The 496,659-nt window shown below is 44.9% G+C and overlaps 3 protein-coding genes, 1 long non-coding RNA gene and 1 pseudogene across 15 annotated transcripts; 4 read left to right on the top strand and 1 right to left on the bottom strand.

Moving 5' to 3' along the window:
- The first annotated feature begins 72,248 nt into the window (after nt 1–72,248).
- Nucleotides 72,249–84,175, top strand: LOC132647224 (uncharacterized). The gene is made up of 4 exons (XR_009585559.1): nt 72,249–72,512; nt 82,351–82,559; nt 83,676–83,848; nt 83,978–84,175. It is a non-coding gene; the product is annotated as an uncharacterized LOC132647224 (long non-coding RNA).
- A 29,655-nt stretch (nt 84,176–113,830) lies between these two features.
- Synm (synemin) lies at nt 113,831–143,097 on the top strand. 3 transcript variants are annotated; one of them, XM_021634674.2, is made up of 5 exons: nt 113,831–114,643; nt 120,691–120,815; nt 133,253–133,323; nt 136,149–138,595; nt 139,490–143,097. In XM_021634674.2, exons 1-5 carry the CDS (start codon nt 113,831–113,833, stop codon nt 139,808–139,810), a joined length of 3,777 nt encoding a protein of 1,258 aa, XP_021490349.1. In that variant the 3' UTR covers nt 139,811–143,097. The 3 variants fall into 3 exon arrangements, with proteins under 3 accessions (XP_021490349.1, XP_060223302.1, XP_021490348.1); XM_060367319.1 differs by having other exon boundaries at nt 136,149–138,871; XM_021634673.2 differs by having other exon boundaries at nt 136,149–143,097.
- A 3,855-nt stretch (nt 143,098–146,952) lies between these two features.
- On the bottom strand, nt 146,953–233,975 carry Ttc23 (tetratricopeptide repeat domain 23). Of its 7 annotated transcripts, XM_021634664.2 has the most exons (13): nt 231,549–231,815; nt 231,391–231,438; nt 217,519–217,718; nt 212,687–212,810; nt 210,038–210,188; nt 209,720–209,845; nt 199,902–200,079; nt 178,719–178,824; nt 167,232–167,359; nt 162,475–162,624; nt 151,200–151,241; nt 148,304–148,377; nt 146,953–147,517 (listed from the first exon to the last, which is right to left on the bottom strand). In XM_021634664.2, the coding sequence occupies exons 3-13, from the start codon at nt 217,696–217,698 to the stop codon at nt 147,406–147,408; spliced, it is 1,371 nt and encodes a 456-aa protein (XP_021490339.1). In that variant the 5' UTR covers nt 217,699–217,718; nt 231,391–231,438; nt 231,549–231,815; the 3' UTR covers nt 146,953–147,405. The 7 variants fall into 7 exon arrangements, with proteins under 7 accessions (XP_021490339.1, XP_021490344.1, XP_021490342.1 ...); XM_021634669.2 differs by lacking the exons at nt 231,391–231,438; nt 231,549–231,815 and adding an exon at nt 233,700–233,975; XM_021634667.2 differs by lacking the exon at nt 231,391–231,438 and having other exon boundaries at nt 231,727–231,839.
- Nucleotides 233,976–234,157: 182 nt separating this feature from the next.
- Lrrc28 (leucine rich repeat containing 28) lies at nt 234,158–355,300 on the top strand. Of its 4 annotated transcripts, none has more exons than XM_060367313.1 (10): nt 234,158–234,281; nt 237,857–238,084; nt 252,836–252,876; nt 260,553–260,590; nt 261,570–261,707; nt 310,965–311,171; nt 326,234–326,336; nt 338,699–338,874; nt 341,071–341,154; nt 353,215–355,300. In XM_060367313.1, exons 2-10 carry the CDS (start codon nt 237,917–237,919, stop codon nt 353,280–353,282), a joined length of 1,023 nt encoding a protein of 340 aa, XP_060223296.1. In that variant the 5' UTR covers nt 234,158–234,281; nt 237,857–237,916; the 3' UTR covers nt 353,283–355,300. The 4 variants fall into 4 exon arrangements, with proteins under 4 accessions (XP_060223296.1, XP_060223295.1, XP_060223297.1 ...); XM_060367312.1 differs by having other exon boundaries at nt 341,071–341,230; XM_060367314.1 differs by lacking the exon at nt 261,570–261,707 and having other exon boundaries at nt 341,071–341,230.
- LOC132647541 (small nucleolar RNA SNORA70) lies at nt 295,848–295,945 on the top strand (annotated as a pseudogene).
- Nucleotides 355,301–496,659: the final 141,359 nt, after the last annotated feature.

Genomic DNA, 496,659 nt, shown 5'->3' with positions numbered 1-496,659 from the left:
AAGAAAGGCGTAACTCCTTAAATGTCATAATAGAAGTAAGAAATACGTTGCATCGTGTTTTGTTCTAAGATGACACCTTGAATTGGTATAAGTTCCATATTTTAGAAAGCTTGAGGCTTGGTAAAATACTAAGGATGGTGACGGTGGTGCTGCTGAGGTTGGTATTAGTGAAGGTGATCACGATGATAGTGGCGTTGATGATGGCGGTGACGGTGTCAGCGATGGTGACGGTGGTGCTCATGGTGGTGCTGATGGTGGAGGTGATCATGATGATAATGGTGTTGATGATGGTGGTGGTGATAGTAGAGGGAAGATGATGATGGTGGTGGTGATGGTGGTGACAGTGTCAGTGATGTCAATGGTGATGATGGTGATGGTTAGAGGAAAGATGATGGTGGTGGTGATGGTGGTGATAGTGGTGGTGATGATGGCAGTGATGGTAGAGGGAGGATGACGATGATAGGATGACGATGGTGGTGCTGATTGATAGTGTCGATGGTAGACATCTGACATCTGCAGCTGATGTTCATTCAGTTGGGAAATGTACTTCAGCCACGGCATCTCCCAGCCATCCCTCTTCTGCCCATCCTGGTGAGTGTGTCCTGGAGCAGCCCTGTACTTTACAGACCAGCCCTGCTGCTCACAGACCACACCCACTCACAGCTCCTCTGATTTCTGAATGGATTCCTCCGCTAGATCTAATTTTCACGCATAAAAATAGTTTTTCCACGGCTATTTATAGTTAGTTAATGAAAGCATAGGTAACTTAGTACATGAGGGAAAAAAATACATATGTGCAAAGAGACCAAAATAGACTATCATTTCTTTTTAAGTAAGAAAATAGGAAAAGCTTCTAGCAGCATAACACTTCGTGGATATGAAGTAAAGCTCTATGATGAACTGTCTTTTGAAAAAAAAAAAAACACAGAGAAGCAGCTAATGCTTAGAAAATGTGTCAAGACAATGCTTCCCACTTCCAAACACCTGTTGAAATAGAAACAGAAACAATCAGAATCAGACTGAAGCAGAAACACACTTATTACTGACTGGAAGAGAAGGCACCCTCAGTCAACCATCACCTAACAAAGGTTTGTTGATTGTGTGCTTCTTACTAGGAAGCAGCCCCTCTCCCCACCCTCTCCCTCCCCAGCTCTGCGGCAGAATTCCTCTGCCTAGAGAGGATGCAGATGTCTGTCAAACTTTCACTGTCATGGGGGGGGGGGTGCTGTGGTGCCAACTATAGTCCCAAGAGGATTCCTTGACAACAGAGAGCAACTCCCCTCTCAAAGGAAAAGTTCACCACAATGGAATGTATAACTCCAAACAACAGTCTGAGCTGCCAAACAGAAACATGCGATGCCTTTGGAAACTGGGAGGAGAACCCCAACGATCTTGGGGTTTAAGAAAGGCATTCTGAGGGGATCCAGGTTTTACAGTGCCTGGAACCATACACAGAGATCCGTCTTCCAAATGATGAAATTGTAAGCATCCAACCCCACTTGCCAGTGACTAGCAGTTATTCCGAACTTGAAAGGAAATTGTAGCAAATTAAAAAAAAAAAAAAACTTGAAAATGTGAAAAACATTACAACACTGATTACTCTTCCCCACTCAAGACCGCTGTGTCTTATCCTGACACACCTCTCTAATATAATTTGTCTGTGTGCTTTTTAATTGCATTTCAGACAGTAACAGTTTGGGAGTCGACTTTGTGACTGTAGAACGATAACCTAGTCATTAATCTAGCCTTAGTGGATGGCATTTGCTTCTGAGTTCTAAGAGCTGGGAACTCATTATTGGTACGCTGAACATGACTAGGACTGGAGTCAAATCTGGGGAGAGTGCTGATCTATTTTATGAACAACAGATAAAAAATAAATAGAGCTTTCCAGACTGGCTTCTAATTCCGCTTTCCCTGCTTCTCTTCCACCACTTCTGAACTTTTGGAGTTAGATATCAAGGATGTGTTTGTGGGAGCTGCAGTCTCTGGGTGGGGCCGGGTGGACGGTGAGGAAGGCTTCCACACTGCTCTATAGTACAAGCGCCCATGCCCTCTGGCATACTTCATGGCACAAAACAGAGGATCCTAGCAAACGAGCACAGCCTCAGAACGGGCCCAGAACAGGGTGGTGGCTGCCTCTTCTGTCCTCACGGAAGTTCCCTTGGGCGCTGGCAGGCCTGGCACCTCCCCAGGATGTGACAGGAGGATGGTTGGCTGCAGAGAGCTCATGTGGATTCGCCGTTGTTCCAAAGGCTGTATAAAAAAGCTTACTGCTGCTCAAGAAAAATAGATCCGCACCCCAGTGCCAGTCCCTGGAGTCTGTGTCCCAGGTTGGTGGCTCCGTCGCCCCCACTGCCTCCTGGATCCTGGTTCCCACTCGTGTTTATATGCCATTTGACGTATAAAGGAAAAGCAGCAGCGTGGTGGCAGGCACAACCCTAGAGGCAATTTCTGCACTGAAGCACATAGTAGCAATCCCACTGTGAGCTAAATGACAGGAAACTAAACGGAGCTGACCTTCCCTACCTGTAGGTTCTGTACCCACTGTCAAAAATTCAATCTTGTCATTATTCTTTAAGCAGTGCAGTGTAACAGCTTTTGACACAGGACTTATGTTGCCTTAGGTGTAGAAGGACTCTAGAGAGGATTTAGCATACCTAGGAGGATGTGCCTGGCATATATGCAAATGTACTGCCATTCAAAACAAGAAAATTGGGCACCCAGAAATTTTGATACCCACGGGGGTCCCTTTCATTCATGTATACACCCCCTAGGCTGAAGTAAACTCAACTCCTAGTTGGCATTCACAGGACCATTCTGATGCCAGCCTGAGAATGAAGCAGAGTCAGGAGTCTTAACCAAACATGGTTTAACTGTTGTTTTGTAAGTTTCAAGAAGTATGTGACCATGTGATCAACAGTAACGTCGCCTTCCTCAGAACCTTAGGAGGAGTTCCTGTAATGATAGCTCTAGAAGCTTCGTCAGCTTTGAGGCATGTACACCTCCGGGATCCCCAAGGGATCCTTAGGGCTAAGACACAAAGGTTAAAATTTGGCTCTAGGATCAGTCTTGTTGGCTGGGGGTGTGTTCCAAGGGAAGCCAAACCTCCTACCCTCACATAACCACCACATTCCCAGAGACCTTCAGGGGTTTCTGACAAAGTCCTGAGTATGACAAGATCTGTCTCTAGCCTGTTACTTCTGATCAGTGCAAAGAATTTGCTTGGGGAACATCTCCCTACACTGTTTCCCTCCCTTTCTTCCTCCCCCTCCCCATTACACTGCCTTCCTTAATTAGAGTCAATACTCCATTTATTTTCTTGATTTTTTTTTTCCCTCAGTGGGCTTGATTCAGGATCCAGACAATATGTACACACCTTGCATTGGATGCATTTGTCGCTTAAGTCCCTTTCAGAGGATAAGGTGTGCTTTCTGTGGGATTTGTCAGGAGCATTTCCATATCCTGGTTCTATTGCTGATTGTATCTGTGCTGTTAGCCTGTTCTCTGCTTTTCCTGTAATCTGGTGGTTAGATCAAAAGTTTTAATCCAATTTGAACTAAATATTTTGGCAAGAGCACTGGAGGAATGCTGCCATCTGCTCATTGTTGCAGCCACTGCTGTCCAGTTTATCTTTGTCTTGTTGGTTGGTTGTTTTTGTTTTGAGACAGTCTCTTAGCTCAGGCTGGCACCTAACTCAGTAAGCAGCCAATGGTGACCTTGAACTTCTGCTCCTCCTGCCTCCACTTCCCGAGGGCTTGGATTACAGGCATTTGTTACTAAACCCAATTTATGCACGGCTGGGGATTGAACCTGAACTCAGGATGTCACGCATATTAAGCCAGCACTGTCTGCATTGCCCAGCCCTGTCTCTCTTTAATGCTAACATTCGCTGGGATGTCACGTCCTGTCGTCCTACCTCAATAGCAAGTGTTTGCACTGCACTCGATGGCAATCCATTCACAAGCCAAGTGGGAAAACTCCCTCATCCTCTGGACCCATCAGCTGAGATGCATCTGTAGAAAAGTTACTGTCATAATCCATTCAGTACCTTTGAAATACATTTTATAGAGAAAGACAATAAATGCATGATTCTTTGTCTTTGCTCAGAAACTTTTTTTTTTTTTTTTTTTTTTTTTTGCCATGAGTGTCGAACAAGATTCAGTGGCAATCACAATCATGATTTTAAAATATGCCAAACTAGGTGATTTTGTTTTTTCGTTTTTACCTGCTTGTGTTTCCATTCATATGGCAGCTGTGGCTGTATTGTTTTGCAGAGTGTCCCAATTTGTCTTCAAGTGGATTCCCAAGTTTTTAGTCTGCCCCTAATATATCTTGATAGCTCCATGCTCTGTGATGCAAGTCCTTCAACATTCATGTGACTTTCATGCCCCAGATTTCCCTCTCTCTCTCTCTGTGTGTGTGTGTGTGTGTGTGTGTGTGTGTGTGTACGCGCGTGTGTATTTGGTGGGAAATGATGCAAGTGCCAGAGTCTCCTTGGTGTGTTTCTGTCTAGTTTCCCCCACAGAACACTACAAATCTGGGACTTGTTTGCTGTCCCGTGCTACTGTTGACCTTGTTTGTCTACTTTCTGTTAAAATGACGATTTCCACATTTTGTGCCTGGCATGTTTATCACCTGTTATTTTCCTGTAAGGTAGGTCTGTCTTTCCACTGCACTCTTTCCTGCTTAGTCATTTAGTGATGTAATCATCTACCATCAATGTTATGATGATGCACAAATTACTCTAAATTTGACCAGCAGGAACTCATTCAATTTTTCTTATGTTTTGGTAAAACATTTCTATGTAACCCAAATGACTTTAAACCTCCAATCCTCCTACCTCAGTCTCCTACGTGCTAGAATCAAGGGCATGCACCACCACAACTGTCTTTGTATGCAAAGTTATGAATTTTCTGGTGCTGGGGAGTGAAGGTGGCGGCTCAGAGATGCTAGACAAACATTCAATCATACAGCTACTTCCCAACCACTTTGTCACTTTCTATTTTGAGAGGAGGCCTCACTGAGGTCCTTAGGCTGAAATTGAACTCCCTCTGGAACCCAGGGTGATGGAAACTCCTGGTGGTTGATTTGCCTACATTTGGAATGAACTACAACCCAGAAATGGAGGGCACACCTGTGAAAGATTATTTTTGCTTGGTTTGAAGTGGGTGAATCCACTTCTAGTCCGGACCTTTGAGGTAGTAAGACCTATACTTTTGATCTGGATCTTAAGGTGGGAAAACACACCTTTAATCTGGGCCACACCTTCTGCTGGAAGTCTACGAAAGTTCATGGAGGAAGAAAGCTTTGCCTGCCTGCCCTTACCTTGCTAGAACACTTATTCAGTGGCTTTAGAACCTACTGTTTTGGGATTTCAGCATATTCTGAAGAACAGCTGCGACATCCAGCCTTTTGGACTGAGCAACTACTGGACTCTTGGACTTTTTGTTCACAACCACCACGGATTAGCTGGCGTACCGCCTGTAAGCCATTTGAATAAATCCCGAGAGATGCATTCCCCAAGTTCTATGACTCTATAGAACCCCGGCTAATACATCCAGAGTGGCCTCACATTTTTTATTTTCTTATCTTAGCCTCCGAGCAGCTGGGTTTGTAGGCCCGAGCCACCATACTTGACTTCTTATGTCCTTCAGACTAGGTTGTACTGGCCATTGCATTTCTTTGCTTTCTGTAATGATATTTCAAGGCTAATACAAGGTCATGCTCTAAATGCAAGAAAGATTGTAAGAGCTGGAAGAGCAGGGAGTTCGCTGTGAAATAGTGTCACCTAGAAATGGCAGAAACTACACCCGTGCAGTCTCAGCAATATGGCTGCTTACACGTGACCTGAACAAGAACAACACTAATATCCATGCCAGCATAGAAGAGGGAAAGCTCAGGAGGCCTCAGTGCTGTACAAAGAACTATAGGCAAGCAAAGAATGCTGAGAGCTGGACAAATACTTTCCCCCAGGAGAGGCCCTCTTAAGTGGTTATCCAATGGTCAGCCCTGAAACTATAAATACATATAACAGCTATGGATTGAGCAGGCTATACTTACGTATTTAAGGATCTATCTTAAATGTGTGTGTGTGTCTAACAACAGTTTACAAAACAAAACAAAAACAAACAAACAAACAAAAAACCAAGACCATGAATTTATGTGGAGGGTCAGGGTACATGGGAAGGTTTCCAGCAGTGGGTTCTCAACCTGTGAGTCTCAACCCCTTTGGACTCTCCTAAGACCATCTGCTATTTACATTACAATCTGTAACAGTAGCAAAATTACAGGTATGAAGTAGCAATGAAAATAATGTTACGGTCGGTGGTCACCACAGCACAAAGAACTCTTAAGGGGTCCCGTCATTTGGAAGGTTGAGAACCACTGGTTTAGTGGGAGGAGAGGGTGGGGGGCATTGATGTTTAATTAAGAACTGAAGAATAAGTGAAAGAAAAACAGACAAACACAAGTAACATAAAGCTGGGACCCAGTGGGTGCAGGGCCTGGATTAATATGTGACTCCAGTGCCAAAGGGCAAAGTGGACAGACACAGCTACAGAAAAGCTGGGCTGGAGTGTGACCCGGCGTGGGGCACTGTGACATCAGGGTGCTTGGTGTGTTCCTTGTGTACAGGGTAAACAGGGAGAGGTAGCTAATCTTAGTCAGGGGTCTCAGCAAGGGGGCGTGGTCATGTGATCTCCCTGAGCAAGGAGACTGCCGGAACCTTCTCTGCTGTTCTTGGGGCAGGTCAGTGTTAAGCAAACATCCCAGACTCAAGCCCAGGGAGGCCTGTGCTATCTTCCTTTGGCCTTGAGACCCTTTGGACATACATGTCAAGAATGCAGTCACACCAGGGCTACGTTCTCTCTGACAATCGTCCTCAAGGATATGTTTTTGTCATTCCATGTTTATTTTGAATAGTAACTGTTAAGTTGATGTCATCTCCATTGGTTATTTTTTTTTCCTGTAGAATAGACCTTAACATATTTAATGATAAATCTTTCTACAGGTTCTGAGGTACTGGCATCCTCAGAGAAAACTCTACTTGATAGCATATTCTGTTTATTTCAGTATTTATAACATGAAAGATATTTTGGCCAAAAAGTTTTCATTTTGGAGTCATTCAGAAAAATCTTACCTTGATAAGCATTTGTTAAAAAAGATTTATTAGACAAATTATCTCTTTTAATGTTTTTTTTTTTAATGCTTTGCCAGATTCAGGTACTGCAGGTTTTAAGTTTTTCTGTTACCAAACACAATGCCACACATTTAATAAAATATAGAGGCCCTCCAATATTTTTTTCCATGTGTCAAGATTTTCCAAAGCCCAGTTACAGAAGTGGAGACCTAAAGCCGGCAAGCCCTTTACCTGAATATGTTCTGTTTTCCCTTCTTGTTTTTTCTTTAAAAAAAAAAAAAAAAAAAAAACCGAAATAGTCTTTAATTTACATACACAGGTAAATATAAAAAGAATTAAAGGGGTGTTTTTGAAGGGGCTGTTGAGACCGCTCAGTTGGGTAAAAGACACTTGCCACCGAGCCTGACCACCTGACTTCAAAATCTGGAGCCCACATGGTAGAAAGGAAGAACTAACTCCCACAAATCGACCTCTGACCTCTACAGGGGCACCGTCACTCACACATAACCAGCATTTCTAAGTGTACAGTTCCCCGCATTCCCAGCACTGTGCGCCCATCACTCTCTCAAGCCCCAGGATAATTTCATCACCCCAAAAGGAAATCTTGTGCTCATGACCAGACCCCCCGTATTGCTAGCTCCAAGCGCAGGCCATCTCCAATCTAGTTGCTGTCTCTGTGGATATTTTATACAAATGGGATCATTACCGTGTGTGAAGCCTGTGATTAGACTCCCATTCAGCATTTTTTAAGGTTCACTCACGTCACAGCATGTATCAATGCTTGGCTCTCCTGGTGATGGAGTAATGGTCTACCAGCTAGCGCAGATCACTCACCTGCCCGTCACTGACTGACCCCGGGCTGTTTACATATTTTAGCTGCTCTGAAGTGTGCTGCTATGCACATTCCTGTACAGTCATTTGAAGATTCGTTCCAGCGCTCTGCGGCAGTTGCTGAGTCAGTTGGTAATCCTGTAACTGAGGAGGCACTGAACTATGTTCTACAGCGACTCCAGCGCCCACTCACACCTGCTGTGTGTGAGAGGTTCTAGTTTCTCTACACCTTACCCCATTCTAGCTATTGTTGTCAGTGACAACGTCCTATGTCTAATGTGTGATGGCCACATTCCCTGTTCTTGTTTCATACTCTATTTTCTTTCTCTTTCATTAATTATTTACTTTACATCCTGACCTCAGCTCCCCCTCCTTCCTCTCCTCCCGGTCCCTCCTCCTCCTCCCCTCCCCCGCTCCCCCTCCTTTTCTCCTCAGAGAAGGGGAAGCCTTGCAGATGCAACATGACTAGATTCACCTTTTCCTATCAGGGCTAGACAAGACAGCCCAGTATGGGGAAAGGGATCCAAAAGCAGGCAACAGAGTCAGAGACGGCTCCAGTTGTTAGCCAGCCCACATGAAGACCAAGCTGCACATCTGTTACATATGTGCAGGAGCCTGAGGTTCACCCCATACATGGTCTTTGGTTGGTGGTTCAGTCTCTGTGAGTCTCTAAGGGCCCAGGTTAGTTGATTCTGTAGATCTTCTTGTGGTGTCCTTGAGCTCTCTGGCTCCTTTGTCCCCCTCTTCAACAAGATTCCCCAAGCTCCACCTAATGTTTGGCTGTGGGTCTGTGCATCTGTTTCCATCACTTGCTAGGTGAAGCCTCTCAGAGGACAGTTATGGTAGGCTCCTGTCTGCAAGCACAGCGATAGTGTCAGGGGTCGGCTCTCTCACACGATGGGTCTCAGGTTGGGCCTGCCATTGGTTAGTCATTCCTTCAGTTTCTGCTCCATCCTTACCCCTGCACATCTTTTAGGAAAGACAGATTTTGGGTTGAAGGTTTTGTGGCTGGGTTGGTGTCACTATCTCTCCATCAAAAGTCTTGCCTGGTTATAGGAGGCGGCCATTTCAGGTTCCATATCCCCTGTTGCTAGGAATCTTAACTAGGGTCATCCTAATAGATTCCTGGGACTTTTCCTTGCTGTGGATTTTTGACTCATCCCAGAAACTTGCTCAACTATGTTTATAGCAGCTTTATTCATAATGGCCAGAAACTGGAAAAGAAAACCTAGATGTACCTCAACCAAAGAATGGCTAAGGAAAATGTGGTATATATACACAATGGAATACTACTCAGCTAATAATTTAAAAAAAAAAAAAAGACATCATACAATTTGGAGACAAATGGATGGAATTAGAAAAGATCATCCTGAGAGAACCCAGACCCAGAAAGACATGCATGGTATATACTCACTTATAAGGGATATTAACCATAAAGTACAGGATAACCATGCTACAACCCACAGACCCAAAGAGGCTAAGTAATAAGAGAGACCAAGGGAGGGTGCTTGACTCTCACATAGAAGGGGAAATAGAATCAACATGAGAGGTGGAGGGAGCGAATTGAATGGGAGATGGGGTGCAGAAGGGAGCAGGAGGATCACGTGTGGGGAAGGCTGGGGGAGAGAGAACTGAAATTGGTGTTAGGGCCAGCTCCGACACACTATTTAACCCCAAAACTTCAAAGTTGATGGAGGGGAGGCACTATTCCACTTCTTGAATATTTGATCATTTACAATTGATTTATATTAATTATTTGTTTGCAATGAATATAATCAATATTTAGCTAACTTGTTTTCTAATTCCATTGGATATTTTAGCTGATTAAAATATTTATTTAAAGGGTATGCATTTCTTAAAATCTTACTCGAGGGGCTGGAGAGGTGGCTCAGACGGTAAGAGCTCTGGACCCTCTTCCAGAGGACCTAGGTTTGTTTCTTAGCACCCACAAGGCTTCTCAGAACCATCTGTAGTACTGATTACAGAGGATCCAATGCCCTCTTTTGGCCCCTGAGGGCACCAGACACACCGGTGGAGCATGGGCATAAACACAGGCAAGACACCCACACCCGTGAAATATAATAACTTTTAAATGACAGGCAGAGATGCTCAGCGTATACTAATGAGAAGCGAGCTGTGATTTTTAAGTGAAAAGCATTATGGATTGAGGATGTGCACCGCATGGGTAAGGAGAGCAGAGGGAAGCTTGCAGAGGCTCTCAGTGCTCCCTGGGAGGGCCACAGCTTCCGTTTTCTGCGCACATCTCACACTCTCCTCACCTGTGGCTGCCACACTATGGGAACATTTATTTGCGAAGGCTGGCAGCTTGCTGACCTGGCACAGGCCACGGCGTGGCTGGGTGGAACTGGAGTAGCCCCACCACGGAGACTGAAAGGAGCCACTGTCCCCAACTGCTTGTCTGTGAGCCTACTATTTTATTAGCCACCATCCTGCCTGCTATCTCTGGAATGGAAGTATGAGCTATGCTGAGCTTGGAAGGTCTGGGGGTGGGGGGGAAGAGTTCCATTCATCTTTAAGTTTTCCATTAAGTTTAAGTGAGAACTCCATCTCGTGAGTCAGTCTTGCACATGCCTTGGAAGAACTGAAAGAACCAAGTGGAGATGTGCTCAGCCTATACCAGCTTGCTTCGAGACAACCATAGCTGCTTCCTTAAAAGTGGGAATCCAGTAAAATTGCCAGCAACAGGATGTTAGCATGGCAGCATTGTCAGACTCTCCTAGGCAAACCCTAATGTATTTTGATGGCCTGGAGGGCAGAAATTAGAATTCAGTGTGACAGCTAAACTATGTAGACTAGTGTCTTGACCTAGATGCTTTTAATATGTGACTTAGAGTAACTAAGGGCTTATATACGGCTTGAGGGTAAGGGTCAAGCTTCTGGGTATACAAAGGCTTCTGGAGAGAAAGCAAGCTGAGCCTCTAACATCTGCCACCAGGGATGGAATTCCAGGGGGCAAGAAGGAGATGCAAGACAATCAAAAGCAATCACTTTCCATTTGATTTTTGAGACAGTGTCTCCCTCTGAGCGTGGAGCCAGCAAACTCCAGGACTCTTCTGGTGTCTTCTCTCCAGGGCTGAGATTACGGATGTGAGCCACACTGAATCTGGGGAACCAGGCTCGAGCTATCATGCTTGTTCAGCAAGCACTCTACCTACTGAGATGACTTTCCAACTCCTGCCACTGCTTTGTTGTTGCTGGGAGGAGTACCAGTCGATATTTATTTTACTTTCACTTTTTAAATTTTTTTATAAGATTATGTTCAAATTCAAAGATGGTGTCATATCCTAAAACTGATGTGGAACTGTAACAATGTGGAACTCGTCCTTTAAAGAAAAATTCTTTTAATTAATTAATTCAATCAACATCTCGGTCATAGGTCCCTTCCTCCTCTCCTCCTGCCCACCCTCCCACTTCCTCCCTCCCCCTAGTACCTCATAATAGGGGAGTCCCCCTATCCAGACACCCAGCTCATCTATTCATATGAGGATGGAGTTCATCTTCCATCAGGAGGAAGTGATCAAAAAGCAGGTAACATAGTCCATGTCAGAGATATCCTCCACTTCCTTGACTATTGGGCTCACATGAAGCCTTAGATGCCCATCGGCTACTTATGTGTAGAGGACCTAGGCCCAGGCCATGCATTGTTCTTGGTTGGGTGCTTCAGACTCCATAGGCCCCTCTGGGCCCTGGATGACTGGCTCTGATGGTCTGATGGTCCACTTTTACACCATTACTTCTGTTTATCTATTTCCCTTTCTGATTGAGATTTACGAATCCTCCCTAGGGTCTTCCTTATTATCTATATTCATGGGGTCTGGGCACTGTAGTGGGTCTATCCTGTACTATATGACTAAAATTCTCTTATAAGTGAGTACCTACCTTGTGTGTCTTCCTGGGTCTGGGTTACCTCACTCAGGATGATCATTCCTAGTTCCATCCATTTGCCTGCAAATTTCATGATCTCTTTGTTTGTGGAAGTCATTCTTTATGAGGCTAAGTTTTTAAACATCATACAAAAAAGAAGTTAAGACACAAAGCCTTTAAGGCAGGGCGCTTAAAGCCTTGGACAACTACACATTTATACCAATGACGTTAATAAAAGCAGAAATAATAACTGCTAACAACACAATAGTTCCTTCCAGCTTCAGTTTATCATAGTCAACTATGGCCTAAAAGTGTTAAATGGAAAATTGCCAAGTTAAAAACACACATGTATTAAACCGCACGCCCTTGCTACAGGTGTGATGAAATCTCATCCCATCACACTCCCTCCTGGGTGTGATCTTCTCTTTGCTCAGTGTGTCCACGTTGTGTATGCTACCCACCCGCTAATCATAGAGATCATCTTGGCCATCAGGCCAACTTGTCACAGCCCAGTGCTTGGGTTTAAGTAACCTTTCTTTTGTTCAGCAGTAGCCCTGTAAGATCAATGATGCTGGCCATTTTGACACGCCAAAGAGAAAGCATAAAATTCTTTTGTTTAGTTATTTTTATTAATTACAGTTTATTCATTTGTATCCCCCCTGTATCTCCCTCCCTCCACCCCTCCCAATCCCACCTTCCCTCTTCCCCACTCGTGTTCCTCTCCCAGTTCACTGATAAGGGTGCTTCTCCCCTTCCCTGTGATACTAGTCTATCAGGTCTCATCAGGAGTGGCTGCATTGTCTTCTTCCTTAGGTGAAAATTCTTGTCTGGATGAAAAGAATCCTGTGCTCGCGTGTCTAAGACCTGCTCCACAGTAAAACACAAATCTTCTGTCTGCGGCACAGTAAGGAGAAAAGAAACCCAAGCTAATTTTGTTGTATCTCAAATGGCAACAGATGCTTATTAAGTGCTCAGCTAAGTTCAAAGTCATTCGATTATGGAGCTGATATTCTGCAACTTCAGGTAGCCACCAAGGGACTAGGAAAGTACCCCCTGCCCAAGCATAAGGGGACTAGATTGTTGGGAATTTACCATGCACCAATCTTCATTCTGGATTAACTCATTTAATTCTTACAATAAGCCTATAAAGCAGACAGCATTAATAGTTTATAGATGGGCTAGTTGAGGCTCAAAGGAGATGTTAAAATAGAAACTTTCAAATGTGCAGATAATAAACATCTGCCAAATTCTTCTTGGCCATTAAGCCTCTCTGCTGGGATTCGGATTGGGATATTTGGTTATAAAACTTAGGTTAATTATACTGCCCGATCTGGCCTCCCAGACAGACCAGGGAGGCAAAACATCCACCCAGAAACAGAGGCCAGCAATAAGGCAGACGAGATAAGAAGCTACAGTGGATGCTGAGGGCCAGAAGACCCAGTACAGATTGGAACCACTGGGAAACGGCATGGTGCTTGCAGATGTAGGTGGTGGCTAACCTCCCCCTGGGTGGAATAGCCTGGCAAAATCCCCAGTTTGTGTTCTGTCTCAGAGGTGGCTGTCCATCTTATGTTAACCGAGGCTCGTTGACACAGGCGCTGAGCAATCTTTCTTGACCTGGAGACGAAAAAAGTCGTATGAATGCAAGCATGGCCCACTCTCGGGACTACTTGCCTATCAGGTTTGCAGGAAGACCCAGAAATCATCCCTGTGTTCCCACGGGAGCCAGAGGTATCAATAGGGAGGAGGCCTTCTTCTTCACTTGGTCTCTCTTGGTCCACTCGGGTGTTCCCACGGGAGCCAGAGGTACCAATAGGGAGGAGGCCTTCTTCTTCACTTGGTCTCTCTTGGTCCACTCGGAGAAGAGGCACTGTGGATGCTGTTGTTTCCCATTCTCCCAATTAAAATGGTTCAGAAATGCCTTTTTGATGGCAATTCCTTCTAGTCTTCATCCCTGAAAGCCCTCCTAGAATGTTTGACTGTGTCAGTATTTCTGTCTTCAACTTTAAAATTGCCGAAAGGACGAGGAGTTTTCATTTTAAATCTTTTTTTAAAAAAATAGCATTAGTGTTATTAGTTTGGCTTGTTTGTTGTTTTTCCTGTTTTGAAGTTTTGTTTTTTGGGGCTTTTCTTGTGGGGGGGATTGTTTGGGTTGTTTGTTTTTGTTTTTGAGACTGAGTTTTCTTGTGTAGCTCTGACTACCCTGGACTCACTTTCTACACCAGCCAGGTCTCAAGCTCAGAGATCCATCTGTCTCTGCCCCCCAAGTGCTGAGATTAAAGGAGCGCACCACTACCACCCAGCTTCTTTGGTGCTTTTGAAGGAGAGAATATATACATGATGCCAAGGGCAGAGGCTACGTTCAGTAGTAGCATCTGCCTAACCTGTGTGAGGCCTGGGTTTGATTCTTAGAACATAAAAATTATCTCTTTCTCTGTGTAAACTTTGTCTTTCCACTTAAAAAAACAAAAAACAAAAAAAAAACCCAAAAAACTATTGTCTGACAAAAAATGCATTAGAATACTTTGGGTTGTAAGTAACAGAAACTCAACTCAAAAGAACTTAAATATGAAAAGGGAATAATTTCTCAGTTCACCTAATTGAAAAAAGCTCAGGAGAAAGGGGGAAAGAACAGAGACTTGAACCTTGGATCTTCAGACTGAAAATCTGATACCTTACAGATTGAGCTATTTTGAGGAATAGGGGAGGAGGTAGGGGGAAGAAGGAGGAGGGCTGGACAAGGAGGAGAGGAGAGAGAGGGCTAAGATCAGGGCGTAAAGTGATTTAGGTACGACCCAATTTAGCAGTCCCAACAGAAAGCTTGGCTTTCTTCAAATTAATGTGTGTCCATTTCCCCAGAAGAACTCACTTTTCCTTTGCTTGGACCATGAGCACATTATGAACCAATTGCCGAGTCCAGAGGAAGCCATCCCTTGACTGGATAAGGCTGGGCCATGTATCCGCCACCTACAAATCACTGTGCTCACCCTGTAGATGAGCCCATGTAGAGCATTGCAGAAGAAGGGCTCCTATAATTGGCCAAACCTGGGTCATGTGTCTATCCCTGACCAGTCATCGGGTCTACACACTGAGCGGTGCATGACTGATCAGTAGAACCACAAGCAAGCCGGGCAGACCCAACTTTGGCCACAACCCTTGGGGCTTCCACTCCTAGTACTGGGTTGGAGAAGTTATGGCAGACGCAGACGCGGCTACTGCTAAGCCAGAACAAAGTAAACAGAGGTTTGGGGGGAGAGGGGCCGCGAATGATTCCTACATGCTGGGGAAATGTTTAAATGAGCCCTAAAAGGGGAAGAGAGGTTTGTCCTGCTGGCCTTTGCTGGTCAAGTAAGAGATCGGTTGGAAATTCTAGAAGGCTTGCACAGACTCTACCTCCCCAGCCCCACCTCGCCCCGCCCCCACTCTGCAGGCTTCTTCTCCAAGTCTCTGCCCTAACCAGGGCCACCTGTGCTTCTGGGGCCAAGCTAAGGGCTTTCGCTCTGCCTCTCACAGGCATTAAACTCACTTTTTTTTTTTCATGCTCATTTTCCAACAGAGGTAGAAGGCTCCTCCTCCACAAAGCAAATAGAAAACTGCACATTCTAGGAAGGCCCTCCCTAATCTCACCTGCCTTTAATGACTGCTCTGTTTCAGTAGGCACCCTCCCCACCCCCATCCCCCAATCTTCACAGTCCTCTTCCCAAGTCGGGGCGGCCCCTTTGCCAACCGTGGAGACCTCGGGGTCTCAGGCTCCAGGATGCCCTGCCAGGCCTGGTCATTTACAACATCAGAGCCACCGAACAGGGTGGCTGCCTCCTGCCCAGGGCTTAGGGACGAATGAATTCTGAGACCTGTGCGGGATGCAGCCCCCACGAGGGGCTGTAATGAGGTGTTTATGGAGCTGAGGCAGGCTGTAGGCAAAGGCAGTCAAAGGTGTGGCCTGAGGCATTTCTGAGGTATTAAAATATGTTTCCTACTGTGGGTTTTCTCCTCCTCTTCCTTGCTTGCAAGGAAGTATCTGGGCCTTTTGTAATACTTTACCCCATGAAACCTGAGGCATTAGGCTCAAAATGGGCATATTTCAAGTGGGAAAGGATGCTCTCCCACAAACCTCTAGCCCATGGGCAGGTTCTCTTGAGGTCCCCGATAGATCTGGGCCTGGCTTGAGGACAAGGGAAGCCTCTTGCAGGACTGCAGAACGGGCTGGCTTCTCCAGCCAAGGTTTCCCCATACTTCAGGAGCCTGTAAGCACCTCGCAGTTTGGCTAATGGCACCATGGAGCCACTGCTCCGCATGACACATGACGATACAGAAGCACAGAGGTTTCACCCCTCCGTGTGGCTCCTCGATCCGCTAGCAGATGCTTTCGAGTTTTGCGAGAAACGTGGAGGATCTGGAAGAAACAGTTCTGGTTCAGCCTACTAGAAGGTCAGAGTTGCCTGCACATATAATTAATTGAGGATGCGGCAGGTAGAGTAATTGTCCTTCCCAAGACGTCCCTACCCTAATCCCCAGGGTCTGGAAAGTGCTACTTTATGTGGTATATTAGTGGCTTTTTAGCCAGTATGACAAAATCCCCAACAGCTGAAGGGAAGACAGATTTATCTTGGCTCGGCGAAGGCGTTTCGATTTGTCACAGCTGTGGGGCACAATGTCCAAATTCATGGCTTCGAGAGCATGTGCACTGAGGAGCAGAGAGAGCAAGCTGGGAAGCAGGGGTCAGCACAGCTTCCACAAGCCTGCCGCTTGTGACCCACACCCATCAGCTCCCAGGGGTCTCCAAAGCCTCCCCAGCTCCCCACAGCACCACCGTCTGAAAGCAAACGTCAGCCTGTGGAGGGGGACATTCTAGGGTCTCGCTGTAACACATGGCGAGGAGAGGCAAAGTTGCAGGTAGGAGTAAGGTTGCCCGCCAGCTGACTTGGACTGTCCTGGCGTGCAGTGGAGTGGGGTGGGGTGGAGTGGGGGTGGGGTGGGGTGGGGGTGGGGTGGGGTGGGGGTGGGGGTGGGAACCTGCTGTGTCAGAAGGAGAGAATGCAAGCAGCCCCTGCAGCAGGAGATGACAAAGACAGGAAATCTTGCTGGAGCCTTCTCAAGGAACATAGCCCCACCACTGAGCTTATAAAGCACACTGAGCGGCAAGGTAATAAATGTGCATTTTATGTTGCTAAGTTAGCGGCAGCCTGCTGCAGCAGCCACAGATGATGATTATAGACACCCTTGGCTCCGCCCTCTTCACACTTTCTCCCTCCCCTGGCTGCCCTTCCTCAGGGCCTCCTCTTCACTTAGGGACTGTACCAATATTCAGGTCCGTGGAGTTGTATTCCATAGGCAGTCTGTGCGCTGGGTAGATGTACAGCGCCGAAGGGTGTCCAAGAGCCTTGCTGGGGGAAGGGGGAGGGAACACAAGAAGATGCCCTTGCCCCCATTCCAAGTGTTAGTGAGTTATGGAAAGAGATGTGCACACTCATATGTGACTAATCCAGGCACGGGGCAGGCTGTGGCAGGTGTGCCAGAAGTCTAAACCAAGTGCTATGAATGTAGTGGGGAAAATGATGCACATCAACTGGGTGAATCTGAATTACTCACCTTACTTGAGGACAAACCCAAAGGCAGGTTTGAACTCCAGTGGGAATGAGACTGGCCTACACACTTTAGTGATCTCAACCTTGCCTGCTACAGACATCACCAATCAATGACTAACTCCATGTTCCTTGCAGAGCTCGGACTTTGTCTCGGAATTCTCTTCAGTGTTGTGCTCCTGACAGGCAGCAGCAGTTGAATGGATTTGGCACTTGTGGTAACATGTCTTGTGACATATCCTTCACATCTGTGGTTAAGGTATTGATCACAACAAAATGGCATCAGACAAATCATGAAGAGAAGAAATATTTGAACTTGAATGTCACCTTTTCCTCTTCCTTGCTGCCTGAGCTGCTCTGGCTAGTTTAATCATACTCTCTAGACACCCTAAATCATCCAGTAGCTAGAAGTCCCACTCCCAGCACATCTGAGGCAATCCATCAAGGAAAAACAATAGAGACTACGGCTGCTCCTCACAGGGCAACAGTGTAAGGATGTGACGTCTATGCTCTGGAGACAAGCGTCCAGCACAAGCAAGAAGGCCGGAACCCTCCTGTCTCAAGAGGTGAGCTTCCAGATATGGCTGGGACAATTGCAGAGTGGCCTTACGCGCCAGCCAACGGGATAATAATGCAGCTTCCTAAATGTTCCACAGTTTAATGGGTGGTTAGGGAGGTGGTCCAAGGATTCGGCATGCCCTGCCTGATAGCATATCCTTAATATTACAGTTATGAATTAATATGTCCCCACATTAAAAAAAAAAACAAGCAGATTGATATACTGTTAAAACTAAGTATTTCTCTTTTGTCTAACCTCTTTTCAACTCTCCAAAAGCAACTTTTGTGTTTTTTTTAAAAACTTCTTAGAAAATTTCTATGTATAGACTACACACACACATACACACACACACACACATGCATACACATAATTAATATATCTGATTGTAGCCAAACATCCCCCTTCCTCAACATATAAAGTAGATTATAATCATGGTCAATAACTGCTCGGAAATGTTCTCATTGCCATGGGCTAGGCTTCCTGTGATGAGAGAGAGCAAAGACAATGGTATTTCTTGGCTCTTGCCTTTTCATAGTCTCTCCCTTCCCTGCTTTGTTTGCTTAGGAACTGTTCTAACACTCAGGAATGAAACCATGGCTAGCATCCATACGTGATCCTGGACAAGATCCTGGACATTTCCCTATACATGAAGAGGTATCTCCAGGATGACTATGGGAAATAAACTCTGTTTTGAAGAATTTTTCAAAGTGGCCAACACGGTAAGATAAATTTATTCACAACCCTGGGATATCTGGCATCTGTTATGAATACGTCACTGTGGTTTAGGTTCAAAAGATGCCACACCGCTGGGGCTTGGTGGCTCCTTTCTGGGGCCAGGCGCTTTGCTCGGCCTAGATCATTGACCCTGGAGAATACCCCTCTAGCACCCAGGGAAAAGCCCCCTTATAGGGAAATTTACCTGTCATCCTCCTCCTCAAGAGCTCTGTCTTCTGGTTTTTGTTTGTCTTGTTTTTTTGTTTGTTTGTTTTGTTTTGTTTGGGCTTTGGTTTTTCAAGACAGGGTTTCTCAGTGTAGCCCTTGTTGTCCTGGAACTCACTCTGTAGACCAGGCTGGCCTCAAACTCAGAGATCTGCCTGCCTCTGCCTTGCAAGTGCTTGGATTATAGGTGTGTGCCACCACCACCACCTAGCTAAGAGCTCTGTCTTCTAAGCATCGCTAACATTCTTCAGTTGAGCAGGTCTCCTGGCCTCTTTGTCCTACCCGGATCCAGCATGCATTCTACACACAGAGTGAGATTTCCACAGAGCCAAACATCATGCCTATTACCTGCTTAGGGCCATCTTTCCGTGACTTCCTGTCATCTTCCTGTGCCATGTATCACAGGTTAGCTGATCCTGCTTCTGTCTATCACTCCAGTCCCCCCACCCCACACCCCCATGCACACCAGATCAATCTTCTCAGACCCCCTGCCTCCAGGAAGGATCTTAAGCTGCCAAGCTGTCTCCTTCTAGGCCCTCTTGAGGGGTGGTGCTTCTTCAGGTCGATTGGAGTTCAGCATAAATCTTGCTTTTTCCATCTCTTCTTCATCATTAAACTAGCTATTCACTTTGCTTATCTTATTTCTTGTTCATTTTTTACCTTGCCACAATGTCAGCCCCAGAATTCTGAATCTCTTTGTTTTGTTTGTTGCTGAATCACTTGCACCCAGTCCTGAGCCTAGTGGGTGCTAAACAGATAGGGTCGCCTTGTAGCCCCTTTCGCTCACTTCCTCTAGAGGTAAGCTGTACTAGTGGCATAGCTTTCCTGGGGGAGGTTGAACCCAAGGACTGTCTGATAGGGTAGTTTTGTTTTTCTTGTGATAGAAGCCTTTAGTTGCCACCCTGTTCACAACATTTGCTGTCTCCGCTTGAGATGTACACAGGAGGTTGAAATGGCAGAGAAACCCCTTTGAGGAGCGAAAATATAATAGGACCTACAGTTGCTTTCCCAAAACCACTTTGAATCCTTGATGCTTTGAGACAATGGGGAGGCAGAGAGAAAAGTGGCTGATAATTATCATTTCCAAAGCTGCAGTTTAGGCTTCATAGTATTGACACTGTTCGCAACTAATTAAGAAATCTTGACATCACTCAAGACAGATAAAACTGAAATGGAATTTGAGAGACTTTAGATATCAGTAATAAGCTTAAAGATAAGTACTAAGAAGCAGGTCCCTGGTGGAATAGTTTGCCTTAAAAACGCCAGGAACAGTCAAGCAGATTTGTCCTTGAACATTCAATAGAACTGCGTTGATGCTGAAGCTCGTCCTCTGCCCCTTGTATACATGGGAAATTATTCACAGCTCCCTCCATGCTTATTGTATCAAGCAAGAGTAGACCCTTAAGATTTTACATGACTGGGCTGCGCTTAAAAATCCTTTCTCAAAGGTCTGGGGATGAGGCTCGGCAATTAAGAGCATGCTCTGCTCCTGCAGAAGACCAGAGTTCAGTTCCCAGGCCCCACGCTGGAAGGCTTATAACCACCTGTAACTCAGTTTCAGGGTCTCTGAACCCTCTTCTCTACCCCAAAGTCACTGGTACTCACCTGCACATAGCTAGCCTTGGCTGGACTAGAGCTTGTAGATCAGACTGGCCTCCAACTCACAGAGACCCACTTGCCTCTTCTTCTTGAGTTCTGAGATTAAAGCACACACCACCATTCCTGGCCAAAAAGAAAACAAACACACAAACAAACAAAAAAACAGACAAATCTTACTAAAGGAGTAGTAAATTGAGCCACTTGTCAATATATTTCCTACAGGAAAGCCAGGGCCTGTTTCCCAAAACTGAGGTGTTTACACACTGGTTGGTCAGGCACTGTTTCTTTAGGTTTTTGTAGCATAACTGAAATCTGGGCTCTAGGTAGCCGTTGGCTTCTGTTTTAAACTAATAATACAAAATAAAGTTTCTGTCGAGTTAGTTACTAAAACTCAATATGTTGAGGGGTCCTCTAGCTAACGGGGGTCTCCTCCCCTGGGAATGAGGAGGCAGGGAGGTGACACCACCGTTACGTGTATATGGGACAGATTGAGTCTTGCTCCCTCTCCTCAGAGCCACAAAGTCCCCTTCTGTCTCCTCTAGAAGAACATTGCACTCATCATACCAGAAATAACAGAAAATAAAGCAGGGGTCCCCAGAGTAAGAAAGGAGGGACTCACAGGGACAGACACACAGGGAGCTTTCTGGGGCAGAGCAAGTCTTCCTAAACTGGATAGTGACGGTGGTTGCTCAAGTGTCAGAGACTCACCCAGCTCCAGCTGTGCTTGAATCTTATGGTATGTAAATTATACCTCACCAAAGCTGCTTAGAAGTGGCTTACCCCAATCTGAGTGTGTACATCAACACTCAAACCAAGCTCCCTTCCCCATCCACCCCAATCCTGAATTGCCTGTCACCTGGATGGATGGTGTCATTCCACCCAGCGGCCCCTCCTTTGGTGTCTGCCATCTTTTGTCTTCCCCACCTACAGCTCACCTACACCGACCTGTTCCCCCTCTCTAAATATCTCCAGAGTCAATTTGCTTCTCCCGTCCCTCATGCTGCTTTCTACTTGCTCAGGCTCTCACTGTCCTCAGAGACTATGGTTGCCCTATCTTCCTCAGAATAAAATTCCCCATCAGGGCAGCAACCCTCCTCAGCTCTGTCAACTTCCTCAGTGCCGTGGCAAACCAAACACTAAGCCAAACTGACCTACGTGACTATCTATTCCCTGAAACAGGTAAGATTTTCTTTTCTCCTTTGCGCATATCTCTCCTCCCACATGCACCATGACCAACACGGGTAAGGTTTTTTGGGTTTGGTTTTGTTTTTGCAGCTACTCTCTATTCATACTGCAACATAGTCAAAGACTTCCTTCCCTAGCTTCCCTTATGCAATGAGTTTTGTCAATGAGAAAAGCATGGCACGGATGTTGGAAAGATGGCTCAGCCATTAAGAACACCGTCTGCTCTTCCAAAGGGCCTGAGTTCAATTCCCAGTACCCATATGGCAGCTCACAACTGTCTGTAACTCCAATTCTAGGGGAGCTGGCAACCTCACACATACATACATTCGGGCAAAATGAAAAAAAAAAATTCTAAAAAAAAAAGAAAAGGAAAGCATGGCAGATCAGAAACTCTTTGAAAAAAGAAAAAGCCATCTTTTCTTGCCTCCCATCTTTATGCTTCCTGGCATGAAGATGTTGTAACCGAAGCTCTTGTAGCCATTTTGGATCAAAAGGTAACCTGGGATACAGAAGCCATGCATGGTAAGAATGCATAGCGGGTTTTAGATAGTGGACACTATATCACTTCTAGACATCATGTAATGGAAAAATTAGCTTCTGTTTTGCTTTTTGTTACTTGCAGACATACATGGATTTATGTAAAGAGTAATTCACAGGGCCATTTGGCCTGTGTGACCTATTCTTCATTTCCTCTAGCTCTTGGTTTTTCCTGGTACACTCAGTGGAGAAGCCACCAACTCTGGAAAGCCATCTTGGCTTTCAAAAGGCAGGTCAGATGCCCTTCCTCTGGTTTCCAAATCCATGTACCATTGTCAGATTTCCCATAGAAAAAGATGTTCATGTATTTGCCTCTGTATACTATTGCCAGGAATTGGTGGGTTTTCTGGAGAAGAACATGTGTTTAAACTTAATCCAAAAGAAGCAGTCACTGAGGAAAAAGCCCACTGAACAAGTTTCATCAATCCCACTCCCTGTTACAGCTCTAAATGACAGGTTTGTATGTATTACCATACACCAATAACGAGCACAGAAACAACACAAACTTCCCTCAAAAGATCAAGAAACATGAGTTGGTAAAAGGTTGAACTGGTCAAAACCTCTCTATCAAAGCAGCTACTGATAAAGGAAGAAAATACCAAGAAGAGGAAAAGAGAAAACAAGACAACAGCCTGGGGGAAAGAGAAGGAAGAAATGAAATGTCCAGAATAGGAAGTACATTGATTTGGAATGGAGTTCTGGCCAGTAGCAGATGGCACCCACCTGCGGACTCATTAAGTACACCTGGCTCAGCACACCCAGCTGGCTTTTAAAATCACAGATTGTGGTTTCATGACACAACAGGCCATGAGACCTGGGGCGGAAATTCAAGATCTTAAAGGCCACATGAACGTAAGAGTCGGGGAGGGGATTGAAAATGAGACCAATTTTGTAATAAGCCTGAAAGCTGAATCAGTGCCACGTTGGTGTTGGGGAGGGGGCAGGCAGGTACAGAAAGGACAGCACTTCTCACGGTGAAAAGCAACAGCTCTGAACTTGTCTGATGCCTCACCGCAGTGATTGCAAAGCCACAGACATCACAGCGGTGTTTACCATGAAGGTGATCTCACCTGGAAGTGTCTGTTGAGACCCACTTGCAGTTGAATTACGTGGGAAGGAAGTGTTTCCTTGCCTGCACAATTTCGGCGTTAACGTCAAGAGCACGGGTTAACGTGAGTCAGAACGGCGATAGCCTAATGCACCTAAAGTCTGATGAAATCTGCAGGCATCACGCAGCAACAAACAGAACCCCCCTCCCCCGGGAGGCCATTAGCAACTCAACATCTTATCTTATGTGGGGATAGAAATGCCCTACTCCGTACTCGGTAGTATAGCACTGCCCAACAAACCCACCTGAATTATTTCACTTTTCACCTCCCTCCCCATTTCTTTTCTTCAGGCAGCAGAGGTAAATGATACTGCAAAGCCCCCTGTCTTCAGACCACCCAGGAGAAGCTCTTTAGGAAGGAATGTGGACTTCAAAGGGGCAGTACTCCAGGTTGAAGCTTACTGATTGATAGACTGATGGATTGATAATTTCTTAATCATATTTTATTATATTCTTTCCCATCCCCAGATCTCCACTCCCTTCCCCCCAAAACAAACAAAAACAGGCTGAAGTTTAAACACCCATAGCTCTTAAGCTCTCTGTGGCAATAATAGTTTGCTCAACACCTATTCTTGGCCCCAAACTATTGAAAACACCAGTTTTGGAAACCAAGAGAAATTGCGAGGGGGGATGGGAAGACAGTTTAGGGTAGAAATGTCACAAAACCTCTACAGCAGCATCTAAATCTTCTGTGGCTGTTACTTCAATAAGGTTCATTAGCAGCCAAAAAGTCAACATATTTTACCTACTTGGACTAATGAGGAGAAAATGCTTCGGAATCAGTGGAAAGCTAGAAAATATGTCTAAGTTTGGTTTTACGACTGTAATAAAGTCCACAAGCAACTTTGGGAGGAAGGGTTTTTTGTTTTTGTTTTTGTTTATTTTTCACCTTACAGCTTACAGTCTTTCGTGAAAGGAAATCAGAGCGGGAACCTGGAGGCAGGAACTGAGGCAGAAACTGTGGTCACTGGCTTGCTTTCTATGGCTTGCTCAGCTTGCATTCGTATACAACCCAGGACCACCTACCCAGGGATGGCATCTCCGACAGTGGGCTGTCCCCCCTCAACCATTAATCTAAAAATGCGTTACAGACTTGCCTACAGTCAATATGAAAGGGGGAATTTTCTCAACTGAAGTTTCTCTCCCCAGATGGGAACGTGTGTGTGTGTGTGTGTGTGTGTGTGTGTGTGTGTGTGTGTGTATGTGGTTTGTTTTTAAGACAGAGTCTCGCTCTGTAGCCCTGGCTCTGCTGGGTCCTACTCTGTAACCTAGGCTGACCTTAAACTCCAAAAATTCTTCCTGCCTCTGTTTACCCAGTAGTGAAACTACATAAAAATTTATTGTATTTTTAATTGTGTGTGTGTGTGTGTGTGTGTGTGTGCGTGCATGCGTGCAGATACCTGTGGAGGCACAGGAAGGTGTGAGCCAAACCTGATGTGGGTGGTGGAAACCAAACGTGAGTCCTCTCTCTGCACATTGCCTAGCTGCTGAGCCAGGTCTCCAGCCCTGACCAGCTATATTTGAGAAGAAATGTTGTCTACTCAACGGGGCAGTGAAAACTCCCATTACAAGAGCCAGAAAGGGTGTAGTTCAGCCGTGCAGCTCTTGCCGAGCTTATGTTGGGGCGTATATTGCCACAGTACATATAGAGGAGGTGAAAGGGCAACTCTCAGGAGTTGGTTCTCTCACTTTACCTTGGGACTGAACTTGGGTCAGGCTTGGGAGCAAGGGCCTTTGTTCACTGAGCCATCTTGCCCGCCAGGATAGCCAGGGCTACACAGAGTAACCCTGTCCTGAAAACAGAAAAAAAAAATTCATCATAGGCTATACAGCAATCTGGAGGCTATCCTGGGCTAAAGGAGACCCGATCTAAATAAATTCTCAAAGCCAGAGTTCGGGCTATACCAGAGCACTTGAGTAAACCTGACTTGAATTGTGTGACTTCTCTGTATTCTGTGTCATTGTCACATCGCTGCAACGAAACAGACCGATCCCAATTCACAGATCAGGAATCTGAGAAAAGTTAAGATGACACAGCTCCTGGGTGGCAGAACTAGAGCCTGAGTCCTTGCAAGGATCACACCTGGCTTCGATGCCGGTCCCCCCAGCTCCACGCTCAGATCCACACTCTGTGCTGGCCTTTGTCTTGCCCTTGTTCTGTGAGGCTGGCGCCTAGCCAGCCTCTGCAGACACCTGCTGCTACGAAAGATTCTGTTTCCGTGTTCCCAGAGCGAGTGCTGCTGAAGTTTCGGTGCTCCGGAAAAGGGCTTTCATCACACACAAGGACAGATGTTATAATTCATAACAAACGTTCGTGTTTGTCAACGTGTGCCTCTGACATGCCAGAGACTCCTTGAAAGGAGGCCAGCCTTCTGACCTCTTGGTCACGCTATTATGTTGGTTGGCCAACGTTTATTTCTGTGTATTTCTTTTCCTAAGACTGGATTTCATGTATTGGAGGCTGGCCTGGAACGCCTGTGTAGCTGAACACAGCCTTGAACTTCTGATCCTCGTGATTCTACCTCCTGGGTGCTAGGACTGCTGGTGCGTGCCAGGTTATGAAGTGTTGTGGGTGTGAGCCAGGGCTTTGAGCATGCCATGAAAGAACTCAACCAACTGAGCCACAAAACCTAGTCCTGACAAACTCCCCCCACCCAGACCAGGTCTTACTGTGATATAACTCTGACTGTCTGGGAACTTGTTATGTAGATCATGCTGGCCTCAAACGCACAGACATCCACCTGCCTCTGCCTTCCAAATACCAGGCATACAGGGCTAGGTCTCTAAGCCCGGGCTGGACAAACCCTTTTTTAATGAAGAAAAACAGTAGAGTCTGGTGTGGTGGCACAGGACTGTCATTTCAGCACCGAAACAGCTGAGGCAGGAGGATTACTGCAAGTCTGAGGCCATCCTGGCCTAAAGGGAGACCTTGTCTCAAAGACAATAATGAACAAACAAAATTCAGCACCAGCATCATGGCTTGGTGGTTTGTAGACATTTTCTTCCTAAGCATTTAATTCCAGCACTTAGGAGGCAGAGGCAGGCAGATCTCTGAGTTCAAGGCCAGCCTGGTCTACAAGAGCGAGTTCTAGGGCAACCGGGGCTACACAGAGAAACCATGTCTTAAAAAAAATGAGAAGGAAAAGGAGAAGGAAGAAAGGAAGGAAGTAAGAAAGGGAGGGAGGAAGGGAGGGAGGGAAGGAGGGAAGGAGGAAGGAAACAGGCAGGCAGACTGACTGACTGACTGACTGACTGACTGACTGTTCCTGGGGTCCAGCTAGGCTCCCAAGCGCATGGACCTGGTGTTCTGAGTTTGAACATCCCCTCCACAGAGCCATTCTGTTCACAAGCAGAGAAACTCAGGGGTGCTAATCCCTGATAACTCCTGAATGAACAAAGAGTTCCCAAACGCTCCCTGGCCTCCAGGGTTGTGACAGAAACACCTTAGGTTAATAATAGAACGCCGCTTTTAGGTAGCCTCGTGCTTCAGAGTGCCATCTCCAGGTCATGGGAAAGGCTGGAGAGAATGGGACACTCCGGAAGACTCGGGTAGAGCAAGGCCAGGGAAATTTTCGAAGGGAGGTGCTGGAGCAGCTGGATCTCACACCCATCTGTTTGCAAATGTCCTGCGGCGTTTGAGATGAGCATGGAGCCAAAGCCAAGGCCAAGTTTATATAATGCATGAGTCCAGGCTGCCCCGGAGATCCCCAGCCTTGTGGGCAGCAGAACACAGCACTGATGTGGGATGGAAAATGCTTTTGCTGGGTTTCCAGCTCCCGGCTGATTCCTCGTGGTTGAAACTTCTTGGATCTTGCTTTTGTGTTCTAGAAACCCCGCGGGCTTTTCGTTGTGCGTGGGGGTGGGGTCTCTTGCCTTGGGTGAAAGCTGAGAGTCCGGGCCGGAGCGTTCGCGCGGCTTCTCCGCAGGTACCCGTCAGCTTTTGATAGCAGCTGCCTTTCACGGGAGACTGAGTGACACTTGGGATCGCGGAGAATAGGCAGAGGGCGGGCGGGGACGGGGGGGGGGGGGGATGCGTCGAGCCACGTGACAGGTCAGATGACTGAGTAGACGGGGCGCGGTTAAGGTAGGGGCCAAGGGAGCAGGGCTGTTTCCCTCAGGGTGACCCACAGTGACATCCGATACTAGCCAGGAGCAAGGCAATGGCAGCCTGGCTGGTGATGGAGGCGTGATCTCCGGCCGCTGATGATTTGGGTGGAATTGGAGTTTAGGTGGAGTCAAGGAAGGAAACCCACAACAGAAGTGTAACAGGCAACCCCCCCCCCGCCCGCTTCCGGAAGGGTCACGGAGAAAAAGCCCCCTCGAGCCATGTTCCAGGTTTCTGGACTGTTTTCAGGAACTGTATAAAGCCAAGGGGGCCGTGGGGGGAGGGGCTCTGGGGTCTGAAGTGTTTGGTTTGCTGGTCAATCTTATTTCACAGTTTCTCTCGGGGCCCTATCCCTCCGACCCAGACTATTAGAAAGGCAGAGGCTGGACTGTGATATAGCCCGGTGGTAGAACAGGCCCTGAGTTCTGTTCTCAGCCCCGAGAGGACTAGGTCCCCAGGAGCACAGGTATACAGGAGACAGGCATCCTGTCTGCCAAGGACTTTGCAGAGACATGCTCTTTGCCCTGCCGCTTGTTAATAGAGAACAGACCCGGGGACTTGGGAGACTGTTCGGTTAGCAAAGTGTTTGCACCTGAAGTCCATCGCCCAGCAGCCATATAAAATCAGGTTCCATCCCTAATCCCAACAACACTGGGGAGGTGGAGACAGGAGGACTCCTGGAGCTCCCTAGCTAGCCAGTCCAGCTAGGTCGGTGACCTCCAGGTTCAATGAAAGAGACTGACTCAAAAATAAATGAATAAATAAATAAATAAATAAATAAATAAATAAAATAAGGTGGAGAGTAATCAAGACCCCTGGCTGCAGCCCCTGACCTCCACATACACATTCGAAAGCAGAGAAATTACAGATCCAACCCAGAGGAAATGAGCCAAGGGTGAACACAGCACCCCTGACTGTGCGTGGTGATCCACAGGACTGCAAGCATACTCCCGCTACGAGCAACTCGTTTGGTAAAAGAAAGGGGCTGCTGGCAGAGGAACATGCCTTTTCATCCCAGCGCGTGGGAGGCAGAGGTGGGCGGATCTCCGTGAGTTCCAGGTCAGTCAGAGCTACAAAGTAATAGCTTTGTAGGCTGGGGGCGTGGGGTGGGGGTGGGGAGCTGAGAGTATAGCTCAGCAGCAGAGCCTTGTCTAACAGGCACAAGGTCCTCGACTCCATGCCCAGCACACACATGGGATGGGGTTGGGGAGTAGAGTGGGAATAACAATGTCTCTCTTTAATAATTAAAACAAACAAACAGTCCACCAGACAACTTGTTGCTTTCCTTGGCAACAGTTAACTCCACAAGCAAAGACAAACAGATGACGTCCGTCGGTAGGCTTGGGGGGGGTAGGGTGGGAGGGGAGACACACCAGCCCTCCATCCAGTGAGTGGAATCCTGGCTTTATTTACTTTAGGGCCTTGTTGAGACATATTCACCAAGAGATAAAAAGGGTTTTCTGTTGGGACAATCCCAAAATGACTTTGTCTGATTCAATTAAGTAAGACCTAATGAAGAGAAAACGGGCATGGCCTCACCAGGTGAGTTGTGAATACCTTCTGAGCAGGCTTAAGAGGCAAGCTCTTGACAATCTAATCTATTTTAAAAATGCATATCCTTGCCACAAATTGCTTTGAAGAAGATCCCTGCACTGATTGCATGCTGAGATAATTATTCTGTATCACCACTTAGGGAACAAGAGTTTTTGATAAATACTACAGTGTCAGTCTCTGTTAATGATTTGGGAAGGGAAGGCGAAAAGCTCACACAGCTGAGGTCAGGGTGGTTTTCTTTCTTCTGCCTGCCTCTCTTTGGGAGCCTGTGGACACTTGGTCACTGAGCTCTGTCAGGTCTCCGGTCTCCACAGAACTGTGGGCCTGGTGGCACACAGACGTGCTAAGATGTCCTATAGTAGGACATGAAACCAGGGCGGACCGATTGACTCTGAAGCCAGGCTTGTGACGACGCTGCCCCCGCTTGCCCTCCTCAAGGATAGCTCTCTGTACCCATGGGGGTCCAGGAAGAAGGCTGAGGGAAACCAGTCCCTGAAGGACTGTGTGCTAGTGTGTTGCCAGGCACTGATGGGTGGGGCCTGTCGCTGTCCCTGGCAGTTCAGGGCTACCGGTCAGGTGCCCTGCCCCTCGACTCGCCCTGTGAATGCAGGGTGGCTAGGCTTTGCACAGTGCATTACTAATCCTTTCACGTCTTCCATTCTTTCAACGCTTTAATAAGCACTTATTAGGAGCCAATTGTACTCCAAGCGTTGATCTGATATCTGAGCTAGAAAGTGAAAAAAAAAAAAATACATGTGGATGGATAGGGAGCTAAGCAATGCTGTAGGTTATAGAAATAAATGAAACAGCAATGCTTAGTAATTGGCTGTAGTTATAAAATAAAGGAAACAGGGCAGTGCTTAGTAACTGGTTAGTGACCGAGAGGTTCGTTGTACATTTGGTAGTGTGGGCTGTATGTCTGTCTGTTTGCTTGTTTGTTTGTGGGTGGGGGTGGAGATATAGCCTCACTCCTTCGCCCAAGCTTAGAAATCACTGCGGAGCGCTGGCTGGCTCGCTCAAATAGCAATCCTCCTGTCTCTGCCTCCCAAGTGCTGTGATTACAGATGTGAGCCAACCTGTCATGAGGGCACATCCCCGATTCCAGGCGAGCCTCTTTGACAAGGCTGCTGGAGGAAGCATTAACCCAAGAGGCAGAGGCAGAAAGCACAGAAGAAAACAGAGAGAGCCAAGAGCCCAAGGCAGAAATGAGTGCAGCAGAGCTGAGGATCTGACCCAGGAGATGGGGCTCTCTGCTCCTGACTCCTGGCCAAAACGACAGTTGGATCCACAGATGTGTAGCCAGAGTCTACAGTCCTTTCAGCCACTGGTCTTCACACCAGCAGCATTTCCAGTGAAGGAAGGGCAGGTGGCATCTTGTGGGCAACTGCAGGTATAGTGGAAGATGGGAAGGAAGGTGTGAGGTTTCACAGCTAGGAAAGTCAGGAGGGCCTGGCACCAGTCAGAGCTCCTCCCACTGGGATTCTGACCATGGACAAATTATCCTATGTACTCTGTACCCCAGCTTTTCTACAGAGACACGCTATCCATTTTATAGGGCGAAAACAATTTCATGCCAAATAAGTCTCCAGATAGCTCATAAAATTTAGCAATTTACCAAAAGCATGCACTAAGGATTGTTTTCTTAACTATCTTAAATTAACAGGAATATTTTTCAATATATAAATATATTTACACTCAATATTTGGAAACATATTCAAGGAACACATTAATAGATTTGTCATAAATGTTAATTTTAATATTTTAATAATTAATATTTAATTTAGTATAATAGAGAAGAGTGTTAGGAAATAATCCCTTCTCTGTGTGATTGGAATGTTTTTGGCAATAATCATAAAATGACATTATTAATAAAAAATAGCCAGAAAAGAAATGCAAGCTGAACATTTCCTTATATTGAATATTTATTTAATCTTGCCAGTAAAAATAAATAAGTAAACATATAACTGTAAAAAAAGAAGGGAAAAAATCCTAATGCTATTACTCTATCATTTTTTATATAGTGAGAATTAAGTATTGATTTTTTATTAAAGTCTCAATATGTAAATAGTCATTCTATGTAATTATTCACTCATTAACTAATAAATTTTAGTAAAAAGTAATAATCTATAAGAGAAATAGCATTGTTGTAGTGACTTGTTTTGTTTTGAATTCAAAACAAAATAACTTCCCTTCAGTGTCAAAATCAGCAACATGTTTCATGTGTGAACTAAAACCTGTACCCATCACAGGAAACGTCCTATTTCTCACTACCTCCCTGCTTAACTTTTAATACACAAACCAAAACTCACGTGGCCACATAGAATGGGAACACTGCAGTACAGGCAGTTCTGATTTTCTTTCCACTGTCCCAGGTTGCTCTTGCTGTTTGTTTTAGATCTACATCTTAAAAACAAACGAGGCTGGGAGCACCGGCTGCTCCAGCCCAGAGCACTATCGACCTTCTGAGACCTAACCCCACAGCAGAGGGATCTTGTGGGACCAGAGGAAGTTGGGGGTTACCCAGACTAACTTCCACATAGCCGAGCATTGTTTTATTGAAGGGTAAGTGACACCACTTTGAAATTCGATGCTTATGTATATGGATGCACCCCAGCTCATAATGGGGTGACAGCTGGACAGTTGGCTCTGTCATAAATCCAAAATTCGGTGCATTTGCCCTGGTAGCTTAGCAACACAGCATCATTTGTTCACCCTCATTAGCATGAGTCTCACTGCTGCTCTCTAGCATCCGGAAGATAAAGAGAAAACAAAACTTAAAATTCCAAACCCAGTTCCAATGCACTTGTATTGCTTTTGTACCATCATATACTGGAAAGGTATACATTCAGTATTCAATCAGCGTTTCACTGACCTGAATCATCTTCTTTGCCTGGGAAGTATATATTCTGGGGAGTGTGGTTTAGAACTCTTAGGGCATAGCAGCGGAAGTGGGGACTGCTTTTAGCTGCTTTAGAATTTTCTGCAGAGGAGGAAGTCTTCCCACAACCTTGCCCTCAGCTTCCTGAATGTATGACCCACTTACTGCTGAGGACAGTGGCACCTGCCTCAGTGGGTATGAGGGTCTCCTGACACAGTAGGTGTCCATGTGCGTCAAGGAGGCACTAAAAAAACAAATGCAATTCATACATCATAAACCTTTCCTTTGAAACGTCAGTGGATTTCAGTCAGAGTTGTGTAACCATTGCCATTATTTGACTTCAGCACATTTCCATCAACCATGAAGAAACCCTGTGAAGTTCTGTATTTCAGCTGATCGAGACACAAGGCAAAAGAAGTAGCTGGTCAAATGAGAGGCCTGCTGACAAGGCCCCTGGTTGGCACCTGGCAGATGGCAAGAAGGGGATCTGCTTGGCCTGAGCACAGACGGTGAAGGAGGCACAGTGCACCATCTAAGCCACAGAGCAGACAAAAGGTGCTTTGCCAGTGGTCCGGAGAATTCCACAGAACCTTCCATGCAGCGGGAGCCGGAGCGCTGGCTCAGCTCGTGCCTGTAATCCAGCACTCAGGGAGGCAGAAGCAGGTGCATCTCTGTGAGTTCAACGCCAGCCTGGTCTTTAAAGAGACTCCAGGACAGCCAAGACTACACAGAGAAACCCTGTCTGGGGAAAAAAACAAAAACCAAAAAACATTAAAAAAAAAAAAGGAAACACAGCGGGCACAAACAAATGCAGCCATCTTTCATATCTTTTTGAAACATCTTAACAGGTTGCCTTGTTTTAAATATTTACAATACATGGCAGAGATATGGAAGGCAAATATGTGAACTCCCACAGATATGATTAAACCTAGTTGGTGGACTCTGTGTGTGTGTGTGTGTGCGTGTGTGTGCGTGTATGTGCCTGAAGATGAGTACGGAGGTAAGCGAACAATCTTGGGTGATTTGCCTGGGCAGGGGACCATTCATCTTTCATTTTTATTTATTTATTTATTTATTATTATTATTATTATTATTATTATTTGGCTGGGGTTACAGGCCTGCAAGCTCTGTGTGTCTCTGCTCCCCCCAGCTGCAGCATTGCAAGCACATGTCACCATGCCCAACTTTTTACATGTACGCTGGGGACCAAACTCAGGTCTTCATGCTCAGGCAGGAAGCACATTCCCCTCTGAGCCCCATCCCTCTGGCTAGGCAAGTAGTTGAAATCATTAGTAACTTTAAAGACCAGTTCCAGACTTAGTGGGATCTTCTGTTGATGTCTGACTTAATGTAGGATGGGACTTAAACTAAAGGTTCAGGGTAAATGACATTTCAGAAAAGTTTATTTTTTTTTAAATTTGAATTTCTTACTACTACTTCCCCCGTCCTTGTTTTTTTTCTTTCTTTCCTTCCTTCCTTCCTTCCTTCCTTCTTTCTTTCCTTTTTTTTTATTTTTTAACTTGAAATTTACTTATTTATTTAGTTCTCTGGGGAGAATTTCAGGAAGGCGTTGGAACCATCTCAGGGAGGTGGGCCCAGACCCAAGTCTATCTTTGTCCCATTCCTGGCCACTCTGTCCCATCTCATGCTCCTTTAGATTAATTTCCTATGTGTATAGGCAGTGTTGTTTATGTAAATACGTGCTAATGTAGGAGTGCCACGTTACATGTCCCCCCTTCTTGAAGAAAAGACAGCATGGTCCTAAAACTGGTTTTCCTACCTTACTAACTATGGAAAATTTTCCCAACTAAGATACATGGAGACTCTGGTTCACTTTCCCTTAACACTTGCACAGCGGTACTTGGCTAACCACTCCCCTGTGTTTCCCATTTTCCTCTTCCGGTAATCATACAGTGGTTCCCATCCCTCAGATTTCCATCCCAGAGCAACGGTGGCTAGACTTCCAGGCGGAAATGCTGAATAAAGGCAGAGTTACCGTGCGGTTACCTTTCGGGGTGCTTGGGCGTGCCCCCCGTGAGAGTTGAACCACTTTTTGTTTTCCTGGAGCTGTCTGCCCTCAGACTCCATGGGGCAGTGTCTTCTCATATCTTTTTCTGGGTGAAAATCAGTGTGTCAGGGGAGTTTCATCTGCGTTCCCTTCATGCAGATTCCCTTCATGCATTCCCTTCGTTAATTTGAGATCTATTTGTGTTTCTTCTAGGGAAGTCATTATTCCAGTCCTTTGCTTGCTTTTGTCTAGTTGTCTGGTTTTCCACTCTCAATTTGCAGGAGCTCTGGGAAGAGCTGGGAAAATGGATGTGGGAAGAATGGATGGCAGATATTTGTGTTTTGACTTTGCTGTTCTGTTTTTCCTCCCTAGGAGCTTTTCTTTTCATATGATCACATTTATTTTATTTTTTTTTTATGGCTCTGGATCTTTAAATCATAGGCAAGCCTACTCCAAGGCTTTAAATAAATGTGTCTATGCTATACACTTTCATAATTTCATTTCCAGTTTAACCCCCATCCCCAGTGGTACTAGAGACTAGGGCCTCACCATGCTAAGCAAGAGCTGTAACTTCTAGTTGCACTGCGCAGTCTCTTTTTACTTTTTACTTTGAGACAAGGTCTTGCTAACTTGGCCTGACTGATCCTGAACTTACTCTGTGGCCTAGGCAGACTTAGAGCTTAGCGTCCTCCTTCTGGGCATTAACCTCTCAGAAGTATCAGCCTTCTGAGTGCCTAGGATGGCACGTCGGGGCTACCTTTAATTTCTAATGTCAGACCAGTGAGATGGCTCAGTTTGATCCCCAGGACCCACGTGGAAGAAGAGAACCAACTCCTACAAGTTGTCCTCTGACCTCCACATGTATTCACTAAAACCACAAAACAAACAAACAAATACTTTTTTAAAATTTATTTAACAAAATCTGATGCATTTGGAACTTATTTTTCTATATGTATTTGCAAATGATAATTACCTCTAACTTTACTTGCCGTTTACTCATTTATTCTAGTTGTGTATTCAGTGTCACTTGGAACTGGCTTAGTCACCAACAGAGCAGCAAAGCTGTCCCTCCTGTGCTCTTTTTCTTGCTCATGTGCTTTCCACTAGGAGTAGAATTAGCAGAAGATTGGCACCATGTGCGTCTTAGTTACTTCTCTATCACTGCGGTAAGATACCACGACCAAGGCAACATATAGGGGGGAGTTTATTTGGGGCTTATAGTTTCAGAGGATAAGTCCTCAACACCACTGCAGGAAGCACCGCAGCAGGCAGGCAAGCAGGCAGGCAGGCAGGCAGGCAGGCAGGCAGGCAGGCAGGCACGACATTAAGACACAGCCACAACGCAGAGATGCCTGTACTTGCAATGGGCCCCTGAAACCTCAAGCCTGCCACTAGTAGCGCCCCTCCTCCGACGAGACCATATGCTCCGATCCTTCCTAAACAGTTCTGCCAGCTAGGGACCATGTATTCAAGCATGTGAGCCTGTGAGAGCCATTCCTACCTAACCGAGCAACCACTCAGTGCTTTCCAGTTCTTGGCATCCAGCACAAACAGCCAAAAGAAACAATTTTCCTTACACGTCACCCAGTCTCCAAGATTTTGTTATAGCAGCAGAAAACAGGTCAGAACAATTAGCTGCTTCCTCACTATGGTAATTATTAAGCCTGTGAAATATGTTTTGTTGGAAGGTTAGACTCCATCTCCCTGAACCACCCACCCTGCTTTCCTGCCCGGTCTTGCTTGCTCTGCCCAGGTAAATATTACAGCTTGCCTAACGGCAAGAAAACACAACATCTCTTCCTTGACCCACTCACTTCTTCACTGCAGCTCTCCACAGTGGAACTATTTCTTCATCCCTGATCCTCCTTCCCCAAAGCCAGTCGTGTTCTAGAGCCAGACTTATCTACGCCAACTCTCCCAGGCCCTCCCCTCCACATTATCATAGTCCTGTACTCCTATAAAGGACAGACTCGTCCCTTCTGAGCTCTTGGGGTTCCCTCTGTCTCCCTCTCAACCTTGAGAGAAAACAATGACCTCTGTTTTGCCAGTACAAGTACAGGGTGATTAAATTTAACATAACTGACAGCGGATAGCATGTGCAGTGGGGCTAAAGAATAGCCCAGGGCGGAGTCGTAGGAGCTGGGACTCTGGAAAGAGAGGAAAGTGCAAGCCGAACAATGGCATCTGTCCTTCAGCTACCTGCTGGGGGGTGGGGGGAGGTAACATGGTGACATCCATGAAGGAACTTTGAACCTTTCTCCTGGAGGGAGCCAGGTGGAGAAAAGAGAATGAGAAATGTGAGCTCTGGTTTGGTTCAGGTCATCAACTTCACAGGCATTCTTCCTGTTATCTCTCTTCTTAGAGTGGCTGTCCTCTAGGTCCCGATGCCCTCTCTAAGCCATCAGTGACCTTCCCCCTCTCTACAATGAGGATAATATATGTGATACTGAAGGTGCCTCAAAACCTGAAATGGCCAAGCATGTAGAAGACACTTGTTACCAGCTTCCTGTGGCCACATAAATCTTTTATAGCCAAGTTATTTCAAGGGATGCCCTTCTGTGTCTTTTTCAGATATTCGCTAGGCTCTCTAGACAAGGTGACCTTAGACAGGATGGCCAGTGAGAGCCCTAGCAAGGAGCACGTGATGACAGGTTCTCTTTGGGTTTTGGTTGAGTGTGCATAGGCTTTGTCTTGACAAGCCTATTTTTCATAAGTCCTGGCAGGCAGGGGCTGGTTTTCCTCAACTCCCCATCTCCCAAAAACCACCTCCATGCAGACACCAGGGAAGGGACTCAGCAAATCATACCTTTGAGTGATCTATTGATGACAACTCACTGGGGCAGGTGGCTTCTTGACTCAGGAGGAAACCCATCAACAATCCTATTTAAGGAAATCCACGTGGTCGGTCGTTAGCTGCTGACTTTATTCAGAAAGCTTTGCTTGAAAACATGTCCTGAGCCCGAAGCTATGAATTAGCTCATGTTCTGGCATATTCTCAGATACCCGTGACATCACCTCCACCTGACAGCTCCGTCTTCCCCTTGGAGATCTTGCCCCCTTTCTCTGCCTACCTTAAATCGTGTTTACAGAATTTAGGAGCGCTCGCATTCTTCCTGTTCGGCTAAGAATACTTGGCCAAGTGCCAACCTCACAACAGCCTGGCCAGACAGGGATGGCTAGGCCCCAGTAACCTGAGGCAGGTGCTTCCCCGCCACGGATGGAGACCTGCGCCTGCACTCGTGAGAACAGAGCAGACAGTCCTGTGGCTCAGCCCCATGCTTACAGGTAGCTCTGTCCATCTGGGCAATCATAGGGTACATGAGGGCTGAGCAGAGCGGCCATCTGCTTTTCCGTTTTCTTTCTCAGGCAAGAAGTTACAGAACTGACAGTAGTTTAGGGCCTGGGAATCCCACTACACTGGGAGCCTCAGATAAAGTAAACCAAAACATTTCATTAAAATTCATTTCCCTTTTCTCACATCTCACTGAAAACAGAAAAATATTTCAACCTTGGCGTAGCCACTGAATTATTCATCTGAAAATTAAAAACATAAAAACAAAATAAAACTCGGTTGTGATGTAGACTGGATGTCCCTGCTCTTTGCTCCTTGTCTATCTCTTCCTGGTAGTGAGGTTATAGAGGAAGGAAAAAAACAGGTTCCTTTGCCATCTTTTCATGGGAGCAGCCTGAACACACAACAGGGCTGCCAGGCACCAGAGTGCACAAGTTACTGTAAACCCTGGACCTGTGGAGCTCAGCCTGGAGTACAACCAGGAGACACAATCCCCGGCCCCAAATGGAAGCTTCTCCTGGCTTCCTGAAGCAGAGATAGCTAGAAGGAAAGCCCATGGCCCCGCTGCTGGTCACCCCTGCCCGATAGAAGCATGAGCAAGCCCCCTGTGTTGCTTCTGCCTTCTGCTCTCCCAAGATGCTGGGAGTGAGAGGGCAACAGACCGGAAGCGTCCCCTCCATTCCACACGCTCAGCAGCCCAGGGAGTGGGCATTCATTCAGTGGCTGTCCCTGGATGTCCCCTCTTGGATTGTTCATCTAGGACTTCTCTTCCAGTTCAAAGCTGCAGTTGATGCCCATTTAACCGGAGAGCGCTTGCCCCACAGCCTGGGGATGGAGACTCATTTCCCATCCCTTTGCTAGCCTCCCGGATCTGGGATCTGCACCTGCATCACCCTGTGGTCCTCTTGTTTTCCTCAGCACTCCTTAGCAACCTTCCTCCTCCCTCCTTCCATCTGTAAGGGCTTTTTCCCTCTACCCTGTATCTTCAGTGACCATGCTCTATGAACTCAAAATTCTTAGGATAGTTAAGGAAGTAAATCTTTGATAGCGCAGCTATATGGAAAGCCTGGGGCACGTGACATTTGTACAGAGGCTCAAGTCACTCAGGAGTTTTTTCCAATGGATTTCCCTTCTGGATAAGGTCAGACTTGCTGGCTGCCTTTCCACTCCATTTCCTGGGTTTCTTGCCTCATGGAACCCACTTATTTGCTATAGTAGTTAACTTTCTCCTTGCTGTGGCCAAATACCTGACAAGAAGCAACTTAAAGGAAAAAAAAATTATTTGGCTCACAGTTTAAGGGTCCCGTCCATCAAAGCAGGGAAGCTATTCCGTGAGAGGAACATGGGCATGCTGTTCATGTCAAATTCATAATCGGGAAATAGAGATGATCATGGAGTGCTGATCGCCACATTCAGGGCAGGTCTCCCCTGACCTGTTAAGCCTCATTGGAACCACCCTTACGACACAAGCAGAGGTGTGTCCTAGGTGATGCCAGATCCAGGCAAGTTGACAATGGATATGAGCCATCTCATATCTATCGCTGGAAAGCATGTCGTAGATAACAGCGGACACGTCAGGACTTCAGAAGACACCGTGGAAGTTCTGAGAAGGACTCACCTCTGCTTTGGTTCATGCAGAGTCCTTCCCCTAAGAAAATCATTCTAATTTTTTATTGTGATTTTCAGCATTCACATCCAGAGGCTGCTCCGCCCTGTTCCATTCTGCTGCACAAATAAAGTCCCAGGAAGAGGCAAAAGGCTCTGGCTTCCATTGAAATGCTGCTTGTATGAGGGGGATTCTTAAAATGGAGGCGTGGTCCCCGAGTGCTGTGGCCCACACTAAGTGTGTTGATGGCAGGCAGTACCTGGAGTATTTAAGGGAAAGAGGCCCAGAGAGCCAGGTGGGTGGTAGATGGATTCAGCAGGGGTCAGTAGAACGAGCTGGGAGCAGGAGAAGTCAAGGTGGGAGTGGAACCAAAGACTGAGACCAACTGAGAAAAATCCCAGCCTGGACAGCCAAAGCAAAGCTTTGCTCTGCTGAGCAGAGACCAGGCAAGGTATATTGCTTTCCTGGGGCCATCGCGGCAGAACACTGTCAGCTGCGTCTCACACAACAGATGTTCATTGTCTCGCTGTTCTGAAACCTGAGATTAAAACACTGGTAATGTTGGTTACTTTTGAGAATAGTGAAAGCCTTTGTGTTTCAGGGTCCACATTTCCTGTGTGTGTGTGTGTTGTGCTTGTCCCTGTGTACACACGAGTATGTGCGTATATGTACTTGTGCATTCATGTTCATGTAGAGGTCAAAGTTCGACATTGGATATCTTCACCAATCCTTTTCAACCTTAGTTTTTCAGTTATTGTCTCTCACTGATCCCAGACCTCTCCATTTCAGCTAGACCCCAGTGCTGTGGTTACAGACCCATGCTGCCACACCGGACTTTTATGTAGGTGCTGAGAATCCAGAACTGGGTCCTCTTCTCTGCACAACTAACATTTTGCCGACTCAAATATCTCCCCAGGCTCCACTTTTCCCTTTAATCGGACATCCATCATATTGCAATGGGAACTACCCAGTGTGACCTGTAATCATCTGCAGTGACCCTATTGCCAAATGGCATTATTCCAGTAGGTGCTAGGGTTATGATGTCAACATGAGTGGTATCGAGAGGGCAAAAACTGAATCATAACATCAAGTCTTAAGAGGGAGGCAAGGCCTGGATGATATCTGCTTGAGCAGACAGATAGGAGTAGGGCCTAGGGTGGGAATGGAAGCCAGGGAAGCAATAACGAAGCTGAGTGTCATCATAGGTTGAAGAATAAATGGAAGGAGAAGTAGCTGAGGCGTGGGTGAAGATGGACTTCCTGCCTAATGCTTCGGAATGACTTGGGGAGGTAAGGCCCATGTTAGGAACATCAGCTTTAGTCTTTGGGGTGGTTCATATTCCTGCACAGTTCCTGAGAGATGGCATGTGTTTGCAAATGAGGCATTCAAGCCATATGAGAGTAGCACCCAACACTGTGATTTCCGAAATACGCCAGTTGGGGCTCTCTGACAACACGTGCATATAGATGATGGAGGAGTAAGCTGTCCGTCACTCCAAAGTTCTGGCTAAAACTGTCTCAGGCTCCAATCCTGTCTTTTAAACCAGAAAGTGTTGCCCACTAATCAGGAACTTAGCAGCCATAGAAATGGAGTCTTTAGGATCAGATGGAAGGGGAGGAGGCCCTCCCCTATGAGTAGACAAGGGGAAGAGCATGGAAGGAGAAGAGAGAGGGAGGGTGGGATTGGAAGGGGCTGAGGGAAGGAGGCTACAGCTGGGATACAAAGTGAATAAAATGTAATTAATAAAACAAATAAATTTTTTAAAAAAAAGAAGAAATGGAGTCTTGTCTAGGCTGAAGGTGACCATGGTAAAATACATTAGCTATTCAAAGTATCTATTATTTTATTTTCCCATGCGAGGTGAAGGACGTTCTGATTCCTAGACAAACATATAAATCTTGGATAGAATAAATCAAGACTACATTTCACAGCTTCCTTTGCAGTCTTCCTTCTCCCTGGCCTCTTTTCCCCCTTTGCTGTTTATTACCAAGCCTTTAATATAAGCCAGGCACCTAAGCACTCCTTCATACAACTACTTCGTTTCCTGAAACTGTATGAAGCAAGTCTTCTTATCTCTACTTTACAATGAGGAAGCTAAAGCACCCTTGACGCTTAATGTATGCCCCTATTTCTGTTTCTGTTTGTCTGTTTTTTCTTTCTCATCCTGACTGACCCAGGAGATTAACTACTTAGAAAGTCATGACTCGTACTCAGGATATAGTTCAGTGGCTCTTCAGGTTTCCAGCTACAAAGCCACTGGATCGTGGTCCGAATTTTGAGGGCAGCTCATCACTGAGCTACAAGAAGATGAGAGGGTCCTGGGTTCCTGAAGTTACTGCTCTTCTTCATGATTCCTAGCTGGTGGGATTCACTCAGAAGTGTTAGATTTCATTTCTGGATGTGGACCTTTGGAATCAACACTCCATCCCATAGTCTTCCACGAGCAGCCACATGCTGAGGTCCCCAAGACTCGAGAGATTTAGAGAATTCTAATATGGAAAGGATCTGTGTCCCTGAAAGTTTGCTTAGCCTTCTATCGGTACTTTATTTAACTTTATGGAGAAAAGGTTCCCACTGAGGAAGAACCCTTATGTCGGACTCATAATTGGGGACAACCGTCTTTGTTTTGTTGAGACATTAAAAACTTCAGGCTTATTTATCACCACAGATAGGACTGACCCCAACTAAAATATTCCTCAAGATCACTATGAGGCAAGTTGAGTGTACTAATCCCGTAGCATCATATTGGAGGGATGGGCTATTGTTCAGTGAGGTCACTTGCCTAGTGCACGCATGGGTCTACATTCAACCTCTGGTACTGGAAAAACACCCTTCTGAAGAGTCCACATTGGAACACTCACAGGAAACCAACAAGCCATGTTTCTTGCTTCCCACCCGTTATTTCTATACTCTCTCAAATTCCTGTTTGTTATTTAGGGTTTCCCTCTATACAGTACACACCTAATATTTTCCCTTTCTTTTGCGTCTTTCCTTTCTTCCTGTGTGCACTTGTGTGTGTGTGTGGTGGATGCATGTGTTCCTACGTGTGAGGGTTCATTCACCTGGGCAGGTGCGTGGGGAAGCCAGAGGCTGATGTCAATGTAGCTTCCTCAGTTGCTCGCCACCATTTTGTTTTTTGTTTGTTTGTTTGGTTGGTTTTTTTATAGACAGGGTTTCTCTGTGTAGCCCTGGCTGTCCTGGACTTGCTTTGTAGACTAGGTTGACCTCAAACTCCTGCCTTGCCCCCACCCCCACCAAGTGCTGGAATTACAGGAGTGTGCTACCATGCCCTGCTCACCTTTATTTTTTTATTTTTATTTTTGAAGACAAGGTCTCTTTCTGAATTTGGAACACATTCTTTTGGCTAAACTGGCTGGCCAGGAAGTCCCAGGAATCTACCTGTCTTGGCCCCAACAGTGCTGGGGGTTTAAGGTCTGCACCTTCACATTCTTAAAAGCATAACACAAAACAAAGCATGGTGGGTGCTAGGGATCTTTTTTTTTTTTTTTCATTCAGCAAAATCTTTTTAAATATTTTAATTTTTATCATGTATTACATCTGGATCTCAGTTTCCTCCTTTCTCCCCTCATTCCATTCTCTCCCCCTTCTTACCCTCTCCCCAGACCTACCCCTTCCCCTCAGAAAGGAGCAGGGCCTCCCAGGCACATCAACCAAACACTGCATAACAGACTGCAATAAGGTCAGGCACATGCCATCCCGTCAGCTGGACAAGGCAACCCAGTAGGAGGAAAAGGGTCCCACAAGTAAGCAAAAGACAGGGAAAGCCCCCCACTCCCTCTGTTAGGACTCTCACAAGAACACTAAGTTCCTCAGCCGTAACATATAGGCAGAGGATCTAAGTCAGACCTGCTCAGACTCCCTGCCCTCTGCAAGCCCCCATGAGGCCTGGTCAGTTGATTCTGTGGGCCATGTTCTAGTGCTGGAGATCTTAACTCAATCTTTACCCACCTTCCCAGTCCCCCAGGTCCAATCTTAACAGAAGAGCTGACAGTTGCCTCCACTTTCATAATTTTCCTTTTTGCCTCTATATTTGTCAGCGTGCATTTGATTTTCATCTTCGATTTCCAAACCTAAAATCTTAGTTTTGTCTGCTTCAACGCTTGGGGTCTCCGAAATATCACTTACTTCAAGAATGCTGTCTGATACCTTGAGTCCCTGTTACTTCATGTCACCAGCCCTTCTGCCCCAAAGGGCTGGGCACCCTGACATGCAAAAATCCACACCAACCTGACAGATGACTCAATTAGTGGGTGGCAAATCCATTCTTTGTTTATTACAACAGTTTTTCAGGGTGTGGTCTTCCCAGTTGAGAATGCAAAAACCTGCTTTCTGTGAGCTCTTAAAACTTCACTTGGCTCATTGGGATTACAGAACAAGCTAAACTCAGAGTTCCTCTTTTACCAAGGCTTAAAGCTTGCACATAAGCCAGGCACGGTGGTGCACATCTGTAATCCCAGCACTCAGGGAGGCAGTGGCAGGAGGATCCCTGTAAGTTTGAGGCCAGCCTGGTCTACAAAGCAAGTCCAGGACAGCCAAGGCTACACAAAGAAACTCTGTCTCCAAAAAACGAAAAACAAAAACCAAAACAAACAAACAAAACTTCTCTATAGTCAAAAGCTGGTTCTGCTGATGGAGGAAACTGTGACACTAGATATTCCAGTTTTGCTTTTTCCATGTTGAAAAAATAAATATCTTGACTCTGGAGAAATCTTGCCTTGCTCATCATGGGAATAAATGCTCATAGCTCTAGCAATCTCTAGCAGGCAGCCACATGAAACCCGGAAAGGGGTCAGGATATCAAACAGTGGAGACAGAAGGAAAAATAAAAACAAGATGAAGGTGGACACTAAAGAATCAGCTTTGGGGCCCTACTCTGCCAAAAATCTAACCACGGTCTTTTCTAAGTCCCATCCCCCTCTCCTGCTGCTCGGTTTCTTCCTTTGAAAAATGAGGCATATTCCTACTTTTATTGGGACCAGGAATATTGAGTATGCTTGCTGTGGAAGTAATTACAAGCCTGTCCATCTTGATAGTGGTTGGTCTTCATTCTCCTTCTTCTGGAGCATTGGTCTCCCTTAGAATCCCAACCTTGCCACCTCATGAGACCAATAACTTGTCTGAATAGTTAAATCTCTTTGTGTTACTTCATATTTCTAAAGTGGTTCTTACAAAAGCAACCAGCAGTGCCCAGACGCACTGTCAGGAGGCTCTAGGAATTCAAAGTATGTATGAGGTGAAGAGCAGAGTCCCAGGTATGTCCAAACTTTTTACATTACAACAGGGTGCTGCCATCTACAAAGGTCATACTCAAGGACAAGGCAATCCAGTCACAAAAAGAAAATAAAGGCAAACCAAAGTGCCCCATGATGCTCTAGGTAAGTGAACAATTGAGGCTCTCCTGGGGTGTGTACAGCATGTCCTTGCTCTCGGACTATTATTATTATTATTAGATGAAGGCATTGCTCATCTTGTCTCTCCTATAGCCTAAGAGCTGGTTGGGCTTCGAACTCTTGTCTCTGTTAGTTGCAAACTGCCTTTGCTGTTAACCTTAGCTCTTGAAGTGTTAGTCTGTTCCCAAGGATGCACTGACAGGTGACAGGGTGTGGCCAGTTTCTGAAGAGACAAGCCTTTGGCCCTTTGCTCAGCCTCCCTAAGTGGATGAGGGCCTGGAGTGGTGGATGCATGTCTGAAGCACTTGGTCTGGCTGCTGCAGCCAAAGACGTCACTGTCGTATCATCACCTCCCCACCTAGACTCTAGATCCAAGGTGCAAAGCCTGTTTTCAAATGTTTATCTTGCTGAGTTATTCTTTGTCTTCTTCTATTTTGTGTGTATGTGTGGTGTGTACATGTGTGTACGCATATGTGGTTACAGGTGTAAGGGCCTGTCTATGTAAGGCCAGAGGTCAACATTACATATCTTGCCTGGTCACTCCCTGTCTCACTGTTATTATTATTTCTTAAGACAAGGTTTCTCACAGAACCTGGAGCTTGTGATTTGGCTAGACTACCTGGCCAGGTAAGTCCTGGGGATTCTCCGGTATCCGTCTCCCAGTGCTGGGATCAGAGCGAGGCCATCCAAGGACTCTGCACTCACAGTGGCACCTGCCAGTCTATATGTTCCCAGAATAGGCAACACCAGGAAATTGAATTTCCCTCCACTCCTGCAGTAAAGATCAACCAACCATGCCTAGCTGGGTGAGGTGTTCTGAGCAAAGGTCTTGATGCTTGCCTAGCAGGCATTTTACCATGGGGCCTTCTCCCTGGGCTCTTGTTAGTTATTAGTCTAGACAGCCATGAATCTTTCTTCTTTTCTTTCTACTTTCCTCATTTTCCTCCCCTGATTCTCATTCTCTCTCTCTCTCTCTCTCTCTCTCTCTCTCTCTCTCTCTCTCTCTCACGTCCTCTCCTTCCCTACCTCCCTACCTCCCTTCCTTCCTCTCCCTCCTCTCACATACACACACAGTTTCTCTCCAAGATTCCCGGCTAGATGCCTGTTGGACCTATCAGGTTCTCCTCTTCAAGAGATTAGAGAAAGATATGGCTTCAGATGCTGGATATGGGACCTTATCCAGATGCACAAATCTTTCTTTAGCTGCAACTGAATCCCCTTATAGCAGACTCTGTTCCCACCTCTGCTTCTTCTAATAGCTGAAGCTGCACTCTCAGGAAAAGGATGCTAAAAGGAACCCCTCCTGCCTGGGGCATAGAGAAAGCTGCTATTAAAGTCTCACGTAACCTCCACAGCATGTAGCCTCGGGACTCATGATACTCACTTGTATGCCCTGGGTGACATTCACACTCCATGAACGTATATCTCATTAATGCCCTGCCCCTTAGCTCTGCCCTGGAGCCTGCCTTCACTCCAATGACTCCCAGAAAGACCAATCTGAGGTCTGGCTCCCACCTGTCACCAGCAGGGTTTCTCTTGTCCCCAAACGGTATAACGCCAATCTTCTCTCTGGAGTATTCAAGGAGTGTGTGAGCAGAAGCAGGCTTGGTTGGTTGATTCCAGAGGAAGGGCCTGGCCTCAATGTAGGGCCCTCAGGTCAGAGAATGAACTCGTTCTGTGAGGCATCTTCTCCCACCGGAGAGGCCATCACAGGAATTGTCCTCTCAGTGGCATCTACCCCATGTGTGTTCCTAGTGTACAGTCACGTCAGGGCCTTGGACTCCCGGCACACCCATCTCAGCCCCATACATCAGGAAGGAGCCTGAGCATCACATCTAACTTTTGTGACCTGTGTTCTGCTCCCACCTGAAGAAGCAGCCACATCCCTTTTCTGTTTTCCCCAGCGTGGTGATTTGCTTTTTCCGTTCCCACGATCCCACGTAAGCACCCCGGATTGTACCTTTTCAGGCTTCGTCGTCTCTGAGAACTACTTAATCTCTAATTATGAGTGAAAGGAAAAAGGGGAAAAAGAAAAGCAACGATTTCCCCGACAGTTCACTGACTAGCACGCGTCACTGCAGAGACCCGAGTTATCCCTCTTACATCCACTGGGGGTGCAGAGGAATGAGGGCTCAGGAAAGAACACACTAGGAACAACACGGACACGTATCATTAAATAAAACCGTGACAGGCCTTGATTGCAAACGTTGTCGTCTTTCAGCAAGGGCATGCCCGTACTTTCATTAACCCTGAGGACTGGAATGGCAGCTTGTTTAAGTGAGGTGCCAGGGTGGCCACCTACTGCGGTCTCTTCTCTGTGACTTCATTCTTTCTGGCGCTCAAGTGTAAATAAACATGTTTACCAGGATCAGAATGGCCATGTTAATGAAGTCTTTTGTCACCACAATGACAAGTCATTTCTGTCAAGCTGAACTCGGGAAAGCAGGAGAAAGAGGCTAAGGAATGGTATTTCCGTCCCGAAGTTTCCATACAGATGTCTTTGGGCTCAAGTTAGCACAGTCAACATTCGTCTTTTCTTTGTGTGTCCGTGGCGGAGAAAAAGCCTTGTTACTGTGCAGAATGTGGTAAACAAAATTACACTGCACTCCTTGAGAAGGAAAGGAAAGCAAGCAGCATTGATGAGTGCTCCGACGGGCGTAACCTCGTGGCCAGCATGTGGTTCTCATGAAAGGAGAGCCTGAATGTGCGGACCCTAATTACTGCTTTTAGTTGACAAAATATAGTGAGTATTATACACAGTGCAGCAGAACAGCCCCGGCTGTGTCTCAAAGCAGCTTTACAAGTAAATATAGGAAATTTCGCATGCATGATTTTACATAAAGCCATTTTTAAGGAAGCCAGAGGGCTCATTAATAACCTACTGAGGTGGGCTGGAGGAGAGCCGACTTTGGTTTTGAACTATGGTAAGGGTTGATGAACTGTAGTCGATGAGCCAGATCCAGCCCATCACTTACTTGTAAGTAAAGTTTTATACTGAACACACACACAGAGTCCTAGCCATTGTCTGTGGCTGCTTCAAGCTACAACGGCAAAGTCCGGTCGGGCTAACTGAGGCCTGCGATATTTACTTCGGGTCTTTTCGAAAAAACAAAAATCGCTAGCCTGCAGCATATTGGAAACAGCTGTATCAGAGAAGGTTCCCGGGCTGTTGCTGAGCTGCTGGCTGGACGGAGTGGGGGAAAGTCACATGCCCAGATCACGGATTAGAAAGAACAGAAATGGGACAGAGGCAGGAGAAAGTGGAACTTTAGGTTTAGTAGATGAGTTCATAAGCAGGTCAAAGTGAGGACAATGTAGGCTGGGCCTCTGTTCTTTGGTAAGCCAGGTGAGCGAACACGTGAAGCTGGATGGAAATGCTTGGGTACACAGGGAAATTACTACACGGGTTTTTGGAGGGATGCTAAACATTTTGACAACTCATGGGGTCTGACTCACAAACAAATCATGCCAACATCGGAGTCGTAGCTTTGGAAGCTGAGATGGAAAGATGGGCGCTGACTTCCTTGGGCCACCAGTCGGGTATGGAGAGCTGTGCACTCCCTGGCCTGTGAGCTTCTGCATGAAGTCATTGCCCGCATTTGTACTGTGACAGCAACTGGAAATAACACCACAGAGAGGTTTTCTCATGCCAAAGGGCCATACTGCCCAGCAGAGTTCATTATGTTAAGTCATTGCTTACCTGTGTCTGGATTTAGTAGCCAGCGGGTGCTGACTACGTGTTTTCCTGGCAGTGGGAATCTGTGACTCTGAGGATCGGAAAGACGGCAGCATAACGTTGCCCTGGGCAGACCCTCTATAGCGTGGCTATTGATACAGTAAGGAGTCATTAGCTCAGCTCAACTCAGCCTTCTTAGTCATGCAAAAGGTGACTTTGACTTCAAAGGGTCCCAATAAAACTTTTACTACTGCTCTCTGTTTCCCTGGGTCTTGGTGAGCCTGGTGGTAACAGAGCCCGGTGCTTAGCAACCAGCGGCTAGCCCTTCCTTACTGCAGACACTGCCCTGACAGCTTTCCACAGGCTAGCTCATGTGCTGCACATTGAAGCTGGGTGGGCTTTACTACCCCCATTTTATAGATGAAGAAACTGTGGATAAGCAGCTTGCTAGGCAAGGGGCAAGCCAACAAGTCTGGCTCCAGTGTCCATACTTTAAAAGCTTTTGAAAACAGACCTCAGGCACACAGAATCAGATTAATTACAATTCCCATGCATGATACACTTTCTCACGCATGGGCTGTCTTTCACTTAGGTAATTACGGAGTTACAAATCATTACACACAACGCAGACATTCTCTCTCTCTCTCTCTCTCTCTCTCTCTCTCTCTCTCTCTCTCTCTCTCTCCTTGATTTAGTTCCCATAGTTGAAGGACAGGAGACGAGGTTTCCAGTCCAGGTTTGTTGGGAAGGTAGAAGGAGATCAACAGGACAGTTTGAAATGAGATGAGAAGAGGGCCACACAGCAAGAATGCACGAATAAGCAGCAGCTAGAGGGCAGGTGCGGCTGAGCCCCATGGGCAAACTGAGAAACCTGCTTCAGAAGTGCTGTGTACTCCTGGGGTCGGGGGGCAGGTCGTTAGCCACCTGTCAGTACTGATCGACAGGTTCTCAAGGGCACCTGTATGAACCCTGATAGAAGCCTAAGACCCAGGATCCACGAAAAAGCAGGCTCCAAAGCAGTATTTCACAATCATGTATAATATATCTGTGTAGTAAGCAAATATACATGCATGTATATTCTTTTTTAATTTTAATTTTTATTTACAATCTGTTCATTATGTATCCAGAATGACGACGCCTCCCTCAACTCCCCCCAGTCCTACCCTCCCTCCCTCTTCCCCCCAACCCCTTCCCCTAGTCCACTGAAAGGGAGAGTTCTCCTCTGCCATCTGCCCATAGCTTGTTAAGTCTCATCAGGACTGACTGGATCCTCTTTCTCTGTGGCCTGGCAAGGCTGCATCATCAGAGGCGAGTGATCAAAGAGAAGGCGACTGAGTTCATGATAGAGGCAGCCCCTGCTCCCCTCACTCAGAGATCCATATAGAGACGGAGCTGCCAATCAGCCACATCTGAGCAGGGGGTCTAGGTTCTCTCCATGCATGGTCCTCCGCTGGTGCCTCAGTCTCTGCAGGATCCCCTGGGCTCAGATCTTTTAGCTTTGTGGATGTGGAGAAAGGGAAACCCTCCTCCACTGCTACTGGAGTGCAAACTTGTACAACCACTTTGGAAATTGATCTGGTGCTTTCTCAGAAAATTGGAAATAGTGCTACCTCAAGATCCAGCTATGCCACTCCTGGTCATATACCCAAAAGATACCCCTATGTACCCAAAAGATACCCTACCATGCAATAAGGACATCTGCTCAACTATGTTCATAGCAGCTTTATTCATAATAGCCAGAATCTGGAAACAACCTACGTGTCCCCCAACAGAGGAATAGATACAGAAAGTGTGGCACATCTACACAATGGAACACTACTACTCAGCTACTAAAAACAAAGAAATCGTGAAATTTACAGGCAAATGAATGGAACTAGAAAAGATCATCCTGAGTGAGGTAACCCAGAAACAGACAGGCATGGTATACACTCACTTATAAGAGGATGTTAGCTGTATAATATAGGACAGTCATCTACAGACCTAAAGAAGCTAAACGCTAAGGAGAACCCTAGGGAGAAGGCTTAAATCTCATTCAGAATGTCAAACAGGATAGACACCAGAAGCGGTGGAAGAGAGAAAACAGGATGGGAGCCTACTATAGAAAGTCCTCTGAAAGAATCTATCCAATAGGGGTTCGAAGCAGATGCTGAAACTCATGGCTAAACTTTGAGCAGAGCCCAGGGAGTCTTATAAAAAAAGAGAGGGGTAGGAATAGAGGGACGTGGAGGGGACAGGAGCCCCACAAGGAGACCAACAAAGCATTGCATTCTTTATATCTATCATATATTTATTATTGCCACTCATAAGGAGCTTTAAAAATATTTCTGTGCTAGCCAGGTGCAGTGGCACACACCTGTAATCCCAGCATCCTGGGAGACAGAGGCAGGCAGATTGCTGTGAGTTGGAGGCCAACCTGGTCTTCAGAGTTAGTCCAGGAGAGCCAAGGCTACACAGAGAAACCCTGTCTCAAACAAACAAATAAACAATCAAAAAAGTTCTGTGCTAATTGCCTCATATATCTTTAATACTACAGCTATACTGTATCAGTTTCCAGGCCTCAAGCCACCTGATATCTATTCGTATACACCAGGTCCCACAACACCTCCTCTCTCTAGCCCTGCCCATTAAGGCAGTTCTTCGGTGCCAGAGCTGGCACTCCTGAAGAACAGAGGAGCAGCCCACAGTTGCATTCTGAGGAGTCCTGGGGGATGGGGGTGAGCAAATGGCAGACCAAGAGAGTCGTCATGGCAGACACGAAGCATTGGCTTTCCTTCCCTTCCAGAGCCCCTGTGCAGCTTCGTTTGGTCAAGGGAGTGGAGCCTGGAGGTGCTAGGCCCAGTTTTGGAATTCCACCGCTGCTGCAGTCAGTTCCCAGAGAGGATGCTAGCAGCTTCCTGAGTCCCCCACCCCCACCCCGCCACAATCTCACACCCATGTCAAGCTCACTTCTCATGTTCCCGAGTTGAAAAGCAGTTGAACAGATGGTGGCTGACACCTTTCTCAGGAATCCTGGAAACCCACCAGTCTAACCACTGAGGCACAAAAAGAAAAGAAGAAAAAAAAATCTGAAAGTGTGGTGTGGAAATGAAATTGTGATTGAAAAGGGGTGGACTCGAGAGAGGCTCTTCTTTGGGGTCTCCTCCAAGGATGCTCACAAACCAGCACCTGGGAATGGGGGTTCAGGGGCCAGCAGTCTCCACAGTGCTGAAGTACGGCTGCAGCCGGGAGGTGGACACCGAACAGGACCCTGCCGGGCCTGGCCACTCAGAATGCTTGTTCCAACAAAGATTATGGAGATGAGCTGGAGCAGAGCTGTCCAAAATTTTGTGCCTAAAAATAACACAATTTCTTCCAGGTTCTAAATGTAATTTTAAGTTGTGAAAACTAGATCATGAACAACAACAAAAAAAGAAAGAAAGAAGAAAGAAGAAAAGGAAAATCAATGCAATATGCCGCACCCACTTTTTCCCCCCCTTGAGAGCTAAACACACTACAAACCTAGATCTGAGTTTAGCGCTGAAAAGCCAGGCAGGCACTGGAGTGCTCTGCTTTCTCGTAAGAGGAGAAGAAGGAAGCCAAAGTTAAGAGCGTCTTTAAGGTGGAGAGGGAAATCTCAGCTTTAACCATGAAGCAATGCCACAGGAAAGTGTCTGCCCCTGCTTTAATGCCAAGTGAATTCAGATTTGTCAGAAACAATAACTAGCTACCAGGGAATTGAAATTACAAAAGATAAAGAAGGAGGAGGAGGAGGAGGAGGAGGAGGAGGAGGAGGAGGAGGAGGAGGAGGAGGAGGAGGAGGTGGAGGAGGAGGAGGAGGAGGAGGAGGTGGAGGAGGAGGAGGAGGAGGAGGAGGAGGAGGTGGAGGAGGAGGAGGAGGAGGAGGAGGAGGAGGAGGAGGAGGAGGAGAAGAAGAAGAAGAAGAAGAAGAAGAAGAAGAAGAAGAAGAAGAAGAAGAAGAAGAAGAAGAAGGAGGACATGACTGCTCCTAGGTACAGTGGAGAAAAAGGTTTGTTGTAGGTAAAAGGGAGAGCATAGCCAGAGAGGCAGGGCATCTGGGAGAGTCCAGAGTGGACATGACCCTGAGCATGGCCCTGAGAAGAGAAGGGAGACTACGGAGTAGGCAAACAGGGGAAGGACAGCTTGGGGAAGAGCAGCCCAGCCCTGGGCTGGAGAAGTTTAGGGTCAATGGCAGGGTGTGCTAGGAAGCCAGCTGTGCTCTGCTATGTTAAATAGGCTCCTCCGAGGTTTATACTTAACAGGATCCAAGACAGCATCCCAAAGTCCTTCATATTTGTATTACACTTGAGGCCTGGTGTCTAGGTATCTATATCACATTAGTCCTGTTAACAAATTTCAGCCTCAGGGGATGACGTTTTGGCTGGTTTCTCAAACGTTCCTAGAAATGAAGTGGCTAGAGAAATCTGATTTCCAGATTTAGGTTTAGACCAACTATCCCACTATAAATATAAAATGTCTAGCTAAAAATATACATTACATTTTGAAAAATGGCAATGTTTGGGTAGCATGAAGTCTGTGTGTGTGATATGTGTAATATGCGCACATGTATGCATGTAGCTACATCCATGTGTTTGAGTGTAGTGACGTGTGTGCCGCAGCACCTGTGCAGAGGTCAGGGGACAACCTCAGGTGTTGGTTCTCAGCTTCCTCCTTGTCCGAGACAGTGTCTGTCGTTCACAGCCACACTCTTGAGGCTGGCTGGCCCAGGAGCTTCTAGAGCCTCCCCTGTCTCTGCCTCCTGCCTCATCAGAGGAACACTGGGATTACAGCCGTGTGCTGTCACACATGGCTCTACGTGGGCTCTAGACACTGATGTATGAGCGTTTTGCCTACATGGATGTATGTGCATTGCATGCATGGCTATTCCTGCTGAGGCCGGAAGGGGGCACTGGATCTCCTAGAGCTGGAGTTATGGACGGTTGTAGGCTACCTCACGGATGCTGGGAATTGAACTCAGACCCTCTGCAAGGGCGGCAAATGCTCTTCACCACTGAGCCACCTTTCCCACCCAGGGTACTCCACACTTGCACAGCAAATGTGTTACCCACTGAGCCATCCTCCAGCCCCTCAGATGGGATCCTGACCACTGAGCCATCTTTTTCTTCACTTGCAGAAGCACAAACTGCATTCAGAAAAGTTGAGCGACTCGCTTAACCTTCCCAACTGCTCAACAACCATTGGTCATCTTTCCGCCGCTGTAACAAACCCGAGGTAATCAGCGAGTGCAGAGGAAAGGTTTGTTTGGGGCACACAGTTTTAGAGGTCTCAGCCCGAGGTTGATTGGCCCCATTGCTTTGAAGCCTGTCTTGAGATAGTACATCACAGCAGGAATGCCAGGCTGATCAAAACTGCTCGCTTTGAGGCCAGGAAGCACAAAGGAGAAAGGGAACGAAGAGACTAAGGTCTCACAGTTCCCTCTGAGGGGAAGCCCCTGGTGACCCAGAATTCTCCGATTGGGCCTCACTTCTTAAAGGTCCCACCAACTCCCTGTGGCATTACCAGAGGACTGAGTCATTAATGCTTGGTGCTGTGTGGGACATTCAAGGTACAAACTATAGCAGCAAAAGACAGATAGATGGAGAAAATTCAGGTTTTCTGTCCAGAGCAGGAGTGCTTAACCTTCCAAACAAACAAACAAACAAACAAACAAACAAAAACTATCAAAGTTTTAGTAAAAGAAATTCTCCAAGTGGTAACCTAGGGCCACAGTTGTTTTAGAAACTTCAAGAGAAATGTACTCAGTACTATTAAAATGAGAGAGAAACGGTGGCTCCAAAACTGTAGCACTTGGGGTCTTAAGAGAACCATCCAATAGGGCAGCTAACAAGATACCAAGGAATCCCCATGTTTGTCCCTGGAAAGCTCTAGCCTTCTTGTATACTGACGGCGTGTATAATCATGGCATCTGATTACATACAAATGCTTCATCCCACAATGAAAAGCTCTTGGGAACTTTGGGTGTGGCTCAGTGGCAGACACAGGTCTGGTGTTCGTTCCCAGCACTGCTAAGACAGCAACCACGAAACGAAAGGGGGAATTCATGTACACGTTCAAGTACAGCAGCCATCCCGATAGAGTGAGGCGCGGGACGCTGACTCCGGGTTGAAAGCCAGGCTCGGCGAGCCAGTCACGTTCCACAAACAGCAGAGGAAAGACGTGGAGTCAAGGGCGTCCACAGATCCGTTTACTGATAGGTTCCATAACTCACAGGAGAGTGCTCAATGGGCAGATTCCAAGTTCAAAAGGAATGCATAAGATGATCTTTCGGTATATAAAAAGAAGGCAGGCTAGTTCTCATTTCAGATCTTTTTGTGACACTAAGGAATGAGTTAGTTTTTCACTGGTACAGTTGTCCCTTTGTGTCTCTGGTGGACTGATTTCACAGCCTCTTTAGGTAACGGTGGATTCCCACGTTCTCTACATCAAATGGCAAAAGACACATATATAATTGACCCACGCCCTCCTGTCTCCCTCAGATAATCTCCAGGGCATTCATAGCACCAGACACAATGTAACTGCGGTGCAGAGAGCTGTTCTCCAATAATACAACTGTATCATTGAAAACCACTTTGTACAAGTTTCTTACAGATGTTTTTTGTTTCAGATTTCCCATGCAGGTGTGACTGAACCCACAGATAAGCTGAAGTTGTCTAGTTGTCGATCATAATGCCAACTGCCTTCTCCTGGTCAAACCCCTTCGCTGTATGCAGTAGCAGGAATCCTGAGGAGGGGACATAGTTCCTGTACACTGCTGTCTTAACCAAGAGAGGGTAAAGACTAGGTAAGGGGCAGGATACAGAGAGAGGCCACTTGAATCACCAAAAGAGGCTACAAAGCTCTTGTTTTTCTGACTTTGCCATAATTTTTTTTTGTTTGGTTTTGGTTTGTTTTTTTTTTTGTTTGGTGGTGGCTATGTGTGTGTGTGTGTAAAACATAAAAATGTTATTAGTGAAAGTATACAATCCAGTATAATGTTCTTTAGCTTTATAATGGCTATTCTAACTGTATCAAAGTCCACTCAGATGTATAGACTTTGGGTCTGGTTAATTTTGGTGTATAATGCTTTTTATTTGCAATTTTTTATAGTAAAGTTTTAATAAAAAAACTGAAGATAACCTATAAGGATCGGGAACTCTAAAAAGTAGCATAGACAAACTGGAAGAGAGCCATATAGGAGTTCTACAGAAAGGGGATGAAACAAGGAGGAAATGGGTGAATGCACATGGGGATACACACAGCTGAAGAAAGAATTTAACAAGCGGGGAATACTCTGGAAAGCATCTTCTTGAGTTTCAAAAAAAATGGAAAGTGCAAAATAGAAGGGTCCAAGATATGGGAGACGAAGTAAGGTTTAACACATATTTAAGCAGTTACTGAAAACAAAACAGAGAGGAGATGGAGAAGTCATATTTGAAGAGATTATGAAAAAAAAAAGAAGCTCAACAAGTCATCCCATGATGCATTCAATAATGAGCCCTAAACAGAACAAATAAAAGAAATACAAACCTCAGTATATCATAGTGAAGTGTCAGCAAACCAAAACCCCAAAAGAAGGTTGTCAAAGAATCAGAGTAAAGGCTCCGTGACAAACAGATACATCATCTGTGTTTTATCAGCTGTGGCAGGGGACGCTGTCAGACAGTGGACAGAGGTGTCATCAACTGGATGAATAAAAATGAGTGATGGCCAAGGACTCTGCTCCTGAGATAGAAGTCTGCGAGGGTAAGACCAAAAGGGGAATTCGTTTTCTTCCAGGGCTTCTGTGACCAAGCGGTGGCCCCTGTGACTAGCCCAGTGAGCTTCTGAACTCTCCATTTCTATGAACACGCTGTCTACCAGCGTGGAAGCCTCTTAATGAACAAGAGGATCCAGCCTCAGCTCCCAGGGGAGGGTGGGGAATCACAAAGACAGAAGTCCCAAGTGGTAATTTTAAGAATAGGAAAATAAATGTGCTTTCAGAAATAAAATAGCATTCATTAAGATTCTTGTTTTGTTTGTCTGTTTGTTTTTGAGAAAGGATCTCAGGTAGCCCAAGATGGCTCTTAACTGACTACATTGCCATGGCTGTACCTGAACTTATTATTATTATTATTATTATTATTATTATTATTATTATTCAAGGCAGAGTTTCTCTGTGCAGCCTTAGCTATCCTGGACTCGCTTTGCCGACCAGGCTGGCCTCTAGGTCACAGAGATCCACCTGCCTGTGCCTCCCCGAGTGCTGGAGTTGCGGGTGAGTGCCACTATACCTGGCTGATACATTAGAAGGGACTTTAAAGTCAGAAATAGATTTGTTTCAGAAAGAAGATAGAGAGGGAGCGAACAGGGGCTGGGGTGCTGGCTCAGTGGGGAAAGTGTGTGCTGTGTAGGCATGAGGACCTGAGTCTGAATCCCCAGAACTAACCCAGAGGTGATGAGTGTGGGAGCTCCTCCGGTGAGATGGGATGTGGAGACTGCAGGGGCCCTGGGGAAGCTCATGGACCAGTCAACCAGCACGTGCAACAGCAAACTGCATTTCAAACAGGGTGGGAGAGGACACCGGAACCTGCAGGACTGGGGCTGACTAACGGCAGGAGGGAAGCCTGCCAGGACAAGGCAGGGTGGAAAGATGTGCAAAAAGATATAATATTGTAAATAGTCATGTTGGTAGTAGGCTTGGATTTTAGTATTTATTGTGTTTGCCGTGGGATTGGAGAGAGTTTTACTACATCATCCTTTTTCTTTAAAAATTTTATTAGCATATATTAATACAAGGTATGCTAGTATATAATACAAAACAATGGGTTTCATTGTAATATTTTCATATATGTATATAATGTACTTTGGCCATATTTGCCCCTCTATTTTCCACTCTTGTTCCCTTTTACCCCTCACTTTTCCCTTTCTTTTTAATTAACAGTCAAGCACGAATTCCACATATGAGAGAAAACACACACACATTTGCCTTTCTGAGTCTGGCTTATTTTGATTAAAGGTGATGATCTCTCATCCTACAAAGGACATGATTTCATTCTTTTTATGGTTGAATATAATTCCGTTTATAGAACACACCATGCTTTTTAAAGATTTATTTTATTTAGTGTGTGTGTGTGTGTGTGTGTATGTGTGTGTCCTAAAGCTGAAGTTAAAGGTAGTTGTGAACCGCCAGACATGGGTGCTGGGAGCTGAACTCCGAAAAAGCCACAAGAGATCCCAACCACTGAGCCATCTCCTTAGCTGTCCTGACTTCCATGTTTTCTTTTCTATTTACATGCTGAAGGGCACTTATACTGATTCCATAACTTGGCTATTCTGAACAGTCCCAATCTGATGAACACGGATGTGCAAGTCTCTCCGTGGAATGCTGACTTGGATTCCTCTGAGCGCTCTGTCTGGATCATACTATCCTACTCTTGGGTTGCTGAGAAACAGTCCTGCTGATTTACGCCCTCAGCCGCAGTGCAGGACCCCCTCTCTCTCCTCTTCAGAATTGGTTAAATTTCCTTCACGACAGTTGCTCTGACCAGAGTGTGATGGAGTCTTAAGAGTAGTTTGATTTGTGTCTCCCTGTTGGCTGAAGATGTTGAACGTTTTTTTTTTTTTTTTACTTATTATTACTTATTATGTTTATTAGTTATTTGTGATTTTTTTTGAGAACTCTATGTCCGTTTCACTTGCCTTTTTATTGGTTGGACTATTCTATTGGTGTTCAGTTTTCTTTTTTCAACTTTTTATAGATTCTTTATGAGTTTCACATCATGCACCTCAGTCCCACTTATCTCCCCGTCCCCTCATATCCACCCTCTGCCTTTGCAACCTCCATCCAAAAAAATAAAAACAAACAAAAAGAACAAAATGTTAAAAATAGAAAGCATCTCATTGTGGAAGCTGTAGTGCGTCACAGCGTGTCCCACCCTCTGTCCAACACATCTTCACTTGCAAATGTTCATTGCAGTGAACCGTTGATCTGGGCCAGACTTCCGCCATGACATCGGTACTGAATCCTCACTGGGATTCTCCTGGTTTTCTGTTGTTGCTCTCTGTCACAGAGATCCTTCAGCTTTGGATCAAAAGCACGGCCAGCTTTTCAAGTTCCCCCACAGTTCCTGCCACTGGGGCCAGCTCCACTGTGCTGCTCAGGTGAGGTGTAGGACCTGCTCTCTCACAGCTAGTTAGAGATGAGGCCTGCTCTCCAGACACCACACCCAGGGAGGGGCAGAACCCGTTCTGCACAGCCCCCGGGCATCTGTGTGGTCCCGGGCAGCGGGCTGCCCAGACCAGGGACATCAACACCCACCACTGCTGCTGTATGGCCAAGGACCCACACGTGACCCTCAGTGGCAGAGTGACCTGGGACTTCATCATGGCCTCCACCCTCCTGTCTTCAGTCCCACCTCTCTTCATATGCTCAAACTGTTCTGCTTCTCCTTCTCTGCCGTCTGTCCTCCACATACTTGCACATTGTAATGGCTCCTGCTGCAGTCAGGTCTCTGGAAGACCTCCTCTGCCCATTCCCACATGGCAGCAAGCGAGTCTCTAGGTGTCTACAGCTTATCCATGCCATGTGGTGGCAGGCAGCCTTCTGTGTGGCTGGTGCTCAAAACTTTGAGGTTTTTTTTTTTTTATCTCTTATATTGTAGAAAATCAAAACTCATGACACAGAGGGAAAGAGTTATAGCTATAAAATAGAAATAAATAAAAGTCTCAGTAGTTTTGAGTTAGGCCACAAGTATCAATATGGACTCATAATATATTTTATCTTTAAATATATGTGTGTACACACATGTGCGCACGCACACACACACACACACACACACACAAGACAGTATGTTGGAATTAGAAGATCTCATAAGTGTGTGTATTTAGTACCTCTGCAAAGATACAGATTGACCTGGAGAAATGAGTGTCCCTACCGCTAAGACGGTATAGCCATAAGGACTGTATCCAAGCACCAACTCTCTTAAAGGAGCCCGGACTTCCTCAATAAATAAATGACTTCAGATCTGGCCTGAGAAATAGAAAAGATAAGTGTAGAATATAGTGTCCCAGCAAGAAGCAAAGTCCTTTCAAAAGGTGCTCTGAAGCTGCCAAGAGAAAGAAAGAAAGAAAGAAAGAAAGGAAGAAAGAAAGAAAGAAAGAAAGAAAGAAAGAAAGAAAGAAAGAAAGAAAGAAAGAGAGAGGAAAACAAACAAACAAAAAAAACCACAAAAAAACAAAAACAACTAATAGCCTGGTGCAGCTGCAAAGCCTACAGCCACAGTGATGACAAACAAGGTGAGGTGTCCCCAACGGTGCAATAGTGGCACTTCTATCCCAGCGTAATCAGTGACCGCCTGAGAGGACTTAAGGCCCACACAATAGCTGAGACTTCATGCCTGGTACTGTAAACCCAGCCAACTACCTGTGGCTATTGAGGACTCGTGGGGAGAATCTGCCCCTGCCACTTCCCTGTACCCCTGTAACTCCCATAACCTCCTAAAGACTTCTGCTTTCACCCTCAGGGAAATGTGGCTCTCACCACTCGCCCAAACCACTTCTTTACTGCGTCAGATGGAGACCATCACACAGACGCACACCCGGCCAAAACGCAGAGGACAACTGACTGTGAGGTGCCCGTCTCCAGTCCGCACATCTACAACACAACACAACACTACACTACACCAAAGACTCAGAGGACATCACAGAAGAGCGAGCGGGAAGATTGCAAGAGCCGGAGGAGCAGGACGCCTTCCAAGAGGCAGTGTCTTCTATATATGACCGGGAAACAGTATCCACGCAATCTCAGCAGTATGCCATCCAAGCCAGACCCGCATGGTGACAACACCAGCTGACATGCCGATGGCGACGAAGGAGACCTCATAAGACCCCAGCCCTAGATGAAGAGCTCCAGGCAATTAGAGACTACTAAGCGACGAAGGGACCAGCCCTGGATAGGTTATCCGATCCAAAGTGATCTGCCCTAAATATGCATGTGAGCAAACATATACAGACTCTCAGTGAGATATATATATATATATGAATATATATATATTCATATCATCATATACATACACATATGCATTTGTTTGTAACAATAATTAAAAAGAGATCATAAATTTGAGAGGGAGCCATGTGAGGTGTTAAAAGGGGGTGAAGGGTGGGACCGAAATGATGTAAAATACACTACACAAAATGAAATTCTACAAAATTAAAAGTGTGAAGCACCAGAAAAGTGAAGAGTGCGCTGAAGACCTCAGGGAGCCAGCCTGAGAGGATGTCCCTGCCACACTTGGGACAACACGGACTGCAGTGGACCAGTGTAGGCTCAGGTGGGTGGTGCGCCTCCTTAATCCCGGCAATCTTGAGGCAGAGGCAGGCGGAACTCTGTGGGTCCCACCTCCACATAAAGGTGCTTACCGAAACGCTTAATGGCCTGAGTTGGATCCCTGGAACCTACCTGATGGAAAGGAGACCTCCAGACCACCACACAAATACCATGGTGCTCAGGTGCCCTACACACACACACACACACACATACACACACACACACAAATTAAACCAAAATTAAACCAAACAAAGTGAAAACTGGCAAAAAGGATTTAAAAATCCATCTATTTATTGCCACACAGTGAATTCCAGGCACTAGAGTGTGAGACCCTGACACAGGTCCAGATCCCCAATGCTGGCCTTTTACATGAATGTTGAGGATTTGATAGATAAATAAATAAAGGAGCACGATGAAGGCCAAGTGTTACAGGGAATGGAGCAACCGGGAGCAGGAGAAAACTCCCGCTTTCTAAGAGATTTAAGCACAAGCCTAAGCTATGCAACCGGTGCGAGAAGGCTCACTGTGACTCCATCTCTACCTACGTCAAGAGTAGATGATCCAAATTTCCTACAGAAGAGCAGGCAAACGGGCTGCCGTGCGTGCATGTGTGGGAGATTAGAATAAAACTATTCAGCGGAAGCGAAGAATGAAATGCGGATACACGCAAAAACCTGATCTAGTCTTAAAAGCACCAAAAGAGGCGAGCACAAACGGCGTGTGATTCTACGTAGACAGGCAGAATAAAACGAACCCTGTGGGTTAGAACTGCACGGTTGGCCTGTAGCCCCCAAATCAGCAGTGATTGCTGCCGCAGCTTTGTGACTGGAGTTTTTGTGGCTCAGGAAAGAAATTACTTTTTTTTCTTTTTCTAGCCTTTTCCTACCCTTCTCTTTCTTCTTCCTTCCCTCCCTCCCCCGCCCTTCCTTTTCCTTCCTCCCCTCCTGTCTTTCTTGTTTATGGCACATGTTCATGAATGGGCAGATGTGGGTATGCATATGGAGGCCAGAGCAGGACATCAGGTGTGTCTGTGTCACTTTCTGTGGGGTCCCTCACAGAACTAGGAGCTCACCATTTTAGCCAGGCTGACTGGCCAGCAAGCTTTTGGGATCCACTGGTTTGGATCCCCAATACTGGCATTTTACATGAGTGTTGAGGATTTGAACTCAGGTCCTCATGCTTGCACAGCAGCCACTGGTATCCACAGGACCATTCCCCGGGCCCAGGAAGCATTTTCTCTCTTGGTTTGGGTCCTGGTTACATGGATGAATGCAGAGGTTAAAAATCAGTGACTTGAGTGAACTATGTAGCATCCAGAACACAATGACAAGCTCTGTAGTTTGACCAATCATCTTCCCTGAAGTATTCAATCCAAACTTTAAAACATTTCATTAAATGCAGCGATAAGTGCTTAGAAACCTCTGCAAGGGCTGCCTTGTCTGGCCTCAGTGGAAGAAGATGCACTTAGTCCTGATGCGACTAGAAGTGCTGGGCTGAGTTGGTAAGGAGGGGGAGCTCCCCTTTTTTGAGGAGAAGGATGGGGGAATGGGGAAGAGGGTGAGAGGGTGGGACCAAGAGGAGAGGAAGAAGGGGGTATGTTTGGGATGTAAAAGTAAATTAAAAAAAAAAATCTCTACAAGCTGGGCTGGGCAGCTTTAGTCCCAACACTCAGGAGGCAGAGGCAGGAAAATCTCTGAGTTCAAGGCCAGCCTGACCTATAGAGAGTTCAGGACAGCTAGATCTATACAGAAAAGCCCCATCTTGAAAAACCAATAATAATAATAGTAACAATAAAAAGAATAAACACAAACTAAAACACATTCATTCATGGTGATGGCAAAGATAGAGTAGCCAGTGCAATATGGATGGAGGTATTAGTTTATGTTCTTTATTTCATTTCAGTGGTGAAAAACACGATGAAGTTGGCTGTTCGGACGCCAAAAGATGTAGGTGGGAGGACAGATCGCCCAAACCACACGGCATTATCAAAGATGACGTTTCTCGAGGGAGATCAGTGTCACTGCAGCCACAGCAGGAACGGCTCCTTTGACTGCGAGTCTGAGCGAGTCTGAGGCTGGAGTTCAGAGCAAGCCCGGCAGGTAAAGGCCACACTCAATGCAGTGTTCAGAAGCCAAATGTCACCTGGGAGAATGAGAAGCCAACAGAACACAAAGTGACAGGAGCCATCACCGGGGTCCAGATTCCAACAGCAAAGCGTTTGACAAAAGGCTTGTGTGAAGGAACTGCGCCAGGCGGTGATCCTGGGAACAGGTGTTGCCCTTTGACAAAAAGAAAGCGCTGCAGATTGCCCGACATTTCCCAGGATGGCAAGCGGCTCTCGTTAATGCGGATACACAACAGGTGGAATTCAAGAAAGGAACGGATTTCACCCAAACCTTCAAATAAAGGTGCTGCTTTGAATAATGAATTAGAAACGAGCCGCTTTACAAAGAAATGCTGTGCAGAGATAATTTGGGGGCAGATGTTGTCAACATGCTGCACATTTGATTTTCTCACTAACGTGGGCAAAATCCATTCTTTAAAAACACATACGCATTTGAAAATTAGGAACAAAATTTTATCCTTCCAAACCAAGTAGGTAATTGGGTTTTGAACCCAGTAATTAACAGTATAAACCTGTAGAGTTGGGGGTGGGGGGATGGCTCCAGGAGTGAGCCATCAGTGAGCTCCCTGTACAAGCAGGAGGCCTGAGTTCAGATCAGCAGCACCCCACAGAAAGCTGGGTGCAGTAGCTGGAGGGTGGGGAGCGCCCTGGAGTTTGCTGGTTACCCAGTCGAGCTGAATAAGTAAATTCTGGGTATAGTATGAGACCCTGTCTCAAAAAATAAAATGGAGGACAAGGAGAGCTGACACTGATCTCTTCCTCCACGTACATGCAGATTCACACACCAATGTGCACGCATTAATGAGTGTGTGTATGAACCGGTGTTACTGCCAAATGGGTACAAGAAAATTGTGCAGAGGACTGCGTACTCATGCTCATGTCCACAATGCTCATGTTCTTAATGCCATCGAGCATCCCAGCTGAAAGTGGTTGAGATGGCAAAGTTGATGTTACATAGATTTTCCAATTAAAACAATATAAAATGCCAATACTTAAAAAAAAAAACAACAATTTCAATGATAGCTGAATAATAGCAAAGGAGATGGAAAGTTACTAGCTTATCTACTTTTGGGTTGTATTTTTTTTTTTATTATCTTACTAAGGATTAGGTTTCATCAAGGCATTTCCAACCAACGTTTTTGTTAGTTTTTCTTCCCTGCTCCCTCCACCATCGTGTCCTCTCACCCCAGTAACCTCCCTTCTATTGTTATGTGACCTCTTGCCTCCCCCGTTTCCATCCCTTGTTCCCATCCTCCTGGTCTCTCTCATCTAGCTTCATTTTATAGTCTCAATACAGCCGTTAAAAGTTAGGAGTCACATGTAAGAGAACACACAATTTGTGTCTTTATGAGCCCGTCACCTCACTTAATACATCACTGTCCAGTTCCATGCGTGTCCTGGAACTGTCCTTGTTCTTTACAACAGAGAGAAGTTCCACTGTGTTTACAGGCCGCTCTCACTAACTATCCAGTTGGTCCTATTTCCCTGATATTCTTAATAGAGCAGCAATAAATGTGGATTTTCAATTGTCCCTGACAGGAGTCTTTTGGGCATGGAAGTCTTCTGTCCAGGAATGGAATAGATAGGTCATAAGACAGTTTTGTTTGTTTATATTTTTTGAGACAGTGTCTCACTCTCTAGCCTTAGCTGTCCTGGCACTCACAGAGACCCACCTGCCTCTGCCCCGCAAGTGCTGGGATTGAAGGTGTGCACCACTATGTCTAGCCAAACATTTAATGTTTTGAGAAATATCCGTACTTATTTCCAAACTGGTTGTGCTAGTTGAATGCTGCCACCAGCGATAAGTCAAGGTTCCCTTTCTCTACATCCTCACCTGCGTTTGTCGTCATTTGTTTTCTTGATCAGAGCCGTTCTGATAGGAACGGGAACCTCAGTGCGGTGTTTGTTTGGTGGCTGGCCTGAAACTCACTGTGTAGACCAGGCTGGCCTCGAACTCATGGACATCTGCCTGCCACTGCCTGACAGTGCTGGGATTAAAGGTGTGCACCAGCACACCCGGCCCATTCACGTTTTAAGATAAAGTCTTCGGTTCATTTAAAATTTCTTTTTGTGCAAGCTGGGAGCTGCGGACCTAAGTTCATTCTTCTGCAGGTGAATATCTAATTTTGCCCCCCCCCCCATGTTGTAGGGCAGACTGTTTTTCAAGTGTATATTATTCGTCCCTCTGCCAAATATTAGGTTCCCGTGGCTATGTGAGTTATTTCTGGTTCTCTGTCCACCTATCCCATCAGTCTACGCGTCTGGTTTGTGCCAGCACCACACAATCTTTATCACCACGGCTCCACAGTATAACTTGAGGTCAAGCACTGCGCAAGCTCCAGTGCTGTTCTTTCTGCTTAGGATTGTATTGGCTACGCATGTTCTTTTGTATTTTCACATGAGTTTTTGGATTGCTTTTTTCCCCTAGCTCTATGAGGAATGTCACTGGAATTTTGATGAGAATTACGGTAAACCTGAGGATTCTTTTTGGCGATCCGGGAGCATCCCCTTTCATTTCTTTGTCCAGGGTCCTGACAGTTTTCGCTATGCAGATCTTTCCCATCCCTAAGATTTACTCTTCAGTACTTTGTATTCTGAAGGCTATTTTGAGTGGGCTGCTTCCTTTCTAATCTCCTCCTCAGGAAGCTCCTTGTTAGCATATAGGAAACTACTGCGTTACGTCTCAATTTTGTATCCTGCAACTTTGCTGAAAGCCTTTGTTAAACGTAAGAGTTTTCTGTAGTAGCTTAAATATGTAGACTCATGTTGTCTGCAATACAATTTCACTTCTTCCTATTCCTATTACTTATATTTCTTTCTCCTATCTTATTGCTCTGGCTAAGATTGTGAGCACAATTAAGATGTAAAATTATTAGCTACATCTTATTAAAGCATTTTTTTTTAAATCAGTTCATGGATAAGACTGAGAAAAGAAATTATAGCCAAAGATGTATGTGTGCTACCTGGAGTCAGGCATGTGCAGAATTGCCCTGTAGAGCTAAATAGCTATTACCTCAAATGTTCAGGTAAACAAAAATTTAGAACCAGGTTTTCACATATAGAATTTACAATCTGGTAAATCCATAACACAAGCCATAAAATATTTTCAATCACATCATTCTAAAATATTATCCGGTGATAAAATGGGGGGGTAATAAAATTAAATGTTTTAACTGGAGACATTTTGTACATTATTCATCTTTTTTTTTTTTTTTTACTACTCCTCTTCATGATGGTTGATGGTAGACACAATAATTATGTCAGGTTAAGTGGCCTTTGTCTAGAATGCTTAGAACCAGACGTGTTCCAGATTTGGGATGTTTTCCAGATTTTAGTATATTTGAAAATGAACGGTGAGTATCTTGGGGATGATATGAAGGCTGAAACACGGAGTTTGTGACAGGAGTTGATCCAGTGAGAAGCCATGTTGGCACCACCTCCCTTCCTTGGCCCAGCTAGCATCACCTCTCAGCAGTAACCTCTACCCTCCTTCTCTCTGTATCTCTAAACCATCTTAGAATCACTGCTTGTGCACAGCCAAGAGATCCCTCCATGAACCTGGGCCCCATCACAGCAGCTCACAAGAGTTTGCCCAGTTCTCAGGAAGGAGAACATTCAACCTGGCCCACGAAGCATCTCAGCCCTCAGTTCAAGCACTGTAAGCCTCCTGTGTGTGCCTCTTTCCTGCCTCCTTCCTGCCCCAGCACTCAGCCACATCCACCTTTGTCAGATTAAGTTAGGCAAACAGCTATCATTGGCATCGCAAAGCCCTAGGAATTTGAAAGATGCTTCCAGGCAGATGGATGGCTCCTTCTCAGCACACTGCCTCTCAATCCCTGAGGGTCTTTAGTAGCTGCAGATAACAGACCTGGGGGTCAGGTCAAAGCACTGGTCATGGGTGCTCTCCTTCCAGTGCCCTTCAGCAGTGAGGGACAGAGGCTAGCGATGGCCATCCAGTCTCTCACCCACCCTGGCACACCTCTGCGGTTTATCTGGGGTCTCAGCCACTCAGGAGGCTGAGGCTGGAGGATTGTCGAAGCCCAGGGATTGGTTACAGGCAAGGCAGGGCCACAGAGCAATAGCTGTGTCTTTAGAAAAATGAAGCGATGTGTTGGGGATGTAATTCAGTCAGTAAAGTGCTCACCACATGAGCATGAGGGCCTCAGTTTGATCCCAGAACCCGTGTAAAAAGGCCAGGTGCGATGCATGCTCGGAATGCCAGCTCTGGGAAGGAAGAGACAGGTAGGTCTACCCAGGGCTGCCTGGCCAGCCAGCCAAAATCTGTGAGCTCTAGGCCAATGAAGGACCCGGTCTTGAAAATCAACCTGGGTCACACCTAAGGAATAACACTCAACTTTGACCCTGTTGCCTGTTTAGGGTTTGCCAGGTACAAACCCTAAAAAACAATGAATCAATGTCTTGGGCCTGGCACTCAGTCTGGTTTCGTCCCCTTCTTCCTTGTATGGTTTGGGGAAACTGACAAGACCTTTCTAAGTACTAGTTCCCTCATGTAAAATGAAGCTAATAAGAATGTTGGCCTCCTAGGGCTGTCTGAGGATGAAGGAAATGGTGTGCCAGAGAATTAAGTATGTGGTGACTGATGGATAGCTGCATCCTCAGCCACACCCCCCAGTCTAAAAGAAACCCGAGGAACAGAGGTGCCCAAGGAACAAATGCACAGCACTGGCGGGGGGCGGGGAGTCAGAGGGCACATTCTGAAGGTGTAGACACCTGTTCTTCATCCATTTCTGCTTCTCTCTGCTCATTTGGCGGAACAGGGCACTGACGAGCTCTTGACCCAACAGATGCCCCTGACTAACACCGAAGGCTCACCTGGGAATGGGGGCCAGTGTCTCCCTGCCAGAGGACAACGCAGCCAGGGGGAGAGTGCGAGGGGGAGGGGCAGAGTGGAGACTCAGCTCCAGAAGAGGAGAGGCTTTCCCACTCTCTAACTCCATTCCCGGGGTGCTCTTGAATGTGGGGTGTGCCTCTATGCTGCTCCCTCAGCTCAGGGGACACTTGATGGCCAGAGTCAACCAGGTAAGTATATTCAGGTTTAATTCCTTGAGATGCACCCAAGGGTCCGAGGTGTCTGATAACGTGCTGTTTGCTTTAGCCCCGGGTTGGATTGCATCAGACTGGAGAAGAAACAAGTCAACACACAGCTTGTGCCGGAGCCCAGTCAACAGCCTGGCATGCCCCTCAGTGTGGATTGGTAATGTCTTATTTATAGTTGTTTGTGTGGTGACTCTCATTAAGGGTCCCCGGGGATCCTTAGTTCGGCCAGTTCAGTGAGGCTTTATTGCATCTTCACATGTGCTTACATGCCATTATCTTATGGTAGTATATTTGTACACTTATGTTTAATTGTATATGTTATATTGTTATGGCCATCTTATTAGCTACTCTATTCATATCATTGTACATCATGTAGTTAAATCATTTTGCTACACTAGGGCATGAGGATTTCCAGACTTCTTGACACAGAGTTCGTATGGACAGCAAGGGTGTGTGTGTGTGTGTGTGTGTGTGTGTGTGTGATGCACACATGTATTTATGCAGGCGTGCGTGCATGGATGTGGATTTGGAGGTCAGAGGGGATCATCAGATACTTTTCTCCATCACTCTGAACCTTATGACTTTCAGATAAGGTCTCTTACTGAGCGTTGAGCTATGCTGGTGCCCAGGCAGCTGAACGGGCACCTCTGTCTTGCCCCTCTCAGTGCTTGGGGTTACTGGTGTTTTTCACATGGGATCCTAACTCAGGTGCTCAGGCTTGAGCGCCATACGCTTTATCCACGGAGCCATCTCGCCAACGCAGAAGCAAAGTTTCCCTCTGTCATGTCAGGAAGGGAACTAGTCCCCTGGGCGAGAGGACACAGTTCAACTTACTTCTGCCCTGCCAGCCTGGCTGCGTGCTAAGTGCCCGTCATGGCAGGAATATTCACCATCCAGGCTTCCCGCTCCAGACTGATGGCATAGAGCAAGGGAGGAAGTACATGCCTGCTCTTCTTTCTTGCTCAGTCTCTCTGTCCTCTTTACACACACACACACACACACACACACACACACACGCATGCACGCACGCACACGCATGCCACCCCCCATGACTTCCCTTCAGGAACCCAAGTCTCTTAAGTTTCCTCAGGGTTGGCCAATGTAGGCTGATCAAGAGCCAGTGACAGCGCCAACCTGAGAGTAAAGCCGAGCCAGCTGAGATAAGGATAAGGGCAATTCAAATAACGGTGTTAATTTGCCAGATGAAGCTGTACGTGGAACGGACGTTTCCACAAGACAATTAAATGTCTTCATTTGCATAAATAAGCTTGGGCTGCGTTTCTGTCTCTTACTAAGGATGAGTCCTGACAATCTGGACCCAAAGGGGCTCTGAGGGACTGCAGGGATCTAAGCAGACAAAAGTCAATCGGGACACCCCAGAAAGCTGCACTCTTTCATTTACTCCTCCACTCAACCTTGAAGGTGGGTATTCTCTGCACCCTATTGGCCAGACAGTGCTGTCAGCCCTGCACCCAGGCAGAACCACTAAATCCCCACAACAGTTGTCACAGAGTTAAAAGTGTGTGCCTCAGGCTTTGCAACTGTCCCTGCAAGTCTATGGTTCATCACTGGGCACCACTGCCCCCGCCCCAACGAGGTCCGTCATTAAGAGGCTGGCAGCTCAACCTACCTCAAAGCATACACAGAGGATAGAATCCAGGCAACTGGAGGGAACCAAACCGGGATATGGGGACTATCTTACGGTGGGTTCTACCTCAGGACGAAGCACAGAACAAGGACTACACGCACAGGAGGGGACAAGCCGTGCCGCCACAGTGCAGTTGACACACATCTATTACTGGGGCCCGATACGGTGACTGGGCTCTGGGCTGTCAGAACCAACTTAGGTAGGCCATGACAGTGCCGTCATTAAAGCCGGCTCCTGAGAAGAATGGAGGCTCCTCCAAGGAGCCAGCTTAGCCTCAGAGGCTGCAGTGCCACAGAGGCCACCGAACGCCGGTCATGAGCCTGTGGTGTTGGGAGTTTTAGAAAGCGAGGCTTTCACCCTTGTGAACCAACTGGCTATCAGTGGAGTTTTGACTCGATGCAACCAACAAAACACCGACTGCCAAGTAACCAGTCCCTGGACAGCCTTGTGAGAACTCCCCATGCGTGTGCTTGCTATGTGACATGCTAAGAAACTTCTTGGAAACCAGGAAGCCACCCAAATTAGTAAATGGGAGCAGCTTAAAAGCTGTCTCATGAAAAATAAAAACGTTCCTTGGATTTAATCTTGTTTAAGATAAACTTTAAGAGAAAAAGAGAAGAAAAAGAGGACCAGAAAGACTTCATTTTGGTTCCCAGGACCCATAAAAAATAATAATAAATTAAAAAAAAATTTAAAAGCCCAATGTGTGGGATGGTTATATAATCCCAGCACTGGGGAAAGACAGACAGATTGCTGGGGCTGGCTGGTCAGCCTAGGGAAGTATAGGTGGACAGCACCTGGAGAGTGAAACTCAAGTTGTCCTCTACCCTCCAAATGCATGTGCCCACACACCCATAGGAACATGCGTACACATACATACACACAACACATATAAAGAAAAGAAAGCGGCTCCTGTGTAATGTAAGGCAAGCGCAAACCTGTCACCCCAGTGACTTACAGAAGTTGTCCGTGATTGTGAGACTTGAAAATGTCCTTCCAGGTGAAGAAACCCAAAGTGGGTTTCCTTGGTGGAAGTCACTGGGGTCCCTGTTAAGGAGGCCGATGAGGAGCAGTGGGAATGGGCTGGAGGTGTGGGATGAGGTAGGGGGGTGCACACAAATGAAAGGGCTGCCTGGTCAGACATTCCCTCAGTCTCTGCTCTCTCTTTATCCCTGCACTTCTTGTAGGGAGGATAATTTTTGGATCAAAAGTTTTGTGGGTGGGTTGCTGTTCCACTCCTTCCATTAGTCCTGCCTGGCTAGGAGGTGGCTAGGAGGACTTCAGTCTTCATGCCCTCCCCCAACTCTCAGCTAGAGCCACACCCATATCCTCCCAGAAGCCTATCCTGTTGCAGGCTTCCAACTTGACAAAGAGACATCCCTCAGTTTCCCTTCTTATTCCCAGCCTTCTCACCTCCCACCCCCATTCTCCCCACATCTGATCTCCACCCTTGTCTCCCTCCCCATTCCATCTCCTGCCCAGTTCCCCCTCTTCATCTGCTCTGCTGTCTATTCTATTTCCCCTTCTGTGTGACATTCTGGCACCCTCCCTTGGACCCTCCTTATTATTTAGCTTCTTTGGATTTGTGGGTTGTAGTATAGTTATCCTGTACTACAGGTCTAATATCCCCGTATAAATGAGCACATACCATTGAGTCTTTCTGGGTCTGGGTTACCTCACTCAAGATGATCTTTTCTAGTTCCATCCATTTGCCTGCAAATTTCACAATTTCTTTGTTTTTAATAGCTGACTAGTCTTCCATTGTGTAAATGTACCACATTTTCTGTATCCATTCTTTGGTTGAGGCACATCTAGGTCATTTCCAGATTCTGGCTATTATGAATAAAGCCACTATGAACATGGTTGAGCAAATGTCTTCCGTAGAGAGCCATCCCCTGACACTATTAATGATGCTCTGCTATGCTTGCCGACAGGAGCCTAACTTGACTGTCCTCTGGGAGGCTCCAGCCAGCAGCAGATCCAGACAGATGCTGGGACTTGCAGCCAAGCACGGGACAGAGCTCCAGGGGTCCTGTGGAAGTGTTAGGGAAACCTCACAAGAAGCGATAACTAAGCCAGATCCCTCTGGGGCTTACAGAGACTGAGACATCAACTAAGGAGCATGCGTGGTCTGGACCTGAGGGTAACGGGAGCTGTTTCTAACATGTACTTCCCCCTGGCAGGGCTGCCTGGCCTGGCCTCAGGGCATAGGATGTGCTTAGTCCTGATGTGACTTGATGTGCTGGGGAGGGTTGATGGGTGGGGGACTCACTCCCCTTTTCTTGGGGGAAAGGGAGAGGGAAAGGGGAAAGGGGAAAAGGAAGGAGACTGGGAGGAGAGGAGGGTGGAGCACCCTTGGTATATAAAAGAAACTGAAAGGGAGAGAGAAAGGGAAGGGTCCTGCCTGGAACTTTCCTAAGATAAAAACAAAACAAAACAAAAGAAAAACAACCAATAATAAAAGAAACAGCCTAGACTCCCATCAGGCCTTTCCCTCCAGCCATCAGTGGAGCAACAAGAAGCACAGCAGGAGACTCACTACCTAGAAGCCTTTTTGGAGGTGAGTGAAAGTCCAGGAGGAGGGTCTACTCTTGGTCCATCTCTAAAACTTCTGGGTGTTTTGTTTTCCATGAGATTTACTCATTTTACGTGTGTTTTGCCTGCATGTGTGTACGCTCGCCACAAGCATGCTTGGAACCTGCGGAGACGGGAAGACGGCATCTCCTGGAAGTGGAGCTGCACGCGGCTGTGGATCACCTTGCGTGTGCCGGGAACCCAACCTGAATCCTCCGGAAAAGCAACAAGTGTGCTTAAATCACCGGGCCGTCTTTTGCAGCCCAAATCTTTGTGTTTGCGTTTATTTTTGTTTTGAGACAGAATGTAGCCCTAACTGGCTTGGAACTCCGTCCAAGGTCTTCTGCTTATGCCCTCCCAGCTTCCGACGACATCCCTGATTCGCCTGGAGGAGTCACTGGAAGGGAAGTGGGCTCTCAATCACCGAATAAGCGTGGTTTTGGGGAACCAGCACTGTCCTTTACTGCTGGGGTGACCAGAACCTTTCTGACCTCCAGATAAAATGGTGGCAGTTCCTCTCTTGCAGGATGGTGTAGGAAAGGAACCAACTCCGTGGTGGTTCATACTTAAAAACCCCGCCTCCCTCCTCGGGCCCCAAGGAGGAAAGTGGGTCGCTACACACCCCCAGGCTCACGGAGAAGCAGGAAGAGCAAGGGAGGGGCAGAGCGGGGAGAGAGAGTGAGGAGGCAAAGGATGGGCGAGAAAGCCAATCTCCCAGCTGGTGCAGAGCCCCCCACAGTGCCTCACTGATAACGTATAACAGAGATTCGCGCCCCCTGACCCGCGTGGCTGACTCTGAAACTGATTCCCGCCTCGCACAGAGCACTCTCCGGCGACTCGCGTGAAAACGGTCAGGCAAACTCACACGCTACAGCCAACGCAATACGGGAAGCCAGACTCGCCCACAAACAAGGTATTGGGCTCTTTTCTCCTCCTTCCCTTTCTCTTCGGCCCAGCTTCTCCCTCGGCATCTCCGTCCACGTGCACACACGGAAGGATCCCACCCCCACCCGGGCGGGTCCCCACCCAGGGGCACCGGATCCTGCGGGTTGTTTACCAGCTGGCCATCTCCCCTGGCCCTGCGCGGTGCTGCCACCCGCCGGCGAGAGCGGGAACTGCATCCCCACGGGTGCGGGCCAAAGACTGCGGGCTGATGACCCAACGCCGCAGGCATCCGAGGATAACCTTTCCCCTTTCTTTCCAAGACCAAATAAGGGGGCTCTTCCCTCTGCGAGCTGTGCCTGTGGCGGTTAGGCCAAGGGGCGTGGAAAGGAGGATCCCAGAACGAGGCTGACAGTCGGCAAAACAACCCACTACATTGTTCCTGCCGCACTCGGCCTCCTCCCTGCTCCCTGCGGTCCCCACACGCAGCAGCCGACTGTTGGGTAGGGCTGCCGGGGTGTCCCGGACACTCTGAAAGCCATCGGCAGTACCTCCCAGGACCCCTAACCTCAGGCATGAAGAGCAGGGTGCCTATGGTAGCTCGCTCCTAGGTGCTGCGCAGGCTCAGGACCCTCTGGGCCTGCGGGTTATCAGGGCTGCGAGCCTCGGACCCTGGGGATGGGGGCGGGGGTCACTCTTAGGGGAACTAGGCAAGGCTGCCAGGCCTCCGAACCCTGGCGTAACCCACACGGAGGGAGTCACTGTGGCTGATGGTGCTCAGTAACCACAGAAACCAAGATTTGACCTATATTTTCCAACATGGCCTCAACTCTAGCGTCCCCTCCGAGAAATAGGAGTGAGAGCTTCTGACTTGACTTTGCTTTCTATTCCAGAATGCCACCCAGAAGGTTGGCAAATCAAGAAACCTCGATGGCTGGTTTGTGGATGACGTGGGAGGGTCCCATTTTTCCAAGAGGGAGGCAGTGGCTCGCCTCAGTCATTACCTCCTACCAGCCACAGCGTCATGTCCAACACTTAGGAACACTCTTGTCTGGGTGACTAGATGGTAGCTGTCACGGTTTTAAGTGTGTGTGCTGTTGACTGTCTGTGTAATTTGGATGTTTGGGGTACTGAAACGGAGGGGCACAAACTGGCATTGTAGAGCAGGGTGCCTGTATCCCATCTGTCAGTTTTGAGCTTGAGTTGAGCATTTGCTGGGTGTTAAGCACTGTTCTAAATATCCCGTGGCATCACCACCTGCAGGTATCAACACAGAGAAGCGTCATGCCTTCAGAAAGCATGGCTTTCCACTCACCACCCAGCCAGGTCACTAACCACATTGAGGCTCAGGCCTCGGGGCTCCGGAATGTGTACCCTTGACCCAAACACTAAACGTTCATTAATGGGGATTTGATTGATTTCCAGTACACCATATAATGGAATATTCTCTGGCTGCTTAAATGGTCATGTAGACGGGATCGTCAGCAGGGACAAATACCCAGGACACACTGTTAAATGGAAACAGCTCGGATCCAGCAGTGTTGATAACAGGCTCTTGTCTTGTGGCTCTGCAGAGGGCACTCGTGGCAGGACTAAGGTGTGGTCCCCCGTGGGTGGAGGAGCTTCAGGTGGCTGATTTTACAGGGACGTTTTCTGTATTGCTGAGCCCTTTGCGGCCCACCGTCAAGGCTATGAGTAAATCCCCCATGGAGCCTCTCCTGATCCCTCAAGTTGAACACTTCAGATCCCCCATGGCCCTCTGGAGTGGGAACGTGTGTGGGATGGTTACTTAGCTACATCGCCAGCCGAACTGATGACTCTGTAAGAGAGGCAAGAATGGTTTCTCTGGTTTCCATGTGTTCCTCTGTATCCATCATGGGATTCAAATATTTACCGATGGGTTGGCGTCACCCACTGGTGATGGGGGGACCAGCGGAAGAATTAATTACATAATTAGTCGTCTGATGTTGGCCTTCTTTTAGTTCACTAAGTTCCCAAGGACACAGACATGCTTTTCCTAACCAGCTCCATATCCTGACACTGTCTGCCTGGGCACACAGTAGGGACTCCAGATATGTTTACTATGCAAATGAGCACAGCCTTTCTTCTTGAGAAAGCAAAGTTGGGGTGTCTTCTGTACTCAGACACCCTAACAAGTGATTAAGTGATCTACACAGGGCAGAGACTTTCAATAGGGATTGATTGGCTCTGATTAACAGAGCAGAATGGGGCAGTTTGTAACGTATAGCAAGGCAGAGCCTTATATACTGGGCAGGAGCCAGGCATGGTCACACACCCCTTTAACCCAACACTCAGGAGGCAGAAGCAGGCAGATCTCTGTGAGTTCGAGGCCAGCCTGGTGAACAAGCTCACGGCAGGCAGAGCTCTGTTAAACAAGAAACCCTGTCTTTAAAAAACAACAACAACCCAACCAATTAATCAAAAACAAACAAACAAAAAGCACTGGGCAGGAAACAAAGGGAAGTCAGGTTGACCTAGTCAGTGGTACCAGGAGCTAACAGCTGGCTCCAGTACCCCTGAGCACTGCTGCCTGCTCCCACAGATGTTGCTGATGTGGCCAGATGCTGCTGCAGTGGCAGATACTGGCTTGTCCCTGGCTTTTGAATCATTTACCTGAGACTCCTGGTGTCCCCAGCCATGTACCTAATGATGCGCTAAGCAATGCTTAATCTGCACAGCAACAGGAAAGGCCCTGAATCCTAGCAGTTACGGTCTCTGGTGAAAACATCCCCACCATGACTGATTTTCATCTGTCAATCACTTAACTACCAGTTCAAGAGACCAACCCCCCCCAATGCATTAAAAGTTGGTGCCAGTGTGCTGATGGCTCATTCTCTCGCGTCTCCCTGTGTACGGCATGCCAGCCAACCCCCTCCAGAGAAAACCCACATCCACATCTCAAAAAAAAAAAAAAAAAAATCCTGACGCTGCAGCAGAGAGGCTAGGGCAGGACATAGGTTAATATGCTGTCTGGCTACTCATTACAGTAGCTTTCAGAGGCAGAACCAAAAGGAAGGCCAGATGCAGAATCCTAGAGAGTGCAGCATGTGGCTGAAGAGTCTGGAGGCAGAGGTGGATGTGGGAGAAAATGTACCAATCAGACCTCAGGCAGAGTATCTAGCATGCGTTCGTATACAAACAACCTGTCAAGGACAGAGAACCAGAGACAACTCTGATTGTGTTGACAGAAGGTCATAGAAGGCTTCCCTGCCTTCTCCAGGAGGGACTAACCTCTTGCATGAGGTCTCAAGGCCAAGGGCAGGAGTTTCCTCTGTGTGCCCAGCGGCACACCCATAGATCACTAGTGGGCAATTCTGCTGGAGATTGAAGGCGGCCACTGTGGATGCTGAAGACCATGGCATTGATCATGAAGCCATATTGACTTGGCCCATCAGTAGCCACTTGTGGTTGTCTTTGGATGAACCGCAAGGCATGCCCACAGTTTGGAAAATGGAGACCCCGAGGCTTAGATTAAAGGCTCTGTAGGACTGTGTGGTCAGGCTGACCTACCCTGGCATCCCAAACCCATTCTTGCCTGCTTCTTCCCATGTGGACATGCGTGTGGTAATGCCCAAGCCTGGGTAGCAGGGCTGTATGAGCTAAGATGTGTGGTCCATTATACCTCACAGCCTGCTAATAAAAGCATTCCTGTGGAGTAGTTTGCAAAAGGTGAAATTAGTATAGAAACCATTTATTTGGAGTTTAAAATTATCTCTCACACATCATTTATAGATAGATGGTCACTATCAGTTTTGAAGACACTAAGATTTGGACTCTGTAGGCAAAGTCTTTAAGTATGAGGACCTAGAACCTAGGTTAATAGCCATTCCCCGAGTCTAGTGAGGAGCTAGCATGTTGGGGTACCTAGGAAAAGATTTGAATTCAGTGGGGGGGCAAATAGGGGTGGTAGGAGAGAGACTATCATTATGAGGCCCAGGTTCGAGTGCCCTGTGTAGCCTGGGCTAGTCTCAAAGTCAAACTCCCTGTTGCCTCCAGCTCCCAGATCCTGGAATTATAGGCATTTGCCACCAGACCCAGCACTTTTCTGTATATCTTTTGAGAAGAGTAGTGCATTTTTGTTTTTCAAGCAGACACAGCTCCTGGTTTGGTCATCTACCCCACACAGACCTGCTGTTGGGACCATTGGACCAAAAGGACCGTACCTACTCCATGATTTAAAAAAACAAAACAAACAGAACACCCTGCTTTCTTGATCATGTTCCGGATATCTTCTTTCCCAACAAATTGTTGGAGTGTAGGCCACTGAAGCAACTTTTCCAGGAAACAGCACATCCCTGGTCCCAGTACTAGCCCATTGGGTACCACAGCAAAGGTCACAGTACTGAGCCCTCCATGTGGTCCTATCAAAAGCCCTTGCTGTATCATGAGGGAAACAGGTAGGTAGCTCCATTCCTCTCCCTCAGATGGCGGTAGGAATCTTTCCATTGCTATTACAAATAGGCAGGACAAACTCAAGAAGAGGAAAGACCCGTTTTGGCTCAGCAGGGAGGTTTTGGTGATGGCTGAAGAAAGCGGTGAGTTCTATCACTTTTGAGTCCAGGCAGTTCCCTAGAGGTCGAAGAATGTCACTCCGCTGGTGGCTGGAAAGTAACCGGGGAAGGGATGGGTAGCCTAACATCCACTCTGAGGACACACCCCAGTGATCCAACTTCCTTCTGTTAGACTCCACTCAAAAACCTCCTTTCAGTCCTCCCAGTGACTCAGGCTGCTGAGCCAGCCTTTAACCCATGACCTATGGGCCATTGTACAAGATCTAAACCGGTGATTCTCAACCCGTGGGTCGTGACCCCTCTGGGGTTGCTCGACTCTTTCATAAGGGCCTCCCAAGACAATTGGAAACCACAGATATTTGCACTAGGATTCATAACAGTAGCAAAATTACAGTTACGAAGTAGCAGTGAAAATAATTTTATGGTTGGGGATTCACCACAACACTCAAACTATATTAAAAGTTCACAGAATTAGGAGGGTTAAGAAACACTGATCTAAACCATTGCACGATGTGGGTGCTCTCGGCTCAGGTGTCCCTCCGCTGTCCGATGGTCTCTGGGCCAAAGTTTCAAAAGTCACATGAGTGGTCACATTCACTTTGGAATGCAGCCTCTGTACCTCAGGACCAAGAGTTCCGGTCTCCAGTGCTGCCAGAACTTGCCAACTGGGTGATAAGGGCAGGGGTCTTGGCCTGATGTTAATTTTCTAAACTGTAAATTTAGGATGTGGGGATTTTTACAGCCTGTCACCTCATAAAGAAAACAGACAGGATGTGATGTTTTGGGGTGCCCTGGCCTAAAGGGCGATGGGTCAGTTCTTGGACAAAGAATGCAAGGAGTCTCAGCACGGTTTAAACATGATCGGGATATCATAATACTAGCCATGGGGCACAAGGCACCATGTCCGCCAGGAGGTGGGCCTGACCCACCCCGAGCTCTCTGTGTTACCCCACGGAAGCTCTTCATTCTCAACCTTGGATTCCCATAGTCCCCCACCTCTGTTTCTATCTCTTGGTGTTCTTGAGAGAGAGAGATCAGTCATTGCCAGTGGCCAGTGAGCAGCTGGCAGTGGCCTCCATAAGTCTTTGTCAGTCAGTTTCGTCATGCTCATAACAAACAGCTCCCCCATCCCCACACCCCAAAACCCTGCTTTCTTGATCATGTTCCTTGTTCTTCACTTGAGTACCAGGAACCTCTCTACTTAAACTTCATTTAAGGATGTGGGCGAATGACAGAATGCTCCTCGTTACAGCAACAAGCTTAGCAAGCAAGTGGTGTATTGGCTCTTACTGCTCCCCTGGGACATGGCCTGTGCTGTCTTCACTCACATTTTACTGGCCTGGCTGAGAGGCGGCAGATCACTTGGCCAACTCTTAGCATATGGACTACCTGGAAACTATTTACTGACCCTGGAACTTTCCAGGGGAAAAACTCAGTGTCCAGGAGGATGGCTGTGAGAGGTGTCCATAGGACCATGGCCTGAGAAGGTGGGAACAAGAGGGTACTAGTTGGGGCTTAAGTGTTTGGGGGTAAAAATAAAGGACCCAGGAGAAAAGTGTGCCAACAGGACCATGTAGCATGGCCACTCTTGGCAGCCAACGGGGAGAAAATTAAAAGAAGCGGCTTGGGTGGGTGGATGGGAATAAAAATGGGGGTCCCAGAAACATTAGAAATGAGGGGCCCAGTTCCTCGGGGTGCCTCGTAGGTGACGAGGAGCCATTGGGGAGTTCTGCTTTGACTCCTAGCTGCTGAGGAGTGCGCCTCATCTGAGCACAGGGAGGAAACCCAGTCTGCAGTTACACTCTAGTGACGGAACCATCAGACAGTCTACGCACAGACTTGGTCTGGTCCAGCCACACAATGAGACTTATCTGTCTCTTTTAACAGATGACAGAATCATGACTTAGACAAGCTAACTGACTTGGCCACAGACACTCAGTGAGGGCAGGTGACAGTGGTCTTGGCCGTGGAAGGGCTGATAGGGGGTATGAACAGAGAGCTTAAACAGAGGCCACGGTGGGTGTCCTAGCTAGGTCTCCATTGCTGCGATAAAACACTGACCAAAAGCAATGGGGGTTTATTTCCTTTTACAGCTTACAGCCCATCACTAAGTGAAGTCGGACAGAAACTCAAGGCAGGAACCCAGAGGTAGGAAGAGAAGCAGAGTGAATGCCGTGAGGGAATGCCGCTCACTGGCCTGCTCAGCTTCTGTTTTTATACAACCGGGACCACCTGTCCAGAGGCAGCACTGACCTAGTGGGCTAATTCCTTCATCAAGAAAATGCCCCACAGACATGCCTATAGGAAAGGGACATGTGTGAATAAGTGCCCAGTCCCCCGTGTGATCCAGGCTTCTCTACCAACCTGCTTTGCTTTGTCCCCGGTTCGATTCCCAGGGTCTGGAGGAGGAGACAAGCCCCAGGAAAACAGGAGGTTCATCCCAACTAGGACGCGTTACAGAATGGAAGGGGTGGGCTCCCGGGCCTCTGTCAGTCATTCTGCGTGTCATTCGGTCTGTTTCTTGAGCACCTGTTCATTTCTAGCTCTGGGAGCACAAAAGTGAGTGAGCCGTTCTACCTGGGACGACCAGCGCTGTCCAGGGCGAGAACTCTGCCTCCCGAGTCACTGACGGGCTGGAGTCTCAGTTTTCCCACTCATGGAGATGGCACCGTAATTTCAACTGTTAGTAATTAATCCTGTAATCTGAATTTTACCCTCATTAAAAAAAAAAAAAAAAACTGGATGAAATAACAGCCCTCCAGGACAAGACAGTTGTGAAGACCAAGTGAGATGGCCAAGGTCTACCTGCCTCTTTGCAGCCCACAGGCAAGGCCACGTTCCAAATTTCAAAGAGTCTGAAAGAAATAGGTATCAACTTTTGGAAAGAGACACCGAGTCAACCGTGTGACCAAGGCCTGTCTCAGGACAGCTGGGGCTATCGAAGGGAGAAGCCTGGGTGGGCAGGTAAACTGCTGTAAGAAAGCAGAGCTGCCCAGGGTGGGCTGAGCTTCCCACCCTCTGCTGGCTGAAACCGGTCTGAAGCCACCACTGGTCAACAGAGGTCGTCAAGCGCATGCGGATGGGCGCTTGCCTGACCCCATTCTTGCTTGTGCGAAGTTAAAAATACTTGGAAGACTATCACAATACAACCTCTCACCTTAAGCTGCCCTTTCCTCAAACGGGCTCCTGCAAGAGCTTAAGAATTGGTGGATCCCCGTTCTCACTAATGGTCAAGAGCTATTAGTGAGTAGTTGTCCCCAGGCCCAGGGATAGCCTGCCTGCAGGAAGGGCTAAGGTAGAAAGAAGGAAGAGCTTCGCCCACGGCCTCCGTGACTCCACCTAAACCACATTCATTTGTTTTGTGCTGCTACAGGCATATTACAAAGCTTCATCATTTAGGGTGGCAGCAAGTGTTTTTCTATATTAATGAGCACGAGCCAAAGGGGAAAGCCTCTGGTTAAGGTTTTGTTCTTCCAGAACGCCGGGCTGTCCGCATCTCATTACTCAGAGAAGCCTCTTGCCTCTCTGCCTCTCCCACATTATTAAAACCAACTTCTTCCCTCGTGTCCGTGTGCAGCTAAGCACCCAGACCACATGCAAGAAATTAGACTCGGACTGAGGCTGGAATCAGGGGGTGGGTTGGAGAGGGGGAAACTCTGCTAGTTCCATTTGGCGAGAGCCAGGTGGAAAGGCAAAGGCAGCTGGAAACTCTGGCAGGCCTGGGAAGTGTTCGCACATGATGTGTGGAGTTGTTTAAAATCGCATCCTTCAGAGTCACTTTCCTTATTCAGAGACTTCAGATATTTGTGGACCTGAGTCTATGGCGCTGGCCGCTGGTATGTGGACCTTCCCTGGAAGGGACCTCGGGGATTAGGAAATGCTGATGGATTGGGCCACATTCTCCAAATACGTCCTTGGCTAGTTGACCCACACTCCAGATAGAAGGCTGACTCATCACAGAGAAAAAAAAAGGTTTAAAGCAGAGGTTCATAACCTTCCTAATGCTGCGACTTTTTAATACAGTTACTCGTGTTGTGGTGACCCCCAGCCACAAAATTATTTCGTTGCTGCTTCGTAACTGTAATTCTGCTACTGTTATGAATCGTGATGTAAATATCTAATATGCAGGAAGTCCGATAGGTGAACCCTGTGTGGCCGAGACCCACAGGTTGAGAAGCACTGGTTTAAAGGTTCTGCCCGGTGTCAACTTCAGAGACACTGGTCATGGTTTTGAAGGCTCCCACCGGTTTCCTCTGGCTGATGAATTTATGGGTTCCCCTGGCTCAGGTTAGCAGAAGAGAAGGGGGGGCATTTTCCTAACCCCCCGAATGGGGAAAGGTGGGAGTCTGAAAGGAACCCCACAGAGACGAGAGATTTTAAAATCTCCAAGGAGTGAAGCACAGGAAAGCACACCTGTAATGCCAGCATTCAGGAGGAGGGGGCAAGAGAATCATGGTCTGAGGCCAGCCTTGGCTACATAGTAATACTTTGTCTAAAAGTCCTTGTCTTTAAAGTCTCTAAAAGACTTTGTCTAAAAAATGAACTAAATAACCAAATAAATAAACATTAACAGCAACAACAACAACAACAAGACATTGGGAGGGCCACCCACCAGGACTTCTGCTAACTGATGAAAGCAGGCAGAAGAATGAGTTCTAAACAGACAGGGGAGCTGTTTGCCGAAAGGTGATAAGTGCTAGAGCTGTAGTCAATTTCTCAAGGTTCTGGATAGGGGAAGTGAGTATAGGGAAAATGGGTCCACAGGCACAGAGTCAGCAATCAAGTAGTAAGTTCTGCATTAGATCCCCCAGTAGGAAGACTACACTGTCACTAATGTATCACCCTTATTTTAAAGACATGGTCTTGCTATGTAGCCCTGGCACTTGCAATGCAACTTGGGGTGGCCTTAAACATGTCATGACCACACCCAGCTTTGAACTGTACATTTAAAAACACCTAGAAGAAGCTGGGCGTGGTGGCACATGGCTTTAATCCCAACACTCGGTGAGGCAGAGGCAGGTGGATCTCTGTGAGTTCGAGAGGCCAGCCTGGTCTACAAAGCGAGTCCAGGACAGCCAGGCTTACACAGAAGGACTCTGTCTTGGAAAAAACAAACAAACAAACAAACAAACAAACAAGCAAAAAAAAATCCTACAAGAGTGGTTTTTGAGTGCACATATCTCAAAGAAATAATAAATTTGAGAGGCAACAGCTGCTGACTATCTTGTAGACACATCAAATTGTACTGTACAGATACACACACTATTCTAGGTCAGTTGACTTTCTAATATTTATCTTATCATCTACATGTATGTGTGTATATTCTGCATTGTACAGGTACCCCCAGAGGTTTGAAGAGGCGGTTGGAACCCCTGGAGCTGTGATTATGGTGGTCGTGAGCTGCCTGGCATAGGTGCTGGGATTTGAACTTGAGTCTTCTGGAAGAGCAGTGAGTGCTCTTAACCTCTGAGCCACCTCTACAGCCCTCAACTAAACTTCTGAAAGAATGTCTGTTGTGTGTGAGCGTGTTCGTGTGGAGACCAGAGGTCAGTATCGGAAGTTTTCCTCACTTGCTCTCCGTCATGGTTGTTGAAGCAGAGTCTCTCAGTGATTGAGCTAGAATGGATAAACAGAGGGTCCCCTCTGTCTGTCCCCACCCCCCAGAGCTAGAGTGACAGGTATACCACTGCTAAGCCTACACATTTTCTTTAAAGATTGATTGATTGATTTTTATGAGTGTTCTATTTGCATGTACGCCTGCATGACAGAAGAGAGCATCAGATCCTGTTATAGATGGTTGGGAGCCACTATTCGGTTGCCGGCCGTTGAACTCAGTTCTCTCAACTGCTGTTGTCTCTCCAGCCCAGATTTCTCTTTAAGCTGTGGGTGTCAGAGATCAAATTTAGGCCCTTGTATTTACAAAGCAGATACTTTACTGGTTGGGCTGTCTTCCCAGGCCCTTAATTTAAAAGAAACAACAACAACAACAAAACAAAACAAAAAACACCAAAATTTTGCCTTCTTTGTAGTAAGAGAGGTGTGGAGCAGATAAAGTCGAAGCAAGGCAAAGCTTATACACACACACACACACACACACACACACATACCTGCTCAGCTCCTATTGTAAGGTTAATGAGCCTGGGCTTATTTTCCCCAGACTTACCAAGGAGACCACCTGTACTATTTTGAGCTCAGATGGGGACCAGGGTCTGGTGGGCTCAGAGAGACTGATGGTCCTGAGGATCTTGTCAGTTCAAAACCAGAAAAGCTTTATGTTTGCAGGAAGCGGAGGCAACGGAAATCTTTGGGCAGTGTCCCTTGGAGTCCTGGCAAATCACCCCAAAGCAAGCATCCAGCTATCTGTTGGTGCCGATATTTAAACATCAGCCCATAGTGTATTTTTTTTCTATCCTAAGTTGTTTTTTGGGTATGAATTCTACAAGCATTACATGCACCAGCAGTAAAGGTGAGGCTGGCGGGGACTGCACCTTCTCCAGGCGGCACTGCGAGGACTAACAGCATGGTGGAACTTGTGGTCGTTTCCCAGGCCAAGGCTTTCATGCTCAGCAGATGTCCGCCCACACATCTGTCTGTGCTTGCGGACTGGCTTGGTGATCCTCTGGGTGTCAGGGTTGTTGTTGTTGTTGTTGTTTTTCTGACAGCTTTATGGAATGGATCAAGGAGGATAACCTCAAATTTTTATAAACGGGATCTTCACCAACCCAGTAAGAATTCAGGACTCTCAACAGCGGCATCCAGCTCTCTTCTCAGCTCTCTCCGTCTGAAGGCTTCGGACAAATGTTAGCTGGCTAACACCATGGTGGACAGGTTTGCAGTAAGTTACGCCCTTGGGAACTGGGTGTTTACAGCCCCCACGGTGGACATGAGTGCTGTATATGACATAACCTTGCTTGGCCTTGTATCTCAGCGTGGATATCAGGTCAGACTGCTTCTTCCTCCACAGCTCCTGGATGGACCTGTACGCACCCAGCGTGGGTCACCCGATGGCTGCCGCCAGCTATATAACGTATTTGGATTGTATTTGCCCTCCATTACTTTCTCCTACACCTCAGCCCTTCTTTCTAACAAGTTTCTCCTACTGTCAGGGGTTCTGGTTTTTGTTTTGACCCACTTTGTTGAATTATAGTTGTTTCTGTTAGTGTGGGTGGGTGTGGTTATTTGGTGCAAAAGCAACCTGCCAGGGGCTCTACACTGAGGACTATGATTCTACACACCCACACAGACACAGACACACACACACACACAAGCCACTAGCTGCAAATGGTTCCTCCGGGAGGGGTAGGGCCTCATGAGCGCCTCTGTATCATAAAGGAACGTTCATGGGCTCAGTCTTCTGTAGGTTCTGTAAGTAACCATTGCTGCTAAAAGCTCACAGGGCCATGCCTTGTCCAGAAATGATCTGTTGCCCTAAAGAGGGTCTTAGAAGAAGACACACGTAAAAATCAGCATCTCCAGTGTCTTAAGAGCACACACCCGAAACCTAACATCGAAACAGCTACCCTGGCTCCAGCTGCCCTGTCAGCTGGGACCCACGTCCTGTGGCCATCCCACCTCCAGCCGGTGAGATGGCATTGATCACCTCACGTGCTCCCTTGGTCCCATGGAAGAAGAGGTTATTTTCTTTGAACCAGGCCTCTACCAAATGCAGGGGGAAATGAAAGGCAAGCACGGCCGAGCTGCTTCCCGGCTCCCCCACTCCCCCAGTAGGTGCATCTGAGCATTCATCCCTTGACCCCATAACCTTCTCTCCTGAGGCAGATGGCAGTGAGTTTTCCTCTGGGTAATGTTTCTCCTAAGGAGGGATCCAGGCCACCTGCAGCATCCAACTGTTGTTTGTTTATAAAGAAGTATTAATAATAAGGCTAATATTTATTGAGCACTTACTCCGTGTCTGGCAACTCGCCAAGCTCCTTCCGTGAATTAACCTATGTAATTTTCACCGTGAATACAGCCGTTGCTATTTTATAGATCAAAAAGCGGGAACATGAAGCACTTGAGGGCCCAGTGTCTACCCAGCGTCTCTCCGTAGGAAGTGGCAGAGGCCAGGACTCAAAGGGAATCCATGGGGCCCAGCAAGGCATGGAGCTAACCAGTAGCCTTGCTCCTTGGTGGATTTCTCTGTCAGGGTGGGCCTACAGCAGGATCCCTCAGATCTCAGTGGATGGAAACAGCAAGGTTATATCTGGCTTATGCCATGTGATGACCAAGAGCTAGCTGGTAGGTCGGGAGGCTCCTGAGAGAGCAGCCCCTTCATGAACGCTGCCGTGGAAGAGAGGGCAGGTCTCACAATTAGTTCCTCACGCTCTCCTGGAAAGGGCGCCTTAGCACATCTGCCCAAAGTAAACTGTATCATTTACTTTGTGGTACTTTCAAGTTACTCAGCTTCAGGGGCTGACAGGAGCATCAGTCGCCTGCAGAGCTGCTGAACCGTTTACAAAAGAGGGTCTGGGGCTGGCTAAGAGGAACAGTGGCACTCCGTATGGGGCAATGTGTCCCTACCGGAGACCACGTTTCTGTGGCTTAGGAAGGGGGCTTTTCTCTTTACCTTTTTTTCCACCACCCAGCAGAGATCCTGGTGTGGAAAGAGGCATTTTCCTTGCATGGGCTGTTCCCACTGCCTGTGTCTCTCTCCCTGCTCTACCTCCACACCTGGCTGGCTCTTTTTCATTCTTCACATCTCCACCAGAAGTTCAGCTGGGGGTAGGGCTAGCTCTCAAGTCTCTGACCACAGAAACCCTCCCGGTGTTCTTCATAGCACCTGGGGCTATATTCCAGCATCTCTTACAGATTCTCCTTGAGGGAAGCTCAGTGGCAGAGCAGGTACTTGGGGGGAGAGGGGACCTTGGGTGCCACCTCAGAACACAGAGAATATTCTTGCAAGTTGTTCTATGCAGTGATGTGCTGAGTGTGTCTTCCCTCAAAGACCGGAAACCTCATGTAGTCAAGTCCCAAGCCTTCTCACACACCTGGGACACACACCCGCTCTCTCTCTCTCTTTCTCTCTTACACACACACACACACACACACACACACTGAGTACTTGGCAGAGTAGCAGGTAGCTCACCATCTCCCCTAAGGTGAAGCAGCTGAATGACAGAGGCACAAAGAAAAGTGAGTAGCATGAGGGCCTGTGTTTTCCCATTTGAGAACTCAGAGAAACGATGTAGGGGGATTTCCTGGTCTCCAGGCGCTCTCTCTCTCTCTGGGATGGAATTAAGACTGGGGAGTCCACAGGAAGGGTGAGTGGGTCTTAATCATCCCACGGCCCCTTATCCTGGTGGTTTATGTCATTTCAGAAGACACTGGCAGGGTGCTCCGGAGGGGTGCAGGGGCAGGAGGAAGCTAAGGTATTGTCAACTCATCGCTGCAGACCGTTTACGCGTGCGCATTGTAAGCTGCATCCCAGAGAACCACCCGGGGAAGGAGCAAGAGAGCGAGGATACCCAAATGCTCACTTAATTTCCCCCCACCCCCGTTGCTGTGATAAACAGTTAAAAGCCTCCTAGAGGACAGAGGGCTTAGTTTTGTTCACAGGAGTAATTGTGGCACCGGGAGCTTGAAGCAGCTGGTCTGGTTGCATCTGGGGTCAGGAGAGCATGATGGACGACACCTTCAAAGGCTAGGCTTCCGCACAGGCCGCTGCGCCCATTTACAGGATCGGGACACTTGTGTGGGAAGCACTGTCCCCCCCGAGCCGCCTCTCCAGCCCCACTGTCTCCTTTTGATACGGTCCTGGGCGGATCCCCAGGGAGTGGAGCCGTGGACCCATCGTGAGCAGGCCTTTCTTCAGCGGATGCAGTCCTGCAGGCATGCTCATCCGCCCATCTTCCGGTGCACGGTGAGCACTAGACCTGACAAACCTCAACTCCAGGGGCCGCTGCCCGAGCCCCACTGCAGGCTGGAGCCCCGAGAGCAGAAGCACGCCAGGCACAGCTTCCGCCCTGTCCCTCCCCGGCCCGCCGCAGCATCCGGCTCTAAGGTCCTCAAAGCCCATCTTCCGGAGCTTGGCCAGCGGCTGAAAGCGCTGCTGTCCATTCCAGCCAGTCTTGCTTAGAACTGGCTTGTCTACCTTGCTCGCTCTCCGCTGTTATCGCCTGTGGTTTGTCGCTGCCTTTAACAGACCTGCGAAACACCCCTTGGATCTGTTTGTTTTACCATTCCAGGCAGGGGGCTTGGTTCAACAGTCAGGTGAAAGACACTTTCTGCTCAGAAGTACTTGATAAAGCCACCGCGCCTCTATCTGGAAGAGGTGCGGAAGGTTGAGCTAGGTATTGTGTTAAATGAGTGTGACCGGGAGCCTCTTCAGCCTGATTAGATTGGAACACACCTACGAGATTAGGGGCTCACACCCCTGGGAGTGTCTGTGGGGGGCCTTAGGAAATGGTGGCCTGTGCGAGGTGGGAGCCTAGCCTCTGAGAGTGTCTTTCTGTGTTGCTCTCTGCTTCCTGGACGCTGAAGGCGAACAGCTTTCTTCTACCGTTCCCTTCTTCATGACGGCCCCTGAGCAACAGAGCTGTCCAACTGTGAGTTAAAACTTCTGGATTAGCTGGGCGTGGTGGTGCACAGCTTTAATCCCAGTGCTCAGGGAGGCAGAGACAGGGGGATCTCTGTGAGTTCCAGCCTAAGGAGAGAGTCTAGGGTAGCCAAGGTTACACAGAGAAACCCCATCTCAAAAAATCAAAAGCCAAGCCAAACAAACCCAACAAAACAAAACAAAACAAAACAAAACTTTTGGATCCAGGAGCCAGAGAAAATTCTTCCTTCTTTAAGTTGTTTATTTAAATTATTTTATTGCAACAATGAAATAATCTTATTGCAACAATGAAATACAAAGCAACCGGTTAAGTTTGGAAGGCTTTCGCAAACATCACCCTCTAGGAGTGTTAAAGGCTCGGAGAAGGTCCTGCAGGAAAAGATTTTTGTTTAATAACCTTACCTAGGGCTTTCCAAACTTACTTGACATGGGAACTTTTTGTACCAAATTGCCTTTCTCAATGTCCTGAGGAATTAGAATTCTGTGGCTAATGTTAGATTGCCATCCAGCATGTGGATGACTAGAACACAAAGACTGAGCAAGAGGGAGCTAGCGCAGGAGCTCACCGGAAGTCTCCTGACTTCCCTCGCTGGCTTTCCTGACTGGACCAAAGCATCAGCTCTCCTGAGTCTCCAGTTTGCTTACAGCGTTATGGAGCCTGAGGAGCCACCACAAATCCGTTTTCCAGTTCCTCGAAATCAATTAATTATTCACATCCTACTGGTTCTGTTTTCTTTGGAGAATCCTGCCTAATTGGGTTTTGGAACATATTTTTGGGAGGAGGGTCCTCTGGGCCTCGAAGTTCAGACTATCGTGTGGATGAATGGTCCTGAAGGTGGTCTCAGGGCCTTCGCACTGATCTCCAGCTTGGAGATGTAGCTGTCATCAGTCAGGAGTTCTCTGTCTTCAGAAATACGGAAATTACACATCCACCAAAATGAATATATTATAAATCTTGATGGGATAAAATCCAAATGGCAGAAACACTGATACAGTAATTGCACTTCATTTTAAAGCTAATTTTGTTGCAAAAAAAAAATCATCTTAAAGTCGTTTCTGGACTTTGCCCATAATCATCGCATGTTGAGTTCTCACAGGGACTCAGCAGATGGCTCTTTAATGAACCAACAGTGCACGACCAAGAAGTGTGGAGGATGGTGTTTATTTTCAGATCAAAGGGAGAAAAATTAAGCCCAGAGGTACTTGTTTTCCGGAAAAATCACACTCTGGTGTGTTAGGGTGACAGGGATCTTCTTGATTCTACGGTTTTCTCCTACCCGCCCCATTGACTCCCACCGCTAATCTGAATCTATAAATAGGGTTTAAATATTGCCCTTCTGAGGCTGGGGCGGGGGGGGGGGGTGGGTGTTGCTCGGTGGTAGAGCGTTCACTTAGCTTGCAAGAAGCACTGAGTTTGATTCCCAGATGAGCAAAAGTCAGTAATAAATACGTCGGGCCTCTCGGCCAATTGCAACAAGGCAAACCAGCTACTTTTAACTAAAAGGTTTCCAAAATTGCCTCATTCCAAACGAAGGTGTGACCTTTCCATAAAGAATGCTTTGCTGTAATTTACACCCAAGAAAAGACCTAGGCCAGGAAGAAGTAAGGGACTGCCTCCCTTTGACTGCAGAAAAAGCCAGGGTTAAAAGACCTGAGGGTTTTGTTCCTTTCCTTTCCACTTTCTGTTCCTCGCAGAAAAAAATTTAAAAAGATGCCTGCCAACGACAGGATTCCGGTGAGGCCAAGCCTGCAGAATTCTCGATCCCCCAGCTCTGCTTCAGCAGGGAGCTTCCTGCTAGCCTCCACGCAACCCGGGCAACAGTTCTGGAAACACCTGGTATTGAAACGCTGTCGTGTGGACAATCTGCCATCTAGTGGCCAGAGCGAGCATTGCAAAAACAACTTTCCAGGTCATTTGCGTAAACTGGCCTTCAGACCGAAGTTATTTCTGTCAATAGTTCCTAGGCTTTGCCTCACATTAGAACGTCACAGGGAGCTTGTAAATGCCTGATGCCAAGGCTACACCCGCATACCAGTTAAATCGCGATTCCTGGGAAACCCGCGCCGGATGAGTCGTGCTTGTGGGCTGTGATCCTCGCAACCAAAGCAGCTGATTAAAACAAAGAAAACTTCCGGCAGTATCTTGTGTTTCTAGGAGACACTACATGTGCGGATTTCTTCTTCCTTCTCTTTGCCCCGCTTTTTATTTACAGACAGGATCTCATGTGTCCAAGGCTGGCCTTGAGTTTCTGATCCCCTTGCCTCTGCCCTCCCCCCTCACATTGCTAGGATTATAGGTGTGCGCCACCCTCCATGGTTTTATATATTTCCTCCCTCCCTCCCTCCCTCCCTCCCTCCCTCCCTCCCTCCCTCCCTCCCTCCCTCCCTCCTTCATCCCTCTTTCTCTCCCTTCTTTGCTTCTTTATTTCATTTTTAAAACAGGACTAGTGTGCAAAATACTCGCTAGCAAGTATTGCAAGCACACACTTGAAGCTTGAGGTCTTAGGGTGGTAACGATGTATCTAAATACACCTGCCATGGGGACTTTTGGCGACTGGCTCCTATAGCTCACTGGCTCATCACCTAGGTTCCGTGAGAGTCTCTGTGTCTCGTGGTTTGAATGTCAACTGTGGACCGCTGCTCCACCCCTGCTTGAATACTCAGTCCTGGGATAATGGGGAGGTTTGGGGAGGATGTGAAACTTGTGCAGCCAGAGACCGGGCTGCGGTGGGACCTACACTGCGTGAGCAGAGCTGCACGTGGGCAGAGCTGCAGAGGTGTGGCACACTGCCTCTTGACCCTCGTGGGCATAAGGAAGACACGCTGCAGGTTTCCACAGTCCCGTGTCCTGGCCTGATGGACTGTACCCCTGAGAGTGTGAATCGAAATACATCTTCCCTCTCTTGAGTGGCCTTAGCTGGGTGTACAGTAACGAGAAGGCTGACCACACATGATGAACCACTTGGATCTGACCTGAGTGCACAATAAATTCTCTTCAGATGAATTAGGAGTCTATAACATTACTTTTAACTTTCTTTTTAAAAAGATTTACTCTTATTTATTCCTTTGTTGGTTGGTTAATTTATGGATGTTTTTAAAGATTTATTTATTTATTATATATACAATGTTCTGTCTGCCTGTGCACCTCCATGCCAGAAGAAGGCACCAGATCTCATTATAGATGGTTGTGAGCCACCATGTGGTTGCTGGGAATTGAACTCAGGACCTCTGGAAGAGCAGCCCGTGCTATTAACCTCTGAGCCACCTCTCCAGGCCCTGATTTATGGATTTTTGAGACAGGGTTTCTCTGTGTAGCCTTGGCCTCAAACTCACAGAGAAGAGATCCGCCTGCCTCTGCCTCCCCGAGTGCTGGAATTAAAGGCATGCACCACCACACCTGGCCTTATTTTTATTTTAAAATTATGTGTGTGTGCGTGTGAGAGTGCAAGTGCCCGCAGAGGCAGAGGCAGAGGCCCCTCCTGAGCTGGAGCTGCAGGCAGTTTGAGATTCTGACGCCAGTGCGGGGGAACCAGGCCATCTGTGGGTTCTCTTGACTGTTGAGTCATCTTTCTAGCCCCTTAACCTGCATTTTCTTTTTAAAAATGTGTCGTTATTACGTTTGTTTATTGCGCATGTATGTGTACATGTGTGTCTGCACACACATATGCTGTGGTGGGTATATAGAAGCCAGAGGATGACTTGAGGGAGTCATTTCATCCACCATGTGGGCCCTGGGGATTGAACTCAGGTCATCAGACTTGGTGGCAGGCTTTAACACTAAGCCATTTCCCTGGCCCACGTTTGGAAATTAGTATGTTACAGACATCCCATAAAGCAGACAGCAGTTCCGACTTCTTTCCAACAGGTGAGGAAACTGTGAACATACATTCCTCGAAGCATGACCTCCGCCAGTGCACTGCCTGGGTTCAATTCCACACGCTTGACCCTGTGGCCAGTACTGTCCGCTTCCCTCAGCTAACGGAAGTCTTCCTCTATCTCTTCTGTATCTTCGTATGCACTGGGCTCATCAAGCAATTTAAATCTTTCCAAATGATCGGCAAGGACTGCGGAAGTGTTGCTATAAGGCATACGTAGGTGCTGGTTTTTTTAAACTCTACTTTATTTGGGGGTTCTGAAAGCCTCGACCTCACTTCCAACCCCCCAAGGTAGGGTCGTCATGTTCTTTCGGGGGCAATACCAAATCTCCGTTATCAGGCTATCCACCAGTCCAGGTAACCAGCAAACCAGCGAGCAGTCCTCCGCCATCTCCTCCAAGCTGCCTGTGCATTCTCCCTCTGGGCTCTCATGTTTACACCCCTCAGAGTCCTCAGAATTCAGCTAACTCCAGCTGACAAAGACCATGCCGCTGCCTGCGGCAGTTATCAGCTGAGGACAAAGTAAAACTCCACATTTGGGATTAAAACAAAACAAAACAAAAAATGTTTACATAGCGTAACTGAGTTTTTGAAGAAACCAAGACTTCCGTTACAGTTGCATTTCCCTAGCAGGCAGATGTGAACATCTTCTCCCCGGGTGGCGAAAGCTTGCCCTCTACTTCCTGACAGCCTGATAATTAAGTCTCTGACATTGACACTAAAGAAGGTCAACAAGTGGCAACCCTTGTAATTATGTTCCTATCCATGAGAGTCCCACAGAACACCAGGCTGAAAAGACTCATGTGGTTAAAGCATTAAACGAATGTATGTATGTGTGTGTATGTGTTTATACACACGCATATTTGAAAGCCAAGGTTTCACATTGTAGTCTAGGCTGGCCTAGAACTCAGCATGTAGCCCAGGCTAGCATCAAATTCGTAACACTTCTCCAGTCTCAGACTTCTGATAGGATTACAGGCTTGAGCCACCACATCCAGCGTTGGTGGAAGCCTTTATAAACTACTGAGCTATGAAAAGGAATGGGGGCAGGGTGGCGACTGCCCGTGGAAGGCAAGGGGAGGAGGTGTCTAATGAATAAAGCTCTGCTGTGCTTACAAAAAGTGTGGGAAATGTTCAGAGCTGTTTCTAGCTGGGCACAGTGGAGCACGCCTGTAATTCCAGCACTCGGCAAGGCAGAGGCAGGTGGATCTCTGTGAGTTCAAGGCCAGCCTGGTCTACCAAGGGAGTCCAAGGACAGCCAGGCTACACAGAGAAACCCTGTCTCAAAAAACCAAAGCAGGAAGTTGTTTCTGCCTTAGATAAATTCCTTCTCTAAGGTCGGCTTTTCTCACGGACCTATGTTTCCGTGGCACGAAGAGAGCCCTGAGAGTCTGTAGCCACAGTTTCTCAGCTGGCCAGCTCTAAATTTGCTGCAGCCACGTTGTACAGCTGGGTCTCATGACTGCTACATTGTTGCAGAGCCGTGTATCATGACTGCTACATTACTTGTTTATTGCAGTGCTCGGCAGCTCATTCTGTGAGTCAAAGCCATGCAGCTCTTAAAGTTATTATATCAGCCCTTCAGAGTTTTAGTATCTGGCGCAACAGTTCTACATCAGAGTTTTTCACAGATATTTTTCTCATAAAATGGAAAATATTTAGAATTGCTTCCACGTAGATGTTAAATACTTTCCTATGACCCCAGGAGAATCCTGTTGATGTTCTGATTGAAATTAAGGTCTTGCCTCTTTGGAAATCACTGACACTCCTGGTTATTAATTCTCCAACGGCATGCCACACTTTCCCATCAGTTCCAACGTGGCTTTTATAACCTATAACAAAAATGTCATGACTTTCTTTATGAAGCTCCTCTAACTTTTGATATTTTAACAGCTAATTTTACAATGTAATAAAATCGAAATCCCCAAAGAATTGAACAGAAGCATCCCATGTTTCCTGTGGTGGGTGTATTTATCACCGTTACATTCATTATTACATTTACTTGTCTTTATTAAGTAAAATCACAGAAAAAGACAAATCCTTTTAGAACCACACACTGATGAAATTTACCTCAGTGTCAATATTGTGAAAATCTTGTTTCTCCCCTAAATGGGCTTATCAATGCACGGTAGTAAAGATTCCAGTCAATTGTAAAACATGATGGAGATACAAAACAGCAAAAGTGGCCACCCGGATTCTGTGAGATGCCAAGATTTGTATTGATGCTCAGGGACTGAGAGAAGACAGAGGCGGAGCAAGCCCAGACGAGTGCCTGACAGAGCCCAGCGCGGAGGAGGTCACACACTGTGCGCTTCTAACACAATGACAGGATGGCGTTCTAGTTTCATTTTGTTGCTGTGAGAAAACTCTGGACCTAAGCAACTCGGGGGCACAGGGTTTATTCAGCTGACACTCTCAGGTCACATCTGATCACAGAGGGAAGTCAGGGCAGAAACTGAAGACAGAAAGCTAGAGGCAGAAACTCTGCTTGCTGGCTTGATTCCTGGCTCCCTTCAAAGCTCATGAGAGTTAGCTTTCTTGTTAATTTTTATGTAATTTTGGGGGTATTTTGTTGTTGTTTTGCTTTGTTTTGTTTTGTTTTAGACAGGGTTTCTCACCTAATGGTGAGGATGGCAGAAGACAAAAGATTCACCAACAACCAGAAAGAAAAGAATGCCAGCTCTCACTCTTTCTATTCAGTGTTGTTCTGAAGTCTATAGCCAGCAGAACCAGGAGGCAAGAAAGTGAAATTACACAAACATAGGGTTGACAGAGAAGATCTGAAGGAATCTATCCCAGAGTAACCCATTAAAGCAAATGATTCAGTGGCATTGCAGGATATAAGATCAATAAACAAAAATTCAGTTGTATTTCTACATAGTAACGGTAATGGATCCAAAAATGAAATTATGGCAACAGTTGCCTGAATGTTGGTACCACAAGGAACAACACTTAAGGGCAGTTTAAACAAAAGAGGGCAAGATTTGTATCATGAAAAGTCAATATTATGAAAACTGCACCAAAGAACATCTAAAGAAAGATGGGGCTAAAAGCAAATCCTTTCTGTGGGTCAAAACATCTGTATCATTAAGCTGGAATAGTCTCCTAATTGCTCAACAGATTTTTTTTTTCAAAAGTTTAAAAATCTGTTTTGAAAATTTATGTGGAATTTTATGGGTTTTTTTTAATAAATTTTTTAAAGATTTCTTTATTTTATGTATATGAGTGTTCTATCTGCATTTACACCTGCCAGAAGAGGGAATCAGTTCACATTATAGATGGTTGTGAGCCACACCATGTGGTTGCTGGGAATTGAACTCATGACCTTTGGAAGAGCAGACAGTGCTCTTAACCACTGAGCCATCTCTCCAGCCCCTAGGAATTTTATGTTTTAAGACAGAATAGTCAGAAAGATTTTGAGGAAGAATAAGAGTGGAAGGCTTGTTTTCTCATCTCCAAGCTTACGACAAAACCACAGCAGTAGCTTGGTCATTCTGACATGGGGTGAGCCACGTGTAGCAATGCATGGACTCCAGAGGCAAGAAAAACACTTCTAAAGTTCATTAGGGTTTTTTTTTTTTTTGGACAAAGTTGGCACTGCAATGATGGGAAAGAAGAGCCCTTTCAACAATAATGCTGGGACCCCTGGGACCCACACACAAGGAACAAGATTAGATCCCTACTGTGACAATGATACCAGAGAGAAACCAGCATAACGGACAGAGGGTATATTTTGGCTCACATCTATCATAGCAGGGAAAGCATGACATCAGAGCGTAGCAGTCAGGAGGTACAGAAACGTGAAGGCTGGAGCGCTGGCTTGCTCCTTGTATTTAGTCTGGGGCCTCAGGCTGTGTGCTGCCCACATTCTGAATCTTCCCACTGAAGCCACGCCTCCCTGGAAATGTCCTCCCGGGTCTCCTAGGCGATTCCATAGCCGGTCAGGTTGAGAAGTTTAACCATCACATTTACCTTACATCACACAAGAAGCAAATTCAAAATGGACCATACGCTAAAGCTAAGACATAAAACCCTTAAAATCTAAAACACAAAAATCATGGGGATGAGTTCTTTAACGTGACCCTAAAAACACAAACAAGCAAAGAATAACATAGATACATTGGATTTTGTTAAGATTAAAACCTAGCTCATGAATCGGGAGGCCATAGGCCCTTGAAGGGAACTTGCCGTTGTTTTACTAAATGGGACACTGTCCAGTGGCCTCCTAAATATTTATGTTTATATACGCAGATAAGTGCTGCTCTCCCCCTCTGCCGGGGAAGCTTTCTGCAGGAGACAGAATGCAAAGAAAGACTGGTAATTGTCACTGTATTGAGAATAAGCGACTGTTGGATGTTCCATTCTAAACAGGGCATCTATATCAACGCTTGTAAGGCATAGGGAACACCATGGGAGGGTGACCGGAAGGCGGGGAGGCATGTGTGAAATACTGCCTCCTGGACGTCCACGACAAGATTGCTGCACGCATGAAACTCACGGGGGCTATTGTTACCGACGCAAGGCTAAGCCAACAAGATCCACCAGCACTCTCCCAGGCAGGGCTAATGGACTCTGAGGTTACAGAGAGTATAAAGGATGATACGGCAGGGCGTGGTAGTGTAGCACTCAGGAGGCACAGGTCTCTAAGTTCAAAGCCAGCCTGGTCTGCAGTGTGAGTTCTAAGCACAGCCAGGGCTACACAGAGAAACCCTGTTCCAAAAAACAAGAGAGGGGTGCGTATGATTACAGAATAAGTCAAAGAAAACTGTCTTTAAAAATAGGTTAGAACCTTTTATGCTTCAGTAAATATCAACAAAGGAAAATAAGAGACCAGAGTGGGAGAAAATATGTTTGATCATGGGTGCGATAAGGGAGGGACGTGGGTCTGAAATGTACAAACCTTACAACTCAACAAGAAAAAACAAACGGCCTGATTAAAAAAACAAAGAATCTCAACAGATATTTCCTCAAAGAAGAAATGAAATGGCCAATAAGCACTCAAAACAACATTAAATACCATGAGTTAGAAAAAAAAATGTAAATGAAAACAACAAAAATTCCAACTTACATCTTCTAGGATGGCTATAATTTTTATAGGCCAATTACAAGTGTTGGCAAGGATGGGAGAACCTGGAATCTTCATATCTTGCTAGAGGAAATATCAAATGAAGAAGCTACCTTGGAGGACAGTTTGGCCATTGTTTTTTTTTGTTTTTGTTTGGTTGGTTGTTTTTTTGTTTTGTTTTGTTTTGAGACAGGGTTTCTTTGTGTATCCCTGATTGCCCTGGAACTCACTCTGTAGAGCAGGCAGGCCTGGAACTCGGAGATCCACCTGCCTCAGCCTTCAGGTGTTGAGATTAAAGGCGTGGGCCACCACAACCTGGCTTGGCTACTTCTTTGAAAGTTAGAGTTGACATAGAATACAGCAGCTCCACTGTCAAATATAAATCCATACATCTCCCAAAGCCATAATCATGACTATTCATAGCACCGTTGTTTATAATAGTGAGAAGGCAGAACACACTGAAATGCCCAGCAACTGATGAACTGGTAAAGAAAAATGATAACACAGTATTCGTATTCATCTTTATAATGGGATGAAGTTTGGACACGTAGCGAATTTTCGAAAATGTTTCATTTGTGAAGTCATAGGAATCAGACACAAGTAGGTGACATATCATATGGTATGATTTATAGCAGTGTCCAGAATGGGCAAATTCACAGTGATTAAAAATTAGATTCATGGTTGACAGGGGTGGAGGAGCAGGAAGAAACCAGTGTTGGCAGTTGAAGGTATGAGTTTCTTTCTGAAGTGAACGAGATGTCCGGGGTTGTGATTCATACTATTGAGAATATACCGAAATAAAATGTGACGGACCGCTCGATTTTAAACTGGTAATATTAAGACGGAGAAACAGAAAACTCCGTGCTGGGGAGGTGGTTCAGTCACTAAAGTTCTTGCCACACGAATACAAGGACTGATCCTAGCAGCCACATCCCTAGCACCCAGGTGTGGCCGTGTCTGTATTTTCAGCCCTAAGAGGCAGAGGCAAGGAGATCATTAGAGCTCACTGATAGAAACTCTAGCCAAAAGAGTGAGTTCCCCGTTCAAGGAGAAACCTTGTCTCAAAAGATAAGGTGGAGAACAATGAAACAAAACAAAACAAAACAAAACATTCAACATCAACTTCTGGCCTGTGTACAGCATATACAGGTGCATACCCATATGAACACGTACAAACACACACACACGCACACACACACACACACATACACACACAGGCACACACACTGCTGCTTGTGATAAAATACTTGGAATCCACATCATCGGAGATGTACAGCTATCGGCACAAGAGAGGGATTGCCTCCAGGACACACAAAGGCAGACCAATGCGCAAACGACAGAAGGACCTGCGTGGGGAGCTGCAGAGAGGCCTCAGCGACCCGGCTTGGTACCCACCACCCAGGTTGGATGGCTCGTGCCATGTGTGACTCTAATGCTGACCTCCTTGTCGCCATAAATAAAAACAATAAAAAATGTAGCTCCACGAGTATGCGGTGGGGAACAACAGGAAAACCCCGTGGACATTTCACCATAAAGGATACGCAGGGAGTCAATAGATTTATGAAAGTGATTCTGCCTCATTAGTTGCCTGGAAAATGCACCATCCTGACCCTCGGTCTATGACCACTCCCCAACCCCATCCCTAGGCCCTAACTGCTAACCAGCCACCACAGCAGCTGTGACTTAAGGTACCTGGGACCTCTGTGGTGTTGCTGTTCTGTGTACCTGAGAAAGAAGCTGCGGTGCTGGCTTCTGGCCAGACAGCTTGTTTGTATTTCGTTCTTAATACGGCTTCTTTCACTCAGCCGTCTGCTTGTGGGATTCAGCTACTCCTCTCTGTGTGGTAACAGGTCATTTATTTGGGTTGCTAGGCTGTATCCCAGGGTCTCGCTGGATCGCCCTTTGCTTATTCTCTATTTCTGTTGTTTGGATCATTCCCAGTTTGTGGCTATGACAACACTATGCTGAGAGAAGTCCGATACAAGAGAATGTGTGCTTTGTGGCTTCGCTCTGTGGGCTAAGCCCCTCTGTGGTTTAGGAGGGAACACGCTGGAGGCTCCTGGACACTGGCTGTCGTCTGTTTCTTCTTGGTGGAACGTCTGAGTGCGGGCTCTCTGACAATGTGGGTAGTGAATGAATACACTTAAGACTTGAGCTCTTCCACATGTCAAGTACAGCCTACTTAGGAAACTCAAAACCCACTTGGGACCAAATCAGGCAATATATTTTCCTCGCTGTCCACAAGCTACTAAAGCTACTTCACAGAGGCAGGCAAGCTGGGGCTGCTCCAGGGAGAGGCTGGTCCCACGGGCACAGTCTCCAGACTTAGTCACAGGCTGGGCACTCCCACTAGGCTGTTCTGCCTTTTGGTTTCATTCCAGGACATTCTTGGTTCATAAACGACATGCAGTACTTCTTTGTGTCTTTGACCTTTCATCAGAGATGATGGTGATGGCTTAAAAAAAAAATACAACCTAATTATGTTTATTGAGATTTCATAGTCCAAATGAAAGTTGAGTCCCCCATTTTTTATGGACTTGCTTTCTTCATTGTTTTTCCTTTTTCTTCCTTCCTTCCTCCCTCCCTTCCTCTGTTTATATTTTCAAATATCTTTTATTATTTTAAATTATATGCACGAAGGGGTCATGTGCACTAGAGTTCAGGTACCTGTAGAGGTTGGGCCTCCTGGAGCTGCTGTCACAGTGGTTCAGAACCTCTTGACATGGGTGCTGGGAACTGAACTCAGGTCCAGCTGACCCAGTCACTTGCTATGGCTTCCTGACTCTGCGTCCTGCTTTATGAAGCCCAGAAACATTGGCTTGAGTTGAGCTGGGGCCACGGTCGGTTTTTGTACCACGAGCTTACACTAGCTTTGCAGATGAAGACGTGATTGTGGGGTAGTGCTCTCTGTGCCTCTCACTGAGTTCTCCAGGCCCAGAACCCCCATGACGCCAGCAGGAAAAGTATAGATGGGACCCAAGAGCTCTTGGAACGTGTCACTATGTCATTCTCCCTAATATCCCTTGACTCTCTGAGCAAGCTGTTTAAAACTCCAAGGCTCGGTCCTTGCAAACATCAATCACCTTTGCTTCCTTGCTTCCTCACAGCTGTGTGGCAAGAATCACTGAACTGCCAGGTGACTGCCACTATCCAAACAAGAGTTCATTAAAGTTGAGGGGCTTTCCCATCTATCGTCACACCTTTCCAGACACTTGGTTTCAGAAAATAGAACCCTCGCAGGTATTGAAGAAATACAAAGAAGAAACTGTTCTTCTGGGGTTTGTTTTGATGCGGGGTCTCATTCAGTAGTCCAGGCTGGCCTTGAACTCGTGGAAATCCTCCTGCCTCAGTCTCTCAAGTGCTGGGATTTCAAGAAATTGTTCTCTCACACACCAAAAGAGGCATGAGTTCCTTCACCTTTCAGGATCATAGTCCCTGCTTCCATTGAGACTGGTGTTCCATTTCTGCTCTTCACTCCACAGCACACCACAGTTACAAAGGAAAAACTGGTGTTGAAGAGCACAAGTGTGGTCAGCCCCATGTGGTGCAGTAGTCACAAAGAGAAAGGGCTCTTCGTAAGGAGCCAGTGGTCTGCCTCATTGGTCTCAGTGGTTGGACTGACGGTTGGAATGAATAGCAGCAGAGTGAAAGAACTCTCCAGCCTCGAATTCCCTGAGAGATGAGCCCCACAGGGTGCGGCTCTCTCAGACACTCACATACCTTACCATCTGCCAAACTTGCTTCTTTATTTTGTATACCAAAAGGTCCTCAAATCCCATCCAGCAAAGAACACTTTGATCCTCCCTTCCTTCCTCCCTCCCTCCCTTCCTCCTTCCCTCTTTTCTTTTGCCTTCCTCCCCTGGTGCACTGAAGCTAAGCGTGTCCTCTCCCTCTGGACTCCATCCCCAGCCCCACCTCTGGCCTTTCATTGAATCTATTTTGCGAGCCTCCTCCCTGACACACACAGAACAAAGCAGACACTTGCCTTCCGAGTGTGCTCTAGTTGTCCAGCCTCCTCCGCACCTTCCCAGAACCACTCCGTTGCCTCCTGAACGACTCGACAGGTTGAGCCTCCCTCAGGGAGAACTCTGAAGTCCAAAATGTTGCAAACCCCGAAATGTTTTGAGCAGGAATGTTATGCAACAAGCAAAAAAAGAAAATAAAAGAAAAGAAAAGGAAAGGAAAGGAAAGGAAAGGAAAGAGAAAAGAAAAGAAAAGAAAAGAAAAGAAAAGAAAAGAAAAGAAAAGAAAAGAAAAGGAAAGGAAAGGAAAGGAAAGGAAAGGAAAGGAAAGGAAAGAAAAAGAAAATTCACCCCTGAGCTTCTGTGGTAAGCTTTGATCAAACTGCAGATAAAAATATTGTATGAAAACACCTTCAGGTTATGTGTATGAGGGGCGCACAGAATGCAAATCAGTTTCAGTTTCAGGGTCTCGTTCACCTGATGACGGATTCCTGGGTATGTAAACATCCCCAGCTCCCAAACGCTTAGCTCTCCAAGCATTCCAGATGAGGGAGACTCGACTCTGCCCCACTCGCTCTCCGAGCTGCCACGCACTCATTTCACTGCGGAGCCTGTCAGAGTTCTCACCCCCGAGCCAGGGTCTCCTTAACCGACTCTCCAGCCTCCGGAACTTTTTCCCCACGCGGTACTTCAAGGCCTTGTGGAGCGCTTTCCTCTCAATTGAAACCTTCCTTTCCGAAACAATGAGAGAGGCCCACAGGACTCAGAAAATAAACTTACAGGGGTTCCCCTGACACCGTCCCCAGGGGCGTAAAATCAGCGAGCAAAGGAGACTCTCATTAGCGGAGCTGCCTGCCTCCACGCTGCACAGGGGACTCCAGGCACACGGCATTCACCAATCTTCCCCGGTGCTGGAGTGGGCTTTTCAGCTGACCCTCTCGCCCACACCGCTGAAGGCACCCTGACAACTCACCGGCCCCATTCCGCTTGGATGGAATAGCTTCTTTGGTCTGCCGTTATCTGTTGTCTGGGCCCTCACTGGGGTAAACAGACATTTGTTCACATCACACAGCACATGGGAAAGTGAGCTCATTTTCAAACAGAAAACTGTGGTGGTTTGAATAGGTGTGATAGCCCCCCCACACACACACACACACCCCACACCCATAGATTCATGTGCTTGAATGCTTGGCCCATAGTGGCACTATTAGGAGGTGTTGTTTTGTTGGAGTAGGTGTGACCCTGTTGGAGGACTATGGGGGTGGGCTTGGAGGTCTCCACAAAGCTCAGGCTCCACCCCGTGCAGATGACAGCCTCCTCCTGGCTGGCTGCGGAAGGTAGTCTCCTCCTGGCTGCCTTTGGATCAAGATGTAGAACTCTGGGCTCCTCCAGCACCATGTCGGCCTGCAGGCTGCCCTGCTTCCCGCCACGATGATCATGAACTAAACCTCTAAACTGCAAGCCAGCCCCAACTAAATGTTTTCCTTTATAAGAGCTGCCTTGGTCATGGTGTCTCTTCACGGCAATGAAGCCTAACTAAGACAAACTCCTCCCATTCCTTCTTAGCTTGTCAAAGGTCTTCTCTTCATCCAATCTGGTGTGGCAGTCCCAACATAGGGCTCTGTGGTCAGTTATTTCTCTAGCACCTCCCTTCTTCTCCAGGGTCTCTCTGGTTCCCAGGTTACCTGGGGGGTGGGGGAGATGTGCAGGTATCACACTCTTCAGGATAAAGTCCTGGAGATGAGACTCACCTGACACTGAAAACATGCAGATATGAAGAGGAAGGGAATAACATGACCCCAATTATTTACTGTATCTGGATTCCTATCTTCATATGTGGAATAAGGGATTCAGTGAGGCAAAACCACCGAAGCTGTGAGAATGTTCAGGAAAAACAAAACAAAACAAAACAAAACAAAACAAAAAACCACTAAGATAAATGTTGTTACTCTAAGATCTATTTAGATATGTTTTATGTTATATTTTTATTGTGGTTTGGGGAGATAGATGGCTCAGTTGGCAAAGTGCTCACTATGAAAACTTGAGTATCAGATGTCCAGCATAGAGCAGGCAATGGGGGTGCTTGCCTGTCATGTGAGGAGATAGAGCCAGGAGCATCTTAGGGGCTCTTTGGCTAGCCATTCTAACTGAATCAGTCATTTCCAGGTTCAGTGAGAGGTTTTTTTTGTCTCAAAAAACAAGGTGGAAAGCGATTAAGAAAGACAACTGACATTGATCTCTGGCCTGCACATACATGTGGACATTTACATACAATGCACATATATACACATGCACGCACAAGGGAAGGAAAAGAAAGAATCCTTTGATGATTCTGCCTGAGAGTAGGAATCAACTGCTGGGAATCGGGCTTTCCCCAACTACAATGGATAGCCTAATTTTTGGGGTCTTAGGGTTATGCTGTCTGCATTAGTTATCTCTTGACTCACAAATCAACAAATACTTATTATCTCACAGTTTTGAAAGGTGGGGAATCCAGGTGTGGCTTGCTGGACTGATTCAGAGCTCAGGATTCTTTCATGAAGTGACAGCCATGCTGCAGCCATCTTAAGGACTGACTGGGGTCAGTGAGTTGGTACCCAAGCTCACAGTTGCTGGCAATTTCTCAAGGTTCTTGACCAAGGGCTCCAGTTTCTCACTGCCTAGACCTTACAGAGGGTTGTCCACATGGCATCAAACTTCCTTCAGGTGATCTACAGAAGATAACAAGAAGAAAGCCACAATGATGTCTTGGAAGTAATGAATTGACCATCCCTGTGTTGTAGTTTATTTTCTGTCGCTATGATAAACACCATGACCAAAGGCAACTTGAGGATGAAAGGATTTGTTTCATTTTATTTTGTGCTTTATAGTCCAACACTGAAGGAAGTGGGAACTCAAGAGCCTGGAGTCAGGAGCTGAAACAGAGACCACGGAGGAATACTGCTTACTGGTTTGCTTTCCTTTGGCTTGCTCAGCTAACTTTCCCACAAAGCCCAGGACCACTTTCTGTATTATCCCAGCCACTTCTACAGCCCACAGTGAGCTGAGCCCTCTGTCGATTAGCAATCAAGAAGATGTCCCACAGACATGACTACAGCTCATTCTAAAGGAGACAATTTCTCAGCTCAGATTCCCCCTCCCCAGGTCTATCTGTGTCAGGTTGACAAAAACTGACCATCAACAGGAACTGAATATTGATGGGGTCATCTTGGAAGCTGGGGACCATGAAGCCTTAAAGATGCCAAAGTCAAGACAGCTGAGGCCGAGAGGAGTTGCATTGGCTAAGATCACATACCATAGTTTACTATCCAAACCAATCCTTGGACTCAGATTGTCCATAGTTTGAGGACTATGGGATTTAGAAACCATGTGTTTTACTTATTCATATGCTTATTGAAAGCACTGGAGCAGCCAGCCTGGAGCTTCTGGAATGAGGAATCCAACTGCAGCCCTTACCAACAATGCCACTGCCCTGGTGCAGAGTAGGGTATGCTCAACGGGAAGACAGGATTGGACAAAGCACCTTACATCAGAGAGTGGCAGATGGAGACCCTCGATAGTTCAGAGTTTAAAGGCAGCATCAGAGAAGGCTGTGTGAGCATGGTCAAATGTGACTTAGTCTAAAGCCAGTGCGAATACATTCAGGCTGATGGGGATGAATAAGATGCAGCTAGCAATAGGAGTCCATGATTTGACCCAAGCCTCCAAATCTAACTCTGCGGGGGCTTAGATTATGAAAGTATTCATTGAAGGTTCAAGGGCTGAATCACTACGAGTGATGGATTGCAGCAATCCAGAATGAGAACCTTGGCAGCTTTTCAAGGACTCCAGTTGCCTTGGCTGCCAGCACTACAGACATACACACACACACACACACACACACACACACACACACACTTTATAATTTATTCATTGAGAATTCCATAGTATATACAATGTATTTCCATATTATCTATCCCCCCTCTTTCCCCCTCCAACACCTCCTGGAACTCCTCCAACATATCCTCCTCCCAACTTCCTGTCTCTCCTTTTTTAACTCTTAGCGCTGTATGTATACATGGGTGTAGAGCCAATGATGGATAATGGGCAGCCTGCCTAGATTACCCTGCCTCCCCACAATGTTCTCAGAACGTCTGGAACAGGTAGCAAAAGTTTGTAAGAGTCAGAGGACAGAGAAGACTGTTGTGAATCAGTGTCTTCTGGGCATGACAGTGCATTCCCAAACTCACAGCATCCATGGTTAACTAACTATGAGCTGCACAAGATGGAGGCAGCCAGCATCCCAGCATGGATAGGGAGGGGCACACAAGGCCACCACTATTTTGACTCACGCTGCTGATATTTTGCGATGGAGAAATTTAAATCAGAATCCGGACCATGGTTGGCCAGTGTCATCAAAGCAACCTCCAAAATCAGTAGGGAGGAAATATAATGGAGCTGGTGAGCCGAAGTCCGTTCTTCTCAGAGAACGATCCTTGCCCACTAATTTCCACGCCTGGGAATCAATGTGTGCTTCTCTTGCGAGGAAATGATAAAAGGTTAGAAAGGGTGACCTGGGCTGCGTGCTACATCATCCCAACCACAGACCAGGAGCTTTAGGAGGGCGGAAGCTGAAGGGAGGCTACTGGAGGTCTATTATAGGATGTGTTCACTTGATCTATTCTCTATGATGTTTAGAAAGCCCACAGTCACTGATGAATGCTGAGCCAGTGTATTAATTAAAACAGTAGCTGGCATCGTTCATGGGTGATTTGGGGGTTAGAAGTCCATACTATGCACTAGTAAGGAGAGGCAAGCACTCTACCCACTGAGCACTCCATAGCCTTTTTTTTCTATCTTGTGACAGGTGATGTCACCGGACTCTGCCAACAAGAAGGCTGTTACCAAATATTTGTCCCTTGATGTTGGGCCAGAACTGTGAATCAAAATAAACCTGTTTTCTTTATTACTTACTTAGGCTTAACTATTATGTTACCAGCAAGAGAAACCGGGCCAAGATTATAGGCAACCATTCAAAAGCAAAATGAGTGATCTACTTTCCCTGGTGTAAGTGGCTGTCCTCCCCCTAGGGAAGGATAGGGATCAGATTTATTCGCTTAACACAGAGGGGTTGGGTTCTTCCTGTAGTGAGTGGGATCTGGGTCTAAGAACTGACTAAGCCCTAGAAATTGAGAAGTTATTTTTCCATAGGGAAAACTGGATTATGACCACACAGCCATGTTTTAAATTATATATATATTTGGTGATGTGTTTGTGGGTAGCTTGTTTACGTTCCCTTCAAGAACATCATGTTCTATGAGTCATCCCTGTACACCTCTCCCAATACACATGCGTACATGCGTGCACGAACACGAACATTTGAGCTTGCAGTTTGAAATAGCAGGTATCCTGACCTCGTAGACACCCTTCTGCCCTCTGCTAGCTAATATTTCTCAAAATCTATTCACTGTGCTAGCAACAGTAGCATCACCCAGACTCTTGTTAGGAATACCCACCACAGGGGGGCATCTCTAGGACATGGGAAGCCCCTGGGAGTGTATAGGGGTGACCCTAGCTGAGACTCCTAGCAGAGGGGGTCAAGGAGCCTCAAGTGGCCACCTCCTGTAGCCAGGTGGGACTTCCAGTGGAGGATGGGGGACACCAAGCCACCGATAAAACCTTTGGCTCAAATTTTGTCTTGCCTACAAGAAGTGTAGGGATAAAAATGGAGCAGAGGTTGAGAGAATGGTGAACCAATGGCTGGCCCAACTTAAGATCGACCTCATGGGAGAGAGCCAACCCCTGACACTATTAATCATACTCTCCTATGCCTGCTGACAGGAGCCTCGCATAACTGTCTTCTGAGAGGCTTCACGCAGCAGCTGATGGAAACAAATGCGGAGATCCACAGCCAAACAGTAGGCCGATCTCAGGGGGTTCTGTGGAAGAGTGGGAGGCAGGATAGAGAGAGCTGGAGGGGTCAAGGACACCACAGGAAGACCTAGATGGTAAACTAACGTAGGCCCATGAGTGCTCTCAGAGACTGAGCCACTACCCGAAGAGCATGCATGAGTTGAACTTAGACCTCCTACACACATATGTAGCAGATGTGCAGCTTGGTCAACATATGGGTCCCCTAACAATGGGAGTAGGGGCTGTCTCTGACTCTGTTGCCTGCCTTTGGATCCGTTTTCCCTAGCTGGGCTGACTTGTCAGTCTTCAGTGGGAGAGGACACATTTAGTCCTGCTGTGGCTTAAGATACCAGGCAGGGCTGGTGCCCCCTGGGGACCTCCCTTCTCTGAGAAGAAGGGGGTGGGGGCCATAAGGTTGGGGGAAGAGGAAGGAAGGGGCTGGGATTAGGCTGTAAAGTGATTAAGTAAATGAATAAACAAAAAACATACAGACACAATGAAATCTTGTGTTCCTGGGATAAACAATGCTGATTAGCTGGAGCTGAGAAATTAGCAGTAATTAAGGAAAGACCAGAATCACTAAGGTGAAATCTGGGAAGCGTTTTCTGAGACTTAGCACACAGAAGCTCCATTCCAGAGATGGCTAAGGTTGTACCTCAAACTGGCAGCTGAACTTGGTAGTGGAAGAGCCCCCCAGGAGGTACTGGTTCTGAAGGCATGAAGGGGTCATGGGGAGCAGCTGAGGCTTGCCACTGTGAGAGGCCAGGAGAGGCTTTTGGTGAAGGTGCAGCCTCGGTGACAGTTGAAGGCCAAGAATTAAAGGGGTCAGGAAGAGCAATTGAGGCTTGGCACCATGAAGAGAGCCCTTGAGAGGCTATTGGTGAAAGTGCAGCCCAGTTGTGGCAGAAGACCCAGGGTTTTGGAGATGCCCGTACCATGGGGTGACCACCAAGAGCAGCAGCAGCAGAGTGGAACCAGCCAGAGCCTAGAAGATAAGTCGTGTGTGCTGCAGAGGGCAGAGCTGGAAAAGTGACCCAAGCACCTTGGTGGACGGATCCCAGAAGTTGAACACTGCATTATCTGTACTGTTGGTTTTGTTTTGATGTGATTGCAACTGTGCCCTGGTTCTTCCCTCTTGAAATAAGAAAGTACTTAACTCAATTTTGATTTTTTTATAGGTGCCTACAGTTGAGATAGTCTGAACTTTTAAAGGAGATCTTAGTTTCTAAAAAGAGATTGGATATTTTAAAGGGACTGAACTCTTAATGTATTTAATTTTGTAAAGACTCTGGGACTTTTAAAGTTATTTATAGTTTTAATGTGAGATCCGTGGGATGCATGAGAAAGGGAAGTTTGTGGCTCAGGGGTAACATGTTTCTGTGTCAAGGTGACAAAGGATAAATTTTGCTGGTTGGTTTTATGTCAACTTGATACTAGTTAAAGTTATTTGAGAGGAGGGAACCTCAGTTAAGAAAGTGCAGGCCTGTAGGACATTTTCTTAACTAGTGATTAATGGGAGAGGGCCAAGCCCATTATAGGTGGTGCCATCCCTGGGCTGTGGTTCTGAATTCTGTAAGCAGGCTGAGCAAGGCATGAGGAGAAAGCCAGTAAGCAGTGCCCTTCCATGGCTTCTGCATCAGCTCCCCCCTCCAGGTTCTTGACCTGTTTGAGGTCCTGTCCTGACTTCCTCTGGGTTGGGCTCAGTGGTAGGGCTAGGGCATGTGAGAGCCCCAGGTTGGCCTAGCCAGGTAGATCCTCTGTGCTAATACTCCACATTGCTGAGTGATAGATTCCAAACTGGCATTTACTAAATTAACAAACCAGCAGTGGGAGTCAAGTAAAAGGAAAAACGGAAGGATGCACACTAGTTTCCTCCAAACTTTCAAGAGCCCATGCTATGGAGCCCCTCATCTTATGTCCCCTCCCACCTGGATGATGCCTCAGCCCACTGACAGCACAGTCTTAATCATCATGCTTGGACAGCACACCAGGACCTTTAAAGCATCCCACCTGTCCATTAGCAGTGAACAATCCCAAAGGGACGTTTAGAAGACAGTCTCATTTACAGTGGCATAGAGAGAGAGAGAGAGAGAGAGAGAGAGAGAGAGAGAATAGGAAGAAAGTTAACAAAAGAAACACAAGATGCAAGCTCAGACAACGAGAAAGTGTTGCTGAAGCAAGTTGTTTTGTTAACACCTAAATTTGGTTGGGGGGAGGTGGTTCAGAGGGTTAAGACACTTGCCACTGACCCTGATGATCTAAGTTCAATTCCTGGGAAGAGAACTGATATCCACAAGTTTTTCTCTGGCCTCCATATGTGTTCTATGGCACACAGAGAAGTAAATATGATTTAAAATAAATGTGGAGAGACATCACTTCGATTCACACACAAGCACATATAATCCATACATGCACATTGTACGTAATCCTATACTTCTCTGTCTACGTACCTGTCTGCTCTTAGGCATATTCTGCTGCCCCTAACTGCAATTTCTCTCCATCCCAGCCTTCCTTCTAGGCTTCCCCTGCACCTCCCCAAACTCAAGTCCTCAGTTGACTTTACCAACTGAGATCTCTTCCCAGCCTAAAAAAATATAAGCCAGGTGACTTCCCTGCTTAAAACCGTCATGGACCTCTCATTTTAGAGAAAACTGGACTCCTTAACCACCCTATGCCTGTATGGTGCGGAGTCCTGTGTTTCTGCTTCTAGGCTCCTTGGCTTGACCAATGGGAAGGGATTGATGGGAAGAGGAACCAGGGAACTCTCTGGTCCATTAGGTGTTCCACATCTGTTACGTCATCCACTGGAGACATTACTTTTTTGCTTCTAAAGTATTTTGAGTTAAACACACGCTGGAAAGATTTTGAGTCCTCTAACCATACCTAAACTTGCAATGTTTTCTCCTTGGTATGTTTCATGTGCTCCCTGTTGAGTTTTAGCAGAGAACCAATATGTGTGTTGAGGCTTGGCTGCCCTTCTCTGTCCTGACATTGAGAAAAAATGTTCTCCAACTGCATCTATCAGTGGACACAAACAAAAGGATGTCGCATTCTGCATCGTGTACCCTTACAAGTTAAGTAATTGAAACAAAAGCCCCACAAGGTCCTGGTTTTGCTCTCCAGCCTTGTATAAACCAGACTTTGTGGCAGGTACCTGTAATCCTAGCACGCAGGAGGGAGCAGGTAAAAAGATCAGAAGTTCTGGGTCATCTTTGGCTACCTAGTTACAGAGCAGCCTGGGCTAGAGACACCCCCCTCAAACAAAAGCAGGAGAGTACAGTTTTGTGCTCTGGTTCTAGTCTGGTAAACACAACAGAAGCTAACAATGGGTGTGCCACCCCATGACCTTACCTTACCCTGATTAATTTCCCAAAGCTCCATGCTGAAATGCCTTAGTTGGGCTCAGTCTACCCTCTTCGTGTCTCACTGTATGAATTAAATTCCAGCTTGAGCCTCAGAGGGAACAAAAACCTCTGTGAGCCAGAGCTGATGTCTACTGCTGGGTGCAAATTGGCATTAATACCTGGGGATCCTCTTGTTAGAGGAGGGGCAGCTGGGGTTCGTGGCACAAGCCGACACCCTGCTTGAGACACAGTAGGTTCAGAAGAACAGTTTATACAGAGTAGAGGTGGCTGTTGAATGGTTGCTGGGTGGCCCTGAGGGAGGGAACAGATGATAGTGGCACACTGGAGCAAGCACATCCTCTGCAAAGCCTCAAGTCTTAGGAGTGGGTGCGTGGGGAGGTAGGTGGTGTCTCTCTTCTTCCCAAGTTCCCAGAAGCCACCTGGCACCAGGTACACAAGGGGGACACAAAAGCCAGTATCGGAGTTACTGCACCAGAAATGCCACTAACATCCTCTGTGGGAAAGGTGCTCTGAGGGGTAGTGAGGGCCAGCATGCTATTCTTCTTTAAAGGTAAATTACCCTGGTTTTAGTTCTTAGAAGCAGCAAGCATCTTTGTCTGTTGGGAAGATTAGCCAGGGGCTGTTTCCTTGCTACTTGATGTGCCCTCCCCAAGTTCATCTGTAATATGTATGACATGACTTTTCAAAGGGAGGGGGAGTTGTGCAGCTTAAATCACTGAACATTTATTTCCCGTGACAAATGCTATTGCTGCACCATTTAAAAAGGCAGCCTGGACCTGCACCAACCCCTGCTGTGCTTCCATGAACCAGTGGTAAACAAGCCATCTGCCCACCGGAAACAGCCAGAAGAACCCAGAGGCAAGTGGGGAGCCCCAGGTTCTGCAAGAGAGGCAGGATTTAAATATGTCTTTGAATGCAACAGACCTGAGCATGAGGAAGCTGTGTCCCGAGGCCCTTTCATTCTCATCTAGTCCTTCTAGCAGCCCCCTGAGAAAGAGACAGAGGAGGTACTGAATCTGGAGGTCCAGTTTCCCTGCTCCCCAGCCCATTTGACTGTGGGTTCTGCTGAGCATCACTCACTGTTCTGGGTGTTCTCCTCCTCCCCAGCTTTCCTGAGACAGCTTTCCAGCCATCTATCTCCCGGCGATGCCTAAGCTTTGAGCTTCTTACAGTGGAGAACGACCCATGTTTACTGTGTCAGGCCCTGGGCCAGGTCCTGATTATTCTTCCATCCTCAGAGCTTGGAACGGTGACTGGTACAGGGCAGGGCTATGCCAGGACTAGCTGATAGTGTAAATCAGCGTTCTCTCTGTGGTCCCGGGAGGTACCATCGCCTTTACCTGGGAGTAGAAGGCCCCAGCAATCTCTGTTTGGCAGGCTTCCCAGGATATCCCTAGGACACTTCTGTGGTACTTCACATAGGGGTGCTCTCTTCTCATCACATGGGTAAGGAAATGGGCCCAGAGAGGTTGTCGTGTCCAGGTCACACAGGTATCTGCTGCCACTGTACCCCTCTCAGACCTCGCTGCCAGCCCGGGGGTGTTCCCCTCTCCCTGCTTGCTTGTTTTCTGCCCGGTGGTGCCTGCTGTGGGCAGGTGTGTTCTCAGACATAGGCATGGAGAAAACGATGGCCTCTGCATCTCATTCTCCATTTCCACCAGGACACCGGGAACTCAATCCTCTGATTTCCTCCCCTGGAGGGACTTAACAGACACCAAGCACCAGGGCAGGAGCTGGCTTGGTCTCAGGTCACCAGTCTGTTCTGATGTGTGCTAGCCTTCTCTAAGAGTCTTCAGTTTTCCTCAAACAAGTCCGAGCCTAGGACAGGGGGCTACCACAGACAGTCAAGGAGCTCGCTCACTGCCTGAAGCTGTCCTGAGGAGGGGGGAGTGCGACTACAGTATGTGTCGGGCTTGCAAAGGTTTGGACGCAGGCGCAGAACCTCTAGGACGTCTTTGCCTCAGAATCAAGGAACGATCGATCCAGCAGCAAGGCTCTGAACGGTGGGCTCAAAAAGGGTGGCTTTCTGTCATTTACACAAGGTCATCTTAGAGGGAACTCTGGTCCCGCTGGTGTCCCCTTCTCCAGGAGAGCCCAGTCCCCCTTTGCCTCCTCACCCAGGATCTTCTCCCCACTGCTGTCTGAGATCTTTCCTGTGCCCCTAAAAACTGTGCCGGACTTAGGATACAAGTCAGTCTCTTCCTCTGTGGCTTTCTGTCTGCGACACAGTACTTGTGTGTGCTGTGAGTGGTGGGGAAAGAGTCTAAGATCTTTTAACATCCACACCTGCCAACTGGGCAGGGCGTGGCCTCATGACTCCACCTCTTCCTGGCTTGGAAAAGATTTCATTTTCCCACTTCTCCAACCCAGAACAGAGGCCCCTCCTCCTCTTAGGGGCTTTACCTTACAGGCTATCTGTGGGACCCTGGGCTTCCCCTCTATCCTCAGGGTTGTGTGTGGGGGATTATTGGGTGAAGTCATCGGGAACCCTCTTGACTCCATCCTTGAATAGTCCCTGACGGGAGACCATCATTACTTCCAGATTTCACGGAAAGCCCACTTCTTCCTGTTTCTCTCCAATTCTGTACCCGTCCTGGCATTTCCTTCCATCAAAGTGGTCAAAGGGTTAGACAGATAGTTCTTGAGGTGTTTGCCTGCCAAAGAGGATTGTGGTTGAAAACAACAAAAACATTTAAACAGAGTCTTGAGCGGAGCCTTGCTGGAGGGATGCAAGTTGGAGGCCTGGGGCTACAAGATCAAGTCAAGGCCAGCTTGAGAAATAAAGGTGGGTGGGTCCTGGAGGGAGGAGGAAATGCCATTTGAATATTTGAATATTTGCCTAACAGACTCTCGCACACACGAATGGCCACCAGCTCAGTCCCCAGGGCCAACAAATAACAATCCAAGAAACAGCATTTTAAACACAGAAGTAAAAATTTGTTTTATATTAGGACGGTTCCAGAGATAAATAAGAGACCCTTGGTAATTTGAATGAAATTGTTCTCCGTAGGCTCATATAATTGCGTGTTTAGCCCCCAGTTGAGGAGCTTGCTCTGTAGCTCCTCCTCCCCCCTCTGGGGCATCTCCCAGAGCTGCGGGCTCCCTCAGCGCTACTCCATCAGTCGCTGGTGCATCTTCACCCCCACCCAGCCCTTTGTAGGCGCTGTTTTTAAATAGTTTCTTATGCCTCTACCTCCCTTTCCCACCCCAATCGCTTCCAACACGCCAACACCCAGTAGGAGAGAAAGAAGGTTCGTGGGGAGAAGGAGCATAAGTCTCTCATGACTACTTCCGGCTGTGCAGGCTGTCCAGGTTGTTGGGCAAATCCAATCTTCGTTTCAGGATATCTCCAAACTTCTTCTTGTCAAAATGCATCAAGAGCAACCAGGAGCAACAAGGAGAAGCAACAGCCTCCTCCTCTTTTCTCGGAGCCCCCACCCCCTCTTTCTGGGCTCTGGCATTTATTCCCTCTCCAGAGTCCTCAGAATTAAACTGTCTGCAGCTGGCAAAGAGCTCCTCTCAGAGGCCCCAGGAGGCAAATAGTTTACTGATGTGGACCATCTGAATCAGCCTCATATCCCACACCTGGGATTAAAACAAAAACGTGTTTACATAACGGAGTTCTGTTATGACACCAAAACTTTCCACGACAGTCCCTCCTTCCACCCACTCGGTTATGCTCTTCCTTTTGGAATGTGCAGGCCTTGCCTGCTCAGGTTAACTCCCCCAGTCCCCTCTCCCACACTTTGTAGCCTCTTAGGGTGTTCCAGACAGCCAGCTCGAAGTGATCCGATCCACAACTCACACTGGGATTCCCCGGGGCCACCAGGAGCCAGTACTGGGCAGTCTCGCCAGGCCGCTCTTTCCAGCAGGGGGCGCTGTCCGGTCGCAGTGGCCGCGCGGGCCGCGTTCTGATTGGCTGGAGGCGGTGGCCCGAGTCCATCGCCGCTTGACCCGGCCACTAAGTGGCGAAGCTCGCCCGCCAGAGCGCCAGTCCGAGGGCCTCCGAGGCAGCGGCAAGGCGGGCGCGGCGGGCTTGGAGGGGACAAGATCAGGGCAGGAGGCAAGCGGTGCATCGAAAAGAGCCCCGTACACCCAGCGAGATGCTGTCCTGGCGGCTGCAGACCGGCTCGGAAAAGGCCGAGCTTCAGGAGCTCAATGCCCGGCTCTACGACTACGTGTGCCGGGTGCGGGAGCTGGAGCGCGAGAACCTGCTGCTGGAGGAGGAGCTGCGCAGCCGGCTGAGCCGGGAGGACCGCTGGGCCGAGGAGCAGGCGCGCTTCGCCGACGAGGCGCGCGGCTTGCGCCAGCAGCTGGACGAACTAAGCTGGTCCACAGCGCTGGCCGAGGGCGAGCGCGACGCGCTGCGGAGGGAGCTGCGGGAGCTGCAGCGGGAGGGCGCGGAGGCCAGCGCTGCCCGCAGCCGCCTGGATGCCGAGCTGGGAGCGCAGCGGCGGGAGCTGGAGGAGGCGCTGGGCGCGCGCGCCGCCCTCGAGGCGCTGCTGGGCCGGCTGGAGGCCGAGCGCCTCGACCTGGAAGCCTCCCACGAGCGACAAGTGCGGGATCTCCGCGCCCGCGCCGCCAGCCTCACCATGCACTTCCGAGCCCGCGCCCCCACCGGCCCCGCCGCGCCCCCGCCGCGCCTGCGGGAGGTGCACGACAGCTACTCGCTGCTGGTGGCGGAGTCGTGGAGGGAGAGCGTGCAGCTGTACGAGGACGAGGTGCGCGAGCTGGAGCAGGCGCTGCGCCGCGGCCAGGAGAGCCGGCTCCAGGCGGAGGACGAGGCGCGGCTTTGCGCGCAGGAGGCTGACGCGCTGCGGAACCAGGCGCTGGAGTTGGAGCGGCTGCGCGCGCGCCTGGAGGATGAGCTGCTGAGGATGCGCGAGGAGTACGGGATCCAGGCCGAGGAGCGGCAGGTCCGTGGGCAGGGACCGCGCCCTTTCCCCTATAGCCTATCCACTCTCCCCTGTGCACCCAGTGGGCTCCACCCAGAGAAGCGCACACTGCCAGCAGCTTGGCTGTTTATGGAGCCACAGGATTCTGGCACGGAGCTAGTCCAAGAATAAGGCTTAGTGCTGAGATCCTTCAGTCAGAGGGCTGATGCCACGTGACAGGTCCCAGTGGCTAGCCTAGGGCCCGTCATCTGTTACAGTGTCACTTTTAGATCCAGACTTGTCCAGGCACATCCTGATCAATGATCCTGCTAGCTCCGCTTTTGTTTTTTGTTTTTGTTTCTTTTTTTGTTTTTGTTCTTTCTTTCTTTCTTTCTTTCTTTCTTTCTTTCTTTCTTTCTTTCTTTCTTTCTTTCTTTCTTTCTTTCTTTCTTTCTTTCTTTCTTTCTTCCTTCCTTCCTTCCTTCCTTCCTTCCTTCCTTCCTTCCTTCCTTCCTTTCTTTCTTTCTTTCTTTCTTTCTTTCTTTCTTTCTTTCTTTCTTTCTTTCTTTCCTAAGCAGGGGAGATCTAGTAGCCTGAAACCCCAAACTCAGCCCATACTTCAAAGCCAGATCGGCACAGTATTAGGAGCCACTGCCAAGCCTTACCTGGAGGCCGTCCACGCTTGCATAGGGCTCCAAAGCCTTCCCCCTCCCTCTCCCCCATCACCCAGAATTATTTCCCCGCTGGAGGCAGCTGCTTGTAGCTCTCTGAGTAGCCGTCATATTTTTCTGGGTTTTGTTTGTTCTCTTGAGAGGACTAAGTAACTGTCGTACAGAAAAAAAAAGGGGGGTGGGCGGGGTGAGAGCTGTTTTGCTCACACTAGGATAAAGCAGGTCCCCGTGGTGAGATGTTATTACGAGTACCGACTACTCTAAACGGTTTCCATTTCAGAGCAGCTGAGCTCTAATCTGACATGACGTGCCTATACCTGTGGCTGATGTATTGCTCGTACACTCGGTTCAGACCTAGTGTTTGGCTCCCACCCCCGCCCCGCCCCAGCCGGAACTGGAAGTATTCCCAAAAAATCATACTGTTAGCGGACCTCAGGAAGTTGGTGTGAAACAACAGGAGTACAACTTCAGGAGTTTAAGGGAAGAGTTTGCAGCCGGGAGCTGAAGATCGGAGGGGCTATGATGTTATTTTCTTTAAAGCTACGAGTAGAAGTGAGATGTTTGGATGAGTGGGGTGATGGGATAGGTAATCAGAAAATCTCTTGTCCTCTGGGGCCCCAGCTCTTCGGTAGCCAAAGAGCTGGAAAGTAAGTGGGGGAGATCACGGAGGGTGATAAGAAACCAAATCAATGGGAACCCCTTCTTTGGGGTTATAGACTTCGGGTGCCTCCCTCTCCTGCCAACCCCATTTGGCATATTTTGGGGCCTTGAAGCTTGGTTTCAAGGTTGTTTTGAGCAGCAGAACCTTTTCCCCCGCTAATAAAAATCTTCAGTGAAGCAAATAAAAAACAGAGTTCCCCAAATGAAAGAAAGACTGGGACTTGGAGGTGCTGTAGAGTCACTGTCCAGCTCTCCCACAGGGACGCCAGGCTACTAATAATGTCACACCTCACGTCACAGCTGACTTGCAATAGGACCCTCCCCCTCAGCACCCACCCTGGGATCTTTCTGTTTCAGACTCGGTTTCCAGCCCCCCCACTCCCACCACCACTGTAAATGAGAGCCAGGACAGTGTTGATGAGGACCTGGGTTTTTTCTCTTCTTCAGTCTCCATTTGTTGAGATTTTGTTTTTGCTATATGTTACCAGCTCAGTCTTAACTATAATATGACCCTTGGCCCAGTTAGCTTAAAGATCCCATTCTGAAATGTTGATCATCAATCAGAAACAGTGTTCAGGATTATGTTAAAGAGAAAACAAAAAACAACAACAACAACAACAACAAAAAACACATTGTTTCAACCCAAGCCTCTACTTTTTTTTTTTTTTTTCAAATTCCTTAAGACATTCACTGTGGAGAGATTGAAAATATGAAGACTGGGTTAACCGACTTCCTTTTAAATGTTGCATTACTAACCGCCTGGGGAGGTACCGGGCCTATTCTGTGTACTCACTCTTAGTCCACACTCCGGTCTCATTAGCCCTTTTCACAGACGGTAAAGCCACCACTCAGTAAGTGGCCAGAACAGAGTTCCATCCAGGCTCTGTGAGCAGCTCACCGCTGGTCCATGTCCCCCCTCTTCTGTCTGTCTTACTCAAGAGAGACCTTTAACTCTGCACGGTGGAATGATAACTGTTCTCTCTAAGGGCCAGCCCAGAGGTGGCCTGCTATCACAGAGCTTGAGGATGCTTTCAGACCGTCTTCCTGGTGTACGATTCTAGCATTATTTCTTTCATTTGCTTTTTTCTGTGTCCTGGCGGCAGGAGAAGATGTTGGAAGGCCTTTAAGGGGCCCCGGAAAGGCCCTGACAGTATCGCCATTTACTCCAGCCTTACCCTAGAAACACTTAGCTGCCAGCCCCAACTGTTTGTGAAGGACTCCAAAAAAATGAATAAGACATTTCTTTGATAAGAAGAGAGCCAGGACTAGCCATGTAGTTAAGGCTCAGCCTTTTCGTAAACAGCCTTTCTGTTTCAGGCTGAATTCTGACTCTCACTCCATCCCAGGTCACAATATTTCCTCACGATTAAACTCATTAACCCTTGTGTGATCCTGTTTCCTCATCTGTGAAAATGGAAAGCAGCTCAGAGGTTGCTATTGGCTGAGTGAATTTAATTTATCCAATTAATGGTCAGGGTGCCAGTCTCATTCTTTGTGGCCAGGGATAAAGCAAGTGAAAAATAACAAAATGAGAGAGGACATGCCATAATGGTACATGTCTTGAGGCGAAAGCTGCCAGGGATCCCTGAGCAGAGTGAATGGCTTAATGGATTGTTCTTTGCTGTGTTCAGCATAATCTGTGTTGGACCAGTGTAGGGACAGGAAGACCTCATAAGACACAGTTGCAACAACTGAGGCAGCAGGAGGCTTAGACCAGGAGCCTAATGGGGAACTGGGGAAAGGCCCTACTTTCAAGGTTTACTGACAGGTTGGATCGAGTCAGAGAAAGGCAGGGCATAATCAGAGTTGACCCCAGAACTGTGGATGAGTAACCAGAAGAAGGGCACTCCTTGCTGAAGGAGGTTTGTGTAGATCAGAGGTCTGCGTTCAGTTTACACACAGCCAGTTTGAGAGGCCTCTGAAATGCCCTCCTGCCACTCACTGTGAGATGAGCCTGGAGTTCACAGTCGTACAGTTTCCTGGTACAGCTGCAAACGTATAGATAGCATCCAGGTCATGCTGCTGCTGCTGCTGCTTCTCCTTGTTTTGAGATACGCTCCCTCTAGTCTATGTAGTCCTGGCCGTCCTAGAACTCACTATGTAGACCAGCCTGGCCTTGAATTTACAAAGATCCTTCTCCCTCTGCCTTCCAGGTGCTGGAATTAAAGGTGTGTGCCACCACATCTGGCTCAATTTATGCTTATTAATATATTTAGGTTTGGGTGTGAATGAGCTATCCCAGTATTTAAGTTCCCTTGAGCTCCAACTTTTAAGATCTTCAGTGACTAGGAAATTAGCAAGCTCTGGCCATTCTGTCTGCTATATTCAGCCAGGGAGGGCTCAAACTTGTTGAAGAGAGCAGCAGCAGCAGCAGTGAAATCTCTACCATCCCTGACGTAGAGCTAGAGCTTAACATTGCTGACGATGTTGTCGGAAAGTTCTCTGCATAGTAGCTAAAAGGCTCAGCCCTCCCCTGAGTTTTTGCAGCCTTGGATAAGACTGCTTCTGCGTGGGTTGGACGTCCCAGGCTGTGTGGGAGGCCCCAGCACTCCTAGCCTAACCCACGGCATGAAAAGTTTTGGCAGAGCAGAGCCAGAGTCTGAAGCTTCCTCCCATTGGCAGGATTGGTTGTGATTTTATTTCTGCCTCCACAAGTCAACAGCTTTCCTTTCACCATTTGGGGAAAGTTGACTCACATGGAAATTTGCTTGGAACTATGTTGATTTCAACTTCAGTGCAGTTTTATTTTCCTGTTCATATTCTGTGGGGTGGGGTGCAGGGAATGAGCCTTTGTTCTGGGGGAGGGGAGAGTGTCTTCCTGGACAGGGCCATGGCATGGCTCCACAGTTTTGAACTGTGGGTGGAGAACTGAGTTCATCTGAATTTTTTTTTTCTAAGCAGTTTAGCACACTTAAGCTTCTTTTCAAAGGACAATTGATGAATCCTCAAGTTTTAATGCTTAGGTCAACTTTCTTCCATTAGAAAAGGTATCAAGCCAAGCACGATGGCACACATTTGTAATGTCAATACCCTGGGCTGTAGTGAGACCCTCTTTTTAAAAGGTTCAGTACACACACACACACACACACACACACACACACACGGTGGGGCAGAGTATACATTTTTAGATTCTAACTTCGTACCTGAATTTAGATTCCCTCTAAATCAGGGGAACAGAGGTTTTTAAAATGGAGACTTAACTGTAGGGGGAATGCATATTGTGGCCAAGTATGATGTCAAAGGGTAACAAGTGGTCTGCTGTGGTGACTGCTTTATCTGCTCTATAAAGCCCGGTTTAGAATCTGTTAACATGACATGCCCTGAAACGTTAATGGGTTTTTAAAAAATATTTTTAGATTGTTTTGTTTATGTGTTCCTATACCTCGTGTGTGCCTGGTACTCTCAGAGGGTGGAGAGGGGCACTGGGTCCCCTGGAACTAGAATTCCAGATGTTGTGAGCCCCAAAGTAGGTGATGGGAATGGAACCCAGGCCCTGTGCAGAGGATCAAATGCTCTTAACCACTGAACCGTCTTTCTAACCCCTATTAATGATTCTTAATGTGTCTCTTTGCTTTAAATTCTAAGTGAGTTTTGCTTTAAAAATACTTTAAAGTGAGAATGAAGGATGGCTCAGAGATTAAGGGTGTTTATTGCTCTTGCAGAGGACTTATATTCAGTCGTCAGTTCCCATGTCAGTGATTCGCTCTGGCCTCCAAGAGCACATGCACTCCCACTCACAGACACACGTATCCTTCATAAACAGAAAGCTTAACCACCATTGGCTTAGACATGGAAGTGTTATAAAAAACAGTTTTATCTATATGATAATCGTTTTTCGAAAATGATTAATTCAGCTGGACATGGTGAACACCTTTAATCCCAGCCGTCAGGAGGCAGAGAGAGGAGGATCTCTGTGAATTTGAGGTCAGCCTGGTCTACATTTCGAGTTCCAGAACAGACAGGGCTACATAGGAAGACCATCTCTCAAATAAAATAAAATAATTGTAAAATGTACATTAATTAAAACACAGTATTGGCTTGAAGTGGATATTTGAAGATAGTAATATCGTCTTGCTCGTTTAATCTTAGGTTTTACCTGGGGTGTACTTTGTGACTGGTCTGTGGTGGTCTCTGCTCAGAAGCCTGATGGCAGGGAGAGCAGTGTCTCCAACTTGGGAAAAGACCGATCCAATGGAGGAAACTAGCTGGGAGGAGGCTTATTAACTACATTCTAAAAGGAAGATTTATGTGTGGGTCTGAGTTTGTTCATTTATGCCTGAAACGTATTTCTCCCCAGATTATTTTGATATATCATTTTAAGGTAAAATAAAGATATGTCTGCCCTCTCACTTGTTGATATTGGGGCAATGATGATTTGGGGAGACATTTTAGTTCACATGAGAGTGACTTCTGTCTTAAGTATTATAAAAGAGTTCTAGTCATGGCCAATGTTTAAATAGCTTCTGAGTTGACTGGTTGGATGTATTTGGATCACCTGTGTGGCCTGATGTCAGAAGCAAAAGCGATTTTGATAGACTAAGTCTTTGTTTTATGAGGAAGTTCAAAGAGAAAAAAACACCTATCCTATAGAAATCCTCCATATGTAGTAGACAAAGAACCTTCCATCTGCAAGAGATTCATGATACGAAACTATCCTTCCACAGGTTGTATCTCTTTTCATGCCCTGCACTGTTGGTCTCTTTAGCTTAGTCTATGAAGCCCTGGGATGGAGATTTAAAGGTTCTTTGTTCTCTTCAGAGAGTGATTGACTGCCTGGAGGATGAGAAAGAAGCCCTCACCTTGGCCATGGCTGACCGGCTGAGGGAGTACCAGGAGCTCTTGCAGGTGAAGACAGGCCTCAGCTTGGAGGTGGCTACCTACAGGTGAGTATCTGGGCTAAGTCTGCTTCCAAGAAGCCAATGAAGTATGGTCTCTATGGCCTTTGGGGAAATCCTTATGGCTCTGTGAAAAGGTGGAAACAGCCCTTGGCATGGCTAAGTGAGGAACAGAGTGTTAAAAGGAAGAGAAGAGAAGGGAGAAGGTGGGCTTGCTTGAGGTTCCCTGGTGACTGCAGTGACTGAGCTGTGCATGCTTGCATAGTGTTTTTGTATCCTGGACATAGTTTAAGAACTTGGCCCATGTCTACTTGGATCTCTGCAGTTGGGCACCTTGCTTACAGGTGGAAGGTCTGTAGAGACCAGGTTCTCATCAGTAAGGATGGTGACAGTAACCTCTGTGCCCAGTGGATGCCCTGCATCTCTCTTACAGGTATGAGAGAGACCGTTGTAGCTCAGGGCTGTTGGGAGTAGGGGCCGAAGTAGCCAGGTCTGGCTATAGACCCACTGTGGTCTTTCCCATCAAATCATGTAAAGGGGGCATCAGGCCCAGCTCATCCACACAAATCAGTTACAGGTGTGATAGGGCACTGGACACTAACCTGGCCAGTGAAGAGGGCACAGTGGCCAGTGAAATATTGCAATGGTGTCATCCTTAGCAGAGGACAGAGTGAAGCCTGGAGTAGATAAGAAGGGACAGAACAGGGCCCTAGAAGGTTGCTAAAAGACAGTCTTCCCAGGAGTACCTTGCCCTTGGAGGAGCCTCAGCTGAACTGAGGCTAGGTCCTGGCCCATACCTTGCTTCCCTCCATGAGGAGGGTACCTGGACCCAGGGCTCAAAGAGAGGGGTTGGCACCTTATTGTTGTTTACCTAGGCCTTCCTATGGCATTCTTGGATATTTTATGGAGTTAACAATTGCAGATCTAAGCTGCCTGGGTATTCACGTGGATGCTGCATGAGAGTTCTAAGTTTTGCTGATAAGGCCTACTGTAAAAAGGTGGGCTTTACGGGGGGGAGAGAGAGCATTAATGTAGAATCCTTCCAGGTGTGAGTGATAGGCACCCTTCTCAGACCAGTTCAAGTCAAAGAAGGAATGTGTTACTCATACAACTGAAAAGGTCCTGGGTTCTAGGTATAGCTAGTCCAGAGTGCTAGATGATGTCTGTCCCTGTGGGTTCTTTCCATCCGTGACAACTTACGAGCTTCCAGCCTCTTGCTTCTGAGCTAGGTCTCTGGCTTTTCGAGCATCCTGAGCCTAGGGGAATGACTTTAGGAATGTTCCAGGGTTGGGTGGGGCCAGCCTCTGGTGAGGTATGTAGACTGGAGTTGGCCCTTTGGGGAGGGAGCCCCAGGCACATGCCCGGTAACCCCCAAATCCCACTCCAGTGTCCATCTTAGCTCTCGCTTGATAGGTGATTGACAGGGGTGGGTATGGGCAGACTTTCCTGTTTCCTTTCCATATTAGTTCATATAAGGAAACTTTGGTTTCATGTGTTGCTTCTCTGGGGTCTTTGAGTCCCTTCCTTCCTCACTTGACATGCCTTTGGTTCTCAGTTGCCAAAAAAGCAAGAGTGCATGGGCAGGCAGCTTGCCCAAGCGTCCGGAGCCTGGCCTTTGGCTACAGTGCTCACAGCACTCCCACTTTCACTTTCCAAGCACATTGATTATGAGCCATTTCTGCTTCAGTCAGCAGTCTGACCATCTGCAGGGATGCGATTGATTGCTTCTGCCTGTTGCCTCTGCCGTGCTTCCAACCCCATTACAGGTAAACTTGGCCATCTCCTAGGCACTTAAAAGCCTCAGCTCTTTCAGGGAGTGAGTGGTTTCGATGGACCCCTTTCTGCTGTCCAGGTTTGCCCAGGGGAAATCAGCAGCCTAGGCTGCCTCGCCTTGCCCAGCAGTGGCCGGCTGGCTTTGGTGGTCAGTGTGGCTACACCCCCCACCCCCTGCACTTAGGTTTAGTCTGGTAGATACCCATGGACATGGAAGACACACAAACTGTTAATACAACTCATTTCTTTATGTAAGTCAAAAACTGGATTTTTTTTTTCCTTTTCTTTATCAGCAAGAAGTGCATTGAAGCAAGTTCGTATCATCCTCCATTCAGCTCTTTCATAGTGAGCTGTGAGTGAACCCGGGTGTGGTAATTCCTGTGGGAGTTAGCGCCCTTGCCATTTGGTGACCTAGGCTCTCTGTGCCCTGTTATCTTTTCAAACTGATCTGCCAATTTTGAAAGTTGGCTCTCTGCTGCTGCCCTCCTTTCTGAAGGCAATGGGATGAAACATTTGACCCTACGGGGCAGAAGGGTGACAGCCGCTGACACTGTGGCAAGTCTTGTCCCCTTCTGGGCCTTCTGTGGTTCACCCCAGTCTTTCCCTGGGGTAGCCATTGCTCCCAACTGCTCATTGACTGTGTTGCCCTGTGGTTCCTCTGACTGAACAGGTCATAGGAAAGGGAGGGGCTTGAGCCTCTGTAAAGCTTCAGGCACATTTTGCTGCAGTTTGTCTGCTGACCAAGGCCAGCTCTCCAGGGCCCTGAATGTTTTCTAACCCAGATATTTTACCCTTCCCAGAACCTTCACTGTGAAGGAGAAATGTCAGTAATCATACACTGGGACTGTATATTTACAGATTCCCAATGCAAACTCATTTATAAATGATACGTGCCTTTTAAAAGTAAATGTAAGATAGTATGAAAAACCAGGCAAACTTCAAAGAGTCCAACTGGAGATTTTTCATCAACTCTCCTTGGCCCAACAGTGTCCAGGCTTCTTGTGAGAATGAAGCCTCAGGGTTCAGAGGACAGTCAACACAGCCATGGCATCCTGCAGTGCAGTTGCCTGTTGAAAATGGTAAAAGCACTGTGCTTGTGCTGTGGGTACCAGAGAGGAGGCAGGGCTCACAGACAGACAAGAGCTGCGTTGTCTTCTGCCTCCAGGGCTGACCATACAGTGTGGGGTTGGGAGTGTTTATCTTCCTGCTCTGTCATCATCAGATTTTCCCAGCAGCCAAGTGGTGAGAGGAAGGATGCTTAGCTAGAGAAGAGAAAATCCTTCAGAGCTCCTGGAAAGGGATCACCCTCTGGGCCCTAACCCCAGTGATTCTGTTAAACCTGAGAAGTGAAAGGAGAGAGACCAAATCCACAATCATCCAGTTGAAGCAAGCTTTATTAATATTGACCAGGAAGATGGAACACTGGCCAGGTTCGTACCCAGGATTCCCAGAAAATGGCATCGGATTAGGTTAGTCAGGTGCTCATAAAGGCAGAACCCACAAGGCGATACTTCCCACCATGGTTCACTCAGGACAAACATACATCCTGACATACTTCCTGCCTACACACCTCCTGCCTATGTCTGGTCAAGCGTGTCCTGTGCAGTTGGGCAACCAACCTTGTTTACTGAAGTAAAAACATGTGGCTTGTTATCTTACATGAACAACAATCCCCATCATTCCAGGAAGTTTGACCTTGGGTAAGTGGGGCTCACTGGTTACCTTTAGCCTTAGAATTCTGATTGGATTGGTGCAGGGGGGGGGACCAGGTGTGTGGTGCATGGAGAACCTCGGGCCCAGGACCTCTTGGGATATGTACCCAGCAGCTGCTACAGTTTAAACCCCAAGCTCATTGGAAATGTGGAATCTCAAGCCCAAACCTGCTAGACCCAGGTGACCTTCTAACAAGATCCAAGGTGAATTGTGTGTGCATTGCTGCTTGAAAGCAGCCATCCATCACTGTCAAGCTTAAGCCTGTCTCATCAGCAGACTGAAGGAGAGGCCATGGGTGAAATGTTGTATGGCAAAGAGAAAGTGGGTTGTCTTTGTAGACTCACTGGGTCCTGCTTGTCAGTCTGGTCAGTTTGAGCAGATGTGACCATCTCCCTGGGACTACAGAGTGGATCTGTGTGAGGTCATAGAACCCTATGGACCCACCGGGTAAGAGACCCAGATTGGATGGAATATGAAGCTAGGAATACCCTAGATGAGCAATATAACACATCTCCTGAATCCTTACTTGCAGATATATGTCAAAATGCAGGGTCTCAGTCTTCCAACAGTGTCTTATGAAAAATTTCAAACAAAAGTTAACACAATTGGAAGTGTGCTTTGTAGGTATATTTGTCAAATTTGCTCCATCTCTTGTAGGTATATTTATCAAATTTGCTCCATCTCTTGGTTGGCTGCCTTTCTGCCCATGTATCATCATCCATTTCTTTCTTTTTTTATGCATCCTAAAGGACCCTGCTTGGGCCTCTAATGGATAATGCATGACAGGCTGTGAGAGCTGCCTGCTGCTTAGCACCTGCCACCTTCTGAGTGCTCTGTCACAGTGTCTCCACGTTCATACAAAAGAGCCATACTTTGCTTATGATGAAACTCAAGTTCAGGGGAGAGATTACTTTAAAGACCACATGGTTGACAAGTTGAGAGCCTGAGATTTGAACTTCAGGACTTTCCCTCTGTGGAGCTGGGTACTGGAATGCCATGGGCAGTATATGGCTGCAAAGATTCCCTAGGAGGAAAGTAGGACATATGAAGAGGGATTTCTGGAAGTGCAGTACCTGGCTGTTGTGGGAAGGGAAGTCAGGAAACCACCCTACGGGATGGTAAGGGTGCTTCAGGCAGTATGAATGACTGCCATAAGGACAGGCAGATGGCGCTTGTGGCAATGGCAGTCATTTGAGGGCCTGACCTGGAAGGCTGCAGGTCTTGCCTGAGCCAGAGCCTCATCTGTGCGGATGTGTCTTATGGGGGGGGGGGCTGTGCCCCCAGGCTGCCCCAAAGCCACTTGGCCTGCAATGTGCCATGCTCAGGGTGGCTTCCATGTTAAGAAATCTAATCTGTAGCTGTAGGTAAGGTGGCATGAGCCCAGGTACCATTCTTCATGGTAAGAAAGAAGATGTGCTACAAGACAATCACGTGTAAGGTTCTGGAGCTCATAATTGTGGGCTATGTGTGTGTGTACAAGTGTGTTTATACATGTGTGCATGTGTGAGTGTGTGTATAAAGGATTTAGAGGAAAATGAAGTGTTCAGGGTCTGGAAGGGTAGGGGCATTTGAATAGACGCTTGGGGACATGGGATGTAGAAGTTTGAGGTGAGGGACACAGCAAGTCCAATGATAAAATGCAATATTTGTAGGAAATTCTGGGGATGTTTTGCTGCCAGCTGATAAGCGCTGGTAATGGTGCTTTAGAGAAGGGAAGGAGAGGCTTTCAAAGGTAAAGGCATCGAGCTGAATCCTGCCTGTACATGTGTGTAGCTCCGAAGCAGACCAGCAGAAAGGGACTGGGAGGACACTCAAAGTGGGCAAACATGTTTTCAAAAAATGTGTGTAGAAGGAGGAAAAGTGGAAAGGAAGCTGGACACTGAGCCTCAGAGGCCCGGAGCCTGACTTAGGGCTTTCTGTAGCATTCCAGGCACAGTCCCAGCCTGGAGCCATGCGTGGCCAGGGGTAGGGGTAAAGCTTTAGGCAGGTGGCATATAGGAGTCTGGGGAGCAGAGGGGTTAGGTGTCTATGGTGGCAATGCAGGGTTTTTTGTTTGTTTGTTTGTTTGTTTGTTTGTTTTCAATCATCAGAGTGTCAGTGATAAAGTCCTGAAACAAGTGGCTGGAGGGCATCAGAGTCCTTGGCTGGTGGGAAAAGTCAGCCCGGGAGCTGGGGGTGGTCCTGGGCAAACACTGAGAGCAGCGTGCTGTTCAGCACCCAGGGTCACAGGCTGGAGCCCCCAGCACAGAGCCCTCACCAGATGTGGATGCTCATGAAGGACTGGCTGATCATCCGAGGATGGCAATACACAAACCCTGCAGCCTCTGGTGTCACAGTGTTTCAAGAACACCTCCCATGGGAGAGCCATAAACAATGTCAACCTCCTCATCAGGTCCCACTGACAACTAGGGGCCCCAAAGCGTCTACTCTGTAAAGTCTTCAACCCAGTACAACTGATGGCTGCTCCACAGTGGCATCCCTTCCCCAAATAGCCACTCTATCCTCTGTACTCAGCACCTTCCCAGATGGTTGGGATGAGCTGCTGGAATCTTGGGGAAGGATCCACTGACCTCCCAACCCTGCTCCTAAGAGCCAACAGCCAACTAGCTTGAGCCTGATGGACTCTTGCAAGTGGGCACGGCTGATCTGATGAAGACGGCTGCCGTTTTGCTTGGAGGATGGTATTCTACACACATGAAGGTCTAGTCCAGCTGCTGTGGATGGAGAAGGAGTAGAAAGCGCAATTGTAAAATGAGTAGTGTCTTCACAAAACAGCAACACAGCTGTTGCCACCCACAAGCTGCTAGAGAGGGCAGTGAGAAAGAAGAACTCAAAATCTGTCCTGGGAGGAAGGCTCAGCTTGGGTTTCTGATCTGAAAGATGATCCATGTAGCCTGGCTCAGAATTCAAAAGAGACTCTGCTTTCTAAGTTGTGGGCGTGTGATGGTTTGGATGAGAATGACCCCCCCCATAGGCTCATGTGTTAGAATACTTGGTCTCCATTTGGTGAAACTATTTGGGAAGGACTAGGAGGTGTGGCCTTGTTGGAGAAGGTGTGTCACTGGGGCTGAGCTTTGAGATTTCAGGAGCCCACATTGTTTCCAGCTAGTTCTTTTTTTCTGCCTGCTGGCAGTAGTCTCAAAATGTGTCTCTCAGCCACTTCACTCCATGCCTGCCCTGAGCCTTCTGCCAGGCTCCCCACCGTGATGGTCATGGACTCATCTGAAGCTGTAAGCTTCTATCTAATAAGTCACCTAGGCCGTGGGTACACAGCAATAGAAAAGAAACAAACACAGGGGATGAAAGGTTTTATGGTGGTTGTCTGTCTTACCCGTGTCGTGGTGTGGAAATGAGGCACATCCTGGAAGGCTCACGTCTTGATGAAGATTTGGTTGCCTGCCAGCTGGTGGCTTCTGGAAATGACTGGACCCTGGAGTCCCTGACCCCATTAGTGGATTGATCACAGGAGATAGTATTGGGAAGTTGTACATACTAAGAGGAAGGAGATCACTATTGTCCCTGATCACCTCTCTGCTCTTTCACTTGCTTTGCCCCACCATGGCATTTCAGCCTCAATACAGCTTCACAGAAATTTGTGAAACTGAGCCACAGAGAAACCTATTTCTCTCACAGGGAACACAACCTAAGAAACTAAGAATGCAACACAGAAAGTCTTAGAGGTCCTGTCTCCCCAGCCGTAGTTACATAATAGGATACGGACTGGCCCAGTCTTTAGGGCAGAAGTCCTTTTAAAAGGTAAAGTTAGGGCTGGCGAAGGGGTCTCAGTGGCTGTTTGCACCAAGCCTGAGTTTGATTCCCTGGAACCAGTCCGGTAAAGGGAGAAAACCAGCTCCCGCAGGTTGTCTGATCACACGCACAGTGTGGCACATGTGGGAGCACACACATGTCCAATAAACATAATGAACCATTTAGGAAAGGGTAAGTTAGAAACGGTCATACCTGGGCTGGGGGGGGCGTGGTGGGGGGGAGAGAGAGTACTTGCTGTGCAAACAGGAGGACATGAGTTCTTATTCCCGGAAGCTACATACAAAATCCACGTAGAGCTCCTGTGACCGAGCTGCAACCCCAGGGCTGTGGGGGGAGGAGAGGGAGACAGGACAGTCACTGCAAATCACTGGCCACCAGATCAGTTCTAGGTTCAGTGAGAGGCTCTGACTGCAGGGGATAGAGCAAAGTCTGGCTTCTGGGTGGGCATTCATTCGTACAGCCTCCTCCCACCCCCAAAAAACAAACAAGACCCTAGTCATCACCCCCCAAAAACAAACAAGACCCTAGTCATCACCCCCCAAAAACAAACAAGACCCTAGTCCTATAAGGAATGGCTGCCCAGTCACCCTGCTTCTCCCTTTTGATTGCAGTGGGCAAGCTTGCAGAGTTGTTTATGTCTTTGTTTGTTTGTTTGACTTTTGGAGGATGATAGGGTATGGTCTCTAGCCTGCTAATGAAGCAATGCAGATGACTCCTAGTGCTTCGAGCCTCATGGTAAATGGTATTTCTGGTTGTGCCATTATTTTCCAGGCCACCTCTACCTTTTCACATGTACCCAAAGAATATATTTCTTAGAGCTTTCACAGGGTTTCAGTGAAGGACATTTTAAATCCTACTTTAGGGGGTGAAATTTAGAACTCTTCACACTGAGACTTGGTTAGTAGGTAGAATATTTGGGATAGACAAAATCTCGTAGTTTATGAATAAATAATTGAGAGGAGGTGGGTGTGGTAGTGCTTGCCTGTAATGCTAGTGACTAAGAGACTGAAGCAAGAGGATCTCAAAGCTACCCTGAGCTACATACACTGTGAGACTCTATCTGAAAAACAAGCAAAAATAAGTGAGAGGATCCAGGAATGTATCTGGGTGCTACCCAGATTAAGAAAAATAGTGGGAACTGGAGAGATGGCTTAGTGGTTAAGAGCACTTACTCTGCTCTTCCCGAGGTCTTGAGTTTTATTCCGAGCAACCACAGGGTAGCTCACAACCATCTATCCTGGCATGCAGGTATACATGCAGATAGAGCACTCATATTCATAAAACAAATAAATAAATAAATATTTAAAAAACAGCAATCCTTTCCCTCTTGACTGGCTTTATTAGCTGAAAATCACTTTTCTCCAAGGCCACAGAGGAGGAGGCCATGGTGGCGATGGCACACTTACTTAATGGCAGCCATTCTTCTATGGACTTTCTGCTACTTACTTAGTTGTCATTGCAAACCTGAGAGTTCTCCCATTTCACAAACAGGGAAAGTAAGTCATGCCTGGTAAAAGTGGCCTGCTGAGGCTCATGGAGCTCTGTAGCATCATGCCCAGGATTTGAGTCAAGGCTGCCTGCCTTTAGCACTTGCTTCATTGCCTACCATCAGTGGTTCTGTACTGTTTTACCAGAGTTCTTTGCTTGTCTGCTAATTGCATTTTTTTTTTTTTTTTTTTTTTTTTTTTTTTTTTTTTTGTCTCTGGTGTTGGTCTGAAGTTGGCTTTTGGGATGCGGTTTAGAACTGATCTTGAAAAGAGTGACAACAGATGGCTAGCACTGTCTTTTCCTTGTCACCTTCACCCGCTTTCCACACCCCCAGATTCTTGTGTTTATGTAACCGTGTTCCTCTTGTGCCTGGAATTCAGCTTGTCCCCCTTTTCTCCCCTCTCTCTTTCTCTTGGCCCCCACCTCCCGGTGACTGGCTGGCCAATCATGACCCACGTTGCCCTCCTCCCCCTGTGGAGCTCATTATGGATAGTGAGCAGCTCTGAGGGTCTGTGGCCCCTGCCCTCTCCTCCCCCAGTTCTACACCTGTTTGGAGGCACAATTTGAACCACCCACAGATGGTTGGACCAGGACAGGCTCCTCACAGGTGTCACTCCTGAAAGTGTCCCCTCCCGTCCCTCTCCCTAATCGTGTCCCCAGTGATGGGAGATCTACTGCCCTTCAGCCTTGTGCCCACAGTGCTGAGCATTAGCAGATAATGCCCTAAAATTCCATTCAGATCATCCGTCCCAGACGTCACCCTCATCACGCCCTGGGTGGGATGGTGGGTGGCCTATTAGGGCTTGGCGTGGAGCCAGAGGCCACATTACAGCTCACTTCCATGTCATGGAGTTGTGTGAGGCTCCTAATGAGGCCAGGGACTGGTCTCCCTCTTGTTTGTGTATTTTCCTGTTTAGAGAGGCAGCCAGCCTGTGGAGCTGTATGAAATGCACTCTAATAGCCGGTGACTCAGGGGGTTGGCATTCTCACAGTCTCCGTGGCCTGGAGGCAGCTTTCCTACCCTGCTCTCAAAATAACCAGGTTTGGTGGGAGCCTTGAGGAGCAAGGTTCTTAAAGTTATCCAAGCCTGTCCCTTGAGCTGCTCTTTGACAGGATCACAGGAAATCTCCCTGGTGGTTTAGTCTCTGACTTTGCCATATTAGTCCCGGCAGCTATGCTGACAGGGCGGGGTTCAGTGCTGTCCTGACATGCTTCCTGCTTCAGTAGCAAGCCCTGGTATCCCAGGGGCCAGCCAGCCATCTCGGGCTCAGTGCTGGGTCCTCGAGTTGTGCAGGGTGACATGTGTTCCTGCCTTCTAGGATTCAGCTAGTGACTCGGGGCACAGACGAGGAATTCATGAAGGACAGCACAAATGGCAGGGATTGGGATGAAATTACCGAGAGGCTGAATTCACTTGAATTCAGGAGGGTCTAGTGGCAGAATTTGTATGTTCTGTCATTTGTATGTAATGTCACCATCCCTGTCTCATAGAGAAGCCTTGTGTTCTGAGAGCTTTTAGCCACCTGGGTTCAAGGGACTGTCTTTGGGTATTCTGTGGGCCCTTAGCTAAGACACTGTCTTCACTCTGTCCTTATCTCCTCAGAGAGGGAGCTGAGCAAGGCATGGTGCCCTGGGGCATCAGAGCCACATGAGTAATTAGCCGTGGGAGTACTCAGTGACGGCCTGACTGCTGTAAGCCTGGGTAAGGCTTTGGCTTCTCCCTGGGGGAAGAGACAGAACCATTCTCCTTTGAGAGGTGAGGAAAGGTATAGTTTTAACCAGTCACTAGTTCCCTGGGTCTATCAGCAACGTTTTCTGCTGACCTGAACTCCCAAAGGCTCCTTCTGCCCTGAGTCTGGCAGCCTGGCTCTAAGTCAGGCAGGCCCTGTGGTACATGAAGCTTGTAAGGTCTGAGCTTGGCCTCATCCTCAGGCCCTGCTCTGGCTCCCAGCTGTAGAATGCCCCTCCGCTGCAGAGAACCCAGGGTATAGCTCCACAGAGTCTGGCTTTTCCCTGGAACATTTCTTGTATTATACAGACCTCAGAGGTTTTTTGATGATGGAAGCTGTTTGTGTTCCTGGAAGCTAAATTGCTTGGTCATGAGGGTGTGGGATTAATGGATTGGTATCCGGTTTCCTGGCCTTCGTCCTGAGTGGAAGAGCTTCAGCTCTGGTTTCGGTTTTCTTGGATGTCCACACATGTGTATTTCACTGGCTGGCTGCGTCTGTGCTCAGCCCACCAGTGTGTGCCTGGGGTGAATCCCTTGTGCCTCCTTTATTTTCTCCCGGTGGCCAGTGGGTCCGAGAACATTGCCACTGTGGGGATTGCCACTTTTAACTCAGTGGACATGAAGGTTGCTGCAGTTTCCCCCAAACTGCCAAGCCCAGCTGGGACCTGAGCTCCCGGCTGTTTTCCTGCTGCTGCTAGGTCCTAATACCCAAATTTCCAAGTGGGCTGTGGTTCTCAGCCTTCACAGTGTGCAGCTATCTCTGGGATCTGGGGTTAGCAACTTTGCGTGTTTCTCTCACAGCCGTACAGCTGTTGCATCTGCAGTCTCCGGTAGTCCTAGAGGTCTTTGGAAGTGTCCAGCTGATTGGCACCCCACTGACGTAACACCCTCACCCCCAGCATGTTGCTCTGTTTGGGCCCACGCCTTCCTCAGTGCCTCTCGAAGTAGCAGGTGCAATTGACAACTCAATGATGACTATAATTTTAGGAATTTGGAGCTAAACCTAGGGGAGTACTTTCCACTGTGTGTTATTAAAGGAGGCAAAGGACGCCACTCCGGGTGAAGGGGGACACCCATGGGGGTGCTTCTATACACGCTTGCCTTCATCTGTGAGATGTCCTCATAGGTCTGCAGATACAGCTCTGTGGCAAAGTACTTGCTTATCATGTATGTGGCCCTAGGTTTGATTGTCAGCCATATATATATACACACACACATATGTATGTATATATACACATGTCATATATACATGCATATATACATATGCATGTATATATGACATATATATATGTATGTATATATGACATGCATATATATATATGTATGTATATATGACATGTGTATATATAAAGAAAAGCAAAAAAAAAAAGGAGAAATAAAGAAATGAAAGAAACACCAGCTTCCATCCAGCCTCCTATTTACGAATAGTGTCAGTTACAGCTCCTTGCTCTACTGCTTCACTCCCCACAGCCTCTCTCACTCCCATGACTCCTGTGTCTGTATTGGGGTTGGCACTCAGTTGCTGTGGGGCCCTGTAGTTGAGGTGAATACTAGCCTAGGCCTCTCTCTGCTGGCCAAAAATGCTAGGCCCTGACATACCCTTCTCCATCAATCTCCCCAGCACTGATTGGTGTGTACCCCTCTTTGCCTAGGGCAGGAAAGGTTTTCTTTTTTTTGGGGGGGGAGGAGGTGGGGGAAAGCTTTCTAGAAAGGGTTAACCCTCTGGCACTTTTGAAGCCTGCCTTGCCACGTATTTTCTTCATTCAGCTGTCATCACTTGAACATCTGTCATGTAACAGATGGCATGCTAGGTGCCAGGGGCATGACAGGGAGCAAAGCAGTGCACCACCCTGGTACAGCCCCTACCACGCCGCACCTCCGGGCACGGGCCTTGAAATGCACGGTGCTGTGATGGTGTAGTCACTGACAAAATGTTACCCAACATACTTAATGGAAGCATTTTTTTTTCCTCTTTCATGCTATAATAAACTATTTTTAAAAATAACTTTGACAGGGCCTTGTTGGAAGGAGAAAGCAATCCGGAGATACTGATCTGGACCGAGAACATTGAAAACATGCCACAAGGTAAATATAAGAGATCGTATTTGTTAAGATTGTAATGTTAAGATGCTTCCCTTCCTATCTGAGCCTCCAGCTCTACTCATGGAGAATGGTACAACTTATCTAGAAGTAGAGGGTTTAGCCATGCTCCCCACCCCACCCAGATAATGATAGTCCATTGTTCTTTTAAGTACCAAGTAGAATCTAGCTGAATGGGACGCAATTTAAATTACAGTGTGAATTGGAGTGGCCGGACTAATCTGCTCGTGGAGATGATATTTTGAGGCACTTCGTGGCTGAGGAGCTGCAGCTAATGCAGGGCCTTCTGAAGGGTGAGAGGATGTGTGCTTGTTCATTATATCCTCAGAAGGGATGTATTTTCTTTTTCCAGACCAAACAGTAACGGCTCTAACCAACATACAGAATTATTACTTTGGAGCGCATGCCCTCAGCAGGCTGGAAATTGTAACCCTACCAGGTCAATGACACTACCATGCCACCTTAGGTTGGAGTGCTGAGTCGGGGTGGTGTAGCCTATGTCCTGCTTTAGTCTGGGCCCACAGCTCCAGGTCAGGGCTCTCCTCCTCCTCTCCTTCCTCTTCCTCTTCCTCCTCTTCGTCCTTCTCCTCTTCCTCTTTTTCTTCCTCCTTCTTCTGACACAAAGGAGCTTAAATTTGCTCATGCGGAAGACCTTAAAAATCAATAAGATAACTCTGAAATTAAATATTCAAGCCTGCTGAATCTTCCAAGAGATTCTGTCTCAGCAATGTCAGGTTAACAGACATATGGTGTGCTCAGCATAAAGTCTGCCTTGGTGTCTGGGGAAGACATCTTCAGGACATCTATTCATACCCAAGTCTGCAGATGCTCAAGTCCCTTGTGTAACGTGTTACAGGATTTGCACACCCTCCTACAGACTTTACATCCTCTCTAGATTACAGAATGAGGTACAACGTCCATGCTGCACAAGCTGCTGTCACACTGCATCACTTCGGGGAAATGACAAGAAAAGACTCTGCATGTGTTCAGTGCAGATACATTATTTGAAAGAGTTCTGATCTTCAGTTGACCCAGTATGTGGACACAGAGCCCGTAGGTTGGGCACCTTCAGAACTACAAGGCCCACCATGTACCTTTCTCAGCGGACTTTGTCTTCCTTGCTCCTGCTGTCCACTTCTCAGATTGGCGGATCCCTGAGCTCAGCCTCGGGACTTTGGTTCTAGAAGGGATTTGTCCTTAGGTAACATCTAGCAAGTTTGTGCTCTCATTTTTGAGAATAAGTCTGAACAACAACAACAACAAAACAATAGAGAGATCCATGCAAGTGGCCATGACTTGACTGGCCTGCCTGATGTCAGTTGGCATCTGACATGTAGAAAATGAGAGCTGTTTACCTGGTAGACTTTAAGGCTTACTAAAGAAGAAGAGAGGCAAATAAAGGGCCCGGGACCAAACTCCTAGGAGAAGCAGCCTTCGGAGTGTGGGACTTGCTGGTATTTTGCTAGCCATGAATTTAGAGCCGGGGGAAAAAGGCAGGTAGGTATCTCTGTTAGCGAGATTTATTCATCCATTGTTCTTCAAGCTTCTTGACCAATGCAAGCACTTCACATTTACAAACTAAATGTATTTTAACGCTTAGGTATTATGCTAAGCATAGCCGCTGTGGAATGAAGGTGACTAGTTGTGCGGCGGCCTTTATGCTTCCGGGTAGTTGTTTCCTCTGAAGTATAGCTGCCCATTAACTATTTATGAAATAAACCTGCAGACGAGGTCCTAGTAAACCGATCAATGCATATTAGTGCTCGTAGTTGTCTTTTATAATGTGCTCTAAAATAATTTTGGCTGCCTCCTGTGACACAAGTGACCTAAAACTAGCCTGAGAGCTTCCATAATTTTTATTGAACTTGATCCTGTGGGGTTTCTCAATTAGGATCAGTATATTAACCTGAAAAAGAAATCTTTGTTTTTTTGTTTTTTTTTGTTTTTTTTTTTTAAAGTTCCTCTTTCCCTGTATCCTGGGGACCTGTCTCAGGGAGGCCTCTAGCCTCCATTGCCATGAGGGAGGGGTAGGGCGGTGTCCAGCCAGATGGGATGTGGCAGACACTGGGAGCTGCTCTCTGAGTGGGTGAGGCTTCTGTCATGCTCAGCTGCCACTCCGAAGAGGTGCTTGCCCTGGTGGAGTCCGTGCACCCCAAGGGCCGTACTCTCTGAGGATGACCCCCGAGGCTGCCTCTTGACTCCAGGAGGACGGCAGTAGGACAGGGAGAGCTCTGACACCTGGCTTGTTTGTTGAAACTATAAATTGTCAACTACAGACATTCAAGGCAGCTTAGAGAATCTAAGGTCTTCAATGCCTGCTGCTCCACACAGGCTCTGATAAAACAGGAGTCCGTGCCAGGCAGGGGTGTGCTGTTTGGTATCCGGCAATTACACGCTTTGTAATTATGGAGCTCTTCCCTGCTGAAAGAAGTAAACTTAGCTCAACCTAGCTGAAGTCAACGGTTCTGAAATGTCATACTATTGTAAAAATTTAACCAGAAAACCAGTGCCTCTCACCTCCCTGGCATGCTTGGCACATGTTACATTCTCTTAGGGAGTGAGTATTCTAAGATCAGTGACTGGAGACAAGCACTGGACTGAGGTATTGCTGGGGTGATAATTTATTGTGACAGTGAGTTCTAAAACAACCAAAAGGTAAGGTGGAGAATAACCGCATTCTCTCGAAACGAGCCTTCCTCTAATAATAGTGTATTTTATAATAACCTGGGATTTGACCTACAGCAGTGCTTTTATGATGGAAAAAAAATAATGCCTGTCATCTAAACGAACTGTTTGTCTCATCTCTACAGAGTCCATAAACACATCCCATCGTTATACCAACTCAATATTACAGAGGAAGAATGAGAAAAATCTCTTCCCAAGGCAGAAAACAACTTGGGCAGCTGTAAATCACGACTTGGCTTTGCATTCTAACAGGCCAGGGCACCTTGAATCAAAGACAACCACAGCTGTTGGAAGTGCTGCCAGAAGGGGGTTCCTGACCTCTGGGTATTCTCCCTCAGCCACAACCCTGCAGCAAAAGTCCCTCGAGAAAACGGTCAGCAGTCAAACCAGTTTCAGGCCTGTTGCTCCAACCCACAGCCTTCTAAGAAACACAGATGCTCAAGTGAAAACATTCCCAGATAGATCCAAAGTTGAAGGCACCAGGGACACCCCCACTGGGCAGGCCACGGAGTCCATTATTGCCAGAGAGTCCTACAAAGATCACCGAGGCAATGTGGCGGCAGGTGCCGGGAACAGCACTCAGCCAAATGAGAGGACTGTCATTGTGGGAAAGAAAGTAGAGGTGAAAGCCACTAGGGAACAAGAAAGGGACAGATTAGGGGTCACCAAATTAAAGCCAGAGGAGAAAATGTTTGATTCTAAAGAGAAGGCTTCTGAGGAGAGGAACCTGAGATGGGAAGAGCTGACCAAGTTAGACAGAGAAGCAAGAAAGAGAGAAAGCCAGCAGATGAGGGACGAGGCCAAAGGGAAGGAAGCACCGAAGGAGAGAAGCGTGAAGGAAAGGGAAGTGCCCATCAGTCTCGAAGTATCCCGGGGCAGCAGAACAGAGGCGTCCACAGTCCGCTTACAGTCACCTGGAAGGAAGGAAGCTGGCGACAGTAAGGGAAGAGAGGCAGGAGCAAAGGAGGCAAAGTTCCACTTGGATACCCAGGGTACCGCCAGCCCACTGCAGGCTGACTCTATGACAGAGACCATAGCAGAAAACATTGTCACCACCATCCTTAAGCAGTTTACCCAGTCTCCAGACGCCGAAGAGGAGGCGGGTGCTTTCCCAGACACAAAGGTCACTTACGTGGACAGGAAAGAGCTTCCTGGTGAGAGGAAAACCAGGACAGAAATTGTTGTAGAGTCTAAGCTGACGGAAGATGTTGACATTTCTGATGAAGCCGGCCTGGACTACCTTTTAAGCAAGGATGTCAAGGAAGTGGGACTGAAGGGGAAGTCAGCCGAGACAATGATAGGAGAGATGATCAACCTGGGCCTGAAAGGGAGGGAGGGGAGAGCCAAAGTTGTAAATGTGGAGATTGTGGAAGAGCCCATGAGCTACCTAGGCGGTGGGAAAACCGAGTTTTCTACCCCCTTCCAAGTGGAAGAAGTCGATGATGCGTCTCCCAGCCCCAAGGGGTTTGTTGAGGAAGAGGATGGTGAAGGAGAGAGCCATGCAGCATTCTCAATGCATCAACGTCAAAGGACCAGCCAGCCCCAGGGGAACATCCCTCATGTGGAAGAAGTGATGGAGGCAGGTGACTCAGAGGGAGAGCAGAGTTACTACGTGTCGACCCCGGATGAGTACCCCGGCGGGCATGACAGAGAAGACGATGGCTCTGTGTATGGGCAAATCCACATTGAGGAAGAGTCCACCATCCGGTACTCATGGCAAGATGAAATTGCCCAGGGAACTTGGAGAAGGAAAGCAAGAGATGACACAGGGGAAGAGAAGCATGTGAAGGTCCTGGAGGTCCCAGCACCTCCCCTGGGAGGCGTCTTCGGTTCTGCTCACTTGAAGGAAGAAGCCAGTGGCGAGCTGCATGCCGAGCCCACGGTCATTGAGAAGGAAATCAAAATACCACATGACCTCCACACCTCCATCAAGGGTGTCTTCTCCAGTGAGCCCCAGCACCAGCTGGTGGAGGTCATCGGACAGCTGGAGGAGACCTTGCCTGAGCGGATGAAAGAGGAGCTGTCTGCCCTGACCAGACAGGGTCAAGGAGAGCCAGGGAGTGTCTCGGTGGATGTCAAGAAAGTTCAGAGCTCTGCTAGTGGCTCCGTGACCTTGATGGCTGAGGTCAACCTGTCACAGACTGTAGATGCTGATCAGTTAGATCTGGAGGAGTTGAGCAGGGATGAAGCTGGGGAAATAGAGAGGGCTGTGGAGTCGGTGGTAAGAGAGAGCTTGACCAAGCGCTCCAGCCCACTGCCTAGAAGCCCAGAGAGAGACGACAGAGAGGAGGTGCCTGCTGGTGGCGTTCTCTTCAAGCGCTGGGCCACCAGGGAACTGTACAGCCCAGCTGGTGAGAGGGACGATGATGGCCGGGTCTCTCGCAGCTCAGATCAGCGTGTTACACAGGGCCCGGTGTCAGCCACTGTGGAGGTCACCAGCCCAACGGGCTTTATACGGTCTCATGTGCTGGAGGACGTAAATCAGTCTGTAAGGCATGTTAAGCTAGGCCCCACGGAAATGTGGAGGACTGAGCAGGTGTCCTATGGAGGGCCCACGTCACAGGTGGTGGAGGTAAGTGGGGACTTCCGGGAGGCAGTCAGCTCAGAGGGACCCAGCCGCTCTGAGAGGCACATCACACTGGGTCCCCATCCAAGTCAAGTGTCCACAGAGGTCATCTTCCGAGGCTCTGTGCCTGCCTGGCAGATCACAGGAGACACAGAAGAGCCTGGCCCGGCAGCACCGTCTGCAAGAGCCAACGTGTCAGGGAACCACAGGATGCCTGGCTCTGAGCAGTTCTCCTCTGAAAAGGAAATTCATTTTCAGGGTCCTATTTCTGGGGCCGCCCAGGTCGGTAATGGCTTTGCAGCCGAGGGGTCAGTGGGTACCCAAACTTTTGTTAGGCATCTCCAGTTAGACCCGAAGGAAGGGGTTAGAGAAGAAATCCAGTTCATAGCTCCCATCCCAGACAGAGTGGGGTGGGAAGTAGAGGAGGCATCCGGGTACACCAGAGTTTCTCCAGGGAGGAGTACATCCATCCAGCACACTGACACTGTGTCTCAGAGGCAGCAAACCTCCAAGCAGATGGCCGCACGGACACTGGAGTTTAGGGACTCGGAAGACACGCTCCTGGTGGAGGGCTCAGCAGGCGAGACCCAGGCCTCAGGTAGAGAAATTTTCAGGAACAAAGAGAACACAGTCCAGAGGGTCGTTTCTGCCTCTCCTCTGGATAGTGTGGGGGACACAGGAGCAGAGGTGACAGCAGGCATCAGCAGATCCTTTAGGGAGATTCAGATCAGCCCTCTAGAGAAGGAACCCTCTGAGCACATTGTCGCCCACGGACTCCTGTCTAAAACATTTGTGCTGGATGGCTCCATGGCCTCCCCCGAGCTAGTTGGGTTAGCAGATGGCAGTAGTGGCACAAGTCATATTACACTGGGGCCCCAAAACACTTCATTTACTTTTCAGATGGATGTGAGTCACACGAGGGCCCTTCGCAGCTGGACCCAAGACACAGGGCAGGAAGTGGAAGCTCTCAGTGTGTCTGACAGTGGTGGCTGGAGAACTGCTCCCGGTAGGGACGAGCAGGCAGCCAGCCCGAGCTCTCAGGCCTCCGATGGGGATGGGCACCAGACCCGTGGAGAGAAAGGCCCGGAGCAGGCTGGATTTGACAAGACGGTGCAGCTGCAGAGAATGGTAGACCAAAGGTCGGTGGCTTCAGATGAGAAGAAAGTGGCCCTTCTCTATCTAGACAACGAGGAGGAAGAGGAGGGTGATGGATGGTTTTGATAAATGGAACTATCTCATCTTTACTGGCACTTTGGAAACCTGTCGGTGTACAAAGCCCTTAACATACCAACATACGAAGCCTTCACTAAATGTACGGAGGGAGGGGGAAAGCAGGCTCTCGATACTGTTATTTAGAGAACCCTAGGCAGAATTAGTTCGATTTATAAAGGTTTGAGATTTTACATTTGAGTTGGGACTTTCACAGACACTTTTCATCTTTTTAGTCTGAAGAAATTCCTGTCTCTAAACTTCCTCTCCATGCACGAAGACCGTTTATGGGAGTTTTTGCACCAGGTCACGGGCGTGGCTTACATCTGTTCTACTGTTTATCTATAGGCAAGACACCTTAATAGTAAGTAGATTAAAACAATATACTTAAGGGCAGGCTTTATTTGCATGTGCTAATATCGAACAATCAAACTAACACTGGAAAGGAAAGTACCTGGATTTTCCTCTTTCCTAAGTCATTTCAAAAAGATTATAGAAAGGAAGCAAGACTGTATGTTTAAAAAAAAACTTACTACATGATATCTTTAAGAAAGAGTTAATTATCAGAAACTTAAAATTATTTTCAGATTGAATGAGCTGCTTTTGAAGGGGGAGGGCTTAGAATTATTTCTGAAGAGTGCAGCTGTGGTCTGCTGTGCTGCTTCAGGTCTATGTGTCTATCCTGATGGTAGGATTTCCTGGCCCCTGGCCACAGGCCTGGGCAACTGAGAATGAGAACTGTTCACAGCATCCTTTAGGTCTTTACTACGCTGTGAGGTAGCAGAGCGCCTTTTTGTCCCGACCCAATCCCTGGAGTAGCTACCTCTGCTAGTGTGTCTCAAACTGTGAGTTGAGACTCCTTTTGGGGGAGGGGCTTGTTGACAGACTCTTTCAAAGGGGTCACCTACAACCATCAGAAAACAGATATTTACATTATGGTTCATAACAGTAGCAAAATTACTGTTTTTAGGAAGTAGCAATAAAATACTTTTGTGATTTCGTCACGCAACATGAGTTGCTGTGTGAAAGGGTCGCAAGCCTTAGGAAGGTTGAGAACCGCTGTGCTAGAGGCCACATTCCCATCCTCTCCGTGCCATAAGCCTCAGTACCAGAATTTCCACTCTCACCGGTAAGAGGCAACTGTATGGGCAGTGAAGACTCACAGATGCTTAGACCTTAGGAGCTGGACTGGCAAATTGGCCCTGGCAGGAACATCAGAAGCACCAAGTAGACAGGGATTCTCAAATCAGCACTCTCTGGGGCTGGAGCTCCTTCTGAGCTCCTAGAATGAAGGACAAGAAAAGCACCATCCATGAACAAAACTCACAAAAGCTTTTTGCACTTTGAGCAGAAATCCTGAGGGTGGGGGTTATTTGTGTAGAATATAATATTTAGGGGAAGGGGCCAGGTGCTTCCCACATTGAGGAACCCTAGGCAGACTCTGACAGATGACAACCCCCCCCCCCCGTCCTGGTGGACCGGAAGTTGTGCACCACTGAGGGCCAGTGTGCTCCTTTGGAATTGTCCTTTTACACATGGAGATTGTTTTTGAAGCTCTCATCTCTGAAGATTTGGCATCACATAAAAGACAGCTTCTACAGAGCAGAATTCTGTGAGAGCAGAATAATAGCTTACGGACATCTGGGCTGTGCTTTTGAACCCAGGCTGCAGAGCTGCCTGTAGGGCACTGAGGAAGAAGGATCCGAGGTGATGCCATCTTCAGGGAGGGAGGAGCATGGTGCAGGAGAGCCTCCCTCACAGCTCTTCCTGTGGCTCCAGCAGGTGGGGGGCGGGGGAGGAGGTTTTTCCTTGCTAAGTGGATGAGAATTGCAGCACAGCTTAAGATGATCTGCTTTTCAAATGCCTGGCATCAGGGTACAAGAAGGTTTGAATGGAAGGTTTTAAGCCTCTGTTACCCATCTGCCAAAGATGAACTCATGGTTGTCAGCCCGATACAGAAGTGACTGCCTTGGCTTGTCATTTCTAATACTGTCAGGGATGTGCTGATTTATCTTTTTACTGTAATCAGCAAGCCTGAGTGATTTCTTAGGATGTGGTTGAGGTCAACAGCCTTGGTGTAATGACACAGACAGGGAGACATTGCAGAGTTTATTGTAGAGTCTGAGTGGGCTTAGCTGGATGCCACTGTCAGAGTTCATGAACTTGTACATGGACTCTGGTGTGAGCAGGCTACAGATATCATGGCCACTTCTACTTACCTTGAAAAATAAATGTCTTAGAACTAAATACTAATTTTCATTTCTAAGTTGGAATGCGCACCAAGGTAATGTTCTGTTGGAAGCCTTTACCAGGATGGAGGAGTCCTCAGCTGTCATTGGTTACAATATCACTGCCATTGATATTGTAGCAGGTCACTCCAAAGCCCCCGAGGTTTTTTAAATGAGTCACTCTGGAGTCACATCAACACTGTGGTAGGGGGAGTAAGGGCGGGCACACCCAGTCTCTCCCAGTTTATTCCTGTTGAGACTACAAGACACTGAGTGTCTCTCAGCTTCCCACTGGTTGTTTTTGATAGCTTGTTTAAAGTGTTTATTTAGAATTATCTAAGCAGTTTATTTTACTAACCTCCTGTTCCCTACAAAGGGAAATGTCACAAGAATGTGTGGAAATAAAGATATGAGGGGAAAAAAACTGCATTGTTCTTTTTTCTCTCTTTTCTTTTTTTCTTTTTTGGTTTTTCAGGACAGGGTTTCTCTGTGTAGCCCTGGCTGTCCTGAACTCACTCGTAGACCAGGCTGGCCTCAAGCTCTGCCTACCCCTGCCTCCTGAGTACTGGGATTAAAGGCCTGCACCACCACACCCAGCCCCTGTATTCTTCTTAAAGAAAATGTTTTTCTGGCCAGTTTTCATATGGTTCTTTTAGACTCTAATGAGAGCCAACCTGGGTTTCTGTCCATATTGTGATGGTAGCCCTGAGTTACTGGAAAGGTCACATAAGGAAACTTCCATCTTCCCCATTCCTCTTGAGACCAGAATTGTGTGCTGTAGGTACAAACTAGACAGCATGCACTAACTTGCTTGCATCCAAGTGGAGACCTGAGAGTCGGTGGTAAAATGTCATCCTAGCCTGGAAGACTGTTGCCAGCAGGATGAGAGAGAGCCATCCATTCTGACCTGGATAAAAGAGGGTGCCAAGGCATAGTTATTCAGTGCTAAAACCAGCATTGTCCTGGGGCGGGAGCTGGACAGCTGGATATGCAAAGCAGAGTTTGTAAGGTTTCTCATGGCCATTTTTCAGTATCTTGCAAAACACACACACACACACACACACACACACACACTTAAACTGAAACAAGAATCAGGTGACTGTTGTCTGTCTGTAATCTAGCCTTTTATCAACAAAAATAAAAACATCAATAGTTGTATTTCTTCTCATTTGTGGGAGTTAATGGCATTAGTGGGGGAACATTGATAAAACTCACTATATTGGTTCCTTTTCTGTTGCTGTGGTAAAACAACCAGAAGCAACTTGGGGAGGAAAAGGTTTGCTTGACTTACGTGCACAGATCACAGTCCATCACTGAGGAAAGGCAAGGCAGGAACTCAAGCAGGGCAGGAATCTGACGGCAGGAACTGAAGCAGAGGCTGTGGATGAGTTCTGCTTACTGGCTTGCGCTCTGGCTCGTGTACAGCCACCTTTATTATACTTTCCAGGACTACCTGCCCAGGGCTGGCACCCCCCACATTAATTATTAATGAAGGGAATCCCCACAGACATATCAACTGGTGGAAGCATTTCCACAACTGAGTGTCCCCCTTCCAGGTGACCCTCCCCTGTGCCAAATTGACAAAAACAGCACCCACCCCTTCTTTTACATTGATAAACTCACCCTTCCTGGGGCAGGAGCTGACATTTAAAGACGAGTTTATTTTCTGTGATCCTAAAATATATTCCCAGCTCAGTAAGGACGAGGGAACAGACCAGATGCCACGTGTCTTTGAGTGTGCTGCTGGGTGGCTCTGGCGATACACGTTTATTTCTGAGGTCTGGAGGTCTGAGAATATGAGCCTCAGATGCTGCCAGATTTGCTTCTGGTAGGTCAGGGCTCGCTCCCTGGCTTGTAGGCGGCTACCTTGCTGCTGTCTTCCTGGAGTAAAGAGATCCACTTCTCTTGGTTCTCTTCTTTGTAAGGACTTTGATCCCACCTACCGGCGTCTCCTACCCATGCTGCCTCCTTGTGATCTGATCATCCTTCGTAGAGTCCATCTCAGATGTCCTTGGGTGCTAAGGCTCCAGACATAAGATTTCGGGGACAAGGAAACTTATGGAAGCCGGTTTTTAAAATGCTCTCCCCCCTAGCCATGCTGAACACTCATCTTCAGTTAGACAGGCCTGAGTCAGGGAGAACAGGTATAAGCAAGGATGGTCTGCCTGCTGAGCCGCCACACTTCTCCACCCTGTCATGCTTAGTTTCTCCCTTACTGTCACTCTGAACAAATGGATATAACAGGAAAGGGTTGTGCTCCAATCCTGTTGCTCTCTTAGCAATGGCCTGTGGCCTCATTGGCCTGAGCCATGGGCTAAGAGACGGGGGTAAAGAAGGAACAACTCTGCCTGGACTGGTACCCCCTACCCTTTGGGTGCTCTGTCTACCCTGTTCCCAGCACCAATCTCTCTACAGTCATGAGAAAGAGGCTCAACTTCACTGCTTAACTTTTCCACCTTCACCCAACTGTGGTGTCCCCCGGAGGAGAATGAAGACCACTGTGGGCGTGACACTAAAGGCTATGCAAGCTGCAGGAGCAGCTTCCTGTCCTGCCTAGGATAGCAACCACAGGAGACAAGAAGTATTGAACCAGTGTCATCCTTCCAGTTCACGCCGTGAGGGCCTCAGCACCAACATTCATCGCTCCTGAACCCTATTCTGGTGTCCCCAGAGTGTCACAACTGCCACACTGCATTTCCTGATTATGCTCTTGTGTTTGATAGCTAGTGATGCACTGGGTTACAAGCTCAAGAGGATGGGACTGTGTGTCGTGTTGACTGATTTAGCCTTGGGTTTTCACACAGGCCTAGCAGTATATGAGGTGATCAGAAATATGAAACTGAGTACATTAACAGAGACGCACCTTCCCCAACACACCCTTTCAGTCTTGGGAAACTCGTGGAGTGCTCTTCATTTTGTTTGTTTGCAGTTTGGGAGGTCAAACTGAGGGCCTCGTATTGTTCACTTTTTTTTTTCATTGCTGTGATCAAATGCTTGACAAGAAACAAGAAAGAAGGGCTTATTTGGGCTTACAGTTTGAGGGGATACAGCCTCTCATGGCAGTGAAGGCAGAGCAGCAGGGGTATGAGGTGGTTGGCCATATTGCACCCACAGTCAGGAAGTAAAAAATAGGAGGTAGGGTGGGGTTAAGAAACCTCAAGGCCCATCTCCAATGACCCACTTCCTTCAGTTAGGCCCAATCTCAAGGCCCAACGTGGGACAAAATGTTCAAACATATGACCGTGCAGGGGACATTTCACATTCAAACCACATTTGCCTCTGCCTCCATCAGCTCATGACCATAATGCAAAATGCATTCAGTTCAAGAAGGAACACCTACTTCCAACATCAACACTACAGAGTAAATTTTCCCATTCCAAAAGGGAGGAATCAGGCCTGTAACAAGGGAAGATCAGACCAAAGCAAGATCAAAGCCCAGCAGGGCAAATATCCAATCCTTCAACTCTGTTCACCTGAGGCTCACAATGGAACCAGCAGGGCTCTGAAGAGCTTGGGCATTCCTGTCCTGACAGTTGTGCACCTGAAGAGCATGGGCTCTCTCACGGGGTGGTTGTGACCCTGTGGCAGAGTCCTTCAGCTGGCACCGCATGTGTGGTCCTGACAGCTCTGCATCTTGAGGTCTCCATTACAAGTTAAGCTTCACTGTTACAGCGTCGCACAATGGCTTCAGTGCCTTTCAGAACCTTGGCACAAACTCCCCTGACCCCATCACTTGCATTTTGCACATCTGCCCAACCAGCACTGTGTGGATAATACCGGCAGGTCCTGCTGCCATCGCTGAGATGTAGTCTGACCCACATGGACCACGGCTGCACAGGCCTCTATTCCCAGGTATTTATTTCCAAGAGGCAACCCCTTGCTTTCCCAGTCCAGGCTTACTTAACTCCTTTCAAGGACACATGCATTTTCCAGAATTGGAGCCTTTGGTGGGTGGAGTTCTGCATCAGGACAGAGTTTCTTTTGTTCCAATGCAGAACACTGGATTCCTCCTTAAAGGGGCAGCTAGACCCTTTCACAACCAAGCTGCTTTTGTATCTACCTTATTTCCAATTTTAAAGTCACTCTTTCCCCCACCAAATGCCACATCTTTTATTCTTCTGCTCCACTTGTCGTCCCCTCTGGATAAGAACAGGGAGCAGTAACTACACCACAAATGAATGCTTCCCTGTCCTAGACTAACTCCATCCCCCAAGCACATCAGTCTGTTACTTCTAAATTTAGGTGTATGTAAGTTCTTGGCACATGGGCAGAATGTAGACAGAGTCTTTGCTATAATGTAGGACAAATGGCCCTAGCCCAGGTCCTAATAGAGTCCACATTCTCCTCTACTGTCAGGATTTGTCTTAGCATTCTGTCTTCTAGAACCCCACCAGGATGGTCTATTAAGATCTACTTTCAGCATTCTAGGGACTCTCTTGCCCATAATTCCAAACCTTTACATAGTATTCTTGCAAATCAATTCTAAACACACAAGAACCATACACAGCCCTACGGCAGCAGTGGCCCACTCCCAGTGCCCATTCTCCTTGTTATTTTTCTCATTGCTATGATCAACCAACCAACAAGAAGCAAAGGGTTTATTTTGGCTTATAGAGAGAAGAGGTGTGAGAAAGTGTATGTGTGTGTGTATTTACCCACACACACGCACACACACACACACACCACGGAGGGAAGGCAGGGTGGACTCAGGCTAAGAAACCTCAAGGCCTTCCTCCAGTGACCCACTTCGCCAACTAGACCCTTACCTCAAGACCTCCCAGCAGTGGAAACTAAGTGTTCAAACACATGAGTCTATGAGGGACATTTCACACTCAAACCATTACAGGCTTCATGGAGCCCAGGCAAGCACTCTGTCATGAGCCACATTGCCAGCTCCAGTCTTCCTTTTAAACACAGAAACTGGCATTAGTAAAAGTTACTGTTTATTGGCATTTTCTTCTCAGTTACTAATACTTTCTTATAAGGGAGGATTTGTGCGGAGTCTCTTTGCCCCAGATGAGGTACTGGATTGAGCAGGAGCTCTGCCTGCGATCAGGTGAATCTCCTTTCCTGGACAGAAGCTCTGACTTCGGAAGAGCCTTTCAGCCACAACAGAGAGGACAGGGGAAAATTATCCTTGGGGAAAGACAGCATAAAAGTGAGGCAAGTAAAAAACTGAAGCACCATATCACCCTGAAGGACATTCACAGTTGAGATGTGCAAGGTTCATGGCTGGCTGTTGCACGCTAGAGCACACAGCCTTAAGAATCTTCAGTGACTACTAAATTCCACCTTCTAGTTAGAGGGAGCTTTGTTCAGCATCCTAAAAGCAATGCGGAGTTTTTGTCGGAGCTTTCTTTGGGATGGCATATGGGGGTATCAGTCTGCATTGTGCCTGGCCTTCCCTGACACCGTGTGCTGAGGGACACTGGTGCAGAATGCTACTTTGGTTTTCAAAGATTGCCTTGACTTCCCGGGAGCCTCAGGGATCCTGCAGACAGAAAGAAGATGGGTGAGTATGGACCCTCAGGTTGTCACAGTTCCCGCCAGTTTTTGCTGCTGTGAAGAAGCCTCAGGAGGGGATGTGAATGGCACAGGAGCATCAAACTAAGGTGTTTCTTTTCTTTTAGTGCTCCAGAGCCATCATCACCAAGCTGAGGCAAGTCAGGCCTTAGGTAGGTCAGTGACTGGGTGAGAGTGGAGAAGACTGTCCAGTTTTGGTGGGAGGTTTTGTTGGCCCACCTATGCTGTCCTAAAAGAGGATGGTACTCTTTCTGGCTTGTCTGGCCTCCAGTGAGGGCCACTGGTATAATTTTCTGACCTGGACTTGACCCTCAGCCCATAGGCTCTCAGGGCATACTGATCTGTGGAATGGCAGCCCTCCCCAGATAGTGACACACTTCTGTCTCTGTTGAGAAAAGACACAGGACCAGTCTTCAAGGTACAGCCCTGACACTCTGACACCCACGAGAGGAAATTGCAAGGCAGAGTTCTAGAGGCAAGGCCTTCCATCTCTGCAGGTGTATAAACCTACAGGGCCTGGTCTATGGGAGGGTAAAAGCCAGAATTTTTCAACATTATTAGAGAATAAATTCCTTTCTAATATTGGGGCAAGGGATGTATTTCATAACTGGCTTCTCAGAGGACCTATTCTTTTGTTCAACTATTTAAGTTATGGGAAGACAATGAAACTCCCACAGATCATTTAATAGCAGCTTGAGGTTCAGAATGGTGGAGGGATATGGTCTTAAGAGAAAATGTGAGGACAGTGACTCACTTGTCTATGGTCTGCTGGGTGGCCAGAGTCCTCTTGTCGTGTGAGCCATATAAGAACGTCTCAATCTGAGCACACTGCAGAACACCAATGAATCATCATGAGGTTACGGAAATGTCGCAGAGAAATAAAGTCTCCTCTGAACTAGACAGAAAGCTTCATTCTTAGACCCATGCTGTGATGGAATCAGTGCCCTCTGGGGGTGTCTCTAGGGACAGCCTGACCTTTAAATTGGATGTTCTTAGGGATCCCAGAACACAAATGTACAGTTTGAACACTACTTCATAAACCCTCTGTGTGTAAGCATGTATTTAAAAGTAGTATTTTAAGCATGTATTTAAAAGCATGTGTTTTTCAAAAGCAAGACAGCTGCATTGGCTGGCTTTTGCTTAATTTCCTTCTTTTGCCTAAGTTTTGGCATTTTATCATTTATACACAGTCAGGACAAAGCTGAGGAAAGGACAAAGATTAAACAAGTACTAAAAATGGCCAAGTTATTCTGAAGAATGAGGTGGAGGAATCTTCTTTGATAACCTTATGCAAATCTACAGTGATGAAGGCAGCAAGCATTTCATCCTGGGGTGTCAAGTAGACAGACCAATGGGAAAGGCGGGATCTCGATAATTGGTAGCTAATGGACTATGCTTGGAGGGCCAGTCATGAACTGCTCAATAGATGGCGTTAGGACCACACTTTCGCAAATGAAAGAAAATGGAATTTAGCTCCTACAAAACAGAACAATTAATCCTGAGACATTTAAGGAGTTAAATGTGAAATGCAGATTTTAGAGCTCTCCTCTGAAAAAATGCTGAGGGACAGCCTTCCGGGCTGGAGGGAGAAAACCAAACTGCTAAAGAAATGTAGCCAACTGCATGAAAATGACCAACAGCCACACCCAATCTGCTGGAGAAATAGAGCCAACTGCGTGAAAATGACCAAGAACTGGGCAGCAAAGTTCAACCATAAGCAAGGAGAGAAGAGTGAGGGGGATAGCTGCAGCGCATCTTCCAAGAGCTAGCCTTCAGAGCACATTGAGACCAGCTAAGAGGTGATGAGGGACACTGTCAACAACCTCCAACCTCCCTGTAGAAGAGTCACAGAAGAGAGTTATTCACAGAGTTGACAGAAAACTGACCAATAAGCAGGTTCTGCCTCACTAATAACTGGAAATGTAAAAATTATGCTCTGGTGCTATCAAGACAATGCCAAAGAGGAAATAAGAACCATTATAGAGTTTTGTGTATTGATAGTGTATATTTAAGTTGGTATAACTCTCTGTAGACACTTTAGTGATATTTAATAAAGTTTAAGGAAGAGTTAAGTAAAGAGTGATATGCCTGCTTTCTAATGAGAGGCAGAAATGGAATGGATCCAGATGGGAGGGGAGGTGGAGAGGAACTGGGAGTAGTAGAGGAAAGAAAAATTGTAATCAGTATATATTATATGAGAAAAAAAAAACTATTTTTAATAAAAAGAAAAAAAAAACAACATTTCTATATACACAATAAAAGTAAAGGTATACTAAACTAGAATAACAAATTATAATTTAAAAAGTAAAAAAAAAAAAAGAACTGCAAACTAAACACAGATCATAGAGAGTTTTATATAAAGTTCGAAACATGAAAACCAAGCATAAGCAGGGGAACAACCTTAAATTCAAGACGGTAGTTATCTGGGGATAGGAGAGGGCTAGAGGAGCTTCATCTGTGTTGCTCGTCTTTTGTTTCTTACTTTGAATAACAAGTTCAAAGTCATTTGTTTCACATTTCAAACACTTTCCAGCATATCTGAACTATTTCTTAATACATTTTAAAGGCTGCAGTTTTCTCCCTAGTTAAACTGCTTGAACTAGAAAGAAGGATTTTGGACTTGGGAGACATTCACCCATTTGCATCAGCTGACCATTTGTAGGTCTTTAAGAAAATGATGATGCACAGAGCCCAAATACTTTGTCTTTGGAAGCTGTGGAAGACCTCAGGGCTGCCCAAGTGGGGATTGAGAATGTGATTCTTGTTTATAAAATATACATATAAATATAAATATAAATATAAATAACAGGTATGAATATGATGGAATTTTGCTCTTCAAATAACAGAAACTATTTCCTGTTTCTTGGTTGAATTAACTACAGGAAGAAGTAGTAGGCTCCTTCTCTTATTTAGTTCATAATTCAAATTCTGCTAATGCAAGGATCTCAGCACTTTTGTGCAACAGGCCTTGGCCTTTCTATTTCTGCACAGGGGCCTCAGCCTGGCCTTGGTAATAAGTTTCTCATTTCAGGGACTTTTCCTGGGTCACTTTAACCCCACAGACATACCACATGACCTTACAACTTCAGAAACTTTGAGGAAGAGCCATTGTTTTGAGGGAAGGGATGGAACATGCTTTTGACAGTTCTAATAACGAAACAAAAACTCTTCGTCCTCAGTGTGGGAGGCAGTACACAGAGAGCTAAATGGGTCCTCACGCTTGCTTACTCCACACAGCAGGGCAGAGAGGGGAGCCCCTGAGAAACAGACGTGGGCCAATGGGGCAAGCATGTTTCCCCTCCCCACTGCCAGGCACCCAAAGGTCTCTCTCTTAAGATCTCACTCTTCCTACCAGAGCCTAATTTCTTCTTCTCCTTCGTGGACAGGAATGCCTTCACTGGGTTTAAGGGAGCAGGTCTAATTTTAAACCCACCCAAACTTCCCTGTGTACATATTTATGAGTGCTCCAATGCAGCTCATTTTGACACCAGCTGAAGTCAGCACGGCTTGGTGTTAATTCATTCGCTGTAGCATTAGACTTTTACTGACAATATAATAAGTCTTTGAGACTGTCTGATGAGGTCTCAGTTCACTCTGATGAACAGATGGCTTCTATGAGCTGTACAACACAGGCGAGATTTCCATCCTACCTCTTTGGTGATTGAAGTGTCTTCTCCCTGGCCCCTAATTCCCTAGGGAAGAGACAATTGATAAATAGTCACAAATTCCCAGGAAGAATAAGAAAGTAAGTGATAAGATTCAGGCAAATTTCCCCGGGCTCTACAGGCTCTACTACAGTCCCTTCCTTCCATAAGCTCCCTATGCTTTTGTTCAGATCACTTTCCCTGGCAGCAGTAAGTTAATGGGGAGAGTAGTTAGGAGAGGTGATGAGTTTCTGACTCTGTCCAAGAAACAAATCCTGCAGGTCCATCCCCAAGATGCTTCTCTTGTTGGTAGAAATGCATCTCCCACCCCAACGCTATTATCCTTACAAAAGACATCTGCCTACTGCCAGCTGAAGAGATGCAAAGGGATGTCAGAAAGGAGACAAGGGTAGTGGATCCTTAGGCTTGGGCCACCTAATCTTATTGATGATTCCAGCACCCGAAGAGGCGGGGCAGAAACTAACGCCGTAAAAGTTATACTTTAAAGATATCTTTCCTATTTTTAACACTTCAGGTTAGCCTCAAAATCCCTCTGAAGGGAGGATGACCTTGGTCATCCAGCTTGGGCTGGTGACAGAGCTCTGTTAGTAGAGTGCTTGCCTACCATACATCAGGCCCCAGGTTCAGCCCTTGGCATCATCTGACCTGAGTGTAGTGGTACAGGCCTGTAATCCCAATGCTATAGGAGAATTAGAAATTAAGGTCATTCCTGGCTACATATGAGGTTTGAGGCCAGCCTGGGATACATGAGACCATCTCTAAAAACAAACAAGGAAAACTAATGCAATATAATTATGTAAGTAAAACAAAACACAATAACCTAATTCATTGAAAAAGATATAAAAGCACTAATGTAAGCGTAAAGACTTTATTTTTCTTTAAAAAGAAACCATACCTTAGTTTATATAAGTAGTATAATTTATATATTAAATAACAATATAATAGAATGATTTGAAATCATTTTCAGTAGAAGAAAAATGTAGGAAATTTTCAGGTTTTCTTTATACTGTTTTCTATTTTCCAAATTTCCCCCCCAGTTATAACCTCTTTTTAAGATATAAATAACCTTTAAATTATATGTCCTAAAAGCTTAACAATATTTCAGATTTCATATTTACTGACATCAGCTGGTGAAAGTCATCCTTTAAAAAAAAGTTCTGAAAACAATTTTATGAAACTTCAATTAGCCTTCTGCAGAGATGTCTGAAGAATAGGATGCTGAAGACCCATCATTTCTCCCTTCGAGCTGTCCAGGCCTAATCCTGCATGGAGACACTGACAGCACAAAGCAAAAGCTTCGAAGGAAGGTGACCTCACACAAGGTTTATCTTCTGCTGGTAGGGTCTCAACAGATTGTTCCTTGACAGCTAACTCCTTCCTTCCTTTAGAAACAGTGTCACCTTTGCCCCAGGTTAGCTTGAACTGGCTATGTAGCAAAGGATGGCCTTAGACTTCTGATCCTCTTGCCTCTACCTGCTGAGTTCTGAGATCACAGGGTTGCCCCCACACCCAGTTTGGGTGCCGGGGATGCTAGGCAAGTGTTCTACCCACTGAGCCATACCCCCACTGATATCCTAAGAACTGCTCTTGAAGCAGAACCAAAATGAAGCGACACCACAAAAATACAGCAGTGGCAGCTGAGAGGTACAGTTACACTCAGTGCGCTGAGCACCAAAATCATTTTTAAAAGTGCAGAATAACCTATTACTGCTTCTACTAGAAGCTGCTTTAATAGCTGTATATTTATCCAAGGAATATAAATTGAATTCTTCAATGTTCTGCTTCATTTAGCTGAATTTGCTTAAACATTTTTTTTTGTATGTGTGTGTGAAATCAGTATGGTGTTCTGATTCTTTTGTTAAAAAAAAAATGGAGACAATGACAGAGTCAAAGTCAATAAATGTTAATTGAAGCTGCTGGGAGCCAGCACTGGAGACATCAGGCTGAGCTATGTAAAGGGTCTTCAAGCCTTGGCGTTAGAGCATTCCCCACCAGAATAAAGGTGCCCTATGCTCTGTTGTATCAAGAGTCATAGAGTACAGGATAGACATACTACAATGCACAGACCCCAAGAAGATAAGCCCGATGGGTATCTTAGGCTTCATGTGGGCCCACTAGTTAGGGGAGTGGGGGATATCTCTGACACAGAGTATGTTGTCTGATTTTTGATCATTTCCCCTGATGGGACTTCCCTACCAGGCCACAGGGGAGGAAGATGAACTCAGTCCTCATGTGAATAGATGAGCTGGGGTGTCTGGCTAGGAGGGCTCCCCTATTATGAGGAACAGGTGAGAAAGGATACAGGAGGGAGAGTGGGAATGGGAGGAGCGAAGGGAGGAGCCTATGACCAAGATGGAAATTGAATTAATTAATTTAAAAAATCTAAAAGAGAGAGAGAGAGACACCCATGTATCCCTCTTTAAACCAGCCATCAAATGACACTTCTCAGTTTTTAAAGTAAAGCTGACATTGCAAGTGTCCAGGGGAATTTTAGAAATCCATTATGTTGCTGTTATTCTCTAGTTTTTATATATACGGGTTGCTAGAGTCACAACCCAGGCTGTTTCTGTCCTTCCTTTAGTACCAGACAGGGAGTTTTTCTTCTCTGACAAGAGATTCAGGGAATGCCTGCTCTTCCCTTACCTGCAGCAGCCCAAACAGAGGCCAAGGCAGTCTTGCTCACCTGGGCCTGTCACAGTCTCTGGGATGTAAGTAAATGAATGGACGATTAAACAAGCAGGTGAGTTAGAGAAAGTTCTTACATGGAGCCCATGCGCATGTATGTATATGTGTATACACAAGTGGGTATGATCATGGGTATGTGAGTGCATGTGTGTGGAGCCCTGAGGCTGATGTCATGTGTCTTCCTTTATCACACTGCATCTCATATTTCTGAGACAGGGTCTAGAATGGTCCAGCAAGTTCCAAGGATACCCCCGTCTCCGTCTCCCCATTGCTGGGATCACAGGTGCACACCACCATACCCACCAAAGTCTTAGGTGGGAGCTGGGGATCTGAACTCAGCTCTCATGCTTACGGAGCAAGTACTGTACCAGCTGAGCCAACTCTCCTGTCCTTCATGTGGTACTTCGAGATGTGGCTGGCTCCAGTGACCTGCCTGGGGCTGAACCCTCCACCAAGGAAGCTGCGCCTGGAGCAGCACTGCACACCTTCAGACTTGCTCCCAGGGGAATTCGGGGGCAGGGGGTGCCCCTGTGTGGTGCTTTCTCCGGAGTCACTCATGGAGCAAGGGCAGAGAAGAGACAGCCTTGCGCCTGGAGCCCAACTCTTCTAAGGGCCCAGGAAGCTGAGATGGAGCCATCAGCCTGTTGCCTTCCTAGGTGTGCCTGGCCCCTGTGCTTTTGCACCATAACCCTTCCTAATGAAGACAGAAGGTGGCTTATGGGCAGCTGTGACATGAGGGTTTATGATCTACATGCTGCCTTTAAAACAAACAAACAAAAAACTTAACATACACAGCTCACAGGGAAATCTACCTGGGAGGACTCTCTGCAAACAGGCTGCTGTTGCCCAGGGGCATTCTTCCCTCCCCCCCCCCCTGCTCCCCCCCATCCTGTGGCAGGCACTGCTGCACAAGTCGATTAGTGCTATCCCGGTGTCTCCCATCACCCCTTGCCCTCTGGCTGAGGGTCTGGGAATTACATCAGCATTTCTATGCGGGAATTCAGATAATGAGAGTGCTGATGGAACACGGCCTTTTTATTAACAGAGGCAGAACAGCCAAGGCTCCAGCTAAGAAGTCATTTAAAAGACGAGTTACATGACCCCATAATAGCAAACTGAGAAAGACAAGTTTGTCACTCCTGGCAAGGGTCCAAGCCAAGCTTGTCAGGCTATTAGCAGTATTTTCTCGTATAAAATGAAAAACAGAGTCAGAGAGAGGGGGAATGTTTTAAACCACTCTAATGCTGAGGACCGGTGGTCACTGTTCCCCATCCCACATGTGTGCTGTATGTGTCTGTGTGTGATAACAGGTGAACATGTGTGCATATATGGGTGGAGGTCAAATGTCAATGTTGGGTGTCTTCTTCAATTACTGTCCACTTACTTTTTTTTTTTTTTTAATACAGTATATTGCCTGCATGTGTGTCTGTAGACCAGAAGAGGGCACCAGATCACATTATAGGTGGTTAGGAGTCACCATGTGGTTGCTGGGAATTGAGCTCAGAACCTTTAGGAAGAGCAGCCAGTGCTCTTAACCTCTGAGCCATCTCTCCAGCCCCCACTTACTTTTTGAGATAGGTTCTCTGACCAAACCTGGAGCTCACAGATTGTCTAGGATTGCTGATTAGAGAGCACCAAGGAACATTCTGTCTTTGTGTCTTAGTTACAGTTTCTGTGGCTATGATAAGAAAGGGTTTATTTCATTTTATACCTTATATCACCCAGGGAAGTAAGGGCAGGAACTCAAGCCAAGAACCTGGAGGCAGTCACTGATGCAGAGGCCATGGAAGGGTGCTGCTTGTGGGCTTGCTCACCATGGCTTGCTCAGCCTGCTTTCTTACAGGACCCGGAACTACCAGCCCAGGGATGGCACCACCCACAATGAGCTGGCCCTCCCAGACCAATTATGTATGAATCAAGAAGTGTACCACAGGCTTGCCCATAGGCCAATCTAATTGGGGCATTTTCTCAATTGATGTTCTATATTCCAAGATGACTCACATACAGAAAATAAAGCAATTTAAAAACAAACATCATAATAAAATTACACAAACATGCTGTAATAATTTTCAATAAGAACAAAAAATAAGAAGGAAGAAGAAGATGGAGGGGAAGATGGAGAAGAAGATGGAGAGGAGGAAGGGGAGGGAAAGGAGAAGGAACAGCAGTCAAAGCAGCAACAACATGTGGCCATGAGAAAGTGTAAAATGGTATGGTAGTGGCAGAGGGTACATGGACAGTAAAGGAGCTTGTGCAGAGGTGATTGTGGATTTGAGGACTGCCGGATACTGAGGCAGCCAGATGAAGGCCATGGGGAAGCAATAAGGGTGGAAGTCTCAGAGAGAAGGATGCCAGGTGTCTGGGGAAACATACCTTACACTACCTTGTCTGTCTGTCTCTCCTACACGCCTGCAGCTCCCATCCCACAAAGGCAATTAGGCCCTCGACCTAAGGACAACACACTGATGGGTGGGATGGGAGCCTCTGGTGAGAAAAAAAGAGAAGGTGGAAGGGGGGACCCTGGGCTGAAGAGGGAAATGGGAGATGAGGGAGGATTTGAGGGAGTAAGTCATCTCTGGTGCTAGCCACAATGTGGATGCGTGCCATCCTTGTCATCTCCTCTCCTCATCTCTAGGTTGTCAAGCGCTGTGGGTTCTATGCCTTTATTGACATCCCCTGTCTCCCCCATGACTTTGCTCCATCCCTTGGCCACTGTCTTGGAATAAGCTACCATCACCTTTCTCTAGAACAAACTGCAACACAAATATCTAGGAAACAAGGGCATCAGCAGGACTTGCTGCCCAGGTAGACCATGCATGTGCGTACACACACATACAGTGCTTTAATTCTAATGTGCAGAGGCAGGCCATGTAGACTACTGAGCCTGTGAGCTTCCTTCTTTCCTGCCAGTGTGGGGTTCGGCAATCTTAGGGGATCCTTCTGGACCTTGTGCCATTGGTACCTGCCATTCCTAGCTATTGCCTTTGAGCCTGTTTAAGTTTATAATCCATTTGCAATCTGGGTAACTGGCCTTTCCCTCTGTGTCTGTCCATCACCTTGATGCTGATCAAGCTGAGGGACTAAGGCACTGTGCACTGTGAAGCTGCAGTTAGAGCTCTAGTATCTGAGGAAGGGATGCAGATTGGTGCATGTGCAGTCTGGGTCCAGTGCATTCTGTTTTCTAGGAACAACAAACAGGTAGGCCAGGGCTTTGAGGCAGAGTCCTCTCCTGCAGACCTAGAATTCTCATTTCCTTGGGTCTACCCCAGGCAAAGAAGACTTCATGATTTGCCAACAGCAAGTTAAGAATGAACGGCTCCTTGGAATATCAGTTCCCATTTTCCCACCAGCCAAGTTACAAACATCTTCAGAGAGCTTAAAAAAAAAAAACATCCCTTCTACACTGGGGAGTGGAACTTAAGGAAAACCAACACCATTGTGACATTCCTCTCTTTTTAAAGAAAACTGTGTGTGTGTGTATAATGTGTATGTGTGTGGAAAGGTGTACGGAGGTATGGTTTGCATATGTGTGGAGGTGTGGTGTGTGTGTCGTGGAGGTGTGTGGATGTGTGAGTGAGCATGTGTAGGCGCAGGCATGTACGGGCCATGGTGTGTGTGCAGAGGTTGGAGACAACCTAAGGCACTGGTCCTCATCATCCACGACTGGAAGCCGAGTCTTGCTTATGCACCATACTCCAGGCCAGCTGGCCCAGGAGCTCCCAGGGACTTTCCTACCCTGCCTCCATCTCCCCACAGGAGAGCTGGAATCATGCACCACCATGCTTAGGTTCACATTAGTTCAGAGATTTGAATCCTGATCCTCCTGCTTCTTGTGGCAAGCCATCTCCCCAGCTCAGACCTTTCTCTATATAAGTGGACAGCCACATCCCAACAATGACTCAGCAAGGCAATTAGGAAAGCCAGGAACACAGAGAAACAGGATCTACACATGAAAATGAGTTTCTGCTGTGGAGGCACCTTAGGGACTCTAAATTTGGCTCTGCATTTCCTGGCATATCCAAGCGGGGGGTGGGAAAGTAGATTTTGTAGGCCACTAAGGAGCAAGTGCAGGCAGATGTTGCAGTGTGGGTACACGAGCTGCTCATGAAACACACCATCTAGAAAGATCTGAGTGGCTGGCTGGTTGGCTGCAGGAAGCTCGGGGGCAGCATGGCTTGCACTTCAGAGTTGATGCAGGATCAGGGGAGACCCTGCTGGTATTGATTTTCTTGTTATATCCTATAAAACAAACCATGCTCCAGCTTATTTCCTAAAAACATTCATTATAGTGGGTTTGGGGACTATTATTATTTTCCAGGCACGTAGCTGGAAATGATACGTGATACAATGAAGTAATGAGTGGAACCCTGCCAATTACAGTCCTTAATGGGAAGGTCAGATTAAAGCTGGACCCCAAGCGAACTTCATACTGTACTTGGGCCTGGTATAATATACCTAAGATAGTGCTGACTGAGGAAGCAGCCACCAGGAGCTCTTTCAGCAGCCTTTCACCTGGGCGAGAATGTGAGCAATGTTGCCTTCCTAGACCAAAATGTCTCTCTCTCTGTGTTGCCAAAGGAAGTGAGCTTGTGCTGTGGAAATTTCCAACTGGAGCCCACAGAGCTCTCAAATATTCCCCTGCAGGCAGATGCCTTTAAAAGACAGATCAATAATTTGGTTTCCCTTTTGGTAATTCAATCTGCTGTCTGCTTTGTTTCTGAAGCCTTTCTGTTTAGCATGACCTTGGGTCCACATCTGGACCATTTAGCACAGGAGGGTCCATCTGGAAAATCCACACTTGGTGGAGTCTGGCTTCTGAGAGGAAAACTCAGAGTCAAGGCTGTTGTGATAAGAACAAGACAAACATGAGCTAATCGCGTTTAGAAAGCTGCTGGCTTCTCAAAGCCCAGTGAGAAACTCCAGGCAGCAGACTGAGAAAGGCATGTTTAAAGTCCCTGCCTGTGTCCTGTGTCAACAGGGCGGCCAGTCCTGTCCTCAGATGAAAGCAAGGAGGGAATGATAACTGCCCCTACCAGACGAACAGCAATCACACACAAGTTCTCGCTTCTCTCTGATACTGGCATGTGGCCAGAGGGCTTTAACACATCGGAGCTGCTGCTGTCAGGACTCAGGGTTAATGAGTCCACATCAGAGGCAGAAAAAGCCACCAGCTACTGTGGGTTTTACAGTGATGTGACCTGAAATTTTCTTAAAGCTGAGGTGGTTTTGAGCAGTGTCGGCCACAGCAGGCCCTGCTGTCTCCTGAGGAAGCTGACGGACATGTCGATTTCCAGGCCCTGCAGTGGGCTACAGAGATGATAGGACACGACCATGCTGCAGAAGCAGCAAGACCTGCACCTGCCAACCACTGGAGTGAAGGAAAAAGCTGAGCTTTTCTGAAGAGTGGTGTGGTCCAATACAGCTGACTGAATGTCCGAGAGCCAGGCCCTTCCTTATGGGTACTGTAATGGGTAAAACTGCCAGGGACATAAGAAATGATATTCACACCTGGCCACATCAGACTGTCCCAAACCTATGCTGGGAAACAATACTAAAAAATGGAAGCCTAAGAGATTCATGAGAGTATTTTGAAAATTTTATATAAACAAATAAAACATGTAAATGAAAGTTACTTACAAAATATTATTTACCAAAATATTTCAATTATTGACAGAAAGTTTTAATAGGTCACCTTTTGTAGAATAAATAAAGAAAAATTTAACAGAATTTTCCACAACAAAAGCACCAGCCCCAAAAGTTTCCTAAGAGATATAAATATTTAAACACCATACACGTTGGTAGATGAAAAATAAAGGTGGCTATAAAAAAATAGGTGTATTTCCTAATTTTTTTCTGAAGCAAACACAACATTGATGCTTAATTATAACATACAATTATCAGTGCAAAAACAAATAATATATCTAGTAGAAGATTCAACACCTGCTATGATTTCAGGATTTCCCTTGAGAAGTAGTAGTTGAAATTTTAATTCCCAGTGCTACAGGTCGGGAAGTGAGGGCCAAGAAGGCTCTGCCTTCATGGATGGTCTGCTACCTTGGGACTAAGTTCACTGAAAAGGATGGTCTGCTATCTTGGGAGTAAGTTCACTGAAAAGGTAGAGTCCGGTCTCCCTTATTTTTGTTTTCCCTTCCTGTCTTGCCCTTCTGTTTTCTGCCTTTGAATGAACAAAATAGAAGGGCCACCATCAATTGTAAGCTCCTTGGCTTTCAATTTCCTAGACTCTAGAGCTGAAAAGAAATTTCTGTTCTTTATAAATTCCTCACTCTCTGACATTCTACTATAATAGAATAAAACAAACTCAGACGGCACCGTTCTAGAAAAATAATCCAATATGACCAAGGGGAGGATTCACTCCAGGAATGCAATCATGGTTGATTACCATGATAACATATACTGCATGAAGTGAACTGAGAGGACTTATATGATCATCCCTGCTAACGCTGAAAAAAGAACTGATAAAAATTGACATTTATTTCTATTTTAAAAAGACTTGTGCGACCTGATAGACTAGGATCAGAGGGAAGGGGAGGAGGACCTCCCTTTTCAGTGGACTGGGAGAAGGACATGGGTGGGGAAGAGAGATGGTGGATTGTATGGGGGATACAAAGTGAATAAACTGTAATTTAATAAAAATAAAAATAATTAAATAAAAGACTCATGAAACTAGAAATCTTTTTTAAATATTTGGACATAGACCTTTTTAAAAATTGATTATTATTTATTACAATTTATTCACTTTGTATCCTGGCTGTAGTCCCCTCCCTCATCTCCTCCCAGTCCTTCCCTCCCTCTCTCTCTCTCTTTCCCCTATGCTGCTCCCCTCGTCCACTGATAGGAGAGGTCCTCCTCCCCTACTATCTGACCCTCAGTCTATAATATCTCATCAGGACTGGCTGCATCCTCTTCCTCTGTGGCCTGGCAAAGCTGTCTCCTCAGTGGCAAAAGCCGGCCATTGAGTCCATATCAGAGACGCCCCTGTTCCCCTTATCAGGAAACCCACATGGAGGCTAAGCTGCCTATGGTCTACATCTGAGCAGGGGGTCTAGGTCCTCTCCTTGCACGGTCCTTGGTTGGCACATCGGTATCTGCAGAGGCTCCTGGACCCAGATTATTTTTGGCTCTGTTGTTCTCCTTGTGTAGCTCCTGTCCCCTCAAGGTTTTTCTATCTCCCCCTTCTTTCATAAGACTCCCTGCACTCTGTCCAAAGTTTGGCTATGAATCTTAGCATCTGCTTTGATACCCTGCTGGGTAGAGTCTTTCAGAGGCCCTCTTTGATAGCCCTGACCATTTTGGAACTCATTCTGTGGACCAGGCTGGCCTTGAGCTCAGAGATCTGTCTTCCTCTGCTTCCTGAAACTGGAATTAAAGTCAATCTCTTAAATAATGACTCTCTGGAGCAGTTTCTGGTAAGACTGGGAAGAAGGCAAAGGAGCCCATTATCTACCCTATCATTCACTATTGTGCTGCACTTGTAAGCTAAAGCAATTAGATAATCAGTCAGAAGCATAGAAATGATGTCTATTTGTAGATGATATAATAGTATATCTAAAAACTTTAAGAGAATCAATGTTGAAATTAGTCCAAGCAATAAAAAACTAAGCTAGCTAGAAAGGTCATAAAATTAAAACACAAATCCCAGTAATCCTCAGATACACAGAGATAAGTTAAAGTACGCAATAACGAATAAATCCCCACTTATAGTAGTAATAATTAAATGTAGAGGAATACACTTAAAATACGTGTAACTTAGAAATGGAACACTTGAATGAATAAGAGACACAAAGCAGACATAAGCAAACTTTTTTTGATTCACACACATATGAGATACATATATATCTGGGATATATATATATATATATATATATATATATATATATAGTAGAAAAACAACCAAATATCCAGAAACCCTGATAAGAAAAAGCCATAAGAGCTATCTTGTATTCCCTCACATGAAATCATTCCACAGACTCTCTATAACTAAAAGTGTGACATAATAACACCTAGACAAATAGAGATTAGCAGAACAGAACAGAAATCCAGAAACAAACTCAGGTGCATGTGGAAATGTAGTGTTGTCCTAACCCTGTATCTGAGCAGTGGAGGGCCCTTTGAGGAAATGGTGCCTGCAGTCAGTGCATTTCTGCTATGGGCAGGTATTTGGGAAAAAGACAACATGAGACCTTACACCAGCTACAGAAAGTAGACTCCAGGTTCAAAAGGAGAGCAGAAGAAAACAATCACAACAGAATTCCTCTGAGAACTGGGTATGCAGAAAGATCACAACAAGAATGGCTTACCAAGTCACAGTATGAAAAAATTTAAAAATATCTGTGTGATCAAACTCGACTGATGATTCACTTTTTCAATGTATTTTAGAGGAACTCTGTTCCCTCCTCCCCCACCAAATGTTAGCTTAAATCTACCACCAAAGTGATGCCATCTTGCCAAAATAAGCCATTATGAATTTTCCCTCAAAGGCATGGTGGCGGGAAAGAACTTGGCATGGAAAGTAAGGGCGAGCCTCACTGTGTGTCAGTGCTGGCTCCCACTTTACCTTCTTTAGTTTTGTGTGTGCTCCGGTGTGGTTTCCCTGTGCCAGGTCTGTCCTGCCCAGGACCCGGTATGTTTCTGCCACCTCAGGGCTGAAGTCACCAAATGCTCCTACTTTGGCTTCCAGGGACTCTCTCAGGATCATGGTCGCTCTCTGTGGAAAGGACAAAACACGTGTGGTGTGAAAGTTCACAGGACTGCTGAGTGCTTAAGGGCACTTGCTGTTGGCGCTGAGGACCTAGGGTCAGTACCCACGTGCTAGATCACAACCTCTGAAACTCTGCTTCCAGAGGATCCAGTACCCTGCTCTGGCCTCTGCAAGCATCAGTTATGCAAATGGTGCACAGATATACATGAGGCAAAACACTCATACACATACAAAGAAACAGGGGGCTGGAGAGGTGGCTGTGCAGTTAAGAGCACTGGCTTTCACAACTGTCTCTAAGTCCCACTCCAGGGGATCTGACACCTCCACACAGACATACATGCAGGCAAAACATCAAAGTAAATAAATTAAGAATAAATTGTTTTAAAAAGAAATAAGTCTTTACAAAAGTTCAGGGACTGAGTAAGGCCTGTGCTTCTCAAGAAAAGATCATGAAATTGATCCACATTTAACATTTTAGAGAAGAATGTCCTTAAGAACTGGGCCACTGTCAGCAAACAACATATTTGGGGAGACAAAGTACAAAATGTGAAGAAAGAAAGCATCAAGGACACTGTGTCATCTCTCGCTAGAATCTGTTCCACTGAGCAGCAAGAGCACAGCCTGTGTGGAAGCCTTCTAAGTCAGGGGCTCAGTATATGTGTGAACTGATTTCATCTTCTTCTGACCCAGGAGGAGGCCAAGATACAGAGCGGCAGTGGATAACTTCATCAATGGTGGAACTGGAATCTATCTCCTCTCCCCAGCCCTTTCTAGGTCCATGCTCTTCCCCCTCTGTGTGCTATTGTTCTCACATGAGAGAGAACTAGGCTGCACTTGTGGGTCATGCTTCCAGACTTTCTATTCTCACAGGGAATACTTAGGAAGCTAAAAGCAAACACTCCACGGAGCATGATATCATGTTTTGTTTGCTTTGCCCTATTTATTTATACCAACGTGGGATACAAAAAATATGAGCCGATCAGAAAGCAATATTTCCTGATACTAATGTTTGCAAATACCATGACATAAAGGCAGAACATCTGTGAACTGTGAACAATAATCCCTGAAATTCTTCTGCATGAAAACAAAACAAAGCAAAAACAAAGCAATAACAGCCAGGCTCATGCTCTTAATCTCAGCACTTGGGAGACAGAGGCAGGCAGATCTCTAGAAAATTTGAGGCCTGCCTGGGCTGTAGAGTGAGTTCCAGAGTAGCCAAGGCTACACAGAGAAACTGTCTCAAAAAACCAAAAATCAAAAAACCAAACCCAAACAAAAAACCAAATAACAATAATAACAACAAAAACTCCATAATTATGACTGTACAACACTAATGCTAATTCAACAGCCAAATTAAGCTAGGACCATGGAAAGGGCTCCCCATAGCATAGCTCCCCATGGGGCCACACCCTGACCCTGTGTTACAGACAGGCAGAGGTGTGAATGAAGAACATTGTTCTTTTTGTTGCCAGTAGCATGAGTTAGGAACTGGGGCCAGCACATTAAACAACCATGTAACTTGCCAAGTACGGCCAATGAAAGCACACAGAAAACTGGGATCTCCAAGCAGGCCGGCCTGTGTCCATCCCTCCCAACACCTGTGAACAAGGACAAGAAAGAAAGCAAGAGTTGGGTGAGGTGACTTTTCCAGGGCATTTGACTGTGGGGCTTTGGGAAGCCAGTCAGAGATAGGGAGAAGTGCTAGACATCGTTTCTCTGAAGGAAGCCTTTAACACTGTTTCAGCCTGACGAGGGAAATAGAGGTGGATGCGTATCAAGTTACAGGAATGTTCTGATGATGACTGAAAACAGGAAAAACTTAATAGAGAGAACCAAGAATTACGACTTAGATGAGAAGAGGGCATGGGCACACGAGAGCCCAGGAGAAGCACACAGTCTATGTGGGGCTAGTGAGGAGATTCACTTGACCATAGCAAAGCATGTAGGGAAGAACAGGGAGACAAGGCTGGGGGATGGTTAGCTTCTGTCAGGGACAACCATTTGTGTCTTCTCACAGAATATCTTAGCCTGCAGCAGAATGGCCTTCACTTACCGTTTACTGCCAAAATCCTTTCTTCCCAAAGGTTACCTTGCTACTGGAGCAAGCTAGCCTATGAACAGGCCGTAGCCACATCTAGGATGGTTTAGGTATAACCCATGCTCATCTGTGCCAGGTTTCTCAGGCCAGCTCTTGTTAGACATACCTGCTACCCCCCCTGGTGACAGTTCTGCAAGCAAGGGTGAGAAGAGCATGAGGCTGTCATGGGTGGCTGGGCAAGCTGAGCCATTACAGGGGTACCTGGCAGGAGAAGGAGGGCAGAACACCAGGCCATGTTGTATCCTCTCAACAACGTATCCTAGCTTGGCTGCATGCATCCAAAGAAGGGGCAGCATTTATATCCTTGCAAAAACATAGAAGGGCTGGAAATAATTCTGGAATGAAGGAGCCAGTTTGCCAAGATCTCCAAGGGCAGTCTCGGAGACTGAGGCACATCTTTTAAACAAGACTACTGATATCTGTGACTTGCTCAAGATCACTGAGACACATCATCAGTGACACTGGGCATCAGCTACCTCTATACTATGGCAGGAAGGATGGGAGTGAAGACTGAGTATAAGAATTGTGGGAGTTAAAGAGTCAGCTGGCCAACAAACCAGCATCTGTTCTGAGTCTGTTCATTAACTCCACCATGAGCAAGAAGGTCCCTGCTCTCACGGAACTCAGCTTGGTTCTATGAGCAACATAAAATATCCATATAAGTTTATACTACAAATATTTTACTACATCAGTGGGATTCTGTAAGGAAGACTCAGAAGAGTCCAGTACAGGCAAGGGAGGGAAGGTGGGGAACTAAAGGACAGATTGCACTAGCCTGGAATCAGGGAGCGCCTTCCAGGAGGAAATGAAAGAAGAGACCAGCTATAAGCTTCTGTCTCTGTATCTCTCTCTCTCTCTCTCTCTCTCTCTCTCTCTCTCTCTCTCTCTGTGTGTGTGTGTGTGTGTATGTGTGTGTGTGTAGAAAAGGGTGGTATGAGCTGGGGAGATGGCTCAGTCTTTAGAAGTATTTTCAATCTTGAGGGCCTGAATTCAATCCCCTGAACCCACATAAAAATGCTAGGTGTGGTGGCATGCACTTGTAAGAGCTAGTGACACAAAGACAAAAAGGTGCCGGTGTACTGGACAGCCAGTCTAGCCGAACTGGTGAGTTGCAGGCCAATGAAAGATCCTGTCTTAAAGGAGGTGGATGACCTTCCCGAGGGTGACATACAAGCTTATCCACTGGCCTCCATGTGTGCAAATGTGTGCATACGCACCTGTACACAAATGAACAGGCATACCCACACATGCTGTAAGAAAAGGAAAAACTATTAGTACAGGAAATTAGCTTAGGGAGAGGAATGAAGTGAGCCTAGAAATGTCAGCAGAATCTACACATTGGAAGACCGGGCCAGCTTTGCTGTGAGGGCATGAAGGTTCATTGGGATATCAAATGAATGTTCACTGACAGATGCGCTTTTAAAGTCTGAATAGACTAGACAAGTGCACTGAGGATGAGCGCTTGGGAAAGAGAAGATGCTAGAGTGGTCCTGACAAGAGAGGATGCCTCGTAGGAGGAGAAATGTTAAACCATGCATGTATTAAAGACATCTGGAGGTGAATGAGGAATCTTCAAGTCCCCATAGGAGCAAGATGGAGCCAGGGTTGACATCTAACGCCCTAGCAGGGTCCTCTATCTTTGGTTAAGTGACTCCCAAGCACAGCCCTCTCTCTCTTTGGTTGGGTGATTGGGAAGAACAGTGAAACACTCTTGTTATGGTGACTGTGGATCTATCTTGGCCTGACAAACTTGAATGAATATAGAATAAGAGCCTATGTTCCTTAGTTGAGAGAAGAGAGATTAAGGATGAGGAAAAGAGCTGTGGGAGTTTTGAGACAACAAAGAGAAAACGCTTTTCATCTTCATCTCCATCTCCAAGATTTGCTATGCTACGCTGAAAACACATACACACACACACACACACACGCACACACACGCACGCACAACAAACCTCTGAGGTATCTACTGTCTCCTTCTGGAACAGGTAAAATTTATAGGGAACAGGTTCTCAGAGTTTTGTTACTGGTGGATATAAGCTCTGACAAGTATAAGTTCTGGTCTCGTTCCACTTTCCTAAGCGATGCTGTGCATGCCTTTACAGACCCATAGTAAAGAGAGTGAGCTGAAACCTCTGTGCTACGTTTTTCATCAGTTATGATAATTCCATTACTCGATACTCAAATGTGAAGAATAGGATTGGCCACACTGACTGCCACACACCAGTTAGAAGAAGCACAGGATGCAGTGAGTAGGGGTTTCCCCACTGGGTTCTTGAGGTTTTCAGTCCTTTGTCATCTTTCATAGTTGGATGTAGCATTTGCTTCCCACAGTTCTCTTTCTAAGAGGAAGTATCTGGATACTTGCCAAGAGTGGCTCCTTGATTTATTTACCTATGTCCCTCCCAGGCTAGGATATGCCCTGTACATAGTAGGTGCTTACTAAATACTTGAGGAGTGAAGTAGTCTTTGGCATCCCATGTGTATAGCTTGACAATTGTGATCTAAACTCACTCACTTCTTTTTGTCCAGCGATTTGCAGAAAATTGCAAAATTCATCTTGAATTGAAAGAAATTTGGCTCTTGCTGCTCCTTCAGAATCCTTGACGTGAGTCATGCTTTCCTGAAAATACTTCTCGGCCACATCTGAAAAGAGCATAGAATACAATTTTGAAAATAGCTCGAGGATCTGAAGCAGAGATGGAGCAAATATGCTGTTAATGATGGTAAAACATTTAAAAATAGGCATTTGGATAAGAGCAGCCAGTTCAAGGGACTCTCCTGTGCCCATTAATCTGCCCGTTTTAGCAGAAATTATTTATATCTCAGAAGGATACAGCAATTTGCTTCCCTTATTTTTCAGACATTTTAGTGTTCTTGGTGATAGAGAAAGCAAAGTTAATGGGCTGAGAAAGGAGAAACTTTCCCCAGATCCAAACGCACTAAGGTATTTTCATGTTGACTGATAATGCATTGTCTCTGCCTAGAAATCAGTCCTCACAATTCATATAATTTTATGGACTCTAACTATAATCTTGTTATATATTTCTATAACACATAGACTTACACAGGACAAAACAAAACAAAACAAAAAAAAGCCTAGGAAATTTGGTCAATATACTACTGAAGAATTCCAACTATTCTAAACTCTTAAACATGCTGATTAATAAAACGAAAATAGTTTGAAATAAATGACAATCATAAAAGAAAGAGAAGGAAGACCCCAGCCACAGAAAATGAAAAGGGAAATAAAAACCACAACTGTGACTCATTCAGATACCTGAGATAAATCAATTTGAAGTGATAAAGGTTAAGTCTTTGCTCATACTTTTGGAGGCTTTGGTCTGTGACATAGTGGCTCTGTTGCTTCTCTGTTCAGGCTGAGAGAACCTGTGAGGATGTGACAGAGCATCTCATGGTAACCAGAAGCAAAGAGAATCAGGAAGGACCTGGGTTCCCAACATCGCTGTCTAAGAGTGTCATAGGCTGAGGACCAAGCCTTTACTACAGGGGCCTTGGGAGGGCACATTGCCAAACCACGGCAAACAAGGAACCGAAGCTCAACAGTCCACAGGCCTCCTAGGAAACAATGCATGCACTCAGGACTGTGGTTTTCCAAGCTTGAGCAAGACTGGAGATGGGGCCTGAAGCCCATTTGTGGTAGCAAGCTGAGTGAAGCTCCCTTCAAAAAGCCAGCCTGGTGCTGCAACTCATCCCTGAGGGCTCTGGGCCAAAGTCCTGAATGTGATGTGAGATCATAGGTCTCTGCTGGCTTTTAGAAAGTGAGATCATCCCTTGGGTCCAACAGAATCATGATGGCTTTTGTTGCTGCTTTGTTTCCTGAGACAGGGGTTCCCTGTGTTGTCCCCTGGCTGTCCCTGAACCCACAAAGATCAGCCTGCCTCTGCATTCTAGAGTACTAGAATTAAAGGCATGCGACACTATGCCGGCACATGTAGGTTTTTGAACAGAGAGAACTTTCTGCAGCTGGTGACAGAAAAAGAAGTCAGAGACACTGGAAGCTGTTGCAGTTTAGGTCTGGATTTTCTCCCAGGGGCTCATATGCTGAAGGCTTAATTTCCAGACCATGGAGTTATTAAACGTGTAGCCTAACTGAAGGAAATTATGCTACTGAGGGGGTGTGCTTGAAAGTAATATTGGGACCCTGGTTCCCTTCTCTTTTTCTCTCCTTCCTCCCTTCCTGGCTGCTATGAGGTAAATAGTTTTCTCTGCTATGGTATTCAGCCTCCCCATGGGCCCAGTGCAACACAAATGGAGACTTCTGCACCATGAGCCAAGTAAACATTTCCTTTCAGAAGAGGCCAGGCTCTAGATGACAGTGGAGCTGGCGGCTGCTTGTTCATAACCTGAGCAGAGAAACCAGCCTTGCTGTGCCAGACATCTGGCTTGTAGAACCAGGAACTAATAAACGGGTGCTTAAATAACTACAACACTTTTGTGTCTATACATGTGCTTGCAGACATGAATGTGCTTGTGTGTGTGCACGCACGACTGTGCATGCATCTGTGGAGGCACACATCCTCGTGACTGAGGCATCTTCTTCTATCACTCTCCACCTCATTGTTACTATATTATTCTGAGACAAGGTCTTGTGAGGCTTTCCATTTTGGCTGGACTGGCTGGCCCCTGGGATCTGCTGGACCCATTGCTGGGGTTAGAGTTGACGGCCACCACCCCCTGGCTTTTATGTGGCCACTGGAGATCTAAAGCTAGTTCCAAATGCTTTCCTAGCAAGCACTTCACTCTCTGAGCTCTCTCTAGCCCCACATCTATAATTTGTATGCAACAAAAGAAAACTAATGTGGAAAATATAACTATTAAAGTTTATATTGTTTAGATATGTATTTTATAGTATTTTGGAATTCATCAAGTTTTAATGAGCAGAAAACAGAAAGAAAACAAATACATCCATAGTTATGTTCTAAATGTTGGGTCCTCCTCAAATTCATGTTAAAAATTCCAAACTCCAAGGTGATGGTCATTGAGAGGTGATTTGTCATGTGGACAGAGCCCCCGCAAATGGAACTTGTGCTTCTGTGCATGGGACCCTGGACAGTGACCGTGACACTCTCCTATGGGAGAAACCAGTGAAACACAGCTGTCTATGAACCAGTAAGTGGCCACCTGCAGACATCAAACCTTGACCTTGGACTTCCCAGTCTCCAGGGTTTTGAAAAACGAATTCTTAAGTTACCTAATGTGTGGTGTTCTGTTATGGCAGCTTGAGCAGATTAAGGCAGCTCAGAACCTCTACAAATGGAAATGAGCACAATTGCCTAGATCCAAGCACAGGCTTCAAGCCTGTCCACCCACAGAGAGAAAAGGCTATTCAAGGCACAGGTTTAGCACAGTTATGAAAAATGTCACTAAAATTAAACGCTCCCACCTATTAAGCACTGCATGTCCATTTTCACAGTTGTAGTTAAGGGCATCTCTCCTGCTAACTGACAATCAGATGCATCAGAGGTAGCAGCAGCCACAACAGACACTGAGCAGATAGAAACAATGAAAATGGACAGACAGAATGGCCCCCAAACACAGAAGCCCCAGGTTATTTGCTGCTAAGCAATCCTGCATAGCAGAAGAGCTCTGAGAACATGGCTGAAATTCATGTTGCCAGTCCTGGGTGCAGAGAAATGATCCAAGCACACTCATTTGAAAGGGAAGAAGTAAACACATAGATAGGGAAAGCATTTTCCAGATGGACATGACTGAAGAAAACTCCGATCTGGAAACAAGAAGTGTTGGGTTCCACCTTGGTGATGTGGGCAGGAGCAGGACTCCTGTCACATTGTCTCCTAGGCATGTCCCCATCCCAGGCTCTTTAGCTGGATCAGCATTAACTGAACTGGATACCCCTCACCTTCACCAGGCCAGCAGGTGCTTTCCTATGGTACTATCCAAGTCTTATGGTAGAAAGTTCTCCAATATGGAAAATGTTATATCTCTTTACTTATTGCTGAGCCCTCAGAGTATCAACTCTGACTTAGCTTGATAATCTGATGGCAGTGTTGAAGGTAGTGTGGCATAAACATTCCACATCTAATGTGACTGGGGTATGCTGGAATGGAGGGTGCTTGATATTTTCATTTTCTAAGCTAGTTGGGAGCCAATAAAAGAATGTGGCCCAGCCCTTTTAGAGTAAAACAAAACTGGTTAGATGGGCAGGCCTGGTGGTGCATGGCAGTGACCCCAGTACCCCTGTCTGTCCTCAGAAGATCTCTAGTCAAAGGAAAACAGTAAGACTAGGGGCTAGACTGTCCCTAATGGCAGACATCACAGGCAAGCTGACCACATCTGTAATGGCAAGTCAGGACCCTTGCTTTACAGGATGTCCTGAAACACAGTAACGGGGGGGGGGGGGGGTCTCAGGCATCAACAGTGATAGTCTCCCTACCTGCACATCTTGATGTTTATCTGGGATAAAGGAAAAGTCTTTTATTGCAAACCCTGACTTCCCTCACCTCCCCAGGCCCTACATGAACTGTGACCCATGATTACACGGGTGGTCTTTGAGGAGAGAGCAAAGTGTGTGCTAGCCCACAGCAGAGGAGTCATGTCCTCAACAGATTGTTTCCCAGGCCTGGGAGGGGAAGTTTAGGCACCCCAGACTCATGAGGAACAAGTGACAAGAGAATTTCTAAAAAGACAGGAAGCCATGGGTTCTGGACAGGAAGTCCTCTCCTGGCATGGTCCTGTGTTCTGAAGCTGGGTATGAATTTATAGAGCCGGTAAGCAGTTCAGTGTTCTTGCACATGGCCTTCCTTAACTTTAAAAAGCACTTCTAGAATCCTCTGCAACCCGATGCCCATAGCCTGGGCAGAGATGAAGTCATTCTCTAAAACACGGGCGAGTGACTCAGCTGGTAAACCTGAGCCCTGGCAGCTGAGGTGAGCTGAGACCAGAAACCTCTTCCCACTCCGACCCCAGCTGAGTGTTTGGGTTGTCTATGGGTTCCAGCAGAGGGAGGGAGTGATGCTGCACACCTGTACTTTAACCATCTCTGCAGATGGCTCTGTCTGGGTACCTGAGAACATGTACACTTGCATGGAGAGGTTCATATGCAGGCAAAGGAAACAAAGCTTTGTTCAGCCAGAGACAAGAGGGCTGCAGAACAGCCCACTAGATGTCAGAAAGCTTAAAAAAAAAGCTGTGTGTGTGTGTGTGTGTGTGTGTGTGTGTGTGCAGTGCATCTGTGACAGAGGACAACTTATAAGAGTTGGTCCTGCCTTTGTTCCACTTGGGTCCTTGCAGTCAAACCCAGATAGTCAGGCTTGATGGTAAGTACTCTTACCCTGTGAGCCACCTTTCTGGCCTAGGTCAGGAAACTTCTAACTAAAATAAATTCCAGTTAACCTGGGGTTCATTTTCCTGGGCTGTTCTGAGGCAGGAAGAGGGATGGTAAAGACAGCTTTATTGCTGGAGGGCTCCATGTATAATGTGACAATCATCTTTTGTAACAGTCTCAAAATATAGTCTTCGTATTAACTGCAAAGGCTTTGAGGACTCCAAGAAATTTAAAAACAGGAAGTCTCCAATCCTAGCCTGATCTTCACTTAGCAAAAACTGGATGGTTGAGACCATGGTGGGTGCTCCTACCCCCACCACCCATCACCTGTACGGAGCACAGGGGAGGCCTGGGGTCTCATCCCACATAGTGGGTGGCTGAGCTGGTAAACTTGCTGTAAAAACCTGAGGAAATTCATATGTATTGCTGGGGGCAGGCCTGTATCAGAAAGCATGGTGGCTAAATGGGCCCAAACCCAGAAGAAGCTTGTAGAGCATAAAGGTGCTGAGCATGCTCACAGGGCTTGACAAGGGGCTCAGACAGCGTGGGATTTGCCTGCCTTGGGGCCCTCACTACCAGGAGCAGTCCAGTCTCCCGACTCTCATCCCTTTGCCACTTACAGTCCCATGCAGGGCCACACAAACAGAAGTTGGTCATTTTACAACCTTAGACCTCCAGTCCCTTAGTTAGGGAAGCATATATGTTCTCCAAAGAGCTGCCTTAAAAAGCCCTTTCAAAAGCACTGAGTGTAAATAGCACAGCTTTTCTAAGAAGTTCTGAATGCAAATCTTACATGCTGGCACCTGAACGGACGACCCGAACCTTGTGGAAGTGGCCACCACAGGCTGTGCACTTTGTCCTGCCCAGAAATGGCATAGGGGCCCCAGGCCTCACTCAAGACACTCAGGAAAAAAAGGCAACTGGCCAGGTAGGGTTCCAGAGGTTTCTGCTCTACCCTGGATGGTTCCCTAGGAAAAAGGTCCAGCAACTTAGGTTTGGTTTCTCCCACTGGCCCCGAGAGCTGCCGAGTGAGCAGCCTCACCAAGACAGCAAGCTCTTCTGGGGCTCGCAACTTTTATGACTAGGCTGGGATGTGACATTCATGGCGTGACCACCTTTCTGGGTGGAGGGTATGGGAAGGAGGCAGACTGTGGTCTCCAGTCCAAGGCCTTGGCTGTTCTAATGTGCCGAATGACCATGCACTCCGGTTCTCCAGGTGTGAGGATAACTTCCAGAAGTTTCTGAGAGGGATCGTTCTGATGCTGGCAGAAACAGTAAGAATCTCCCTTCCTTCTCATCGCCTCACCCATTATTCCATTGCTTCCCAAGGGAACTCCGAGCAGGTGTGGACAGATATCTGCTTGGGCCCCTCACAGGCAGGTAAGTGCAGGCTGGCCAGGCATTCTTATAAGCAAGGAGTCTCGGGAGGAGGGATGGGAACGAGGAGTACACAGGGCACCTGGGTATGGGAAGGCTGAGGAGGAAAAGAAGATCAAGAGGTACAACATCAGGAAGAAAGGGTACAGATAGGCTGCAGCCAGTGGTAGGGTGTCTCAGCTTCTGCCAGCAGGACTATACCATGCCACAGCCCCACCACGGAGGCCTCAAATGAAGGAGGGAAGAAGAGAATGCTAAGGAAGGCCACAGGAAGGTGAAGGCTGTGGACAGAGACCTCTGACAGGGGTCTTACCTCCCAGGGGCTCCCAGGCTCCAACAGCTACACATGCCTGGAGCTGCCTGACTTCCAGTCTCTTGGGACACTTGGATGTCCCACGGGCATCATAACAGGTGACCACTGTGTGGAGAAGGTGTGGGGTGTGCCCAAGACAAGCAGAGCAAATAGGATACAGGAGGAAGAGTTGAACAAGGAAGCATTGTGGAAGGTTAAGGAGAGCTATCCAGATAAAACAAACAAACAAAACATCTTCATTACACCTGGGGGGGGGGGGGAAGGAGAAGCTAGGACTGGCCAGTAGGAACTACTGGGAAATAGATGTATTTGTGTGTAGGGAATCCAGTCAGTCAGAAATCCCTGTCCCTAAGCGCCAACAAGGACAGACATCATTCCCTCTTGCTGTCTTGGGACCGAGAAGAACTCCTTAGCTTGCTGGTAGCCAGGACTACATGGGGCACTTCCAAACAAGGCTGCTTGCACTGAGGAGCACACAGGTTTACACTGAAATGTACTTGGCTTTGGACCATTTCCTTTTAATATCCTTAAGGAGAAGTGCTGTAAACACAGGGCCAAGGCCCTGGACAGTTAGCAGGGTTGGGAGAGCTGTTAATACCAAGTTTGTCTATGGCTGCTCTGGGAAGCTGGCCAGGCCCAGGTTAGTGACATTCCACGAGCCTGAATTGGGAATCTTCAGGCAAGCACAAGCCTCCCAGACTTCTAGGGCAGTTTTCTGTGCACGAAGAATGCATGACAGCGCAGGGCAAAGGCGTCATTCCAGTGTGGCGCCTGAGCCCCTCCTGGGTCGGCAGCACCGCTTGTTAGCAGACAGCACCTTCAATGGACATCCAGCAAGGAAACAGGGCAGACTGGCCACAGAAAGACCTCAAATGGGAAATCAGGCTTCTAAAGATTCTATTGTTTTGTTTTGCTTTTTCTCCATAAACAAAAACAAAGGGAGACGTCTATGTTAGGTACAGACAGGTTTAAACATAAAAGAACAAAGGCCCCTTGACACTCTGAAAGACATGCAGCTTTGCTTCCAGGGGATCTTGAGGACTAGAAGTGACCATAGTCTAGGTCAGAAAGTCCTGGGTGGGTGAGAGCAGGAGCCGGGGTGGGGTGGGGACAGATTGTATCTCCCTCCTTGAGTTCCTAGTTGGCCTCTTTCCTTTCCCCTGCAGGGGGCAGCAGAAGCCTGGACAGTCCTCAGCCTTGTCCAGGTCTCTCACAGCTTTGCCATGGTGGCTTTCTCCATGTGAAAGGGACAGCAGCGCGAGGGCAGAAAAGATGAGGGAATGTGCTTGCTTGGTCCAGTCAGCCTGCCCTGATCCACCTAGGCCACACACAGCATTTGCAGGTACAAGCTGGAACAAATCCTAGGTCTCCAGGCGCTGGCCACACCAGCTTATTTTCCAGCCTTCCCTTCATCTGCCACCAAGGGAGCAAAGACTCTGACAACAGCAGGTTTCAACGCTTGGAATAATTTTTCCAAAAGATACTCATCTCTGATTTGCTTGGGCCATGGGAGCAAGGGTTTGTTTGCTTCGTAGAGCTGTTCTGGGGTTCACATTGCTACTGAACAACTGGCACGGCATATCCTTCTACCCCCCGGGCTGCTCTGCCAGTATCCTCACTCACAATGTCCTTACCTGTGGCTTCAGTAGCTAAATTTCCCACCAAATTACCACTAATATTATCAAGGTGACAGGTATCCTCTGATTGGCAGGTGCTGAATCTAGAGGGGCCCATCAGGGAGCAGCCCTCAGGCTCATCTGGCCTTTGTCCTTTTAGTGTAGAGGAGAGGGAGGGAGGCAGGGAGAGAGAGGGAAAGGAGAAAAGAGAAAAGAGAGGAGAGAGGAGAGAGAGAGGCAGAGACAGAGAGGAGCCTCTCTAGGCTGACAGAACATTGTGGTAGGAAGAACTAGTGTGGCGTGTCTTTGCAACACTGGAGGTCACATCTTGTCTCCACCACGTTAAAGATATTAACAAAACCTGCATACAATTGTCACTGTTGTTGTAGCTGTCGTTGTTCTATCCTGAGACACCTGCTACCTGTGCTCCTGAAGTCAGCTAGTCTCCAGCCGCAGCCCCTGCTCTTCTGCCACTGCAGCTTCTGCCCCTCAGCTCTGACTGGGACATAGCTCTTTGGGTGCTGGTCAAGAAATGTTCTGTGCAGCCACAGGGTTACAGGGCTGAGGGCGGAGCTAAGACCTTCTACAGGCCTCTGCATCCTGGCCCTTCCACACACTTGTCTGAGGCTGTCCTCACTCATCCGAGGTCTCATGTCTGCTCCAAACTCTACACTCTTGCACAGGGATAGGGAAAAAAAGGGGGCAAATGTACAGCCACTCCTTATATATAAAACAAATAATAAGGAGTGTTTGGAGATGCCTCTCTGCACTGAGACCTTGATAACACTCAATGGCTTAGAAAAAATCACATTTCCTATTGCCTTAGAATCTTCATCCAAAACTGGAGCTAAGTAAAGTGAGGCCAGTGTGTCCTATGCGGGCATGAGTCATCTAGTACTCATATTATCTGTATCACGCAGGTATTATTATCACTTCCACTCTGTATGAGAGGCAAGCCCAGCTGTATTTATCCCAGAAAACTATATATATGTATGTGTGTGTATATATATGCATGCATGCATGCACACACACCTCAAATTGGACTGTCACTGATTCTATGTAGGGCAAAGCAGACTGGTCTAACTTCGAAACAAAACCATCCCTGTGTATAATTTCTGCGGGCCATTGTTCAGTTCATATAGTCAACAAGGAAGTCCACTCTGTACTAAGTGGGGCTCAGAACCAGAACAGCCTCCAGGCAAAAAGACTGTTTTTAGCCTTTGCCTCTTCCATCTGTTTGGGTATTCTTTTAGAAGAGACTGCTTTCTTCCTCTGCCCATTTTAAAGGCTCAGAACTTTTCAGTTGTCTTAACCCAGGACCCACCAAGACACATGTCATCTAAAGGCTTTGGTGGCTCAGTTTCCCATCAAATTACCACTACTGTTACCAAGGTGATAGGTGTTTCAAGTGTCCTCTGATTGTCAGGTGCTGAATCTGAGAGGAGCCTATTAAGGAGCAGTCCTTGTGCCTGTCTGTCATTTTGCTGTAGAGCAATGATGACAGAAACAGAAAAAAGCGGATGTCTCAGGGAAGAATGGCGTCTCTGGCAGCAGTGACAGCTGTATGCCAGTTCTGATACTCTCACAGACTGCCGCGAATGCCTTTAACGGTCTGACCTCCACTCCACAGCCAGTCTTTCCCACCACCCGACAAACTCCTACACTCTGCACAAGCTATAGATTTGCACCCATGGTGGCTTGTATTTGTAACCTGAGTACTCAGGAGGCTGAGGCAGGAGGACTGTCCTGACTGAGCCTGAAGCCGGTTTGGGCCACAAAGTAAAACTTTCTCTCAAAAAAAAATTTATCTATCTATCTATCTATCTATCTATCTATCTATCTATCTATCTATCTATATGAGAAAATATATGAGAAAAGTGTAAGTGCTATGGAACCACAAATATAAAAGTGGTTAAAATTCATTATATGTGTCTGTGCATCACCATAATAAAGGTTGAAAAGAGATTTTTAAAAACAGAATAAAATAAGCTGTAGACCCCCAAATCCCCATGTTGTGCAAGGATGAGGAAAAGCATGAGCCATGGCAACTTCCTTTATAATCGCACGTTTACCCTAGATCAAAGCTGTTCTCACACTGGTTTTGACCTTAAACATATTTGAATTAGTTACCATCAGCCAACAACTGGAGATTTCACATGAAGATCTACATTTCTTCTTCCTCTCTGCAATATGCACACCTGCCACGGGGAGCCATGGTGCTAGAGTAAACTATCCGGATACAGGCTGGCTCCTTTAAAAGGTCTGCCATGGTCCTCACCGCTTTCTACTGTCTCTCATTCTGTTATCTGCCATTTACTTAAGCTTCTCTAAACTACCTGATACACGCATACTGCCTAGACATTTGGATTGAGTTGGACAGCGGGGATCCTATAGACGCTTAGATGGGCATGACTCTCAAATAATTTTCAATGTTTGATTAAGAATGGTGGAAGTTTCTTTCTCTCATTTAAAGGGTGTAAGACAACAAAAAGCTGCTGAAGACCTTGGCTCTTCGATGGTTTTGAAGGCAAGCCTGATTAACTTCTGTAGAACGCTCAAGGGAAGAGAACTAACCATCCACTTGCCTCCTCCTTCTGGTCAGGCTCTTCCAGGTCTAATAGGGTCAGCCAGGTGGCTGGGAAGATAGTAACCTACGGAACGCCTGTATCAGCACCTGTTTGGACCAAGCCCCGCCTTAGTCTATTGACTTTTCAGAGCAATAGACTGCTCCTTGGGGCTTTCCCTTCATCACCTAAGTTTGGCCTGCTACTTGGACTCCTGCTTCCTGAACTGACCCCATGGCCTCCCAACACTGATTTCTGGTGCCTTGGAATCAATTTTATTCATGATGATTTCTATCTGATATCTTGGAATATACCTATAGGTTTTTTTGTATAAGGCATATACCATTTCTGACTAGTTTGGTGACAACAAAATCATTAGTGTTTGTGCTTCCTGTCACACAGGATGCCAGGCTGGCAGAGTAGGGAGTCCCCAGATCTCATGTTCTAACTCTCCTATCAAGATAAGAAAATGCATCTTGAGGGGCAGCTGCTTCTTCTTGAAATCCTGAAGCTGTGTATATTCACCCTGGCTGAAAACTCTGCTGAGAGAGCCCAGAGTTCACAGCTGCTGCCCTGACAGACCAACAGCCTTTAAAATAGTTGCCTTGGAAAGCAGGGATGTCCCTCTCAGCTGTGCACGTGTTACCCATTGTTCAGAGCGGTGTTTTGGATGAAGAGTGACATCCTGAAGGGGAAGGGGTTAGAGGACAGGTAGAGGAAAGCTCAGGGAAGCTGCACAGAGTATAGAGGACCCTTGCCACCGCCTCACCCACCCCTGACACACGCACAAGCCATTTGTGTAGTGGGGATGGGGGTCTGTTCTCACCATGGTGGTTGTGCATCCCAGAAGCAACGGCAGCCCGGGCAATAGAGTGTGCGGAGTCTGCAGCCTCTGACGGGGAGGGATCTTTACTCAGGACGATGAGATGTGCCTGTCAGCACGAGAGAAGAAACACGTTGTTGACATGCTTGGCAGCAGCAATAGGGAACTGTCCTTGGAGTGATAAGCAGGAAGCCAAGGAAAGTTCCAGCAAGCTAGAGGGGATGATTTATGAAGCAGTGCCATTGACTTTTGGGACTTTGAAAAGCATTGGGTGGAGGCCAGGACCCTGGATGCTGAATCCATTCGGCTAGAAACTGTCGCTGGAGCCTACCCTAAAATAAATTTGAGTGAGCAAGGACAATGACGATGGGGATGGGGGAGGTGAGTTTCAAGAAGTGAAAAGTACCAGTACTAAGAGGTGCAGAGGAAGCAGGGAACCCAGCTCCTGGCCTATTGTTCAGCCTAGAATGTGGATCCTGGCCCCAGAGTTGCAGCCTGGTGTCTGATCACCAAGTCCACCGGCCTGCCATTGCGTGGAGAGCTGCTCAGTTTCTTTGTAATAAAGTTTATTGTAACATTGCTTAGTGAGCAATGGCACGTGCCTTTAATCCGAGCACTCAGGAGGCATAGGCAGGAGGATCTTTGTGAGTTTGAGGCCAGACTGGTCTACAGAATGAGTTCCAGGACAGGCAGGACTCAAGAGAGAAACACTGTGTCAAGAAGAAAAAAACAAAACAAAACAAAAAAACCCTGCTTAATAAAAATGGTATTCTAATAAACAAAATAATAAAATATTTTCACGTAAAATATAAAATATAACCCTTCAAAGAAAATGTTACCAATCATCTTCCTGCCAGAATTTTAAGTTGAAAAATATTGGGGCTAGAGAGATGGCTCAGGTGTTAAGAGCACATACCGTTCTTGCAGAGGACACAAGTTTGATTCCCAGCACAGACATCAGGCAGCTCACAACTGCTTGTAACCCCAGCTCTAGGTGATCTGATATGCGCGCGCACACACACACACACACACACACACACAATGAATCAATCAAGCAATCACACACACACACACATACACACACACGCATGCATACACACAGGCACATGCTAATTAAAGTTAAAAAAATACTGTGAGTAATATGTTTACATCCCTCCAACACTCACTTAAAGAATGCCTACAGCAGGAAGGCAGGGACAGGCTGTGCACAGCCAGGGAAAACTGGGATAAATGTGGTGAATTGATACAACACGCTCAGTAGAGATAGTAGGCAGTATGGGATTGCTGCCAGAGTGCATTTTCATTACTTTTCTTACTGTGGCAAAATACTTGACAAAAACAACTTATTTTAGCTCATAGTTCAACAGTGAACACAGTCTCTCATGGTGGGAAGGTGACGTGACAGAAGTGGGAGGCCTTTGGTCACACTGTGTTTTCTGTCATGGAGAAAGACAAAGGTTCTGATGTTCATCAGGCTTTCTCTGTTGCCCTCTCTGTTCTGCCTGGACCCTGGTGTGTGGGAGGAAGCCAACCACACTCTCTGCCCCCATTACACCTCTCTGGACACCACCTCACAGATGTGTCCAGAGGTGTATCTGCTAGGTACTTCAGCCAAGGCAACAATGAAGATTAAACCTCCAGAGAGAGAGAGAGATTGAGAGAGAGAGAGAGAGAAAGAGAGAGAGAGAGGAGAGAGGAAAATGCTAGACTGGGCAAACAGAATGCACCAACAAGCACAGCAGTTTAGCTCTTTCTCGTGTGTGATAGAACACTTCACTTTTGGGGATACTTTCTATGGTCTTCAATTTATATATGAAAACTAAGAGTGCTGAGAGGGTCTGGACTATTCCTCAGAGGTACACGTGTTAAAGGCTTAGTCCCTGCTTAGTGCTACTGAGAGGCAGTGGACCCTTTGAAGGGGTGGGGCCCAGTGGGAGGGTTTAGGTCGCCAGAAGCATGCTCTGAGAGGGGACTGTGGAACTCCAGGCTCTGCCTCTTTCTGTTTTTCTGGCCACCATGAAGTTAGCAACACGAACTCCAGCCTTCGAAATTGTGACTCAGATAAACTTCCTTTTTTTTTTTTTTAATGGACAGTCTCAAGTATGCATTACAATAGCAGAGCACTAGCGGGGCAAGCAGTCCAGATCTGTCCCGGAAGAGGATGAAGACATGCTCTGACTCTGACACTCTGACTTCAATACTGCTGGCTGTACCATCCACGTCCCGGATGCTGCTGTTCCTCCGCCAGCCATGATGTGGAACAAGGCCGACTGAGGGAGCACGCTGGAGCAGCTCTAACTTAAGAAGTGACGCCATCCCAGGAAGGCCTTATAGTCTGCATCAAGCATGACTCACGCTCTGAATGTGGCGCTGAGGTTATAGTTGAGGCAGAGGTGTGCTGTAACACGCAACAGCCTCGGGTGTTAGAACCTAAGCTGTCAGCACAAGGCTTGTGTGGTAGGGGAAAGAGCTCGGATTGACTGCCCAAGCCACCCCAGCTGGCAATGGCGGTTGCTGCTCTATTGGAACACCCAGAATTCTTAAGCATGAAGAAGGCTTAGACTTAAAACAACTTTTCTCACTTCCGGAGTTCTCCAAAAATAACTAAACGAGGGATCTGGGGAAGCCCAGAATAGTCACTAGCTTCAATTTGGCACAAAAAGCCCAGTCGTGAACTATGATTTGAAATACTACTGAAATAATAGGTATTTCAAAATACAGTTTCATGGACTACAAAAGCTGAAGGGTAGAGTCAAGCTATCAAGTGTTCAGTGTTTGCAGGAAGAAAACAAAGAGAAAAAAACTATCCCCTAAAGGACCCTATGAGGGCAGACTGTGAGTCCCCTCACCTCCACCCTGGCATCCTCCCCCACAGTCCTTACTGGAGAGCTCTCTGCAGGGTGCTCAGGAAGGCTTTCCTGGGCTCTTTACAGAGACTCAACACACTAACACATGCCACTTCAGATGGAGGAAAACTCAAATGTAAAGATCTTCTGTTTCCTTTCTAGTCTCTATCACAACTCAAGGAGAGGCAATAAATCTGCTTATCACAATTTTTTCAGGTGAATAAATTACATGTTCTGAAAAGAAAAAGAGTTGCTTTTTGACTGGACGCAAAAAAGTGACACTTGCCAGTAGTGAAACAACAGCCAAACACCCACTTACAAGAGCAAGAAAACAAGTCCTAAGCGCTGAGAGCGGCGGTTCTCAACCTTCCTAACGCTGCGACCCTTTACGATGGTTTCTCGCACTGTGGTGACCCCTAACCACAAAATCATTCTCATTGTACTTCCTAACTGTGATTTTGCTACTGTTATGAGTTATAATGTAAATATACAATAGGTAGGATGTTTGAAATCCTACTAACTGTAGTTCAGCCAACGAAGGGGTCACAGCCCACATGGTGAGAACAGCTGGCTAAGGGGGTCTGAACACATCACAGTTATCCTGACCTCCGCACTCTCCTATGTGAGACACCGGCAATGTCTAAGCAGGCATTGACTGTTTATTTCTGAAACTCGGCTTCTGATCTAATGTATTATTTGGTGTTCAAGAAGCTTTGTAAAAGCACATGCTGGAGGACAGGAGGAGTGCTGCAGAACACCCAGGGTGTTTAAAATGTGTCAAATTAGCATCTCACTTATTCAGGAAAATTTCATTCATTTCAGCTTAGTTTAATGTATTCCTATTTGGCTCAGTGTTATTTTAATTTTGAAGTGCTTTCCACTTGCCAGATATTGTGCTAACACCAGGAGTTCACACACAAAAATATCAAGCTGATTTCAGCTATAAAGGAGATCACAGATGAACCACAAAATGTGGGGTGGCTAGATTTGTGTAGACATACAGACACTTCTTACTCTGTTTTTACACTCAGCTAACATCCTCTATGCATTTCAGCTGTTATAATTTTTAGGAGATATTGGAGAGAAAAGATGGCACCTGTATACAGGTTAAGCAATAGAACACGCATGGATGTCCCACCCCAAGGCCACGGGTTTTCTGTCTATGTTATGTTCTATGTAAATGGAAAGATGAGGGGTAGAGGAAAGTACAGAAGCTTTCAGCCACCTCAGTGACACATAGGGAGGATCGGAGAAGCCCCCTCTACACTCCTTCCACGGTCCAGGCCTTGGTCAGTCAGAGAACTCTTGGATCCTGAACTGCATCGGCCTCCTGGTGCAGAGCAGGACTAAGCAGCACAGAGAACGTACAGAGGAATGGAAGGAACAGCTTAAAGCAACCACAGTCCTGACTCACGTTGTGCCTCTCTGGCTTTTGACGGCCTCATTTTCTTCTCTATGCCAGGCTCGACTGCCCAGGGTTCTCTTTGCACACTTGATGTCAGAACTGGTCACTCAGTGCCACCTCTGGATCCTCCACCTCACAGGAACTGTGGCTCTATTACATCTAGACAGCGTCTTGAGCTGTCCTCAACTGTCCCCATGTGTCATCTCATGTGTTCCCTTCTCTTCAGAGCACAGTGTCTATTGTCTATCAGAAAGCCCTCAATTCCCCCAAGCATAATCTGAGATGGTGAAGATGGGATCCATCTAAGTATCCATTAGTAGGAAAGCAAATGTATTTTGGTTTGTTAGTACAATACTTTGTCTCCTTGGGCCTATATTAACCTGGTTACATTTCAGAAACATAGAAAAGGCAAATTGCAAAGGGATGAAGACACCATAGCACTAGTATTTTCAACTCTCTTTTCCTCAAGGACCGATTCTTATCCTGAATAAAACCATCCCTGGTTCCCTGACATCGGGGAAGAGAAGCACTTCTCCCACTGATGTTGCTGGAGCATCCTGGAGGCCAGGGCTCCCTCTTCCATCTGGCTTCTGTAGAGGATCTCCATGGGACATGAAGGACTGGTAATGAGGACTGAGGAAGCCAGCACTCAGGGCCCGGAGGACACAAAAAGTAACTGACAAGGATGGCGATTTTGCAGTCCTATGGAAGCGTGGCCACAGCTTTAGAACAATGCTGTGAGGAAGTGAATCTACAACCTTGCTGCACACTGAATTCAGGGCAAGGTGACAGTGAGCACAGTGACAAGCGTCCTGCTCACCTCTGCTGACTCCCTGAGCACAGGCATTAGCCCCACCAGCGGGCACTCTGTGACACCATCTCACCAGCCCCTTCACCTCAGTACTTCCTAATCTCCCCAGGGCGGGGCTTTCCCTTCTTATCTCCTTTTCTGTAGTTTATTTATTTATTTTTGTTCTTCAGTGCCTTATAGTGATACATTTTTATCAGCTGTCATTCTAGGGTTGAGGAAGAATGCTAAATGTACTCAGATTGGACTTTTAAAAGTTTAACTGGGTTAAGAATATTAAAATAATCTTTAATATCTCAATAACCGAGATTATTATTGAAAAAACTCATTTAGGAGAGTAGCCACGACCAATTACCTCAGTCCCTGTGAAGTAACAGTGGGTGTTTGTTCTAAGATCTCAGGTACATTTCTGAAGGAAACCACAGATTCCTCTGTTCTGATCCATCTGCCAATAGGCAGAGCCAGAGCTGGCTGACTCTTATCTTACTGGGCCTGCTGCCTCCCATCTGTAAAATGCACAATACTCCTTGAGGAAGAACTGGGTGGCTAGTGAAACAAAACGAAACAAAACAGTATTTCTATTTATGCAGAAACACTGAGGAACAGGTACCTGGGTGACTGGGGAAAATTTTTTCCCCTCTGCCTTATAATGACTAGGGGATCACAGATTCAGAGGGAAATGTTTTCTTCTATAGCTAAGTGCAGGGTAAGTGTACAAGTAGCTCAGGGTACCTCTGTGGACTTAAAACATATTTGCCTGGGCAATGAGTTGGTAACCAATGGGGTTGGTAACCAAGTCTCAACTTAGCAATGAACAGTTAAAGCAGAGGCTGGGGAGAAGGGACCAATAATGAGTGTGGGAAGTATGGCATTAGACAGGTTCTACACAAGCTCTTGCTTAACCCCAAAGGACCAGTGACAGGTATTGCCAGTTCACGTTAGAAGTGAGGAAGTGAAAGATCAAGGTCACATGGTCGGCACAGGGCAGAGTCAGCCTAAGACCTACAAAACACAATTGCATGCTATCTTGGCCCAAATCGGTATCAAACCAATCAAAATTACGGAAAGATGACTTTCTTATCAGTGTAATAGAAAACTATTTAAGGGTCAGTAAACAGGGCTGATAAGTGATGGACTCTGCCAAAAACTAGGATAAACTGGCCAGGAAATAGTGAGGTACCAGTAAGTGGATACCCAGGTTGCTCCTGAGGGCCGTGGAAGCAACAGTGCAGAAGAGAAAAAAGTGTGTGTGTGTGTGTGTGTGTGTGTGTGTGTATGTGTGTGTGTGTAACAGGCATCACTGTGTCTCCACCTTCTGCTTTAATTCAAGTTCCTGCCTTCATTTATGAGCTCAGGCACGAGCTTTGCTCAGCTTATTTATAACGACCAGCTTTCTGTCTCCACCCTGCCACAGACAGCCAGTCCATCTTTAGCTTTGGGATGACAGCCTTACGCAAGATAGGTCAGGTTACAGGGCAAGGTGGCTACTTCCTTTCCTCCCAGGCGCTGTCCACTAGGGAAGCCTTTTCTGAGGGGCTGGGCAGCTGGAGAGACCAAGCAAAGGATAGTCCTGGGAACCTCGGGGGGATTAGATGAACGGGAAGTCACCAGGAGTAGACAACATCTAAAATGGGCGCCCCGGATGAGGCCCATTTCTTTTAATAGTCACAGAGAGTACTTAGTGGCTTTCCTCCAAATGTCAGTTTTATCTCCTCCAAAGGGCTCTGGAGAAGAAGTCCAGTTATCTATAGGGATTAGCACCTTTATGTAGGTACCACACCAGAAAATAGTCATGCCAAGGGTCTATTTTCTTTTGTTTGTAAGTATGAGCTTTCTTAAAACTTAACTAGATTTTAAAGGAATATAAAATTTTTAAAATCTTAAAATTTTAAGTGGTCAAAAAGAAGAAACAAACTAAAGCAAAATAAGACAAAAAGCTTCCTCCCTTCTGTTTCCATGCTCATCCTTCCTCCCACTCCTAATCTGTATCCTTATCATCAATCACTATGAACTGCTTCCTGTGCAGCATTCCGGAAATAATGCATGTAAACAAATACATGTCTACACCCACATACACATTCTAACACACATTTAACACCCACATTTAAACACACACACACACACACACACACACACACACACACACAGGTACCATCACAGTGTGTACTTGCCCCTCTTGGCTTCATTTCCCAGGTCACTCTGGCCTGCTAGGGGCCAGTTAGTAAAACAGCCATTCTTTAATAACAGTTGAGGTTGAGGATTAACTTTAAATGGCCTTTTTCCATTTGTTGTCTTTTCTGTAAATTGTTCTTGTCTTTTGCCCATATTATCTATAAGTTATCTTTTTCATTCAGATAGTGTAAGACTCTATATTTTCCCTTTGACATTTTTTAACTTCAGAAATACTGTCACAGAGTGGCACTCTTTCATTTTTCATGCTGTAAAACCCTCTTTCCTCCTGATCTCTTCATCTTCTTTTTACTCTGTCTCCTAATCTATTTCCATATGCAAATATACAAAAAGAAGATGTCAACACTGGACACCATGGGAAGAAAGTGTCAGCATTCTGACAGAAATAAAGATATTCTGTAGAGACTATTGAGCCCCTGCCTTTGGCTACCAGACCATGGAAACAATGGAATTGCCCCAGGACTCTCACGTTGAAAGAAGAAAAAGTGTAGAGTTTTGATGCCAGGCACAGGGGACCTTGTCTCTTGGAAAGAGATTTGCAAGTTGTCAGACTACCTTGCAGGAGAGAGTACAGCCAAGACCATGGTGATGGGCAGGACACAGCTTGGCCGGAGCTACTTAGTGATGCAGAGTGCTTGCTTTCCAATTAAACCTGACTCCCATTTTAGGACCTGGAAGATGGACTTCAGGCAGGGGTGTCACTGGATCTTTGCTCCTTTTCCCTAAGTAGCCACACTGATTAAGCCTCCTTTTTCTGCTTTTCACAGTTATCCTTGATTGGACTATTGAGACCAGATGGATGGCTGAACTTGGCTCGTGAGGGCCCTGTCAGAATGCCAGCTCTGTCACATTGTTCCTTAAGAGCAACAACAATCTTCTCCTTTACGGCACCTACATTTATGTCATACTTAGAATTTTGTGTAAAGAATAAAACCTTTGTTAGTTTTTCAGAGATTTGAAATTTTTAAAAAACTTATTTATTTATTCATTTTACATCTTGATTGCAATGTCCCTTCCTCTCAGTTTTCCCCCTCACACACCTCTCCCCGAGATCTGAAATTCTTAAAATGAGCCTTATTCAGATTATTTCTAATAAGTACTGGTCTAACTGGATGTCTACATGTAGAAGAATGCAAAAAGATTCATATTTATCACCCTGCACAAAACTCAAGATCAAGTGGATCAAAAACCTCAACATAAAACTGCGTATACTAAATCTAATAGAAGAGAAAGTGGGGACGAGTCTGGAAGTCATGGGTACAGGACTCAACTTTCTGAACAGAACACCAACAGTGCAGGCACTAGATGAACAAGTAGTAAATGAGACCTCATGAAACGGAAAAGCTTCTGTAAGGCAAAGAACATTGTGAAGAGGACAAAAAGTCAGCCTACAGAATGGGAAAAGACTTTCACCAATTCTACATCTGACAGAGGGCTAATATCCAAAATATATAAAGAACTAAAGAATTAGACACCAACAAACCAAATTATCAAATTAAAAAATGGGGTACAGAGCCAAAGAGAGAATTTTCAACAGAGGAATCTCTAATGGCCAAGAAGCACTTAAAGAAATGTTCAAAGTTCTTAGTCATCAGGGAAATGTAAATCAAAATGACTCTTAAGATTCCATCTTACACCCATCAGAACTGCTACGATCAAACTCTCAAGTGACAGCACATGCTGTCGAGGATGCAGAGCAAGGGGAATCTTCCTCCATTGTTGGTGGGAGTGCAAACTTGTACAACCACTGTGGAAATCAACCTGGCACTTTCTCAGAAAATTGGGAATAGATCTACTTGAAGACCCAACTATACCATTCCCGAGCGTATACCCAAAAGCTGTCCCAGCATACCACAGGAAACTTTTTATGTTCATAGCAGCTTTATTTGAAAAAGCCAGAAACTGGAAACAACCTAGATGTCCCTCAACTGAAGAATGGATAAATAAAATATGGTACCCTTACACAATGGAAAACTACTCAGCTATTAAAAAGAAAGAAATCATGCAATTTTCAGGCAAATGGATGGAACTAGAAAAAATTGTCCTGAATGAAGTAACCCAGACCCAGAAAGATATGCATGATATAAACTCACTTATAAGTAGACATTAGCCATAATGTATAATATAACCATGCTACAATCCACAGACCCAAAGAAGCCAAGGAGGGCTTAATGGAAGATGCTGAATCTTACTCAGAACAGGAAATAAAATAGACATCAAAGTAGAACTGGGTGGGAAAGGGGGTTGGGAGGGTAACAGGGGTGAGGATCAGGGTTGGGGGCTGGGGGAAGGACCAGGAAAGAGAATGGAAATTGGTGGTAGTGGGGCATCTCTGGGACAGAGAAGGCTCCTGGGAATCAATGGTGGTGACCCTAGCTAAGACTGCTAGCAGCTGGGTTAAGGACCACCCCTGTAGCCAGGTGGGACTTCCAGTGAAGATTGGGGGACACCACCCATGAAACCTTAGACCCAAAATTTGTCTAGCCTACAAGAAGTGTAGGGGTAAAATAGAGCAGCAATGGAGGGAATGGCAAATCATTGAGCTCCACCAATGGATCTAGCCCAACCTGAGATCCATTCCATGGGAGGAAGCCAACCCCTGTCTGCTCTGATTGCAGTCAGGAACTAGCATAACTATCTTCTGACATGTTTCATCCAGCAGAGGATGGTAACATGCAGAGACCCACAGCCAAACAATAGGCAGAGGTAGGGGAGTTCTATGGAAGAGAGGAAGGAAGAATAGAGGGAGCTAGAGGGGTCAGGAACATCACAGGAAGACTTACTGAGTCAACTAACCTGGGCCCATGATGGCTCACAGAGACTGAACTACCAACCAAAGAGCAGGCATGGGCTGGGCCTAGACCCCTTACACATATGTAGCAGATGTGCAGCATGGTCAATAACGGGTCCCCTAACAATGGAAGTAGGAGCTGGTTGTCTCTGACTCTGTTTCCTGCCCCTGGATCCCTTTCTCCTAGCTGGGCTGCCTTGTCAGGCCCCAGTGGAAGAGGATGCTGTGACTTGAGGTACCTGGGTGGGTTGATAGCTCTTGGGGGCCTTCTCTAAGGAGGAGGGGAATGGAGGGAAGGGGGATTTGAAGGGGAGACTGGGAGGAGAGGAGGAAGGGGTCTAGGATCAGGCTGTAAAGAGATTAAATAAATGGGGGAAAAAAGACTTATACCTGTGGTAAATCCACAGCAGATGCTCACGTGGTGGGAAGTGCCGCCACCCACAGAGCACCCAGAGCCAGGTGTTTAGCATCTAGCTGTCAGAGCCCTGGCTGACCACAGCTGGGGACTGAAGCCATGTCTTCTGGCCCTACTGCCTTTTGTAGAGAAACTGACAAATGCTCTGATTTCATATGTTGCAAATCAAAGTTCCCTACTTTTGCAGCTGAGCTGCCCTGAAAATTGAACAAAAGAAACATGCCACTCAAGTGTCAGAGGTGTGAAACAGCAACTCCAGTCAGCAGAGCCGGGGTCTTTATCCCCTGCAAACAGACCAAAAGTAGCTGCTCTCACATGGATGAAATCTTGTGATTTTTTTTTCTCTAGATGATAAAATTTAAAGGTGTGGTTACTAAAATCTGTCACCGAGGAGTCTCACAAGCCCACCGACCTGTCACAGAGGGCGGAGGGTGGCCAGCACTCTTTTAAGTTCCTGAGCCTTTTCTTGTGCAGTAGCTCTGCAGGGATCCCTTTATTTTTTTCATCTTAATGGGCTACTTTAAAAAATACTGTGGAACTTTTCTGCATTCTCCTGAAGCTAAAATGTTTTTTCTCTGTGTTTTTCTCACTCCAAAGGAATGAGGAAAGAAAACCAACTGCGAAGATAACAAGACCTCTTTGTGTGTATTTAATAAATGCCTATTATTCGTGGTTTCCTTGGAGACCTGTGGCCACTCTGTTGCCTTCCATACCTCAGGTAAATCTCCTTAAAAAAAGAGAACAGTGATAAGTGTTTAATAATTACTATAAATAAGTAAAAGCAGCTTACCCTGGCAGTGGGCCTTTGAGTTCACAAAGCACTTAGTGTTTTGAAACTTGGAGCAATTCTGTGAAGTGGAAAGTGTCTTTGTAGATTCACAGTTGCTGAAGAGGCTGGGTGACTAGCCTATAATCAAAGAGCTGCTAAACAGAGAGTTTGGACTCCCAGCCTGATTTTCTGACCTCAAATTCGATGTTATTTTGGGTTTGCCAAGTCTTTTTTTATTTAAAACATTCTTTAATCTTTATTAGCCTCAATAAATAAAAATAATAGTTAACCATCAAACTTGCCAAGTATTCTAAATGCAAGTGAATTCCTCTGCCATCCGGGCAGAGATAAACCTTACAACCTAAATAAAACATCTAAATGCAATAGAAGATAAAAATCTGAACACACCGAGACAAATAAACCAGAATAGAAAAATCACCAATAAGCTCAGCAAGGTTGCAAGGTTGCAATACACAAGATGAGCATTAAAAGGCATTTAGTTTTTTCTATGATACCAGTGAATACACAGAAAAAGTTACGAAAACTCCTTTTTTCTTATAGCAGCATCAAATACAATAAACACATCTGGCAAGGTGGCTTGGCACATAAGAGCTTTTGCCAAGCAAGCCTCACACTCTGAGTTTGGTCCCAGGATCCCAAAAAGAGGAAGAAGAGAACACTTTTTGAAAAGTTGTCTTCTGACCACCATATGTGTGGCTGTACTCACACATATACATCACACACACACACACACACACACACACACACACACCAATGCACACGATAATGAATAAAAAATTAAAACAACAACAAATACTTGGGTATGAGTTATCCAAAAAGGTGCAAAACATGTAACTCTAAGGGCAGGGAGATGGCTTAGTGAGTAGGAGGACTTGTAGAAGGATGAGGACCTGAGATTAGAACCCCAACATTCATGCAAGTTATCAGGCATGGGTACCAGTGAGAGACACACACAGTCACAGGCACACACATATGTACTGTACACAACACATTCATACAAAACACACACACCAAAACAATAACCAAACAAGACCACTTATACTCTTAAAGTTACAAAACATACTGAAATGTGGGGGTGGGGGGTGGTACAGACCTTTAATCCTAGCACTTGGGAGGCAGAAGCCCGTGAATCTCTAAGTTTGAGGCAAGAGTCCATAAAGTGAGTTCCAGGACAGCCAGGACTACACAAAGAAACCCTATCTCACAACATCAAAAACAAAGAAACAAAAAACTCAAAACAAAAATAAACATTATGAAATAAACAAGACCTAAGTCTTCTTGGAGAGATATCTATGTTTTCGAATCTAACAAGCTATTGCTAGAATGGCAACACTTTACCTCTTAAACGAGGATTTAACGCAATGTCTTTCAAAGTTCCAGTAGAATTTTTTGTGGGGGAGAGGTGCAGAAATTGACAGGATGATCCTAAAATTCACATGAGAACCTGAGAGGTCTACAATAGTCAAAACATTCTTGAAAAGAAATAACATAGTAAGAGGATTGCAGTTACTGATTGTAAAACTTAGGTCAATAGAATAGAGTTGATAGTCTGCAAGTAAACCCTGTTACTGTGGCCATTTGATTTTGACAAGCATGATTCTGACAAGGTAGTTTCCATGGTGAAAGTATAAGCTTCTCACTAAAACGTGTGCTGACATAGGCAGACAGCCAAGAGCAAAGACTGGAGTTGACCTCTTATGGCAGACCACACAAGAAACTCAAAGACCTTATGTGTCAGAACTGAAACCTGGGAACTACTTTAAGGAAACATAGATACAAGTCTTCATGAAGATTATCCAGTGTATTCTTAGATGTGAAGCTAAAAGCAGAAGAGACAAATTAGACTTAATTAAGAGTAAACGATTTTGCACTTGGAAGGACACCATTAAGAAAGTGAATAGAAGAAAACATTTCCACTTCCTGTCTGACTGGCAGCTAGGCTCTAGCATCGGGATATAAAAACAACTCCCAAATAAGAATGTAAAGACAAAGAACTGTCTAAAATGGGCACATGATTTGAATCAACATTTGCCCAGTAAAGGTATAAAAATGGCCAACAAGCATAAAAAGATAAACAACTAGTAATGAAGGAAATTAAAACTTAAAATAGCACTTTACTCAATAGTACAGCTACAATTAAAAACACAGACAACAAGATGTATAGATGAGGACATAGAGAAGTTGCAGCTCTCATGTTGAAACACCTCATCAGTAGGACTATAAAACACTGAGGTCATGCTGGAAAACAGCCTAGTGGCTACTCAAAGCTTAGCTGGTTACCATGTCACTCAGTGGCTACTCCTAGAGAAATGAAAATGTGGTCTGTATAAAACTTGAGTATAATTTCTTATACAGCACTAATTATAACATCCCCAAAGCAGAAACAACCCAATGTCTATCAAATGGTAAGTTGATAAAATCTAGTATATCTATATAGCAAAAGGAGTGAAATACAAACAGATGCTAAATATGAATAAACCATGAATATATTAAGTCAGACACAACTGGCCATATATTGTCAGACTCTGTTTATGAAATGTCAGAACTCTACATAGAAAGTAAACTGATAGGTGCTAGGAGGAAGGAATGAAAAATGACTGCTAATGGCTTTATTGTTTCTAAAAAAAAAACTCTATGGAATTGGACAGTGGTTTAAAAAATTTGCAAATATAAACACCACTAAATTATATACTTTAAGAGAATAGCTTTAATGTTGTATAAACAATCTCAATAAAAATGAGCAAAATTTAAAAACAAATGACAGTTTGAGTAAAAATATTTACAACATGTATTGGATACCAGGATCAATATTATAATATATAAAGAACCTTTAACAGCTATGAAAATCTAGATCAAAAATCCTATTTATAAACTGGCAAATGATATGAGTAAGTCACACAAAAAGACAATTCACAGAAAAAAATAGAGTGCCTTTAACATATGAAAAGATATTCAACTCCAGTTTTAAAAATAGAAATGCAGATTTAAGCTATACTGAAATGTCATTTCTCACCCATCAGATTGGAACTAACTTGAAAGCTTAACAATACACTTTGTTGAAACAGGCTGTGGGGGAACTGGTGTTCTTATACACATGAGTAGGAATACAAATGTTATGTGCCCCTGAAAGGCAGTTCAGAAGTATAGCACAACTGAAAACAAGAGAAAAATTCTGCAATAATATAAAACCACTGAAGTATCCTGTACTGGATCTAATAGCCTCACTCTGTGGTGCTTTGCATGAGAATGGTCCTCATAGGCCCATATATTTAAACACTTGGTCCTCAGAGAGTGGAACTATCTGGGAAGGATTAGGAGGTGTGACCTTGTTGGAAGAGGTGTGTCACTGGGAGTGGACTTTGAGGTTTCAAAAGCCCATGCCCTTCCCAGCCAGCTCTCTCTCTGCCTCATGCTGTATATCATATATATTTGTTACTTACTTGATGGGAAAGTGGGAGCTTTCCTAATAGCAGAATGTCAACTGATAAATGCAGTAGGAAGGATAGAAGTGAAAACCAGAAGTTTACAGCTATGACAGTTAAGAATCTGTCAGGAAGGAGTTATCAATAGATGTTAAACTTGGAAATATTTGACAAGGAGAAGAATATAGAATGCTAATTGGGTCAATGGGAGGAGACAGTCATTACACAGTGGAGAAACTATGTATCATCATGACAGGGTGATGAATGTCATCAATGTAGGACAGATGGGCACAGAGCCTCTGGATGCAATATGCATCCTCCTTGTAGTGTTCTGTTGGGGCACACATCACTCAGATCTAGTCACGAGAACACACCAGACAAACTCGAACTGAGAAACAAAAAGCTGGCACAGAGGTGCAGATATTTAAATCTCAATGTCATAAAAGACAGAGTCTAGTGAAAAACTATTCCAGATTAAAGACCAGAGTCATGATACCTAATGTAACACATGATCCTTTACTAGGTCTGTATTGGATAGAAAATTATGATGGGCAGAAGGGAGCTAAGCAACAAAGTGGAATGTGGCCCATGCCAATATTAAACCTTCTAAGTTTCATAAGTCTATTATGGCTATTCTTGTCCTTACAGAACACACTGAAATATCTGGGAATAAGGGGACATGAAAATTTCCAAATGCCTTAAAATGTTATTATACTTTGATACAACTTGAGTGCATGTATGTGTAAATATAGGGACATGCAGGTACCATGACCTACATGTGGAGGTCAGAGGACAAATCGTGAAGGTGGGTTCTCTCCTTCCACCATGTGAGTTTCAGGGACCAAACTCAGGTCTTCATGCTTGGTGGCACTTTTACCTACCGAGCCTCCTCCCTGACCCCTCCAAAGTACACAATTATCCCTTTGACTACATATGGATAGGTACGTATGTGTTTAAATGTATACCAACATAGGCAGATAGGAAAAAGAAATACAGAAAAGTTCTATAAATGCTGAATATGGGTTTCACAAACAAGAGGCACTAGTTAATTCATTTCCCACTCATACAGTGCCAAGGTCTCTTGAGAGTGAAAAGCTCCGGTATTCTGGGACGTCATATTCACAGGTGATTCCCTTTTCTGGTATATGCTTTTAGACATGTAAACCAATGGTTCCTATATGTGGCCTACCTAACTCCAGTGCCTCACAGACTATTTCCCCTCTCAAGAAAAAAAAAAAAATCCATGTTGCCATGTCTACCACACTGTAAAACAACGTAATTGATTGTTGGGTTTTAACTAGCGTTTATTTATTTAGGCATTTTACTTACTTATTTATCTGGATTCCATTTAAGCACACACACCTTTTCTAGGAAGACTCAGCAACTCTGGGGCTATACTAGCACACTATGGAACGTGGCTTGGAGATGCTTCTCCAACCCGAACTCAAGTTGCACACCAGCAATACTGGGTCCTCTAGAAGCCGCTTTCATCCTAGTGAGTTTTGTTGCATTATGGCTGAACTAATCTGAACACAGTATCAATTGATATATTTCTTTGGAGTTTTAGATGGCTGTATCCATACATCCAACAACAGACAAATAGGAATTTGAAATCATAATTATAACAACACTTGCATTACCATCACTGCAAATTAAAATCTTTAATACAACTTCATTCAAAACCTGATTCCAAACTGAAATCTAAAAAGAAACAAACAAACAAAAAACCAAGTAAAACCTCCATGTGACAAATTATAAAACTGCAACAGTGATAAAAGAAAGTTTTTGAAAGAACCACCCAGAGATGTTCTGTGTTTACAGATAGCAGGATGCAATGCTATTAAGATATCAATTCTAGAGATGGAGCACAACCCTAATCAAAATGTAACTGAGCTGTTTCATGGTGACTGACAAGTGATCCTAGAGGTTCTATGAAAACAAAGAAGACTGAAAACAGCCATGACTGCACTAACAGAATGAAAAGTGGAGCCCGGCACTCCCTGATGGGGAAACAGGGTGACACAAATAGGTCAGCAGAACAGAGTTCCGAGTTCAGAGCTCGGCCCACATGAATGCTGATCTTTGAAGAAAGCCCAAAAGCAACGTAATGGAGAACAGACAGCCTTTCCTACATATAGGGTAGGGGGTCACTGAACATACAAATGAAATAAAATTAATTTAGCACAAATCTCATATTGTTGATAAAAATTAACTTGAAATGATAATAGATCTACACATAAAACACAAAACTATAGGAAAATCAGCCAGGCATCAAGGCACACACTTTTATTCCTTACACTTGGGGGGCAAGCAAGGCAGATCTCTGTGAGTTTAAGGCCAGCCCAGTCGACAAAGTGAGTTCCAGGACGGCCAGGGTGTGATACAGAGAAACCCTGTCTCAAAAAAATAAGCTTGCGGAAAATCTCAATGACCTTGGGTTCATAAGCTGTCTAGGCTGAGAACCAGAGTTCATCTCCAGAGCCAGCACTGTAGAAGAAGAGACCAGACTCCAGCAAGCTGGCCTTTACCCACACATGTGGCACTGAGCATCTACATATATAAACACACAAAGCAAAAATTCAATTAAAAACAAATTCTTCCTTGATAAGGCAATGCAGGAGAATAAAATGGTAAATCTGGGAGGATTTTTGCCAAAGATACTCAAAATATAGAAAGAAGTCTTAAAACTCAACAAGAAAACCCAATTTAAAAAATAGCCAAGACCTTACTAAACACCTCTCTAAAAAAGATGAGTGGCAAAAATGAAAAATGTCTCCATATGATATGATACGTATATATGTCATATATATATATGATATGACATGATATCATATATCATATCATCAGCAGTACCTACTAAAGTGGCTACATACAGGGCCATGACATCTCCAAACAACATTTTGACTCATTATTGGAGACTTTGAAAAGTCCAAGAGAAACTATAAAGTAACAGAACAGTCTGCATCTTAACTTAATTTTAGGGTGTTGCATGCTCATCTGTGCATAAAGTTACGTGTGTATGGTTACAGGTGGCACAGTATTTAAAGAAATCTGGCCTCTGTCCCCATAAAGTTAGTAACTATCTTCTCACGTAATACGGAGAGTGCATTAAGTGAGAATATAGCCCCTCCCCCCGTGTTTCTGTTTTCTGTGTCTGAGTTCTGAGAGGATGCAGGAAACACAGATTCTCACCATGGCCGGCAGGAACATAAACCCACGTGGCTGCTCTCTGAAGGCATTGTGGCGGTGTCTTACAAAATGCTATGATCCAGCATGTACCCAAGAGTGTGGGAAACGTATACCCTTACAGCAACCTGTAGGACTTCTGTAGAGCAGTGTTGTACAGAAATGGGAAAGACAGATTAATCCAGATGTTCTTTGGTAGGTGAATGGGTAAATAAAAGATTCAATGCTAAAATGAAAAGCGTTAAGTCATGAAAACGCAAAGAGGAAGCATAAATGAAACATGAAGAGGCCAGTCTGAACACAAACTATATGATTCTGACTATGTGGCATTCTGGAAGAGGCAAAACTATAGTGCTTAGTGGTTGCTGGAGATTCATGGAGAGGAGGATGAAACAGAAGGGCAGAGAGGACTGTTACAGCAGTTAGGCTATTCTGTATGTATCTGCTGGTGGGTGCCTATCTTTACATAGAATCAGACCCACAGAACTAGCAGTGAACCCTGGTGCAAGCTGTGGGGCTGGGTTCTAATAACATGTTACTACAGGGCCATCACTGATACTAAAATGCCACTCTAATGACCAAATACATCGAAACAACAAACAATAAATAAAAATAAATCTTTGGCAGGATGTCAATATGAATCAAGATTATGAAATATTCATATCCTTCCTTTCAGCAGATTCACTTCTGGAAGCTGACTAAAGCACATAATTTTTACAAAAGAATATCAAGAATTATTGATACTGACACATAGAAAATCACATACCAGCCAGAGTTCCTACAGTCAATAAGCGTTGCCACACCACCACAGTGAACTAAGCCAGAAACCTTATAAAACTCAACTCTATCTCTTTTGCTTACCTGCAGAGACCGCCACCCGGCCTGTCATTCAGCCCTACTGCTCCCATCTTTCAAGTCTGTCCACATCTGTCCATTTTCACAGGCCTCCTGAATTCAGGCCTAGACTGCTGTGGTCCCCTACAAGCCATTCCCCTGCTTATATCCTTTCAGACTGATAATTTGATGTCAGTCTCCCTGCATGAAAACCTCCAACTGCTGTCAGGAGGAAGCTGACGCTCTTTACAGGTAGGGCTTTCAAGGTCTTATCAGAATGATGCTCATCTACTGTTGTCATCACCCTTATGGCCCTGGGCATGACATCACACTTGAGTGGCCGATCTTTTGTCTCCCCTTTTATGTAGGTCTTTTGGGCTAGTCTTCTTCACCTTCCAGTACTTTAGAAGCTGGTACTAAGTGAGCCATCCTCTCCCAAGACAACCACCAAGCCCAGGTGGGTGTGTCCTATAACTCCCACCCCCAAATCTCCAACTTGCCCTTTTCTGCCTCACAGACATCACAGACTCATTATCCAACCTCACTCACCTCACCCATTAACCCTGGCCCTCCACAGGAAATAGCAGAAGCATCGCAGCAGCGGTCTGTACTCCTGGAAATCCGAGAATTGACTTCTATTTTCCTCCTGTCCCACCATATATAGTTTCTGTGTCCTATCTATGTCACTTCCCTGACCTGTCTCAAATCACATACTTTTCTCCATCCCAGTTTCTTCATCCTACTTCACAACCACCTCATGATCTGCTTTTGCTATTTCAGTAGCCTCCTAAGTGCTTTCTTCCCTTCCATGCCTCACACAACCTCCCCAGTCTACTTCAATATCAGGTATTGAATCTGAGCGATGCCTTTTTGGAGGTATGTATTTCTGGGCACATCACTCAACCTTTCTAATTCTTGTCTTCCTTATCTATAAACTGGAAACAATATGTTACACAGTAGTATTAATGATTAAAAGAGATGATCTAGATAAAGGGAGAGATTGAGGTACTCCAACACACTGGGAGTGGGAGGATAAATTGTCAGACAAAGTTTAAAAGACACAGTTATGATGTATTCTTAGTACCATGTCATTATTATCTCATGAAATAACAGGAATGGGGTAGTATATATTTTAAATTGCTAGGAAAACGTAAAAAGGTGCTTTGAGTGATGGTATGATACAAAGCTGTCTGGCTCCCAGTGATGGTTAATGTCAGTGTGGCTCTACTGTCCAGTTGTTTAGTCAAACACCAGCCTAGATGTTGCAAGATTGTATCTTATAGGTACAGTTAACATTGTCAGCTTTAAGCAAAGGGGATTACTGTCAATCATATGAATGATCCTCAGACAATCAGTTGACCCGAAGAACAAACATCCTATAATTTCTAAGAAGAAAGTAGCAGAGAAATCCTGTCCACATTTCCAGCCCTTCTGGACTATCCTGGGGATATCAGGCTTGCTAGTACCCAAAGCATGTAAATCAGTTTCTTCAAAGTCTCTCTCCCTCTCCCTTCCTCCCTCTTTTTTCTCTCTCTCTCTTCTTTGCTACACATTCTCTTTGTAGCAATTGTGCATATTCTCCTTTCTTTGGGGAGTCTGAATGACACACATGATGAGGAATCTCATAATGATGAAGTAGAATAACAACTAACAGTACACCTTTAAAAGTCTCCAGGCAGGGCTGGAGAGATGGCTCAGAGGTTAAGAACACTGGCCACTCTTCCAGAGGTTCCTGAGTTCAGTTCTCAGCAACCACATGGTGGCTCCCAACCATCTACAGTGAGATCTGGTGCCCTCTTCTGGCATAAAGGCAGAACATGGTATACATAATAAATAAATAAATCTTTAAAAATAATATTAAAAAGTCTTCAGACAAAGAATTAAGAGTGTAAATAAAAGGCCTAGCTAGTCCTAGGGCTGAAGATGGGCTGAAGATGGGCTGAAGATGGCTTAGAAGTTACACGAGCATATTGCTCTTGCAGAAGACCTGAGTTTGGTCCCAGCACTCATGTTAGGTGGCTCACAACTGCTCATAACTTTAGCTCCAGGGAATCTGATACCTCTCGCTTCTGAGGGCACCCACATACATGAGTGCATACACACAGAGAGATATCTGCACACATAATTTTTTTTAAAAGTATACTTTTTTCAAAAGAAGTACTGATCAGTTTCGTAGCATAAATTCTAAATAATCTAATAAAGATTAAAAATAAAACCAAAAAAAACCAACCTCACTTGGGAACAGTACTTGAGTTCTATATGTAATGTGAGAAATAGAGAGTTTTAGGCTGCTTGCAGTTAGCAGCAGGGACTGGGGCCCAGCACTCATCTGCTTAGCTTTCTAATAAGAAAATTTTCTCTGAACATCTACGCTGACCAAGTGTTTTAGTTATCTTCAGCAAATGACAAGGCCAGCGTTTTCAGAGCTGCCCCAGTGGCCGTGCTCCTGAGAAGTTGTGGGTCCAGCACTGCTGTGGTGGCCGGGACACCGCGCCTTACCTGTGAGAAGTGATTGATGGCAGCATCATGGAGTCCCAGGGCTTGCTCCACGCCCGCCAGTTCCCTCAGGACGGGCACACACTCAAGACTTTTCTCGTCTTTGACGATCTCAGTGTACTCCAGAGCCTTTTGATAGTAATGCAAAGCTTCTTTTGATCTTTTCTGACCTTGATACAATCTAAGGAAAAACAAACAAAAGAAAACAAAACAAAACAAAACAAAAAAACAAGATCAGGCAACTGATTGCTGCAGTTCATTGATCTAATTGACAGTGACCTCTTTTACTTAAAGCTGACAACGCTCATGGTACCTACAAAACTCAGTCGTGTAGCATTTTTTATTTTTCAGTGAGTTGAAATTGAGCATCTAGTCTCTCTCACCCTGGTGCCCAGGCTTGTTTCATTGCAAGCTAAGCTTTTTCTCCGAAAGGAAGGAGGGCATGATGGTGAGGAGGATGGATTCAAGAGCTTAATGCCAGAAAGGTTTAGGTACTGGCTTTCTGTGTACCAGACTGATGACTTTCAATCACCTGGAAACAGCTTCCTCACCTACAAACTAAGAGTAGTAATAGTACCTGCTTTATTGGGTCATTAAAAATATCAAATCAGTTCATAATCATGAAAGTACCTAGTAGAGTCTCTTGGCACAAAGTAAGAGTTACACAGGTGTTTTAGTTTAAAGTTTTAGTGCTGACAATCATAAAAGATGCTAAGATTCTGATAACTGATCTATTTAGAAATTGTCCAATATGGTACCAGACACGGTGGTGCATTCCTTTAATCCAGCACTAGGGAGGTAGAAGTAAGAGGATCTCTGAGTTTGAGGCCATCCTGGTCTACATGGTGAGTTCCAGGGCAGGCAGGACTCTGTAGAGGTCTTATCTCAAACACCCAGAAAAAACAATTGTCTGGGTGAAGACATGGCTCACTGGGTAAGAACACGTGCTGTGCAAGCATGAGGGCTTGAGTTTGGATTCCAGCATCCAAGTAAAAAGCCAAATACAGCCGTGCGTACCCATAACCCTAGAGCTATGAGGCAGAAACAGGAGATTACTGGAAACCCTGTGTCAAGGGAGTAAGGCAGAGAGGGATAGAGCAGCACACCCAACATCCTCCTCTAGCATATACACACACATGTATACACACACACACACACACACACACACACACACAGATGATTCCAGTATTGGTGAGGAAGTGGGATAGTCTTATTAACTTTGGGGAGATTATAATTGAATAAAAACTCCCCAGTACCAAAGATTATGCTTAAAAATGGATGGACATACACACTAACCCTGCAGATAGCACAGAAATTTATCGTGAAGAGAAACTCAGGCATGACAGTGAGACACACACAAGAATGTTTACCTTAGTTGTGCTATAATAATGATGAGGATGAGGATGAGGATAATGACAGAAAAGTACTGAGCACTTCAAACTCAGCATTGAGGAATTGTCCACAGAGATTACAATAAGAGTATCTATACTGTAGAATGGCAAAGAGCTATTAAAGTTAATGCTGAGTTTATCTATTAACCCCTCTACACACACATTTTATGTTCTTTAGTAAACAGGCTTTAAAGCTATTTCGTACTGCATGTGAAACATTTATAGCTAATCTATATAAGCACAAATGCACAGAGAGGTATCACAAGAGAGGTCACAAATGTGTTAGTGACCATTCTCTCTGCGCAACTGAACGGTGAGTGGCTCACTGTTCTTATTTATGACTTTTTAAATTTCCCCAAGTTTCTTCTATATGTTAGCTCTCTCTCTATAAAAAAAAATGCTAGCTTACCATTAGAAATAAAGGTGACAAGGGAAAAGTCTTAGTTTCTTAGGACAATAACTTCTCATATTAAAAAAAAAAGAAAATCCCTATAAATTATTTATCAAGAAGAGTGACTGATATTTACAATATCAGTCTTCAAAGTATTAAGACTATTAGATATGTTTCTCTCATAGAATAAATTTAGGTCCAAAGCTTTAGTACAAAAGATGCAAAAAAAAAAAAAAAAAAAAAAAAAAGATGCTTCGGCTCCCATGGGTAGGGTAAACAGAGACCACAAATCAGGCCACACTCTCACTCAGCCACTAAGTAGTTTTTACTATGTTTGCTCTACAAAGGAAGTAACTGCAGGACATTTTCAGCTCTGTGGTTTCAATGGCCACGGACAGATAAACGGGTGGGGTGGCTTGGTGGGGAAGATCACTTGCTGCTCTTTCAGAGGAACAGAGTTCAGTTCCCAACACCCACTCGGAGTGGTTCACAGTCGAGTTCCGGAGGATCTGACACCCTCTTCTGCCCTGGGAGGGCACTGGCTTCTGTGTACCTGTGCACATACACTAGATAGTAAAATTTAAAAATCTGGAGTGAATGGCTTGTGAGCGTGGGTATCAGCTAGAACTGGAAATAAACCTAAACACAGGAAGAGGTCCAGGATAGAAACCTGGACCTTGGGTCAAGCAAGGTCAGAGGTTAGAGCAATTCTAATTTGAGAGGAGGGGAGATTAACAGGCAACCCAACCTAGCCTGACCTGACCTTTGCCCTGCTGGTGAGCTTGAAATGTGTGTGCAATCACTACCTTCCATACCATATCTTACTTTTGCAGAGAAAACCCACAGAGACCCTTGGTAATCGAAACAGGGTCTAAATGCAGTTTTAATAAAATTGTTTAGTCAAATAATTAGATTCTTGGTAGACAGGCTGGAATTTAAAAAAAAAAAAAAATTAGAGCCAGCAAACTCCGGTGGGAGGATCAAGTCTGCTCAGTTTGCAAAAAAAGATTTATTTGCATATCATAGCTTTGGAACAACAATGGTAAATTTGAATAATTGTCACAATGATCATATAACCCATAAACCCTAAAATATTTATGTCTTTGATTTCTCTTTAAAATCTAGAAAAATATCACACACTTCCTAAGTGACTTTAGATTCGCTTCTATCCAATTTGCCTAAAGAACCTAGGAGGGGCCAATGATATCTGAACAAAGGAGAAAGAAATCATCAACATTTTTGTTTATTATGATTAGAAACGACTGAGTCTATCTAGTACAGAAAGCAGACATCCTCTGCTTCCAAGAGTCCTGTAAAAGTCACAGAACAGAGAAACACGGGTGTCAAGATGAGTGCATCTGGGCAAATCCCTTCCAAGAAAGCCAAAAGCAAAGTTTTTGAGTGAGAAAATACGTGAGACGATGAAAAAGTATGTCTGTGTTAACTCAGCTCACACACCTTCCTTCTTGAGACAGGTTTGCAACGATGCCCCCCACAAACAACTTGCTGTGACCTACATCAGCGCATTACCTGGTTTTAGAAAAGGCCATGACGTTTTCCAGTGTCAAGGGACTGCCCTTCTGATATGTGCCCTTCAGAGGAAACGTTATGGAAAGAGTTATGAAAAGGCTGAGGAGGGAGCATTAGCGCAAGCTCTGCATCAGGAGCAGAAAGTGCACACGTGGTTGGAGCACCCACATATACAGACTTCTGAGATTTCCTCATCTGGACCTGTCCATTCAGATTGTGGGGAGCATGGGGTACACCCCGGAAGCCTACCACCAGCAATCAGATCCTGTATTCCCTCTCCCTGCTACCCACATGCCTGCCGCAGGCAACAGCCTCAGGCTGTCCTTGTGGAGAAATGCGCTCAGCTCCCGATCCCTTCTCATCACAAGCAGAAAGACAGCAGGACTGAAGAGATCAGTCCAAAGTGACTGAAAGTAGTGTGTAAGTGAGCCAGAAGATTTTACAAATCCAACGGAACAAAAAATCGGAACGTTATTGTGAGAATGACACATATTCATCATCAAAAGTAAGAAAAGATGGGAGAACATCATTTAAAACTATGTGAAACAAGAGCCCTGAAACCATGCACACAAAAGAGCCACATGAATCGTAAGCCTAAATTTACAGAGCATGATTTTGATCTGTGAGAGAAAACACAGGGACTGTAACCTTGCACCTCTGGGGAGGGAGGTGCTTCTTCTGTGAGACAAAAGTTAGACTAGAAAAGGCAGGTGAACTGGTCACAGTAAAACCAAAACTCTATCTCTCAGGGTGCTGCTCAGTGGTAGCACTTGTCCGGCATTCACAAGGCCCTGGGTTTGACTCCTGGCCACTCACACAAATAGTAATCATAAAACAGTACCAAGTATAGCTCGTGGGCTCCAGGACAGCACAGAGGGTGGAAAGGCCCAGCTGCAGAGTATGCACGAAGAATGTCTGACATGAGCAAAAGATGGTGCCAGAGACATGAAGAATGTCTGCAGAACGATTTTAAATGCAAACGGCCCCGTAGAAAGAAGTGGCTAATCCAGGCATGATGGCACACATGATGATCATGTAAATTGTGCTCATCGTAGAGAAGCTGGAAACAAGTCACATGTCTATTCTCACAAGCACAGGTCTAAGTCAAGCAAAAAGCAAAGGAAAATCACCCAAAATAAAGAGATTAAAACAACTGATGGGGATACATCTCAAAAATATATGGGGCATGCTACCAGGGGGAAAAAAGCAAGCTACGGAATGAAATTAAATGCAGAGTCTGGAATAGAAAAAGACATGTGTGTGTGTGTGTGTGCACATGCGCGTGTGTGTATTCAGCTATACACATACAGAAAAGGAATGAAAAAAATGTTCAGCTTAACACGATAAGTGCCTATAATGAAGAGAAGAAAACTGCATGAGGAAAATGCCTTACAGGTTTCCATTTATATGATTTTTTTTTTCCTATTTTGTGGGCTTGGTCACATGTGCTTCAAATAATTTATTAAAGAAACAAGGACAACACTCTGTTGGACAGTGTGTAACAGGAAGAAGCATTTTGTCACCCTGCAAAGTCAATGGTGCCTGCTCTTACAAGGCCTTGCCACTTAACACATCATGCTGATCCAACACACAGAGCCTTCTGACACTCCGGGAGAGGGCAGCATTCACATAAAAGAAAAGGCAAATGGAAAACACACCCACTTTAGTGTAGTGGAGATCTGTTGTGATACGTTTTGGTTTTAATTCTAAGTGTGGGATATGGGGCTGCTTTTAGTTTGTCCACAGCTGATAATTGCCTCATGCGGCTTGGCTGGAAGAGGGACATGGTATTTGCCAGCCGCAGATAGTTTAATTCTGAGGACTTGGAGAGGGTATAAATACCAGAGCACTGAGAAGAAAAGGAGAACACATCAAGAACACTTTGAGGGATGCTCTGAGAGAGGGAGAGAGAGAGACAGAGAGAGAAAGGGAGGAGAGAGAGAGAGAGAGAGAGAGAGAGAAGAGGCTTCAAGAGGGAGGAGACAGTCAGAGGAGGAGGAAAGCTGCTGCTGCTGCTTGCTGTTGCTGGTTAGCTGGATTGCTGAATATCCTGATGACTGAGATTGGGATTGCTCCATTGAGGTGGAGGGGGGAGGTGGATCTCTGTGAGTTCCTGGCCAGACCGGTCTATGTAGTAAGTTCCAGGACAGCCAGAGCTACATAGTGAGGCGAGAGAGAGAGAGAGAGAGAGAGAGAGAGAGAGAGAGAGAGAACAGAGAGAGCAGGCTCTGTCCAGCTACTTATTTCCCCATGCTGCTTTTCTTTATTTGCAAATAGGAATATAAGAGTATCGACCTTGTAGTAAGGACTGAGGGTGAGATGAACAATGTATTCATGAGCCTGGAACAGAAGGTGATCAGTAATTGGCAGCTAATGTGGCTTTTACTCCCCTGTCTTTTATCTTCCTTCTTCCTCTGTTCTCGCCTTTTTCCTGTTCTTCCCATTTTGAAGGACTACCATGTGCTTAGATGCTTTAATCTAGTGCCCATTTAGTCCTCACAGCATGTGCTCTGAGGGCCTGTACTTTGTATACTGGCTTGGGAGGAGAGTGAAGTAGGAAGCAGGGGGTTTGCCCACACTCTCCCTGTGGGGTGGTCTGAATGAACCCTCACTTAAAGCCAGGGCACCGACTCACAGTCCACAGCTTTCATCCCATCATGCCACACTGCATACAAACACTTGGCAGGTGGTCCTCTGTATGCTCGGGGGTAAAAAAAAGTGTTTGCTCATTCTGGGGCACAGCAGGGTGAGGCGGGGTACTCATGAGGCAAGCTGGAGAAGACTCCAAACATGATGTCATATGGTCACAGAGAAAGTCGGGGACAAGAGCACATGCTTGGGAGCAACAACAGAACGTCAGTATATCATCACCAGTGCCTTGTTATTTAAAACATCTGGGCCAGTGCTCTCTTTCTCCCCCCTGCCATGCGCGCACGTGTGTGTGTGTGCGTGTGTGTGTGTGCGCGCGCGCGCGCACTCGCGCATGCGTGCGCACCTGTGTATATAAAGATATCTAGCCACCTCTGGGATCTATGTGCAAGTTTCCAGAACAGAACACAGATGATGAGCACTGACAGAAAGTTTTCCCATTTTTGCTGGTGACTTTGCAATGCAAACAGCTCAGGAACAGTTTGACAAGTTGGTAAGTCATTAACTGAATTCGGTAGTACTGTAACAGAGGAGGGGATGGGCATGGAGGGAAGACGCTCCAGGCCTCCTGCACGGTGGAAGCCTGAGCATGAGTCACTTTGCAGCCCTAACTCTCTGTGACGGGCCCATCTAGTAGGCACCATAAAAGGAGAAGCAGGAGGAGAGGACACACTAAGAGATGTCCTTTTAAGAGGGGCAGAAATCCAAAGGCTGCCTGAGACCTTCCCCTGGCCTTCCATTCCCAAGACTCATGAAAGAAAACGCCACACAGTTCAAGTTTAACTACAGACACGTCCAAAGCCAAAGACTTTTTTCTTTATAAAGCAAGTCCGCTTGGACAAAATATTCATATTTCCATGAGAACACAAAGCAAAGAGATTAAATGAAAACCACACATTTTAAGCCTTCCAGTTCTATGGAAAATGTCAGAGAGGAGAATCAGAACAGAAGGATGTGGCAACATTGAAAACAACTCTTTAATACCCAAAGCTATCTCCACAGTTTTAACTGGAACTTTAAATTCTTGAGGTTATTTGACACAGATGTGGGCAAAGCTCGCCACCTGCTGTCAAGGTTTGGTATTGCGATTTGGCAAGCACTCTTAAGATGGTACCAGATTCTGGCAGAGGCTACTTGAGTGTTTTGTAGCAACAGGGCTCAACATTAAGAACTGACACATGGGTCAGGTTTCAACAGATGCAACCACTATTAGATCTCGGGCCTCGGATATGTATGCCTCCTGCACAGAGGAAGAGGAAAGCACCTCCTTCTAGCAGGAAGATTCTGTGTGGGTTAGCCCTCCAGCTAACCAACAAATGGTTGTCCCTCTCCAGTCCTGTGAATGGGACCAGACAGTTTGAATATTTGGGGTCTGGTTTCTTTTACCGAATACTGTGTTTTTGAGAGTCAGACATGATGTTATCTAACAAGAAGCTTGATAATTGCCTTTTTATGTGAACAGACCATAGATTTTGTTAGCCTTCTTTTGAGATTTGGGCAAGGAGACTAGGAGCATACTTGGATGTATGTTTTGGTGAATAAACATGCAAAGATTTATGCTGAGTGTATATTACAGTGGTACTGTTGGGTCAACAAATGTGAAAATGTTCAGATTTAGGAGATGATGCCAAATGGTTTTCTAAAGAGTTCTATCAAACTGGTCCAAGCAGCTCTGTGGGAGAGGGCATCTTTGAGCACCACATCATTGCCAACACTTGGCACTAACAATCTTTTCAAAAGGTTTAGGTCTTTTAGTGGGACTGTGACATCATTGTACTATTTAGGATCCCATTTCCACGATGACTGATGAAACTGAACACTTTTTGGTGTGTTCTGGGCATCTGGTACATCGCCATCTCTCTGTGTTTGACTATGGATGTGATGTTTTGAGTTTCTGCCTTGACTTCCGCACTAATGGACTGACTGTAACCTGAAATGAATTGTAAGCCAAGTAAGCCTCCTTGTTGCTTTTGGTCAGGGTACTTCATCACAACAACACAAACAAAACTAGGACAGAAGAGAGAGAGAGAGAGAGAGAGAGAGAGAGAGAGAGAGAGAGAGAAATACCATGATTACAAGAATGGAAGATTAAGGGAAAATGCTGTGGCTGACTCTTTCCCCCTTCAGCAAAACAACCTCAGGACATACATCACAATGGCAAACCACACAATGTAGACAGACAGAGATTATACCTGGGGGTCTAAATGCGTTCATTTAAACACTAATCTACCAACTTGACAAAAACTTAAGATGTGTCTGACGTGATGGCGCACACCTTTACTCCCAGTACTCTGGGAGGCAGAGGCAGGTGGATCTCTGAGTTCAAGGACAGCATGGTCTACAGAGGGAGTCCTGGGACACTCAAAGCTGTTTTGAACCCCTGCCCCAAAATTACAATGTACATCTGAATATCTGAAGTTAGTAAACTGAATATAATCTGTATAACACACAGAATGAAGAGCACAGTTTCTTCTGTGCCATTGGGAACATTCGTAAGGGCTGAGGGTGGTGCAGCTCACAAAAGAAAACACATCAGTCTCACAGGCACTTGGGCAGATGTATTTCCACTCATGATGCCACAGCTGGAAAATCAGTCAATGCTGGAAAAGCTCAGAAACTCACATACATGCGTGGACCAAAACCCCTCATGTGAATAAGCTCTGGAGCAAAGTGAAGTTTCTAAACTAAGATGTGAAATACTAACAGTGCACTGAGTGAAAACTTCATGCTGGAGAGGTGCTTTGCAGCTTAGTGGCAGTTACTGCTCCTGCAGAGGACCCCAGCTTCATTCCCAGCACCCACATCAAATAAATGACAACCACCTTAACTCTAGGACCATGGATCTGACACCCCCTTCTGGCCTCCTCAGGCACTACACTCATGTGCACAAACACATATACATACTTTTTTTTTAAGTCTTAAAACATAAGAGGTAGAGAGAAATTATGGAGACACTTTGAAGTATGAGTAGGAAATATTTTCTAAACAAAATCCCAAAGTATAAATCATAAGGAAAAAAATGAATGAATTTGACTCTGGTAAAATGAATTTCTATGTTATGAAGAATACCATAGACAAAATAAAGGGTGATAGATATAAGAAAATATATAAAACATAATCCACACTTATAACATATAAGGAAAATCTCAATTATTAGTATGAAAAGGACAGAGACCTCCAAAAGGAAAGTAAGATAGAACCTAACAGGCTGTGTGTTGAAGGAGACTTCTGAATGTTTCACAAGTATGCAGATTGTATGTATGAATTTCCTTAATTCAATAAGGAAAGCAAATGAAACTTAAAGGTAACTGGGTGTCATGTTACATACTTCAGGACAGCAAGTTAGAAAGAGCCACAGTGCCAAATACTGTTGGGGCCACAAATAAGATAGGACTGCCATTTGTCCTGCAAGAGGCAGAGCACTGTGCATAGCAATGGGTCAGCGCTGAGTGGACATGTAGAATGCTGCTATCCTGTGAACCAGGAGTCCCATCCCAGGGGCAGAACCTCAGAACAACTCTCCTGCTCTATCAGGGAAACTCCCTTGGATGAACGGCAACGACGCTGTGGAAGGGGGAGAGAAGGGAGGGAGAAGGATGAAGGAGCAGTGGAGATGGGCGGAGCAGGCAAAAAGCAAGTCAGGGGAATGATGTGAGAGTCTCTGTGACCATATGGCGGGGTGGGGGTTGGAGCTACGAGTGTACCCCACATCAAGGGACAAGTGTCACTGAGGTTTGATTGGGCTGCTCTGATATGACAGTGTTGCTCTTGGTTGCTGTGCAATGACCTTGGGAGAAGCCAAGGACACAGTCAAAGAGCCTCCAGTCACTGTGCACCCAAGTTGTAAACTGGAGACTTACTGTGCAAATGACAACTTGAGCCGAGCTTGGATTTCTATCCACTCTTCCTTTATGATTTTTCCACATTGCAGCATCTCCTTGGCAAGTTTCTCTGCTTTTATCAAGTTCTCCGAGGCTTCTTTAAATCTGAAATATGTTCAGGAAAAGCCCTGTCTGTTTCTAGATTCCAGGACCCTATATCCTGGACTTTCTTTTCTCATATAATAATTCCTATTACCCCTGAATCACCTAGCAACTCTCTGCTTGGCTCTGAGAATTAGCTATATGAATTGCAGCACCAGTGCTTTCTGTTTGTGAAGATTAGAGGCAAAAGGATACTTTTGAAGGGCAAGGAAAGCTCTCCCTAGGGTATAGAAAAGCTCTATGGAACACCTGAAGACATCCGCATTGTTGTGATAGGGACTCTCAATGGCATTGGCCAAGATTTCCTTGGCTTTTTCTGCATGTTGCTTTGCTTGTAGTGACAACCCTATGGAGAGAGAAAAAGAAGTGTGAGTTTCTCTTTAATTGCAGCTGGGCAGGAACAGGAGTCTGCATGGCCGGGAAGCCGGGCAAGGGCACCACATGTTGTCCAGGAGCACACAGACACAGATCTTGGAAGAAGGAAGCAGTACCCTGGATACAACAACTAAAAAAAATGTTTTCTATCAAGTAGTCAAGATGAAAAACATTTCCCCAAACCGCCTTTTTAAAAATAAAATAAGCAGAACGAGTTGGAACCGAACAGCTCCAAAACATCACCAGCATCCGAGGTAAAATACAAATAATTATCAAAACACAAATGGAATGCACGGACTACAGCATTCTGGGTAGGAAGTAAGATGCTGAGGAATTGTAGTCCTGGCTGAGTGACAGCAATCTAAATGAAATACTAAAAATTCGGGATCTTCTGTGCACCTATTTAGAATCATAATGTTAGCGTTCTCTCAGCGCAACACAAATACAGTCTCTATAAATGCCCATGTCAACTCAGCCCTGAGGGGTGACGGGCTACTGTGGTGTAATCTCTTCTTCCTGTACAGCGGTAGCCTAACAGGAGACAGAGTTAATAATTGTTATTACTGGGGATGCTTTTCTCTATGTGTTCCAGCGTTCTTCTAGGGGTTGATTAATCTGTGGGAGGGGTGGCACTGAGGAACACCAGCTAGGAAGTCTATATTTTGTACCCTCCTCACACACTCCCACCCTCCGCCCCCACGATGACACCCTCTTCCACTCATATTCCCACATCTCCAGCCCTATGTTCTGAATTATATTTAATCATATCTCAGTTCCCTTCAATGGCTATCACAATATGAGGTTAGTTCCATTCCTGTGTCTATGAAACAGAAACAATATACTTTCTAATGGAGAGAAGCAAGCCTATGTTCTTTGTGTAGGAACTCTTTTAGAATTCTGTGTGTCTTATATTTTAAAGGCACAGTCTTAACCAGGGTGTTGAGAATTTATTAGTGTTAATTGTCTGTAGGACCCACCGACAGTGATGAACTAGGTTTCTAGTTACAGCCCCTTCCCTTTTAACTTGAACTTAATCTACTAGAGACAGCACAGCTTCAGTTTCAAGAGCATGGGCTCTGAAATGAGAGTGCCCAGCATGAATCCTCTGCTCCATTACTCACTAAGAAACTGCCCTTGACTGTGAAAAGTAGTAGTAAGAGTACTCTCTTCCACAGGTAGACCTGAAGTCTGAATAGGTTTTGCATGGCAATTAGCATGATGGCTGGCCCTCAGTGAGGCCTTCTGGATAGTAAATACTGTTGTGATTTTAACTTGAGAGAGGAAGATCCACGAAGAAGATGGTAGGCTACAGAAGGAAGGCAGGATTTGAAACCCTGGATGGCAGGACACTGGTACGGACCTGTGATCGCTAGGTCAGAGCCTCAGATCAGCAATGTACTAGCAATGTGATTTTGTTGCAAGTAGTTTCAACTCAGATTCACTTTCTCTGAATCTAGATGATCTCGGATTCCCTCTTCCCCTATCACCACTGCCTCAGGCTCTGATGGCCTTTGACTAACAGGTAGGAATGGTCTGGTCTTTTGGTGCATTCTGGTTGTAATAGCACTCACTGGACCCTGGGAGTTTTGTGACACCAACAGGCTAGCATTGCTCTTCAGCTGATAACCTGAGTGTAGAGGGGTGCTGTGGCACAGCTTGTGAGTCAGCAAGTGGGAAACAGCACCTCATGAGTATCAGCTTTCTGTACCTTCCTGCATCCATCACCACCTGCACATCCTACATGGGCCAACACCAGTATCTTCCCCAGTACACAGGAGAACCAAAAGCCAGGTCTCACCTATTGACCTATGCCTTCACTTCCGTACATACTCCAATGTGGTCTAAATGCAATGCCTAGAAAATCCTGGCATGATCTGGTAGGTGGGACATTCTTTTTTCTCTTGGTCATTCTTAGCAAGGAAACCTCAAGTTGCTGGTGGTCTTATGGGCGAAGCCTGGATAAGAATGGAGTTAATGCCAATACAAACAGACCCAAGTGATATGAAAAGAGAAAGGCGGAATCCTGGCCACACAGTTGGAACACCAGCTATGACTGTCTAAAGCAAATTTCACCTTGGATTTTTAAGTTCTACTAGCTAGAGCCAGCTTGGGTTAGCCTTTCATTTTTTTTAGCTAGTTGCACTCAAGCATGACTCTCTCTCTCTTAATGGATCCACTCTAAGCCTCCATTCCATGTCTTGGCTTCTTTCCTGCCACCTTTTGATCCAGCAGATTATCCTGTAAGAACTCTACAAAGAGCATCCAAACCCCACATCACAATCTTCCTTTCTTCCTGTTGACAACTATATATTATATACCATTCTGACTCTTCCTAAAAGGAATTCACTTCTTAGTACTTGGGAAGGAGAGCCTTGAAAACCTGATCCCTCTGGTGTGAATCAGTTCGGGGAGAGGGAGCACAGAAACCCATCAGCTGATGAGCTCATGCTCCCGGCCGGAGAAGCTCACCTTTCATCTGGAGGTAGCCTTGAGACAGATTAACATATGCCTCTGCCAGTTTGCAATGCGAGTCACCGTAGCAAATTCTGGTTAGGGCCACACAGCGCACAAGCTCCTGGATGGCCTGTTTGTACTGTCAGAGAAACAAAACGGGTTTACCAGGCAGGCAGCTTAGGACCGAAGACTCACGAGGCCTGCCTGTACATAAAGCCACCCAGTGAGTATTTACTGAGTGGTTACTACGTGCTAAGCAACTGGGATGTGTCGGACAATCAGACAATGACCTTTCGGGGTGGTACAGTACTCATCGGGTTGGATGAAATAAACAATTCATTGACGAGTAAAGACAATTTAATGGTGGAAAACGTGGGGGGATAAAGAAAAAAATAGGCAGGTTAGAACAGACATTTGGTCACCTCCTAACTTTTCCAGCTAACCTTCAGTTGGAAAGTGGTGGTGGTTGTCAAATAACACACTTTAGTTCTCAACTTGAACCTCCTTTGCAGCTGGGATGATTAATATTGTCTCTTTGGCAGGATCTAGAATCACCTGTGAGACACACCTCTGGGCATGTCTTACCGAGGGCATTTCCTGAGAAGTTTCACTTAGGTGTGAAGATTCACTCTGAAATGTGGGCAGCACCGTGCTGTGGGCTGGGATTCTAGACTGAACAAAAAGGATAAGGCAAGAGGAGTGCCAGCATTCGTTTCTCATCTCTCTCTTTTCTTCCTGACGGGATGCAGCATCATCAACCGGTCCAGTTTCCTGTTGCCAGGATGTTATTGCACCCTCAAGCTGTGACCCAAAAATCTCTCTTCCATTTAGGTCACTTTTGCCACAGAAATCAAGAAGCAACACATGTCTTCTATGACATTAGCAGAAAGGATGAGGTCAGTAAGCCTGACAGGCAGGAAGCCAGAGGAGAAAGAATCTTTTGTTTCTTCTCTGAAGACTGCGATTCATTACCTATCCCAAGCTGGCCTTTAACCTGGTTATTTAGCCCAGGCTGGTCTTAAGTAGTGAGGAGCATGTTTGCTGTCAGGGTCAGGATAAAGAGGAAGCCATAGTTCCCAGTGCCATGTCCACAAGGGCAACGACACACTCAAGGCAAGCCTAGGCATCTTCAAACAAAGCTCTAAAACTTGTTTCATACAAGATGGAGATGGGGCCTGTCTCTCCTTCTCTTTGAACCTGTGCTTCATGACTGCCTGGCCAAACAATCATGGAGCAAACTAGGCAATGCCAGAGTCCAGCCTCACAGTTTCAGGAGTTAGTAGCTTCCACTTTCTTCCTGGTGTCACTCTTAGAACCTGAACAGACTTTTTTCAAGACAGGGTTTCTCTGTATAGCCTTGACTGTCTTGGAACTCACACCGTAGACCAGGCTGGCCTCAAACTTACAAAGATCCGCTTGCCTCTGTCTCCTGAGTGCTGGGATTAAAGGTGTGTGCCACCATGTCTGGCTTCCCTCAAAGTTCTTAAGTACTAATTTTCTGCAAACCAGAGTGCAGCTGTATTTGCAGATAAGGCCTTTTAGGAGAATTAAGTTAAAATGAGGTCCTTGGGACTAGGGAGATGGCTCAAAGGTTAACAGTGCATCCTGAAGTATGTGACTTACAGACAACTTAGGTTAAGTGGCTCACAACCGCCAGTAACTCCAGCCCCAGGAAACCCAATGCCCTTTTCTGCTTTCCAGGGACATACACACAAATAATAATAATAATAATAATAATAATAATAATAATAAATCCCGAAAATCTTAAGATAAAATGAGGCTCCTAGGACAAGCCTCAGTTCTCTATGACTCCCAGAAGAGGAAGAGAGACCCAGGCCTCCAAGTGCACAATGACCATGTCAGGACACAAGTGCACAGCCATCAGCAAGCCAAGGCAAGAGGCCCCAGAATAAAGGCAGTCTTGGACTTCTAACTGCAAGGAAACAGCCTGCTATTTAAGTTCCCCAGCGAGGAGAATTTAGTTATGGCAGCCCTTGCACACAAACACGGCACCAAGCACTAGGCTGTAAGCAAGCTGAGGTAGCTCCATGTGGAGACCATGTGGGAGGGGCCGGTGCCAGCGCTGCTGATGGTTAGCGCTAATTGCTGACCTGAAAGAAGACAGGATCACCAGGAGTTTGGCCTATGGGCATGTCTGTGGGGGCATCAGGAGCAGGAAAGACAAAGATGACCAGGAGCTTGCAGCAGACTGAAGAAGACTGAAGAGATGCTGTATCTAGACTCAGTGTGGACTCATCTATCCATGGATCTGTTTTTTGTTTTGTTTTGTTTTGTTTTTAACAAACAAATATTAGTTTCATAATTTCAATCACTGTGCTATGGTTATGTGAGAGAATATTCTTATTCTTAAGGAAAAGAAATTATATTTTATATGTAATATATAATTATATTACATATATAATGTTTATATATAATATATAATATCTATAACCTGTTCTCAGATATCTGAGAAAAATAATGATAGTAAGGGAAAAAAGGAGTGAGACAGAATGAAACAAAAGATATAAGTGAGTAACTGGAATGTGCCTCAGTGGCACAATAAGCAAATGAATAAACTAATAGAACAAATGCTAACTAATGTTGAGCCATAATTTTTCTGTAAGTCTGAACTCATTTTAAAATTAAAAATTACATATAAATGGATATTTTTCAAAGCAAGTTATACCAGGCGGACCTCAATAAAACGTTGTGGTCTTGTTGCTCCTCACTGAACTGATCGCTTCTCTAACCACGTGTCATGTGAGCCATGGCTCCCTCCCTTCCCTACAGACATGGCACACTCAAGCCTACCCTGAAGATTTCCACGTGCTGTCTCTTCTCCCTAGGCCTTCGTTCCTTCTGCTGGTTTCTCTCCTGCCTTAGTCCTCAGCTCACTGGCCACACTCTTCCAGTGCCCTCCCAGCCCCAGATAGACCCCCTCTATTTGCCCACTAACACACATCCCAGTCAACAACTCTGGCTTATTTACAAGCAGTCACCCCTTAGCCCCATCGGGCTCCCTGTCACATCTTAGGTATCCTAACTGCAACTACAGACCCAAGAAATGCTTTGGACCATTCCAGACACAGGAGGGCAGGTAGTTCATGCTTTACACATGCTAAAGGCCTATGTACATGATATCTTAATTATCTTGTGAAGCCTTAGTTGAGGTGCTGGCCCAGAACTTACTCAACACCAACACTGACACATAATAGGCACAGAATAAAGATCAGGTACACAATAAAAGAGCACAAGTTCATTCACTGCACTCAGGAAAGGCAAAGGTATGCCTCCAGGTACCCAGGCAGATGGAGTCTAAATCTGAGTCCACACACTCAAACCTCTATCTCCTATGCTCCTTCCCTAAGTTAGTTCCACCAATTTACATCTCTACATTTCCTTCAGTCTCCAGCATCTCTGTTGCCTCCGCCTTACCTAGTTCAGTTCTTCATACTACCCTTCCAAGACTGCTACAAATATCCCCTTAGCCTAACCCATTCTACTTTTATTCATTTCTCATCCAGCCAATGAATAGCCATGGGAGTGAGCATTCTTCTAATTCAGATTTGTTCGTGGCCTCTTCCCGCTGATGGTCCTAAGAAGCCCCTCCAGTGCCTTTAAGAGAGTGTCAAAACCAGCTGTGTACAGCGAGTGTATCTCAGGGTCCAGCTTCCGTGCACGGAGCAGCTCTCTTCTCACTGGGTCACCTTTGCTCCAGCGTTCCTTACGGATCCGCAGAGAGACTGTGCTCCCTCAGGTCTTTGGCACTTATCCACCTACCACTTTTGTCCCGGAGGCTTCTGTCCTCTTCCTCGCCTGTACAACTTCTAAGCGCTGCCTCTAGTGCAGCTTGGTCACCTCCCATCCCAGGGACTGAGCTTTTTTGCGTCCTCCCCACTTTCCTGATTTGTATGGATATTGAGTGGCCCTGCTACAGCACTTATCATAGCCACTGTCATTATTTGACTGTCCTTCTGGCATCTCAATCCAAGCCAAAGTCCCCCTAGGACAGAGGTTGTGGCCTTCCTCTATGTGCCTCTGGCATTTCACAACACTAGAAAACATCAGGCATACAGTGGAGATTTGCAAAAAATGAAAAGGATAAATAGGGCCTGGCACATGAGAACGAATGAGTGACTGAGCAATATTTGTGAAGGGGATAGAAAGGAAGATGCACAGAGTGAGACAGGTAAAAGCATCAGGATGAAGAGCTATACGCAAGCAGAGGTTTCCTGCGGTGTGTGCTGTAACCCACTGTCATCTGGCATGTGCTAAAAACCAATCTCTTTGTCACTGTGACCAAAATACCCAACAGAAAGAACTTAAAGAAGGAGTTTGCCTTAGCTCAGGGTTTCTGAGGGCTTAGTCCATCATGACAAAGAGAGTGTGGTGGAGTGGGGCATTACAACAGCCAGGGAGCAAAGAGAAGTGCTGGTCCTCGAGAAGGTCCTTGCTTTCTCTTCCTTCATTTCAGCAGAGCCTGAACCTAGTGGGGATGTACCGTAGGTGCCCAGGCAGGGTGGTCTTTAACCTTCAGTCACCCCTCTCTGGAAACGTCCTCACAGACATACTCAGGTATGGTCCCCCAGTCTCCTGATAATTCTGAATCCAGTCACGTTTTGACAATGAAGGCTAACTACCATACTCAATAAGCATCTTCTGTTGGCATGACAACCACTGGGTTTAGTAGGAAGGTCCACAAGTCATACTAGAAGGTAGGTTCTCTCTTAAGGACTCTTGCATCTCACACCTGAGGTTGGAAATTTAGTTTCATCTATTTTGCTTCTTGCGCTTGGGGTGATAGCTCAGTTCTCAGGGAGCAGGTGTATGACTTTAAAGCTCCTTACCTCATGGCTGCTGGAGTAGGACTTGGCTCTCTCTTCGCACAGGCGAAGTTTCTCTCGAGGGGGCTGAAACAGTGCTGTCTGAAGTAGCTTGTTTGGGATCTTCTTTTTAGAAGTGACACTGACAGCAGCAATGACTTCGTCAAGATGGTTGGACATTTGGATTTCCTGTGATTCTTGCATATTCTCATACACATTGTCCTCTAATTGTCAAATGAAAAGGAAAGGTGTTAAATGAGCATTTTCAGAGTCACTTAAAAAATTCACATTCTTTTCTTCAGAACTCTAGGTTAACACCTATGACAATGCCAACATTATGCCTATGACTTCTTTAATATTAAAAACATTTTATCTCAAAAGGGCATGTGGCTGGTGCTGAGTTCTTTTTAAAGTTTCGGGTTTATTTCCTGCACTAGCTAAACCAAGCACAAATATCTCAACAGAAATTACATGAGGCCAAACAATTCCCAATGAAACTATACTGAGATGAGTACAGATTGAATCCACTGAACTCCAACTGACCTGAAAGCAGACAGTAAGTGACTGCTGCTAATCTTTCAATCTGGATAAAATAGGGTAATTTATCCTACTGCCTAAAATAACAACAACAAAAACAAAACAAAATGAAACAAAATAGAACACAACAACTACGAAATTCTCAGGCACACATAAGAGAAGACAGACGTTAAAAAAAAAAAAGTTTAAAAGACAGGATCCTGGAATAAGACACTGATTTCTGAGAGATTGAAAAAGCAAATAAATCAAGACCTCACTTGCCTTCATTTAGAGTTGTTTCCAGGACAAAGGGCAAGGGGGAAGGAACCAAGGAGTTACTGGTGGACTCTGGGTTGGAAGAGAACTGAGAGGCTGGGAGTCAGTTTACTGAGGAGGAGAATGCTGACAGGGAGAGGGCTGAGACTAGCAGAGGAGCCCCTCAGATATGGGAGAGATGTCACTCAGTGAGCAAGAAGGAGCCTTCTACAACATAAAGAAGAATGTGCCAAGTACCATTCTGGCACTGTCTGTTCCCAGAAATTAAACAAGAAAATAAGGTATTGGGCAAAGTACTCAGTTAGGTGTTTTTTCCTCAGTAATAGTGAATAATTAATCCCAGACTGAACAGTGCTTAGATCTACCTGACAAATAATGATTCAGGAAACAAAGGCTCATGATGAGAGCATTTAACTAAAACTGACCCCAAATTAGTATAGATGTTGAATTAACAGAAAAAGACACCAAACAGTTATTATAGTTGCATTCCATGAATTTTTTTCAAAATATTCCAATTGAACTTGGAGATACGTAATATGTGAGAGGAAACTCTTCTACATAGGATTCTACATGGATGACACAGTAGACACTGTAGAAGAAAAGAAGAGTGGACTTGCAGACACAACAACAGAAACCATTGGAAAGAAAAAGTCAGTGATTGAGCTGCGAGGCAAAAGCAACTTGCTCCATATGTATGCAATTTAGGTCTTTAAAAAGTCAAGCAGATGGGAGGGGTTGTGTACAATTCGTGATTGAACTTTTTCCAAACTGAGAAAAGTGCAAAGCAGGGATACCCAATGAGCACTAAACACAGAAAAACAAAGAAAATACATGGAGGCACATCATAACCAAAACCATGAAAAAGAAAAATCTTAAAGGTAATCAGAAGAAAAGAAACACTATGTGCTCAGAATAAAAGAAGCCAAGTGCGGAGGCACGTGCCGGTAAGCCCAGCACATGGGAGGGGGAGGACAGGGGATGAGGAGGCCACAGTCGTCTTCTGCTACAATGTTAGCTCAAGGCTACCATCTGCTCCATGAGACCCTGTATTAGTTTGTTCTGTTGCTATAATAAACACCATGACCAAATAGCTCACACTTCTACCTCACAGTCCATCACTGAGGAGAGTCCAGGCAGGAACTCAAACAGGTGCCTAGAGACGGGAACTGAAGCAGAGACCACGAGGAGTGCTGCTTGCTAGTTTGCTCTCCATCACTTCGTTAGACCGCTTTCTTACACAGCCCAGAACCACTTTCTCATAGGTGGCACCACCCACACTCATTTGGTCATCCCACATTCATCATTAAGAAAATATCCTACAGACTTGCCAACAGACCAATCTGATGTGGGGGCATTTTCTCAAATGATGTTCCCTCTTCCTAGGTGATCTCAGCTTGTGTCAAGATGACAACAACAACAATAAGAAAACAGCTCAGTTAGAAAATCCTAGTTTAGCTGTACAGAAAAATACTACAACAATGAAAAAGGACTGGCTGTGCTGTATGAGTAGATCTCAAAACAGCTATGCCAAGGTGGAGGGCAGAATGAGGTTAGTTACCTGGTGGTAGTGGGAAGGGAAGTCAGAGTAACAGAAGCAAGGTGTGTGTGTGTGTGTGTGTGTGTGTGTGTGTGTTACTGAGTGGAATACTGGTAACCTGAGAGCTGCTTAGATACCTAACTTAAAGGAAGACAGTGAAGACAGACCCCAACAATTTCATTTGGGGACTCTAAGGTTGGTATCCAATTGCTCTGGGCCAAAGCCCATGGCTGGTATATAACACAGTTTTATTGGAAAATGGCCATGTTAAATGTTCATAATGTCTATGGCTGCTTTTGCACTACAACAAAGCCTGGCTTATTTATTAACTTGCCCTTAACACCTCCATCCCAAAAAAGAAAAACACAATGAGGCTACAAATAGAAGCAGTAGGATAAAATGGAGAGGCCAGTTTAAGAAGATGATCAACTTATGTTCAGTTGAACTAACTTTGAGATTGTGAAAGAATTTTACATTTCTTAAAATGTTAGAAATGTATCACTACTTCCGGGTGATTTTATGTTCTGGTACTGAGGATGGAGCCCTCCTTTTACTAAGGGCATACGGTTTTCATACTTACTTCCAAACTCAAGACCGGCTAGAAGTCAACTGAAATGGGCTGGAGAAAGTGTGTTGATTCCTTGATATTCTAAAACCAAGATCTGGGGGCTGGAGAGACGGCATGACCGTGAAGGATTCACAGTGCTATTGTGGAGGACTTGAAGTCAGTTCCTAGAACCTGCATTTGGTGCTCTCAACATCCTCTTACTCCAGCTCCAGGGGATCCTATGTCCTCTGTCCTTAAAAAGCATCTCATGTGTACATGCCTATACACATAATTCAATTTTTAAAAATCCTTAGAAATAATCAAAGTAGATTCATATGCATCAGTATAACGGCATTTTCTTCGGACCACCAGCAGATGAAATAATGATACAGAGACTTATATTATTTATATAAGCCTTAACTTAGGCTTTTTCCCAACTAGCTCTTAGAACTTAACTAACCCAGTTATTCTAGTCCACATCCCAGTCTCTCTGTCCCAGCACGTTCTTTTCTCAGTGTCTGGCTGGTGAATCCTGCACCTCTCAATTCTTCCCCAGAGTTCCAGCTCTGCTGGGATGTCCCACCCATCCTCTCCATCGGCTCTTTATTAAACCAATCAGAAGAAAAGGGAAGTGTGTTTTGATGCTTATGAAATAACAATACCAAAGTCCAGCCTGTACTCAGATCTGGTACAGAAACCATCATTTGAATTATACAAAGACAACCTTTACACAGTGCACAGCATTGTCCCAACATATCAGAAAAGATGTTTACTAAGACAAAGGGGCCTTTTCTTTCCCATGAGAGCACTATAGAGTGGAAGTATCAAACAGATATGGAGGAAGTGCACAAGGTCCTACTGTGAGAAAGCTGAGGCTGTTGTGCAATTCCACTGGCTTTCTCATTCCTGGGAGCCCCTGAAAACGTACTGTCCAACTGTGCCACAGTTCCACTAGACTGAGACAGTACTCTTTATCATCCCAAGATGTTGGCTGGCATTTAAAAAGTATCTTCTTGCCTTATGCTTCCTCATCTATCCAACCCATGCTGGCTAATGAGATGGCCGTTTTAATAGATGTTATGGTCTAGACTGGCACTTGGATGCCGAGATTCATAGCTGTGCACTGCCCCAACCACCTACAGGATTCAGGCAACACTAAAACTGACAATGTTGTAAAGCTTTATGCTTTTCGTCTTTATCTCAAATGGCTCTTAGTACTATTTTCTGAGTTTCAGTAGGCAGGTAACACTATTCCTATTTTATTATTCGGTTCCTATTTTATTCATGGAAAAAATGACGCTGAGTGAAGCTAAAATGCTCAAATAATCCCACAGGGCCAGAAGCAGGACAATCGTGTAGTAATGTCTTGAATTTCTGTATCATATTGACTTGCACTGACCACAGTCTACACTGCTGCTTTGAGAACCACAGTCTGCATCTTAAAACCGATCATCAGTTTTTGTGAGCAGGAAAGGAAAAACTGTCAACAGATTTAAACACGTTTTCTTATTTTTCATTGGGAAAGAGGCATAAAAAGAACGTTTAACATGATCTAAACAATATATCCCGCAATATGTGTTATTTTGAACCTATGAATCTAATGGTAAACTTTGAACTATGTTTCTCTTTTCTGTTTTTATGATAAAATTATAAAAGTAATTTGCTTCTTGCTGCCCTTTTTTGTTGTTGTTTGTTTTGGTTTGGTTTTGGTTTTTTGAGACAGGGCGTCTCTGTGTAATAGTCCTGGCCGTCCTGGTCTCACTTTGTAAAACAGGCTGGCTTTGAACTCATGAAAATCCACCGATTCTGCCTCCCAAGTGCTGGGATACCACACCAGGCTTCATGCTGCCTTTTAATAACTGTATCCATAAAACAAATACATATACACATATACACATACATATACAAATACATTTACAGAGTGTTCCTAGGTTGGATCCAGCATGAATAATTTTACTAAAATATTTTCGTTAAAATTGAGCTGTTATTTTAAGATTAGAAGATTCTCAAACAACTTAAAAACAGAACTACTAAATGATTCAGCATCACTACTCCTCGGCAGGTAGATCCAAAGGACTTGACATCCTACTGCAGATATGTGATCATCCATGCTCACTGCTGCTCCGTTCAAAACAGCAAGGATTATAAATGGAATCAGCACAGATTACTCTCAGAAGATGAGTGGACAATAAACATGTAGTAAGGTACACAGGGAGATTTTATTCATCCACTAACAAAACTCAAATTATGAAACTTGCAGAAAAATGGATGGAAGTGGAAAATATTATATAAACCGGGGTAACCCAGGCTGAGAAAGACAAACATTGCGTGTCCTCCCTCATTTGTGGATCCTAGGTTTGAACTTTTAAATATCTGTATCTAGAAGGAAGCGAACAAAGCCCAGGTGGGGGGGTGGGGGGGGAGGGAAAGCTTTGAGGGAGAGAGGTGGGAGGGTAATGGAACTCATGTGATAAGACAGTAGGAGCTGAGTAACTGGGGTGGGAAGGGGATGGGAGTGAAGGGGAGAATCAACCAAATGATGTGAGAAACCTGTTATTTTGTAAGCTAATTGAAGCAAACGGGAATTTCACATAAAGATTAGATTTCTGGGGTTTCTGTCTTCTTTGAAAACTAAGAACATCTATCAACATTAGGCCTCAGGCATCTAGGGTAGAGAGGTAATTGTCCTAGAGTTTTCCAGTGACCACAACTCCCTCCTGGCTCCTGGGCACGTCAGAGTAGTCACCATTCATTGTTGTTCCTGTGCTGTTGTTTTTCTTCTTGTGTAAGAGTAGATTTTTGCTTTTGTCGCTCTCAAAGTGAGACAAATGGAGCAAACACAGAGGGATGTAATTTTCCTGACCCATACCGCTCATTCCCCAATGTCATCTAAGGCATGGTTGGCTATAGGAACAGCTATTTCACACACCATTTTCAACTTGCCATTAACTGTAGTATGTATTCTAATCTCAGGGATGTTTAACTGCCAAAGGAAATGCGTGTTTCTGAATAAAAGGAGTCACGAAACCTGTCTGACTTTGGGAAGGATTTGAATCGTGACCTTGCTTTAAATACACATCTTCAGTGTGTGGCTGTGCCATGGAGGGACAGGGTTAGTTTAAAGACCTCTTCTTCGGTTCACTTACTTTGAGCTACACGCTTCTCATCAGCTGCTTTCCTTTTCTTTGTAACAGCCATAGCTGGGGCTTAAAATTTCATTAGAAATCAGCCCAGGCCCCCACACACCACCTTCTCCCTGCCAGCCTCACAGGCCTCTCTCGACCTGACTCACAACTGTCAGTCAGGCTTACCTAATCAATAGATTCTACTCCTCCTTCCAGACCTGCCTAGTAGAGTGCTGAAGCACATGATAGGCCTTGGATCACAGTGAGGAGAAGAGATCTGCAGTGGAAGACTGGGGTGATGTTTAAAACACTTAAGAGGTGGCAGATCAGGGGATCTGGTCCTGTGCGTGGTTCTTCTCCTATGCAAGATCTGGAGGTTCCCGCTGTTCCGCTGGTCACTTGTTGGTACTGACTTGTGGGAAGGTGTAGGGGTCCTAAGGGAAGAGTGCACACACCCTCAGGGCAATGACTCTTAGGAAATAACCATCATGATGGTGAGAGAGTGTATTAGCTAAATAACCTGGCCCAGATAAAGATAGGGCATTGGGAAACAACACAGGAATAGAGCGCTGAGGCTAAGTAAAAATGAAACAGAGGATGTGTTTAAGTCTGAATAACAATTTAAAATATTTACGTAAACTTAAGTTTCAGGGTTAGGGTGGCACCAGTGAGGGATTTTACCAAGCCATTATAAAAACAAACAAACAAAAAGCAAACCGCCTTACAAACTGTGGAAAGCAGGCACAGAAGGGAGCATTTTGAAAGGCACTATATGAATTCAGACAGAGACACAGCAAATCATTACCTTTCTGTAAGTGTATATTGAAGCTCAGATGTGGCAATACAAATAAAATTCTGCATGCTGTGACCACGAGGACTTATTAAAAAAATGGAAAGTTGAGTTAATATAAGAGCTCTGCACCACAGTAACTAAAAAGAAAACCACCTCATCTTGACAGGTTCAGGGAAGAAAGTTGGTTTTTTTTTTCCTTTTCTTTTTAAAAATCTGTGTGTGTGTGTGTGTGTGTGTGTGTGTGTGTGTGTGCATGTGTTTGTTTGGTGTCTTCCTGAATAATTCTCCGCCTTATTTTTTGAGACAGAATCTCTCCTTGACTTCAAACTTGATTGGCTAGACCAGTTGACCAGTGAGCTTGAAGGATCCCCAGCCCTGGGATTATGCAGAGAACTACCATGCCCGGACATGGGTGCTGGGGATCCAAATTCAGGTCTTCCTGCTTGCATGGAAAGCACATTACCATCTGGGTCAGTCTGTCTCTCTGGCCCGCCCTGGTCCAGAGTCTTATTATGCAGCCCAGTGTGGCCTCAATCCTCCCACCTGTATCTCCGCAGTACTGAGAACACAGGCATCTACCATCCCATCTGACAAGCTAATGGTGACTGTCTGAATGCTTTCCTCTGACGACAGGAAACAAACTAACAAAAAAAGGATGTTTCCTCTCAACACTTGCATTCAAGATTGTGTTCCAATCAGAGTAAGCAGGCAAGAAACTTAAAGGCATGAGGACTGAAAAGGAAGAAACAGAACTTTATTATGGCATGATCCTGTATGTAGTAGAATCCTAGAGAATCCAGAGACAATGAGTAATGAAACTCTTATGGCCCTGCTAAACACCTTTAGTAGGTTCAAAGGATACAACAGAAATAAGAAACATTCCTTCTCTCTCCCATTATTTGTTTGTTTAAGACAACACCTCACTACACAGCGCTGGCCAGCCTGGAACAAAATTCTGTCGGCCAGGCTGGGCTTGAACTTGTATTGATTTTCATATCTGCCTCCCAAGTGTTGTTTGAGATAGGGTCTCTCTCACTGGGGCCTGAGCCTTGCTTCAGGTTCCTGAGCCCTTGTATGCCACATCATGCCTGGCTTCAAAATTATATTTATATGTGTTAACAATATAAGGCCTGAAAATGAAATGAGGGAAACCTGCCAACTAACAATAGAAAAACAAACAAAAACAAAACAAAAACCACCTTATGAATAAATGTAACAAAATAAGTACAAACGAGCATAAGAATATCATGGTTTGAAGCTGAAATGACTCCCATGGGTTCAAATTTGAATGCTAGGTCCTCAGATGATGGAGCTGTTTTGAAGACTGTGGAGCTTTCAGAAGGCGGGACCTGGGTGCTGGAAGTAGGCCACCAAGGGGTGGGGCTTTAAGGCTCTAACCACTCTAGATTCCAGCCTGTTTTCTCTGCCTCCTGTCTGCTGCCATGTGACAATTCCATTCATGTTTCTCCTTCCTCTGCTGCAATGGACTGAAACTATGAGCCTGGCAAACAGAACTCTTTTGTCTTTTTTTTGGTTTTGTTTGTTTGTTTGCTTGTTTGGTTTTTGAGCCAGGGTTTCTCCATGTAGACTTGGCTGTCCTGGAACTCATAGACCAGGCTGGCTTTGAACTCACAGAGATCCACCTGCCTCTGCCTCCCCAAGTGCTGAGATTAAAGGTGTGTGCCACCATTGCCCCACTATCCCTTTTTGTCATTTAAGTTGTTTCTGTCTGGTATTTAGTTGTTGCTATCTGAAAGTAACTAATACAAGACATGTACTGAGAATTAAGGAAATTAAAGAGAGCATGAATATATGGAGAAACACTCTACATTCATGGAGTAGAGGCTTAACAGTGTCCTCACACTGATCATTAGATTTGAAACAATTCCTATCAAAATATTAATGGTCTTTTTTCTGTGCAGAAATTGACTATTTTGTACTTAAATTCATATTGAAATGCAAGAAACTCAAACTACATTAAACAATCTTTAAGAAGGAAGAAAGCTAGGTAATTCATACTTTGACATTTTAAACATTATTATTAATATAAAAACTATAAAAAGTCAGTCAGGTATGGCAGCACAAATCTGTACTAGCAAAACTCAGGAAGCTAAGTTAGGAGGACCAGGAGTTCATACTCAGTCCAGATTGCAGAGTAAAAATTCTGTCCCCAACAGGGAAGCAAACCAACCAAAAAAAAAAAAAAAAAAAAAAAAAAAAAAAACCCAAAACAAAACAAAGGGGCCCCTAACAAACCCACAGTAATCAAACGTTGTTGTAGAAGCAAAATGTCAGTTCCAAGTTCTCAAGCTGTCATGACCAAAGCAAAATGTCAGTTCCAAGTTCTCAAGCTGTCATGACCAAAGCAAAATGTCAGTTCCAAGTTCTCAAGCTGTCATGACCAAAGCAAAAACGTCAGTTCCAAGTTCTCAAGCTCTTATGACTAATGTGGTGACAATAGAAAAAAAAATGTCCTAGATCCTTGACATCTGCTTGGGGAGTAGGTCTTATGTCCTCATCAGGTAAACAATGGTAATTTTGTCAGATGAGTATGTGAGTCAGCCTAATTGTGGTAATCACTATACAAGCTGCAAGTACAACAAAACAGCTTATTGAGGAAGACACCAACAAACATGCCAAACTAGATGGGGACAAGCCCATGAAGCCTCAATCCTACTCGAAGAACTACAAGCAACTGAGCCAAGCTGGGAGCAGGAGCTGTCGCCCTCCTCACCGAAGAGCACACCAATTGATGGCCCAGGGCTGAACAGTCAACCCTGAAAACATACAAATACTCAACAGGGTATAGTTTAAAATATATATGTGCATACATACACACATATATACACGTGTAAACATGCAATAACAATTGATGGAAAAAGGCCATGTATATGAAGGAAAGTGGTAAAGAGTATATGGGAGCGTTTTGGAGGAGGAAAGGCAAGGGAGAAATATTGTAATTAAAATACAATCTCAAAAAGAAACAGCATTTTCTAGAAACACCTTGTACAACTTGTAAGATTTTTAGTTTGTCCAACCCCTTATATCAAAATAGGAAGGGACAATGCTACAGCCCACCCTGCTCCCCACAAAGGCGCCAAGATACTTAAATGGCAGAAAGAACAGTCTTTTCAACAAATGGTGCTAGAACTGGAGAGGCACATGTAAAGAAGACAGGTGGACCTCAAACCATACATAAAATTAACTTTAAGCAGAGTAGAAACCTAAATGTGAGAGCTGAGAGTACAGCACTTTGACCAAGCACTGGAGTAAATCATCATGAGCTTGGCTTCCCTGGATGCAACTCTAAAGTACCAGTGACAGAAGAAAAGGTGGATTAACTGGACTGTATCAACATTGAAATCCTGGTGCTTCAAAGTTAAGTGCTAAATTTAAAAAACAACCTAAAGGATGGGGGAATGTGTAAAGAATATTGCCAATGAAATGACAATTAATTAAATGACAATTTCAACCCAATTGAAAATTAGGCCAAGTATCTGAATAGACATTTTTTTCTTTAAACAAGGAAAATATATGGATAGCTAAGAAACACATGTGGTTAATATCATTAGTCATTACCAAAATCACAAGGAACTAGTTATTCATATTCACCGAATTTGGACAATAATAGTAATAACAACAACAATAAACCCAACTATATGAAGCAGTGGGGAAGGTGTGGAGAAGTCAGAGATCTCATATGCTACTGGCGAGAATATGAAGTTGTGCCACAGCTGCCTTGGAAAACAGCTGTGATTCTGTTGGACAAAAGGCAAAAGAAACTCATTTTAAATACTACCATTTCATTTTCAGACTCTATTTAATCATCTGGAGAAACTAAGTTCAAGGTCCCAGGTCCTAGGGAATCGGGGGACTTCCCAATAGCTGAACAGCTCCTGCTATGAGGAAACAGTTGTCTGAGTTCAGACATCTGAGGGACAACTTCTTCATCTTGTGGCAGGATCAAACAGGTTCATGGTCCCAGGCTCAGGGACCTACTGCTTTCCTGATTGATGAAAACTCCCTTGCTCAACCTCTTATTTCAAACTACGAATAGACAATGCTACAGCTCACACTGCTCCCTATCGCTCTATGGTTTTATCTTTTAAATATTCTGTACAATGTCCTGTCAGGGTCACAGTTCAGCTCCCAGTCTGTTCAATCAGTAGCAGTTTGATTACAATAAATTTTGTCCTCTGCATTGACCTGGTATATGAGTTATGTTGGATTTATGTTGGAATTAAGACCCTAGAACAATACTTCCTCCAAAAGTTAGATACAGAGTCACGATTCACACATCTACTTGTAGGTAAAGGCAATGCAGCTGAAGAAGCACATCCATACAAAAACTTGTATACATCTTCCTAGCAGTGTTAGTCATAATAGCTAAATACTGAATGCATTCCAAACGTCTGTGAACTTCCAAACAGATAAACAGAATGTGGCATCTCTGTATTGTGGAGAATCCTGACTATATATACATACATATATATATTTGTGGGATGGTCCATGGACCTCAGAGTTCTCAGATTACACTGTAGATGAAATTTCATGTCTTTTACATTAATCTCCTTCTCTGGGATAGAGCTGTCATCTCATTCCATATGAATGAAATTCCTTATGAACTTGGAGTGTCTTTGTTCTTACCGAGCGACACATTCACTAAAAATATTACTATAAATTTTAATGCAAAATCCAAATAGTAAAAACACTGCGATAGTAATTAACCCCCTACCAGGAAATTGAACTTAGGGCCTCATGTATGCTAGGCAAGCACTCTACTACCGAGTAACATTTTTAGACCTTGAAATTGCATTTAGTTTAAAAGTCAAAGTTATTGCGTAAGTATCCTTTCATTGTTTCTCTTGATTTTACCCATAAGGAGCACCAAAATCCTCAGGGCAAAACCTGTTAACAGCTGGATGAAACCAAGGCTGAAGAGGCCATGAATACAATAACAAATGAACTCCTTCAGTGCAGATTGGCTTGGCTTAAAGGATGGAGTAGGTGGGTGGGAATGGCCATTCCACAGAGATAAAGGCTTCATATATCAACAGGAATCATGGCAGTCTCTGAGAAAGTATGAGTAAGCACTTCACTGTCACTGTCCACAAGGGACACGAGCCTCTTTTATTTTGTCACATTTCTTTTGCTTCTCTAACTTCTTGAGGGCTGTACCATGTAGGGGACTTAAGGAGACAGATAACACTTGGTAAGTATTGGAGAAGGACATGTGAGAAGGGGATCTTGTCTCAGAGCTGCTTCTAATAGCTAGAGATTCCTCCACCTCCTTTCCTGATACCACTGATAGGTTCAGCTTACTATAGACACATCTGAACACTAGGGCTTTTGGGCCACAAGAGCCAGGTCATGGAAGCAGAATCAAAGAACCCATCGAAGAACCAACTAATGAGGAAAAGGTATATGTACACAACAAAGATTTATTCAGCTAAAAACATAAAGTTCTGTCATTTGCAGGAAAATGGATGGAACAGAAGATCATGTTAAGAACAATAAGCCAGTCTCACAAAGGCAAATATGGCATGATTTTTCTTTTTGTTTAGAAAGTAGGAGGGATAGAAGTATGAAAATAAACAGAAAATAAACTTAACCATATGGAAGAAGAAAAGGTGAGGAGGAAATAAAAGGGATAAAAATGATCAATATTATTTGCCTCTGTGTAGATGTAAGGGAATTTCTTGTTTAAAAAAGCACCAATGGACATCTTAGAATATGTGGGCATCAGATTCTTAGAGTAAGTTTTGGTGCAAGGATGAAGGTAATGTCCCTGAGGTACTTTGCTCTTTCACAGGAGATGGTCCTTCTCTTTGTTTTCTGAATGCTTAGCAGAGGATCTGGGGTATCATAGCAGCTCACTGAAGATGTCAAGAACTGACGTTTGTCCCAGTCATAGTTCAAGTGACATTTCCCATAGTGGCTTTCATGGTTTTTGGTTGGGGATGGAAATTCCTTTAGATATCAGTCAATTGTAATCACGAAAAACACATTCAAAGAAAGAACAAATCCAGGGGGAAAGAAAATCACATTTACTGTTCTAATTATACCAAACCCACCACAACTGACAATATATGTTCATTGTGCTAAATTAAGTGCTCAATGCTTTTCAAAGGCCACAAGGAAATGCATCAGAGTTTACCTAAACCAATAATGGTAAATAAAGACACTTAAGCAAAATGTCTTAAGAGATTTGACTACAGATCTGTACACCAATTTAGAATACTGAGCTCCGGCCTTTGCCCTGGAGAAATCTTAAGCTGCAATTCTAGTTTTCACACTGAAAATCCCCAACTGAACTTAATTTTAGTGACTGGCTCTTCATGTAAATTACTGTGTGTGTGTGTGTTTAATAAAGCATTATTATCATTTTATCCAAGGTTTTCCATGAACCTCCTGTTGCAGTCAGAGCCCGCGCTGCCAAGGCTGCAGCACTCTGTGGAATGTTACTTCTTCCCTATGTACTGAAAATTCAAACTGGCACCAGCACTTTGAAGTTCTCCCTGAAGCTCCAAGGGCTCCTGATGTACCTACTGTCTGGCATGAGCACCTGCACACTGAAAGTATGTAGACTCTTTCACTGAAAATCTCTGAGCCCCATTTGTCCAGAACCTTGGTATGAACCTCTAGAGTTTTAAAACTGTTTCATGTCTGCATAGGCAAACTTACAGTGACAATGTAAGAAAGTTATTCTAATATATTCCTGAGCTTTATATTTTAATATTAATTAAATTAATATTTAAATTAAAATATCTCTTATTGAGAATATAAATGCCAGATTTCTTTTGGGGGGCATAATTTATCCACTTGCTGATTCTGATGTCACATACACCAAAATTATGTTTTGCTTGGTCATAGACAAATCCATCCCTCAACTTCCTACTTTACAAACATTTGTCCAAACTGTGATTTTTATTCTCTAAATAGATGGCTTGAGTATTACGTCTGCTATAATGCACAGACATGAATAGCCATTTGATTTAAAAATTACAGTAATATTTAATGTCTAAATCCACATGAAAGCAACAATTAACAGCAAAGCACAATTTTCTGAAGCAAAATATAATCTACAGCTAATCTTGTTTACCTTGCAAAACTCCACTGATGACCTGGGGATCGTGTTTCCAACTTCATTCTAAAGAGAAAAGAACTGAAAACATTCCTGTGCCACCCTCAGCACAAGTCCGTATTTTCTCGGGTTTTCTTTTCACATTCCTTTAAATCGAGCAAAACAAGACACAATACCTGGAAAGTTTCTCTAACACACAGTATCTCCAACTTTGTCGTAAAATCCTTTGTGAGTTTACCGGTCCGGGAGAAACTCCTTTTTTCCCCCCCACTGTTCTCTTGATAATCTGAGTTGCCAATTTGGGTCCCTCTGTATCAGTTTGATGATTCTACAGACTGATAACCACAGACAAACCTTAACAGGGCAGTTTCATCCCAAAGTAGAACAACATTTTTCCGTAAAGCAACCGAGTACCTCACAAAACTGCAGGCCAGAGAATGAATGATAGCGCCTTCACCAATAGGGAGTGGAGAAGAGAATTTTGTCGAACTTTGTAACCCAATCCTTGGAAGCCAGAGGTGGGAATTTTAGATCTGGGGCAGTCTTTTGCTTGGAATTTTCTTAAAGTGGTATCGCTATCTTGTTGAAGTTAAAAGTTGCCAAAGATTGTTAAAAAACAAAAAACCATTTAGAGTTTCCCCTTCTGTTTTAAGTCCAATGAAAATATGTAAATCGACTCTCCACAAAAAATGAGAGGACTTCTAACAGTGGTCATACTATCAACATAGGAATTTTAACCTCAGTTTGGAGAGGGAGTAAAAGCTATTTTAACATCATTCATTTCTCCTAAACAAAATTTGGACATTAATGTGCCCAAAATATTTCTGTCTTAAAAAAACAAAAATTAAAAAGCTCGCATTACTTCAAAATGTTTTTCTATTATTAGTCTTTCTGTGGTTGTCGATATATTAATATTATATATACATATATATTGAAATTATAATTACATTGTTTTTCCTTTTCTTTCCTCCTGACCAAGCCTCCTATGTACCTCTACCTTGCTCTCTTTCATATTCACGGACTTTTTTTTTCTTTCATTATTGCTACATGAGTGTGTGTGTGTGTGTGTGTATGTGTTTTCAGGGCTGACCATTTGGTATTAGATAACCAATTGGTGTGCTCTTCTTTCGGAATGCTCTTTGTCCTGATCTCAGCATTCTTCAGTTGCCTGTAGTGCCTGTAGTGTTGTGTTATTATTTTTACTTAACTGCTTTCTAAGTTATTATTTTCTAAGAGCAATTAATTAAGCTATCATAAATGTAGTTCATTTAAAAGTTAAAGATGATGCAGGTGGTGGTGGCATACACCTTTAATCCGAGCGCTAGGGAGACAGAGGCAGGCAGATTTCTGAGTTCAAGGCCCGCCAGTTCAGGAAGGGCTACCCAGAGAAACCCTGTCTCAAAAAAATCAAAACGGATGATAGACAGACAGACAGACAGACAGATAGATAGAGATAGAATTGAGGATGCTTAAAAAGAACCATCTATGCAAAATAATAGCCTTTTGTTGTTGTTGTTGTTGTTGAGACGGGGTTTCTTCATGCAGCCCTGGCTGTCCTGTAACCCTGTAGACCAGGCTGGCCTCGATTCGCCTGCCTCTTCCATGTACCTTTGTCTCCAAGTGCTGGGATTAAAGGCAGGGGCACGACTGTCTGGCTCATAAATTTTTTTTGAAAGACAAAGAATAGGTTTTAATGGAAGGATGGATTTGATCAAAGCACATCATATGCATGAATGAGGTTCATCAAACAAAGAGGAAGTCTTAGAGGAATTTTAAAAAGTTGAAAGTTGTTGCATTGATGTGCATGGCAATGAAAAGAATATTTTACTTTTCTTTCCCGGCACCGGGCATTGAACTTCGTGCCTCTACTGAGCTGCATACCTGCCCCTTTCTTTTTGAAATACTTTTTTGAGATAGGAACTCATTAGCCCACCAGATTGGTCTTCAACTTGTGAACCTCCCGCCTTAGCCTCAGAAAGGTAGGGCCTGTACACTTGCTCCATCAGAACAATCAGTTTTTTTTCCCATCTTGAAGTATTTATGACTGCCTACTTAGCCGTGCTAGGAACTGCCAGATTGTTTCACTAAACTGTTATTGTCCTTAGTTCTCACACTAGAGCCTGTGTTTCTTTTTAAATTTTTAGTTATGAGACTGTCTCTCGTAGCTGAAGTTGGCCTTAACTCCTGATGTCTCCAACTCTAGAACACTGGGATTCAGGCATGCACCACCATGCCTAGGCCACGCGTATATTATCTTTGGCACCTGTCAGTGAACGTCTCGAGACCTTAAATCCAGTGCTTAAGTTCTGCTTGTTGACTCGACTTACTTGCGTTATGTAAGCCCGATATGGCTTCTGATAAAATGTCAGACTGGTGGTTTAACAGTGGCCGGGATTGCTGTTAAAGCAAACGCCAGATTCTGCAAAGCTCTTAGGAATAGAATCGCTCCGCGTCGTTTTATTGTTGGCATCCGTCAATGAGAAGGCTGAGAGGGGAATAAATGCATGAATGAAAGAACAGGCAAGTTACTGGCGTCTCCTGAGGCTGGCAACCGGCTACACGATCCCTCAAAACACTGCAGAACACCCACTTTCTGGACATCCAGCGGCAAGCCGGAAGCCGGAAGCCAGGGCAGAGATTCGGCCCGGACGCTGGAGGAAGACGCGCTCTCGGCTAATGAGCGCCTAGCTCTGAAAATGGGTCTCTTATTCCGCCTATCGCCAGACAGCTGGAAGCGAGGCGAACTATCGCGAGGTTTCTTTCTCCAGGCCCCTCTCCCCCGCACCCTACTCCCGTTAGTCAGGCCCGCCCCGCCGCAGGCTCCGCCCCCGCAGCCCCGCCCTCCCTCTATTTCAGGGCTGCCTTCCAGCGCAGCCGGGGCCACGGAGTGCTGGTCAGCGGGCGCCGAGGTGAGTGCCCCATCTCCAGGCTCACAGGCCGAGGCTACCGGCGCGGCTCCGCCGGGGACCTTTCATCCCCGCCGCCACAGAAGCGCCCGGGCCTCTGCGAGAGGGACTGCGTGCTGTCCGGCCTAGGGTCCCCACGGCTGCCGTGTCCTCCACGGCCCCTGGCATCCCCGTATCATCTTCCCTGCCCCTGGGCTCCCAAATTCTTCCGACCTTAGAATCGAACTAATTCAGGCCAAACCAAGACATCTGGTAGCATTTCTCATGGAGAAAACAGCCTTTTACACAAATGCTTCTACAGTTTCTAAGTCTCTAATCTCTAGTGTTAGAAAGTCGGATTGTGTATTCTGTCAACTCAAGTACTGGAGTGTCAGGCAGGAAGTACTCTTTAAAATGCTTGTGCTTAAAATGGGGACGTTCTTAAGTTGGGGGATTGTTCTGTTTCTGCTGAGAAGATTGAGTGGTATTGGACTTAAGAAAACTTAAGGTGCAGCTGTATATAGTTAATACGATCTGCATTATTTACATTAACTGGGCAGGAGGCGATGAAGTTGTGAAAGGGGAAGGAAAACTAGCCTTTGAAAGGCTGTATTGCCAATGAGTGCATATTAGGAAAACCAAGAGTATTGTTGATTTTGGAAGGTTTTGGATTTCATCTGTATACACCTTATTTCCCAATCTATAGCAAGATGCATTTCAGCAGAGCTTAATAGATGCTTTTGAGACAACCAGTAACAGGTGGAGCGTTCAGAAAGAGCCATCTGGTTACAGTGAGTGGAGATTTTGAGTATAGTTTTTACTTTGCAAAAGGAAAAACCTTCCATTTGTGCAGTCTTTGGCTACCTCATAATGATGACACATCGCTTACATTTTACATTTGTAAGAAGCTGTGTTACAGGTAAAGTGGTACCCAGACTTTGGACTTAGAACCGCCTGCATTCCAGTGGTGGCAAAATACCTCGTCTGTAAAGCCGATTAATTAATGCCTGCTGTACTGCTTGGCTGTAAGGATAAAGATCTTTAAGGCAGATTGTTAGTATTTATATAAAAATGCCATGCACACAACCAGTTTTAAATCCAATGAGGTTTATTGGTTGGAGATGGAGAGACAGACAGACATTTTTGGGGGGAGGGGTGTCCCAACAGAGAGAGGGAAGTGAAAAGCAAAAGAGCAAGGGGGCGTGGCCAACAGGTCACTATTTACCTGACCCAGATGATATCATAGGATGCAGGTACTGACCTATGACGCTGTCAGGACCCTCAGGGTCCCTCAGGGAAGGCCAGTTGAATTGCCTGCACAACATGACACAGGTAGCAAGTTTAATTAGTCTATGAGTGATCTCAATGGGTAGATGAAAAATCAACATTGTAACAGCTGTTCTGATCTCATCCACTTATTAGCTGTTAGAAAGCGAAAAGCATTTTGGATACTACAGTATTATGCAGATATGAAGAAAGCAGCAATATCTCTCTGGCCTTAGGATTTTACAAACTCTTGTCTAAAGTGGCAGTAAACACGTTTGTGCATATATACATAACACACACACACACACACACACACACACACACCAAATTGTAAAAACTGAACTGGCTTGCTCTGAAAGAAAACCAAGGAAATAATTAGTTTGGGATAGGGAAGTGAGTTTTATGTTGAAACCTTCTAGGGGAAAGAGGCTGTTTCCAGGCTAAGAGGAAAACAGCAAGTGCTTGGAGGAGTTTGGTAGATCCCAGGATTAAGAGAGGTTAGGAACTTGGTGAATGTGGCAGAGGAGGCTGGACAGGCAGGTTGGGCCCGATGGTCAAGAGCTCAGGAAGACTTCGCTTTTCTCAATAAGGAGTTGCTAAAGGGTTGGTTTAGTAACATGAGCCTGAGAGGGAGAGATGCAATTACGAGTACATTGTCAGAGGCTCATTGCTGTGATTGATATGTTGGAAGTGATGAAAGTGGACACGTGAGGTCCAGGGATGGCAGATGGAGAGATGGGTGTGGCTGGAACTGAGATGTGTTTCAGAAAGAGACGCTCTGGCCTTATGATCGCTTGAAGAAGCTTGTGTTGGAGAGGGTAGCATTATGACTTCCAGCTGAGCTGCTGCGTGGATGGAAAGGTGCTTCCCCTGCATTTGCCGAGACAGGAGAACCTGGAGAGGTGATTGGTGGTCAGAAATGTTGTGAGTCATCTACACCACTCCCAGCTTACTCAGTGAAGAATTACCCAGAAGCATTGATGCTGCCAGGCCTGTAATTCCCTTCACTTTATTTAACGACATAAGATGTCCAGAGATCAGGTCCCTGACAAACTCAGAAGGAAAATAGATAGGATAAATATGGGAAAGTTTTGAATTCCTAGTTTGGCCTGGAACTGTTATTGAATGCTCGTAGATTACACTTTGAAGTACAATGGCAACTGGTCTTCTGAGCCAAGAAGAGTTTGAAAACGATAAAAAGTAACCCCAAAGTTATAAACTCTGCTTATCGAAAGCCTTCATGTGATGCTCAATGAATGAGAATTATTTTCTTAAAATGAATAAAACGATGGAAACATCATCCTGTTCTTTTTCTGTTTCAATAAAGAACTAGAAGGGGTATCTAGGAAAATTGACTTTCTGAGCAAAACTGTTCTGTCCTATATTTCCTAATGTCTTCTGGAATCCTGTGCTTCATCGTAAAGAAACCACACTTTGAAATCCACTGGACCTGGTGTCAGATTTTTGCTTTTAATTTCTTATGAGCCGTTCCACATTTGACAAGTTCTGGAAGCCTGAGTTTGTTTCCTCATGTGTTAATAGTGAGACTTGTTCATCCTGTGTCTAGAAGATTTCAAGTATAGCCTCCCTTTCTTATCACTTTAACCAACATATTAACATGAGCTGTCTCGTTTCATATTTCAGATGAAAAATGTGGCCTGCTGCATTTTTGTTTGTTTGATTGATTGATTGATTTTTTAGGCTTTTTTTGTAACAGAGTTTTTCTGTGTAGCCTTGGCTGTCCTGGACTTGCTTTGTTGACCAGGCTGGCCTTGAACTCACAGTGATCTAACTGCCTCTGCCTCCCTGAGTACTGGAATTAAAGGCATGGGTGCACTACCACACCCGCCTGTGCCTGATTTTTTAATAACTTTTTTTTAGTCATGCTGTACATCTTGTCTCTGGGGTCTGGGGATGCTGAGCCATTGATAGAGTGTTTTCCCGGCATGCACAGAGCACTGGGTTTGATGTCAATACTGCAGAAACAAAGAGGTTGTCATAGAACTGTAATCTCTAGCACTCATGGCTACATGAGAACCTGTCTTAAAAAACCAAAACCAGAAACTGGTCTCTGTTCTCATAAAGATTCCTACCTTAAGTCCAACAGAGTTTTTCCCCAGTTAGGTCTATTTCTAGAAAGTAGTAAATATTGTTTAATCCGACTACTGTTGTTATTTTAATAGCCTAAATATGTGCAAAAAATTAGTTGCCACAAAAGGAGGTTAAAAAGTGTAACATCTTTTTGGTGTTGTGTTCTGTCTCTGTAGGCTGACAGATTTATATACAGTTCTTTAAGAAATCGTACAGTGACTAATTTTGTTTCCTTTTTATAGAAATGGACCAATTTTGACAAGATGTAGTGCTGTAGCACACCTGGTCCGACATGTTAAGTCATGGCGTCCGAACTCTGTAAGACGATCTCTGTGGCCAGGCTGGAAAAGCACAAGAATTTGTTCTTGAACTACAGGAATCTGCACCATTTCCCATTGGAGTTACTGAAAGATGAAGGGCTGCAACACCTGGAGAGGCTCTATATGAAAAGGAACTCTCTTACCACCTTGGTATAGTATTATATTACATTAACACCTCCTAGAAATGTGGTCCCAACCAAGATAGTGTTTTATATGTCCATGCTGCTTTGATCAAGGGTGGTACATGCAGGCAACGGGGCTCTCTGTAGTTGTGCACCCATTACCTAAGGTCCGCACTTAGGCTTCCGAAGGGATGTGCAGGAAAGTGAAATAGTCTCTGATATAGTACTGAGAAAATTAGTCTTTCTTCAGTCAGCAAGCACATCTCATGGCCTGTACTTTTGCTGTATTTAAAGCAGCCAAGCCCAATTCTGAGTTAAATAAATAAATTATTAAAAAAAGAGAGAATGATTTGAAGATCCAAATATTAATAGATAGTTGGAAAGTTTAAAGAAGCCTTTGTGAGGTAATAAAACAAAGCCTTTACGATTGCCTTGTTGAAAATCAGTGATCTTGCGTTGAGATGTCATACAGTTGGGTCAAGAAAAAATTTTACATTGAAGCAACATTTGGTTCACTCTTTATGTTCTAAGAGTAAGCACAAATTCTTTATTTTAACCTATTATATGTAAAAAAAGAAACTTTAAGTTTAGGAAGAGAATGTTCTAACCACTATTTTATTCCCACTGCTTATTGTAAAATGTGGTCCCCATTTTAAATGAATTTACTTTAATTTTATGGTTATCATTTTACCTGATTTGAATCCCATGCCTAAATTTATTACTTGTGCTGGCCTGATGTTATTTAGTAATTGAACCTTTCTGTATTTTGAACTTTCCTAAGTAGCTGAAAAGTTTGTCATACTAGTTTTATACATGAGGCATGTGTTCGTGGACAAATTAATCTGAAATAGGTGCAGTGTTCATTCTCCTGAATATGAAGTCTGGGGTCAAGGTGCTGTGTTGAGGACCAGCTTGCTTCTGTTTACATGGTGCCTTCTTACTGTGTCCTCATATAGTTGGATGTCAAGGGATCTTCCTTGGACCTGTTTTTATAAGGTTACTTATCCCATTCATGCTGGCTCTGTTTTTATAACTTAATCACTTCCCAAAGGCCCTAAATCCTAATACCATGATCTGGGGGACGAGGACTTCAATGTAAATTTTAGGCTAGATGCAGCATTCAGACTACTTCCTTGCTTACATTTCTATAATTCTAGTCTACTTCTGTATGTGGTTTTCCTTTATTAATAATAAAAATAAGTTCTACTCACTTCAAATTCCTCTTTGTTCTTTATATATCTCTAGGTTAGTTAGATATGTCCCTGTATTTATGTATATACTTCGTTTAGGAAATTCTCAAAAGGATGAATGCTGGGTCAAAAGGTAGATATATTTTATTTTAGAATACTTTGAAATAGAGTTCATGATATAGTATTATCTTTATTTGTATACCTAAGAAATTGTCCAACTTTTTTTCAATGTAATATGAGCTAATTTATATAGGAACCCAATTATGTAATTAAGGGGTGGGTGAATACAAGAATAGTTAGGGGTACACACAGAGGTACACTCCTGTAATTTCAGCACTTGGGAGGCTGAGGCAGGAGGGCCATACATAGCAAGACCCTGTTTCAAACTAAACTAATCCAAAACAAGAACTATAAAAAAACAAAAGCAGATAGGAAACATCATGATTTTGGGCCCTAAAATTTACTTTAGAAAATGTTTCAAAGAAATTTTCTGTACATGCCATAGTCTCTGGTATTTGAATGCTTGGTCCCCAATTGGTACCCCTGTTTGGGGGAGGCTTAGGAGGTGTGGCCTTGGGGACAAGGGAGATGTGTCAGTCAGGAAAGTACTTGTTGCGCTAATGTGAGGAGGTGAGTTCCTCCTACCAGTACTGATGGACAAGTATGGGTGACATGTGCCAATCCCAGCACCCTAGGGTGGTAGGAATCCAGGAGCTTGCTAGCCAAGCCCCTAGCTGAATGGGTAAGATCCACGTTCATTGAGAGATCCTGATTGAGGAAGACATGTGCACACATGAGCACCTGTGCCACATGGACATACATACACATATATATATCACACACAAAAATTAGTATCTCCTGTTAAAGATTATTTAGAGACTATAAGAAGATATTGTAATTCACTATTGGAGTGGAAATTAAGTTCACATTTCTTTTGGTGATTTAGACCCTGTCTAATAAAGTTGTATACCGATAAGGAAGAAAAACCAGAAACAAGGATATTCCTCATATGCTAACATGGTTATGTGATGAATACTTGTTTTCACAAATGTCCATTATTATGTTGGTTAAAACCTGATAGCAGCTAAATTTTTTTGAATCTTTACCAAGGCATTTGCTTGACAACAAAGGCTGCTAAACATTCTTCTAAGCAATTTGTAAGTGTTATTTAATCCTGAAAACAATGCTTTGATGCAGGCACTTTCATTATCCCACATTTATAGATGAATAAGGCATTGAAAAAAGACTGTAGTAATGATAGTTGTAGATGATTGGAGAGGGTGAGGCAGCAGGTGGCAGCTGAGGATCTTTAAATATTAATTGTAAAAAAAAAAAGGCATGTACTCTTAGATCTGGTTGTTATTTTCTTTTTAAATAGATACTTTAAAAGTAATTAAAGATGATTGGCATATAGATTCTACATATTTTGATTTATTATGATGGCAACTATGTTTATGTTGTTGACTTAAATGGCTTCTTTGTAGACCAAGTTAAGGTGAGAAAAGTCCATGGCTAGGAAAGTCACACACTTAATTCTCCTTGTCCCTCACAGGAGACAGTGTTCCTTATGCTTAGAACCAGTAGCAATTTTATATTTTAGGTATTTTTCTTCACATTACTTACTTGTGTCTACATAGTTAAGTTTTGGGGATAAGACTCAAATCTCGTCACATTTGTGTTTCATACATCCCTTTGGCACATAGCCTGAAGTTAATTGTGTACTATATAGAGAGAGCACCTGAGTTTTGATTGCATCTTCTCAGAGAGGGCAGGTGTGAGTTTTCTACCTGTGGCTTTTTGGAGTAGATGTTCTACTTAAAGTAGAAGCTGTGTCAATACTGGAGCAGCTTGAGGGAAAACAGGAAGTGAAGGTGGTATAAAAGAGCCCTGGTCAAAGGTGGGTCACAAGACTGCAGCTACATGGTGGTGTCAGGTCATAGCATCCATGTTACCAGTTAGTTTATTTTTAATATAAAAATGTTTTTGAGACAGGGCTTCTTTGCATAGCACTGACTGTCCTAGAACTCTTACTGTAGACCAGAATGTCCTTGAACTCAGAGATTCACCTGCCTCTGCCTTCTGAGTGCTGGGATTAATGGTGTGTACCACCACTACCAACCTTTGTTAATTTTTAAGTGTTTTAAGAATGTAAATATGTGTACATTGTATTTATATAATTTATTTCCTCCACCACCACCCCCCGTAGGCATAAGGTTATTGTGTAGTTCAAATGCTGATTTCTGTAACCCCCATATCTGGTTGCAATCCTTGTTCTGAGACTCCCCTGCCTCAGTGATAAATAAATACTGTTCCCCAGTTTTCCACTCATAAGCCAATAAAGTAGCTTTTAGCCAATCGCTGAGCAGGGGAGATAATAGGGCTGGACTTCCTGCCAGCCAGTGGAGGAGGAGTCAGAAGAGGAAGCAGGGATTCAGCCATGGGAGAGGTGGAAGTGAGATCAAAGAGCTGGAGCAAAAAAAAGCTAAGAAGTGCAAGTATCTTTGGGATGTATGTTGGGAGGAAGCCAAATTAGCTTAGAAGGTTAAGAATAGATTAATAACTGCTCACTTATTATGCTGTGAAGCTTATTAAAATATTATAATAGAGTCTCAATTATTTGTGTGATAGCTAGATTAAGAAAGAAACTAAGAGAAACACAGTTTTATAAAAATAACTCAAACATTTTGGCGCCCAATGTGGGGCCAAACTCACATAGAAAGTAAACTACAGAACAGTTTCTTCTGTTCCTTAAGAGAACAACCACAGTTTCTAAGGCAGGAGCTCACAGCTTCCTGATCAAACAGATGCCCCAGTATAACAAAGGCCTCCAGGCAGCTTAAAAAAAAAAAACAAACCAAAACCTAAAACAAATTGCAAAGGGGCTGTTCTTTTAGTCCTACCTAAGGGGGGGGGGGGAATTGTTCTTTAATACAAACAAACTCTCAAACCACACTTTTCTAGACAAGGCAGGAAGCTAAATACTTTGGAGAAGGGCTCTTGCTGGCCTGACTCATGCAGGCCATAAGAGCAAACACTTATGGATCAAATAACTTCTCAGAATTGGGGAGGGCTCAGGATACAGTGAGGGAGGCAGAAAGGAAAAGCTTCTCCCTGAAAGCAGGAGACAGAGACAGACAGAACAGCCTCAGGCAACTGAACTGATAATGGATCATGCCTAGTTTGACTATAAGAAAGTAAAGTCCTTAGGGAGACATTTTGAGCTAAAAGAAGATGATTATTTTCTATTTTGAAAAAAAAAAAAGTCAATGACATGGTGCTTCTGTATTCTATTTGAGTTTGTTTCTCTTAAGCATACAAATTTTTTTCAGTGACAATTTCAGTTTTGTATATCCTCTTTGGGAGAGATCAAAATAAAACAGACTTAGAAAAAGGAGAGACTGAAAAAATAGATGCTAAATTAAAGGCCATAGAATAGAGCTTGGAGGAAACTTTGAATCAAAATAGGAAACTTTCTGAGAAATCCAACCTGGAGCTTATATTAACACCAAAAGAGACATTTCCAAATGAAAAAAAAATCCACAAAGGCTTAAAGAAATTATAGAATGGCAGCCCACTGACATATGGGATAGAAAGGCTTCAGCAATAGGCCAACATGGTCAAACTGGATATTGTATGTGTATTGTCAAGGTTCAGTTACTGATTGAAGGTTTATATGCTAAAAGAAAAGTACAGATCCTGTTTGGTGTTGCCTTGAAACGAGGTCATACAATGGCTTATGTGTTCCATTTTACAGATTAGGGAGCTGAAATATATGTACCATGCCATAGGTTCATATTCAGAGTTCCAATGGGTTTTTGCCTTAAATTCTGGAGAGCATAATTCTAAGGTTACACATTTGTTCCTTTGCAAATTGGAGCTGATGATGCTTCAGCTTGTATAGCCATTGAAATACTATGAATTTTTAGACATGACATAAAAACTGTCACAGATAAAAATTATAATCCTATGGGTCAAACAATTATAAAAATATCTAACAATAATTTTTAAAAGTTGGTCATAAAACAGAAGAGGAATATAATATCTTCCCAAGATAGATTAAGTAATGATTTATTGATTTTAAAATTTTTAAATGAGAAAAATAGCACAGCTGCTAAGATACACTGGATTTTTAAAAGGACTGCTGAATTAGATCTGTATGTAATGGTCCTAATTCCAAAATAGAAGACAGAAAATGTGTTGCATTGAAGAGGGGTATATGCTCTTTTGTCAGCAGGAAAAACAAAGCGTTGTATTCTATCCAAATCAGATTTGATGGGGAGAGGGAGGGACCTCCTAAAGATCTTGGTTGCAGACAGATGGATGGAAATCAAAAAGACCAAACAGGCCAGGTAACGTAATTTACTGAGCCCTTCACATGGGAACAGCTCTGAGTCTGAATGAGACATGAAAATGTCTCTAGCAGGACTTCAGCTATGCATGGTCAATAAATCGTTGGCTACAGACTCCTCAGGATTTATGATGTCATTCTTTTAAATGGCATAGATAAAAATTTATTTAACAGAATCATCTTGAACTGAACTGTGCTCAGTGCATAGCCATACATATATTAAAACAAAAATACATAATACCTTTGAAAATGTGTATATTTTTCAGAGAAAGAAGACCAGACACTACCAAAGACAAGAAGCCCAGGTGACCCTGCCTCACTAACAGCTTCAATAACTGTTTTATCAGAAATCTGCATGTGGGGCAATTTAAAAAAAAAAAACCAGCTAGATCATACAGCATCACAGACTGTTCTAGTCAGGACTTCAGTTAGGCTCTGAACTTTCTCAACACACAGGGACTAACAGCAAAAGTTACAGCTAGCTTTTTTAAGGCTGACGCTATCCCAATTTTCTTGGGCCCTGAAAAAAAACAAAAAACAAAAAACAAAACAAAACAAAACAAAAAAAAACTATGTCCCAAATTAGCAGGAAGACATTTAAGAGAACTATGCCTCATTCCCAAGAAGGGGTGGATGGTTTTTGGGTATTGTATGGATGATAGATATTTGTTATTATTTTAAAAGGTTTGGTTATAGGAATGATAAATAAGATGGTAGACTATTGAATTTACTTTTAGACCAAAGAACATTAATAAGCAAAAAATATTACATTGGTATAGATCTTTGGATATTAATACAGATTTAAGGTTATATTTTGGTAGTTGGGCATGGTGATGCATGCCTGTAATCCCAGTGCTCAGGTAGACAGAGGCAGGTGGATCTCTGTGAATTTGAGGCTAACCTGGTCTACAAAGCTAGTCCAGGACAGCCAAGGCTGCACAGAGAAACCATGAATCAAAAGAACAAAACAAAACAAAGAGATTATATTTTATTCGAACATGATACGGTAATATACCTATGTAATTCTTAAAACTACAGCGTTAAAGTCTAGACTTTTTAAAAGCTGGTATTAACAACTGTGTAGGATAATTAAGAAATGCCTATTCGCAGTCAGACAGTAAAATTCAGTTATGTTAGATGCTAGTTTAGTTAATTACAAAAATATGTTTCCTAGATTAACAGATAAAAATTAGTTAGAAACCAACAATTCAAATAAGATAACAGAGAGAAATGGTTTTTAAAATCCTCAGAGATCCACAAAATATGACATTTAAAGATTTTATTGACTTAAGTCTTTTTTGACAATGAGACAGGTCTGCTCCTGGCAGCACCCTGTTCTACTTTGAAGAGCATCAAAGCTTCACAGGTAGCAAGCTAGCCACTGGGTGAGAAAATGCCCTTGTGTCAATTACAGGCAAAATACTGTCCAAACAGGACAAACTGGATGCATGAGAGTTGACTACTGAGCTTTGCAAGGACAAGGTAGGCAAGTCCTTTGTAATTCCTACTTCACAGAAAAGTCTGTCCAGTATTCTGAGTCAGAAAGCTGAAGATCATTCTCCAACATTATAGAGAAATTTTGAGGAACTGTCCAGGTAGCCAAATATTTCTGTCATTTCTATACTTTTGGAAGCTGCCTGCCTGCACTGCCTACATATTTAGATAATATTTATTCCTTCTGAAGTCTTTGATGGGGTTGAAGCCTAGATAGTTATAGTCTCACAGGTAAACTTAAGTTGCTTAGGATGATAGAAATTGATAGTAAAATAGTTCATTCAAGGGTACCAGATATACAAATGTAAATCCTATCTAATAATTTTCATAATTATTGTTACATATATTTTGTTATTGTAAGAGAAAGAGCCTTTTATTGGACTAAAAGGGGGAGATGTAGGCATAAGGTTATTGGATAGTTCAAATGCTGATATCTGTAGTCTCCCTTCCCCACCCCCCTCTCCCAGACACCATCCCAGATCTGGTTGCAATCCTTGTTCTGAGAATCTCGTGTCTCGGTGATAAGTAAACACTGTTCTGGAGTTGTCCACTGATAGGCCAGTAAAGCATCTTATAGCCAGTCACTGAGCTGGGAAGAGGATAGGGCTGGACTTCCTGTCAGCCAGGGAAGGAGGAGTCAAAAGAGGAAGGGGTTCAGCCATGGGAGAGGTGGAAGTGAAATCAAGGAGCTGGAGCAAAAAAGCTGCAAAGTGCAAGTATCTTTGGGATGTGTGTTTGGAGGAGGGCATCTCTGCAGAAAGCTGATTCTTCCTCACCCAGCAGCCTGGAGTTCTAGATTCTTTACATCTTTAGAAACATTTGGTATTTTCCATTATGTTGTTGTCATTTTCATTGTCTTTGGTGGTGATGATATGGCTGTCCTACCTAGTGGTTATAAAGTAGTTGTGGGTTTGATTTGCACCTCCTGAGGCTGATAATGTTAAGCAATATTCGTATATCGTGTTCATTGCCTTTCTATTGCTGTAGAAAAATTCCTGGATAACCAACATAGAAAAGGTTTATTTTGGCTTGTGGTTTTAAAAGTTCTAGTCCACAAATGAGTGATCATTAAGAACTCAATGGGAGTGCTGGGTGATAACGGTGGTGAGTGTGTTGTGAAGTACAACTGTTCCTCTGTGACTGGGTAGCAACAGTAGAAAGAATGAGGGAGGAGGAGGAGGAAGACAGGGACTTAGTTCCCCTTAAGTTGATATTCCCTGTGACCTAAAGACTCACTGCCTCTGGATAGCAGCACCCTGCGACCCAAGCCTTTAAGGTGGCATTGGAGTTCTATCTCTAGCATATGTTCTTTTATCATTATTCCGTCTTTGAGTAGCCTTTTGTTACTGAGTCACAGTAGTTCTTTTATCTTCTGGGTGCTCGATCCTTATCTGCCATGTGTTTTCTAAGTATTTCTCTCAATATGTACATTGTCTTCTATTTCTAATGTCCTTGAATGTACAAAAGGTCTTAATTATGATGTTCAGTGTATCTACTGTTTTCCTGTTGTAGTTCATGGTTTTATATACTATCTGTGAATCGACTGCCAAATCCAAGAGTAAGGAGATTGATTCATTTTCTTTTAAATAATTTGTTTTCATTCTATACATGTGGGTGTTTTGCCTGCAGTTATGTCTGTGTTAAGTGCATGCACTACCCATGGAGGCCAGAAGAAGGCACTGGATCTCATGAGACAGGAGTTACAGGTGGTTGTGAGCCAACATGTGGCTGCTGGTCCTCTGGAAGAGCAGCCAGTGTGCCTAACTGCTGACCATCTGTCTAGCACCGTATTCCTATGTTTTGTATAAGTGATGATACTGGCTCTTAAACTTAAGTTCTTGAATTAATTCTTATAGAGTGTGAAATAGGGGGTACAAAATCATTCTTGCTAATTTTTTGTAGCTGCTCTAGGAGCCAAAATTGATGACATCTGTGAGATGTGTGTTTAGATGTTGGATTGCAGCAGGTGCTGAACCTTAAGTCCTGGCAGCTTTTAGCCACATGGGTATTTCTCATTCCTGATGGATGCAAACAGTTGCAGATTGTTTGGGTACTCTGGCTTGAGGTGTATTCCCTCAGGGGTGAGCCCTAACAAATCTGTCACCATCTTGGAGTCACTGTGGAGCAGGCGAGTTCTTTTGAGAGACTAGGAATTAGACTTCCTGGGAGTCAGGCAGGTAGGGAGAGAGGCTATGGCTAAGGGATAAAGGTGACAAACTTTCAAGATGGCCAACTTTTCCTTAGCCTCCTTATTTAAGACAAAACAAAGCCTTGTTTTGTCTTGATAGCTTAAAACAAAGCCTTGTAGGCTTTTGTGTCCCACCAAGCAGCCCCATGATGATGGACTCGCTCAAGGCCTGATCAGGACATGTCACATAACAGTTGTAGGCCAGCCAACCATCCTGTCTTTCTTCAAACCAAGCAACACCAAATTAGGGAAGGAAAGCTTTTCAAAGACTTAAGCAACCACAACCCCCAAGAAGAGACTGGATTTTTTACTTTGCAAGTATTTTCTCTACTTTCTAGAGGCCTTGTTTTCTGTGTCTGCTGAAAACCTGTGTTTTCTCATCCTCAGACTGCTGATTCTGTCTGCTCCTGTTTTCAGTGTTTGAGATTTCTTTGATGCTGCCCGACTCAAGGGTTTTTTTCTGCCATTTAATTCCTTAATTGGCAGGGGGAAAAATCCGAACCTGATCAAGACTCCTAGTTTTTGAAGGAGAGGAGTAGGAAGGACAGACTCTACCAGAGCACATCACAGAGCTGCAGTGGTTTATAAAAAGCATGAAAAGTCTCATACCAAGTTACAAACATTTAAAAACCTTCATATTTAAGGGGAGTTTGAAATCAACATTTTATGACAGCAGTACATGTTAAAGCTCATTTTTGCACTGGTGATGAAGAAAATTTGTTGATGTAAATGTTAATGGAATTTCTATTTTCCTCATACTGAAATGTGGGATTAAAAAGAAGGGAGTGATACTTCCGAGCATCAGCAGGGGTCAGTCATGGCCTGCTCAGCAGATGCTGTTTCCTAGTTTGGGCATTTTGCAGGAGACCTGTATTTACTTATTTTGTATTTTCAAAAGGCAGGATTCTCACGAACTACAGTCTTCTCAAGGTTAAATATAAACATAGTGTGCTTAACTGGTTAATAAACTCATACTGAAGCCTGTCAGCAGCAGAAGTATGGTTTCAGTGTTTTGTATATAGTTCTTACTCAAAAAGCAAACCAGCTTATCACGGAATTCTCTGACAGAGCCAAGGAGGCAGAGGGTCATGCCGGCTAATCAGTACCAGCACTGGCACTTCAGCAGATGAAACTAGGTGAGGGCCTGACAGCATTTCTTTCCCTCCCTGGACTTTGCTTTAATGGGAACATTGCCGATAAAGCCCTCTGTCCTGCAGCTCTCTGGTTTTGCTAGGTATGCCCATAAATGGAAGTGTGTGTTGTTACTAGGAAAGATACCAATACTAAAAGTCCATTCCGGGGATTTGGCTAGATCCACTGGTGACATCTGAGAAAGTAAGTTTTGAATGTATGAAGATTCACAGCTTTTACCACTTAAATGTAAGTGGTTCTGTCAACAGTGAGAACTCAAAACTTCAATCATTTCACAATATCCATGTTCGGTGATGTAGCTCACGAGGAAAGAGCACAGCTATAGGTCTGTACACAGTTGGAATGTATCTGTATGCCTGTGTGAAATTATAATGTTGCTTTCTCATATAAAAGAAACCAGTGGATTTCCATTTTGTTTAGGGTTTTAAAAATAAAGCTATTTTGTAGAATGAAATATAAGCTCATATATTACTTCTCTTATCATTGTGGCCTATCTTCCCCACCTGCCAAGCTAAACCTTACTTCCTAAGGCTCTACAGTCTTCCCCAGACAGCCCTACCACCCAGGGACCAAATGTTTAGACATGGGTCTGTGTTAATTTTTTACATTCAAACCTTAACAGCCCTTAATCTTTACATTTGATTCTTACCTAAGTTTTAAATTTAAATATGGTTGCATATGTGCACGTGTGAATACATGTGTCCAAGAAGTCTAGAAGAGGGTGTCAGATCTCTTGGAGCCGGATACACGTGGCTGTGAGCTGCCAGATACAGGTACAAGAGCAGAATGTTTGTATGAGCTACTTTCTGTTGCTGTGATAGAACAGCTGCTGAAGCTGCACATCTTGAACTGCAAGAAGGAATCAAAGAGCCAGCTAGGAGTGGGACGTGGCATTGAAACCTCAGAGCTCTGTACCCTATTTTTTAATTGGATTACTTGATCTGTTGCTTTTTAACTTCTTGAGTTCTTTATATATTCTGGATATTAGGCCTCTGTCAGATATAGGGTTGGTAAGGATCCTTTCCCAATCTGGAGGCTGTTGTTTTGTTCTGATGACAGTGTCCTTTGCTTTACAGAAGCTTTTCAGTTTCTTGAGGTCCCATTTATTGATTGTTGATTTTTGAGCCAGTGCTGTTGGTGTTCTGTTCAGGAAGTTGTCTCCTGTGCCAATAAGTTCTAGGTTCTTCCCCACTTTTTCTTGTAACAGGTTTAGTGTGTCTGGTTTTATATTGAGGTCTTTAATTCACTTGGACTATAGTTTTGTGTGGGGTGATAAGTATGGATCTATTTGCATTTTTTCTCTGTGTAGACATCCAGTTGGACCAGCAACATTTGTTGAAGATGCTATCTTTTTTCCATTGTAAGATTTTGGATCTTTGTCAAAAATCAGGTGCCCATAAGTGTGTGGGTTTATTTCTGGGTCTTCAATTCGATTCCATTGATCCACTAGTCTGTTTCTATGCCAGCACCATGCTGTTTTCATTACTGTTGCTCTATCGTACATCTTGAGATCAGGCATGGAGATATGTCAAGAAGATCTTTTATTGTAGAGGATTGTTTTAGCTATTCTGGGTTTCTTGTTATTCCATATGAAGTTGAGAGGAATATCAAATGGCAGAGAAACACTTAAAGAAATGCTCAACATCCTTAGTCATCAGAGAAATGCAAATCAAAACAACCCTGATATTTCACCTTACACCCATCAGAATGGCTAAGATCAACAACTCAAGTGACAATATATTCTGGTGGGAATGTAAACTTGTACAACCACTTTGGAAATCAATCTGGTGCTTTCTTAGACAATTAGGAATAGTGCTACCTCAAGATCCGGCTATGCCACTTCTAGGCATATATCCAAAAGATGCTGAAATATACAACAAGGATATTTGCTCAGCCATGTTCATAGAAGCTTTATTCACAATAGCCAGAATCTGGAAACAGCTTACTTGTCCCTCAACTGAGGAATGGATAGAGAAATTGTGGTACATTTACACAATGGAATACTACTCACCAATGAAAAACAAGGAAATCATGACATTTGCAGGCAAATAGTGGGAGCTAGAAAAGATCATCCTGAGTGAGGTAGCCCAGGAGCAGAAAGACACACATGGTATATACTCATTTATAAGTGGATATTAGACATATAATATAGGATAAATATACTAAAATCTGTACACCTAAAGAAGCTAAATAAGAAGGAGAACCCTGGGTAAGATGCTTAATTCTAAATCAGAAAAGCAAACAGGATAGATGAAGAGGGAAAAAACAGGGAATAGGACAGGAGGATACCACAGAGGGCCTCTGAAAGACTCTACCCAGCAGGGTATTGAAGCAGATGCTGAGACTCAGCCAAACTTTGGGCAGAGTGCAGGGGATCTCATAAAAGAAGGGGGAGATAGAAAGACCTTGGGGGGGGGGGTGGGACCGGAGCTCCACAAGGAGAGCAAAAGAACCAAAAAATCTGGGCCCAGGGACCTTTTCTGAGACTGATATTCCAACCAAGGAAAATTCATGGAGATAACCTAGAACCCCTGCACAGGTGTAGCCCATGGCAGCTCCGTCTTCAAGTGGGTACCTAGTAAGGGGAACAGAGACTGTCTCTGACATGAACTCAGTGGCTGGCTCTTTGATCACCTCCCACTGTGGGGTGCAGCCTTACCAGGCCACAGAGGAAGACAATGCAGCCAGTCTTGATGAGACCTGATAGACTAGGATCAGATGGAAGGGGAGGAGGACCTCCCCTAGCAGTGGGCTTGTGGAGGGGCATGGAAGGAGAAGAGGGAAGGATGGGGCTACAGCTGGGATACAAAGTGAATAAACTGTAATAAATTAAAAAAAAATTAAAAGCAAAGTAATAAGAATATAATTAATCATATTAAAATCATATACTTTCTTATTAAAGCTCACAAATTAATAAAAGCATTTAAAGCTAAAAAAACAAGAAAAAAGAAAGCTCAGAGCTTTGCCCCTGTGACATACTTACTCCAGGAAGGCCACACCTCCTAAACCTACCTGAACAGTGGCCCCAACTGGCGGGACATCTCATTCAAACCATCACACATCCTTAGAGCTGCCCAGCCCCACAGCCCCCACGCATCCTTAGAGCTGCCCAGCCCTCCAGCCCCCAGGCACAGCTGTTTTTATAACAGGGTTTACAGAACCATGTCTTTAGGATCTCTGGTAAGGTATTACAGGACAATAGATAATTTCCTAAACACCCCCTCCCCTCTCCCCTTTGCGTGTGGTACTACTTCCTGTGCCCAGGGGATGAACTCGAACTACCTTCCTGTCCACCTCATGCCAGTCTCTTATGTTTGTCTTTCAGAATCCATGTCAGACATGTTTTTATTTTTGTTTTCTAAAAGCCATTCCTGGTTCTGTCGTTTGAAACCTAGTTTACGTGTTGGTGTTTGGAATGAAAAAACATCCTGTGAGCTCCTTCAGTTTTCATAGTGTATGTCTTCATCTACTTGTAAATCAGAACCACGTTTGTGATTGTTTGCCCAGAGACCCCCCCATTCCACCCCCGCTCCTTTCAACCTATGAGTAGAACTGTAGAAGTTTTCCCTTGGGAAAACAGCCCCCTCCCACCACTTCATCTGTCTGCCATTCCCTTAGCCACCACCCTCAGGCCTAAAATAATTGGACCACAGCCCTCGTCCAACCATTCCCAACCTTCTTAGGTCTCAGTGCGTGGAAACCCTGGAGATCCACACAGCCTGGGGCACGCCAGGTGGGAGTGATCTGCTACTACGAGGCTCTGTAACTAAGCACCAACAGTGCCTTTGCTCACACCTTGGAGGCAAGCATCCAGAATGAGGGTGTGGTCATCAGGGTGGGGTGCCCTCTCTCCGTGCCTTCTCCCCGAGCAGGCTGTTGGCAGTCTTAGCATTCCTTGTCCACAGCTGCCTCTCTGCTCCCTGACCCTCTTCCTACTGTCTGTCTCCTGAGAGGTGTTTTTCTTTCATGACCGTGGAGCCAAAGGACGGTTCTGGTTTCTTTAAGTGGTTCTCAAACTGTGGATTATGACCTCTTTGGGGGTTGAATATCGCTTTCACAGGGGTCACCTAAGACTATTGGAAAACACAGATATTTACGTTTTGATTCATAACAGCAAAATTATAGTTATGAAGTAGTAACAAAAATAAATTTTTGGTTAAGGGTCATCCCAGCACGAGGAACTGTATTAAAGGGTTGCAGCAATAAGAGATGCTGAGTTTAACTGTTTGAATATGCCAAATGTCTTGTGGTCATTGTAAGTATAAATCCCAAACATGCTGAATTATTATCTTTCCATAATATTCAAAATTTATATCCCACGAAGATAGTTTGTTGTGTTTAAGGTAACTAAAAATGTTAATACTTTTTTTTCAAAGGTAAAATTAATTCTGAGTTTTTAATTTTCAGCCAGAAAACCTTGCTCAGAAGCTTCCAAACCTTGTGGAACTGTGAGTCCGTCTATTCATTATTTTAAAATAAGAATGGAGACTTAAGTTATTTGAAGTAGCGGGATATATAATTTTAATGCAGTCTTTTGGGTGTGGTTGTCATGTTGCTGCTGCGGGTAGACTGGATGCTCTGTTAACCTCTGGGCTGTGGTAAGGCCTTTTAGTGTGTTGCGATAGCTCATCTCAGGCAGTGAAGATGCTCTGAGTACAGCAGGTTTGCATTCACTGGGGGGATCCCTACAGTTATTCCTCCTGTCTGTGTGTGCTGAGCGGCGTGAAGGCCTTCCAGGCAGCTGCCACTTCCACACCAGGAAGCCCAGCCAATCCAGTGCTATCTATCTTATTTCCCTCTTATTGAGTGGGTCTTAAGTTCAATTAGAAAACTATTGATTACCACCAGGGTTGCCTTTTTTAATATACAAGATGATGTTATCCACAATAAAAAATAGCTTTTACATCTTCTTTTTTATGCATTTGTTCATAAGTTTGTTTTTTCATTCTTTCATTCATTCATTTTTAAGTGCCCCAGCTTAATCAACATAGAATGTTGAAAAGAAGTGATGAGAACACACAGGATTCACTGTATTCTTTTGTTCGGTCTCTCTCACTAAGCATGCTAGCAGTAGGCCTCTCCTAAGTGACGGGGAATATTCTTTTCCACTTCTAATCTACAGAGTTGTTACTTATTTATTTTTTATTTCAAAGGGTTACTCTTTCTTCCTATTCCAGTATTGTACATGATACTGATCAATACTTGTACATTGAACCAATATTGCTGGGATAACTTCTGTTTGGTCATAGAATATAATTATTTATATATGTTGTTAGTTTTGGTTAGGTACTGGAATTTGCAGCTGTTTTTAAAAGGGGTATTTTTCTGGAGTCTTGCAATTTTTATCTGTATTTGGTATCCTAGTATTATTGGCTTCAGAATGAGTTGGCAAAGAGTTTTTCTAGCCTTTCAGTTTTCTTTACCTTGCCCCTTTTTTCATAAAAACCTCTTTGCTAAGTTTGGTAGTGTTCCCTGGCTAATCGTGAGCTGACCACCGATCAGCTTTTCTAGACTTACTGAGTGCAGACTTGCTCATAGGCTGTTGGTGGTCAGCTGGTGATTAGACAGACTTACTGTAATTGCTTACTCTGTCCAGTCCCCTGGCCTGTGAGTCTGTGAGTGCTGAGACACGCCTTGGCATTGTCATTATCAGCCACGTGACTCCGCTCTAGCCTTAACATCTCCTTGCCTATGTAGGGCTTCAGTTCAGCAGATGTGAGAGCCCAAGACCTTCTCCCATCGTAAGCTGCCCATTCACATAGCTCTGGACCTGTGTATAACCCACCTGTGCCGGTGGGCTGCTGGGCGCCAAAGCCCTCATGGACACGTCCAACCAGCATTTCCTTCAAGTTTCCTGGTCTGTGTATTATTTGTTACAGTTATTTTCTACTGCCTCAGGAAGCTGTGAAAGTCAACAGTTGCCTGTAATTTGATTCAGTTTAGCACTGGGGGCAGATAGGGGTGTGTGTGTGTGTGTGTGTGTGTGTGTGTGTGTGTGTGTTTTTAACCTAGCTCGTAAGATCTGTGTATCTAATTACTGTGTTATGTATGTGTATAATGTGTGTGTATATGCGAGAGCAAGGAGGAGAAAGAGTGCGCTCTTTGCCAGTCAAATCTTCCAGGCTACTCCGAGACCAGGTAGATAGTAATTCTTTGGGAATGTGGCCTGGAAAGCCTTCTCGCTCATTTTCCCCCAGGCTACTGCTTTTCGGTTTGGTTGTGAACTCTTGGCTTTTCTTAATTCTGCAGACCTGGACAGTGGGGTACAGGACGAGCACATGTGAAAACCCCGCAGAGCTCACAGCCCCCCAGCATTTTTCTTCATATATCTTTCCCTGTCACTGCAGGCCTTGGGCTAGTTTCCATAGTGTTATGTATGCTGCTTCTGGAAATTTTTACAGTAGTTTCATTGATTTTATGGAAAGAGATTCTTATGTTATCACTTTTGCTCAGAATTGTTAGTTTTTATAAGAAACTGCTGAATAATTTTCTAGATTAGCTACGCCATTTTACACTTCCCTGGTGTATTAGAATTGTCTCCTTACAGCAGGAACTCACAAAGCCTAGCTCGGCCTTAGACTTGCTGTGTAGACAAGGGTGCTGCAGAGTTCTACCTGCCAAGTGCTGAGATGGCAGGCCTGCACCACCACGCCCAGCTTGTTAGCTGCCGTCCATGTTGCTGTGACAGAATGCCTGACAGGAACAGCTTAGGGCAGCGGCTCTCAACTCTCCTAATGCTGAGACCCTTTACAGTTCCTCATGTTGTGGTGACCCCCAACCAAAAAATTCTTTTTGTTGTTACTTCATATCTGTAATTTTGCTTCTGTTAAAAAAAATCATAATGTGAATATTTTTGGAGAGTTCCCAAATATTAATTTGTAATGTAAATACTTTGGAGGTTTGCCAAAGGGGTCATGATCCATAGGTTGAGAACCACTGACTTAGAGGCAGACAGACTTATTTTGGTTCACAGTTTCAGGGGATTTCATTGAGTGACTAGGAAGGTGTGGCAGGATAGCACAGCACCGGAGCTGGCAAGGCAACTCTCACATGGTGTAGGCAGGAGGCACAGAAAGGGGAATGCAGACCATCAGTCAGGCCATGGCCGTAAGATGGTGCCACTCACTCAAAGCATATCTTTCTGCTCAGCTGCTTCTCACTGGAAAGGCCCTCACAGGCACACCTAGGGCTGTGCTGCAGTCTCCACTGTGATCCTTCCTCTGCTGAAATTAGCAAGGAAGGTTAACCATCACACCTAGCAATGCTTCCTCCTTCATGGTGTCACTTTCCTTTTCCAACCATCCTGATGTGACTATGGTTTATGTTACAGTGTGGCATCATCTGGTGACGTTGAACACCTTTTCATGCACCTACTTGTTAGGTTTTCCTGGTTCCTGATGGATTCCACAAACAGTCTTCTTGTCTGATGTGTTACAAGGACTTTCTTCTAGGGCACAGCTCTTCTCTTCATCTTTCTTCTGTTCTTTTGCAGAGGGAAAGTTGTCCACTTGGATGAAATCTAGTAAGCAGTTTTTGCTTTTATGTGCCGTGCTTTGATCTCAAATGAAGAAGCCTGTGGTGGTTTTCTTCTTTTTCCTTCCCTAAAAGTCATATTTTTGTTGTCTTAGTCCTCCTGCATCTTTTGGGGATGTTTTTCTAGGATTAGGGTTCTTTGTTGTTAGTATGTCTGTCTTTTGGCATTTGGAGCTGTTCATTTCCCTTTGGCCTGCAGTTTATCAAGACACATCTGTTGCTCTTAATATTTATCTCTTTGTGTGTAAGGTGTTTTGTTTGTTTGTTGTTTGTTTTCCCTTCCTCTTGATTTAGTCTGAGGAGTTCCCTTTTAAATTTTAATTTCTTTTTGTGGTGGTGGTACTGGAGTGGTGCCCAGGACTCTGTGTGTTGGGTAAGCACTCTGCCCCTCACAGCCCCAGGAGGCTCCAGGTTTTTACTCTCTTTTGCAGGAATTTGATCGTGAGTCCCTTGTGGTTTTCTTGTTCCTCATCTCTGAGTGTTCTGAGCTTCGTGGCTTATTTCCTTCACCTTCAGATAATGCTTGACATTGTTGCATCAGTTGTTTTTATCCCTGTGCTCTGCCTTTGGCCTCTACGTGTGAGACTCTTGCATGCTCGTTGGACTGTCACATGCATCTCCACAGTGGTCAAGGCTGTGCTTTTTCAGTGTCTTTCTCCATTGTGCTTCAGCTTTGATAACTGACTCCATCCAGAGACTTTATATTATGTATTTTCATTTTGTGTGTAGATATCTTTGATCGCTAGACATTTCATTTTTCTTTATATTTTATAGTTCTTACAGTGTTTATAATTTTCATCTAACTACCTGAAAGTGATCATTATAGCTATTTATCGTTCCAATTTTTTTAGTATATGGTGCTGCCGAAGCGAGCACCATTATAGCTATTTAAATGTCCTTTCTTAGTAGTCGTTTGTTTAGTGGGTTTATTTGTATTGATTTTTTTTTTAATTTTTTGGGGGTGGGTGGCTCATTTTCCTCATTGGATGATGGGTTTCATACATTTTTCTATTACCATGTGTCTACATTTTATTTTCCTTTGGTTTTGCTGTTTGTTGGCATTTGTGTTTGGTTCTTGTATGGCTTTCTTAGACTTGGAGCAGTCTCAGATCCAATGATAGGGTAGCTCTCTTTGCACAGGCCAGGGCTGTCTTGCATCTTTCTGAATGGCCTGGGTAAGATCAGGATTTGGCAGTGTGCTTGAACTCCCATCTCGCAGTCCAGGGAGCTTTGTGCACTGCTCAGCTGACAGCTTCTCTCCTGTTTGTTTGCCCAGAGGTTCTCTTATGCGTGTGCATTTTAGAAGTTAGCGAAGAGTCAAGAGCTCCTTTACATTTTTGGAGTGAGATGGTAGAGTGGGGGTGAGGGAGTGCCACCGCCTCCTGAGCCTGGTCCCCTTGGCTGCTAGCTGCCTGAGTCCCTATTCTCTTCCTATGCCGTAGTTCAGAATTTCCCCAGAAACTGACAGTTAGGGGATGATGTGGCTTACCTTGCTAGTTCCATTCTTTTAGGAAACAAAGTCTTAGTCACCTGTTGTCACTGTCTGAAAATAGTTGTTTCCTAGATCCCATCTGTTTTTTCCTTGTTTATATAGTCAGGTCAGTCTGGTCCTTGTTACTCGTTATGTCTAGAAGTGGAAGTCCTGTTCCTTCAATTAAGAAGATAGCGTTTCACTGTAGAATATGCTTCATAGTTACAGGGAAGTTGTAAAGAGAGCACAGAGTGTTCTGGTATATCCTTCACCCAGTTTTCTCTCTGGTTAACATCATGAATTCCATGGGACATTTGTCAACACTAGGAAATTGACATTCACATACTAAGTAAAAGTTTGTTTCAGTTTATTAAAAACAAAACAAAACAGAAAAAAACAAAACAAAACAAAAAACAAAAAAAATAAGGCAAAATGACCTAGCCATTTTCCAAAACAACTATACTGGTAAGTGGTATTTCTAGCACAAACTTGATTTTCTACAGTATTTCAGCAGAACACGATGAAAGTTAGTTATTTTGGAGTATCAAGATTTCAGTTACTCTAAAATGAAACCAAAAACAAATAACCTGGTAAAATTGAAAGTCCCGAACCTGTGATCTCAAATGCCCCACAACTGCCCAGCAGCAGGCATCACTGATTCTCACCCTGTCCCAACGAGCGCCACTGTAAGAGCCCCACACTCTCAGCCCTCTAATCCCCCAGAGAGATGCCACCTGTATTAGGAGACCGAGGCTCTTGGTAATGCCCTGTGGTCATGTGACTGTGAAGGTGCAGTAAAGATAGGGTGTTCTGATACACCTGTCACCCAGTTACCCAGGAGGGGCTTACTGCCTGTACCAGATGGAGTCTTTTTGGTTGTACCCTAAAATCATTTGTGGAATTGGGATTGTGATGTACTTAGTGCATGAGGGATGACCTTTTGGAGACCCTAATAGTTCCAGTGTGTAGTTAGGGTCAGGGACACTGTGGTGCTTTATAGCATCTTTATTATAACATAGATACATTTAGTGTATTAAAATGTGTTTTTGAGTTTCAGTCATAATAGTTGGTACTTCAGTATATATTTTGATGTGGACATTTTCATAGGTAGAACTCCAGGCAAGTGTTTTATCGAAGCAATTTTTAAAGCTCAGTTCTGCCTCTATTTTTATGTGATAGCGTCTTGTTTTTCTGTACAGCAAACACATATTTAGTGTGTGTGCCTTGCACATATATTTACAGTCTTCTGGCACAAAAAACCTTTATCAAGAGTGCTTCCCAAAGCATTGAGTTTAAAATGTATAATCAAGTCATAGAGTCTGTTTTAGAGTGTGCGCTTGGTTAAATTGTGTCACATAGCTGTCAGGTAAGGGCTTGCTGCCTGGCAAACGTAGAAACTGGTACTATGGCCTGGACTTCTGCTAAAAGAAAAAGCAAGAATGCCAGGAGCTCTAGGCTCAGGCCTCTTCTGTTGGTGGCGATGTGGGAACATGGAAGGCAGGAGAGGAAATGCTTGTTGGTCAGTGGCGAGGTAGGTGTGCTGGTTTTCCTTCCTTGGTTGTGGAGTTTATTGTGCTATGCGGGAATTCTGGCATGTGATCTTGATTAGAGAACCTGGTTGTTTCCCTTCATAGCTACTTCTGAAAAACTGGTTTCAAACCTTAAGAGTCATTAGTGAAAAGCCTTTTAGGTATTTCCTGGGGGGAAAGTCTCACATCCGAGTGTGGCTGGGCTGATTCAAAACCCACAGGTTTAATTGAGCATAGAAAAAGCTATACAAAATTAACTTTTGTTTTTATTATTCTGTGCCCATTGACATTTTAGCATCCACTAAAGATTTTCAAAATGCAACAGAAATTTCCTAAGTTATATTTTAAAATACTTGTGGGGACTTATTTTTAACCTACAATAAATAAAATGATTGGTTTGGAAATCAAGTATTCTAAAATCTAGTTTTGTTTTGTTTTACCTCAAAAATCAGTAATAAAACTTATTTTCTTGTATTATTACTGTATGATCTCTGGTGGTCACTGGGTTTGGCTGAGTATCTGGCTTCAGATGGTACCTAGAATCTCCACCAGAGTGTGCCAAAGATACTTCAGTGGGAAAGCGTTGATGGCTTAGACTTGCCTGGACTTGCAGGTCTTTTTAAAGAACTTCCATTGCTGAGAAGTAAAATTTCTGTCCGTCCCTTGGCATCTGAATGTTTGTTTGGATATGTTAATGAACATTTAATCTCTATTCTTGGGTTATAGGAAGCATGCCAACTCGAGATATCTTTAAGAGGTGTTTTTGTTTGTTTTTTGTTTTTCGATTATTTTGTCTAAGAGTGTGCTCCCTGCGAGTATGATGTGCACATGTGCATGGCTGGCGCTTCGGCGTTAAGAAAGGGCGTTTGATCCCTGTAACTGGAATTACAGGCAGTGATGGGCCACCAAGTGGGTGTAGGAACTGAACCTGGCTCTCCTATGAGAACAAGTCAAATGCTCAGAATGGCTGCCTGAGCCAGCTAGAAATACCTTTATTGCACTGTTGCCCTTTAGGAACTAACATGATGTCCTCTTTTACACAATAGATATTTCTTTTTCTTTATACAGTAGATATATTTCTGAAACCCTAAATAATTTAAATGAACTGGAGGAACTAGGTTTTTTTGTTTTGTTTTTTAAGATTTATTTACTATGTGTATAATGTTCTGTCTACATGTATGCCTGCATTCCAGCAGGGGGCACCAGATCTCATTATAGATGGTTGTGAGCCACCAGGTATTTGCTGGGAATTGAACTCAGGACCTCTGGAAGAGCAGCCAGTGCTCTTAACCTCTGGGCCATCTCTAACCCCCAGAACTAGTAATTTTTCAATTGTGTTTAAAAACCCTTATGATTTTTATATTATGATTTTAAAATGACTTAATCAGAAGGTAGCTTAGTGTTTGTTATTTAGCACAACTATTACTCTCCAAGTATTATTAGTTGGCTGCTCTTTGGGTTAACATTAGGGTATAAAAGGAAGTGCCACCCTATATTTGCTAAGTTTTCAAACAGAGCTTGTATTAGCTGGTTGTCAGCAGAATACTGAATAGTAACAGCTATCCCCGCTCCCACCCCCTTCTTGTTACAGGTACCTACACTCAAATAACATAGTTGTGGTTCCGGAAGGTAAGCACATTTATAATTTCTGATGTAGTTTATGTTTTGCTTCATGAATAGATGAAGTTATCTCTTCAAACCTAATTTTGGTTGGTGTGATAAGGCATTTTAATCCCAAGGACTTTATTTGCTTTAAAATGTAAATCCAGTTAAGATTTACATACTAAATAGAGAAATCTGAAAAGACAATAAATGGGCAGGTAAGTTACTAGCTAATTACTGCTGCCAGAAGACAGTGAAGTAAGTATTAAATTCAGCAAACTAAGAATTTAGTTCCATATAAGTTAATATATTCTTTTTTTGAAAAATAATATATTCTTTAAAATTTTTGTGTGGTGGGGGAAGACCCAGGTAGCAGAGGACAGCCTTGTAACTTGTTCCTCAGACGCCATCCTTTGTTGTTTTTTGTTTTTTGTTTGTTTGTTTTAGGGAAATCTCTCTTGCCTGGTACTCATCCTATAGGTGATGCTGGCTGGCCAGTGAGGGACCCCGAGACCCTGTCTCTGCGTCCCTAGCTCTGGGCCACGAGCATGTGCTGCTAGCTCTAGCTTTTTAAACCTGGGGTTCTGAGGACTGAGCTCAGGTTGTCTTCCTGGCAAGAAAGCTCACTGGCCAGCTGAGCCACTTTCCTGGCCCGCTCTCTTACCGACTTCATCTGAGACAGGATTCTGTGTTTCCCTCCTGGCCTCAGACTCTACCCTCCTGCCTAACACACCCTCGGAGGGTCAGAGGTTACTGGTGTTGGCCATTCCTGCTGGGTTAATCTTTGAGTTATATTTTTAGTCACATATTTCTCCCATTGTTTTAACCTTCTTACTTACTCTTTTATTAAGTTACATTTTATCTCAAGGTAGAAATATTCATCACTTTCACAACTCTGTTTTCACTGTTTTGTGAGTCAAAGATAGGAGAGTAAAGATTAAAGCGTTTCATGTAGGAACACTGGAGTCAGACTCATTCTGCCTCTCCCTTCCTTTTCTCTTGGAAGCCATCGGGTCCCTTGTGAAACTCCAGTGTCTGGATCTCAGTGACAATGCCTTAGAGATTGTTTGCCCAGAAATTGGTCGTCTGAGAGCTTTACGTCATCTTCGATTAGCTAATAACCAGCTACAGTTCCTACCTCCAGGTAATCCCTGTCTGTATAGTTTCTTCTGTGTCGGGAATCTGTTTTTATTACTGTGTGCACCAGTAGTGGGTGTGTAAATGTATTTGCAGTATCCGTTTATTTGAAGATGAAACAAAGGGATGTAGGTGAAACAGGACCAAACATTCTTCTGGGGTAACTGCAAGAAGGCAGCATTTAGCATTTCTGTTTTAGGGCCACTGTGGGGTGCAACATGAGTGTCCTCTCCGGTCACTGTGGGGCAAGGTGTTTGTGTAAAGAGCTATGTTGGTTCTGAGTTTCATATCACAGACTCTGAGTGAATTCAGATGTTTAAGGTGTTTTTTTTTTTTAATAATATTAAAAGGTTAAGTAATATTTAACTTCAAATAATGAGTCATTTGCTGCTTCAAAGTATATCCAGTGCAGAAGCCTTCAAGTCAGTAAAGAACACAGCTTTTAGGGTTATCATGTGTGATTACCTGTGTGGTGTTTGATCATTCCAGCTTTCAAGTTTCTCTTTGGAGATAGCCAGAGAGTAGATGCTCTTTTGAAGACTGCTTAGAAATTGTAGCAGCAGAGATAGAAGTTTTCGTACATGACACTAGCACATGCATAATAGGTGCTGGGAATGTAGCTTGGTTGGTAGAGTGCTTGCCTGGCATGTATGAAACCCTGATTTGATTTACAGCACTGTCCAAACTAGGAATGGTAATGCAGGAGGATCAGAACTTCAAAGTTGGCCTTAGCTATTTGGTGTGTTCAAGACCAGCCTGACATACAAGAGACACTGCTTCCAAATTCAAAACAGAAGAATGAAATGTATATCTCTAATGCAGTGTTTTCAAACCATGCTTCTGTGCACACAAGGACACAGAGCACTTCTGTTCCATACGGGTGTTCTGTCCTTTGTTCTTTCCTGTGTATCTCATTTTGCGGTGGAATGTGGTCATTTCCTTCCAGTGCATTCCTAGAAGTTAATGGTGTTTTTCTAACATCATTTCACTGCCTCTTAATAACCACCGCAGGTATGTATTTCCTGACTGCTTTCCTATAATTTGTTTTATCTACACTTCTGTTCCATAAGAATTCAGGCATATATATCTATAGATAGAGAGATAATTTCAGTTTCCTAGCTTTGTCTGTGCTGTCTGTACTTGGCTCTTCTTATTTTGAGTGATATTTTATTCTATAGCAACTGTGTGTTTTGAATAGGAGCCTTTAAGTGAACCATGAATAGGGACTTTTGTTTGTTTTGAGATGGGGTCTCACTCTATAGCCCCAGACACCTTGGAACTCCATTGCCCTGCCTGTCCGCCACCTGAGTATTGAGAAGACAGGCACTGCACTTGTCACCACGCCCAGCCAAGAGTAACTGTCTTTCTTCCTAGTCATCCTGTGTAGTGCCGGACAGGCCCTCCTACTTCCTTGCCTTACACTTATACAGCCCACTGTGCAGTCATTTCAAATATTGGATTGATTTGGGGCCAAGTCTAAACATCTACCCAATGTTTGGGAGACATAGTATGAAGAAAAGAAAGGGTGGATCTCACTTGTTCTTTAGGGAGAGTAGACACCAGCTGATATGTGATGGTGGTCCCTCATACGTAGTCCATGCTGTTATGTAGCTGCTTTTCTTGCTGTATTCCAAAAGACTCAAGAGACCTCTCATTTCGCTGTGATGGTTTGTTTATTCGGTGTGTGTGCTCGTGGGCCTGCGTGTCCTTGCATGGGTGTATGTGTATGCCCGAGTGTTTGTACGTGTGCTTGAGAAACCTTTGAAAATGATTTCATAGCCGCTGATTGAAATATGAAAAGTATGCAGGATGTAGAGTTAACACAGGACACATAGAAAAGCCTGGCTGTAAGGGTAATCAGAGCTCTCAAGACCTGCTTTTAAGAGTGCACACGGCTAGTCTTTGTGTATCCAGATTGCCATGAGGCCCAGTGTGCTTTCCGTTTCTGACACTTAACCATGGCTTTCACGATAACTAGAGGGTGGTTCTTGATAAATAACTGCTTTTCTAAAAACTCTGTCTTCTATTGGATTGCAGAGTGCTGCTGTTCTCTGCTGTGTGCCTTTGCCTTTTCTCAACAGTTGTGATGTCTGACATTAGCAGGGCAGTGTTTCCTGGGAAGTCTGGAAGAGATTGGGGGCGGGGGGGGGGGAAGAGAAGAGGAAAAAGAGTGCATGGGGAAGGTATAAGGGGTGTCAAAAATTTATTTGCCTTATTTTCTTGATTATTACATCATATTATGATATCTCAGGTGCTAGGTCATAGACATGTATATTAGAACTTTAAAAAGGGAAGGCAAAGCATCCAATAGGTTGGGCGTCTTGTCCAATAGGTTGGGCATCTTGTTCTCCTTCAGTATCCCACCCTCTGGCTCTGATCTTGGGTCACAAGCTCTCTTCTTGAGCTAGTTCTAGCTGGCGCCTATGAGCTGCAGCTGCAGCCGCAGCCAACCGCTGCACACCCAGCACACCCATTGCCTCCAGGGCTCAAGCTGCCCGTCTGAGGAGTTGAAACTGGACCACACTGATCTTCTCACTCACCTCTGCATCAGGTTCTCAGTCACACTCTGCTTTTAATAGTTAGGAAGCCAGAGTTAGTCATAGCATCATTGCTAGCCTGTCTCTGTATGACTTGAGTCATTGTTGGTCACCTCTGAACCTTTTGTAATATACTTGGTGCTCTTTTCTTTGCCCCCACCTGAATGTAATAATACTGTACAGGGTGCAGAGAACTCTAGATAGAGACAGAATGAAGGCATGTGAGGGAACTGTCAACAACTCTTGTGAGGACTGATCTGACCGCACGTGAATGTGTGAAGAAAGCCATGCCTCATGTTCTTTGTAATTTTTTTATAAGTTAAAAACATTAACATTGGGGGCTGGAGAGATAGCTCAGAGGTTAAGAACACTGGCTGTTCTTCCAAAGTCCTGAGTTCAATTCCCAGCAACCATATGGTGGCTCATCACCATCTATAATGAGATCTGGTGACCTCTTCTGGCATGCAGGCAGAATACTGTATAAATAATAAATAAATAAATATTTTTAAAAATGACATTAAATTACTGTACATATGCATGTTTTATGAATGAAATATATTTAAATATTTTGTTATTCTTATGTGAGAGAATATGATGTATATGTATTTAGGGTGTGCCATGGCGAATTTGTGGTAGTCAGGATGACTTGGTGGAGTTGGTTCTGCCCTAAACCTTTAAGTGTGTTTCAGGGATCAGACTCCTTTTGCAGCAACCACTCTTAGCTGCTGATTTATCTCCCCGGCCCTAATATACAAAATAACAGATTTTGTTGTGACTCTTCTTCTTCTTCTTCTTCTTCTTCTTCTTTTCTTTTTTTTTTTTTTTTTTTTTAGTTAGCCACAGGTTTTGAGACATCCTCATTCATATGTATCATTATGTTCTTACTGTCCCTACTCTCTCCCTCCCACTCTGCTTAGCTCCCTCCTCCCTTCTGTGGGGTCCTTTCTGTCTCTTCATATATTTCTTTACCTCTCTTACCCTAAAGTGTATGCTGCCTGTGTGTGCTTTCTTTCGCTGAGGACGGCTATGAGTAGCATTTATGCTCTTGCATACATCAGTACTTTTTTATTTCAAAGTAGTATTCCATAAGTATTCAGTTCCTCTTGATAAGCATATATTTTTTTTCAAATGTTGCTGTTCATATGAATAAAGCTAATAGAACATAACAGAACAAGGCTTTTCGTGGACATACATTTCTTTGAGGTAAAATATTTCAAGAATGAAAAAGTTGTTGCTTCATGGGGTAGATGTACATTTAACTTTATAGGCCACTTCTCAGCAGTCTTCAGAGTGACCATCTCAGTTCTCCTCCTGGGGCAGTGTGCAGGAGGCTCCTGACCCCGCCTCCTAGTATGGGCCTGTGTGCTTCTCCTGCTTATTTTTAGCAATGCTACTGGCTATAAAAATAGTTGTTTTATTTTGAATTTAGTTTGTATTTTTCTCTTGCCTGAGAATGACAAGAACCTCTCCTTTGATTTGCAGGAGAGAGCTTCCTGCTTTACATGCTGGTGACTGGCTTTCTCAGTTGCTGAGAAAATTTCTTCCATCACTAATGCTGCCTCTTCTCCCTGTCCCATGAGAGTTCTTCCTGCTGCCCCACCATGGCCTGTGTTGGCTTCTCTGTACTCTGAAGATTTTTTGCCTCACAGAAATTTATCTTGGCTTTCTTATCATCTCCAACCCCAGTTTTCCCTAGCTGAAAGCTTCAAGTATCTTGGGAAAATTGTATCTGTGTGTGTGTGTGTGTGTGTGTGTGTGTGTGTGTGTCTGTCTGTCTGTCTGTCTGTGTCTGTCTGTCTGTCTGGACTGATTTTTTTTTGGTAGCTTTTGTCTGCGGCAGATTCCTTTACCTCCCCTTCTTTGAGTCAGGGAATAGCAGCTGGGATTCTCTTTTCTTTTAAAATGGACTTGTCACTTATTGGAATAGGCTTGGATAATTGTGACGTCATTGCCAGTGAATTTTAGGAGCTATGATTATGTGGCATATTCAGCTTTTGTTGGTTGTTATTGAGAACAGTGATCTATTACGACTTTTCTATATATTTTTTATTAAAATTTCGTGAGCATGGGTATTTTGCCTCCATGTATATATCTGTGTGCCACATTTATGTGGTGCCTCTGGAAGCCAGAAGGCGGCACTGGATCCCCTAGGACTGGAGTGATGGCTATGAGCCTCCATGTGAATGCTGAGGCTAGAATCCAGGTCCTTTGAAGAGCAGCTAGTGCTCATAACTGCTGAGCCATGGCTCCAGCCCCTCTTAACTTTATTTTACAGTTCAGTGCATGTGTGTGTCTATGTGGGGGTGTGACCATGTATTTGCAGGTGCCGGTGGGGTCCAGAAGAGGATGTCAGACCCTCTGGAGCTAGAGTTACAGGCGGTTGCGAACCACCTAACTTGCATGCCAGGAACTGAACTTGGACCCTTTGTAAGAACACTACATGCCTTTAAGCGCTGAGTCATCTCTTCACCCAAATTTTTAAATTTTTTATTTAAAACCCTTTTGGCTGTGTGTGTGTGTGTGCGCGTGGCTACATGCATGCATGCATGCATGCATGTGTTTGTGTGTGTGTGTGTTTGCTTGCCAAAGCACGTGATGGTTGGAGGACAACTGGAGGAAATGGATTCTTTCATTACACATGTAGGTCCCAGGGATCAAACTCATGGCACCAGACTTCCTGGCAAGCACCTTTACCCAGTGAGCCATCTCGCCAGCCCAATGTCTGTATCTTGAAGTTGCCCTTCCCACAACTGGCCACCATAGGTTGTGGCTCTTCTGTGGGTCCTATCTGTTTTCCTGTGGGTTACTTGCATATGTTTCCTTGTTGCATCTTATTTCCTGTGATAGCTTTTCTCTAGGGCTCACATTTTGCTGCTGTACTGCTCAGGAGGCACAGTTCTCATTTATGTCAGGGTGACTTGATGTTGCCTTTCATAATTCTGTATACGTCTTTCATTGGTGCTCTTAGATCACCTGCTTTATTTCTGTGTGTGTTAGAATGTACACAGCTCTTAATTCTTTTCTCTGGATGTCTTTGTGCTATTTGCATTTCTCTTTCACATGAAGCACTGCTTTCACTCTCTCTTGTAGCACATGTCTATGGAGGGACAGTGAGCCATCTTGGGGGTTTGTTTACTTGCTTGAAAAAGTTATCTTTGATTTTTCTGACTTTGGAATTCTGAGTTGGCTAGGTTTCTTTGAGGGTGACTTTCCATTTTCCCCCATCCTCCACTGAGTATGGTAAAAAGTGTCTTGTAATTTATGCCATTGCTTCCATGTCTCTCATGGCTTTTACTGTTGCTGCATGCAGGTACTTTTTTCATTATCTTTGGTATCATAGTTTGTGATGTATCTCAATGTAGATTTTAATAATAATTATTGTTCTTGGGTGTTTTTTTTTTTAATTCCCAGTATCGGAAGTTATCCATCATTTCTTCAAATATTTTTCTGCATCACATTCCCTCCTTGTGGAACTGTGGTACAAGCCAGATTGTTTGTTAATTTTCTACATGTCTCTAGAACGTTGTTCTTTATTGTGGATAAATTGTTTGCTAATGTTTTAGCTAAAATGGAATTATATCACTTTTCCCCCTTCCTTCCTTTTCCCCATGTCCCCTCTCAAAGGGGTATATAATAGTCTCTTCTTCTTTGATTTTTAGTATTTCTCTCTGTCTCTTTCTCTCTCTCTCTCACACGTACACATGCACACAAGCATATACCTAACTATACCCTGTAAGTCCATTTTTGTTGATAATGTGCCTATGGTTTCAGGGTTGACCACTGTGCATTGGACAATAAATAAGGGGGCTTGTTCTTGGGGGGGGTAATTCTTCTCCTCCTAGCAGTCATTAGTTGCCTATAGTTCTTTGTCTATGGTGGGACTCCATGAGCTTTTCCATCATCCACATTAGCATGTCCATTGATATTGCCATTGTTCAGATCTTGTTTGTACAGTCATGTCCAGGAGAAACTGATTCACAGCCAACTTCCTGGTGTTCTGGTTCTTATAATATTTCTGGCCCCTCTTCTGGAATTGTACCCTGAGCCATAGGCACAGGAGCTGTTATGTAGATGTTTTATCCATTGGGGCTGGGTTGCCCATGATCTGTTGATCTCTGCATTGTATCCAGTTATGGAATTCTGTGATGGTTTCCACTTGTGGAAAGAGAGGCTACACTTACCTGTAGCTATAAGGATAAGATGTACAGTGTAGTGTAAGGCATCATGCTGGTCTAGCAAAGGGGTGGTAGTACAGTCTTTTGGTGTAAATTGGGTGGCATGTATTAGCTTGTTTTCTACCACTGACACTGCGCTCTGTGGCCTGCTGTTCTGCTCCCCTCCTTTAGTCTTCACAGATGCTATACGGAAAACTGCCATTTTTGATCAGCAACAAGTTTGTTGTGGTTCCAGAGGTTATGAAGTCTAGAATCCAAGTGCTAGAAGATAATATATTTTGAAATTCTAGAAAACCTAAATGAAATTTAAATGACTCATCACTAGAAAGAAAGGCTTCGTATATCTTTATTTCAATCCCCCCTTTTCATATAAATACAGTGACTAGAAAATGGTGTGTGGCATTGTGGGAAACATCCCAGTGTCATTGTTTTCAGTGGTCACAGTGACCTTGCCCTTGTAGAGATTGTATAGAGTATAAAAATAAGTAATGATGTGGCGGAAAAGGTTACTGCTAGGGTTTTCTCCTTTGAAGATGGTGGAACTGAGAAAGATTAAATACAGTCTTAACTCCTAGGACTCTATTCTCTGTTTCAGATATAGAAAAATACTGCTACCTATAGACCCAGTGTGGATGATGTCCCCAGGCCAGGCTTGGAGATTATGTAAATAATAAAGCACATCCATAAGATAAAAAAAATCCAAGTGCTACAAATTCAGTGTCTGGGAAAGGCTGCTGCCTAGTCTGTAGGCAGAGTGGTATCTTCTCACAACTTTTACATGGTTGAAGAGGCAAGGGTCTCTGAGGTCTCATCCTTTTCATGAGGCCTTTGCCCTCCAAAGCTGATGTCTTCCCCTGGCCTCCCTTTCCAGTCATATTGGTGAAGGGGTTTTAACATGAAATTTGAGGGACATGAACATTCAGACCATGTCCCATTTTTCAGTATTTTTTGCAGTTTTTTCTTCTTGGATTCCCGTTTCTGCATTTCCCGGGTGTTTTGTTTGCCTGAAACTCTCCTCTTTTCCTCTTCCTCTTTGTGATGCTGGCCTGTTTGTGGTCTGCTTCCTTGTTCCATGGCCTCGAATGCGCCTGTTGGTGGAGGTCCAGGCTCATCATGGACCTCATCTCTCGTTTCCCTTGTTTCAAAGATTGTAGTTTAGTGCTGCATGGTCATTGCTTCAAAACACATATGAATCATTATGAAGAGAAATATTACACAATGACAAATAAAGTATTATCAGGGGAAAGCTCACATCAGTGCAAGTCCACTTGCCAAATACTTTGTGATTGTGTAAAGACCACAAGGGCCAGTGTTACTGGACAAAACAGGAAAGCTAACTAATGCTTGATACTATTGTGACCATCAGTTCCCTAGAACTCCCATGGGAGAAGGCATGGTGACAAACCACAGAAAATGACCAGGAGCCTAAAAAGATGCTGCTTACATCTGCCTTGTAAATCACACTTAAAAAAAAAAAAAAAAAAAAAAAAGCTTTAATCTTTAAAAAGCTATTTTGCATACCAAAAAAGGAAGGGCTTTTTAGCTCAAATTAAGAACATGAAGGGATAGTACTTTAGTGGCTAAAAGCATGTACAAGCACAGATGTGTCCTTCATGTAGTCAGCACACAGAGCTATGTTTTTCATGTGACCAGCACATAGCTATGCCCTTCGTGTAACCAGTGCAATTTTTTCCTGAAAGTCATCCTTCATGTGTGATTTTTTTTTTCCATAAAGTTATTTTTTTTCCAGTTGCCCCTGTTGCTTCATTGAGCTACTTCTTTTTAGGGTGCTCCTGTTGCTACCCACGCAGCCTTGAATTCCATGCTCACTAGTCTCTGGAGGCAGATGATTGACCTTTGCAGAGGTCATAGAAGCAGTGCTCAACCCTCTGGGCTCCCTGTTACTTGATGTTCTGTTGGTTGAGTTTTATTGACACAGACTAACTAAGTGTGGCACGGGCTGACAGATTGTGGCAGGTGCCTCATTGATTCTGCAGAGGCATGGCTTCTACCCTGTAGTTGTAGCCCTGGTTACATGGGCTCCACCTCTGATTCCTGCATTAATTAACTTTTATAAGATTGCTAAGTGGCCTAGGAATGGAACACTGGATCCTAGCAATTCATTATCTATCCCATTGAGCTTCCTAGCAATCAACTCAGAGGCAGCTCTTCTTGAAATCTCAGAACACAGAGTGCCATATTATGCCTGTAGGCCCCTGGGATCTCATCTCTTTACCCCACATTGCCTCCCTCAGTACACTGTACATTATCACAGGCAGTGGTTCCTCCTCCCACCTCTTTGATGTCGAAAACACATCTGAGAAACGGTTCCCCTAAGAAGCAATCCTCCAGTGTCACCAGGCCCCACATGTGTGGCCAACGAGGTATGTCTGTTGACTCACTTGGGAGACCTCCTGTTTTTCTTGCTTTACCAGATACGTACATGATGCGTGTGCATATCAACCCTGAGAGGTACTGGGGAAAGTGCACCCAACGACACAGAATGGAGTCTGGGCTCAAGCTGCAAAGGACAGAATATTTTACCATCTCTTCCAAAGAAGAGATGGGACAGACAGGAGAGAGAAGAATTGGGTGGAGTAGGATAGCTAGTTGTTATTTCAGTTGAGAGCTGAGAAAAAGTTGACTGTTTCAACAATAGCAGGACAAGGGACAACAAGGGGCAGTCTTGTCTTTCCCAGCCTGCCAGAATGACCACTTACCTAACAAGTTGTCTGTCTTAAGGTCACAGCGAGAGCTTGTGCTTTGAGTGGCCTTTATAGACTCACAGCGTGAGGTACGTCAGTACTTCAGTAGCAAACACCTCATAGAATAAGTAGGTATAAGCTTTATGCAAATATTTTAGGTGTTTATGTAAAATTATCTTAGTATGCCAGGTTAAATGAAACACATAACTTTCTCAGAAAAACATGGCCAAAAGCAGAGGACAAAAATGGATGTTAAAATTCTTCTAAAAGGAGAAAAAATGTTTTATTTTCTAGGCTGTGAATCCTTCTCAGTGTGAAATACAGAAAATACTCCTTTTTAGGAAAGGTGTGAAGGGAAATGGTGAAAAACTTGCCAAATGTCTGAACAACAAAAGTTCATTGTGATGTTTTTTTTTTTTTTTTTTTTTTTTTTAAGTTAATTTAAAAAGGCAAGAGAAGCAAAGTTTAGTGCTGCTGGCCAAGGTACACTGAGTTCATGCTTAAGGACCATTCCTCTGTGAAGCATCAGGACAGCTAGAGTCATGGAGTCTCTGCACTCAGTGCTCTGGCTGTCTGCAAACAGTTGTTAGACCCGAGCTTTCTCAGGCTGGATGCTATGTAGGGACTTCAGCGATGCTGCCCCAGTCGGTGAAGGGAGGCTAAGAAGGCGGGCGCAGAGGTTAAGAGCACTGGCTGCTCTTCCAAAGGTCCTGAGTTCAATTCCCAGCAACCACATGGTGGCTCACAGCCATCTATAATGAGATCTGGTGCTCTCTTGTGGCCTGAAGGTGTACATGCAGACAGAACATTGTATACATAATATAAATAAATAAATCCTTAAAAAAAAAAAAAAAAGAAGGCGGGTCCAAGCTCAGGGACCACGCTGGCCTGTGAGTGGTTTGCAGAAGCATGCCCGTCTGCTAGTTAGCACCAAGCGCTGCTTCCAAAGTTCCTCAGACTTGTTGTTTCCTTAGTGAACTGTAAAAGCAGTTGTGTTTGCTGTAATAGAAGCTTATACTGGGTTAAGCTTATAGATGCTTAAGCTATAACCGTTTTTAAATGTTGAAATCCAAGAAGTCAGAATATTTTTAACTGCTTGGTGAATATAGATGTGTTTTTAATCTTCTGGGGGTGAATTTTCTTAGGCCCAACCTGTTGACAAGCCCTCAGACAGGGAGTTCATTTTGTACCTAAATCAGCTTTCAGTATTTTAGACGTGGCGTGGAGCAATTGCCATCAAATCTTTTGATGTTTTGGCAACACTTGTATCATTTTTATTATAAAGCACTTTCAGGTATTAAACACAGTTTTCCTATGTTAGTAGTGTTATGAATATTGTATTTTTTAACCAGGTTCTGGGAACGAAGCACATTTTGGCACCTAAGCAAGGATTATGTTTTCATATTGTGATAGCTTGTCAATTTGACACAGTCTGGATTACAGCGGAGACAGCCATCATGGGATTATCTGGTCGGGCTGTGAGTTTATGTTGGTTACATTAGCTGAGGTGAGAGGCCCCACCCACTGTGGTGACTAGCCAGCACTAGCATGCATGCATTCCTGCACTGCTGCCTGCTTCTGACTGTGGATGCAGAATGACTAGCTGCTGCCAGTTCCTGCTGCCAGGGCCTCCTGCACTGCTGGATGCTAACTTGGAATTGTGAGCCAGATAAACCCTTTCTCCTGTCAGTTACTTTCCTCAGGATGTTTTATCAACAGGGAATAAAACCTAGATGCATAGTTATCGTATAACAGTTATTGTATTGATGGTAATCAACAACAGAAAGTTGATTTTTCTGCCTTGATGTTAATATACAACTGTTAGTGATATTGCTGGAAAATTAGTTTCATGTTAAACTTTATAACTGGTAGCATATGGATTAAGTGCAAAAATACATATGTCTTTAAAAGAAATGTTTTCAGTATGTAAAACAATAAGCTTTATATCCTATTTAGTATTTGAACATTATTTGAAGTGTAAGTGTTGCTTTATTTCATCTGCAAATTGAGTCTTAACCCTGTTAAAGGTTTTAATTTAAATCTGATGATTATTCTGTAAGTGATTTTATGGTTAATGATTGTTTTAATGAATGAAAAGCCTCACAATTTGCCAAGGAGCCGATGTAATGAGAAGCAATTACAGAAACGCGGTTTGATATTGCTTCTTAACAGCCCTCCCCACATGCGTAACAGTTGGCATTGACATTCTCTGCTTAATCTTTGAAATCAACGTCTTCATCAGATGCTTTGATCTTAAAGCAGACTTAGTTTTCTTTGTGCATTTGTTTGTATATTTAAAAAAAAACACCAAATCTTGGTGTCAAGACTCTTGCCTGTGATGGCAAGGAAAGGCCTCAGAGATGAATGTCCTTATGTGGTAACAAATACCAGGAGTTAGTTATATATTTCCTCTGCTTCTTGACCGAATCTGCCAGTATCCCTTAATCTAGAGAATAATGAAAGCTGGCATCTTGCTATAGTTTGAGTTTGGAATGTCTCCCCACAGTTTTCTTGGGCTGAGGATTTGGCCTCCAGTTTCTGGTTCTCTTGGGAGGCGGGAGAAACCTGGGGAGACCTAGCTGAGGGAGTAAGTTCGTGGAGGCACATCTTTGAGGGGTGTATCTTGTCCCCAGTCCCATCCCCTCTCTTGTTCCCAGCTGCCAGGAGGCGAGCAGCTTTGTTGAACCGCATGCTCCCTGCCACGATGCTTGGCCAGCCATGGCACGGAAATGGCTCAGCGTCATGACCATGGATGGAGTGAAGCTGCTTCTACCATGGCCTGAATGAGTTTTTCGCTTTCAAGCTGATTTCTTTTCCAATGTATTTCACAACAGTGAACACACAGACCTTTTTAGTGACATTCCCCTCCTCACCCCCCCCCCATGGTTTGAGGAGAGGAGGGTCCGTCCGTTCAGAGGTATTCTGTGTCCTCTTTACTTGTGAGTGGGATTCTGTGGCATTATTAAAGCTGCATTTTACATAGATCAAATCTCTCAGTTATCAACTGTCTAAGAACTATATCAGATCTGGTAGCGTGACTCAGCAGATATGGGTACTTGCCTGATTTCCTATATTTGATATATTTGCTATTTCCTGTATAGTACCATGATAGCCTGAGTTCATTGCCCAGGATCTACATGCTGGAGGGAGAGAACGGGTGCCCACAGATTGCCTTCCGATTGCTATATGTATACTGGGGAACATATGTCCGCACATAGGCACACAGACAAATAAATGTACCAATTTTAAGTATAAGGAAAAAGTAATGTTTTAACTTTTTTGTTTTGTGGCTCTTACTATAAATAAACAAGTTTCATGAATCAGTGCTTGCTTTTACCTTTTTGTGCTTAAGAATCTTTTCTAGAATGCCATGGCCGTGATGCCTTATCTACTGTTGTTGGCTTGCTTTGGATGGACGATGACATTGTTTTTGAGCATTATCCATAGAGCTATTTAAGTTTGCCATACTTGAAATTCCATGGAACTATGTACTGTAAATGTTTAATAAAATAAATACCTGTAAAATTAATGTGACTTGGAGTCTGGGAGTGTAGGTCAGTGTTTGAATGTTCGCCTTGCCTGTGGGTTTAATTCCCAGCATTGCCTCTCCCTCCAACTTCATGTTTTTCCATCCCTGCTTTTCTTTTCCTGTATGGCAGAGAGATTTTTAACCCATGGATTCTGATAGCCCTTTCCCACTACAATTCAACATCACATCATAAATAGCACAACAAGAAATAAAACCCTAATTTCTATTCCCAGCACATTATCTATAGCTAATTTATAGCCTGGCATCTATACGGTTCTTTTCTCTGTAGAAGACGTTGGATAGTCTTTTTAGTAATATTTTGTTGAACTTATGTCAATACCAGTAGTTTTGTTCCTGGCATGAGTTAGTTATTAATTTTTTTCCTATTGATTTTAATAACTTGATTGAGGTAGCATATATTTACTATAAAACACACCATTTTAAACATGTAGCTAATAAGTTTTTGAAAATACACACAGGTTAAGAATCCTCACTACAGTCTAGCACAAACATTTCTGTGAGTTTCCAGTTCCATAGTGCCTGTTGGCTGCCAGGCCCTGTTCCCACCCAGCCAACCGCTGGTCTTGCATTCTGTTTCTGTAGTTTTGGCTTCTTCAGAAATGTCACCTGGAGTCAGGTGACATGTGGCATTTCTGCGTGATGACTCACCTAGCACAGTGTGTGTACGTGTGCGTTGTCATGGAACGTGAGCTTCACTAGTTTGTTACTTTTCACTTCCAAGTAGTATTTTTTTTAGTACGCACTAGTCATGTTTTGTTTATCCATCAGTTGATTGATAACTTAGATGGTTTACACTTGAGGCTGTTACAAATAATGTTGCTGTGAACATTTGTAAACAAGGTCTGGTGGACATATGTTTTCCTTTCTCTTTCACAAATACCTGAGTAGAATTGCCAGGTTATGTGGCAAGTGGATTTTTAACTAGAAGAAAATTTTAAACTGTTTTTCCGAAGTGGCTGGGCCATTTACATGCCTGCTAGCAATGTTGAAGGTTCTGGTTCTTTTTTATTCCTGTTAACATTTGGTACATTCAGTCTTTAATTAAAGTTCCACTGGCCATTTGGTAGCATCTTTTTGCAGCTTTGATTTGCATTTTATTATTAATTTTAAAATTATTTTTATTTTATTTATTTTATTATTATTATAAAGTATTTAATGTGTCTATTTGCTATTTTTTTTAGCAAAGTATTTATTTCATTTTTGTTTTGTTTTCTTTTTGAGACCGGGTTTCTCTGTGTAATAGCCTGGGCTAGCCTTGAACCCACAAAAATCCACCTACCTTTGCCTCCCAAGTACTGGGATTAAAGGCGTGCACCACTGTGCCTGGCTTTATTTCAGATATTTAACCATTATTTTTGTTCTTTTTAAATCATTTTTTACCTGCATGTGGAGTCCTTTTTTATTTTATTTTTTCTGAATCATGGTTTCTCTGTGTAGCCTTTGCTGTCTTGGACTCGCTTTGTAGATCTGGCTGGCCTTGAGCTCAAAGTGATCCACCTGCCTCAGCCTCCCTGAGTGCTGGGATCACAGGTGTGTGCTGCTGCACCCAGCTGCGTGTGGAGTCTTAATCTTGGCCTTGGAAGCGTCCCTCCAACAGTCTTTATCTCATTCTCTGAGGAATAGTCTCTCAGTCAAAGCCAGAGCACCTGCTAAGACTGGTCTCACTAGCCAGCTAGCTCCAGGTATCTCTCTGCCTAGACAGGCGTTACAAGTGACCTGCCACACCCACCTCCATGCCTATGGGCTGAGCTCTTCATCTGCTGAGCCATTTCACAGCCCCTGGTTGTTTGTGTTCTTGATTATTGCATTGTTAGGTTGCTATGTATATTCTGAAGTTCTGTATTCATTTGGTTTTAGAATAGCATTTGTACAAAAAAGGGTGTTTGTGGTTCCCACACAGCTGAAGACTTTAAATGTGATGAAGTTTTATTTAGCTCATTAATAAAGTTGATAAGGTGTTATAACTATTTCAAAGGAAAATCTACAACATGGAAAAAGTAGAGATGAATGATATTAAAATTACACTCAGTACCAGCACCAGAGTCGGCTTTCTCTATGGGGCCAGTGGGCCAAAGGGCCGTCCTTCCACCAGAGGGAATATACACATGTGCTTGTAAACAAAAGGATGTTATATTGTTGTCAGTCATCTATAACGTGGAGTGGTAAGATTGCCTTCATAGAATCCAAGTCAACCTGGAAGGATGGAGGAAGAGACCAAATCTGAGGTTGTAAATTAGCTTTTGCTGGAGCACACCCATGCCCATTCTCATACATACTGTCCTCTATGGCTGCTTTTGTGCTGAGACAGAGTTGTTTCATAGTTTGCAAAAATTAAAATGCTTATTAAATGGCCCTTAATCAAGTGTGCTGGCCAGTATTCTTGCCTGTATAAAATACTCTTGCCTGCATAAAATATTCTTGCCTTTGTCAGGTAGATGACCTGGAAATGATTTTTTTCACTTAGTCTTTGGTAGTTTGTGTTTATATTGTAATGATGTTTTTGTTTAAAAGAACAGGTATTTAAAATTTTAATGATGCCAAATTACCAAATTTCTATTTTGTAGATTGTATAATTGATGGCACAGTTAAGAAATGTTTGCCTTGTCTTCTTCTGTGGCCTGGTAATACTGCTTCCCCCTCAGAGGGAGGTAATTAAAGAGCAGGCCAATCAGTTCATGTCAGAGACAGTCCCTGTTCCTATTACAATGGAACCCACTTGGATACTGAACTGTCATGGGCTACATCTGTGCAGGGTTCTTAGATTATCTCCATGCATAGTCCTTGGTTGGAATATCAGTCTCAGGAAAGACCTCTGTGCTCAGATTTGTTGGTTCTGTTGCTCTCCTTGTGGAGTTCCTGTCCTCTTCAGATCTACTGTTTCCCACTTCTTTCATAAGATTCCATGCACTCTGCCCAAAGGTTACCCATAAGTCTCAGCATCTACATTGATAGTCTTCAGGGCAGAGCTTTTCAGAGGTCCTCTGTGTCAGGCTCCTGACTTGTTCCCTCTTTTCTCCTTCTTCTGATGTCCAGCCTCTTTGCCTTTCTGGATAGCCACTCCTGATGAGACCTAATTGACTAGGATCAGAAGGAAGGGAAAGAAGTCCTCCCCTATCAGTGGACTTGGGGAGGGGCATGCATGCAGAGGATGGAGGAAGGGAGGGAGGGATTGGGACGGGAGGAGAGAGAGAACCACAGGGGGGATACAAAGTGAATAAAGTGTAATTAATAAAGAAAAAAAGTTAAAAAAACTAAAATAAAATATTCTAACAGGGTAAGTCAAAAACAAAACAAAACAAACAAACAAACAAAAAAAGAAATGTTTGCCAAAATCTGGGTCACAAAATACCATATTCTGTAAGTCAATGTAGTTTTATCTCTTTCAAGTATGTCTATGACCCATTTCAAATTAATTACTGGGAATACTGTAGGTAAGGGTTGAGGCTTTGTTTGGGTTTTTGTTTATTTTAACATACAGTATATTTAGCTAGTCTAGCTCAATTTGTTGAAAAGGCTATATTTTGTCAAATGTTGGTTTTTCTGCCAAATGTTGGTCATCCATCAGCAGAGAGGTTTAATTGTGGAAACCATTCTGTTCCTGTACTCTGCAGTGCCTTGTGCCTGATTACATAGCTTTAAAGTGGAGGTTTTAATGAGGCAGTTAAAGATGTCCAACTTTTTTCTTTTTTGGTTTTCTTTTGAATCTTTTTGGTTTGGTTGGTTGGTTGGTTTTTGTTTTGTTTTTAGAGACAGGGTTTCTCTGTGTAGCCTTAGCTGTCCTGGACTTGCATAAAGCTGGCCTCAAACTCACAGAGATGCACCCACCTCTGCCTCCCCAAGTGCTGGGATCACAGGTGTGCACCACCACACCCAGCCCCTGAGACTTGTTAAGATTTATTTTTACTTTGTGTGTGTGAGTGTTTGCTTACATGTAGTAGTGTACCATGTGTGTGCCTCGTGCCTCCGAAGCCAGGAAGGCATTGGATCTCCTGAATGACAGACTGTTGGATGATTCCCTGTTGAGAACTGAAACCCTGTCCTCCACAAGGACAGCAAATGCTCCTAACTGCTGAGCTGTCTCTCCAGACCCTCATTTTTTCTTTTCTGACAATTCATTCACATTTCTTCACGCGTGCGTGAGTACTATGAAAAAGATGAGGCTTCGGCCCTAAAGGACCTTTTATCAAAGTGGTCTACAGAGACCATTACACTACTCGCTATAATTTTAATCACCCAGTCCATTTCTCGTTTTTATTTATCTAAGCATTTGATCTGGCCTCTCATTTTCTTGTGCCTGCACAACAGCACAGCTTTTCGCAATAGCACAGGGCCAGCAATGGAATAGATTAGGGAGGCCTAACCTGGTCTCATGGCCTCTAGTTCTGAGGGACAGCACAGACTTCAGATGGAAGGGCCCAGTCCCTTCCCATGGGCCAGCATGTCTTGCTTTTCACGAATGGCCAGATTGTAGGGATGGCAGCTGAGTGACGCAAGCAACAGGCTCTGGCTTTGGGAACATGCCGGGTCACTTCAGTCAATTTTGAAGTTCTGTAGATGTCAAGTTCATCAGAGTTGTAGGTGAACCATGCTAAACCATCAGGAATTGGAGAACTACTTTGTTGTCCTAGAAGGTGAGTCCGAAGTGTTCACAGTGACTAGTCTTTGAGGGCTTCTTACCACACTCAGACGGTGTCAGTCTTCTGTAATTTCTAAATCTGGGTTTAAATACATAAACCATGAAAAATGGACTGCATAGCAAATACATACTTAATTTTTTTTTATTTCACAGAACTTAAGTATAATAAATAGGGTTCTGAAATTTCAGAATGTTTAACAGTGTTTATAAGGGAAATATTTTCAGATGTTCTTGGAACTAAAATTCTCCCAAACACCTTCAGAATTCAGGCTTTTAGCGCTTGATAAACTATAAAGGTGATTTTAAAAATAGTTTGGGGAATGCTAATTAATAACTATGGTCCTTTTTATAACCTTGTAATATGCTGATTAGAGACCAGTAAAAGTTGGGAAGAGGAAAATTATATATTTTTCTCTCAATATTTTTGTCATTTATAAAGTGACTGTTTTTGAAACCCTTGTCTGTGTTTTTCAAGCCTCCCTGGTGGCTCTACCCTGCTTCTTAAGCTGAATTCTACACACACTATGCCTGTCTTTGTGAGGCTGTGATGGACCTCACCTGTCTTTTCCACTGCTCGGGAACACATGGTGGTATTCTGGCATCCACTGTTGAGACGTTGAGCCTCCGTGCTGGCTGTTTCCAAAGAACACTCTGTTAAAATGCTTGGATTTCTCTCTCTCTCTCTCTCTTTCTTTCTCTCTCTCTGTCTCTCTCTCTCTGTCTCTCATTTAATTATTTCTAGTATTGCTCCTTATTAGGCTAAATTACTTTGGTATCTCTAATTAAAAATTAAATATCTTCTAATGATCTGGCTTTTAAGGAGACTTGCAAGCTAATGATGCCCAGCCTTTTTAGTTTGTTGTTGGCCCAGACATTGCCTACTTTAGTTTCCTAATTTAGTAACAGAACTAAAACTATTCAAGACCTGGCAGGTTTGGTATGCAGGCTCCCAGCCAGGAAGCGTGGGTTTCTTAAGCAAATGGACGCTTGGGGATTTGAGGAAAACACAGCTTATGTTACATGAGCTCTGCACTTCACAAATCCCTGACTATTTAAAGGAACTCAGCTAAGCTGCTGCCACATACACCAAGCCTGTTTTGTTAAAACACACATAAAATGATAGTTTCCTTTTCCAAACTTAAATTGCCTTTCGTACTTGTGTTCTTAATTTCTCATAAGTAATAGGTAGAAATTAGTTGTTAGTTTTATTCAGTGATTATTTTTGTTGTATTTTTTTGAGATAGGGTTTCTCTGTGTATCCCCGGCTGTCCTAGACCTCTCTAGACCAGGCTGGCCTCGAACTCTGGGGTTAAAGGTGTGCTCTGCGATGCCCCGCCAGCGATTATTTTCTCCTGTCTGAGACCCTTCACAGAGGTTGGGTGATCTTATACCTGCTGTCTGACCTGTACGAGGAGTTCTGACTCTTAACATTTGACTCTGGAGGCCTGGCATTGAGGTGCACACCCTTAATCCAAACACTTGGAACACAGAGGTAGGCTAACCAGCTCTACAGAGTGAGACCTGAGTGGGACTGCAGCAGTTTTACTGGCTGACTGCTTGCCTGGGACACACTGATCTTCTTTGGTCCAGTGCCTTTGAGTTTGTGAGAAGAGTCTTAGAACTTGAGTTTTGGCTTGCTGCTCTTCTCTGGCCTCTCTTGTTACATGTGAGGAGGCCAGCTGTGTATCTGCTTATAAACACCGGAGTTGAATTATTATGAAGTAAATTTCCTTAATAAAGAATTTATTTTATCTCTTGTAAGGCAACATTGGTCTCAGTGAGGAATGGATGAAAAAAAAAAAAAAAAAAAAAGGAAAGGAAAGACCATGACTGCTCCTAGGTATGGTGGAGGAGAAAGCTCACTGCAGATACGAGGGAGAGCATAGACACAGGCACGTCTGGGAGAATCCAGAGTGGACATGACCAGGCTGAGCTGGGCTGCAGAGGGAGAGAGGAGGGAACGAGTAGAGAGGGTACCGAGATGCAGCAGCCATGACACCAACGGTAAAAAAGGGACAGGTAACCAAAATATCTGGATTCTCAGGGTAAAGGGCGACTCAGCCACTGGGCTGGAGAGTGGGAGGGTTGGGGAGAGAGCCGGGTATGGCATCCATACCCTGTAACGGGTAGGGACTGAGGGATGCTGGGAGAATCTAGAGGCCAGGCGTGCTTTGATATGTTAAATAGGCACATCAGCCATTTTTCTGGGGTTTGAAACTACAAAGGAACACAACTGATTTTTTTATTTGTTCATTTATTTATTTATTTGGTTTTTCAATACAAAGTTTCTCTGTGTAGCCTTGGCTGTCCTGGAGCTCTCTGTAGATCAGACTGGTCTTGAACTCACAGAGATCCACCTGCACCTGGCTCCCGAGTGCTGGAATTAAAGGTGTGTACCGCCGCTACCACCCAGCCACAAGTGATCTGAATACTTGCTTAAGTAGTCAAATTCCATCTGCTTCAGGGTTAATACAATCCCCCATCCAGAAGAGTAAATAATAGTATTAAGCATCACAAATTTCTTGAAACTTTTTAGCTGCATTTATGTATTTGTTTTTGTTTTGGAGGGGACGGCACCTACTTGCTGTGGTGCATGTTTGGAAATCAGAGGACAACCTGAGTGCTGGGGATTGAACTCAGGCCCTCAGGCCTGATGGCAAGTAACCTTTACCTGCTGGGCCATAATGGGTCCAACACCACAAATTTCTTGACCAAAATTGCTGATCTGTAAAATAATAATTTGGAACCAGTGATATGGTTGGAATGAAAAAAAACTAAGTCCTGAAAATTGTCCTCTGACCTCTCAGCTGACATGCCATGGCATTTGTATACCCAAATGCATATATATATATATATATAGGTATACACATAATAAATGAATAAATGAGTGATGTAAACAAATTTAAAATGGTTCTTAAAATTATCTGTTCAACTCTTGTGAATATCTGACTAAGGCAGTGTGGTGGTTTAATAGGTATGGCCCCCATAGATTCATGTGTTTGAATGTTTGGCCCATAAGGGGTAGCACTGTTAGGAGGTGTGGCCTTGTTGGAGTAGGCATGGCCTTGTTGGAGGATGTGTTGCTGTGGGGGCAGCCTTTGAGGTCTTCTATGCTCAAGCTACACCTAGTAAGTCTCCTCCTGGCTGCCTGCTGCTAAGATGTAGAATTCTCAGCTCCTTCTCCTGCACCATGTGTGCCTGGATGCTGCCATGTTTCTAGCCATGACAATAATGGACTGAACCTCTGAGACGAACCCAGCCCCAATTAAATGTTTTCACTTATAAGAGTTGCCATTCTCATGGTGTCTCTTCACAGCAATGAAACCCTAAGGCAGGCAGGCAGGCAGATGCAGAAGGGTTAGTGACCTAAAAGGCTCAGGTGCACTGAGGAACTCTGGACAGGAACCTTGACAAGGCCACCTTGGTAACATCTGCAGGCAGTAAGGAGCTGAGCAGCTGCTGACGCGGTCACTTACCAACCTCCACTGGGATTTACCACTCTGAGGCTGCAGGGGAACAGACCTGAGGATGGAATCTTCCACCCCGTAAGTTCCCTTTCCCGCCAAGCTCTCCACGCTTTGGCACAGTCTGCAGTTACGCAAAGACACTGCTGCCCTTTGTCATTCTGACCACAATTGAGGTCAGTTTTCTTTATTTTCACATTGCCTTTCTCAGTCCCACTCTGACAGTATAGAACCAGAGATTCTGCTCACTCCTTTTTGCTGTTTTGAATCATGGAGGTTCGGGTGTGGCAGTGCCGGTGCCCATGAAGTCTAGAGGGCAGCTGAGGATGCCTTTCCTGTGGAGCAGTTCACCTTATTTAGTCAGTCAGGTTTCGGTGGCATGTAGTTCACCAAGAAGGCTAAACTGGCTGGCCCGTGACTCCATCTTTCTGTCCTTCTGTCCCCATACTGGGTTACATATGTGCACTGCTGTGGCTCCAGGCTTAGGCCCTCGCGCTTGCGCAACAAGCAATTTACTAGCTGAGATGTCTCCTTCCTTCCTGTCACACAGGAAAGCATAAGAGTGTAGGCTCAGTGAAATTACCTTTTTCCTTCCTGTATTCTTTTGCCTCTTGGTTTATTTGTATGCTCCTAGAATCCACACGCCATGAGGCTGGCTTGTGGCTGCTCTGATAACCTCCATTCCCCGGGCTTTCCTGATAAGAGGACCCTTGTTTCTCCAAGGAGCGGTCAGGAAATAAACACCACTTCCTAAACAAAATCGGCAAAAAGAGATTTTACAGCCGAAGAGCTTCAAGGTGCAATTTACCATACTTGCTAATAAAAGGTCTTCGTATATTTGATGTTGGTCCTTATGGACTAGACAATGGAGTGGGAAGCCATGGAGGATTTTGGGCTCAGGATATGGTCTCATGAGGTTCAGAAAAAACCACTGAGGTGACTGTTGTAAAATAGGATCCAAGCACTAACGCTGGAAGACGAGTTAGCAAGCCAGTTGGGAGATGGTGGTAGCTTCCAAGCAGGGCAGAATCGCTGGGAAACGGAATTGCAATGTAGCACTTTAGAGTCTTCACGAACCTCCTTATTCTCCTTAGCCCAGTGGGAGGCTTTATCCTTGATTATGTGTAATGAATCTCAAGCACCGAGGAGCTGTAAACCTTCCATGGGGGTTAGTAAGATAGAATCAAGAACAGGATCTTCCAATTCTCTGTCCAGGGCCTTCTCCAGCCTGTCAGCAGACATACGTAGTCTTTGAAAACTGTTTGATAGAGTGTTTTATACTATCAAAAGAGAAAGAAAATGTTGTACTAGTTTTTAGTATTCCTTTAGTTATTGTCTATTAGTGGCTAAAGACAACAACCCAGTTTATTATCTTAGGTCCTCAGGGCGTGCAGCCAAGCACAAGTTAACCAGCTCTCCTTAGAAGTCTCCACCAAGCTGCACTTGAGGGAAGAGTGGCCTAGGCTGTGGACCCAACCGAGGCTCAGCTGCAGAAGGAGCCAGTTTTACTGCAGATTCTTTAATACTCTGTATTGTACTTCAGAATGGAACAAAAATAGCTGAATTCATGTAGGGGGATTGACTATATTTTGCTACATTAGCCATGTAGTAAAGGAGTTCTTGACTGTTTTTGCCCATCAGCAAACAGTTTCGTTAAAAAAAAAAAATGATCTTTTTCTTGAGGTTTGGGGACTGTCATTCCAAATCTTACCACTGCTTTAAAGTTCATCCTGCTCATCCCATTCTCTGCCACTTTAGTATCCAGGAGGTTTTACCAGATGCTGTCCTCATGGCTGCCATGGACCAGCATCCTAAGTGAGCTTCACTGTAGCCATGCTCAATTCCACTTTCTTGTCTACTATATAGGCTCATGCTCATCTTTTGTAGATTGTTTGCTTGCTGAATTATCAAAATTAATTGTAGAAGGTTCAGAAAATACAGCTACTTCCTCAACAGTGCTCTGAATCTGTCAGTTTTTCTAGATTATGCCCTAGCTTGTGTCATTATTCTGAAATAGTCTTCCTTTTTGTGAATGTGTCTTTGGAAAACTTTTGGGTTCTCTCTTCCACACTTTTTGTTTGTTTGTTTTGTTTTGTTTTTTCGGTCCTTTTCCTCATTCTTTATCTTGCTTGAGAACTTTGTGTTGAGACTGGAGATGGCTCCACAGTTAAAAGTGAGTACTGGTCTTAGGGAAGGCTGGAGTTTGATTTCCAGTACCCAGTTCAGGCAGTCCATTACCACCTGGAACTCCAGCTTCAGCAGAGTCTGATGTTCTGACCCCAAGGCCATGCGCACACACAAATGTACCTATATGCAGACTGCTCACAGGCATGCCATGAAAAATAATAAAATTAAAAAAAAAAAACTTAAAGGCAGGCGTGGTGGCACAACCTTTAATCTCGGCACTCTTGAGAGTTCAAGGCCAGACTGATCTACTGGTCTACATAGGTATCTCCTAGACAGTCAGGGCTACACAAAGAAACCCTGTCTCAAAAAACAAACAGTCTGTACCAAAGTAGCTTTGCAAGTACAGTAGTCCCTGAGGGCATGGGAAGTGCTCCTCACTGCATGACAGCATAGCTTCTGGGTAGCAGCCACAGGCTGAGGACATCAGCAATTACGGCTCAGAACACTTGCACTTCCAAATGTTTGACATGAGCAGATACATATTTTCTCAGGTAGAGTACAGCTAGTTTCCCTAAGGTTAACCTAATAGAATACATAGCATAACACACTATAAAAAAAAAAAAAAGAGGTTCTTTTCAAGCACATAGAACATTTACAAAAATCCACCAAGTAAAATTATATACTGTCTTCTTTCACAACTCAGGTAAATTAATTTTTCTAATTAATGCAAATAAGTGTTTTGGCTTCAAAGTAAGGAAGCAGCTGCTTAAATAGGATACAATGCACAGCTGCAGAAGATTAATAATATTAATATTTAGGAAACGTGTTCACTCTAGGTCCCCACTAGCAAGTTAGTCCATGACAGACAGCATGGTATTTGTCTCAGTCACTCTATCATTGTGGTGTGCAAGAGCTTGTGAACAATATGCTATGTTCTCATTACACTTTATTCAAAAACTGGTGGTCCAGTGTTGGCATGGTGGCTGTAGCTGTGGAACTCTGACATAGATAACTAAGTAATGGAAAGGTTAAATATTTCTCTGGAGAAGATACGTGTAATAGATGTAACTGTCAAAGGGCTTTTCTTCATAATGAAGTATCACAAATACAAATGAGAAAGACCAGCAATTTAGCTTTAAAAAAAAAAAAAAAGAAGAAGAAGTCAATAGACTTGGAGAAGCACTTTACCAAAGAGGAAACCCAGATGGCCAGTAAACACATGTTAATATGCTTGGCCGTATTAGTCATCAAGGACATGCAGATTAAAACCACAGTTGCAACAGGGATGACTCAGACATGCTGGCAAAACAAGCACTGAAGAGCCATGAAGCCACAGGCTTGAAGCATGGATGTTGCTGCTGCTCATACTTGTGACCAAGAGTTTTGGACGGAATGAAAAGACATGGATGATTGTGTCCATAAGTTCTTGGAACTAGAAATAAGTACTCTCGTATATTGAAATGGATGAAGTGGTCAGTTCACACGTGATGAGCCTGTATGGTGTTGATGGACATCAGGCCCATCCCATTTTTTGGCTGTTGTGAGTAGGGTAGCAGTGAGCATGGCTGTGCACGTGTCTCTGTGTACACAGCCATGTGTGAGCTCTTTGGACAAAAGTGGTACAACTGGGTCGTGGTGATTGTTCTTTTTAAAGAAATTACATTTTTTAGTATGTGCATGCAAATGCAGAATTGGAACCTAGAGTGTGGGGTCTGCTCTTCTTCCATCGTGTAGGTCCTGGGGATCTATTCAGATCACTGGGCTTGGTGGCAGGCACCTCAATCCACTGAGCCATCTTTCTGAATCTCCTATGATAGTACTATTTTAGGTTTTTTTTTTCCTTTGAGAAATTTACACTGATTTTCATAGCTAACTATTTTAAGAAATGACAAAATACTTTAAGACAAAAAAAAATCTTAGAGAAAAAGGACAATTTATAATAATGTAATAATATGTTAGGAAGATGTAACAATTACTAATGTATGTATCAAAATAGGTCCAAAACATATGAAGCAGAAAATTCACAGAACTGAAAGGGGAAATGAGGAACTCAATTATAAATGAAGACTTTAATCCTTCTGTGTTGGCATTATGGTTGAACAATTACAGATAGAGAAAATATGAATGACATTGTCTGCCCTGAACCAGTCCTTCACCACAACAGAAACAGAACACACAGTGTCCACAAAGCAGGTCCCAGAATCCATTCCCATTGTCTGAGTGTTAGCTCTCAGCCACCACTGTCTTTCAGCTGCTTTCCTGTTTCTTACAGAGCAGATGTGCGAACAGCTGATTTTGTTCTTCATTTTAAAAAGAATTTCACTACTTTGTTTATTTTGTATGCTGGAGGAGGGGTGCACCCGGAGGTCAGAGAAAATCTTGAGTACATTTTCTTTCTATCGTGTGGCACCTGAAGTTCAGGTTGTCAGGCTTTGGCGACAAGTGCCTGTGCCCTCTGAGCCATCTTACTGGCCCCCTTACCTTGATTTTGACGAACACTTTTACAAGATAGAAAATTCTTAAGTTGACATTTTCTTTTCCTACAAGGTTTACCTGTTCTGCTGTCACAACTCTAGAGTTGGTCTCTCCTGCCCAGATGGTGAGGAGGAGTGAGTACCCTGTCTGGCAGCCTACCTGCTGCCTTCCCGATGTCCTATAGAGGAGCCTCCCCAGCTGGACTGGACCAACTTTGCTCTCCTTACATGGAGCTTTGCAGGTGCATAAGCAAGAATTTCTTCTTTTCCTCCTCCTCCTCCTCCATTGATAAGTGTGTCATTATATGTGTGTATGTGTGCCAATATTATGCTTTTGTTGTTGTTATAGCTCTGGAGTAGTTTGAACTTGTGACTGGCGATACCTCCAGCAGTTTTTTGATTATTCAAGAGTGTTTTAGCTATCATGGATTTTTTTTTTTTGTTTTGTTTTGTTTTTTTTTGTTTTTTTGTGCTTCCATGTGAAGCTGAAAATGGTCCTTTGAAGTTCCGTGAAGAATTTGTTGGGATTTTGATGGATACTGTGTTGAATCTGTAGATTGCTTTTGGTATGGTGGTCATTACTATGTTGATTCTACCGGTCTGTGAGCATGGGAGATCTATCCATTTTCTGATATCTTCTTCAATTTCTTTTGTCAGTGTCTTTTTATCATAGAAATCTTTCACTTGCTTGGTTAGAAATACCCCAAGATATTTTGTACGTTTTTAGGTCCTTGTGAAAGGTATTGTTTTCCTGGTTTCCTTCTCAGTCTGTTTGTCATTTGTAGGAGGGCGACTGATGTTTTTGAGTTGGTGTTTTATCCGGCTACTTTGAGGAAGGTGTTTATCAGATAAAGGAGTTCCCCAGTGGAATTTTTAGGGTCACTTACATATACTATCATATCATCTGCAAATAAAGATATTTTGACTTTTTCTTTCCGATTTGTGTCTTTATGATCCCTTTCAGTTGTCTTATTGTTTTAGCTAAGAGTTCAAGTACTATATTGAATAAATATGGAGAGAAGAGTGGACAACGTTATCTTGTTCCTGATATTAGTGTTATTTACTTGAGTTTCTCTCCATTAAGTTGATAGTGGCTGTGGGCTTGCTGTGAACTGCCTTTATTTTATTTAGGTATATTCCTTGTTTCTTTACTCTTCAGGACTTTTGTTGTGAAGGGTCGTTGGATTTTGTCAAAGGCTTTTTCTGCATCTAAAGAGATGATCATGTGGTTTTGTCCTTCAGATTTTTTTGTATGGTAGTTATATTTATCCGTTTATATATATTGAACCATCCCTGCATTTCTGAGATCAAACCTACTTGATCATTGTGGGTGATCATTTTAATGTGCTCTTGGATTTGGTTTGCAAGTATTTTATTGGGAATTTTGATATCTATGTTAATAAAGGAAACCAGTATATAATTCACTTTCTTTGTTAGGTCATTATGTGTTTTACGTATCAGGGTAACTATGGCCTCATAGAATGAATTGGGCAATATTAGTTTTGTTTCTATTTTTATGGGATAATTGAGGAGTAGTGACGTTAACTCCTTTTTGAAAGTCTCTTTGAATTCTTCACCAAAACGTTTTAGCCCTGAGCTTATTTTGGTTGAGAGACTTTTGATTACAGTCTCTCTAGGTGTTATATGTTTTTTTTTTGTTGTTGTTGTTTTTGAGATGGGTTTAACTGTGTAGCTTTGGCTGTCCTGGACTTGCTTTGTCCACCAGGCTGGCCCTGGACTCACAGCGATCCGCCTCCTCTGCCTCCCCCAGTGCTGGGATTACAGGAGTGTGCTACCACGCCCAGCCTTCATCTGATCTTGATTTGACTTTGGTAGGTGGTGTCTATTGAGAAAATTATTCATTTCTTTTAGATTTTCTTATTTGGTGGAGTACAAGTTTTTAAAGTATGTCCTTATTCTCTGGATTTCTTCAGTGTCTGTTGTTATGTCACCCTTTTTGTCTCTGATTTTGCTGATTTGGATCTTCTCCCTTTGCCTTCAGTTAATTTGGCTAAGGGTTTGTCAGTTTTACTGAGTTCCTCATTGAACCAACTCTTTGTTTTATTTATTCTTTGTATTTTGTTTGTTTCTATTTTATGTATTTTAGCACTGAGTCTGGTTATTGTCATCTGCTTCTTTTGGGTCTTATTTCTTTTGTTCTAGAGGTGTGCTGTTAAGTTACTAATAAGAGATCTTTTAAACTTTTTTATGTAGGCGCTTAGTGCTATGAATTTGCCTCTTATAGGATAATTTTTTTTTTAAGTTTGAGCATGTTGTGTTTTCATTTTCATTGAATTCTAAAGTTTTTTAAATCTGTCTTAATTTCTTTCTTGATCCACTTTTCACTCAGTAGTATGTTGCACAGTTTCTGTGAGTTTGTAAACTTTCTGTTGTTTCTTTTGTTGTTGATATCTAGCTTTAATCCATGGTGGTCAGATAGGATGCCTGGTGTTATTTCCGTTTTCTTGTATCTGTTGAGACTATCTTTGTGTCCAAGTTTGTGGTCAGTTTTGGAGAAGGTTCCATGAGCTGCTGAGAAGGAGGTATATTCTTTTGTATTGGGGTAAAAAGTTCAATAAATATGTTTGGTCCATTTGGGTTATAATGATGGTTAGCTTTAGCAATTCTGTAGTTTTTGTCTGGATGGCCTGCATATTGGTGAGAGTGAGGTGTTGAAGTCACCCACTATCACTGTGTGAGGGTTGATATGTGATTTAAGCTGTAGTAGTGGTTTGGTTTTGTTTTAAATGAACTTGGGTGCCCTTGTGTTCAAACAAACATTTCTAAGTTGTCTACCTTGGACTGCTTTCCAGGGGTTTGGTGGTGAGGTTGTTTGTGGTGTTTTTAATAGTTGTTTTATGCTTGCTGTTGGCGGAGAAAGCACATTGAGTTCCCCTTGTGCTAGGCTGCTGGTCTTCTAAAATATCCTCAAGCTGTGTAAGTGTTATTTAAAACATCTGAGGAGTTTGTGGAGCTGTACAAACTAGTTTTGTCATGAATTTTGTGGCACTTCTTCCATGCTTGCTTCTCCTATGTCACTGGATATCTGCCTGTGTTCACAGGATCTGGCAGAAGCTTGCAGCACCTCCCCTTCTCCCTCGCGCTTTCTCTGAGGTTTTGAAGAATCCTTTTCTCTTGAGAAGCTGAGGCAAGGTTTCTGCATGTCATTGATTAACCGACTATTATTCTCAGTGAAAACATAGCTTTAATAATCTTTTTTTATATCTAGAATTTTCCAAAATGTGGGTCCTTCAGGACAATTGAATTTTCCATTCTTGTAGGTTCTTTTCTAAGCATAAAATCAAAGTAAAATGTAAACCTCTAATTATAAGTTTCCTAGAAAACAATAAGATATACATACAGCTTCATTTGAGTTTTCCTTACTTAGGACTTTAACAGCAGTTTTTATTTTCTTTAATGGAAAGGAATAAAATAATAAACGCTAAAATGAGTTTTTTATATAGATTTTCAACTTTAGAGAATGAAAATAATAGATTTTGTAATAGGATATCGATTCACACTAGTAAGCATGCAATTATTGTAACAATTGCTAGGGGAACATACTGTAATTTCAGTGTTGGTTATTTATTTGCAGTATAACTGAGAGGACCACAGGGTATCAGGCAAAATGCTTTGACAACAGAAATGTACATTTGTTGGTTTTCTCGTATCGTGAGCTGCTGTCTTGCATCCATTGTGTCTCGGATGCCAAGTGTCCAGGCTTTGAATCACTAAGCCTAGTATGTGTTCTTCCTTTTGAATTCTCAGTCTCCTAAACTAGTCTCCTAACATTTTTTTATGGTGGAAACAGATTCCAGGAGCATATGCCTACATTGCTATTGGCATTTTGCAGGCCTTTTTAAAATTAATTTTTAATTTCGAGATAAATGTAGGTTCACATTCCAATATAAGTCCATATGCTTTAAACCAATCATATCATTTTTAAAATTTTCCCAACAATTAACCCAGGTAGCCATGGCTACTTGGCGGTTAATGAGAGGGAACATGTAGAAAGGTTCAAACTTAACTAAAGCCCTGTGGCAGAAATTTTGTTAAGTATCAACTATGATAAGGCTCATAAATAAGAAAAAGTATGTCATGCCCTGTTCATCCCTAGCCTGACCACACAGAAGGGATGCCAATCTGTTTCCCACCATGACTCTTCATTTTAAAATGTTAATTTGTAACAAAATATCACAACTTAAAACTTGGAGAAAAAAAAATAGCCATTTCCCTACAGAATTACTAATAGAGTGAACGCATATTTTCCATAAACCATAAAACATTTGAATTCTAGTCCTGTATGGGCTCATCCAGTAGGCCTTTTGTAATGTGACCATGTTGATACATTTCTAAACTTATGAGTGCATAAAAATAACCTCATGCTTGGTGTGGTTACACACTCCTAGAAGCTCAGTCTGCCTGAGTTAAGTCATCATAGGCTCTACAGGTCTCAAAGCAAACCTGAACAAATAATTTCCTTCATGCATTTAGTCACTCAGAAGTCGGTATACCATGGATACTGTTTTGCCTCTTTAAAATGTGGATACTGAAGAAGAATTGAAATTGTTTTGACAATGGTTATACATATTTTTGTCAAGTCTTTCTCAAGCCAGAGTAACTTTCTTTCTTTAGTTTCATTGACTCTGTCTGTCTGTGGCTTGCATTATGAAGGGTTTCTGTGGTGGCAGCCCATGTCTGGAAATAATGAAAGTTATATTTTTGTGGAAGGATTGAAGGGGGTTATAAACATGGTCTTTTCTGTATGTTAGAGGAAACTTTTTAATTACTACTACAATTGCCTTGGAAATATGAACCAGCAGAGACAGAATGATACTTGCCTAGGGGGAGAAAATGAATGTGTGATGAGAGAGAGTTATAAACACAGATTTGAGGTCAAGATATAATTTCAAAGCTCTTTGAACATCTTTTGGAAGAATAAAACAACTATCTGCAAAACAAAGGATTTTTTTAAAGGCTAGGAATAATACACATCTAAATAAATATAATTTATGAGTTCTGATTAGAAGCACAATACAAATTTCTGTGATAGATTTGATAGAAAGTATATAAACTTAAAATTTTTAATGACAGAACTTGTAAACTTCTCAGAAGTATGGGTTTGAATCAACTAAATAAGTACACAAAATTATTACAATCTTTGTTACATTGAGTTTTAGTGACCTAGACTATTAAAAAAATACAGTTCTTAGAATTTTAATAAATTTTCTTGTGAGCATTCTTAGGTAAAGTAAATTAAACCGGTTTTTAGCACCTTTTGCCTTTCTTGGAATCCCAAAATGTGTGATGAGGTACTGTCATAATACCACAGTTGATTTTTATTATAACTGTTCACATGAACTTAGAAGTAAATATTGAAGGAGCATAGCAACGTTTAAATGTTTACTTTTCTCCACAGTATCTCATCATACCTCTGCTATCACTAACTGTTGAGCCGTTTCTTCTGCAGTGTTAATTCCAAGCAGTAGTCAAAAAACGTAGAGTCTTGTTACTTTTAAATTAAGACCCATAACCCCAATTCACAAACCCAGAAGCCTCTTCATTTTTCATACTGCTAATGTTTGAGTTTGCTATTGGTTGCTTTGCAAAGAGTTTGCATTAAGAAATCAGAGTTACGTATGGCTGTAGTGAGTCCCTCCCTCCGTGTGTGTGTGTGTGTGTGTGTGTGAGAGAGAGAGAGAGAGAGAGAGAGAGAGAGAGAGATCTGTTAATGGAAGGCCACATGTGTGGAGGTCAGGGGAAGACATAGGATGTCTGCTGTATCACTCTCCGCTTAACTGCCGTGAGTCAGGGTCTCACTGAACCTGGAAAGAGGCTGGTGGCCAGCAAGCCACAGTGATCCTCCTGCCTCTGCCCTGTGTAGCCCTGGGCCTACAGGGGCCTCATACCCAACCACACCTAGGTTTTCACATGGGGATTTGTCTCAGGACATCAGGCTTGCAAAGCAAGCACTCTTAACCCACATCTCTGTAATCTGTGAAGAAATTGTAAACCAGTATTTTTCACATAGATTTGTAGGTATTCAGCCAGTGGTGATCATTAAACTCCTCTCCACTTTTCAGCGTAGTTACTTTTCTTATGGGAACTTCAAAGAAATAAAACTAAATGAAACAATTCGGTAATGTTGTATATACACTTAAATACTTCTCCTTAAAGCATCGTTCTGGTTTATGCTTAGAAAGTGAGATGAAAGTAGTAACATTGTAATATTCTTTTCAGAGGACAGAATAGGGGTTGCTTTGAGTTCTTGTCTGTAATGTGGTGAAATAAAGAAGTATTCTTGTCTGTGATGCTGTGCTATCTCTTGAGGCTGATTATAATGGTTTTATGCCAACAATGGACACCTAGTGTTTCCTGCAAGTCAAAGCCTGGAATTTCCTTTGTGCTACCTCAGTGCAGAGGACAAAGTCAAACCTATCTGCAATAGACAACCACTAACATAAAACACAAATGAGAACCTGTGAATGTGGTCTCCACGAGTCTTGAAGAATGAAGAAGAAAAAGAGCCTTTCTGAGGAGATGCCCATGCAGTGATACAAAGCAATAATAAAGATGCTAAGTTTTAGAATAATGCTTTTAAAATTCAAAGAGGATGTGTCTGAGGAAGAAAGTTGAGGCATCTCTGTTACAGTTATAGTTGCCACTTGGAGCACTTCCTAGTTTTGGGGGTTTTATTGTTTTCTCTCTGCTTTTTCCTGCAACAGTCTCAGTGGCATTTTCCCAGGTACTTTAGATAACAAATTATCAGGTTAGATACTCAATAAACATCTGGATAGTAACTTATTTTTAAGAATCCCTACTGGGGTTCTAGTGAGTAATTTAATCATATACAAAGTACCAGGAAAATGTCAAAACAGGTGATTTCTTAATTGAAGTGGTATCTTTTAACCTAAAATTTTTCTATTGGGAATTTATTGACAAGCTTGACATTTAGACACAATTGAGTCAAATGGTTTCTTATGCTTCCCAGATGGCATACATGTAGGTGTATTTGATTTTTAAAACTCCCCTGTAAATAATTATCTTTCATAAATGTATTCTCTGTTAATGGATCTTTTTAATTGCTAACTTGTTTTTTTGTTTTTGTTTTTGGTTTTGGTTTTTTTTTTAATGTGTGTGTGCATGCACGTGCACATGGTTATATACTTTCATCAGGAAAGGGTGTTTGATCCCCTGGAAGTGGAGTAATAAATAGTTGTGAGCTTCTCTGTGGATATTGGTAACTGAACCCAGATAAATAGCAAAAAGTATTCTTAACTGCTGAGCCATCTCTCCAGTCCCATTAATTAGATTTTTTTAACTTTAAAAAGTTATATATCAGCGTATTTGTAAAACACACAAATGATAGTTTTTCATTGTGCTTTCTGATATTAATTCTCAGTGATGACACACTTCTGCATATTAGAGCCGTGACTGTACAACAAACTCCTTGCGATTATGTGCGGTAGTGGCCTATCCCAGCAGGCTGTACCTTCACATGACTAGAGTACTCATTATACTGGAGTATTCATTATACCTAGTCTATTTCTAGGTCACGGTCTAGTGACTGTCATTTTCACCTTCTGACTGTGGGCTGTATTGTCCTGTTTTTTTAAATGTATGTCTAGTTTTTATTTGTTTAGAGAGTCTTGTTCTTTCTGGGGCTTTTTGTTTTGCTTTGGCACTAAGAGCTGTTTTAGTAGTCAACATGATGGCTGGTAGGTTTGGGGACTCAACGTTATTTTGTGTTCCTCCTAGCATGTTGACATTAGTTCTCTTCTGCCTTTCAGTAATGCCTGGTCATCTTGAACTTAGTAAGGGTAGATGTTGCGTTGTGTGAGTGCTCTTCTGGTTATGTTCTTTTTATAAAGGTAGCTACTTTTATGAAGCTGAGTCTTGGTATCCAGCAGTGGTTTTTTGGGTTTTTATTTGTTTATTTTTTATTTATTACAATTTATTCACTTTGTATCCCAGCTATAGCCCCCTCCCTCATCTCCTCCCAATCCCGCCCTTTCTCCCTCTTCTCCTCCTATGCCCTTCCCCCAGTCCACTGATAGAAGAGGTCCTCCTCCCCTTCCCTCTGACCCCAGTCTATCAGGTCTAATCAGGACTGGCTGCATTGTCTTCCTCTGTGGCCTGGGAAGACTGCCTCCCCCAGCCCCTCAGGGGGAGGTATTCAAAGAGCCAGCAGTGTTTTTATATATTCTTAAGTCTTGTTTAAATCTTTGAGTAACTTGCTAATTTTAGTATGAGTTTAATTTTAGTATGAGTCTTCAGCTTTGTTTCTTTTTCTTTTGGATTTTCAAGACAGGATTTCTCCATGTAGCCCTGGCTGTCCTAGAACTCTCTCTGTAAACTAGGTTGGCCTCAAACTCAGAGATAGCCCTACCACTGCTAGGATTAAAGGTGCCACCCACCACCTAGCTAAGGATACTTATTTATTAAGTCTTCCACTCATTTAAAAACAACTGGAGCTACTTTGCAGCCAGTTAAGCTGACCAAGTCCCTTTTCCCATGGGGGCTTGGTTTGCAGCTTGTTGTCTATATAGGTTGTCCTGAGGGACCTTGCAGACAATTTTCCGATCTCAATGCTGTCCCCAGTCTAGGCTCCAGACAGGTATGTGTGGTGCCTTCAGGAAGCCCCAGGGCATAGGGTTCACATTGGCCAGGCCATCATGTCCATCCTAACCAAGCTGCACATTAAGGACCATGAGTTTGTGACTCTGCATACAGCCAAGTTCAAGTTCCCTGGCAGCCAGAATATCCATAGGTCAAAGAACTGGGTCTTCATCAGGTTTAATGCAGATGAATTTGAAGACATGGTTATTGAGAAGAAGCTCACTTCTGATGACTATGGGGTCAAATGTATCCTCTCCTGCAGTCCCCTGGAAAATCTGCAGGCCCTGTATTCTTCATGGCTTCCACAGTGCTCTCCTGTACCCTATCAAATCATGTTCAGTAATATATCTCACATCCAGTCCAAGAAAAAAATGTATGCTATAATTAGTATTCTTCAGACATTAAGTAGATAACAGGAATACAATTAGTAGCTAGATGAGTTTAGCTATCTATCTATGTATTTATTGAAATTAGTACACAAGGTAACAGGTTTCTTTATTGCCTATTGCCTATATATATATATATATATGTTTGGTTGATAAATGAGGGTATTTTTCTTTTTCTTTTTTTTCATGTTAATGTCTCCTTATTCTTTTTTTTTCCTCTGTATTCTTTTAAATTTATTTTGTATTCACTTTACATCCTAGTTATAGCGCTATCTCTTCCCCCTTCCCTCTTCCTCAGAAAAGGGGCGTGCCCTTTCCCGTCTACCCCAGCTCATCAAGTTGCATCAGAACTGAGCATGTCCTCCTCTCTGTAGCCTGATAAGGCAGTCCTGCCAGGGGGAAGTGATCTAAGAGCAAGCAAGTGAGTCATGTCCGAAGCAATCACCACTTCCCTTATTAGAGGACCCACCTGAGGCCTAAGCTGCCCATCTGCCACATTGTTGTAGGAGGCCTAGGTCCAGTTCATGCATGCTCCTTGGTTGATGCTTCTGTCTCAGCAAGCCCCTCTGGGCCCTGATTAGTTGGGTCTTTTGATGAGGGTGTTTTTCTTGATTTAAAAAATGTTTAACTTATTTACTATGTGTCTATGTGTGTAGGTCAGAGGGCAACTTCTGGGATTCAATTCACTCCTTCCACCGTGTAAATCCCAGGAATTAAACTTAGGACATCAGGCTTAGTGTTTCACCCACCAAACTATCTTTTTCAGCTCACCATTACTTCAGTTTTATTTTGGCCCCTTATCTGGTCAGTGAGCATGATTCTACCCTGTGTAGAAACCAGGCTATTTCTAAACAAGTTGCTATATATGCACAGTAACCAGTTTTGATTTGAAAAATACAAGCTGGGTGCAGTGGAGTACTCAGGGAGGCAAAAGGTAGGCATATCTCTGTGAGTTCAAGGCCAGCCTGTTCTACAAAGCGAGTCCAGGACACCCAGGGCTACACGGAGAAATTCCTGTCTCGAAAAAAGTACAGCCAGTACTGCATAAAGTAAGATCAGCCTGTGATGGAGTGCATATACATCAGAAAATAAGTGATGCATCACATAATGGCACCGTAACTGTTACCATTGTGTTCCAGTCAACAGTATTGAGTACAATCACGTTGCGTAGGTTTGTAGTCCTGATGCCATTGACGGCCAGATAGCCTACATGTGTTCAGAAGGCTATACCGTCTAGGCTTGTGTGCTTGTAGTTTATGATATCTGGATGACAAAATTCAGAGGATTAATACCCTGGATGAGTGACATGCAGCTGCACAGTAATTGAGCTAAGGACTTTCTCATGTCAGAGAAGCAGATTAAATTCTAAGATACGTAAATTCTGCCTTTTTCAAAATGGCGTTTAGAATGTATCTTGGGTCTGATCCTTGTTGTTAGAAGTGAGGTCTAAGAGGCTGCAGAGTTGATGATTGCATGCTGTTAAGTCTTGGAACTTCCCCTTAAGGTGCACTAATAAGTCAAGTACACATGAGTCGGTGGTGGTGGTGGAGTGTTTATATATGTGTTTCAGTTTTTTCCAAGAAAAGTGTTCCTTTTCAGTTTCTGAATGACATGTGGCGCTTAAGAGCCCCTTTTTTTGTTAGACACAAAATACATATAACTTGTAGTTGTTTCTGTAATAAGACATCAACCATGACATCATGAAACTGATTATATGCAGGGTGTCCATTGAGAATATTTTATAGTATGATGAACTGGGAATTTTAAATGCTTTGTTTTCTGCCACGTGTTGTTGAATTTAATTATATGGTACATTTAATGTAATAAAGTAATTGATCTCTTGAGGTAAGGGTTATTCTTTTAAGATATTTGTTTGTTTACAGCAAAGTAATGTTATAAATAATTAAGTAAATAATCCGAAGTTTTATGGCTAATTATACACAGTAGTCACAGTTTTAGTCTGTTTGTATCTAAATAACCATGGCATACCTTTTACAATCGCATCACAAGATGTGGCTGAATGAGAGAGTCTAGAGAGAGTTGTATTGTGTAGAGAAGGAACCTGGCATTGAAATGTTGGCTTTCATTTTTCTGCATGTTCTTCTTAGCCCAGCGTGTGTTAGAGCTGAAGTTCAAGCTGTTTGTGGCACCGGAAAGGGCCAGACTTGAAAATAGCAAGCCTTGTTATTGACTCTATGTGGCCACTGGGCTGTCCTGGAGTGGGTGGCTTCCTTCCCATTCCATTTAAATTCTAGGTTAGGTCAGTGGTCATCCATGGAGTCATGTTTTAAAGGAGACTTGCTGTTTTTCTTTGAAATTGGCACCCGGATGTTATTTCTGTGCTTGGTCTCAGTAATGACTGTGGCAGCAGCAAAGTTGTCTACAAGATACAAATGGCTGAAAAATTTTAAGGACTTGTATATTTAGCATAAAAGTAAATAGTGACCAACAGTTTGTGAAGTTAGGATTGTTCAAGGGACATTAAGAAAATGATGCTTACAGAATGATGGTTACTTTCAGGGAGGGTGGAGCAGGGTCAAAGAGGTCTGGTCAGAAGACCCAGCTGAGAAGGGGAGGAGTTTGTCAGTCCCCACAGGAGCATGTGTAAACTTCAGTGGTACTGCGTTGATTTCAAGGTGACATCACAACAGATAACTTTAAAGGTGTCAAAGTATTAAAGCTGTTAGTGTAAATCACTTTTATTATGCACACTTTCAGTATTAAGAATGATAAAGCTGGAGCTAGGGAGATGGCCCACCCAGTAAAGGAGTTATCAAATAAGCAGGAAGCCCTGTCAATTAGTCCCTGTTCTGTTTTCTAACTCAGGAGTTTAGCCTTTCCCAAAGCAATGATAACCATTACCATGTAGTGTAACAGTTTGAATCAGTGAACATGACATTCAGCTGAGCTGTGTGTCATTGTTTCCTCTTATTTTTGAGTAGTTGTAGATTGTATGTACATACCAGAGTTTGTTCACCTACTGAAGAAAATTATTTAATTTCTGTAAAGCTGTTCTGTCCCATCTTGTATTCCATTTTAGCAATTCATGTCTCCCCTCTACCCTCTCTCCATTCCCTCCGCCTGCCTAAGACTTGTCACTTTTTTTAAAGAACTGACTTTGGTTTCTGTTGAGTTTCTGTTTTTCAGATTTCTGCTTCATTCTTATAGCTTTGATTGTTTCCTCACCACTTACCCCAAGTTGATTGTTCACTTTTTCTTTTTTTAATTTATTTATTTTTTATTACACTTTATTCACTTTGTATCCCAGCTGTAGCCCCATCCCTATCCCACCTGCTCTCACTCTTCTTCCCCTATACCCCTCTACTGGTCCACTGATAGGGGAGGTCCACCTCCCCTTCCATCTGACCCTAGTCTATCAGGTCTCATCAGGAGTGGCTACCTTGTCTTCCTCTGTGGCCTGGCAAGGATGCCCCCGCCTTTAGGGGGAGGTGATCAAAGAGCCAGCCATTGAGTTCATGTCAGAAATAGTCCCTGTTCCCCTTACTAGGGAACCCAGTTGGAGGCTGAGCTGCCATGGGCTACATCTGTGCAAGAGTTCTAGGTTATCTCCATGCATGATCTTTGGTTGGAGTATTGGCCTCTGCAAAGACCCCTGGGCAATGATTTTTTGGTTCTGTTGGTCTCCTTGTGGAGCTCCTGTCCCCTCCAGGTCTTTCTTTTTCCCCTTTCTCTCATAAGATTCCTTGCACTCTGCCCAAAGTTTGGTTATGAGTCTCAGCACCTGCTTCAATACCCTGATGGGTAGAGTGAAAAAATGCAAATAGACCCATATTTATCACCCTGCACAAAACTAAAGTCCAAGTGGATCAAAGATCTCAACATAAAACCAGACACACTAAACCTGTTATAAGAAAAAGTGGGGAAGAACCTTGAACTCATTGGCACAAGACACAACTTCATGAACAGAACACCACCAGCACAGGCTCTGAGACCAACAATCAATAAATATGACCTCATGAAACTGAAAAGCTTCTGTAAAGCAAAGGACACTGTTGTCAGAACAAAACAACAGCCTACAGACTGGACAAAGATCTTCACCAACCCCATATCTGATAGAGGGCTAATATCCAGAATATATAAAGAACTCAAAAAGTTAAATACTAACAAATCAAGTAATCCAATTAAAAAATGGTATATAGAGCTAACAGAATTCTCAATAGAGGAATATCAAATGGGAAAGAAACACTTAAAGAAATGCTCACTTCTTTTTCTCCTATCTCATGGTGGGAGCTTCTGTTATTATTAAAAAAGCATGAGGCTGGTCAACCGATATTCTTTAAAAGAGGTTTATTAGGAGGGTATGGAGGGAGTGGGGAGCAGGACATGGAGAGAGAGAGGAAAAAAAAGGAAGGGGCGCCCCGAGAGAGAGAAAGTAAGAGAGGAGAGTAAGAGAGTGTAAGAGTAAGAATGTAGGAGAGTGTAAGAGTAAGAGTGTAAGAGAGTAAGAGAGTGTAAGAGTAAGAGAGAGAGAGAGAGAGAAAGAGTGTAAGAGAGAGACCATGTGTCGGGGTTGTCCCTTCAAGGGGCAAGGTAACCACGCCTTCCAGGTGTGGCCACCTGGCTGGCGACACATGATGACATCATAAGTTTCTGGGTAACCCAGGAGCAGGTTGTATTCCAAAATACTAACATTCCTTCCTTTTTCTATAATTAAAAATGGGGAGCTTGGGCTGCTTTTTATAAGTTAAGTTAAAGTATATAAATTTAGGTTCATTGGAAGCAGCTCTTGGTTGTCATGCAAGAGGTTGAGAGAGAGAAGAATTATAGCAACAAAATGGTCAGATTGCATGGTCAAGACTAAGGGAAGCCTCTGCCCTGGAAAACTTAGGGTAGAGGGTTGTCAATAGAGAGTTGCCAGCCATGCAAGGCAGCAGGTAGGGACTGGGGAACGCTGGGAGAACCTGGAGCCGCTTGTCCTGAAGCACACCATTTCAGCCTTTTGTTAACAGCAAGTGAATAATGGGCATAGATTCTCTTCTGGCTACTTCCTGCTGACACTGGGGGCGGTGTAGGGAGGTCAAAAGGCTGAAATGTTGGCCAAGTCCAGGAAGAATAGTCTGCTTTGATGCTTTCCAGGGTCTGCAAGAACATCCATGGCTGGGAGGGAAGGTGCAGGTCCAGCTTGTTGGAAGTCTGTGAGGTCAGAGTTAAAAACCTGCAGCTTGTTGGAAGTCTGTGAGGTCAAAGTTGAACACCTGTAGCTGCTTTGGCGCTGTTGTGGCTATAGGAAACATGTGTCTGGTAGGACACTGAAACACGTATATAGGCAAAAGATAAAGTTGAGTAGGTTATGGAGAAAATCCTGTAGGTATACATTGAAAACTTTTGGGAGAGCAAACAGAGGTAGAAGGTTTGGATTAATTAGACTTGAACATGGGAACCTCTGTCTACCTGGGGGGGGGGGAACCTTTATTTACCCAATCACTGGCAATATATAAAGAAGGCTTTGTTTTCGATCTGTCATTGAGGTAAGGTTTGGTTACAGAAGCATGTAAACTTAGAGGCCCTGGTGCCAGCTGGCACTAGGTGTAGAAACTTAAAATTCTCCAGAAGACATCCTATCTGGAGGGACGGGCATCTGGGCATCTCCCATTGGGGGTAGAGAAGTCAGCAACCTTCCAGAGACGTCCCAATGGCAAGGTGTGACTCGAGCAAGAGGGGTCCTACCTGGTCCAATAGCTGGTCAGCTTTTAGCCAGAGACTGGGGCACAGGTGCCCAGTGGGGCACGGCCGAGGGCCTGACGATTCGCCTAGCGCTAGGTCTTCCCACGAGCGAGCGAGAGAGGGGGAGAAGGAACCGTGTGCGAGTGGAGTCATACCACCCAAGGGAGAATGGGGCCCTAAAATGGAGGTCGGCATAGAGGGTCAACCCTAGACAGTTAAGGCTACGGCTGGGGGGGTCGTCCCTCGGTCTCAAAAGATAGTACAAAGTTGCCGGAGCTCTATGGTCAAGCTTCCCCTACCAAGAGAGGCGTTTTATGCTGGAAAAATGGAGTGAATTCACCAATCTAGTGGCTGATCAACAAGGAGAACTCACCAATCCAGCCAGTGTTGCATGCAGTAAATAGCAGTCTGGTAGCCAGGAAAGGAAGTCCCAAAACCAGGGAAAGGGGAGGAGTCCCACCTTTTGAGATAGGCAATAAGTGCAGTACTTCTCTGGAGTCCAATTGACCTAAGATGTGGATTTAGGTGGACTTTTGTAGCTTACAAGAATTACTTTTAAGTTTTAAGAAGGAAATAAAACTTTAGACATGTTAGTATCACAATTGTACTCTGCATTGTAGAAAAAAGCAGTAGACATACATATTTGTGTTAATAGCATAAGTATTTTTTTAAGGTGAGCTCTGAAAATGCAAAAGCCTTTTTTATGTACTAAAAGGGAAACTCATTTGATCTTAGCTTTTGGTATAAGCATACATATTATGGAGGCTTACAATCTTGAGCTGAGAACCATAATAGTACCTGGTATAGTGGAATGTTTTTGTATCAGAGTCAGATTAATAAATTAAAGCCCTATTGATAAAGGTTAGAACTCTGGACAGTAAATGCAACAGTAGCATAACAACAGGAGGAAATATTAAGCCTTTTTACCTATTTAGGATACCTTAAATCACCTTAGACCTTGTAACCTTTATAACTTGTATTTACCAACCTTAAAACACATTTTTAGACTCTTCAACATGTATAACTTGTATTTATCAACCTTAAGACACCTTTTTATACTCTCAAACATGTATAACTTATATTTATTAACCTTAAGACATCTCTCAAATATGTTTTTTGAGAGGGACCTTTGTATTTAGTTATTTACCATGAGACATAGTTGAAACTTCTATGAACATTTATTATCCTTTAGCTAAAGGGATGGTGAAAGGTTTCATTTAGGCCTGTTTCTTGAGTCTGGCCTGCATCTAGGCCTGAAAATAGCAGCTCTAGGACTTAGGCTTAAGGCCTGGTCTCCTGCATATGAAGAGAACTGGGAAAGCACCTGAAGTCTCCCAACACAGAAGTTGGCAATATGTCCGTGGGACCTCATTCTGAGGTCAAAAACAGACCTGTGTGAGAGCTGTGGAGGTTGCTGTGTCAAGGAGCCATTCGTCCTCCGCCAGGCCAACGAGCTAGAAGGCTGGAAGTGTCTGTAGCTCTTGTGCTGGTTGAACCTCCATGGCTGGTCACCAGAGGACAAGCCTGCTTAGGAGCATTTTGACTTCCAGCAGGCAGCTTTGGCATGTCAGCAGCGGGACCAGCATCCACTTGGCTGCGTTTGAAAACGTCACCTGGCGGAACGGACTTTTGGCTATGCAAACCTCTTGCCTTTTTGCGGGAACGCCAGCAGAGCACAGCTAAGGTCTAGAGCCAGGAGGGACGGCTCACTATTTTTACCAACTCTTGTATGGTGACTCAAGGAGCATCCTCAGGTGTTTATTAAAATTTGCAGTGAGACCATGTTTGCATCTGTAGGACTATAAATATGTATCTATGAGATGACTATTAACTTGCATTTGTTAACCATTAAATATAAGGACTTTAGGTTTTGTCCTTTCTAAGTTAGAACCTCAAAAGTCATGAATATAATTTATAAAAGTGAGCACAAGAGTTTTTGTATGATTTGGTATATAAAAGTTTATAGCTTATAATAGTGTAGGGCTATACTACAGATTAATAACAACATTTTTAAAAGGACAAGACCAAGCTTATATTAACCTTTTGATAGCAGAAATACAGTAAATTGACCCAGTTTTAATACAAATATGTTTTTTAAAATTAATAGATCTTAATTTAGAATATTGGTAAACAGCTTGTACATAATAACGAACCCTTGAGCTATAAGTTTAAAACCAACAATTTAACAGAACAGTATAAACCAATTTTAAAATTAACCAAGCATATTTTAACCTGTTGATAGTAGAGACGTAGCAAATTGACCCAGTATTAACATAAATAAATACCTCTAAAATTAATAGAACTTAATTTAGAATATTGGTAAACAATTTGTATGTAATAATGAACCCCTGAGCAGAACAGTATAAAGCAATCTTAAAATTATATTTGAGCAACACATAAACCAACTTAATTTGAATAAATATTTATAACTTTGAAATTTTATTATTATATAAAATTTATTTGAAGCAGGGTTGAATCATAAGATAGTAAAATGTAACTTTGAATTTTTATAAAAATCCATACCAACTTGAAATGAGGCTCATTGTTGTGGCCTAGTCTAAAAGATAAGATAAACAGTTAATTATGATTAAGACTTATAAATGCAAACCCAATGAGAAAATTATATAAAGCATTAGATAAAGAATTTAAAATATAAGTGTAAAGAGTAAAGTGTACAGAAATCAGGAAGATTTTTTTTAAGCTTGGAAACAGCCTCCTAGAAGAAAGCACAGGACTAGAAGTGAAACGAGGAAGAAGCAAAACGAAAGCAGTTTGGGGGGCGGCGCATAGCAAGACAGAGCCAGAACGAGGCTTGGTGGGGGCAGGGGAGCGCATGGCAAGATGGCAGGGCACTCGGGAGGCAGGGCCTGTTTGCCCAAACCAAAGATGGCATTGTGCTACATTAAGTCAGTGTTTAAGCTATAGTTATACCCAGTTCCTCCCAGGGTCAATATGGCGGGAGATTTAAAAGTTCCCCTACTGTGCTGGTTTTTTAGAACTGTCCTACCCAGAGCAGTGCCAAGCATTTAAAGTTGATTTTAGCAAGGCGTGAATCTCTCAGGGTTGGCACCGGAATAGCAAACATGCACAGTCCCTTTCACTTACCCCCCCAGGGGACCCGGGTACAGTGCCTACCAAACACTCCATTTTGCTGGGGCTGAAGGGTCCAGACGCAGCCACTGTGTCTCCTCAGCTGGAGAGAGCAGCACAGCTGCGCAGCCATGGCCCCAGGGGGTCCGCACACTGGAGCAACCTGATGCTTTATGCTGGGGTTCGGTTTTGGGGCATAGAGCAGAGAAAATCGGTTGTAACCATTCTGTCTGGAGTCCGAAAGGGTTCTTAGCTTTCCTAGGAGAGCCCTGTCCTCGCCAATGCACCAATGTTAGTTATAAAAAGCATGAGGCTATTCTCTGCAAGAGGTTTATTAGGAGGGTATGGAGGGAGGGGGGAGCAGGACATGAAGAGAGAGAGAAAGTAAGAGAGGAGAGTAGGAGAGTAAGAGAGAGAGACCACGTGTTAGGGTTGGCCCTTTAAGGGGCAAGGTAACCACACCTTCCAGGTGTGGCCACCTGGCCGGTGACACATGATGACATCATAAGTTACTGGGTAACCCAGGAGCAGGTTGTGTTCCAAAATACTAACAGCTTCAAAGTCACATCTGGAGCTTTCTGGTGAGAGCCGCCAAGCTTCAGCTTCCGTCCACCACACCTCGCCTGCATCCCGTCAGTTTGGGCATTTTATTTTGATTGTTTTCATTTGCTCAAAACATTTTCTAATTTTCTTTTCAATTTCTTCATTTATTGGTTATTTAGAAACATGTTACTTCATTCTCAAGTGTTTGGGGGATTCCCCAGACTTCTTTCTTCTGTGTACTTCGCCTTTAATCCCTATTTGATCAGAATTCATCCTTTGTGTGATTTCAGTCCTTATAAACATGAGACCTACTTAATGGTGCAGCATATGGTTAACTCTGGGTAATGCACCGTGTGCTAAAAACCAGGGTGGTTTCTGGTGTGGGTTCTAAGGTGCCAGGAGTCAGCTTGCTTGATCACATAGCTTGAGTGACTGTATGCTAACCATTCCTAGGGCCTGTTGCTGTTAGCTGGTTACGGTAGGCTGGTGAAATACTCCTCTTGTCGTTGTTGAAATGCTACTTTTCTTCTCATCAATGTAGTCATTTGGTCCCTTCATTTTGAGCTTTATTACGTATGTATATACTTGAAATTTTTGTTTCTTCCTGAGTGACTGACCATTTAGCAATCATGAAATAATTCTTTCTCTTACAGTAATACACACCCTCCTGTCTGTCTGTCTGTGAAAGAATAGCCTTGTTTCTCTTGTTACTGTTTGCCTGCTGCACTTTTCCTCCTTTGATTTAAAAACCTAGTTATGTCTTTGAATATAAAGTGTGGTGTTTTTTTTTTTTTTTACAGTTATCATATATTTTTAAAAGTTAGTCTAGCATCCTTTCGCATCTAATTGGGTTTTTAGTCGATTTCTTTTTTTTGTTTTGTTTTGTTTTTCAAGACAGGTTTCTTTTTGTAGCTCTGGCTGTCCTAGAATTTGCTTTGTAGACCAGGCTTGCCTTGAATTTAGAGATTCACCTGCCTCTGTCTCCAAAATAGTGGGATTAAAGGTGAATGGCACTGTGCCAGGCTCAGTTTACACTTAATATAGTTATTTATGTGGTTGTTATTTGCATCCATCATTTTGCTATTAATAGTCTATGTAACTCACAGTTTGTTTGTTTGTTTGTTTGTTTGTTTTTAAGCTTATCTGTGTGTGTGGTGTGTGAGGGGTGAGGTGATGGAGAGTGTAAGAGGCAGGGTCTTCCGTGTGTGCCACGGTGTGGGCTGAGCCGAGATTGGGCTCAGGCTATTGGGCTTCCTCAGCGTGTGCCGTCACCCTCTGAGCCATCTCTCCAGCCCACACTTCCAGTGCGCAGTTTCAATCACTGAGTTGGCTTCTATGTGTTATGTGTCTTGATACCACGAACCCCACAGGTCTTTGTCTCTAACAGCTGTCTTTCATGGCACCTGAGTGTCAGTGTAAATCTCTTTGTGTTCTTGGTTTTTTTTTTTGTTTTTGTTTTTGTTTTTGTTTTTTTTTTAACTTTTTGGATCTTTAGAGTAAAATTTAACCACCATTTTGAAACCTCTTCTGTCCCCTTTTCCTGATTCTCTTCGTATTTAGGGTAGCAAGTGTGTTTGTAGTAGCTTTCCATCCTACAGGTATCTGAAGTTCTGTCGATCTTTGTCTCTTTGTTACTTTCTGATCATGTAGTTCCCATTATCTGTATGTCACTGGTTCATCTGACTTTTCACATGTACTGTGAAGCTTTTCCTTGTGCTTTAACCTCATTTGATCGGGGCACTTACTTTGTATGGTTTCAGTCCTTTGGAACGTAAGACCTGCGTAAGGACACAGCATATGGTCAAACCAGATCATTCCCCCGTGCATTAAAAACAAGGTACCTACTCTAGTGCCTGAGATGTCAAGTGAGGTCAGCGTGGTTCATCTTTAGTAATTTCTATTAGTATACTCTTTCCTAGCAAAACAAAATTTGCGTGCATATTCAAAATATGCATTCCCATATTTTGAATAATGGTCTAGAGCAATGGTTCTCAACCTGTGGGCCAGGACCCCTCTGCGGGTAATATCAGCTATTCTGCATATCAGATATTTACATCACGATTCACAAGAGTAGCAGAATTAGTTATGAAGTAGCAATGAAGTGATGTTATGGTTGGGGGCTGCGCAGCCTGAGGAGCTGTACTGAAGGCTACAGCACTGAGAAGCTGAGACACCCCCTTCCCCTGCTCTAGAGGGAGGTAGAGGCTTACACTTGACTTTCTCATACTTTGCTGTTTACCTACCCAGTCAAGTTTGTCTGCTTTCCTTTAAATGTCTCTGGATTTTTGAGCCAGATGTGCTGGTGCACGCCTTTGATCCCAGCACTCGGGAAGCAGAGGCAGGTGATCTCTGTGAGTTCAAGGCCAGCCTGATCTACAAAGCAAGTCCAGGACAGCCAGGGCTACACAGAGAAACCCTGTCTTGAAAAACCAAAGAAACAAAAACAAATGTCTCTGGAGTTGTCCTCAAATTCCTTCATCTTTTCTGTTTTATGGTGGCACACATACTTGTCCTCTCAGGCACGCTCTCTTCCACTGCAGTGTTTTATGCATGCTTACTTGGAGACTCCAAAGAGGACTTCAGCTCTGATGAGCCGGGGCCTCGCTGTGTTTGTGGTCACCCATGGCTCCAGTGGCCCTCTGCCTTGGCCTTCTTTTTTGTTCTTATTGTTTATGGGTACTTGCTGGGCATGGGCACACTGTGTTTAGTTTTTTCACGTCTGTGCTTTTCTGAAGCTTCCAATTACACCACACACCCCGCTGGGAATGCAATATCCTCTTTCCTTTCAGCCTTTCCAGGCTCCATTCCCAGGAAAATTTCCAAAGAGCTTGAGCTCTTTGTGTGACTTTCCTTCCTCTGGGCTTCTGTCACACCTTGTTTCCTGTATGTTCCGTGGTTCCAAGGGCACTGCCTACTGTGACATTCTCTTGTCGCCCGGCCCCCATGGATGTCCAGTCACTCTTATAGTCACTGCTAAAGTTAGGTCAAAAAGTTTCTTTCCTGTTGTTTTTGTTTTTTCCTTGTCCTTCTATTCGCTTTGAAAACATGGGTCCACTAACTCCCTCATCATTATAGCCCACATAAGCAGTACTTTTATTTTGTGATAAAGATATGAAAATGGACTTTATCAGCTACACCATCGCTAAGAGTAAGCATACAAGAGTGAATTTGAGTTCCATGTTTTACACATCAGTTAAGTTCAAATGGAACAAAACTCCCATGGAGACTCATGCTACATACAGAATCATGCCTACCTGTTTTCAAATGAAGATTTTAGTTTGTTTGGGTTTTTTTTTTTTTGGAAAATTTAAACAATAAATAATGAATATCCTAGGACAAGTTTGTCAGTGTTAGAAAAATAACTTGAAGTCAATATATTTTGACCCTATAATACATTCATATAAAAAAAAGTTGGCTCTTTCGAATGCTGCAAGGGCCACACAGATGGCCCAGAGGGTAAATGCGCTCGTGGCTAGTCCTAAAGATGGGGGTCAGATGCCCAGAAAGAACCTACGTGGTGGTAGAGAGAATCAGCTCTCAGAAGTTGCCCTCTGACCTCTGAGTGCAATACATGTGTACATACTATAATAATAATAACAATTTAAATAACGTTTCTAACAATAATTCTGTAGCAAAGACAGAAAGCATTTTCTGTGAATGTCCAGGTAATAAACATATTTAAGCTCTGTAGGTCACATGGTTTCTACAATTTAATCTCCATTTGGATGTTGTGGTTCACTATCTTTAAAAAAAAAACTATATTTTTATGTGCATTGGTGTTGTCTGCATGTATGTCTGTGTGAGGGTGTCAGATCTTGGAGTTACAAATAGTTATGAACTGCCATGTGGTACTGGGAATTGAACCCGGGTCCTCTGGAAGAGCACTCAGTGCCCCCAAATTCTGAGCCATCTCTCCAGCCCCTGTGCTTTCCTGTCTTAAAAATGTAAGTGCGAGCTTCAGCTTGCCAGCAGATCCGAGCCAAGTGTGATCTGAGAGTTGTGGTGTAGCCAGCTCCTGGCCAGTGACAGTAAGGAAAGCTCCCGTGAAAGCACAACACTTGACCATCTGGCAGAAGTGGTACTGCTCATCCACATCCTAAACAAAGTGTAGGTGCCCAGGGCGGTGCCACAAGTCCCAACCTAAGCAAATGGCCTGGGAAAGGGGCACAGTGAGGCAGCATCACAGCAGACTTTGATACCAAGTGTCTGTCAAGAGGAAGTAGTAGACCTGTCCTCCCAGTGCTTAGGTGGAACCGTCAAGCAGAAGAGGGCATCTTGGGACAGAGTAAATGTCCTCTCCCTGAAATGGTGATTTCTTCCTGAGAAGGACTCAGTTTCTTATAAAGAATTTAGCAGTATTCACTTAGCAATTAATGACTTGACATATGACAAGAACATGGTTGTATTCACCTCAGAGCAGATGACAACTGCAGATGCCCATGAGAAGGGGACACCTGGAATAAATAGGAGGTAGAACCAAGACTTCCTGTTTCGTAGTACAAGGGTCTTCCACTTGGTTTTGCTTCCACTTGGCTTTGCTGTGTTTACGTGGGTCCCTCCGCCTGTAAATTTCTTCTGATCTGCTTGGAGGGTCAGCTACACAGGTATCAGAAGCACTACCGTGAAGTAATTTCTCCTTTCTCACCTGACTAAGAACTTGGATTTGTCAGTATCAGACTTCTAGCCCAGGTTAATCACTCTGTGCCCCCACCCTTTCTTTAAACCAACACTTTGCAGTATTTAGGGAACTCTGGCAAGAGCTGGGGAGGTGGCTCAGTAAGTGAAACACTTGCTATGGAAGCCTGAAGACCTGAATTCAGGTCCCTATAAACCACAGATAAGCCAGGTACTGTGGTGCAATCTGTAACCATCATGGGTTGGACAGGGTGAGGAAAGGTAGAATCTGAGGCTCCCTGGCCAGCCAGAGTAGCTGAGAGAGTAATCACCAGCTCAGTGAGAGACCCTGCCTCAGCATCTCAGGTGGCAACAGATGGATGAGACTCCTGATCTCCATATATACCCTCATGGGTAAGCATGGGTTCACACATGCGCAGACCCTCTCCCCAAATCTGGCAGGCTAAGACAAAGAGGCTTACCAAGGCTGGATGGTTTGCAGTCTCACCCCTAATTTTGTGCTTCAGCATCACGTCTGTGGGAAAAGCTCTAGGAACTGATTTTATTTGCTTGAACTTGTAGCAGTATCGATTTTTTTTTATATTATTCTTTGAAGTTAATCAGAATGCGATTTATCTTAATTTTGATTTTGGTTGTAGAGGTTGGCGATTTGAAGGAGCTGCAGACACTAGACATTTCTACCAATCGTTTGCTAGCTTTACCCGAGAGGCTTCACCTGTGCCTTTCTCTGCAGTACCTCACTGTGGACCGCAATCGGCTATGGAGTGTGCCGCGCCATCTCTGCCAGCTTCCCAGCCTCAATGAGCTCTCCATGGCTGGAAACCGTCTTGCATCTTTGCCACTTGGTAAGTGTTATGGTCATAAGATGAACAGACTAGCCAACACGTAAAATACCACCTATTTCTTTAACTAGGATGGACTAGTTTCCTTCTGTTTGTCCTTACACTTCCTCGGTAAATCCACTTTTGACATGAACAATAACAGTATCACCAGATGACAAGTGAGGTGGTTTCACTCAGGGATGATGTCTCGGATTGTTTTCCCGGGCAGGCTCTCCCCGCATGACTGCCAGTACAAGCACATCTGCTAATTCCCGTTTTCCCTCTCCCTTGGCCACACGTATTAGGCAAGCTCTGTGCCACTAACCACATACCCAAACCCCAAATCAGCCTGTTTAGGTACTGACTTCTACCTTGGAAAATTATTTTTGAGGATTGTTTGTTATAAATACTAATGCCAGAAAGTTTGACTGTAAAACTTTGAAGACATCATTGACTGAATTGCTTACTGAGGTAGAAATGCCACCTTGGCTAATAAAACCCTACCTTTAGATTTCTATAGTTGGTCCATTTGGGCATGTTACATGCCAAGCACCAGAGGCCTTTAATAATAAGGTACATTTATTTCATGTAGAACTAATTTTTTCAACTTCTAAGAAGCAAAAGTGCCAATTTAAAAAAAAAATGAAGTCACATTTGCAATTTCTATCATAAAAGCATCTTATGGTAATAATTTATCTCTGAGGACAGTGAAGTAAATAGTTCACTAGTCCCTGAAAGGAAATGTTTGCCAATGTAATTGATGTTATATATTTTCAATTTAAAGTCTCTTCACGAAAGCTATAAAATAATGGAAACATTAAAATCAATTCCTATAATGAAAACTGCTAATTTAAGGAGATTAATTTCTCACAGTATCTTCCACAGTTATGAAGTTAACAAATTAACATAAAACCATTTCAAAAGCAAACTATTTTTAAGAAATCTGAGCTTTGTGAGTGAGACTATCAAGTATACATATTTAAAGAGCAGACATACCTTCCGGACTAGCAAAAAGAATGGAGAAAAGTTACAGGGGGCAGCATTTGGTACAGTCCAGAGACAAGCTGTACCACTTCCCAGTGTGTGACCTGGAGTGACTGCTGGGCTTCACTGCCTGTATTTGTAGGCCAGAGATGACCATCTCTCTCCTGCGTTGTTCGTGGCTAAGAATAATAGAGAGATACACAGTTACAGACGACCCACAGTGAGGAGATGCAGTTGTGAAGTAATGCACCCAACTTAGGTGCATCTTCTTTCTCGTGTTCAGGACACTTCCTGCCCTACGGAAACCACCAGAACGTTTATATCACTTCCTAAAGCCTCTTCACTAAGTGATTGCCAGGATGGTGCAGTCACTGCTGGTGATAAATGAAGGCAGGCAGGCATGAGAGGGAGGGAGGGGGAAGGTTAGGTTATCTGATTTGTGTGGCTTAAAATTCAACTTGCAAGTGTAACATCAGAGTTCCGAGTAACACTGCAAATTCCCTCTTATAAGCAACCTTGAACTTTTCAACTGTCAGATGTTACCAGACACAGATGAGCTAATTAAGTCTCATGGTTTTTTTGCCTCTACAATTTTCTATCATCATCACCACCACCACCAGATATATATATATACATATATATATAAAATGTAGTGTATGTTTCCATTAAAAACTACATGAGTAAGAAGAATTATCTGTATTAATGTAACTGACAGAATAATAAGCTATTACTATATACTGTCTGTTTAGCCAAGTGTTTTGTTTAATTGCTGCACAGGTAGTTTCTAATTCTTATAAAACTTAGTGCAAACCCATTGACAAACTCACTTTACAGATGAAGAGGTTGATGTAAACAGTAATTCTGTACCCTGCCTAGAGTCGCAGCTGGTAATAGAACTAAAATGCAGACTCTGATTCTAAATCTGGCAATCTTTCCATACTGACATATTCTCTCATATTCCGGAATTGGTCTGTATGAAGGGACTTCATACTGAAGGCGGCTATCTCTAATATCAGGTTTCACTCCGCCATTTTGGCCTCATCTGGGCCTTCTCTCCAATTCCTGGCAGTTTCTGTTGCTACAGGTTAAGCCCTGTCTTGCTTTTGCTGCAGCCATTACTTACTCTGTGTCAACTCTTAGCTTGTCACACAACTGCACTTGCCTTCAGGTTATGCCCAACCTGCAGTAGCTCCTTAGCCCTGGCATCTAACTCCCCTGGTCACTTAGTGCCCATTCCTACCTTTGCTTCAGTCCTGACTGCTTGGAGGCATCTTCTAAATGCCCAATGCTGGTGTTGCTCAGAAGGGTAAAACAAAGGATAGCTGTGAGTTTGAGGCCAGCCTAGGCTACACAGTAAGTTCTAGGCCAGTTCAGACCACCATGTAAGACCTTATCTTGATGATGATGATGATGATGATGATGATCTTTTTAAATCCACTTGAAATCTTCCTCTGGACTCTTATAATAAACTGTAGCCATCTAATTCTAAGAACTGTCCAAGAAAAGGTCAAATGGAAAATGCGATTGTTAGTATTCCCTCCACCTTTTTTTTTTTTTTTTTTTGCTTTTGTATATTTTTACTTTTTCATTTTTATTTCTTTTACATTCCAAGGGCGCCCCCTCCCTAGTGCTTCATTTTCACAGAACTGTACCATCTAGAAATTTGGCAGATATGAGTGCTTCTTTATGGTTATTCAGACAGGCTTTTAGAAAATAGGAATACGTAACAGTCATTCAAACAGACAGACAGATGCACACACCTTTTGAGCAGTAGAAAGCTTGGTGGTTAGCCATGCTGCTTAGAATGTGGGAACATAGTCTTGTGAGATGTAAGCTGGGATGTCTCTGTAATAGAGGTGGGACCCATAATTTGAGGGCTACTTAATGAATTTAGTTTCTTGCCAAAGTTGGACTGAAGGGAACCCACATTTTCTTATCTATCTGTCTGTCTGTCTACCTACCTACTTGCCTACCTACCTACCTACCTATCTATCTATTTTGTTTTTTTGAGACAGAGTTTTTCTCTGCAATAGCTGTGGTTGACCAGGAACTTGCTCTGTAGACCAGGCTAGCGTTGAACTCAAGAGATCCATCTGCCTCTGCCTCCCTAGTGCTAGGATTAAAGGTGTGCTCCACCACGCTCGGCTTTATTTTTATTTCAGGTGCTTTAGTGGCCTGCATATATGTCTATATGAGGATGCTGAGTCCTCTGGAGCTGGACTTACAGAGTTGAGAGCTGCCATGTGGGTGCTGAGAATTGAACCCAGGTCCTCTGGAAGAACAGCCAGTGCTCTTAACCACTAAGCCATCCCTCCAGCCCTGGAAGCTCAGTTCTTATAGGATTTCTTAAAAGCTGTCCTATGCTAGCTGCTTCAGATGGCAGCTGCAGAAATTTTCTGTAAGGATGACTTGGATCATGTGCAATACTGTCGGGCCCATTAGCTGTCTTTGAGTATGTGCTGCCTTAGACACTGGTAATACTGTCAAAGCCATTAAGGCTCTTTGACTGTGTTCTTTCTGAGATAAAAAGACGCATCACAAAGAAGGATGCTCCTATTATTACTGTACAGTGACAGATGAGTGACAGATGAGCCTGCAGACAGACTTTGTTCACAGTGGTGACTATCAGCGTAGGAAGAGAAAAGCAGTCGCTTGAGCCTTGTGCTATGGAACTTAGAAGAGGTCTCAGAACTTGCATGTGTGCTGTTAACTTGATAAAGCTTGGTTGACTAACTAGCTCTCAGAATTGTAACTTCACCTCTTAGCTTCTGAGAGTTCAGGTGGATACAGAAGAAAAGCTTCTCCCAGGTACTCCTGGTTTTCCCTACATAATTAATAAGCCTAATTATTCAGGAGTGCTTGTGATTTATTCCATGTTGAATAATAGATGCAAGGACTGAGCATTGCTAGGCACAGGTTGGCTATAGAAAAGCATGTTTTAGCTCCCTGAAAGTGCTGTGCCACTAAATCCAGTGTTTGGGACACTTGTAGTTGAGAAGAAAACAAAGTGCATCTACTTGAGCGGGATAAATTTTTATTAAATGTTTGTGTAGAAAAGGATAAATGAGGGTCAGCAAGATGGCTCAGCTACTAACAGTGCTTGGCATCCGGCCTGAGCACCTGACTTTGACCCCCAGAACTCACGTAGTGGAAGAGAAGAAGTGACTCCTGCAGATTGTCCTGTGACTTTGCATATGCGTGCTGTGGCATACGCACGCGTGCGCACACACACACACACACACACACAAACACACATTCACGGGCAGACGTGCATAAGATAATAACAAACGTAAAGAATTAACTTTAAAAAACAGTAAATTAATGGTTTTAAAATCTTTGTTAATATTTTATGTGTGGGTGTTGCCTGCAAGTACGTGTGTGCACCATGCATGTGCCTGCTGCTCTCAGAGGCCAGGAGTTAGATTTCCTGGAACTGGGCTTACAGATGGTTGTGAGCTGTGGATGCTGGCAACTGAACATAGGTCCTCCACAAGAACAGCAAGTACTCTTAACTGCTGAGCCATTTTTTTCCTCTCCCAGTGCGGAAGTTCTTAAGAACATTGAGCATGTGACATTGAGGTTTACAAAACAGCCTGTGCATAAATCATCGTGGAGAGTAAGTCCAAAAGTTAGTAGAGCATAGTGATGAGAAATGATCTGGGTTTCTAGACCAGCCTCAGAGTTGTCCCTTAGGGAGTCCAGGAGTGAAGTGTTTTCTTGGGAAGTTGCGAGTCTTAAGGACTAGTGCTACAGTGAGTGATAGATCCTGTACCTGTCTCCTTCACTGCAGCATGGAGAAGGTTTAAACTGTCCTTCAGCCACACAAAAGGAGACGTTGGGAGTTTTAGAGTAGTTGTCTGCTTGCTTTGTAAGGATTGGGTTCTCTATTAGGAAAAGAACAGACATGGCAAGGTAGTGTTAGAAACCAGCTCCCAGGCTTATAAACAAGTTTGGAAGCAAGCCCTTCTCATTGCAAATAGACGATGACACTACAGGTGTTGAGCCTGTGTGTCATGTTTGTGTGGCTTCTTAGTCAGTCCCACTTCTTTGCTGAGAAAATCAGGAGTTGCTATTTACAATTGTTTCTTTTAATCTACACAATAAACTAATCACACTGCAAACCACCATTAGAGCTGCATTAAACCAATCACTTCATTTTTTCATTTTTAGCTTATACAACATCAAAAGATTAATGTGTATTTATGGGATGCCCTGTAGTGTTCTCATGTATGTGTTGGTTAATGGTTTCATGACCCCAGACTTAGAGATGCTTGCCGGCCCTGTCCCGAACTGAAAGGCGTGGATGTAGTTAGCAGAACTGCTACAGTGAGGCCCTTGTAACCCCAGTTAATGGGAGCTAATTGCCAAGTTTGTGGCCTTCAATAAGTTTGAATGCTAGCAAATTTGTTCTAGTAGGAACAGTCTGAAGAGTTGGAGTTAGACTGACATTTGACCTCAAAATATGATAACTGCCTTCTATAGGGGAAACTTAAACAGGAGGCTAAAATTGTATTCTGTCGGAATAATGTTGGATATGTCTGTAATCAAAGGAGAAATATTAATAAAATGAAAACGGAAAAAGAAATTAAAGTAATTACAAAGTAGAAATAATGGAAAAGAAAGCCTTGATAATAAAGTCCAAAAATTAGTAGTGGGAAGACAGGAGATGGAATTAATCTATTAAAATTTATAAAGGTCTTGTATTGAGAGTAAAGCTTTGCTAGGCATGGTGTTACCTGTAATCCTAGCACTCGGGAGGCAGAGGCAGGTGAATCTCTGTGAGTTCGAGGCCAGCTTGGCTTACAAAGCGAATCCAGGATAGCCAAGACTACACAGAGAAACCCTATCTCAGAGGGAAAACAACAACAACAACAAAAAAGTTTTAATTCTGGAATCCAAATTTTTTCAAGAAAAAGGATGTAGCTCAGGCTAAGTGCTTACACCTGAGTTCAAGCCCCTTGTGAGAGAGCTGGACTGTGGCTGTCACATGCATAAGCCTGGCTCTAGAGAGGCGGTGACAGCCTGGCCTATTTGGTAAGCTCTTTGCCAGCAGAGACCCTGTCCTAAAACACAAGCTGAACAGCGTCTGTGGACTAACCCCCGAGGTTGACCTCTGGCCTCCACCTACATGTGCATACATCCTTGTCGAGGGGTGGGGGAAGGACAGAGAGATGAATACATGTTCAGTGCTGTGTCTTGTAAGTATTTGTGATAAAAGTCAGGAGAGAGCGACAGTGTCCTCTCAAGTCTTTACTCAGGCTTTAGATTTTCTTGAAAATTAACAGGGATTATTTAATGTGGCTTCTGCAAGCATGGACCAGATGTTGACTTTCTGTGCTAGTGTGTAATGAGAAAGCACACTGAGTTAGCTGAGCTTTATATGGACAAATACGTAATTTTTTGTTAAGCTTGAGTAGGATTTGGTGGGGTGGGATGAGACGGGGATAGAAAAATCAAGCCCTGTTCTCTTGAAAGTACCAATTAAAAACAAAACAAAGGCAGATGGGGTGGAGCATGTCTGTAACCCCAGCACTTGGGAGAGAGGAGTATTGGGAGTTTGAGGTCATCCTTAAGTCACATAATGAGCCTGAGCATCCTGGACTGCATAAAATCCTATCTCAGACAAGCAAACAGGCAGCCTGTCACCCATTCATAGAAAGATACAGATGTGAAATTTGGAAAACTAAGTGCCGAGAGGACTAAGCCTGGAGCCAGATACTCAGCAGCTAAACTTTTGTTATTATTTTGGTTCTGGCATTTACAATTTTTTAGCACGGTGACAAGAATGTCCAGTGCTGGGCAGCATCTGGATGATGTCGTTAATTGACTTTAAAGAAAGAATCTGGTGTTTCCATCAGGCATCGTTCTAAAGTTCTTAAGTTCAAAACATCCAGGCCTGAGTCCAGCCATTTAGGATGCTTCAAAGCAGAGACAATCTGCTCTTCGGCGGTCAGCCACGGCACCAGACAACGTGTTGTTTAGAGTCCTCAAGTCTCTACTGTGTTGGACGGTCATTAGCACTTGTCCCTCCCAAGGAACTCCCCAAAGGAGATCCTCCTGCGCCTGATCTTGTCTGCCTGAAATCTGTGAGTCAGAACTTACCTACGAGTCTCCTGGGCTTTTAAAGAAAGCAAAGAGATGGTTGTTCATCGATTGTTCCGTTGGCAGTATCTCCTGCAGATCCAGCTCTGATACCACCCTTGGAGGCCTGGGATACGCTTCTTCAGTGTCCATCCCTGATGGACAGGCAGGGCTGTTTTTCCTGTTTAGCCCTACTTGAAGTCCAGCACACATCATGCCAAAGCAGGCACTTGGCGCCTGTAGTTCCAGTTCTGCCATCTAATAGCTCTGAGGACATAGCCATAGAAAAGTTATTTAATCTAATGATCAGTAACGGTAATAATAACACATTTGATGGCACTATTTAAGAATTCTGTAACATAGATGTAAAATGTATACCACTCTATATAAGTTTTCATAAACATCCCATCAGTATAATCTATTGCTCTTACATTGGACTATAAAAAATAGGAGGGAGTGTCTTAATATTTGTGTCCCAAAACATCTTCCAAAACACCCCCAAACTATCCCTAGCACATTGCTTACGGTTTCTGTTACTTGACCTAGATGATAGAAATAGAGATCATGGAGTGTGACTATTAAACCAGCATCAAAGGAAGCCTTCCACCATTCAAATCCATTGTAGTCAGTTTGTTTTAACAGTCGTTTATGATCTGCAGAGTAGGAAGCATCTCATTAAGTTATAGTCCATTGTGAAAGTGTTTTGTTAAATTCATCTCCTCCCTCTCTGTTTTCTGTGTTGTATGTGTGCGTGCGCGTGTGCACGCATGTGCACAGTCCGAGGACAACATGTTGAAGTTGATGCTCTTCTATTACCATGTGAGGCTTTGGATTGAACCCAGATCGTTAGGCTTGGTGGCAAGTGCTTTACCCACTGAGCCATCTTGCCAACCCTGAAATTTTATCTTGTAAAAATTTGAATATATCAGATATTCAATATATTAGATTTATATTATGGCTACTATATGGCTATGGCTACTATGGCTATGTAAAAGATGTAATGAAGTCTGGTGCATGGGTCTGTCTGTGTTCAAAAATGTTAGCACCTAAAGGAATTAATTTTTCTTGAAAAGTGGCTGAAGTGTCCTTTGTATCATATAGGTGATAAAGTTAATTTTGAAAGTCCTTTTTGAATGGTCTGTAAATTGCTCTGAATGCTGTGTGGAAAACCCTGTGTTTTGTAATACTGGGTATCTGGCTTACTGAACTTTAGTGACTAGCTTGCCATTGATAGAGCATTCCAAGCAGGCAGTTTTGGTATGCTGCTTTGATGCTTTGGTCTCTTTTAGCCCCATCTTTTTGTTTAAAAGATTTTATTATCTTTTGATAAGTAAATGAATTTTATACTAGTCAGGGTATAATAAACACAGACCCCGGTCTGTTCTGGCATGCATCGCTCTGTGCTTGCTCATACTGCATGATTAAAAGAGCAATAGCCGGAACACAGGAGCTTTTTGTTCCTACAGCCATGTGGACTGCATATGTCAGAGCCTTGAGGTTGGAAAAAAAGAAAAAGTACTGGGGTTTGTGCAGGACTCTTAGCTTTTGCTAATTTCTAAGCAACACACATTGGTCTGTGAGTCTGTAAAAGGAGGAACAACTTGAGGTAAGGTACAGTTCTTTTAAAAGTAACCTGCAGCCAGAGATGATGCATACCGTTAATCCCAGTATTCAGAAAGCAGAGGCAGATGGATGTCTATGAGTTTTTAGGCCAGCCTAGTCTACAGAGTGAGCTCCAGGACAGCCAGGGCTACACAGGGAAACCTGAAAAGTTATTGATGACTTTAAAATCTGGGAAGACAGATAAATAACTCTGTGCTTTCTAAGTTTTACATAGTGAGCCTTTTTTATAAGGCTTTTTTGTTGTTTGTTTGTGTATGTGTGTATTTGGTTTTGGTTTTTTGAGACTGTCTCTCTACATAGCCTGTATTGACTAGGCTGTCCTTAATCTCAGAGATCCACCTTCCCCTGCTTCCCGAATACCACAAGAGGTTTTGAAAGCTGTTCTTTTATTATGTTCATTTAGCATGAAGAATTGGTGAATTAATAAATAATATTAAGCAAAAGATGACAATAAACTTATTTTATTAACTAGTAGGAAAATAGTCTCTTCCAAAGCCTATCAATGAGTGAAGATTTTCTGTGTTAAGAATGTAAGAACCAGGGTCTGGAACAATGATAGACTGGTTAAAGCACTTATTGCTCTTGCAGAGGACCTGGGTTCAATTCTTGGCTTCCACATAGTGACTCACAACCATCTGTAACTCATAACTTCAGATACAGGGAATCGAGTGCCTTCTTCTGATCTCCGTAAGACCAGGCATGCCTTATGCATGGTGCAAATGCATGCAGGTGAAAAACTTTGATAGACACAAAATAAATAATCTAACTAAGAAATAGCATAGATACTATTATATTAAAAAAAAAGAAGAAGAAGAAGAATATAAGAACCAAGCCAGGCATTAGGTGCTCATGCCTGTAATCCTAGCAATTGAGAGGCTGAAGCAGGAGGATTGCCATGAGTTTGACACAAGCCTGAGCTGCTTAGTGATACTCCTATTTCAGCCTCATTTATTTAAAATGCTAGTCCTTTGGGCTTGGGAGTCTTGCCAGGCGACTGTATTCTGGCCAGCTAAGAGCATGCTTTCCTGAGTCTGCCAGAGCACAGCTCTTTCAGATGGGACCTTGCCAAACATGGAGCTGTCTCACCCTCACCAGCAGGCTGTGCTGTGTCAGCTAAAACAGCTGTCCAGCTCTCTTCAGAATCTGTCTACACTCCCTTTCTGCTCTCTTCACATTCAGAAGAAAGAGGTAAATGACCAGGATGTGCTGAGCACCAGTTACTGTTTACCATCTACCTTGGCACCATGAATCCGTGAGCTGTTACATTACCATCCTCATTGTACAGCAGAGGAACCAGTAACCAAGTGGGGAGCCAGGATCCAGGCTCAGTTCTGACTCCAAACACACTAAGATCTTGTCATTGTGTGTGCTTTCTCTCTCTTCCACACCCTCTCTTCCTCTCTCTCCCCTCTTCTTCCCCTTCCTCCCTCTCTTTCCCCTTCTTCTTTCCCCTCCCTCTCCCTTTTCCTCCCCCTTCCCCCTCCCTTCTCCCCACTCCTACCCTCCTCAGATTGTGCTACTTGGGAAGATTAAGTGACATTAATATGTAATACGTTTTAGCACAGTTGATACTAGTTTTGATTCATCTATAGCGCAAAATAACACACACTGTTAGATGCATATGTAATAAGTTACAAAGTGTGCAGGAAGTACCAGCCAGATTCTTCCTAAGATAAAATGTAAGCCAAGTATTTTTAACTCGTTAACTAGTCATCTTTTCCCCATAAAGCAGGAAGAGGAGGCCAAACTATGTAAGAAGTAAGTAGCAAGTGTCAGTGTGTATTTAGCTTTTGGTGTGATCTCTGTATGTCACCTCATTTAATTTGCACAGGGGCTCTTGTGGTATATTAGAGCAGAGAGGTGCTTCCTCTGTCATGTCCCATTTTGTGTCCTTGGCTTGAAGGGATGAATCATCGTCTCCAGAGGCTGTAGCCTCCAACTCTTTCTATGCAATTAAAGTATAGAAAAGGGTTAGTACCCTTGCTGCATGCCAAAGAAAGTTTTCTGTTAATTGGCCACCCTTCCCAGTGTGTCACTTACTAATAATGATGAGAATAATAACTGTCATATACCAGAGAAGGCTCTGTACGATCCTACTTGATCGTTTTTAAACCTAGTCATTCTTAGCAAGCTTAGGAGACAGTTGTATTTTCCTTCTTATACAGATGAGCTCCTAAGGCCACATATCTAGTAAGTAAAAGAATGAAGATTCAAACCCAGACTATGTGACTCTAATCTCTACCTTTCCTTTCCTAATTCTGAGCCAGTAATCTTCACTTGGCTTTCCTTGAGACCTTGGAGGCTCCCAAAGGCAAATCTGAGGCTAGAGACCATTTATAGTTTTGATGTTTTGTTCTTACTATGTTGCAGCCTTGGCTGGCCTGGAACTTGCTGTTAGACCAGACTGGCCTTGAATTCATGGAGAGCCTGTCCACATGCGTCTGCCTCCCCAGTGCTAGGATTAAGCTCACGTGCCACCTTGAGCAGCCCATTTATAATTAACCAGTGAAGTTTTTAAAGTTTTAAAGTTTTTTGTCTTTAAAGTTTTCTGTATGTCGTTAAATTCTGTAAATTTCTGTCTGTTTAAAGACCTTTGTCAGAGAAATTGTGAGGAAACAGGTATTTTTAGTGGACTTCTGAGGCCTTTTCTGTTGTTAATGGACTATAGTATTGATCAGTTGATATTTTTCTCACCCATTTTGTAGCTGTAAAATATTTTGGTTCACCAAGAGAACAGTTTTTAGTATTTTGGTACATGTATATTTTAATACTTTAAAAATATGACACATGATGATTTAATCTTGAGGTTGTTTCCATGTCATCCTTACACCTTATAAACTTGGGGGCCAGGATGTGTTGTGCCACTCCGCATATGAGCTTGCTGGGACACAGAGAGCCCTCCTAGTGCCACGGATGTCACAGCCACTGAGTTTTCTGATTACTGCTTCTGGCTCATTGTATTTTCTATGTGCTTGGAGCCTGATTTAGCAACGGTTACAGAGTCTGGAATCTGAGCACTGTGATATTTTCCCCTTTTGATAACCTTAGAATTTTGTATTATTGTGCTGTGTAGGTGTGTCATGGTGCATGGGAGGAAGTCAGAGAACAACCAGCAGGAGTTGGTTCTCTCCTCCTGTGTGGGTTCTGAGGCTGACACTCAGGTTGTCACACTTGGCAGCAAGCACCTTTACCCACTAAGCCATCTTAAAGATCCTTTTTTTTTTTTTCTTTCTGGTGTAAAGGTAAGCACAAAAATCTCAGAAATGGAAGAATAAGCTACTAGCTAAACATAAATGTCTAATGCTTAAGTATATATGCCAAACATAAGAATAGATTCCAACTGGGTTATGACTATGACTATACAAAAAGAGAAAGGGGGAGGAGACAGGATGGGAGAGGAAGACCCCACAGTGCTGAAAGGGAGTAGATGAAGTATGCTTCAGCCCTGTGAGTCACAAGGGGAGGCCGGCCAGCTGCCTCCAAGTCCAGAGGCAGGAGGAAAGCTTGATGAATGTGTATCAAATACTTTTAATATTCTGAGTTTGGGCATTTGTTTTCTTGAGACATGGTCTTGCTAGATGTTGAAGCAGGTCTTGAAGTCACTGTTTAGTTCAGTTTGCTCAACCTCATGTACCACTTTAGCCTTCCCAATACAGGGGGAGGGATGAGGGGTTGGCATATCAGAAAACACTTATCACCAATGACAGATGACAATTGACAGACTGAAAGAAAATACATGTAATCTGTAACAAAGACATGGAGTTTTCCCTAATTAAAAATAAAAGGCAGAAATTCCAAGGGCCTGGTAGAAAATAGGGTGGGGGTAGATTTACAGAAATACAATTTTTATTTGTTTGCTTACACCCAGTTAGAAAATTACAATGTAAACAACCCTGCGATTCTGTTTCTTAGCCATAATTAGCAAAACTTTTAAAAATATGCCATCAGTTTTTTCCTGTGGGTGAGGGGACGCCTCCTCACAGTGTGAGTGGACTTGAGACTGGCGTACTGTGAAGAAACGTGGGCAATGACTGAGTCTGACCTAGCAGGCCCTCTCCTCGGAGCTTAGGCTGGAAACATGTCCAGCCAACTGAGATGTATGTCTGCGAGGGTCAGGGTACATGCCTGCTTCCCAGACGCCAGGTCTCCAAGTGCTGATCTCTCAATAGTCGCAGACATGCCTGCTTCATGGATAGGGTTTCTTCAGGAAGAGGAAGTAGGGTGCCTTGGAGTTAACTCCAGAGCTTTGGCAGAGAAATTGTGAGCCGCGCCTACAGTATGTTATGATGCCAGGATGGCTTGAAATGGTCAGAAAAGAATGAGGACTTGTTAAAAGAACTCAGAGCAAGCACACAATCATTCCTAATTGCCAAGACTGAAGCATTTGTATAACAGGGCAATTTAATGGTGGTGTTGTGCTTTTATTCTTTATAATAGAGAAGTCTATGACTCTATACTCATGTAAAAATATTTTTAAAGGATGACTCTTCCTTACAGAAGAATTCCAGTTAGTAAATGTGGCCAGAAAAAAAGAATGCTAGGAAAATTGCATTCATAACTATGTGATGTTTGCAAACAAGATCCATGCTAAAATTATGGGCAATGCTAAAAATTATTAGGCAAAATTTTGTGGAATATTTTAAGAAAAAATAGGGTATTTGTATAGGCTCACAGCTGGAATCATGGAAGGCTTGACCTGGAGCTTGAGAGTGCTTCTTCAGAGTTGATGTGAGGATATGGCTTTCCTCATTTCCTCACTTAGAGCCCTTTTCACTTTTTGCTGTCTTCATTGCCTTGCTTCCTCTGAATAGCATGTGGCTTCTGCCCCATCCAGCAGCTGCAGAAGAGCTACACCTTCCCATATGTACCTGGTTCCGAGGTCTCTAAAGGCCCATAGCCACTCTGTACTATGCATCCTCACCACCTCCCTCCAGTCTCTCAGCCTGGAGAAGATGAGGCATGGAGAACATTGAAGTATGTAATGCTTATCGAGAACAAGTATTCGGTGACAACTTCAAAGCCAAATAGGCCATCATAGTGGGTACAGGGACCCTTGCTGTATAGAAGGGACATTGGGACAACTCCAGATACAGTGAGGGCAAGTAGAGATCTGGACAATCAAGTAACAGGATAAATGTCAGTAGGGTAAGCGTCAGTGCATGGGACACTACTAAGGTAAAGGGGATAGTGACCTAACAGTGTTCTTCCTGACAGTGGGCCAGCCTTATCAGAAATCCCCTGGGAGATGAGGGAACAGGAGCTTGAGAAAGACCAGACATGAAGGGATAGTTCTTGCTAAACTGACTGAGCAGGGCTCATCATTAAAACTGGATTTTACAAGGCAGTATACAGAGGACCTAACAGAAGGTTCAAGAGATTGACTAAAGCTCAGCCAAGCAAAGAGTCTTTGTCAGAGCAGAAGGGGCTGGGGCAGTGACTTCGTAGGTGAAATGCTTGCTCTACAACCTGGGGACCTGCGTGCAGATTCCCAACACTCACATAGAAAGCAAGGCATGATGGTATATGCAAATCTACAGTCTGAGTGCTGGGGGAGACTGAGACCAGGGCATCTCTAGAGCTCATTGGCCAGCCAGTGTAGCCCAGTTGATGAGTACCAGGGTCTGTTCAGATGTCAGACACCTCTGGCGGGGACACACACACTGGCTAAAAGCACTGGCTGCTCTTTCAGAGGTTGCAGGTTCAATTCTCAGCACCCACATGATGAGTCGGAAACATCACGACTCCGGTGGGATCCAGTACCCTCTTCTTGCTTCTGCAATCACTGCACAGGTAGCACACAGATCTATGCACTCAGGAACACACACATACACATGAAAGTAAAATCAAGGCATTGGTTGGTTGGGTTTTTTTAGTTTTACAGACAGTGTTTCTCTGTGTAACCATGGCTGTCCTGGAACTCTAGGCTGGCCTTGAACTCACAGAGATCTAGCTGCCCAGCATGAAATCAAGTTTTAAAGGAGTGGGGACAAAATAGCTCTCTTTAGGCTGACCTGTCACTTTACTTTGCATAACATTTTCTGTGGATCAGAAGGGGAAATGATGTCCCTGTTACAAGATAATTGAAATTGTCTATAATATGTCAAAGAAGGGCTGTTGTTTTTTTATGAGGAGAAATTAAATATTCTGTTGCTGATAATTTCATCTTCCAGTTTAAAAATAAAAGTTTAGGTTCAGTAAGTTTCTACACCATGTTTCCCGACCCAAAAGCCAGTGTTAAAACTGCCATAATTTTACATTCGGAACTAAGTGTTCATTTTTTTTTTTTTATTCCAAAATAGAAATTTGGGGTTATCTCTGATGTTCTGCATTGCGTTTTGCATTTCATATTGTAACAGCTCGTTCCTGAAGGAATTACAGCACTGTTCTCTCTAACCCAGATTTAGGTCGTTCTCGAGAACTGCAGTATGTTTACGTGGATAACAACATCCAGCTGAAAGGCCTGCCATCGTACCTCTACAACAAGGTCGTTGGGTGCAGTGGGTAAGGCTGGCTTCACGGCTTGGATTTAAAAATGGATGAACTAGTCTTGATAAGTCTACTGAATTTTTTGTCTTTGGCCTTAGTATGGTAAACCAAATATCTCTCTGAACTAAGACTAGTAGGCAAACAATTTGGAGTATTGTCTGTTGAGTTCAGGTCGTGAAATGTGCAGTGAGTGAGTGATTACTTTCTAGTCCAAAGAAAAGTGGGAGTGCCTGTATTTTATCTTTTCTTTTTTGCTATAGAAATAGCACCTCTCCTGTCTTTATCGACAAAATGGTGTATAGTTAAGTCTAGAGCAGGAAGATTTCATGTATGTCTACATTGTCACATTGCTGTTATCAACCCTAGAGAGTAGAGGAGCTGGCATTAAGTTAAATGATTTTCTTCCTTGGAACGTGATTGCAAAGACCATTTGCTATAGTATCTGCCTTTTATTTAGATTTTGCCAATTGTGTATAGAATTCAGCAGCAGACATAGTCTCTTCTTACTTGACTCATGAGTCAAGCAACCAAGCAGATGTTTCAGTCAGAGCGACAATAAAAGCGACAAAGCTTCTCACGGGCTTTCAGGAAGGCAGCCTCAGCCTCCCTTTAACAGGACGCCACAAACACCTGAAATGAAGTGTTTCAAGTGGTGTGAGATGAAAGAAACGCCACACTCCCAGCCTACTTGCCCCACTTCAGCAGCCAAAGGAGCACCTTTGAGATGACGTAACCAACACGCCTGTCTCCTCCTCTCACTCCCAGCAAGCCTGACACACTCCATGTAGCTCAGCGAGAAGATAGGCGACAATACTGAACATAGAGGACAGCTGTTTCTGTGTTGGCCGGGCTCCAGGGAATGGGTAGTAAGTGCCGATTGCTCCAGAGAGAGCCATCCGAGGAATCGTGCCTTTCCCTTAGGAAGAGGGCACATTTGTTCTCATGGGAGCCTTGATGATCTCGGCCCTCCAGGCTGATGAAATCCAAAACCTTCCTGAAGCAGGCACAATAGATTGTGTTACATGTTTTAGCCTAGTGGCTTTTCTACAGCTGACACTGTCGCATATGTGACAGAGCAGAGTCATATTCTGGTGAATTCTTAAAGGGTTTCCCTATAGCCTGATTCTTCACGTGGTGAGCACAATGATTAGTCGTTAATACAGAAAGATGTAAGCAAGATCCATTGCTGTCCCTCATGGGCTGCACCGAAAGGTCGGGTCAGCCCCTACCACAGTAGGTGAGAGCTGTTGTTCAGACATGGGTATTGCTACTGCCAGAACGTTCTGTTTGCACTGAGTAAAGAAAGTTTTTCATGTTTGAATTTGTGCCAGCAGCAATGACAGTGGATTTTAGGAGAACGCCAGACCGTTGAAGAAATAAATAGGAAAAAGACAAACGAAGTATTAGTTAGTAGTCTGTGTTTTCTTCATATTGTTATGAGCCGCATAGGAACAGGACGTATGTAATGCCTCGTCTTATAATATTAATGTTGGGACATGTGTGGTCCAGCTTACAGTCTGTTGGTTTAACACAAAACTTGGAGCGTTCTGGTCATTAGATTCCTAAGCCATTTATCCTTTGGAGGTCATTTAGCCTAATTTATGCCTGTAAAATGATACTTCTTTGTGTAATTTTTAAATGGTAAAACATTCTCAGAATTCTAGGGGGTGCTGAAGAGAGGTTCTACTTTTTTCCTCTTTCTTCTACCTATAGAATAAAACAAGCCAAGGCCCCCATTTCTAGTCAGGTCCTGGTACTTCCTGCCTTTCTGTAGGAGAGGAGAGGAAAGACACAGAGAAGGTCCTGATGGAAAGAAAGGTGTGTGTGCCTGTGAGGTCTAGCAAGGGACATTGTTTGAACAGGAATTTAGGTTCTCTGTTCATTCGTTGTGTGTTTAGGGAGCAATTTCCCTGTTTGGTCACTGCAGAGCAAACACTGTGACGAGCAAAGTGACTCAGTGTCAGCCTTCATGACCCTCATGCGGCTGGGCATCAGGGAATGACTGTTATGGAAGGGACTTATGGAAGGGACTTGTACAAGATGCTGTATGAACTGACACACAGGCTCTGTTCACTTGGTTCTTCACTCTCGCACATGTTTCCAGCTGCCTTGTGGGCCCAGATACAAAAGCACAACAGCTCTGCCCAGCTGACGCATCCCGCCAACCAGAGCACAAACAAAGTAGAATGACACAACCTTAGGGACCGGTAGAGCTTCACATAGGAATCTGATCTATGATACATGTATGTAGTACATGTATGTATATATGTAGAAACACTGCCTTAGGTATTTTGTTGATAGTACTTTGCTTATGTTGTACCTACACATACATACACACACACACACACATACAAAAAAATAAGTCACAACTCTGGAGGAGGTTAGAGAATAGAGTATAAAATATACAAAGAGACAGAAATATAAACAAAAAATATTCACAGAGTTCAGAAGTCTCATGAAATTCACTTTGCTATTTATAGAAATGTGAACAAAATTAGCCACTCCTCATTGTATGTTTATTTGTTGTTAAATAGTGAGCACTAACAAGCTCGTCAGCACTGGGTAGAAGTTACTAGATAAACAAAGACTTTAAGTGCCTATTCTGGCAGAAGTAACAATACAAGTAGTAAGTACCCCGAGAAAGAATGATTGACACCTACAGCACTCACTCACTGCAGCGGCCCAGCTCTGAGTCACACGTTAAATCCTGTTGATTACAAAGCTCAGCCATCCTCACAGGAAGGAGCTTCCTTGAGAAGCCTCGCCAGGAGGGAAGGGCCCTGGAGAGCCAAGTAGAGGCCAGCTGGTGACCACAGCGTCATTGTGTTCATGCTCTTTGCCACCTTCAGCAGTGCTGGTTTCTCTGGGGTTGTCTGTGTCTTACCGCAGGAGTAAATGCCTTGAGTTCTTTCACATCATGCCCGGAGAGAGGATTCTAGTCCACGTTAGGGTTTTAGAGGGTGGCATGTGGTACATTGGCGTGTGCGAGAGCACTCCGTGTTAACAGCGGTTCACATGAGGTAGTTCCTTAGAAACCTGGTATGTGAGAAAAAGAAAACAAGCGCCTGTACGTGGACATTTCCATGGATCTGGGAGCAGTCTCACGGTAATAGAATTTGTTCAACGGAGTTGAATCAGTGGACTCAAAATTTCTTAGCTAACAGACCAGTTTTAGGTTTTTTATTTCCAGTCAGCGGAAGCTGTTTATTAATATATCAGGAATAGACTTACTGAGCTATAATTTATCATTTATCTTGAATTAGCATACAAGAAATTATGTTTCAAGGCTAATTTATTTTTGTCTGTCCTCTTCCCTTCATGCCCAGTAGCTCTTTTCTACTCTCACTTTACATGTGCTCCTCCACAGCTCCTTTCCTTGTCCAGTAGTGTCCAGTTCGCTCTCTATACCCACATGGACACACACACACACACACACAAACATGGAAAGCTAGGATCTACATGTGAGACAATGTGCAATAGCTATCTTTTTGAGTCTGGGTTCCTTAGGTTAATACAATTTCCAGATCCTCCATTTTCTGAAAATTTCATAATTTTCATTATCCATTTCTCTGTTGTTAGGATGTAGGCTGCCTTCCAGCTGTTTTGACTGGAACAGCAATAAGCATGGGTGTGCATGTGTCTCTGGTAGGGTTTAGTCTTTGGGCTCTGTACCCTGGAGTGTTATAGCTGAGTCATGTGTCATTTCTGTTTAAGCTTTTGAGAACTCATGGTACTTACTTGTATAATGGCTGTGCTGGTGTTACTCCCACTAGTGGTGAATAAAAACTCTTTGCACACACCCTCATCAGCATTTGCTGTCATTTGTTTTCTTGATGGTGGACTGGGGTGAAATAGAATCTCAGTTTTAATTTGCATTTTGCTGATGGCAAAGGATGTTATGTGCTTTTTAAAATATTTACTGACCTGGGGGTTGGACACACAAACACACACACACACACACACACACACACAATTGTCTCTTCGGTCATTATTTTTGAGACATTACCTTATAGCTCTGGCTGGGTTGGAATTTGACATGTATCACAGACTAGTATTGAGCTCATGAAGATCAGCTTGCTTCTACTTCTTGAGCTTAAAGGCGTGGACCACCACACCCAGCTAACCCATTTAGTGGTTGGCAGTTCTGTGGGGATGGGGTTATATTTAATTTTTACAGTTCCTTATATATACCCTGGAAATTAACTCCCTGTTAAGTAAGCTAGCTGAGACTCTTGCTCTGTAGGCCGAGTGTCCTGCTGATAGCTCCCTTTATTCACACACCATTTTTAAGTAAGGGCTCCCTACACTCAAAACTATATTGAATATCCAAATGACACCTCCTTGAGGCAGGCCCAGAGTAGCTCAACTGCATCTGAGAAAAGTGTTACTTGAGCTGTCATCACTCAAGACAAAGTTTGCATTTTGAATCCAACAAAGTAAATTACTTGGTGAAACAAAATACCAGTGTTTCCCTTCAGCATTAGAAGGATATAACGAAACCTAGAGCTTCTGCAAGCTATGTGTTAATGTCTAGGATGCAGCTCAGAATTTTGTGGCATGTAAAGAGTGGAGGAATTTGGCCCGTTCTCAACAACAAAAATGAAAAGATGGTTTCTGCTACAAAGGAGGGTAAGTCTGTAGCATGACTCCAGGATGGCAGGTGGATGCTGTGGACAGTTTCAGAAGGATGAAAGAATAATGAATTGGATACCTTAGCAAGAGAACTTAAAACTTCATTTAAAACATGTGTGTGTGTTCGTGCACATGTGTATGTGTGCATATGCACACACACAGATACATAGACAGACAGACACACACATGCACACACACGCAGTGGCTACTTAGGCTCCATGGCATCCCTGTGGGCAGAAGACAACTCTGGTGTCAGTCCTCGCCTCCCACTGTGTTTGAAGCAAGTTGTCTTCTGCTGCTCCGGATGCCAGGCTGGCCAGCCCACAGCTCCTGAGTGCTCTTCTGTCTCCACCTCTTGTCTTGCTGTAAGAACACTGAGATCACAGGCATGCAGCTACTTCACCGAACTCTTCTCCATCTGTTCTGAGGATTCAAACACAGGTTCTCTTGATTGCACAGCCGTCTTTCCCACCCTAACTTCATTTTTTGACATACTGTTTGTTGGAATAATGAAAGTGAAAATGGATATGAATTAATTTGCTTCATCATGTATTTTGGGACAAATATGTAGCAAGATCTCAGTGGCAAGGTGACATTGTTATTCAGTTAACCTGTTTTAACTAAATGATATGTGACAGCTATGGCGATACTGAATTAAAGGGAAGTTGTCTAATTATTATTGTAATTATCTAAACCAGGGATACTAACATTTAAAATTTTAATAAGTTACTTAATGGTTCAGTGTACATATATTTTTCTAACCTCCTAAGCATTTAGTCTAAAAAGTTTTAAACTGTTTTAATTATAAATCAGAACTTCCAGTGTTTAATAATTGCTGGATAATAATTGGGCTTGTTGTGAACGGAAGCATTTTGTGTCTTCCATTCCTTCCTGTTGACAGTTTGCTTCATTGTTCCTTCCTTTTTTTTTTTTTTTTGAGACAAGGTGTTGTAGTAAAATGTAAAGGAGTGCTGGGTTATATAAAGTTTATTATTAGCCCTATCAGTATCACGGCAGTCACAGACACCTGTTAGATTTTAGAATTGTCATATTTACCTTGGGCTGGGCAGATATTCCTACCTATGCTGTCTGAATCTCCTCACCATCCATCTTCCAGCCCCCAGCCATCCTCCTTAACCATCCTCTCTTCCATCCATAATCTTATAAATACTTGTTTTTATTCTTCATCTGGGCCTTTTCACATCATTATTGGAGTCCTTCCTCCCAGCCCGATGTGTTTTCTTCTCTAGGCTTACCCATCGTGACATCCTCCTTCTTCCTCTCTTCCTGTCCCTCTATGTCCTGTGACTCTCTCCAAATCTCAGGAACCTTAGCCATGCCTATCTCATTCTGCCCTGCCCAGGTATAGGTTGTTTAATGAGCCAATCAGATATAATGGCTACGCAGGTTTATAAAATGAGCATAGGTGTAGCCAGATCTTGAGGGCCAGCATTAGCACAACCCTCAACAGTAGGGTTTTTCTGTATGCCCTCCCTGGCTGTCTTAGAACTCACTGTGTAGACAGGCTGGCTGCCTCTGCCTCTGGAGTGCTGGGATTAAAGGTGTGGGCCACCACCATCTGATGTCACTTCCTTTTTTAGATGTGTAATGCTCCCTTTTCAATGTGGTGCCTTTCAGCCTCTTTCATGTACCAGACTCCGGCCAGTTGGAACTGTGGTTAATCCCTTGTGCTCTTGCAGTAAATGGCTATGTCCCAGTTCATGTGTTCATCTTCCTTTGACTGTCAAGCTCTAATCTTACTCTGAAGCAGTAATTAATAATGTTAATAATTAATAATAAAAAGAAAGCTTACATGTGGGTTAGCATTTGCTGTGTTTCAGACAGTTTGCTTTTGGTTCAGTTGTGTTATTGCACAAAATCTTCCCAGCATGCCTTGTGAATTAGCCCTACCTTAGAAATGAATAAATTGGAGGATGAAGGAAGTAGGCTGAGAATCCTGGCAGCAGCCATCTCATCATCCAGTCTCAGCCTGTGCAGTGGCCACACCTCCTCCTCCTCCTCCTCTCTCTCTCTTTTGCCTGGGCTCTCACCTATGTGGGCTGGGATTCTTCTGCTGACTCCTCCAGAGTCAAGTCCTATGGAAGCAGCTCAGGGAAGGTGGGTGACAGAATGGCTGACTCAGTCCTTATGTCCTCACAGCACCTCGCTGCAGCTAGCTGTTGAGGGTGAATCACAGAAGGCATGTAATGGATGGATCTTAAAATTTGATCCTTACATATAGTGGTGAAGAGCAGGGGTGTCTGCCGAAAAAATTATCAAAGAAAAACTAAACTTTCTATGAAACCAGGGTAGGCTTGTTTAGTGCAAGCCTCTTCAGTTCAATCTGTCATTGTAATTACAAGGGACAGTAAGAGCCTTAGGAAAAGCCTAGCTGTCAGTGCCCTACCCTTTTGTTTTTAATGGATTTGGCTTTGTCCTTGCAGAAACACTCAGGATCAGGCTGGGAAGCAGCAGCCGTTCTAGCAGCGGGGCTGTGAAGTAAATATCCATGAATGATGTACTGTAATCCCAGCATTCAGGAGGCCAAGGCAGGGGAGGATCATAAACTGGAAGCCAACTCTTTAATATGCTTTTTAACCCATATTTGTATTGTTTTATATTTTTGCTCAGGGTTCTCATTCCTCAGTGTGGATATAAAGTTTGGAAACATACCCTTCAAGCTATGACTCAAATCAGTCCTGCAAAATAAAAGATAAAGTTTAGAAATAGGAATATTATCTTACTACAGGGTTCAGTTCCCACAGTCTTGGAGGCTGGCAAGTCCAGGATCTGTAGGGAAGGGCAGAAGTCTATGGAGAAGCTCTGCCTCTGTCCTCTTGGCCTTCACTGAGCACATGAGGCTCACTTAGTTAGGTTCCAGGGGGTGAGGTGCTTTACTCACCGTCTACTATTATAAATGTTAATCCTGTTTAAAAATACCTTCACAAGGACATCTTAGCCTGGTGTTTGACTCAATACCTGGGCATCATGCCCTTGCCGAGTTGCCATAAAAAATACGATGTTTGCCAAAATTCCACTTGACAGATGGCTGTTATTTTCCCAAGTCGCCGTTTCCTTACATACAACATCATCCTCTTCCTGTTGGGTTACCACACACAACACTGTAGCGCTCAGTCCTCTGAACCTAACTCCTCACCCCAAGAACTGTGGACCCCAGAGAGTTGCAGAGTTTTCTGTAGTGTTCCTTAAATTCTAGAGGGGAGTACCTGCCTTCTGCTCTTGTGTCTTCCAAATGCCAGAATGAGGGGTTTGGTTTGGTTTGGGATCTTCTTTGATGACAAAATACCTGAGTAGAAGTAACTTCTGCCTGAGTAGAAGGAAGGAAATGTTAGTTTTGGCTTGCACTTTGAGGGTACACAGTCTGTCAGTGTAGGGAAGCCAAGGCGGCAGGAAGATGAGACAGGAAGCAGGGTGGTTGGCTTGCTCCCTCCTCGTCATAGTCTTTAGCCCTAGCCCAAAGGATGGTGCTTCCACATGTAAGGGAGGGTCTTCCCACCTCAGCCTGATCTAGAAATGCCCTCACACACACACCCAGAGGTTTGTCTCTTCAGTGATTTTAGATCCTGGCAGTATTACCCATCACAGCTGTTTTTTATAGTTAACAAGCCTTTTCACAGGTTCTTATTCTCAAGAGTTTTCCCTGTTCAGTCACAGGTGGAGTTTGTTGTTTGTTTGTTTGTTTGTTTGTTTGGCTTTTAGTTTTTATTTTTCTGACTCCTTGCTGGACCCTCATAGGTACCTTCTGGCAGCTTGCAGTCTCTAACAGCTGTCTCAGTGTGTAACCTTAGACAGGTTGAAATGAGGTTTCAGTCCTTAAGCCACTACTTTGTATTCCTACTTACTGTGAAGGAAGAGAAAAGCAACATATCTAATTCTAAAGTCAAACAGAGCAGTAAACGGGGTGGGGGGTGTCTTTATCTGATAAAATGGATCTTTAAAAACCAACTGTCAATAATATTGAATGAACTGAATCCCAGGAAAGTTTGGGAGTTTTTCAGATAAAACTAGTACAAAGTTCAAGGTGAAGAATAAGCAACTGAGAGCTTGAGCAAGAAAAAGAATTTTAAAAGGATCCTACAGGCAGACAGAGCAGCTAACAGAATCCTCTGTTAAGCAGGGCAATGAGACTCACATAGGACTGTCAGTGATTAAACAGATGCAGTGCTAAAATGGACGGGAAAAGCCTCAAGCAAATTCAAAAGTGTGTGTTTGGGAACTGAATATGGTGAAGATGGCATTCTAGTTCAGAGATGACATTTATTTTATTTGGTAATGCTGCAGTTTGTTCTGTTTTCTATCACAAATAAAAGAGAAGAAACAGCACTTCCGTGCAAAGTGATGTAATAAGTAATGAGAAGAAGCTTTAGGACAACCCTCCTAACAGAATCAGAAGAGTTAGAGGCTGTGAAGGGAATGTGGGCACTTGTAACAGCAGCAGAAGACTGCGGAGTGGGGAAAGGTACCATCTCTAAACTTATGAGATGGAAATACCTCATTATGTGTGAAAAGGATTCGCCAATATGAAAGTTTCTAAGAATTGATTTTTTTTTAATTCAATTGAACATTAAGCAAAAAGTGGGAATGGTAGGTCTCAGAAGAGGAAATGCGAATGACCAGACCAGTAAACATCCCCAAAGGTGATAAACTCAGAAACTATGCTGTCGATTTTCGTCAACCAGATCTGCCAGACTAAAGTGATTGATAACTCAGTTGTGATTATACAAGCAAGTACCGTCTCACAGTCTTTGGATACAACAATTTACAACCTCTCAGTATTTACATCTTTGTTTCTGTGGCTAGTAGTTTCCGCTTGGGGCATACTGTCTTCAGTAATGAAAATTTCTGTACATGAGGACTTGTTACATTTATTGTGGTGTCATGTGATAGGAGGGAAACTAAAAAAAACTGAGACGAACATAGACTGTTCCAGTCACACTTTGGACTATTACATTGCTATTTAAAAGATTTCTCTAGTTCTCGATGGCCCATGTGATTATGTAAACAACAGAACATTATAGAGTTGTGTGATCTCATTTGATTGAGGGGACAGACTGAAAGAAAGGGTCTATCTCATGAGAATAGAGAGAATAAACTGAAAAACACCAAAACAGCATCAGGACTAAGAGAGTGGAGGCAGGGTTTGAAGATAGAAACCTAGAAAAAAAATCATTCACTTTTTCTCCATTTTTTTTTTTATTGCTTAACTCGTGGCACTAAGTTATCTTATTTTTACAATATAAAATTTACAATTTTAGATTGTTTTGAAGTAACCTTTTACAAAGGACTCCTGGCTAAAATACCAGAGCTCATATGATCAGATGTACAAAACCAGCTCTTTTGAAAGAGAAATCACTAAATGGAATTAGCCCAGTACATCTCATGTTTTCCTGCCTCTGAAATGTAATGACACTTCTCCTTAAAAGAGATCAGAGCCCCAAATTACCAGTAGAGTCTATGAATTATTTGCCTTTACAACTTGCAGAGAAGGCCACTAGCTTCTTACCCAACTAGCCATTCCTCCTCTTATCCTCTTTGTGCAGGCCCTCATGACTCCCTCAGTCCTGTTTCCTCCTGAGTCTGTAGCTGTCTTTCCCTCTTTGTAATCAGCCTCTTCTCTGTCTGTGTCACCAGGCAGTTTGGAAAGAAAGAGACATCCAATAGTCTTTACCATGAATTGAAACCTCTGAGGTCAGCTAATATCCCTGGCCCACCCTCCTTCAACCTGGGCCCCTTTTTCCAGCCTCTGAAATGCATGCACAGCTTTAGTCTTCAGGCTCGAACACTGCTCATTAGCCACTCTTGATTCTCTGTGGCATTCTAGTCTGTCAGCCTTCATTCCCATTGAAAAGCGAAGCCCTCTGAAACATTCCCTCTCAAGGCCCCATGGACAGATTCATTCACCACCTCCTCGGCCACCCCACCCCACCCCACCCCTGCCTCACATGGATTACAGTGTAACTCCTATGGAACTGTTTTTCAGTGGGATGAAGGAAGGGACACAGAAATAAACTTTAATTTTTTAAGCTTTACTTATTTTTACATAAATGAGTGCTCTATCTGCATGTGCACCCGCATGCCAAAAGAAGACATCACATCCCCTCAGAGCCATCTCTTCAGCCCCAGGAATGAACTTTTAATGAACAAAGGAACCCAGGGCTTCTGTCTTTGAGTCCTGTGCCCAATGTGTCCTTGCCTTTTCTAGCCAAAGTCAAAAATATTATCTTATTAGTTGTTGTAGTTTGTTTTTCTATTGCAGTGATAAAACACTTACCAAAAGCAACTTGGGGAGAAAAGGATTTGTCTCCCAGTTGAATTTCATCTCTGAGGACCGCTGCTCACTGGCTTGCTCACTGGCTCGATCACTGGCTCCTACTCAGCTAACCCTCACACAGCCCAGGACCATCTGCCTAGTTACAGAGCTGTCTACAGTGGGTTAGCCCCTCCCACGTCAGTCATTACTTAAGACAGTGTCTTGCAGACCTGGCCACAGGCCAGTCTGATCTGGCTGTTCTTCAGTTGAGTTCCTTCAGATGACAAGTTCCTTTCAGCTGACAAGTTGACAGCTGAAACTAACTGGGACAGTAGCACTCAGAACTGCCTTTGTGGATACCTTTACCTTTGGAGAAGAAAGGAATTTAGGCTTTCAGGTACCCAGTGGCCTCAAAGTTAAGGGTATGGTTAGAGCAACCCCACAGCAAAAGAGCAGAAAATAGAGCATGGCTTTGCCTGTTCAGGGGCTGGAAAAGGGGACCTAGGTTGTGGAAGGGTGGGCCATGAGTTAAAACCATAAACTTAAGTTAACATTCCTAGCCCATGTGTTTTCTTCACATATATGTGGAAAGAACCACTAAAGTTACTGTCTGCCACTTTAAATGCGTATCTGTGTGCTTAGCTTTTTCTAGGAATGTTAAATTAGAGTATTGTAACTCAACAGAGTACAAGGTACCAGAGTACAAGAGTACCTTGGGGTATGGTGGTATATACCACAGCATATACGTGGAGGTCAGAGGACATCTTTGAGATGGAGTCAGTCTTGTTCACTGCTTCATAGCCATGCTGGCTGGGCTGCAGTCTTCTGGCGCATCTCCTGTCCCCATCTTCCATGTCTCCATAGGGACACACTTGGATTACAGATGTCTGTTTCTGTCTGGCTTTTCTGTGCAAGCTGGGCATTCAAACTCAGGCAGTGAGGCTTGCGTGTACAGCAAGCGCTTTACCTGCTTAGACATCTTACCAGCTCTTTTTCTACTTTTGAAAGTTAAGCCCAGTATAATAGTGCGAGCCTGTAACTGCAGCATTTAGGAGGCAGAAGCAGGAGGATCTCTGCAAGTTCAAGGCCAGCCTCATCTATGTAGTGAATTCTCTGTACAGTGAGACACCATCTCAGGAAAATGTAATTAATTTGGAAGCTTCCAGCAACATAAACTTGGAGAAAGTACTTGAGTAGAGGAAAGCAGAGCTTGCCCAGCAAGCTTTGCAGAGCCCCTGAAGGAGGGCTGCCGCAGAGGTGGCCTCACAGGAGGTCATGCAGCTGCACTCCGGCTGCTTCTGTGTCTTTCGCCAGAATTGAGTGAGGAGCCTGGGTCAGTATCAGCTCACTTTGAAGGGTAGCCGGCAGCTCAGCCACGAGGAATTGTTGTGTATACACTGTGATTGCCTTGTGACATGGCCCGCAGCCCTAGCTCATGGCTGATGCCACTGTGCTGTGTCTTTATGCTCTGCAGCTGTGGCATCCCCATCCAAGTGTCTGAGGTGAGGCTGCAGACCTTCTCCTCTGGGCAGCTGACCGTCTTCCTGCCGGCCGAGGTGAAGGCCATCGGCACGGAGAACGATCGTGTCCTGCCTCTGCAAGAACAGGCCATGCGGTGTCTCTACCACACCTACCACAGGCTCTGGAAAGGTACGTGCGTGGGCCTCTCTTCCGTCCTCATTGGGAAACAGGTTCTATCTTTTTTTTTTTTTTTTTCATGACAGCATACACATTTCACACTGAACTTACCCATCTTAACTAAGAATAGTTCTCTGCTGTTGAATTTGTTAGTGATCTTCCTGTCTCAGCCTCCTGTGAAGCTTGTCCTGTGGCCATGTGCACTCTGCATGGCTGGGCTTTTCTTTTAGAAGTTTTAATATTTTTAACACTGGTTCCTTTGCCATCCTTGCAGACACACAGAAGCATTCATTAAAATGTGGTTTCCATTGCAAAGGACAGCAGTTCCCAGAGAAACTCTAAGTTAGAAAAACTGGTGTGTGGGAAAAATGTGTTTTGTTGAAGTGAAAGGGTGACAGTAGGAAAGCCAAGCTGAATGTCTCCTGCAGAAGAGCTGGATTTTGCCTTTCTGTTTCCTAAGTGTCCAGCAAATGCAAGAAGAAGAAATATCAAAAGCCTTTGGCAACATGAGCAAGCAGGCCAATGCAACGGCCTCTACCTCCCTCCGGAGTGCTGGGATTAAAGGCATGTGCCATCACACCTGGCTATGTCAAATGTTTTTAAAGCTAAATGCTTTATCTTTTTTAATTTAATTTTTTATTTATTACAATTTATTCACTTTGTATCCCAGCTATAGGCCCATCCCTCATCCCCTTTCAATCCTGCCCTCCCTCCCTCCTTCATCTCTGCCCATGCCCCTCTCACGGTGCACTGATAGGGGAGGTCCTCTTCCCTTTCCATCTGACCCTAGCCTATCAGGTCTCATCTGGACTGGCTTCATTGTCTTCCTCCGTGGCCTGATAAGTCTGCCCCCTTACCAGGGGGAGGTGATCAAAGAGCCAGCCACTGAGCTCTTTTTGGAGACAGCCCCTGTTCCCATTACTAGGGAATCCACTTGGACACTGAGCTACCATGGGCTACATCTGTGCAGGGGTTCTAAGTTATCTCCATGAATGGTCCTTAGTTGGAGAATCTTTCTCAGAAAAGACCCCTGTGCCCAGATATTTTAGGTCTGTTGCCCTTCTTGTGGAACTCCTGTCCCCTCTAGGTCTTATCTTTTTATGTTAAATGCTTTGTCTTTGCATTTGGAGAGGGACCATAATTAAGCTTTTTTAAAAATTCATTTATTTATGGTGTATGTGTGTGTGCGTGTGTGTTTAGGTGCACTCACTCACATGTGGAGATCAGAGGATAACTTGGGGAGTTAGTTCTCTCCTCCCACCCAGAGAACAAACTCAGATCTTTAGGTTTGATGGCAATCACCCTAAGTTATATTGCTGGCCTGTAGGCTGGTTTTTGTTTATCTTTTTTGCTTATACCGAACAGAAAAAAAATTTATTTACTTATATATAAATTATATTTTTCTAAGTACGTATCGATCATTTCTGGACAGATACAGAAAGGTTAAAAAGACAGCTTGTGTTTCCTTGCCCAGATTAGCTGGCAAGCTTGGGACCTCACCTCGTTTTGGGCATCCTCCTTCCATTGGACATTTAACAGGAGTGTAAAAAAACTAGTGTAAATCTGTGTCAAGATTGCCTGGGTGGCCAAGATGGTTTGTTTAGACACGTCCTTTGTGGAGCTCACACAGGCTGGGGAAGACAGTTTCCTATTTTGTTCATGAGAGTGAAACAAGGAAAAGCTTGGCTCTCTTGTTTCTTTCTCATCCTCTTGAACCTCCAGCATCTGACACTTTTCAGTAATTAGCCTTTTCATAACTTAGCTTTCACTGGTGTCTAATTGACCAAGTGCCTGATAGATTTGGGGGGAACTTGGGGAGCCGGTGAGTCTTCAGCTTCACCCTCCTTTAATTCTTTGACTTCTGAAAGCCTGCAGAGCCCACTCTGCGTAGATGGATGGATGCCTTTTTGATCCTTGTTCCTAAAGACTATTTGATCTAATTCTTTCCTTGCTTCTGCCTCGGGACAGCTTCTGGGTGCTCTTAAAAGAGTGGATTTTCATTTTCCTTTAGTATCAAAAATATAAAAAAACATCTTTCATTTCCTAATAATGTTAGATTTTATTGAATGCCTATCAGATAACAGAATTTCCAACATGAAGTGCTTTTAACTATTTGAACTTATTTGGTAACAAAGAGAAGTTTCAAACATCTAGTTTAAGGAAATAGAATTTTTCACTCATGTGCCTGATTTTTCTCTTGTATTCCAGATCTGAACTTTTTGTCTCTAATCTCATTACCCAGAAGTCTCCTGGAGCTGCTGCACTGCCCCCTGGGCCACTGTCACCGGTGTAGTAAGCCCATGTTTACCTTCGTCTATCCCAAGCTTTTCCCCTTGAGAGAGACGCCGATGGCAGGCCTGCACCAGGGGTAATACAGCCTCAGTGGGCACGAGGGCTTAACCTGGGCCAGCGGTACAGCATGGGAGTGACGGGTCATGCATGCAAAGAGCACTGAGTTTGCAGCTTAAAGGGCTAAATCAGTGGTTCTCAACCTGTGGGTCATACCCCCTTATGGTTTGGAACCATGCTTTAACAGCGACCATCGGAAAACGCAGATATTTCTATCCCAGTTTGTAACAGTAGCAAAATTACAGTTATGAAGTAGCAATAAAGTTAATCTTACGGTTGGGGTCACCACACGTGAGGAACTGTCACCAGGGTTAGGAAGGTTGAGAACCACTGCAAGAAAGCCTGCCTGCCCAACTCAGCTCAGCTTTGGGGTAGGTACAGAGCACATAGGCACAGCTGGGTGTGATGTTTGGAGCAGCTCACACTTCCCAGCTTGACCCCAGGTGCAGGGGGAGGGAGCCTTGAGCTCACCTGGCACAACCAAAAGTGAGGAGCCACACTCTGCACACACATGCTCGTTTCTTCCAACAGCATTCCCACGCCACTCCGTATTTCTTGGCAGAATGCCTTGAATTCATGAAGAATGTTCACTAAGTAAAATCCAGAGCCAACACTGTTAGAGAAAGACAGCCGGTGAAACAGAGCATTGGAAAAGTCCCATGTGCCAGGCTTATGGGTTTTCATGTTTGATTTTTCCCCCCCTTATCTTCCTTTTGAGACAGGGTCTCAAATGGCCCAGACCAGCTTGGAATTAGCTGTGTAGCAGAGGATGACCTCATCGTCCTGCCTCTGCTTCCAAAGTGCGGGGGTTGCAGACCACCACAGCCAGCTTCACTTTGAATACCTTAAAGCTAAGAAAGAAAGAAAAAGTGTGCTATCTCATTTATCTGTGGAGTTGGGGTGGGGAAGTTTCCAGCTGTCAGAAGCTTCTTATTCCCTGTTGATGCCAGCAAGCTTTTCCATTGTGATCATTTTTACTCGAGACAGGATCTTAGACCAGGGACGGTGGCGCACACCTGTGATCCCAGCACTCTGGGAGGCAGAGGCAGGCATATCTTTGTGAGTTTGAGGCCAGCCTCATTTACAAAGTGAGTCCAGAACAGCCAAGATTACACAGAGAAATCCTGTCTCAAAAAACCAAAAGGTTAAAAAAAAAAAAGTTAGACAGAAACAGCCCAGGCTGGCCTCAAATATAGGAACTGTCTGCTTCAGCCTCCTGAGGGATCCTGGGCCCACAGGTGTGCGCGCTACTACACCATCGTTGTTGGGATCATTTTATAGACCCCTTCCCAAGGTCATCTGCTCTCCTTCGCTTGCTCTTTTCTTGTCTCCCCCCCCCCCCTTTCTTTTCTCCCAGGGCTGGGAATAGAGCTCACACCCTTGTGGGTATCCCAGACTTAGACCCCAGTCATGTTTTTGTTTCTTAATCTAAGTGGGATAAGAGACAGAAAGCAAAGACTTTGCGCTGAGAACTTGGGCAGCCTGCCAAGCTTCCCTGAGCCTCAAAATAGGGACAGAACAGTCCACATGGTTGGCCACAGATGATCAACAGATGAGGAAGGTAAACGCCTGGCATGTGGTAGTCATTCAGCAAATGGAGCTACCTTTACTGTGTCTCTGCCTGCTCCTTTCCCAAGCTATGATTACTTTCCCTTGCCCTGGATAATCCTGTTTGATATGCTTTAGGTTCTCGTTTCAACATTTTTGTATTTTTAATGTTTTCTTGCATACGGAAGTTCAGCTCTGGACCTTTGTAATTTAACGCTTGTTCTCGGGAAAAACAAACAAGCCCCCAATTCAAACTCCTACTGTTTGTTTTACTATATACACAATCCAGTGTTCAAGGGTTTTCTGTACACACGACACTAGTTGTCTGAGCCTGTCTACCTGGATGTGGTAGCAGATCCCACAGGCGCTCAGACCCCAAGGCTGTCCTCCCCATCCAGAAACCACTCACACGCCCTAGCTAGCTCCAGTCATGCCTCTAACCACTGGGGACCAATTAGGGCTCCAACAGAGTTCCTTCTTTGGGTTCAATTAATGTATTCCAGCAACTCACAGAACCTAGGACAACCAACCTATGGTAAAGAACATCACAAGGAGTACATACGCAGGGGTGCTCAGAAGAGTCCTGGGGAAGAAGAGTGTCCTGTCCTCCCCTAGGTAGGGCCCCCTCCCAGAAAATTCCATGCATTCCCCTATCTCAAGTCCCTGAACCTTGCCCTTTGGGTTTAATGGAAGCATCACTGTGTGGTGTGATTGTTGCTCGTAAACCTGGTGGGGGACTCTAGCAAGGTATGTCTTTCTCAGCATTCATCTTGGCCTCTTTGTACGTGGGTCATTCTTCCTTTTTAAGACACATAAACCAAACATACCCCACGCTCCTTTGGACACATGATTTTTGACGGAGAAGTCAAAAATATACACTGGAGAAAAAAACAGCACCCTCAACAAATGGAGCTGGTTAAACTGGATGCTACATGCTGTAGAGTTGTAAGTAGATCTATATTTATCACCCTGTGCAAATCCACTCTAAATGGACCTTAGCATAAGGCTAAACGGTCTGTGACTGATAGAAGAGAATGTGGGAAATAGTCTTGAACTCACTGGCACAGGAAAAGACTTTGTGAACACGTACTAAGAACAACAGTAAATGGGACCTACGACACTGAAAAGCTTCTGTACAACAAAGGACACTATTATTCAGGCAAAGTGTCAGGCTATAGGGCGGGGAAGATCTTTACCAGTTACACATCCAACAGCGGGTTAATACCTAAAATAAAAAAACTTAAAAGCTGAAGCATCAAAAAAAAAAAAAAACAAAAACAAAAAAACAAATAACCCAATTTAGAAAAGTTCTCAAGATTTACAAATAGCTGAGAAACACTTGACGAAATATTCAACGCCTTCAGCATCAACTCGAGTAACAAATTCTTATATATTGTTTAAATTAGGCATAACAAAACTGTAGATTATAACTCTTTCTAGGCAGAACACCTCTCCATCTGCAAACCTGAAAGCGGACAGTGCATGCATTCCCACTGTGTGATTCCTACCTGTATGCAGGTAGAGGTTACATAGCACCATTAGAAATGAGAGAACTTTTGAAGGAAAAAAAGGAATCCCAGGTTCTAACAAGTTCAAGCCCCAAAGGACTCCATGATCAGTCTGTCTTGGTCCCCTAACAGGATGACCCCACCCCTCAGGCCTGGTAAGCCAAAGAATTGAGACAGCCCCACCTCAGGCTGATTCTTTGCTTCAAGCATAACATGCTTGCAGCCAGATAGCTCATGAACCCATTCTGACCCATAGGACCCAAACGTCATACAGTCCTCCTCCATCTTACTCTTTCTCGGACCTGTCTACACCAAGATGGCAGCATTTCTGATGGAGTGACGCACCAGTCACACACCTGATGTCTCTGAGATAGGTTACCCCACTACACCATCCTCACTACTTGGTTCAAGAAAGCTTGAGAATTTTCCAAATCATCCAGGTCTGCTTTATCTGTGCTTAACAACGAGTTTTCTGATTTCTTTCTCTCCCCTCGCATCTTACTGTGATGAAGAGGAAAGCTGTGCATTCGGCACCAGGCTTAGAAACCTCAGATGAGTGATTTCATTATCACCTCTAAGCTGTGCTTTCTGCGTCAGAGAACAGTCAAGGCATCTGCTGCCTCATGACAGAGATCACTCCATGGCTTCTAGGGCTGTGCTCCTGTTTCTTCACAGGAGCACACTCAGTGTTCACTTCTGTCAGCATGTGTTCGTGATGGCTGTGTATCCCTAGGAGAGTACAAAATGCACTCATAGCCTCCGTCTATCCTCACCACATTCTGCTCTGCTTCTGTCAGTAGCAGTTGCAAGCAGCATAGGCTTTTTCTATCATGTACCTCAAAGCCTTCCAGCCTCTACCTGTTACCCATCGTGGGCACCATTTCCACATTCCCCAGTGTTCACCACAGCAAGCTACCCACGTCACTGTAGCAGGTTCTCCTAGCAATTTTCATTTCCCTCCCAGAATAAAAAAGAAAGGTTGACTGCTTTCAAGGACAGGTGTGAGGGGCTGCTACACACAATCTCAGGGTGGGCTAAGAATGGAACCTCAGGTAGGACTTGATGCTGCAGGGTAACAGCTGGGAGGTGCAGGCAGGGTTTCTGTGTCTGGGGGAAAGTGTCTTCCACAACTTTGCTCTTATGAGTAATGACAAGAGGCTCACCTACTATATGGGAGGAGGGAGATCTACTCAACTCGAAGTCTGTTAATTTGAATATTAATCACATCTAAAAAAAAAACAACCACAGCAACGTTGAGACTGATTTGCCTAAACAATGGGGGCCCATGGCCTAAGCAATTTGGCATAAAAGTGGCTATGACCAGCTCTAAAAGGTCTCACTTAAGTCACTAGGGTGCTTAGAAACAGCTCTTTGCATGGTTCTTCCCGTGATGCTGGGTTAGTTTTACTGAGCAGCTAATACAAAGTGTGTTTGGGTTTGGGGGATTAGTAGCTCTGCTTTTGTGCAGTTGGGCCCTGAGGGTGCAGTGCAAAGGACTCTAGCTTGGACGGTGAATGGTAACTTATGGTCCATGTCTTCACACTGTGTGACATTCTAAGGCACCTCCTTGCTCAACTATTGCTAAGATGAATTGTAGGCCTCAGCCTTCCATGTGGTCCAGCATAACTGCAATTCTCATTTTCCTAGACCAGAGTCTCATGGTGGAGCTGGGATTTAAACCCTAGCAGGCAGATTCCAACTCTGTGTTTTAATCACTGTATTGTACAATGAGAATACTATTGAAATAGTGTTCAGAAATACAAAACTAATGTTCCGTAATACTCTGAGCAAGATACTTCTGAATATAGCCAAGCATGGTGGCACATGCCTTTAGTCCCAGCACTTGGGAGGCAGAAGCAGGCAGATCTCTGAGTTCAAGGCCAGCTTGGTCTACACAGAGAAACCCTGTCTTGGAAAGAAAAGAAAGAAATACACATGTTTATATCTTTATGCATTCACGTGCATATATTGTTTTAATACATGACTAAAACATCTGGAAAGATATTAATTCAACTGTTTATGTGATTAATGGCCAAGCATTCAAGTATATGAGCCTACAGGGGCCACTTCTATTCAAACCACCACAGGTGCCATCCATTCATGACAGTGAAGCTTCCAGGGCCCTACACCTTGTAATAGCCCAATTTCTTAAAGATTCTGCTAAACATGACATCATACTGGCAACCACACTGCCAGCAATTAGCTTTTGGGAGACAAGCTACAGCCAGAACATTGTGGGCATAGTTACATTTTTAATTTTCATTTTAATTTTAATCCTTATGCACACAGAGGATTATTTTTGCAGTTCTACAAAACAAAATTTGTGTGTATGTAGATGTATGTGTCGTATGCAAGGATGTGGGTTCACATGTGCCACCGTATGTATTTGGAAGCCAGAGCACATCTTTGTGAAGTCAGTTTTCCCATCTTTACATGGAATTCAGGTCTGGAGTCCAGCATAGCTCATGCCTTTATCCGCTGAGCCATTTTGCTGGCCCTAGCGAAAAATTTCTGATTAATCAGAATGTTTTAAGATATGTTGCATAAAAGTACACATAATGTCTTCTGACTTTTTGTGAATTTGAGCATGAACATCTGTGTTTATGGGCATGTACGTACATGCACATGTTATATATAAACAAGTGTATGTTTATAGAAAAGTCCTATCTTGGTTTACCAAAGAAGATAACATTTTATAAAAACTTGATAATCAATCTACAAATTGAAACTCCGTAATTGCTGAAACATTAGTAGGCCACTGGTTTCTTGTAAGAAATACTTCCAAGAATGTTCTGTACATGTCAGAGGACTGGTCCTTGCATGCGTTGACATGCACACCAGTGGGGTCTGAGGTGGGAGCCACGCAGTTGCTCTATGCAGGCTGCTGTCCATCTTGCAGTATCACTCTGTTCTTGGAGAGACTCTTCGTCTTTCCTTCCAGAGTGGCAGCATGAATGCTGCAGATAGAAAGTCATTGCACCTTGGGATCGGGACCCGTTGCCTAGAAGGTGTGCAGAACAATGGTGAGAAAGTTGCTGTGGCAGAAATGTGACGGTATGTGGTACACTGTTAGGTGACTCTTCCACAAGTTATGTGCGTGGGACTTCGTCCTATCAGCTCGTATAAATATTTTTCTTTTGGCTTGAATTTCTGTAATGAGTCAAAGATATGCTTTTTTATTTTTAATCAGGAAACAGATTTACAAGAGAAAACCCCACATTTCTCACAATGCTTGTGGGCTCCAGTCTGTGCCAGCAGCGTTGTGATTTGTCTCGTCAGGAATCATCGTAGTTCTGTATTTAAAACGAGCTCGAATGCTCTTTCCTCTGCCTCAGCTGTAAATATACACAGATTCCAAGTGTGCGTAATGCCTTGTGCTCTTTGTAGAACTTGTCAGCAGCCTTTCCCAACTGGAGCTGTTGCTTAGCTCAGCTTCTCCCCTAAGCCCGTCAGGCTTCTGGGGCCACAGTGAGCACGGACTCACTGTGGTAGTGGTAGGGACAATAAACAGGTGCGGCTAGTTGCTATGGGAGCCTCTCAGCAGCAGAGAAGTGTGCAGCCTTGCCATGTCCTTGCAGCACAGATAGAACACCTTCAGGTGGCTCATCCTGCAGGGCCCGGCCTTCACAGACTTCGCTTTTCTCTCTCTCTCCTTAGAAGCTTAACTCTTAGAAGCTCAGTGGTTACAGTCTTAAGGGTAGTATCCTTGCTCTGAAGGAGCTGGCCAACCATAATTATTATTAAAACCAAAGCAAGGGGCTGGAGAGCAACCTTAGCAGTGAAGTATGTACAGGTCTTACAGAGGACCGGAGTTTGATCCCCAGCACCCATGTTGAGTTCATAACCACCTGTAACTCCAGCTTCTGAGGCATCTGCTACCTCCAGGCTCTGAGGACTTACATGCACATACCCACACACAAACACGTACATACACACAATTAATACTAAGAGCAAATCTTAAAAGGGTGAGTCCAGTTTATCAGCAAATTCTTCAAAATACATTATATGCTTAAGATCTTTTGTGTCTAAAACCGTTTTACTTGTGACTTATACTAATATATGTGTTGAATAAAAATAATGAGGGCTAGAGTTCTAATTGACTTTAAGAACTGAGAAGGGCAGGTACATAGCTTGGTATTACAGTGCTTCCGTGGCATGCCTGAGTCCCTGTATTCTACCACTGCTAGCACTATAAAAAATAAATAAATAAAAGCAATGGAAATACTTATAGAATTAAAAGCTTATAGAATTTCCTGCATTAAGAAAAACAATTCCAGCCAGGTTTGGTGGTTCAGGACCAGGGAGCAGCTAAGGAAGTCAGGAGGATTGTAAGTCCAGCATCTTCCTGGGCTCTTGAGTAGTTCAGGGAGAGCCTGGAAAACATAGTTAAGAAAGAAGACCATGTCTCAAAATGAAAGGTAAAAAGGCAGTTGAAAATGCAGCTCAGTGGCAGAGCAGTAACTTGCCTCTTAGGCACCATGCCTCAAAATCAGTTCCTGGTACCATGGAAAGTGAAATTCTCTCTCTCTCTCTCTCTCTCTCTCTCTCTCTCTCTCTCTCTCTCTCTCTCTCTCGTGTGTGTGTGTGTGTGTGTGTGTGTGTGTGTGTGTGTGTGTATGTATGTGTGTGTGTGAAGGGATTGAGAGAGGGTTTCTCTGGTGTAATAGCCTTGGCTGTCCCGGAACTCACTTTAGACGACACTTGCCTTGAACGCAGAGATACCTCCAGAGTGCTGGAATTAAAGGTGTGTGCCATCACACCCCACTTATTCTGTAGCCCAGGCTAGCCTTGAACTTGTAACGTGCCACCTGCCCTTCAAGGTGGGTCTTCTACCTCCAGTTAATATAGAAAGTCTCTAACAGACAAGCCCAGGGGTTGTTTCCACGAGGATTCTAAATCCTGTTGATTGACAGTCAGCTGTCCGTCCCAGTTACTGGTTCTGGGATTCTGGTCCATTTCATGGATCTCCCTCTCAGGTGCGGCCAAACTGCAGCTGTAATTGGCTTAGCACAGGTAGAGTGACAGCTCTGTTTTATTTCTTCCCTTAGAAGTTGTTTTAGGTCATTCTTGGGTCTGGGTTTTTTATATAGTTGTTTGGTTGGTTGGTTGATGGTTGGTTTTGTCTCCAAAACCCCTTTTTGGATTTTCAATGAGAATTGGATTTAGCCTATAGATCAGTTTGTTCAGAAGTGACATCTTCACAATACTAGATTTACTAATGAGTGCAATGAGTCTCCACTGATTAAGGCTTTCCTTTATTTCTTTTATCCATAGCTTATAATTGTCAGCATACAAATGCTGAAACACTTTGTTTATACCCAAAGATTTCATTTTCTTTTTGTAGTCATAAATGGCATTTTTACTTCGATATCCATGTGTTCATTGATACTATAAAGAAATATAATTTGATTTTGCAACTATCTTATATGCTATAGCTTAAATGGGGTTTTTTGGAGTATTTTTTTTAGATTACATGGGATTTTCTGCATAGACAATTATGTCTTGCCATCTGTCAATAAATAATATCTTCCTTTCTGCTTGCTTTTTTCTTGCTTTATTACATTGGTTAGAATTTCTAGTAGTGTGCTATAGTTTTGAGAGTAACCATTTGCTCTTTCATTGCTAAGAACGATAATAGCGATCACTTTTAAATGTTCTTTTTAGCACATTGAGGAAGCTTTCCTGTATTTGTACACTGAAAATTCTTTTTTTAAAAAATAAGTTCCTTTTTCTTTATTTTTGTGCATTAGTGCTTCGCCTGCATGTATGTCTGTGTGAGGGTGTCAGATGTTGGAATTACAAACAGAATTGAACCTGGGTCCTCTGGAAGAACAGTCAGTGCTCTTAACTGCTGAGCTATCTATCTGGCCCCATATGCTGAAAATTCTTAAGGATGAAGAGTGTCTTTTGTCGAATGCTTCGCCTGCCCCTCCCTCCCTTCCTTTCTTTCATTTTTGTTGATTTCCTTTTATGTGTATGCCTGCAGATATTTATGTGCAGCGTATGCATGCCTGTTGGATCCTCTGGAACTGGAGCTACAGATAGTTGTAAACCACCATGGGGGTGCTGGGAATTGAGTCCAGTGCAAGAACAATAGTGTTCTTAACCTCTGCACCGTCTCCGCAGCCCTTTCTTTCTTTAGAGTCTTATTCTGTAATCCTGGCTGGCTCAGAGCTCACTATGTAGCCTAACTCAGGACAGCCCTCCTGTCTTATGCTCCCAGTTCAAGGCTTCTAAGCATCAACCACTACTCCCAGCTCAATTGCTTCGTATAAGTATTATTAAGATCATATGAATCTCTTTATTTAGCTTGTTGATACATAGATACATCAGTATTCAGCCTCCTTCCATACCCAAAGTGTCTCTCGCTTGATCAGTGTGTATAATTTTGCTTTTTTAATGCTTTTTGGTGTTGCTTGTTGAGTGTTCTTTAATTTGTCCTCAAGAGATATTTGTCTGTAGTATTCTGGGACTTGGGGTTCTGTTTGTTTGGTTTCTTTTTGATTGGGGAGTCAAGGCAATACTGTCCTCATGAGTTGGAAACTCTTCTTTTTTTGTAAAGGAAATTGTACCAAAATGCCTTCTGATTTGTCTTAAACTGTTTGTTAGGATTTTCTAAGAAAACATATTTGGTAATGGGATATCCTTTAAATTACAAATCCACCTTCTTTAATGGTCATAGGTTCCATTTTGACAGAGTTCAGTTTTGGTCATTTGTGCTCTTCAAGACAATGACCTTCTAGGTTGACAAGTTTATGTATTCAAAAATGTTCATAGTGTCCCTGATGCCTTTTTAGTAGCCATGAGATCTGTAGTTACAGTCGTCATTTCAATTCCAGAAGAAATTGTGACGTTCTGTTCATTTTGTTAAAGGCATCAGATTATTGACCATCTTCATCTAAGAGATTTCTTTTTAATCTCATTGTTTGTTTGTTTGTTTTCAGTCTTCTTTGCTTCTCCTCTGTGACAGTCCCGTCTCCCTAAACCTTACTGCCTCTAAAGTCTAAAGAGAGTCCTGGCTTCTTTTCTTATCATCCCAGAGACTCCAGGCTTATTGCGTCAGGGCATCTCAGTCCGTTCCCAGGTGCTCTAGTAACACATTAAACACCGAGGCCTAGGTAAAGTGCCCTCACTGGCCTAGTACAACCTTCTGCTTGGTTTCTTTGGCTTACATGCTCCAGCTTCCGGCGGGTGCAGTCTGGCAAGACTGCTTCAGTGTGTGCATTAACCTTCTAGGAGCTACTCTTGGGGTGATCTTCAGCTGGTCCTGGAACTTTACTCTTTGTGGCCCTACAGACCGGGAGTATTGGTGATGATGGGTCCAGCCTGAATAAATGGATTAGGCACTTCCTTTTCAGACAGCCACCCTCTGTGAAGCCATTGAAACTGTTTTATGCAAAGGAACACTAATGTTCTTAGGAGGCAAACAGATTTGCTTCCAGTGTGAAGAAATGTCTAAAGGCTCAAGGTTCTTTGATTGATTCTTTCCAAAGCCTCAAGTTCCTGTCCTCAGCAACCTGCACCTTTGCCTTACCTAAAGGAACTTTACAGAGTCACTGATGCACAGGTTTGACAGCTGGAGTTGGGATCCCCATCACCTACACAAACTGGTGTTGGCACAGCAGCCTGTCTGTAATGCTGGCTCCTAGGAGTCAGAGGCGGGCTCCCAGAGCCAGTGGAGCAGCCACTAGCTGAACTGGTGACGAGGAGCCCTGCTTCAGTATAGAAGGTACAAAGATCAAGGAAGATGCAGTGTCAGCCCCTGGTCCCGCACAGTTATGCACACACATGCAAGCCAGACACATTCTATCAGGAACCCACACTACATACAAAATATCAAGATATCTTTACCTGGTGTGTGATTTACTGTCTACCCTATGTGTTTGGGCTTCAACCATATCCTTCAGCTCACGAGAAAATGCTTCATTTAGGGACACCATAGAAACTCTCCCACCATGTCTTAAACTGAGAGTAGAAGACTAAGCACATCTGGACTTTGATTAGCTTATTTGTTTGGTTGGCTTTTTAATTCTCTTGAGTCAGAATTGGCCATCCTACCCCGCAGACTTTGAACTCACCATGGCGCCGTAGTTACCAAATGTTCCAGCCACTTGCACCCCCAGAGCCTCACATCCACTGTCATTGTGTCTGACATGTTGAGTGCACATGGGCAGTGCAGCAGCATCAAAGGCTCTCCAGGAGCACAGAGAAAGGCAGAGACAGGAGCAAGTGCTGAATAGTCACCACAGGCAGTCCTGTGAAAACAGTAGACTCTCCCCTCACCAGAGGCTGGCCCTCTGGGTGGGGGGAGGAGGACAGTCTCTTAAGAGCTTGCACTGCCCAGAGCATGTGAGGAGCCCCAGGGAACTCCCCATGCAGAGGTGCCCAAGCAGGAGTTTGAGAAAGGCTTCCCTGTTACGCCAGGCCTTTAAGCAGATTCTGAAATTACTTCTGTGTGAATGTAGGAGGAGGATAAAGTCCTTCAAGTGGTGGCACTTTTTATTTTCTTTTTATGCTTTTGTTAATGTTTTGAGACAGGGTCTGCCTCTGTAGCCCGGGCTGCCCTGGAACTCAGAGCAATCCTCCTGCCTCAGCCTCCTAGGTCCTGGGAATACAGATGTGAAAAACTGTACTTAGCTGTGACTTGGCTTTAGAAGGTGGAAAAGATTTTTTTTCTCTTAGCTGTTAACAGGGATGGTTGTCATCCAAACCCCACTAGTGGAGGGAGCACATATGCACACACATGCCTTACCCGCTGCCTGGACTCGGCTTGAAAAAGTTTCCACAATGCGATGTGCTATTCATGCCGAGTCACTTGTTCTAACAAAGACTATCTCAAGTGGGGAAGAACCAGACCTCACTCCTGAGCTAACAGTGTTCCTCTCTCTCTCTCTCTCTCTCTCTCTCTCTCTCTCTCTCTCTCTCTCTCTCCACTCCGCCACCCTAGGAGGACAACTATTGGCTTCGTGGCTTACTGCTGCTCTGCCCAGTGTCTGCGGGCTTTTGACCTGCTGAGTTGATAAACACTCTACAGTCTTCAGAGCACTGCCAGCTCGACACTGCAGCTGCCTGCTGTCGCCCAGTGTGTGTGGCCGGGCCAGGAGAGTCCAGCCAGGCAGAACAGACCCTTCCATCCTGTCCTGCCCAGTCCAGCGCGGGGGTTGGGGGGGTGGGGGGGCATGCTGAACTCTCTGGAACTGTCCTGATTGGCCTTCACAACTGAGAGGCCTTCACGTTGGAATATATCCTCCCCCAAATTAAGGACATTTTGTCTTCTGTGTTTCTTTTTATGTGAGTGTCTCATACATAAACTATTTAGTCAGATGAGCTTCCCCACATCTAATTTAAAGCGAGTTGCAGCTCCCTGAAGAACTCTTAATTTGATAATAGAACCAAATTAACTGTTGGACGACATACCTTTGGTGATGATCCTCTGCTTTTCTCCAGAGGATTATTTCCCCTCGAGATTATTTTATTCTCCGTGGCTTCTCCATTGGAAACTTGTCAGTTTCCAGAGTCTCCTATGGCCCGTATGGCCTCAGCAGCCTGCACCACAGGGCAGGGCGCCCAGGCTGGCTCAGCGAGGCTCCTGTGGAGGGACAGCAGGCTCCAGGGCCACGCCCTCTGGAAAGTTCCTGTCTTATTTCTAAGTTTTGCAACCTACGAAGACTTTTTTTTAAAGAGGGATTTAAAAACAAAAATGTAGACACTAATTAAATACACTCTTGTTCTAAACTATTACAGGAAAACAAGTTTTGAAATGTTCGGGGTCTTTTTGCTAAGATTTTCTTACATAATTGGGAAGTATGAGGCCTCTGATCCTCCGCCATGGATGGGACTTCTTGTTGCTTACTTGGTGCATGGAACTGCCTTTATTTTACTTCTGAATCCCCACCAGGAAGACAGAAGGAAAGAAGGGGTCCACATTCCATCTCCAGCCTCGCAAAGCCCATGAGCTTTCCCTCGCCAGAGAGTCGCGCTCTGTGGGGGAGTCAGGTTTGATCTTCTCTTAAAAGGATGGCATTGTAATCTGCTTTGCTTCCAGATGTTCATCTGGTTGCTGTGGAGTGGTTCTTTTTTTGGGGGTGGGGGGGCAGAAGTGCTGTTTTAGTGGTATGATTTATAAGACAAGGTTAAAAGGAGAATCAGGAAGGGTTGCTTGGTGGAAAAGCTTTTTCCCCAAAATTTGGTTGATGACATTTTGTTAGCTAGCCTAACTGTAATTCTAAGCTCTAACAGTGCCAAAAAATCCTACATAGTTACTGACAAATGTGTGATCTCTTTGCAGTCACACCACCTGCTGCCCAAAAGGCAGACTCTTCAAGTAATGGCAGAGGCAGAAAGCGACCATGCATGCCAACTGTAGCATCACTGTTCCTACTTCCTCCCGTCCCTTTCATAACTTGCTCTGTTCAGCCTTAATATTTCAAAGGCCTCGAGTATAATAGGAACTGAGGGTCCGGATCAGACGGACCACTTCTTTCATCCTTTGGAATAATGGAAGTTTCAGCATCACCCCTACATGTATATAAGTTAGAGGCAGAAAAATGGAACCTGAAACTCCACATATGTGCTTGGCTTAAGCAACTACTGGCTATCACATGAGTGACAGTAAGTACATGGCTACATGTTTGGAAGTGGAGCTAGGAAACGGGCCACCCTGATACTCAGGGATTCTCATCGAGATAGGCTTGAGATGCTTTTGTTTTAATCTGTTTAAGTTCTGAGAAAGGTGTTTACACTCCGGCCTCCTCCCTACCTGCTAAGAACTGCAGTGTATTGATCACCGGCCGGCAGGGGGCCGGGCAGACAGGCTCTAGGCTGACAGTCGTAACTTTAGAGTACAGCATCTGAAATGATGAGAAACAGAGCTTACGAAGTTGTCCCCTGGTGCTTTCCTCATGGAGACTTTGTGCTGTACTCACCAATGTCATGTCAATCTTTTGGTTTTATAAAAAACAGTTGCCTGTATGCTGTGTATTCCAGCTGTGTCCAAAGCTTTAGGGGAAAAAACAACAAAACAAAAACAAGACTCATTTTGTATCTTCTTTCCTCTTTCCTTCCCTCAACCCCTCCCTCTTCTTTGGGGGGAGGGGGATGCCATCCAGAACACTACACATGCTAGGTAAGTACCCTACTGGTGAGCTATACCTCTAGCCCTGTATGTTGTTTTTTCTGATCAGGTAGACCGATATTTCATGTAATAATAATATTTCATATAATAATAACAACAACAATAATAAAGCAAATGAGCTGCTTGGGAAATGTGATTTGTTTAGGTAAGTTTTCATCTTCAGCTCACGTGTGGTTAATTAGTGCAAAATTAAAAGCTAGGAGAGCCTTTGAGAACCGGTCTTTCTACGATGTGTAATAGAACCAGAGTTCTTTTTAGTTGATTCCTCACTGGTATTCTTCAGTATAATTGGTACCATAACAGAAAAGGCCTGATTCCATTAACAAGTGAAAAATGTATCTTCAATTTATATAATTAAATATATATATACATATATATATATATATACAGTGTATATACATATTTTAATTTTTTTGTTTGACAGTTTCATACATTTATATAGTGACTTTTAAACGTTGGCAGCCCAGATTCCCCTTTCTCATCTCCTTCCCTCTCTGGATGGAGCCTTTTTTTTTTTCTTCACCAAGTCCTCTTCTTCTTTCCTATCCTTTGGGCACGGTGTATTGAGCATGATGAGGGTTTCTGGTCTGAGTGTGGGTGGGAGGTCATTCACCAGAGCAAGGGTAACTCATCCGTGGCTACCCCGCTGTAGATGACAACACCTCCCCCAGGAACAACCTTTGACTGGAGGGTCCCTTGGAAAGGGCCTACTTGGTCTCTCCTGCATCCCTGAGGAAGCACTCAGAGTCCCAGTTGCGTAATGGCCTTGTTTTTAAGAACACGGAAGAGCTGTGATGGTCAGCCCTCTCCGCCTGACAGCACGGAATGATGAGCTGTGCTTGTTTTCCAGTCCTCTTCTAGAAACAGCTTTTGGTCATCTCATAAACACTCACTGTATCACTTTTACACACAACTCACTGACTTAACACCCATCTCACATTTGTCTGACATCAAGTATTAGGAGTTAAGGTGCAGTCTAAGAAAAAAATCTTCAATATCACTTTACAGAATCCATGTGTAACTTCCTTTAAAATATATATGTACTTCACAGTCCTGGGGGCTTTCAAACCAGCTTTAAGATTATTAGTAGTAAAATTAAATTTCTCAAGTTGAAAACTCAGACCTTATTTTGACTATAGATAGCTCAAATATGATAAATGCTTCAGCGGAAATCAAACCATTGATAAAGTTATGAACACAGATTACTAACACCATGTAACCTTCTGATTAGATACTGAGACATACCACACTTTCTTTATAGCTATATATGTACCTTTATATGACACCGAGTCATTGCATAATACTACATATGTGTGTGTGTGGTTTTTATTTACCTTGTTTGTCCTTGGAAACCTCTGCTGCATGTCTCCGGGAACTCTGGTCAGCTTGCCTTTTCTTCAAGCAGAGAGGATTTAACAAACCCACACCCCTGAAAATAGCTCCATGTTTAAACCCAAGTCTGACTGGCTCTATCCAGGAAGTACCTCCCAGTGATAGCAGCTAGTAGATCTAAGTGATGCAGGTGTCTGTAGGAGAGGGACTGAGCATAGCCCAGTGACTGTCATCCTCAGGAAGAGACGGTGCTTCTCAGTTGAAGATGCCCTTTGAAGCATGACTGCATGGTCCTTTGTACTTCAGAGACAGCAAAGTGCTGGCAGCCAGAGGGGAGGCAAGGCAGAGGGTGGAGTCTTTGGAGACCATTTCTACACTACACAAGGGTTACTTGGGTTTGGTTTGGTTTGGTTTGGTTTGGTTTGGTTTTGGGTTTTGTCACTTTTCAGTAGGAACAGGATTAACCATTCATCTGCATTAAAGAATATCAGGTTTTGTTTTTCATACTGTTCTAAGGGTGGGTGTGTTTGTGTGTGTAGACATACATTCACTTGGCACATAGTCATCGTCTAAAATGTATATTATATTTAATTTGATCATATGCTTATGGAATAATTAAACTTGCATTTTGTGAATACTCAGGGAGCATTACATATGTAAGTCAAGGCCAGTAAAACGATGGATGAAAGACACCTGAAAATTTTCCATACTGCATAAAAGCAAAGAGAAAATTGTCCACAATGTTAGAATCCACTTTTTCCAGAATTTGGCAATTACTAAGATGTGAATCAATCCAAGGAGTGTCTGTTTATAGGCCTCAGCAAACTAGTGGGCTTTGGGTATAACCTGCCCCGTTCCCATCTCCACTGCAGAACACAAAACTGAACCGGCAGCTGTGTGGGAGCCACACAAGATGGCAGGATGATCTGGGACTTTCTCAGGCCCATATTTCCAGATCCCTGTTACTTGATCTGCTTGCCATTTTCAAGATATCACCTGTAAGGTTGTCTTTATTTGCCTTGATAAGAGCTTGGCAGGTATGACAAGAGCTTTTCCTCTGTAGCATTTGCTGGAAGGTCTTCAGAGAATTGAGTAGCATTTGTCTGCTTGAACTGGTGGATAACCTGTGGAACTAGCAATAGGCTAAGAGTTTTAAAGGAACGCTGGGGGAATGAGGCAGCCGGGGAGGGAGCAGTGAAGAAGCTTTCATGCTCCTGAGGGTCAGGTGGTCACGCACACATGCAGGATTTTGCACATCCAGAGTGTCCTGCCCTTACGCAGGAAAGGCCTGACATCGTCTTAAGCATTCATCTCAAGCTGTCCTTGAGGCTCTGTGAAAGCAGAGAGTAAAGCCACAGGCAGCACTGTCACCTCTGACTTTGTGTTGAAGCATTGTCCCTACAGGCACTCAGAGCCCTGAGAACATGTGGAGAGACTTACTGGTTTGGGGTAGGGAAATCTCTGTCTCATCATTAGCATTAACCTACCAGAGCAGACACATTAGTGTGCATGTATCACAAGGAATACAGACACCGCCGAACCACTTAGGAGACTCACTAAAACCAAAGCCACAGCTACGGGAGACCTCTCAGGGATGAGTGTACAGAACCTGAGTCACCACAGCATCCTTCAAAGGGTCCACTTTTCCACACCCCCCAAAAAAGTGAAGCATTTAAAGACACAAGAAAAGAAAGTTCATAAGACAATCAAGTAATAAGTGGAAACTACACATGAAAAAGTCCTGACATTGGACTTTAAGACAACGACTTTAAAACATGGTAGTTTAAATATGCTTTTAAAAGTACAGAGAACACATGTCTTTAAAAAAAAAAAAAAGACAGGCAAATGGATGGAACTAGAAAAGATCATCCTGAGTGAGGAAACACACCCAGAAAGACACACATTGCATATAGTCAGTTATAAACAGATTTTTAGTCATGTAGTACAGGATAGACATTCTACAATGCCCAAACCTCAAGAAGATAAGTCCGATGGGCATCTTATGCTTCTTGTGGGCTCACTAGGGGAGGGGGGATATCTCTGACATTTGACTATGTTGACTGCTTTTTTAATCACTTCCCCCTGATGGGACCTTCCTACCAGACCACAGGAAAGGAAGACAAACTCAGTCATGTGGTGAATAGATGAGCTGGGGTATCTGGGTTGGGGGGTCTCCCCTATGCTAAGGAATGGGGGAGAGCATATGCAGGAGGGAGGGGCCTATGACGGAGATGTAAATTGAATTAATAAAAAAATAGAATCTCATAAGAAAGCATATGTCCAAAAAAAAAAAAAAGAAAAAGGAAAAAAAACCAAAGGCGGAACCAGGGTTGTAGCTCCCATTGGCAGAATACTCGCCCTGTGTTCCATGGTGGCAAATATCTGCAATACCAAAATTGGGAAGTGGAGTCAAGAGGGTCAGAAGTAGAAGAATGTCTGTCTCAGTTACATAGAGAGTTTCAGCCCAGCATGGTTACCTGTCTTTAAAACAAAGAAGAGGGGAGTATAAAAATATTTTACCAAATAGAAACTACTAAATGTAAATCCTGAAGCCGAAAGCACTAACTAAAATGAAGACTTCAAGATGTACCCAACAACACATTTGAGCTGCCAGAAGAATGGCAAAGCTTGAATATAGGTCAGTTAAGATTTTCCGTTTCCAATCTAGGTAGTGGTGGCGGCAGCAGCACACGCCTTTACTCCCGGCACTCTGGAGGCAAAAGTAGGTGGGTCTGTGAGTTTGAGGCCAGCCTTATAGGACAGTCAGGGCTACACAGAGAAACCCTGTCTCAAAAAAAAAAAAAAAAAAAAGGATGGAACAAAATAGAGTGAAGAAAAATTAATAGTCTCAGAGAATATTACCAAGCACTGAACATAAACTTAATTCTTAAAAAGCAAAAGACAAAAAGAAAATAATAAATTTACATGGCTAAAGATTCCAATTGGGTGAAAAATCACTGGTTTTCAACTCAAGAAACTCAATGTGTACAAAGAAGTCACATTCAAAGACAGTCCTGAAATAGGGACAAAGTAGCTGAAATTTTGGGTGGTCTTCACCAAAAACATGGAGACCAGAGGGTGGTGGAATGACCAAGTGCAGAAAGTAAATGGCTCAGGAATCCACCTGCCCTCAGGAGCAAAGGCAGAAATAGAGCATCCCCAGATGAATTAGTGCATTTCCCTGCAGCAGGACCAGCCAGAGTCCACCAGGCTGGCTTGAGCATAGACAATAACTGAAGTCTACACAAAGAAAGGGTGCTGGCAAAAGTAAGTACTTAATATATGATAACTTAAATTCATTTTTCTGCATAAGTCTCGTTGCCTCCTGAGTTATGAAGCAACTGTCTAAAACAATTATTCATCTGTGGTAATGGCCACACATATAAAAACAATTTGATGAAGGTACAAAGCCAGAGGGTCAGTATTAAATTTATAGTATCCTAGTTAGCTTTCTGTTGCTATGACAAACATGTCCAAAAGCAACTTGGGATGGTGTCTTACGGTTTTATTGCTGTGAAGAGACACCATGACCAAGGCAACTCTTACAAAAGACAACACTTAATTGGAGCTGCCACAGTTTCAGAAGTTTAGTCCATTACCGTCATGGTGGGAAGCATGAAGAAACGAGCTGAGACTTCTACAAGGCCACAAGAAGGAGACTGGATTACACACACTGGGCAGAGCTTGTGGCATAGGAGACCTCAAAGGCAGTCCCTACAGTGACACACTTCCTCCAACAAGGCCACACCTCCTAATAGTGCCACTCCCCATGGGTGAAGCATTCAAACACATGAGTCCGTAGAGACCAAACCTATTCAAACCACCACAAGAGGAAAGTGTTTATTTCAGTTTACAGTTCCAACAAAAAGTCATCACTAAGAGCTGCCTTGGAGCAGAAACCATGACCTAGTGCTATATACTGGTCTGTTCCCTGTCTCTTCCTCCCAGCTGTGTGTTACAGTTCGGGCCTACCTGTCTAGGGATGGTGCTTCCCATAGTGGGCTGGACCCTCCCATGTCAATCAAGACAACTCAGGACCTGGTCACAGGCTAGTCTGCTGAGGCAAGTTCTTCAGCTGAAGCTCTCTTCCCAGCTGACTCTTAAGTTGTATCAAGTCGACAACAGAAACTAACTGGCACAAAATTTTTGTATGCTGTTCATATTGAGTTAGTTTAAAACGAAAGTAGGTTAAAAGTTAGGATATTGAGTGTAATCATCAGGAAAAACACTAAAAAAATGGCTAAAGAATATAAGCCATGGGCCACTGATATGGCTCAGGCACAAGCCTGGTGACTAAGCTTCAGGCTGAGGCAGGAGGATGATGAATTAGAAGCAAACGAACTATATAGAAATATCTTACCTCAAAAATATATGTGTGTGATATATATGTATGTACACATGAAGATGTTAAATAAAGCAGCGCTTGGTGGGTAATAACTAGCTACAAATGCCTAAAATTTAAAAAGAAAGCTCTTAAGTCAATAACATAGCCTCCAGCATTACAAAACAAGACCAACAAAGTAAGGAAAAGGAGTGATGTAGACGAGTAAAATAAGTGAGGGAGTAGGGAAGTAGTCCAGCACATTATGTGCTAGTCGTTTCAAGCCTGAAGACCTGAGCTCAATGCTCAGAATCCACATAGAACCCAGATACACTGGCAGGCGTTTACAATCTCAGCGTTCCTAGGCAACATGAGAGAGAGAAAAGGAACATTGTCCCAAAGCTCAGGGTCCAGCTAGCATAGACTATGTCAGACAGCAGCAGGGACGAGGTAGAAGGGGAGAAAACTCCCCGAGGTTATCTGACCTCCACGTGCTTGGTGTGGCACTCGGCCATGCACACACACAAATGTAATTTTTTGAAATGTCCTTTAAAAAAAAAAACAAAAGATTCTGGTTGGGGTGGGGAAAGGCAACATTAACACACCTTTAGATCAGAAAAAAAAACTATAGAGATTCAAGTCATGCCAAGCATGAAGGATTACTCCTCACAGAAATAAAAGAGTTATAAGAAAACAAGTGTGCCTGTATAATGCTTGGAAAATACTGGTTTTCATCAGGATAGGATGTAGAGCCACAGTGGAAATAAGTCTCTGGACACGGCTGTGATTAGGGTAACTGAAGTGGGAACACTAACCCTGCCATGGTGACACCATTCCGTAGCTGAGGTCCCCAGCTACATATAAAGAGGAACTGTATCTGAGCACTGAGTGTGTTGCTCTCTGCTTCCTGGCCAGCTGTCTCTTATGCTCCTGCTAGACCTTCCCACAGTGCTGGACTGTGTCTTCAGACCGTGAGCCCAAAATACGTCCTTTGCCAAGTGTTTGGTAAGTGATAGATTTCTTTATTGGTGAATTTTGCCAAGCATTTAAAGAATATTTAACAATAATCATGGACAAATTCTTACAAATTCTAAACACTGCTTTCCCCAACTCATTGCTTTGGCCAATTATTACATACCAAAGTTAGACAAAGTAAAAATATCTTTAGGCCAATGCAATACTCAACAAGATACTAACAAAACTGATTCCAGCAACATATAGAAAGGATTATGTATCATAATCCAATAAGATTCATCTTCGGGATACAAAGTTCAATGTAGAAAAAAAATTCAGTCAATATTCTTGTGGTTTGAATAGACCCCTAAATAGCCTCATGTGTTTGAATACGTGGTTCATAGGGAGTGACACTATCAGGAGGTGTGGCCTTGTTGGAGGAAGTGTGTCACTAGGGGGTGGGCTTTGAGGTCTCCTATGCTCAAGCTACATCCAGTGTGGCATGCAGTCTCCTGCTGCTGCCTGTGGATCAAGACGTAGAACTCTCAGCTCTTTCTCCAACACCGTGTCAGCCTCTATTTTGCTATATTTCCCACCATGATGGTAATGGACTAAACCTCTGAAACTGTAAACTAGCCCCAATTAAATGTTTTCCTTTATAAGAGTTACTGTGGTCATGGTATCTCTTTGCAGCAATAAAAGCCAAACTAAGACACCACCATTATAGGACAAAATAGTCTTCCTGTTAGCCACAGAAAAAGGTTCAACATTTGACAAATATCCAACACACTTAAATCATGAACACGTTCAAACAATAAAAATGGAGGGATTTCCTTAACCAGATAGAGGCAAGCTACAAAAACTCATAGTTAATGCATTAGTGGCAAATAGCAAAATACCATAAGCCTCTCCTCGCCTCCTGAAATCGGGACTAAGACAAAGATTCTCAGTATCTATTCAACCTGGAGTTCTAGCCAAAGAAATAAGCAAAATGGGGGAATGAACAGCATTCAGTTTGGAAAAGAAAAAAAAAAAAAAAACCTATTTGCAGATGACATGCTCTTGCATAGAGAAAATACTGTGGGGCCAAGCATGGTGGTATACACCATTAATCCTGGCACATGTGGAGGTATGTATTCTGTCTGCTGCCTGAAGCCACGTCCATGCACACAGGCCATGCTGCCACCAGGGCCCATACTGATCTAAGTGACCTGAAGCCACGTTGATATCTGTGGTCTGAGCTGCCTCTTAGGCCCTTGTCTGAGTTTGTGATCCTGCTGCAGCAATGGGCAAGTTTGTGATCTGTGCTCTCAACAGAAACCCTGTCGAGAACCGTGATCCATGCTCCCACTGACTGTGAAGAGCACGGAGGCTACTTTGCTGATATTGAGGACTGCAGATGCCCAGTTGGGAGGAAGGGACATGGAAGGCTTCTGTGACAACCCCAACCCCACCCGCACACACAACAAACAAACAAGAAAAAAAAACGACAGGAAGCCACTGAAGAGGACTCTTAAAGGTGATGCAGAACTGGGCCTGGTGTCTCACACCTTTAATCCGGGCACTCAGGGAGGCAGAGGCAGGTGGATCACTGTGAGTTCTAGGCCAGCCTGGTCTACAAAGTGAGTTTAGGACAGCCAAGGATACACAGAGAAACCCTATCTCGAAAAACCTAAAAAGAAAAAAAAAAAAAAAAGTTTACACAGACGCTGAAGTGTAGCTCCATATAATTGATGGTTCCTGGTGGGGTTGTGGGAGGGAGGGACTCCGGTCTATTTAAGGAGCAGGCCACTGAGAGTTTGCCCGAGCTCCAGTGAGTATAAAGATAACAGAGTGGACTTGTTTTTGTTGTTGGTAGTGGGTTTTTTTTTTTCTTTTCCTTCTACTACTATTACTTTTAATTTTTACTTCTTTTGTGTGTGTAGTGGTGGGGGCTGGGGGAAGGAGCAGTGTGAGAAAAGAACCACAAAATACTGAAGAAGCTAAAGTTAAGTAGATAAAACCCTCATGGTGGGAGATGGGACTCTTAGGATGGTGTGCTCCCCAAGTTGATCTGCAATTCACTTAAATATTTGTCAATATACTAGATGCACTCTTTGCAGAAGACAAACATATTAATATAAAAATGCAAAACATCTTGAATATCAAAATAACCTTAAGAGGATTCATACCTCTCAATTTCAAATCATGCTATAATGCAAGCATTTCTAACAATGTGATAATTGCACAAAGATAATACATGTAGACAATTAGGATAAAGTTTAGGTTCCAGAAATCAATTTCTACATTTATGATCAACTTAATTTTGGCAATGGTTCCAAGACAGTTTGATGAGGAAATATGTGGCCTTCCCCCCCTTTTTTATTAGTAATGCTGCTATAAAATTAGACTCCATCCTCATGCAGTATCTAAAAATTGTCCTAAATGGATCATAGACTGCAATTTAGGAACTAAAACAAAGCTCTTAGAAGAAATTGGAGGCATTTGAGCTACGTGAGTAGCAAAAGGATGAATTCTACTTTATCAACGTTTAAATGTCTTCAAATGACAGGGCCAAGAAAATAGAAGGATGGCGGCATATTGGGAATATGTGCTCAAGCCATGTATCTGGTAAGGGTCTAGAATAGAAAGAAAAACTTTCAACTAAAGGGACAAAGAACTTGAATAAATGTTTTCCAGAGAAGACTGGATATAAACACCCAAAACCAATTGAAAAGAAATCTGCCATCATAGCCATTCAGGAAGCATCACTGAACAGTAATGGTGGGATTGGTGGGGCCTGAAACCGTCATGCATCGCTGGTCGGAATACACAATCCTGCTCAGCGTCTGCAGGAAATAGGCTCTCGATGCCTCAGATAGTTAACTGAGACAGTAGTGTGTGCTTTTCCTAACTACTCAAAAGTGGGACACCTCTAATGCCATGGATGTGGCGAAATAAAGGGCAGTATCTTGGTATGGTGTGGTGTGGTGTGATGTGTGGTCCACAATAAAAGTGAATAAACCAATAGCATATGGTACAACACAGGGAGACCTCAACACATTATTGCATAAAAAGTAATGAAGAGCCAGATGCATAAATCCTTGAGCTAGATGAGTCCATTTCCAGGAAATATCCAAAATCTTCAAATCCATAGGGATAGAAAGTAGATTAATGGTTTCCAAGAGCTGAGGGGAGAGAAAAGTGGATAATGATGGATAATGGGTATGGAATTTGGAGGGGGAGTGATGAAAATAGTCTAGAATTGATGATGGACATTCATTAACCTTATAAATAAATATGCTGGAGATCAATAAACGCAGGTGGATTTTTTATCTCAGTTTAATCAAACCTGATGAAGCAGTTTGCCTTACATGTCTGTTAGTAAATGTGGGCTGGCCCAACAATCCTTCCAGAAGCTGTGAATAAAACTGCTGTCACTATGGCAGGATGTAAAAGGAATAGAAACGGAGCTGGTGGCCCATCTCATCTCATATTTGATTCCCTTTGGTTGTGTTAATTTCTAACACTAGGAAAAAAAAAAAAAACATCTTGAGAAAAGAAAGTTAAAAGGTGAAAGCTGTATTTTAGCTCAGGGTTTCAGAGATTTCATTCCACGATCAGCTGGCTCTATTGCTTTGGGCCTGGGTTGAGGCAGGACATCCGGGCAGCCAGAGCGTATTTCAAAGGAAGTGGCTTGTCTTGGAGTGGCTGGGAAACAGAGATGAAGGAAACTGGCTCTGCATCCTGCCAAGGTACATGTCTGGTGACTCACCTCTCCCAGCAAGGCTCTACCTTGGAATAGCCCATTCACTATGGAGTCATCAGCAACCATGGCAATGAAGGGCCCCCAAGAGCCCACTGAATGCTGACACTCTTGAACTGATGTCTCTAAGAACAAATGGGAGATCATTAAGTACTAAGAAGTATTTTCAGGTTTGTTGGAACTCACACTTGCCTTTTACCTAGATTCCCAGCATTGCTTTGGTGCATCTTTTTTTTTTTCTAGAACAGATGTACAGGGAGGAATTATTTACTAAAAGTCCTATCTTTTCAGTAAAAAATATTAAATATTCATAATATTATCAAGTAGTCTTAAAATAACCCAAGGCACTTTGTAGTTCTCTGAAACTGATCAAAGTTAGATCCGCAGGCCAAAGAGTTGCTCTGCCTCTCTGTTAGTGGATCCAAACTGTCATGCTTCTAAAGAGGATAGAGTACTAAATCTCTTGAGGTATGTGTTTGCTGTTTTCAGTTGCCTGGACTGTTAAGGACTTTTAAGAAAGCATAAATTCCTGCCCTAACATCATTAGTCTGAGCTTGCCACTTGAGAGAACCCAGGAAAGCTGGGTTTTTGAGCAGCCCCTGGAGCTCACCCATCCAAGGAAGCCGCGCCCAGACTGCTTGATCCATTCAGGGTGTCTATTCAGCCCCCGTTTTCCTCTGGGGATACTCAGTGTAGTGTGTATTCACATAACTTCTAATTCCAATTAAAATGCTTTATTTGGATTACAAAAGCAAGTCTGCAGGCCAGAGCAAACCGTGAAGACAAAGCTTAGAATCCCAGTTACCGCCTCAGCGCGGATGGACATGTCTTCCTATGGACGCCGCCGTAGCCCGTTGTTTTGTACCTAACAAATAGTGAAAATCACACCAATCGCTGGCAGCATGTCTATTTAACATGTCGTCCACATGTCTATATTTAATGTATTTTTAAACCTAATGCAGTTTTTGTTCTGTTGTACTTGGAAATATCAGTTTCCTCCCCCTTTTTGCTATGCAGCACCCATCTGTTTGAGAGGGCAAACAGATTAATTCTTTAATAAGCAAGCATTGGATCACTACTGCTTTTTTAAGCATGTTAGTTTAGCTCTTTCCAACCAGAGGAAACGTGGAAAACTTTTACCCTTTTGTTTATGTCAATCTCTTTTCTTTTTTTTTTTTTTTTTAGTAGAGCCATGCAATATGATGTAAGTCAGAGTGTAATTCAGTTACTGTGACTGGCATACCACTGCCATGAGGTCTCACCAAAGGTTTCACAAAACCATTTCTGCTCAGCACATTGTTAAGGGCCACAACAGGATGATCTGAGGTCGGATCAATTAAGCCCTTATTTAATGCTAAATCCACTGTGTTCATTTGCATCTGAAACATGGCCAAAATAGGAAGGGTTCACAGGGTCACTGAGAATTGGGACTTGGGATCTATAGTTTCAACAAGCAGCTCAGAGAAAGGGCTGTGTTAATGCCAAGGAGAAAATGGCACCAAAATCTGGGCAGCAGTAGGAGGCCTGGCGGTGGGATGCAGAAGAGCAGAGCAACCCACCCTTCGGGAGCCTTGGTGGCCAAGTTGCGGTGCAGACTAGCAAGTGTGAAGAGATTGGAATGAGTTGAGGAGGGTGTGGAGGGCTGGGAGACAAAACTACCACCACTTAGAGAAGACGGCAAGTCCTAAAAGGGAGCCTGAGTTTTCCAACAGCCATGTCTCCCGGCTGTCTTTTGTTTTAATGTTTTTAAGCACTGTGGTCAGTGGGAGAAAATCTAATTGTAAGAAAGGAAAGGCTGTGAGCTCGTACTTCTGCCTCCACTGAGTCACAGTCCTGGGATTCAGTGCCCTGTTGTTTGTTGGTTAGTTTTGGCTCTTCTGGTCACTCCCTGCCAGCAGCTGAGATTGCCCTCCAGTCTCTCTAGGTTCATAACTGTGATGATGTTGGTGCTTTGAACGAGGACCAATGTTTAGACAGGAGTGAACCCACCTCAGCTTAGTCTGCAGGAAGGAAGCTAAGGGGATAGTGGTGATTTTGCAGGTCAGTAAAGCAAGCCCAAATCAAGACACTGTACACTGCTTCAGTGCATGGTTCTCTACAGAAATCCCCTGGATTTGCCATATTTGGCAGAAGAAGAGACGTAAGAAATATTGACACTCTAAAGGCAAGCATGGAAACATGAGATTAAAGAGCAGAAGCATCTGATACCACCAATATCAAAAGAAAGCAAGAAATAACTTGACTTCCACATGTGCCTGTGGCCACCTTCGGGAGTTGTCTTCACATGCCACCTTTTTTTTGGGACACTCATGCCCATTCCTATATCTTTGCATGGATCTCACTGATGTATCTCAATTGGCAAACCCATCTCAAAGGAGGTGGAAAATTCCACAAATAGAACTCATCCCGCCCCACCCTCCTCACCCTCCCTCGCCCTTGAGTTCCTCTCAGGATCCTTCATGGGTCCCTTTTCGAAACCCGCTTCCTGTGAATGCAGATCATCTGCATAGACCCCAGCTTCAGCTGGATACAGCAGTTGGCCAGCCTTGACCTGGAAGTGTGACCAGAGCGCGTACTGCATTGCTCCCCCCCCCCCCCGCCAATATTGAAATAATTCTCATCCCTTGTGCACAGAAGGCCCCTTCCGAGAAAACCTGGGAGTTTCACCCAGAGCATTTCATGTGGTGTTTTTCGCCAGAGCCTTCTTTGTGAAAACATGCCATCTGGTACCTGCGCTTTGAATCATCACTGTGGCTGGCGGGACAATGCCCTCCCAAGCTTTCGTCATGTGGCTGCCTGCTTTCCAAACTTGTAGCTCCCTCCTAGCACAATGTCCTAATGCCACTTCTACTTTTCAAAGCAGTGTACTATACAAAACTTCTCCCCCATGTGATAGTGTGGCTCCTCTGAAACACGAGAAAAATTCCAACTGGAGTCTAGGAAGGAATCCCACTCAGACCAGCAGCTCAAAGGGAATTTAAAACCAGTGAGGGCCTACCACTTTGTATAACACTCTAAAACGAACAAAAACAAAACCCAAGAATTCTCCTTCCTAAAGGTTAATACCCAGGTGAATGCTTGGATTCCCTGCACTTGGAAGTGGAGATGAAGGCCAGACTCAGCTACATGTTCATAAAAAAAAAAAAATTCTCTCCTTCCTGCTTAGGAAAAAAAGAATTGAGGGCATAAATAATGAATGACTAGAATAAATAACTGTCATGGTGATGCCGTGCCTAAGAAGCAAGCCACTGCACTTTCAACTCCCTGAGCCTGCTCTCTAGCTGCTCTGGCCTATATAGAGGTTTCAGAATATCTAGACATGTATCTGTTACATGAAATAATCACCTCCGTCCTAAAAATACTCTATCGCTACTAATTCAATTAAAAAAATGCAGTGGGAAAGCTTAATTAAGCTTTCTAGGTGGTTAAAGCTCTGCTACCAGAAAAAAAAAAAAATACTATTCTTAGAGCCTCACAGTCAAACGGCAGGAAACAGAAGATACACCTTCGGCGGAGAAATGCCAGCTCTCTCCTTCGCTTGAGCACATCGTGTGATACCTCACTGAGCAAAGGTGAGGCCGGGCAGCTGCATAGGGCTTGGGTGGATAGTATTGTGCCCCACGGGGAGAGAGGACCTGACAAGAGGCCAGATGCCCTCGGGATACACAGGACTAGTTGAAACCATTCTGCCCCACCTTGCTTTGATGCTGCTGATGGAGGAGATAAGTTTTCATTTTTCAGCACCTGGTGTTAACAAGGCAGACTTCACAGCAGCAAAACAGCAAAGGAAAGCCTGAAACAACGTTTAGAGATTGGCAGTGTGTCAGCCGGAGCAGGAAGCAGCAAGGGAGGGAGGGAGATCGCATTCCAGACACCATCAGGTTGAAAAGATGACTTGTCACAAAGCCATGAGGAGAGACAGGGTATCTGACCCCACTTGTGGTAGAGACCCACTTGGGAGAGAGACCCGACCCACAGTGGGGCCAGGCTGGTGTGGGGAGTCATTGGAATGCAGCACTTCCAGGAAATGAAGATGCCCAACCAGCACCTAAGCCCTCTCTAGGGTTTTAGCCTCCTCTTCCTGCCAGGTCCATATGTGAGGAGGACACATCTGTGTGTGTGTCACCGTTGGAGGCCCAGTCTGCAATGATGAAGTCCAAATGCCAGAAGGAAGCCAAGATTTCCCACTGCTTGGGCCACCAAGCAGAGCTGTGTTCACACAGAGGAATGTCATCTCTCCTTATCGGTCTTAAGAGACTATTGTGAGGACAGATATTTGCACCCACACTGGCCAAAGGACATGGAGGAGTCAAAGCTAAGAATTCATAGCCTGATTGTAAAAGATCCAAGGTTAAAGTTTGCTCATCTACTCTGGGACTCGAGTGAGCAGGACAGAGCTGGGGCCTGTCCCCAAGGGAGAAACAGACTGTAACAAAAGCAGACCCCGTGGGTGTAAGTGCCCAGGAAGGGAGGGGTGAGGGGCAGAGGTGGCCGGGGCGTTTGGAAGATGCAAAGCTGTCAGAGAGGAGAGGAGCAGGGAAGAATGTTCCAGACATAGGAGCCCTGTGGTGGGCAGCTCTGAGGTAAGGAAACGCTGGAAACATTCTGGGACTGATTGAAGACAAGTACGACCAGGTGTGTTAACAAACGGACGGGGTCTGGACTGAGGGGTGGCTCGGCTGCTGAGAGCACCTGTTGCACTTGGGAAGGACGCAGGTTTGATTCCACTTCATGCGAGTGAGGCATACACGCCCATACACATCAAAGAAAATGGTTTTATTTATTTATTTATTTATTTATTCAGAGAAATCCTCTGAATGAGACTGTTGAGGGGCCAAGAAGGAAACCCAGTCATAGGCTAGAACCACCAACACTGTGAGCCAAAGATAGCAAAGGCTACTGGGAATTTAGGAGATTGTCCAAGAAACAGGCTCTTGGGAAAAAGGGGCTACCCACAAGAAAACCTCATTTTTGAGTACTCGAAAGATCAGGCATATGACTAGATGAAGCAAGTAAATGAGAAACAAGTCAAATAAAGTAGGAATGGTGGCATCAAGCCCTCCACTTACCACATTTCCACAGTGTGATAGTCAGCCTTCTGTTACTGTAACAAAATACCCTGAATAACCTACTTATAAAGGGAAAAAAGGTTTATTTGGGCTCAGCGTTAACAGTTCTAGCCTGTGATTGGCTGTCCTTGTTGCTTTGGCCCTGTGGCGAGGCAACACACCATTGTGAGAGCTCATGGTGGAGCAAAGTTTCTCACCTCGAGGACAGAAACAAGGAACGGGAAGTCGCTGTTAGGCCATTGATCTTCCCAAAGACATGCCTCATGACCTACTAGGCTCTCCTTCTACAGGGCCTACTACCTCCCGAAATCCCTCCTCTGGCGACCAAGGCTTTAGCACATGGCCACTGAGGGCCATTAAACATTTGCACCATCACTGGCCATGTCCCTGGCGAGGGGTGGGCATGATGCCTTCTGGAGAAGATTCTCCTAGAGTCTTAGTCTTCCTCCTCCACCAGACATCACCATGTCCACCCTAAGTTCCCTGAGGCAGGTTGTGGTTGAAGAAATTGCAGGTTGTTTGCCCAGAGGACTCAGGACACCTGAGCTCATTCATTCCTGAGAAATGGGACGGTACGGCTGTTGTCAGCGGGACAGCTCTGCATCCCTGACTTGAAGTGACTCTTGCAGGTGTGTGGCGATGTCACCTCCCTGTCATCTTACTTATGACAATGGACAATGATCCTGGATCCTAAATACTGCAAAAAAAATTTTTTTAATATGTCTTCATGCTGAGGCGAGGCTGCCAGAAGCTTGTGGAGAGAAGTTGTGGAGAGAGGCTCTCTAAGCCGTGGTCAGCTTCCCAGGTGTCCCCGTGGGACCTTCCCAGCTTCTGGGGCTCGCTAGCTGCTGCTGCTCTGTAGTGTCGGTGTGTTGGGGTTACTAATGCCAGAGGTTTTAATGCCTTAAAAATAAAGGCTCCTCCTGATGAAAACCAGACAGAGTTCTTCAGATATGAAAAAGGAAAAGAGCAGATTCTCTAAAAAAAAAAAAGTGGGTCCTACTTCTCCACAGACCCAAATCTGAACTTAAAGCCGTTCTTGGAAACCTCCTGACGCCCTTTCTGTAGCCCTTTGGGGACAGAGACAGCCCAACATGGTTGGATGCACCAGGCATGAGTGTTTGCAGTGCAGACAGACCTGGGCTAGCCCTTCTCTCTGGTTCCTCTCCGCCATACTGTCTAGGAGTGTGGTGGAGGGTTTATACACCTCTCAACATAAAGGGCTAACATATCTGCAGGTGTGTACAGAAGCACATCCCACACAAACACGCTGCCTTTGGCCACCCCAGATGTGCCTCTGGTGGCATAAGGACAGATGTGGGAAGGCTGAGAGCAAGGTGCTTCCAGCCACAGAGAAGTGATGTTTCAGTGAGAGGAGATGGAATCAAGTGGCCACCCAAGGGCTCCACCAGGGCCCTTTGAAGTCTATACCCGAAGGCCAGACATGCCGGAGAGATTTTTATCTACCTCGGAAACCTGAAGTTACTAAGTAACAGCTACTTTAAGGTCCCATTTCTCTTTGTAATCAAAGGAGAGATTTCTTTCAGCACAGCCTCGGTCAGGCTAGCAGGCTCTGGGCTGCTGCAAACCCAGCTTGATCTAAGACTCGGGCCCTTGCCTCTGTGCACTGCTGCCTGGATCTTCTTCCCTTTGGCCCTGAACTCAAGTTCTCAAGGGCTCCTCTGAGGCTCTCTGAAACTGGAGAATGGAGGACAGTGCAGAAGGGAGGCTGAACCATCTTTTGAGCCAAGAGAAGCCAACGCTGAGGGTAACACTCCCCCATTCCCACACACCGACACCCTCATGCCCTTCTGACTCCGAGGGCCGGATGCACCCTCCATCTAGAAGTGTCACGTATTTGCATTTAGAAAGTGTTCAGACTGGGTCCCTTGAGCTATTTATACTCATTTCTTCATCTTATGAATGTGGAGACAAAGAGGTACTCCTAGAATGGGATTCATCGTAGAATAGGCCCAACCTCTCCATTCATCAGCATTCATCAGCCCCAAGTTCTCCCCTCCCACCTGTCCGTTACTCTCTGGGGCTAAGTACAGTCTGTGACGCCACAGCCAGAGAGCTGAGTGAGGTCAGGAGGCGGCATGGTGTAGGAAAGCAATTCTCAGAGCAACTCACTCCCCAGGGCCTGGTTCCAACCTCCACTCACATGACACGCTCCTGCCAAGTCCATGGCCTCTTTTCCTCTCCTGGTGGCTCGGGGCCCAGTTTTTGGAGACATTTGGCATTGCCAAGCTTCTAAGTGCTGGGACAAGTTACTTGGAGGCCTGTAAGCCCAAACAAGGTCAGACATTGTACCCTATCTCCTTGTGCAGACAGCCCTTTGCCCTCAGCGACCCTGCCAAGAAACTTGCAAAGAGTGAAAACGTGAGCTGCTAATACTGTGCTCAACCCAGCTGTAGCCCTTGGTCAGACTCAGCCTCGTTCACCGATTATGGCTTAGGATCTCTGTTTTATAAGGCTGAAGATATATGTATGCTATAAATTATAATTCTACATACTGGGATGTCATGGGCCTTGCTGAGGTAAAGCCCTCAGCACAGGCGTTGTGCCCGGCTCTCCCAGCTCTGGGCTGCCACTAGTCAAGAGGGCACCGCACTTGCTGACTTTGTGCTGAGCCTGGCCAGGAAATGCTGCTCTTTCCAAACTACAACACAATCGCTTTGGAGATGAGGTCACTTAAAGAAAGAAGAAACAAGGCCCATTTGTCCAATGTCCAATATTCATTTGTGTGTGTGTGTCTGTGTGTCTGTGTGTGTGTTTGTGTGCGTGTAGCCTATGCATCCCTGTGGATGAGGTTATACACGCACAGGCTTGTGCACAGAGGCCCGAGGAGGATGTCTATCATTCTCTGCTTTGTTCCTTTGATACAGAGTCTCTAGCTGAAGCTCTAGTGAGGCTGGCTGCCTGCAAGCCTGTCTCCATCCCAGCACTGAGGTCACAGGCGTGAGTGTAGCTACAGCCAGCCTCTTACATGACTGCCAGAGATTTGAACTCAGGCTGTCATGCTTTCTCAGCAGACACTCTCAGCCACTAAGCCACTTTTCCCAGATCCCTATGTTTGATTTCAAGTTGGAAGTGGCCCTGCATGCTGGCTTCGGACTGGTGCCTGGCTTTGGGTGACAGTCACCGCACCCTGGGGAGTACCGTGTGGGGAGCAGGGGAGCCCAGCCTGCTGAGCGGAAGATTGCTCCGTTCTGAGTCCCCAGCTGAACAGGGGGCGCGGCTGCCTTGTCTAAGCACATCTGGAGTGGCCATGGAGAGCCTCACTCAGAAAACGGGCAGCTTGGGCTTCACGCGGCCAGCTGCCTGCTGGAAGGGCTTCACTGCAGAGCCTTCCCACGTCAGGCGGAGGGCGTCAGGCCTCACAGGAATCAAATCAATGACTGTTGTGTTTGTTACATTTTCATCAAAATGCCTGGTGAAGGCGGGGTGGGATGAGGAGATGAGGGTGCTGGCCTTTAATTCCAGCACTCAGGAGGCAGAGGCAGGTGGATCACTGTGAGTTTCAGGCCAACCTGGTCTACATAGTAAGTTCCAGGACATCTAAAGGAATATAGAAAAACTCCTTCTCAAAAGAAAAAACGAAACAAAAACAAAACACCATTAATTAATTAACTAATAATTATTGCCTGATGGAAACAGCCTTGGCTGTTGGCTCATGGTTTCAGAGGGTTCAGTCCCTTGTCACTTGGCTTCCTGTTTGGAGACTGTTATGATCTAGAACCTCACAGCGGCAGAAGTGAGCAGCGAATCAGAGCTGTTTCTCCTATGGTGGACAGGAAGGAGAGGCAGGAGGGGGGGCAGGGATAAGACACCCCAAAGGACTATCCACCACTTCTTAGAGGCTCCAGAACCTCTCAAAATAGCCCCAGCAGTTGAAGATCAAGCCTCAGTCTATGACCTTGACTTGAGAGTATGGGGGGCGGGGATTCAAGCCACAACAGGTACAAAGGCCTCAAGTTCCCAAGACTCTAAAGAAACCTCAGGAAAGTGTCCCCAGTAGGGGATGACAGTGTCACACCCGGCCAGCAAGTTGTAAAAAGAAGGCCAGGGAGTCCCTCTCCTCCTGCTCCCATTGTGTCGCCCACACCCCACCTCTGTCTCTGGCTTTAGTTGCAAAGCCAACCAGGACACCTGGCAGAGGAGTCAGCATGAGGGTACAGCCTGTGTACCTGCCATTCCCTGGGACACATGGCCACTCTGGGAGGCAAGGGTTTCGTTTCTGGGGTTTGTTTACTTTCTGACATACCTCCTCTGCATTTTATTTTTTTAACTTCAAGTTCATTTGTTTGGTGTCTGTCAGCATCTACCTCTTCTCCAGGCCTGCCAAGTGGTTTCTGGCAGCTTGGGCTCTGTTATTGGTTGAGGAATACAGACCTGAGCCACTAAGCACAAAACATTAACTTGGGCCACGGAACTGGTTCTCCGATGACTTCGTGGAAGTGCGTGGCCCGGTGTAAGATGGTGGGATGGGAGAAAGAATCCTTGTCCTGAAGAGAGAGCCTGGAAAGCAGCACTTTCCAGTTCCCTGGGCACGTGGGTGTGAGGCTTGCAACATCTGCCACCATGAAGGGAGGCAAACTGAGGATGAAACCAATAGGGGTGGGAAAGGAAAGTGTCACTGAGAAGTCGGAGCTGTATTAAGCCAGTCCTGAAGTCCACCCCTACAATGGGCACAGGCATAGGTGAGAGAAAACTCCCTTCTCGTTTTACACCATAGTAAACTGAGGTTCCTTTGATCTTAGGGGAGCAAGAGCTAGGGGTGCTTCTTTGGAGAACCTCCCCACTGTTGCAGAACCCTCTGTGGTAAGCATGCCTTCTCTGTGACTAGTCAGCGTGGCTCAAGGACTGATACTGCAAGCTGATGCTATAGAAAAGTTTATCTGGATTGACAGGCATTGAAAGATGTAGCCTGTCCTCCCAAATCTCTTTCAAAATGATGCACGAGGGCTGAGGACAATGGGCTTCAAGTTGAGAGAAGAAAAAGAAGCCACACAAATGCCTCCAAGACTCTTCCAGGGAGGGATCTCAGACGAACCACTTGGCAATCTTTTTAGAAAACAGAAAGGCCTCCCGGTCTGGACTGCCAGGGAACCTGTCTAGCCACAGCTCTGCTATCAGTAGTTTGACCTTGGACAAGTTGTCAAATGTCCCTATGCCATGGTCTCCTCAGCTGTGAAAAGAAAGGCATACAGAGATCAGAGGCTTAGTGGAAGGACCGAGTTCATCCTTCGTGAGATAAACTCAGGAAATCAACCTTAGCGCTGTTGTTAGGAATGTTATTCTCGATGTTGGCAGGAATGGGGACCTCATCAAATTAATCTCTCTTTCTCTCTCTCTCTCTCTCTCTCTCTCTCCTCTCTCTGTGTGTGTGTGTGTGTGTGTGTGTGTGCGCGCACACACACACACACACGCGCTTGCCTGTGGTGGGAGCTTAGTGATGTCAAACTGAGAAAGGTCAAGCTGGAAAATGTCACAGAAATCTGCCAGAGGGGAACTGGATTCTTTGTCCCTGTTTTTTTTTTTTTTTTTTTTTTTTTTTTTTTTTTTTTTTTTTTTTCCCACAGCACTGCTGTACACCCACCAAGAACTCAGCTTGGCAAAGGGCCCAGGGAAGGCTGGCTCTCATCCTTGGCCCATCTTGCCCCTAACTCCCATAGCCATGCAGTGCAGGCCAGCCATACAGCCACCATCAAGAAGAGACTACCGTACTGCCTACCCAGAGCATTCCTCGGAGTCTTGGCTGTCAACACTGAGAGCCACACAGGTCAGCTCCTTGCCGGGCTAATTAGTATCTTTGAGCATTTTGCTTACTCTGGACTCCTGGGGCCCGGTGGATGCTGGTAATGCTATCAGAAAGCACTGTCATCTGGCCCGACCATTCATTCTGATGTCAGAGCTAGTGTGGTCAGCATGTCCTATCCTGTCTGGCAGCGTTCAGGGCAGGGGCCAGGAGTCCCTTCCTCCCCGTGTGCACCCCCCGCCATCAGCCTCTTGCAGGATTGCCTTTTCTAACCCTATGACAGTCAACTAGCTTTGGCAAAGGGGGTGTTAACAAGTAGGGTACAAGTGGAGGCTGAGCAGTGCTGGCAGGGCTAGGACTGTGGTTTGCTGATGGAGCAATGAATAGCACGTTTAAGGGTTCAAGCCCCAGTGCTAGGGAAAAAAAATCGTTCTCCAAAAACAAAGGAAACCACTGGGTTGAAGTTGCATTGGCAAGACCGAGGGGAGGGAACGATGGGTGAGAGCACTTGCTGTGTGAGCATGAGGAGCCGGGTTCAGATCCACCGCACCCATGTGAAAAGCTGGGCATGGCCCCATGCACCTGCACCTCTGAGGGCCTACAGACAAGAGGGTCATTGGGTCATTCTGGCTGCCAGCCTAGCTCCAGGTGTAATGAAAGAGCCTGTCTCGGGGGAATAAAGTGGAGAATGATGAGGCAGGACCCCAGATCTTCTCCTCTGGCCTCCACATTTCCATACTGTCATGTGTATGTGTTAACATGCACACACGCATTCGACACACATATACCACCCGGAGTGGTACATACATCACACACACACACACACACACACACACACACCACATACATACACAATATATATACAAGTGCTGGCAAACGGGGCTCCCTCAGTGGCCCTGGGCCACACCTCAACTTACCTGGAAGTAGACAAGGCTTCTAAAAGAAAAGTGGCATCCCAGACCCTCCCTTCGAACCCAAGCCAAGGCTACCTTGATCAGTCAGCAGCTAGGACCACAGCCCAGATGAGCCCAGCCCAAGACAGCAGCCTGCAGGCTTGGGACGTAAATAATTGTTTACTGTCCTATGCCACCAAGTCCTAGGGTGAACCAGAACTCAGCACTGCGACAGTGATCATAGATGTGATTCCTGTTGGTGCTGTGAGATGCTGCTGCTTCTTCTTCTTGGAAAGGAGCTGGAAACTGAGGAAGCTGGCGGTCCTTATAGTATAGGTGTCTGGCATCCTCTAGGGTGGAACATCATGAGCATCCCAGAGGCGGCAGAGAAGGAGAAGACAAGGGCCCAGGTGCTGTGGCAGCTTTATTGAGCATCCATGAGGAGCAGAGCTTCATTTGGGATCATGGTCCCCAGGGGTGAGTCAAATCTAGGTTCGGCTGCTTGAACTTGTCTCTGCAGGCCTAGCGCTGGCCTGGGAGCTCAAAGCTGTGTGAGACCTCTTTCTTCACTCCTCCTCCATGTTCTCTTGAAATCCTCCCCCACCTCCAGGATTTAGTCATGCCACTTATGGTCCCAGGGAAGGAAAGTTTGCGAATTCTTGGACCTTCCAGGTCTATGTCTGGGAGTCATCAACCCTCTGGGGAATTACCCTAACTGAGGAGAGCTGCCTCTCCCACAAAGGGAATTCCAGGGCAGCCCAGATCCAGTGACTAATGGGCTATCGGTGCAAACCTCAGTCCCTTTTCTAAGTGTGGGACACTGAGAGGCACCCCAGCTTTGGCGTCCTTGAGCACTTCAGATTCTGGGATCAGTAGGAGTTCCTAAAGCCAGTCTCTTGCAGATATAGAAGGATGAATGGACTCCCCTCAGAAGCAGAGCTACAGTCCAGCTTCTGCCTTTCCTGAACCCCAGCCCCACACAATCTGCCTACTTCCCGGGAAGGGGTGTCTCTCGGAGAATACCGTCTTGGTCACGAAGGGCTCCCTGGGGCCATGCCCACTTTCAGTCTCTGCCTGGGTGTTCTGGCCTGCAGCCTCCAGAAGCAGAGATACATGCTCATGGGGACATGTTCATGCAAGTCAACCAGCTAGACTCTCAGAGGCTTCCTGAAACTGTCCTCAGAGGTGCTCAAGATCCGTCTGTGTGCTTCTGACTCTGAGGGCCCCAGGAGAATGGGGAGAAGTAAGCTTCCTCCCTCCCCGCTCAAACCCACCACAGCTGGGCTCCCAGGGCAGCTGCCCCTGAGAGAGATGCTAGCCTGAAGGGTGTTAGGCTGTTTTGTGTTGTTGCTATTACAGAATACGCCAGACTGGGTGATTTCTAGAGAACAGATATATTTTGGCTTGGAGTTACTGAAACCAAAAGGTCTAAGAGTGTGATATAGTCATCTGTTCTCTCTCTCCCTCTCATGTGTGTACACGGGTGTGTTTGTGTGTTTGTTTATGTGAGAGCATGTGCATGCATATGGAGGCCAGAGGTCAAATGATTGTCCCTCCATCAGGGCTAGCCAGCTTGTTTTTTGAAACAGGGTCTGTCACTGGGACCCAGTGTTCCAGGTTAGGTTAGTGTGTCTGGCCAGCAAGCCACAGGGATCCTCTTATTTCTGCCTCCCCAGAAGGTGTGATGTTTGTCAACATGCCTAGCTTCTTACATGGCCACTGTGAATAGGACCTAGCTCCTCATGCTTACACTGCAAGCCCTTTTCCAACTGAGCCATCTCCCCAGCCTAAGGGTATGATAATAGCATGGCAAAGGCCCCACGTTACATCTCAGGGTGGAGAAGAGGATAAGCAGGTTCATGCAGCCAACAGCCTCACAAGCTCTGTGACAAGCGCTTGTGAGGTGGCTAATCCAACTCCAGAGAAGAATGGCCCCAAAAGGCCCAGACATCTTTTAGAGATCCCATCATACCTCAACCCATCGTACTGTGAATTCAACATGAGTTTCACAGGAGACAAACTGCATCCACACCAAAGCAACAGCCTGGCGTCCTGCAGGCCAGTGTCTACCCAGCTGCGGTAGATTTTAGGGGATGGAGAGAAGAGGAAGTTCTCTGTCTCCTATCCCCTCAAGACCCTCAGAGTCGGGAACTCAGTGGGTCTTGAGTGCTTCTGAAGACAGCTTGGAGAGACTAAGAGTCTAACTGTATGATGTGCCTCCGAGGGTTGCAGGCCAGATTGCCCAGGCAGAGACTGAAGTGAGATGCACACTCGGGTGCCCCAGGATCTCTACAAAGTTAGCTGGGGCTGCACCAATGGGGAGAGCTGGAACAGCAAAAACCGAGGTGACCCTGAGGTTGCCACTGCTTTATAGACAAGGCTTCCAGAACCCCAAAACATCAAGAAAGACCCTATACAAGCCAGCTTATGCCTGCCCCAGAGCTGAACATTTATTTATTTATTTATTTATTTATTTATTTATTTATGTACTTACTTACTATTTATTTTGGTTGCCGATGATAGGGATCGATAATCTATTTAATCTTCATGCTTCTGAGGGGAGTCCATTCATCCTTCTATATCTGCAAGAGACTGGCTTTAGGAACTCCTACTGATCCCAGAATCTGAAGTGCTCAAGTTCTTCTATAGATAGGCTTAAAGATGGCGTACTATTTATATGTAGCCTGGGAACACCCTTCTGTGTCCCTTCAGTCATCTCTTGGTGAGTAAGGCTAAGAAGCTGCAAGCGCTGAGCACAGTCACCATGCTGTACTAGGGGAGGGGGTGCATAGCTGAAAAGGATCTGTGCATTTAAGTACAGATGCAATATTTTCCTCAAGGTTTCCAATCCACACTTGACTGAGTCCACGGATATGGAGCCTGAAGATACAGAGAACCATAATATATATGTCACCTTGACACCCTAATGGACTGCTGTGAGGGCTGCTGGTTCAGAGAAAGGTCTGGCCTGGAGGGTCAGGCAGGAACTCTGAGGAGCATACAAGGTCTCACTGAAGTTGTTGGGCCAGCCCTCCAGGCTCCTTTGGGGCAAGGGAATCTGTTTCTGTCTCTCTCTCTGCCGCCAGCAGGGCTCTCATCCTTGGTGGTTGTTGGCTGCAGACATCAATCAGTTCTTTGCACATGAGCTGGACCCTCTCCTTAGCTGCCCAATACATGGTCTCTGCTCACCTTTTCCCAAGTGCGGGCTCCGAGGAAGGGAGAAATTTGGTGGACTATTGACCTTGCAAGTGACATCCTATGACAGTGGCCCTATTCCACTTTGTAGAAATGAAGCAGTGGGCGGCAGGAGTCGATGAGAGTCACCTGAGAGGCTTCAGGCCACGCTAGCATCTCAGTCATTGTTCACACGTGGCAGGATGGCCATTCCCTGAAGCCACCTCCCCCAAGTCACAAGTTTCTGTCTCTTAGGGTTCTTTAGTCTTGGGGCTGGCTTGACCATCCCCCCTTGGTCTCTTTGCCCCTCAGTTGGCCCCCAGCTGCTCGAGGACTTACATGTTTGCTTTTACATGTGTAAAAAGTAGCAGCCATCCCCTCTTCAGAGAGCCGGGGTGGGATCCTTCAGCTGTACCGAGTGACCTGTTGAGGAGTATCCCACTCCTGGAGCCCTACACTGGCTCTACTCCCCCCACCCCCTCCCTGGGGTCCTGCAGGTGGGCAGAACTTCGTAGGGAGGGAGTCTCCACTGCACAGGTCCTGCATGTGACTGCTGCTGGAGCCCTCTGCATCGCCCCCCCTCCCCCACATAGTACCTGGCTGCCTTGCAAAAAGAAACCCAGCCTGAAGACTCCAGCCTGGGGGTGAGCACCCTCACAGACTGTGAAGGCAGGGAGCACTGTCTAAATGGGAAGCTGAGGAGAGTTAGGCCGAGAGTGGAGAGGGATGGACTGCGACCGCTCCACACCACGTACCGGCCTACCCCGCACACCCTCCTGTCAAGGCTGCTCTGAGTTGGCCTGCAAGTCAATAGATCACAAACACAAGCTCATGGCCAGAGCCGTGGAGAGGCTTCTAGGACCACAGGCAGAATGTGGGGAGCACCTAACTCCTTGCACGTTTAAATTCCCCTCAGATCAGGAGCATGTTGACTCCCGGATGCATCCCAGCTACTGTTACGCAAGGCAACCACCGCCTATGGGGTCTCTGTATATAAAGTGCTGTCAAAGGCACGGCCGTGTCTCAGCTTTTCTGTCAAGATTGCTCTGCCCCTCAGTGCTCTCATCTTCACCAGCAGCATTTGGTACAGGCAAGCCTCCACTGGGGTCATCCGGGAGATGTGGCCTAGTAGTCAAGGAAAACCTACAGTGGAGGACATTTCCCATTAGACACCGTGACTGGGTTTCTCGTTCAGCTCTGTCTACCTGTCTGTCACCTCAAAGATCCACAGTCCCTACAGTGGTATCCCTGCGCTCTGGCTTGGATCTCAAAGGCCCATGTCGGGCACTCTGGGGAGGCTCTGATACCTTTAAGAAGAGGGGAACCCACGGGAGGCTCCTAGGTGTATGAGGCATGCCTTTGATGGGCTTGTGGAACCTCAGCCCCTCTCTGCTCCTGCTGCCCTGCTTTCTGGTATAAGGCAAGCAGTTTGTTCAGCTGACCTTTTCTCTAAGACATGTGATCTCGCCCAAAGACCCAAAATAATAAAAGACTCACTGCTTGTGGGTTGGAACCTTCAAAACTATGATCCAAATGTACCTTTTTCAAGTTAAATCTCTGATATGCTGTTATGATGACAGAAGATGACTGGGAGAGGCTTGGCTTGGTTCCCCCAAGGGATGTGATGGGTGTCATGGAGGCAACCTCATGCACAGGCAAAAAGTCTGTGCATGAGGCATTTCCACTGGGCACAGTGGGCTGAAGCCTTTGAACCCCCACTTTGGCCTAGGATGTAGGCTCCTGATGGCCTCACTAGAGATAGGAACTTAGACATAGATACCCATTCTCATAGGTGGTGGGCTTGGGGCTAAAGATTTCTTAGGAGGTCAGAGCTGTGCCTGCACAGAAGAGAGGATGTTTCCAAGGTGGTAGGGAGAGCTAGGAAGACAAGGGATTCTGAGTGTGGCATCCAGGCCTCTGCTCCCAGTCAAGGGAGTCTCAGATTTCCTTCTCAGTGAAATGGGGCTAGTGGGGAGGGACAATGTGAAGAGGAGTGATAACATGGCACTTACTGGCACATAGTAGGGGCTTTGTAAATGCTGGTTTCCTAAGTGGTAGCTCCATCTGAGGGTCAGAACTGAAAATAGCTGTCTCAGTTCTGCATTAACACACAAAACTGACCTGTGAGGATGTAAGCCAAGGCATTGACCTGAAGTGGACCAGCCATGACAGTGGGAGCCACACTTGCCTGCTCGGTGCCAGCAGCCAGGGCCTATGGTGTTCTGCAGAGTCACTGCTACCCACCTGTGCCTGTGAGCTGAACCACTTGGCCCTCTGGCTCCAGCAGCCACCTGCTCCCAGCTTCAGGAGATCTGGCTGCCTGACCTTTCCCTCTCAACGTCATTTTCAGATCTGCTGTGTTGGGGCCAGGCTTGGCAAGATTCTCTGGGACAGCGGGGAAAGGTTGTGCTCAGATTTGACATTGTTTCAGGATCAGCTTGCTAAAGCTTCAAGCATCTGATAGAAAGCAGAGACCCTTTCGAGTATTGGATACTCTCCATGGGGCCTTGGGTGGATGGCAGGGGTGGTGTGAAGGACAGAGACTCTCCTGGCCCATCTGTGCTCAGAATGCTTCAGCCCTGCCCTCCTGCCAGCAGTGAGCTTGGGTCTTGTAGCTCAGGCCAAGTGCCAACTTGGCATAAGAGTCTGGACTTCAGCTTGGGTCTGCCTTAGCCAATTTAGAGGAGATGGTGGTCACCATTCTTGGGCAGGGACCATGTAACTGGTCCCACCCTGGGGCCAGGAGTGAGGCTTCCGGGGCCTGGGGCTAATGCTGTAAGCCTTAAGGCTGCCCTTTCAGATCCTTGCTGGGCTGTGAAAGCAGAGGAGGGAAAGACAGAAGCTCAGAACTGCTTTCCAGGTCTCCATCTTCACATCCCAAGAGAGGCCAGGGCCTGTGGGCCCCTGCCTGCTCCCCGATTGTATCCCTTCTCCAGTGTCTCCCGAACAGACATGTCCTGCATTGGGGAGGGGAGGAGTCACCCATTGGGGTCTTGAGCAGCCCAGGGAACAAGTTAGCTGTAGCCATATGCCAGGGTTACTTACCAGCATGTGTAGACTCCACCACACTGCCCCATAGGCTCATGGAGCTGGCCGACAGCTCTGGCTCCCTGCGTGCGTCTGCTTGGGTTGCAGCCCAGTTTCTGTTCCAGGCTGTCTGCTGGGCATTTCAGGTCAAGCACACTGTCCAGCTACATCCGTGGCTGGCAGAAGGCCGCGGCGCTGTGTGTAGGCCCTGCTGGGGCCTCCTCAGGGAAGGCTGCCCCACTCTTCTCTGAGGGACTCCACCTTTCCCACCGTGCCTCAGAAGAACTTGCCTACCTGCCTTTGCCAGGCCACAGCCTTGCTTCATGCTTACCTGCATTGATCGAGCAGGAACCGCACACCCAGAGATACAAAGCCCGGAAATAGAGCAGATGCGTGAGTTCCCGGCACCAGCGTGGGGAAAGCGCCTGCAGTTTGAGCTGTAGTCACTGGATTCTCAGTTGCTTCCAGATGTGCAGGACCCAGCCCCAATTCCACACGAGGGAATGGGCTCTTGTGCTGGTAGCAGTGGTGTGATTAGCATCCAGCTGTTTTTGAAGTCATCATCTTTATCATTATGCCATCTCGCAGCTGTTGCCTCCTAGTCTTTCATCTCCTTCTCCTCGCCCTCCGGCCTTTTGCTGTGATTTGGAGACAGGTGAGGCAAGAACCCTCCCGAGCCAACAGTGCAGACGTTGTGCGAGGACAGCTCAAGCATTCCAGGATTGCTCCTAGGGGGGCAGTCCCCAGCAGAGGGTGAGGCTGGCAGGCCCGGGAGCATAGCTGGGCCACCAAGAGGAGGTCCCTGGGGCTATTTCAAGGGGACACCTCAGGTGGCTGGGTGAAGTGGGAATGGCGCGCAGGTGTGGCATAGAGCCATGCCGTGCAGCAGACCAGGCTGGGCTGGGGGTGGAGAGCAACGTGGAGGTTTAGCAGTGTAATCTAACAGGGGTGGGGGAGTATTCCGACAGTTTAGCCCTGGGAAGAAGACCCCTGGATACATCCAATATGGGATAGTCGGGGGCGATGGTATAGGCGAGTCTCCAATTGTAGCAGCTGCTGCTGTCCAGAGAGGAAATGGCATGGGCCCGGAAACTGTGTTTTAAAACGTGGAATCAACCAGACAGCTCAGTAATAAGCTCAGCATGGTGGTCAGCTACCAATAACAACACCTTCTACGAAGGTCTCCATGAAATTCTCCTTTCCAGGGCCGGCTCCTTGGCACTGGTGTCCTGGGTCAGCACCTGTGGCAGAACCCCACACACCCTCCTCCTGCACGAAGCCACTAAGGACTCCCACACCTGCCTCACAGGCTGCTTGGGGCCTCTGCTCCCAGAGCTTCATGGTCAGTTTTGATCTGCGAATAGACTTATCTACAACCACCTCTCCCCTCTGCTTTGCTGGTTGGAGGCCTCTTCCCTCCTCCTACTTAGGCTTCTGCGAAGAGTGGAGGACTCCATGAGTATGAGTGTGTGAAGGCCCAAGTGGGTATGTGCTTTTGACATGGGCACTGTCATGGCAAGGACACTAGTCTCAGGCCTGTTAGAGAATGGTGGAACCTCCCCTCCTACTCCTCACCCAGGGGAGGCCCAGAGGGATGGCTAAGCAGTTCTCTGGTCCATGTGTGGAAGCTGACAGTATGTACAGAGCTTTCTCCTCCCCCTGATCTTTACAGCCTGGAGACGGCATCCCTGCAAAGACTGCTCCTACCGAGATTGGCTCACCCTCGGCCCAGCTGTGTACCATAAACCCCGCCTCCTTGCTCAGCTGAATGCAATAACCCCGCCTTTCTGTTCCCTCTATTCCAATAGCACACTGAGCTTCCAGGGCGCTGCAGTTTCTCTAACAGAGAGCCCAGTCTGCCTGACTCCAGCCTCTCCTATGTGTCTATGTGTCTTAGTTAGGGTTCCCATTCCCGGGAAGAGACACCATGGTTGTTTATGGCAAGCACCCTGCTACCATGTGACAGCTGTAGCCTTCTTCTAGACTTTTGAAATCATAGTGCATTATTACTGTCTGCAGCCCCGTACTATGCACTACCATAGTGGCAGCCTTTTAAGACTATGAGTGTGTATCAGGAGCTGAGATCTGAGTCCTCACTCAGCCCAAAACATGGCAGTTCTGCCTGGAGGTCTGTCAGCAAGCACAGCCATAAGCTCCCTGAGCATGTGGTGACCAGGCAGCGTGAGGCTTGAGGGTGGCAGAGAGCCTGAGAGTCAGAGCAGGCTGGTGGCCACCACCCCAGACTATCTTCCTGGTCTTCAGGATTGGGGTGGGGCCTGGACAAAGTGCAGCCAATCAAAACTGACCGTATGACTTCTACATCTTTCCTCCAAAATGGAAGACGGTGCTCAAGATGGTAGCCTTCTCAGTCTACTGTTGCAATAAAATCCCTAAACAGTGTGATCGATAAACAACAGTAGAACCCTATTTTCTCATAGTGCTGGATGCCAAGAAGTCCAAGTTCAGGGCACTGCCGAGGACCTCTCCCTGCTGGCAAGATGGCGCTTTAATGGTACATCCTCACAGGGGGGAAGGGTAGAAAGACCTTTCCTGGGATATAAATCAGATAGACCTGGACTGAATTTCTGGGGCCTAATTACTTCTTTAAGGCCCTGCTGTTAGCACTGTAACCTTGGGGGTTAAGCTTCAGGGAGGATTCTGTAAGGACGAAAACACTCAAAATATTGCAGTGCGGGCCCCATCAGCCTGGCCCCGGACAGACAAGATGCCAGCAGTCCTCAGTACATGTGCTGTGAGCCGTAAAACCACTTCTGCTGTGAAAGGCCACAGACAGTCGGGCCTGTTTGCTACCGGATCATTTACCTGGCCTACTGTGACATGTTTAAGGTCCATTCTTCCTCACCAATACCAGGTAAGTCACCTCATTTTCCATTGGCCAGCATAGCCCAGGTGTGATAGTTCTGAGCCTCTTGGTGGGCTCCCTCAGCCCATCTAACACCTCCAACCCTTCCTCCCCCAACCCTGAGACCTGAACCACTCACTCTGCTTGTAGCTTGATGAGGTGTGACTGTGACGCCAAGCGAAGCTAAGGAGCCACACTGACTAGGTGGCCTGCTGGGAAGGCCTCCCTCTGGAAGCAGGTTCCCAGTTGGCACAGAAAGCTGTTTTCACACTTGCCTTATTTTTCACAGGAGCTGGGGAGCTGATGGCCTCCTCTGACTATGAAGCAGGCAGGGAGAAATCTCTCCTGGGGGATGCGGCAGAGAGCAGGGAGCTGCCAAGTAACAACACATAACCTTCACAAGCCTGCCTCTGCCGCTCAGGTCATCTGGATCCTTCCCCACACCCTGCAGATGGCCCTAAGTGCCTCCTGAGCAGGACGGGTCCCACACCGAGCAGCCCGCAGCTCCTGGCCAGCAGCAGCAGGCTGCTGGGAGGTGGTTTTTAACAGCCTCCTGCTGATTGATTTCTTTCATGGGCGGGAAGCGGTAGCCACTTCGCTGGGAGCCTGAAAAACGGAAGCCACTTTATCCAAATCTATTTCCTGCTGGTTCTCAGCAGCATGACCTTGGGCTTGTGATCCCCTGGTTCCTTCATCCCTGTCAGCACACACTGAAGCCTGAGAGGGCCCTGTGCTGCCTCAGTAGCACAAAGGCAGTAGCTGCCTGAGTAGATGCCATTTTCTGTTCCCACTTTGAGGCACGGAGAGTTAAGTAATGTGACAAGGTAGGACACACAGCTATTGGCAACTCACGTATGTACTTAGCACAGTTTAGCCCCTACCTTTCAAGACCTGACTGCTTGCATGTGCCTTGCTGAAACCCGTCCCTGTTTCTTAATACTGGCCATACTGTGTGCCTCTTTGCCTTTGGCCTCTGTTGGTCCCCTAATAGGAACAGCACAGGGACACTATGATCAGTTGTGAGCCCAGCCAGGTGGAAACCTGCTGGGCCAGCCCACTTGCTGTGTTTGAGACCTTGCCTGCTGGCGGCAAAGAGTCACTAAGGGAACCCGTGGCTGGTGACATGTTGGAGGCACGGGGACTAGGCTTCTTCAACAGCTGAAGGTAGGGGTCACCTTCTCTGGTGACCATACTGTACCCGACACAGAGCCCCCACATAGACACAGCCCAGCACAGAAGCTCCTAGCACTGAAGCATGTACCCACCTATTTGTGGTACCTCAGTTAGGGCAGGAGAACCAGAGCACCAGCAGTCAGGAGCCCAGGCCAAGCACAAACGATGAGCTGGAAGAAGGGGATCAGGCCCTCTGGGAGAGGTGGGTTGTCCTCAGTTTGTTTCTGTTGCTGGGATAAGATATCCTGGCAGAAGGAACTTACAGCAGAAAGGGTTTATTCTGACCAACAGTTCCAGAGAAGATACAGTCTATCAAGGTGAGGAAGGCTGGCACCAGGACCATGACACTCTCAGCAGCCTGAAGACAGAGAGAGCAGGAGGTAGGGCCAACCTAAAAAACCTGCAGGAGTGCCACACTTCCTTTAGCAAGCCTCCACCTCCCAAAGGTTCCAACCTTTCCAAACAGGGTCACCAATTGGGTACCAAGTTCAAACACACATACCTTATTGCATGCCACATTTCACGTTTAAACCACAACAGTGGGGAGAGGTCTGCGATCTCATGGGAATGAGGAGGCACAATCACAAGGCACTGATCTGGCACTGGAGACCCAGCTAAGTGGGCAGTGCCCTGCCCACAATGTACGCAGCATCTGCCCATCTCTTGTGAGGTCCCCAGGTCTTGCTCTCTATGGGTTAGTGACAAGACTCAAACAAAGTCTTCTGCAGCATCAGTTTTGGTCTAGGGTGAACCGTCACTCAAGATAGGCAAATCCACAGCCTCTTATAATTGAATGGTGAGCAGGCACCCAGTCATGGAAGCCACCTCCAAGATGATGTGGGAGTCTGGGGTCCACGTGACAGGAAGGAGATGCAGAGCAGGGGATGCCTTTGGAAAAGCCCCATGCTGCCATCTTTATAGGCTGGCTGCCCCAGTGCTGTCTCCTCACTCTGGCTCCTAGGAGTTCAGGAGCACTTAGTTCCTTCCAGGTCATGCCAGGGTCTTGTCATGCCCCTCTACATCCTCAAAGGAAGGAAGCAAGCCGGGAAGAGTGCGGCAGGATGTTTGTTCAGGGAAAGCTATGCCAGCTAGAGATGGGAGCTGGGGTGGGTGGAGGCCTGGGTGTGATGCAGACCTGAAACTGGGAAAGGTCAAGACAAGAGTGGGCTGGTTCTGGTGCGTGGCTCTTGGTCATTATCGTCTGAGCAGGGAAGTATGGTGTGGTGTGAGCAGTGAGGGCTGTACGTGGCTGCTCCAGTTCCAGTAGGGCTCTCTGGTGAAGAAATGCTGAATTCTCCTGTGTTGGTTCCTTGCTGGGACCAAATACCAGATGAGAACCAACTTAAGGGAGGGTTGGTTTGGACTTACCATTGGAGGGGATATAGTATCTACAGCAGGTGAGGCGTGGCAGTGTGCAGGTGAGGCCGCACTGTGAGCCGTCAGCTGTCAGGAGGCGAAGAAAGAAATGAATGCAAGGACCCAGTGTGGCTGCTCCTTGTGGTTCAGCCCAGTACCCCGGCCCATGGGATGGTGCTGCCTACATTCAGAGGAGATCTTCCTCCTCAGTGTGTTTCCATGGTGAGTCTAAATCCAGTCACGTGACAGGGAAGGTTGGCCCTCACAACACCCCATCAGCTTCTAGGCCTCTCTTTTTCTGGAGGCTCTCGGGGCTTCTTACTCCTCCCCCACCTTTAGTTGTGGCATTTCCCTACCCTGCTGGCTGCCATCCATCACACAGGTAGTGCTTACTGCTGGGCCCCGGTCCTGTCACTAGGTGTTCTCCTGCCTCCCGGCTGTCCAGAAATGGACAACTCACACTATTTCACCATGAATCCAGTATAGGGCAGGAATGGTCTTCTTTGGAGGAGTCTGGGGCACAAAAAGCCTAGGGATGAAGAGGAGACACAAAGGCCTCGCGACCACACTCTTACTCAGAGCTGGCTAGTGTCCTGTGGTGGGGTAGGGTCAGACAGAGCTCAGATATTGGCTGGGGACCCAGGCAAACAAGTGCTAGGCACGAGGACATGCTGGACACGCTCTTCAAGAGGCCATAGACCCAGTTCATTGTGATCCTACCTTAAGTTGGCAGTGCGAGAAGAAACTGAAGCTGGTGTGGGACAGGAACCCAGGAACTCATGGATTAAAAAGACCCTTAAGCCTTAAAGTGGGGAAGCAGTGCCCCAGGAGGGTGACAGTTTTCAGTGGACACCAGGCCCATCCTTTCACCCCCTGGAAGCTGTTTCAGCAGCTTTCTGTCTTGGTCCCTTTACCCCTGCCCCACCTCCACCTCTATCCTGGGTTAGGCCTGAATGAGCAGAGAGCCACAGCAGCATGAGGCCTGGAGGAAAGAGGATCCTCTGGCCTTAGGGTGCTAAATGAAGGTTGGTTTGAAACTGTGGGGTTCTGATTCAAACAGAACTTGGAGGCCCAGAGCTATGGGATATACTGGGCACAGCCCATGAAGGACATTTGCTTAAGGTTCCCACCTGGCTCTTCAAGGGACTTAGGAGGGGATTTAAGGTTCACTTCTCCCATGGCAGGGGCACCTCTGAGCTGTGGGGACAGATAACCACATGTGGAAGGCTTAGAGGGAACAGAAGTTATATCATCCTTTCTCTAGAAGGGTCCCAGCACCAAGAAAGAATCTCATTGCCAGATGGACAGGCCCCACCAAGGAAGCCATAGGCTCAAAGCACATGGCAGAGCTTGCCTATTGTGCTGACCTGTCAAAACTCAGGACTGTCTTCCACCCCTGGGGTAGCTCAGGGTGGGCTGGACCTTGCCTGCAGTGACCCATACAGAGCCAGTTGGAAGTTACTTAAGGGGAGCAGACAGAGAGGCATCCCTTTGGGCTCTCTGAAACAATCCATCTCCTGAACACCCACCTGGAAAGCCTGGACAGCTCCACAGCCACATTGTTGGAAGTTAAGAGCCTTGCTACTACCTTGTCCACCCACTCGCCTTCTCTCCTGCTTCATTTCTCTCCACAGTGGTTACTGTAGATAACACACTCCATCCCGCATCGGGCTCCCTCACCTGGCATCTTGTCCCTCCCCCACTCACAGTGGAAGTGAAGAAGCAGGAAAGAGTGATGTCTGCTTTGATTACTCCATGGCCTCTGGACCTACACTGTGGCATGACATAGGAGCCCAATAAATATTTCTGGAACAAATAGAAAGGACCCTTTCTTCAGTAGATGATGCTTTCTGTGAGGATCAGAAGACCTCTGTGGACCCCATCATTCTGACATGCTCTGACATTCTGACAGGACATATTTTAGGCTAGAATGCGGTGCAGTTCCCTTCTGGTCCTCACTGAAACTGGGGCTAGCCTGAGCCTGTTCTCCCAGGTTGGGATAGGTCCTGCACCAAGCTGTCCAGCAAGTCCTGAACAAGCCAGCCCCATGCGCCTACACCCATGTGAATCCCTCCGAATACTCAGGACCATACTGGACCCCATTGAACGCCCCAGGACCAGAGCCTGCTGCACTTAACCGAACTTCACTGTTTGATTTGGGAAGCCCCGGATGGCTCACAAATGTTCCCTTTGGGCAAGGCTAAGAGGAATGCTTTGTTGAAGCCATCTTGATGCCTTTTCCCTGAAGCTGCTCAAAGAGTCAGGGCTGCTGGCAGCTGAGGGGACAGGCCTTCACCTTACTGCACATGAGCGGTGAAGGGCCAACCCGCAATTAGCAGCTCAGAGCGGGGAGGCGAAGCAGGCACAATAGAAAGGCAGCGAGCAGCAGCTGTAATTGCAGGGTGTGCCAGGCATGGTGACGTGCAGGGGAAGGTGGCATTATGACAGCAACCACCTATGCGTGAGCGGCTGTTGGGGTGGGGCCTGTGGGGACCAGCAGGGGAGGAAGGGCGACAGCAATGCCAAGAAAAGGCCAAGCCTGACTCCTCACACCTGGGCTCTGTCTTGGGGGTGGAGGCCACTCAAGGGACAGTTGCTCCAGGGTCCTCAGAGGCCATCAAGAAGCCACCCTGGAGAGCCGAAGGGTGTAGCTTCCTGGAAACAGTCAATTGATGTTTCTGGTCTAGCTCTAGTTTTAGGACTTCAGAGTAATCTTCAAACGGGGGTGCCCTGGCCACCAAGGACCCGTCGAGACAGCCACCTGCAAAGAAAAGGCACCCCTGGTGGACTTCTTGCCTTTGGCCAGCCTGCACACCCTAAGCAGATAGCTCTGCGGTTTTCTGCCTTTTCTGCCAATTCTGTTCTCACTCACAAAGGAAGTCAAGACAGGAGGGTTGTGAATTAGAGCCCAGCGCAGCCTCAGCTATACAGAGAGTTCAAGGACAGCCTGAGCTACAAGCTACATATAAGGGGGGTGGGCAGGACAGGGGAATGGGAGGGAGGAGGAAGGGAGAGGGGGTGGGAGGGAGAGAGTAGGGAAGAGAGAAGGGAAGGGTAAGGGTAGATGGAGGGTAAGAGGGAGAGAGAAAGAGAGGGAGAGATGCACAAAGTGCTCTTCCATGCCAGCCTCTGAAGGGGAAGGTGTGTTCACTGAGGGTGTCATCTTCTCTAGCAGATTCCTGGAGCCTTTTTACTGACCTGTAAAAACACAAGGAAAGTGGAATTTAGGACACACATGACTCACCTTAAGATGCGGAAGTTAGATGTTAGAGGGTGAGTGAGCTTGGCCCCCAGACCTGTGGGAAATATCAGCACACATGAGCGAGCCCCTGGAGCACCTCAGGCTCAGTATGACATTGCCCAGCAGTCTCACAGCCTCTTCTCCCTCCTTGGGCATACCCTGTTCACTGCCAGTGAGCCATTGTTCAGCGGTCAGTTGCTGTACCAGGTACTGAGACTAAGCCCTGAGTGACCAAATGCTACCCACCAGGACCCCAGAGTTCACGCAGGGAGCAAAGGGTATTTGATTCCACCCATGATCAGTGCTTTGATGGAAGTCTATGGGGACTGGGAGGGGCTTCAAGGGTCTAGAACTCGGGCAGCCCCTACATCTTGTCCACGACGCCCCCTCACCTAGAACTCCTGCTACCTGCTGCACCCCATGAAATCCAGCCTGCCTCTGTATGCCATGGCTAGGTTCACTGCTTCCAATAAGCCTGCGGGGGATCCACAGATGACCAAGTTCTGTCCCTACAGTGGCTTCCCCTCCCCTTACCCTGCTCACTCTGAGCTGTATGAGGAGGGTTCAGCAGCCTTGCTGTAGGGTTCAGCTGTGCTTGGGACCACAGAAGGAGAGACATAAAACTTACCCCTTCTTCTCATGTGACATGGGCTCACGACACTGGAGGATCTCACGGGACACCCCACCTCTGACCCAGATTGACCTCTGTGGCCCAGTATTCTCCTCCAGGCCATCCACAGTGTTTTCTCAATGGCCCTGTTGACCTTGATCTCTGGAGTGGGCAGTGCTGACCATGTGCCAGGGCCACCTTCCTAGAAGTGTCAGTGTCATGGGTCATATAGGTCAGTGTCATGTCAGCAGTGTCATAGGCCACATAGTAACATATATACTGGGATCGCTTGAGTATCCCATCCTTTTTCTGCCCTTGTGGGATGCCTTGGGCATCCCTGTGTGGCCCTGGGATCTGCCAGCCTCAGCTGCTCTCTCTGCCTAGTTCAGCATGGGTACATATAAGCACTAAACCTCTGTACCCTGCTTAACCTTGGCAGAGGTGTTCCAGCCCTCCTTCTGACCAGCCCACTTCCAGTGCCCCGCCCCACCCGCATTACCTCAGGTCCAACAGCCTGGCTAGGAGAGCAGCCATCTTTGTATTTTTCAGTGGGTGGTATCCAGCCCCATGCCACAGAGCAGTGAGAGTGTGGCCTGGGATTCAGGCAGTGAGGGTGAGAGATACTAGCTGAGGAAGCGCACATCTGTAGGGACAGAGCTGATCTCGGGATCAGCCATCTCTTCCAGGAGAGCTCGGTGTGCTGGGGATCTGCTCTTTAGGGACCCAGTATTAGGTAGGGAGAAAGGGAAAAAGTACCCGAAATGTACACACACACACACACACACACACACACACACACACAACAAACAACATCACCAGGCAGGATACACACACGCACGCACGCACGCACGCACGCACGCACGCACGCACACACACAACAAACAACATCACCAGGAGGGGATTATGCCAGAGGGATTAAACAGCTACTAGTGAACCCCCCTCATGAAGCCCTCACTCTGGGCTGTCTTCAGAGTGACCACTGCTTGGACATTTCCCTTGACTACCCACTTCCTCTTGGGCTCCCTCTGGGTTTCTCTACTTCCCCCAGCTGGGACAGAAGGTACAGGGGCTTAGCCTGGAGTCAGCTGAGCATGATACAGAAGAAGATGAGGCAGAGGCCGTGCCAACCCATCCGCCCTATCACGGTTTTAAAGCTGCATGCCTGGGAATGCACCATCTTTGTTCTTAAAACCCAGCTTTACTTCCTCTGGAAACTAGGAGAACCTTCGGCAGTGAGTAGGACTGCCTTCCCACCCACTGATCAGCATCATAAAAGGCCGGAAAGTCTGAGACATTTTCTTGAGTCATCCAGGTCCAGCGGTACCTGGGAAGAGTTGGGGGAACACAGCCTTCCCGGCCACCTCCAGGTGAGCAGGCTCAGCAGCACGCTCAGCACACTGCACAGGGGCCCAGCACTGCTTGGCTCGGTGGACTGGACCACTGCTCCCCATTTTGGGGGTGGGGAGGTCAACTGCACCAAGGTTCCCTGGGCTCCCCTTAGTCCATGCTGCCAGGATGAAAGCAGACCCTTCACATCTTCCAGACCACTGAGGGCCCAACTCCAATTGTCCCTGGCCCCAGACCATGGGTGTGCCAGCTGGAGCAGGTTGGAGGCCCCTGTTTGCACGCACCCCCCAGCCAGTTCTAAGGAAGTCAGAAACACTGAAAGGAGGTAAGGCAGGGAGGGACCTAAAGCAAAGGCCTCCGAGGATGAAAGCCTGAATCCAGTCTTTGCGCTGGAAAAAGACGTCATTTCTTGAGTAGAACAAAGAGAACAGAGTATTGTCATTGTGCGTTGGTTTCATTTCAAGCCTTTACTTTGCGGGTTCAGTCTGGTTTTATACTTTTCTCTCTTCCCCATGGCCACTGTGCATAAAAGGCTGGGGTCAAGCCTGGCATGGGGCTGGGGAGTGGGGGCCGCCAGCTCCCTTTTGATTTCCCCAAGAACAGCAGGAAGCTTGTTCTACCTGGAGATGTCTGGCTGTCTCCTTCCGGCTAGTCCCAGACTTTGCTGAGAATAATTCTTCCTTGGGGGAAAAAAAAAAATAACAATTCCCATTAAATGTTTCAAATTGCCCAAGCCAAACTCAAAGCCCAGAGAGAACCCTTTGAAGGCTTTTCAGGGAATAAAAATAAAACCTGTTCTTAGACACCTGAGAGCTGCTGCCGAACTAAACCATGAAATATGGCTGAGATAGGTGGGCGCCAGGGTGGGGAGGGTTGGACAGGTGTGTGGAAAGGATGAGGCACACTGCTGAGTGAGGTTACTTCCGGTGACTTCACACACGCTGAGCTTGTGTTGTCCCTGTGGCCGGTTATGTCTGTTAATGAAACAAATAAACCCAAACAATGGCCTGTCCCCAAAGCAGGGGCATCTTCCTCCTTTCCATCTTCCAGCCAGATGGTTGGGAGGAGGGGGTTCACTGGGCAGAAGGCTCTCAGCCAGGTCTGAACCAGAGGTCATTCTAGACAGTACTCCAAACCTATCTGTGTCAAATAAAAATCAGTTCCTGCTGGGCACCGTGGTGCATGCCTGTAATCTCAGCACTTGGGGAGGCACAGACAGGTGGATCTCTGTAATCCCAGCACTTGGGGAGGCACAGACAGATGGATCTCTGTGAGTTAGAGGCCAGCCTTGTCTACAAAGTGAGTCCAGGTCAGCCAAGGCTACACAGAGAAACCCTGTCTGGAAAAAACAACTTGGTCTACAAAGAGACCAGGTCAGCCAAGGTTATACAGAGAAACCATGTCTCGAAAAACAAACAGAGAGAGAGAGAGAGAGAGAGAGAGAGAGAGAGAGAGAGAGAGAGGAAAAACTAACAAACAAAAAACCCCAATTCAGTTCCTTCACCTATTCAGTAAACAGTTTGTTTTTAAGTGTCTACTTTATGCCATCCTCCTTCTAAGCATTGGAGATACAAAGTGGTCCACAAACAAAGATTTCCTGGATTCCTAGACTGCATGGCCCAGCAAACCCAGAAGTACCATACAGTACGTCCCAAGGGCAGCACTTCCCAACTGGAATGAAAAGACAAGGATTTTCCTCTCCCCCCTTCATCTCCTCTTCTCTTGCCCTAAATGTCCCCTTCTATCTTGCTGTCACAGGTTCTCAAGTCACAGGGTTCCTGAAGATCTGAGATGGTGGATACGTAGTTCTTCTCCGACGTCAGCACTTAGGGAGGGGAAGGCAGGGTTTTCTCTGGATTGCTGCTGGCACCTCCCATCATCCATGGCCCCTAAAGCAGCAGAGAGGATGCAACACACAAGTGTGGACCCGTGGCATCACACGGGGACTATGACAATCTTCAGAAAAGTGGAAAAGGAAAGGAATGAGTCGAGGGATCAGGGTCCACCTGCAGGAAGCTGTCAGCGTGAGCTGTGAGCTGTCTGGCTGTCTCAGGCTTGGGTGCAGACCCTGTAGAGTCCAGCCTTGAGCCTAACTGTCACCCCAGCTGCTGAAACACTGGGTGACCTCGGGCAAGAAACTTCACCTCTCTACTTCTTCCTCTCCCTGAAAAGCTGGGGTTCGTGATAGTGCCTACTCCTAGGCTTGTGCTCTCCTTCTGATCCAATTTGGAGAAAGCCCCTAGGGTTTTCATTTTGGAGGTTTGTGTTCCAGACTCTGCGGGTGGTGTTTGACACGTTATCAGTGTGTGTGAACTCCAGCAGAGGTCCTAGTGTTCTCATGTGAGATACTCCCAAACCTGAGAGAGTAAAAGTAACCCCGATGTTGGGGTCCACTGGGCAGAGCAGAGACTATTTTCAGGGAATTCTGAACTGCCTTACTGGACAGGGACCAGTCTAAGGATCTGAGTTTGTGTCAGGCACAGGCAGTTTTGGTGCACCCCAGAGCCTTCAGTCACCTCTTGACGCTCACCAGCCACGCCTTAAAAGATGAATGCTTGGCTCCAGTGCACCTCGGGCTCTACCACTGATTGGATGTGGTAGAGCCACAGAAAGACTAGACAGTTCTTTCATGCCCTTGGTAATCTTGTGTTTTTCATGCCTAAAACGAGCACATCGGAATGGTGGTTTCTAAGGATGCCTGGCTTGGTGCCAGGTAAAAGGACAGCGTCTCCCAAAGGACAGGGGTTTGGAATAGCATAGCAGATCTGACTTCACCCCAGTCCAGGCCTACCCACAGTTCACACAAAGGCTTCCTGTTCTGCAGCGCCGCTATGCAAGTCAGTTTTAATCCTCTGTTTTATCTACCCTGCTATCTCAGGCTCACTTCTGGTCTCCCACCCTTGGTTCCCTTGAAGTCTCACCCACACTCTTGACCTCTCCCCTCTATGGCTGCAGGAAAAGGATGTTCTTTCTCCTATCTACAGTATTATTAAGTTATCTAATTATCTGCAGCTAACTTTTAGGTTTGCAGGAAGGTATTTTGGACTTAAAAACAAAACAAAAACATTGCCGGTTCTTAATTTCTTTTTTTCCTTTCTTTTATTTATTTATTTTTCCTTTTAATTCCCACTGTAACTTCACCTCTTGCGAGCATCTCTGGATGTGAGGATATAGAGGAAAAAAAGCTTAAGGAAGAATTCTCTAGATACCATGTTTGTGCAGGGAACAGTGGAGGGCTGCCATTACTTATGGTGGGGTGGGGATTCAGAAGCAGGTGGGGTGCAGAGCCACTCTGGAAACCCAAGAGGGTGGCCGAGGGTTAACCTTCTGAGGGCATTTTGTTTGGAGCCCAGCTGTGTGCATTGATGAGGCCCATTTAAATATTTGGAATAATCAGCAAATTCATTTTTGGAATAGGAAACACTTGTATGTTATTATTAATTTTTTTTTTCACTCAAACAGTACAAGCCGAAATGGAGTGAGGTCTCAGGCTTACTCCATCCCCAAGGTTTTTCTTGACTCCCAGGAGAGCTTAAACCAGGCCAAACACTGATTGACCTCAAAGTGTTTGTCCCTCTGAGTCTGGATGTGTTTTGTGCCTACCCCTTAGCATACCATGTGTGTTTTCTGCATTCTACTTCCTTTTCTAGGCTTTTATCTTGGACAGCATGGTACACCTGCCCTTTTTAGAGTTGCCTTGGGGTAGATGGTTGCAGGAAGTGAGGAGAAGAGCCTCTGTGCCTGTGCTGAGGGGCAGGGACAGAGCCTGGCATCAGATGTTTATGAAACACTTGGATGACCCCTGGGAATGCTACCTTCCTCTTGGACCTGTTGGTCCAGATTACTGGTTAATATTTTCAACAATAATAAAATACTCAATCTAAAGAGAGTTCGCCTTTATAGTTGGGGCATAGCCTTGAGATTTCATCTGGTCTTGGTTAGCATCCTTCCAGCCATTTCCACACAGTTTTAATCAACCTATACATGCCTTTTAATATCACTGTTTCCAAGCATTTCCCTGTACTAACATAAGATGTTGTCGTTTGATTTGCAATGGAAAAACTGTATCACTGTGTTCTTTTTTCATCACCCAAGCATCTATGGAGCTGATCTTTTTGCCAGAGTTCTCTTGCTGGCATTTAAATATGATGAAGAATGTGAAACATGTCTTCTGGAAACTGCTGATTAACTATGAGGACACCTCAGCTCTCTGTGACTCTACGTATAAAGACTGAAGGCAGCAAGGGTCTCACATTCCCCTTCCTCTGCTTCAGAAAACAGCTCACCCCAACCCGTTTTCATCACACATGCCCTTCCTCAGAGGCTCTTGGCAATGGAAAGTCTTAGCAAACTATGTCAAAGGCCAGAAGCCAAAAATCACGCTCCAAGCTAGCAAGGAAAACATTCTCCTCCCTAGCCATGCCCTCTTCCTGCCAGCTCTGAGCTCCCACTCCCCCACCCCCCACCAAGTGCCTAGTAGTAAATGACTGTGCAAAATCATTGGTTGCCTTTTGGCCACCACTCCCTGGCACGACACCCACTGAGATTCTTCCTGGATCCAATCAGAAGGGTGTGCAGAAGGTTGTTTGGGAGTTCCCCTTAAAGTGAAACCTGAGCTTGGTGCAGGTACAGGTAACCAGAGTCACTGTCACAAAATGCAAAGACTGATGCTGGCAGAGACTGGCCCAGTCAGAAGACAGCTGAGGGCAGTGTGGTGCCAACTTCCAGAGCGCATCCCATGGTAAGGAAGATTGGTCTAGCGCTATTACTCCTGGATCCCAGAGAAAGAGCTGAACTGAATAGCAGCGGGAGCATCAGCAAAGGACACTGAGCTACAAGGAAGAGCATGGCAGAGTTCTACGACAGCCATTGATGGGAGTACAGGCTAAACACAAGCCCCAGGGTTACCTGAAACAAATTGAGTGTCTTCCTTCCTTCCTTCCACGACTCAGCCTCTTCTTCACAGTCTTCATAACCTGCGGAAAGATCCGGCTCCATAGGAAGGGATAAAATGCTGAAGGCTTTGGTAGACTAAGAGAGGCTCATCCAGCATGGAGAAGATCTTCACAATTTCTCAGCAATCATGCTGGCTCTTCCCCAGCTCCAGTTATATCCGCTCTGGCATCTAGCCCCCTTGGCCTCTAAAGGCCCTGTTAGATCGCCAGGTAGCTGAGCTCCAACAAAGGGTAATCGGCCATGATGGCTCACACTTGCACTCTCAAAGCAAGAAGGCGACTATACATTAAGCATCCTTACATCAAAGCTCTGAAATCCCATATGCTTCAAAATCTTAAACTATTAGAATGCCAAAATGGTGCCCCTAAGCTGGAAAGCTGGTGAACTTAGGGTTACAATAAAAACAGATGCTCTATAAAAATTGAGCAAAACCACCTTTGGGCTCTGTGTGCGAGGTGTACAGCATGTGAAACATGAATGAATATTAAGTTTCGGTAAAGGTCTCATCTCCAAGACACCTCAGTATACATATGTAAGTGCTTCAAAATTCTAAAGCACTCTGGTCCCAGGTACTTCAGAGAAGAGCTAGTCAAGCTTATTAACAAGTTTACCCAGTAAACCACAGATGTAAATCTCCCTGCTCAGTTTAAAAAAAAAAAAAATGCCTCGATAAGATCTGGCTGTAGGGCATTTTCCTAATTAGTGATCAAAGGGGGAGGGCCCAGCCCGTTGTGGGTGGTGCCATCCCTGGGCTGCTATAAATCCTGGGTTTTATAAGAAAGCAGGCTGAGCAAGTCACGAGGAGCAAGCCAGTAAGCAGCACCCCTCCATGGCCTCTCTATTAGGTTCTTCCTCCTCCAGGTTCTTTCTCTGCTTGATTTCCTGTCCTGGCTTCCTTTAGTGATGAGCTTAAAAATGTTAAGTGTAAGCCAAATAAAGCCTGTCCTCCCCAACTTGCTTTTGGTCATGGTGTTTCATCACAGCCATAGAAACCCTAACTGAGATACCAACCTATCTGGCTTCACATCCCAAGCTTTTCCTTATTTACTTAAGGAGAAATCATTCGCATCAAAGGAAAGACTGTATGTATGCAGAAGACAAATATATGCACTTAGAAGACCATTTACCACTAAGCCAGTGTCCTTCATCAGGGACTCAACTCGAGGCTGGGAGACATTCACCTTTTCCTACATAAGCATTTTCCATTTTCACATTGGGCCTTTTGACTTCCCTCATCAGCAGACTGCTGCTGACTGGGTTTGGTAGCCACATTTTTTTATTTACATGCAAATTCACAACAAGCAGCTCACATGTAAATACTATACTAATTATTAAACTTGTATGGCTCATCAGAATACTGGATGCTAATTGGCTACAAGATTTCCCATAACCTACAGCAGTCTGCATTGGAGCCTCACCAATTTTTGCATCTGCATAATAAAAGGAGACAGGAGGCTGGGAAAATGTACACCTATTTTATGTGGTTTCTTCAAGGTCAAATAATCTTTTATTCCCTTTCCAATCTGCATATTTATAAAGACCCATGTACAATTAATGAGACGGAAGATTAAATGGTTGCAGATTAAGAACAAACCCTACTGTTCTGATTAGAGTGAGAGTTACTTAGTCAATCAGACTAGAATTCCAAATTCAAAGTAGCTAACAGAGGAGTAACAATCTAACGGTCCTAACGGTCCCCTCAGGAATGCCACTGGCCTTGGGGATTATTTCTACCTTTGCAAAGACCCCTCTAAATGGCCCCTGAAGATGAAACCAAGGAGAGGGAACGAAATCCTATCACAGAAGGCAACCAGCATCATTTGGCTCTGTGGGCAAGGAAAGAAAAATAGATTACCCAAGTTGATTGTTAAACGCGGAGATGTTAAAGAGCTTTGACAAGCCCTCCATGCTTATGGATGACATTCTAGGCTGGGAGTATCGGGGGAGCTTGGCTACAGAGATTTCAGATGCGTATTATTCTCTCCCTGCCCCCATCAGGAAGCTTGCAGCTTCCTTTGGGATGCTAAGACTAGCGCATCTACAGATGGTCTCAAGATGGGATCCTCACCTGGGCTCTTACAGATCTTTTGAGCCTGGTTTCCTGAAATGTGGTTTTAAACTCTGCATCTGATGACCTGGGATACTGGTCAAGCCCCACTTAACTGGTCAAGGAAATCATGAAATCTGCAGACAAATGGTGGGAACTGGAAAAGATCATCCTGAGTGAGGTATCCCAGAAGCAGAAAGACACACTTGGTATGTACTCACTTATAAGTGGATATTAGACATATAAGATAGGATAAACATACTAAAATCTGCACACATAAAGAAGCTAATCAAGAAGGAGGACCCTGGGTAAGATGCTCAATCCTCATTCAGAAAGGCAAACAGGTTAGACCTAGGAAAATGGAGAAAACAGGGAACAGGACAGGAGCCCACCACAGAGAGCCTCTGAAAGACTCTACCCAGCAGGCTGTTAAAGCAGATGCTGCGACTCATAACCAAACTTTGGGCAGAGTGCAAGGAATCGAAAGTAGAGGGAGATAGAAAGACCTGGAGGGGACTGGAACGCCACAAACAGAGCAACAGAACCAAGAAATCTGGGCCTAGGAGTTTTTTTCTGAGACTGACACTCCAACCAAGGACCATGCATGGAGATAACCTAGAACCCCTGCACAGATGTAGCCCATGGCAGCTCAGTGTCCAAGTGGGCTCCCTAGTAAGGGGAATAGGGACTGTCTCTGACATGAACTCAGTAGATCTTTGATCACCTCCCCCTGGGGTTGGGGATTGGGGGTTGAGGAGGCAGCCTTACCAGGCCAAAGATGAAGATAATGCAGCCAGTCCTGATGAGACTTGATAGCTAGGGTCAGATGGAAGGGGAGGAGGAGATCCTTATCAGTGGACTGAGGAAGGGGCATGGGAGAAGAGGGAGAGAGGGAAGGGAATGAGGGAGGGGGCTACATCTGGGATACAAAATGAATAAATTGTAATAAATTAAAAAAATAAATAGAAATTAGAAATCATGCTGGCGTGGTAGAGCATGCCTGTAGCCCCAGCACTGATGGAGGCAGAGGTAGGTGAATCTCTTTGAGTTTGAGGACAGCCTGGTCTACAAAGTGAGTCCAGGACAGCCAGGACTACACAAAGAAACCAAAAAAACCTCAAAAAAACAAAAACAAAATTTAAAAATTAAATAAAAATGATTGGAAATCACTAACCGTTGGAAGTAGACAAATACAGGAACTCCTGGAGACTGTGCATGTTTTACTTGATTGTTCAGTGTGTATGTACACATGTGTGGGAAGTGCTCGAACATGTATGTATTTGTGTATGCACATAGGCCAACATGTGGAGTCCAGAGAATGATGTCTGTTGTCTTCACCTTCCTCAGGACCAGTTTTTGTTGTTGTTGTTCTTTGTTTGTTTGGAAGGGGAAGTCTTTATTTTTTTAATAATTTAAATTTATTTTTTACAATTTATTCACTTTATGCCCCCTCCCTCCCTCTTTCCCCCTACCTTCCTTCCCTAGTACTGAGAAAGAGGGAGCCCTCCTAGCCTACCATCTGACCCCAGCCTATAATCCTCTTCCTGCATCCTCTTCCTCTGTGGCCTGGTAAATCTCCCTTCCTCCCAAAACACACACCAGGGGAAAGTGATCAAAGAGTGAACAACAGAGTCCATGTCAGAGACAGCCCCTGCTCCCCTTACTAGGGAATCCACATGAAGACTGAGCTGCCCATGGGCTACATCTGAGCAGGGGGTCTAGGTCCTCTTCATGCATGGTTCTTGGTTGGTGCATCAGTCTCTGCAGGCCTCCCTGGGCTCAGATTTGTTGGTTCTTTTGGTCTTCTTATGGAGCTCCTGTGTCCTCCAGGTCCTTCTATTCCTCTACTCTTTCCTAGGACTCCCTGTGCTCTGCCCAAAGTTTCATTGTGAGTCTTAGCATCTGCTTCAAGCATCTGGAGTCTTTCAGAGGATATCTATGGTAGGCTCCCATCTTGTTTCCTGTCTTTAACCGCTTCTAGTGTCTATTCTATTTGCCCTTCTCAATGAGAATTAAGCATCCTCCTTAGGGTCCTCCTAGTTATTTCACTTCTTTAGGTCTGTGTATTACAGTATGGTTAGCCTGTATTATATGGCTAATATCTGCTTATAAGTGAGTATATACCATGTGTGTATTTCTGGTTCTCAGTTACCTCATTCAGGATGATCTTTTCTAGTTCCATCCATTTCCCTGCAAATTTCATGATTTCCTTGTTTTTAATAGCTGAGTAGTATTCCATTGTGTAAATGTGCCACAATTTCTTTATCCATTCTTTGGTTGAGTAACATCTAGGTTGTTTCCAGCTTCATGCTATTAAGACTAAAGATGCTGTGAACATAGCTGAGTAAGTGTCCTTGTTGTATGGTGGAGCATCTTTCAGGTATATGTAGCTGGGTCTTGAGGTAGAACTATTCCCAATTGTCTGAGAAAGCACCAGACTGATTTCCAAAGTGGTTGTATAAGTTTACATTCCCACCAGCAGTGGAGGAGAGTTCCCCTTTCTCCATATCCTCTCCAGCATGTGCTGTGCTTTAAACACACATGTGCTGTGTGTTTTTGATCTTAGCCATTCTGATGTGTATGTTTGTTTGTTTGTTTGTTTGTTTGCCTTAGGGATCCTCCTATCTGTGCCTCAACCATACTGGGTTACCTGCCGAGCCAATTCCCTGGCTTGACGTTTATTGTGTGTGTGTTTTTTAGGGATGAGGTCCATAGCTTCCAACAAGTTCTAAAAAAGAAAATCATCATCATCTTGAGAGAGAGGAAGTAGAGCAAGAGACTAGAATCCAACAAATCCTAGGACATTGGCCATAACGTAAGCTAGGACAAGGCACTGAACCAAGGTTTAGAGCTGTTGCCGGCCCACTGTGCCGTAGGCCTCTCTTCCCTGACAGCCCTAGTGGGCAAGTGCCAGCAAAGCAGACAGAGTAGCATGACAGCATGAAGGACTCCATCTACCACAGACTCTTCCCAAGCCTGGGTGATGGCGTTGCCTCTTCAGCTGAGCCTGCTACTTTTCTCTTCTTTCCCTCTATGCCCACCAGCCTCAGAACTGTGTCCAGTTTGCACCCGGAAGACAGCTTGCCTTCTATGACTTCAGGCTTCGTCACCCATGGAGAAGAAGCTTTCTTCTGACCTCCTTCCTGATGGCTAATGACATGACATCTGCATTTGCGGAAGGGTAGTTGCCCCATGGGCACCTTTATGAGTAGGTTCTGCCAGCCCCATCACCAAAATTGCCTTTCTGCCCTGGGGCCTCAGATACCATGCAGGGCCAGGGCAGCCAGCCAGGGGGTCCCTCACTATCTGACTTATTAGCTGGCATGGCCTATCTGGAGGGTGCACAGCTAGGTCCAGGCCTGTCTGGACCTCAGCTCTAGATAACAGGAATGGAGCTATCCTCTCCCCCACAACATAGCTTCCAAACAGCAAAGTCTTGGGGACACTTTACACAGAGCTGCCATTGTCTTAAAGTAAAAGTTCTTATATCTCTAAAGGTCCCTGAGGCCCCTGCTCTTCCCTGCATGAAGAGCTTTTCTCAAGGTCAGGGGAACAATGGAAGGTGGCACAGACTGTCTGTCTAGGCGGGGCTGCCTCCCAAATTTGGAAACCAGCCCATCTCTCTCTCTCTCTCTCTCTCTCTCTCTCTCTCTCTCTCTCTCTCTCTCTGTGTGTGTGTGTGTGTGTGTGTGTGTGTGTCCTACTGCTTTGGTCCCCTACCAGTCTCGGGTCTAGATGACCAGCTTTCAGGGACTGAGGAAGGAAAAGCCAAAAGTGTTTTTGGCAGTGTTGAGATGTGCTGCCTAACCACTCTGCCTGACCAGAGTCCATGTCTATTCTCCACAGAAAGCCGGGTCCATGACTGCGATGATGTCCCACCTCACACAGCCAGGCCAAGCAGGAGACCTACATGTCTCAGAGCCAGAGCCCCCACTTGCTTTTCCTAGTTACTTTTCACCCATTGTGGCCTCCCACCGCCCTGTTGCGCTGCCCACCCCAGCTTCCTGCGGCGGCACACCTGTTCTCGCTGCAGCTGTCTCTGGGCCTCTTGGGTGTGCTAGGGCTTTGGGGGAAGTCCTTGCGGAGGGCTCTGTCCACATCCAGCAAAGAAACAGCCTGAGCACCTGTCCTTTGGCTTTGATGTCTGTCCAAAGCCAAAGCCTCACATGTTATCTCTCAAATAGTTCTGGGACTGTGGAGCAAAGCAGGCTGGGAACAGCTGTCTACACCTAGGTCATGGTCATTAGCCTCAGGTGAGGGGTGAAAGGGACGATGTAGAGGATCCATACTTCTTCCACCCTAATCTGGGGCCTAGAGAATCAGAGACAAGGAGTCCTACACCTGACTGTTCAGCACCGGATGGACTGACACAGCCTCTGTGTTAATCAACTCCAGCTGCCCTCAACCCCGTCCCTCCCACCCCCCAAGACTGAGTGGCTGGAGCAAAAAAAGTTTGCTTTCTAACAGTTCTGGCAGCCAACGTCTAAGTTCAAGGTGCCAACAGTTTCTTCTAATGTCTCTTGTCAACTCAGGGAGCTATTTCTCTTTGTGCCCTGAGTGGTCTCTATCTCTCCCTGTCTCTGTCTGCTCTCTGTCTTTCTCTGTCTCTGTCTCTCTCTCTCTCTGAGTGTGTGTGGTTTGTGTCCATCCAAATTTCCTCTTATAAGGACACCAGTCAAATTGGTTTAGCAAGCCTCTAAGGGCTTCATTTTAATTTAATTATCTCTTTAATTATTTCCAAATATGGTCACATTCTGAGGTTCTGAGAGTAAGGACCTCAACATGTGAATCTTGAGAAGAAACGCAGTGCAGCTCATGATAGGATTTCAGGAGCTCCCCAGTTCCTTGGGGCTTGCCAGACTCTGAGCCGGAGCCTATAGCCCTTTTCTGGGAAGCTGGGTTGAGAGTCTGTGAGGAACGCAAGTATGCGCAGCCCAGAGAAAGCCTGATCTTAGAGGTGGGGCAGCAGGAAACAGCCCATCCGGCCTGTTTTCCTTTGCTTTTAACTTTCCTCACATTAAGGATCCAAGCAGAAATCCCTGAGAGAAGCAAGAATCCAACCCAGTTTTATGAAGCCCTATTTTACAAAGTGAGGCACAGAGTTAACCAGGAAGCAGGAAGAGGGCCATGTTGGTATTTGAACCATCTATTCCTAAAGCTTATGCTCTTGACCATAAACTTGGAAAAAAAAAAGAAAAAAGAAAAGAAAGAAAGAAAGAAAGGAGCAGGAAGAGGAGTTAGAAATGTTAAAATAAGAAGGCTATCTAAAACATAAATCCAGAAGCATTGACATAAGACATTAATATTTGTGGCTGGGTTATTGGCTCAGTGGTTAAGAGCATTGGCTGATCTTCCAGAGGACCTGGGTTCAATTCCAAGCACCTACATTGCAGCTCACAACTGTCTGCAACTCCAGTTCCAGGGGATCCGACTGACATGCAGGCAAAACACCAATGCACATAACATAGAAATACATAAATCATTTTTTAAAAAATCTCTAAAAAACATTGATATTTGGTATCATGTAAAGAAACCCTCTTATGGCCCCAGACAACAATGAAAACTACTGTCACCACAACTGGAACACAGAAGGGGATCCTAGGTAAGACCACTGTCTTTAATAGATAATGAGTATTTCAAAATCCAGGAAAGAATATCCAACAACCTTCAGGAAAGCAGGGCTGCGGGTGGAAGGGGAAAGCTGTGACGAGACAGGTCCCTAAACAAATAACAAGTGGCCGATGGGATGCAGAAGGGCAGGCAAGGTCATTCACAGGTGGGGAAAAGCAGATGCCAACGCTTTCACTTAGGAGAATGGGGAAATAAGGAAGAGACAGGAGGGTGGGGAAAGAGAAGCCGGTTCCTTCTTGGGAAGTGGGTATAGTCGAGGGAGCCTAGCTCAGAGCTTTCCATTGTCTGAAAGCAACTAAATAAAAAGGCCACACCAAACACCGTTCTGCCAACCTGTGCCAACACGAGGTACCTGCCCCACACAGGCCTTCAGGAGCATGTTCCTAGTACCTGCTTTTCAACAGGAACCCCCAGAAGCAGCCTAAATGCCTCATGCTTAAAGGAAGCATGCCCCTGCCCCAGCCACAGAATTCAACAGGGAGGGAGACACAGAAGTCCCCACAGGGTTGCGGATGGGGACGGAGGCTGTATTTATTAAGTATAAAGGCCATAGCATCTCACTAGGCTCCAGTTGCCCTTGAATACCCTGCAGAGCCGAGGATGACCTTGAACTTCTGATCCACCTGTCTCTACCTTCTGAGTGCTGGGGTTACAGTCAAACCTGGTTTACACAGTGCAGTGGAGGGACCCCAGAGCTCTGTGTATGTTAGTCAAGCACTCTACCGCTGAGCTATGTTCCAAGCTCTGCCATTTTTTAAAATAATGATTTTGTTTGTTTTATGAGCTAGGATCTTATGGATGCCGGGCTGGCCTCAGAGTCTCATTTTAGCTAAGGAAGACCTTGTCTTTGAATACCAGATCCTTCTGCCTCTACCCTGTGCTGGCTGGGGTTACAACTGTGCTACAAGCCTAGGCACCCAGCTTTGCTGTTGTTTTTCTTAAAACATGGTCTTATTCTGTAGTTTAGATTGGCCTAGAACTCATGGGCAATCCCTCTGCTTCTATCTCAGAAGTACCCATGCCCAGCTCCTTAGTACTAATTATAAAACTAATCCGTGGCCCAGACCTGAAGCTGACTTGTGCGACTTCTCCATGACCCACTGCAGTGATTTGTTTTTCTCCCCTTGTCAGTGAGGGGGAAGCCACTCCCAGTAAGAAGAATCCCAGTCCCTCTGCTTTGTTCTGGCTGTCCTCCCTCCCCAGTGAGGTCAGCCACTCACAGGAAGGACAAGCCACAGCCAGAACAAAGCTCCTGGAGGCTACCAGACAATGAGCAGACCCCCACCTTTTCTAGAAGGTCAAAGTTCCGGGCTCCTCCGTGTGTGAGCACTGTCAGGCCACACATCACAGGCTCTACTTGCCCACTCTGCTTCACCCCTCATGACAAGGAATGACAAAACCAACAGTTGGGACAGTACCCTTCCAAACAGAGGCTCTGAGTTCCTGGGAGAAGCTGCAAACTTGGGGCCTAATTCCTGAGACCCCGTGGGCCCAAAGTTTGACTTATAAAATGGACAGCAACGTGGTAGGGGAGAGGGCAGGGGAGAGGAAGGCCTTAGTGAGGGAGACAGGTGCCTCATCAAAGACTGAAGTCAGGTTCCCTGGGAGAGCCTTCAGGTCACCCCAGGGAGAGGCCCTTCCCTCAGGAGTTCAGATTATCAGGGTGAGCCAAATTCCTGCTCAGAAATTCTGGGCAGAGTCTCATTTCTTTAAGCCTAAATGAAGGGAAAGGGGGCACACCCAGTCTCCCCTCTTCCAGCACCCCTGAGAAGCTGCTGGCCTCTGTGAAGGGGCAGGGAAAGGTTGACCTTCATCCCCTGCTAATTGTGAAGTAGCCACGGTGCTTACATTCCTGCTGAGAGAGCAGTGGGCTCCCTGGGCCACGTAGGTAGGAAGTCACAGCCCCAAAGGGGGATTGTACCCTCAGCAAAGCTGTCCTTCCCCCTCCTCCTCTCAAAGCTGTGACCCCGTTCTCCTTTCTCCATTCTTTCTACTCTCCCTCCATTTCTGTTTTCAAAAGAGGGGAAAGGCGTTTTTGATTATGAAGCATTTCTAGGGCCGCTTAGGTCTGCCAAGCACCGGGCTCTTTGTGAGCCCCCCTTCCCCGCTTCTCAGCCTCTGCCTGAGTGGAGCATTATCTCTTCATTACAGGTGAAGGAATGCTGACCAAGAAAGGTCATAAGGCTGCCCAAGGTCAGACGCCCTGCAGCCCAGGGCGTGAAGGAGGTCCCGCCTGATCCTCAAGCACAGAGCCTGGGAGCATTTGGGCCGTAAGAGCTGGGCCCAGGCCCAAGTCAGTCTCTGGAGCCGTTAACTGCTGGAAGGAGACACTTGCATCCACTGGCAGCCACAGAAGTGAAGAGATGAGAACACAGATGTGATTGGGTGGGGAAGCCAAGCAGATAGGAACTGAGGAACCAGACAGGCAGGCTTGGTACTTTGACTAGACTTTTAACCCACAGTCCTGTGCAAATTTGATCCCTATGGGTAGAAACAGAAGGTTGCAAGCGCAGGGACACATCGGCAGGGTGCATCAAAGAGGACCAAAGTGAGTCTTCTCAGTCAGGGACTCTCATCTTGATGGCATTGTCTCTTTGGACACCTTCTCCACTTTGGGGGGCCAGGACACTCTGGAGGGGGAGGGCCCTATTCTGCCCTGTAGCCACCTTTGGGCAAAGTCGCTGTGATCTGGTCATAGAGTGTTGGAGGAGAGCCCGCCTAGAGCTGTCCAAGTCCACTGTGGCCAGCAGGAAGCCCACTTTACTCTTGCTCTAGTGCCTGCCTCACCACCTGGCTTGTGTTCCGAGCAGCTGGGCTCTGGGGAAGCTGGGACTTGGAGAGAATCCATCTGACCAACGAGCTGCACGTGGCAGGGTGCCGGGGCGCCTGGGGAAGTGTGGTGTTCCAGACATGGTCACCGCCCTGTCTCCTCACCACTTCCTGCCCGAATGCAGAAGCTGAGTCTGGCTAGGGTAGGCATCTGGTGACTGAGGACAGATCGGATGCTAGGGACAGCAGAATGGGGAGCCCCAAGTTGCCCAGGTCCCCAGTGCTCCCTCCCACAGATCCACCTGCCTCCTCTGCATGTGGCCTTGTTCTGTGAGGAGTGAATCTTCTATTGGGTTAAGTGCCTGTAGCCGGCTGTGATCAGGAGAAGTGGATTGAAAACTGAAGGTGCGGGGTGTAGAGCTCATCAGAAGAAAGCCTCTTGGCTATGCTTGGCTTCTATCGAGAGCTGCTGTCTATCTGGTAGAGCCCTACAATTAGGCCCTGACATACAGCCCTTGCCCCCAGCTGCTAGGAGCTTTGAGGTCCACCCACCCACATCCTGAACTCTCGGGTACAACACAAACCACCTCTACTCTGCCCTCTTCGGCACAAGGCAACTGCCGTCCAATGGGAAGACAGTTCAGCAGTTTGTTATGTCTGCCCCAGTCCCCCTAGGTGAGCAAGCTGAAGCCTGTCTGTGAGGTCTGAGGACACCCTGGGAGGATGAGGGTTCTCTGCAAGTTATACATGAAGCAAAAACTTATGGGGGATATGATGGAGACAAAAGTAGAATCCATTGTACACAGAAGCATTTCCTGGTCCTACCCCACAGCTGACTTGGTTACCTAGAGAAGGTGCCAGGAATCTGCAGCAACTACCACATCCCCCAACAGCCAGCTTGGTTTTGGTGCACATCAAAACCCAAGAAACTCTTCCTACGCAAGGGAAGATCAGACTGTCATGTATCACAGGTAGCCAGCATAATGTAGCATGACCTTCAGCTTCTAAATGGGAACCCCGAGTCAAGCCCTCCAGAAAATTCACTCTACGAAAAGCCTGATGCCCACCCTGAACCCTAGCCAGTGAGCCCCAGATCTCCAAGGGGAGAACCAAGTCACCTGCATTTAGAGTTTTTAATTAATCCATAAAAATCTAGAACGTACGTGTAGGGGGACTACATAATGTCTATACACCGCTTAGCGTTTGAGTCAGGTAAACATTTACCTCCTCAAACATTTAGACCTCAGCCCTCTCTCAGCATCCCTTGCTGATTCCAGGACTAGGAGCCACCTTTGGAAAAGCCTCATGCTTTTCAAGTAAGTCAGTGGGCGCCTCAGTCCCCCAGGAGGGCTACGAGACGCTTAGACCCTCTTCCCGAGGTGTTGTTTCTTTCCTTCATCATTTTTGTGGGTCTTGGAAAGACCGGAGTGTCTGCGTTTCTAAGAAGCCCCTCGGCAAGAAGAGTAAGGCCACTGAGGAAGAAAGAAGAGGCAGAGGAAGAGCCGTGAGTAGATAGATCGCTATTGCCTCAGGACAGGTACCACCTGGTCCTATTTTCATAAGTGTTACATGCAGCTCCCTGGGGATGGTTTCTCCCACACACACTGGCTACGCATGGGAACTTAACCTCTTTCTTGGAGTATAATTGCTGCCATATAGATGGAGAATTGAGACCTGGTGTTCAGGGCCCCGGGGGATGGAAGGCTGAGCAGGTTGCACACTGCACGCAAGCAGGAGCCACCATCCCGTGAGCTTGAACTCTGCCCTCTTCCTCCCACTCAGTGTTGCCAAGCCTCAGAGGCTTCCTGCTGAAAGCTCAGCAGGTCACCATGGAGATTTTTACACTGTGCCTCAGAAAAGTCTGCGCCTACATTTGCTCTAACCGTTCATCTGTGTCCCTCAGTGTTTTCCAAAGGATCTGTCTCTCTTTTGTGGCCCCCTAACCGTGGGATGACTGGGTGGGCCAGATCTGGCTCGTGCACCCTGGGTGGTACCCCTCCAGCTTTCATCCTCCATCCCGCTTAGCCCAGCTGACCCAGCAGACCCTGGCACTGGGCCCTTGGCTTGGGAGGAGCCCAGGGCCTCCCTCACTGCCACTGCATGTTTCTGATTCTGCCTCCTCCCGAGGGAGATAAACCTGCTGGAGGAATTTGTTTTCTCGGGCAGTGCACACTGCGTCCCACAGAACTGTGGGCTGAGTCACTGCGCTGGTTTCCTCAGAGCCACCCTCCCTCCCAGCCTGCTCCGGCTGGCTTCTCCTTTCCGGGAGGCGCTTCCTGACCTGACTACGTGTCCTGGGTGTTTCTGTCTTGTGATCTGAGCCCAGCTGCCACCACATTCCTTCCATGACACTTGGCTGGTGTGGGTGGGCAGCTGTGAGTGGGCTTCTATCAGTAGGGCCCCACCACCAAGAGAGCTCGGTGGCCCTGGAGCCCATCTGGTGGGGGCAGAGGTCCACAGGCCGCCAACAGGGAGAGGGAAGGTGGCCAGGGCATTAAAACTTTGGGGGAGGGGGCGCGTCTGACTGATGAGATGGGTGCCACCTCTACCAGGTGCGAAGTTGCTGGAGAAGAGGGTGCAAGTCGACTGGTGCCTCCCACAGCTCCGGCTCCCAGCAGCCTTGACGCTGAAATCAGCCAAGCTACCCCTCCCTCACCAACACTCCTGACTTCCACCCCCAAGCCTCTCCTCCCAGCACCTCATCAGCTCCACCCTTTCCTCGCTCTAGAGATAAATCGTAACCCTGTCCTTTCCTTGACCGGAGGTTTCTCTCACTGCCTACACCCAAAACTCCTGTGCTTCCCACTTGCTGCACTGTTATTGTTTGTTTTGACACACCTGAGTTTGATTGGGTGATGAGGCACTGTCACAGTGACTCTAGCCAGAGCCAGATGGGCACTGTGATAAATTGACAAGCCATCTGTCTCTCTTGCTTACACCCCTCCCCCCTGCCAAGCAGGTGGACCGGATGAATCAACACTAGGTGGGGTTTCTCCCCTGGAAAGACAGCAACGTCCTCCATCCTCCATCGCCTCCCTTCAGTGGTTCCCACAGGGGCCACAGATAGATGTGAGTTAGAAAACAGGGCTTTCTCCAAATGCTGCGTTTGGGAAGGCCTAGAGATGCCTGGTAACTGGGCTAGCTAGCCCCAAAAGTTTCCCGAAGATGTCAGTCAGGGAAGTGGGCTCTAACTAGGTAGACCCACTTTCTCGCAGATTAAGCCTCATATGTTCTCCATCCTGGGCTGAGGTGGACGAGATGAAAGAGACATGAGGCCCACAGACCGTGTCCCTCGGCGTCCCTCGGCAGCAGCTGAGCCTTGGGACCTGCCACCAGCTGCAATTACTTGTTTCTGCCTGTAAGTTTATGTTGAGAGGCCACAGGTGATGGAAAAGAAAATTGGTCCCCATGGGCAGAAACACTGCTCTGATATGCGTTTATTATCAAAGCGAAGGGATCACCAAGCTGGATGTGCAGTAGCTGACTCTGGAAGGGAGCCGTCCATGCAGACTGGCAGAGGCAGATGGGAGATAAGAAATGCTTGGAGGTGGGGCTCTTCTGTTGGCCAAGAGCGTTTATCATAAAGCTCAGGACATCTTTGCAATCTCCTGACCTGTTCTTCCTTTTAAATCCATGTTGCTCTAAGGGCCCATCCAAATAGAACTGAGAATGCTAAGAACTTAATATGAATACTCTTTGCTTCACATAATGGATGTATGACTTGTGTGTTATATTAGTTAGGTTTGTTGTAAATTAAGTGCTGTTTTTAATGCCCTAAGACAGTTTGAAGCTTAAGATAATTTGATGGCGAATTCTTTGTTTTCAAAAGTGCTCATAGCTCATTAGGCTCCAGTTCATAGCCCTACCCTAATCACCTCGAGAACATGGCTGGGACAGTTTCTGATTAATGTCATCACAGAAATTCACAGATGGAAGGAACCTCAAGTATGTTCACTGTGGTTTCCAAAGGCTTTCTGTTCCCTTTTTAGCCACAGAACTATTTTGCCAAATGAAAGAGCACCGGCAGCAGATGAGTTGAACCGGATTGCGTGTCCATCTGTACTTGCTAGGTACCCATGCATCTTATTGTATTTTCACCTTGAAGTCCCCAAGTTCTCCATGGGACCCTGGTTTGGATGGCACTGCCTTCAGAGTGTCCTGAACATTCTCTGTGACAAGATAATTTGACTGCATTATAAATGCAGATGCCATGAACAGGCAGGGCAGTAGGATGCTGACGTAAGCAGGTATGGAAATAGAAGCTGTAAGTCTGAAGGAGAAAAGACTGTCTATAAGGCCTGTATGCTAGTTGTTAAGCTGATTTCCACGGGGTGGTTGCCTAACAACCCTGAAATGAATATGTATATATACTGGAATCAAACAATTATGGTCATGCATGACAGAGTCACTGTTGAAACAGACATGAAAAAAAAAAAAAAGAGCTGGCATGGACTCATGCTTAACCTATGAACACATTTACAGATGTGTGAGGATGTGCAGGCCAATATGCCCACACAGATTCCCTCACTCTCTGGTATGAGAGGCTCAGAAGCAATGACACCCCAGGATCACACTTGGTATCTGGATGTTAATTTCCAATACTGCTTTCTACCAATAGCGTTCAGGTTCCCTGGTGGAGATAACATGTTCTACAGCTTGAGAATGGACTACAAGATGACCCTGAGTCATGCTAACGTCAGGAAGTAAGAAAGTACTCAAAAACAAGCTCAAACCAAGCCTGATGGTGAGAGTGCAGCAAAGGGATGTACTGGGAGGAGCTTCTAAGGCGAGAGGAAGAGCAACTTGAGTAATAGGGTAGCATTAAACTAGAGCTGAGAGCTGACTGCTGATCCAGGAGAAAGGGATTGAGTAGACAGGGAGATGGAGAAAACAGGTAAATTCCACATGTGGAAAAAATATGTAGCTGTTCCTCCCTCTGAGAGAGGGGCGTAACTTGTCACACCTTAAGTGTGGGCTATGCCTCCTTATTACCCTTCCAAAGACTAGTCTGACAGTGAGGGGGATTAGGGGGAAGGATGAGATGGGCCATGGTGTGGAGAGGAGCTACCAGTGCCTGACGAGCACTGTGTCAGCCAGGGGATCAGCGTTGTACAAACGCTAAGTTTGTTGCCAACACTGTGTCTGTGAGTGATGAAAATGGTGTCCTACAAGATGGGATCTTTTTCTCTAAACCTGTCATCCCAGCCCAATGAGGAGAAAAACACCAGACAAAGCTTCAGCCAAAGAAAGAGCTGCAAGATACCTTGCCACTACTCAAAACAAGGAAGGTCTGAGAAAGAGTAACATCTACAGTTTCCCTAAGGAGATGTGGTGACTAAACTCGGTGGAGTGACCTGAAAGAGTGTTGTACAGAGGAAGGACAGTAGTAGGGCTGGAAGTGTGGCACACGTGACATTTTGTGAGGTCATCAGTTTGATCCCCAGTACCAAAATAAGAAAGGAAGGAAGGACATAAGTTAAAGAATGAAAACATCTGAATTAAATGTGGACTTAAAACAATGTATGGAGTGGTGGCACACTCCTGTAATCCCAGCACTGGGGGAGGCAGAGGCAGGCTGATCTCTGAGAGTTTGAGGCCGGCCTGGGTACAAAGTGAGTCCAGGACAGCCAGGGCTACCCAAAGAAACTTTGTCTTGAGAGAGTGCACGTGTGTGATACCATGCGCTGTGGACTTGAATGACAAATGCACCATGCTGACGAAGAACGTGAATACTAAATAAAATCGGACGTGAGGTCCATGGAAACCCTCACTGCACCTTTCTCATAGTTCTAACTCTGCTCTAAAATTAAAAGCTTCTCTTTGAAAGGAAAGCAGGAGGGCTCAGTGGGTAGAAGTTGATGCTGAGCCTGACAACCTGAAGAACCTGTTTGTGTGTCAGAACATTCGAAATCACCAAAGGCAAAATCATTTCACAACAAGAGGCTCTGCCCACTGAGATGTAACAGCCAAATGTGTATGCTCCAGAGAACTGCAAGAAATTGAAAAGAGAGAAGAAATGAGAGAACAGACTGGAAGAATGGATAAGCCTATAGGTCTAGATGGGAATGAGTTACAGAACATTTCACTCTATAGCAGTTGAATGCAGATATCTTACAAGAGCCCATGAAACACAGAAGCTATGGATTAAGACAAACTATACCCCAGACACAAAATTTAGCAGTCTTAACTCTTGACAAACTCTTAACAGCTGATCATGCCTAAGAAAACTCAACAAATTAGAAATGGGAGGGAAATTCTTCTCGCCTGAGAGCACCTAACGTAAGAAGCACAGTGCAAACTTCATGTTTGATCATGAACACAGAATGCTTTCGGTCTAGGATTAGGATTAGGATGTCTCCTGTCATCACTCTCATTGAGTGGAGTCCTGAATGTTTGGACCGCTCCAGTAAGATTTATAAAAAACAAACAAAGCCACTGTTTAGAAAGGGAGAATCAAACTATTCCTATCTGCAAATGATGTAGTTCTATGTGAAGAAAATTCCAAGACATTTACCAAACCAAAGCAATAACAAGAACCTTCTAGACCAGTGGTTCTCAACCCTACACAGGGGTTGAAAAGAACATCGGGAAACACAAATACATATATCAGGTATCTGTATAACAGTGGCAAAATGACATTTATAAAGTAGCAATAAAAAATGATTTATGGTTGGGGGTCCTGACAACAAAAGGAGCTGTAGTAAAGGGTCACAGCATCAGGGAGTCTAGGCTAGTGACTTCAGGAAGGTTGCAAGATCCAGGATAACTGTACAAAAGTCAGCTGCATCTTATACTCATAGCGACCACTGCACTTTGCAAATATTGAAAGGAGGGTTTTATGCTAATTGAATATGAGACATATGAGAACTATGCCTGAAAACTACAAGGCTCTGATGAAGGAAATCGAAGATCTAAAAAAACTGAAGAAACAAAGCATGATCAGAGTATTTCAGTTCCCCCCTGACAGACAGCTTTAGCATAGTTCCTATTGAAATGTGGCCAATGGCTTTTTGTAGATATTGATAAAATTCCTCCTAAATTTATATGGGAAAGCGAATGAATTCAAATAACTAAACTTTTTATCTAATATATAGAAAGAAGAAGAGCCTGCCCAGTTTCAAGCCTTATTATCTAGTTACAGCCGTGCAGACTGGTGCTGGCAGAGGGTTTCATACATAGATCAATAGAATAGAACAGAGAACCCAGAAATAGACCCACACAAAAATGCCTGACTGATAGCTGGGAAAGGTGCAAGGCAATTCAGTGGAGAGATGAGCCTCTGCGCCAGATGGTGCTAGAGCAATTGGACGCCTGTGGGCAGAAGAGTAACCTTCGACCTAGTTCCTCATCGGCTTCACACCGGATCCAAAACGGACGACAAACTTCAATGTAAAACTGCAAAACTTTTAGGAAAAAAAAAATTATAGAACTTTTTGGAATTTAGGGTCGAGCCAAGAGTTCCCAGACAAGATACCAACAGCATGCTCCATCAAAGGAAAAACTGATAAATGGGACTTCATTAATGTTTAAAACTTCATAAAAGATTTTGCTAACCCACAAGGCTGGGAGAAAGATCCTTGTTAAATGCTTATCTCATGGTCAACTTGTATTTAGAATATGTAACAAACATCTCAAAATGTAGGGGCAGGGGAACTAGAAGCAAAAAAGCCAGTTAGAAAATAGCATGAAGAGATGTACTGTAACACTGAGTATCAGGGACATGAAAAAGTGAAGCCACAAAGAGATTCCAATACGTTATCTCTCAGGATGTTTAAATTACAGGCTACTCTTGGTTCTCTGCATATTAAAAGATAAGGATGAGGAAATAGATATATTTGACATAGATTTGGCCATTATACAATTTAAAGAGGTACTGAGATTTTATATGGTACCCACTAATACGTACGTGTTTATGCTTTTGATATCTGTTTAAAAATAAATTTAATTAAAGATTTTAATGCGTGTAAAACAAACATAATATGTAACTCTGGGTTTTTATTTGAAAGAAAAAAGTATTATTTCTAGAAAGCCTGCACACAAATGTTTATAGCAGTTTTATAAATAGGGTACTCACACTCTAAACAAACCAGGTGTTCTCCAGGGGCGAATGGTTAAACAGATTGTGGTATGCCCATTCCAAGGAATATTAGCCAGCAGTAAAAAGAAACCAACTGATGATGCATACAACCTGGATGAATCTGCAGGAAACTGTGCTGAGATGAAAGCCAGTCCCCAGAAGTTTTACACTGTGCTGCATGGCTCCATTTGCACGGCATTTGTGACGTAACAAAATTATAGAAATAGCAGGTGTCTTCGTCATTTCCTGGGGTGAGGAATGGCGTGCAGAGAGTAGGAGCTAAGACTGGGAGGGAACTAGTTACATCTTTTAAACAGCCGACTGGATATTGCGAGTATCTCTTGACTGTTTTTATGCTAATAACCTCGTTGCAAAACTGTGTATAGTTTTGGAAGATTTTATCATTGGGGAAAACTAGGGAAGAAGTCCATGCTATTTCTCTGCTTTTCCCTATAGCTGTTGGCAGATCTACAATGATAACAAAGTAAAAGCTTTTTTTTTTTTTTTTCAAATTGGCTTTCTTTCTTTAACTAAACACATGTGTGTGGGTTCACGTGCACAGACACACTGTGGCATGTATGTGGAAGTCAGGAGGTCAACTTCCAGGGAGTTGGCGCCCTCCTTCTATTTTGTTTTGAGGCAGTGTCTCTCTTGTTTTTACCCATGTACTGTGTACTCCAGGTACTCCAGGTTAGACAGTCCTAGAGCTTCTGGCCAGTGCTCTTGTCTCTGGCTCCTATCCAACCGTAGGAGCACTGGAAGTACAGATGTGTACTGCTGCACCAGGATTTTTACATGGATTCTGGGAGTCAAACTCCGGTCATCAGGCTTGCATGGCAAGTGCTTTTACCCATTAAGCCATCTCCTTGGCCCAATACATTGTAGTGTGTGTGTGTGTGTGTGTGTGTAGGCTCATACTCTTCGCTGCATGCATGTGACAATCAAAGGGCAACTTTCAGGAGTGGGTTCTCACCTTCTACTGTGTAAGTTCTAGGACTGGAATTCAGATCATCAGGTGTGATGGCAAAAGTCTTTACCTGCTGAGCTATCTCACTGGACAATTTAAATGTCTGTTGTTGGAGATCAGCTAACTGACCTACAGCTCATTTGTACCTTGCAAGTCAAGCAATGGCTAAGAGCATCCCCCAGGAAGAAGCGAAGGAGGCAGCTGGGGAATCCACAAGGCATAGGAGAGCATGTATATAGGGTTTTCACTGCAGCAGCAGGTCAAGCTTCCGTGTTCTCGGGATTTTGGTCAGAAACAGCTCTGGCCAAGCCAGGTCCACTGGGAAGAACAAACAAAGACTCTTCAGGGTGAGGGGAGGGGAAGGGGATGGAGGTTGGGAGTGAGGAAAGGGGATCGGTTATCTAAACAAACAAGTGACAACAACAAAACCACTTCGTTTTAGAGATGAAACTAAGACTTGGCAGCGATGAAAACAATGGTCAAATTTCACAGACCTGGGAAGAAGTTCAGAGCCTGGTTCCAAACACCAGCCTTCTGACTCAGATGCAGAGTGGTGGGGGCAGGAAATGGGCCAGCAGGGCCTCCTCCAGCTTGTGCTTGGGTGGGTGTGGGCTGTAGATAAGGAACTCTCTGGAGAGGAAGAAGCTTGGGCAAAGAGGACCTGTGAGGATGTGGAGAGCCGGAAACAGGCCTGCCTGGGGTTTTCCCTGGCTCCTGGTGATGTCTATTGGAGACCTAGACTGGAAGGGACATCTATTGTCTGAGGCTGTGCTCAGTGCACCTGCCTCCCAGGGACTGAACATCGAGGCAGGAGACCAACTAGGACGTGGTGTGGTCCTGGAACCATAGCCCAGGGAGCCGTTGACTTTACTGGGGATCTGGGGAAATCTTGATAAAGAGGCTATGTGTGACTTGAAAAAGGACAGATAGGAGTGAAGGGTAGCACAGAGAGAGGTGACTTCTTTCTTTCTTTTTTTGGTTTTTCGAGACAGGGTTTTTCTGTGTAGCTTTGGCTGTCCTGGAATTGCTTTGTAGACCAGGCTGGCCTCGAACCCACAGAGATTGGCCTGCCTCTGCTTCCCCAAAGGCTGGGATTAAAGGCATGCACCACCACGCCCGGGAGATGATGATTTCTTAAGAGAAAGGACAATGCCCTAGAAGCAGATGGTACCCCACAGCCAGCTTGCTGAGGCCACATGTCACATGAAACCACTTGGAACCCTGTTGATGCTCCACTGGGAACTGCTGGGAACCATAGAGGAATCTTGTATGAGGGGTATAAACCAGTATGGGCTTCTGGACGAGAGAAAGGGGAAGAGGCGGAGCAGGCTACAGGGCTGTCTATTCCTGCAACAGCAAAAGCAAGCAGCCTGGGGAATGGAAAGGCAAGTGTGAACTGGAGAAATATTTTGCAAACTGTATTTGAAGTACAACTGGGAAACATTTTTAGCCAGTGTAAGGTGGGCTAGCTATGGGTGCCTGTTGATTTGTGGTCACTCAGCAACCTTGGTCTCCTCTCTGTTCCTAGGAACTGGCTTCCTCTGGTGTCCTAGTTAGGATTACTATTGCCGTGATGAACACTATGACCTAAAGCAATTTGGAGAGGAAAGGGTTTGACTTATACTTCCACATACTGTTCATCATCAAAGGAAGTCAGGAACTCAAGCAGGGCAGAAACCTAGAGAAAGGAGCTGATGCAGAGGCCATGGAAGGGTATAGGTTACTGACTTGCTCAGCCTGCTTTCTTATAGAACCCAGGGCCACCAGCCCAAGCATGGCACCACCCACAATGGACTGGGCCCTCCTCCATCAATCACTGTTATTCTGCATTCGGTAAAGTGCATGCCCTGGAGCTGAAACGGGTGAAGCACAGGGTCAAAGGAACTCAGGGCTCCGAAACCAGAGACAGGCAGCAAAGAAAGGCTGGCTTGACTTGAGCAGGTTGATAGCTTCTTTATGAGGCTCACTTGGAGCTCTGAAAGGGAGATCAGCAGAGGCAGGAGCCTGATTTTGTCTGGGTGAACAAAATGGCTGCTTTGGAAACAGCTGGCTGCTTGCTCCCACAAACAGGCTCTGTGGTGGGTGGAGAATCACTTTTGAAAGATGGTGGCAGCTATCCAAGCTGACACGCCGGTGACACAGCACGTGGCTGACTGACTGGCAGCCAAACCCCGAGGGTTCAGCAATGAATTCTTCGGGGAGAAAGGGAGCCTATCCTTTCCCAGAATAAATGTGCCTCAGCAGGTCGTGGTGAGATAGATTATGCTGGCCCCCTTTATTTTGTGTGAAACAGGGACTTATAAACCTTGGGCAGTGGGAGGGGTTTTGGGGGTGAATGTGTTTGATCCAATGGGGCTAGGGATGCCAGGGATACTTAATCTAAGTGCAATAGCACAGCCTTATCATAAGAAGCGGAGCACAATATTTAATTATCCTATGGGTGGGGGAAGAACTTCAGGTATGGTTAAAGGTTATTGATTGAAAGCTAAGGCACCAAGACATCTTATTAGCATAGGGTAGGTATCTCCAGGAATCTCCAGGTGCTTTCTGAATGAATTTCTTATCAGGAAGGGGTTAGGTTTGTAATCTCACTGAGGGCTGTATGATAATCCTGGGGTTCTCCATATCAGGTGGAGAGGGAACCCAGCTGAGAAAAGGAGTCTGTCATCTTACACCGAGTTCAGAGGCTGTCTAGAAATCCCAAGTTTAGACTTTAACGAAAGGGTTCCACAAATCACTGATAAGGAAAATGCTCTGCAGGTTTGCCCATAGCCTGATCTTATGAAGACATTTTTTTCAGTTGAGGTTCTCCTCCTCTTAGATGACAATAGCTTGTGTTAAGTTGACATAAAACTAGTGAGCACAACTGATTTCTTATCAACTTGACACACAAACACATCACTGTTAAGCCACAACCTTTTGTTTCTTTTTCATCTCCAAGATCACACATTAATAAAGATATTATAATATAAAATATTTTGCAGACTTAAAAAAATCCCCAGCTTTACAATTCAAACACTTTTAAAAGTTGTCTTTTTAAAAATATCCAGTCTTTTAAAATTCAAAGTCTCTGTAGAATGCCAAAATTTCTTTCGTTTTCTTTTTTTTTTTTTTAAGTTTAAAATCTGTCAACTGTGGGCTCCTGTAAAATAAAAATTCTTTCTTATTTCAAGAGGGAAGAGACAGGGCAGTCATAATCCGAACAAGGCAAAATCACTCACAGTCTTCTGGGCTTGGGTCACTTCCCTGGCTCTACCCTCTGAAGCAGCTTGTTTTCTAGCTTCTGACTAGCTCTGCTCCCTCCCTGTTGCTGTTCTTGGTGATTATTCAATTGTGCTGGTATTTCCATAATGCTGGGGGGTCTCTCGCCACACCTGGACTGCACTTTCATCAGTAGCCTCTCCTGGGCTTTCTTCCAGGGACTCTAGTTCTGCCACACAGTGCCAAGCCTCAGCTGCTATCCATGACCCCTTCATGCCTTCAAAACCAGTACCACCTCTTACACTTGTAAGAGTCACTTAGTAGTGACTCTTACACTACCAAGTTCAACTGCCTGCGCAGGGTGCAACCTTGACCGCCTCTGTAACACCGCTTGCATATGCTATCTCTGAGGAAACACTTGCCAGAAGACTTCACCTCAGTGATGCTGGTCTGTTTTTAATCACAGATGATTCTTCAGCCCTAGCTAGCCAGCATCCATTGTCCCAGCTAAACAAAGGTTTTACTTTAGCCGTTCTAGTTTATTGTTAATCATGGCTGATTCTTCAGCTCCTGCTGACCAGAGAGACACTATAGATTCTTTACACAAATTGCCTAGTAGAATATTTGCTTCTCTTTGAAATGTCACAAGCCAGGCCTCCATCATCTGCACTTTTTTCAACATTTTATTCTCTAAGCCCCTATAGAAAATCCCACTGAGCTCTCAACACTCAATGGCTTTTCTCACTCAAAGTTCCAAAGTCCTTCTACAATCATTCTAAAATATGGTCAGGACTGTTGCAGCAAATTCTGTCTAGTTTGGGCTAGCTTTGGTGAACACCATGATCAAAAGCAAGTGAGGAAGAGCAGGCTTATTATGCTTATACTTCTACATTCTGGTCCATCATCGAAGTTCAGGGTAGGAACTCAAGGCAGGAACCTGGAGGCAGGAACTGATGCAGAAGTCATGGAGAGGGCTGCTTACAGGCTTGATCCTCACGGCTCGCTCAGCCTGCTTCCTTATAGCACAGGACCACCATCCGAGGGGTGACGCTGCCCACAGTAAACTGAGCCCTCCGATATCAACGAAGAAGATACACTCCAGGCTTGCCCATGTGCCGGTCTGATGGGGTCATTTTTCTCACTTAGGTTCCCTCTTCCAAAATGACATCACCTTGTGTCAAATTGACACAAAGCTAGCCAGCATAACAAATATATTTGTATTTGTGTTAAGATAACAGAAACTAACTGTGACAGGAGGCAAGAGTGTAAGTTGGGGTTGGGGAGATGGCTAAGTCAATTAAGTGCTTTTCATGCAAACAGAGGACCTGCGTTTTACCCCCAGTACCCACATAAAAAGAGAGGCATGCTGGTATGTACTTCTCCCTGAAGCAATGAATGACTAGAGACAGGTGGATCCCTGGAACCCACTGCCATCAAGGCTAGCCTACTTGGTGAGTTCAAGGCCAATAAGAAGCCCCATCTCACAAAGCATGGTAGACACCTAAGGTCTTCCTATGACCTCCAAATGCACAGGTATACAACAAACACACACTTGCACATCTCTAAACATGAAAAAGCACACATGTGAACACACATACCCAAACATTAGTGGCTTTTCACAAGACAGAATAGCTTTCTTCATTTTCTGGCATTTTTTGTCAGGCTCCCACCTCTTTTGAAGTCCCATTGTTCAATATATGTTTGTTCCAAAACAACACCTAGTTTTCCTTTTTTAATTTTAATTTTTTATATTAATTACAGTTTATTCACTTTGTATCCCAGCTGTAGCTCCCTCTTTTATTCCCTCCCAATCCCACTGACTGTCCCTCTTCTCTCCCATGCCCCTCTCCAAGTCCACTGATAAAGGAGGTCCTCCTCCCCTTCCGTCTGACGCTAGCCTATCAGGTCTCATCAGGACTGGCTGCATTGTCTTCCTCTGTGGCTGGTAAGGCTGCTCCCCTCTCAGGGGAAAACACCTAGTTTCTTCTACTCAGCTTCAAAGTCTTTTTGAAGTGGGCTTCATGACAAGCACAGATGATGAAGGTATGTCCTTTTGAGGTACACAGAGACAGATTTATGTTCTTTGTGAACTGTCTCCCAGGGGTGGCTGGGAAGGAGAGGGCCCAGCCCTCTCATATCCAGGTGAGGTTCTGGTTCTCATTCGGACCCTCCTGTGTCTGCAGTATTAATTTTGTCTGGTAATGTGTCTGGGCTGAGGGATGCCCATGAAATGGCAAAACATTCTAGGTGTGACTGTGAGGGCGCTTCTAAGAAGTGAGCATCTGGACCAGTAGGTGGGATGAAGGCTCTCCATCCTCACCATGGCAGCATCGTCTAATGGTGAGGGCCTTTGAGCAAAAAGCATGGTCAGGTGAATTCGAATTTTCAATCATTCTTGAGTGGTCCTCCTTCAGCATAGGGCCTTCTCTCATCTTATACATTCCACCCACGGCTACTGCACAGTTTTTGCTTCCGAAGGAGAGTTATGGCATTAGTTCTTCTGGTTCTCAAGCCCTCAGACTCAAAATAAATCCTACCCCAGCTTTCTTGTGTTTCCTCCTTGCACATGGCAGACAGTGGTACATTTTGGCCTACATAATCATGTGAACCAGTTCCCATACTCTGGCTCCTTTAAAATATTTAAAATCATATCTGTTCATTGTGTATATGGGCCCAAATACACACATACATGGCATGCCTTGGTGCATGTGTGGATGTCAGAGGACAACCTGTGGGAGTCAGGTTTCTCCTTGTACCATGGAGGTCATGGGGGTTGAACTCCCAGCAGTCAGGATGGGCAGCAAGCACCCATGTCTTCTGAGCCATCTCACCAGTCCCTAGCTTCTCTTACACATTTCCTGTTGGTTCTGCATCCGTTTAAGGTACTGTAACGAGACACTACAGGCTTGGGTATATTAAAGAGCAAACCTTCAGTGCTGGAAAAGTTCAAGATGAAGGCAACAGCAGATCCCATGCCTGTAGGGACCAGCTTCCTAGTGTGAAGATATCTGCCTACTCTTTCATCTTCAAGTGGCGAAGAAAGAAAATTCTAACCTTTCTTTTCTGATCCTTTCACGGCTTCTACCCTCATCTCCTCACTTGAACTAAACGCCTTCCAAAGGTACCCTCACATACCATCCATTTGGATTAGTTTCCACTTGTGAATCTTTGGGAGACACAAGTGTACACTCCATAGGCAATGAAGGAGTTAAACTCCAAGGACATTTATCACAATAATTAAGCCCTATCAAAATTAAGCAGGCATCACTCTCCCTATGATAACTGGACCTTTCAATGTCAAGCCCAAGGACTCCTACTCAGCTTCTGGGTGTAATTCATCTGTCGAGACAGCTCTGTATTAACCCACTAATCTATGTATGGCTAATGACTCAGGATGGCACATTGACCTTGACTTCAATTGAAGGTTTTCATTGTGGCTTCCCTCCCAAATAAGTGCAGGGGCTGGAGGTGGGCGGCTTGGCACGGCACTTTTTTCCCTCCACAGCTTGACTCAAGTATAGAAAGCATTCCTTTTCTATCTTTTGGCCAGGATTTTACAGTCCTGCCTTGGAGCCTCTCCACAAGTCAGGCAATCCTTCACCAGCAGCCTCTCAGCTCTGCTTCCTCTGCAGCCACAGCCCACCCATGGGCCAATCACTTCTGGTAGGAATGGACAATGCTTCGTAGAGGAGACCCCAAGAGGCCGGACCCCGTGTTGTTAGACCTGTACTCAGCACCACGGGAAGACCCCAGGAAAGCCAGAAGAAGCAGCTAGAGGGGCTGTTTGGATTCACTTTCCTGTTTTCTGATGGCAAGACCTGGACACTGTCAGCTGCTAACCATGACTTTTGCCTCTTTTCTGTCCTGTAAGTGACCACGGAGCAGATAGATGGTCCCTGGCGCCTGTAGGCACTGAGGTTGCAAAGCAGGCTGTGACCAGAGCCCAGAGGACCACCCCAGGCTTGGTGTGAGTGGCCTCCAAGTCGGCTTTGCCTTTTATTGGAAGCCCCACACAAACCCCAAGTTTCCAGAGACATTCGCTAGGCACCCCTTTCTTCTTTGTCTCCTTAGACACTAGACCAAAGAGCTACATTTTAAATTTTCACTGACTGATTTATACCCTGTCTGCTTCCAGGAGGGAGGACAATAAAACCGCAGGTACAGTGTGGCCAGGCACACGTAACCAAGACAAAGGAAGGGGAACAAAGGCAGAGAATCACTGCCAGCCTCAGGCTTTCAAGACAGCAGAATCTGAGATTTCATTCTCTGGGTATCTTTAAAAACTTCCCCAAGATGTAAAGGTTACTTCCTTTCTTTCTGAAACACTCCTCCTCCGGCCCCATCTGAAAGGGAGCCCCGCTTTTGTGACTGAGCGGGGAGGGCTGATTTCTGCTTACAGGAATTGTTCGCTGCTGGGCTGGCTGGCATGGCAGCGAAGGCTGAGGCCGGCTTCCTCACTGTCACTTGACAGCTTTCAGCACGTTGCCTGTGCTCACAGAAAGCCTGGGTAGGGTTGTATTTCTCAGCTGAGTCTGCACACTGGTGACACGCTGTCCAAGCCTGGACCCAGCCTGGCTTGCAGTGCTTTCCTACAGGAACAAAGGAAGAAACCCAGAGCCAGGCCCTGTTTGAGACTGTTGCCCATGGCACTGTGGAACACCCACCCAGAAGAGGAAAGCAACTCGTACTCCCTGGAAGAGGCAGGCGCTATCAATCCCAGATCGTGCCCGGAAGTGAAAGGGGAAGGGAAATGGGTGAAAATTGCTGACTGCAGACTTTGTACACCCAAAGTCTGCAAGGTTCCCTCTGGGGAGAAGGCCTGAGAAGGAGGCCTGGGTTAAGCTCCACCCCCTCCTAACCACTCTCAGAGTCTTAAAAACAAGCTCAGGGAACTGAGAGGTTGAGGCTGGAGGACGGCAAATTCAAGGCCAGCTTGGGCAACTGAGTGAGACCTGGTCTCCAAAAGCAGGAAAGAGAGCTGTGGGTAGAGCATTTGTTTAGTAAGGGGGGAGGCCCTCAGTTAAATCCTCAACATTGTAATAAACAAACAGGTAGGTGGGTAAAATAAAAGAGGAACACAAACACTTCCTTTGGTTTCTGTCAATAAATCCTAAAGAAATGTGTCTGCAAAAGCTTCCCTGGATGGGCTTCGTGGAGTTCAGTGGTACAGAACTAGCCCAGCATGTGGGACCTGGAGTTCCATCCCTAGCACCCTAAGAAAACAGATCCCACAGTGGTGTCCTTTCGGACAGTGGCCAGGGCCTACAGACACAGAGCACAGGGGTCAAAACACGGGACTGTCCTTTGCATCCCTGCTTCCTTCATATAGGACATCTTTCCCCAGGACACGCAGTACTGTTTCCTTACTCACAGTACGGGCAATGAAATTAAACTACGGAAATGAAAAGTCACACATGCTGATGATTACAAAAACATTGATACGTGTGTGCTGTGTGTGAGCACGTGTGTGTGTGTGTGTGTGTGTGTGTGTGTGTGTGTTTCTTCCCTTTCCTAAAGTTCTCACACCCATTACCACGAATAGCTCTTTGGGCTCTTTGGACAGGGACAGCTGCCAAGGATTGCCTCCCCACTCCCTCCCCAGCTCCACCCCTCCCTGGCAGCAGCTGCTGCCCCTGGTTAGGTCAGAGTTCTCCTGGGCAGCTGGTCCTGGTTGGGAACTGGGAGGCCTGAGCACAGGCAGGGTGCTCCCTGTGTGGAGGCCTCAGGCCTGGAATGCTGGCTTGTGAAACCCCAGCCTGCTGACCTTTTGGGGTGGTGAAGCCACCTGTGCCTTGGAGGCGGGGCATAGGGATGAGATGTCCATAGAGAGCCAGGAAGACGACAGCTGAATATGGCCATGTCACTCATCCTGGCCTCTAAGACACCTTCCTTCCAGTTTGTTCTTCTTCCCTTTAACATCCTCATCCCACACCCCACTGCCAGAGGTCAGATAACCACAGCAGAAGCTCTCCCTGTGCGCTGCACATGGATTTTCCTCTGTCTCTCCAGGTCCCTCCCACTCTGCTGCCCCATCTCCTAGTCTGTAGACCTCATCTTTCTAGTCTCAGCCTCGATTACTGATGGCTGTAGGGCTCTCTGGCCTGCATGAGACTCTATCATCTTAGAATTTACTACCACCTGGCATACTATGAATACAGGCAGTTATGGACACAGTGTACTATTTAGAATTCAAAGTCCAAGGGGGAAGTCCAGACCTGACACAGAGGGCATGCTCAGGAAATGTCAGGACGTGCATGTTGAAAGAGCACGTGGTCGAGAAAACCACTTCAGAGGGATCAAGTACCTCTGCCTGATGCCACACAGCTGGGAAGGAAGGTTGGAAAGCCATTGTTCCTGGTTCCTGGAGGTGTCTGAACCACCACCTCCCCGTCCCACTCCTTGGTTCAGACAACCCTCCCTGCCCCTCTCTCCACAAGGAATGATTTACCTTTGCTGTCAATCACCCCCACCTGCCACCCAGGTAGCGTCACCAGTGGGCATCGGGAGAATCAAAGGACCCCACTAGCCTAACGCGTGCTCTCTCTTAACTTGCTGAGGGACTTAAGATACCTGTGTCTCCCATAGGCCACAAGGGAGCCTCCTTCTGCAGGGTGCTTCTGAAACCATACCTGGCACTCCACTGAAGATGCGAGGGTGAGCAGGCTCCACCTGTCTTTGGATTTGGAATCTAGGTCACTCTCTGCTGTTCCTCCCTTAGAAGATAAGCAAGATCTTTCCTAGGGTCTCCTAGTGAGGAGACAACGAGGGCAGCACTTTGGTGGATCCCACACCCTGCCTGGGGCTGTCAGGAGCACTTCATTTTGGAGCCAATATAATTTATGAGATGCAAATAGGATTTAGCATTTAAAGGGGGGGGACACTTGGAAAAGGAACAAAGTGCATTTTACACCCTCTGCTGAGGCGTGTTTGGGCCTCCATTAATCATCTCAGACTAAAGAGATTTAATCTCCGGCCAGCCAGGCTGGAGAGAGCCTGCACCTCTCACCCAGCCCAGGAGGCCAGCCTGGGCACAGTGGGCTCTGGATGCAAGCCTCTGCTCCCTGCAGGCTTCGGCTGCGGGTGCACAGCTCTTGTGTTCAGCTCTTGTCTGAGTCACACAGTAGATGAAATTACAGAGGTTTCTGCGCAAGCTGAATCAGAAAGAAGGATCTAGCCAAATATTTGGACAAGCCTTGCCCTGCAGGGCTAGGGAGCAGGCTGAAGACCCTGCAGCCAGCATGCACCTTGCCCAGCGGCAAGCTGGGAGATTGCTTTCCGACAAAGTGCTGCTGTGGGGCTGACTGTTGCAGGGGAGGGGACTGGCTCAGATCCAGAAAGCTACAGTCAGATCTCCTGGCCAGGGCTGAGGAAAGAGGCTATGGGCAACTCAGGGCTGTGCTTCAGTGTGGACCTGGGGTCGAAGGAGCTTGCCGGGGTGCAGCCAGTAGGCTGAGGAGTTGGGCTGGGGAGGAGATGGCTCCCTTTGAGTCACTTTCTGGAAGCCCTCAGGATGGCAGGCACAGTGTTCTCTACCACACCTGCCTAGGCTTGGCGGGAGACACTGGCTGCAAAATCTCAAGTGGGGCAGCTCCGTCCATGGCTACGTCCATGGCTACGACTTCACTACTGTGATGGCTCCCACCAGAGGCCCTAATTGTTACCTTTGGAGCTTCATAGTTACTTTTTTTGTGGCTGCTTGGAACAATAAAACCAGTCATAAAAATGTTACCTTAAGTCTGTCTGGAATCCTTAAAACAAAACAAAACTTCATTTGAAGCAGCCCAACACTCTCAGGTTTGTTTTAAGAGATTTCCCCACACCCCTTCCAAGGCAGCTTCCAGGCAGACAAATCTGCACTGAAGAAAACGAACACCTCTCTCTGCAGGTGACCTGTGCTTGTGGACTGAATACATGCTAGACCGTCCCCTACTTGATGTTTCACCTGAAAATGTCTCGGCAGGGCTCCTGAAAGCCTCTGGCTGTTCCCATTTTCTCATTTTGCAGATGAATCAACAGTCCTGGGAGGTTATGCAACCCTGCAGGGTCACGTGGCTCGCAAGGTATACAGCCAGAATTTAAACCCAGGCAACCAGACACCCGCTTATAGTGTGCCTCCCAACAGCTCTAATGTTATTTGAACCCAATAGCAAAATAACCATGGGAACCAATTCAAGCAAAGCCTACAGTATCTAGCCTTCTGTGAGTGTGCAGACCCGGCAGAATGTCAGACTCAAGGGCTGCCTTCAGAATCCTAGCCCGTTTTCTCCAAAGTCAGAGAAGGTCTACAAGGGAGATGCTTTCTCCAGATACAAAGTGGTCCTAAAGGATTAACTAGAGTCTAACCTGTCTAGGCCAGCCCTGCCTCTCCAAAGACAAGACTCAGCAAAGATCTTTACCTGGCACCCTCTGAGACAGAAAGATTGCTGAGCCCGCGTTAGGGAGTGGAGAGAGAGAAGCTGGGTTCAGAACTTGGCTTTGGACACCATCAGCCAGGAGACCATCTTTCCTGCTGCAGAAAGCCTCAGCTCCATGGAGTGACACACATGTTCATATCGGCCACAGATTGTGTGGGATCTACTTGCACCGCTGTACCCAGGCCTCCTGTGTGGACATTTGTGGTGGGGTGGATGGTGACAGGAGACAGCTTGGTTCAGATGTCCAGGGGATGGTTTTGGGTGTTCAGTTGGCACCTCAGCTACAGATGATGCATGTATGTGGCCTCCCCGTGTGGCCTGGGCTTCCTCACAGCATGGAGACCTCTAAGCAGTCAAATTTGTTAATTAATAGTTATTTTTTGTTTTCTAGGGTTGCTTAGCAAAGCACCATAAACCCTGAGCAAATGAGATCCTTGCTTCCTTGCTTAGAAGGAAGGAAACTCAGGAAACTCCCAGAAGCGCTATGGACTGTAACACAAAGAAAAGGAAACACTTTTTTTTTTAAATATTTTTTTATTTTTAAATAATTTTATACATTCACTTGTATCCCAGCTGTAGCCCTCTCTCTCTTTCCCTCCCAATCTTCCCCTCCCTCCCTCATCTCCTCCCTGCCCCCTTCCTAGTCCACTGAGAGGGGGTGCCCTCCTCTAAAAGGAAACACTTTGACACACGGACACAGTAAGTCTTGGGGTTTATTTGTTACCACAGCAGAGCCTGTCTTACCCTAACTATACCAACGATTCGGTGCTGGCCTCCACTGAGATAGATAACGTTCGGCCTTCGAGATCAAAAGGCAGTTGTTGAAACCACAAAACTAAAGCACCAAACTTGCTGTTGTTGGTGTCTGTGAGACTGAACAGGTCCTTGCTCGCTGCCAGTCTGCCCAGTCCATCTGGCCACTGGTGAGTGTGTCTTCTTGTCATGCGGTAATGAACCACTACCTTTGCCCACTGCCTTCCGTGTTCTCCTCGTGCCATAGTCATCTCATGGGAACAGTTGGTGTAGGCTCTCTTCCCTGTGTCTGTAGGATTACAGGAAGCTTTGTAGGCTTCATCATTCTGCTTACCTTGTACCCATGTTTTGACAGGTTCCTGTCAAGAACCTGTTGAAAATTTTCTCTATCTTTAGGTTTCCCCAAGTTCATCTAGAGGGTTCTTTCTTCTCCCCAGAACCTGACCCGTCTTGGTAGGACAGAGACTAGCAGGGTTTTGCCTATCATCCCTCCTCCCCCAGCCTTGGGAAGCTGGGTCTGTCTACACGGTGCCCTATCCTTCCCATTTTACTCTTGGGGAAACAAACAATTTTGAAAATCCAAAGTCAAAAGTTAGAGTCACTGGTCTATGTTTATATCTTGCATCTTTTCATTTGCTGGCAAAGAAGACTTTCGGAAGAATCAGGACAATGCGAAAAGTTTGGAAGGGTGGATGGGAAATCTCGAACATTTCTTCCTGAGTATGAGTATGTGGAAAAACAGAATACTTGCACCATGCTGAGGTGAGTCCCTACTCACATTTGATGTAGAAATCAAAATGTCTACTACAATGAAGAAAGGGACCTAGGAAGGTGCTGTGGCTTGCCCAGAATCAATGGCAATGCCTAGGCCTTGTGACAATGGTCTCTCCCTAGTGCAAGGGCCAACACAGCTAGAAAAGGAAACGTCCATCTGCATGGAGCCATTGCAAGCTGGGATGAGTTCTAAGAGTGAGGCCACGCCTAGCAAAAGCCTCTAACATCAGAGTGTTTGTGGATAGCCTCTGCTGCATATTCAAAAGGAAGAGTGAGCTCCAAGAGAGTAGACTCTCTTGTGCTCAGGGCTGCATCCCTGGGCTCCAGGACAATCTGGCAAACGAGTGAATGAAGAGCGTGCTCTTTCACAAACAGGAAAATTAGAGGGTCAGATTAAGTGCTAGCAGAACTCAGCAAACATGGCTGCCACAAGGGAAGACACCAGCCTACTGGTGAGACCGCCATGATGCCTGAAGTGTCAGCCATCTGAGGTGTCTGAGGAGGTGCCTCTGTGTGGCTTCCCAGGGATGCTCATGCCTTGGAGCTCAGTTTTCTGTTAGTGGCTGATGTGCGAACTGCTCAAAGTAAGACTGCCTTCGTTGGGGAAAATACATTATTAAGCAAATTAGAACAAGGAGAGAGACTGAAGGGTGTGTGCAAATCACATGAGATGCTTGCTCCAGAAAGGGGAGTGAAAATTTCCCATTGGCAAAAAGCCAGACTCCAATGGACATTCAAGGCTCTCATCAGAGGTGGAAACCAAGACAGGATAAGGCAATGGGCACTTTGGGGAAGAGGCTCTTGCCAAGAACAAATAATGTGCACTGTACAATGGCCCTTTGCCAGGTGCCATTAAAGCCTCCATGAGCCACAAAATGCCTGGGTATGCTGGGCTTCTCGTGGCAATACTGGAGATTTTAGGACTTCAGAATCCTGCTTAGATGATGCCAAAATGACCAAATGTGTGGGGTTCTTGGCACCTGGAAGCCACTGATCACCAAAGAGTTACTGAATCTGAAAGTGCTCTAGGTTGAAGAGGAGTTAAAGCAGCAGTGCTTAATTGAAGTCTGGGTGGGTGGGATTAACCACCAGTTTGCCAATACAGAATCTAACCTCCATAGAGCAAACTCATGGCATAGATATCATCCTCCTAGACTATACCCATAGCAGACATTGCCAACGGATTGCTGCTGTCTTTTCCGTGGAGGCCAGGCACTGAATCCTTCTCAACCATATTCTCCCTGCAATCACGGCCAGTGAAATGGCGTTGAGATTAAACCCAACGTTCTTTGGCCTTCACTAGAATGTAATGGACAGACCACCCATGAACAAGATATGCCCTGGAGATAATGGTATTTTGTTTGTTTTGTGTTTTCCTTGCAGAAAGTTTTAAAAGGTTTGACATTTTAAAATTGGGAACATTAAATAAACATTCAGATGCCCAGCTTCTCTTGAAATATTGGGGTATCTGACGTATGGAGGTCAGGACTGTGTCCCATGTAGCCTTTTCAGGCATTTGGGGGTTGCTTCCCATACCTGCGTCTCTGCCCAAGGCAACAGAACATAGCAGGAGCTTTTTGAAGTCTTTGTGTGTGCCACATATGTGTCATGTGGCTTTGAAAATGCCCTGTGTCTCTTTCCCTTCCCCTCTGTACACACGGGATGTAATAGAAGTTACTTCCTGAGCAGATGCAAAGATTAGGCTAATTAGAACAGAACCTTACTCAGGAATCATTAAAGCAAGTAGCGCTAGCAATGACTGTTCCCATTAAACATTCAAGACGCTCTCTAGAACCATGCTGTAAGTCCCACCTCATGGGGAAAAGACAGAGGCACAGAAAAGGCAGGCAGCGTCTCCTAGGATCGAGGCAGGCCCAGGCACTGCAAAGACCTTGCTGGGTGAGGGTATCTACACCTCACTCCGGAACTTAAAAGTGGACCCGTGGGCTCCTATGAGTACCTACGCCCTCATGCATGTTGAGTGAAGGCACAGATTTGAGCTCAAGGAAGGAAAGAACATTCTTGTATGCCTTGCTGTTCAAAAGATGAAGCAATTATAGTAGAAGTGCTTGCCTGGTGTGCATACTTGAAGCTATAGTTAGAGGGTCCAAGGCTTCTCCAATGATCTCTCTCTCCCTATTCCCTCTCTCTTCCCCACACTGTATCTCTCTGTCTCCCTCTTCTGGGTCTCTTTATCCATCTCGCTCCCCCTCTCTGTGTCTCTCTGTCTCTGTCTGTTTGTCTCTCCCTCAACCCCCATGGTCTCAGGTATTCTAGGCTGGTCTCAGGTTCACTATGTAACCAAGGATGCTCTTGGACTTCTGAATCTTTTGTCCATCTCCCAAGGGCCAAGATCACAGATATGTACACCACAGTAACTTATGCAGTGCTCAGGGTCAAACCGTGGCCTTCATGCTTGCTAGACAAGCACCTCACTGATTGAGGCACACCCATAGGCCTTTCCTCCCATCCTTTAAAGAGATAAATTCTCAAAAACAGATTCATGAGTTACTTATCCTGGCAAGAAGGACATAAAAGAAATAAGGCTCTATTTTGCTGGTAGTTTAAGAAAGGACATAATCAGCTGTGCTGTGGTGGCGAAGCACGCCTCTATCCCCAGCACTTGGGAGGCTGGGGCACATGGATCTTTGTAAGTTCAAGGCCAGCCTGGAAAAAAGAAGAAGAAGAAGAAGAAGAAGAAGAAGAAGAAGAAGAAGAAGAAGAAGAAGAAGAAGAAGAAGAAGAAAGAAGTGACATAATCTATCAACTGTCATTGAAGGGAGGCATGACAGCAAGCAGGCCTGTGAAGAGGTGGGTCACAGAACATCTGCGATCAGGAAGCAGAGAGAGGTCAAGAACAGGGCCTGCCCCCAGCGATCTACTTCCTTCAGCTAGCTCCTGTCTCAAGGCCTGTGCTCCCTGGGGATGAAGTGCTCAAACAACTGAGACTCTGGAGGACGTGGTACCTTCAAAGCACAACAGAAAAAAAAAAAAAAAAAAAAGTAACAATAAACAAGTAGAAGCCCCCAGCTTTTCTACTCACAAACACCATCCACTTCCTCCCTGCTCCCCAGTCTGCTTGCAGCTTCCTCGCCTTCCTAGCCACACAGACTAACCACATTCATGTTGAGCTTTCTCGTGACCTCCCAGGCAGCCTTTCTGAGGCCCCAGCCCCCACCCAGGAATAACCAGCAAAGTCAATGGAGGCGATAAAAGACAGAGCCAACACAGAAGAGGGCAAGGGCTCCAGGAGGGGAGGAGAGGTTCCATTTTGTCTTTTCCTTTTTGTCCTTTCCATTTGTAAGGTGGGAGAAAAAAAAAAGAGGGGCCAGCAGAAGCATCAGAGGGCCTAAGGGCGTGTTCGCACCTGGGATTTCTGGGAAAATGTGAGTGAAGTAGAATCCATCTCTGACTTCATTTCTGTCTGTTGAGTTGTGCTGCCGTGGACTCATCGGTGCTCCTGGCCTGGAGCATGTGGTTCTCCTACCTCCACAACACTGCTTTAGGTTGAAGGGAGGTGGAGAGACACTCTATGAGGAAGGTCAGCAAGAACAGCCAAGATACGAAGACTCAAACTAGCCATACCTGGCCCTGCTCTCAAGGAGCCGCAGCTGGTCAAGGTCAGAGAACCTGTCAGGAACACGAATGTGAAGCCTACAGCTGCTCCGAGCTCTCAACTCCCTGGCGCCATTCCCAGGTGCTGCAGGGGCCAGCTTCTTCAGACTGGCAGCAGACACCCAGCCCAAGCCCCAAGGGGGCTGACTGCATGGCTGAACTGCTCTGAGGTCACCTAGGCAATCACAGACCTGCCCTCATCCTCTGCCTTCTGCTTTTGGTGACAGGAGAGATGTGTAATATCCAAACATTTTTCCAGGAGAAGGAAAAGTGGGTAAGTTGGGTAAAGGAGGTGGGGCAGGCATCGGGAAGTAGCTTCCCAAGGCCCTGGGCGGGCCTGTCAGCAGTGACTACAGCGTGTGTGTGTGTGTGTGTGTGTGTGTGTGTGTGTGTGTGTGTGTGTGTTGTGGCACCATGCCCGGGGAAGAAATCCCAAGGATCCTTCTTCCACAGAGTTGCTACTAATGCTTTGGAACCCCACCCAGATCTGAACCAAATAGCTCCAGGAGCCAAGGAAAACTTGCTGGCATTGACTCCCATAGGGGAAAAAAAGAAATCTCTTGGGGCTAAGTATTGGTAGTGGGTATAACATTCACAAAACTCAAATGTGTAGCAATGTAACCTTCCTTAATTTCTACTGAACTTCATTTGCTGAAGAATCCTGTTTTGACTTGTCAAAGTAGGAGGACAGGGTCACAGTGACATTACAAATTTGACCACTGTGGACAAACTCAGAGTCTTTGAAGAAATCCTGAGAGCATAGCAGTGCCCATCTGGGAAAAGGGCTGGGTGCTCGTCAGGATATGACACACTGGCCTTCTTTTGATGGTGGGGTACGAGGTAAGCACTTTGCATTCTGAGATTCCCAACCTATCCTTCCCCTTCAAACCATATCTTCACTTGGTCCCTTTGTAACATATGCCAAGTTCCAGGATTGCTGCAGCTCTGAATTGCTTGCAGCCGCTGCTCTCTTCTCCTTGTTGGGAGCGAAAGTCCTTTCCTCTGCCGTTCAAATCAACAACAGGTGAAAACACCTATAGGAGCTGGGTGTGGTGGTATACGCCTTTAGTGCCAGCACTTGGGAGTCAGAAGCAGTCGGATTTATAAAGTGAGTTCCGGGACACCCAGAGCTACACAGAGAAACCTTGTCTTGAACCCTCCCACCCCAAAAGAAAGAAGGAAAGAAAAGAAAGAGAAAGAAAGAAAGAAAGAAAAGAAAAGAAAAGGAAGAAAGAAAAGGAAGAAAGAAAAGGAAGAAAGGAAGAAAGAAAAGGAAGAAAGAAAAGGAAGGAAGAAAGGAAGAAAGAAAGGAAGAAAGAAAGGAAGAAAGGAAGGAAGGAAGAAAGAAAGAAAGAAAGAAAGAAAGAAAGAAAGAAAGAAAGAAAGAAAACACCTACAGGATGACCATGTAGCAGAGAACAAATGTGACAAAATGGGCTGTAATTTCTCCAAAAAGAGAAAAAAGGGGGAAAAAAAAAGAACCTTTAATTTTAGGTCTCCCAGAAGGTCTAATAAAGAATTCTTCTCCCCCTCAAATTCTGAAGCAGGTAAAAACTGAGTAATAAGACAGGTAGGACCCCAGCTGCTCCTTTATGGTAGACAAATGTCTTCCCCAGGAATGGAGGCTTGAGGTCCAAGGTCAAGGTGACATCATGGTCAGGTTCTGAGGAGCATTGCCTTCTGGGTCACAGATTGCCAGTGTCTCACTGTGTAACAACACAATAGAAAGGGAATAAAGCAGACCGTAGGGCCTGGTTTAGCATGAGGACTTAACCCTCGTGGCCTAGTCACCTCCTGTCCTGGTTAGATTTCTGTCATCTTGACACAAGCTAGAGCCATCTGTGAAGAAGGAACATCAGTTGAGAAAATGCCTTCATTGGATTGCTTGCAGGGGCATTTTCTTGATGGTGATTGATGTAGGGTCCTGGCGTCACCCCACCAGAGGGAGTGTGTGTGCCAACAGTAGGAGTGTGGTCCCAGGTGGCTTAAGGTAGCTGAGCAAACTGTGGGAAGCAAGCTAGTAAGCAGCCTTCCACCATGATCTCTGCATCAGTTGCTGCCTCTAGGTTCCTGCCTTGAGTTCCTGCCTGACTCCCCTAGTAATGGACTATAAGTGTGTCACCTAAGCAAAATAGCCTCTTTCCTCCCCAAGTCGTTTTGGCCATGATAGTTATCACAGCAAGAGAAAAATAACTAACACATTTCCCAAAGTCCAGATTAAATGCCACCACAAGAGACATTGGGATTCCAACATGTGAATTAAGGGATAAGATACAGGCATCCTATACACAATGCAAGGCTAGAATGGAGGACAAGACTGTTGTGTTCATTTTTAAACTCTATTTTATTTGGGGTATTTAAGCCTCTACCTCCCTTCCACCAACTTTTTAAAACTAGGTAATAGAGAGAAGGTTAGTGGGGAGAAGGGGACCCCTTTTCTTCTCTGAGCTGATGGGATCTCTCCGTCTGTCTCCTCCAAGCCACCACACCCTCTGTCGGATCTCTCCAAATTGCCACACCTTCTCTTTCTGGGCTCTTGTATTGGTATCCCTCAGAGTCGTAGACCATGCCCCTCTCTGTGCTGCATGAGGCAAGCCATTATCAGCTGGCAAAGACCACGCCCTGCAGGAGGCAATTATCAGCTGTGGACAAACTAAAGCCCAAACTGAAAATCCCACACTTGGGATTAAAACAAAAACATATTTATATAACATAATTGAGTTTCTAAAGAAACCAAAACTTCTATTATACAATGTATTCCTTTTAAAAATACTAGAACTAAAGGTTTAACACTAAACTCAGTTCTGGAATTAGTAAGCTTAAGATGTGGATAGGCAAAGAAAATAAACAAATTAATTTTAGAAAAGATATGGAGTGGGCCCTCCTGGTAGAGGCAGTTCATGGAAAGCTTTCTAAGCTACCACCAGAAACTCAAGAAAAATGGTGGCTGTGTATATTGTTTTTACTTTCAAAGTAGCCAATCAAAAAAGAGCCCATTGGGGAAAAGGGGTTCCTAAATTAAGAGAATGGAGAGACAAGAAGTTCAAAGACAGGAGCATAGTCCCACTGTGGGGAAATCTGGAGGCATTTTAGCTGGAGACTGTGGGAGTGAGGAAGCAGGACAAAACTGAAGGAGAGTAGGACCAGAAATGAAAGTGGATGGAGCATCAAAGATCGAAAGCAAGAGAGAGGGAGAGGAAGAGGGAAAGAGAGAGAGAAAGAGAGAGAGAGAGAGAGATGACTGCTGGAGGACAGCCATTGCAGGAGCAGAGCTGGAAGGCACAATAGTGTCCAGAGATAGGTCAATTTTAGTCCTTGACCCCATGGCCTGGGTACTTCTTTCAGAAACTCAGCTTTCACTCAGTCCCCGTCAGCAACCATGGGTATCTCTTCACCAGATACACCAGGGTCTCTCTGTAACCTGTCTCCTCTCTCATCATCCCACTTTGTCTCCATCCTACCTTTGGTATCACTACATGCTTCTCCTGTGTACTGGGCCCAGGAGCGAGGAGAAGTCCAAGGCCAGCAGTTCCTGAGAAGATACAGGCTGGCCAGGACAGCCTACCAACATAGGGGAGCTTAAGGCAGGGTCAGGCCGTATGCCAAGCTTTAAATCCCAGAGACAGGTTTGGGGATTGGAGCAAGTCAGGGCATCAGGGGAGGGACGGTTTAGGATGTTATCAGCCTATGAATGGTCCCCTACCTCAGCATCCCCTTTCCCCTTTATCATGCTGGACCGCAGAGGCCGGCAGGCCTCCCTGCCCTCAGAACATGAAGAATTAGCTTCCCCAGAGCAATGAAACTACCGGGACTCATGGCTGGGCCTAGGAGAGGGCAGCACCATTGCCAGTTAGCCTTATCCTGTATGTGGCCTGTATTTTCCAGGGAAAAATAACTTCCCTTCTACCCAGGGGTTCTATGTCTACCAAGAAGCTGCTGCAGCCCACTGTGGCACTTCCTGGCATCACTTCTGTTTTTAATATGATATTTTTATTAACCCTTTGAGAATTTCATGCATGCATACAAATGTGTTGTTTTTATCACATTTACTTCCTATTCCTCCCTCTAATTCCCCCCAGATTCACCCATCGCCCCACCCCATTGCAATTTTACATCCTCCTTATTAAAATAAAATTTAATTAATTTGTTTTTTTATAACCTATTGAGTCTAATTTGTGCTGCCTATAGAAGCATGAGTATGGGGCCATCGACTGCAGCCTGGTTGGTATACCAGGGCTATACCCTTAAAGAAACTAATTATCTTTCCTCCAACAGCTATCAACTGTCAATTACACCTGAACTAAAGGTGGGGGCTCATGAGCCCCTTCCCCCTCCATGGTTTCACTTTCTAATGTACCTTTACCCTACTCACTTCTTTACTATTAGTCTTTGTGGCCAGGTACTCTGTGAGCTAGACACAATGCCTCAACTTATGGAGCTGATTTTGGGAAGCCTATCTATCAACCATCAGCCTGACCTCTGACCTCACTTGTCAGGGCTTCCGCCCACTGGCCTTTTTAAAGCTAGCTTCTCTGAGGAGTAGGCCTTACTGATCCTGGTAATAAGTGGGCCCAGCCCAGATAGGATGCTTTCTTATTAGGGCCTCAGGAACTTCAGGGACCTGAGCTGGACTCCAGGACAGTCTTTGGTGCCCTCATGGCACAGTGCTACATAGACGGGACAAAGATGCTGTCTGCTTCCCAAATAAGGTTCAGAAGAGCAATCTGGAGGAAGGGCAGGAAGGCCCCAACCTCACGGAGGCTGTCTCCAGAGCTGTAGGCTTGGATTTCTAGACTTTCAGCTTTGCCGACTGGGGGCGGCTATTTGTCTGGTCAGCGTGGTGTTAGACGTCTTTGGAAAGTATGACTTTCGGAATGGTTCCAGGACAGCAGGCAGGGGCTCAGAATGCATTGCGATTTGGAAACTGATGCTGGATGCATTGTCCTGGCCCCATGGCGTGGGCATAGACCCAGTGGGAAAAGTATCTCCTAGGGGACCACACACACAAAGGGACTTCCCACACAGGCTGGCAGGCTGGAAGCAGGGAGCCCAGCAGCCACCTGGCTTTGGCAAAAGAAACTTAGAAAAGAGTGAACACACCTTTAAAAAACATGCTAAGCCCCAAGCAGAGGCTACTTCTGGGGTCAGGTGAGCCCTCAGTCCAAGGGCTAGGGTGGCTGCTATACAGATTTGAGAAACTGAGAGGTCATTGGAAAGAGGAAGAAGAGCCGATAAGACAGAGAGAGAGGAAGGGAGGGAGGGAAAGAGAGAGAGAGAGAGATGCATTTGTAACTGAAACAAGAGAGGGAACTGCATTATTTATGAAATGGCCAAGCACAGAGTTAACAAGGAAGGAGGAGGCCTTTGGAGAGGAAAGTGGTTTCAAAATATCCGTATTTTGCTGAAAAACACACACACACACACACACACACACACACACACACACAAACTATGATTTAGAGTGTGCTGAGGTTTAGAACCGGAGATGACTTGAGCAGTTAGAGGGAAGGCAAGGGTCTTTGAAGGGTGGGCAGAGGGATGGAATGGAAGGGCTTCCAGGAGGCTGTGCTGAGACTCGGGCTTTAAGAAATTGAAGTAGCTGATATTTACTTTTTTTTTTGTTTGTTTGGTTTGGTTTTTTGAGAGAGGGTTTCTCTGTACAGTCTTGACTGTCCTGGAACTCGCTCTGTAGCCCACACTGGCCTCGAACTCAGAGATCACCCTGCCTCTGCCTCTTGAGTGCTAGTATTAAAGATGTGCATTCCCACAACCCAGAGATATTTACTTTTTAAGATGAAGGTTAAGGTAACTTATTTACAAGAAGATTCACGGCTCTGCCATGTTCCATTTGATGAGGTTGGCCAATTGCATGTGCTGTGTAACAAACACTGGGAACAGGCACAGAATATATTCGTCCTGGAACGTTGCCTCCTGCAGCAACTGCTTTTTGCTCCCTTTTGCTTATTCTAGATTTACAGAAGTGAAACTGTACAGTGGGTGTGTGTGAGAGTGTATGTGCGTGTGTGTTTTGCATCTAGCCTCTTTACTCAGTATTGTTTTAGAGATCGTCCTTAGTGGACATAACGATGAGCCTTGGTAATGCTGAGTAACATTCCACTGCTCAGACATGCCACTTTAGGATCTTGTTTTATTGTCAAGCCTTTGGGTGTGTGTTAGTCAGGGTTTCTATTGCACCATGACCAAAAGCAACCTGGGAAAGTAAGGGTTTATTTCAGCTTACAAATGACAGGCCACACTCCATCACTGAGGGAAGTCAGAGCAAGAGTTCAAGGCAGGAACTGATGCAGAGGCCGGGGAGGAGCCCTGCTTATTGGCTTTTTCCATGGCTTGCTCGGCTTGTTTTCTTATTGAACCCGGAACTCCCATTCTCACCATCCACAGTGAGCTGGGCCCTCCTACGTCAATCATGAAAGTTCCCCACAGGCTTGCCCACAGGCCAGTCTGGTAGAGGGGTGTTTTCTCACTTGAGATTCTTCTTCTCAAATGGCTCTAGCTTGTGTCAAATTGACAGGGAAAACAACAACAACAAAACCTAACAAGGACTCTGACTCTTAGTATGGCTGCCATAAACATCCTTTTTTTATTTTTAAAATGTATTTATTATTAGTGTGTGCATGTGCATGTACATGCGTGTACATATTCGAACATGCACACTTGGGAACACTGTGGTCTGTATATGGCAGGCAGAGGACAGCTTTTGAAAATCAGCTCTCGCCTTTCACCATGGAATTCAGGGGCTGAACCCACATCATCAGGTCTGCATAGCAAGTGCTCTTTCTCACTGATCTATCGTGACAGCTTCTCACAATTTTTAAAACTTAGTTCTTTATGTATTTTTATGCTATGGACACTCTGGTACACACACACACACACACACACACACACACACACACACATACACAGGCACACCAGGGTGGATGAAAACTCCATTCCTTGAGGGTTGGTAACTGAGAGTAAGATGGTGGGGTCATGTGGCCGCCATACGGTAAAGCTGCTCAGTGGCTCTTTACAATGAACACCCACGTCATATCCCTGTTGACTGTCAGCCATCTCCATGCCTTGCATTACATGTGAGCTGCATTTTGCCATTCCTTCACTTTACAATCCTCTAATGATTATAAATGGTGTCTGCACTTTTCATGTGCCTTGTGTCTGGTTCATGGATCTTCTTTGTGAAATGCCTATTGAGTTCCTTTGTGCATTTAAAAAACTCAAGACTGTTATTTTTGCTGTTGTTGACTTGTAAGAATTTTCATGTACCCACCAGAGGGAGGTTTCTAACTTTTGTTTTTAAATTTTCTTAGGTATTTGTAACAGTGAGTTCCACTGTGACATACTCCTACATCTATATAACATATTTTGATTTTATTGACCACCCGATTTTTTTCTGCTGTTCCCCTCCCACTGAGCCCTTACTGCTTCCTTGTCTCCTCCTAATTTCTTGGGGTTTTTTTTTGGGGGGGGGGAGATGAAGCAATGAGTTAAATTGAGAAGCATGAGGGCTTATTTACAGGAACATGAACACTTTTCTAGTGACTACATGCTGGAGAAGATGCCTTGCTCCCTCTCCCTCACCCAGAGACTTCTGAAAGTAAGATGACAGCTACTGAAGCTGACTCACAATCACCTCTCCCGTGTCACTTCATATCACATCTTTTTTGGTGGTGTTCTAGGTTTAAAATTCACTGTGATCCAAATGGCTGAAATTCTAAATTGTGCTTAATCAAACTCATGAAGCTGTGTTTCTACTGAAGTTAAACAAACAAACAAACAAACGAATGAGCACATAAAAGAAATGAATTCTATTGGTTCTAAGTAAATTTTCTCTCATTTAAAAATACTCTCCTTAGTGTCATTTCTCTGGCACTTGGGGGTGTAATTCAGTTGATCAACCAGTGTGTTAAAGTCCCCTTCAGGACTCTATCCTCTCAAAACCATCTTCCTGCCCCCACAACATGGCCAGGAAGTGGTTTCTGTTCCATAGGGAGTAAACTGATACTTGGGGCCCTCGGTGTCCTGGAGTTTCCACTAAGTATGTGTGGGATGTGCCTAGAGGTCACCCTATGGGGGGTCTCATGATCTGTTCTTCACAGTAGGGTAATCTTGTCTCCTACCAGGCCCCCTCAGCTTCTCCCTTCGTCATCTTAGTACTATTGCTCCCCACCACCAGCCCACACAGTAAGTTGTAAATCTCACCCAGGCCCCACGCCCACCCAGTGGAATGGGCCCACTGTACCTCAGACTTTCTCTCATCTAAAGCGTGCCATACCGCTATTTCTTGCATTCACTCTACCTGCATGCAGATCCCCTTGCAAGGTGGGTTCTGCCTGTACTTCTAAACAGAGAGTGATAACACACTTTCAGGTCTTTCCTCGAAATCTGAAAGGTCCATACCTAAAATGTCCACACTCCCTCCCTGTACCTCTTTCTCTCACAGTCTCCTCCAATGGGGATTGTCTCTTCTCTCGCCCACCCTTGCCCCCAACACAAGGAAGGTGACCTGTGGGATTTACTCTGTTGGGCTGTGCATCGATTCTTATTCTGTGATGTGACCCAACAGCTCCATACCCACCGGCCAAGATTTTCATATTTGGAGGAAATCTACTTCCCTCTAGGGCCAGAACTGTGTGTTTGAAAGCTTGCTTTCAATCCTGGTATCCCTGGGTGGGTTCTGTTTGCTGCAGAGCATTGTTGCTGCTTCAACGCCGCCTCCTTTGCAGCCACTCTTCACAAACGGCGGCAACTCGGGGTAAATGGGGCAAAACCACAAGTGAGGAGGAATGAAAAGGAGAAAGCACACTAGTATAAATTCGAAGTGTTAATCCCAAGTTAAGAAATTGGTCCCCTCTGAAAAATTATTCTTCTTTGAGATCTTGCTGGGTTTTTTGCCTGCATGTTTGTATGTACTTCAGAAGGTTCAAGATCCCCTGGAATGGATGGTTGTGAGCCTCCAGGTAGATTCTGGGAACTGAACTCCTGTAATCTGGAAGAACAAGTACTCTTAAACAGTGAGCCATAAATGGAAGGAACTAGAAAAGATCATCCTGAGTGATGTAACCTAGTCCCAGAAAGACACACATGGTATGTGCTCACTTTTAAGCAGGTGTTTGCCATATAGTACAGGATAACCATACTACAAGCCACTTAGCCAAAGAAGCTAAGTAACAAGGAGGGCCCAAGGGAGGATGCTCGAATCTCACTCAGAAGGGAAAATAGAACAGTGGGCTCCTGGGAGGATATGGTGGTGACTCTAGCTGAGACCCTTGGTCCGTTTGTTCATACTTGCCCCAAAGAGATGCTTCATGGGATAACGAAGAGTCAAATGGCAGAGGAAAAGGGTCCTGTATAACAGCATGGGAGGGATGGAGCATGGGAGTGGGCTTCAGGTTCAGCCCTGGTAGCCTCCGAATGCTAATCTTTTTGGGACACTCCTTCAATAGGCTCTCAACAACCTTTGAACCCGAACTTCAAAGATAGAGTCTGAAGTGGCAAAGGCAAGTGGAAATGTATTGATTCCTCCGGCTTTATCTCACCTTGTTTTAAATCACTGCAGCATTTTTTCTTCCCAGGAAATAAGTGAGTTTCCCAGAATAAGAATCTTGGTTTTTCTATAAGATCCACAGGCAGGCATCACTTTTCAACACCAGTTTGTAGAGATTTTCCTTGACAGTAAGTTCAGAGATTTAACTATAGTTCAAACAGCCTGAATTTGTGTGTGTTGGGGGTGGGAGTGGTTGGGGTGAGGATTGAATCTAGGGTCTTCTGCATGCTGAACAAGTGCCCTACCATTAACTACCCCAGCTTCACACCAAGGATGCTGGGTTGAAAGATGGATGGTTTTCACCTTTTATCCCCTCTCCTCCCGACCTAGCACAATCAAATCTAGGATAATCCTCAGAAGTAAGGAGGACATAACTTTTGCTGATTCATGCAAGTGAGTAACTCACTTAAAAAATTGTTCCCTCATTGAACTATGTCCAACCTCTTGTCTATATTAGGTCACTACTAAATCTTTTTCAATCTACTGGATAAAAGTAGAATCGTTTACCGATTTCCCCCATCATTCTTTTCTCCTCTTCTTTTCAGATATTACATTTGGGTAGGATGCATTCTGGGCTCAGATGACTGGTATAACTGTGACAAAGATCTCCAATGCTCATAGGATGCATTGGTGTCCACAGTCCTGTATCCACAGTCCCGTGCCTGTGTCTGTGACCCTTCCAGCATCCAGGTCAAAGCCGATGTCTCACTATGTCCTTTTACTTTACTGTCAAGACTCCCCCTCATATCGATGCTCCCTTGGCACTATAGAAATATTGGCTGTGCCACTCAATCAATTGGTTGATTGGGGGGTTCTAGGAGACCACTTAGGGCCATCTGCAGAGGTTCCTGTCAGTATGGCCGCTTCTGCTATGACACTAGGGCACACGTGGGCTTCTTCAAGAGGCTTGCTTATGCCCAGCTTTATACCTTTCACTCCAGTTATTCATTAAAAAAAGCCAAACCCTTGGGCTATGTGAAATAGTATTAGTGCTACACAGATTTTATAACTCCTTCAGAAGTTCAAATGGATTTCTCTCCCTACCCCTGTGTAGAGGTTGTTTAGAGATCCACGAAGAAAATCGAGTTAAGATAAAAGGCTGTGATGGGCAGAGACAGGTCTTGTTTGTAAGGTTCTGAAAAGCAAACAACAGACATCAGTTTGGACCAAAATAGGGGAAAAGGAATCTTTTGAAAGGACATCAGGTAGAACCATGTGGTACACGCACAAAGCGGATCTTTGAGAAGAATCAAGCCATAGCACAGACCTGGCCTAACGGTGACCTCAGCACTTCCGCTCTACACTCTTGCTTCCTCTGCCTCAAGAGCCATGCTCAGCGGCTGCCACTGCCCTGTGACTACTACCATCCTTTCCTTCCTGAGTTGCTAAAGTCTGAGCCCAGTTGCAAGGCGTTCCGGGAGAAGGAAGCGTTGCTGGACACACTGTTAGATGGTTGCTTTTACTGCACACTAAGACTGCTCCCCCATAACACACACACCAGCACCCGCACCAGCGCCAGTACCACTGTGGTGGTGACAGCAGCAGTGGCTGGCAAGTAACTAATAGCAAGGTCTCTCTTTACCCATAAGACACTTGGGATGAGGTTGCTAAAAAGGTTCCCTGGTAGTATACAAGATGCTCCATTCACAGATTCAAACCCAGTGGCAAGTGGGACACTGTGGAGCCACAGAGATTCAGTGACAAGAGGGAAGGACATAGGTGTGACAGGGTTGATGGAAGCACAAGGAAAGAGCTTGTGGAAGGGTCTGGGGGAAGTCAGAGAGAACAGCCCTGCCCCAGCACTGCTGGGAGAGATGAAGACACAGGAAGGGGCTGCTGTGCGCAGTGGGAACCACTGCCTGACAAAGAGGCCGCTTAGTGATGAGCTGCTCCACCCTCCCTCCCTCTCTCCCATTTCCCCAGATGCGAAGTGACACAAACTAGTTTCTACCACACTCGATTCACACTGAGAAGGGCAAGAAGGAACTCAACTTTCAGATGTGACTGTCAGTGACAACCTGCTGTCCCTTGCATGAGGAACAGAAGGTAGGGAAAGCAAAAGCTGGTGAAGGGGAAAGCCCCACATGGACCAGGAGGGCAGCTCCCTGTTGGTCCACACAGAGACCTTTTGGCCTCTTTTGCACCTAAAAGCCAGTGAGTGTTCCCTCAAGGGAAGCAATTGTTACTGTGGGGGGTGGGGTGGAGGATGGGAGGGAAGTGCCAGCCACCAGATGTCAAAGTAGACACAAGACAGGAAGAGAAACAAGTATTTCCACATACTGTGCTTACCATTTCCTGTCCCTGGGGTTGCTCCGGTCAGCCTGGCTGGGCTGCTCTTCCTGCCCTTTTCTAAATTTTGAACTCCTCTGTGTCTCCTGTTACCCTGTTTGCTGATGCCACAGGCTTCCTCTGATTAGAAACAAAACAGCCACATCAATTTGGGTGGTTGTTAGGAGCCATTCAAAGATACCTCTGCTGCACTTAACCCACAAACAGGACCAAAGTGAAGGTTGTGTGAATGCTCAGGATATTCAACTTGAAATGACATCCTGCCCTGGAACACAAATGTTGTGAACCCCAGACCCTGCCACAGGCAGGCCACCTCACAACATTCACTCTCCAGGACTCGAAATTCTCCACACTCAGTGGCTGTGTTATTGTCTCACACACAATCCATGCCACTTGGAAAGGCTAAGATATTCAGGAGGCCAACAGTGTCACAAGCCAATAGGAAACACATTATATCATTGACATAATCTCTTTGTTCTAAAAAACAAAAACAAAAACAAAACAAAACAACAACAACAAAAAAACCCAGATTAAAATGCATCATTTCTCAAACCCTGAAAAGGACCCACTCTGTGAATTCTTTCAAAGGTCATTTTAATAATCCGAACCAGTATCATAACAAAGTGTTCTAGTCTGGGTTGGTTGAAAACACCCCTAGGCGGGTGCTGTTTTTTGGAAGGGTAAAGGCACACATTTTTAGAGCTTCAGTTCCGGAAAATGGGGCATTTACAGGTGTATCTTCTTTTGGGCACTATCACCCTACATCAAATTGAATGAATTATAAACACAAGAGAAACTTGCAGATGGGGGGGGGTTAGTTTCACTATATGAGTACATCAAAGATAGAAATGGAGCAACCAGACAAAGGACAAACAACTAGCGGGAGGACAGAAGAGACAGATGGCCTTTCTCCAAGGATAAAGCCATCCCAGTGGTTTTGGTCTGTATCCTCAAATTCCCTTTTTTGAGGTTTCCACGTTAGTGGTTCCCTTGGTCCCTTTATTCTCATCACCACAGAGCAGAGAGCTCAAAGCAATCCCCAGAGTCCTTCACATTCAAGTGTGAAGACTCAGTATCAGCCAAGCAGAGAACCAACATGGATCTAAATGTCAAATGAAGACACTCTCACGAGGAGTCACAGATGCTCACTGGACCAACTGGATGGGCAGCATCCTTCATGGTCAGCATTTCAGGGGAGGGATAACATGGCCCCTCACTGAGCATAGGTGGAAATCCCAGCTCTGAGCTTTCTTACACATGCTGTGTCCGCAAAGACTTCTGCTTGGGGGATGAAATGAGATACTATTTATGAAGATGCCCAAGCACATCAGTTGTTCATAGTACTAAAGGGGCCGTTCAGAAACCCAAGTGACCAGAACACTGGTTCATCTTGGTTGTCATCAGAACCCGCCACGTTCAGGGAGAAAACCTTGCCTCAGTCTATCTAGAACTGTCCATGAACTATCCAGAGGTTGGTGTAAGCACAGAAAGCCAGCCCCACTCAGCCTCCAGGGTGCCCCAAAGCCATCATGCATGGTCCCTGGCCTGCAGCCATGCTGATTATCAGTCTCTTAACATAGCATTTATTCCTGTGCTTTCTGGAATCATCCCCTGGAGGCTCTGGCCGTGGAATGCAATAAACTACCTGACATCTGACTCTTTATTTCAGGAGCTATACCGGACATGGAGTTCCCATGTAATTAGCTCAAAATTAATTTAGGCACAATGGCTTATTATTAGATTTAATTATAAATGAAACGATTCACCAGGGATATTTAACTTTGTAAACAAGCACCTTGGAGTCGGCTGGGAATTTAGATTTTTTTTCTTTTCTTTCTAGTTTCTAGTCACTTCAGGGTTTTTCACACAATGGTAACCACCCCACCACAAAAGAGTCATTTGGCTATAGCTATCAAGGGGAGTCCTTTGGTGTCCTGGCCTGGGACAGGAGACTCAGTTCCTGAGCAGCTGGCTAGGTAGGGGAAAGTGCTCTTTGATGCAATTAACACACTGTCCAAAAATCACCCAATTCCTTTCCACAGTCCCAGCGCTCATGACGCTAAGGGGTCCAGAAGGCCAGGATGGGGTGGTCCAGATTTTATGCTTCCCTCAACCTCCTTGCAAAGCGGTGTATCTCAGCGCACGATGATGCCACACGAGTGCTAGACAGAAAAACGGTCACAACTGAGAATTCCAGTTTAAATGCTTAAGGGTGCAGTAAAACAAAAAGCACTCATTATTGTTGGGATTCGATGGCAACATTCACACATTTTGAAGACAATGATAAAAGTTTTGGGAAAGTAAAATTTAAAGTAAGTAATAATTATCCAAGAAGCTCTGCGGACGAAGTGCCTGGAGCCCAAGCATTTGGACCTGAGTTCGGACCTTCGGTACCCACGTACAGCTAGCTGTGGCCCTGAGCAACTGAAACCTCAGCACTGGGGAGATAGGTTAAGAGTGTTAGGGAGGGGTGGGAAGGCTTGGGGCGGAGCTTGGGGTGGGGCAGGTAGATCTACACAGCTTACTGGCCAGCCTAGCCAGCCAATCAAGGAGCACCAGAAGACTCTCTTATCTCAAAAAAAAACGAGGAGAGTGATGCAGGAAGACATCTTTCAAGGCCTCTACACACACGTGTTAGCACCTGCACACATAGGAGAGAGCGCGCGTTTGCGCGCGCGCGCACACACACGCAAGGCAGAACATGCTGTCATACATTTGTAATCTCAATATTTGAAAAGCTGATACGAGGTCGTGAGTTAGATGCCGGCCTGGCACGAGTCAAGGCTCGTGTTAGCTACATAAGAGCCTGTCTCAACAAAGCAAAACAATTTCACAACAAAACGGCGTGTCACATGAGCCGTGACTAAAGTATGAGAGATGGTTTCTCAGAGCCCAGCTCCTCGGAAAAAGGTCGCCAGATAGCTCAGGAGCATCACCTACAACCTTAGAAGAACTTCTGGGTCTCTGCCCCATTCCAGACTTCCTCGGGTGGAACTGGCATTTTACTCGGGTTCCTGAGAGATTGGCATGCTTTTTAGAATTTCAGAAAAGTGTCTAAGAAAACCCTGGGGCAGACTCCCCTGGCACAGCTTGGATTGCCTAACAATTCCAAAGCATCGAGGTGAGTTCACTCTGACAGAACCGGGTAGCGTTTTGATGACCAAACCCGGTTTCCACTATGTCAGGGGCTAGGCCACCCCAGTGACCTTCCTCTTCCTGTGTAAAAGCATGAGCTCATCTGGCCCTAGAGCAGAGCCCAGGGAGTCTCACCTACGAGTAGACCAAAGAGCGCAGGGCCGAAGCAGGCTCGGATGGCCCGGGATGGCTTCGCAGCAGCTCATGGCTGAGCCTACGGAGACTGTTGGACGGACCCGCAGGGAGGCTGCCAGCTGCAGGGGCCAGCAGATAAGAGCGTTAATTTAGCTTGGCTGTCATCCAGTGAGCTGAGCAAAGCAAGGCCTCCAAGCTCAGGGTAAAAATAAATAAATAAATAAATAAAAAATAAGTTGGCAGCTGTTTCGGCTCCCTTTGTAACACGAGCTACTCGGATCCCGCACATCCCGAGTCCCTGTTAGGCACTGAGTCAGAAACCTGCCATGGCTGTTCCCCTGTCCCCTCAGCAAAACCACTGCTGTCACCTCCATTTTGCAGGGAGGGTGAAGTGGCTCCGGACATGGAGATTTGCCTGTAGCCACTCAGCCCTCCGCTCACCCCCACCATGTTTTGCAGACCTAGGCAGGAAGTGGAAACAGGCTGGTTGTGTGTATGTGTGTGTGTGTGTGTGTGTGTGTTTTTAAGGCTACAGCAGGACCAAACCGTAGCAGATGCTGGGCTGAGGGAACTCCTGTAAAGCGGGGTCTTCATCGTGCTCAGCTTGCGGGCACCGTCTCATCAACCCTCTCTGCACTCTGAGGCAGACGAGACGCGCTGTTAGCCACGTGGCAAACCGGGAGACTAAGCACGTTGCCAAAACACCCATCTTAGGGCGTGTGCACCTGTGACAAATAGCTCACCTGGCCGCCCCTCTCTGAGATGCCGGAAAAGATGAGATGAGGTCACTTAAGGAGCGTGCACACCATGTGCCTGACGCATGACAGAGCCTTGGTACCAGGCTCTCAGCTCTGCTTCCCCTTCCCTCCCCTCCCCGTCCTTCTTTCCCTTTCCCTCTCCCTCTGAATGTGCATGGGCACGCGGAACCAACTTTTACACTCATCCCACAGACACCTAAAGAGACCGAATCAAACTCTGTCCAAATTGGAATGGATTCTCCCACTAGCAAAGGAGTTGGAGAAACTTTCCCTAAAATGCCGTGTCTCAACATTTTTTTTTAATTAATCCATCCACATTTTTTTTCTAAAAAAAAAAAAAGCAAATATTTTGTGTCCTTCCTCAATATTATTTGAAGTTTCTAATGGGATTAAATACTGTGATTCAAAGCCAAACGAATGAATTCTATAAATGTCATATGCTTGGTGATACTGGCCCCACCCCCTGAGATTCTGATATGACCTTCCAACAAAGACAGCCTGGCTGCTCCCAGTTGAGACCTAATAGATGAAGCAACTGTCAGAACATGATGACAGAATATGGATAGGGAAGCCAGACCTCACCTTCTTTCAAGTTCTAGATACCCCAAACTACCCAGCACCCCGTGAAAGGATTTATATCCCCGCCTTCCATTGATAAGTAAGTGGCCAAAGGTGGACTCATCAAAAACGTACCTGCCTTTTGGACAAAGTGATTGGCTGGGAGTGGGCCACATGTGGAGTAACCACAGAACCTTTCATTTGCCCCTGGCTACAGGGGCTGCTTCAGGAGGTTCATCACATAACCTCATCCTGCCTGGACTTTTTGAATTGTTGGCACCTGGGCTAGTTAAGGAGGGGAGAGCGCTCTGCTCTGCTCTGCTCTGCTCTGCTCTGGAAACTACAGTGCTGCCAAGTGGAATGTGGAGGAGTGGTCTGAGACAGCGAAGCCCACCCTCAAAGAAAGGCCAGGTGAGAAGCAGGGGAGGAAGGACAGTCCCGGGAGGGGGCCGCCCTCAGCTTCTGTGGGGCTCCCTCGTCCCAGTGGATGGTGCCAACCTGTCTTCCCTGTGGCTTGGCTGCATGAAGCGATGGTTTCTCTTATTTTAGCTACAGTCTGTTTACTCAAGCTTCCCTTCACACCCTCAGCCACCAACAAGAACAACCTGGCTAAAACAAGGATGGTATTGGCATCCTGGGTGGTGTCCCTTGATTCTGGGTAATTGGGCTTGATTATGCACAGCTATGGCTTCCTTCCTTTCCATCCTCACACTTCTTTAGTTTTTTGTTTTGTTTTGTTTTGTTTTGTTTTAAACGCATCCTTTTGCCCACCAGCCTCTTGAGTCTTGGGTGCCTGCTGGTTGACGCTTCACACGGTACTTTTTTTTCTTCTTCTTCTTCTTCTAGGAAACCAAGGTGCACACCTGCCCCTGCTCTTTGGGCCCTGTGATCTCTGTCTGCTGGCCTGGCTGGACGTGGCCTGACTGCTTGGGGCACCCACTCTGGCCAGGTGTGCCTTGGTGGGTGGGAGAACTAAAGCCACAGACAACTTGACAAATGCACACAGGAAGCGGCCCCCACTTCCTCAGAAAGCTGCCCAAACTGCTGCAGTACAATTTTAGCATCTGGATAACCAAGCAAGTTGGGCCTGATACATTTATAAAAATCACTGGCTGAAGAAATCAGATTCCAAAATCCCATCTGGGAGGGTTTTTTTTTCTCTCTCTCTCTCTCTCCCTTTAGTGCCGCACGTGTTTAGAAGAAATCAACGAAAATCATCACGTTTAATTTTAATTTGCACAAGGACGCGAGACATGATGAGTCCAAAAGATTCAGGTGACAAATGCAAGCCCATGCAACTTCCAGCCAGTGAAGCAGGAATTTGAGCTCCCTTTAGCGGCATCAGCTCATCTGATTTTAAAATTCTTTTAGCAACGCTTTCTCTATTGAGAACATAGGGGCAGTAAAGTGTAAATCTGAAATAGAGTTGGTCAGGGGTGCCATTGCCACCCTGGCCTTAGACTAGGTACCTTTGTGTATCTGCATTGAGAAGTTGCCCAGTGGTACAGAACCGCAGTCACAGCTCAATTGCCAAGTGTGAGCGGTGCTTGTTGGATTCAGAAATGTCACAAACTGAGTCAAAAATCCCAGTTAACGATACCGTGTTATGTTACATAATGTTTGGTAAAGTTTGAGGGAACAGCAGCTGCTGCCAGTCAGTGTCTGCCAGTCAATGTCATTCAGGCTCCAGTTACCACGTTTGAAATGAAGAACTCACTGAACCGCTGGCCATCCAAGAAGTGTCCAAGCTTGCCATTGTGCGGATCTTTAAAAAGCATGCATTCCCTCTGACTGTCCGATAACAGTTGCACTTTTTGCCTTGCATATTAATGAAAGTGAGTTTTTATAGAATTCTCAGGGTTTTTTTTAAACTAACCAGAAAGGTAAACCAAATAATTTTTCACTTTAAACTTTTACTAGAATAAAGGCAAACAGTAAGACTACATTTTTCACTCTAGAGGAAGAGAAGGAAACCTCCATTTTGCCACCTTTCCACTTAAGCTCTTCTGTTCATTGTTGGCTTAAAAATGTAAAAGTCTATTTTCAAATCCCAAGGGCAAGAGCTCATGAGCTTTTGGAAAAAAATATAATTTTTTTTTTCTGGTAAAATGAGAAAATAATTTAGGAGGAGAGAAAAATATGGTCTTATGTAACACACATACACACACACACACACACACACACACCACATACCACACACAAACACAACTTGGCCAACTTTTCTGTAAGGTCCATTCAGAGGACTGGTTTTTATAACCCACCTATGTACATCTGGATTCTATAAATACACACACCCAACATACTTCTAAAAGGAGCATATGTGCTGTGGTGAAAATGGTGGAACAATGAAGTCCTGAGAGGGGCGTATTTGCTCAGGTTATTAAAGAAAGGTGGCAAACATTCCCAAGGATATGAAAATTTAACATCATCCGAAGAAACTCTTGAATATAGTTAATGCTGCTGCCAAAAATCTCAGCTATGTTATGTCAGAATGTTCAGTTGCAAGCTTCACTTTAATGAATGGAAAGACAGGGAAACTGTGGGAAGTTCCTGCATCGACACACCGTAACCTTAAACAATCAAGCTCCCAGAGCTGGCTCCGCTCGCTCATTCAGGGGCTGCACTGCCCAGGTGTCTGATCTACTGGCTAACAATTGGGTCAACCAGTTGCCTCCCAATGGGAGCACTTCGGAAGACTGGAACAGCCTGGCTGTCTTCTCGGTCTCCTCCTTAACATATAGATGGAAAGTCAATTTGCTTTGCCCTTTCTGAAAAAGTGGGGTTCTGAGAAGAGCAAGTCTAGAGTCAGAAAAGCAGAGAAATCTCTGCCACCCCACACTGTAGGCTCAACCCCCCTCCTTCCCGTGCAGCTTGCTTGCAGAGTTACGTTGCTATTTTTATCAGCTCCCTTCAACCCAGCTGTTGCCTCATGTTAACATGGCGAATGGTGTGAAAATCCCAGCAGAGGCGCGTGAATCCCAGAGGGACCTGTCTTCTGTCATTTCTAGAACAGATGAAATGTCATGAGCTTCACTGGGGGGTCTGGGGTGGGGTGGGGTGGAGTAAGAACACTTTACCACAGAGGGAACAAGAGCATAGCTGACATTTTAGTGACATGGAATCCAGGGCCAGGCTCCCTCCTTATTCCCAACCAAAAGCAGGCGATTTTCTAATGGCTGCTAAGGTCGCACCCATATCTTCATGGAAGAACCAGAAGCTGCAGAGACTCCCTGCTCCAGGACCAGACCATGGCTGTTCCAGGTGCTAGACTTTGTGGCATCATGAGGTTGAGACAACTGAGAGGAGTCCAGCTTGGAGGTGGCCCCAGAAAACCCACTGCCTCTTCCTGACTTTAAATGTGACTAGTAATTTTAAGCCCACTCTTTGTATTTCCTCTGTGAAAATAACAGCATTTGGCTAGACTGTGTGCAGAGGGAAGAGTGCCACAGAAAACTCAGATGATATAAAAATACAGCTCCAATTGCAGGTTTGTTGGTCCCATGGTTTGGCAAATTAGGGGGCAAATCGGAGGGGCACTTGCAGCTTGCCCCAGGCATGACAAGGCTGCTCAGTTACACATCTGCCTCTGTGGTGGGTAAACTTTCTTGATGCCTATGAAAATATAATTTTAGGAACTTCCTCCTAGAATAGCAAGTATTTACATGGGGGGGGGTATTTAGTTCTGAGTGCTCAGTGCTGACTGTGAACTCCCAGGACTGCTCTGAGTTTTTCTTTTCCTAACTTTTGTATGAGGAGGACAAAGTGAGCTCCCACTTCCTGCTCCAGGACCCTCCAAGTATGTTTGGCCTAGGTGGGAACAATGTCTTTCAGGATGTACAGGGTCTTTAGAGGTCAGAGTCAGAGTCACTTAGGTGCAGACTTGAATCTTCTTCAACATTATGAGAAGGTTTCATGGAGCTGGACATGGTGACACATGCCTGTGATCTCAGCACTTGGGAGGTAGAAGCAGGAGAATCTTGAGTTCAGGGTCAACCTGAGCTGCGTTGTAAGATTCTCTCTCAAAAAATAAACAACGACAAAACGAACTAACAAAATACCAAACACAATGGCAAAAGGAGGAATATGAGAAGGAAGAAAAGGGAGGTGGGGTGTGGAGTGGAAGAGGGGGAGGAAGAAACCTAATGGAGAGCTGAGTGAGAGGAGTACTGTACAGTGACTCCATTTTGTCTTTTAGCTGTAACTTGTCTACCCAAGTCTAGAAAGTTATCACCTTTTGTGGCTGTCAAGATGGCTCAGCGGATAAAGGCGCCTGCTGCCAAGCCTGGTGGCCTGAGTTCGATCTCTGGGATCAATGTAGCACAGAGCATCAACTCCTGCAAGTTGGCTTCTAACCTCCACATGGGTATGATCGCACATGGATTCTCTCTCCGTCTCTGTCTTTCTCTGTGTGTCTCTGTGATTCTCTTTCCTTCTTTCTGTAAGTGTTTTTTTTTTTTTTTTTCCAAGTTATTTTTTTCCAGGATCCCTTGCAGCTCAACTTTTGGATGCTGCTCCCTTTGATCTATTAAATTCAGATGCTGACCACCTTCTGTTTTTTCTGCTGGCAAATGATACAGAGGCTATGCCGGAGTCTGCCTTAGCCTGTCCAGTTTCAATTTTTTCCTGCAATGTCAGGACATAGGAGGCTCCCTTACTATTTTTGTCTTTTTGCTTGTGGTCCAAAAACCACTACTTGGGAACCAGGAAGATGGTTTGTGGTTAAAGTGCTTGGTATCAAGCCCGAGAACCTGAGTTTGGTCCCTGGGAACCGTATATAGAAGAAGGAAAGGAAAAAGTGACTTCGGTAAATTGCCCTTTGCCCTTCATATAAGCATAGTGGCTCTTGGGCGCACACACTAAAACAATCAGTCAGTCAGTCAGTCAATCAGTAAAGTATAAAAACATTTGTTTAAAAAAACCACCAGTTAAACTGGGAGAGGTGGCACACACCTGTAGTCCCAGCACTCGGGAAGGCAGAGGTAGGAGGATCGCTGTGAGTTCGAGGCCAGCCTGGTCTACAAAGCAGGTCCAAGGCAGACAAGGCTGCACGGAGAAACCCTGTCTCAAAACAAAACAACAACAAACACCCACTGGCTTGTGAGCTCAGCCTCTGCTCTGATTTTTGGCTCACTGGTGTGCTGTGTGTGGGCAGGAGGGTCTAGCAGTTTCTGGGTGTCCCTCCTCCCCCAACCCTGCAATGGCAGTCCCACACAGCTGGATTCATAATTCCTCTCCATCCAGCCTGAGGCCTGCACTTGGAACCTTCCGGTGCTTTTTAAAAGCACACATCCTTGTATTAAGTCCCTTTCTGTTCAAAATAGTGTGGTTTCTAATGTTTACAGTGTACTCTGACCTAGAGAATGGAGAATAAACAGAATTCTGCTTCTGAGCTATTTCCTTAACATCTGAGATGGTTGCTCTCTCTTGGCCCTATGTCCCCCATAACCATAAAGATTACAGCCTCCATCTCTATGGGGGAAATGGAAATATTAACTCCTTCAACTTCAAATCTTCACTTGTATCTAAATTAGTTTCTTGTTCAAACAAACAAACAAACAAACAAACAAAACAAACCTGTCCATTATTGGAGATCTTTCTAAGTAATAGAGCCTTGAGTAGTCCTATAAGGCTGTCCTTAGGGGTCTTTCCCGGCACACGCCACAGTCAGATTCCTTTAAACCCAACTCCGTCCTGTTCTCCTTGTGGTTCTCATGGCTCATCCCATCTCATGGTTCTAGAGTCTGGCACCTGCTAGACTCTAGAACCTAAAGGGTAGAGCACCATCCTTCAGGACACTCCATAGCACTACACAACTCACTCATGGACGTGCAGATAGAAGTTTTAAGTTTGAGAGAGAAGTTTTTCCACTATTCCAACTGCTGGTCCCAGGAGAAGGTGTCTGGTGAGTAAGGTGCATTCCTTTATATTGGGGGAAAATGAAAAAAAAAAAAAAAAAAAAAAAACAAGCCAGGTTGCTTGAACATATGAATACAAACCTAAGAGAGTGTGGTCTTTAACAACAAAAAGAGAAGAAAAAGCTTAAGGAGTCAAGAGGTTGCATTTATCCAGTAAAAGATATTGATATGAAAGTCACCATGTAAAACGAAGCACTTTAGAGTGAACTCAGAGGCATTTTTAGTACATCTTACTTATTCACACCTGTCTTTTGTATGCGCATGTGTGTGTGTGTGCACGTGTGCCATGGTGCTCATGTGGGAATTAGAAGACAACTGTTGGGCATCAGCTCTCTACTTCCATCACACAGGTATCAGGCTATCAGGCGTGGTGGCAAGTGCTTTCATTCATGGCGCCGTCTCACTATCTCTCAGTAGTATTTGGTGTGTTCTTAACATCGTAACAACCACAGTCCTTCCAGGTTTCAAGACGTTTTCATCATTCCGAAGCGAAACACCAATACTGTTAAGCAGTTGCCTCTGCTTTCCTCTTACCTGAAGCCCCTGACAATCCCAGTCTGATTTTCCTTTCTGGAGACTTATCTGTTCTAGACATGCATAGAAATGGAGTCATTCAGCGTGTGGTTGATCTTTGGTGACTGAATTCTTTCACACAGTCTCGAGATTTGTACCCATTGCAACACATCTTAAAACTGCATTCCTAGCTGGCATGGTGATGCATTCCGACATCCTGGAAGCTGAGGCAGGAGGATTTCAAGCTTGAGGCTAGCCTGCTCTACACAGCAGGATATCGCCTCATGAAAACAAAAACATAAAACTGCTTTCTTTTTATGACTGAATAATTCCCCATTGTGTGTATATACCACAATCTACTTACCCATCCATCTGCTGACAAACTGGCGCTTGGGTATTTGAGGCTTCTGACCATTTTGAATGGTGCCACTGTGAGCACTCCTGTGTAAGAATTTGTGTACCTGTTTTCAATTTTGGAGCATATGCGTAGAAGCATTACTGTTGGATCATGTAATAATGTTACATTGAAATAGTTACCTTTTTTCATGATTTCTTTTTTGCCATGGCTAAATCATTTTAAAGTTCCATCAGCAACGCACAAGGTTCTGATTCCTCCATATCAATGTTCATGCTTGTTTTTCGTATTTATATTAGAGCTGTTCTTGTGTCGCATGGTACCCAGTGTAGTTCTGCTTTTGAGTTTCATGAAGAGCATCTTTTTATGTACTTCTCGTCTTTATCTTCTTTGGGAAAATTACCCATCCATTTCTTATCTGGAGCTAATGGTCCTTGGAACTACAGTGATGAGCTCAGATAGTTTCAGCTGGTTAGAAATTATGGGAAAGCAGAGTGAACCTATACCCCTACCCACGCGGCCACACAACAGCCTTCAGGCCTGAGTCACAGGTGATTGGCTGGGAGAGCTTTTGCCAGTGCTGCCTTTCAAACTAGATTGAAGTGTCGCTCCAGTTCACAGTAGCAATCTGTTCTCCCATGGCCCTTGACATGGTTTATTAATGTATTTGTGCTCGTCATCTGTCTCATGTATTAAATCATTTGCTTTTGGGGGGTCAGAAACCATTGATGATCTTGTCCACAGCCTTGTTTCCAGAGCTCTGAGCCATTTGATACCCAGAAGGGCTGTGCTATTAGTATGTAGGAAAAATCAGGAAATTGCTAAACAATATTTGTAGGTAATGCCGAATTGTACTTGGAACACGTTAGCGGGAGGTTGTGAACTTAGCACATGGGGAGAAAGTTTGTAGTGGTTACTTCAAACTGGGAAAAACAACACTGGCATTTACCAGAGTGAAACAAGGGGTTCCAGACAATACCTGTGGAGCAACTGGCAATGAAAGAATTGTCCCAAGTCCCACACAGCTTTAGAATGACCTACCAGAACTCAATGGGAGAATCTGTGAATATCTGCTTTGGTAGCTCTGCCATGTCTGTACAAGCAGAGAGTAGCATTTGGTGAGATTTAATATGTGCTGAACTTCCCAAGAATGCAACACTCTATCAATTTTAAAACAACTTTCGCTTTCTGTTGGAAACTGCCCTGGCAGTTCTTCACCTTTTTAAAACAAAACAAAACAAAACAAGAAACACACATCTTAGGAACATTGCTCATGGTCTTCGTTCGCATCTCCAACACAATAGTACTAGTACAGGCAATGTTTTCATGTGGGGTACACTCAGATTGGATCATTGTGTCTGCTAGTCTAGATGTACCTGAGGATGTGCGGATTGAGATGTATATTATTTTATTGAAATTGATTTTTCTTTGTATTATATTCAGTGTACTATTTTTAGTGATTTTGAAATTCTGTCTGTGGGAAGGTTATCTGTGAATTTTATTATAGAATCTTAGACATAAAGACATTGAGTATAGTAGGGGTTAAAATTGCTGTACTAGATCTGTATTTCTTGTCATTATAATACAAACAATAATATAATATTGCAATGGAATAGCCAATGCCACAGTAGGACTTGACAGTCTTTTGACCTTTCTTTTTTTTTTTTTCCCCCAGCACTCAGTTTTCTTATTCCTGTTGACAAAATGTTCCACTTCACACACTAAGAACAATTTTTAAACTATTTGGCCCGAAAGATGGCTCATTGGAGAGGGTGCTTGTCACCAAGCTTGATCTCATAAGTTCAACCTGCAGGAGAAGCCACGTGGTATAAGAAAAGAACCAAGGCCTCAACCTGACCTCTGACCTCCACATGCGCATTGAAGAGCTTGGGTGTAGGGGTGCTCACACAAAAAGAAATGGATGTAATAAATTTATTAGAACGTGTGCACAAAGCATCAATGGCCCGGGACCTGTACCATTTCCACAGAGTGACGGAAGACAAGGTTGGAGCAGCTGTGGTGATGCAGCCTGGCCAGCAATCACAGACGTGGGAGACAACACTGTTCTGGAGCTGACGCGCTGGACCAACCTCAGCTGGGATTCTGGCTCTACTCCTCAATGCCCGCATTGCTAAAGTCTCTCTCTCCAAGCCTCAGTTTCCACCTCTAAAGGTCGGAGTCGAGACAGCTGCCCCCCCCCCCAGCATTGCTGTACCATTAAACGTGGTCAAGTATAAACAGGAGCCTGGGCAACAAAGCTTTATGCTGGGGACTTTGTATTAATTTCCCTTTCAAAAACGATCCTCTATAGTTCTCAGATTGGTTAAAAAAAATTCCAGCATACGCAGATTCTATCCAGCATCTCCAAATATGAAACGCTAAAACAACACATTCCAGGGTCGGCGGCATGGATAAACCAAGCTTCTGCTGCTTCCTGAATCTTCTGCTCCGTATAAGCCTTTGTTTCGGGCTCCCGCCTGAACTCTGCAGCTGTGCATTTTTCCATGTAGCCCATAGCTTTCATTCCTCTATAGGTGGCTGGAATCTCTAAATGCTGGGCAGGCAACCCACTGCTTTGTTGTTGGGTTTTGTCTTTTTACTTTTCGAACAAGTAAGAATTGTGTTACCTAAGTTATGCTGCTGTGTCATGCTCAACTGATTCTTTTTAAAAATCGTGCAGGGGGAGGGGAACTCACAGAGCATCATTTCCATGCGGAGGTCAGAGGACAACTTACAGGAGTCAGTTTGAGGGTTCCAGAGCTAGCATATAAGGTGACCAGGATCAGTGGCAAGTGCCTTTACTGGGCTGAGCCATCTCACTGGTCCTCGGTTCAATTTTACTGGCAAAAACAGTAGTCACTGCATTGATGTGATTGAAAAATGAATGTGAATGAATCGCCTATTCAACAAATACAGACTGAATTCCTGATGTGTGAAGAGTTAGTAAGTAGGGTTCCCAGATGAGTGAAGTGATGAAGATAGGTTCCGGGGTTGGGGGTAGGGAGGTAGGTGGACACTGTGAAGTTCTAAATATATACCTGTCTCCTACAATACTAGAGTGAACCAGATCTAAGAACCATAACTGGGCCAGGTCTACTCTGAGAGGCCTGGAAAGATTGTCCTGAGCTAGTCAGAATTTGATTGGGCTGAATTCTGAGGGGTGGAAAGAAGTCGTCTGGTAGATTCCTGGTAGAAAGTACAAAAGAAGGGGAAGGGAAGTTATGCAACCATCACCTTTACCTTTTATTAAAAAAAAAAGAAAATTATTCCAGGTAGGTGAGCCAGAAAGTTCTGTGAATACTCTTCCTGTGAGTCTACAACATCTCTTCTTGTTTTCTATGGTCTCAGTAACCAAGTCCACAACCCAAATATTTCCAAATACCAGCTAAGATTCAAAGGAAGACAACGGCTTAGAGATCATGCAAGTTCAGGGCAATGGTCACCCACTGAAGTGTCTCCCTGGCTGCGGGTATAAAGGCCCTTGCTACAGAGCCTGGTGGCCTGAGTTTAATCCCCAGTACCGGTGCGGTGGACACAGGGAACCGACTCCTGTAATGTGCCACCCAGGGCTGTAGCGCACAGAATAAATCAATAGAGGTAGTTTTAAAAATCAGGTTCACTTCTAGTCCAAGGTAAAGACACGAATTGGAGAGAGGACACCTGTTGGCGTAGGATGCAGCGCCAAGGCCTGGACTGTCCGCAGAGATAGACGCTGGCCTTCACAGGCTGAGTTGTGTCTAACTACCAGAAATGGGATTCGTGGACTTTAGACCAGAAATAAGCTTAGGAACAATTTTTTTCCCCTATTCACTTTTCCTCTCAGATACACAGATTTTTGCTATGCCAAGCCATCTGGCTAAGAACTTTTTGTTATAACCTTAAAAAAAAATTGTAAGAGCCATGCATGTGTAATTTTGCAAGTTGGAAATAATGAAAATAAGAACACAGGACCCTCCACTGGTCTGATCTTTCCACGGGATGGACATGTGAAAAGCCAGGTGTCCCCATGGCACTGACTGGAATTCGGTGCTTTATGATTCATTAGCTTACAGTTTGATGACTATCCTTCCCCTAATGTAAAGACTTAATGTAATTAGATTTCTTGCAAACACTGGCTTAGCAACTAGTTATTTCCTTAGAGACTATACTGTGACTGAGCCCAGAGCCTTAGATGCTAGGCAAGCACTCTGTCACTGAACTCTCACTTTTCTAAGTGGCTATTTTTTTTTATCTTAAAAAAAAAATCTTCATTTATTTTTTTAATCATTAAAAATTTAAAAATCTTTTTTTTTAATTTCTAACCTTTGTTTTGTTTTATTTTGTTTTGTTTTTCTTTTGAGACAGGGTTTCTCTGTGTAGCCTTGGTTGTGGCTGGTCTCGAACTCACAGAGATCCACCTGCCTCTGCCTCCCAGAGTGCTGAGATCACAGGCATGGGCCACTGTGCCCAGCTGCATTTCTAACTTTTTATTTAAAGTGGCTTTGAAATGTTTTTAATTCAATTTAATGGGTATGAGTTACTTTTCCATTGTTGTGATAAAATACTATGACCAAGGCAACTTACAGGTGGAAGGTTTTATTCAGGCTTCCAGAATCTGTCACCAACATGGAGGAAAACTGTGGCAGCAGACATGGTGATGGAGCAGCAGCCGACAAGTCACGCTTTGACCCACATGCAGGAAGCAGAGGCCACTAACTCAAAATGGTGCTAGTCTTTTGAAGCCGCAAAGCCTGTCCCCCAGGGACATAGTTCCTCCAGCCAGGCCAAGGCTCCGAGTCTGCCCCAAACAGACACCAACTGGGGACCAAGTATTCAAAGTGTCCCCAAGACTTATTGGGATGTCTCACCCAAACCACCACAGATGTTTTGCCTGCATGTACATCTGTGCACCATTTGCATGGGTGCTGCCTATGGAAACGAAAAGAGGACACCAGATCCTCTGGAACTAGAATACAACTGTTAGCCACCATGCAAGTACTGGAAATGTAGACTCTAAAATGGATTCTCTAGAAGAGCAGCCAGCACTCTTAACTTCCCAGCTGTCTCTCCAACTCCACAGAGTGGCTTTCCCATTGTCACCTTTGTAAAGTCTAACTAACCTAGCACTCTGCCTTTTACAGAGTATTTACGTCATCCGTATTTGACATAATTGTCAGCATGATTCAATTTGATCTGTCTTGATACTATTTTACTATTGATTTGCTAAAGTTTCTTTTATGTAATTATTTCAAAATCCCTGTGAAAACGACCTAGGGGAGGAAAAATTTATTTTGGCTCATGGTGAGACACCAGCCACTCACATCATGGTGGCCAGGAAGGAGAGAGACAGAGACAGAGACAGAGAGGAGAGCAACACAGGCAGAGACAGAAAGACAGAGAGTGTGTCAGGGAAAAGTAAAGTCCCTGTGCATGTTTTAGTGACCTGTTTCCTCAATCTGGATCTACCTCCTACTTTTATTCCTCCCAATAATGCCATCATATTATAAATCCATTAAGGGGTTCCTTACTCATGATCTAATCTTCTCTGGAAATGTCTTATAGTCACACACCTAGAGGTGTCTTAATACAACCTCTCGTGCAAGCAAGATTAACCATTACAGATTCTGGTTTTGCATTTCCCCTTTTAGTTGGGACCATGTTAATTTTTTTATGACACTAAGTTATGTCCAGATGCATGTGTGCGCATGGTACTATGTGTATATGAGTGAAGGTGGCCTTGGTGGCTCCAGGTCTCAGATTCTCCAAAGTTGGAATTACAGATGGCAGCAAGCCACCTGATGTGGAAGCTTGGAACCAAACTCAGATCATCTGGAAGAGCAGCAAGTGCCTTGACCACTGCGACATGTCTTAGCCACTTGACTAATATTTATAATCCTGCCATATCTCCGTGATATAACATCTCATCAATTACATCTCTTGATTTTAGTTTTTCAGTGGCTATTCTAGGCTTTAATAATCTATGTGGATATGTATAACATATGAAATATGCACTTTTGAACATTCACAGCATACACATTTACATATTAAATTATCATTTTATTTCATAGTATTTTATAATTTATACAGTGTAGTTTCATTTCTACTCTTCTTTTGTGTTGTAGCTATCATTTTATTGTTTACATGTAGATCAAATCTACAGTATGTTATTTTTACTTTTGTTCTAAAAGTCGAATGTCTTTTTTTTTTTTTTATTCAAGATAGGATCTTCCCATGTAGTTCTAGTAGTCCTGGAACTCACTGTGTAGACCAGGCTGGCCTCAAACAGCAGCCCTTCTGCCTCTGCCTCCCAAATGCTGGAATTAAAGGTGTATGCCACTATGATTGGCTCAGTCAAATGTTTTTAAAATATCAAAAATAGAAAAATATCCTTTGTGCAATACTAATTCACTTTATTAAAATTTTTGGGAAGTAAAATGTTTAGGTCTGGCTGGGCAGTGGTGGCACATATCTCTAATCCCAGCACTCAGGAGGCAGAAGTAGGTGGATATCTGAGTTCTAGGCCAGCCTGGTCTACAGAGTGAGTTTTAGGACAGCCAGGGCTACACAGAGAAACTCTGTCTCGAAAAACCAAAACAGGGTTGGAGGGCTGGCTTAGAGGTTAAGAGCACTGGCTGTTCTTCCAAAGGTCCTGAGTTCAATTCCCAGTGACACATGATGGCTCACAACCATCTAGAGTGAGATCTGGTGTCCTCCTCTTCTGGTGTGTAGGCACACATACAGGCAGAATGCTGTATAAATAGTAAATAAAGAAATCTTTAAAAACAAACAAACATTTTTGACTGATAACAACAAACAATTGCCCAGGTTAAAAAGCGTTTTGGTCCTTTTGACACAAGTATAAGCAAGCATTCTGCCATTTCTGTGAATAGTGCCCATGGCAACCAGTGAGTGCACACAGACGTTAGTTAGGACTCACCTCGCTTTGTTTTCAGTCACCAAATATATAGAATGTGTCTTGAATAAGTATCCAATAGATAAGCAATATTTTCCACATAAGATTTTTTCCAATGACTGTTATTTTTATTCACTAAAGTCCTCCAGAGTTTTATTTTTAACATGAAATTGTGACCCCTATATTCCAAATGCCCCACAGTGAAAATTAGACCCTTGTGTTTTATTGAAGATTCTCCATCTTGAGTACAAGAAATTAACTAACGACTGTGGCTCCAATTCATGCTGAGTCAGCACAGCAAGCACTCTGGGGTGTCCTCCACCCTGTGCCAATCAGCTCATTAGATTAATTAAATACCTTTTCAATATTTGCATTGGCACCATGTTGTCACAAATTCTCCATTTAGGAAATGGCCATCAAAATGACACCCCATGTCCCCATGTTGCTAAATACTGATAAATCTTTGATTTACCAAGGAAAATCTTTGTCCAAAAGGAGTCAGGTAGATCAAAAGACCCTTGGTCAGGGCTTCCCCACTGTGTTAGAGTGTACCGTAATTCTGTTGCTTGTTTTCACAGCTTCACTGTTTATGTAAAATACTAACTCACCTCTGGTAACCTTAAGTTACTTGAAATAATCCTTTTCCCCCATGAACATGTTATCACTTGGCTATAGTGTTTGTAATTTCATGTTCTGCTTTAGTTCCTTCCCTCAGTTTGCTTCAACTTATACTTTAAAAAAATAGTTTACACACACACACACACTTTGAATGTACAGCTGCATACCAGAAAATGGCATCAGATAGTTCTAAACTGTCATGTGAATTGAACTCAGGACCTTCAGAAGAGCAGTGAATTCTCTTAACCACCGAGCACTATCTCCAGCCCGCTCAATTTAAACTTTTGAATATGGAAGGTATTTATGTAGATCAAAACTCAGAGCTGTTGAAAAGGAGGAGTGAGCTTCTCTTGAATGCATTTCCACTTGCCACTTCATTTTCTTTAACTTGTATGTTGTTTGCAAATTAAGCAAAGACATGCTTTTGGTTTCTAAACCTCCCCTTCTTCCTTACACAAAAGGCACTGAGCTGTGCCCACTCTTCTGCACTTGCCTCGTTTGGGAGTTACTTATTTGTTGGGTTTCTTCATCTGTTACGTGGAGAGAACACCGTGTGAAGATACGTGACAATTAAAAAGAAGGAGGCGCATAGCAAGGGCCAGCGAGGGCAGCAATGATCAGTCAGGCATGCTGAGCTTTGCCCTTACCTGTGCCCATAGCCTGTTCCTGCTGCCCTCCTAGAAGCATGGAGGCTACAGCATTCCCATCGCGCTCATCAGAACTGTCACCGGTAACATCCTTGAACAGATACTTAGAGCAAATCACCCAGCAAGAATAGCCTTGAACTCTCACAGGCATTAGCAGCTCCAGCTGGCTCAATGTTTGCAGCAAGCTCTGAGGTCCTAAGGCTGAGTCCTGATCCACCTTCTGGCAAACCCTTCACTGTCTCCCACAAACAGCCACATATCCAACCAGACTGCCATGTGGAAAGAAACAGACCCATGGCCAGTTTGGAGGGCAAAGATGTCTTCAATATTCCCTATTTGCCCACATGCTCACTTCCTTGCTTTGTAGAGGGGTGTAGTTCCATCTGTATCAGTTTTCTTTCCACGAGGAACTTTGCTCTTTCTTTTTGCTGTCTACTGGGTATCTAGCCTCTTGCTTCTTGTTGGTCATTTTGCTGCCTTTATTGAATACTCATTTTGCTGGGCATAGCATTTCATGCGGACAGGTCTTGTCTCATTTTCTGATGCTTTGCCTAGTTTGTGATCAAAGTCTGTCTGGCATTCGTATCCCTGGTTTTCTATGCTGCATGTTCCTTTCTCCCCCTTCTCCAGCTTCTTCCTGCTTAAAAAAAAAAAAATGTTTTTTTTTTTTTTAATTCTGCTCCTGGTTTTTAGCAGTTAGATTATGATGTCTGTGGTAGTTTAAGTGAGAATGGCCCCATACATTCTTATGTTTGAGTACTTGGTTTCTAGTTGGTGGAACTGTTTGAGAAGAATTGGGAGGTGTGTCCTTGAGAGAGATGGTGTGTCACTGAGGATGGGCTTTGAGGTTCCAGAAGACTTGGGCCATTTCCCGCGTGCTCTCCGTCTCCTGTCTGAGCTCTTGAGGTGTGGGCTGCTAGTTGTTCCTGATGCCATTCCTTTACAGCCTCCACCATCATGAACTCTAACTCTCTGGAACTATAGGTCCAATTAAACCTTTCTTTCATAAGCTGCCTTCTGCCTGGGTTTTGCCGTGTTTTCTCATGAGTTTATAATCAAGTCTTTGTCAATTTGTTTGATAATTTTTTTAAAAATTTTCTTTCTACAACTCCCCTTCTGGGATCCTCCTTGTTTGGTCTCACAGGTTCATTTTTATTCACCTTTTCCCCCCTCAGAACCTTATTCTGTAAATTTTCTACGTCTCCAAGTACACTGAAGCTATTTTCTTGTGGTATCTAATTTTTTAATTACATTCCATATATTTTCTTTCTTTCTTATATTCCTTTTTGGTGTTTGAGACAGGGTTTCTCTGTGTAGCCTTGGTTGTCCTGGACTCCCTTTGTAGACTAGGCTGGCCTCAAACTCAGAGGTCCACCTGCCCCTGCCTCCCCTGAGTGCTGGGATTACAGGTGTGTGCCACCATGCCCAGATTCTTAAATATAACTTTTTTTTTTTGACATTCCACATATTTTATCTCTTACTTCAGATAAATATATATTTAAGCTCTAGCAATTCCATTTGGGTCATTTTAAATCTTCCATTTTCTTTTTCAACCTATGTTCCTCTATCTGTTTGAGCAGATGGAACACATATACAATGGAAACTTTAATGTCACTTCAAATAATTTACTTATCTCTAACCCTATATAACACTATATATTTTGTTATTTAATTAAAATATATAATTGCATTCTCTTTCTACTCTGTCCTCCCCCACTGTATCTCAAAGCCGTGGCCTCTATTCTTTGTTATTTCATAATATTTGTTACCTGCTGAGTCCACTTAATGTTGTTCCTATGTATACGATTTTTAAGGTTGACCATAAAAATCAAATCAGGTTCTTATCCCTGAAGAAGATTCATTCCCGCCCCCCAAGCAGCTCTTCATCTAGGAGTGGGCTCTCATGAGATCACTCCATCCACGCTGGAACGCTAACAGGTGTTGTCATTGTTCAGGTCTTGTCCAAGTAGCCATATCATTAGGGTTTTATGAAATCTCATCAATATGGCTACTTAACATACATCTAAAGTTTTCACCCTCATTATGGAAGATATTTTTTTTTCTAATTCTGTCCATTAGTGATGCTTACTGAATGCTGAGAGTTGTATGTTGTATTTTTGAAATAATATTAACCATTTTTGGTTGACATACAGGTAAGTTGGTTGAGACAGCTGATCCTTTCAAGCTCAGTCTTAGGTCTCCTCATAAAGATGACAGGGGCTTAAGATGTTAACGCCATCACTACCCAGGGCTCATGCCTTAAACACCGTGGTGGGTGGTGAGATCACAAACCACCCTGATCATGTGATATTTCCAGGAATTGTTTGACGTACTATTATACTAATCTGTTTATTGCTGACATAAGAAAATGTCACAGGCTGGGTGACTTAAATAGTAGAAGAGTGTTTCTGACAGTTCTGGAAACCGAAAGTCTCAGTGCAAAGGCTCTCTTTCTGCCTTGCAGATGGCTGTCTTTGCATTATGTCCTCACACGGCCTTTGCATATTATACGGACAGGGCATGTTAGGAGGCCTCTCATTCCGTTTCTTGTAATGACACTAACTCTAGAGGCTGAGGGCCACATCATTATCATTTCTTTTAAACTTAATCACCTTCTTATTCCAAATTCCTTCAATGTGAACTTTGGAAAGACACGAACATTCAATATCTAACAGGATGATTTTCTTCTGGACTTGAGTAGTTTACTTTTACACACATACAAAAGAAAATTTAGCCAAATATTCAAAGCACCCCATCCATATTCAGGGCCGTTCATCCATGTCGTTCCCTCTCTCTAGCAGTGAGCTCTAACTCAGTGACGCCACTTGGCTCACTCTGGACCCACCTTCCTCATGCTGCAACCTGAAACAGGCCTCGAGGTTGCAAACTGGGGCAATCTTTAGTGCTGATTTTCTTTGTTTATCTTGAGAACCACAGGTCTGCATTGCCATTGGTCATATTTTAAAACTGCTATTCCACATATTTGGTCTGATTTTCTAGTAGTCTGTGTGCACAGATGTGATACTCACACACCCTCATGACCAGAAGTAGAATTATGTGTTCTATATAATTACTATAATTAATAATAAAAATCCCGTGAATGGAAAATTGGGACATTCAACTTCTCTACCTTTAATAAATCTGTTGCTATATTAAGTATATGGGAATACTTTCAAAGTGTCTAATAAGAGTAAAAGATGATACTCTTTTTCTGGGCTAGCATAGAAAAAAAAAGCAGAAAATCCTGTGCATTTTAGAACCCTGGAGTTTTGGGTTCCTCAGATTGTCACCCAGATAAAAGTTATTTTGTCATAGTTATACCCATTCTTTAATTAACCAATGACTTGTATTCTATAAATTAGAAATATTTGATATCATACATTTAAAACTTTCTTTTAACTTAAGTTTATATGCATCAGTGTGTTGTTTGCATGTGTGTCTATTCACCATACCTGGTATGGTTCCTGGTACCCAAAAAGGCCAGAGGATGGCATCAGATCCTAGAGACTAGAATTACAAATGGTTGTGAGCTGCCGTGTGGGTGCTGGGAATCAAACCAGGGTCCTATGGGAAAACAGGCAGTACTCTTTACCACTGAGCCATCACTCCAGACATTGATTTCAGGTATTTTATGTGTTACTATGATACCATGATGACTTAAATCATCAAAGCCAGTGGCCAGCTCCACATACCATACAGACACTCCTTAATGTCTGGCAGGATTAAATCCTGAGAGACCCAGTGCAAGAAGAAAATGTTCTAAGTTGAAATGCATTTAATCTAGTATTCTGGGCATCATCGCTGAGCCTAGCTGCCAAAGCATGCCCTGAGCAGTCACACTCGCCTAAACATGGGCAAATTCATCTAACACAAAGGCTGTTTTATTGTAAAATATGACACTCCCATGCAACGTATTAAATATCTGTATAGAGGCACGGAGACAATACAGAGCACCATAGTGCTGTTGCTTGCCACTGTGAGCATGCAGCTGCCTGAGGCCTGCAGCCCTCTGCTCCTGTCCACCATCGAGTGTCCGTGCCTGTCACAGAGTGTCCACACCTAGATCTCAGTCCCAGAAAAAGGAAAAATTCAAACTTCATACTATGGTTTCTGCCAATGCATACATGCCCCTTTCATACCACCATGAAGTCAGTGACTGCGAATCAGACCATCACGGATGTAGATCCCTTCCTTCCTTCCTTTCTCCTCTTTTTTTTTTCTTGTCCAACCAAATTGGATAGAAGATATCTGGAAAAGAAGCTGACACAAATAGAATATGAGCATTAGATTTTATCTGAGAAGCACTTTTTCTTCTTTTGGGCTTAAGTTGCCTCCAAATTAAAGCAGTGTTTGTGAATGCATTGGTTATGGAAGCTTTGTCTCCTCGTTTCTGATTTCAAATGAGAGTTTTTATAGGCACACTCATCTGGAATCAGGATTTGGTTTTCCTGGCTTTTCTGAAGGCTTTACTTTTTACTCTGTGTAAGGACATTTTTCAATACAAAATCCAAGCCTTCTCTTGGTCCATAGTAAGGGTGGCATGCACTCAGCTGTCTTGCAAGGCAGTGGGAGGTGTTAGAGGAAGCTCTGGTGAGTAAAATGATGAGACAGTGCCTCCGAGGCCTACAGCAGTCCTCCCTTACCTGCAGGTTTGCTTTCAACAGACTTGATCACCAGTAGTCAATAACAAGAGAGAAGTACAGTACAGTAAGGTATTTCTAGAGAGGGGTGGTGAGATGGATCAGTGGGCAAAGGCATTTGCTGATAAGCCTTATGACCTGAACTCAATTCTCAGGACCCACCTGGTGGGAGGAGAAGACAGGCTCCTGTAAGTTCTCCTCTGAACTCCACATGTGAATTGTGGCATATTTTCAGAGAGAGAGAGAGAGAGAGAGACAGAGACAGAGACAGAGACAAAGAGACAGAGAAAGAGAGAACATTTGCTTAACTCGTGTATTGTTGCGATTGTACGCTTTTATTAACCATTGTCAATCCCTTACTTTATTAATTTATAACTTGATTTTAGATGTGCTTGTATAGGGGAAAGCACAGCATCTATGGTCAGGCTTCCTATGTAAGTTCTGCATTTGCAGATTCAAACAACCATGAATCAAAAAACAAAACCAAACAAAGAAACCATGTCTGTACTGAACACGTCCACAGCTTCTTCTTGTCATTGTTCCCTAAGAACACACTGTAACAGCAGTGTTCCGAGCATTTCCCTTGTATTCAATATTAGAAAAATTAGAGATGCTTTGGAGCTTATGGGAGGATAGGCAGAGATGATATGCAAGCACTACACTTAAGGAACTTGAGCAGGGACACAGAAGCATTATCCTACAGATACTGAGGAGCAACCCTACAGGGCTCAGTACCAAGCCCTTCAGTCATCTCCTGGGAGTCTTGAGAACCCTGTGGCTAAGGGTCTATGTGGTTCTGGTTCTGGTTCAAGATATGTTGGAAACCCCTGTGGTTAAGGTCTATTGGGGTCTGTTGCAAGGTCCGCTGGCGGGAATAGCTTGATAATGTTAGAGAAGGTGGTTTTATCAGAGGCTGATGTCTAATGTCTATAAAGGAGATATCTTCCCACGCTGTGGGTAGAATGGGGCACACCTTCAGCCTTTCTTGGCAAGGAGGAATATTTAAAAGATTGGAATTAGATCCACTCTGTGGGATTGTGATCTCAAGGACTTAACCTTCTCTAGTTTTCCTTTTCCTCATTTATAAACAGGATGAACGAGATCTACCTTCAAGAGTTTTCATGAGGTTCAAAGAAGATAGAAAGTAGTCCCTGTTATGGCATTAGTGAGAGGGCTTAAATAACATGAAACAAAAACATCACTCTAATTAAAAAAAAAAATGTGGAGCCGCCTCACTCTTCAAGGAATTGCTTTGATTGGCTAAAATTTCATAAATATGTTCATGAGGGATCTGAGTTTCTAATTCTTTCTGGTTAATGGTCTGTGTTGGAATGAGGGTCATGCTGACTCCAGGAGTCAGGATGTATTTCCTCTTCCCTTTCCCTGCAAAGGTCTGTAAAATCTGGTGTGTGGTTTTCTTTTACCAGGTCATATCACTGAAGCCATTTAAGCCCTTGGAGTTTTTGTGCACATTGAAAATGTTTGAGCTATAAATTTTCTCTCTGATGACAAAGGCCTATTTGGGCTACCATTCTTTCCCATGAGTGACTTGTATCCTTAAGACATCTGTCCATTTCATCGGAGTTGTCAAATACATTGTCACAAACGGATCCTAACATTCTCATGATCTCTTTACTATCTGTGTATCTCTGAGGATAGCAACTGTTGTGGCAATTTAAATAACCTTTCTTTTTTCCCTGTCAGTTTATCAAGAATTATGAATTTATTGCTTTTCTCCATGAATCAGCTCAGGGGTTCCATTAGATGCTTTATGTCCTATGTATCATGGACATCCCTCTGATCTCACTGCTCCTTTTCTTCTTGGGTTTTATTTGCCTTTCCTTTTCAAGTCCCCTGAGGTGGAATCTGAGGTGACTGGTGTCAGATCTAGCACAGCACGTGAGTGCTACAAATAACCCTTGGTATTGTCTTAGCCTCACCCTACAAATTTCAACATGGTGGGTTGTAATCCATTGGATGTAATCCAATGGATGCTTTGTAATCCATTCCAAAACACTTCTAATTCTCTTAAGGTTGCTTCTTCATCAAATGAAACAAATGACAACTCTTGGTAGTGAGGGTGTACAGCAAGGGAAACACTCATCCATTGCTGATGAGTGCAAACTTGTACAACCACAATGGAAATCAGTGTGGTAATTCCTCAGGATACTGTGAAACAAGTTACCTCAAAATTCAACTCTTGGGCAGATACTCCAAGGACTCTACATCCTGCTGTAGAGAAACTTGTTTAACCACATCCATCGCTGTTCCATTCATAAGAGCCAGAAATTGGAAACGGTCTAAATGTCCATCAACAAATGAATGAATAATGAAAATGTGGTACATTTACATAATGGAATATTACTCAGCTATTTAAAAAATGAAATGATGATATTTTCAAGTAAATGGAAAGAGCCAGAATCATTCTGAGTGATGTAACTCAGACTCCCAGAGACAAATATGGTATGTATTCTCTTAAGCCTTCAGTAAGCATCCTACAATCCATATAACCACAGAAGTTATATATAGTGTAATATACTTGAGGAGATGGAAGTATCTCCCAAGAAAGGAGAAATAGAATATGTAGTTGTAGAAAGACAAAGCGTGCAGTGGTGGAAGTCGGGGGGAGTCAAACAGAGAGAGAATTAAAAGGGGTAGAAAAAATTAGGGAGAAAAAGCACGAAATAGACTTCTCTCACCACCAAGTGAACCTCCAGTACCAAAAATGGGTTATATCTAATAGAGTTGTTGGCCAAAGGGGCCCCCTTAGAAGCCCCCAAATAACTCAAGCTATTTCCAAAGCTATTGGTCGCTCTCTACAAACTGATAGTAAGAGCCTATTGTTGAAGACAATACCTACATATCTCGTTGAACATGAAAAAGTCAAGCTGGTGCCTAACTAAAGCCTTTACCCCAACTGACTAGTGTTTATGATAGTGAAAGGTACTCTACATTCTGCCTGATGCAAATCTTTTGATTTACCGTAGTGATCTGATTGCATGATACACTGGTGAAATAATGGCCCAAAAGTCATGGGAGTAATCAACCACTACCTAATTGGATTGAAGGCCCACTCCATGAGATGGGACCCATGCCTAACACTGCTCAGGTGGCCAATAATCAATCTGAGACCAGATAGTCATAGGCCTAAGGGAACACCAAATACAAATGTGAGACTAAAGAAAGATAGCAATAAAATGACTTCTCTTGACATTCTAGTATACTTTTAGATCAGTGTCTTGCTAAGGCATCACCAGAGATACTTCCTCCTGTAGTATTTGGGAACTACTACAGAGACCCATGACTGGACAAAGAGTAGAGAGTGAGAGGCCTTGGACTACTCAGTCCTAAATGGAATACCTTCATCAAGCTCCTTCCCTTAGGGGAGATTGTAAGATGGCTGGAAGACACCAAAGAAACAGTGCCTTACAGACATAACAGGGCTGACACTCATACGATCTCACAAAGACTGTGGTAGCATGCGTAGGCCCTTCACAGGTCCAAGACAGCTGGGGCACCAGTGCTGAGGAAGAACTAGACACAAGTCCCCATCTCTAACCCAGAAGCTATTTCTAATCGCAAAGGAAAAAAACTCAGTTTTCTCCAAAGGAGTCTTACTGAGTATACAAATCACACTGAAGGGCAGGTCACGTGTCCAGCAGTAGACAACCAACACAAAGCAAATGTGGTTTGTTTGGGCATTTCTTTAACCTTACAGGTCTTTTGCTTGTATATTATGGTTTCCAGCTATGTGTTTTTATGAGGGGCAGGTGTGTTTGTGCACACGTGTGAACACACATGCATGTCACTGAGTGTGTTCGTGTTTCTCATGCTTTTTCTTTTCTTCCCTTTCTTTCTGATTGTTTTGTTTCATTCCAGCCAGTTTGATTGTTGTTTTATTCCTGTTTGCTTTTTAAATTAAAGAGAGAGAAGGTGAAGAGGCAGGGAGGATATGGGAGGACATGAGGGAGAGGACACTGTCATCAGAATATACTATATGGAAAAATTATGTTCAATAAAAATTTTAAAAAGAAACCAGACTCGGTGGCACATGCTTGTAACCCCAGCACTCGGGGAGGCAGAGGCAGGTAGATCTCTATGAGTTCAAGGCCAGTCTGGTCTACAAAGTGAGTTCAGGACAGCCAAGGTTACACAGAGAAACTCTGCCTTGAAAAACAAGAAAAGAAAGAAAGAAAGAAAGAAAGAGAGAGAGAGAGAGAGAGAGAGAGAGAGAGAGAGAGAGAAGAAAGAAAGAAAGAAAGAAAGAAAGAAAGAAAGAAAGAAAGAAAGAAAGAAAGAGAAAAAGGAAAGACTGATTGATCCTTTAGCCCATGGGTTCTAGAAAAAAGTGTTGCTAAGTTTCCAGATATGAGGAGCAACATCCATCAGTCTTCTAATTATTGGTTTCTAACTTAGTTCCAAAAAGTTCTAAACTCTACTTTGTATGACTTGGATTCTTTTAAACTTACTGAGACTTGTTATGGCTAGAATAACGTCTGCTTTGGTAAATAGTCATGCTTGAGAAGAATGTGTGTTTTGTTGTTGTCAGGTGGAGCTGGCTTCTCTAAACATTAATCAGCTCAATGTTTACAAGTTATGTTAGTCAGCCTTCCATCACTACAATCAGAGAACTGAGCATATAGGGAGACAAAGGTGGTTTTGGTTTTTGGTTGGTTTTGGTCCTCACTTTTAAAGGCTCCAGTCCAAGACTGGGTGGACTCGTTGCCTTGGGCCTTGGGCATGCTCCTAACACCTGCGGGAGTGTTTGTTGGAACAAACTGCTCATCGCAATGCCAAGGAGCAAAGGGGAAAAAGGAATTGGCCAAGGTTCCACAGTCCTCTTCAGGGCGGGATATTTCTCCCAAGGATCTAAGGATGTCTCATAAGCCTTCTCCCTTTTAAGGTTCACAGCATCCTCAATAATGCCATGCAAGGGGGGGCAAGGCTTAAACCCTGAGCTTTTGGGGGACAGTCAGCCGCAGTATCTGATAACCTTACTAGATTTTCTGTGTGCTCATTAATTGTTGAGAAAGGAGATTTGAATCTCGGAGTACAATTTTTCGTTGTGTCCTTTTCTTTCTAGCTTGGCTCTATTTAATGGTTTTTGAAGGTTCTTCTCTGAGATGGTGCACAGTTCTCATTACTATGTCTTCCTGATGAACCAACTACCATATCATTATGAAACAACACTCCTTTTTCACAGTATAATCTTACTTCTGAGGCCTACTCTGAAATTAATATAACTATTCCAGTTCTCCTTCAATTAGTGTCAGCGCTGTGTATCTTTTCCCACCTTTGCTTTTTATCCTATGTGCTTCTCATATTTAGCATGTATTTCTATAAGGCAGCCTGTACCTAGGTCTTATAATTATATCCACTCTGACCATCACTATTTTATATTTAAGACAGTTACTTTAATGTGAATTTTAATATGTTTAAGTTTAAATTTACCATATGGTCATTTGTTTTCTTCTCATCTATTTTATGTTCCTATTTTAATTTGTCCTTTAGTATTTAGTTTTGTACTTTAGTTTTGTAGGGCAGGTCTGCTAGTGAGGAGCCATTCATCATTCCCATGTTCTAAAATGTATTTTGTCTTTATTTCAGAAAGATTTTTTTTTCTGGGTAAAGGCTTCTGTTTTGAAGTGGGTTTATAGCTTTGTAATAAAGCATTTGCTTGTATGAAATGGACCTTGTTGTAAATGATATACAGTACTGAAAAGAATAAAAAAGATAATTCTTCATTATGAACAATTATATAAATTGTGTTATCCAGAAAATAATGGATAAATTGCTTGACCATGTAACCTACCAAGACTGAGTGAGGCAAGAGTAGAGAATTGGAAAGATCAGTATGAATTGATACACTCAATAAATAACCCAAAACTTGAAAACAAAACATCTCAGGACTTCTAGCAAACATTCAAAAGAAGAATTAAAGTCAACACTTCTCAAACTACATAGCAAAAAAAATAAAAACTGATGAGCGAGCTTGAAGAAAGTACAAATAAATGGAAAGATAACTTGCACTTATAAATTGAAAAGGGTTTGACTTGTTAAAATGTCCACTGGGGCGCTCCTGTACTTTTCAGGTCTTACTAACTCCCCCTTCTTTCATATGATTCCCTGCACTCTGTTGAAGGTTTGGTTATGAGTCTTAATATCTGCTTTGATACACTGCTAGGTAGAGTCTTTTAGAGGCCCTCTGTGGTAGGCTACTGTCCTGTTACTTGTTTTCTCCTGCATCCAATGTCCGTGCCATTTGTCTTTCTAAGTGAGGATTGGTCATCTTACCCCAAGTCCTCTTTCTTGTTTATCTTCTTTAGGTATATAGATTTCAGTATATTTATCCTATATATCAGGGCACAGGGGTCTTTCATGAGACTGTTTCTCCAACCAAGAACCATGTATGGATATAACCTAGAATCCCTGCTCATATATAGCCCATGGTAGCTCAGTGTACAAATGGATTCTCTAATAAGGGGAACAGGGACTATTTTCTGACATGAACTCAACGGCGAGCTCTTTGACCTGCCCCAACCCCCCAAGGGAGGAGCAGCCTTGCTGGGCCACAGAAGAGGACATTGCAGCCAGGCCTGAAGAGACTTGATAAGCTAGGGTCAGATGGAAGGGGAGGAGGTCCTCCCTTATTAGTGGACTTGGAAAGGGGCAGGGAGAAGATAAGGGAGGAAGGGTGGAATTGGGAGGGAAGGAGCGAGGGGGCTACGGCTGGGATACAAAGTAAATAACCTGTGATTAATATAAAAAAATAAATAAATTTTAAAAAAATGTCCACTGGGCTGTGAAATAAATGGCTCAGTGGTTCAGACCGCTTGTTGCTTTTGCAGAACATCGGGGTTCAGTTCCCAGCGCTCATAGTGGAAGTCTCACATCCTCCTGTAACTCCAGCTCCAGGGGCTCTGGTGCCCTATTTTGGCCTCTGAAGTCACCTGCACGCTTGCCATACGTGCACATGTGCATCTGTAGAACATGAGAATGTTCTATAGCTCACTGGTCCTTTGCCTCACCCCAGGATTGAAATTGCTATTGCTTTGTCTTTGAGTTCGCAGAGCTTTTCTGAGACAGCACCCAATGCACTCCATCTCCTGCAGTATTCATCCTCTGCAGTACGGTTTTGTTTTTTCTCTCTCAGATATGATATGTATGTGGCTGCTAATTTCCCCACTCTGTCATTTGGGGGTCTGTTCTTACTGTGTTTTTATCACTGTGGGTCACATTTTCCTGTTCATTTGAGAGATTAATGGTTTTTCTTAGGAAGTCAACAAGTGTAGATTTCGCAGTTTGGATGCTGGGAACCTATATCTTGTTCCTTTTAACATTCTTGACAGTAGTTCTAAAATTCTAAAGGACTTAAGGTTTTGAATTTTGTTTGTTTTTGTTTTTTGAAACAGAAGCATATTTTACAGTTTAGGCTAGCTTTGAATGACTACATAGCCCAGGCTTGCCTCAAACTTGTGGTCTTCCTGCTGTTACCTGAATGTTGGAATTATGGCATGTCCAGTTTAATGTCATTCTTAAATATTTAACACTGCAGACCCTTGGCCATCTCATGACTTGTCCTCAGGACATTTTGTAATGCATAAATGATAATAAAGAGGGACCCATAGAGCAGATATATTTATCAGAAATTAGCTAAGTTAAATTTTAGTATTTTAATCAACATAATTCTTAGTGGTTGCAATAAGTAACGAGATCCAGCTATTGGTTTAATATGTTCTGTGACTTTTCAAGTGGTAATGAGGAGAACTTTGAGGTATAGGCGACAATGGTACTAGAATTTGAATATGACCACACTTTCTATTTATGACAGTTGAAGTACTGTACTATACATGTAATTTGTTGCCTTCACACGTTATGGGAGGAAAGACTAAATTTTAGTAAGACAACTATTAGCTCACCTAAGTTTAAGGACTTCTAATTCTGTCCCCGGCTCCCTTAACAATACGTAGATCCAGAGTATGAACTTGATAGAAACTGGATTGCCAGAAAACTGTACGTTTTCACACAACTGACCAAGCTTGTAAATTGGCAAGAAGTTTATTTTAATCTTGAGAGGGCTTAGATCTGAAATGTGCTCCACCCCCGGGCTCCTGTTCTGAACACCTGTTCCCCAGACAGCAGTGCCATGTTGGGAGGCTGGGGAACCTTTGGTTGAAGGTCGCTGCCTGGGAAGTGGTGGGTTGTCGAGGGCGGGCTTCTGAAGGCTGTAGCTAGCCCCTGGTTCCGACCTTGCTCCCGGCTACCTGGTCTGGGCTGATGTGAGCAATTTCCGCTCCATGCTTCTAGCACCACGATCTGAGTTGCTCCCCCCATGGCCCGCTGAAACTCTGAAGCCAGGGTCCGAAATAAAGCTTTGCTTCCTTGTTTCTCTCAGGTATTTTGGTCGTGGTGATGCAAACGTACTAACATGCCTGATATTATGAGGTGCGGTGGGGAGAGTTTTGGTGCAGAGGCCAGAAAACAGCACTTGCAGAATAACTGAGGATACCCTTCATGTCAAGATGGATCTCTCTGGGGTACTGAGGTCAGAACAGTTTGCTTTTGATGTTGAGGAGTCCACCTGTCAAGTGTCAGCTTACCCAGCTCCCATTGTGGATCTCAAAACATCACTGGAAACTGAGAAACGGCTATGCCTGCTATTTATTTTTGCCTCTGGTTCCTCAGCCAGGCCATACACTCTTGAATTTGTGGATACTCAGTTCCTTTTCTATCCAGTTTGTCCCAACCAGAAAGTCACTGTAATTTTTGGTTCTCTTCCCATACTCTCCCCAAATGCTATTAGTCATACGCTCCTTCCCATTGCTGCCTTGAATAGACCGTCATTATGATGAGGACAGGCTTGTTTCAGAATTCCATGAGAACCACAGTGTCAGGTCGTCACAACTCTGGTGCTGGAAATGGAAAAGGCTGCGATGTGGGCCTGGCTGGCACCATCCTTATGAGTCACTGTGGAAACACTGTCCCCGGATGCTGCTGAGAGGGCTGGGTTGCTGATGAGTTCATCTGTCAGATGAGATCCTGACCCCCTGACATCTTAAAATGTTCCACAATATGTGAGACATTATGCCTTCCATCTGGTTACACTAAAATTTGGGTTGTTTTATTCTATTTTTGGGTCTTTCACAGTTCCAATGTGTTAAGGAGAACAAAATACATTTTTTAGATTACAATGTAATACATATTCATTGTACAGAAATTGAAAAAAATGCAAAAAAATACACAGAACAAAATTCTACCACCCAGAGATACGTATTTTTAAAATCCATTACAGTTTCCTGTCTGATGTCATCGCATTGTAGTGGACGTAATACTTTGATAAGTTGTGGGATTTTTTTCTCCAATGAAAACAGTATAACTCCCACAGTCTGCATTATAAAATTATGTCATTTTTTTGCCCAAGAGGAGACTATATAAAACCAGCTAGCCCAACACATACTTTCTAAAAATGAAAAAGCAAAAATCCCAAGGGGTAAGTAATTGCCCATGGCTCCCAGCTCTTGAGCCAAAGTTGGGAATCTGGCCTGTTGCCTCGGCATCCCACTGTCTCATGACCCACCCATTTTCCATCCCTCAGGGTTCATCTCTAAACAAAAGCAAAAAGGGTCCTGGCCTCTTTGCCTCCTGACCCTGGAGAAGCAGAGAGGAGTTCCCAGGCCTGCTGAGCAGGAAGTGTGCCCCAGCCTTCGAACTTAAGTTATTTAACATCTTTGAAATGTTTGTCCCCTGTGGGGAAGCTGGAAATGTGAAGAACAACAAACAACTCTTTCCCATGTAAAAGTCATTTCTCATTACCATGTAGAAATTAAGAATAACAAATGGGCGTGACTAGCAAATTAATGACTCCAAGTAGTTAGTTCTGCAGTAGAGATGAAGCCCCGTCAGATGTACATTTTCAGGAGATGCAAGCTCATCCCAGACAATAAAGAGTTTGCATGGTATGAACAGTATGATCTAGCACAAGGTTTTGTGTCATAGAATATCATGTATGAGTGTGACGTATAGGAAAGAGTACAGTGTAGTATCATGGTGCTCAGGACAGTAGGGTCTACAATGTGTACAATGTATAGGTAGGTACCCAGCATAGCATCACGTACAGTGTGACTCACAGTATTGTGTAGAGTGTACTGTACTGCACTGTACAGTGTAATATACAGTATCGAATGCTGTACACAGCATTATCTACATTGTGACACACAGTGTAACACTAGCATGCATGGTCCATATATATGACATACAGTATAGAGGACATTACATCACATAGTAAAATAAATATGGCCTCATAGTTAGGTGGTCTGGATTTAAATCCTACCTTTTTAACTGCCTGGGTATGTAATCTTGGGAACTAAAATTCTTTCATGCAAGTATTTAGGTACTGGGGATTGAATCCAGGGTCTTGTAGATCCTGGATTAGTGTTTTATCGCTGGATTATAACTTCTGGCTTTTTAAACTGTTTACGTTGAGAAAGAGTCTGCTAGGTTGCCCAGGCTGCTTATGAACTCTCTCTACAGCATAGGAAGGCATGGACATCCTCCTGCCTAAGCCCCCTGTAAGTAGGATTATAGGCCTGAGCCACCAGCTCCGGCTTGCTTCCTTACTAACTAGGGAAATACAACATTAACTCAATAAGCCATCTTTGGGGGAAGTAGAAATGTTAGAGTTTGTTAATATCCAGAGTCGATGACAGTGAGGGTAAATAGTTATTCTTTGTCAGCGTAGGTGGGAATACTGGCAAAACTACTGTCATGCATAATTCAGAAGTCCCATTAAAATTTTCAATCTATGCAACCTTACTCGAACAATTACCACATTTTATGGGATTTAATAATGGTGAGAAAAGTTCTTGTCTCACCAGAAATATTTTTTTCCTAGAGAAATACTGAACATAAGCACACGTGTGAACGTTAGGTGTTATTTTTTTAAAAATTCACTGAGGCTGGCTCGGCAGGTAAAAGCAGTTGCCTCCAAGCTTGATGATATGAGTTTGAATCCCAGAGAGGGCAGAGTCCTAGCTACTGTTCTATTGCTGTGAAGAGACATCATAACCAAGACAACTCTTATAAAAGGAAGCATTTAACTGGGGGATTGCTTACAGTTTTAGAGGGTTAGTCTGTGAGAATCATGGTAAGAAGCAGACATTTATATTCATGGTGCTAGATCAGTGGCTGAGAGCTTCCACAGGCAGCTGGCAAGAAGAGAGAGAGAGAGAGAGAGAGAGAGAGAGAGAGAGAGAGAGAGAGAGAGAAAGAGAGAGAGAGACACCCTGGGCCTGGAACACTCTTACCCTACAACACTCTTCCTTTTACAAGGCCACACCTCCTAATCCTTCTCCAGTAGTTTCACTCCCTGGTGACAAAGCATTCAAACATAAGAGCCTATGGGAATCGTTCTCATTCAAATCAGCACAGGCAGTATCAGCTACTGCAATTATCCGTACTCATGCTGATACTTACAACCCCCCCAAGCCCCAAATAAACAAACGCATAAATAAAAAATGCAATTAAAATGTATTTATATTTAAAATGCACAGAGCAGTGTGGTGGGCCATGCCTTTGACCCCAACATTTAGGAAGCGAAGTGAGGAAGATCGTTGTGGGTTGGAGTCCAGCCTAGGCTAGCTAGTGAGTCCAGGGCAGCCTGAGGTATAGAGTGAGACCCTGAATCAAAACATCAAAAACAAAAACAAAAATAAAAAAAAAACCAAAACCCAGTTGTCCTGATTGTTTTTGTTTTTGTCAGCTTGACACAAGCTAGGATTATCTGAGAAGAGGAAACCACAGTAGAGAAAATGCCTCCAGAAGGTTGGCCTATAAGCAAATCTGTGGGGCATTTTCTTAATTAGTGATTGATGCAGGAGGGCACAGCTTGCTGTGGATGGGGCTGTTCCTGGGCTGGTGGTCCTGGGTGCTACAGGAAAGCAGGCGGAGCAAGCTAGTCATCAGCACCCCTCTGTGACCTCTGTTTCAATTTCTGCCTCCAGGTTCCTGGGGCTTCCCTTCATGATGGGCTGTGATCACTAAATGTAAACCCTTTCCTCCTCAAGTTGATATTCATCATGGTGTTTAATCAAAGCAATGTAAATCAAATGAAGACATAGCAAAACAGAACAAAAAGTCTGAACAGATCAACTGATGCTACAGGGAGAATGTGACTTCCCATTGCTAGAGAGAATGTATGTTGGTACAACCATCTTGGAAAACTGTTTTGGCAGTATCTACAAAAGCTAAATGAAGATATCTGTAAGAGTACCGTGAGTGGTACATCTCTGCACTGAAAGAAATATACATAGCAGCATAAACTCTTAGTTAGAAATTCCCCAAGGGTTTGTCAATAACACATGGATTAATAAATTATAATCTATTCATGTAACGGAAAACTTTCAGTTATAACAATGAACTACCTATTAATGGATATTAACTCCATAACTACATTGAGAAGAATAAACAGCACCACTGGTAGGAAAACACACAAAATAATCCTGTGTATATACATTTCACAGACAAGCTAAGGTGGTTTTTGGTGTTAGCAGTCAAGAGAATGAGGACAGGAAAGGGGAGATGGAGTGATTGTGAGAAGCTATCCCTATGTGGTGTCTGGTGTCTCAAGGCCTGTTCATCACAGATCCATCTCACACACCGTACTGCATAGAGGCTGAGATTTACCTCTCACTAGCTCACTTACTATGCATTGGAAAATTGTGAGAGCCCAGGCAGGAAACCATTTTGTTGTTGGGTGGGTATGTCCCCAAGTTCCTAAGTGGATTAGTGAATACAGTGATTAGAACTAGGCAAACAGGGGTGGGTTGTATAGTTTTATCATGTCCTATGGATCTAAACTTGATATCTATTCATTCTTTTTTCATCTTTGAGTGAAAAGAACAATGCATGGACCTTTGAGAAATGCTAGCGTATGCCTAAACTATATCAAGCACACTTTCTTTCTACACTCTCTCAGAAGACAGCCTTTGGCCCTCTGTTCTCTCCCCCCATCTTATTGAATAAAGTGGGGTCTTCTTAATGTCTCTGCCCCTGTGCTGAGTACTCAAGCTTCAGCTCATCCATAAGCTTTTGGGTGATTTCCTGTATCTGCCACCCCTCTTGCTGTAGGAAAGCTGGGACTACACACAGACACCACTGCGTCTGACTTTTTATGAGCTCTGGGGGTTGAACATGTGAAGCAAGTGCTATCACCCCTAAGCCATCTTGCCAGCTCCTTTCTGTGTGAATTCTGAATATATAGCATCATCATGTCCCTCTCTGTTTCCCCTTCCTTCCCTTTTCCTTAGGGCTGTGAGAGGGTTCTCTCTCCTGAAGTTAGTTTATGCCATCTGCAATATTACTTTAAAGACATCTACTAAACAACATGGAGTCTTGATTTTCTTTTCAAGGTATTGATTTAAAACGGAAGTCATAGCCAGGGGTGGTGCACGCCTTTAATCCCAGGCATGAAGGCAGAAGCAGGCAGATCACTGGTAGTTTGAGGCCAGCCTTGTCTGCAGAATGAGTTCCAGGACAGCCAAGGCTACACAGAGAAACCCTGTCTTGAAAACAAACAACAAACAAACAAACAAAAGTAAAGTTATGTGCAATCTTGATGATTGTCTTTAAAAATGCCTTTAATAAGTCACAAATAAGAAACCTCTTAAAACAAGATAGGATCTGTCTTGCACAGAAAACTAGTTCCTATATAAACAAATTACTGAGACCACAGCCCATCTGTAAACCGATCTCACCTCGTAGCACCAGCACCATCCATAAACAACACACGACATATGCTTTATATGATGCTCAACAGCTGAACGATCAAGGCATCAACTTCTGGGCCGCAGCAGTTCTGATAGGCACCTGCTGGTGGCTGCTGGCCTGCCTGCCTACAGCTAAGGACAGCTGTGAGCAGTTGGGGCTCCTGGGAGTATGCAAACCGAATGGCTGACCTCAGAGGCTTTTGTGATTTATCCAGGAGCCTGTAGCAACGCCAGTGATGGAAGTCTGAGCACCTGTTGGGCCGATGACAGAACAATTGTGTGTCGCCTGGTTATTAGGCATCAAGAGTTGCCCTCTCCATCCTGTGGATTCCTGTTTTCCTGGAGTGGATCCTGAATCTACCTCCAGTGCCCCACCCACCCACCCCCAGTGAATCCTCAGCAGCCTCTGAATATCCTAGCATAACATGGGATCTCTTTACTGCCTAGATGAGCATGTTTTAAGAGCTCCATGTACGCATCCACAGTACTTGCTGTGGGAACTCCATGAACCCTACTGTCCTGAAGCAAAGTGAGAACAGCTGCTCCCACCACACGGACATGAGATGTGCCGAAGGAATTCAGATGAAGGACTTACTTCCAGCAGATGCACAACGGAACATTGCAAGTGTCCTGATGGTTTTGTTCTTTAAACTCCCATCCCCCACCAACTTTGCTGCCAAGATGGGTTCTGCTTCAGCAACTCTGGAATGGCTTCGAGTCACTCCTATCAAAAGCCTAGCAGGCACTCTCTTCCTATGTCCTGGACAGTTCTGGCCTGGGGTCTACATCTCCTCCACGCTGCTCAGTGACTTGTCGGTTCCTGGATTGTTCTAGGAGCTGATTGACCCCCTTCCAAGGTGGTTCTGGGATACTCTGAGATCTCACTCAGGTGCACCTTTCTCTGGTTGTTAGGAAAAACTTTCCTTCAGATAATTCTAAGGTACCCAAGTTAAGAACCACACCTAGGAAGCAAGTAGAGGGACTCTTTCTTGCAGATCTTGGTCCAGTGGACTTTGAAATGTAAATAATAGAGAGTCTGACCCAGGAGCTCTGCAGCTCCATGAGGGATTGGGCAGACACCTACACCGGAGTGACTGTGCTTAAGAACTAGGAGGAACTGTGGAAATCTGACAGTGAAAATGGTTACAGAAAATGACCATGAACCAGAGTCTCTTTCCTTCCATGCCAATAAGTCTCAGAGAAAAGGGGAAGGATGGGTGTCTTTATTGCTATGAAGAGACACCACAAGCAAGGCAACTCATATTAAATTTGTTTTTTAAATGGGGGTTTGCTTACTCTTTGAGGGTTAGTCCAGGCTTGTCATGGCAGAAAGCAGACAGGCATGGTGCTGGAACAGTAGCTTTACATCCTGAACCACAGGCAGCAGGCAGAGAGAGACTGGAGCTGGCATGGCTTTTGAAACCTCAAAGCTCACTGCCAGTGACACACCCTCTCTAGGAAGGCCACACCCACCTCAACAAGGCCATACCGCCTAATCCTTCCTAAAGAGTTCCACTAACTGGGAGCAAGCATTCACACATATGAGCCTATGGGGTGGGCTGAACCATCCTCATTCAGCCCACCACAATGGGATTTCTAGACTGGGTAAGATTCAACTTTAAGTAGCCCACATTTCCCTCTGTTGGCTAAGATTTACATTTCCTTTCAAGACGGAAACAGAAAATGTCATTTTGAGACACAGGACGCATGTGCCTACTGAAGCACACTTTTATCATATGGGTGTGTGCGTGCCATGGTACATGTGGAGATCAGAGAACAAGTCAGTTCCCTCCTTCCACCATTATATAGGTTGAACATCAGGCGTATGTGGCAAGGGCTTTATCTGCTTAGCCATCTTGCTGGCCCTTTCTATTGAACTTCTTCTCATATAGAGAACCTTCAGGTCAAAAAGCATTGCATTGACCATCATAAGTTGGGAAAACTTGAATTTGTATAGTGTGCATTTTGTTTTGGTTTTGGTTGGTTGGTTGGTTTTGGGTTTTTTGCTTTTGTTTTTTCAAAACAAGTTCTCTCTGTGTAGCCTTGACTGTTCTGAACTCACTTTGTAGACCAGGCTGGCCTCGAACTCACAAAGATCTGCCTGCCTCTGCCTCCCCAAATGCTGGGATTACAAGTGTGTGCTACTGTGCCCGGCTGTGTGCATTTTTCATAAATAAAAACATGAGCGAAAACACCACTAATGTGGACTATATGTTTTTACCAACCTGGCATCATGAAAGAATTTGAAATGATAATGCATGCACACGTGCATGATTAGAATATGTAAGCAACATCGAGGCAGTGCAAAATGTCACGAGAAAACTTCTTGAGACATCCTCTCACATCCTTGTCTTAGTTTCTCTCCTAAGAGAAAATATATGATAAGTTTCTCACATTCTTTCCTCAAAGCAAAATGTCTGTGTGTAAAGAGGGGGATTTGAAATTCCACTTTGATGTTAATGTTTCTGAGACAACCCTAAGAGAATTCCATGTGGACAGTGGGGGTTGTCTAGTAGCAGCAGACTATTCTGTGTGAGGATCGTGATATCATTTATATAAGTTTCTCCTGGCTTGTATTATTATTTTCTTGCCATCATAGACAATATTTGAAGTTAGCATCATTGCCTAGACCTACTTTGGCAGACTTTTGTGATTACATTCTTTTTAAAAAATTTTTTAGTTATTATTATTATTATTATTATTATTTATTATTTATTACAATTTATTCACTTTGTATCTTGGCTGTAACTCCCTCCCTCATCTCCTTGGGTCCCACCCTCCCTCCTTCTTCCACCCCTATGTTATCCCCCTAGTCTACTGATAGGGGAGGTCCTCCTCCCCTACCATCTGACCCTAGCCTATCAGGTCTCATCAGGACTGTCTGGATCCTCTTTCTCTCTGGCCTAGTTAGGCCACCTTGCCAGGGGGAAGCCATCAAAGAGCCGGTGTGGTTACATTCTTAATTGGTGTTTAAGATATTTCAAGAGATAATTTGTTATTTGAATTACAAAATTTTCACCTGAAGAGCTATCAGACCCTCAAAGCTCTGGGGTTCTTTTTCTACCTTACTGATGGGTACATGCTGGGGGAAGGGGACAGAACATTTTGTCTGGATCTCCACGCTCTAAAGCCAACATGAGGCAGGCAGGCAGGCAGTGAAATCTACATGTTTTTCTATATTTACTTTCAGAATGAACAAATTCATGATGTTTCTCTCTCCAGGTGACAGAAATGGCCCAGAAATGTGTGAATTTCAAATTGTTCTTCTCAATTCCAACTCATTCTGCTTCTTTTTACTCTTGGTAAAGAGAGGCTCTGAGGCAAGATAAACAAATGCCTGCTATGGGACTGGCTGCCACCTGACAGCCAGCAGGAGAAAGCTTGAGAAGGCTCGTATGAAAACTGCTTACGACCGACTTTGAAAATGCATATGGAGAATCTGTGTACATGAAACACCACCGGGGAGGCAGGGTCATGCCAACTTCCCCTCTCACAGGCAGCTACTGCCTTTCTTAGAGAAGGATGTCTTAGCTGAGCACTGTTGACAGGTTGTACTGAACACTCCTTTTCTGTCACTGCAAAGGGGCTGTTCTGTGCACTCTCGAATGCTCAATAGCCTCTTGGGTTAGAAGTCTGAAACACCTACCCACAGTTGATTCCAAAAATGAGCATGTTGAGGGACACGAGGCACCGTCCTGTGTCTTAAGCAATAGTTCCCCCTTATCTGAAGTTTCGGTTTCTGTGCTCTTAGTTACCCATGTTTCAACGTGGTCTGAAACAGAAACGGAAACTTTCAAAAATGCTCAAACCTGTGAGTTGTATATTTTGTCCCCTTCTTAGCAGCACAAATCTTGCCATCTCTCTTTTTTCCTTCTGGGGATATAGTTCATCCCCTTGTCTAGCACATCTCCACTGTACGCGCTCCCCTCCTGCCAGTGACTTCGCACTTTTCTGGTTAGCAGGCTTACTGTAACTATGCTATGGTGCTTTCATTCAAATAATCTTTATTTTACATACGTGTAGTGTGTACCAGGACATAGCACGTGGAAGGGGGGATGGACTCCCAAACTGCGTGGGGAAAACAAGACAAAACATGCTATGCATAGATTCGGCAGAGAGCCATAGTTTTACATGTCCACTGAAGCCCTAGACTGTCACCCCTTTGGGCGAAGGGGGAGTGTTGTATGCATAGGATAGAGGATAATATTCTCTTGTGTGTTTGACTAAAATTTGTTTACTTATTCTCACATGGACAATTATTTGTGTCTTGTTTGAATTAGCTAGCTGTTGTGAATAATTCTGTGACGAACACAGATAAGTATTCTGTGAAGAAAATTCCTTGATAGGAAATGACTAGGTCAGTGGGGATGTGCACTTAATTTGATGACAGATATTAACCTGTTGGTCTTCTGAAAAGATTGTACCAATTTTCGCTCTCCCTAACAAGGTACAAGAATGCTTGTCTCTATACAACCGTGACACTCAGCTTTCTAACAACAACAACCACCACCCCTTTTCATCTTCTTTAGCCTGAAAGAGTAAAAACTGTGGTCTTCCCGTAATCCTAGTGCTGCTGCTGCACTCTAGAACAAGGTTTCTGGAGAGAATCTGCTCAAAACGCTCACTCTCAGAGACCCAATGGCCAGTACAGAGAGCTCTGAAGAGGAGCTCTGACAGGACCCTTCAGTCCCCTTTCCTGTCTGAGGAATGGCTTCATTCAACTTATTTAAGCTTCTGGAAATTGTAAATGATTCTCCGGGAGAGGACCTAGCCCCTTCAAACAGCGCCCTTACCACGCAGGACGTGCCAGAGCATGGCTGCTGGAAAGCCCTTCGCATTCCTGTAGATGTGTGGACGATAAACATGTTATCGTCTTCTGTGGCACTCGCCCCTCTTGGTGCTGAGAGGTGCTGTCTGCTTTCATCTGTGTGCTGGATTTCAGATATACATGATCAAATGAAGCCAAGACAAGAATCAGGCCTCATAAAAATCTTGCCTACAGCATGTACCAAGAAATGTTGATCGTGCCAAGACTACATGGGCTGAGCAAAGTCAGGAGTTGTGCAATTACCCAGCAGAGGTTGAGATTTCTGACAAAAACAGGAACCTCATTGAAAATCTAAGCACAAAATGAAGCCAATTCTTTTTAGAGGCCATTTTGATAGTTCACTAACATGAACATCAAAAACCATGGCTTTCTGATCTCTAGGATTTATTTCCTCAGTAAAGCCCAGCATGAAATAGACTTTCCATTCCTGGATTTTCTGAGTGGCTCATTTTTGTCTCTAAGTAAACTGAGTGTTTAGGTAAGGCCAAAGTATTCATTCTTTCACTGCCTGACCTTGAACACAAAGGTTTTTGTTTTGTTTTTTTCTTGTTTTTATTGTTTTCATGGCAAGGATGTTTATTGAAAGCCTACTTTGTGCCAGACTGTAGATAAAGTATTAATGAGAATGACCGCGTGACTGCTGGTTGGACTAGCCATTAAAGAAGAGGAGATCTGACGAGAGCAGCTGGAGTCAGGGATGTGTGGTTGTCTCTAGGCCCACCTATAGGTACTCCCGAGGCTCTGGAGTTCAGCATAATTTAGCTAGGGCCCATAGAAGCCGATCTAAAGAAAGGGCTCTGGCTACTTCTGGAAAAGCAACGGAAAGCTGTGATCTGATTGCTTGCTAGTCACCCCACACTGAAGAAGAGATTTCCCTGCCCTAATTAACAAAAGGCAGCCAAACACAAGACACTAGGCACTGGAAAAGTGAGCCGAGCCCCAGTCGGCTAGCTACAAATACTCACTGCCTGGAAGACAAGGACACCACGTACCATGTAAGGTTACACAGGGATGACACTCAAGGGCAACACGACTCAGAAAGGCCTCAGCGAGACAAGCTTTGTATAACAATTGAGTGCGGTGACCCCAGTTCCTACCAGGAGATAGATTTGTCTGAAAATTTTACAGGTTGCAAAGAACATGAAACCTATTAGGTTGAGGACTGGATGGGAGTGAGAGCAGAATTCAGCCCTGAGGGTCCTGGAAAGGTCAAAGATGTCACAGCAGCACCTGCTGGGTTTCTTATGACTTTCCTCTCGGGTGTCCTTGCTAACACGAGTGCAGGGGACAGACCTTGCATACCATCAATGGTATGGACCACGTTTCTGCCACTTACAGCCTAACGTGAACATACAACCCACACTTACTGGTCCACTTTTTCCAGGCCTGCATTCTTGTTGACTGTCTGGAAGCAGGACCTCTTCTTCTGAGAATAGCATCCTAATCTGGGGAGAATAGTTTCCTTGTCAGTCACCCTCTCCATGCGTTTTGGATGAGTTTGAACCCTCTCAGGCCTCCAGGGGGTGAGCCAGTGACCCAGATTTGACCAATCAGGCCATCCTAGGCCATCATGACTGGTTCAGAGACATGCAACTGGACCAGGCTCAAGCGGAACTTTGCTAGTTAAAAAAAAAACAAACAAAACAAAACCAAAAACAAAAAAAGGGTTTGTTTTTTTTTTTTTTTTGGTTTTGTTTTGTTTTGTTTGTTTGTTTTTTTGGGAGAGAAATTGCTAAATAGGAAATTCTGAGACTACAGTTGCTGCAGGATTGTACATAAAGCATTCCTGCCTGTGAGTGAGAGCAACCTAAAGATGTACAGAAGAGAGTGGGGAGAGGGAGACAAGTGGAGGTGCCAATTCAGCTTCCCACCAGAAACGGTCCTCCTTTATCGACAGAGGAGACGCTAAAGACCCTCAGCGGGAGCTTCAACTACAGACACTACCAAACTCTCTATCTACTGTTTCCTCCTCCCATACATAGATATCCATGATAAAGTTTAATTTACAAATTAGGCAAAGCAAAGGTGAAAAGAAGGGGCTGGCAACATGTGGATGTGGTAAGGTTTCTGCTGAGCCTGATGACCAGGGTTCCATCTGTTGGCCCCACATGGCGGGAAAAGAGAAGCAGCTCCTGAAAGTTGTTCTCTGATCTCCACATGCATGGCAGTCATGCACCCATATACCCACGTGCATACACTAAATAAATATTAAAATTTTAAAATGAAAATACACAATAATAAAACAGTAATTATAATGAAACAGGTTAATAAAAGTTATGTGAATGTGACCCTTTGCTATTTTAAAATATTCTATTGTATTCATTTTCTAGTGACCACCAATAACTGAAGCCACAGATAGCAAAACTATGGCTAAGGAGGCAACTTGTATACTCTTGGATCTTCAAGTAAACAAACCAATGCATGTTTTCTCTTTGATTTATGGCATACATCAAGTCAAACTCAAGTTTGACTTGAGTTTCTTACGGCTGAAATGAATAAATAATAAACAAGCAAACAAATAAATAAATGGCTAATGGTTCAACAGACGGGTGCCTCAAGCCTGTTTCATACAATAAGGAAGCAGTTCATATTAACCTGCTGGTAATTTTATCTATTTTTAATTTTAATTTTCCTCCATAAGTAATGACAATGAACTGCAGCGTTTAAACATATCTCCCAACCTACCTTCCACGCTTGTGATTATTCTGTACTTTGAACAGACTAACCCTTTTTCTCTCCAAGCACTTCTTTTTTCCCTCTGCTTAAATCACTCTTCTGAGTGCTTCATTTTGCTAGTGGCTTTGGACACTTGGCTTAAATACCACTGAGTCTGAGAAGCCTTCCCTGTACCCAAAGCTAAAGAGTCAGCACAGTTCCTCTTTCATTCCCTGTAGAGGGACTTGTCTTTATCATAGCCCTTACTGACATATTTTATGTATGTTTTATGGTCTGCCTACGTCACTACAAGCCTCACGAGAACATGGGTCTTGTCTGTACTTTCAGTGCGTAGAGCACGGTCGGGAACATATTAGGTCTTCACAGAAGTCCATGGAATATATCAATGAGCAATCACACATAAACTTGCTGTTCAGGCAGGTATGAGGAAATTTGGGTTGCGCAATTTTCCCAATGTAATACACTTGGAAAGAAGCTGGTAGAGATGTGATATGAACAAAGGACTGTTTGATTCCAAATTTTGTGGCTTTACCTTTTTGGTGACTCCCAAATATGTTTCATATCGCAACACCTTACACTTATAACAGACTTAAGTTCCTGCTAGACTGTGAGTTGCAGTTTGAGAATAATTTGCAAATGTGTCCTAGAGAGAATCTATCATTTTCTTTGGATGAGGGCTCTTTGGGGGACATCTAGACCCAGAATGGGTCTAAGTGGACATCCTGGTAGACATAGCAGAGGTTTGTCATGCTGGAATGCGCTGTGAAAGAAATTACTGAGGTGGGACCAAGGACAGTGCCAGCCTTCAGGAGAAACATCTGTGACAAGAGCACAAAGGCGGAGAGCAGTCATGAGAGCTCCACACGCAAGTGGCTGGTGTGGGTGGGTGCTAGGTGTGTATGTGAAATACAGTCTGTCTTTGGAATGATACAGAATGTGAAAAGATAATAAGCTCAAGGTTTGGGATTACTATAACTGGCATGCGACTCTATTGCTGGTTGTTGGAGAGCACTGCAAATCTGAATAAACTCTGTACAGAAGGAAAAAAAACTACAATACAACAAAATGACAACATATAATAGGAATTGAAAGACTTATTTGAAGTTTGATTGTGTAAAACACCCAGCTGTCAAAGATTCGAGTTTTTGTGTTTTTCAAGTTTATTGAATCTTTATGTAGATTTTTCGCAGGGAAGAATATTAACTGAGCCAAGGAAAGCTCTTTTATCCTCTTCTTTGAGAGCCTGCATTCATCCTTTTCATCATCAGTCATACAAGAATGAAAGCCCATGTGCTATTAAAATAAGAAAAGTGAAAACAGCACTTTTAACGCTTGAAAAGGATGCATCAGGCAATGTTAGAAGTTATTCATGTGGACCTGTCAGGCTCTGAAGTTTGGGAACAAGTACATGGCAGACATGAAACCTCACTGCTTTGTGTTGAAAGTAGAGAATATGTTTTTCCCTCTACTCAGAACACTGGTCACCCCAAAATACTTACAGACATTTACCGCTGGTTTTAATATTGCTCAAATTGAAATGAGTCTTAATAACAAGATTGTACTGTAAAAATACTTCATATAACCAGCATGTCAGTTCTATTAACTCCAAAGATCATAACTAAGAAATTTGAAACCTATAAAATACCAAAAATTATCTTATCCTAAATTATTTATCCTAAAATAATTTTAGACTGACAAAACCTTTCAAAACTGTCATAGTAAATTCACTAAATTCTTCTTTGATATGATTATCAAAACTAGGTTACTATTAATATAAATCGATCATATAGATATGAACTACAAACTTTATATTTCACCTGTTCCCCAACTATGTCTTTGTTTTATGCAAGAACCCAACCTAGGTCCCCTTTTGCATTTTACTGCCATTTCTCCTCCATCTCTCTAATCTGTTGCCAAACAGATCAAGCTTTTCACCTGCTTAATGTCCGTTGGTAGCTCCCGATTGGTGTTGTTAGAGAAGGCAAAAAGGACAGCATGTTCAGATTCTGTACTGTCTCACTTCAAACTGTACTTCCAGCCTCACACATCACTACTTGTTGGCCCTCCGTCTGGAGGGTGCACCATGTCAAGAAGCCCCCAAGGACAACAGTCTCTCAGCTGAAAGGCTTGTAAACTTTAACAAGGATTTATTTAATTGTACTCCACGCCAACTATGAGTATGGCATGAAGGGGAGGCAGGCAGACAGACGTAAGGAAAGGCTTGTGCTTTCACTGATGCACCATCTTAGAGAAGGACCATGTAAGACGGTGCCCAAGCAGAGACGTGCCAGATACAGAAAGGTTTACCCTCTAGATGTAGGAACAGGCCGACATGCACGAACCAGCTGTTGGGTTTTCTGAGTGGGGACTTTTAGGTGACGGGCAGGAAGAGGCTGACCGGGTGGGTGACCAGGGACCCTATTTCTTTTGCCTCCATATTAAGAGCTAATGAGAGGGCTCATTTGCATCCTATTGATTTCCTAGATTCACTGTGGGCGTGGCCTCCTAAGAGCCTTCCCTAATGACCTACCTTCCTTCCTTACTACTCCTTGTCTGTGTTCTGTGTCACAGGAGGAAGTCCCTTTCAAGGTCGCTGAGAAGCTGGATTGTGTGTTGAGCTGGAGCATCACTATAACTTGGCAGCCTTGATGGAGGAAGAAGGGCTGCTCTTCTTCACTCATGTCCAGCGCCCAGTGCAATGCTGAGCCTCTGAAGCTAGGCCACTGTTACTTTAAGGAGCCCAGACAGAGTAGGTGGACCAAGTGCTGCTCCTTACTGGTTCCCTTGGTGTCAGCAGCACACACAAGTGCTGGGCATATGGTCCATGCCAAGCTGAGTGCTGGAATTTTCTGGATACTGGACTTCAGCTGCAGGTTTTTGAGATCTGTAGAGGCTCCAACACCTTTCCCCAAATACGTACTTTAACTATAAATAACAGTCAAGTGTGCTCTGGTAATATATTTTACAATAGCTGTGTTCTCTTCCCTCCCCTCCTTCTTCCCCTCTCTGCCTTTTTAGCCTCTCATCACTCCTAATTCTTAGGCAATGACATTGTGATGCAGGAGATGCTGAGAAAAAGGGTTCTCTCCAGAACCGCGCAAACATTTTTTTCCTTGGCTGCACTTATGATCAAGTTCTCTGCCTGGCTTCTAGGGTGACCAAAAGCATTGGCATTAAGCGGTGGGTGGGAAATTTGGAGGTGAGTCCTGTGGGTCCCAGGAGGATTGCATAGGGAGGGCAGAGATGGGGGAGCTATGAAAGGGTCAAGAATCTTTTGAAACAACTTGTCCTCATTGCCCTTCCCTCTCTCTCAGGGTGAAAAGCTGGCGAGGAGGAGCTACTCCTCGCTGTCCTTTACCCCTTAGTTTTGAAGGAAATCATCAAAGCAGCCCTGTTTTCCTGGAGCAGAAGTGTTGAATACAGCTGCTGCTGCTGTTGCTGCAGCTTCTGGAGGGTTAAAACATATGCATTTCCACATACTTTGCTGTTTTACACCAGATTTAGTGCGTTTTAGAATCCTCCTTGCATTCTGAGCTCAGGCCTTTTTCCTTCAAAAGGGCCTGACAGACTAGAGGGGAAGATAACAGCTCCCTGCCACCCCCCTCCACCAAACTCCCCTCAACACTCAAGTGAGGCTCTGAGCAGAGCCCGGGGCTTATTTTCCACTGTCTGGTATCTTGTATCTCTGTACTGCCTTTGTGTCAGACTCTCCCCAGCACATTGCCTTGTTGTCCTTGAGGGAGGAAACCAGCGAGCCTCCAGCTTCCTTTGTGACTTCCCAGTTCCTCTGCACAGCTGCTCACCCACCCCAAAGACTTGTTTTCAAGTCCTGAACACAGGATTGAATCTCCCCATCTTCTAACGAAAACGTCCGTTTGGGTGTGTGTTTATCGCATGGGCACCTC

This window comes from Meriones unguiculatus, chromosome 14 (genome assembly GCF_030254825.1).
Source record: "Meriones unguiculatus strain TT.TT164.6M chromosome 14, Bangor_MerUng_6.1, whole genome shotgun sequence".
NCBI classification, from domain to species: Eukaryota; Metazoa; Chordata; class Mammalia; order Rodentia; family Muridae; genus Meriones; species Meriones unguiculatus.
This window is presented reverse-complemented; position numbering and strand designations above follow the sequence as displayed.

Bases quoted from the DNA above. Each gene is read 5' to 3' on its own strand.
- Lrrc28 (XM_060367312.1), top strand. From the start codon at position 237,917: ATGGCGTCCGAACTCTGTAAGACGATCTCTGTGGCCAGGCTGGAAAAG. The intron at 252,877-260,552 runs GTGAGTCCGTCT...TTCTTGTTACAG, and splicing joins CTTCCAAACCTTGTGGAACT to GTACCTACACTCAAATAACA. The intron at 261,708-310,964 runs GTAATCCCTGTC...TTTTGGTTGTAG, and splicing joins GCTACAGTTCCTACCTCCAG to AGGTTGGCGATTTGAAGGAG.
- Ttc23 (XM_060367316.1), bottom strand. From the start codon at position 223,568: ATGGCTGTTACAAAGAAAAGGAAAGCAGCTGATGAGAAGCGTGTAGCT. The intron at 217,719-223,516 runs GTAAGTGAACCG...TTTGACAATTAG, and splicing joins TGAGAAGCGTGTAGCTCAAA to AGGACAATGTGTATGAGAAT. The intron at 200,080-209,719 runs GTAAGTCTCCAG...GTTTTTCCTTAG, and splicing joins CTCAAGTTGTCATTTGCACA to ATTGTATCAAGGTCAGAAAA.
- Synm (XM_021634673.2), top strand. From the start codon at position 113,831: ATGCTGTCCTGGCGGCTGCAGACCGGCTCGGAAAAGGCCGAGCTTCAG. The intron at 120,816-133,252 runs GTGAGTATCTGG...TAACTTTGACAG, and splicing joins TTGGAGGTGGCTACCTACAG to GGCCTTGTTGGAAGGAGAAA. The intron at 133,324-136,148 runs GTAAATATAAGA...TCATCTCTACAG, and splicing joins CATTGAAAACATGCCACAAG to AGTCCATAAACACATCCCAT.